Genomic DNA, 569415 nt, shown 5'->3' on the forward strand with positions numbered 1-569415 from the left:
TCTCAAATCATCTTTCCCCATTTATATGAATGAAAATGCCTTTCAGTCGTTCCAGCCTCCCAAAAGAACATTTTAGTTTTGGTTTTTTTTTTAAGAAGAAAAAATAGCACTTCATAAAATATACAGTAATGACATAATAGAATGTGGCCAAATTTAAAAAAAAAAAAATCTTTACATTATTACTTCAATTCAATGGACATTGTGCTCCCCCTTCCTGCGTGCGTACCATCACCACCTGGGGGCAGTATAACACATACAGATCTACACGGAGACGGTCACAGCTTCTCAGTAAGCTGCAGTGCCAGTAGTTGTTTTTCGCAGAGGACCTGTAAACAGATAACGTAACATTACTCGCTGACATTTTTTTCTTTATGCACCGTAAAAAACGAGTAATTTCACTACAGCTTACTGAGGAGCTGTGACCATCTCCTTGTTTTCCGTATGTCTGTGTTATACTGCCCCCAGGTGGCCAAGGTGCACACACAAAAAGGAGCAGCACAATGCCCACTGAATTGAAGCGAAAACTGTTTCATTCTTCACCTTATTTAATTGTCATTAATGTATGTTTTTATAAAGTTTTTCTTATTAAAAAAAAATAGATTTTACTTTGGGAGGCTGGAACGGTTTAATGGCGTTTCAATTTATTACCATAGGGAAAGATGATTTGAGATTAGAGTGTAGTCACACAACGAATGAAACTTGTTTCTCAAGGGACCACAGTCCACGGGTTCCCCGTTGAACCCCCCCCCCCCCCCCCCCCCCAGTGTGCAACCATAACAGCAATGTGTCCCGTGATGAAAACAAATTTGACAGCCCTGGAAGAGGTTGGCGAGCCACGGCGCCGTATAAAAACGGCCTACGCTAATAATTTAGCATCCTGATAAAGAAGGAGCAGAAGTGTGGTCCAACGTGCCCTCGCAGTCGGTGGCGACAAACGGCGAAGCAGACCCGCTCGCAGATGGCGCACTTTGGCGCCCTGGAGGCGGCCTGCTGGCGGGCCCTCAGGTTACACAAGTAAGCCTGTTATCCTCATTTCCGACACACACACATACACACACACACACACACACACACACACGAGCCAAATATCAAGTAGCACACACTCTGTCTTGTAAGACGGAAGTGTCGCATTGGATGAAGCGGCAACATTTATTGTCGTACTAAGAATAGAGCGCAGTGTTCGCTCACTGTGTCGTCTTTCATCGTTTTGTCTTTTGAATATTTTTTTTTTTGGTTCCCACAGAGCGGAGAGAATATATTCCTGCGAGAATTGTCATATGCGCTGCTTTTATGCGTCGTCTCTGCTCCGTCTGTGTTAACGTAGCAGTTGCTTGAAGGTTCAGACGTACTGTAACATCTGTGCTAATTTTCATTAGCCCTACTGCGGCATTTTTTGCATTATATGCTAGCGTTAAGCGCGCAATGATTTATTCTGTTTTGTTTTATGTGTCAGTTTTACAGCAACCATCAACTAGGAGTGACAAAAACAGCTTGAAGCAAGCACTCGTGACCTCTTATTTGGTAAACTGTACGAGCAAGTCTTCTTTTCCTTTCTTCAAAGTGATGTTATATGAGATTCTCCCATTTCTTGACAGCGAGAGTGTGACGACAAGTGCTAAAGAATACTTTCAAAAGTGCCTCTTAACAGGTTTATGTGTTTTGTGCGATGGGTAAAACGACAGTATATGGTCTCTGTGTATGGTGGATTTTTCTTTCTGGAATTTTGCGACGTTCACCGAATTGGACTTGACCTGACGGACTTCATCTCAAGCGCATTTGACAGATCTCGTTAGTGCGAGACGTCCGAAATGAGGCGTATTTCATAAATGGGCCTCTTGTGGCTCTTTAGCAATGTTCAAACGCTTTCCAATCAATCAGAAATTTTAAATGCTCGCCCGCTGTGTTTTTTTTTTTTTTTTGCACATCTAAAGTCTCGGGTGGTTAGAGAGCTCCCGTGACGCTCTTAACTCATTTATCTCAGCTTCAAGAAGAAGAAAATTCATTTTAGTTGAGTTTTTGCGACCCCACCCCAAACCATTGGGGTCATTTTTCCGTACATTTCCATCGGATGTGAAACTTGAGAACTTCACAAATGTTCCGCATGGGAAACTTTCCTTGGGAATTAACCGGGAATTGAGGCTTACATAACAAATATAAACAGTGGTGCCTTGAGATATGAGTTTCATTTGTTCTATGACCATGCTCATAACTCAAAACACCTGTATATCAGATCATATTTCCCCATTGGAATGTATTTAAATGCCATTAATCCGTTCCAACCTCCCGAGAAAAAAAGACATTTTATGATTTTTCACAGGAAAATTAGCACTAATAATAATATTGTACTTTATAAAAACATATAGTATCAACATAATTAAATAGAATGTAAATAATTGATGCCACTTTTTTTTTGCTTCAATTCAATGGACATTGTAGTGAAAAGTTTCTTTATTTCAGTCCTCCTCCATTCTAAAGATGCGTTACGCACTTGGGAAAATACTTTTCAGAGATCAAATTCCTCTCTCGGCAGCTCTTCGTTTTTTTTTTGGAGCAGTGAAATATTCCTCGTGCCACTTTTCCGTCGCCTTCATCGGGTGATCTCATTTTCAATCCCACTTCTGACGGCGTTGGGCACCTGTGTTGGTAGTAGCCTCTCGCTGCATTTGGGCAGAATTTTCTGAACAAATCTAGTAGTCACCGTCATATATTCTTTAGCCTCTGCGAGGAGCCGAGGCGTTTATACTGTACAGCCGTCCGTGTACAGTACAGATGTCTTTCTGTGCCAAATTCCAAAACGACAATTAAGCAACATGACACGCAATGGGGTGACGTACTCACCAACCTTTTTGAAACTGAGAACGATTTCTCGGGTACTTATTATGCGAAGGGCTACTAGTTCCATATCCTCTCCCGAGGCAGCTTCAGGTTCGACGACACGTCAATGATCGGTTATTCAAACCACAGCTGCAAATAATCGTTTTCCTCATTGATTCAACTGACTATTATTTTTTTCCCATAAATTGATGATCATTTAGTTACTGGTTTGGTCGGTAAAATGCCAGAAAATGGGCTAAAATGTTTTCCAAAGTAAAAGCAGATGTTTTTCAAAGGATTATTTTTTTATGAAACACAAAAAATAATCAGTCTGCATTCACGAAGAACGACAGAAATCAGAGAATATTTACCGTTGACAGGATTTGGACAATTGCCTCAAAACGACGAATCCATGATCAAAATAGTTGCCGATTAATTTGCTGATCGATTGCTTGTCGATCAATCGAGGAATTGTGACCCTTCGAGTTGGGAATTTATGGGAATAAGTCAGGAATGAGCAAAACAATAAAAATGGGAAAGATTCAAACTGTACAGTTCATTGATGTGCCAAACGAGTATTAAACATTTATTGATTATGTATTTTTTTTTTTAGACCAAGATATTATAGCACATATACTGTATGTATAATCCATCCATCCATCCATTCTCTACCGCTTATCCGGGTCGGGTTGCGGGGGCAGTAGCTTCAGCAGGGACGCCCAGACTTCCCTCTCCCCAGCCACTTCATCCAGCTCTTCCGGGGGGATCCCGAGGCGTTCCCAGGCCAGCCGAAGGATGTAGTCTCTCCAGCGTGTCCTGGGTCATCCCCGGGGTCTCCTCCCGGTGGGACATGGCCGGAACACCTCACCAGGGAGGCGTCCGGGAGGCATCCGAATCAGATGCCCCAGCCACCTCATCTGGCCCCTCTCAATGCGGAGGAGCAGCGGCTCTACTCTGAGATCCTCCCGGATGACCGAGCTTCTCACCCTATCTCTAAGAGAGAGCCTGGACACCCCGTGGAGGAAACTCATTTCGGCCGCTTGTATCCGGGATCTTGGTCTTTCGGTCACGACCCACAGCTCATGACCATAGGTGAGGGTAGGAACGAAGATCGACCGGTAAATTGAGAGCTTCGCCTTTCGGCTTAGCTCTTTCTTTATCACAACGGACCGATACAAAGTCCGCATCACTGCAGACGCTGCACCGATCCGCCTGTCGATCTCCCGTTCCATTCTTCCCTCACTCGTGAACAAGACCCCAAGATACTTGAATTCCTCCACTTGGGGCAGGATCTCATCCCCGACCCGGAGATGGCATGCCACCCTTTTCCGACTGAGGACCATGGTCTCAGATTTGGAGGTGCTGATTCTCACCCCAGCCGCTTCACACTCGGCTGTGAACTGCTCCAATGAGAGTTGGAGGTCACGGTTTGATGAAGCCAACAGAACCACATCATCTGCAAAAAGCAGAGATGCAATACAGAGGCCACCAAACCGGACCCCCTCTACGCCTCGGCTGCGCCTAGAAATTCTGTCTATAAAAGTTATGAACAGAATCGGCGACAAAGGGCAGCCTTGGCGGAGTCCAACCCTCACCGGGAACGAGTCCGACTTACTGCCGGATATGCGGAGCAAACTCTGACTCCGGTCGTACAGGGACCGAACAGCCCGTATCAGGGGGTTCGGTACCCCATACTCCCGGAGCACTCTCCACAGGACTCTCCGAGGGACACGGTCGAACGCCTTCTCCAAGTTCACAAAACACATGTAGACTGGTTGGGCGAACTCCCATGCACCCTCGAGGACCCTGCCGAGGGTGTAGAGCTGGTCCGCTGTTCCACGGCCAGGACGAAAACCACACTGCTCCTCCTGAATCTGAGATTCGACTTCCCGACGGACCCTCCTCTCCAGCACCCCTGAATAGACCTTACCTTTATGTATAAACTAAATGAATTTGATTTGTCAATGAACTATTAAATCAATGCTGATAATTATGTCGTGCTTTTCAAAGTTGCTTTAATGAACAAAAACAACAGGTAAAAATATTGTAAGGTCAAATCATAAATGAGCAGTGGTGGGAAGTACCGAAGCAAGTCCAAATGCTTCGTTAGTGTACTTACGTAAATGTTTTCCGGGTGGCTGTACCTTACTTGAGTCTTGATTTTTCTGACGATTAGTCTTTTCCGATAGTCTCCAATTTCTTTTACAGCGAGAGGGTGAGAACAGGCACTGGGCAATATTTGAAAACAGTATTTTCTATTTTGTTTTAATTTAGTAAGTACCACTGAAAAAATACTGGGGTATCTAAGTACCAGCAGAATGGGCAAACACAAAGTTGACGTACAATCGCCGGAAACCAAAACATCAAAATTCGTGAGACAATTTGAAGAAAGTTTTCCTCATGCGAAAAAGGTTGGTGAGCACCAACATGCCGGAGTCAACGTTACAAAATTCAAGCTGCTCAGAGCCACGTGACCACTACTGGGAGGGCGGGGGGGGGATCCCTGACATTCCGGCAACTGTTCAGGAAGCAGTTTTGTGGAATTCCTTACCGTTCTCAGGCCCAAGTAGTCCGCCGCCGCCAATCAGCTAACAGCGTTAGCGCTAACAGGCGTCCCAAATTGAATTTGGCAGCTTGGGTTTTCGTTTTTTGTTTTTTTTATTGTGTCGACAAACAGTCGCTCAACTATTAGTCACAGCTTTCGTCTCGAAGCGCCGGCTCGTTTGACGCTTTCAATTAATTCACTCGACGGCTCGCCCGTGTCCCGCTTAACGAGTTTAATGTGTTCGCGGATTGTTTGTGCTTCGTTTGAAGCGGTTAAAGACTCCTCTTTGGTTACGAATCAAGTCTCATTTGGATTATTTACAGACTTGACGCCCACGGCGACGAAAGACAAAGCACGCAGCACTTTTATTTTCACATTGTCACATGTCGTCACATTGCGAAAATGAAGTCCTAGCGAGCAAACTAGTGAGTGAGGTGGAAGCCCAAGAAATAATCGTTACAAACGCCACTCAATGTAATGAACGCATCACAATATGTTGGGCCGCTTGGAAAGAAAGCCACGCACCAACTGCTCGTCCTCTCGGAATTTTCAATATTCACATGCATGTTAGCATGTTAGCATTTTAGTTTAGTTTGTGTGTTCAAGCTCCAAAACACTGTCGTGTTGAAACAACAAGAAACGGCCAATATAACAAAAAAACGTTTGCGTAGAGGTCAACGCCAATGATGTCGTTAGGGGTGGAGCTATTGAATATGTTAGAATCGAGTATTTTACCCATTGATTAATTGGATAAAAATGAATTTTGTGTGATTAAACGCAGTAACGTGCAGCGATATCCTCACGTTCCACTGTAGTATCTGTGACTTTACGTGTTTATGGCATGAAAAGGCGAGGCCTGGCCTGGCGAGTGACGTGGGCGTCGTCAAATGAGACCAGGCCGTTTTGCCCAAACTTCCGCTTTTGCAGTTCCTCGTGATTGTCAGACAAGAAGGTTGCGCTTTTTGAATGTGCTTGTGTCAATGTTATCAAATGAGTCCAAAAAAAAAAAAAGGAAGAGAGGCAAATAACAGTCATTCCCACGTGGGGTGTAATAAAATGCTCACTCGGATTGTTGCAAACGTCTGTTGTAGTTTTTTTTTTTTTTCTCCATAATTTATTGTAACCTGAAAGGAAAAATAATTTCTACAAAAAAATATTCAAATAATGCCATATAATATTCATTCTCACTCTCGTCGACACTTCCCGTTTACTGTGTGAAGATTAAATCTGGCTAAAGTGTGGCAGCGATCGCTCGTTCCCATAGCAACCGTAATACTGCGACTAAATCTATCTGCCGTAACCCGTTGGCTATGATATAATATAATATATGTAGAATCTCAGCGAACTGTTAAGTGGGCACATTAGATACATGGACTTGGAACAGAAAATGCAGCAGTAAGTGTACAAGTCTTTTTTTTGTTTTTTTTGGTCTTTTTGTTGACAAAAAGAAAACAAAAGGTGGTTCTTGTGGAACGCGTAGCCCTCGGCTCATCCTTGTCACAAAGAAAAACCAAAACCAAAAAACAATACGTCCTCGTGTTGACAGCCATTCCGTTTTCAAGTGAATCAGTGGTGATTGAAGTGATTATGCAATTTTTTAAATATCTTTTTTTTTTGGTTCGATGCACATTGCTCCTGCTCAGGAATAAAGGGAACAGTGGTTGGTATGATTATATTGATATATATTTATATATATATCATTTCTTTTGTTTTTTTTTTCAAGCCCGCATCTCTTCCGCTATCGTTATTTTCTTTGTGAGATTTTTGTCCATCTGGCACCTGAGCGCACACACTCATCAGTCCTGCGAGGTGTGTGTGTGTTAGTGGGTTGGTGTGTCCTCGTGAGTGTGCGTGAGATTTCGTACACGTACACACCGCTCACAAAATGTCGAGGATATTCCATTTTGTCGTGAAATTTCCGGATGAACCTAAAATGCACTTTGACCTTTACAGGTGAACTTAATTTGACCGGAGGTGACCCCAGGCGTAGGCCGACCAAGCACCTGCTTGGGGGCCCCAAAGAGCCATTAACGGTCAACGAAGTAGTAGTTTGAATTTGTACATTTTTTGGGAGTTGTACTGAGGAAGAATAGAGTAAATTGGAAAAGAAATGTTTGGAATAAGGTAGTTTATTTAGATTTTCTTAACTAAAGTGTTTGCATAAGACTAAATTACTCAACTTTTTTTCCCCAAAGCAATTTGTGCTCTTGCTTCATGTGCCTCTATTGTTCAGATATTCCCATGACATTGTATTAATTTTACACTCATATCATCACTGTTGGGCGGAAACCTCATATTTTTCCGCAAATCGATAAGATTGGCCTGTCCCCACGTCATCTTTGATTTTGACGCATTTTTAACCAATGGAAATAGTTGCACATGGCTTTAGAAGAAATCTATTAACTCTCTTGAACGCTCAACTGTGTGGGAATTGTCGTAATTGTCTTCCTCTTCCTCACTTGGCGGGAGCTGTGTGGCGTTGTGTTGCCTCAAGATTAAAGGTCGGCATGTTTTTGATTCTATTTTGTTTCGACAGTAATGAGTGAAAATTGTCATGTACATTTGAGTAAGCTTGTTTTGTAAAAATGGTGCAGAAGGAACTGGTCAGCCACGAAGGTAAAGGGCGTGCAGATTATTTTCCGCCTGCTAGTAACTCGTGTCAGTTGTTGTTTTCCGCCTTTTACGCTGCTCATCGTTTTTTGGTATCGTATCGCTCGTGGCTCGCCGAGGAAGCGTTTGGGAGGATGATGCGAGTCATTTGCTTTTGCCAAGTATTACAAGCTTTTAGTCAAATTAATTCATCGCGTGAAGGCTATAGTGCATCGGAGCTTAGTCTTGAAACTTCACCCCAAGCCAAACATCCCCAAGTTTTGGGGAGCGGTGTGTGGACACTGCTCGCTCAGCGGGGCGGCGGCGCAGCCAGCAGGCGGGCGAGCAGCGCGCAGAGCAGCAGGGCGGCGGCGGAGGGCCGCCGCGCGGCGGCGCCGTTGCAGTCCTTGCCCGCGTCGCAGCGCGGCTGTTGGCACAGCACCCCCTTGAACTCGGGGGCGCAGGTGCACTTCTGGTTCTGGTGGCACGTCCCGCCGTTCTGGCACAGGAGCATCTCCTCGTCGCAAACGTTGGCTGCGGGGGACACATAGACAGACTGAAGACGGAGGTCAAAGGTCCGCAAGATAGCGCCAAAGCAGCCAAAGTTTTTTTTTTTTTTTTTTTTTTTTTGCTTTGGCCCTGAGCACAAAATCCGCGAGGAGCGTCTATTTGAGCGCGGCCCCTCCCCTCGACTCATCAGGGGGTGGGGGGGAAGCGATTCTCCGTAATGGGGTAAAAGGTGCGACGGCGCCATGAATTTCGGTAGCAGCAGCAGCAGACGCGGCTAACGGGCGACATGATCTATTCCCCTCGGGGCCGGACAAAGCGCACACGTCGTGGCGTGCTCACCGGACCTTTTTTTTTTTTTTTTTTTTTGGCTCCCAAGGGCCTGAAAGGATGCAGCGGCTGACATTTTGCACACACAAAAGCCCCCCTCCGAAATATCACTTCATCATAGAGACACACGAGAAATATGTTGAGCATTTCTGGTGGTGGCAACACAGATGCTGAAAGTACTCCCACTCTCTCCTCAAGGAGATATACAGATACTTCCATCCATGTCGTAAGTTTGATCAAAGTTATCGGGGACTTTTTCTGTCCCCATGAAAAGTCTTGTAATATTTTACAAATGTAAAAAGACATCAATGGAAGCTGGTTTTCATTTTTGGATGTCACTCCTTCTGTGGCCCCGATACAGCAGTCCACCTTGTTAGTTAGTCGAGTTTTGCCCTCTATCGAAAAATAACGAGTTTCCGCGAATGCGCATTCTGGGACATCACAGTTTGAGGATCTTAACCGGAATGTTCTACTCTTAAATTCACACCCTGTTAGGCTAAATTAAGATGAACGCAAACGACATTAATAAAGAAATCATAAACTATATATATGTATATATATCCATCCATCTATACATTTTTGTGAACAAATAGCTACCTATAATTTGCTGATTCACAAAGCAATAGCTAATTTAAATGAAAAAAACAACAATCTTTTCCAGAATATTAAAAATCTAACCAAAAAAGTGATTTCTTAAAAGTTGTATGTAATGTAAAATATATTTGATATTTTAAATAAAGAACATAAACGTTTCTGTGAAATATACAAATGAAACAAAAATTCAAATATTGCTTTGTCGCCATCTGGTGGCATCTTGGTGCCAAGCAACTAAGTCGAGCTGAGTGGAGGAGCTTCATTTAGTTTCCTAATAGAAGCAAGTGCTTTGCCGCCATCTTGTGGCTTCTCTAGGAAGTTATAAACCAGCTCAGACGGGGACTCAGTTATTTGCAGATTTTTGCTTGGTCTCGAACCCTACGCCCAAATGTTCATTCGTTCTATAAATACAAATATTTATTTGTATGTAATAAATAATAATACATTCATTTGAATAGAAGTAGTCGTAGTCACATGTTGGCATGGTTTTTCCGTCCTTTTTTTGGGCCACTCACGGTAGCATCCTTGTTTCCAGTGGTAGCCCGGCAGACACTGGTCGCACTTGGCCCCCGCGGCGCCATCTTTGCACTGGCAGAAGCCCGTGCCGTTGCAGCGGTCGTGAAGGGAACCCATCTGGTTGCAGTTGCACTCTGGCGGGCAGAAAGAGAGAAAACGAGTGTTCACGTCGTGGCTCGCGTGCGTTGATTTGTATTCAGGACAGGCTGACTTGTGTAGAAGCACGTGCGCCCTTTTCGGGCAAAGTCCTCGTTCGCTGTATCTCGACGAGCAATCTGGACACCGTGCTACCGTCGAAGCCGGGGCTTGTCCTCAGACGCCCGATTGCAACTGGGAGACCAAGAGGTAGAGGAGGTCCCCGTCTGAACTCCGGTCGTTCCCACAGAGAATATATACGGTAGGCTTGCGATTCTGTTTGTATGTGTTGCTGCTCCGTGTACGTTAGTAGCAGCTGTTTGAACGCAGCCGTTTACATTTGCTAATTTCTGTTAGCACGTCTACGGTGTTTCTCATTACATGGTAGCATCAAGCTAGCGGACTTTTGTTGGATGAATTGATACGGATTGTTTGAAGATTTTGTTTTTTACGTTTTACAGTAAACTTCCACTGGGAGTGACAAATTAACGGCTTGAAGCAAGCACGCAGTGCCTCTTATTTGGAGAACTGAGCTGGAGAAAACTGCGCTCAGGAATACAGTGGTGCCTTGACATACAAGTGACCCAACTTACGAGTTTTTTGGAGTTACGAGCGGTTGTTTGGATTTTTTTCGCTTTGACTTGCAAGTGAAAATTTGACTTGTGAGCTCCGTGTGGCAGCAATGAACTGAACTTACTTCACAACAAGCAGCAGTTTGTCAGATTGCGAACAATTCTGTAAAAAAAAAAAAATGAGGCTTCAAGATGTTTAGTGCCGTTTACCGTCAAACTAAACATCAGATAAAGAGAATGACATGTTGTGTGTTTGAAACAACCACATAACTTTGCCTTGTCCACTAGCTTCATGCTAACACGTCATGCAAAACGCCATAGATGGGCCAACAAATGTCATTGGTTCTGTGTTTTTATAACGCTTTAAGCATTGGATATTGGACCACAAATGGTGGAGAAAAACAAGCAGAAAGATAATATAACAATACTCAAATTCTTTATCCTCTGCAAAAAAAAAAGACTAATTATTACTGCGGCTGACTGAGAAGCTATGACCGTCCCCATGTATATCCGTATGTCTGTATTATACTGCCCCAGGTGGCCATGGTGCTCACACCAGAAGGAGCAGCACAATGTGCATTGCATTCAAGCAAAAGAATGCGGTCACTAAACCCGCTTTGCGCTAAATGTGATAATGGAGCTGTGACTGTGGAAAAATCAACACCTCGTACGACCATCTGTCAAAGTGCGCGTTCGTTTTATTGAAATGCTAAATCCTCACTCGCTTATCGTCATTTCGGATTAGTTTCATGACATGAATACGTTCCGCATATTGATGGAAGCAGCAGCCAATAATTTGTCGTTTTTCATCATGAGGTGTTGACTTGTTTCTTGATGCCCGCTGGCAGTTTCTCTCGCAGCAAAATCAAATGCGGTTCATTTAGTGTAAAATGAAATGTTTAAAGAAGTAGGGTTGGGTGCGGATTACGCAACGTGACAGCAAAGCGGTGGGTATGTGTGTTTGTGGGTCATCGTGTGCCTTAATATCGGGATTACAACGAGCGGCCTGGCTTCTTTTCCCCGGGAGACGCCGGTGTGGACCGCTTTGTTTCGCTTGCTTCATTTGTGCTGACTGAGGCACCAAACCTAAAAAAAAAATCATCATCATAAATGTTTGCTTCTAGCTTTTTCCGTTCTTGAGTAATCGGAAATATATCATGGGTTGGTTTCTCCAAAAACACTGGTTTCCGACCAAGGGACGGAGAAAACGAGCGACAGAAATACACCTCGAACTGCGATCATCTTTTCTCACAAGCGCGACACGCACTTTCTACTGACAGCCTCGACGGTGTCCAAGTATTAAAGTCTGTCTGTATGTCATGCGATGAACGGGTTCGCTGTACACGTTCCCGCGCACGCACGCACGCACGCACGCACGCACGCACCGATGCAGACGCTCTCGTCGTCCAGCTCAGCAGAGGCGTTGCGGAAGTATCCCAGTCTGCAGTGTTGGCAGTTCTGGCCCCTGGTGTTGTGCTTGCAGCTGACACACGTGACAATTTTCAGGAACTCGAGGTAGCTGCAGCGGTTGGAGTGGCCGTAGCATTCACAGTCTGGGGGGGGAAAAAAAAAATGTTAAGTTAGTCCTCGGGAGGGCGCCGTCCTGCTTTACTTTTAAGACGCGGAGAGATTGCGAGGGGAGTGCGCCACACTCGTAATAAGATTCCTGGAGAGCGGCGTGTGATAAATGTCGGAAGGTTTTCGACGTCAGCGAGCAAACGGACGGCCCCGGGTGTGTTTTACGAGCCCCATATTGGCTCCGTAACGACGGACCGCTCCCTCGCCGTTACGACACTCGCTGGCAGTTCGCTGACTCGGCTTCGCCGCCGCGCTGATTGCTGCCGGGACCTCCGCCCGCCCGTCGTCCTCCGACGCTTGTTTACGTTCGCGCAGCTGCGTGAGTCACGGCGTGTTAATTGTCTTTGGGAAGTGTTATGTCATTAGCCGATTAGAAGCTAAAGAGTCGTAGACGCGAGGGAAATGATCCGTGTTTGTCGGCACGTTCCCTCTTGAGTTCGTGCTTAGCTTGTTGAACTCTGGATGGTTCGCAGCAGAGGGTTTCCCCAAAATTCGGGTCAGGGTTGGCGTCACATTGGAGCCGAGACACCGGGAAGTGCACCAAGCTCGTATCCGCACGGAAACGAGCTTGAGTAGTCCATCTGGTTTTTTTTCTTCCCATGGTGTCTACGTTTTGTCCACGTGTGTTTTGGGAGCCTGAATTTTATTTGAAACTGCGTCCCAGAGGGAATGTATCCTTGCGTTTCCATCTTTACAACACGTGCATCTTCCCCGGGACGATGATGCGGCAGTCCCAGTTTACACGCCAACGGCGACGGTGGGTCACCGTGATGCGTTCGTGCCGCAGAGGCTCCTGAGCAGGATTTTGCTTCTTCGGCAAAATCTTCTGCTCGTCTTGCCTCCGTCAGCAACAAGTGGAGATGGCGGTCCGCGTATCTCACGTCTTCTTAAATCCACCGTGGCTAACAACCGCGTTCCCCGCCATAGTTGGGAGTTTACATCGCACGGACTCAGAAACAAGATCAAACCATACCGCCGCCGTCGACAACTTTGCCACGCAACCATTCGCACCACCTGAAAAAAAACATCGACCCAATAGAAAAGCGATCGCCTCCCGCTGTTGGCAGGCTGTTGCGCATTGTTGACGAGAACGTAGAAACCAAGTTCTCTGAGCAACCATTCACACCACCCGTTGATAAGTAGTCCGAAAAACTGATCATCGGCTGCCGTCGTCAAATTTGCTATCACATCCCATTGATGACAAGAATGCAGAAACAAGATCAAACCACACGATCGCTGTCGGGTTTGCCAAACAATCGATTGACAAGCACGCCGAACAATCGGTCATCTGCCGTCCCCCGTCAACGAGTTCGTCGAACAACGCCTGAAAAAACAATCGCCGAAAAACCGATCACCCGGAACATCGTCGGGGGAGTTTGCTTCACATTTCAGACATGTGATACCTGAAATGAAATAGTTCAATGAATAGAACTAAACGACGAACCGCAGTATAGAAGGGCTTCACCGTGCGATCACCTATCGCCGTGATCGAAGCGCTCCGCCAATAACCAACCGGGTGCAAGCAAACGAGTAAAGTGGAGGAAAAGCCTGCTGTGTCGGAATGCTGAAGCGGGACTTTTCCTATCCCGAGCAGCAGTGCGGGTGAGCTTCGACGGCGGGGCCCTGCCGCCACCCCCCCCCCCCTCATCCTGCGCCGCCAAATAAAAGCGAGAGCGAGTGCTCCACATGATCCGCAGCAAGCCTGCTGCCTAATTAAGGTTTTATTAAGTTTCAAAAGTTGGCTCCGCCCAACGGTGAGCTGCGAGGCATCCCGCCCCTTTTTGTTTTTTTTAAAAGAGTCATTTACCAGGCATGTTTATGCAAATACGCCTTTAAATGCGCATTAAAAAAATGGCGGTTTAGCTGTTTAATCAGCCGTCACATTCTTATTTTATTATTGTTTGGTCGACGACGCGGCGTGAATTATGAATGAGCAGGTTGAAAGGAAGTCGGCGAACGCGGCGCCGTAAAGGGCCTCTCTCAGCACTGAGGGGAAGAAGAAGAAGTGCCCGATTAAATATAAATGGCCAATTACGCCGCAGACTTGAGAGAGGCACCGGGACCGCGTTCGCCGAATCCACGCCACGAGTCGAGATGTTGCTTTCTTGCTATTTATCAATGGCCGGCGGTCGGGCTCAAGTGTGCAAATTGGCCAACGCTTACCTGGATCATGCAAACACAAGCACACAGCAGTCTCAGATGCATGGAGGGGATAGAAGATGGAAAAAAAACAATTCAATTCTATTTTTTTTATGGAATGATGTGATGACAGGCTACCTAAATCACAGACACACACACGCGCGTGCTAACATTTCCGCCCAACTGACCCACCGCTGGTCTCTTACCTTCGAAATGATCATATATGATTCCGAACAAATGTCTGGCCCCGGGCTGGCCTGACATCAAGAGTTTCAGGAGCCCTTGAGGAGTGAAGGAATTGCGCGTGAGACTTTTACAGCACGTTCGTCCTGCAGCCTCCAGTCTACATCCGGAATGCCGAAATATGAAATACCGGAAGGATGCGAGGTCTACTTTGACATTCTAGCTAAAACGTAGTCATCATTCCTCATTTTGGATGCATTGAATCTTAGCTCAGCGTTTATGTTGTTTGGTAGGTGCTAGCTAGGAAACGACTCAGGCGGTCAGAGTCGGCGCCGCAGTCCTGGTTTTGAATTGGAATGAGAGAAGCTCGTCGTCGTGTCACGAACGTGACGATTCTGCAGTTCGTTGGCCATTTTGGGGCCAAAATGAAATCCCAGCACCCCGAAACCCTCCGATCCTACAATTGGCAGGTCGTGAACAATTCTTCCGAAAGAGGCTTCAAGCACAGTCGGGCTAATGCAACTGGCGTCGACGTTGCGGCGCACGCAGACGCACAATATAACAAGACTCACAGGCATATATTCTTTATCCTCTGCAAAAAGAAATGACTAGTATTACTGCAGTTTACTGAGTCTCTTACAGTAGTTGTGAAAGTCTTCTTTGTTTCTTCATGAATGTATTATACTGCCCCCCGGTGGCTAAGTCACAAAGCAGACGGCGTCGTAATTCATTCATTATAATGCAAAAACTGTTTAACTCTTTATCTTGTTTTTGTTATTGTTCTGTATATACTGTATATGTTTTATGAAGTACATTTTATAGTGCTATTTACTGTATTAAAAAATATCAATTTTTTTGACAGGTTATTTTTGGGGGGGGGGCTCGATCGGATTACACGTAGGCCTGTTTTACTGCCGCTTCTCCGAGGTGCCAAATACTGGCGCAATGGTCAAACTGTTTCTTTTATAACCACTTTTGTTTTATTGGCCTTTTGTTCTGTCTTTGATGAGCTACCTGCCGAGCGTTAAAAAGAACTGAATGGATCTTTGTGGGGACAAAAAATGCTAATCATCCGCCACGCGCTTGTCAAAAGGAGGGAAATTGTCGCTTTTAAAAGTCCTCATGCAGAACATTGTGGAAATGGAGGGCACGTGTGACGCAGGGGAAGGGAGCGATACATCCCCTAAAATGGACGCCAACTACCGGCGACCGTTCAAATATCCGTTGCTTAAAGTCTGCCGTTTCCCGTTATCTGCTAGCATTAAACTAGTGGACATATTAGTTTAGATTAGTTTTGAGACTTGACTAGATATAAGACAAATATTCGCGGTAAGATTTGGAGTTTTTGTGTGTGTCAAATATTTGCTCGGAAGTCAAAAGCAAAAAATCGTCCAAAGGAGAGCTCGTGTCTTAAGGCACCGCCGTATCGGCTTACAAAGAGTAAGGACAACCCCCGGTAACCTTTGAACCTCACCACGATGATTCAAAATTATCGGCTGTTTCAATTCCACCTTTCCGCTTTTTCTCTCTCCCCTCCGTCTTCACGTCCGGCGTTTTTCGTGACCGCCTCCTTCCTTCCTTCCCGCCGTGGTGAGCTACAAAGGAGCAGCATCTCGCCAATCAATTTGTATCAACATGGAACACTCGAGCTCGGGCTGTTTCACTGGAATAGATTGGCGAGACGGCATCGTCTAATGATTTACGACGAGCAAATCCAAAGCAAATCGAGCAAAGCAAATCCTCCTCCTTCCCGTTTCTATTCAAATCCCGGCAAATCATAGAGCCATTTCATTCTACACGTCTACAATGAGATAGCGTTCCTCTCAGGCTTTCTGTGTCGATGCGGCTCCACGTCAGCGGGATTTGTTGATCTGCGACCGTGCGTCTCATGGGAGTCTTCCTTAAACTTGTGGGAAACTGAAACAACCGCCGTTGTCACCGACGCGAGAAGAAAAACGTGCTGTGAATCCCAAACGACGTAATCTTGCTACGTCTTGCAATGCACCGAAATTTGTACTAATTCAGCCCAAAAAGTATGAAGCAAAAATCGGCCAGCATCACAGAAGAGGTTGTGTTGAACTGTTCGTCCGAGCTTCAGCTTGCCGGAGACATAAATTGAGGTGAATACTTTGAAATAAAGGTGAACTCCTCAAACGACTGAAGAATACGTTCGGCTGCCTTTGATGAAACGCGTGGCTGAGAATCGACACAGAAAGCGAACAAACTTCACTCTGTCTTCCCTTGGCTCTTAGGCGGGATAGCAATGATGCTACTCTTTTGTGATACGTCGATAGCTGTAGCTGTCACGGCAACAAATAGGTTTTCTCTCTTTCCGAGGCCCACTTTTTTTTTACCCTGCGTTATGTCGAACATATCTCGTGATTTCATTGTTGTGTCACAAGTGAACAGGCAGTCCGGGGACATCATCAACGCCTCACATAAAACCGCCGAATACGTCTCTTTGCGGCTTTCAATGCATTCCCCGCCTCCTCCTTTTCCACCATCTACGTGCTACTTTCTGTACGTCTCGAGACACCTTAGCATCTACTGGAAATGTAGCGGACTACAGTCAAGCTACATGTGGAAGAATAGCCTCCTTTACAGATACCTCTCATTTGGCTGTCGTCTTCTTCACCGTGTCTGCCATTCTCATGCTCAGATGACAAATGGCTACCGCGTCCACGAGTTTCACGAGCATGGGCCTCAGAATTGTGGGGAACTGCCGTCGAAAAGCAAAAGAGGTGTGAAGTTATCGTCCTGCTAGACTCTAAAAATGAAAGCTCTCATTTGACTTATTCCTCACCATTTCTGCCATTCTCATGCTCAGTTGACAAATGACCACTGTGGCCATGAGTCTCGTGTACATGTCCCTCAGAATTGTGGGGAACTGCCACGGAAAAGCAAATTTGGTGTGTAAGTTTGGAGTCTCGTGTACATGTCCCTCAGAATTGTGGGGAACGTCCACAGAAAAGCAAATGTGGTGTGCAAGTTTGCTCCATACTAGATTCTAAAATGATACTTCTCATTTGATTGCGGCTCATAAATACCTCACCTTTCTTGTCATTCTCATGCTCAGATGAGAAATGGTCACCCTGACCATGAGCGCCATGTCCGTGTGCCTCAGAATCGTGGGGAACTGCCATGGCAAAGCAGAAGAGGTGTGCAGGTTTTCGTCTCGCTAAACTCTAAAGTGATACCGCTCACGTGACTTCGTCCGACTTATTCCTCACCATGTCTGGCGTTCTCATGCTCAGATGTGAAACGAGCATTGTGGCTATGAGTCTCACGTACATGTCCCTCAGACTTGTAGGGAACTACGTCACGGAAAAGAAAAACCAAAAAGTGTGAGTCTGCATGTTTCACTTCGACTACTACTTGATTGTGAAAAGATACCTCTCATTTGACTTTGGTGTTCTTCTTCCTCACCATGTCTGCCATTCTCACGTTTTGATGAGAAATGACTACTTTGGCCATGAGTCTCATGCCCATGTCCTTCAGACCTGAAGGAGACTGGCATAGAAAAGAAAAACACGAGCGCAAGTTTGTCATCTTGCTCGATACAGTAACTCTCATTTGACTTTGATGGTCTTCTTCCTCACCTTCCCTGTCATTGTCACGCTTAGATGAGAAATGACCATTGTGACCATCAGTCTCATGCTCATGTCTCTCAGCTTTCTGGGGAACTGCCATGGAAAAGCAAAAGAGGTGTGCTGGTTTTTTTGTCTTGTTCGACTCGAAATTATTTATTTCTTATTTCTCACCTTCCCTGTCATTTCCATGCACAGATGAGAAAGTACTTTGTCCATGACTCTCATGTCCATGTCCCTCAAACCCGTGGGAAACTAGTATGTCATGGACAAAACAAAAGTGCAAGTTTCCATAATGTCCAACTCTAAAAAGAACTTTGTCTTCTTCCTCACCTGCTCTGTCGTTCTCATGCTCAGATGAGGAAACACGATGTTCATGAGTCTCATGCCCGTGTCTCTCAGAGCTATGGGAAACTATGTGAGGGACAACCAAAACAAAAGTGCAAGTTTCCCTCTTTAAAAATGACAGCGCAGTGCTCACTACTACTGAACTGTACGACAATACCTCTCATTTGACTCTCTTCTTCCTCACCCTGTCTGCCATTCTCATGCTTAGATGGCAAATGGCCATTATGCCCATAACTCTCATGTGCATAACCCACAGACCTGCGTGAAGCTATGTCACGGACAAAACAAGAGTGTTTTCATCATGCTAGATGCTAAAAGGATGCCTCTCATTTGACTTTGACTGACTTCTTCCTCACCTTCCACTTTCTTCTCATGCACAGATGAGAAATTACTGTGGCCAGGAGTCTCATGCCCATGTCTCACCGACTTGTGGAAAACTGACGTTCAAAGGAAAGCAAGGTTAGAATACACTACTCGCTACTAATAGAGTGAAAGTCATAGAAAAGATACCTCTCATATGGCTGCCCCCTTCCTCAACTTCTTCCTCATGCTCAGATGAGAAAACACCTTTTTGCCCACGAGTCTCATGTTTCCCATGCTTGTGGGAAATCAAAGGTCTGTCTGATGAGCAAAACAAGGAAGCAATTTTCATAGGTAGAGCCGACTTCTACTACTACCTGTACTAGGCTACTACTACGACTACTCTTATATATTCCAAAGTGATACCTTTACTTTCAGCCACTCTTTCCTTGTCCCTCGCCAGTCCATCGTTCTCATGCTCCAATGAGAAAGTACTTTCGTGGCTCTGAGTCTCATGTTTCTCAAGAACATTAGAAACTAATGCTATGAAGAGTGAAGATTTAGATTAAGGCGGAGTTGTAAAGTTGAAGGAAAAGACTTGTACTGTCTCCAGCACTTCGTCGATGGGAGATGGCAATACCTTCATCTCTTCTTTCCTTCTCGTATTCAAATGAGGTTGTTGACCTAGGGCTATGATTCTCATGCGGAAGGGAAGCTCTTCTGTGTTTGTCTTCCTCATGTCCAGATGAGAAAGTGCCTCTGTGGCCATGAGTCTCATGTTCCTCAAGTGCATGAAAGACTGAAATGCCATCGACAAGCAAATATGTTGACACGTACATTTCTTCTCAGTTTAAGGCTCATTGAGTCTCATTTGCATTCTCTTTTCCAAGAGAAGAGGCTGCTATACTACTTTGAAAAGTCCTACCTTCACTTTCAGCTTGGATTTCATTGGGAGGCTCAATGTGGTCATCATGGTCAGGTGAAAAAGTGCCTTTGTGGCCATGAGTCTCAGGTTCCTCAAGCACATTAGAAACTAACACTATGAAAGGGGAGATTTCAACTCAAGCTGAGTTGTCAGGTTTAAGGAAAGGGTTTCTACTTTCTACAACGCTGCATCTATAGGTCATGGCAGTACCTCCAAATATTCTTTCCCTCTCAGGCTCAGGGTAGGTTGTGGTCCCGTGGCCATGATTCTTATGAGGAACAGAAACTCTTCTATGTTTTTCTTCCTCATGGTCAGATGAGAACGTTCCTATGTGGCTGTGAGTCTCGTGTTCCTCAACCATGTGAGCGACTGCCATGTGATGAAATCGCAACAAGATGGTGTTAGAATTCTTCTCATTTTTAGCCTCATTGAGGAACTGATTGTCACGTACATTCTCATCTCCAAGACGAGAGGCTGCTACAGTCGCTACTGTCATACCTTCCTTTTCCAATCGTCTTTCATTGGGAACCTCCTCTTGGTCATCACGGTGGGATGAGAAAGCGCCTTTGTGGCCATGAGTCTCATCATGTTCTTCAAGCATGTGAGAAACTAACACTAAGAAAAGTGAAGATTTAGCTGAGTTATATTTAAGGTTTAAGGAAAGGGCTTCTACTTTCTACAAGGCTGCATCTACGAGGATGGCAATACCTTCGGCTCTTCTTTGATGTTCGTGCTCAGATGGGGTTGTCATCGCATGGCCTTGAGTATCATAGGGACCGGAAACTCTTCTATGTTTGTCATCCTCGTGTTCAGATGAGAAAGTGCCTCTGTGGTCATGAGTGTCATGTTCCTCAAGTGCAATTGAGACTAGAATACCATCGACAAGAGAAAATGTTGATAAATTCTCTTCATTTTTAGCCATGTTGAGGAACCGATTCTCATGTACTGTACATTCTCATCTCTAAGATGACAGGCTGCAACAGGCAGTACGACACTGCTTTTAAATGTCATACCTTCACTTTCAACTCGTTTTTTATTGGGCACCTCCCCATGGTTATTATGGTGAGATGAGAAAGTGGCTTTGTTGCCGTGAGGGTCACGTTCCTGAAGCACAGGAGAAACTAACACTACGAAAAGCGGAAAATTAGACTCAAGCTGGGGTGTAAGGTTTCACGAAAGGGCTTCTACTTTCTACATGGCTGCATCTATGGGTGATCACAATACCTTCAGCTCTTTGAGTCTCATGCTCAGTTGACGCTGCCATCCCGTGGCCACGAGTCTCATGAAGACCGGAAACTCTTCGGTGTTTATCTTCGAGTTCAGATGACAAAGTGTCTCTGTGGCCGTGAATGACATGTTCCTCAAGTGTGTGAGACACTGAAATGCCATTGACAAGCAAAGATGTTGACATACTTCTTCTCATTTTTAGCCTCATTGAGGAAACGGTTCTCATGTACATCTCCGAGAGGCTAGAACAGTCACTTCCACACTACTACTTTATTCTCAACTCGTCTATCATTGGGAGCCTCTCCATGTTCCTCGTGGTGAGATGAGAAAGTGACTTTGTGGCTGTGACTCTCATGTTCCTCATGAGGGACTAAGACAAAAAGTGTTCCGCGCCTCCATTGCTGAGGCGGCCGACTGGACCTGTGGCCATAAGGTAGTCGGTGCCTGTCGTGGCGGCAATCCCCGAACCCATTGGTGGACACCAATGCCGTCAAGCTGAAGAAAGAGACCTATCGGGCCTTTTTGGCCTCCCGGGTATGGGAGGAGTTCAGTGACGCCATGGAGAAAGACTTTGGGACGGCTTCGCGGGAATTCTGGTCCACCGTCCGGCGTCTCAGGAGGGGGAAGCAGTGCACCACCAACACTGTGTATAGTGGGGATGGGGCGCTGCTGACCTCGACTCGGGATGTTGTGAGCCGGTGGGGAGAATACTTCGAAGACCTCCTCAATTCCATCGACACGCCTTCCCATGAGGAAGCGGAGTCTTGGTTCTCTGAGGCGGACTCTCCTATCTCTGGGGTTGAGGTCACCGAGGTGGTTAAAAAGCTCCTCGGTGGCAAGCCCCCGGGGGTGGATGAGATTCGCCCGGAATTCCTAAAGGCTCTGGATGTTGTGGGGCTTTTCTGGTTGACACACCTCTGCAACATCGCATGGACATCGGGGACAGTGCCTCTGGATTGGCAGACTGGGGTGGTGGGCCCCCTTTTTAAGAAGGGGGACCGGAGGGTGTGTTCCAACTACAGGGGGATCACACTCCTCAGCCTCCCTGGTTTGGTCTATTCAGGGGTGATGGAGAGGAGGCTCCGTCGGGAAGTCAAATCTCAGAGCAGTGTGGTTTTCGTCCTGGCCGTGGAACAGTGGACCAGCTCTACACCCTCGGCAGGGTCCTCGAGGGTGCATGAGAGTTCGCCCAAACAAGTCTACATGTGTTTTGTGCACTTGGAGAAGGCGTTCTACCGTGTCCCTCGGTGGGTCCTGTGGGGGGTGCTTCGGAAGTACGGGGTACCGAACCCCCTGATACGGGCTGTTCGGTCCCTGTACCACCGGAGTCAGAGTTTGGTCCGCATATCCGGCAGTAAGTCAGAATCATTTCTGGTGAGGGTTGGACTCCGCCAAGGCTGCCCTTTGTCACCGATTCTGTTCATAAGTTTTATGGACAGAATTTCAAGGCGCAGCCGAGGCGTAGAGGGGGTCAGGTTTGGTGGCCTCAGTATTGCATCCCTGCTTTTTGCAGATGATATGGTTCTGTTGGCTTCATCTAGTCGTGATCTCCAACTCTCACTGGAGCGGTTCGGGGATGGTGCGGCGATCTCTCCGGGTCGGAGATGAGTTCCTGCCACAAGTGGAGGAGTTCAAGTATCTTGGGGTCTTGTTCACGAGTGAGGGAAGAATGGAACGGGAGCTCGACAGGCGGATCGGTGCAGCGTCTGCAGCTATGCGTAATAAGCGCATTCCTACACTAACTGCATGACCGGAACTGACTGGCCAACTGTTTGCCAACCGCTAACCTGGGCTCACGGCAGCACACTCTACACTCTCACCGGGCCAGGCCCCGCCTTTTAAAGCCACACGCATTTAAGGTCACAGATATTATCGTGTGGATGGCAAAAAATAATACCTGCGCCTCACATGGATATTTTGTTTTGCTATTGTCTAATCTATTTTTAGACGATGACTCAAAATAATCGAGTCTAAAAATATCCAAAAGCCCCAGCCTGATACATTTGCATGTCGGACTCTAAACAAATTGTACTCTGTCTTGTAAACAGATTTTCATATCTAAACAGGCGCGACATAGTTCAGGTCTAAAGTCAAGCCGAGACAATTTGCGCTAGCATTCCGTCACGGAGCTGGAGTATTATTTGGAAAAGTTGTACCACTTTTCCGCCTCTGAGGGAGGGTTTGCATTTGTGTATGCATTTAAGGCGAAATACACGCCGTTGAGTGGCCAGAGCTTAGCAGCCCACTCGAGACCACCGCTCCGCATGCTTCCATCTGTGTTCCAGAACCCCTCGAGGTGTTTTTGCTCGTCTCCAGTGGCTTCCGTTCGGGAGAGGGGCATCCTGTCAGCGTCCCCCTTCCGGGCAAATCTCACTGCCGCCCATTCTCCACCCACACGTCCTCCACGGGGCTCCGGCAGCTGTTTTCACGGCGCCTGTAGCGTCGTCGTCGTCGTCATCTCACACGACTTGCGCAACGCCAACGCTGCATCTCATCAAAGCAACCCCGGTCATACGCGCACGCACACGAGTACACGCCGTAACAGTGGCGAGAAACTCCCGTGGGGAAACGGCAGTCTCAATCCCGTTTGAAAAGGCTGCACTCCAAACGGCAACTTCAAAAATATTCTCCCATAGGAAGTCACGTAAAGTACAGTTTTACCTTGACTTACGAGTTAAATAGTATCGTAATAGAGTGAGTAGTATTGAGGAAGAAGAGAATAACTGGGTACAGTAGGGTCAGACTCTAATGCAGTTTTTGATTTTTATGTGGAGGCTACGTCTCGGATGGGTATGGAACGTAACCCCTGTGACAAACGGGTTCACTATATCGGCTCAACCTAAAACAGCAGTACAACAGGCCTCCACAAGGGGGAGACAGAATTTACGCAATGCGGCTCCAAGCTGCATTGCGCGTATTCGATGTGCAGTACAGCATATTCGTGCTTTCATGCATCCACGCATACGTATTGAGAGAGATCCCAGGTGCTTGCGATTGTTTAAAAAGACTGCGGCTTTTTAATTGCCGTTGAAAGTTTTTTTGTTGTTGTTGTTTTTGAGGCTGCGCCGCATCGGTTACACGCAGCATGTAAATGCAACGAGGAGCTGCTGAGCGTGCTAGCGAATTAGCATAGGAGATGCTGCCTCAGATTGTTTATCCAGAGAGCGCCTCATGCTCCTTTTTTTTCCCCCACTTCAAACACACACGCACACACGCACACACACACGCGCGCACACACGCACGTGCGCGGCCTGATGAGCGTTCGCACAGTGAAAAGTGTGATTTCACACTGCTGACAAAGACTGAACTCCAAAGCTGTTCCGCAAGCTTCCCAACGCTTGGAGAAGGTTTTTATTTATTTTTGTAATTTTTAATTTTTTGTTTTAATCCTGCAGAGAAACATCGAGATGCTTAAAGGATAATGTGGCTTTAAAGTCACATTTCACACTGTACAGTATATTGAAATCATCTTTCCACTTTCGCACAGTTTTTTTTGGGATCATAACTCAGAGTCCAGGTGCAAAAATTAATCGAACTATTTTGATAATCGATTCATCGTTTAGAGCCATCGTGCAACCTAAAATTGTCGAAATCCTCGGAAATTCAGCCTCTCACCAGTAAACATTCTCCGATTTCTGTAATCTTCCATAAAAGCAGACAGATTATCTTCGGGATTAATCACAGTAAGACATTTGCAAACATCTGCTTTTACTTTGGAAAATAATGATCGACATTTTTGCACCAAACCAGTAACTGCATCATCATCAATTTCGATTCAAAAGAATGTCCTATTTTTGAATGAAGTTATGGTGGTGATTTTTTTCAAATTCATCATTGAATCAAAAAAAAAATATTGACAGATTAATCAATTTAAAAGAAAAAATAAAGATCATTATTTGTAGCCCTATATAAGATAAAGTTTCCCCATTGAAATGAATAGAAATGCCATTAATTAGTTCCGGCACCACCTCCCCCCCAAATCGTTTTTGTTTTCAATTTGGGGAAAACAGCACCGTTTTGTGTAGGAACATAAAAAAAACATAAAAAAAAGACATTTGAAGAAAAACTGCTTATACAAAGTGTAATTAATGTATGTACTGTAGTATTCATGTGTCAATGTGTGCCTTTAAGGGGCGTGCCCGTGGTGATTGACGTTAGGAGCTGAAGTCAACTCGGGCGGTTAGTCTTTTGTCTGACGAAATGGTATTTTGTCGGACGAAAGTACGTTAACATAATGCTAACTATTTTTAAACTATTTTACACACTATTTCAAATGTGTGTTTTTTTTTTAATGTGGTCACTTTATATTGTATGTTTAGTTGAGTATTCAAATGTTTAATCCTCCTTTGTTTCATGTCATTTTCACAGTACGTTATTTATGACCCGGTAGGTTTTGAAGGTTTCGAATTGCCTTTATGCGACAAGACGGCGGCAAAGCACTACTTTTATCTTAATAAATCTCCTCGACTTCGACATAGTTCCTCGCCGCCAAGATGCCACAAAGATGGCGGCAAAGCGCAACTTTTGTCTATATGCCGCGCCTCAACTCACTTCGCCATAGTTCCTCGGCGACAAGATGCCACAAGATGGCGGCATAGCATTACCTTTGTCTAAATGAAGCTCCGCAACTCACTTCAACAGAGTGCTTTGGCCTCAAGATGCCACGAGATAAGACTCCAGCGCAATAAGGACGAGCGCTACAGAAAACGGATGGACAGACGTACTATATGGTTATATTGTATTTTCTTAAATGGGTTATGGGAATGTAAGCGGATTTATTGCGCAGTCATTTGACAGGTGCCTGCCTGTCTGACTGTGCAGATGGACTGTCTCATGGCGCACACACACACACACACACACAGCACTGTGGGTTCACACACGCTCGTGGACTCGTACCGTATTTGCATATAATGAGATCATTTGTCACGCCGCCCCGCCAAACGCTCGCAATCATCGCCCTAATGCCACCCGTCACTCGCAGCATCCGCGCGCCTTATTACGGCGCCGAGGTACGGTGTTGATTCGGCCGCCGGCTAATGAAGACATTGCGATTCGGGCGCCCCCCCCTCGCTTAGCGTCCGCGCCTCAACGGTGGCGGGGACGTTGTTTTAATGTGGCACATGATTTTCCAGGCACGCACCCATCATCGCCCTCTTCTCTGAGTCCGTGTTGAGTTTTGGTAAAAACGACAACAACAAAAAAAGACTGGTGGGTGAAATTTCCTATTTTGACTCTTTGATTGTCTAAAAAAAACAAACAAAAAAAAACATCCAGGCTTTCAATCTTGAGGCGACATAACGCCGGTCGGCTCCCGCAGATTGATGAAGAGGCGGAGTTTAAGAACTGCCCGAGAGAGTTAATAGATGTGTTCTCAAGCTTTTCTCAACACTTTAAATTGGTTAATAATGCGTAAAAACAGGAAAAACAAAACAAGACAGACGACGGGGGGACAGACCAATAGTATCGATGAATGGAAAAAGAGGATTCTGATTCTGATTCTGATTTGGACGCATGCGGTTCCCACCCGACAGCGATGATGAAGTCAAACAAGCATTCACATCCACACTATCCTTAGCTATCCGCTGAAAACTAGATTTTCTGTTTTTGTGCTCATTCTGAAACACCTCGAAATGCCACAAGATGGCGACAAAGCGCTGTCAAATAAATATAAAGTAGTACGTTGGCGCCATCTTGGTGTTGACGTGAGGGGCGGAGGCCTCGTCTAATATAAAAGTATGCAATAGGTGCAAATGATCAAAGAGTATGTCTTATTTTGCGTTTAATTTGCTATTTGGATATTTGTTACTGTATTAGACGGCAGTTGACTGCTTTTTCCGATATTGTCAAAATTGTTATCGTTTTTGATTATTTCCTATGGGAATGGCGTTCCCCCGTGCATGTGTTCGGAAAGCTAAAATCGGGGTTACGGTGGGTGGCGTGGGTTTGTTCCGGGGATTTGGCGGCTCCGACCCTCCCGCCCCCGCCCGTCTGCCCGGCCGACCAATAGGATGTGGGCTCCGCGGATCAGAACTCTGCCGCCAACCTAATCCTCATGCCGGCACGCTCGCTGACGTAACCGGACCGCTAATACGACGAGTTACATTACATCCTGCGTTCGAGCGCCGATGACCTCCCGTGCGATCCGTCAGTCTGGCGCAAGTGCGCCATATGCCCGAGCTGCGTACGGTACCCGGGCACAGCGCAGCCACGCGACTGGGTAGGCTGGAAGACAAATTCAGCTCTCTGCACAGGAGAGGCTTACAAATCTACAGGGATTCTCTGTGACCCAGATGTTGATGTGTAATGATTTTCAAAAATGCTCTGCACGGGACTGCGCGTAGGAACATCCCGCGTCTAAAACACAAGACGGCGAAGGTGGGGACACTGCTGCAGTAGGAGTATCCGTGTCCCAACCCTTTGCTTAAATTCCGGATTGACTTCCACTGGATATTTTGGTGGACCGTAGACGCTTTCGACCCAGCAAAGTTGCAGCAACAAACGATGCATCAGATGGCCTGGCAGGATAAAACAACAACAATCCACGGGAGACAAGAGACCAGAAAAGAACTCAAGAGGCCGGAAAATCACCAGCTTGACTTCGTCCGCCCCATTCCGCGTCACTGCCGTTCATACAGAGCAATGTTCCGGCAAAAATGTGTTCCTCAGCTGTATTGTGGTCCAGTGTCCTGCATTTCGAGGATTTCTAAGCAATTATTATTATTATTTCTTTTCTTTTTTTTTTTTTTTTTTACAATATACAGGCACTCGAACATTTACTTTACAACGACGCACACACATGACATTTTTTAGTACAAGTTTGAATTTCACCTTCAGTGTCGTACCGCACTGGGTTTTAGGACGTTTAATTGTGTTGAAATCGTGTGGGAGATTTTCATATGATTTCTCTAGATTGCAGATTTGAACCTCTACCGGGTGGTTGTAGAACGTATCCCCCCCCCCCCCCCCCCCCGACCGCCCAAAGTGCAAAATTGCCGCCGATAGACCGGGCGCGGCCGTTGGGCGTCGGTGCCTTTTATGCAGCGCGAAGGGGGCCGCGCGCATAAAAGCCAGAGTCACCGTCGCCACTTTGACTCCGGCTTGTGTGGAAGAGCTGCTAGCCTGAGAGATTCTCCACAGAGAGAATCCCTAATCAGCTTCCCTCTTCATTCCCGCCTCCCCCAAGCGCTTCACATACAGTATGCCGGCATCCTCTTTTTCTTCTCCTCCGCGCCCCCCGCCCCTCACCACCACCACCCACCCGCAGCGCTCCTCTCCATCTACCGACTGTCTGCTCTCAACTCCCCTTTTCTTCAGTCCGTCAACGACTGTAGTCTGAAAACCAAACTGTGGAAGAATTCCTCCTGAGCAGGTTTGTGTGAGGCGCAGCGATGAAAGCACACGGCCAGCAGAGGGGCCTATTAATAATGAAGCAGAGATGGAAAGAGCGAGAGAAAGAGAGAGAGAGGGGAAAGAGAAGCGACTGACTGCAGAGGGTGGGAGTGTCAGGAGCGTCGGCGATGGGGTTCAAACTTAGAAAAGCGACGCAAAAGAAGGGAGGGATGGCAAAGAAGAAAAGATATGCAGCCAAATCTCCTCTGCTTTGCATGAGTACTTACTAGAACCGGAGGGCGAACCAGCAATCGTACCTGAAAGGAGAAGAGAAGAAAGAAGAAAGATGAGAACTTGTTGACTTTTGTGCATTGAGTTCGCCCAAAGTCACGTTCGGGAAGGCTTCGAGATTTTAGGTCACGTAAAACGCGTTTTGGCTCCACAGCTCCATGTTCGAAAACTGGAATGAAAATCTTCAAGAGGTCTGATTCAGGAAAAGCTTTACGCAACGTTGAGAAAAAAAAAAAAAAAAAAAAGTCATTGTACAGAACCTATCAGTTTCTGACTACCTATTTTATTCAATTTATTTCTCATTTTGTTTCAAATTTGTTTTAATCTACCCTGTACTTAGATAGATAGATAGATAGATAGATAGATAGATTTTTCTTGCTCTCATTTTATTTTATTTATTTTGACATCATACAAACCTGACCTTTGAACAGGGGTGTGTAGACTTTTTTTTTTTTTTATGCCTTCTCAAATGTTGGGAATAAAAGTAAAAAGTCCTCAGAAAAACAAATGCTCAAGTCAAGTACGGCCGAATGTCGTGAATATCCAAACGTTTCCGTGAGCCACTTTGTGTGTTGCGCCTCCATCGAGCAAAGTTGCAAACATTTTGAATTTTTAAATTCCGCTAATGGGATCCGTGAGTGTAAAAGCGCGAGTGTGCGTGTCGCTAGCTTGACGGGCGGCGCGCCGGCGCAGAAAAATAAGGGGCTAACAACGAGGCCTTTTTTTTTTCCTGTGTCACGTGCCGGCGCAGGTGCGTTTTCGCCCGCGTTGCTGGCTGTGCGTGTCTCTTCCTGCGCACGCCAGCGTGTCCGTGTTGGTTTGAAAGGACAAAACTGGGGAGACGCTGCCCTAGATTATTATTTTATTGCTAGTTGTGTAGCTGGCAGCGTTCTCCCCCCCCCCCCCCCCCCCCCCCCCCACACGCGCTCTCGCCTCATCGGAGGTGACGCAAACCCGGTGAGCTCTGTCCAAACTTCCTCTTCCACTTTGAAACGTGTCTTGACAAATCTTGTGGGTTTGCCTTACCATTTATTTATTTTTTGGCCATAGAAAAGTATACAAATAAAAAATAACAAGCATTAAACCTTTCTGTGATGCGGTTCGTTTCGAGAGATCACATGCGCCGTGGGAAAAGATCCAATTTCACTGAATTGGCCTGAACATGATTGATTTTCTACATCTATGCCAGCGACGTATAGCGAGAGGCAGAACAAGTAAATGCTCTTCCACTCGATGGCAGACGATAAAATTCCTCTGCGTATCCACCTGTTGCCCCTCATAAAGCAAAATCGATTTGGGAGTCAATTGAGACCAGATCATAATTATTTGAGTTGATGGATCATTCCATTTTTGTCATTTTAAATAATTCATGCATTAAAAAAACAGAAATGGAACTGTATCTTGAGTGGGAGTGATTCTAAAATATGATAACGATATAAATACCGACTAGCTCTTGATGATCAACTTACATATCGGCGCTGTCTGGCGGAAAACGGTCATGTCCAAATATGGTCAATTCCCGATTTTTTCACAAACCAATAAGATTGGTCTGTCCCCGTGTCATCTGTTATTTTCACGCACTATTTACCAATGTAAATTGTTGAAAATAGCTTGAGAACGAATCCAGTGAGACTGTTGAGTGTCTGAGAAGTTTTGGAAAACTCCGCCTCTTCCCTCAGTCTGTGGGAGCCGTGTGGCATTATGACGCCTCAAGATTGAAAGTCTGGATTATTCTTATTATTTTATTTTATTTTATTTTTTTGGGAGGGGGGGGGGACAATAAAGAATGAGAATAGGTTACATATATTTGAGTAAACCTGTTTTGTTAAAAATGGATCTCTGTAATGCTTTGTTGCAGAAGGAACCGACCGGCCAGTCACATGGTCAATGTCAATGATAGTACCTATGTGACCTATAACCTTTACAACTCAGTTGATTTAAAAAAAAAAAAAAAAAAAACATCTTTTCAAGATGGCAAGTAAAAATAAACTAATATAATGTGGTTGCACAAGTGTGCACACCCTCTTATAACTGGGGATGTGGCCGTGTTCCGAATGAACCAATCACAGTACATTGTCCTCGAATTCTGGAATGACCCACGTAAGAGACGCGGTCGCATTTGAGGGGTACGTACAGGTATTGGGGGTTCCGTTGGGCGTGGGCAGGTATGAGCCGGCCTTCCAGGACTTGGCCTTGAAGCCCTTCTTGCAGCGCTGGCAGTCCTGGCCCGTGGTGTTGTGCTCACACTGGCACTGCAGGTTGCCGTCCTGCAGCAGGCACTGGGAGGCGTGGAGGTTACACTTGCACCTTTTAAAGAAGAGACGGACGCGGGGGGGGAACAAAACAAAAAAGAGGCAGACGTAAGTGTCGCGTTACACACACACACACACACACACACGCGACGCAGCGGTCGACGGTGTTGTGTTAGCGTCGCAGCTTATTAAAAGGTGCATTTTTTTTCCCCTCTGAGGAAATAAAAAGTGCAACGACTGACTGTTTTTCACACATGGACTCATCTCTGTATGTTGTTGTTTGGATGGGTTGATTGAATTATATACCTTTAGCTGTGTATACAAGTAGAGTGAAACCTCCATCTTTGCGGGGGCTATGTTCCGGACCATCTGCTATAGAAATCATATCAAATTTGATAGTTTTACCACTCCCGCATGCTTTTAACACACTTAAACTTATAATACACACGTAAACTCATTAAAACACACCTTTTAAAGTATTCCTTAGTGCCTGTTTTCACGCTTTTGCTGTCAAGAAATTGGAGACTATGGGATAACATCACTTTGGCGAAAGGAAAACAAGACACCCGCACACTGCGTCGAATCAGAGGCAAAGAGGGTTGTTTCATGCTGTTTATTTGTCACACAAAACTGAAATAAAATTTAAATAAAAAAAGAATGTAACATTGTATATTTAAACACCCAAATGTTCTAGCAAACCATAAACTAAACTTTCAAGCAACTGCTGCTTGAACACACGCAGCAGCAACATATACAAATAGCATTAAAAATACAAACAGAATCAAATATATTTATATATTAATATATATAATATAAATATATTTAAAGAGCAAAATGTGCAACCAAACAGAATTGTTTTGACTAACGAAAGTCTGCTAGTCTGCTGCTCAAATCATTAAAAACGCCATAGACGGGCTAGCGGAAATGAGCATCGACGCTACCGTAAATATAAGCCTTTGCAAAACTGCTAGCTCAGCGCAGGCCGCAGCAACACATACGGACAGAGCATCGCGTTTTAGTTGCGGCAGCTTCCTCTTTTGGAAGCGAGCCAAAATGAGGACCTTATTTTCACATTACAGAACCTTTTCCAGATGAGCGACCGGATTCCGATTCCAGTTTGTTCCACTGGAGTGAACAGCCATCCGTCTGCATCAAATATTCAGAGACGCCATCGCCGCTTCAATTTTCCCTCTCGCGCGCTAATCTGGCCTCGCTTTATTTGAAAAATGGGTGCTGGTCGCTGGACTTTAGGTCAGTATGATGTATTTTATTTTACTCCATGGCTTTCCGACGAATTAGTCCCGCTTCTGTCTGACGACTTGCGTGAGTTGACGGGTAGCGCCAGGTAGAATCCATCAGACGGATGCCTCGCCTTCGCCGCTGAAGGACATGAGCTGTCCATGTAAACGACGAGGGAAATTGAACCTCTTTTATTTTATTATTTTTTTTTTTTTTCCCCACGGAGACGGCGGCTTGCGCCCGGAGGGAGCGCGAACGTTTGGTGAAACGAGACAAGTGTGTTTCCGAAGGGAGGCGACAAATGCCTGCGCTGAGTGAGTGACACCGGCCGACACGTCGCCGCGTCGTCTCATCTTCTAGAACTCTCCGCCTGTCTCCTCGCGGAAGTGAAAGAAGCCATCTAGAAGTTTGACTGTGTGGACTGTCGTCGCAGAGATTTACAGCGAATCCCTCTTTATCACCAGGGATACGCTTTAAACACATTTAAACTTAGCAAAACACACTTAAATGCACATTTAAACACCAAAATGTTCAACCGTCATCATCATTTTATCCAAGGAAAGTCCACTAGCGTAATGCTAACATATAATGGGAAATGCCAAAAACAGGCTCATGAAAATTAGCATAGATGTTGTGGTAATCATAAACCTTCAAACTACTGCTCCTTTAGCACAAATGCGGCATAAACAAATACAAACGGAGCGTACCACAATACGCACAGTCGTATTTTCCTACGACGCGTTGTCCGATGCGGTGTAAAGGCTCGCTGGCCGTGCCTTCTTGTGTTGAAAGCGGACCCAGAGATCCCCTCCCCAGCACGCTAAACTTTCCAAGCGCCTCCATCTGGTCTGGTCTCTCTGATGCGGATGACAGCTGGCGGTGGGATTTCTCCTCATCCTCACTCTTAGCCCCCTCCCCATAAACCATGTTAATGTTCAATGGTTTCTGCCTTTGCGGGAGTCGTCGCTCTGAGCTGCCAGAATTTAGGGCGGGATAGATGGATCCCTGCGCTAACTATGTATTCACAGAACCAGAAAGTGGAAAAAGAGACGGTAGAGTTGTAGTCTTTAGGGTGCGCCAACCCAAAAATTGGATGCCGCGCATTTGTTAGCCGTCGTTCTGATTTCGTTTGATTTTTTTCGGGATGGCAAAATGACGCCTATAGGATGAGCCTGCACCGCTGGGTATGCTTGGGTTTTAGACGGCATTCCGCCGGGACGTTCCTTTAACCGCACTGAACTGTCAATATACTTTGTTTGCGGTGTCCCAAAGGTTTTAGGTGACGGGATGTTCTGTTTATCTGTTTATCACAGGGACTGCCACCGATGATAGGTACAAATCTGCGGGAGAGAACTTTTTTCAAACACACGTTTTAAAGTATTCATCTGCGCCTGTATCAAGAAACGGGAGACTATTGTCTAACAACACTTTGAGGAAACAAAAAGAAGACTCACTTGCACAGTTCTACGAATCGGAGGCAACGCGCGCTGTTTATTTTTCGCAAATACACGTTTTTTAAACATTGTGTATTTCATAAATGCTCAAGAAAACCATGTATGTTTGTCCAACGAAAGTTCACTAGCATAATGCTAAGATATATATGTGAAACACCATAGATCAGCTAACGTAAATTAGCATAGATTTATCCATTACTTTCCTTAAATTATGAATTCTTGGCCACCGCAAGCTTGTAGACGCTAGTAGATGCCATGATATGAACCGGTTAGAGGCAAGCTTTTTTACATATTTAAATTAGGCAATTTCCAGTTAAGGCAAAGCCTATTTACATGTCACATATGAATGAGAAATTCGGCCATTTCAACTGCCAGGTGTAGAAGACCAACTGGAATAACTTGAAAAAAGGACATTCTGGGCATTTCCGACCCAAATGATCTTGCAAACCTGATAAAAGGGCAAAGATTATGAAATAATACCAAAGAATAATGCTGGAAAGGGACCTTTAAGTAACGTCAGAGCAGAAACGAGCTGATGTTAGCCATGCTAGTCCGCCATGTTATCTGCCTCAGCAGCCTTATTTATATAGCACATTTCATACACAGGCTAACTCAACGTGCTTGACATGATTAAATGCATTTAAAAAAGACAAAAGACAGTAGTAGGATTAGACTAGAGACTGTAATATTTATGTCACCAATTGTAGACACGCTAATTGTCGTAGCTGGTCGCAAACGTTCATTTCGAGACAGCGTTTTAGTCATATATTAAGGTTATCTTAAATTTGTCGAATCTCTCTAAATTCTGACTTGCCTGTACTGTAAAACCCCATTTAAAAGATGCTCATGAAGGACGAACCTCACTACAGCGGGGGTTGACTGTAGCGCGGTGACATGCATTGAAGATGTTGGAACATCTCCTCCTCGCGTGCAATCCCACCAATGACCAATTAATCGGTCAGCTTGCCAGCTATCCTTCTGGCCAGACTTCGCTTTGAGCATATGTCCCTGTGAAGTCATGTCAGCAGCTGTATTTTTAATGATGCCACGACAGGCAGAGGCGTAGCAATTACGGGTATAAATGAGAAGAAAGATAAACAAACATCAAGGGGGAGCCATGCGGCGGCGGAACCCGAGAAAGCAGCTGGAAGCAGCCGTTAATGGGGCTTTATCTGTCTCTTTACTGTAGTCACCGATATCCCGATTCCTCCCGTCCCTCGGCGGGGAAAGCGCCATCACTCCCGCTCTCTCAGTGGTTTCTCTCAAACTCTGCCTGCCAACTTGCGCTGTGCCTGCTTTCCACTCCCCGTGTCATATCTTCGCTGCTTTGATCGTCTGTACCCCCGAAGCTCTACGGCGACTGCAAAATGCTCCGCTGCTTCTTGGCAACAGTGTGTTGGCTCACATTGGCCGGGTGGGTGAAGAGTTTCAGGTGCAGCGTTCTGGAGAACAACCTCAGCTCGGCTCATGTGGTAGAGTAGTCGTCACCCAACCTGAAGTTTTGGGGTTTGGTCCTCGTTCTCCCAGCGTTGGCGATACCCAGGTGTCCATGGGCAACAGACCGCGGTATCCGCAGTCGCTCCGTACGTTGAGCGATTGAGGGGAGCATCTCGTTTGGCTGTCAATCAGAGTGTGAATCATCTTTATGGCTTCAGCATATGAACTCGTTCAGCTTCCTGGTTCACGTTCCTTCATGTCACTGCTGCTGTCCCGCCCGTATCAGTCAAGCGCTTGGCTTGAGCACTTTCTTTTTTACGGAGGTTGTCAAAATGTAATGAGCCTATTTTGATGAAGTACAACCCCGGAAAATCTACTTAAGTACAGAAACAAAGTGGTTGTACTTTATTACCTCCTACCACTGCATCTTGTCCTACTTTTGTTAGCCTCTTTGCTTTAGCCGAAGATGTAGTTTTGACCTTCAAATCTGCCTTACGTTTCATTTCTCGTGGTGTTAAATATTTTTTTTTTTTTTTTTTTTGTGGCCTTATGCTTTGCCAAGCTCCAGTACACAGCTTCATGGAGTGTGATGCCAACCCGAGCAGGAGCGGGACCCGCGGCGTCCCGTCGCCAGCGCAGCGGGAAGCGACCGAGCGAGGCGAGCGAACTGCGTGAAGCAGCGATCGTTGACCAGTCGCACGCCTTATTGGTTTCAACTCAAGTCTTTATCCCCCGCGTCCTCCAACCATCGCCTTATAAATTCTCAGCAGCTAATTGGACATGACCGCGTTTATGTTGGAGCTTCATAAATTTCTCCCGCTGAAGCGAGACAATGGATTTTCCTCGAGGACCGCCTCAGCCTTCAGACGTGGCCCGCTCCTCTCAATCCAGCCTTTCCCTCATATGTGCACTCCCTCCAGACTAAACATTTAAACATAACCCACGGATCCCGCCTTCCAACCGGAATCTGTGTGGGAATTAGACACTCTCTTTTGTCATTTGCACAGCAAACTCAGGGCTCATTTGGGCGTCGAATTCCCTGGTAGGAGTTTGTAAAGCTCTGGAATTCGGCTACCTCAAACCAAAATGGTCAACGTGCTGTTCAGTTTTAGCCATGGAGTTAGTAGTCAAGTCTATTCTTCTCTTTTGGCATTTTAGACAAACACTTCATCTGTGTATCTGGTCGAGGTTGTGGGTTCAATCTTGGGCCCCCGTGACCATGTGTCCTTGAGCAAGATGTTGAAGCCCCAGTTTCTGCTGATGCGGCGTTTGTATGTGTTGCTCCTCCGTGTATGTTCAAGTAGCAGTTGTTTGAAGGTTTACATGAACCGCATATCAATGCCAATTTCAGTTAGCCCATCTTTGGCGTTTCAAATTACGTTCTAGCATTAAGCTAGCGGACTTTCGTTAGGCAAATTGACATTGTTTGTTTGAACATTTTGATGTTTAATTCTCTTGTTTCATGTGTCAGGTTTCCAATGAAACTTAACTGGCAGTGACAAACTTGAAGCAAGCATGCCGTACCTCTTATTTGGAGAAATGTCTTAGAGACTCTAGCGCAGTGGACCTGCATTTTCTTACTGTTGCAAAGTCACCACACACTATTATAGAAGGTAAGAACATTAAAGAATGTTTTGTTTTTGTTTTTAAACATAGCCTCTAAAAACACATGTCCAGCATATTATGGTTTAAACATTTGAAATGAATTTAATGTACCGCTTGGGCATATTGCTAGCAATGATGCATGTATTTGTTCATGTGGTAATTTAGTGGCCAGAGGACGAGACAGTTAAACTTCCTGTTGCTTACCTAATATGTTCCGTGTGAAAACTTTGTATGCCTGTGTACTATACTGGAAAAAACATAATACAAATACAGCAAAAAAACAAAACACAAAAAAAACCACTGAAATGACCTTGGTTGACATTTCACCCCACACCCTACTTGCAAAACTTTGTCTGTGTGGCATCGTTCATTATTCTCACACAATTTCACAGATCTGAAATGTGCGTTCTGTTGGAGATGATATGCCATATATATATATACATATATATATATATATATATATATGTATATATATATATATACACCTTCGACGGAGAGGCCGGTGATGAATTATTTATCGGCTAGTCCGTAAATGGCACTGGCGTGCGTGCCTCGCCGGCGCACGCACCCTGGAGCTCTCCGATTGGTCGGATTGTGGCAGAGACGTCGGCCCCACTTTGAGCCACCGGTGTTGTAAACTATGCACACTACACGCTAAATAATGGAGACCGGGCACACGGTGTCCTCAAGTCCAGACCTCAAAGGACCGATGTCGTGAACACAGCAGCCTGCGTGTGTGTTTAACTGAGATTGAGCACCAAATTGGGAGGTGAATGTGAAGTAGTCATTAATAGGATTGAGTTTTACTCGCAAGGATTTGTTGAGAACAAGTGTGTTAAAAACTCGAATGTTAATGTTTCTAAATGCATCATACAAGTTTAAACATAATTGCTGAACGTGTGCAAAGACTGAAAACTATGTAGCACTCAATTGGGGAGATATATCGTTCGAACTTTACACTATTTTGGTTTCCCTGATTTTTTTCAGCGTGGCTAAAATGGCGTCGTGATGCACCTCGGCATGTGTTGCCCCTCCTCCGCTAGATGAGAACTCAAGTGCCTTCGTATGCATCGAGGCTTTTCCAGTGCAATGGCGACGTGCAATTAGCTAAAAGACATCTTCCCTTCGGACAGTCTACTGAGTGCGGCTGCTTTAGAGCGCCTCGTTGTCAGCCGTGAGTGCGCGCATGGCACTGATAAAGGTGGAAGTGCAAGGAGGGGAAAAGAAGAGGAGAAAGAAAAAATAAGAAGTCCGACTTGACAGCCAGAGTTTAACCGGGGCTCCGGGCGAGGGCGGACATTTTAGAGCGCCTCGTGGTTGCGGTGTGGGAAAGGCCCTCGACAACCTGGCGGGATATATACCAGCCACTGAACATCCATTATTCCCCAGGCTGTATTAGAGGTCTTATATTCTTATGAAGAGAATTGTTGTTACTATTTTATTTGTAAAGCGTTTTTTTTTGTTTTTTTGCATCTTTGCTTCTTCTGTAGGAGTTTTTCAATGTATGAGACCTGGAATTTGCCCAAAATGGCTACTGAACTTCCCTTTCAGGCACGGATCCTATTTCATGCTTCCCATTATGAGAGACGAGACTGCCTGATTTCGTGTCGATCGCTGTAAATGTTGTTGGGGGATATATATATATATATTTTTTTTTTTAGAAAACTGCTGAGTTTACATTTTCACCCGGATACACCCAAAATTGGTGACTTTTCAGGCATGTTGTGTGGACTCTGTTGTTGATTCGTGATGTCTCGCTCCAGCCGCTGAGGTAAAATGGAGTGCACTTGATGATCAAGTAATTGTTGTCGAATGGAGGCCAAGATTTTCCAACCATGCGATGATGTCAGTAGTCAAATGTATTTTTTTTCCTTCTTTCTTTCCCAGGCTTTTGAATGCTTCCAAGCTCCGATAATCCTTGTTTAGCTTCTCATTGGTTTCAATTGGATTGATTTTAAAGCTCTTTTAAACGCGCTGGAGCTTCATCAGCTGTCATCAGAATCAGAATCAGAATCAGAATCAGAATCAGAATCCTCTTTACTTGCCAAGTATGTCCAAAAAAAACACATAAGGAATTTGTCTCCGGTAGTTGGAGCCGCTCTAGTACGACAACAGACAGTCAATTGACAGAGAACACTGTTGAGACATAAAGACATTCAGAAAAACAGTCACTGGCACATTTATTTATTTATTTTTTGACAATTGTGCAAAAAGATGCAAGTCCTTTAGCACTTGAATGACTAATGTAGCAATAGTCCGGTCCAATGACCATTGTGCAAAGGGCGCCGAGACTTCAAGGAGTGTATGCAGTTTAAAGTGACGAGTAGCGCGATAATCTGGGACAATGTCGGTTGTGCAAATGTTGCGGATACTCCACAGTCGGTGTGCAAGTGGTGCAGAGGCTACTCTGGCATGAGTGGCCAGTATTGGTCAACAACAGGTATGCAAATAGTGCACTGTGGCGAGACTACTACAGTGAGTGCACGAGTGATATATAATTGGCCCCACAGAAATGTGACGACAAACTCAGACAAAAGCAATTGGAAGCATGTAGCAATGGAATTGTAGCTGTTTAAGAAGTTGATGGCAAGAGGGAAGAAGCTGTTGGAATGTCTGCTAGTTCTAATTTGCATTGATCGGTAGCGCCTACCTGAGGGAAGGAGCCGGTGACCGGGATGTGGAGGGTCAGAGAGGATTTTGCACGCTCTTGTCTTAGTTCTGGCAGCGTGCAAGTCCTCAAGGGTGGGTAGGAGGGTACCGACAATCTTTTCAGCAGTTTTGATTGTCCGTTGCAGTCGGGGTTTGTCCTTTTTTGTAGCAGCACCAAACCAGACTGTGATGGAAGAACACGGGACTGATTCGATGACCTGCCTCCTGTGTAGAACTGCCTCAGCAGCTCCCGTGGCAGGCCGTGCTTCCTCAGAAGCTGCAGGAAGTACATCCTCTGCTGGGCCTTTTTTAGGACGGAGTTGATGTTGATCGCTCACTTCAGGTCCTGAGAGACTTTAATTCCCAGGAACTTGAAGGTCTCGACGGTTGACACAAGGCAGCTGGACAGTGTGGGGGGCAGCTGTGGCGAAGGATGCCTCCTGAAGTCCACGATCATCTCTACAGTCTTGAGCGTGTTCAGCTCCAGGTTGTGTCGCCAGCACCGCAGCTCCAGAAAGCTGTAAATCCACTGACAGATGGCAGACGAGACGCTGAGTTGGAGAAGCTTGGAGGAAATGAGTTCAGGGATGATTGTGTTGACCGCTGAGCTGAAGTCCACGAACAGGATCCTCGCATAGGTCCCTGTATTATCGAGGTGTTCTAGGATGAAGTGCAGTCCCATGTTGACTGCACTTCATCCGCAGACCTATTCGCTCGGTAGGCAAACTGCAGGGGGTCCGGTAGGGGACCTGTGACGCTCTTGAGGTGGTCCAGCACGAGACGTTCAAAGGACTTCATGACCACAGATGTCAAGGCGACAGGCCTGTAGTCATTTAGACCCGAGATTGTAGGTTTCTCGGGGACTAGAATGATGGTGGAGCGTTTGAAACAGGATGATATTTTGCACAGTTCCAGAGATCTATTCAAGATCTGTGTGAAGACTGGAGCGAACTGGTCCGTGCAGACTTTGAGGCAGGACGGGGACACATGGTCTGGTCCACTTTGTTAATCTTTTGTTGTTTGAAGATGCGTCTCACATCCTATTCGTGGATGGTCAACGCAGAAGTCGGAGGTGTGATGGTGGTCGGTGGTGCGGCCGGGTGGGTGTGGGGTGTGAAAGTGTCCTTTTCAAATCTGCAGTCGAAGGTACTCAAGTCGTTGGCTCGTGTGCTATTGTTCATTGGCTGGCTTCTGCCTTACCCTCAGGGGTGATCACATTTTTGCTCTCCCGGTAATAATTATACTGTGTCCAATGTGTGATTGCGTGATTTTTATATTTTATTTAAAAAAGATTTTTGGACTACTTTGCTCTTCTTTTCTTCCTTGATTTGTTTATTCCACTCATCTTGCCATTTTCTGTTTGGTGATTTATTCTGATTTTCTGGTTCGTAACATTCTGCCTTTGCACAGCTGTTGTTGTTTTTCAAGCATTTAAAACATATATATATTCATAATTCACTTGCAGCTACACCTGACACATTTTGGAAATCTTAGTTCTTTGACTTCAGTCATGACTTACTGTATATATCTTTCGATAGCTGCAACAAAGCACCACATCTTGGCGCGTCGCTAATAAAAATGTATTATGCTGCGCAGGCTGTAACATGCTCTTTGTCATCAGCCGGGAAATGAAGGACCTTCACAAGTTGCTGACCACTGCGCCAGTGACCCTTATTAATTCATCTACACATCCCGCTCTTGCTAAGTGCTAATGTTAGCTTTCCCAGAAGGCCCGGGAACAAAAATCCCATCACTATGGAATCCAAGGGCTAGATTTTCACATCGTTCAAGTGACAAGTGCAAGTAATTAAATGTAAATAGGATAGATGACTAATATAATGAGAACTGATAAAATGCTAGCATTATGCAGACCTAAAATAAGATAGTAACCTGAGAAACTGAAGTACTGAGGCAGATCCATAAGGATTTTGCATCTTGCCCAGGATTCCGATACTATTTGTACTGAGAAATGTTGAAATAATAACATGCTAGCAGTTGGTATGCTCGCATGCTAGCGGTGAGTACGCCAATATAAAGTATAGAAAGTTAGTAATGGAAGCACTAACACAGATCAATAAAGGTATTTCAATCACTATTTACACAAACAAAAACAAAAAAGAAGTCATTTTTCTGCGTAAAACGTCCTAAAAATCCCATGATGTCAATTTAAAGCCGTATCTCCCGCCGTGTCTGGATCCGTGAGTGACAATGTGGGATATTAAGAGCGTAGCCCCCCCCCCCCCCCCCCCCCCCCCCCTGCGGAGTCCTCGCCGCTGCTGAGTGTCTTTTAATGAACATCAAGCCTAACACCTGGGGAGCGGGGCAAAATTGGCTTCCATTTGCAGGCGTCCGCCAAAGTACGGCCGCTTGATTTGTAGAAGCCGGTGATTCTCAGCTGGCAGGTCCGCGCGTATGTACGTGTATTCGTATTGGGTACGCCTCTGTACCATACCCGAGTTCCCACGCAGAACAGATTAGGTTAGGGACTTTCCTAAAAAAAAAAGATATCAGCGGCAAAATAAGTGAAATATTTTGCCCGTAGTTTGTGCAATTGTGATGAAATAGTTGCTGTTCCCACAGAGCAGAGAGAATACAGTATATGTATACATTACATATTGTTGTTTATGCTCTGAATGTGTTGCTGCTCCTTGTGTGTGTTAAAGTAGCAGTCGTTCCACTGTTTAAAATGACCGTAACATCGATACTAATTTCTGCTGGCCCGTCTATGGTGTTTCGCATTATATGTTAGCGTCAAGCTAGCTGACATTTTTCTGTTTAACTATACAATGTTGCATTCTATTTAGTTTTTATGTGTCAATTTCTACAGCAAATCTCAAATGGGAGTAACAAAAAAACCGTAATTGGAGAACTTTTCTTTTCCTCAAAGTGATGTTTAGAATAATGTTCCATTTATTGACAGCGAGAGAGTGAAAACAGACTTTAAGGAATACTTTAAAAGTGTGTTTCAATAGGTTTAAGTGTGTTTTGGCAAGTTTAAAGCATATGAGTGGGGCAAAACTATATTTAAGAAGGTTTTTTTGTATGGTCTCTCTACATCGCAGATTTTCGCCTATCATGGGTGGATCTGGACCGTACCCCCCACGATAAACGCGTTCACTGTACAGGAATATTCATTTTTCTACATGAAGTTGTCATATTAATCTTCAGTTTCTTAATAAAGTGCTCTAAAAGAAACTGAACTGAACTGAAACTGAACTGAAAAAAATGAATGAATAATTTATTACGCTTTCATTGATTAAAACGGTACGACACGTCGCCAGCACCAGTCGTCCCTACCAAAGTGTGCGCTCACGCCGAGCCAGTGACCAGAACAAAATTCTTAAATACTTCACAAAAGCAAATGACTGTGGTTGTGTCATCTTCCCAAACTCTTTTTCAAAGGAGCCGTGAGTGGTGGAAAGAATAAAACGATGAGCTGACCAAGCAGTGAAAAAGGCGGAAATGAATCTGCACACAATTCATGGCTGACGAGTTCCTTCTGCACCGAAACATTACAGCCATTCGTTTTTAACAAAACGGACAAATTCAAATGTATCTAACGAACATCATTATTGTTTACGAAACATCCAGACTTTCAATCTAGAGGGGACATAATGCAGCGTGAGAGAAGAGAGACGGAGTTTTTCAACACTTCTCAGACAGTTTGTGTGCAAGAGCGTTAATAGATTTGTTCTCACATTGTTTTCAACGCTTTAAATGGGTAAATAATACGTTAAAAAAAAAAAACAGACACAATACGATGGATTTGTGTGAAATTATGAGATTGAATATATTTGGACATGGGTTTTCGCCCGACAGCGACGATATGTAAGCAAGTGTAGTTTGTTTGATATATATGTTTTCAAAGGCTACTTTTGAAAAAATACATCTTATTCTTCGTCTTTGTTCTTAACTTCTAAAAAAGTGGGTTGCAACTTGGCGACAATTGTCCCAGGGTGACAACAGCTGATACCCACTGATTTACGAGACTACTGTACGCACGAAGAAGTAAAAGGGAGGGGAGAAAAATCTCCAGGACTTTAGGCGGAGGTTCTTGCTATTGTGCAAATCCCCTTAAGAGTCCTCAAAGCCCCGAATGTGATGGATCTCTGTGCGAACGTGTATCAGACTCCCGAGCTTTGTAGTCGACGAGAGAAGAGATGCGGGCCTTGGCTTTGAGGCAAAGTGTTCGCCGTGCGAACTTTGCGGAGATGCGCGCCCGACGGTAACACGACATTTCAATTTGCCTTTATGCAAGCCTTATTTTCTTCGCCTCGTTTTCAATGACAAACCCATTGGAATGCCTGGGGGGGCGGGGGGGGAAGGTGACAAAAACACACAAGTGTAAGGCACCCTCACGGGGCGGGGCGAGGCGGGCCGGGGGGTGTATTAGCTTCTAATTCCAGCGAGACTGTGTCAAAGAGAGGCTGCCCGAGGAGAAGGAGCTGAGCCGGGATCAGCCAGAGGACAAGGGTTAATATAATTATCCCGCTAAAACCTTGAGACTGAGAGAACATCATTAGTCATAGCGAGACGAGAGCTTCTCGAGCCGCAGGGCCGGAGGAAGGGGGGGGCGGTCGGGGTTGGGGGCACAGAGGCGAGGTGACGACACCGCAGTGTAGTTAGCCTGACAATTAGTGAAGGAAACTGCAGAAATGACATTGTTTATTAGTCGAGTGCACTATGGAATGCAGAATGTGACTTGGAAGTAACCTCGTGTGTTCCCCCCCCCCCACCCACCTCGCCTTAATGTACCTTTGCAAAAACACCTCATTAAAATCCCGAATTACAAACGTCGAGGCTCTTCCGTGAAGGCCGTTGGTCGAGTGGCGTAGTGTTTTCAGAACCTTCGTTGAACCAAGGCACACATTTTACACGCAAAAAATCTCGCGGCAAAGGATGACCCTAAAAATGACCTTTACAGTTGAACTGAATTTGACCTTCTCTGAAGTTTGCAATGCATGTGTTAGAAAATGAAAGCCTTTGCGCGTAAGAATCGTATTGTGTTAATTACAACCTCATATATTCTGTTGTATTCGTGCGAGGATATGAAAGTTGACCTTGTTCCTTTCTCTCGCTGATATTGTTTGATCACTTTGCTGTAAGACAAAGCAAGATTTTGACATCCTTGAGACCAAGACGACGCCTAAGTGATCAGCAGTTCCCGCTGATTGGCAGGTTGTAACAGTGAGACTGGAAGAGTCACAGAAAGGCATAGAAGTAGACATCCTCGGAAATGTCTCGGTCTCTCTTTATTGCGGGCGGACGTGAAACTCATCCCCGCGTAAAACGTCGCGATCGGCCGCATTCCTGTGACGAGCGCCGACTTGTTTGGCGCAGGTGAAGACGGCGCTTAGCAACGTGGCTAGCCCCTAATAATGCTATGCTAATGAATGTGCCTCCCAAGGACAGCCTCCCTTCGCCCCGTGTTCTTCCACTTACGATTCCCAGCATGCCTTTCAGCATTAAAGCGGGCTGGCGGCATCAATAGATTGCCCCCGTGTGTCAGACGCCCGGGTGAGACACAGTGCAGGCGCTAGCGGGGGAGGATTCGGGATTGCATTTGCGGATTTAAAACAATGTTTTAAGGGTGGTTTGGGTGAGGGGTTGGGGGGCACGGGGGTGAGTAAGCAAGGAAATCGCTGACTTTGCCTTTCCTCTTCTGAGGGGATATCAACTGCGATTATCAAATCACTTACAAGCATTGTCACATAAATCATCACATATGAGGCCGCATTTGTCAACGTGCCTTCTTACTGGGCGGTGCTCGTGAATGTTGGAGTTCTCAACTCGGTTCCCTGAGGGACTACGAGGCATAACTTGGGGCTCCGTAAAATAACATAACAATAAATTATGTCGTATCCTTTAAAAAAATGTTTTATACCTGCATATGGATCCCAGCTCGGCAATAAAATAAACATTTAGTGGCTAATTTCCGTTAGGCTGCTGATGGGGTTTCGCATGATATGTTAGCATTAAAGCTAGCATACTTTCTTTTGCTGAAATGATATGGTTTGGTTGAACATTTTGGTGTTTACATATACAATATTTAATTCTCTTTTCTTTTATATGCCAGTTTGACAGTCAACATGAACTGAAGTGAACAGCAGAATAAACAGCTTGAAGTAAGCACACTTTGCCTCTTATTTGGAGAACGGCGCATGCGAGTCGTCTTTTCCTCAAAGTGATGCTATATGATAGTCTCCCATTTCTTGACAGTGAGACCGGGCACTAAGGAATACTTTAAGGCAGTGTCTTTAATATGTTTCAATGTGTTTAAAGCATGAAGGATGGGTAAATGCATATCACGTTGATAAATGGGATTCACTGTAATTGCTGTTAAGATTATAAGGGGTCATTGGAAAAATGTCTCCCTGGAACCTGACATTTCGACAAACCCTGATTTCAAAAGCGATCTGTTTCCCACGCAAGACGGGGCCGAATTGGAAAGCGCGAGTGGCCGGCAGTGAGCGCGGGGCGTCACGCCATCGCCGCCCGCAAAGCGCTCTCATGAAGCCACCGAGAGCGGCAAAGCGCCAAGGGTTGGCGAGCTCTGCGGCCTCCCTCGGAACGGCGCAGTAATATTGAGCCGGCCTCGCATCATTCACCGCGGAATCGCACACGCACGCACACACATCGAGCTCGTCCCATGAAACTAGCAGTTAATCCATCATCTGCCTCCCTCCTTCTTTCCCGCCCTGCTTTTGATCCAGGCTTATACCTCCCGTACGCTCACCTTCACGTCGGCAGAGGACGCGCACGGAAAAACTTTCATTTTAAAATAGTTGCTTTGCAAAGTCAAAGCCGCGGCTAATCAAAAGACGTTAAAAAAAAAAAGAAAAAAAGACACCCGACGGTGGTGAAAAGAGAGCAGAGGACACAGGGCGCGTGTTGAGAGAAGATGGACCAGCCCGGAGGCCGCGGGCATGCGTCAGTGTCGACCTCAATGGCGCCCGCACAATAAACCTTTGGAGCTCGGGAAGTTCCTGTAAGCCAGTCAGCGTCTAATTAGTATCGCTCCGGAGACGCAGTGACTGAGAGTCATTCAAGGTTTTTTTGGACTTCCAGCAGAGATGTTCGCACTCCTCAGCTGTTGTGCGTCTACTTTTTTAATCATCTTGACTAACCCCAGGTGTTCCGTGTCAACTTCCGTTCTCAACTTGCACGTTTACTACCCGGTTGCCTGTTGTTTACAGCAGTGGTGTCAAATTCTTTTCGGCGCGGGTCTCATCGCAGTTATGGTTTCCCTCAGGGGGCCGTTATGTGAAGATGCTTTCATCTTCACTGTTGTTATACAGTGAACGCGATTCGCATTTCCAAATTCCCAAATTCATCTATTTGCATCCCCCCCCCCCCCCGCACCCCCCCCTATTCTCAGCCATTCGCTGAAAATCGCCTACAACGGAGCCTTGAGATACGAGTTTATTTCACTGCTAGCGGGCTAACGATTAGCATTGAACACAAACGGTGGAGCAAAACACGTAGACAGTATAACAACACTCACCGTTGAGTTTGTGCTCCCAATTTTTAAATGTTTTCTAACACAATTCTTATTTTGTATGATGGAAAAAAACATTTAGTGACTGTCAACACTCAAGCATATATTCTTTATCCTCTGCAAAACACAATATTATTGCACTTTACTGAGTCACTGATGCGATGTTCACACTGCAGGTCAATTCCAATTTTTTTGCCCAATGTGACGTGTCTGATTTTTCCATCTCAATATAACAGTACAATTCCATTTCTTTTTCATATCCAACCAAGACCTCTGTCATATGTGGATAAATCGGATAGATGCGCAAGTCGCGCTCATCCGACGTCCTCAAAAGCGACGGTGCACGAAGGAGCACAAAACTGTCAGTGGCGAAAAGAAGACGCTTTAGAACATCACGGACTCATTCCGTCCGCAGTACAAGTCCCATTGGTTTTTTGTAATGCCAACGGCGACTGAGAATCGTGTTGACTCTTCTTCGTTTGTGTCTGTGGGACTGCATTATACCGCTCCCGGTGGCACACCAGAAGGAGCAGCACAGCGAATTGAGTTGAAACATTAAAACACAATGGACAAACTGATGAATTCTTTACATTATGTTTAGTTGTGTTATTGCTCTATTTTTATAAAGTAGTTTGTAAAGTAAAAATTTTTGAACAGAAGTTTTTTTGCATGTACTGTAATCATCCAAAGTTCTGTGCTATTTACAGAAATGCATGTGGCTTAGCGAGGCAAAATATTTCCCCTCAGATGGAGTCTTCCAAAAGACTCCGGCGGCACCTGTCGCCACGGCAAACAACAGCACCTGCGTCGCCAGGAGCGACGGCATAAGAACGGCTTTGCCTGCCGCCGCGCAACTTCTCGACGATGTTTGCGATGGAGCCGGAGGAATGAAACCTTTCAGCACATTAGCCTTGACAATCGAAACGTAACGCGCTGAAGCAGGCATGAAGTGCATGACTAACATTAGCATTTAAATGTAGGGCTAATTTTCCCTATCGGAAGATGAATTGAGGTAGTAGGCCTGATCATCAAATTAAAGATGTTAATTTAACACTTTTTAATTATGTGCAAGCAATGTACATTTTTAAATTAAGTAAATACTGATATAATACTACAGTATGTAGTACAGAATTGTGGGGATAAAGGAAGTACTGCATGACACCTCCGTTGTTCGAAGAGCTCAGTATTTGGGGGAGGAGCTAAGGTTAGCTAGTTGCTTTGCCGAGTGGTTAATTCAAAATGTGAGCTAACCAGCAAGGGAGGTCTCGTTATTTCTTGACAATGGACGATTGCAAGTTGCAGTGTTCTCTACTTATTTCGGTTTGAATTGCTAAAATGGAAGTCAAAGTTTGTATTCTTAGAGAAATGGAAGAGTGATAGCAGTAAAATAGGACAGCCGCTGCCTCAGATGGACCTAAGACTGTTATTTTTCTTTAGCGTCTGCTTACCAATGGTGCCGGGCTTCTTTTATCTATACATCAACCCGCATCAGGCAGTCAAATCAAAGTGAAAAGTCAGCCGGTAGGCGCTACGATATGCTGCGGGGGGCAGAAGAAAAGCCATGCCGACTTCCTGATCATTCGGCTCAATCTCCTTCCCTCCGTCTTGGCCTAATCCACTTAGTCGGCTCTTCCTGAGTTTACAGCCTTTGCTTTATTCCATTATAAAGACCCACCGCATGACCCGCTTCTTATTTCATTAAAACGCTCCAATCTCTTGAGTTTGCTTCTAATCCATAATGCAGACCGTAGACCGGTCGTCTTCGGACTGACGGATGGGGCAGCGGGCTGGAGGACGGAGGGAGAATTTGAGAGCCCCGCTTAGGAGCCGGCAAATACGATTGTGCCGATCCAAACCATGATAGAGTCTTCTTCTCTTCCTTTGACGGCTTTCCCGTTGAGTGATATGGAAATGGCTCGATCGAAGGGAAGGCATCAAGAGGGCTCTGCCGTTCCCGAACACCTCGGACTTTTCAGATAACCTTGAGTGAGAAAATCGTTGCGGAATATTCTATTGATTCTCCTTCAATTAGCCTTTCGCTACTTCTCTCCGCGTTTGACCTTCTCCAACTCCGGCCGCCCTTCACCTGAAATCCCCTTTCCAGCAACCTCCAGCGTGCTGAGTGTTTTGTTTTTAAAGCTAAATTTACAAGCCTCCCTCGCGTCAAAGTCTAATGCCCTATCCGGTGACGCGGTTATTGATAGGGCAGCACTATTAAGCGCTGAGCACCTGCCTTTCCCGCACACCTGCGCCAGCTATTTGCTGCCTGACCATGCAGCGTCGGATAAAGGAGAGCTTTTGTTCTTCACAAGCTATCCCAAGATAGATGGTTAGGGACGCTTAACAAATGAGACCCCAGCGGTACATTGACTTACAGTCGAGATCTGTTCCTTCAACTTAATTGACATCACTTACTTTTCTTTTTGTTCTTCTCCCTGAAGAAAAATCGCAAGGTTACAGTGGTCCGTTGACGAGTTCAATTTGAAACAGGAAGCTCCCTGTGTATGCTGCGATAACTAGCAGCGCTACGGATCGATGACATAATATTGTAGCAGGTTTAGCTTGAAAGCATCATGTCATCAACCCGTAGTTGTGCTAGTTATCGCAGCATACACAGGGAGCCCGCTATCCTGATTTCCAGATTTGGTCACGTGACATTCGCAAAGCAAACACGAGGGCACTTGCGATGTTAATCTCAATCAACAGCGGAGGGCGATATTGCCCCACATGGATGATGAAATTTACTTGTAATTTACTTATTTATTCCACAAAGACAATATTAACCAGAATACCATGTTTTGACTAGCGGGCCTAGTGAGTGACGTCAGGAGCTGGAGTCACTGTTGCTCCTTGCGAGTGTTTTCATTTTGTATTTGTGGGTTTGACTGTCCCGTTCAATAAATGTCTGAAAGTGAATCGGCAACTGGGGCTCGCCTTGCCCACGTGCCATGGCATTACGGTACTTATTACAGAACAGTATATGAAGCTCGCATGAAACTCACAACGCAAACCCCCTCAAAAAAATCATAAAATCAATCATCATCATAACACAAAAACCTCGTAAGTTGGGGCTCTCGTAATTCAAGGTACCTCTGTAATTACTTTTAACAACCGGCTGGTGACAAGTTGAGTCCCGGTGAGCTGCAACGCGTCGAAGGAAGTGACCACAACCGCCTCTGCGGCGATAACGGCGCCGTATCTCATTAGCGCCGCGACCTGTGGCATGTCGCCGCTCGGCCTCCAACGGTTACAAAACCCATTTCGCTGCGGCCCCACACCCCGCAGCGCCGGCGGAGCGAAATATTCATTATTCAAATTTGAGGCATTGGAAAGCCCAATGTGTTACTAAGGCCAGATGAGATGAGATGAAATAGCTTAGCCTTTTGTCCGGGGAACATTGACTAATCGTCCCGCTCCCCCCCCCAAAAAAAATCAATTTCACAGCCGTTAGCAGCAGGCGGCCCTGATTGTACTGTACTGCTCAGGACCACTGCACCCCCATCTGCGCACCCCCCAGTCCCCACAGTACGATCATCTAATACGCCCAGAATAACTCATCGATAGGCGATTATGTTACAGGTGGAAGGGGCAGAAGAGCGACCGGTTTCTGTCATCTCCGCGGGGTCTATATTTGGACCGCTGTCACCAGATCCAGCCCACCCGGACACTTCACATCACCTGCTGCCGCCAGCGCGCATCCACGCATGAACAGTTACATTATCAAAAACGTTTTCTGATGGAGGAAGTGGAAGATTCCATTTATCCACACATCCATTTTCCATACCGCGTGTCCTGTTCTGGGTCGCAGGAGGCTGGAGTCGAAAGGCCAGAACCTTTAACTGTGAGGCAGGCATGCCAACATGCTGTCTGTCCAGCCATCCATTTTGTATACTGTGTGTGTTATTGGGGGTCACAAGGAGATATGGTCCGTTGTAACTGATAGACTACTCGGGTTGCCAAATTCCAGGAATTTGCAAAGATGAAAACTTTCCTTGGTGATCCGCAGGGGTTGAATCGAGGCAACTGGACTGTTCGTGTCTGTTCAAGACTTTTAATCCAGACGGCTTCTTCACTTCAAAATATCTGGTAGAGTCCCTCTATTTAGGCCTCAGTGGGGTGGTCAACAATAGTGTGTTGTTGTTGTTGTTGTTGCTCCCAGTGTGCTGAGTGAAACAGCCATCCGAAACTTGTCGTGAATTTACCAGAAATGTTCTATCCTTTTGCAACCCGACCCTGGACTGGTCGAATGCAGAACCTCTGACTGGAAGGTAGCCATGTAAGCCCCACTGTGTTGCCCCGATTGAGTTGCTAAACGTGTTCGATATGACCACACGTGTTCACAACAGGCGTTTTGCTACGGAGGAGTTTTCAGGGCCCCTGGGTTTTGGGTGGGTACGCCGCTGCCCTGGCCCCGGCCCTCCACCGCCACCATCACTCTGCCTCTGTGCTGAGACTGAAAAGTAGCGATGATCAATACCTGCAGGCCGTTTACGGGATGCCAGAGGCTTGTTTGTGTGTGCGTATATGTGTGCTGTGTCAGCATCCACCCAAGACTTCATTAAACACCAACCGCCTGTGCACACACACGCACAAAAGATGGGCCCCCTTACCCTTAACTGTCGCTCATTTTTTCTTTCCCTTCTGACCCCTGGGTTCTTTCCACACACAAACCGGCGATAACCCCGTCCGCCCCCCCACTGGCTGACTCCAGGCCCGTCCCAACAAGGCTGTTAAATACCATTCAAATGTCAGCCTGCCATATTGATTGGAATAATAATTCTGAAAGGTTGGAGCGACACGCAGCGGTTGCTAAGCGGCGGCTTGACGGCCTCGAGCATCCTTCACTGTCACAAAGTTGCCACGTAAGAGCTTCCCCCCGCAATCCCCTGGCGGCGCGCCGACGTCGCGTTGCGTCCGACTACTGAGGCCGCGTCTTTGTGTCGTTAATCATTGTCCTGGCGGGCCGGCGAGGGGATGCGTATGAAGAGCGATGAGGTCACTGTGAAAACACGCCGCGTGCGTGGCTGTCGCCGATGGATGTGTTGATCGCCCAGCGTACAATAAGCCCCTCAGTAAAGGCCTCTTTTGAAGTCTCCCGTGACAATCCATTCATCGGATACTGTATTTCACCATGACGTCACACGCACTTCTGGGTAGCAAAAGCTAAAAGCTTTCTCCAACGGCACCACTAGAAAACAATGAATGACGATTTTAGCCTTCTCTGCCATAGTTTGAATCTGTGATGTGTCAGTTGAAAATATCAATTGCTTGGCCGTAATTTATATTTTATTACATTGCAGGTAAGTTCAAAAATTCAAAAATAGATGTGGTGGAAATTGAGACATATTCATTGAGTGACTGACAATCAACTTTTTTGTTGCTTGGCTTAATGACACAGAGACGTGTTCTTTTGACGTTGAAGTTGATAGCGCACCGTAGCTGGCTAGCTATTACGTTTTGCTAAATAATTCAAAGTCAACCCAACCAAATTTTTACACAAACACATGCCTTCCACAAAACCAATGATGTAAGTTTGGTTTGCGGTCTTTCCCTTCACAAATGGCTACTCCACTCACAGGCAGTTTTGCTATATTCTATGGATAACTAGTTATGAAATAAAAAAAAAATAACTAACTGGAATATAACCTTTCAAGCTGCTATTGATTGGATATATCCGATCTGCGCGTTTACGCTGCGGTCGCATTGGTAGATATCCGATACGTATCCGATTTGTATTCACTATTTCCGATCAGGATATTCGATGCCATATGTTTTTTTTCCTCTCTTCATGCTGCCGCGACGCATAAGTCAATTGTGCTACTTGAGAGCAAAACATTGGAATTGTCACTTGAACCTAGCAGTGTAAATCCAGCCTTATTCAAATCAGTGAATTTTCATCCATCCATCCAATTACCTAGCCATCGAAATCTCCCTTTCTTCTCTCTACTTATCAGTAAAATTGAAAACACACCAGCACTATCACTTGGCCCAAGATGCAGGAATTGTGTTATTTTTAGGAAAACCTTTTACTTTTTCCCCCCCAGTTCCCTCCACAACCCAAAATGCTTCTGTTAAAAGCCGTTTTAGCTTTACCGGCACAGACGAACGAGACAAAAAAAGCTGATCAGAGCCTCACCTGGCAGGCACCTCGATGTTGGAGATGGCGTAGAAGTACTTGAGCAGGTTGTCCCGCTGCACGTACGTGCCTCCCAGGGCGGGCCTGAGGAGCCTCAGCCTGAGGTTGGTGAACGTGAAGAAGTCCCTCAGTCCTTTCATGCTCTCCATGCGCGTGTACAGGCTGTCCATGTTGTGCAGCCGCGGGCCGGCAAAGACCGCAAAGCGCGCCCGGACCTCCAACGTGACGTTTTTGTGGCTCTTGGAGCCCACCCAGCGTGAGTACTGCTCGGTGCAGATGACGCGGGTGATGTTGGCGGCTGTCAGGTCGCGCACGCGCTTCGCCGGCATGTTGAAGGTGTCCAGGCAGTCGTCGGCGTAGTACTGGTACGGCTGCCAGGAGCGGCCATGGTCCATGGACTTGTCCAGGACCATGACGGTCGGCCGGCCGTACTCGAAGGTGACGTGGATGTCGTCCGTGAGCTCCAGACTCTTGTTCCACGACATGGAGATGTTGGCCAGCAGGGGCTCCGGGTGACGCCTCCACGTGACGGTCTGCCAGTAGGTCAGCAGACCGTTGCGTTCGCGGTCCTGCATTAGCTGAGGAGGGTGCGCCAAATCTGGGTTGGAGGCGTCGCATTCATCGCTGCACAGGTATGGGTTCTCCTACAACAAGAAAGACATTCAGTTGGCAACAGGAGACACAACAGAAGAACAAACATATCCTTAGATTTGGTGGATCAACCATTTTCTACCATTTATCCTGCTGAGGTTCACGGGTGACTCTGGCGACTTTGAGCGAGAGCACCCTGGACTGGTTGTGATCAGACAAAGGATTTGATTCTATTAACAAGAGGCATCCATCCATCAATTTTCTACTGCTTGTTCAGGCTCACAGGTGCCTGATGATTTTGGGAGGAAGCTCAAAGGGCTGGTTACCATCAGACAAAATCTTAGATCAGATTAAATTAGATTACAGGTCGGTTAAGAAGAGGATTTGATAGATGGATCCACTCATGCATTTTCTACCGCCAACCAGTTTTCGTGTCTCTCTCGCAAATGGATGAAGGATTAAATTATATGAACAACAAAATATTCTTTGATTCAGTTGAAGCAGTCACCCATGTAATTCCATTTTCCCTGTCCAGGTTCATGGGTGAGAACACCCTCGACTGCTCGCCAGGGGATGAAGGGATAAATTAGATGAACAAAAGCATTCTTTGATTTTGTTCATTCACTGTTATCCTGTTCAGGTTCAGCGGTGACATTGGCAAGTTTGGTGTGGTTGCCAGTGGATAAAGGGCTAGATTAGATGAGCAAAAAGATTCTTTGAGTTGGTTCATCCATTCATTCATTTTCTACCGCTTATCCCATTCAGGGTCGTGGGTGTTGTTGGCAAATTTGGGCGACAACACCCCGGACTGGTCTCTAGTGGATGAAGGTTTGGATCAGATTAGCTAACCTACGCGGATCTGGAGTCTATCTGGGGTCTAGACTACACCCCGGATTGTTTGCCAGTCAATCACCAACAACAACCCTTCAATCTCTAATTTAGAGTCTTTAATTTTTGGACTGTTGTAAGAATCCAGAGCACCAGGAGAGAACCACGCAAGCGGTCAAAGGAGAGTCCAACCTGAACCTTTGACTGTGAGGCATGCTAGCCACACGCATCACCCACCGTGCCACCTGAGGAAATTCTCTTCACCAGCCCTCGAATGAAAGCATGTCAAATAAACAGACTTCATCATCCTTTCACTACGTTCCTAAAATCCCGGGATGCCCCAGTGCGGATTATCCGGCCTGACGTACTCTGAGCCTGGCAGATATTTCTGTAAAATAGATGCAGCTCTCCGCTGTAAGACAGTTGTCTGACGTTTTACATCAGCGCAGAAGTCCAATATTTACACAAAGAAATCCCACAGATCCCCGCAGCCGTCTCGCTTTCATTCTCTCCTGGCGCTTCATTTGCGCAATAAAAGATGGTATCGCATTGGTAATGATCATTAACCCCCCCGCGGGTACACTCACAAGACTGAGAGAGGCCGGTTATTATCTCCCGACATTTAGTTACAGTCGTTCATTGGATCAAAAGGGGGATTCGTAATTGACATTATTTGTCTGGCTGGGTTAATCATCCGTCACTGATTCCATCCGCCGCAGTCATTATTACACATTTCCACGTATTGGAGCCTTTTACTGATTATTTCAAGAGCAATGACGACAGCAGTTTTCGGCTCGACCGGTCCGCTGGCCTACTACCTGGAATGAAATTTGATGGCGGATGTTATGCTCTTTCCACTTGGAGCCGCAGCTAATGCAATATTCCTTTTGGATGTTAGCGCGCCCCGCTTAACAAGCTCCTGATGGAGAGTCTTAAAATAACCCTCCTCCCTCTCGCCATCATCCGTTACTATTCCACATTCTTCTGGTGGATTTTTAGCACGACATGATAAGCTATATAATTTTACTTGAGGTTTTTATTGACCCTTTTACATCGCGTTTTACGTCCCCGTGTTTAGCTCCATCTTATGCCTGGATCAGACTACAGGATTTTAGCCCCGCTATTGGCCCAATTTACTATCGCCGGCGATTTCCGAGATCAGACCCGACATATTTTGTCGGGAATGACAAAACTTCATCCGCGGTTTGGCCCGACGACGCAAAAATGTTTTTGGGTAGCCATTACTGCTCACTTGCAACCACACAAACAAAAGCCCCGCGTTACTCTTCCACATTCTTCTCGAGGAAATTAGTGCTAAATAATAAGCGATGCACTTTGACTAGATGTTCACTGTTTTTAATGACGCTTTTACGTTGCGTTTTACGTCCTTGTGTTTAGCTCCATCTTAATCGTATGATGCATTTCACGCTAATAAAATGTTGCGCTTACGCTGGACATTGACGTTGCTCCATAAATTGTACAATTTGGAGGAAAAATTGGTAGCGTCTCGCAAGCTTCCACATGCTTGTTGCTTATGATCGTTTTATCATCTTCCATTACTGCTTGATTTCATTTGACTTTTGAAATGAATGGAATGTTTTATTATTTGGAACTGCGGAATACTGACTGCTTGTTCGTATGCTTGCATAATAAGTCAGAAAGCGTGCCTTACTCAATTAGGTTGTATTCCGAATCTCCCGCGTGACTATTCCCTATCCCCCCCTGCTGAAGTTTAATATTGTTTGTACTTTTGTTCTTTTTGTAGCGAGCGGCCGCTGTACGTACGCTCGGCGGGAGGCGGGTACTCGAACCTGCACACAACAACCAGCGCCCAAAGCCCGCTAATGAGCCCGACAGTCACAAAAACTGACAACGGGAATTTTGGATTCGCGCCTGACAATGTAGTGTAGCAGTCATTTTCCGTTCCAACATTATGTTTTTTTTTTCTACAGAGATGGCAAAAGCACTCACACTCTGTACTTCATTAGAAGTACGTATACGTATACGAAAAGGGGACTCTTTAACAGTTAGCGATGTTATTTGCGGTTTTAGAATGCTTGAAGGAATGGATATTTGAACACAAACGTAAACTAATAAACACCATGCTCACTGGCATATATTCTTTATCCTTTGAGGAAAAATGAAAATTATTAAATATTACTGCAGCTTACTGAGTCACCCGTGAAACTCTTCTTCGTGTGTGTCTCCTTGGCTGTATTATGCCGCCCCCTGGTGGCCAAGGCACGCACACAAGAAGGAACAGCACAATATCCATTGAATTAATGCAAAACGTGGTAAAAACAATTTAATTCTTTAGTCTGTTTGATTATGCCATTACTGTAGGTTTTTATGGCGCGAAATACTGTAGAGTGTTATTTTTCCTATTTAAAAAAAAAAAAAAAAAAAGAAGCATTTCTGTTTATTTCAATGGGGAAAGATGATTTGAGATAGCGTGGTCACAAAACAAATCAAACTCATACGGTATCTTAAGACACAAGTGTACTCAAGTAAAGTATTGATACCTGAAAAATCTATTTAAGTACAGTAATTAAGTGTGTTTATTTATTTTTTGTATATACAAGCGGCCACACAAACTTAAGTTTTAGGACCACTATTGAACATCAGTTCCCGTGAAGCCGCCGGTGCTTGTTTTGGGAAAGTCAGCCGTCACACACGACCAAGGTAGCAAAAGCCAAATTTACGGCGCAACCCTTCAAGGCTTGGAGGCGCGCGCCATCATCTGATTTACTTCGACAGCGGCGAGCGGGAAAACGCCGCTGAGTGGCGGCGGGAGGAGGGAGCGTTTGAGATATGCAAGATAATCCGTCTCGCGCCACACCGGAGCAACGTGGACGCTCGCCTCGACCGTCTGATAACGCAATTATCGGAATCGGACACGGGTCACTGTCAGCGTTGAAAAGCGTCGACTTTGTGGCGCTCATGAACGCGACAACTGGTTTAGGGGCCGTTTTAAACTTAACTTGTTTTTTTTTTTTAACCTAACAACAGAAGCTTTAAAAAGATCTCAGCGTGAAAGTTCTTGAAAACGCAATTCTGCCACAGTCCGATAAAAAGCTCGCATCTCATCTTTATGATGACCGTTACAATCATGCAACCGAACAACCGATGAAAACAAGTTTCCTCACAGTTTCTAACCCAGTTAAGTTTTGGAAAAGTCCATTGACAAACAAATACAGAACATGTCCTTCATGTGTGAAATTTCAAAACAAACTTCCAAAATGTGTTCCTTGTAGTCCACTTGGTCTGTGATACAACCCGCATCATTTTCTCGCAAGGAGAAATGGGTCTGCCATCTTACGGCTTAAGTAGATTGGAATTTGTTCAAATGTGTTTCAAGCACGTGGGAGTTTTTTTTTTTTTTTGGAATCTGGTCTCTCTATATTGCGGCTTTCTGCCTATCGCGGGCGGGCCTGGAACGTATCCGCCGCGATACAACTCGCTTGGCTGTACGTAGTAGTGGAAGAGACGGTGGCGGCGGGGGGTAAGGTGGCGTGAGTGCATTTTGTCGTGCGTTCCTCCTGACCTCAGCTCAGACGCGCGTTTACACACACCGGACGGGATTAGCCGGCTTGTTGTTCCTCCACCTACAAATCCTATTGAAAGTGATCCCACTGTCAACTGGCCCAGATACAGCCTTCCCTCGCCGTCCCCCTCCGCACGTAGGTTAGCCGCTGACGTCAACGTTTGGCCGCAAATGACCAAAGACTGTTTTGAACATTGCCGGCTTAAAAAAACAAACAAACAAAACTACATTTTTATTTACAAAGATTTGTTTTGGTCTGCTCAGGTTTGTCTAATTGGGATTTCCCAAATTCCAATACAATACGACATAATAAGGTATGCTAATGCTACTGCTAACTTCATTGCAGTCAACTCCACATCATTTTCTTGTCACATATTAAATTGAAACATTTTTGAACTTCTTTATTTTCACTGTGTACTTTGACTGCATGCAGTTTATTTTTGTATTTGTATTGTCAGCAAATGCACAATGAGGTGCATATAATTTTTTTGTACAATGTGTGTTACAAGTCACACTTTTAACCATTTATTGAAAGGGACAAACAGCCAAACGAAGTACAAAAATGAAAACACTTGCAAGGAGCATGGAGCCGACATTTAGTTCAGTCGTCTGCGTGGAAAACGGCAAATACGAGCTGGAGTCAGAACTCGTGATGTCACACACTAGGCCACGCCCCTTAACTCATTGACTGCCAGCCAGCCGTGTCAGAACAGTTTGACCAGATTGGTCACCAAACAATTTCAATTAAATTTGACTGTAAAGCACAAAAAATATATAAATAGACGCAAAATGATCATTTCTCCAGTTGGAATGACGCACGCTGCCTTTCATCAGCCTTTTGCGACCTTCTGTGCGGATTAACGACAGTGAATGTGAAGTAATGTACTTTACCGAAGGGCGGGGCATTTCCTCTTATTATTTTTTTTATCCCCCCACGAGAGCCGCAAGGTTGCGTTTAAGCCCTTTGTGTGCCCTGCATGTCCTTCGTGTCCCGCTCTGCCAGCATCGGCTCAGTGTATCTATGCCAGGACACACACACACACACACACAGATCCCAGCCAACTGCTGCGGCAGGTGGCCCGCACTGCTAAACCCCTCCAGCAATTTTCCCGTCTCCACGACAACAGCCGCCGTGATGCCTCGGCCTTATTAAACCACTTGTTTTCGTTGTTTAAAAACTATTAAAAATGATATTCTGTATTTGGTCTCTTGATATTTTGCTTTGCCTTGCGAGCGCAAACTTGAGGTACGCGCTCTATGGTGGCGGTCGACTCACTTCACAACAAGGCAGAACATTTTGAATGTTTTTTTTTTCCAAAAAAAAGAGGCTTTAAGATGCTTTATGCCACTCCCGGTTGAAGTTTACTCTAAAAACAGGAATTACACATTTATTGAAAACAAACTGCGAAAGAGTTAGACCAGGGTTTCTGCGGACCCCTAAATAGATTTCATCCTTAAAACTGACACTTAATTCTTAAAGCCACTGTCCAAAGGTCTTGAAAATGTCGCATTTTGTGATCCCCGAGTTACGTTGCACACCCACGAGCGATAGGTTAAAACCTGCAAAAGAGAGACTATTCCAAAAAAAAAAGAATCATAAATTAACACTTGGCCTGTGGTGACGCAGCATTCCTGCCTCTTCCTCTCCTTCATCCTCTCTTTCTGTCTCGGCCACTTCCGGAACCTTCTGTAAGTTATATTGCCGGCAAGGGGAATAAAGTGTATAAGGGAAGCTGAGCAAACACACAATATATTTCGTTTTGGACGGCATCAAGTGAAATGACCCTCGCCTTAAAAAGGCCTCCGAGGGCTCGAAGCGAGGGATATTGCTTTTTCATTTATGACGTTAATCTTTTATCTTGTGAGATGTTTTCACTTTTGATTCCCTGCAAATAATTTGCGAGTGAGCACGCAGATGACGCCCGTCTTTAACTTGGGGCATTTGAACGGGCGCAGAAAGTGATAGTTTGTCGTACGCGTGCATGATTGGCAGTGGTGAAAAAAAGATAAAGATAAAAGCACTATAATATTTACTTCATAAAACATAGTAAAAATGAAAATTTGTGCATCATGTTGAATTCATTTTGACTCTTTCTGACTTGATTGATGCAAACAACCACACACTTGCGCGGGTAAAGTGTGGGTGTTCAACCCTCTTACCAGGACAAATGTGGGTGTTGCAACACCCACACGTTTCCCAGCTATCTATCATATTTGTTCGAAGTTGCAAAAACCAGCGCACCCTTTTGAAAACCCGTTTTCGGGGAGCACGCGCACTCCACCAAGAACCGCCCCAAAGTCAGTTGTTGGGCATCGACCCAGTTCCCCTGTCACTGCGAGCCGGCAGCGCTCAACAGGGTGTGTCAGCCCCTGTGTCCGATCCCTTTTCGTCGCGCCTCGCTCAGGCACAAATCTCGCATTTACGCCCGCACGTGACATCCTCCCAACCCACTGGACTTGCCAGTTGGCCGCCGGGCTCGGGGTTGCCCTTTCACGCGGCCTCGAAGGCCCGCGCCGGGCAGGCGGCGGGAGGCGTGCCCACCGGCCCGGTCTGGGAAGGCGCATCCACTCCGCCAGCTGTCATCGTCCTCCCCTTCGCTTCGTTTTCCTCTCCTCTCCTCTCCTTGCTCCTCTTTCCTGCTTCTCTCTTTATTTGCCTCCTCGCGTCTATTTTTAGCGCCTTCTAAAACGGGCATTGTGGAACAGGGAGGCGTGTTGTTTTTGTCTTTTAGACGGGAGCGACTGGAACGCGCTAACGTTCCCGCGCCGGCCCGTCGGCATCTGCCGGACACAAACGCTCGCCTCCAAAGGCCGAAGAACGTTCTTTGGAGCCCCGTTCTATTGACGCCACGGTTCTGCTGAGCTAAGCTCGGCTCTCGGACGCCGCAACCCGACGCCGCGGCCTCCGCAACGCCCGCCCGCGTCTCTCATGGAAGATTTACACAATTATAGACCGATTTCTTGAAATTATTATATGACTGTAACTCTTGACATATTGTTATGCCATTTTTAGCTTAATGTCACAAAATCAATCAAACACATGTGCTTTCTAAACATCGTGTCATCCAGGTCACGGTAATCCTCAAAGGTTGAATAGAAGCAGCTGGAGTCTTCTTGTGTGTTGAATTTGTTGGGTGTTGTCTTGTTTTCCGATAAGGTTAAAAATGACATTGGCAACCATGCTATCAAGCTAACAATATGTCTCGCTTAATCCTAATTAATGACTAATTTGACTGTTGAGTCTGTTAGTGGTCACACTAGCCTGAAGCCCCGGTCCACACACTGGCTGTCAAGGCGGACTTTTCCCCATTCCTCGCTCTTCCGCCTTTCTCTGCTTGACGTGCAAGCACTCACGGCCGACAACAAGGCACTCTAAAATGGACATGCCAGCGTGGCATCGTGGTCCTAAATGTTTTTAAAAATGACATAGTAGGGCAGGAGAGACTCATGCCACGGCCTTAGTGCATCACTGGTGAAAAACTGTTTCAAGCGGGATCTCCACAATTGAGTATTACATCCAGTAGTTCTCAGTTTTTGCACGTTTTCAGCAATTATCTTCAAACATGTACAATGTATTTAGAAGGAAATCTCTGAATTCATTTTACAGTGTCTGTAAAGTGAGGCTCAGAAGTATTCTTATAGCGGTGTGAGCTGCTTTTGCCAAACGGTCGACGTTCCTCCTTGCAAGAATATAGAATCAGATTTAAGATAATCCAGGTCTCCTCGATATTATTGACGTCAGTTGAACTCGAGCAACTGCAAAGCTTTTGCGACACATCGACAGCAGCCAACACATTGGCCCCGCTTGGCCGCCTTTGTTGCACTCCCGTCAAAAAAAGAACAAAAAATAACAAGAGATAAATCGGCCGGAAGCAAGTAAAAAGAAAAGAAAAAAAAAAAGCCTCCCCATGGAGGAAGTACAGTAAAGCGAAAGCAGGCAGGGATAGCGCACCGTCACATCAAAAACTCCCCGAATCCTCTCCGGTTTTTAGGAACACGTAGTCACGGGGTGAAGGAGGAAAGTGAGAGGCGGAAAGAAAACAACAATGTTGCATCTATCTCCTCAGTCGCGTCTGTGCAGTCTTATTAAAGACGAGCAGCTCTGCCCATTGGGTGATTTATTTTTTTTATTTTTTTATTTTTTATTCCCCCCCGATTTTCATGCGCCCCAACTTTTCCCTTGACTTGTGGGATTGCCTGCAAATGTGCGGCAATTAAATATGAAGTACAAACTTTTCTGCACGGCTGCCAAATCCTTCAGGCGGGGAAAGAGGGAGTGAGAGAGCGGGGGTGGGGGCTTCTTTCCTGTAAATAAATGATCTGGACGGCAACGCAGTAGACAAGAAGGAGATATGATAAATGCATTTCCACTCCCTGACGTGTGTACACTTCAATGAATCATCTGTTTGAGTGATGAAAGGTGCCGATCGGATTTGAATGCAAAAAAAAAAATGGATCGCGACGTCAGCTTTTGTGCAGTCGTCGTCTTTTATCGGTATGTGTGACAAATGACATGCTTTGCAACCGCAGAGAATGGACCATCATTGTTTCTTGGTTCTGAAAGACTAAAGAATAGTGTACAACATTAAAAGTACTGTGCAGACCTCAGGAATGGAGCTGATCGCTGTTACTTTGTGTTAATAAACTAAGGATCAGATGTTAAAAATAACACGTTAAAAGGAAGAGATAGGAGATGAGCTGACTCGCTTCCTTGAAGACCTATCGTGAAAGACATCTTTTTGGTAACTTGAGAACGGAGCCAGTCACTTTTACTTTGTGTTCATAACACAAGTGTTGAATGTTAAATGCTGACAGTGCAGATTTTAATGCAAGAAGAAAGAAGTGGATTGGGACATACTGTCTCATGATTTGTTTTAGCATCTGGCAGTATTCCATAATTCGAGAATGGAGCCAATCATTGCTACTTTGTGTTAATAGCCCAAGTGGTGGATGTTTAACGTTTATAGTACAGACTTTAACGCAAGAAAAAGTGCATTTGGACATAATGTCTTACATATGTTTTGGCAACACTTGACTTCAGAACAGAGCTGACCGTTGCTACCTTGAATTGTGTTGCTACCAAGTGTCGAACATTAAAAGTAACGCGAAAGAACACAAGGAGATGGGAGATAAGCAAAATGGATCTCCATTCCCTGAAGTGGAATATAAGACATACTGTGAAAGTTTTCTTTTTTGGCAGAAGAGGCGTTCAGATGGTAGTCATAAATTAGTCAGCGAATGACGCCCACTCATCGCGCCTCACCTGCCAAGGAAACTGTCACCGCTCCGCTTCTCCAGCTCCGCGCACCGTCGGCGTCTTCGCCTCAGCCTCCAAACGCTTCCGACGTGGAGTTAAAGCGCTGACTCGGACCTTACTCCTTCCTGTCCTGTCCCGCCCTCCCTCCCGTCATCTCATCAGGCCGGTGGCGCACTCTCCCCGGACGGGCCGTCGGCGGGCCGGCCGACCCTTGTAGGAAGCCCATTAAGGAGCCCATCAATATTTCATCAGAGCTCACTCAGAAGGAGACTTGGAGAAGTTTCCAGGCCCGAGCCATTAGTCAATACGTCACGGCCGTCTTGGACTACACCCCACTCCCATCCTTCCTGCCTCCCCTCTTGAGAAGTCATCGGAGAGGCTTTCTGGAGACTTGTTTCCGCTTCGCCTACATGAAACAAATCATTAACCATTAAGTGTCCGCCGCATCCTGTCAGATGCTAACGACGGCGGAGGCCCGCGAGACGGGAGATGACAGTTTGTTTGTTAACACAAAACCACGACACCACGTCTTGTTTTCAGACTTTTTGACTCACAGCTGACGAGACTGGTCTGGTGCCTTTCTACTGACGGATAGCTGCTTAATTCTCGTCCATAAAGCTTGAATATATGAATACTTCAGCTGCGAGGGGAGAGGGGCAGGTGGGGGGGGGGGGGCGGGGGGGGGGGGGGGGCTGGGGGTGCAGGCCCGCAGGCTGGGTCACGTTAAATATTGCTGACATCTTAACGAGTTTTCCCGCCGAGCTTTGCCCTCCGTTGTCCTTGCCGTGCGGTAGATAAAAAAAAAAAAAAAAAGATCCAGTGTTTGCATTTTAGTGGCGGAGCTACAATTGAACGGCGCTCACCTGCGAGATGCAAAAATCTGGGCGTGGCGTCGTCTGCGTGCGAGCGTCTGGGCGTGAGCTGTGGCCTTCAGTTGCTCCTTGCGAGTGTAGTCATTTTGTATTTGTTTTTTGGACCAAACAAATCCTAAATTGGCGCACTCAGGTCAAGGTAGCAAAATATTATCACTCTTATCACAAAATAATCCCTCGCTGCAGTATAGCGAGGGAACGCTGCAGTGGAGTTGTTTGCGAGCGACACTTTCCAATCCACACGGACGGACGTTATGCCAACTTGTTGCACTTATGTCATCCCGCTTGCTAAGATCCCCGGAGATCTTAATTCAATCACCCCTGCCTGCGTGCCCTGTAAGCTTCCTGCTGGTTTTCCGTGCTGGGAAGTAACCAAGTATAACTACATTGTTGGTGTACTTCTGTCGGTTTTGCAGGTCTCTGGACTTGTCGACTTTTTAGTTTTACTCCCTACCATATGAAAACAGCGACCGTATCTGTCCTTTCTACTCTTTGTCAAAATAGGCTCAGTACTTTTTCAACCTCCGCGTATGACGTGAAAAAAGTCGTAAATAGAAAGACGTAAACAACAACTGTTGAGATCTCGATGAATTGAGATCTTGGCGTCCTACTTGGCGGAAATTGAGGAACGTGAAGGAGGCGCCGCTAACGACAACGGCAACAGATTCGGAGAATCAGGATTCCCAATCCACGGCCTTACTTCGAAAGTTCATAAACGAGGGAAACTATTTTGTTTACAGTTTTTTTTTTTTTCATTGTGCCAAGTTATGAAAATGGGTATTGTATGTAATTGACAGTAAAGACAAATTTTTTACTGAAAGTCCCTATAAAGTGAAAAGAATTGTAAATATAAAATGAGGCTTCAAAGATTTGCAAAAATAATGCCGGTATCTCTGCTCTCAGACGTTATGTGTGTGTCTGCTGTCTGTTGTGTGTGTGAAACCACGCCCCGCTAAAGAATGGATACTACTTCGTCTCGCATCTTTCTTATGCCCGCATGTTTGAGCCAAGAAAATAGGTCAACAAAACAGCTCCTTCCGCTTTTGCTTAGTATTTGTGCTTCTAAAGTACAGAGTGTGAGTACTTTTGCCATCTCTTCGTATTTTCCCCAAACAGTGATCTCAACTTCACACACTCAAGCCTTACGTGGCAAAAACTCACCAGGGTGCAGAACCTCTCGGGCGGGTTTCCGCAGGTGATGCCGGGCGGGTCCACCTTGATCCTCATGTAGTCCTTCATGGACTCGGACCGGGGCTGGCACGCGTATTGCTCCCACACGGAACCGTCATCCGTGCTCACCAGCGACTTGCACAGTTCGTACTGGCCCCCCAGCGCGGAGGCCGAGCAATGCAGCAGCAAGAGCGCGACCCGAAGGAGCATGGCAGACGGGGCGGCGGTCGGGACTCGGCGGAGGGGGGACGCGCATGGGGCGCCGATCATAGGGAAACGTCGGACATCCTCGGTTGACTTTCACTGGCGGATGAATAGACGACTGGAGATGGTCCCCGGGGATTCGGGACGCTGTTCTTTTGTTGCTTCGGGTTTCAGGGGCTGCTTTTGGGGAATGGTCCGGGCGTGCACTTTAACCATAGTGCCGCTGGGAGTGCTGGGTATTCACGCAGATCCGTGCCTCAAAGCCAGGTCTGGGGCCGTGTCTTCGGGTGAATCCATAAGCTGAACTCCGGACCTCTTGATTGTCCTGCGTGGTGGAACATGACAAGTTTAGTCCCTTGTTTCTTGTTTTCAAGGCATCCATTTTCTATAGCGTGTTAGGGAGCCATGTAAATCCTGGTGTGGCCACCAGTAGGGTTGCCGGTGGGGGGGGGTAAGTTAAACAGGGGGAAATTTTGGAAATGGAACCTTGATTTAACGGACTCAGAACCAACAGACTGCGGCTTTAACGGACAGAATTGTAGTGTCTGGTAGGAATTCAAAACGCCCCCTTGCAGCGGAACCAAGTCTGTTATTCCCAGAATTGGCCGCTGTTGACTACTGGTGCAGTCAACAGACAGAGACTGGCACCCGTATTTCCAGGAGTAGTCGTCATTTTTTACTTGGGCGCTCGTTGTGTACACGCCCCTCGAACATGAGATACTGATTTGGATAAAGTTTGTATTTTTCATTTTAAATCAAGCCCTTCAACTAAGAATTTTTGGCATTTATGCAATGCAATTATAATGTCCGTCAATTATAGACGGATTTTCGCAATTGGCGCTCCGGCCCAGTCGCTATCGTCCGCAAATAGCGTGGGTCCACTCTCTTTAGGCCAAATTCATGACAGTATTGCTTTGGCACAATCTGATGGCATCTTAGTGCTAAGAAGTGCAAATAGACGACAGTTGTGGAACTTCATGTAGTCAAAAGTAGTCCTCGCTACCAAGTTGTGATATCAAAAGGTAATTTCAAACCAATCTATTTCACCCAACTATATTTAAATTCCGTAATAAGCGCCAGCGTTCAGTTGAGTAAATTTCTGCTTTGTTCCCATAAATCCCTGTTTACTCGCATGGAACGTTTCCAACTTTGAAAGTTCCTTAGTCGCCAGCTAAGCACAGTACACATAGCGACAAATATTCACAGTCACATTCACGCCTGGGGACAATTTAGTCTTTAGTCTTTAATGGCGCTAACATGCATGTTTTTAGAATGTGGGAGGAAGCTGGATTATCCAGAGAAAACCTTAAACATGTATTCATTGTGCTTGTGAGAGGAGCTACAGAGAGGATACATCATCACCAGCCAATCACAGGGCACAAACCATTCACACTCCCAACAATGGACAATTTAGTCTTCAGTGACGCGAGCATGCATGTTTTTGGAAGGTCGGAGGAAGCCGGAGTACCAGGAGAAAATCCACGCAAGGACGGGGACCCGGCAAACATTCCAATTCCACACCGACTTATACATAAATATACTGACTGTCCGTAATCATTTGGCACCATCGAAGTCGGCAAAGAAGTGCGCAAAGAAGTGGTGACCGTCGTCTTCGTTTACTATCCCAAGAGCCATTCAATGATTTCAAAACTGTGGATAAAGTAGTTTAAAAGAATATATAAAAGCATGCTGAACATGGGGGGCAAGGGGCCATAGTGTACAGTGTGTAGGGTGTATATATTAGTGTTTATGTGACAAGTGTATAGGTATTATTTGTGTACAGTATTTACAGTATGTGGAGGTTATGCTTGTATTATAGTATTTTTTGGGGATTCTTGATGGACAATTTATCTGAGCGGTTGGATTTAAATGATTTTTTTCGACTCCTTTTGGACCGACCGTACACTGCATTTCAGTAAGCCGTTCGATTCTTTTTTTTGTTAGCTTGTTTTTTTGTTGTTTTTTTGTACTGCATGTTCAAAAATATCAAATGTAATCAGTCACAATTTCCTTTCCACAAATAAAGCCTCAAAAAGCACCCCAGAACATTCAGTCAGTTCAGGCGTGTCCAAACTATGTCCGGGGGGCTATGTACAGCCCAAAGTAAATTTTTCAGTGGTCCGCAGCATGTACTTAAAATGACATTTGACATGGTCCGCAATGCGATTAAAAAAAAAAGGTAAAGGTGGGCAGCGTGAGAAGTGTGTGTGTATGTGTGTGTGTGTTGAAAAAAAATGAGAAAGGAGTGGGTGTTTTACTACAACATCATGCCATGGGTGGGGGGGGGGGGGGGGGGGGTGGATGTGATTGATGGGAATTATCACTACTAATAATAAATGTTTGTTATATACTGTAGAGGTTTTTTACACATGCAAAGATGCAAATGAACAATTTCCAACTAAAATAGTAACAGCATTTCAGAATGAATTTTTAGACGCTAAAACCTTTTCCTCCCGTTTCTGCCTCGTGTCAAGGTCAGACTTGTGAACATATCCCATTCACGATCGTCAAGTTAATGACTTTAAAACTGGTCACCTTACTACAGATTGCAAAATGTTTTGCTTCCTATTGTGGAGATGGAATCGGGCTGCTTTTCAGCGCGGTGGCGGATCTATTCTAGTGAGGATGCCGGGCTACCGGCCACCCCAAACTCTTGAAAAATCCTAACCGATTTGCCTTGACGTAGCAGTTTGTCAAAAATATATATAATATATAAACAGTACACAACTGCTTGATCAATAGATTTTAGCATGTTCATGGTCCAACATCTTGAGCGGTGGCACTTTCAGAACTGGTTCTGGCCCCGTGTATTCATCATATAATGCGTTAAGTTTCACAAGTTTCATATTTAGCATCTTTATTCGGTATTACTTAAGCCTTGCAGAAAATATTCCATGTAGTTAGTTGATCAATTTAAGTGGATAAAACTCCAAATATGTCATGTGTTTCGGCTTCAGGTCCGTCGGGTAACCGTCTGGGCCTGGCGCTTGATCAGTTCAAGTCCAAGTGGCCCTCAGAGGAAAAAGTTTGGACAGCCCTGATTTAAACTGAAAAGGGGAGTCCCCCCCCCCCCCATCCCCGCCCCTCCAGACCCCCCCGATCCCCTCCTTCTCCGTGCCCCACTTAACGGAGCACGTGGAGTTGCAAATGCGGTTTAATGGAATCCAATCCGGATTATCCATTGGGATATATTGCCGTGTGTGCGCCCGATCCCCACCCGCCCCTCCAATTTGGTCATATTTGAAAGTGCAAAAGCTGTACTCTTCTTCTTACTATTCAAGCTACGGAATGAAAAAGTCACGCAAGTGCTCCGTGTGTTTGTAGGTCATCGTCACTTACTAGTCGTGCGCATCCGCGGGACGGTCGCCCTCCTCCCCTCTTTTGACGGGACCGCCGCGGATCATCCGCTGGTGTGTTTCCTGTTAGTCATTAAAAAATACACGCACAAAAAAAACCACACATCAAATGAAGAGATGTAAATCTAGGGCGGGCAAGGCTGTCCGAGGCGGCGCTCCGTCCGGCGCGAAAAGGAGTATCAAAAGTAGAAAATGTTGACTTTGAGGGAAGGCTGCTCGTCGTCTTCCTCCTCCTCCCTCCTCTCTCTCTCTCTCTCTCTCTCTCTCCTCTCGCACCTCCTCTTCTTTGTCCTCCTCTTCCCCACTTTACGGGCTTCACGCGGGATGCTGGAGGTGGACGGTGCTCTCTCTCTCTCTCGTCATCCCTCCCTCTCGCTCACTCTCTCTCTCTCTCTCTAATGCCCAGCCTAAATCCTTCTGCCCATCACTTTCAATCACTATCTGCCCTGGTCCCGACGCCCACCACCGCCCCGCCCGCACCCCCACCTCTGTCCAGCAGGGGCGTCGCATCCCCCCCCCCCCCCCCCCTCCAATCCCTCCGCCCCCATCCTGGGTGGTCCCGAGCTGCAACGGTGCAAAATGTGCATGCTTCTGCCGCACGCCTCTTCGCAGATGTCTTCTTTTTTTTCCTCCCCCCTCCTCTCACATGATGACCTTATCTCACACATCTTTTTACATCTGCGAAAATTATATGAATACATTAGCTTTTTGGTGGTAATATAACAGAGCGGTGTAATAATGTTGTGGTTCAAAGTTCCAGAGGTGTCCTGATGATGAGTGATGAATTTCTGCCTCATTTAAAAAATAAAGTCCAAACCACTCTTGTGTGACACATCAATTGTCTTTTATTCAATGATGTAAATAATAAAAATGATACATTTATACATTTATATTTTCAAAATTATTTCTGGATTCATTAGTTGGATTTCATACAAAAAAAAGTAATACACTGAAGTAAAAATACATTTTAAGGTTAGAACTTTGTGTGTATGTATTATATGTTTTATCAATGAAAATAACTTTTTTAAATATCTGCATTTATTACCAGGATTTATTAATTGGATCCAACCCACAATTATGTCATTTTAATATTTAAAATTCTTTATTATTTGTAGAATTTTTCATGCAACCCCAATTCCAATGAAGTTGGGACGTTGTGGTAAACATAAATCAAAACAGAATACAATGATTTGCAAATCATGTTTGACCTATATTTAATTGAATATACTACAAAGACAAGATATTTCATGTTCAAACTGAAAAACTTCCTCGTTTTTAGCAAGTAATCATGAACTTAGAATTTTAGGGCTGCAACACGTCCCAAAAAAGCTGGGACAGGTGGCAAAAAAGAGTGAGAAAGTTGAGGAATGCTCATCAAACACGTGTTTGGAACATCCCACAGGTGAACAGGCTCATTGGGAACAGGTGGGCGCCATGATTGGGTAGAAAAGGAGCTTCCCTCAATTGCTCAGTCATTCACAAGCAAAGATGGGGCGAGGTTCACCTCTTTGGAAACAATATCATCAAAAGGTTCAGAGAATCTGGAGAAATCACTGCATGTAAGCGGCAAGGCCGAAAACCAACATTGAATGCCCGTGACCTTCGATCCCTCAGTCTGCAGTCGATCAAAAACCGACATCGATCTGTAAAGGATATCGCCGCTCGGGCTCAGGAACACTTCAGAAAACCAATGTCAGTAAATACAGTTCGGCGCTACATCCGTAAGTGCAACTTGAAACTCTACTGTGCAAAGCAAAAGCAATTTATCAACAACACCCAGAAACGCCGCCGCCTTCTCTGGGCCCGAGCTCATCTAAGATGGACCGACGCAAAGTGGAAAAGTGTTCTGTGGTCCGACGAGTCCACATTTCAAATTCTTTTTTGAAATTGTGGATGTCGTGTCCCCCGGGCCAAAGAGGAAAAGAACCATCCGGATTGTTATGGACGCAAAGTTCAAAAACCAGCATCTGTGATGGTATGGGGCTGTATTAGTGCCAATGGCATGGCTAACTTACACATCTGTGAACGCTCCATTAATGCTGAAAGCTACATACAGGTTTTGGAGAAACATACGCTGCCATCCAAGCAACCTCGCTTTCACGGACGCCCGTGCTTATTTCAACAAGACAACGCCAAACCACGTTCTGCACTTGCTACAACAGCGTGGCTTCGTAGTAAAAGAGTGCGGGTTCTAGACTGGCCTGCCTGCAGTCCAGACCTGTCTCCCATTGAAAATGCGTGGCGCATTATGAAGCGTAAAATGCGACAACGGAGACCCCGGACTGTTGAACAGCTGAAGCTGAACATCAAGCAAGAATGGGAAAGAATTCCACCTACAAAGCTTCAACAATTCGTGTCCTCAGTTCCCAAACATTTATTGAATGAAGGTGAAGTAACACAGCGGTAAACATGACCCTGTCCCGGCTTTTTTGGGACGTGTTGCAGCCATAAAATTATAAGTTCATGATTATTTGATAAAAACAATAAAGTTTATCTGTTTGAACATTAAATATCTTGTCTTTGTAGTGTATTCAATTAAATATAGGTCGAACATGATTTGCAAATCATTGTATTCTGTTTTTATTTATGTTTAACACAACGTCCTCCATTGGAATTGGGTTTGTACAAAAAAGCAACGCACTAGTCGAAAATATTTTAATAATTAATAATCATTACAATTTAAAGCAATACATCTTAAAATATTATATATACGTGTGTTGAATCTTTAGATTATATGAATTTCACTTTTGAGCTGAGCTGTTGAAATAGATGAAGTTTTCCACCATATTTTAATTTACCGAGAAGCACCGATACCGTATATTTCCCTTTGGTGTTGTCGTACTCCTCATGTCTTCTTCTTTGTGTATTTCGGCCCAGCGCGGAAGGAAGCGTCAGCGAAGCCCGTTTGGCAGAGCTTGCCGCTAACAAAATCGTGGCGGCCTGCGGAGTTTGGCGTCGCTTCCGCAATGACCTCATCACACCTTCTCGGCAATTTCCCACCCCTCCACAGCTTGCGGAATTCATTTTAAGTCACTTAATTAGTTCCAGAGTCACACAACGTGTTTATTTACATGTACAGGCAACTTTTTTGCCAGTAATATCGCCCCTTTTATAGCTGCGCGTTGCCACCCCCCAACAATGCCGCCCTGTGCGATCGCACGCTTCGCACGTGCCAATTACCGCCGCTGGGTGTACCTAATATAGTGTCCGTCCGTGTATGTTTAAATGCTATCATATTTCATGCCTTTTGTTGCGCATATTGGCCAGATATGAATCAGACTGTGCACCACCTGTCGTAACGTGTGCTTCAAACAGGAAACAGCACACACACACACACACACACACACACACACATACACGCGCGTGTAGTGGTTTCCTAGCAACGCCTAGTTAGAAGTTTCACCTTGGAAGCCGTGCTCTCTTCACCTGCATCAGGTGCAGCCGCCGCCCAGGGGGAGCCAAAAATAACCCCCCCCCCAGTGACCCCAATACACACAGACACCTCATTCCCACAAAGCAGACCCGTTGAGGCGGTCGGCAACGAGCGTGGAAAATTTCGATTTGATCAGACGATGTCGCGTAGAAAACGAGGTTTGCAGTGTTGGGAAGATGACTTTTGAAATGTAGTTGGTTACAATGATAAGTTACCCTCTTGAAAATGCAATAGTAGTGGAACTAGTTCGATGACTTTCTTAAAGTAATATAATTATATTTCAATACATTTTGATTACTTTTCTTCATTTTGGACGAATGCATCATCACAACTCTTGGATTAAAACCGCAAAGATTATTTTGGAATGAACCACACATTTGTTCTTGACACTAATAGTAAACTGATTTAAAAAAAACAAAAACATGATGAAATGTAAATACATTATAAAAAAATGTTTTGTTGCTTCATATGTGTACAGCATGTGGAAAACATAACCTTGACCTAATGACAAAATGTGCACGATTTAGACAATATCGCTTCATATGACAACCAGATAAGTGAATGCTCCATAAAAAAGTCCAAAATTATAAAGATAAAACCCCTTCTTTAGCAACATCCAAACTTTTCACACTGCTCCAACTTTTTATTTTTATTTTTATGTGTTTTTAACCTTTTTAAAAAATATTTCAAAAAGAATTGCAGGCCATGTCAAATGGTATTTTCAGTATATGCTGCGGGCCGCAAACAAATGTCAGGGCTACAGAGCACCGTGTGAGTTTAACAATCTAACAGCTGTTCCTCAAACTGGTAGTCCTGCACCAGATGCTCTGTAGCCTTCTGCCTGACGGGAGAGGATGGGAGAATAGGAGTTGGTTTATGCCACGCTCCAAATTTTGCCAATTGTCATTTAAAAAGAGGATGTTACTGTAACCTTTATTGGCAGTGTGTCTGTGTGAGTGTGTGCGTGTGCACGTTTGTGTGAAAGGCACCTCCACAAGGTTTGCATCGATCCCCGATCACACGAGGACACCGACGAGGGGGTGCAGTCACCAGCCAACTGTCAACACAGGAGGCCTCACACACACACACGCGTATGCACACACACACACACACACACACACACACAAAGTCGATGAGTGTGCATCCGCTCGCCTTTTCCAACTTTTTCTCATGTCACGGTCCTGTCCTGGTTCCGACTTGAAGGGAATATCAGAGCCATAAGAGAAGACTCCGAATTTTGCCACCTTTATCCACTTTCACACTGCCTGTAAAAGCACTCGTTTCCCCCCCTCTGCTCTCTGTCACTATTCTGTATGAACCCATTTTCCGCTTTCTCCGGTACTGACAGTGCTGTAACAGAAGAGCCTGTATGTACCCACCTTTAGCCCCTTTCACACTTTCTGTAAAAAGGGGCATTTTTGCGGCTTTTTTCCCCGTCACCGTTCTGTGTAAATTTTCCGACTTTGGAGGAAGTACCCGAGCCGTAACAGATGACCTGACATTTACACGCGTTTAGCCCCTTTCACACTGCCTGTAAAAGTCCTTTTGCCGTCTTCGAAGGTAGTATGACTTTAAATCACTTGAAATTTCACTGCGTCAATTGGTCCAGTGAATTGGTGGAAAGTGCCACTTTGACGGGGATGCCGATGTCAGATTTACTGCCTGGCGTTCAGCTGCAAAGTGTTGCCCCCCCCTCCCCCCCCCCCCCCCCACCCCACCCCACCCCGAGGAGGACGGGAGATTTACCGTCCCGGCGGCCGGCATGCTAACAGCGGTCCAGCCATTATGTCCTTCATTAAACGAGCTGCGGTGTAGAGAGAGTGAGATTTATTCCGCTGCTCTCAGGTCAAGCGGGTTACGGTTTCTCCCGTCTACTGCTACGGCTTCGTGTTGACATTGAGGGCTCGTGTGGGGGACGGGGGGGTGCTTGCGGGGGCGGGATAAATGCAGCTGGATCGATCGCAGCTTTTGGTTGCATTGATCTGCTCAACCCGCCTCCAAGGTTCCGACCCCGCTGCCGCGTCACCTGTGTGACTGTTACTCATTCATCTCAGCTGCATAAAACGCCCGTCCATTTTACCATAACCGAGAAAGGTCAGGTGATGTCATTGTTTCAGACAGGAAGTGGTTGTACTACGTAATTTTCTTGCTCTTTAGCCCCTGTCATACTGCCCATAAAAGACATCAATTTCTGGATTTTTTTTTCCCGTGTCAATGTTTTTTTTTTTAAACACGGCACGGAAGGGGTGGATGAAGTCGAACTAAAAATGTTTTCACATAACATAGCATTCGTTTACGTTTAGCCCCCTTTCACACTGCCGGTAAAATACAACTGTTCTGACAAATTTTTGATCGCCACGATTGATAGTGAAGTGGGCCGTGGGCCGGGCGTAACGTTTTTTTACCGTGGCGGTGTTGCGTTACCAACACGTAACGAGCGGTGGTCTTTAGTTTATTTCCTGGGGGGCTCGAGGTAAATGTGAGAGAGCAGAGGATTGTGGGTAATGTGGCTGCTGTCTTTGGAATCTCGAGCAGTGGGGTCACGGGTCAAGCTCAGAGATATGGGGGGAAATGGATATTATGGGGTGTAATGGTATTATGTGGTATTTTTAGGCGGTGCTATCCGTTTACAAACACATTTACACCAGTGTGCCATGTTAAAGTGGACTCCGAGGAAATCAATTCTATGTTCCGGATGGACTGCACCGACACGGAATGGCGGGACGAGCCCCTTTCACGCTACTATAAAAAGTTTTCCGACAGTTGTGTTGTGTAAAAATGTTTAGTGGCATCGGAGCCGCAACAGAAGCACCAACATTTATCTTCCTTTCGTCCCTTTAAAACCAGTTCAGAGGACGTGTCAGCCGTTTCACACTGCCTGTAAAACACAGTTTTCCCACCTTTTGATTTTTCGCAGTTTAATATGACTGAGTTACTGTCTCACTCTTCATTTCTGGTGTTGTAGTTGCCAGAAATGTTTACTGGAATTTTGGACGTATACAGCTTGTTTCAGGCGTTCACTAAATCCAAACGTAAAGCGTAATTGGGCACTAGTTAGCGAGTTGAGTTGCTGTAGCAAATCCTCATGTTGCCAGCGTAAGCGCTTCAATCCTCGAATGCATCGCGCCGAGCGCTAACAAGCCACAGATGACCGTGTAACACAACCGGGGCATTTTTGAGCCAACGCTACCATTTTTAGCAAGCACATCGCTATTTTCGTTGATATTGTGATAGTAAGTTCAAAATGACTTGGCTAACTATGTTATTAGGTAATGAGATGCTTGTAATGTACTTTCCCACAGCTTTCAGATTGTGGGTGCGAGCGGCTGCGGGGTTCCCTCGCAGGGTGGGAAACAAAGCGGGCGGCGTGGGCGGAGGCGCGTCCGGAGATTAGCCTCCTGAGCTGAGCGAGATGATGATGTGCGGCGAGGCAGCCTGGCAGGCAGGGTCGGCCTCTCCTCTGCAGCGCTGCCCGTGTAGCCATTAATGTGAACACGATCGATACGTTTGTTGGGAGCGCCGCGCGGCTAAACGGGAAGACGTGAAAGCGCTGGGCCGTGAGCTTGAAATCTTGCACGTTCATCCTTGCATGTCGGTGCTGTTAAGCCCAAGCGTTGCAACTCAAAAGTGTACGAGTAAAATGGCACGTGACGGAAAGTCAACGATAACCAGCGAAGCTGGTAGGCATGTCAATCATGGGTTAGACCCTCAAAAATGTCAAAAAGAGGCCATGTCCGAAAAGAGACAGGAAGTCATGCATTTTGATGACTCAGCATAAAACATGAAACTTGTGTAATAATTCATTCGAGTTTTGACAATTCCCGTCCGAAGCCATTATAACTCAGCAACGTGAACTTTGGTCGACATGTCTGCCATGAGTAGGCCCGCAAAATAATGGAAATAATGGCCGAAAAGGAACAGGAAGTCGTCCATTTTGGTTTGAAGCGGCCACTTTAGGGTCATTTCCAGGCTCCTTCATAGACAAGCTTGTCCCAGAGATTTTGTGTGATTGCTACCAATCTGGTTGAAACACAAAAACTAGACATGTGGGTGACGCTAAATTGTTTAGAGTTTACGTTTTCGTCATTGCATCTGGCCGCAACATTTGCGACAAACTAACACTGAGGCAGGTTGGCGATAGTGCTTTTTAATTTTTTTTTTTAAACCCGGCCTTACCTTAATCGTAGCACGCGACAGAAAACCTGATCCTGCAACAAAGCTGCAGCGGAAACAGCACGCCGCACCACCGCATTCGCCTTCTTTTCCGTCATCCTTCCTCCCGTGTTTGCACTTCCTGCCGTCTGTCACCGCCCCTTTGTGAACTTTGTTAGCAACGAGTGACCGGCGTAGAAAACTAAAGTATGCTAATAAACATGGCGGATGTGTTGAAATAGGTGTTGGCACACCTGCTTCAAAGGGTGGGTGGGGGGTATAGGTCATTGGTCACTTTTATGCAAAGTGACCAATAATTGAAAGCTAGCAAGCTCAATGCTAACATATAATACAAAACACCATAGGAAATTAGCATAGATATTATGGTATTATACACCTTTTTTATACACCATCACACACGGAGAAGGCGTAAATTGGGACATGCCTGTATAGCCTACAGTAAAAACCCATTAAAAAACTGTGATACAGTATGGTGGAGGTGTATAGATATACATATATAATATGCCATATAGTGGAGCTGACCTGTTTTTGTAATTGGCATGTAAGTGTAAAAGGAGCTAACCACTCACTGTTGACATGTTGCCGTTCATCTCTCAGGTAGCAACATTAAATCCTGCGCTTATGCTTTCCTTGTCGATTTTCAGACGGTAATTGACCCGAGGCCGGGGTGTCGAGTCAGCGTTGTGGTTTGAAGCTAGCTACCCGAGGCATTAGCGCACCACTCAGCGTCCGCCATAAAAGCCGTAACAGAATTATCGGAAGGGAGATTAGCCTAAAAACGTCAGTGACAGTGTTTGGCTACGCTTATCTACTAGCGACTAGCCGATAGCTTTAAGGAATTTGTACTTCATTTATCTCCCTGCTAACTCGACACACACACACACACACAGTGTTTCTCTCCAGAGTCACTAGATCACTGTCGCGTGAGCTCTCGATTTCCCTGCAGGCAGTTGTGGTGCCCCGTTTGAGCGCATGTGTGTGTGTGTGTGTGTGTGTGCAGGAGGTGTCTTCAACGGGCTATTCGCTGGCTTCCGCCGCTAACGTAGTCACACGAAAGTCCAAGAAGTGACACGCAGTGAAGACGTCAAAGACCCCCACCTGCACCTCACCCGCACCGAACCCTTCCTTCCTTGTTGTCCTTTACACCGGCCTTTCCCGACTTTTAGTGAGCCAAGGCACAATTGAAAAAGTCGGAAGGCACACCACCAAACAAAAATGGCATAAAAGGTTTATACAGTAATGCCTTAACTTTCCAGTTGAATTTATTCCGTAGCCAGGCTTTTAATTCAGTTAATGACAATAGAAAATACTCCCCCCTACTTCTACTTTTTCTTGTTGGATGCGAACAGAAAGTGCTTGATCTCAACGCTTCTTCAATCTTTGGCTGAATCTTTGCAGCCTGGCATGTGTGTTTGTGTCAAAACAAATCAAGCTGAGACAAGCTCGCCGATATCCTGCAAAGCATGCCTCGTTCCAAGAAGAAAATGATGGGACTTATTTTTGCTGTTTGCGGAGGACGAAAAAAATGTATCGTGGTTCCTACTCGCAGCTTGTGATCATGCCCCTTTCACACTGTGTGGAAAACCGGATTTTTTATTTTTTTTGGTAGACCTTTTGATTAACATCTTGCTCTTCAGTATGAACGTTACCAAATGGGAGAAAGAAGTGGAGGCAGCGATTTCCCGCCATCAAATGATGTGATCATGGGATGCTGTGTCAGTTTATGGAACTCCAAAGCGAACTCCTGTTAACCGTGAGCGATACATTGCAGAGCACCCCGCGATAGCTGAAAATATAAGATACCGAGAGACCATATAAGTTTAAAGTTTTTAAAAATACGTTTACCCCTATGACATGCTTTAAACATATTTAAACGTATTAAAATGTGCCTGTTCTCACTCTCTCGCGGTCAAGAAATTGGAGACCCTTGTATAACTGGCGAAATGACTCGTTCGCACAGTTCTCGAAATCAGAGGCAAAGTGCGTTTGTTGACGTTTACTGTAAAATGAACAGATCAAAGAAATGAGATTTCAATATTGTATATTTAAACACGACAATGTTCAAGCAAACAAATCATTTCGTCTAACAAAAGGCCACTAGCTTAATGCTAACATATAATATGAAACGTCATTGACAGGCTAACGTAAATTAGCATAAATAGTACATTAATTATAAACCTACAGACAACTGCTACTTAACACACACAAAGCAGCAACATCTACAACAGAATAATAACATTGTTCAATTCCCACGGAAAGTTTGCAATTTGGAATATTTCCCAAATTCCCCAGGTTAACTTTCCAACTTTTTGGAAATTTACTGGAAACTTTCTGGAAATTTTCCCCGCACTTGTGCTGCCTCCCTTCAACAAACACGAGCTCTTTGATCGGCCGTCATCTCGGGAAGCCTTCCGATCCGTTTTGTCGTACAATCAGCGGTCACATGAAACATCGCTTAAAATTCACGCCGCCTAACGCCCTCGTCAGTCGTCAATCAACGCTAACGACATCACAGGCCGGTTTTGTCTGCACCCCGACTGAGGCTGCCGGAGATCAGTAGTGCCAGAAAATTCCCCAGGCCCGCCTCCCTATCCGGAAGGTCACTTTGCCGCCGGCGCTCTTTTCCTTTACGCCGGCTCGGGGAAAAAAGGTTGCGTGGGAGCGGCCGGCCTGCGTTCCTGACTAATGAGCGGCAGGAAGACGAGTTGAAAAAGCGGCGGCCAGATTAGCCTCCGTGTCGTCCAAAGCTCGATTGTGTACGCTACATCATTAGGCAGCTTTCTTGCCGCCGAATATCTTTCAGTTGCGCTTTCTTGCGGCCCGGGCTTTTTCTGATCAAAAGCCGCATTTGCTCGCTGTGTTTGTACCCGCCGGCAAAAAAAAAAAATACTCACCGGTGACCCGCCCACGTTTCTTTTCATTTTTTTCTTTTCATTTTTTTTTTTTTTTTATGGTCTCGCAAAGCAATGTAGCGACAAACCCCGACACAAACTGAGCTGCTAATAAGCGGTTCGCTGACACGGAGGAACTGGCGTGGAACCTTGTTACAAAAAGAAATCAATGGGAGCACATTTAAGCGTGAGCCGCAACAAGCCAGCGAAGATCACTGAGCTCTCCTGGGGTCTTTTGAAATGGACTTTTTATTATTATTATTATTATTATTATTTTAAAACACTACAGACAGCAACATGTTTTGAGAATAGATAAAACACGATACAGAGTTAAACCAAACATTTAAGGAAAAAGTGTGTCAACATAAACGACAGAAACGAAACCATGCTCGAGCTGGGTCAGGGTAGTAAAACAACAAAAAATAAATTCGAAAATAAAGAAATGATTAAGTACATCAGTAGTGATTAGGGATGCGTCGATAGTCATACAAGTATCGGTATCGATGCTGATTCTGTTCTTGTACTCGGACTGGAAAAAATGCTCCGATATTACACACGATATTACACAAGATTTTGTTTCTGAATACACAATCACAACTCCAAAAAAGGGCTTGTGGCATTCAAAAATTCTCTCAGCAGGTTTTAGGTTTACTAATAGAACTTTGTGAAGATACGATTAAGATAAGAACATGCATGCCCCCGAAATCCTGCACATTGTGAGGATGCTGAATTGTATGGTAAACAAATGACTTTGGAACACAAACATAAATGCAACTACATCGGTGAAAGTGAAGAACATTTATTTTGGGTCTGTCATGAACATTGTTTTGAGATGGAGGACTTAGGTTTTCTTGTGTCCTGAAGCTCGTCTTTCCAAAGCCTCAAAGAGAACTAGTTTGTCTCTGGGATGTTTCAGCCCAATTCCATGTGACATCGCCTTGAAATTCTTTATGATATGGAGAAATCTATTGGGTGCTTTTTCCAGACTAAGCGTTGTTAAGTTTCCTTGAAACTCGGCATCAAAGTTGTGGTTTTGCTTTAAATGTCACACAGGCCGGCAGGGGTGTTTTGATGCCGAGCGTCTCGGCGTTGGCTCGGCTTCTCTTAAACTGCGTCGCAGGCTCGCAGAGCGCGTGGGCCGCCCGCGCCGCCGCACCGCGTTGTTACCCCGCCGCGGATGTGGTGGACCCGTCACACCGAGGCTTTCATCAGTGTAACTTGTAGCTGCACCACAAGTTAAGCTTTCAATTTGGCGGTGGGGGGGGGGGGGCACTAAACGGGGGGTTCCCAAATGGTGGTGTGCGCACCCATGGGGGTGGCGAGTGATGGTGTGTTTCCCTGGCAGTGAACCCCTATTTATCGCGGTGGACATGTTCCAGAACCATCGGCAAAAGGAGAAAGTCAGTGATATAGAGAAACCATTTTAAAAACATTTGTAATACTTTTACAAATCCTAAACACATTGAAACTTAAGAAAACTCACTTTTTCAAGTATTCTTTAATGCCTGTTCTTACACACCCACATGAGACCGAATTACTGTGATCTGTGGCACTAGCAAGCTTAGCTAACGAGGCTGGCTATTTAGCGTGATACACAAAATGTTCAAGCTACACGACTAACTTAAGGTCTCGCGGAGCTACCAAGCTTGGCCAGACATTTTACCATATGCTACTAATGTGAGGCCTAGTTTCAAAGCTACAAAGTTTAGCCACCTCAGCTAACGAGGCTAGTTATTCAATTCATTACACAGTGAAACCCCATTTGTCACGGGTGATATGTTCCAGACTCACCCACAATAGGTTTTTTAAATACACACTTTGTAGTTTTACCCCTCCCACATGCTTTAAGCATATATAAACTTATTAACATTCACTGCCATTGACGGCTTTTGAAGTCGTTATCCACGTTAACCACATTGAATTAGTTTTAAAATGCACTTGTTGAATTCCTTTGTGACTGTTCCCACTCACTGTCAAGAATTGTGAGATCATATAACATCACTTTGAGGAAATGAAAAGAAGACTCTCGCTCTAGCATAATTCTCGAAATTAGAGGCAGAGGCGTGCGCGCTTCTAGCTGTTTATTTGTGACTTCCAGTTGATGTTGACTGCAAAAGTGATGCATAAGGAAATCAAAGATTGTGTGTTTAAACACATTCGTCCTCTTGCTCAATGCTAAAATATAATGCAAAACGCATTACAAACCTTCAAACAACTGCTACTTTAATACACAAGGACAGAATACAACAGCATTCAAAAAAGATAATTAAATTTAAACACCCAAATGCTGAACTTACCATATACTTTTGTCAAAATGAAAGTCTTCTAGCTTCACAGTAACATAATGCAAAATGCCATAGACGGGCTAACGTAAATTAGCTTAGATTTATAATCCTTCAAACAACTGCTACTTTAAAACACAACAATACTCACAGACATACTGTATATTCATTCTGCTCTCTAGTACACAACTGTATAACTGGAGCTGAGTTGGGGCCTTCTCTGCCTCGTGTTCCTTTTAATTAGGCTACATCTCGTCCACTAGACCTCAGTAGCACACTGAAGGTGCTCAACTCTAAATTCAGACTTGTGGAAGCACTTTATCTAAAAAATAATTTCAACTAACACTGAAGCGTTTGTTGTATGTCCGAAATGTTTGTAAGTTGTCCCCAAATGTTGGATCAAGGCAACTGGACACAGACATGTTCGTAAGTAGTCCGCGATATAGCGGGCGCACAAACGATGAACGGCGCTATAGCGAGGGAACACCGTGAATCCGAGGCTGCGCTCTCGCGTTCGTGTTGCTGCGGCAAACGCGAGCAGCGCGCCGTTACTCAGCCCCGATTGACTTGAGCTCATTTGTCAACTCTCCGCAGTCCGGCCTTTAATAAAGTCACGGGGCGGAAGGCGCGGGAGAATTAGGCGGCCGTTGGCCGGAGGCGGCCGTCGCACTCGTGGAGTTACTAATACCGGCGCGGCCGGTCGCCGCTTTGCTGTCACACGCGCGCGTCAACTTGCTCAATCACGTCGGCGACACAAAGACGGTGGCGTTTAAATCCCAAATGAGTTTCTGGCTGCGGACTCACCCGCTCACGTCCGAATGTCTGATGAAAGTCTGATTTATGGCCAAGCGGGGAAAACCACGTGATTGTTTCTTGTTGCCGTATTAGACCGGAGCCGCTTCTTTCTCCCTTACACACAATGCACATCATACATCATACTGTATGGATTTATTGCCGGATTTGCACTGCAGGTCCAAGTGCCCAATTCCCATGTAATGCCTATTACAGATTATTATTATTATTCTTTTTCGAACCTATTTCAATGTACACCACTGTTACAAAGTTTGTGGTCACTTAGAAATGTCCTTATCAAAAGAAGATGTCATGGTCTGTGTTTTGGGTTTGGGTTGTGTTTAGTTTTGTTCCATGTTTTCCTGTGTTCCATGTTTGTCGTGTGCTCATTAGGTTGTTGTGTCCACCTGTTCTCGTCTATTTTGTGTCGACCAATCAGCTCTCTCTAGCCACTCGTCTTGTCCAGGTGTTCCTCGTTGTCTCGTCAATTTGTTTATATTTAGTTCCCTGGTTTCTTTCAGTTCTCGTCGGTTCATTGTCGTTGTCACATGTCTTGCCATGTCATAGTCGCCAGTTGTTTTTGTCATAGTCGCCAGTTGTTTTTGTCATAGTCGCCTGTTGTTTTTGTCATAGTCGCCAGTTGTTTTATCATTGTGATTAAATATTATTATTTTGAGATTCCCGCACTCCTGCCTTGCCTCCCTGCTTCCCTGCAATTGGGTCCACCATGTTCTTGCCTTGCGTTCCTCGCCGTCGCCCTAACCATGTTCATGACAGAATGAACCGACCAGAACAGGACCCAGCGGGAAGAACATGGCGTCACCCTGGACGCCACCAAACTGCCTCCCACCGTCCTCAGCCTGCCATCCATACCTACCCTCCTCCAGTAAGCCCTATCATTCAGTCTTTTCTGTCCTTTTCCTCGGGTCCCCCCACTTGTCCTAGTTATTCACCATGCCCTACTATTGTACATCCACATGTTTCTTTAGATTCAGATTTTTCTGATTGTGAAGATGGCCCTGATTTAGTTAACCTCCTGTCGGATTCTGACTCTGACACAGATTTAGATTTTTCTGGTTCCTTCCCTAGTTTATCCCGTCCTTGTCAGTTTTTGTCACGTCTCCACGTTTCCAACCCCAGTGAGTCCAAATCCTTTCCCTCTGACCTTTTCTTGGGCACCCGTTTGGCCATCTACCCGGGACCGCCGCGTGGTGGCCAACGGAGGCGCCCAAGTAAAGGTCAAATTTTGCCCGCTCGTTTTTTCCCCCCTGTTCACAAATCACTTGATTTTTCACCTGTTCCCACACGTTGTTCCACGGCTCCAATTAAGTCACGTCTAGTCAAACCTGCCCCCAAGCCATGTTCAGTAACAGCCATTTTTCCTAGTTCACCTTCCCGAGACCTTGTGCACTCTTCCACTCCCGTACCCTCTACTCCCACACCTCAATGGCGGCAGGCTGAGGAAGCGACTGCAGCTCCCGTTCCGGCTAATCGGCAGCTGCGCCAGGCTCCCGTTCCGGCTCCTCGGCAGCTGCGCCAGGCTCCCGCACCGGCGGCGCTCGTCCAGCGGCCGCCACCCATCCTTGCTCCGGCGGCGCTCGTCCAGCGGCCGCCACCCGTCCTTGCTCTGGCGGCGCTCGTCCAGCGGCCGCCACCCGTACTTGCTCCGGCGGCGCTCGTCCAGCAGCCGCCAGCCGTCCTTGCTCCGGCGGCGCTCGTCCAGCGGCCGCCACCCGTCCTTGCTCCGGCGGCGCTCGTCCAGCGGCCGCCACCCGTCCTTGCTCCAACGGCGCTCGTCCAGCGGCCGCCACCCGTCCTTGCTCCAACGGCGCTCGTCCAGCGGCCGCCACCCGTCCTTGCTCCGGCGGCGCTCGTCCAGCGGCCGCCATCCGACCATGTTCCGGCGGCGCTCGTCCAGCGGCCGCCACCCGTCCTTGCTCCAGCGGCGCTCGTCCAGCGGCCGCCACCCGTCCTTGCTCCGGCGGCGCTCGTCCAGCGGCCGCCACCTGACCCTGCTCCGGCGGTGCTCGTCCAGCGGCCGCCACCCGTCCTTGCTCCGGCAGCGCTCGTCCAGCGGCCGCCACCTGACCCTGCTCCAACGGCGCTCGTCCAGCGGCCGCCGCCCGTCCTTGCTCCGGCGGCGCTCGTCCAGCGGCCGCCACCCGACCCTGCTCCGGCGGCGCTCGTCCAGCGGCCGCCACCCGACCATGTTCCGGCGGCGCGCGTCCAGCGGCCGCCACCCGTCCTTGCTCCGGCGCCGCTCGTCCAGCGGCCGCCACCCGACCCTGCTCCGCCGCCGCTCGTCCAGCGGCCGCCACCCGACCCTGCTCCGGCGCCGCTCGTCCAGCGGCCGCCACCCGTCTTTGCTCCGGCGGCGCTCGTCCAGCCGCCGCCACCCATCTTTGCTCCGGCGGCGCTCGTCCAGCGGCCGCCATCCGACCATGTTCCGGCGGCGCGCGTCCAGCGGCCGCCACCCGTCCTTGCTCCGGCGGCGCTCGTCCAGTGGCCGCCACCTGACCCTGCTCCGGCGGTGCTCGTCCAGCGGCCGCCACCCGTCCTTGCTCCGGCGGCGGTCGTCCAGCGGCCGCCACCTGACCCTGCTCCGGCGGTGCTCGTCCAGCCGCCGCCACCCATCTTTGCTCCGGCGGCGCTCGTCCAGCGGCCGCCATCCGACCATGTTCCGGCGGCGCGCGTCCAGCGGCCGCCACCTGACCCTGCTCCGGCGGTGCTCGTCCAGCGGCCGCCACCCGTCCTTGCTCCGGCGGCGCTCGTCCAGCGGCCGCCACCTGACCCTGCTCCGGCGGTGCTCGTCCAGCGGCCGCCACCCGTCCTTGCTCCGGCGGCGCTTGTCCAGCGGCCGCCACCTGACCCTGCTCCAACGGCGCTCGTCCAGCGGCCGCCACCCAACCCTATTGCCTGGCCCCTGCATTACCATTGGGTTCGGCACCGTGGCCGTCCACCTGAATGGCCCTGTAAAGACCCTGGTGCTTGGCGTCCTGGACGACCTCCTGAACCGCTCAGCCAAGCACCTCACCTCGGGTGGCCTGGATGGCCACCAGACTGACCTGAGGGGTGGACTCTGTACCCTCCTCCAGGCCCCCTTCCGCCCACCCTGGGTTGATGACTTTTTGGTTGTTGTTTGGGGAACGTCTGGGATCCGTTCCTTTAGAGGGGGGGTACTGTCATGGTCTGTGTTTTGGGTTTGGGTTGTGTTTAGTTTTGTTCCATGTTTTCCTGTGTTCCATGTTTGTCGTGTGCTCATTAGGTTGTTGTGTCCACCTGTTCTCGTCTATTTTGTGTCGACCAATCAGCTCTCTCTAGCCACTCGTCTTGTCCAGGTGTTCCTCGTTGTCTCGTCAATTTGTTTATATTTAGTTCCCTGGTTTCTTTCAGTTCTCGTCGGTTCATTGTCGTTGTCACATGTCTTGCCATGTCATAGTCGCCAGTTGTTTTTGTCATAGTCGCCTGTTGTTTTTGTCATAGTCGCCTGTTGTTTTATCATTGTGATTAAATATTATTATTTTGAGATTCCCGCACTCCTGCCTTGCCTCCCTGCTTCCCTGCAATTGGGTCCACCATGTTCTTGCCTTGCGTTCCTCGCCGTCGCCCTAACCATGTTCATGACAGAAGAAAGTATTGTATATACAGTAAACTACTCACAGAAAGAAAAAACATGAACAACAGGTGTTTATTCCATGAATGGACCAACACATTTCCTGATTCAATTCAAATTGCTTGGCGCTCTGTCGTTCTGTTCACATTTGGACATCGTGAGATCAAGATGACATCCGACTCATTTTTGTCACGCGCCACATCGTAGTTACGCTTTCCCAGAGAAAGCATCATCTGTAAATGTTGAATCGCCTCAATTCAAGCCAATCACTTTATTCATCACCAAAGGGGCAATTAAATGTCGCAGGGAGGAGCAGTAAATAAATAAAAGAACTATACACAAAGTGCATGATTACGTGCAACAAACTTAAAGCGCTCGTCAAATTATTACATGGACACAACTAATTGATTAATAACTAGTTTTGAAATCAGAAGTCAAGGATAGTAGCTTGTTCAAGTTGCAGTAAAAAGGGGTTTGATAACAAAAAAAATGTCTTACATACTGTATGACAATTTGAAATGTTGGTACAGATTTGATCAAGAAACACGGAAGATGACACACATGATTTGCTTTCGCGGGCCATATAAAATGATGTGGCGGGCCAGATCTGGCCCCTGGGCCTTGAGTTTGACACTGTCACAAATGCAACAAATATTAGCATCAAAGTCATTGTTTCGCTTTTCACAAAAAGCTTGTTTTGCGGCTTTTTTGGTCAGAAACTGTTTTTGGTGAAACTGACCCCATGTTCGACTGCTGATTACTAAAGAACGGAAGAAGCTAGAAACAATATGTTTTTTTTGGGGTGGGTGGGGGGGAGAAGAGAGTCTACTCTTTCTTTTGGTAGGTTTGGTGCTAAATTGTCACTGGAAACCAAGAGCATACACTTCCCACTCGTTTGCGTCGTTCAACCTGAAATGAGGAGCTAGCGCGACGTGTCCTATGAGATACAGAGAGACCGGAAGAGTCACAGAAAGGCATACAAGTGGACATCCTTGGGAATTTTGCCATTTTCAGCTCATCAATAGAGAAAGGCAAGTTGCGCAAAAAAGTACTGAAACACTGAATAGTTGGCTATAAGAATTGATAAGAAAATCGATAAGGAATCATACCGATAAGCGGTATCGGATAATGGAATTGTAATTGATAAATTCTTATCAATTCCCAATGCTATTTCTAAGAGACCCCCAAACCTTTGAAGGCGAGTGCATATATGGACAGCCAATCAAGTTACGATTGGTGTGGTCATGTGACACGGGACGAATAGCTCGCCAGCACCCAATGCAAATTGACGCTCAACCTTTTGAGATGATACAGAAATCTTTGTCGGGGAATTGAAATTCCGACACAGATGGCACGGGTATCCTTCCATAAAACTTCACTTTGGCTGCGTTCTACTGTATCGCCTTACTGTACTGTACTCTCATTTCCCCGGCGCAGCTCGATCTCATTAAGGGTCCTGACTTTGCTGTAAATCCGCCAAGGTGTGTGCTCATTAGGACGCGCGGGACAAATCAATCCCGCCGGTGGATTTGCATCGCACGCACGCACCTCCGGCTCCCATCAAGTGACCTTGACGATTCCCGCTCGCTTGTAGACGAGAGGCCGCTAAAATGTGCCAGCAACAGATGAAGACGATGATGATGGTCACCTGACCGGGGTGAGCAAAAGTCTGGCTAACGCTAATGCTAATGCAGCTAGGTGTGGACGAGGGGGAAAAAACCCACGGCTAGTACGACTAAAAAAAGCTGAAATTGCGGCGCCTCAAAACTCATTTAGGTCGCCAATACGGGAGCATTTCGACTACCCGGTTAAGAAGAGAGACAAAAACCTCGTTGTGGGTCAGAAATTGAGACAGGAATCAAATCTTAACTTTGGTTTATTGTCGTTTTAAGATGGTGACAGTTTTTACTTTACAACAACTTTTTCTGCCGTATATTTTGATCTGAAAGTAAGATTTCTATGTTCGTTTTTGTTAGTTTCTGTGTGCCTTTTTTAAAAAATCTATATTTTTAAATTATATATATTCATTTTTTTGTCGTGTACGGTGCACGTCCGATCTTCGGCAACATGTCAGCTCCATTCCAAGCGGCCTCATTAAGCTCCAGAAGGCGCTACGAGTTAATTAAAACTAATTCTCGGCTACGGCGTCTCGGGCCGACCAAGCGACACCGGGGGACCGCTACGCAGCGCCGCTCCTCTGGCCGCGGCTCGCACCTAATTAGCGGCGGAGTCCGAATATTTCAGCTCAAATTAACATGCCGATCTTTCGGCCCGGCCGCTAATTGACGAGCTTCGTCCGAGGGCACGGCGGCCCGACGGCGGCATGCGCGGAATGTTTAACCGTTCCGTATTCGAAAACATAAAAACAGCTTGTTTTGTGGCGGACTTAAGTGGATTTCCACGGTCCGCTCCGTCGTGTTGTCCCGTGACCTTTGCTGCGCGCAAGCAGCTGAGAATGTTGGAAGGGTCACAGAGGTCAAGATCCCGTAATCCATCATGCCTGATGAAAGCATTCGGAGCCGATGGAATAATCCGCAATATTGAGGAGGGATTGGCAAAAGCCACTCTTGAATAAGAATATCAAAGACCGCAGAGAGGAACAAAATACATATTTAAAAGAGCCCTCAGCGCATGTGGAAAAGACATCTTAAGAATATTCATATTTGATTGGCTGTTGACACAATTTATGGGTAAAGGACGAAGAATAGGCCAATTGTCGGCATCGGAACTTTTTTTTTTAATAATCCGATGGCTGATAAGAGATCAATTTAAAACTGGGTAAACTTTAGCGCACTATTGATTTATTTATTCAAAATTTTCCATTAACTTTATGAGAGACGCTGGCGACCCTGGCAATTCCCTGCATTTTTTTTATTTATTTTTTTAACTTAAAACAAAGACAAGTGAAAGATTAACATTTCAGTTATGTTGAATTTTGGAAAACTGAAAAGCTGTTTAATAAACATATGCTAAAAGGCATTTCAAATAAGTCATAGTCGGTATTATTCAACATTTCGACGGCAATATTTTCCCTTTTACCCCAAATATCAGTTGTCGGCCTTCGTGAGCTTCCACTAATGCATTTCTCCATTTTGACGCGCAGGCCAGCAAAAGCGGCCGCTTTCACACGGCGGCACGATGACGGCAGTTCCTGCCGCGACGTATACGGCGAACCCCCCGTTTAGCGTGTTGCTCCTTCTTGCGTCTCAACTACGCCGCGTCTCTTCCGGTAGACCTCAGTACTGCCCACCTGACATGTTGTGTTCGGAATGTGATACTACACTGAAGGCGCACGACTCGAAATTCAGATTTGCCTGGATAGGATGCTGTTAAAAAAAAAAATAATAATAATAATAAACGCACACACAAAAGGGGACAAGGCTGTCTTTGACTTCGTTTTACAGCTGGGATTGTATGCTTCAGCCAGCTGTCACTCTATGATCTGACGCACACACAAGAGAAAGAAATGCCATTGTGTCCGTGTTGCGCTAATAAAAGCACAAGCGTGAAAGCACACGCAGCGTACACGGGAGCCCCCCTTTCCTGACACATGAAAGCCGACACAGAGTGGAGCAGCCTGGGCGGACCTCGGGGAGCTCTAATGGCCTTGTAGAGTGCAGTCAGGAAGCGCCGGGGTGAAGAGCAGAGCAAGGTGAACGCGCGCACTTTGCACACGCCGCTGTGAAAGCCGCTAGAAAACGCCACAACTCACAGAAAAAAAACACAAATGGAATTGACACACGCACTTGCCAGCACAGCCGTGGCGCTGCACTGCAACAGTGAAGCGGCGGCGTCCTGATGAAGCTGCTGTTTCTAAAAGGAGCGCGACATGAATTATGCAGCTTCCGTCCCGCAACACAGCAGCTGTTTTCTCCTTTTCCACGGAGCTCCTCGCAACTTCCAAGCCGGCGGCGGGCCGCGCGTTCGCCGCGTTTGCTCGTTGGGCCTCGAGCGGGGACTCCATCCACTCCTACCATACCGCCACGATCGCGTCACGATTATAGAGACCATCAATACTTTATCAAAGCGCAATAGCCGGGCCACGTTCCTCATCTGGAGCGCTTTCACAATCAGTATTTATCGAGTAACATACAAAATGTCAACAAAATGCATCATACTCACCGCAGGTGCTGATTATTAGGTTCAAGTTGTTTTTCTCTGACCACCCAATCAGAGGGTGGCATGGTAGACGAGTGCTCCTGATGGGTAATTTTATGTCCCGATAGTGATATATATCCCGATAAAGTATTTTTCCTTACATTTGCATGAAACGAATGGCAAGTTATTTCTTTGCCATTTCTTAATAAAACACTGTATATAGAAAATAAATGAAAAATGAATAAGATATTACAAATAAAACTCAACTATCCAGTGGCCAAATAAATGCCATTGAAAATATTATAGTTCATCCACGTTCAAAGAATCCATTTATCCAATAAAAGTGCTAATAAATGCCCTTGTTGCAGAAGTTGAGTTTTAGGAAAACAACTTTGTTCTAAAGGCCCGTTTGCGGTGTCCCAGTCCCAACACTAGGGGCACTGTGGAGAAGGAGCACGTGGATAAGAGACGAAGACAAAAAAATAAGACAAGGAAGAAAGTCGTGAGGGTTTACAGGTCCGTAAATACTGTCTCTGGATAGGTCAATCTAAAATCTAAATTCTAAATTCATGATATACAACAGTGTTATAACTTACTGTAGACGTTTTTATATCGTTATAGCACACAGCGCCAGTCACAGAAAGACTGCGTATGCCCCGCCCACCCGACCGACATCGCTTTAAGCTTCAAGTTCCTCTCTCTCACACACACACACACACACACACACACACACACACAGTTGGCCGTGCCGCTCGGGTGGGATCGGATTCTCGTATGCAGGTGAAAGAAGAGAAGCGGAAGTTTTGCGTTGTGTCATCCGCGGCCTCCGAGGCTCGGCTTCCGGCGACAAAATGTCCGCAGGGATCGGCGACCTTCAAACTGTGTTTTGTTGGTGTGGCGATGAGCAAAAAAGAAGAATTTTTTCTCGTTAAGGGGCTTAACCTCTCGATTGCTTCATTTATATTAACTTAGACCAGCCAAAATAAAAATTCATTAGCTTTAACCTGGAAAGTATGAGAAATCAAACAAAATTGACTCAATCCCCCCCCCCCAAAAAATGGAGTCATCTGCTTTTGTACTGCGCATCCAGCTTGTGGGAGGCTCAGCTGCAGCGACGTCCGCTTCCATTTCCACGAGCGCGAATGTCGAACGAAGGTCGCTTCCCTCCGGACTGCTCGGGCGGGAAGTCATCCGCGGGCCATTTTCACGTCGCCGCTCGAAGCGGCAGAGGAGAAGAAGCTTGGCCCCGGCGGGACGGACGCGAAGTGGCGCCGTCGTGTCCTTGTCAGCCGCGAACCCGGCGCTACTTAACGGCAGCCGATTCCATTTTTTGCCCGACCTTCTCTCGCTAGCCGCCTCCCCCTTATGCGGAGTCCCTGTACAAGTGTTGACATGCGACTTTCAACTACCGCCTGCTGGAGCAAAGAACAGTTGAAGTTTACTGCAAAACTCGTGTATAAAACCAACAAACAAAAAGAATCAAACCTATATTAAACAACAAAATGTTCAAGCAAACCATGTAATTTCATCCAACCAAGGTTGGCTAGCTTAACGTTAACATTTAATGGAAAACACCATAAATGGGCCAAACCGAAATAATAATTTCATTAACACTCACGGCGCATCCTGACAAACAAATTTGAAAAAAATCCTGGGTTTTCTAGTGTTAATGGATCTAATTGATGAATCGCCCAGCGCTAGTAGCAGTCATTTTTTGCGCTATTCTTTTTTTCCCTCCACCCCCAGGCCTCTTTTTTGTTTAAATCGTAGGGGATTAAACCGGAGATTACGAGCGGCGGGATTACGCTGACCCCGATTTCGGGAGGCCTCGGTACGGGACGGGGAAAGAGATGAAAGCGTTATCCCGGACGCTGATGATGTCATGATGGCGAGAACACAATGGTTTACAAAACTGCCCGCCGCACCAAATAAAAACGGGATTGAATTTGAATTGTTTTTTTGTTCCTTCGGTATAAACAGCAGCTACATGAAAAGGGAGCAAATCGATCAGGCAGTCGCTCTTCGAAGGTCAAATCAGAGCTGGGACGACGCAAACAAAAAGCCAAAGAACCAGCAAAACGCCATTTACTCAGCGCTGTCCGCCGTCTTGTGGTACAACGTGCTACTACACTCAATTCGGACTTGCCTGTATACTTAAAATCTGCGATATAGCAGGGGGGCGTATATCAAATGTCCAATTTTATTTTCTTTGTTTTTTTTACAAACACATCCATGTTGGCTCTCCTCAGCAGACGCTATTACCAGGAATGCTGAGCCAGCGTTTTCCGCCGCCGCCGCTTAGCGTTAAGTGCGAGGAAGAAGGCGGGACGTCTTTTATCGTGAAACGACCACAGGAACTGCGCGCCTCTCGTCAGCAGGATTAGCGCTAACCGGGATCATTCATCACAGACGTGCTTCTTTTTTTTACATACCGCCATCAGTGGATTAGTTGTGAATATTGCAACGAGACATATGGGAGCCTCACCCAATAATGAGATGAGATGAGAGGCAGCGCAAACCCGCAGCGCAGCTAACAGTTCTGTACGGTTGTGTTCAAAGTCAGATGCTAATGATCCTCCCTGGGAAAATGGACATGAAACAAATAAAACCAAAACAAAGAAGTCACTTATGTCAGTGGAAGCCCATCCAACAAAGGAAGCGTATTTGGTAACTTTGATATGTAAATTTCACGCTTCTTACATACACACCATTATCCAACATCAATAGCGACAAGCGCAGTTATTGTTTCAGTCGTGAGGCACACAAAACAGTACATGGCGGTAATGTGGAATTCAAAATGGCGTTGCCATTGTTTTTAAATGAGACTTTTTTTTTGTTTTGTTCGTTTTATAACTTGCTAACTCCAACTTTTTTTTTTTTTAAGTATTGTAGCGTCTGCTGGGACAATGAAACGTGGGTGAGCGTATTTGTTGTGAATTTATTGTCAATTGTTTCAATTGCGAGGATCCGTGACAGAAAACAGTAAAGGGTGGGACGGTTCTGCTGCATGCTTTGAATTTGGAAAAGTAGCGCCATCTAGTGGACAAATATAAAAATAACGAGTATTGCTCTGATCAACCAATCAAAGGATGGAAAAATACTGACGTTCTTCTGGGTCAACTAGCTGGCCCTGCGAGGCGAATTTGAATTCTGATTGGTTGAAGAAACAATAACATAGTAATATGGTAAAAAAGTTGTTCCATGGGTCAGCACTTCTGATTCTGATGATTAGATTAGATTGACATGGCAACACTTAGAAGCTGCAATCTGATTGGACAAAAATGGATGGAACTACAGGCTGTCCCAAAAGAACACAGCGAATGAAAACTGTATGACGCGCTGACTTTTGGGGCAGCTCGCGTTGGAATTTAGCTAGTAACTGCAGCAACAAATTCATGAGATTGCGTGTTGCTCGACTGTTTTGGAAGTGGCACATTTTGCCGGGAACAGATTGATTGAGTCGTTAATATAATGCGCGCGAAGGCCTTGAGTGCGCGGCGACGCTCAGTCACAGTTAGCGCGTCACAGTTAGCGGGTCACAGTTAGGGCGTCCTGATGCGGTGCCTCCCCGTAAAAACTTATGAGGGGTCAACTTGAAATGTGCTAGCTCACGCCGGGAGCATCTCTCAGCAAACTCACGGCCTCATGCATATTCAAGCGAGCGGCAGCCTGCGCGGGCCGGATAAAGCGTATCGCATTCTTGACGCCGCCGCCGCCGCCGCCGCCGCCGTGCTCACCGTCGGACGGTTTTTCTTCCCCCTCCGCCCTCTTTTGCATTGGCCACGCTAGTTCGGTGTCTCCCGTCCAGTGTCAGCGGCGCGCTTTGTCCTGATTAGCATATAATTAGGATTGACCCGCCACCCCTGGGACGACACGGAGGGCAGGATGGGAGGGGCGGGATTGATGGCGGGGTTTCACCGCCTGACACAGCGGCTCGCGTTTCTGCTGACGTCGGCGAGATCTCTGCAGGGCTCGACGGGCCAAAGTGCGCCAAAGCGATATTGACGCTGCCAGGAAAGCGTTGTCTCGTGAGCCGGGACGACATAATGAGGGAAAAGTTGTCGAAATGAGATGGAAAAAAATGACAGCGGTACCTTGACTTTGACGAGTTTTATTCGATCCGCGACCAAGATTGTATGCAACTCAATGTATTCGATTATAGAAATGAATTGAAATCCAAAATACCAACACATTTTTACTTTGTTACGTTTTGAGTCGAAAAAATAAAAATGAACAAATAAAAACAGCATTGTATAAAAACAATGTTAGACAGTTTGAAGGAAGAAATTGGTTTGATTCGTGTAATTACTGTATGTACTGTAGTATTTAATGGGAATTTTCAAAGAATTTGGGGGACTCGATTGAGAACTTCCAAAATGAGCCTAAAATGGCCTCTTCCAAGCAAAATGTCTGACTTCCTGTCTTTTCCGGCAAAGGCTCTTTTTATGTGCCCACTCATGATGCTTATGAAATTTCATTCCGTTGCTATGTTTCAAAATACGATCCAACACGCTTCCAGCGCTGGATTTTCAAAACTTTCTCACAAACAATCACAATTGTTGACGGTCACTCGGAACACAGCGTGCGAGAATAACCTTGGCTGATGAGCTACATGCTGCTTCACCAGGACTTTATTCTCCCATCAGCTGTTGCGGTCCACTTGCAATAGCGTTGTGTACTCGAGTAGCTGTCGACTCTGACGCTTGTAGAAGAGTGCGTATTGAGCTTCTTGAAATGAAGGCAGTTCTTTGGGGAGCCTCCCTAATGCGTGTACTTTAATGGAGATTTCCATATTCAAAGATGTGACCTTTCCATTATCTCCTCCGCTTGCTCTTCATCCTCATTCTCTCCTCGCCGCTTCGTATCCGTTCGAGGCGGTCTTAATCAGAGGTGCGTATCAATAGTATCGAAGTCAGAAATCCCCTCGCGTCGCACCCTCGCCGCCGTCCGTTTTGATGCATTGATGCGTTATCGACGGCAGCGGGACGGCCCGGCCGGTGACAAATTAAAATGTCAGGCGTGGCAAAGGTGAGGCCGCGTTCCCCCGGTGGCGTCCTTAAGGCGCGCTGACAGGCCATCGGCTCAACGATCGTTGGGGAAAAGAAAAAAAACGCTGACGCCTCCCGCGAGCAAGGACGCCGGGACGGCAAGCGAGGGGAAAAGTTGGGGGATTGACTGTGACACAAAGTAAATAAAAGCGTTCCAATCAGGGATTTGTTGTGACGCTGACGCATGATTTGCATTTTTTTGAACACAAAGTGCACATCAGCTGTTTGCTCCTACATGCACACGTGTCAAACTTGCAGCCCGGGGGCAATACCTGGCCCGTGACATCGTTTTATGTGGCCCACTAAAGTGAATAAAGTGTGTCTAGTCGGCCTATTAAATTAATTTGAATTGAATCGAATTTCATTTTGGCAGAAAATCTGTAATGAAATGAAATTTGAATTGTAAGCCAGTATATGATTATGTAGTTTGAACATTAGCACTGCCCTTATATATGGAAAATAAAAACACTACGAACACAATTGAAATGTTTTGTACCTAAAGGTTAAATAAAAAAACTAAAATACCTTAAATAAATGTTTGAAAACACTGCCTGCTATTTTCAAAGCAGTTTTATATATTGTCAGCTGTTTTAAAGCATTTTGACTGATCTTTTAAGAACCACAATATAAGAAAGCTACCCCCCAAAAAACGAATAGACTGTTTTGGTTCACAAGAAAAAACTTCTTCAGTAATCACCAGTTGGACAGTTTCACCAAAAACAGCAGTTTCTGTGAAAAAATAAGAGCTTTTTGTGAAAAGGAACATGTCAAGCGCAACGGTGACTTTGACACTAAAATTCGTAATGCTTTTGTGACACCTCAAAAAACAACAAATTAGAATTTATTTACAGATTACAACTAAGAAATGAGCTGCGAGCGAGGCCGACTCGCCACATTGCTTTGGTTGAACGTTAGTGGCTTTTTTACGTTGCGTTTGTCATTCACTCCATTTCGCATCGTCCCATAGACGTACATAATGTACTCTGCTCGAGCGGGAGGTTCCTAAAGTCGTCCGACGTGTTGCTGTTTCTCTCCCTCGTAATCGATGGCACGAGCCGAGACTCGCCCGCAAACATTTTAACGTCTACTCAAAAGCTGTGCCGATTTCAAATCCGAAGCCATGCGACGCCGCCACCTACAGGGATCTGCCAGTCATTACAGTGGCTTACAAATTTGAATTTCACAGCGAAGCCGGGCGAGACCCTCTGCCACGCTGACCTGTTGGAAAGATACTTGATGAATATAAATATATATATATATATATATATATATATATATATATATATATATGCTAATGGACTGCCCCTAGCTGTCAAAGCTGGAAATGAACTTTCAAGATATGTCTTTTCTCTATCCATTTTTGCTCCGTCTACTATTTTATTTCTCAGTGTCTCAATCGGGGGGCAGAACGCGCGATGTGTGTCCTTTAAGATGAAGCTCCATGTGTGATTTACATGCTGCGCATCCCGATGTGGAACCACGAAGAAGTCCGCGCTGCCGTGCAGCTCATCTTTCTTTTATTCATGCTCTCTGTTGCAATATTAAGCTCCCATCGAGTCGTCCTCCAGTCACCCGGCTCCGCGGCCTCATTTATGCGCCGCCATGCATTTTACACACATTAACCATTAGCCTAGCATCCGTCAGGGCGATGAATACGCACGCCCGCAATTTGGGAGCACAGAAATGGGGCAATGTGACAATTTTTGCAAGCGCCAATGAGACGGAAGGGGGGCGGGGAGATGAAGAACGGCGACGGTAACGACTCGTCTCGCATCGTTCGCGCAAATCAATCACATGAATCGCTTGTAAGCAAAGACAAAAACTGGCTTATTATGTGTACCTGCCAATACATTTCAGCGTACATTTCTAATAAATCATCATTGCTTTGCAGTGGTGGCAAGTAACAAAGTGCAAATGCTTTGTGATTGGACTTCATGGATTCAGGTATCCATACTTGAGTATTTATTATGTTTCCGATGACTTTTGTCTTTTCATCCCTACATTTGCAAACAGATATCCGTACGTTTTTCAATTTCCGCGGATGATGACACAACGTCAACATGTATTTTTTTCAGTTATTATCATTAGCTAATATGGAATGTGTTTTTTCTTTTTTTTGTTGTTAGCCGGTTGACAACGTTAGCAACGCTACTGGAACACATTACTTGGATAGCATAAAAGCCTGAGCCAACGATAGCTAGAGCGTGGTTTAAATGTTTTTTTAAATAAAATAAAAAAACAGGACAAGAAAACAATTGTTGTGCCAATATATCACAATGGCTATTTTAAATGTATAATTGAAAATTATTTTCTACTTAAGTACATACCAGAGTCTGTACATTTTTTTCCAACTTCTAAGTAAAGAAGCTGAATATATGAGTACGTCTGAGACTATCTATCTGTATTTCTACTTACAAAGTAGTGGTACAGAATATGAGTACTAGAGCCACCTCTGATTCAATTAACAAGGGTATGTATTGTTCTTATTCCTATTCTTATTTTAAGGCTTAATTAACGAGTCTTTATTTATTTAAGAACAACGCGTCCACATTTAGGGCTCATTTATTACATTAAGGCTGTCTCGTTACCACTGTTAAACGCTCGGCGCTTACAATAAGTACAAAACGTGGTTGTGGCTGGAACTCGTCAGATAGTGAGCTGTAATGTGGTCGCTGTTGCCAATAAATAATGCGGGTGGCATTCAAAGTAAAAGAGAAACCAGCAACCCGATGGCTATATTTCGGTCTGCAAGTATCTGGTCGCCTACTGGGTGTCGAACCTGTGGCCTTATGCCGCAGTGCGTTGGTAGTTCGAAGAAGACCGTCTTGGAATAACAACACTGGAATGTCATTGAATTATACAAAAGAGGTCCTGTGTGTGTGCGTGCGTGTCCGTGTTCAGTGTTTGATACGTGCCCACACCTCGGTGCGTTATGCTATAGAGGCACTTGGCGAAGATGAGCGCTAAATAATGGAGGCGTAAATGGCGAGCGACGTAGAGATCGACTCGCAAATATTGCCGCTAAATTATTTGCGGCGAAGCCTGAAACTCCCGACATCCTCGCCTACAATCCGGGATTACAAACACTACTAACCCGAAATCTACAACCCAGATCAGAATCTCTACTAACACTGACCCCAAACCTTAACCATGAACCCCTAACGCTAACCGTACTATCCCTTACCCTAGAAACTCCGACTGTAAACCCAACTGACCCTAACCTCACCCCATAAACCCTACAATCCCAACCAGCCATTTTTCAAGCTGCATATCCTCACTAGGATCGCGGGGTGGGATGGAACCTATCCCAGCTGACTGGGGTAGACCCTGAACTGGTCACGAGGCAATCGCAGATCTTGCGAACCGAAAACCTAACTATAACTAACCCCGAACCTTCAATCCTACTATCCCTGACCCTAAAAACACTACCTGTAAACCCAACTATGCTGAAACACTAACCCTAAGTACTGCTGACCCTAACCCTAGAAACTCTAACCATAGACCTCACTATCCCTAATTCTACAAACCATAGCCTTAAATCCTACTATCCCTACGATCATTAGCCCAAATTAAACACAGCACCCGCCCAACTTCTAACCTTCCGATTTCGTGTGTGTATCAAATGTATTTTCAAGTGTCAAGATCAGGCAGAGACGGCACGGAAATAACAATAACAAATATAACTTTACAGGTTAGATCCGATACGATCCGAGGATTTCTGATTTCAAAAAGATCACAGCCGTGTCTCACCCTAAACTCCTCAACCCCCCCTCAGCCATCACTTCTGGCGTGACTGATGCGGTCCTCAGGGGGTCCGGGCGGGAACACGATGAGAGGCAAAGGACAGGCGAGGGAGCGGGAGATTTGCTTAACAGCCCAACCTGTCACGTCCCGCGTCTTTGTCCTCAAACAGTCTGAGGCTTGTTCTTTTTCCCACCGCATCCCCACCCGAAAGTGGCCCACTCGGAATGACGCTTTGGTGTCACTCAAGCTGATGTAACCAAAGCTGGGATTCAAAAGATAACAACTTGTACCGCACTATGTCGGCTTGGTCCTCTCTTTTTCCCCCCCGAGTGGCGCGTTTCGGCTATCCTCTGTACACCGAAGACGGGCCACAGCAGCGGGATAGCGTAGTAACGCAGTTTGTAGAAAAGAGCAGAAAGGGCTCAGTACCTGTTAACAAGGAACAACGTTCTCATTCAAATTCAAATTTTAGGGTTCATCCTAACCGCTAAACCTACTGCCCCAATTAACCATAACCAACCATAATAACTGTCACACCAAGATCGAAACCAACCCTAACCCCGTGTCCTACTAATTCTCATCTAAATACTCACCTTAATGCACACCCTACTTACTCAAAATCTGACAAACCTGAACCCTACCAACCCTAACCCCGAAACTTACAAAACCCAACTAACCATAAATCCACTAATCCACTGCGGTCACGTAGCAGAAGCCATCGATAATATACGAAAACGCAATATCCCAGCATGCAACTGGAGCAGTTGACAGTCAGTCCAAAATAGGAGGAGTTGCATGCTGGAACCAGTGCAGGCAAAAGAAATGTTATGAAATAGCGAGAATGTACTGTTGGGAATAAATGGTTACAATGTCACGGAGCACTGATTAGAATGGAGGCTGTTCATGTAGGTCTGTGTTTGCGATAGTCTTGAGGCCAGCAGATGCCACTGCAGGGCTCCGCCGTCACGCAGCCTGAGCTCGTGGTCTTTGCCGGCTAGCGCGGGCTCGGCACCAGCGCGCCGGGGAGGAGGAGCAGGAAACCGGCCGGCGCTAATTGGGACAGAAGATCGGGGTCGGCAAGAATGGAGGCGGGTGCGGCAGGGGGGAACACGGGGAGGCCTCCGGGCCCTCCGGCAGCTCGCTCCGCTTAATGATGCGTCTCCCTCGTAATTAGCAGACGGTAATTAACGCTGGCATCATCTGGGTCTCTGCGGGTCACGTTCTTTCTCACATTTTTGGACCACGCTTGGCTGCGAGCGGAGCTGCATCCTGGCGGCCTGGCTCTGCTGACCCCCCGGCACCCGCTCGGCTCATAAAAGCCGTCGCACCATACGCACCGTCGGGGCACGTGTTCGTGTACGCCGTTCTGTCATTCCAATTCTGTTGATTGTGTAGAATTGATTATTGATCAGTACTTTTGGAAGGTATTTTTTTAAAACTCAATAAGACACTGGAAAGGAAACAGGAGTTCAGAACATTCAGACTAAGACCTTCCCCGTCGCTTAAACTTTGTTGTTTTCATAATTGTGTATTATTTGCAAGGGCTTTAGGACAACAGCTGTTGTTATGTCACAACAGGAGTTCAGAACATTGACAGAGTTCCCTGTTAAAACGAATTATTTTTAAAAAACATTTGATTGATTGCTTGATTGATTGAGTGATCGATCGATTATTGCGTTGCTGCTCCTTGTGTGATAAAGTTGTTTGAAGGTTGATGCCATAACATCAATGCTAATTTCCGTTAGCCTGTCTAGGGTAATTGTTCCATTAATGTTAGCATTAAACAAGCGTTCGACGAAACGATATAGTTTGGTTGAACATTGTGGTGCTGAAATTCTGAAATGTCTCATTTGTTTAACGTGTCCTTTTCAAGCAGGCAATTATTTGTTTTGCTTTCTTCAAAGTGATGTTATACGTTAGTCCCCCACTTCTTGACACTGAGAGTGAGAGCACACACTAAGGAATACTTTCAAAAGTGTGTTTTAATAACTCGAAATGTGCTTCAAGCGTACGTAAGAGCTCAAACTATTTTGTTATGGTCTCTCTATATCGTGGATAAACGGGTTGACTGTACAACCGTATTTCTCCGATGCGGCTCTGATCAGGTGACGCTGCGGGTGCTTCACTTTATTATGAATCCAATTCCAGCGCGACCTTCCGGCGGCCGTATCGATCCGCGCAGCACGGAACATCGCCGCCTACTCAAAGTGAGAGCGAGCGAGCGAGAGAGAGAGAGAAGAAGGCGAAAATGAGGCCAGGTGCGCTGAGTGGTGCATGAAACGACGACGAGGATGAGGAGAAGGAAGAAGAAGGTAGTAGAAGAGAGTTGCCAGGTGTGAGCAGCCAGAGAAAGGGAGAGAGGCGCAAACTCTTCCTCTGACCTCATTTTGGTCCCAGCACGCTCCTCCCTGCTGGCAGCTCCCCCTTCTGGTGCGAAGCGGTCAATGCACCCCTCCGACATCCAGGAGGAGCTACCGACCTACGTCCGATCGATCGATCAATCTACCCATCTCTCTCTCTCTCTCTCTCTCTCTATCTATATTAATCTATAATCTATCTATACTCATGGGGTCTAACCCAGCCTATCGGCCTAACAAATAGCGTCAGTGTTGCGGTGTTATAACACGTTAAGCAACGGCTATTTAAACACAAATAGCGGAACAACACATCCAGACTGATAATACAACAATATCAACACAATATCAATAACAATATCTGGATCCTCTGCGAACAGCGAATATGAGTGCGATTTACGGAGCAATCTCCTTCGTGTATATCCGTACGTGCAGTATGTACTGTTCTGCCCTCGGGTCGCCACGGTGTGCACAACAGAAAGAGAAGCACAGTATCCATTGAATTGAAGCAAAATATTTGGCCAATCAAATTTCAGTCTCTATGGTGACAATCTAATCTGCCCATGGCCTTCAGAATCGGTGGCCCAAGCCCCCATGACTTCAACTATATCAACAATGGGACTTTTTCTTTAACCAATCAGATTTCAAATTCATCCTCCCACGGCCATTGAGTTGACCCTCGAGGATGTCAGCATTTTTCTGTCTTCTGATTGGTTGGTCGGAGCAAAACCTGTTACAGCCAACTTCTCTGACGGGTATGATGTATTTTATTTATTTTTGTCCTGTTTTTGGATAAATATCGATTTTTGAATTGATGACGTATGTGGCACAGTTGCATATTGCGTCTTTATACAATACTGTACTGATGGTTTCTACAATTGGGATGTGATCGTGGCGATATTAAGAGCTGGCTAAGTCCCCACTGAAGGCCCGGGTTCCAAATGCGCAGCCCGCCACTGGATAATCGGTATGGCAAAGGTCTGGATGGATGGAAGTCGATGGCGGGACATCTGCCACGTGATGTCTGGCACATCTCCTGTCACCCGTCGCCCCCGTGGCCGCTGGGCGGCACAGCTAAGACGTACACACGAGGGTTAATAGCCAGCGATCGTTCGCCATTAATCACCGCGCTTTGTGATTACCTGGCAGGACGGTATCGACGCGCTATCGATCCGCGCCGCCGCCGTATGTGAGCTCACTGTCGTTAAGCACTTAGCCGCCGCAATATTGTCACGACGACACCCCGAGGTGTCGGCGCGGCTCCCTGGCGGCAAATGAGCACCGTCGTTTGATAGAGGCGCAATTCAGGGAAATAAATAGATAGCACAGATGCAACATTGTGTACACAGTCTAGAAGGGCACGTTGAATATTAATATCCTCAGTTCCTCAGTACGCAGCCACAATGTCAGCGAGGTAATAACGGAACGACACAGCACCCTTGAACACAACGCATCGCAGGATTTCGGTCCACCTGGCCAACTGTTTGCGGTCATTTTATTTCACAATTTAGCCCATCAATCTTGGAGACGCCATTCAAATTTGCTCACAAATTGGACACAACCTCAGGGATAAGTTCGTCTTTAACTTATTCAAGTGAAAGTTGGTCTTTACCTCATTCACTACTCATTCGCTGTTGACTGATCTTTGGAGGCCCACAGAATATTGTGTTCTGTGACAATATGAGCACCAAACCTGCCAAAACAAAATACCCGAGACAAAGACGAAAAAAGCTTTGTTTCTAGCTTGTTCCATTCTTTGCTAATGAGCAGTAGAACATCGGTTGGTTGAATCGAGACTTTGACTTCAAACTGTAAGCCAACAAAAACACGCTGACTCAGCGCATGGCTTGAGCTGAAAGTCAGTGGCTTTTTTACGCAGCGTTCATCTTTTCTCATGACGGCGACACACACTTTCTACCTACCGCGACACATACGGTTTATAGCACACATATACAGCACGCACTCTGTTTGAGTGTCACGTGCCTCAACTTGTCCGACCTCCAACGTGTCGGCATTTCTCTCCCCCGTAATTGACGTGACAAGCCGAGATTCAACTCCCTATCTTTATCTTCAATTCAAAATTTGTGGCGACCTCGAATCTAAAGAAGTGCAATGCTGACATCTACAGGGATCTGTTAGTCATTACAGTGGTTTAAAAAACTTCCACGCATACCCATTGAAAAACGCACTTTTGTATTTTCGTTGATGGCAGTAAACAGCTGGATTCCATTTGACGAATATAAACGTACTTAATGAGTTAAAAGACACCCAGAAATGGCCAAAATGACCACATTTGCATATCCGATATATGTGACTCGGCAACGCGTGACTACGATGTTGAAAAGTGCCCACACGATTTACATTCACACATACTGGTTAGTTCAATGAATACTGTGACACTGTGGCGGCGAGTATTAATATTCAACATGCCCCGGTAGATGTAGATCGTGCAGTCGGCGGCGCAGCTCTGCCATCCAGTTTTTTGATGTTCTTATGGGCGCACGAGTGAGAAGATCAGTGATGCTTTGAGCCCCCGAGTGAGCTTTCTTTTAAAGTTCTCGCTTGACATTTGACGTCTCTCATTTTAAAACTGCGGACGGCTTCTACTGAGGCAGGCGGAGATACGGGATTGAATCGGAGCGAGGGGGACGGGGGCGTCAAACATCGGCATTTCAGTTAAAACCAAATGAATATCATTGATCATTGTTTTTAAGGAGCTTTACATTGTTTTGGTTAGATTTAGTTTGGTTTCATGTCATGTCTTGTTTTCCCGTGTCCGTTGCTCAGCAGTCACTGAGCTGGCACGAGCGCCTTGAGCTGGCACGGCACTGGAACAGGAACAGGGACTTGGGGTGGCACCAGAACAGGAACAGTAACGTTGACATGGTGTGGTGCCATAGCAGAGTCGGGAACTTTAACTTGGCGTGGCACCACCACAGGAGCAGTGACTTGGCGCAGCGCCAGAACAGGAACTTTGACCTGCCGTGGTCGGGACCTGGCGGGGTCGGGAACCTTGACTTGGCGCAGCGTCAGAACAGGAACACTGACTTGCCGTGGCGCCAGAACAGGATCAGTAATGGAAATGGGAACTTTGACAGGAAGAGCAGCTGTGAGCGGTGCAGGAACAGGCGCAGTGCCGGAACAGTTCCAAGTTCCTGTTCCGTCACCGCACCAAGTCAAAGTTCGCCTTCCTGTTCCTTTCAATAAGGGAAATTCACAATGAATGAAACTCGATACACCACATTTATTTTTAATTATTAAATCATACTTAATATTAATTAATTTAATGAAATCTATTTTATACAAGGCTTTTACCTTGAAGTTTGATGCGTGTGGCTGGGAATATTCCACACTCGTCGGAGATAAAGTACGACACTTTGACGAGATTGCGGGACTGTGTACCGTGCGTGCATGCGTGTGTGTGTGTGTGTGTGTGTGCAGATATCAAGAAGATGCACAACAAGTTATTCATATTTCATAAGCCCAACACGCAAAACACACACGCACCCCCTGTAACGCTGACTTATTAAAAATGCCGACTGCGCTGTTCCTGCACACTCACGATAGGTATACATAGCACTAATGGTGTAAGACTCGAGACCAAGACTTTCAGAAGCCTTGGTCTTATCTCCTGACTCGGGATTTTCCGTCAAGACCAGTTGAGACCAGCACTGATTTGCTATTCTCCAACTTCATTAATAAGGAGAACCACTTGGTAAAAGAAGAAAAAGCTTGAAAATGTGAATTTCGCAGCCCGTAGGAAGGTTGCAGACATTACGGGGTGTGGTAACCCCCACCGCACAATGTCTGCAACCTTCGTGGTGTTGTGACTGAGAGACACGGCCGCCACATTTGTGAGATGAATTTTTCTGGAAAGATGTTTTAATTCCACTTTAAATTGACTTTATTTTCGATCCCACCATGCACGTTTAGGTCACAAAATGTTGCCGTCTCTTATGTTTCTTAGATGCACCCAACCTCTTCATTTTTAAGTGCAAAATGTAAAAATTAAAGAAAAAACATTTGGGCAAGAATTTAGTTGAAAAAAAAGATTTGACATTTTTATATGGTGTGCTTTGAAAGATTTGCAGACACTGTGTTTTTGGCTGTCCGGTGTATTTAAAAGAAAATTAAAATGAAGAGAAATGCACTGTAACTGTTCAAACTTGTCATGGTTTTTGAAATGTATTTTGATGGTCTTGGTCTTGACTCGGTCTCGACTCCGAAAAGTCTTTGTCTTTGTCTCGTCTCGGTGAGTTCTGGTCTCGGGAAAGCCTTAGTCTCGGATAGTGTGGTCTTGAGCACAACATTAACACGTGCGCACGCACGCCACAGTTTGGTTGACAAATGACGAAGGTGTAACTGTCAGGGTCTGTGTTTTGGTTTGGGTTGTGTTTAGTTTTGTTCCATGTTTTCCCGTGTTCCATGTTTGTCGTGTGCTCATTAGGTTGTTGTGTCCACCTGTTCTCGTCTACTTTGTGTCGACCAATCAGCTCTCTCCAGCCACTCGTGTCTTGTCCAGGTGTTCCTCGTTGTGTCGTCAATTTGTTTGTATTTAGTTCCCTGGTTTCTTTCACTTCTTGTCGGTTCATTGTCGTTGTCACATGTCTTTGCCATGTCATAGTCGTCAGTTGTCTTTATCATTGTGGTATGTCATTGTCAGGTGTCATTTCCCCTATCTATTCCACGTCTTACTCACAGGTCATAGTTTGTTTCCAGTTTTAGATATTCAAGTGTTTCTTTGTTACTTTGGTTTGATTATCTGTTGTGGGACTTCGTTCACTTTTGCTTTATCCAATATCCTTGTTTTCCCTTTTTGAAGATGGAATATTATTTTGAGACTCCCACATTCCTGCCTTGCCTCCCTGTTTCCCTGCAATTGGGTCCACCATGTTCTTGCCTTGCGTTACTCTCCTTCGCCCTAACCACGTACGTGACAGAAATATGAATATAAATCGTGTGGCACTTTTAACCGATCCTAATCACCCACATTTTTAAAAGAAATTCCCGTTTACCTAATTTCTCACCGCCTGGAGGACACTGTCGCTCCCTGACTGAGTCCTCGCTATAACAAAAATTGGTTTTCAAAGAACGTGGCATGAATAGAGGCTGAAGGGTCACCCATGCGCACCCAGTGGTGCCCGCACCAAAGTTGGGGAATCCCTGAACTAATCCTGAATTGATGACTGACAAGGGGGTAAACGAAGTTAAGTCTTCTCGATCATCCTAATTACACGTTTCCGGTTCTTTACTGTTCTTCGATTTTGCGTCCCCTCGAGGTCAGCCGAGGGTGCGCGCACCACACTCCGGGAATATCGGAACTAATCCTTGATATCGAAAACTTGCCTTTGATAGAGCGTGACGTATTAAAGTCGAAAACTGCGGCGGGAGGATCACCCATGCGCACCACAAAGTGAAAATCGCTGACCTAAGCCTTGTTTTTATTTTGCACGTTTTCAAACAAACATTGTGAATGTCGTTCTATTGGCGCACGTCTCAGATCGAAACAAAAGACGAACTCGCACCTTGTGAAGCACTTTTCTCCACCGGGGTGAGCAAAAAGGCAAACAAGGTCAGCGCACCATTAACTCGCCTTTTGTTTCGCCGCCTTCATCCCGCCGCTTGTAACGCGTATTCATCGATTCCACCCTCTCAACCTGAAGATGAGAGAGAGCCCTTGCGGTCCCAGGAGAGAGGTCCTCCCGCCCCGCCCCTCCCCTCCCTCCTTCCTTACTGAAGGGTGATGAAACACTCAAGAAAGTTGTATCACAAGAGTGGATCCCGCTTCTCTCGCCGCACATCATTTCCCCCCCCCCCCCCCCCGCCCCCTACTCCTACTAGCCCTCTAACCCCCCCGGGGGTTGCCGTTCGCCGCAGTGTACGGTTTAACCCGCCCACTTCTCATTATGCACACACACAGACACACACTCTCGCAGTGTACTACCGGCTGCATGCTCAATAGCCTTAAAGTGAAAGAAAAAAAAAAACATGATGGCTCTCATTAGCAGTCTCACGCTGCTAATGTGCAGATTAAAAAGACACGCCCTTGTGTGTGCATGCGCTTTGCCAAGTACTTGGGGCATTGTTAAAACCTTCCCCGTAGCGACGACGCCTCGGTTTCTCACATCAAAGTGTGACTTTACTCCATACCGTACGCGACTTACAAAAAGTTCGGGATATTGAGCTTTGGGGTGAATTTTGAGTTTGAAAGTAAATTGCTACACAGATCCTACACAGGCGAACGTGATCGCTCAACGTTTGAGGTACTTTTGCCCAACTCGAGCTGAACTGAAGAATTCACAACAGGTGTATGATCCGTGAACATTTCCAAGGACGTCCACTCCTGCGCCTTTCTGTGACTCTTCCAGTCTTTCTGTATCTATGGTAAGCGGATTTCACATTTTTACTATCGGGAATTAACATTGTAGATATCAACAACGTCTTTGCGACTAGTCGGAATTACATTTTGAATAGTTGGAATTTTCATTCACGATATCTGTAATAGAATTGTGACACGTCAAAATGAAATATCTACGAAAATCTAACGACAAATGAGATCACTTTTCCCATTCATGTGTATGGGTTCAGAACTAGCTTACACGACAGCACGTCGACGATCGCCAGTTAGAACGTATTGTAAAGCCCCCGCAAGTAGTCAAGGATAGACACGGCTGTCTTTCAATTGCTTTACTGAACAAACTGTAACAAAATTAACATGTAGTAAACATTCGTAGACAAAGGCCGCAACTGACACCCTTAGTCAGTTAACAGCTAGCCACTAACGGCAAATTCAAGTTTCATTCGATGACTCCCACGTGTACACACACAAAGTCACAGATAATACAGTCTACACTGTGAGGATGGCGACACCAAGTGGACAATAATAATACCTTCACCTCCCATGTACATTGTGTGGTTCAATAATACAAAATAATGTTTTAGTCAATTAGTCGATGGGCTCAGACAATGGCTGGATGGATAGTCGATGGGGTAATCGGTAGAATAATCGATTCTAAAAATATCTGCATTTCTAATGACTGCCACACACTTCTCTTCAATATCCCGACAAAGTTGGCGCATGCTCATCACGGTTACTTCCAATCATAACGATCCATGTACTACCCGAATAAGGTTGTGTCGTGGGCACAGCACGCACCACACTCTGGCTGTTCCTGACAGAATCCAATAATTGATATTTAAAAAAAAAAAAAGAAAAAAGATCTTTGAGAGAGCATTTGTGCATCAGAGCATTGAGAGAGATTCATTCATGAATAAAAAGCTACAAAGTTTTAGCCACATAAGGTCACTCACAGATCCCCAGAAATTTGCGCAAAACGTTTTGGGGATTTTTTATTTTTATTTTTTCATGTGAGGAGCTTTTACGACATGGCAGCCATTAGATGATGCACTGACACAGATTAATGGGATGCCCTCTTTCTTTTCCCGCACTTTCCATCCTTCTCCTGCTTTTCCGTGGAGACTCGGTGAAGTGCTAAAAGCTAGCGTGGTGTGCTTCCACGGGGCTGCGCTTCCAAATCAGTCTAAAAAGGAGGGAGAAATGTCTGTCCTGTTTGGGCAGAGTAGTGTAACGTTTTGCTTTTAGGTTAACAAGCCAAGTCGCTAAGCCAGAAATGGTAACATTTTTTTATGAACATGAGGCCTAGTTACTATCTGTGGCGGGAGCAAGCGAAGCCAGCCAAGTTCATGTCTAGCTACTTAGCTTGTAAACCAAAACGTTAACATGATGCTACTAAAGTGAGGCCAAGTTACTATCCCTAGTGCTATCTTAACTAGATAAGCTAATAAAGCTTTAACGTTGAGCTTGTTAACAAAAAAATGTTAAGCACACTTTAAAAAACAAAATGCTACTCGACTAACGTTAGGCGAAGTTACTACCCATAGCAGATGCGACTGTAGCCAGCTAAGCTAACGAAGCTAGCTACGTGTCTTGTTACATAAATTGCTAATCCTACTCTACCAATTTGACACATTTATTTGTATTTCAAGCAAGCTTGGCCAGAAATGGTAACAGTATGCTACTAACCTGAGGCCTAGTTATTATCTCTGACGCTAGTAATCTAAGCTAGCTAACTAAACTAGTTATACAGTTATACAGTGAAACCGCATTTAATGTAGGGGCTATATTGTAGACCCACACACAAAATGTGAAAATATGGAGAGACCCTAGATAAAAAGTTTTCATAGTTTTACCCTTCCCACACATTATAAAACTTCACTTACAAAACACATTTAAACTCCAAGAAAGTTTCCTAAAAGTTACACGTAAAACAAAAGACAATTAAATATGGTATATTTAAATACCAAAATGTTCAAACAAACCATATTATTTCGGCTAACAAAAGTCCACTAGCTTAATGCTAACATGCAGTGTGAAATGCCATAGACCGGATAATGGAAATTAGCATTGATATTACAGTAATTTAAAACTGTCAAACAACTTCTACTTTAACACGCACAGAGCACCAACATACAAACGAAGCATACAAACCTCTTCAAAAGCATATATTCGCACTGCTCTTTGGGAACGACGGCAATTCCTGGAGCTTAAAAATCTACGATATAGCAGAGGTGCAAACGATGAACTGCGATATAGCATGGAAACACTACAGTACAAGTGGGAAATTTTAATGTTTAATACACCTTATAAAGTTCTCCATTGACGGGGAAAGCAGGTGCTCCGCCCGTCTCCTCTTGTAGATTTTAAACACGTCGGATTAAACATTGTTGCCTGATGAGTTGATTGGACGCGGTGACGAGCCGCCGATGAGCTTTCCATTCTGTCACTTTGACTCCTTTTGAGCGGGCGAGTGCACCAGGCAGCCCTGACAGGCGCGAGGACCCTTGATCACGGTTAACCGTCTCAGTCAGGGGCGGATACACTTGGATTTTTCTAAACGCTAGACGGGCCAGGTCATTGGTCGATGAATTTAAAAATGGTTTTCTTTTTTTAAATTCAACCAAAAATGGCCGCCGCGTGTCTCGTTCACGACGAGCCGTTGAAACGACGCTACAATGAATATCCGTCTTTGATGAAGCGCAGGCTCTTTAAGATGCGTGGAAGCCTCGTAAGCAGCCACTGACGATCACAAAGTGCGTGTGTGTCGTTGCGCCCGAATTCAATTGGCTTGCATCATCTCAGAGGAAAATGATCCCAACTCTCTGGCGGTTTAGACAGGAGGAGTCCGTTGACGATCATTAGCCGGCCCTCAGATCTCGCCTGTGACGGACGGGGGAGAGAGAGAAGAAAACCAGTAGAATTTGACGCCTTCCAAAAAGTCCAAACACTCAAATTCAAGCTTGTGTGTGTGTGTGTGTGTTTTGTTTTTTTTTTAATACATGTAGCTAGCCTCATTGGCTACTAGTGGTAGTATCCCATTAGCATTTTTGGTTCATGAGTTAATTAACTAGACTAATTAGCTTCGTTGGTTACGATAAGGAGCACGACAGTAAATTTAAGCCTCACTGATGGTAACTCGACATCAGGTTAGTAACATAATTTGCATGTAATCGTCACGTTAGTCGCATAAAGGCCGGCTGGCCTTGCCAGCGCTATGGATAGTAAGTCGGCAGCAGATTAGCAGGTAGCATAGCATGCTCATTTGCTCCCTTCTAGCATAATGTGAGCATTACGTTGGCATTTTCGTTCGCTGTCAAACATAACATTTAGTTTTCCTGAGATTTTGAAAAGGTTCGACTCATAGTTACACTTTCAAACACATATAAGAACATTTGAACAGTTTCATCTTCCTAATTTGGGACTTTTTTTTATGGAACATTCACTAATAAGGGTTGTCATATGAAGCATTGGAAAAGTAATCAAATGTAATTAGTTATATTACTTTGGGAAAGTAATTGCACGAGTTAAAACTCATATTACGTTTTCAACAGGATTACTTGTAACCAACTACATTTACCAAGTTATCTTCCCCACGCTTAAAAAATGGAATCCCACCGTTGCGGAGGTAAAGCGCTACAAGGGAAAAGAAAAACAAGTAACGGAGACGAAGAGATGGCGATGCTCGGCACGCTTGCAAACGGCGCTATCAAAGGGGGCTTCAAAGCCCAGCATCCTCGTCTCGCGGGTAATTTGCCATCCCGCATTCTTCCCACTTCAAAGCGTCGGAATACTGCAAGTGGGAGTAGCGTTGGAAAGGGGTGGGGGTTGGTGAGGCTAGGAATCTGATTCCGGTCATAAATGCTGACACCGGGCCCGTTTGATATGAGATTCTGGGAAGAGTTGGATTTGTCATCGCCTTTGAGTGTCTTTGCCGCGCCCTTCGCAAAACCTTTGGCTCTTTGGCTCGTCGTACGCTAAAGCGGCCAACGCGGGACGTTCCCGGGATTGTCCATCCGCCTTTGAATTTGTCACGGGATGACAGAAGGTTTACGAAATTGAAACTCTCATACTCGTCTACTCATTTTTTAAGTCAATTTTGCCTATATTAACATGAATTGAAATGCCGTTAATCATTTCCAGTACTTAAAAAAAAAAAACACCTCCAATTTTTTTACGTTTTTAATTAAGGGTAACTTAAGGCGAGCGACGTCGCGCACGCTGTGATGGCGAGTTTAAAACTTCGGCACGGTCAGCGGAGACTTCGATCACGTTCCGCTCGTAAACACCGACAATTTCACGACACCACATTTAGACTGCAACGATATTACGGCAATTCTACATTTGGACTTGCCTGTAAACTGTTTAAAAAAAAAAATGGAAATTTGCAATATAGCGAGGTTTCACTGTTATTTCGTTATACAGCAGTTAGCTGGTATTCAAGTAAGAATGTTACAATGGAATTTCAACGTAAGTGCGCAACGTTACGACCGCGTTCAACAGGTGCGGCGTTGGAGTGCAAGGCGGGATGATCAATTGATTGTAACGCTGCTAAATCTAATCTTTGATCTTTGACGAGCGCTGTGTTCCCGGGCGGCGGCGCCCATGTTTGCTTTATTTGAGTTTGCCGTTTCGGCTGTGTGCGTTTCGTTTTGCAACTAAGCGGGAGGGATCTACCTCATACATACATATTGTACCTGGATAGGAGATAAGCATCAAAGTAGCGATGTGTGTGTGTGTGTGTGTGTGTGTTTGACTGATTGATGTCTGTGTGCAATTGAAAATATGAAAAGCGCACGCTGCTGCCATTGTTTTTCGTGTCGCATTGTGCAATGTTACAGCTGATACAACTAGAGGTGGTTGAGTTTTCGAGCACTTGCATAAATCCTTAATAAATGGCCAAAAATGACTTGCAGATTCACTCCAGTGTTGGAAAACTGCGCGGGACTCTTGTGTGCCAATGTGACGGCAGGTCAAGCTGTTTATGTATTTTTTTCACTTCTAGTTGAAGTTTACTTTAAAAGGGACACATAAAAACATTGGATATTGAAACACCACAATGTTCGACCTAACCATTTCATTTTGTCTTAGCGAAAGTCTGCGAGCTTAATGCTAACCTAGAATACGAAACCCCCATCGACGGGCTAGCAGAAATGAGCAAAAGATGTCAGTAATTTGATACATTCAAAGAACTGCTCTTTTAACACACACAGAACAGAAATGCATACAAACAGAGTATACAGCAACTGTCACCGGCATAGATTTTTGTCTTTGTGACAATGTTAATAACGACAACAATAATGAAAACGTTTTCCCTGTCAAGTGGTGACTGTGAACCAAAAGTCGAGCTCCTTAATGTCGGCCAGAATGAGATGAGCCTGCACATTGTTTGTCCACAATTAAGGCTGAGTACTCACTAAAGCCCCCAGAGATCATTTACAACAAGCTCACCACCGGTCAACAACTCCTCCGCACCACCTTCCTGCCTTTTCCCATGCTGACATTTTCGACCTTTGGCAAAGTCAGCGAACGCGACACAACACGGAGCAAAAGTGTGACATCGAACTTGCATAAGTCCAGGCGAGGAAAAAAAATAAAATAAAACCTCTTATGACCTGCAGCAACTTTGAAATATTAACCTTTTTATGGCGCTCTGATGGCTTAATCGCCAATCAATAGCGCTTCGCCGTGGCGCGCGATGGCGGCCCGGCCAGGAAACCCGCGGCGGTGATGAAAAATGCATGAGCGGGGGCGGAGGCACAGCGGTTGGTGGTGGTACTAAGGGGGTTGTTGGGTGGGGTGGCGGGCAAGAAAATGAAATCTCGACCGCCACTCTTGCTGACTTGCATCGGTGCAGCCCGGATACGTTTGTGACGGGAGGCTGCAAAGTTGTACGCGCGTGCGTGTGTGAGGTTTTAAGTACAGGAGTACATCAGCGGCTTTGAACCGAAGCTCACATTTCTGAAGCTCAACACAAAGCAAAAAATGGACGGCTTGTAACATGAAAAATGTATGACTCGTGGCATTTGTATGTCTATAATTATCATAACAGCTATACTCGTTTCTTTTAGCCCGTCTATGGCAGTTTGCATTATGTGTTAGCATTAAACTAGCAGAGTTTCGTAAGTGAAATGATATCATACGCGTTTAATTCTGCTGTTGTTTGTGTGGGTTTCACAGCCAACTTCAACTGGGACTTACAAATAAACAGCAATATGGGAGGTGTAAAACTATAAAAATTATATATACTTTTTAAATGATCTATATGGGGCCCTCTATATCGCGGAATTCCACCTGTTGCAGGTGGGTATCCCCCACAATAAACGGGACTTCACTGTATAACTTGACTATAACTCGCAACACAACTCTACAGAAGCACTAGCGTATTTGTTGACCTCCTGCAGAAAACAGGACACCGCGCACACACACCAACATGATTTTGTCACTTTAATTTGTACAGACGGCGCCTTTAATCTTTCATGACCCGCGGGGGAAGCAAGACAGGGCCGCTAAAAATAGAGCGCAGGGTCACCGCTAACATTTGCTTGCTAGCAAGAGGCTGGCTTGTGTTGTTGCGTTTTTAGTTTTAGTTTGAACAGGGAGCGGAACGTCAGGAGCGGAATTGTGGCCACTGTACATTTCTCACACTAGTGACCTTGTGGACTTGAGTTTTGAAAGTCTGGTGTTTTAGGGCGAAATTGGGCTTCAGCCGTTCTGTCTGGTGCACGAGGTTCAAATTTGGTAGAACGAGTGCGGAATTGGCTAAAATGAGGCTAAAATGGCCGCTTCGAATGAAGTTTCACAGAAAAGATGGAAACAGGTGAATAGCGAATGATGAATATGTAGGGGATTATTGTATAAAGATTTTGCTCTTGACTCGCTCCTTTGAACTCACCCTAGCCACGCCCCCTTTCGGCTAGCTGTCGGCAAACGAGGTGCGAGTGCTCACTCTGAGCTCTCGCTTCATCGCTGTCATAGATAGCTGTATGGAAATACATTATTCGCAGAGAACGCTCAGGTAAAGTACGGATACCTGACAAAGTACAGTGGCAAAGTACGTGCACCGCCGCCTGTCGGATCGGATTTGGGAGCAGGTGAGCTGAAGCGGCATCTACCTGCCGCGGCCCGCCGCCACCTCCTGCTTTCACGCTCCAGTTGGCGGCCTCCCGCGGGGACAACTTTCCTGAGGAAAAAAAACAGACGGACAGCAAAGAAGAAAAAGAAGAAGACGCGCTAACCTGACAGTGATGTAATACTCCTCGCCGGTGACGTGCTGCAGAATTACCGGCAGATAACTAGATCGTCGAACGTTCCCAGACGGAGGAGCCTTGAATGCGCTGTCGGGCCGCTCGTTTCCATCAAGCTGCCTGAAGTGAAAATATTATTTTTTTTAAGCAGCTTTGTCATCATCAATCACAATTCATCGTGGCATAGAGGCATAACCAAAATAGCGTCGGCATTGATCTAAAAAAAAAAAAGGACGACTTATCAATATTGATGATCTCGGGGCGAAGGACGACGACAACTGAAGAGGCGAGCACAAGTATCGGGATTTACACCCTTGCTCCCCTTCCTATTTAGTGCTTATTTACTGTACAGTGAACCTTCGTTTATTGCGGGTACAAGAATGAAATCTTCAAAGTAAAATGTTCCTGCCCCAGACTGCCCCAGGGAAGCGGTGGTGGCTACACAAGTAGCTTACCACCACTAGGATGTGACTGTGGAGTGCAGGAATATTGCGTTCATTTGGAAAGCGTCAATTGGAAAGTGTCCCTTGAAAAGTCGAATGCAGTACAGTTAGGCTGGTGAGGTGAAAAGTGTCCTGAAATTCTTGAGTTTTCAGGAATTCTGTGTAAAATGAAAGGGGTCGAGTGGGAGAAGCGGCAGTAAAACAGGCCAAAATCCAAATGTCAGGGAGTCAGCCAGGGCAAGAGGCTCCAAAAGCAAACAAGTGTGCGGTAATTCTTGATCCTTGGGGAATTTTGCTACCACCAACACTAACAACAGGTTAGGGTAGGGTAGGGGTTAGGGTTAAGATCAAGGTCAAAAAAAAAAAAAAAAAGGGTTTGGCATTAAAAATCTAACTGAACTGTGACGACTGCTGCAGCTACCTCGCTGGAATTCGTCCGAGGGTCATCGGAACGATGGGGACCTGACCATTTCTTCTCGTAAGCCTTTGAAAGCGCCAAGATGACATCGCCAGGGACTGCGTTGCACTCTCAGTGAGTGACACGCTTGACGCTGGAAATCAGTCCAATGCGTCACTTTTTTGAATGTTTTCCTGCTGAATTCTTATTTGTGTAGGCTGAAAACAAACCCCCAAAAAATCAACTCATCATAACAAAAAGGAATTTAAAGATATGACTAAAAAGCGTCGGAATGTGCGTGGGAGGCGAGCACCAACGCCCGAGAGACCAGTTTATGAATATAATAACGCAGGGAGGGGGCGGCTAATTTAGCATGCTAATAGGAGTGACATTGGAGGAGCCCAGAATGGGCTCATGCCATTGTTTGCCTGCCACTTAATGAGCGGCGAGTAAACCGCGCTAGTAAACGGCACCAGCGACTCGTTAACGCTCACATCAAGCAGTTTTCTTTCATTCCCAGTAAACTGCAGCTCTCATTTGGGGTCCGGGTCTTTGTTCCCTCTTCTTTCTCTGCTTCATGTCGACGCCCCCACTACCCCCCCCCCCCCCCCCCCCCCCACCCAACCCCCCGCTGCGCTCGCCTACCAAACCGGCGCCCGCCGACACTAGCTACCCCCCCCCCACCTCAGCCACATGCCCCGCGCCAGTTTGTCCCTCATTATCGGTCCTTACGACACCCAAAGCGACCTTCCCACCCAGCGTGGTGTCATGGCGGCAGCCTCATTATCTCCGCAGACGACGCAGGGCATTGTGGGACTTCAGACGTTCCCCTCGGTTAGGCGACTGGGGGTGGGAGTTAAATTGGCCGCAGCCTAAATCGCAATTATTGTGTTGCGTGAGGTGTGGAAAAAGACCAATACAGTAAACTCCGTTGGTGAAAATCTGCCATATAGAGAGACCATATCATTTTAAACAATAGTTTTACCCCGCCCACATGGTATAAACACATTTACATTTCTTAAAAGACAATAAAACTTATAAAAGGCCATTTCCTTAGTGCCTGTTCTCACTCTCTCACCTTAACGAAATAGAAGATTATCGTATAACATCACTCTGAGGAAAGGAAAAAAAAGACTAGCGCAGACATCTCCTAATTTGAGGCGAAGTGTGCTTCGAGCTTTTCAATGCGAAACGCCTTAGATGGGCGAACGAACAGCATAGGTGTTGTAACCCTTTAAGCCACAGGTGTCAAACGCGAGGGCCGGGGGCCGCATCCGGCCCGCCACATCAATTTATGTGGCCCGCGAAAGCAAATCAAGTGCGTCGACTTCACGTTTCTTGCTAAAATAACAACAGTGCAAATCGTCTTCCATTTTGTATAACGTTGATTGCAAGCATTTTTATTACCGATCCCCATTTCAAAATAAACTGAATGAACAACTTTTTACTGGCTTCTGGTTTCAAATATAGTGATTCATCGATTTTGTTTGTGTACATGTAATAACATGAGCCAAGTGTACATTTACTGTATGTGTGTTCGCACTCATGACGGCCCTCCGAGGGAAGCCATAACTACGGTGTGGCCCGCAGCAAAAAATTAGTTTGACACCCCTGCTTTAAGCAATGGATATTGGAACACAAACAGTGGAGCAAGCCATGTAGACAGACAATGCAACAATAGTCACGATTATATATTCTTTGTCCTCTGTTTAACTCTTTACATTCTATTATTTATGTCATTTCTGTCTGTTTATGTATGTGTATGTATAAAGTCCAATATTATAGTGAGATTTTGCTCATGTCAAATATTTGCCTGACCTCGATCAAGGTCGGCAAGCGCTGAAATCGACTATTCACCCCAAAAGGTCCGCAAACAGAAAAGGAGGAAAAACGTTTTTTTATTTTTTATTTTTTATCAGCTTCTCGAATTCCGCCTGCGAGCGGCGCAGAATTGCAAAAGAGTCAACAACCCACCAATCCATGACTCTCACTCACATCGCCTCCATCTTGGCGGCGTCATCCCGCCAATATTCCCGTCGTCCTCCTCCTCATGTACAGTTTGGTGCCCCTTTCGGGGCCAAAATATTTTGTCGAGGGCGGGTGAAGTTGTTGTCATTCCTCAGAGACAGATGGCGCGGGGGGGGGCCGATCCGCCGCGGGCTGGCAAGGCTGGACGGGCTCCATGAGCTGTAGCGGGTAACCGGGGGCCCAGAGTGGGACGTGGGTGGCGCTCGGATCCTCAACGCCGCAGTATTCGTCAGGCACGGGAGTCCACTTCCCCCGCCCATCTGTTCCCTTCGTTTCTTCCACGCACACACACGTATACGTCACGTAACATACACTTTCGGGTTGGCTCGCAATTGCACCGGCGCCTCCTGAACAAAATTAGCTCGCCCGCCAGGTTGGATGGCGCCAGCTGACGCGTTTTTTTCGGTTACTCAACATTTTGTCTCATTTCCACGCAATGTCGCGCGCACACATGCTGTACCCGCTAATGGGCGCCACATACAAGTCATCGCCGCATCTGACGCCGCCACCTGTTGAGGGCGAGCAGGTAGACAGCATGCGGGCATAAGGTCTGTGATGCATGTTTTTAACCCGCATCTCCCGCATTGTCACCCCCTCCCCCTTCCGCCCAAAATCTCAGTGTTTTCCTAATTAGCGCACTGCTAACGTGAATGGAAGTACTGTGAACCTCCACAATATCGTGGTTTGCCGTCAGTTTCCCCATATGGCGGATTTTTAAGCGATTGTTTTATTAATGGGTTGGCACAGTGCACGAACAGTCTGTTTGTATTTGTCGATGCTCCTTGTGTGTTAAGTAGCAGTAGTTGGAAGGTTTAGAATGACCGTGATGTGGATGCTAACTTCCGTTAGCTTGTCGATGGCGTGATACAGCTCTGGAAAAAAAAAAAAAAAAAAAAAGCTGCGAGACCACTGCAACAATTATTAGCTTCTCTGATTTTGATATTTGTATAATATGTTCTGTGTAGGTTTTATAGAATATTACCCGTATAAAGTACTGATTCCTGTCGGTGGGGCGGGGGGTTGTGGTCTTTGGTCTGTGCTGTGTGTTAGCATTAAGCTAGCGGACTTGATGTGATTGGGTTGTACATTTTGGTGTTGAAATATACGTTTAATTGTCTTTTGTTTTGTGTGTCAGTTTTACAGGAAAATTCAATTGGGAGTGACAAAAAAAAAAACAACAACAACGTGAAGCAAGTACAAGCGAGAGTCTTCCTTTCTCCAAAGTGATGTTATATGATATATACACCGTCTCCCATTTCTTGACAGCGAGAGAGTGAGAACAGGTGCTAAGGAATGCTTTACAAGTGGATTTTAATGTTTAAATAAGCTCTAATGTGCTTCAAACTCGTGGGGGAGGTGCATCATTTTTTTTTTTTTTGAAATGTTTGCAATTGTTTGGAATTGTTCTGTTTTCCCCGAAAAGAAACACATCAAGCACATAGGAGGAGCTGGCTGTTAGCGGCGCGTTAGACTTGAAATATTAATGCCTTAATATGGCGCAGTTGGCACGCTCGCCAGGTTATTTGTCACACTCCAGAAAGCTTGTGAAGTTAAAAAAAATAAATAAATGGAAGCAGAACACTAGAATCGTTTTGTGGCTTTTGTTTGATTATGGCCGCACGTTGGCCTAGTGGCTGACACGTCTGACTCATTGCTGAGGTTTGGAATTCGAATCATTCGTGTTTGTAAGTGTGTGTCATTGTGTTACAGTGTGTGCGTTCGTGTTATTTTGTGTTATTGTGTGTCACCGTGTATCATTGTGTTAGTGTGGGTATCGTTGTGTTATTTTGGGTCAGTGTATGCCAATGTGTAGCATTGTGTGTGTGTGTGTGTTACTGTGTGTCAATGTATGTTATCATGTCCATGCGTGTCTTCTTGTTATTGTATGTGTCTGCTATTGTGTGTCAGAGATTGTCATTGTGTATCATCGTGTGTGCGTGTGTGTGTTATTGTGTGTCAGTGTCTGTCGTTGCGTCGCATTGTGTGTCACTGTTATGCTTGTCAGTGTGTGTCAACGCATATCATTTGTCAGTGTGCGTGTCTGATTGTGTGTCATTGAGTATTAGTGTGTCAGTGTTTGTGTCTTTGTTATTGTGTCAATATGTAGCATTGTGCTCGTGTGCTATTTTCTTATTGTGTTTCAGGTGTGTTTGTGTGTCTTATTGCATGTCAGTGTGTATCAGTTCTTGTCAGTTTGCGTTTGACTGCGTGCCATTGTGTATTATTTTGTCAGTGTGTTTGTGTTAGTTTTTATGTTATTATTGTGTGTCAGCGTGTATCAGTGGATGGGTGTCATTGTGCTCTGGTGAATCAATACCAGTGTGTTTTATCTTTGTTGTGTTGCGGTGTTTTTTTTGGGGGGGGGTTTCCCTTCCCTCAAACATTTGTCATCTTTTTTTCCGGAAGAACTAAATCCACCGAATCCCTGGTGAAATGCGGCTTCAGTTTCAGTCCCTGCAGACTTGTGTGAAAAAAAAGAACATTTTGATTTTATTTTTTTTTTAAAAACACTTACAAAATGTGTTTTGCTAGTTGCTCCTTCCTTTTTACCCCCCCCCTCCCGCTCTGTGTGAATCTTCCAGCAACAGATGGCCGGTGGAGAAATCAGCAACACGTATATTTATTTTTTTCTGCCGCTTATTTTAACAACAACAACAACAAAAAAAAAAAAAGGTCTCAATTGGACATCCACACAAACACACACGTTTGAGTGTCTTCCAGCTGGGGTTATTTTGATCTTACATCATCCCATGGACTGAAGAGCGCGCCACAAAGCAACCTCCGCCTGAGGTCACGTCCAGTGAGGCTCATTGAACGCTTCAACTCAGGTTGTGTGTGTGTCTGTGTGTGTGCTAGTGCGCGTGAGGATGAGATAGAGTACACAAGCAGGGAAGTCATCATCATTTGTCTAAATCACCAAAACATACAGTTCAGTGAACCTTTGCTGTATCACAGATTTCTAAACGTAATTTTTAAATGTGATTTTACAGTACACGCTATTGTGTACTTCAGTGTAGTACCATGTTGTGCCACAGCACGCCAGGCAGCACTGAGCTGGACTGGAAGACATGTTGCGTAAATAACCAGAGGTGTGGAGAGAGTTAAAAATTGTGCTCAAGAATAGGGTTAGTTTAGAATAATCTGACAAAGGTAAAATTCAAAAAATGCCTTCCTAATATTGACTTCAGTAAGAGTAAGTATTCGGAGAAACAATTACAGTAATTCCTGACTGTATTGCAGAATCAGTCCATCACAGATTATTTTTTTTTATTATTATTATTGATCGGTGTAGTGCAGTTACTCACCTGCATGTCTCTGGTACAGTTAGCATTTTTGGCTACATGACTCGAAAGTTGCATCAAACGTCTCTGGTACAGTTAGCATTTTTGGCTACTTGACTCGAAAGTTGCATCAAACGTCTCTGCTACAGTTAGCATTTTTGGCTACTTGACTCGAAAGTTGCATCAAACGTCTCTGGTACAGTTAGCATTTTTGGCTACATGACTGGAAAGTTGCATCAAACGTCTCTGCTACAGTTAGCATTTTTGGCTATTTGACTCGAAAGTTGCATCAAACGCCTCTGGTACAGTTAGCATTTTGGCCTAGTTGACTCGAAAGTTGCATCAAACGTCTCTGGTACAGTTAGCATTTTTGGCTACTTGACTCGAAAGTTGGCGGCACGGTGGCCGACTGGTTAGAGCGTCAGCCTCACAGTTCTGAGGTGCGGGGTTCAATCCCCGTCCCCGCCTGTGTGGAGTTTGCATGTTCTCCCCGTGCCTGCGTGGGTTTTCTCCGGGCACTCCGGTTTCCTCCCACATCCCAAAAACATGCATGAATTGGAGACTCTAAATTGCCCGTAGGCATGACTGTGAGTGCGAATGGTTGTTTGTTCCTATGTGCCCTGCGATTGGCTGGCAACCAGTTCAGGGTGTACCCCGCCTCCTGCCCGATGACAGCTGGGATAGGCTCCAGCACCCCCGCGACCCTAGTGAGGAGAAGCGGCTCAGAAAATGGATGGATGGATGGACTCGAAAGTTGCATCAAACGTCTCTGCTACAGTTAGCACTTTTTGCTACTTGACTCGAAAGTTGCATCAAACGTCTCTGCTACAGTTAGCATTTTTGGCTACTTGACTCGAAAGTTGCATCAAACGTCTCTGCTACAGTTAGCATTTTGGCCTATTGACTCGAAAGTTCCATCAAACGTCTCTGCTACAGTTAGCAATTTTGGCTACTTGACTCGAAAGTTGCATCAAACGTCTCTGGTACAGTTAGCATTTTTGGCTACTTGACTCGAAAGTTGCATCAAACGTCTCTGCTACAGTTAGCACTTTTTGCTACTTGACTCGAAAGTTGCATCAAACGTCTCTGCTACAGTTAGCATTTTTGGCTATTTGACTCGAAAGTTGCAATAAACGTCTCTGGTACAGTTAGCATTTTTGGCTACTTGACTCGAAAGTTGCATCAAACGTCTCTGCTACAGTTAGCATTTTGGCCTATTGACTCGAAAGTTCCATCAAACGTCTCTGCTACAGTTAGCAATTTTGGCTACTTGACTCGAAAGTTGCATCAAACGTCTCTGGTACAGTTAGCATTTTTGGCTACTTGACTCGAAAGTTGCATCAAACGTCTCTGGTACAGTTAGCATTTTTGCCTATTGACTCGAAAGTTCCATCAAACGTCTCTGCTACAGTTAGCATTTTTGGCTACTTGACTCGAAAGTTGCATCAAACGTCTCTGGTACAGTTAGTATTTTTGGCTACTTGACTCGAAAGTTGCATCAAACATCTCTGGTACAGTTAGCATTTTTGGCTACTTGACTCGAAAGTTGCATCAAACGTATCTGGTACAGTTAGCATTTTTGGCTACATGACTCGAAAGTTGCATCAATGGCTCACGCCAGGAGAAATGTTGATGCAGAAAAACAAAACCTTACTAATTTCAACTCCCACATTTGCTAAGTCACCGAGTTGCTGAGTGACTGAATGACTGGAATGATATAAATTCACAAGACCGAGCTGGCCTGACGTATTATGGGCAGGAACAAATGCAAGTAAACTTATATTTCCTCAATAGTTATTGTCAAACATGTTACTTTTCTTTTTGGGTGGGGGTCGGGGGGGTTTGATTCGTGATTCGTCGAGGAGACTTTCGGGAGGGGAGGAGTGCGTGTTGGTCAATGATGTGGATCTCATTGATTTCCAGTTTCCTGACAAGTGTTCAGTGATTTCCTGTCCCGGGCCGAAATATTGTGCTTGTTAATCCATCGGCGCGCCACCGTCTGCAGTGTGCGTGCGTGCGCGCGCGCGTGTACATGTGGGGTTCAACGCAAACAGGATGCTAATGAGCCCGCGCTAATCAATGTGTGCTTAATCAGCTATTCAGCTCGGAGCGAGCGAGTTCATGAGAAAGTGCAGCTCTTTGTGGACATCTCGCTCCTCTTCGTCCTCCTCCTCATCCTCGCTGAATGCACGTTCACGTTCCCTCCATGAGGCCGAAGAAGAAGAATCCTTTAATTGACCCTCAAGGGAGAAATGCTCTTTTGATTTGATTTAATTTGCATACATGTAAACACACACACAGGGATATATATATATATATATATATATATATATATATATATATATATATATGCACAAGGAAGAATTTTCGCTAATTTTGCCTCATCGTAAATAGGAACAATTCTGACATAAAGTCGACTTTCAAGGTTATGAGTCAGAATTGACATTAAGTGGATTTTAGTCAGTGAATGGACTTACACACTTTTTATCATCTTTTTTTCCCCGAACATCATACATGACTGACAAGTGAAAGCAAGTTATTCCAATGACTCGAGCGGATTTTTCTGTCTTTACCGGGAGTTTTGCCCGCGGCCGTCTGCATGCGTTTGGCTGCATTTGAGCCGGGAAAGCCGAGCTGTCGTTGTAACGCGTGCCGCTCTAAAGATTAAAAGAAAAAAGAAAATAAATCCCCGCCTGACGGACTACGAACCGTTTGAAGAATAAAAAAATATTATAAAATAAAGGGAAAAAAGATGGATATGTCTTCAGGTGGAGATTGCAATGCAGTGGATGATGCTGCTGATGATGATGATGATGATCACGTTGGTGTTCTTCAGTTTTCTTTCCATTTTCGTTCAGAAATGAGCTTTCAAGATGCAAGTCAGCGCGTGCACTTTGATGTGCCGCTCGCCGCTCATTAGGCCCTCGCGCGTCCAAACGTGACTGACGACGCCGATGTTTTTTTTTCATCATCAATAGAAGCGAGGGGGGTCAGGGGGGGGGACGTCACTCGTCCTTCAATTCAAGTGTTCTGCTGCCGTCTGACATACTGTACACTGCTACCTTGACTTAGGACTGTCAGGTTTTGTTTTGTTTTGTCTTGTTTCGTTTTTTTTTCCCGAATTTCTTCGGTCACAAGCCGCCACTCGGTCCATGTTTTGCTCAGAGTCAAAATTTGAGTTGCGAGCGATGCTTTCGGGTATGCTGTCGCTTGAGTGAACTGAAAAGAAAATCCCTAAAATAAGGTCCAGTGAATCCCCCGCATATTTTTTGTCTAAATGAAGCTCCTCAACTGACTTCAGCCTAGTTCCCTGGCACCAGGATACCGATTTTGGTCGTAGTTATTGAACACGTTCCTCATTTAAGATTGTCGGCGCAGACCAGTTCCAGACCCTAAAATCGGGACAAATCCACTCTTAACGCAGCTCAGATCTAAGGAGGATCTTATCAAACACAAGATTGTGTGGTGCTTGAGTGGACTTTTTTTTTGGGGGGGGGGCTTTGTGGCTGATTTGAATTCATTTGAACGGGGAATAAATTGGGTGGCGGAAAAAATGAAAGTCAGTGTATTTGTTTAGTTTTTATTGTTTTGCGTTATGTTCCTGCAAAAGTGAAGCATGTACGCTACGGCAATGGCGCGTGCGAGGCGGCCAGCGTACGTAATGCAGCTAACGTACGGCTGGCATCGAGCAGCAAAAGGAAGGCCGCTGAATACCAACCAGACATGAAATATTCTTTTTGATTGCGCACTGCAGCTGCGGATTCTCGCCCCAGGGATCTTTTTTTTTTTTTTTTTTTTTTTAATTCTGCTTTTAAGCCAATGTGCTGTACACGAGCACACAGTTTAACAAATAGTCCTCCCCTGGAACCGCGGTGGCCCCACCGGTGCTTTTCTTGCCGCTTACAATCCTTCCCGACAAATCCCAAGCAACGCATCCACCCGTAGGCCGGGCGGGGCTACAAAGGGAATTATTGATTATTGACATTATTAATCTATGTGTTTACAGCGGCGGGGGTTGGGAACCTTCGTCGGAAGGTCTCGGCGGGCTCGTCGTGATGAAAGTGACCTTGCTTAGGAGCGACACGCGGCCGGCCGGGCAGCTTTTACTAATGCAGATGGGAAGACTTTAGGGAATACTAATGTTAGTCCGGGCAACATCTTAGGCCTGCTTAAAGCTCTTTTTTCTTTTTTTTTTTTTTTGCCCCAGAATGAAGGTTGCTTTTGAAAGTGTCCGTCCTCTCATCTCGGGTTCTCGTCTGAAAACCTCATTAGGAGGCTGCAGATCAAAGAGCCGGCCGTTTGGCCTGCGAACTGGACCAGACTGGACTGACAGGCGAGCTGCTTGTACATCTTTTTAGTGCCAGAGACGCTATTTTATTTCGGCCCGTACGGCGAGCCGCCGGCAGCGCGGCGTTCCTCCGGAAGCGTGCCGTCGACGGCAACTGCCGCGAAGCGGGAAATTAGCCTCGCGTTGTACTTGCCGGGACGTTTAAAGCCATTTTCGACGAAATTGTCTTCAAGTGGACTTGACTTATTATCCCTTAGTTGGGGAGACATAAAGTTTTTGAAATCTGAAGTAGAAGGTTTTGACGAAAGAAAATGTCATTATTAAGTAGATTTACAAGGTTTTGGCGGAGGCTGCAGGTTAAAGGTCATCTCCCATGACCAGGTGACCTCACCTCCCGGCGATGGATGTTGCTGAGCTGGTACCTCCTCCTCCTACCGCAGCTTTTCCGGACCTCTCAGTGCACACGATCCGGCGTATTAGAGATGCTAACTTTCCCACCGTCAGCTCACGTTGGTCATACGCTCCAAATCTCACGATATGGCAAATTGTGCACAGTATGAATATGGAAAAAAAATCTGCAAAGCAAAGAATCCACATTAAAGTGAACCGCGATGTACATGCCACATTTGCACGCTGTTATATTGCATTTTTGTATCGCATTGATTGCTTCCAATAATTGCTACATGCTTGTGTTTCTATCATTTTCCACCACAGCGTTTCAATTTTCGCTTTTGACACTAGTGCAGCAGTTGAAAATCCGGAACATTGCACATGTAACTAATAAAGGTTTTTACGACAGCGACACGGTGACCCGTGAACAAATGATTTCTATACCCATCATTTCCTATGGGTAGAATTATTAGCACTAACAGTGATGACGTTTATTTAATCGATTGAAAAGAAAAAAAAAAAAAAAAAGTGAGCTCATCTTGACCCCGCCCACAAACCTCCCGCCTTCTATCACAGTCTCGCGCATGAGCCCAAATTGCGTGACTCACGGCCGTCCTGTTCGGCGAACCGCGTGGGCTGGACAGCAGGCAGGAGAGCCTCGCCGGGGCGGCGCCCCCTCGGAGCAGACTGTCTCCGCCGCGAAAATAACGTGCTCCTGGTGTGAAGAGGCGCCGACGCGTGACGTTCCAGCTATGCGACGAAGCAAACTGTGAATTCTTCTTCCAAATTTTTGGGGGGCCAGCGGCCCTGAATCCCACTCGTGGTGGCCATTTCCGGCATGTGAGAGAGTTTATGTGCACAGGGGGGTCGCCAAAGCTAGGAGGACCAAAACAAGAGCAATCTGTACCCGGCTGACCTTAACACGCTTCAGAAAGTGTCGCGAAAATGTTCAATTCCGAAGCGTCTTTACGCTTTACGAATGACGTGTGAATTGTGGAAAACGTAAGGATGTGAGGAATGAGAACAAATTCTTCTTTTCTTCTCCTGTCTGGCCACCCAGTTTAGAAAGTAAGTCGTACAATGCAGGCAAACGCCACGGGCTACAGTAAGTGCGGTATATGCCGTGGGCCGCATAAAAACGGACTGCGGACCTCAGATGGCCCCCGGGTTGCAGTTTGGACACCAATGTCTTAAGTCAATGCGTTCGTGTCTCCAAGCACAACTGCACAATATTTCATTCTTTTTCGTTTTGATGTGTCAGTTTGACAGCACACTTCAACTGGGTGTGAGAAATCCAGCTTGCGTCTTATTTGGAGAACAGGTGCGACTGAATACTTTAATAGTAATAATCGTTTGAATACGTTTAAGTCAATCTTTTTATGTCGTCTCTATATCGCAGATTTTGAGCTTCACGGGTGGATCCGGAACGTATCCCGCGTGATAAACGGGGGGTCCAATGTCCTCCTTTCTGCATTTACACCTCGAGGAAGCGCTCGGCGAGCGGGCCGAAGGCCGCCGCAGAGACCCCGCAGAGACCCCCCGCGCCCCCTTCGAGATCGGAGCGGCTAATGGAGGCGGAGGTGCAAGAAAGCGGCCTTTGGCCCGCGTCAGTTAAACGTCACTCAGGAGCGCGTCTTGGCTTCAGAGACGGAGGACGGAAGGAGACGGCGAGATGTTGAAAGGCGGCGTTTCCAAAGAGCAGCCCGCCAAGCCCTGGCTCAGCACATAAATAATTCCTGTGAAGTCGAGTGCGTATGCTCACGTCGGTTGTGAAGCCTCCTCCGGCCGACTTGTGAAAACATTCCGTTTGGCTTGGTTTTCTTCTTTGTCTGTCCCCCCCCCCTTTCCTCGCGCCTCCTTGTCTTCCGCGCGACCTTGTCAAGACTCGGCGCGTGAGCTCTTGGCAGTGACAGAGTGTTCCATCGTCATGCAGTATTGAGCAGGTTATGACCCAGGCATCTTGTCCTGTTCGTCCAGCAGCTCTCCGTCTTCACTCTCGCAGCCATTCATCTTAATTCCGACTATGAAAAAGGACCGAAGAGGCCAAAGTGTTTCTTCTCGGTGAAGTGTTATCCAGTTTCAGTCCGACTGATCCCCTCGCTACGCTCTCGCCGCCGGGATGAGAGGGCGTGACCACCCGTCAAGGTTAACGGAGCTTTAGGCTGCGTTTTCTGCTTGCCCGTCGAAAAAGGGGAAAAAAACGTGATCAAGCGCCGTCCTTACTGACTCTCGTGTTCGGCTGGACGTTGTAGCCCCGCCTATTCACGAATTTGCCTCCAGTCGACCCGTTTATCCGTTAAACACCAAAAACAATTCAGGCTTCAATGACCCTAACGTCCCTAAATTTTTTTGTAAACCTTCAAGATAATGTAGTCTTCAGTGATTATAAGGTGATTTGTAATCGTAGGCCCAAACCTCGAGCATTTGTTTTTCTTTTTTGGGTGACCTTTGTGCGATTGAGAACAGATTCTCGTTCGCGAGGCCGAATGAAACGGCGTAAAATAAAAACGAATGCGTAAAATAACAACGTAAAACAAAAGCGAAGGCATAAAATACAAAATAATGTACAGTGTGGTAGAGTTACATAATATTTTACCTTACATCATACCACACGGTGACTAAAGGGTTGAAAACAGCTGCAGCCGTCATGTAAAGTATCCCTCACTAACTTTTTAAATGCTAATATTTCGATGAATGAGGTGAGGTATTTTTTATTTTTTTTTTAATTTGTTGCAGAGTGTTCCAGGGGCAAGAGATTTTGAAAAAGATCGACCAAAAGGAGTGGAGACTTTGGCAACGAAGAGGTTAATAAAACTGCCTGAGCGCCGAGTGCGGGTGGTGGTATGCACGGTGAGCAGGGAGCGAAGATAGGATGGGGTCTCACCAAGAAATGTTTTGGAAACAAACATGGACGAGTGAATTTGTCTGCGTCAGCGAAGAATGTTTTTGTCATTTCACCTAATGTATGTTGTTTTATTTAAAACAAAAGAGATCATTTAGTCTTCAATGAACATTTTGAGGGGGGAGGGGGCATTGGACTACCCATGTAAAAGTGCAAGCCATGTAAAAAAACAAACCAAAAAAAGCAGAAAACTGCATCTTTGATCAAATATATGACTGAATGAAATGGAATTGAATTGAAGTGCCCCACGCAGAATGGCGTGGCATGTGTGAACTCCACTGGGAAAGTGCCAACTACTATTCAGTGCTCCCTCCCTCGCCAAACATGTTTGAATGAATCAGCATCAGAAGAACAAAGCGCGAGGCCAACCTTTCCAGCGCCCTTACACGAGGAGACCCCCACCCTCGATCACGCCTCATTAGCAAGCTCGAGCCAAACTACAATACAGTAGAGAGCGCCCGCACCCTCATAATTAGTACTCGTGCCCCATCTTGTGGCCAAATGTATAATGGCAGCATTGTGTATGTACAGTACAGTATGGACCACTGGCTCCATACAACATTTGGCACACTTTGGAGACTTTCAGACAGGTATTCATTTAACGACAATGTCAAAGTAATGCAATATTTTATTGGATCCCATTTAAAGATGTACAGGTGAGACCGGTGGCCGTTGAGTGCATATGACCAGCAGGTGGCAGCAGAGTCACGTTTTATTTTTCTTTAATTTTTTTTTTTGCCACGAACAAACATATCGTGCGGTTAAAATGAGGAGGCAAAGATAGAAACGTCGTAAAAATGGTGGGAGTCAGTCATCCGCCATCCAAACACAAGGTCGTCGCATCTGCGGGGGATCCGGGTGTTTCAACACCCACACTTTCCACAGTGAACGGCTTTATCACCCACACTTTCCGTTGTACGTGCAGGGGAATATGTGCGTTTAAACACCCACGCTTTTACCGGCAAAAGGTTTCCATTTGTAACACCCACGCGCTTCATTGCAACCGGAGCGGGCTTCAACACCCGCAATTTTCCCAGTGTAAGTTTTCAACACCTACACTGTTTGACACACCCACGGCGAGACGTAGGCCTTTGAGCACTTGCGCTCCTTTCCAGACGAAAGTTTTCAACACCCAATTTTCACCACAACATGTGGATTTTTTTAACACCCCCAATATTTCCTGTGAAAGGGTTCAAGCACCCACACTTTTCATTGCACCCACCGGGAATATGGGTGTTTCAGCACCCACAAATTCCCGAATCAAATTTTCAACACCCACTTTTTTTCATGCCAGTGGGGGATGCGGGTGTTTCCACACACCCATAATTTTCCCTGTGAAATGGTTTGACATCTAAACTTTAACTGAAACCATGGGGGGTGTGGGTGTTTCAATATCCTCACTTTTTGTCCCACCTGGGGGAGGGTGTGGGTGTTGTGCTGATTTGGGTGTTTCAGCATCCACAATTTTCCCAGTGAAAGGGTTCAACACTTACACTTTTCATTGCACCTTGGTTGAATGTGGGTGTTTCAACACCCACACATTTTCCAGTGAAAGGTTCAACACCCCCACTTTTTGTCACACCCGCAGGGGACGCTGGTGATTAAGCACTCACCCTTCCCCTGACGAAAGGTTTCAACACCCACACTTTTTGTTGCCCATGCAGAGGAAAAACGGGGTTTCAACACCCACACTTTTCCCAACAAAAGTTTTAAACACATACACATTTGTTTGCACCTGCAGGGGGCTTCACCCACAATTCCCCCGGTGAAGGTTTTCTATTTTTGATGCACCAATACTTTTCTCCTGTTTTTCTAGAGAAAATGAAATTTAAAAATCAATTTTTGGAAATTGTATTATTATTTTCTTTTTTATTTATTTATTTACTTATTTATTTACTTCCGTTCAGACAACAATACCCAGAAGTGAGTGAACAATGACAACAGCAATAATTAGCCGGGACTGTTTGTCCCAAAATAAGAAAAGCCACGAAAGAGAGCGAGCGTTCAGCATCTGGGTCCTGCCTGCCCCGACGAGTCTGCGGCTCAGGAGCCATTGTCTCGCCTGCGTGCGACTTTCTCGTAGCCTCGGGGAAGGCATTCCGCGCACGCCCTTCCTCTCCGAGCGAGCACGGGCGCGGCCTCCTGCCGTGTGCGAGGCATTGAGAACTGGGGCAAATAGAAATTGGAAGGAGGGCTGATCACTAATTAAACACGTGATGATGAGGATGAGGATGAGGATGAGGATGAGGATGAGGATGAGGATGAGGATGAGGATGAGGATGAGCATGAGGATGAGCATGAGCATGAGGATGAGGATGATGTGCGTTTGTGTCAGCACTTTCACGCACGCTCGCTGCTTGCACGGGCTGACCTAGATCACTCAAAGCAATAATAAGTTCCTTCTGTGAGTCGGGTCAATAATTCATAAAAAAGAAGGAAAAAAACAAAAGTGCAATGTTTACTTTCACCTTTCATGTGGCACACAGACAGACAAGACGGCTGTGCAAAAGTCTCGGGACAGCTCCAGCGGCCTTTTTCACGACTGTCATGAATATTTTCACCTTATGCTACTTGTGCTCTGTGTTGTACTGTGCGGCGCGACAATTGCGGATACATGTGGGATGGATGACTTGACATCAGGGGTGTCACAGTCATTTTTGTCACACATTATAGTTACGGTTTCCCTCACAGGGCCGGTATTGACTTGTTTAACAATTGTTTAATCACCTCATCATCGTATTACATGGACACAACAAATGGAATGGATCACTAGTTTAGAAATCAGAAGTCAACGATAATAGTTTGTTCAACTATTGTTCGTTACTGTAAAAAGGGGTTTGGTAACAACAAATGGTTGCAATATCTCGTGTTATTATTTATTACATATGACAATTTAAAATTTTGGCACAGATTTGTGCAAGAATCATGGAAGTTGACGCTCATGTGTTGCTTTCGCGGGCCAGTTAAAATGATGTGGCGGGCCAGATCTGGCCCCCGGGCCTTGAGTTTGACACAGGTGCTTTACATACTATTGACTGCAGCCAGTGTGTCTAGCATTGTCAATAGAGTCACATTTAAATTGAAAGGTTTTAACACCCACACTTTTCCAAGTTCAACACATTCCAACACACCAGCGGTCTGATGTCGGTGTTTAAACACCCACTTTTTAGTTTTCCCCATAAAATATGTCAACACCCACACTTTTATTCACCCAGACTTTTCGTCATGTTTTAACATTCAAAACCCACACTTTTCCCAGTGAAAGGTTTCAACACCCACAAATTTTCCAGCGGCAGGTTTCAACACCCGCATATTTTCCAGCCAAATGTTTCAACACTCAAATTTTCCAGCGGCAAGTTTCAACACCCGCGTATTTTCCAGCCAAATGTTTCAACACTCACATTTTCCAGCGGCAGGTTTCAACACCCGCTTATTTTCCTGCCAAATGTTTCAACACTCAAAATTTCCAGGGGCTGGTTTCAACACCCGCGTATTTTCCAGCCAAATGTTTCGACAAGCAATTTTTCCAGCGGCAGGTTTCAGCACTCAGATTTTTCCCAGTCAAAGGTTTCAACACCCACAAATTTTCCAGCGGCAGGTTTCAACACCCGCATATTTTCCAGCCAAATGTTTCAACACTCAAATTTTCCAGCGGCAGGTTTCAACACCCGCTTATTTTCCAGCCAAATGTTTCAACACTCAGATTTTTCCCAGTGAAAGGTTTCAACACCCACAAATTTTCCAGCGGCAGGTTTCAACACCAGCATATTTTCCAGCGAAATGCTTCAACACTCAGATTTTTCCCAGTGAAAGGTTTCAACACCCACATTTCGCGTCTGTTATTCCACAGCGAGCAATCAGCGGTAACCGCCGCCTTCGACATGTCCCCCAGTGCCCCACCCCCCGCACGATGTATCCCGTCTCCCTCTCCTTCCGTGGGCCTGGAGACAGAGCGGCCCGGAGCTCCACACACGTCCGTGCCCTTGTTGACAGATTGCCGTTGCTCATTCCTACCGCGGCGGGTCGCTGGCACGTCGGCCGGCTGGCTGTGGTACCCACTCGCGAGTTCACGGGCTCCACCAGGCGTCAACGCGCGTGTGTGCATTGTGGCCCCAGCCAAAGATCACCCAGCCACGGACTGACTTGACCGACGAGCGGCCTCCCCGCACCATGTGTGTGGAAGACGGATATATTATTTTGAGCCCACCGGAACCGTCTCGCGGACACTACGGAGTGCGGAAAAGGAGGTCGGAATAGTCGTCGTCGGTGGCGACGAACCCGCAGCGAGGCTCCAGCGTTTTTGTCGGAACCGCCGAGCGCAAGAAAATGTCGGGCAAAATCGAGAGCAAGCAAGGTAAGACCACCGCCGCCGTGTAACGGTGCCCCGAGGCTGGGCACGTCCGCCAGCCGAGCGGGGGAACGTTCATTGTGTGCGCTTGCCCAATTGGGCCTCGTACGTTCGGGTGTAGCTTAGCGCTTTAGCTCTTCTTTTTCTTTTCTTTTCTTTTCTTTTTTATTTTGAGGGGGCGACTTGACCGGCATCCTTCCTCGCTAGTAAACAAACGAAATTTGAGTCGCGTTTTCACAGCGTTTTGCCGTAAAACACACTTTCGCTTTTGCCGTAAGACGGAGCCAGCCGCCGGGGCCGCTCTCACCCGGCCAGCTTACCCCGGGAACGGGGGGCATCAGGCGGCGTCTGGAACGGGGGGGCTAGCCGAGCGCGAGGCTAACGGCTAGCCTCGCGCTCGGCTAGCCGCTTTTGGGTTCTTCTACCTGTAAACTGACTACCGCACTATTATAGGCTACTATTGTTCATTCATCAAATCACACGTGCCAAAAAGGTCTCCATTCTTAACCTTCAAGTCTCAAACAACATCCAAGTCACAGGTTATCTCAAGTAATAGGTCAAGTCATCTTATTTCAAGGAAGTGGTGGCTTATATGTCACCAACAAGTTCTCTTTGTGTATTATTATTATTATTATTTGCTCAAGAACATGAAACTGACAGTCATTTCCAACAATATCGTTGTACACTCATATCAATACAACAGCACCCCAAATGATGTACAATTGCAAATTTGATATGCACCAAAAAAAAAAATAGGTGTCATTGATTTAAAATGGTATGAACACAGTGCCAATCAAAGTTCGCCGCGCCGATCAAAGTTCGCCGCGGTCACACGATGCCAGCGACTGTAAAAAAAAAAAGTCTGGAATACCAAACAAAAGCAAACACCTGTGTGACATTGTGGTCCCGAAGTCTTTGTGAAAGGTGTAAGAGCCGTGACTGATCGAGTTAATGAAACGATAAGCCAACAAAACTCCTGCATATAGGCGGAGAGAAATCTGCATGCAAGTCCGAGTCGCACTGACTCCACTCCAGTGACTTGAGTCCAAGTCGCTGTGACTCTAGCCGACTCGAGTCCAAGTTGTAGTGACTCGAGTCCACATTTCTGGTCACTGTGCTAATATAAAGCGTGTTAATCCAAAGGACCAAGGCATTAAAAGAACAACAACAGGGAACGAACTGACGAAACTACCCCATTCGGCTACTTTTGCAGCCCCGCTGCAACCACAGCACGTCTGACACACACAGGTGCACAAACACGACCGAGTGATGCAAGGTGAACGCACACGTGGGAGGAGAGTGTCACATCCCAACCACAGGGCCTCAACATTTCCGACAGATGACTTGCATATCACAAAACAAAAAAGCCTCAAGAGTCAAGTCATCAGGACTTATCTGCTCATCCAGGCATCCTACTGTTGCCCCATCAGCAACTCCAACGTATTTATTATTCATTTATTTCCTATACTGTATTCTCTTCATTTTGTAGCATTAATCTTGGCTGCACAGCTTCCAGTTTGTGTATGTGAATGCTGAGTTTTGTTTTTGTCCAATCAGATTTCAGCATCATTGTGTTGCCACGTCAATCTAAGCTGCCCAGGGCCTTCACAATCGGCGGTGCAGGTCGATTTAAACTATTTCAACAATGGAACTGTTTCTTTAACCAGATTTCAGATTCGCCACATGCAGTAGCGTCTCAATGTTCCGTCCGCAGCCAAGTTCACCCAGCAAAAAATCTCTGCAGCAATCTGCATTCATGAATACATTTAATAATCCGCATCTTTCGTGAGTATAATGTATTTTATCTAAATATATTGTGTTTTTGTCAGACTATTATTACATAAAACTGAGTTTTAGTTGGTCGTGCTGTTACAGCTGCGGTTGTTTTTCAAACTGTTCTTTAAGTAAAGTTGAGTTCACTAAGTACTCGTACTTGTGAAAGTGTTATCGGTGCATCCCTTGTGTTGTATTTTAGGGTTTCATATGACAGCAGTTGATGTCATTTTTTTTTGTTTTGTTTCAAGTTTGTTCGCTTGAAATGAGATCAACCTTTCGCAAACCAATGTTTCTATTTGGATTTCTGTTACTGGTGTTGTACATTTGAGACCATTTGTTTGTGCTGTTTGACAAGAATTGCAAAGTTGAATTTGGCTGAACAGGACAGGGTAACAAAACAACAACTCGGAAATAAAAAGAATAGTGAAGCTGTACACTGCTATATTAGCTTTGCATGCTCGCTGGCAAATAGTTAACTGCTTGTCACTTGTGTGATGAAAAGGTTTTACTTTTACATGCAGGTCGTTTAAACATTTTATGTGACTTTAGAGGTTGGTTTAATTGCACATAAGGGTCACTAACTGTGTTTTTAGGGGTTCCGTTGTAGTGAAACGCTGCCCAAAATGGTTGCCGTGGCACGCAGACCGAGAGGGCGAGTCAACGTGCGCACGAACTAACGAAACTTGAAGGGGGACATACAGCCCATCGTTGTGCATCAAGATACTTCCCCGTTACCATGGTTACGGTGTCCCGGTGTCACTCGTTCGTCCTGCTGTGGACCATTGTAACATGTTGTGCATGAAAAGGGAGGAAGTGTAAGATTTTATTTCCACACTCGCTGTCAATAATTGTCATGCAACATCACTTTGAATTAAGGAAAAGAAGATTCTCGCTTTCTTGCTGAAAGGCTTATTCTCCTGCGAATCACTCAATTAATATTTAGTTGTGTAAGCACTTCTCTGACAACTGCTTGCCGTCTGTGTTGCATGGAGTCAACTTGTGAACTACTATTTGAGCTCACCACGTTTGGACTACATCGCACAGTAAAAGCTATTAGAAACTTCGTTTTTAAATGCGCTATTATTATTCTCAATCAGCATTAGTGGGTTACAGTGCGATCTCAGAGGGGATCCCCGAGAATTGACTGCTTGTCTCTTGGAATCAACACACTCGAATGAATCATTTGCGTTTTTTGTTTTTGTTTGTTTTTTTGCATCACTGAATAAATGTTATTTGCTGTCGTAGTGTTGGGAAAACCGATGCCCCGCCCACAGAGTTGGGCAGTGTGACACAACAGCTTTGGCACGTGAGCGTTGCGAGTAGTTGTGTTTTATAATTAGCCCCGTCACCACGTCTGTCTTTGTGAGCAGTCAATTGGAGTTGATGGCCACGGCCTATTTTTGTCCTCCCCCAGCCTCCTCACCTATGTGGCACGTGTTTGCTGTTTAAAGCTCTTGAGTTTGCTTGGAGTTAGCACAAACGTGTCAGTTATTTGCCAGCGCTTTGCTTCTCGCCTGATGTTACAGTACAGTGAACCCCTGTTTATTGCGGGGGATACGTTCCAGACCAACCTGCGTTAGGTGAAAATCCGTGATGTCGAGAGGCCAAGTAATTAGTAGCTATAAAGATTCACTCCTCCCACATGCTTTAAACACGCTTTAACTCATGAAAGCACACTTTTTGAAGTATTCCTGAACGCCTGTTCTCCCACTCTCGCAAGTTACACGTTGCAGTGATTCTACAATAACACTGAATGCAGTATGGCTGTAGAGTGCATACCAATAGTTCTCGAAATAAGAGGCAATGTGTGCTTGCTTCAAGTGCTTTAATTTGTCACTCCCAGTTTGTTTACTGTAAAAATGACACGCAAAACAAGAGCATTAAAACGTACATTTATTGACCCTGTAAAGTGAATGAGATTTGTTTCTAAGTACATTATACCTTTTTGAAGATAATTGCATAAAATGTGCTAAGACTGACAACGATGGAGTACTCAATTTTGGATTTTTCAGGTTAAATAGTTTTTTACCATTTCAGGTGTTCTAATTAGTGACACTCTCTGGAGTGCGGCATGAGTCACCCCTCACCCGCTGTATAAGAACTTGAGCGCCTTCATTCGCATAGGCAGTTATGGGGCGCAATTGTGACGTGCAGTCAGCTAGTTAACAAAGACTACAACCCGAAAATGCATATTCCCTTCCGGTAGTATGCTGCCGTGGTAGCATAAATTCAGACTTGCCAAAGTATTTAGAAGTAGTTGATATGGCCGAAATGTTCATAAGGTGAACGTTCATCAGTGATATAAAAATATTCCAAATTATCAGGGAGTGATAAACTGCAGTATAGTGGGTGAACACTGTACCGAAATAGTAAACAGTGGGAGTGTGCAAACAACGAGCTCACTGCCCCACTGGGCCGCTCAGCGTCATACGCTGCAATTTCGAGGTTTGACGGCTGCAAAGCGCTTCGCCTGCTCAACGAGAGACTTGTTCACCCCCGTAGATTTAGCCACGCTGTAATTATTGTGATTTGTATGGGAAAGCAAGGAGAGGGAGGCAGGGAGGGTGGAGATCCATCGGGAAGCGGTGGGAATCTTGCGCCACTCCAGAAGGAGAATCGTTCAGCGCAACGGGCGGATCGCGTGTCTTGCTTCTGCCTGGACACCGCTATCCATTAGCAACGGAAGGCTAACGGCGAAGCTTCTGCGCCAAACATTTCCACGCCTCTTCTTCCGAGGGACCATGGATGCCAAAGTTGCTTTGGAAGACTCTGGATATAATGCAACAGTGCTACTTTTTACTGTTTGTCTATTAAGATGAGTTATTTGTTGCTCTCGCTGTGTGCCACACAGCAGGCCGTCCGCGGGCGGATGGCCTTTTCCCATCCCTGCCACACTTCAGTGTGTCCTCACGCCAACTAACTGGGTGGCACCTGTGGTGGCATCGCCGTCCTCCTGCCCTGTTAAACGACTACTTTTAAGCGCTTCATGACTCCCCACACACCTCCACCGCCACCACCACCCCTCGCTATTTGTGGATCTTCCCAGGAAGAGTGTGGGTCAAGTGAGCGTGATCATCATGAGCTTGTTTGTGACTAATCCTCAGCAGGGTTGTGAAAAAATGCCAGTCCGAAGAGCAGACGGCAGTTAGTTAGTAGACAAAAACTCTGTCGACCGCTCAGTCGGGTTCTTTCACGGGGCCTCTTGGATGGGCAACGCCAGCTGGAGGAGCCAAGCCTCCTCCGAGGACACGGACTCCTCACTACCAGGGGACCTTGAAGATGACTACTCAGGTAAAAGGCAAACTAGCAGGCCTGATGAACTGTACTATAATAGTTATTGCAAAATCTGTAAAATACACTTATGATTATGATTGAGAAAACGGTGTTGAATGATGAGTTGAGTCTTCTTCTTGACCTGACCGTAATTTGAATGTGTGAAGTGTCAGTCGAAAAGATGTTACGAAAGGTAAATTGCTGGGAAGGGAGACGGAACGCCGACCGTGCAGTTTATTCAAGAATAGACACGGTGGAAATTCACACGGTTAACATGATCATTAAGGGGAAGGCTAATTAACTGACTTTTCTGTTACTCGGATTAATGGCTCACAGGTGCGCGCGCCTTCGACCGTGAATTGGATGGGGCACTGTCGTCTGCTAGCAGGCTAGCCATTATGTTTTACGAAATGACCCAAAGACAACCCAGCTGTATACTTTATCCATAGCTGAGAGAAATTACCTTCCACAAACCCGATGATGGATGTTCGGTTCCCAGTTTGCCCCTTGAGAAGTGGTTACTATGCCAACAGGAACTATTTACGACATCCACTCAATTTATCCTCCTAACCCATAGGTTTTCGATGGCTTAATCTAGATTTTGTTTTAGGGAAATAAAAAAAAAACAACAACAATATTTTGTGGACGTTGCAGTTCAGGTCAGCGATATTCAAATACTTTTGTGCCACATAGAAGTATCCTGGTGCTCGTTGTTTCCATAATATTATGAAATGGTCTATACATCTACAGTTTCATCTGGAGTATTATTTATTTTTTGTTGATGCTTGCCAGTTTCAAAGCTTTAAATGCAAAATGGCCTCTTTGGCACAATGAAATGCAGCAGGGGCCATTCCTCTCTGGGCTTTTTGTGTCGTGTGGCTTTACGCAAGGTGCTCATTTGCTCGGCTGAAACCCTGGGCGGACACAACGCGGAGAGGCCGCCCCGCCGGGCCACATCCTTCCGTCGCAGGCCTTACGAGAGGGGTGGGGGCTCGAGGTCACGGGGGGCATTGTCGCTCCAATATGAAGAAAGCGTTCACACATGTACGTTTGCTCGTTACCCATGATACCACACTTCCGCCTCTTCAGCCCTTTGTGCACCTGACTTCAGAACAGATGAACAAACCAACAAGGGCGGCCTCTAGATTGCACTATATTCTCATATAAATCCGGAAAAGAATGAAACAATCTTGCAGTTGAATTAAAAGACAGTCACAAATTATAGAACCGTTTCCATAGAAACAAACAAATAATTTCAACTATCTTAAACCTGGAACCAGAAATAATAATAATAATTCAAAAAAATAAATTTTTACTCAATGCACAAAAAATTGAGATCTCTGCTTTTTGCGTTTGACGTCTTCATCGTATGTAGTTTTCCACTCCTAATCACTTAACTAAACTTTGTTTTTCTTTCTTAACTGCCACATCGCTTGCCCATGGAAATTAGCTACAAAACTACAATCTGGCACACTCTGCTCTCAAGTTTGTTTTCTGTACATGGTCCCTGACAAAAGAACAAACAAGTAAACATAAACAATCCCACCTCACAGGGCAAGATTGCGTTTGCGCCGTGGTCTTAATCCAGTTCAGCAGTACTGAAGTGTCGCAGTATTTGCTGCGCCGTTTGGGCTGTAATCTCCCCGTTCTGATGCCAAGCGATCCTGGCTTGCTCATGCCGACGATGTTCTTGATTTGCGAAGGTTTGTTGCGGGGGGGAACGCATCCATCCCGGCGAGCCTGCCTGCAACACGTCGCGTCTCTGTAATTAGGCTAGTTGAGCATATCATTTTGTAATCACAGCATTCTGTGGTGCCGTAATGCCTTGTTTTGAAAACACGACGTTGGCGCTCTCTAAATCGGTGCGTTTAGCCCCAGCGGGGATGTTGTCAGTTAGCCCTGACCTTGCCGCTTAGAATGAGCCGCAGACGTGCGCAGCATGGATGCAACATTTTACTGGAACGAATATGGTACTGTGGTAGTGTACGGAGAAGAGTAGCGATGTCAAACTGCCCCTTTTAACTCCCAGCGTTTGGGCCTCCAATCCAGATACAGCCGTATGAGCTCACAGTCCTACTAACGTAATATACCATAGTTAAAATTATTATTGTTTAAATATAATAATAAAAAAATATAAGCCTATATTGAAGATACATTTCTTCAGCAAGCCTCCTCCAACTGCGTGACATGTGACAACTTTTTCCGTCATGTGACCAGAGTGAGAAAGACTGGCTACGGCTAATGCTAGTACAACGTACAACTACGTCTCAAAAGCAGGAAACATGGCTTGTACTACTAATAACCCTGAAATTGTGGAGCCTCCATGCTCATTTAGGTCAGCAGTATGGGAGTCATTCGGTATTTTATTAATCAGACATAAGACATAAGACAGCAGAATAAAACAATGCAAAATAAGTAAATGCCTTGAGTTTAAAACCTGCAGAGTAGAGTATATCAAAGTATGCCAATACTTTGCTCAAAGCAGCGGTAGCAGTTTTTGCCTTGATCCTCCATTTTGCATCCACTTTTGCCAAGTCAGTTGAGTAGCAAGTTGTCAGGCTGTGCTTGTGCACGAGTGTGTCAAACCATTGAGGCAGCTGCCCGCTGGAGTTGGCATACTAGGAAGGGGGACGCCCCACAATCGGTGCCAGTTTCCGATGGCTTGGTCTAAATCAGGAAGAAGTGGGAGGGGCGACTCTTTCGAAAACAAGTCATCCTTCTTGTGTATGAATGAGTGCATCCATGCTTTCGAGTTGTGTATTTTTTTTATTTTATGCCACTCACTGTCAACTCAGTGGCACCATGGGAAGGGGGTGGGGGGGGTCTCATCCAATGAATGTCAGACTGGTATCCTGTGATGCACTCACTAATGATCCTTATGCAACGTGGATAGCAGTGGACCTCATAAGTATGCAAAATACCATGAATGCCGCATATTGTTTTTGGAACATAGCCTCCATTTAAAAAAAAATAAAAAAAAAAAAAAAATGTTTTTTTTTTTTTTTTTTTTTTTTTTGCAATTGGCTATCCGCTATTTTTGTGCTCAATCCAAAGCAAATGTATTACTTTACTGCGATCCAGTGGAATCTTGGTGTTGTTCGGTTAAATTCATTTATAGTTTTTTTTGGGGTCATCTGCGTTTGAAATGTGCTGTTTTGTTGGTACAGGCGTCAAAAGTGAAAGTTGGTTTCTGCTTCTCTCCTGATGCTTCTAGCCTGGTCCAAATAGCCCGGGGCATGTAGTCTACTTTGCCCTTACAATTTGGATGTACCGTATTTTCACGACCCTAAGGCACACTTAGAAGTCTTAAATTTTCTCCAAAATGGGCGGGGTGCCTTATAATGCGGCGCGCCTTATGTGTGCACTGAGTTCCCAAATCTATAAATGTTGTTGTGTGACTGGGAGCATTTCTTGCCGACATGCTGCTTATAGAGAGGAAAGGCGGACGTGACTGAGTACAGCATGCGGACGTAAAGGGGGAGGGTGCGCGTGAAGGAGGATGCTAAAGGCACGCCCCCAGTAGGTATATAGCGCTGGGGTGTGCTTTGTGCAAAACAACATCGGTTTGGCTAAGGACCCCCAAAAATGTCACCTACGAAGAGACACGCTTACGAAGCACAGTTTAAACTGCAAGCTATCAGTTACGCGGAGGAACATGGGAATTGAGCAGCCGCGGGAGAATTCACGGTTCGCAAGTGGAGGAAGCAGGAAAACGAGCTTCGCTGAGTTTCCGCGGAAACAAGGCGAGGTGGGCCCGAGTTGGAAGACCAACTCGAGCAATGGATTAATGAGCAAAGAACAGCCGGGAGAAGCGTCTCTACAGTCACCATTCGACTGAGGGCAATAACGCTTGCAGAAGAAATGAAAATCGAACATTTTCAAGGTCCGTCTTGGTGCTTTCGTTTTATGAAACGGCGGCACCTATCCATCCGGGCAAGGACTACCGTGGCGCAGCAACCTCCGGCGGATTACAAGGAAAAGCTCGCCATCTTCCGCTCCTGCTGCAGTAAAAAGATTGCCGACAAATACATGCAGTCCAACCACATCACCAACATGGGCGAGGTGCCACTCACTTTCGACATCCCAGTGAAGTAGAGAAGAAGGGGACCACCACGGTAGCGATACGCGCAACGGGGCACGAGAAGTCGGGTTTTATTGTTGTGCTTGGTTGCCATGGTAATGGACAGAAACTGCCACCTATGGTGATTGTTAAGAGGAAGACGCTGCCTAAAGAAAAGTTTCCAGCCGAAGTCATCGTTAAGGCCAATCAAAAGGGCTGGATGGACGAGGAGAAAATGAGAGAGTGGCTGAGTGAGGTGTACGTAAAGAGACCGTATGTTTTTTTTCCCCGCGTCACCGTCCCTGTTGATCTGTGACTCCATGCGCGCCCGTCTCACAGCTGCTGTGAAAAACCAAGTGCAACTAAGACTGGGAGGCAACGCTGGGCGAGTTACGCCACCATATGTGAATGGATTGTGGATGCTTGGGCTAAGGTATCTGCTTTGACTGTTGTCCGAGCTTTCGCGAAAGCCGGCATCATTGCTGAACAGCCCCCCGGCAACAAGACTGACTCAGACACTGACGAGACGGAACCCGGCGTGTTTGTTGGAGAACTTGTCCAGCTGTTCATTTTGGATACAGAACATGAGGACTTTGATGGATTTGTGGATGAGGATTGATCAAAAAATTATGGGAGTACATTGTTAAATACTTCAATAAAGTACAACCAAACTCAGTTTTGCTCCCGCTGCCTTTTTAAAAACATTGTTTTAGCGTGCATGCATGCTACTGTATGTTCTAAGCTAGCGTATGTTTTACCATGCCTGCGCCCAATAATACGGTGCGCCTTATGTATGTGTTAAATACAGAAATAGACCCCGTAACTGAGACTGCGCCTTTTAATACGGTGCACCCTATGGTCGTGAAAATACGGTACCGTGTTCCGAAACATTTATTATTGTGTGTAAATGCCAAAAGATGAGTTCAATGACTTAATAGGGTGTGTGTAAAGTGCCAGTGTGCTTATTTGTTTGTCCATGATGTCACATCAGTTTGTGCTAGCGTGTTATTTAGGCTAGTACGCTAGCTAAGACTGCGGATGAGCCTTGGGAAGATGGTGTATTTGTGTTGAATCATTTCAAGAATGAAATACATTTTTTTATGTAACATGATCGTGTACATTCTAGACGCATGGGGTTGGTGCTTGATGATCCTCCCCATTTTAAGTGCTTTGTCGCCATCTTGTGGCATCAATATGCAATGTCAGGCCCCTTTTGGGGTGACACTTCAATTATTGGCAGATTTTCGCTGTGGTTCTCTGTCTCTAACTTCTCCATTGGTTCACTGCAGTCGCAAATCTTATTCACATATTGCACGCATATGCTTTGTTTCTTAACAAAGTCACATTGCCGACTATTGGCCTGGCATACCTATTACAGTGTTTCCTGCTCTGAAAGAGAAGTCATGTTGTGTCACTGCTGGTCATAAATGCTAATTGGCGTCTGCGACTTGCAGGGTAAACACAGGCGTCACTGCCTCCCACAATAGTGCAGTGTTGTGCTGCACCCGACCCGCATCTCCAAGAGTTCCTTTTCACCGCTGACACATAAGCATCTGGACTTGGCTGCATCAAATGCCCCAACATTTGAATTGCACTTGTATTCATATTAATATTGTATAAAATTGAAAATAAAAAGTCATTTTCTACTTTCATATTCTGTACTAAAAACAAAAAGTGAATGAGTTGAATCAATATATATATATTTTTTCACCCCCACACAAGTATTAGTACTTTTGCCATCTCTATCTGTTTTATGCTTCTCGCTCCTCTTGCGTGTCGACGCAGAATCCGGCGTTTTATTGGGCCTCTCACGCCGAGCACGAGCAGCTGCGGTCTGTGGAGGGCTATGAACTCATCTCAGCAGATCGCTTTGTTTGCAGACTCGACGTTCGCGCGGCTTGACAAGCTGGGTATTTATAGCACCTGACGGTTCTCTTTTGTCTGCTGGTTTTCACCCAAGGTAAACGCGCACTGTCTGCCTGTCAGTTTCTTGAGACGCTCGTTTCAGATCTTAATATGGAACGCGCCGGAAAATATCTGAAGTAGCCACAACGTCATTGGAATGATCAGACTGCTTTGAGCAAAGTATTTAGCCCTTTACATGCACACACACACACGCACACCGCAAAATAGCCGCATCAGAAAATGAATTGATTCGCTGAGAGGTGTAGCGACGTCCACGCCAGCGTCCGGTGTGACATATACAATGTCGGGCAGTGATCATTGCTTTCAACACAACAGGAGCGTCGGGTGTTCAACTTCACATCCCCGACGCTCCGCTGCAGTGAACCCATATTTTTCGCGGGGGCTATGTTCGAGACCCAGCCACAATAGGTGAAAACCTGCGATATACTGTAGACACCATATGCTGTTTGTATATTTGTATATGGATTTACGCCTTGCACATACTTTAAACACAATTAACATTATTAAAACACACTTTTTCAAGTAATACTTAGTACCTTTCCTCCCTGTCTCTCTCGCAAAGTTCTCCAAATAAGATGCGAATGCTCGCGCATAATTTGAAACGCCATAGGTGGGTTAACGGAAGTTAGCATCGTTACAGTAATTATCAACTGCTACTTGAACATTCACGGAGCAACAACACATTCAAACAGAGCGTACGTCTATACTCACAGGCATATATTTTCTCTACTTTGTGGGAACAAAGACTATTACTGAAACTTAGTTGGGGACCTTCTTTGCCTTTTTTTGTTATTAATTACGCTGCCTTTCTTCTAGTAGATGACAGTGCTGCCCGGTATGTTGTGGCACAACGTGGTATTACAATGAATGCACACAACTGCAATTATACTGCCTTTATACTGTTAAAACCTATAAAAAACGAATGAAGTATGATATATGAACAATGAACCACGATATAGTGGTCTATGTGCCACGCGATTGGCTGGCGACCGGTCCAGGGTGTACCCCGCCTCCCGCCCGAAGATAGCTGGGATAGGCTCCAGCACGCCTGCGACCCTAGTGAGGATAAGCGGTAAATAATATTGAATGGATGGATGACCTTATTAATTACTCTGTCAGTTAAGTGATTGATTACGGTGCATTCTGGTTTGTGTACAATTTCGGTTTACGTTACCACCGTAGGAGCGGAAGTCTGTTGTAACCTGACCCGGATGCTGTGTTGTGTGTGAAATTTTTGCTGGGTTCATATGTGTAAAAGAAAACAAAAAAATAAAATAAATCGAATAAATCCTCTATCCAAGTTTGCAAACGGGTGGAAATTTTTCTTTTAGTTTGCAGTAAATTTCATAGGGATGTTAAGAAGTGGGCATTTCAGAACTACTTAAATTCCTTAATTCCCGTGGAAAGTTTTTTCAAACGTTGAACATTTCCGGAATTTTGCATTTGGAGCTGGATCTCAATTTTTGGGTGTTAAATAGGTTCTTTTTTGTTGAGCGCTTTTTTTTCGGCCCGGCCCGTTTCAATGAGTCAGGTTCTCATACAGTCCAGCCTGCTGTGAACACACCGTGTCGTCATGTCCACAAAAGAGGGAGCGGCGCTCGCCGAGGGACGGGAAACGCAGCCAGCAGCCTCGGCGTCACCGGGGGGAAGGAACAGGAGGGCAGGCGAGGAGAAAAAAAAAAAACAAAAAAAAAAACAAAAAAAAAAACGGGGGTATGTTATTTCCCACTTTGAATGCTCGGCATCATGCACGAGCGTGTCAGGAGTCCCATTTTGCCTTCGCATTCACAGGACAATTTGGAGCTTTGGTGTTGCCGGGCGAAGTTTGGCAACACAACGTGTTAATGTTAGCATGGAGGGGAGGTTCTTTAATTTTCCAGAAATAAAAAAAGTTGCTGCATATCAAGACATTAGCAATTTACTGCATTTTTTTCCTTTTTCTTTGGGTTTTTGGCAAGACTTTAGAATGAATTGTGTTGGTTGTAGTGACTCCCAAACAGATTGTCAGATGTGTAGCGGAAGATTACCCAATTTCAGGTAAATGGTCCGAAAATAATCATTTATTTACTAAAATTAATGTATCTTGTCTTTTTGATCATTTTCTATTGGAAGTTAAACTGGGGAATTTTGGAAAACTTTTCATGGGAATTTATGGCAATTAACTGGTAACTGAGGATAGTTTAATGGAAACTTATCACATTCAAGTATAAATATAAACATTTTATTTTGTCGTAAGCGGACATCAATGCAAAATAGATCTAGAGCTCTCCTTGCCCACATGCAAAGGCATTACAGTACCTTAACAACCCTCAATTTCCAGCTTTGTTCCTGTTTATTCCCAAAAAATACCATTAAATCATGGAAAGTTTTTAAGTTTGAAAATTTCTGGAAGTTTGGAACTCCAGTCTTTTTTTTTTTCTTTTCTTTGCCAGCGACATATAGTGACAGGCGAACAATTAAATGCAGTTCCACCAAATGGCACAAGGTACAATTAACTTGTTGCCATTTATACATAACAGCTTGGTGTTTAACTAAACAGGCCCAGATTTCACATTTATGTACATTTATGAGTAAATTGAGACGAGGACATGATTATTTCAGTTCATTTTGTGCCATTTTTGTTTGGTGGTGTGCTGTGAGATTTTTCTCATGATTATGCGCCTTGGCTCAGCAAACATCGGGAAACATTTCACTAGATTAATTTGAAAACAAATTTGCCGTCATCCCAGCAACACGGAAGCACGTGCGTAATCCATGCTAAACCCAGCGATTGATATTTTGCCCATTTTGGGATAATCTCACGCCATGACTCATTTTAGCCGTGTGGTGGCAATTTTTTTCGCACTCTTACCACCACTTTCTTCCACTCCAACTTATACTGATGTTGCTCTATTACCACTCCAGGTGTCCTCTGCTTATAACCGCGCCCTGTGGCATCCCCTTTTTGTGTGTGTAACATGTAAAAGAGTCGCTCAGTAGTTGTGTCTGTTTCTGTGTGTAGCATATAGGACAATTGATTGACCTATATCTCGCGGCTCAGTCCTCCATATATTCAATACAGCCCCACTGAAGTCAACCCATATTGCAAGCATGCACAGAGTGTAGCTGCTACTAACAGTTTTCGTTTTGGTCATCTATACACATATACATTAACGATTGATTTAAACAGTGTACAGTGGGTGTCAAGTCAAAACCAGTCTGTTCCCTCAATCTGTTCGACCGTCTAGCTTTATTAAGCTAGCACAAGAAGTCTGTGTTTTAACTCAGAGTGATTGCAAATTTAGTGCAGTGAATCCGTGTTTAGGTGAAAATCTGCAGTTTAGAGCAACCACATAAACTTTTGTATTAATATAGTTTTACCCCACCCCCTACATGCTTTAGAGTAACACATTCAAACTTATTTAAAAAAAACAAAAAAAAAACAGTTTCCCTATAACATCACTTTGTCTCTTGCAGTGTTCTCCAAATAAGAGGCAAAAAGTGTGCTCGCTTCAAGATGTTTATTTGCCAATCACAGTTAAAGTTTACTGTAAAGCTGACACAATGAACAAGAAATAATGAAACACTGTGAATTTCAACACTGAAATTTTCTATCAAACCATATGAGTTTATTCAACTAAGGTCTGCTATCTTAATGCTCACATATAGTGGGAAACACGATAGATGGGCTAAAAGGAATTATAGAAAATGGATGCAGGATTGCAGCAATTCCAAACCTTCAAACAACTACTTTAACACACACAGAACAGCAACGCATACAAACAGAGCATACCACTATACGCACAAGCGCGTTTTCTTCATCCAATGAGGAACTGCGATATAACGAGGTTAGCTGTAATGCAAATGTGTTGAATGACTTGTTCCACGAGTGGATTTAAGATAAACTTGTGTGCACTTTGCAAAATAGTCTGTGTCGTCCTCCACTCTTTAACAAGAAGGAAGTCAACGTGCGCGCCTATGAGGCATGAATGACTGCACAGATGGAAGAAAGTTTGTCGTATGGTACACAGAGAGCGCTTTGGAAGGAGCTTTGTCGGCCCTTGACCTGAAACAGAGAGACCATTGAAGCCAGGGGCCTGTAAAAGGTTTATGTCGCCACGCAGTATATTACGACACACACAGGTACTCGGGACCCTCTTCACACAACACCGCCAGCCTACATCTGACCTTGTGAATGGACCGTTTTGTCAGAGTCTTTGCAGCGATCGAATCAGGAATGAAGTCGTCCTTCCTCAAAGGCGCTTATTGAATGAATCTCCTGTGGTCCGTGATGTGATATGATTTCATATCAGCCACTGAAAAGACACTTTGTATGACTTACGAATGCAGCTGCAGCACTGTGTCAGGCTCCCCCGTGTGTTCTCCTGTTGAATAACTTAGTTACGGCCACTGGGAGAGACCTGAAGCTCAAAATGACTCCCTCAAATTTTTTATTTTTTTTTTGTTTTGTTTTTTTTGTAGTCGAAAATACAATAATTTAATGAAAGGTAAGTCGATTACCGTAATCGATGTCATTGATATTTGTCAGCGCAGTACAGCAGTTCTCAACTTTTATGTCATGGGCTGGTTTCATGTAAGGCACGGGTGTCAAACTCAAATTCACGGTAGGCCAAATTTTAAAACTGGGACAGTGGTATTTATTTGTTGTTTTGTATTTAAATAGATAACATGAATTCTTCTGTCTCTCCATCTTCTATTTATCTATCTCCAACTACCTTTCTTTTTGATGTACATCTTTTTTCAAAGGCCAACAACAAAACAACCCCCCAAAAAATAAGAATGTCCTTAAATAAAAATCCAAACTCCCTCAAATAGATGCCTGCCTGAAAAAAATGCTAGTAGTTATCTCAGTTTATAGACTCTTATCGTTTACACACGAATATGAAAAAAAAAAAAAACTCTGTTGTGATGAGACATGTGAATAGCAGGGGATTATTGTACAGATTTTGGTTTTGTTGCGTTTTGGAATAGTGTACGTCAAACATTGTTTGTAAAGGTCCTCCTCTGTGATTTTTATTTTTTTATTTGTATTTCAAAAACTAGTTAATTACATGCCACTCTTCAACTGAAAACATGCTAAGTTGGTACCTTTTGTAAACTGAAGACTCGTAGCACTTGAGCAGCTTCGTTTTGATGGTGTCATGGTTTTTGGCCGTATCACCTGACCATACTTCCTTGACACCAATGTACTACTTTCCTATTAGACAGGGCTTTGGCACCATCTTGTGGTGTGAGAGCGCAAAAAAACGCAGCCGCCATGAGCCAAGTCCACGCCAGGCGGCACAGCTGCTTCGAGGTCCGCTAGGTGATGACGCCAAGACCGCTGATTGGAGCCCCAGTGGATTCGCAGCGGCGTGATCGGGCGCGCCTCCGAGCGGTTGTCAGAGTTCATGTGTAGCGGCTGTGCGGGACTAGACGCCAGAGAAAGAGGAACAACTAGGTGCCGGTTGAGAAGATGCACTCGAGGAGCATCAGATGGTGGGAAGGCGTAATCGTTACACCCCCAGCCGTAACAACGCTTTGTAAACAGCAACACAACAAAAATGGGATGACGGCACTTTGCTTTCTCCTTTTATGCCATAGCACAATCTTACGACTGGTGTTTGTTTCGAGTTTTCAGTCATCTTTGGAGAGCTTGTTAGGGAAGCAAACAAAGCCAAATGATGAGACAGAAGAAGAAGAGCCTACAACTTCCAAGAAAAAGATGACGTCAGGAGTCCTACTTAAAATATGGGTTTAGCGCTACGGGTGATCCTCGCGCACAGCACCCTTTTTTGTGTAATATGTTCCGATAGGCTCGCAAATTCGGCATTGAAGCCTTCAACATTGCTTAAAAAAAACACCGAATACCTTGCTTCCATCTCCAACATCTTTGTGTAGCGGGATTTTCTGTAATGACAGCGAGCAAAACAAAATTACAGACTAGACTGTGTTTAAGTCACACCCTTCTTGGGTCAGTGTCTCCCATTACCCCAAAATGGGACCGGCTTGTTGCAGAAAAACTAGCGCAGGGCTCCCACTGCTCACTTCAACAACTGCGCTGAGCGTAACGGGGAGTTGTATTTGAACTCATTCACTGAGTTTTACAGCATTTTGACTGATCTTTCAAGACCCACAGAATATTGTGTTCTGTGATATCGCAAGAAAAACGAGTTTGCTGCAAGCTCTTTCCCTTCTTTAGTAATCAGCAGTAGAACATGGGTTGGTTTCACTGGTTCGTGACCAAAAAAGAAACAATCAGAACAGCGACTTGGATGCTAATATTTATTGCTTTTGTCACACCTCAAACTATAAAGCAACAAAAACAAAGACGGCGAAAGGGCTTTTTGATTGCAAAGTAACCATTTTATAAGATATACAACTCTGAAACGCCGATTGAGTGACTGTGACTCCCCCCATGGCTCGACTTGGACGTCGGCAGCTTTTTTTACATGCTGTCCCTCATTCACTCCATGAACTGCCATCTTTTCTCGTGATCGCGACACATACTCTGTTTATACCATTCATACTCTGTTCGAGTGTGAGGTAGCTAAACTTGTACGTCCTCCAACGTACAAGTCCTCTATGTAAAATGTCAAGCATGCGTTTCTCTCCCTCTTTTTTTTTGTTTGTTCTTTTTTGTTACTTTCTCTCTGCGTCTCACTGACTTACTCCTTATTATGGCATCTCAAACAACCATTAACCAGGACGACATTCCAAACCGGGGCTTGCTCGCAACTCGCGCCGCGGTGGCCCTTTTAAGATAAACCGAGGACGTAATTGAGGCAGGAAGTTCGCCGCCGCTACTACAATAGACTGAATAAATAATTCACTTTGCACTTAACTGTTTCCTGTTGAATTTTTTTTCCTCTCTTTGCATTTTCTCCCCCCTTCTGTTCATCTTCTCTAAAAATTTGCCTCTCACATTCCGGTCTTGCTCCCAATCCCATCCTGGAACCGCGTCCCTGCGATTAGTTCTGACATGAAGCAGGCCTCCAACCCGATGTTGTCAACTTTAATGGCTAAATCACGCATTGTTTAAACACGGGGTTGTTGCTAAGTTGCGAGGTTTTTCCGTAGTAACAGACGTCTGCTTGTAAACAAATAGTCTATTCTAGAGATTAAACTGTATAATGAGTTGGGTAGGAACGTGCGACATTTAGCATTTTGGATGAATTGTACTTGTCAGAGTAGTTTTAATGCTGCATACTTTTGACTTTGACTCCAGTATTCATGTTAAGAAGAAACAGTACTACTTGTTGCTTATATTGATTTACTTATATATTTTTTCATCTGCCATCTGTCCATTTAGACTACCACTTCCGCATTGGGCGCTGTTGACCTTTGACTCTATTTCATCAAACGACACAAGACAGTCACATCACCGCACACATCGTCTTCTATTGGGCTTCGCGGGCATTGATATAAACACGAATCGACGCGCCTACGTGGCGGCCATGTTGGGAAGGTCATCGTTCCCATCGACGGAAACGGCGCACCATTGCGTTTACGTTTCAGACGACGAAAAACAACGGCCTTCATGTATTGTTGTATTTGTCTGGCATTGTCTGCCCTAATGTGGATATTCCCAACCACTTCTAACTTTAGAAAACACATTAGCCCTATTTTATGGATCATGCATCTTTTGGTCTACGTGCTAGTCTCGCAAACGTACGCACGCACGCACACACACGCAGAGAAATATCCAAATTTGCCAATGCACTTTTTATGTGCTTTTATTTTATTAGACTTTCATGATCTGATTTTAAAAATAAATCAGAAATTACTCACCCTTTACTAAGTAGTTGTAGTTGTTTCTTACTCTCACTCAATTTTTTGGGAAGACCAATATTTATTGTCATTTTATTTTTAAGTAGCAGTACTCGTACTTGAGTACGATATTTGGCGAGGGTTATTGATATATTTGGAAATAAATTAAGAAACTCCTGTATCTAACTAATTCACTTGTGCCCATTAACCTCTGTAGGTCATTCATATGTTTGGATTATCTTGTACCTTAAAGCACAATTTTACTTTTTGGCTGGATTTACGCTATAGTTCCAAGTGCCCAAAATCTGATTTAGTGCCTCTACCAGATTTTTTTATTTTTATTTTTAAGTGACTCATATGGGGATAACCTCAGCATTACCCCACTAGCCACCATTTTCCTAATGTAATGGTCTTGTGTATCATATTTAGACCTCATTAAATAGGCGATGCCAGGTGCGCCCCAACTACGGCCCGGGGGTCATCTGCGGCTCACCATCTACCTTTCAGCGGCCCGCCGCATATACTTAAGAGGCCATTTGACACGGCCCGCAATGCTATTTAAAAAAAAGTAATGGAGGTGGGCAGCGTGAGAACGAAGGGTGTCAAAAAATGGGTGGGGGGAATGTGGTTGATGGGGATTACCAAACTACGAATAAATTGGTTTTATATACTGTTGAGCAGGGGTCAGCAACATGGACCCGTGTAGCCCCCAAGGGCTATATGAGTCATCCGCAGTCCTGTTCTAAAAGGAAATCTCCAATGATGGGACATTGTGACTCTCTAGGAATGTTGTAGAAGGTCATTAGAAAATGTAAACGGCTGCAGAGATTTATAGAAATGGGACTGTTACTGTTGTTGATACAGGTGTTGTTGTGCCCATTGTTGTCTCATTCCTTTTGATTTGAGTTTGTGTTGCATGTTATTTATTTTTTTCCTACCAGATTTAACTTTTGTGACAATGTGGAAACATCAGTGTCTTCACACCAACTGCAGTAATATTAGTAGTTTTTTGCAGCGTATAAAGAATATATGCCTGTGAGTATTGTTATATTCTTTGTTTCCATGTATTACTCCACCATTTCTGTTCAAATAGCAGTTGCTTCAAGTGTTACAACAGCGTCACATAGATGCAATTATAGCAAGTTTTCTTTCTGGTGCAGTTCTAATACTTTTTTTTTCCCCCCTCCCTGCCTTGGCTTCTGCCCTCTATCACTGCATGCACAGGAAGTGGAAGGGGAGGGGTAGGTAGCACTAGGTGACAGCTGTGTGTGTGTAACCTTGAGCGCATCCCCTGCATCCAACTAACCCGACGACAGCGCGGGGGTGGCGGCGAAGTGGCGGCCAGCTGTCCTGTGTGGATGACACACCTGGACTGGAGCAGCTCATCCTGTCACAAGCTCAGACGTCACCTGCCGTTTGTCGTATCTGGTTGTCGAGTAGGCCTATAAATCAGCGATTCCCAAGCACAGTGGTGGTGATCGCGTCATCCTTCGTTTTAAAGTCAGAATTTAGACTTGTATGCTTTCCGTGTAGTACCATGTTGTGCCACAGCACTAAGGTCTGCTGGGACATATGCAGCGTAATTAAGAGTAAGAAGAAGAGGCAGAGAAGCTCCCCAACGTAGGTCTGACGGCTGAACTGACAGAATGCAATGTACACCCACCCCCCTCCCCCACCCGCAACAAATGGGGGGTTCACTATACAGCACTACAAATAATGTATCATTGTTCCCCTATCTCTGCCAGTTACGTGTACTGACAGGAAGAACAATTATATGCTCTTCCTCTTGACGGCAGAAGGTAGAATTAACCTGTCAATCCTCCAGTTGCCATTCATACAACACAATAATAGCTTTGTGTTCAACTAAAAAGGCCCAAATTTCCCACTGGCTAAGTCCATTTGTCAATAAATTGAGACAAGATAATTTTTTTTTTGGTGACATTTTTGTTTGGTGGTGGTGGTTTTTGTACTGGAAAATGCGTGCCTTGGCTCAATAAAAGTTGGGAAACACTGCCCTATATAGTCCATAAACTTGTGAAGTTAACAACAAAGGGCAGTTTTCCTTCATGTTGTGTTTATTAGCGCCGTTTCTCAGTAGACCTCAAGACCTCTTCTTCCTGTTCATGTGGCCAATAAGAGAGCAGGGCAATCTTGTGGTGGCTTGTGACGCATTTTGGGTCACTGGGATTATCTAACCATGTGAAAAAGGAGTAAAAGCAGAAGATCTGAAGTTGTCAGAAAGTATGAAGGCGGATTGATTAATTTTAAGTTGCTAAAGATAACAGTCTCGGGACTGAATTCACAAATGCTTGCATGTGTTATTCACAGAAAGTGTAATTGCAGAAGTGATAACTTGCGTAGTGAGAATCAGGAACCCGGTTCAGTTCTTCATAAGCGATGACGTGCGCGCGATCTGGTTTATTCCGGTTTCCAATTGTTGCGTGTTCTGTCAAAGTGGTGAAAAAAACCCTTTCAAGTATCACTATGACAACAGCGACTACAAAGATTTCAGCAGGGCTGTGAACCCGAGACAGCTCAGCGGAATATAAATAAAATTCAGGAGAGAAAAAAAAGCGTGTTTTGACACTGTGGTTTCTTTCGCTCGCTGCGCTCGGTGCACGACGCTTTAAATTCAGCGCGAGACAAATTATAGTCGATGACCTCACCGCCTCGCTACGGCAGCAGCAAGCCAGGAAGGGCGCTTGACGTGTAGATGCTAAAGGCGCTAACATGACTTCCACAGAGCACGTACTCTCCATCCACCATCTTTTTGTTACCGTGACCACCGCTATATCGCGATTTAGCGTTCAAGCCTTTTTTGGGGGTTTATTTTCAGAAACGTTCGCATATTCACATTTTTTTCCCAGGATTATTATTATTTTTTTCATGGCAATTATAAAGGAGCTTGAGTTATTTGTGGATTTTTGCTATTCATGGTCAGCCTCGCGGGGGGGTCCACTGTATATGTTAAACGCGTTCACTGTACTTAGCTTGATGATGTCATAGATTTCCTGTAAACTCCAGAGCGAGCACGGGGGCGGTCTAAAAGAACGAGGTGGCAACTCGACTGCAACTTTGTCGACATCGTGAAGCCTACGCGAGTAGTGCAGCCTTGAGCGGCAAGCAGAAGAAACGTGGAAATAGTGTCGATGCACGACAGCCAGCTGTATTGATCGTGGCGGTGACTCAGTGCGCTGATGTCACTCACTGCACCTCATGCCTGGGCTGCCTTCCAGCTGCAAAACGTGATCCTTCAGGGCCTCTTTAAACTTTGAGTGAACAAAAGGGTCCAGTATGAAGGGAGCTTGGCGAAGGATCTCGATACCACTAATGTCAAAAGCTTACCGCCAAGCAATACAAATCAGTACAGTTTGCAAGTGTTATGAAAAAATATGGACTTTTTAACTCATTCGCTGCCAGGAGTTTTCAAAGCAGAGCTCCCCATATTAGCAGCCGTTTTAGAGCGTTTTGATTTAACTTTCAAGACCCAAAGAATATTGTTAAAAGAAAGTGTAGACTTTTTTCTTTCACCTGAAAAACGTTTTTCTAGCTTTTCCCGTTTTTTTTTTTTTTTCTTTTTTAAGTAATCAGCAGTAGAACATGGGTTGATTTCACAAAAAACAACAGTTTCTGATTTTAAAAACAATTTTTTTTAAAAAAAAGCTGCAAGAACAAGCTTTTTGCAGCACAGTGACTTTGATGCTAATATTTTTGGGGGCATTTATGACACCTCAAACTATAAAACAAGACTGAGAAAGGGCTTTTGATGTTAAACTTATGATTTGTTTACAGATATACAACTATGAAACTATGGTGTTGATTCACCGTATGGCTCGAATTGAACGTCACTGGCTTATTGACATGCCGTTTGTCATTAACTCCATGAACTGTGTCATCTTTTCTTACCATCGTGACACATCGTCTGTGTATACTGTATACCATACTCTGTTTGAGTGTGAGGTGTCTAAACTTGTCCGGTGTGGTAATGATCATAATATCGCAACCAACAACTGATCTGATCTTTGCGAGTCAAGCCGCCATGATGCCGCACTGTTATTGCCAGATCGAGATTTACCGTTCCAAACTGTATCTGAAGTGTAGCGCTCGGTGGAAACGTGGCTTTCACAGATTTAATTTGCAATCCAAAGCATCTGGTCCACGCTAGGTGCTGCCAAGACGTAGAGGCTAGCACGCCCTGCAGCTTTGAGCAGACTTGCGCTCGACGAAATCCTCGCACGATCCGGGCCAAACCAATGCTAGTCTCTCTTTAACTACGATCGCGCGTCCCCTGTGCCTGCGACAGGTCGTTGTTTCGCTGTGACTCTGAGGTTCTCGCACTCACTCCCGCCCCCCCTGATGAGCACTTTTTGTCTCGTTGCTCTCTTGAACCGGAGAGGTGAAAACACGACTCGATGCGTTTTCTTTTGCAACATAAAGTTCCACTTGTTGTGGGATTACAGTGGAATGGAAGATACGTTCAGACCCACCCGCGATTCATGAAAATCTGTCATACTGTACAGCGAGACCATACAAAAAACATTTTTTTAACCCTCTGACACGCTTGAAACACATTTAAATGTAGTACAATACACTTCTTGGAGTTTTCCTTCGCAACACTTATCGTATAACATCACTTTGAGAAAACGAAAAGAAGAACACTCACTCGCACTCTTCTCCAAATAAGAGTCAAATAACTCGTCTGCTAGCTTAATGCTAACATATAGTGTAAAAGACTCGCTCCTTTAATCATGGCACATACATGGCACAATGCTATCTTTGGTAAAATGAAATCTAAATGTTGTAGATTTGCTCCCGAGGCAGATAACTTGCTAATGACTAATTAGCATGGCTAACATCAGTTTGTTTCCATCCTGATGTTACTTCACAGAGTGGAGAAGAGCGACTCATTTTCTTTCAAAGGATGCCGTTTTCTTGTGTGTTCTTAGACACTGGCGTTATGGCACATGAAGACCGCGTGAAACCAGCAGATTTTTCCGCCAAGACAAAGTTTGTGTGCCATAAACGCTGGTTTTTTTTTTTTGCATTTAAAAACTGCACGGGTGTCGGGCCTTTCATTTCGCGGTGATTTAAAGACGACACCATCTGGTTTCTTCCTCAATCTCTTGAGCATGACTGACCGCAGTATTCCCCCCCCCCCCCTCCCCCACTCTTACCCCACTTTCACCCTCTGTCCGTAGACTCTCAGCGGTCCCATCTGTCCTCATTTACCATGAAGCTGATGGACAAGTTCCATTCTCCCAAGATCAAGAGGACGCCATCCAAGAAAGGCAAGCAACTGCAGCCCGAGCCTGCGGCCAAGAGCACTGAAAAGCCTGCTAACAAGGCAAGTGTGCGTGTATTGTATGGGGAATTGCATTCGTTTTGCCTACTCAATATGTTTGTTTGTGAATTTCTTTTCTTCCTGTTTTCCTGTCCTATGTTTTGTCTTTCTATAGTCCATTGTGCGTGTTGTTACTTCCCACAGCTTCCCAGTCCCAGGTGTAAAGAAACAAATGGAAGCGGTTTTGTTTCTTAAAATGGACTTATCCGCTCATTCTTAAGCCTCTTTGTATTGTATTGGAGTATGATGTTTCCTTGCTATATCGCGCTTCAGCTGTATCGCAGATTATTATTATTACTCCCATAAATTCCGGTTAACTCCCATACATTTACCGTAATACCCTCGGAAAGTTTTCAACTTTGAACGTTGCCGGTGGGTGCGTGCTGATGTAGATAGGTGATGGGGGTGGCAGTACGTATTTGAAAGAAAAATGATGAAAAACAGAGCAATCATAGGGATGATAATTAAAAAAATTGTCATCACGCTATTAATAAAAACAAACAAAAACAAGTAAGAAAAAATAGTTTAAGGTAATTCTGAACATTCAAACAACATCTACTTGAACACACATGGAATAGCAACACTTACAGAGTATATGGCAATACTCACAGGAATATTTTCTCTATGCTAAACTGTAATAAAATAAACACTCGCTTGAAAATCTGCGATTATAGGAGGGAGTGCGAATGAAGAACCGCCGTATAGCCGGGGGATGACTGTCTGCCCGTAACATAAATACGCAAATTCTCACTGTGTGCACGTTTGTTTTTCCCTCGTCCAGAAGGTGAACCGACTGGAGGAGCACGAGAAGGAGGTGGTCAGCGCCCTTCGCTACTTCAAGACCATCGTGGACAAGATGGTGGTGGAGAAGAAGGTGCTGGAGATGCTCCCCGGCTCGGCCAGCAAGGTGCTGGAGGCCATCCTGCCTCTGGTTCAGGGGGAGGCCCGCATACAGCACAGGCGAGTCCTTTTATTTAATTTTTTTTTTTACTCTCCGCTCGTTCCTTGCTGGATGGCAAGAATGCACAGCAGACACGTTAGGACTCGTCAGATGTCGGATAGACTGATGATGTTGATTTGAATCTCTTGGAAGTTTGTGTACCGAGATGTCGCAGTCACTTTGGAACGTGTTATCATCAAGAGTTATTGCTTTAGAAAATAGTTCCTTTTTTCCAGGAGGATTCTAACAAAACATTTAATACCTCACTGTAGTTTGGACTGCTGTTCGGAAGTGATTCTTTTGTCTCTGGGCCCTTCGTCATAAAACTACTGTGACAGTTTGGTCTCGATGTCGCCAACTTGTTTGGTGTTTTTAAAGATGATATTTTTATTTTAAAAGGATTATTATTATTATTATTATTAGTGTTTTATGTTAGATTGTATTTATGTACAACACTTTTGTTATCAACTGCAGTTGTTTGTGATATTGGGATTTTGGGGGAAATTTCAGGATTATCTGAAAATGCACTATAACCTTTACATGTTAACTTAATTTGACCTCTAAACGTTTGAATGCACGCCCAACTTGACTGTTTCGGTACTTCTAGCACAAATAACTGTTCTCTAACAAGGAGCTCAATGGCCAAATTCACACCAGCTGTTTGAGCCATAAAAGTAAATCCAAGGAAGGACTACTCTTATGCCTTTCTGTGACTCTTCCAGTCTCTCTGCATGCCATAGAAAAGGTCAAATTAAGTTTAGCTGTAAAATTTATAGTCCATTTTAATAACCCTAACCTTTTGTGAGGAGCCAGAACGACTTGTCGATGAAATGCGCTTGCGTTGTCCAACACCTTATGACGAGCTCCCTCTGCACTCGGCGAGCCAATAACGTCATGGCTGCTGCTCATTCACAAACTAAATAAGCCAAAATAACTCCATATATTAAATATTTATCCGTGTGACTCATTTCTGCCTGTCTCTACACCAGTCTGATGCATATCCATATTTTTGTGGTCTTTTCGCACCCGTCTTAAGGCCGACTTGTGTCATGACACCAAGTGGCTGTGAACCAGCGGCGTCGTGTCACAACAGGCCTTTGCCACACCTCATTGTTGCTCCTGCTAAAAGCAGCAGTCTTAACAAGTACAGTGATCCCCTGTCATCGCGGGAGTTACATTTCAGACCCATCCGCAATATGTAAAATTCTGCGATTTTACAGACCATATAAAAAAAAAAAAAAACAACAACTTTATTAGAACATACCTTTTAAACATATTGTAGATGTATTTGTATCACCACAATTTGCAAGCCTAAAATGTCCAGAAAATTTTTAATATAGTGGGGGATATTTTCCGGACCCACCCGCAATAGGTGAAAATCTCTGATATATAGAGACCATTTCAAAACTTAGTATATAGAGTTGTACCCATCCCCCATGCTTTTAACACATATAAACTAATTAAAACACCCTTAAACCTATCAAAACACACCGGTGTAGTGTGCTTTGCACCTTTAAATTCAGACTTGTCTGTGCAGTATTCTGTAAGAACCCATAAAAAATAAATGATTGCTTAACAATCTGCAATACAGCTTGGGCATGAACAATGAGCCCTTAATGCCCTTAAGTCGTTGGCTACACAGTAAATCGAGTGTTTGTTGATGCCAGTTGTGTTGTTTTGAATCCCTTTTTTTCCTCTCTCTCTCTCCACACGTGCAACCTCGTTCTCCCCCCCTCTCTCCACAGTTCAGCGTTGTCTTCCTGCCACAACCGCGTGTACCAGAGTCTCGCCAACCTCATCCGCTGGGCCGACCAGGTGATGCTGGACGGCATCGACCTGGACGACAAGGAGAACGTGACGTCGGTCACCAACGTCATCAAAGCGGTGCTGGACGGCGTGAAGGTAAGACGTGTCACGCCGGGTGTGTTGAAGAAAGTGTGTTTAAAAATGGATGCCGTTGGGTCAACAGGAGCTGGTGAAGCTGACCATCGAGAAACAAGAGCAGCCGTCGCCCACCAGCCCCAACAAACCGACGCCGCCCGTAACTACGGCGGAGAGGTGAGCATGTTAGCGTGATGGTGGAACCTTTTTGAGGGGTTTAAAATTTTAAAAAAAGCAAATATTTATCTATTGAGCTATTCATTTATTTGAAATAAAAAGGCATCACTTATCCGGATTGCTCTTCGCGGTCCAGCCTGGTCCCTATTCCCCGCGAACAGCAGCGATCCACTGTAATGTGTTTTTTTTTTTTTAAATCAGAAAAATAGCACGCTGTAGTATTTTAGTTTAAACAAACATACAGTAGCAACATAATTGAATAGAATATAAAGAATTAAATGCTTTTTTTTCATCATGATTTCTTGCGTCAATGCCCATTGACGTGCTACTATTTGATATTAAATAAACAGTAGCAAAAATGCATTGTTACACGTAGCCTGGTTAAACTGTAGGTGGACAAATTAAAAAAATCCTTAATGTACAGTAGCTCCTGGTCTGTCCCTTTGATGGCCACTCTGCAACAGGTATCCAAGTACCTCACATTGACTGCGTTGCAAAAGGGTGCGACCCAAAATCGAAAAATTGTTTGACCGCCCAGCGATAGTCTCTTATGCTTTGTCGTTGCCTGTTTCAAATTTTATAGCCGTCTGTCCAAGCAAGTCAACAATAATATAAATATGTGAATTTTCCTTTCTGGATGAATGAAGTGTCTACTGTATTCATCTAAAGAATGTTTGCTGATTTCTGCATCCATTTCTGAATATATAGCCGTTATCTAACACACCTGTTTTTGTTGTTGTTTTTTTTTTTTTTTTCCTTGTCTGTATAGCAGCAGCGTTCCTTCAGAGGTGGCCTCGATAGAGCGGGAGTCGGAGGTGCTGAAGACGACTGCTCCGGCAGCGGCTCCCTCCGAGGCCCCCTCGGGCGTAACCGACGAGGACGTAGCCCCCCCGAAACCCCCGCTTCCCGAAGCCAAGATGGCAGAGCTCAGGTATTCCTTTTGTGGGTGGTACTCCCGTCTCTCGGATCTTTTTTTTTTTTTTTTTTTTTTTTTGCAAATAGTTAATTTTACATTAGAAAAATCTCACGGCACACCGCAAAAAAAAAAAATGTTGCAAAAAGCATAGACGGTGGTGCCTTGACTTCCCCGTTTAATTCGTTATGCGACCATACTCTGATTTCAAAACATCTTTCCCTATTAAAATATATGTAAATTGTGCTACTTTTGGTGTGTGCGCCTAGTCCACCTAGGGGCAGTATCTTAAAGACATACATACTACACTGCTACACAAAGCTGCGGTAATATAATCGTCTTTACAGAGGATAAAGAATCTATGCCTATGAGTATTGTTATATTGTCTGTCTTCATGTGTTGCTGCCCAGTTTGTGTTCAAATATCCGTTGCTTAGTGTTATACGACTGCAACATCGATGCTAGTTTTGCTAGCCTGTCAATGGCGTGTTCTATTTTTTGTTAGCATTAAGCCAAATGGACTGTTGTGAGGCAAAGTTATATGATTGTTTTTTAATACACAACATACATTATTTGTAGTAAATAAATGAGAATCTTTGGCCCATTTAAGTGAAACTGGACTGATGATCTGTCATGGCACAGTGGTTGGCAATCACTGACTTAAAGGAGGATGGAAGTTTTCAAGGCAGGGTGTTGTCACTCACTTTTGCTTTCCTGTCTTGCTCTCTGTGCTGTCTCAAACTGTTTCATCCTTTGTCTCCCTTTTGGGTTCTGGGCACAGAGCACAGTTGAGTTGTGACGCTGGCCAAAGGAAACCCACACACAAGGAGAAGTATGTTAGCCCAATGGATCACATGTGACCATGATAACATCTTACCCGAGACCCCCTCCACCCCGACCCCATCGAGCCCTCATAAAGCTTCCGGACTGGATGGTCCTGCATGGTTTCATACGCCCATTGCTTGTTTTTTGGTGTTGGAAAGTCTTCCAATCAAAAGATGCATGTGTGTATGAGATTGACCCAATGCAGTGTCCTCATTGGCCTCCATTGCACATCGCGCTCTGCCCGTTGCCCCGTGTTGACCTAACTCATGCAAGAATGTCATTGTGAAGAGGAGAACCTGCTAGCCGCTAACTGGGAGCGTCCTCTCATATGGGGATGATGTACAGTGGAACCTCAGTTCTCGTTTATTCACTGGCAGCCCTCCCAGTTAACATGGATATTTGACTTCTAAAGACGTCAATGGCAGTGAATGATTTCATTCATTTCACCAACCAAAATGTTTGCTAACCAAATCAATGTTTCCCATTGAAATGAATGGAAATCTAGCTAGCCCCAGAACGTTATGTTATGTTTACCTTGTTTTTATTTTGTGGTTTATCGCCTGGCATATGTTTCCTCAATAGAGGACAATCTGCTATATAGAGACAATATAGCAAATATTTGTTATTGTAGTTTAACCCCTCCCACACGCTTAAAACACATTTAAACTTACTGAAAGACACTTTTTAAAGTATTGGTTTTAAAGCACCTTCTCTCACTCTCTTGCATTAGCATGGGTGTTATGGCAACTACTAAATTACAACTGCTACTTAACACACACGGAGCAGCAACACATGCAAACAATGTACAACAACAGAAGCAATATGTATTTAAAATTTTTTTCCGAAATGAGCAGTTTGGTTTACAAAGCAGTGTGGTGCGTTGGTAAATTGAGGTTCCACTGTATTCTGTTGGTGCATTTTTGATAGATGAGCTTTGGTGTTGTTTTAGTGTCCTCCTTATTTATTCTACCCCGCTGCCTCTGTTTATCGACAACAGCCCTCCGCCAGCCCTCCCGCCGAAGAAGCGGCAGTCTGCCCCGTCGCCGACACGCGTGGCGGTGGTCGCCCCCATGAGCCGGGGATCCAGCTTGCCCTGCACTGTCCACAGACAGGTCAGTGTGAGACAGAAATATATATATATTTTCCCAAAACTAGAAAGTGCAAATTTTGTTCAGAAAGTGCATGTGAACTTGAGCTCAAGGTTGTTAATTTCCCCATTAAGTTGGGAATTTCGTCATGGATATTGTGGAATTCTTCCCAAGTAAGGATTATGTTATTGGATTGCGTAGTGGTGAGTTTGGGGTTCATTTTTTTTAAATTTTTTTTTTTAATTTTTTTTTTATAATGTTTTCCATAATTTGGAAATGGTATCACTTGAAAATGTGGCATTCTTAAAAACATTTATTTTGGGAGAATGTTGGACATTTTGAAGTAATAATGATTTGACTTTGTTGGGAAATATTGAATTTGTTGAATTTCCCCCTTTTTTTTCTTTTGGAAATTCTGGAATTCTTTAAAAGTAGGATTTTTTTTTTTAATGTTGGAAATTTTGAAGTGAAAAAGCTTTGACTAGTTTTAGAAATATTGAATTTGTTAAAGTTCTCCATTTAATTGGGGAATTTTCTGATGGAAATTGGAGAATTCTTCCCGAATAAAGTTGTTTTTTTTTACCCTATGTTTTGAAATAAAAAAGATTTTAATTGATTGAGAAATGATGACTTTGAAGTGAATATAAATCACTTTTAATTTGGCAGCTTTCTCATGGATGTGGAATTCTTCAAAAAGTAGTATTTTTGGTATGTTAAACATTTTGAAGTTGAAATGGTGGCATTCAAAGTGGTCCTTTGTGGAATGTGAAAAATAGGATGTTCTGAACGAGCTGAACATTTTGACGGTTTGAATCTGTCGAGAAAGTGACCGGTAAAATCAAGAAAATGTAGACTAACTCTTGCTCTTCAGCATTCACACGATAAGCCACTACGGAAAGGCGCAGGTTTGTGATAAACAAGCCGTCTTCTGTTGCAGCAGCATGACTACGAGCAGCAGTTCCTCCAGCGGCGCTTCTCAGGGGGCAGCCAGTCGTACGGGGGTGACTCCCCACGTCTGTCCCCCAGCAGTAGCATGGGCAAACTCAGCAAGTCGGACGAGCAGCTTTCCTCCATGGAACAGGACAGCGGTCAGTGTTCCCGGAACACCAGCTGCGAGACGCTCGGTAAGAGCCCGAGACACTTTTTTTCCTTTTCAGTACACACTTTAAGCAAGCATAATCGTATGAAAACACACTTCAATTTATTGAAACATACCTAAAACAAAAGCTTGCTTGGTTTTGAGCCAATATTTTGAGTTACTGTACATGTGTGCTGCATGACATTGCCCCCATGTGGCCAAGGTGCGCACACCACAATGAGCAGCACAAAGTCCATTGAATTGAAACAAAAAGTGTGACAAAAACATCTTTACTTTCTATTTAATTGTGTCATTACTCTGTTTATTTAAATGTATGTCTTTTTAGACAACACCGAAAACTACGACCCCGACTACGACTTCCTCCACCAGGACCTTTCTGTTGGGGACAACCTGCCCCCAATCCCGGTTGGCGGTTGCCTCAGCCCGCTGCCCGAGTCTCACAGCGAGTCGTCCTCGCCGGTCCGCGGGCAGCATCCGTCGCACCCCCGCTTCAGCGCGCCTCCCCCCCAGCAACCGCCCGAGTACTGGACGCCGCAGCCCGGCCGCCCCAACCCCCTGTCACGCATCAGCGCGCCGCCCGCGCTGCCCCAGAAGAAGCGGCGCAGCACGCAGACGCCGCCCTTCCCCGACGGCGGCTCCAAGGTGTACGAGCGCTACCCCTCCCAGTACGACAACTTGTCCGAGGAGGAGCCGCCTCCCTTCCCGCTTTTCACGCCCATCTCGCCCATGCCGCAGACGAACGGCGGCGCGTTCGTCACGCAGTACATTTGCGGAGAGAACGCAGACGTGCCCGCCAGCCCGCCACCGCTGCCAGAAAAGAAAAGCAGACACAGTGAGTATGAAGGACAGTGCGTTCCAGATCCTCTCGCGATAGGTGAATATCGGCAAACAGAGGGCGTCTAATGCAAAATCAGAATAGGCTGACACAACTGCACATCAAAGTTAACATTGTTAGCTAATTTAATAAAGCCTACCACCGCTCGCTTGAACAAATTGTAATCCCTCCACGGATGGTGAAGGATAGACACAGCCCCTGGTGCACTTTCAATTGCTTTATTAAAGAAACGGTAACCAAATAAACACATAACAAGCACATTCATACACTAACCGCACGGCCACAACTGAAAGCAGAGGCACTCAACACGCAGAGTGGCTAACTGTTAGCCAGTCAGCAGTCAGCCGTTATCCTGAGAAAAAAACAGCCAACTTTATACTCTGATTTGCTGCCCTCTAATCTAATACCAGTGTCTCACATGCATATTTTGTATTAGTATTATGCATACAGTTTTACAATATATATAAATTATAAAACAAATACAGTATATGGTTGCTACTTAGCTGATTTTTGTCTCTCGCCAAGCGGTTCTGGAACGTAACCCCTGCGATAACCTGAGATGAAAATATTCATCCCAGCGTTTGAAGCGAAAAACATGCTCAGGGCTCCCACTAATTACTACAACTACATACAGCGTAATTGTGATTTCCATTTTTAATTGTTTGTTTTTATTTGTTCCTATGTCTGTTCGTCAAAATATGTCTTTACGTCAAACCGGTCTTTGGCTCAAAAATTGTCGCTGGACTGTGCTGAAAAAAAATCTCAATGACGTCATCAAAATCAAATCAAATCACTTCCCCCCCCCCCATTGCCAATTGAGAATGCAAAGAAGAGATTAGATCCGGATTGGGAGCAGCACGTGAGTCGTAGAGGTGGATTTGGGAGGGGCAACCGGGGGCATTTTTGTCGCCGCGTCACTGAGGCGTAGATTATGTCAAGGAAATATTCAGCAGGAAGAGAATACCAGGATGTGCTACAATGGCTGCAGCTGCGGGGGCAACAGAGGGCAAGGTTTGGTCATTTCCGGACACGCCTTCTACGTCACTTCCTGCACATTGATGTCATTCCATGCATATTTCTCATTGTACGGGTGAACTTTACAGTAGGAGGGGGATTATGTCCATTCATTGTTAGATAGCAAGTTTGCTCTCAGAGGTACTTCCATGATTTTTCTTGGGAATAAAATGCTAACATGGACAATAAGTGAAAGGGCTCAAAGAGAAATGATAGAAATTTGTTACATTTCTCCATTAATTTGGGAATTTTGTCATCAAAAACATGGAATTATTAAAAAAAACGCAGGAATTTTTGGAATGTTGGACATTTTTAAGTTAAGTGATGGGAATCAATTAAGAAAAGTCATATTTGAGGGAAATTTAGGACATTTCAATACAGGAATTTGTCATTGAAATAGGGGGAATTCTACAAAAAGTAGTATTTTTCGGGGAACGTTGGACGTTGTTAAATGTCTCCATTTCATTTGGGAATTTTGTTGCCATTTGATCCGCATCTATGTGTGAAATAGACTCCATGAAGGTGGTTGGTAAGTTAACGGCAGTGTCTCCTTTGTCCAGTCCTGCAGTACATGCAGTTTGTGGAGGACTACTCGGAGCCACAGCCGTCCGTCTTCTACCAGATGCCGCAGAGCGAGAGCATCTACGAGCAGCGCAACAAGCGCTTCCAGGAAGTCTACGGCTTCAACGACTCGTTCAGCAGCACCGACTCGGTCCACGAGCCGCTCCTGCCGCCCGCGCTGCCGCCCAAGCAACGCCAACTGGTAAGAGGGCCCGACGCCCGTTCACGGGCTTTTTCAGAACAGGAAGTGTGTGTGTGTGTGTGTGTGTGCGCGCGCGTTTATCGCAGGGGATATGTTCCCCACCCACTTGCAATAGGTGAAAATCCATCATATCGAGAGACTATATTAAAAAAAAAAAAAAAAGAAATTATAGTTGTACCCTTCCCACAAACACATTTATTAGCCTATTAAAACCCAAACTGATTAAAGCACACTTAAACACACTTTTTCAAATATTCCTTAGCGCTTGTTCCTAGGCTATTGCTGTCAAGAAATGTGAGACTAAAGTAGCTTTCCGGTGAAAATCATCATCCGCTTTTCTCAGGAGCCGCTCTCCTGTCTCGTTATCTCCCCCGACGATTTGCCTCCTTATCTGTGCATCGCCATTCCTGCAGCTGCAGCAGACAACTGCACATGGATGGTGTCATTTGGAGATAAGACTTTATCATGCACTCCATTCCCATCTATCTTTAGCGGAGTTAGAATTGAGAGAAAAAAAAAAAGGAACTTTTTTTCTTTTTTCTTTTTCTTTTCTATCCCCACTCTGCCTGATCCGGTAGTTCAACGCCCAGCATCGGTGATTTTCTATTTTAAGCTGTAGGTAAAAAGACTGTTTTTAAGCAGGTTCCTCAGACGTGACATGTGAAGTCAAAGTGGAGTTTAGTCATGCAAAATCAATTTTATCGAACCACTCGATTAATCGATCGGGTAATCGCTCGAATACTGGATTCTAAAAATGTTCGATAGCTGAAGCCCTTGTGTGAAGCCTCATCCTTGCGAAGTGGCCAGTGAGCTTCTAGTGTCATCAGCAGGTTGCAACAGATACAGAGAGACTGGAAGAGGCACAGAAAGGCATAAAAGTAGATGTCCATCTTTGTACTCCCGCCATCAAGTCTAATCCGGCCTCGTGTTCTGGACTCGATGCGGCGAGGCCCATCGTAATAATCCTCTATGCCTCCGGCGTAAGCCTGTGCTCCAAACTTACATGCTTTAGCGACTTTGCACAGCTTTGGCGAGGGAAAAGAAGAAAAAAAAACGGGAAAAAGTCATTTTCGCTGCCGTGTGTGTGTTGAAATTATGGAGAGAAAAGGAGGGGGAGAAAAATCAGATCCAATCGTATTGGCCCTATTTGGAAAGTGCTTTAGTTGGCCTCAATTCCGTAAGGCTCTTAAGGCCGCGAGCATTAAAGGACGCTTCAGTGGACTGTCACCATAGACGGGAAAAATGAGTGACCCGCATTTTAGTCACGTGACTGCCAGGCTTTGGAGTTTTCAAGGGAAGATGAACCGCATGACACTCGGGCTGTGTTCGGAATCAATCGCTCATTCCGTCCATCCATCCATCCATTTTCTGAGCCGCTTCTCCTCACGCGGGTCGCGGGCGTGCTGGAGCCTATCCCAGCTGTCGTCGGGCAATTACTGTCAGGTTTTAACAAATATGGTCAGTAATTTTTTGGATCAAACTTCAATTATTTTAATTTCTACTTTATTTCCATTTCAAGGTAATAAAGTCCCGTGGCAAGTTTGCAACTTGCTGGAATTTTCCAAGCCCTGCCACGATTTAGGGGATAACCTACGCTCACTATACATTGGAACTGCACTACAAAATGGCAAAGTCACTATATCGGGCGGGCCCTTTATCGTGGCTAGGGAGTGACACTCTTCACTCACTCACTTTGCTTCCCCCTCTCACTTTAATTTCTACTACTAAACTCTGATTAAGTCTGGCTCCACTCGTTTAATCAACTGTTCCTTTTTCCCTCCTCTCTCACTCCCTTGTGTTCCCCCCCTTCCTTGACTTTTCTTGACTTTTCTTTCTCTTAGGCCTCCCACTCCTCCTCCCCCTCTTCCTCCTCCTCTTCCTCTCTCTCCTGCCACCTCCAGCCGTCTGTGGCGGCCATGGAGGAGGCGGGCTCTGGGCTGGGCCTCAGCATGTCCGTCTCTAACTCCTACCTGATTGGCCAAGCTGCCTTGACCACGCCCACGGTGAGTGTCCAGACGTGACACGGTGTGTGTGCACTTCGAGCTTTTTTTTTTTTTTTTTTTTTTTTTTTTTTTTTTTTTGCGCATGTGCTCCTACGCCGTTCATTGTTGTACTCGATTGTCAATCATCACGCTTTGTTGTGGCGCATCCAAGCATTCCTCCTGTCATTTGGACTAGCAGGTGGCAAAAGCCCTCACATTCTGTACTTCAAGTCGAAGCGCAGATGTGTGGAAAATAAAAAAAAATAGTACTGATCCAACTCCTTAAGTAAAAAAGTACAGACATTTCATAAAGTGGGAGTTTGGACGAGCACCGCCATGCATGGAGAAAATCTGTGAGCAATTTAGGCCCTCCCCCAATGGCGGCAAATCACTTTTGTATTGGATTAGGCTATGGCTTGACTAATTGAAGCTCCTCTCTAGAGCCGAAAGCAAGCATCGGTGCCGCGGTGTTTAAGCCTTTCGGCAACGGATATTTGAACACAAACTGTGCACCAATACGTATGGACAGACAGAATAAAAATACTCACAGACGTGTGTTATCTTCTATGCACAACAACTAATATTGGTGCAGCTCCGTATATCAGTACATCGGTATTATATTGCCCCCAGGTGGTGAAATCATGCACAGCAAAAGGAGCAGCGCAATGTCCATTGAATTGAAGCAAAAAATGTGGAAAAAAACGGTTTAATTTCTTTGTTCTATTTAATGTCATTGGTGTATGTTTTTGTGAAATACAGCATTATACTGAGAGAGAGAGAGAGACTAAGGGTGCTATTTTTTTCTTGTTAAATAATTTTTTTGCTAGGGCTGCAACAGATTGATGGCATTTCCAATCATTTCGATGGTGTGAGATGATTTTAGTTACGAACGTGGTCAGGGAACACATTTAGTGTCTCAAGACACTGTCGTATAGATACCTTAACCATCTACTCAAGTACAGTGACAAAGTATTTGTACTTGGTTCCTTCGCAGCCCACCCTATCTGCTTCTTTGTTGACCCCGCGATGTCCGAGGTTCTCCATCGGGTCGGCCGGTGTGTGTGCGTCTCTCCCGCGGAATGCCGCACCAGATGGACCCAACGGAAAACACATTCCTCTCGCGTCTGCTCATCTTTCCATGTCGGCTTTTCTTCTCCTTCCTCCTGCTTCTTCTGTCTCTCGCTCCCTGTCTCGCCCCCTTCTTGTGGCGTCTCCCCCTTTTTTCGTGCGTTTATGAGGAATGTTTGCATTCCTCACGCCCTGGGGGCATGATGGGGGGCAGCGGGGACATGCCAAGCAAAGGTGTTGTGCATGAGTCAGGTCAGTGGGTTATTCCCACGTGGGTGTGTCTCATTACAGCATTTACAGTGAACCCCCGTTGTTTTAAGCGGTCGTTTTTTTTAAGAGAATATATGCCTTTGTGTATTTTTGTATGTTCTGTTTGTATGTGATGCTGCTCCCTGTGTGTTAAAGTAGCAGTTGTTTGGAGGTTTATAACTTCGTAACATCAATGCTAATATCATTTAGCATTGATGTTTCTGATGTACACCTTGCGGAGGAAAAGAGATGTAATACTGAGGCCACAAAACCGGACCCCCTCTACGCCTCGGCTGCGCCTTGAAATTTTGTCCATAAAAGTTATGAACAGAATCGGTGAAAAAGGGCAGCCTTGGCAGAGTCCAACCCTCACCGGAAACGAGTCCGACTTACTGCCGGATATGCGGACCAAACTCTGACTCTGGTCGTACAGGGACCGAACAGCCCGTATCTGGGGGTTCTGTACCCCATACTCCCAAAGCAGCCCCACAGGACTCCCTGAGGGACACGGTCGAACGCCTTCTCCAAGTTCATAAAACACTCCCATGCACCCTCGAGGACTCTTCCGAGGGTGTAGGGCTGGTCCACTGTTCCACGGCCAGGACGAAAACTGCTCCTCCTGGATCTGAGATTCGACTTCCCTACGGACCCTCCTCTCCAGCACCCCTGAATAGACCTTACCAGGGAGGCTGAGGAGTGTGATCCCCCTTTTGTTGGAACACACCCTCCTGTTCCCCTTCTTAAAAATGGGGACCACCACCCCAGTCTGCCAAACCAGAGGCACTGTCCCCAATGTCCACGCGATGTTGCAGAGGCGTGTCAACCAGGACAGCCCCACAACATTCAGAAACTTGTGGAACTCCGGGCGAATCTCATCCACCCCCGGAGCCTTGCCACCGAGGAGCTTTTTAACCACCTCAGTGACCTCAACCTCAGAGATAGGAGAGCCCGCCTCAGAGACCGCAGACTCTGCTTCCTCATGGGAAGGTGTGTTGGTGGAATTTGAGCAGGTCTTCGAAGTATTCTTCCCACCGATTCACAACATCCCGAGTCAAGGTCAGCAGCGCCCCATCCCCACTATACACACATACACTATATGTGTATACACATGTTGATGGTGCACTGCTTCCCCCTCCTGAGACGCCGGATGGTGGGCCAGAATTTCCTCGAAGCTGTTCGGAAATCGTTCTCCATGACCTCACCGAACTCCTCCCATGTTTGAGTTTTTGCTTCAGCGACCACCAAAGCTGCATTCTGCTTGGCCAGCCGGTACCCATTAGCTGCCTCAGGAGTCCCACAGGCCAAAAAGGCCCGATAGGACACCTTCTTCAGCTTGATGGCATTCCTCACCGTTGGTGTCCACCAACGGGTTCGGGGATTGCCACCACGACAGGCACCGACCACCGTACGGCCACAGCTCCGGTCGGCCGCCTCAGCAATGGAGGCGCGGAACATGATCCACTCGGACTCGATGTCCCCCGCCTCCCCTGGAACATGAGCAAAGTTCTGTCGGAGGTGGGAGTTGAAACTCCTTCTGACAGGGGATTCTGCCAGACGTTCCCAGCAGATCCTCACAATACGTTTGGGCCTGCCACGTCGGACCGGCATCTTCCCCCACCATCGGAGCCAACACACCACCAGTTGGTGATTGGATGACCGCTCCGCCCCTCTCTTCACCAGAGTGTCCAAGACATGCGGCCGCAAGTCCGATGACACGACCACAAAGTCGATCATCGAACTGTGACCTAGGGTGTCCTGGTGCCAAGTGCACGTGTGGACACCCTTATGCTTGAACATGGTGTTCGTTATGGACAATCCGTGATGAGCACATAAGTCCAATAACAGAACACCGCTCGGGTTCTGATCGGGGGGGGCCGTTCCTCCCAATCACGCCCTTCCAGGTCTCACTGTCATTGCCCACGTTAGCATTGAAGTCCCCCAGCAGAACGATGGAGTCCCCAGCGGAAGCGCTCTCCAGCACCCCCTCCAAGGACTCCAAAAAGGGTGGATACTCTGAACTGCTGTTTGGTGCATAGGCACAACCAACAGTCAGGACCCGTCCCCCCACCCGAGGGCGTAGGGAGGCTCCCCTCTCGTCCACCGGGGTGAACCCCAACATACAGATGCCGAGCCGGGAGGGCAATAAGTATACCCACACCTGCTCGGTGCCTCTCACCTTGGGCAACCAGAGTGGAAGAGAGTCCAACCCCTCTCGAGAGGACTGGTACCAGCGACCAAGCTGTTTGTGGAGGCGAACTTCTCGACCTCACACACCAGCTCGGGCTCCTTCCCTGCCAGAGAGGTGACGTTCCACGAGCCAGCTTCTGGACCCGGGGATCAGATCGCCAAGGTCACCGCCTTCGGCCACCGCACAGCTCGCACTGCACCCGACCCCTATGGCCCCTCCCACAGGTGTTGAGCCCACGGGAAGGGGGACCCACGCTATCCCTTCGAGCCCCACCTCCAGGACTGGCTCCAGAGGGGGGCCCCGGTGACCCGCGTCCGGGCAAGGAAAAACTGAGTCCATAGTTTGTGGTTCAACATTTTGCTGTTTAAATCTACAAAGTTTAATTCTCTTTTGTTTTACGTGTCAGTTTTAAAGTAAACTAAGTAAACTTTTTTCACCTCTTACTTGGATAACTGTGCAAACGTGACATATGATAGTTCTTGACAGCGAGAGAGTGCAAACAGGTGCTAAGGAATACTTCAAAAAGTGTATTTTGACACATTTAAATGTGTTTTAACTAAATGCTCTCAATATTGTATATTTTCACATCGCGGGTCGATCTTGAATGTAATCAACGCAATATACGGAGGGTTCATGGTACGTCTTAATAATATTCCAAAGAACAGTGGAGCCTTCCCTTTCAACAAATCCTACACATCTGTCTCTCTGTGTGTGTGTGTGTGTGTGTGTGTGTGTGTGTGCATGCATGCATGCATTTGTCAAAGATGTGTGTGTGCTGGTATGTGCTGAAACGCAGCTGGTATGTGCAACGTGTTCACACAGGTTAGCACTTAGTTCCCTGCGAGTTGACAGACATCATTTCGGTTGGCGGCGCACAACGGACACACACATTTTTAAAGGTACAGCATCAAATTAATAAGGCACACCTTGGTGAAAGCACAAAAAGCATCACCCTCCGTGATCGTTCTGATCGCCAAAATTCAGTTCTCATTTCCAGCACGTGGGCCTTTTAAAGCCACACTGTCACTTTGGCAATCCCGCAGCATCCTCTGTTGATGAAAGGGACAAATTGCAAGTTTTTATTTCCGTGGACGAAGAAGAGCTGTGTTTTCATAGTTATATTTTTTTTAAGTAAAGGAGGTACAGTGGAAGAGCTAAAGTTGAACACACACTTTGTTCGGAATTCAAAACATTTTTCCCTCACGGGAAATAAAATGTGAGAAGTGAAACTGTTGCCTGGTAACACCGTTACAAGTGTAAAGAATAAATTAATCACAGTTGTATGAACACAGATTCTACCATACTTATGAACAATAAAAATTTTTTTTTATTTATTTTAAAACATGCTTATGCACATTAGCGGTTATCCGGCACAGTTGTGACATGCAATTCGCAAAATAAAAAAATCTTTTTTTTTTTTTTTTTTAAGTCTGCCTTGACAGCTAACGTGTGGACAGGGGCTTCGTTCTGTTGTGGCTGCTTTAGAGTGCCTCGTTGTTGCGGTGTCAAAACAAAACAAACAAACAAAAAAAGCCCCGACCCAGTGGTGTATATTCCGTCCACTGGAGGCTTTAGGTGGATATCTTTTTGCTCGTAGTTATGTAATAAGAAAGATGGCAAACAAAGAAGCATCCATTTTTTTCCAGGATTTAGTCTTGGTTTCAGAGCATTCAGCAGACACGCCCACAATGTTTGGAGCGGAGAGAAAAGCTAGCTTTGCGTTTTGTTTACTTCTTTTAGTGCTTTTTTTTTTTTTTTAATCATTAAAATTTGGCTGGGTTGTTAACGATACAGTTCTATGTGACATGTATCAAAACATTTATTTTCATTTTACAGGGATTTCCAGATATTTGAAACAATTTGTATGTGCTCTTTAAAAAAATAAATAAATAATAAATAAATAAATAAATAAAAATTGTTATGCATTGCCGAGAAACCGGATTGGGCCAAAAAACTGTAATCAGGACATCCCTACTTTTTAAAGTTACATTTATTTCCACCAAATCTCTCCTTAATATAAATTGAACAATCGTATTTATATTTGGTTGTCACTCTTTTCCATAACTTCAGATTTTAAATTCAATATGTAAATATGTTGTTAACATGTTGTAAATTATATGTATACATAACATTGCAGGAGCAGTTGTGTATAGTGTCCATAATAATATGATGAGGTGATTATACATTTCTCTGAGCCCTCTTGAGGAAACCTTAAGTCTGATGTGGCCCACGATGAAAATGACTTTTGACACCCGTGATGGAACAGCCGCCACGATGTTTATTTTGTACTTCCTCATCGCTGTGTGATGCGTTCTCGTGTTGACACCCACTCCTCGTCCTCATCCTCGTCGCAGTCAACGCCATTCAAAGCGTCCGCCTCTCACTTCAATTTCCACCGTCTGTTTTTCAAGCGATCTGATCTCTTGGCTCTATGTTTTCTTCTTCCTCCCTCCTCCTCCTCCTCCTCTTTTCTTGCTTCCGCTCTTTCCGGCGACCCCCCCACCGCCCCTTTCCCCCACCCCCGCCTCCCCGCAGAGCGTGGACCAGGCCGCCTTGACCAACGCCGCCGTTCCCGACGGCGGCGGGGGAGGACCCGGGCCCGGGGGCTCGCCGTCCCGCTCGGCCGCCTCCGTGGCGGCCTGTCCTCCCTCTGGGTCGTCTCTCGGCGACTCGCTTCACGTGGTGAGGACGGATGTCGAACGCGTTGTGGACATTGACGGAGTGGGAGGGGCTTGTTAGATTCTTACGTATAAGAAGAAGAAGAAAAAAAATGAGTCGGCAGTGACCTGTTCACCCGCTGAAATCTTGCTCATGATCACTCTGGCTGTGTTCTGAATCATTCACTAATTCCCAACTCCCTAATCACTACAAAGGGATCCGCACTATGTGAACATTTGCGATATAAAGGTCATATAAAAACTCATTCATTTATTTTCCGAACCGCTTATCCTTGTAAAAAATGTTGTACTCCTCACACACACACACACACACACTTTAAACACACTTAGAAGTATTCCTTAGCACTTGACCTCACTCTCGCTGTCAAGAAATGGGAAACTATCATATAATATCACTTTGAGGAAACAAAAAAACTTGCTTGACACTTTTGCAAATAAGAAGCAAAATGGGCTTGTTATTTGCCAGCCCCAGTTGAAATTCGCTGGCAAACTTACACAACACAATTTCAGTCAAATTAATTCAATTGCTGTTAATTATGCTGCATCTCTTCCAGTAGACCTCAGTGCTGCCCAGCATGTTGTACAACGTCGTACTACACTGAAGGCATGCAACTCGAAAGTCGGACTTGGCCGTAGTGTGCAAAAAAAAAAAAAAAAAAAAAAAAAAAAGATTAAAAACACTTTTGGGTGGGCGCAGTCATTGCTGTCGCATAATTACAGCATACCCGGAACAACTTCGGCTGGTTCACACTCCGCAATAAATATTTAATAAATAAATCAATTATAGTAAAATTTGACAGCGGACCTGGCTATTTGCAGGGGGATAAAAGCCCGACCGCAAATAGCGAAAATCCACAAATAATTGACACTACTTATCATTGCCATAAAAAATAAAAAAAACACGAATAAGCGGGGGATTTTGTGACTAACGGGGGATAGGTCCCCCCCAAAATAAAAAATATATAAAAATCCTTCAATAGGTGAATTTACAAATGGTGAACTGTGAATATGCGGGTATCCACTGTATTGTTTTAAGATCAGTGTGTTTAAAAAAAAAAATGAATACGAACTGGTCACTTTATGGCCGTCCATGTTGTGATGTGTTTCTCTACTTATGCTAAAGATATTTTTCGCACCACAGCCCACTGAATTTGTCTCGTGCTGAAAATCAAACCACGTCCCTGGAAATGGAGAATCATTTTTCCATATTGACGCAATACAACATGAGTTGTATTGTTTTTCTGGTGACGTCGTCGTTCACTACTTTTAAAGGTGTATTGTGGGAAACATTCAGGGGCGCTATGTCGTGGCTTGGGACTGAGTCGGAACACAGCCTCTCACTCATTCTCCACCAAGATTCCCAGTGGCGCATGTCTTCCTAATCTGCATGCACTCTAGTGACACCTGGTGGTCGTGATGATGCTGAGCCTGGACCAAAATCACCCCCAACCCCTTTCACGCTGCCTCACGTCTCGGTTTTTCCCCCCTCCCGTAGAGCGAGAGCGCGAATGACGAGGGTGGGGAGGGCGAGTACGTCAACTTGTACTCGTCCAGCCAGGCCAATGGCGAGCTGCCGCTCTCCCTCAGAGTAAGTAGCAGTAAGGTCTGAAGAAGGTGTTTTCCTGTGCCGTCACTTCAGGGTGCAAAGTCGATCAGAACGGGGTAGAGAAGCGTGTTCGTTACGCGATGCCTGGAGAAGCCGGGTTTTCTTTTGGCTCAGCCTTCTTTCCGTTTTGCTGTTTCTTATGCACTGCATCAAAACGGAATGGGGGATGAAGGGTGGCATTTTTGTGTTGTAGCAGGTAGTATCAGAGCCGCAATAGAAGTGGGATCACGTCGTTGTGGGAAGGAATCATGTAGCCCTGCGAAATTTAACACCTGACCTGCTGAAAGCAATTTTAATATTACCCCCCAAAAAGACGAAATGTTACCCCAATAAATACAAATTACCACAATTTTTACAAAATATTACCCAAAGAATTTTTTTTTAACCCAATAGACAAAATGGTACCACAATAAAGACAAAATGTTACCCCATCCATCCATCCATCCATTTTCTGTACCGCTTCTCCTCACGCGGGTTGCGGGCGTGCTGGAGGCCATCCCAGCTATCTTCGGGTGAGAGGCGGGGTACAACCTGAACTGGTCGCCAGCCAACCCCAATAAAGAAAATATTACCCCAATAAATAAAAGTATTACCCCAATAAAGACCAAATATTACAAGATAAAATGTTACCCATATAAACCATTACCAATATAAAGACAAAATATTACACTAAACACTAAATATTACCCCTATAAAGACAAAGCTTTACCCCAATCGAAATAAAGTATTATGACAATAAACACAAAATATTACCTTTATAATGACAAAACGCTACCCAAATGAAGACAAAATATTACCCCTATAAATACAAACTATTACAACTATAAAGACCAATTATTACAGTGGTACTAAAGACAAAATATTACCGCAATAATCGACCACTGTGGCTCTCCTTTCCCCACATGCGAGGGCATTACAGTAAGTATGCCATTAAAAAAAAACCCATGTAAAAAATAATAATATCGCAATAAACTGCAGATTTCCACAATGTAGCAGTATATTTCCCAATATTTTTCCCACGGACACACTGCCGTCATCCCACTTCCTTACGGCAGAAAGCGGAACTTTCCCAGGTTGATTTACGATTCTCCCCCCCAGCAAGGCTGAGGAAAACGGCCGCTTTTCCAGGCGTTGTGGTTGTGGGCTTGGGATCGAACTCCTGAAGCGGTGGCATTGCGACGAGACTGTCGCCAGCATGGCTTCTTGACATCGGGACTGGCTTGTACGCTTTGCGCCGTCACGGCCGCCACTGCCGCTAACAATGCTAACCTCCGAGCTAACACCTCATATGTTGCTGCTAAAAAAAAAAAGAAAGGAAAAAAGACATCTAATTGTTTTTTGCAGTTTTTCAGGCCCTCCCCCCAATACTCGTGCATGTGGGACAGTTGCTGTTTGTGGTTGTCGTTTTTCTCCTTGGTGTTTGGGCTGAACTGTGCATCATTCGTTCTTTCCACTTTATATGCAATATGCATGAAAAAAGTGACTCATTATTTTATTATTTGTGTCTAAATCTGACACAAAACATGCAAATATTAGGCTTAGATCAAAAATACAAAATTGAGAAAATTGAGTCTGATTTTTGATGTTTGCCAGAAATTACAATTCTTTCACCCTGAAATTTGATGACTTTAGCAAAACAAGCTAACTTATCTTTGCTAAGTCGATTAAATGTTAAAATCAAACTCAGTCCTGTGGCCTGTTTTTCCATTTCCAATTATAAAAAATGTTTCATATTTTTGTTGTTGTTAGATTAAATAAAATAATGAGTGACTTTTTAGGTTTTAGTTGTATTTTTTTTCGGTTGCCAATTGAAAGAAGGAAAAAAGAAACGATCCGCGGCTTGTGAGTTGCCTTTGGCGTTGGCAGGGTGTGTACTGTAGCATGTAGTGTTGGGTTTTGTGTAAACGAGACACGCGGGCGTTTGTAGTCGTACGTCGGGTGTCCTCTAGTGGTGTCCTCCCGCTTTTGGGTGTCATCTAATGTTGTTGTTTGTTTGTCATGGGCGCATCAACTCAGTCTAAACCAAATTGTGTTGTACGTAATGTTACACCCCCCCCAAAAAAAAAATTATGTTTTTCAAGGGTCCGTGACGCGTTTGAACATTTCTTTGCCTTTCTATCAGGAAACCATCGCCGATGACATGCTACAAGACCCCGCCCCTCCGATGCCATCCACCAATAGCAAAGAGGCTACGGAAGTGGAAAGGTAAAAAGCATTGTTTCAGCCTGGGAAATGGAGTTTAAGGTACAGCAACAACAACAACGTTTCTACTTTAAATTGCAATTATTAGTAAGTCATTAACAAGTTTTATTACAACTTTGGTCTTGTATAAAGTTGCACTGTTACAAAAATATAATAATATAATGCAAAGTATTATATTACTGAAAATATTTCAGGAATAAATTCATGACAAATACTGTACCGAGAACTAAGTGAAAATATGGCAGCAATTACATTTTAAGAAAAGAAAATCGCAATTGTACAAAGGGAATGTCAAGTTTTAAGGTTATGAGAATAAAGTTAGAAAATGAAGTCATAATTTCCTGAGAAAAAAAATACTCGAAATGTGGGAATAATATTACAAGAGAAAACCTATGCGGTTTTGTGACAGTAAAAAGCTGGGATTTTATGTCAAGACGAAATCATAATATATCATATAGATAATAAAATTGTACTTTATTCTCAGAATACTTTTACTTTTTCTCCCAAAAAATACTTTTCTCTTAACGATAAGCCATTTCTCAACATAGCAACGCTATTGTTATAGTTTATTGAAATTGATTTACAGTGGTTTTTTTTGGGGGTGTTTTTTAGAAGGCAAAAGTCAGCGGAGTCGGCAGAGGACAGCGAGGAGAACGTGGACGAGCTTTCCCTCATCGATCACAAGGAGATCATGAGCAGGATAACACTAAAACAGGAAGTAAGACAACCGAAACCAGTTTTTTTTTTTTTTTTCTTCTTCTTCCTTTCCTCTTTCTGTTTTTGGCCACGCATCTGCGACGGAAGCGCGTCGCGCCCAGACATCAGCTTTATTTTATCCCCTTAGCTCAGCACGGGCCAAAGGTCACTGGCAAGGTTATTACAGTGAATGAAAACAGACAAATTAAAAACTATAAGTGGGGGGGAAAAAAACATTTTCCGTAACTGAAATAGAAATCAAAACGACAGTTGAAAAAGCGATAACTGAAACTGCATTGTCTGTTTGCAAAACCAAAATAAACTACCTATAGTTATTTATGGGTTATATTTGCCTATAGATGCCCGTATAGTACATACAGTAGATAAAAAATAGTTAAATAGTACAGTATAAATGTGAATTCCTGAATCCCAAAAGGAGAATATGTGGGGGTTCACTGTATTATAACCTTTGGCACTGGATGTATTTATTCCCCCCCAGAATGATGACGGGCCGGATGTGCGTGCTGGATCGGGAGACATTTTGTTAGTCCACGCCACAGAGACGGACCGCAAAGGTAAAGATGAATTATGGCGTGTTGTTGTCTGTCACTCACTCAACTAACAAGCGATCTCTTCCCCACAGATCTCGTTTTGTACTGTGAAGCCTTTTTGACTACATATAGGACGTTTATAACCCCCGAGGACCTCATTAAGAAGCTACACTACAGATATCCTCTCACTGTTTGCCGCCTTTTGATATTTTTGGCCTCCATTTTACCGTGGCAATAAAGGTTTACGTCTTCTGCCATTACAGTGAAGCCCCTTTTTACCTTCTAGAGACACGTGTGATTGGTGGAAATCCGCAATATAGAGAAACAACACATTTTGATTATTTTCTTTTTAAAAAATTTTTTTTAAAATTTTACCCCACCCACAAAGAGGATCAATTTTAGAAGAAATGTTACTTTGTACGACAGACCAAAGAGCAGCCAGCACTGATGTATTTTCTTCCAAATCCTGCCGACAAAGTCAAATGAACACGGCGGACGCGTTCGTTAGCTGTGGGAGTGCGGAATCAACTCGTTCACTCAACGCGCATATATCTTCACAAGTGCCGTCTTATCTCGTGTACAAGGGCGGCGATCTCACTGGGTCATCTTGACCTCGTCTATCTGAGCCAAAGTGAAGATTTTTTATTTATTTTTTTTCCCCCCAATTTGGCACAACCTTGTACTACAACTGAAGGCGCGCAAAAACTCTGCTTTAAAAAAAAATGTGACATAGCGGGGCTTCCCTGTACTTATTTGTAGGTTTCGTTTGGTTTTAATAACCCTCCAAAAAACATTCAATATAATTTTGACCTTCCTTGACCACAAAGCACATACACAAGCTTTTGCCATAGTCCAGACACGTTCAAGAAGCGAGTCAGCAAGAATACCTTCTTTGTCTTGGTGCGTGTGGTGGACGAGCTCTGGTGAGTAATCGCATTCAATGCAAAAATGATGCTATTATACACAACTCAAAACGTTCGGGGTATTGGACTTTTGGGTGAACTTTCACTATAACCTTTACAGGGGAATCCAATTTGACCTTCCGGTGTCTTTTTGTTCCTCACTAACATCAGAGAAAGCCTCGAACAGGACACCGGTAAAAACAACTCACACATAGACGCTCAATTAGATCGTACTCATGACACAATTAGTAAGGAAGTAAGGTTAACCAAACCATGACACTATTAGAGATCAACCCATCCAAGATTGAGCAAACAGAGAAAGTTAATTATCCCAAATTACTGTGTACTTTGCTCATTGTCAAATAGTGTCTCCAAGGAAATGCTCGGGAATAGTTCTGCTGCCTTGTGGAATAAATTCTTTGTGATCAGCTCAGCTCGGAGTTTTCTTCCTTTCATCCCTGCCTCTGGGAACTTCGGGGATTTTTATATGAAAATGTCCAAGGATGTGAACTTCTATGTCTTTCTGTGACTCTTCAAGTCTCTCTCTATCTCAACTTGCTGATAACCCTCAGAGCTCAGTGGCCACTTCCCTCTGAGAACATCCTGTTTGAAGCCTTGTGACTTCTGAGCTGAACTTATAGTAGAAATGTGACAAGGGTTCCCCAAAATGAGAGTCTGGCACCATGCTGAACGAGTCTGGTTGGAATGGACGCTTCGACCTGAGTGCAACGCACCAAGAATTTTGAAAATTGGATGATGGGTTCTGGAGAAATAGATCTGCAGAATCTGGTTTAAAAAAAAAAAAAAAAGCCTTCAAATTCGATTAAAACAGTATAACTAGATTATTTCTCAAGATGTTTCCTCGACGTTTTGGTTCAGTCTGCTAATCGAGGAAGCTCTTCTCTGATTGGCTGACAAGTTTCAGTTCAAAATGTCCACCAATAAGATGGTACGGGCCGAAGGTCCGAGGGCTTCTGCAAGTCTACGCATCAGAGTTGCCGTGACGTTTCAAACAGCCTCACTCGCCCTAAAAACTCCACTTAAACAGTGTAAATAAAACGTTGTTGATTAGAAGAGCAGTCGAATCGGTTATGTACTTCACTCATCAATTGTTTTTTCGTAAATGTATTTATGGAGGGTTTTAGAGGTGTTTGAAGACATTTTTTTTTTAAGAAAATGCCACAGAGATGGCGGCCACTTGTCATGTTGCTACTTATAGCGCGTCACTCGCGTCTTGCAACAGAGAGACGGGAGGAGTCACAGAAAGACATCCAAGTAGATGTCTTCAAAGTTAAGCCTTTGACGTTCGCTGACGCGAGGTCTAGCGAGGTGGTAGTTTCCCTGACGATCGGTGTGTGCTGCCAGCCTGGTGGAGCTGACGGAGGACATCCTGAAGCAGCTGATGGACCTGGTCTTCACGCTGGTCTGCAACGGGGAGCTGAGCTTGGCCCGGGTCTTGCGCAAGAACATCCTGGACAAGGTGGAGCAGAAGAAGCTGCTGCGCTACACCAACTCGCTCAAGCCGCTCGCCGCCCGGGGCGTCTCGGCAAGGTACGTGACCCTGCGCGACCCCGCCGCGTCCTTCGTTGGGACGATGTAAACCGGTGCGTTCGTGTCGTCCCGCCAGGCCCGGAACGCTGCACGATTTCCGCAGTCACGAGATCGCGGACCAGCTCACGCTTCTCGACGCCGAGCTCTTCTACAAAATTGAGGTACGGCAGCGGATAAATGCCTGGCGCTCGTGGCAGTTGAGTGGAATGCTGTTGACCAAATAGATGCTGATTTTTTTGTTTGTTTGTTTTTGTCTCAGATTCCGGAGGTGTTGCTTTGGGCCAAAGAGCAAAACGAAGAGAAGAGTCCCAACCTGACGCAGTTCACAGAGCACTTTAACAACATGAGCTACTGGTGAGGCATAAGAAAAGCAGCAGTGGGCAGCTGCTTCCTGTCACTTCCTTTCACTTCCTGTGTGTTTTAACGCACTGCTCTCGCTGTCCTCCAGGGTGCGCTCTCTAATCATTCAGCAAGAGAAAGCCCAAGACCGAGAGAAGCTGCTCCTCAAGTTCATCAAGATCATGAAGGTGGGATGTCCAGATGACTCTGTGCATGTCGTGAGACTTTTTTTTTTTTTTTTTTTTTTAACTCCTTTCTTCTCTTCTTTGGACAGCACTTAAGAAAGCTGAACAACTTCAACTCGTACCTGGCCATCCTGTCCGCCCTCGACTCGGCACCCATCCGGAGATTGGAGTGGCAGAAGCAGACGTCGGAGGTGAGCACGCGTAACTTTGAATACTTTATGATGCAGTGGGGACTTGAGATACCAGTCGGGCTCCAACTAACGATTATTTTAATAATCGATTCATTTTGGATTTCAACATTTCAAATATCCGTCCCTTTATTAAAAAACAGGAGATTTCAAATTAAAAAGTAAACATAAATTGATTGTCACAGTTACTGCTTTTCCCCGTAACGTTTTGATTGAGTAATTTGGTAATCAATTAGTCATTAATCGTTGTCGTTAAGATCTGAGTTTAATTCATTCTGTAACCACATTTGTAACTCAAAACACTCGTATCTCAAATCATCTTTCCCCTTTTTAAATGAATAAACTGCCATTAATATGTTTCACCCTCCACCCCCCCAAAACAATATTTTTTGTAACGGGTGTTTTAAAAAGGAAAACAGCACTCTATCGTATTTTGTTTTATAAAAACATACAGTAATGACATAACGAAATACACTGTAAAGAATTGAACAGTTTTTGCTTCAAGTTTGTGGAATGGGTAGCTCCTTCTGCTGTGCACACGTTGGCCACCTGAGGGCAGTATATTACAGACATGGATGGATATACAGTACACAGAGACAGTGACTCCTCAGTAAGCAGCGGTAATATTTGTCGTTCTTTGCAGAGGATCAAGACTATCTGCCTGTGAGTATTGTTATATTATCTGTACGTGTTGCTCCACCATTTGTGTTCAAACATCTGACACTTAAAGTATCATAACAGAGATAGTATTTGTTAGCCCGTCTATGGCGTTTCTTAGTATGTTTGAGCCAAACTGCTGTTTGTTGTGAAGTGTGTCGAATTGCCTAAGTTCAAGCAAAAAAATCGTCCAACCGACTGCTCGTATCTTGAAAAATCTGGTCACTCATATCTCAAGGCACGACTGTAATACGACTGGAGTAAACGATGGCTTCAAATATCTGCGACATGACAGTGAGCAGTGATACAGCTTTTAGCCCGAAATTAGATGGCGGAAAGCCACCTCCAAATTCTATTGTACAGCAAAACCCTGTTAGAATGTTTTATCACTTTTTTTTGTCCTTCCGTCAGGGATTGGAGGAATATTGCACGTTGATTGACAGCTCGTCGTCCTTCCGGGCATACCGGGCCGCTCTGGCCGAAGTGGAGCCTCCCTGCATCCCGTACTTGTAAGTGCCGTTCACCTTGAATGTATTTGTTTCTTTTTTCTTTTTTAACCGCCACGCTCCGCTTCAACCCCGCAGGGGTCTCATCTTGCAGGACCTGACCTTTGTCCACCTGGGTAACCCCGACTTCATCGACGGCAAAGTCAACTTCTCCAAGCGATGGCAGCAGTTCAACATCTTGGACAGCATGCGCCGCTTCCAGCAAGTGTACGGGACCACTCAGCACATCCGTTTACACTCATTTGCTAACCAAAACAGTAGCATGTAGCCAAGCATGTAAACAGCCACTCAGATGAGTTACTCAGTGTTAGTGTTATTTGTTTCGCCCAGGCTGCCCAGACACACTTATATTGAACCTGTGAAGTGAAAATGTATCGTGAAAATCTGCCATATATATATATATATAAAAAATATATATAATTTTATCCCTCCCTCAAATTTATTAATCCACTTTTTTCACAAATTTCTCAGCACTTGGTTTTACTCCATCCATCCATCCATTTTCCTCCACTTATCCGAGATCAGGTCGCGGGGGCAGCAGCCTCAGCAGGGAAGCCCAGACTTCCCTCTCCCCAGCCACTTCCTCCAGGTTTTCCGAGGGGATCCCGAGGTGTTCCCAGGCCAGCCGGGAGACATAGTCTCTCCAGCGTGTCCTGGGTCGTCCCCGGGGTCTCCTCCCGGTGGCACATGCCCGGAACACCTCACCAGGGAGGCGTCCGGGAGGCATCCTAATCAGATGCCCCAGCCACCTCATCTGGCCCCTCTCAATGCGGAGGAGCAGCGGCTCGACTCTGAGCTCCTCCCGGATGACCGAGCTTCTCACCCGTTCTCTAAGGGAGAGCCCAGACACCCTGCGGAGGAAAGAGCTATAATACAGAGGCCACCAAACCGGACCCCCTCTACGCCTCGGCTGCGCCTTGAAATTCTGTCCATAAAAGTTATGAACAGAATCGGTGACCAAGGGCAGCCTTGGCGGAGTCCAACCCTCACCGGAAACGAGTCCGACTTACTGCCGGATATGCGGATCAAACTCTGACTCCGGTCGTACAGGGACCGAACAGCCCGTATCAGGCGGTTCTGTACCCCATACTCCCGAAGCGCCCCCACCCCCCACAGGACTCCCTGAGGGACACGGTCAAACGTCTTCTCCAAGTCCACAAAACTGGTTGTAGACTGGTTGGGCGAACTCTCATGCACCCTCGAGGACCCTGCCGAGGGTGTAGAGCTGGTCCGGTGTCCCACGGGCAGGACGAAAACCAAACTGCTCCTCCTGGATCTGAGATTTGACTTCCCGACGGACCCTCCTCTCCAGCACCCCTGAGTAGACCTTACCAGGGAGGCTGAGGAGTGTGATCCCCCTGTAGTTGGAACATACCCACAAATCGCAAGTCCGATGACACACAAAAGAATGTAGTTTAATGAGAGCTAAGTCAAAATATGAGAATTACATGTTAATTTCAATTTAATGAGAATTTTGCTTTAAAATGCTCTCACTTGCTTTTTAACTGTAACATGTAAGAGGGAGCACGTAATTTTTCTTTAAGTAGTTTGTTTTTCGATAAGTTCTGAAAGATGATGAAAATAAAATTTCACAAGCACTAAAGCTAATTTTACCAGCAAAAATCTTTCATCAAAGGAAAGAATATGCGCTTTTCTTACTGTGGCGCGGCCACTTCCTTCTTCTTGCTGTTAATTACGCTGCATTTCTTCAATATAGCTCAGTGCTGCCTGGAATGTTGTGGCACAACTTGGTACTACATTGAAGGCACACAACAAAATTTTGCTTGCCTGTATACTGTAAAAAACAAACAAACAAAAAAAAAACATTAAAACCAACGATGGCTTAAAAATCTGTGTTATGGTGGGATTCACTGACCTGTGAATTTCATGTTTCTTTGCGGTTTTTTTTTCATTTCCAGTCACTACGAGCTGAAACGCAACGACGACATCGTCTCCTTCTTCAACGACTTCAGCGACCACCTGGCCGAGGAGGCGCTATGGGAGCTCTCGCTGAAGATCAAGCCGCGGAACATCGCCCGACGCAAGACGGAGCGGGACGAGAAGACTTAAGCGGCGCCGTCACCCAAGCACCGCAAAAAAAACTAAAGACATGACCTCCAACTGTGCTTCAATGACACTAACTCCACTTCAACAGACCCGCCGAATTGGGCGCTTTTTACTTCGGCGGGAGCTAACGGGAGATCGGTTGCAGGAGAACGATGAGCGTGAGCGAGGTTTACAAAGAGCCGGCTGGGAGACTTATTCTTACTGGAAGGGAGCGGACACACAAAGGCGGAAATAACCAAAGTCTGCTCTCTCTTTTAAAGTGGAAACGGTCGGCCGAGGGTGTGACACTAAGGTGAGAAGGTCCATTACTCCTTCACGTTTTTTTTTTTTTTTTTTTTAACTTTTTTATTATTATACTGTATATTGTCGCTGTCGGGTGGAATCCTAGCTTCTCCAAAATCACAACTTTTCAGGAAATAAAAAGTTACCAAACAGCGCATCGTTCAAGTTGTACTTATACTGCTACCGGAAACCGTTGCGCTTCAACATCAACACCCCAAAATCATGTTCAGTCGCTAATTGGATTCACTAAAAGAAGCTAATTTATTACGTATAAGTTTGCGCTCACGCCAACCCCCGGGCAAACGACCGTGATCTTTCCAAAGTCTTTCTCAAAGGTCGTTAGATGCATTAGTGATGCAATAAATAACCCGATGAGCTGACTAAGCAGTACGGCAGGCGGAAATGATTCTGCTCTCAAATGTACCTTCTTGGCTGACTCGCTTCCTTCTGCACCGAAGCATTCCAGCGATCCATTTTTCACAAAGCCGGCTTACTCAAATGTATCTAACCTTACTAGTTTCATTCGTTTTAGTGTCTAAAAAAATATCCGGACTTTCAAGCTTGAGGCTACAAGATGCTGCACAACTCCCGCAGCGTGAGCAGGAGGCGGAGTTTTACGACAGTTTAAGTGTCCAAGAGAGTTAATAGTTTTTTGGGGGTAAAATGTAATTGGGTAATAATGCGCAAAACAACAGTTGACGTGGGGAAAAAAACGATAGTATCGATTTGTGGAAAAATATGAAATTGACCATATTTGGACATGCAGAGTTTCCGCCAGACAGCGACGATAAAAATATACTACTCGCAAAACGTTTTCTGGATATTGGGTTTTTAGGTGAAATTTCAGGATGAACCTAAAATGCACTATGACCTTTTACAGGTGAGCTTAATTGGACCTTTTGTAAACCTTTGAAGCATTTTGATCCATGAATGGACCAATGCATTTACGAGGAGGTCTACTTCTACGCCTTTCTGTGACTCTTCCAGTCTCTCTGTATCTCTGTTGCAACCTGTTGATGACGCTATCCACTTAGCGGCCACTACGCATTGGCGAGGATTCAAACTAGGGCTGCAGATATGGAATATTTTCAGAAACAAGTCGATTAATCAGATAAAAGTATATTTTGGATTATTACACAAAAATAAAGCACATGTGAGGTGGAGGTCCACTTGGGGTCACCATTACAAGAAAAGGTACAATAGGTACTGAAACATTCAAAAGTTAGGCATTTAGTTCACCTGTGAAGGTTTTATAGTGCAGTTTAGGTTCATCCGGAAATTTCGCCCTGAAGCTCACTATCTCTTACTTTTCATGAGTAGTGTAAATTTATATCTCAGGTGCCATTGAATTGGTCACCTGAACTCAAGCACGCCATCCCCCTCAGGACAGCAGCGCCACCTACTGTGAAGTCCTGCGTTGAAGGGGGGAGGTTTGTTTGTTTGCTTGTGTAAGAATCACGTGTGGTTATGAAATGTATTATATACACACGCCGCTCCTTTTGTTCTCGAAAAGGACGTTTGTGCTTAGGAGGAGAACTCGGCCGTCTCTCCCGCAAGTGCCATATGTGTGCGCACTCAAAAAACGAGAGGGGGGGGGGCGGTAAGAGAAATGACTAAAGATGCTGTGATCTGTTATGTCATGGTGTGCTGTGGTCATGTGTATAAAAAAAAAAAAATTACAAACAAAAACACAAACAAAAACACAATCATGTCATGTTCGGGGGGGGGGCTGAGTGAAGTCGTTTGTCATTCCAAAGTGTAAATCATTTCCTTTTGTCTTTGGGAGACCAGTCAGAAGAAACGCGTCACACTGTGCCCTCAATAAAAACAAAACAGGTGTTTCTATACATGAAAACAACATACTTTATTATTATTTATCAATACTGTGTTATTGACACACACTCACAAAAAAACAAACATGGGAAGTGATGAATCCATTAATCATTTTTAAAAAAGCACTCTCTCACTCTGGGTTATAACTTGAAATATATCAACAATATGCGTCAAACTCAACAGTGGGGGAAAAAAAATCTACTTCACCTTATTATTGTAACTAATGAGAAATTGACAACAGGAACATGTGCGTAAGGTTGCAAAATTCCAGGAATTTGGAAACTTTCGATGCAAGCATTTACACAATTCAAACAAAGTCATTTGAAGTGGAAATTACAGTATTTCCTCAAATAATGACCTCCACTTGAAAAGATGCCATGCCTCAAATAATACAGAGGTGTGTCGTCCACTGGACTCATTCACTGCCATTGACGTCTTTCGAATTATCCATTCTAACTGGGAGGGCTAGAAATACCTCGCAAGGTTTTTTTAATTTCCTCAAATAATGAATAGATGCCGTCCCGTAATTATTACCGATGTGTGTTGTCAGCTCAAATGATTGCCATAAATTACCGGACATTTCCCACCTGTGTGTAACAGCAAATTCCCAAATCAAATCAAATAAGGTAAGGTCTTGGGAAATAGCGGCAGAAGCTCCTGAACCGTGACGGCGGCTAGTGGGGCCGCGTGCTGGGCTCCGGTAGCACCCGCTTGCCCCCCGGGTTGGCGCCGGTCTGCAGGTCGCACTCGTCCGTCAAGGACCCCTTCAAGCTGCGCCCCTGGCCGTTGACGGACGCCCGCTGCCACTTGCAGATGTCGCCGTTGAGGATGTCCTGGATGTGCTGCACGATCAGGTTGATGGCCACTGGAGGCAAGCAAACGTGTTAGCCGAAAGTGCTATAGTTCCTCAAATATTGGCCTCTGCTCAGATAGATGCCGTGCTGCAATTAATCATCGGGTATGCGGTCCACTAAAATAAATGCCTCACCATAGGTACTCGTGCCACTAGCGAGCTGTAATTATCTTTATTATGTATGTTTTTACAGCGGAAGTGGTCTCCATAAAGCTTATATTTACGGCTTTTGGATTTACAGAAAAAATTAGGAGAAAGTCATAGATGTCTTTTTCTATGACTAAAATCAAGTTGTTCTACAAATATTTTGTCCTGCCATAAGAAATGAGTCTCACCCATGTTGTCAACTCCCCTGGGAATGATGACGTCCACATACTTCTTGGTCTAAAAGGAAGAGAAAGGGAGGAGCGGTGGGCAGCTGTTAGGATGAAAAAAGCGGCGCACTGGAGCTCACGCTTACGGGCAAACAGAACTCCTCGAAGGCGGGCTTGACAAAGGTGGTGTACTGCGACAGGATCTGCTCCAGGTCCCGGCCTCGCGTCATGTCGCGTCGCACTGACAAAGCAAAAGGATGAGCTCGACAACAATCCAGAAAAGAAATAAGAACCCCACCCCCGTACCTCTGCGAGACAGCCGCACGTCCGAGTCGGTGTCCACGAAGAGCTTCATGTGGAACATGTCTCGCACTTTCTGCGGGTAGAAGACCAGGATGCCCTCCAAGAGGACCACGTCGGCTGGGTAAACCGTGATCCTTTCGTCCAACCTGAACGCAAAGATGGACAGCCTCAAAAAAAAAAAAAAAAAATGTTGCCAACATTTTTCCGTGTTAGGGCCATTCACGCATTTCCTCAAAGACTGGCCTCCACTCGAATAGATTGTCCGCTTTAACCGTTAAGCACCTCGTGACCAAATTTGACGTAGAAATCACAATGTGCTGCATTTCCTCAAACAATTTCTTGAAATGTTCCTGTATTTCCTCCTCCGTAGACTTCTTCTTTTCAGCCTTAGTAGAAGAACGTGAGACGAGATGATCTCCAAGCCTTGGAACATTATTGGTAGGTTTCAACTTCTTGTTTTTGTTACGATGCTGAAGTTGTTGTTTGTGTTTTGGCTGACTCTCGCCGTGTCATAGAAGGCTTACGCGCGAGGTCTCACCTGGAATGGGTGACAAAATCGTACGTGGGGACTTGAACCACCCTGGCCTCAACGATGTCCTTCAGCGTTTTGTACATCAGCTCGTTGTCGAAGGCTTCTGCAAGATATAAACAACAGCAGCATTTGACCATTACAAAAGTGCCGTATTCCCTCAAATAATGACCTCCGCTCTAGTAGATGTTGCACCTCCATTAATATCCAGGTGTCCTCCGCTTAAGCATATTACCACCAGATGACTAAAGAAAGTCGTTCGGCGTAGAAGTTGTAAAGTGCTGCATTACTCAAATAAAGGCCTCCACTGAAATAAGATGCCATAACTCAATAAATAATACCATGGTGTTGTCTACTTAAATAGAAGCCACCTTCCGTCCAAAGAAAAGCTTTCGGCGTGGAAATCGCAACGTTTCGTATTCCCTCAAATAGTGGCCTCCTCTCTAATGGATGCCACGCCTCAATGAAGTTCCGTGTGTGTTTTGTTTACCCGGGTGATCGAAGTTGTACTGGCCCTTGAGCGCTTTGGCCTTCTGCTCAGCGGTGAGCACGCGGTAGAAGCAGTCCTGGCTGATGATGGCCACCTTCCTCTGGTGGTGGTCCACCTTGTTCTGGCCCAGCAGCTCCATGATCTTGGCACACACGGTCGACTGGGATACCCCACAAACAAAAGCATTAAACAATGACTAGAGGCAGTTATAGGGGAGGAAGCCATAATACCCGGCAAAAACCAGCGCAAGCACGAGGAGAACATGCAAACATCTACACAGGAAGGCCAGCGGTGGAATTCGAACATCCAACCCGTGAGGCGTACATCCTAACCACTGGGACGGCATGCTGCCCTAAAATTATTATTATTTATGTCAACCTTTATATCCAGGACACACACAGGACTCCAAAAATGTGCTTTCTCTTTCTACAGCAATAATTAACACAAATTAAAAACGGAGAATATTTAAAACTAGAGAGAATGAATTAGCAATGTACACAGTGCAGTAGTTTATTATTTAGATGTGGAGTGTAATACATAAGCAATATGTTTAATACAATGTTACTAATACTGTACCATTAATAAATACATTATGAATTGAAACCCAAGAGTTGTATTTAGTTATTTCTTTTCAGAAAACGATTTAGTTGATTGTTGACCCTTGACCAAGGTCTGCACTCTCCAATTCCACAATTGTAATAGTTAATCATCTGAATATATTGTATCTATATATATGATTTCTTTTCAATTCAACTGTGTTTGTAAAGCACTTTAAAAACAACCACCCACGGATGGAAGCAAAGTGCTTTGTACAGATATTTTACATAAAACAAAACGGTAAAACGCGTTGAAAACACAAGTAGATGCATTCTTATGCAGAGTTGAAAGCCAAAAAATAAAAATGGCTTTTGAAGACGAGTTTACAAAAAAAAAATATTTTTGAGAATTAATAAAAAATATAATTAAAACCACCATGATTGCTAATATTGATAAAATGATCAAACTTGGTATTGTATAGAATTGAGTCGGTGCAGATGTACCTAATGTTCTGTCCGGCGGCTCATGTATTGCTTTAAATTCAATTCAAGAAGCAAGCTAGCTTAAGTCTTTAAATTGAAAACAGGAAACATTACAAAACAACGATGACAACAAAAGAGATTGTGTGAGATAAATATCACAAATGCAATAATGTTGGTGTTATAACCAAGTGGGCGGAGCAACTGACTTGACAGTTTGGGCGATGCTAGCCGGGCTAATGCTAACGCCTAGCGCCGCCGGAGCTGTCTCGGAACAAACCTTCCCGCTGGCGGTCCCCCCGCTGACGCCGATGAGGAACGGCCGGTGGTGCGGCCTGTCCCCGGCCTCCTCTGCGGCTGCGAGAGCCGCCATCGCAGTCCGAACAAGAGGGGTTGTTTTTTGGGGGGGGGGGAGGACGGGGGGAGAGGAGGGGGGCGGCAACGAAAGACGGGACGTGCTAACCAAAATACAACGTCAATTGAAGATTTACAATAAAGATTGTTTAAAAAAAAAAAAAAAGTAGGTCGCATTCTCGCGAGACGTGACGAGACATGTCAATTATGTCACGTGGGCGGGATGGTTTATACCTTTATTAAAATTGCACAGCTGACAGTACATTTAACGGGAATTACAATCGTGCAAATTTAGAGCGGGACATGACATTTTAAAGGAGACCTCTCTTAGGGTTTTTCTGGTAGTCCAAAACTAGCGTGGCGATAACCAAACTTTAGACCAAGACCTGTTCTGAGCTGCCGCGTTTGAATTTGGAGTCGTCATGTTCTTCCAGTGCTTATGTGAGATTTCTCCAGGTACTGTGGCTTCCTGCCACATTCCAAAAAAATGATGCATTTTCACTTTGCGAAATTGTCCACTGATGTGAATATGATTGTGAACGCTCGTCCATACGTGTCCGCCTCTCAGCCAAAGTCTGTTGGGATCAGATCCTGCTCCCCTGCAAGCCTAACAAGGATAAGCGGCCGGTATAGAAAATTACCAGCTGACTAGATCATGCATGTATTCATGTATCCTTATCCGACTCCTTGTTTGCTGTTTCCTGGTGAGGAGGACTACGCTGTCGTTTCTCCTGGCCGGGCTGGGTCAGGACCACTTGGAGAGCGTCGCCTCCTCCCAGCCTCTTCACCGTCTCTCCTTTGGCGGCCAGGATCTCCTCGATGTTCCTGACAACGTTCACACACAGCATATCGAGTAAAACTCAACCACTTCAATGCACGACGTACAACGAAACGACTGGGGAGACATTTTAAGTTCTGCTTTTAGGATGGAATGTTGGACTTGATAACATTACTATAACTACACTAAACCCCCGTTTATTGTGGTGTTACATTCCGGACTCACCCACAGTAGGTGAAAGTCTGCATTATGGAGACTATAAAAAGTTTTGTAAAATAGTTCTAGCTCTCTTAAATGCTTTACAAACATTTCAACTTCTTAAAAAAAACAACAACTCTTTTTAAAGTATTCCTGAGCACCTGTTGTCACTCTCTCACTGTAATGAAATGGGAGACAATCAAATAACATCACTTTGAAGAAACCAAAAAAGATTCCATAAACGGTCGCTTAAAAGTCAAACGCAATACATAGCGAGGGTCGCGAACGATGAAACATGATATAGCGAGGGTTCGCTGTGCTATAATTTCACAACTAGTTCACTATAGTATCATTTCATAAGTCCTATTTTATTTGAATCACAGTCCCAACCAACCTCTTCCCTTCCAGATCGGAGAACCAGCCCAGATTGTCAGCGATGATGTGGTGATTCTTGCATCCCGGGCACGTCACGATCACGACCCCGTTGTGATAAGCCTGCTTGGAGATCTCCTGCGTGGATCTGCTGCTGCACACCTATGTGGTCACAGGGGCAGCCCAAAACGTCTCATCAAAACTGTTTTCATAAAGTTTTCTTATTTTTTTTTGTAAAGCAATTATGATTGTTTTAGTGTTAATTTACATGCTTGAAAACATTAAAATGCTTCATCTATCACGATTGTTGAGTGCTCCCCCTCTCTTCTCGTACAATGGACAATTCCATCATATTAGCGCGCATGTGCAGACTTGATTTAGGCTAACAAAACACACTTGTCAGCATAATTGTGAGGATAATGAAGCTGCGTTATTCCAGTGGAAAAGTGAGAAGGAAAAAAGGTTTTGATCAAAACTATCAGAGGTTTCAACCTTTTTGGAAAGATGTCGAATGTGCGTAAGTGACAACAGCAAGAGCAAGACACTGGTTCCAGTGGCAGTACTGCTGTCAGTGTCAGCCAATTAGGATGCATTAGCGATGAAATGGGGTGATGCTTTTTCATCACAAGGATATGAATATTAAAGTGTTTGAAATTCGAAACTAGATGTAAATGTTGCTTGTTCTTATCAATAACAATAAGAGTGTTGAGGTCATGTACTTGTTATATAACCATCAAGAAGGATTTTAAGGACTTAATGTAGTTCAGGAAATGAGGAATTTTCTCAAATTCAGTTTTTTGTTGATGTTAAAAAAAATATGAATCAAAATCTTTGCAGAACAAGGGCCATGGGCCCCTTAATTGATCAAAAACAAACAAAAAGTACCTTGCAAGTGTACACCAGGTGGTAATGTGTTGACTGGATTTTCCCAACAGCCTGACTCGAAAAGCATCTCCAAGCGGACTGCACTCTTTCCGAGTGTTCCTGAAGATGACCATTACTACTCAGGCCCAAACTAGAGCGGCTCGTTGTCGGCGGCGCCGCAGGACGGCAGCGGGGATAAAGTCCGGAAACCGACGAACGACATCGCGAAACCTGCGAGAAAGTCACAATCGTTCTCGACATTTGTAACGACTGTAATCGACAGAGACAGCCGTGGAGCGCCATGCCAGAGACGTTGTTTACGTCGCGTTTTGATGACATCACAGGCTGAATTCATGTATATTTACAGTAAAGAGGAACTACCATTTATTCATTTATTTTTTTTGTTGCTTTTTTTAAAACTACAAATAAATATGTTACTTTGCATAGTTCGACATCGATCTCGACATTTTTAACGAACGTAAATGCGTTTGAACCAAAGGGAGCGACGTTGTCATTGTCAACTTAAGAATGTTAAACTTGCTTACAACTCGTGCGTGTCGTTGCGTCTTCGTAACGTCACAGTGTATCTTTACTGTCCACTTCCGGTGAGTAGTCGTGTAAAAGTGAAGCCACGTTGGAATCGACCCGCACAACCACAACAATATGCTTTTGTTTTGGAAAAAAAAAAGAAACGCAGCTCCGAAGAAATGTACTACTTCCGGCAGGGGCCTTGGCGGACCAATCAGCGCCGATCACGGAGAGGACGCTTCCGGAGCCCGTTGCCTTCCGCCTTGTGGAGCTGCTGCTGCTGACTATCTGGGTAGCCACCCGCCGAAGCGGTGTCGTCGGGGCTGCCTCCGAGCTGAGAAATGTGTCCCCGACGCGTGGGAGAGGTGAGAGACAGCGGCGTCCATAAAAGCGGTGAGTTTTTAATCCCCTGGAAGTGAAGAGAGCAGGAAGCGCGGATAGTGAATCACTGCTAGCTTATGGGAAGCCGTGTGAGCATTTCTTCGCTTGCTTTAAAGAGTACAAGGGCTGTTTTACGGGTAACTATACTAGTACCACTGGGGTATTACTACGACCTTAAGCTGGATATTAACAACTGTCTGCTACTATTTGCATACACATAGTGCAGATGTTAACTACTGCTCACTTTTGCCTCACTAGTAACATGCAGTTTTTATACCAGAATGTCAAAATTGTCCTAGTGTGCAGAAATGTAATAAAGCAGCAGATGGCAGTAGTGGAAAAAAGTTACTAGTAAGATGCAGTTCTACTAGTTCGCAGTATTGTCTTACTAGTGAGGACAAAAAGCTATTGGACCTAAAGATGGATATCAAGGTTCTGCTAAGGTGGCTTTCAAATATGTCAACTACCTCCACTAGTAAAAAAAAACCCCCCAAAAAAGTCAATTCAATGCCAACAACGCCACCAGTTTTATAAATAATATAATTTTGCAATTATGTAATATAAATAGTATTTCCACAGAAGAAAATAGCCTTTGCTTGAAAGGCGTCACATGAGCTTGTGATGTCACCAGCGTGTCATGAACCAGTTTGACCTAGTTAAAAAAAAAAAAAAAAGTCTGACCTGCTGAATAAACAGTTGAACATTGCATTATGTATTTGCGCTATGAAGAATGTAGGAATCATATAAAGGGGAAGTAGTGCAGTTTGACACCAATAACCTAGACAGAAATTTTAACTGCCGTTTTATTCCACCTTATTTCATTGTCACGGACCAATGGGACAAAGTTGAGTCCTGGGAGGTAGTAACAGAGGGAGGACAACACAATTTCTGTGTAAAAGGCAACGCCTGATAAATGCTAGCTCTTCTGATGTGGCACTTTTGCGGTATCTCTGTACGAAAGAGGCTAAAGTTTGCTCGGAACGTGGGTGGTGGTTTTTTGTGTAAAAGGCAAAGGCGGATAAATGCTGGGTCATATGTTCCAGCTCTAGTGCATCAATTTAGCGGCATCTCTGTCTATCTCTGTGTAAAAGAGAGACGGGTTAACCACAAGTTTGGGTGGTAGGCTGGGTTGTGTGAAAGGCAAAGGTGGGTCTTCTGATAACGGTGATTTTGTAGGATCTCTGAAAGATGCTAAAGATAACTGCTAGTTTGCCTAGGTGGCTTGGTGCTGTGTTACGGCAGAACAGCCAAATGCCGGGTAATCTGTTATTATAATCATTTTAATTTTATTACAATCCCTCTTATTAGGGATATGCTGATAACAATATAAGTGATCCAATACTACTGCACCGATACAGCTTTGCCACTCTGACATACAAATTCCGAGCAGGGGGATTGGGAGCCATGTCAGCCGTGTGGAGATACTTTAAGGTAAAAAAAAAGCACTCATGATTGACAATGAGGCACTCTAAAGCAGCCATGGAAGCCTGAAGCCCTGGTCCACAAACTGGTTGTCAAGGTGAAGTTTAAAAAAAAAAAAAAAAAAATTCTACCCTCAACGCTCTTCTGTCTTTCTCTGTGACGTGCGGGCGCTCACGGCCAATAACAAGGTGCTCAAAAGCGGCCACGCCAGCAAACTATCCGAAGGCAAGCTGTATCTATAGGGTTTAAGTCTAGCTAGCTAGCTACCTACACATCGCAAATGCGACACCTTTGATGGCTGGGTTGTCTTGCACGTAAAAGGCAAAGACAATAAATGCCGGCTGGGTCTTCTGAGGCTAATCAGCCGCTTGTGTGCGCCCCTGCAGGCAAGCCATCATGATTCCCATCACAGAGCTCCGGTACTTTGCCGACATCCAGCCGGCGTACCGTATCCTGAAGCCGTGGTGGGACGTCTTCAACGACTACATCTCGGTGGTCATGCTGATGATCGCCGTGTTTGGCGGCACGTTGCAGATCACACATGACAAGATGATCTGCCTGCCGTGCAAGTGGGTCACCAACGACTCGTGTGATGCGGCGCCCCCCCGCGGCGCCTCGGCCCCGCCACAGGGGGAGCCCCGGGGCATTCAGAACGAGCTGGACCGCCACCAGTACAGCTATATTGACGCCGTGTGTTACGAGAGCAAGCTGCACTGGTTCGCCAAGTACTTCCCCTACTTGGTGTTGCTCCACACGCTCATCTTCCTGGCCTGCAGCAACTTCTGGTTCAAGTTCCCGCGCACCAGCTCCAAACTCGAGCACTTTGTCTCCATCCTGCGAAAGTGCTTCGATTCCCCGTGGACCACCAGGGCGCTGTCGGAGACGGTGGTGGAGGAGAGGGACTCCAAGCCTCCAGGGAAGATGAACGGCTCGGCGGACAAGAAGACCCTGCACCGCCAGTTGCCCGCCAGCGAGGACGTGGAGGCTAGCGCGCCCATGCTCCAGAGAACGAAGACCAAAATCGAGCAAAGGATTGTGGATCGATCGGAAACGGGGGTTCTGGACAAAAAGGAAGGGGAGCAGGCCAAGGCTCTTTTTGAAAAGGTGAAGAAGTTCCGGATGCACGTAGAAGAAGGAGACGTCATCCACCGTTTGTATGTGCGTCAGACCATCATCAAAGTCATCATGTTTTTGGTGATCATCAGCTACGCGAGCTACCACGTGGGCTACATCCGCTTCAGCGTCGTGTGCATGGTGGATACGGAGAAGCTGACGGGCTACAGCACCTTCTACTGCGCCCACCCGCTGGCGACGCTCTTCAAAATCCTGGCGTCGTTCTACATCAGTCTGGTGCTGGTGTACGGCCTGATCGCCATGTACACGCTGTGCTGGATGCTGCAGCGCACGCTCAAGCGCTACTCCTTCGAGGCCATCCGCGAAGAGGGCAGCTACAGCGACATCCCCGACCTGAAGAACGACTTCGCTTTCATGCTGCACATGCTCGACCAGTACGACCCGCTCTACTCCAAGCGCTTCGCCGTCTTCTTGTCGGAGGTGAGCGAGAACAAGCTGCGGCAGCTCAACCTCAACAACGAGTGGACGCTGGAGAAGCTGCGGCAGCACATCTCCAAGAACTCCCAGGAGAAGGTGGAGCTGCACCTGTGCATGCTGAGCGGCATCCCCGAGACCGTGTTCGACCTGGTGGAGCTGGAGGGCCTCAAGCTGGAGTTCATCCCCGACATCACCATTCCGCCCATCGTGGCCAAGCTCCCCAACCTGCGCGAGTTGCGGCTCTACCACACGCCGGCTAAAATCGAGTCGGCGGCCCTGACGTTCCTCAGGGAGAAGCTCAAGTCCCTGCACATCAAGTTCACCGACATCAAGGAGATCCCGCTGTGGATCTACAGCCTCAAGAACCTCAGCGAGCTGCACCTGACCGGTAACCTGAGCGCAGACAACAACCGCTACATCGTCCTAGACGGGCTGCGCGAGCTGAAGAGGCTCAAGGTGCTCCGTCTGAAGAGCAACCTGTACAAGCTGCCACAGGTGGTGACCGACCTGAGCACGCACCTCCAGAAGCTGTCCATCAACAACGAGGGCACCAAGCTCATGGTGCTCAACAGCCTGAACAAGATGGTCAACCTAAGCGAACTGGAGTTGGTGCACTGCGACCTGGAGCGCATTCCGCACTCCATCTTCAGCCTGCACAACCTGCAGGAGATCAACCTGAAGGACAACAACCTGAAGACAATCGAGGAGATCATCAGCTTCCAGCATCTTCGACGCCTGGTGTGCCTGAAGCTGTGGTACAACCAGATCGCCTACATCCCCATTCAGATCGGTACCCTCAACAACCTGGAGAGGCTGTATCTCAACAAGAACAAGATCGAGAAGGTGCCCAGCCAGCTCTTCTTCTGTCACAAGCTGCGCCTCTTGGACTTGAGTCACAACAACTTGACCAGCATCCCGGCTGACGTGGGCTTGCTCCAGAACCTGCAGCACTTTGCCGTCACGGAAAACCGAGTAAGGAGCACTCTGTAGGCCCGTGTAGACTCTCGGTCATCCGGGTCATGGTAATCCACAAAAGTTGAATGGAGGCAACTGGACTCTTCATGTTTGTTGAAGACATTTCACCGTAAGGTCCTTAGTGAACCCCTCTTCCCATGTCATGAAAGTATGTTTTGACGGCTTGGTATGCAAAACGGTCATTCACAATCCACGCCTGGCAACAACCACCACCACGTCATTGTGACCACCCCGATGAGACATACCCGCCAGAGATGTATAATAGACATTCCACGTAAAATTTATAACTGAAGAAGCTGAAACGTTTTCAACAAACAAGAAGACTCCAGTTGTCTCGATGCAACCTTAAGGACCAAGATGCGCCGTGAAGAGCACAAATCCAGGGGTTCACTGTATTCGTTTTCTACTCAGTGCAAGGTCACCTTCATTTTTCATCATTACGAGATTATTTATGACAGGATTTCATCATTCCTGCCAGGATATCAGATCTCTTTTTAATCCATCAGGTACAGATATTTTTTCATTGGATAAGTTTTCCAATAGATACTGGTAACACTTTTGACTACTCATACTGTGGCCTATTTACAGTGATCTTTTGCATTCAACTTGATCGGAAACTAAATCAGATATAAAACAAAGACGTTTTCTGTAAATAAAAAAAAAATATTGACCTTGTTTTTCAAAATAATTTCAGCGCGATTATGGAAACCTCCTTTTTAGAGACTGCCGCCTCCAGAGATAGTCGATGGGGGGGCCTCGTCAGAGACACATCCTAAATGTTAGCGTCATAGCGGCCTTGCCAGCGGTGAGCCCCAGCCCCATTACGACCAGTTCTCAAAAACAGAATTATCCATTTCACTCTTCCGTCATTCTTGCCATGACGTGAGCCCAATCACGACTGAGAATGAGGTGCTTTAAGCTGACCCACCTGTTCTGAGAACCAGTTCTGGAAAAGAACCATTTTTAGTTTCCTATCCCAATTCACAGTACACAGCACTTTTCAATACTCTGCAGTATGTTTATCTATATTATATGCCTGGTAAAACCATTTTGTTTAGAAAAGAACTATTTATGGTCTCAATAGTCAGATAATGTAACCCCAGAGATGAATTGTGGCTCACTATATGATTCCTGAGCTGTATGAAATGTCTACCAGACCTGCGTTATCTCTGAAGTGGTACGCCTTCCTCCACCCAGATCGAGACGCTGCCGATGGAGTTGTTCCAGTGCAAAAAGCTGCGTGTGCTGCAGCTGGGCAACAACTGCCTGGAGACGCTGCCGGCGTGCGTGGGCGGGCTGGCCGGCTTGACCCAGCTCGAGCTGCGCGGCAACAACCTGGAGGGCCTGCCGCCCGAGCTGGGCGAGTGTCGGCTGCTGGAGCGCAGCGGCCTGGTGGTGGAGGAGAAGCTGTTCAACACGCTGCCGCTTGAGGTCAAGGAGCAACTGCTAGGCGCAGACAAGGAGAAAGTGTGACAGCTTTTTTAGTTTTTTATTGCTTTGCGAAGGTAAGTCGAGGCCGTGCACCTTTTTTTGTGACGTGAGAGTCACAAATGGACCTTGAGAAACCTTAAATGTCCCTCACGCATGCTCCAATTCACCGATTGTGTGATCTTAACACTTTTGGCCTTAAAAGTCAATAAGAACTGTGTCGCTTGGTGTGTGGTGTGCCACCCGGGCTCTGTGAAAAGCCCCCTTTTTTGTATTTTTAATCAGCATGTTTGAGTCTTTTTCTTTTTGCATGGACTATTGCACTGCTTATGTGTCAATGGACCGCATTACGGAGTCTTTATGATCCAATCTGTTGAAATGGAATAAGACAAGGGCTGTGTTCGGAACCTTTCACTCATTCCCTACTCCCTTTGTATGTAGTGGACTATATAGTTCACTCGTCAGTCAAATGAAAAATAGTTTTGGAATGCTACTCGGATGTGCCCTTAACTGATTCATTGTCGTGGACGTTTGTATTTGTCAACTGGCATCCAACCATATACTTCCACCAGCGTTTATCTGTCAAGTATGTTTTTCAAGTAGGCGTGGAAGAGGGTCTCACCCAGCAAAATGAATACAAAGCATTTTATGTCCTCCTGTGTTGCGATCTGTTGCTGCTTTGGTATCGGCGCAATGCAATTACGTTTTGTGGACACAATCTAGGGGATAACCTATATTCACTACACATTCCTACAGCCCTACAACCTAGCCAACTCACTATGTAGGGCACTATATCGTGGATAGGGAGTGATTCCCAACACAGCCACGTTTACGTTATGCCAGCCTTCTTGATTTTTTGCTTTCGCAAGCTAACTTGACATTTTTTGCTCCTTTAGAGGCAATTGCGTAGTGAAAGGAATGTTTTATAATGCAGAGAGAATGTGTGTTATTGATTCATCAGGTCCACTGCAGCCTTGATTGAATTATTCCACGTGGCTTAGCATGCTGCTAACACAGCCTTAAATTCAGTTGTTTTTTTTTTTAAATACAAGCTTTACAAGTTTGCAGTACTAAACGTTTACTCACGAAAGGAATGCGCTCCTACAGTTGCCTGATTTTTGTGTATTTATTCTACTATTAAACTTTTGCCATGTTTGAGTAAGTCAGTGTTTGCTAACCTTAATTGAGTCAAAACATATTTTCAATCAGAAAAATCTCATGGCACACCAGCAAACCAAATTATCACAAATGTAATGAAATAACGGTGATCTCATCTCAATTTGCTCATAAATTTACACACTGCGCGTTAAATGTGGTCCTGGTTAGTTGAAAATAAAGTTATTCTGTTGTATGAATGGCAACAGGTGGATACATATCTTAAATGGACCTTCTGCCATCTAGTGGAAGAGCTTTTAATTGTCCTGGCTGTCACTATACATCGCTGGCATGGATAGATGAACATACATAATTTCTAGTGAATAAATGAAAACCTCTGTAAGGTGAAAATAAATTTGAAATGCTCGAGACGAGTGTTGTTAACAACCCTGCCAGTTTCTGCTGAATGCGCTGAAACAACTTCCCGCTCAGCTGTCAGCTGTTAATCCAAATTAGAGCATCTTTCTTCTCCCTACGCAACCGTACGCCTACGTTGGGGCCGCAAAAATATGAAGCCTCCGGTGGCCGGTCGTAGCGGTACTGTTCCATGCTGCGACAACGAGGCGCTCTAAAGCGGCCGCGCTAATGCCAAGCCCCTGACCACATTACGCCGGGGCTCAGAGGCTGCGTCTCTGCAGCCCGTGAGCATGAGACAATGCACGTGTTTGATTGACAGCTGAAAGTTGCGGGGAGGCGGGGTTTTCAGAGCATTCAACGACCCGCCCACAGCATCGGCAAGCTGAAAGAATGTCTCAGTGCCTGATTTCGCGTACTTTTTTTTTTTTTTTTTTTTTTTTTATTATTTAAATTTTTTGGGCCTCTAAAAAGGGTCTTTAAGAAAAATTGGATCGTTTTCACAGTCAGTGTTCAAAGTCTTTTTTTTAACATTCTTATCTGGTATGAAAGCGTAAAATAATTTATTTGATTGTTTATTTAGCACAATTTAAAAACAGTGCAAAGATGGAATCAAGCTGGGAGAGCTTGCACAGGATTGAATCACTTTATAAGAAAAGTGTAAAGAAACTGCAAAACTAAGGCACCTTCATGACGGGTGCGTGCGCACTGATGAACTTGGACGGTCCGCCGTACAACGGCAGCTGTGCTCTTTACAAAACAAAAAAAACGCTCTTCACTTCCTGCTACCGTGAAGGTCAGTCAGCGGTACGCAGGAAGTTAATGATTCTTGTAAATCGCCTACGCCCGTGCGGAAGGTCTTAAAGGGGACGCACTATTTAAAAAGTTTGAATTGCTTGCGTACAAAAAGTTGCCTGCCCACCCAGCAAGTGTGACAATAAACAGTAACCTGAGAGGAACAAAATAACTGACCCACAGCGACTTTCTCCACACGTGACATGATCAGCTAGGCTCAGGGAAGATCCAGAGCCGCTTTCGAAACCAAACTGCCAAACTAGGCTCTGTATGAAACACTTCGCATGCGTAGGCACTATCTTAAAGAAATCCCCAAAACCTTCATAAGCTACTAGGTAAGCAGAGCTGCGTTGGCCAAGGCAGTATTTGTGCTTTGGGATTTGTCAATGCGCCACATATACACAGCATATTGTGTAAAGTGCTGCCGCCACGAATTAATTTAATTTTATTTGTTTAAATTATTTTTTTACGTAATTGCTGCTGTTGAGCTCCCCTTCAACAAGTAGAAGTTGTTGCCATGGTAATTGGCTTAGCAGTATTTGGGTGGGGAATGCTCACTCCTTGAACAGGCAGGACAAGAAATTGTGTGAAGTGTGCTATAATTCTTTTTGGATGAAAGCATTATTAAAACACCTTGGAACTGTTTTTACTTGTGAAAAAACAATGTTATGTTTCCTTTTTGTTAGTGAAAGGACGCCATACTACTAATGTGTAGTAAATGTTTTTGGAATGTAAATTTAAATGCCTTTATTGGTTGCACTTTTTGTACACTTGTGACACAATAAACTGTTTTGACACTGAGATGTTGCAAAGAGCTACTTTTTATGAATGTTCTGAACTCCTGTACATGTATCCATTGCATATATGTGCACCAAATTATTTAACCAAAGTATGATTTCTTTAGTCAAATTCTAACGTGAAGAGAAACGCCATAGATGGGCTAATGGAAATTAGCATAGATATCACTGTAACAAAACTCATAAACAAATGCTGCTTAATACACGGATTATATACACAATTATACTCGCAGGCTTTTTTTTCTGCTGTGTGGAAACAAGAAATTTTAAAATGACAAAATGCTACTTATTTTACGAGGTTTCTCTTCCAGTAAAGCTCAGTGCTGCCTTGCACATTGTGGCACAACGTGGTACTACACTGAAGGAGGCAATTTAAAATTCAGACGTCCGTATTCTGTAAAAATTAGGGTTGTCCCGAGCCAATCGCGTGGTGGCAAATCAGGGCCAATTTAAAAATGTTCAGTAACTTTAATTTTCAGAGGGTGCAAGAGAACAAAGAAATCCAGAGTTACCAAGATATTGGACAGAAAGTTTATCCTACGCAATGTCAACATTCATATTTACACGAACGGAAAGCTGCGGAAATAAAAGTAGTGCAAACTGATAGGGAACGTTCAGGTAACGTGAGTTGTCGTGTGCCTGCTGGTACTAGTGGCTCCCGTAATGTGGAACTAGTGTCTTGTGGCAGGGAAAGCGTCTGCAATTTGGAAAGCGACAACAGTGCAACAGCGACTTGTAATGTACGTGAAAGAATCACTTGAGTGCAGTTCAGTTGTATTGAACTTTTCACTTCAATTCATTTGAATTGATTCTTTAACAATTGGTTTATTTTTTAAAAATATTTATTTAGGTACAATTTTATTTAGCCCAACGCGTTTTTTTTAAACAGCGTTAATGTTCAAACTACATAATGTTACCATGGTTTACAATAATATAAAATATACTTTTAGTACGCTTCTGATGGTGGTACTTGGTGTCAAAAGTTTGAGAATACTTTATGCATAATAATGTACAGGTGTGTTAGTAAATGGGAACAAAAAAAATAATAATAAACGAAATGGCCACCAGGGGCGCTATAACACTCATAGTCGCTTCCAATTTTGCTGTGTGAGCATGCGCGTGAAGAGAAAATACGATTAGGATTTTTTGTTTCGTTTTTTGATTTTAATCCGATTAGATTGTTCGAGTTCAACGGGACACGATGACGTATGCAGTGTGTCACATGCCCGGAAGTCAGCCACTCATTCACTCAACCAGCCAATCATAGATGCAGTCTGGGGCTCCTCCTCCTCCTCCTCCGAGGCTGCGCATTTCTCTTTTTTTTTTTTGTCTTCTTTTTTTACCCTAACCCGTGAAGACAACATGGACTTCATCAGCGACCGAGATGTGCAAAAGGTGAGCAAATGCAATCATCATCGCAATAAATAGGAGAAGTTTTCTTCCGTATTGCTCTTGTTGAGGTGGTCACGCAAGCAGTTTGCAGGCTCAGCCAATCAGAGCAACGCGAGCATAACAGGCGATTTGAATACTGGAAATACTTTCTTCTGGATGGTGTACTTTTATGTACTGTAGCAAAACGCATGTAAATTGACCTACAGCCAATAAGCAGACTGAAGCGCATATACACAAAAAAAATGGAAAAATACAACAAAAGGATGGACTATAACTAACTTTTCAAAAGATGCAAGAAATCATGTAAAGTAAATGGATAATAAATTATTTTTAATTTTAATACACAAAAAAGGAAAAGGAAAAACAATTCATAAATAGGTCTATATTAAATGATTCAAGCACAAATAAATAGGTCTATATTGAACTGTTAAAATACAGGCACAAAATGTATTTTAATACATTGTTTATTAATTAAAATATATTTTTAAAAAGTATCATGTAAGCATAAAATACACAAAAAGTACACTGATAAAGTATATTGTAATGTAATTTGTCAAATTAACACCAAAAAGGACAAACTATGTAAATTTTAAAACAGTGATGAAGCATAAACAAAAAATGAAAAGGACAGTGAACTACAATTGATGATTTAAATATACAAAATTGGAATAGGAGATGAACTAATAATGAAAAAATATTATTCCTAGAGAACCAAAAAAGTCTTTTCTTTGGCTTTTTGTATCGGTGAAGTTTAAGCATAGAACAGGACACTGGATCAATGGAAAGGATTGACTATTAAAAACCGGCTGGGAGCTTGTAAACTGCTCCAGAACAAAAACCATAAAATGTAAATTAAAAAAATACAATTTAAAAAAAAAAAAGGAATGTGAATAAAACCCCGCGCGTGCGTGCCTTTGCTAGTACACGGAGGACGGCTTGGTGGTCCTGGACGAGTTCCTGACGGCGCAGGACTGCGACGAGCTGCGTCAGCGGATGTGGGAGATGGTGGACGTGATGGACGTGCCGGCGCACTGCCGCACCACCTTCTCCACCTACCACCACGAGCAGCTCAACACACAGGTCAGTCAGGCCGCAGCCACACTGGGGGCCGAGTAACTGCAAACACGTGCTGTACTAGATCAAGTATCTGTATTGTACTTGAGTTTATTATTCTGACCACATTTGACTTGTAAAGAGTTTGACAACCACTCAGTACTTCTACTTCGAGCTGTTTTTTTTTTTTTTTTTACACAAATATCTGTATTCTACTGAAGTACTAAATGCATACTTTTTAGTACCACTGCTACTATTTGCTTTTTTTTCCCCATTAATTTTTTTTTCGCATCGGATTTCTTTTTCATGCTTCCTTTGATGTCACACCTTGCAGATGCAGGTACAGTATATGCGCTCTGCTTATTTTCTGTCTCGTCACTTGTTGCTAGGCAGAATTCATAAGGACAGCGACAGGGAAAGTTGGCAATAACGCATTCTACAAATAAAAAAATATATAATTTGAATATGCATCAATTATGTAATTGAATCATAATGCTGTAGGAAAAGCATTTTTTATGACTATGCCGTTGATTTAGTTTTGGACTATGCCCCTCCCTCCATCTTATTTTTTTCCCATCAGTTGTTGCCAGGCAGAATTGGTAGGTCACAATCATTTGTGCCCCAAAGGACAATAAATAAGGTTTTAGTAAAAAAAAAAGCATCACCCTCACTGTTTGACATTTTTTTTTCATTTGTGCGCCGGCTGCTGGATGTTTCTGCACTATCATACCGACAGTATTTTCTTTCCCCCATCACTTATTGATAGGCAGAATTCTTGAGTCACAATAATTTGTGGCCCATAAGGTAATAAACACTCACTATTAATTAGAAAATAATGTGATTTGTTTTCATTATTGTGCCACCTGTTGGAGGTGTTTTAGTACTGTCCAATCTTCTTATTTTTCACCATCACTTGTTGCTAGGTAGAATTGGTTGCTCACAATCATTTGTGCCCCATAAAACCAATAAGCACAGTTTTTTTTCCGCCCAATTTTTTCACAAAAAGTGAGTTGTCAACATTCCAGTCATCTGTTTCCCCTTTTGACCCGCAGGGAAACGCCGACTATTTCATCACCAGTGGCGATAAGATCCGCTTTTTCTTCGAGAAGGGCGCGTTTGACGAAAAAGGTCAGCGGGCGGATTTTTTGTTGGCCGCTCAACAACTTGAGTCAAGTGATTTGTGTGTGTTTCTGTTTTGCGCCCGCAGGAGAATTTGCCGTACCGAAGCATCGATCGCTCAATAAAGTGGGACACGCGCTACACGCATATGAGCCTTTGTACACTAAAGTTACACATTCGCCCAAAGTTCAGGTGAGAGAGTAACCGACGGGTATGAGAGGCCTTCAGGGACACAATTCAGGATGACCTATTAATACACACGACGGAAATGCTCTCACTTTCACGTCTGATGATTTTTTCCCCCCACTTATATACACAAATGAAATGCTTTTACATGCACAAGTGAAACGCTCTCATGCACCCAAGTAAATTCCCCCCCCCCCCCCCCCCGCGCAAATACAGTGAAACGTTTTTATATACAGTACATCCATACATACATACACAAAACAATGAGTTATGCGAACGGGAGTGTTTCATTAATGACCGTGAGAGCGTTTCATTATCGTATGTTAAAAGTGTTTGACTTCCCGCGTGTGTATGAGAGCCTTTTTGGTGCGAGAGGTCATCCCGGGTTGCGTCCGTCGTCCCGCGAGCCGAACTCACGGCGTCGCCGCTGTCGTCTCAGGGCATCGCCAGGAAGCTCGGCCTGGTTCGTCCCGTCGTCCTGCAGAGCATGTACATCTTCAAGGTCAACGCGCAATCACGTGCACATTATATTTCAAATACGACACCAGGTTTTAATAGAAACAATATTTATTGATATATTACAAAAAACAATTATATTGTGGGAGCGGCCGACGCAGCAGCTTGGATGTATTCGTGCAGTATTATTATTTTTATGTGCTTTATTATATTATTTTTTAAAGGCAATAATATGTTAATATTAACATTGTCATGTATGCAATATTTTTACATTATTTAAATAATACAGTATTTATCTTATTGATTTAATTATATGATTTAGATTTGAAACATTACATTTTTTTAAAACCAATATTTATACATTATACTTCAAATATATTTTAAAATATCACATGTATGCATTTAGAAATTTGTTTCCAATATTGTAAAAATTTTATGACTACAATATGAATTTATGCAATATTATTAGTTTGGAACATCATACAATTACTTATACAATATTTGTAGATATACTCTGTTACAATATTTAACTATTACAATATTCATGAATCCATGTATTGCAATAAATTTCATTTATCTTATATGATATTAAATGATAGACTTTTTATAAAAGATTATAAATAATAATAAATCATATTATCAAATATTTGAAATGTCCTAAATATATTATTTATATTGTTTCCCCCCCTCCAGCAACCTGGGATTGGCGGAGAAGGTAGGAACAAAGTTCATCTGCATGGTTTTAATGAATGTACAATGCGAGATTTGCAGGAATCTGTGGCGGCATACTGAATTGTTTACGATATTTGCGATGCGTGGTGTTGCGCCCCCTAGTGACGCCGCACCAGGACGCCACCTTCTTGTACACGGAGCCCCTGGGGAGGGTGATGGGCCTGTGGGTGGCCCTGGAGGACGCCACCGTCAACAACGGCTGCCTGTGGTTCATCCCGGGCTCGCACAACTGTAAGCGCACACGTCGACACGTGATTTGCCACACTCGCGCAATCGTATACTCCCACCCACCGCCACCCCGTCGCAGGTGGCGTGACGCGACGGATGGTGAGGACGGCGCCGGGCACCTTCCCTCTGACGGACTTCATCGGCACGGAGCAGGAATACGACGGCGACAAGTTTGTCCCGGTAGAAGTTAAAAAAGGTCCATTGAAACTCATTTTAAGGGGATCAATTATGCTGAATGTCTTAACCTTCTTAACCAGGGTTCTATTAGAAAGCAAAAAAAACAACAACAAAAAGTCAGGAAAAGCCTACTAGAACATCTGAACTTGATTTGGGGCATTTTTTTCTTCAGCTAGACATGGGGTCTTAGATGAGGTGGAGGGAATTATAAACAATTACGAATAGCAGTCACTGTTGGCACAAAATCTAGCTTTTTTGCTTGTGGTAGAATGCAAAAAAAAAAAAAAAAAAAAAGTCAGGAAAAGCCAACTAGAACATCTGAACTTTATTTAGGGTTAATCAGAGGCACGTGAGTTTGAATGTGGTTACCGGTAATTCTGAACACAGGCACATCCCAGTTGCTACATCAGCGGGTGTGCACACTTGTGCAACCACATTATTTCAGTTTTTTGCTTTTACGTCCCATCCCGAAAAAAATAAAAAGTTGTACTGTGGTCACATTAATGGTGGAAAAAGTTTTGAAATGATTTGATCTTGTTTTTTTTTTTTAGATCACAAAAACCTGGCAATTGAACAGGGGTGTGTAGACTTGTTCTCTTCGCTATTCGAATGTAACGTAAATGATATGCAGGCGGCGTAGTGCTGATCCACGGCCAAGTGGTGCACCGCAGCGCTGGGAACGTGTCGGAGGACTCGCGCCACGTGTACACCTTCCACCTGATGGAGGCGCAGGACACCCGCTGGAGTCCGGACAACTGGTCAGACACAAACGCCGCCGTCGCAAGAATGAAAAGTTTGTGCGTCATGATTTCATGCGTCATGATTTCATGCTTTAATTCAAACGGCCGCCTTTTGGTGTGCACGTCTTGGCCACCGGGGGGCAGTGTAATCTGTGTGTTGCTGCACCGTTTGCGATCAAACGTCCGTTCCGTAAAGGGTTATAACTAGCGCAACATCCATACTAGTTTTATTAGCCCTTCTATGGCGTTTTGCATCGTGTGCTAGCATTAAGCTGGCAGACTTTTGTATTTGGTGAAGTTGTGGTTTTGTTAAACGCACAACACATAATTCTCTTTGTTTATTGGATCGTTTTAAAGTAAACTTCAACTGGGAGTGGCAATAAAAAAAAATTTTTTTTTAAAAGTTTTTAAAAATTCGGCCGAACGACGGCTTGCATCTCAAAGAACATGAAAGTCGTGTCACTTGTATCTCAAGGCACCACTGTATTTAAATATAATGCTATTTATTCATACAGTATGTAATATGCATTTTCTTCCAATAGTGCACATTTTAAGCTTTTTGAAGAGTTCTACATGCAATATCGAAATGAGAATATATATATCCGTGCAATATTTGTAGAATATCTGAATGCTGAATGAATTCAAACCAATACATAGCAGTACAAAAAAGTACTTTTACTGTAAATTTGGACTTGTTGTTTTGTTTCTCTTGAAGGTTGCAGCCCACGGAAGAACTTCCTTTCCCGTCTCTTTACACCAAATGACGGAGCGGACCTTTGCTCCCAGCTTGTACGAAAGGTTAAAAATGAATTTGGGTGATTACGATATAAAAAAAAATAAAAATAAAAAAAAATAAATAAATAAATATATACATATATATATATATATATATATATGTGCATGTACGTACTTTAATTCTCATGATTCTTGTCAAAACCGTACGTTTGTACACATGATATTCGATCAGTAAAGTCTCACATCGTGACACGCTCCACATGCAACATGACATGATTACAAAAATGCAGCCACATGCTAAATATGGAGAAGGAAAATAAATTCATTGAGAAAATAAAGAGGTTTGGGATTAATCATCGGAACGCCCATCAAACCTGTAAGAAAAAATATCGACTTTCCTTTCACAAGGAATATGAGAAATACAGAAAGTAGAAGGAAACATCAAATCCTGGTCATGAAAAAAATCTTTCAAGAGGGTTTAAGGAAATAATTGAGGAGGAACCACAAAACATGCAAAAAAACCAACAACAACATCTGCTTTTTCTTTCACGATGGCTTGTGACACCATCAAAAATGCAGGGACGTGCTTATGTCACAATGCAGGAAAAAACATTTCCCTGAAAAAAGTAGCTAAAATGGGTCTGAAATGTTTTCAATTGTTGAGGTCCCACGGAAATAACGTGTACTCTGAAAGCAGCCTTTTTGGCCCGCGCCCTCTTCTACAACTACCACTAAACACTTCCATGCCGTCATGGCATCAACCCAATTTAAAGGCTTTTCTTATGATTGGGAAGACAGCATGGGAATAAATAACAATAAACAGAATCGTACACTACTTACGGAAAGTTTGGGATATTGGGTGAAATGTCAGGATGAACCTAAAATGCAAAACAGCCTTTCCAGGTGGCCGCTCAAAAACTTGTTCAATTGTCAAATATCTTCAGTACTTTTCACACAAATGACAAATTCTCTTTTCACAGTCAACCGCAACCTACTTTTTTTTTTTTTTTTTTTTTGAACGGGAAGACCTCACCCCATCTTTTCTTTCTTTCTTTCTTTCATTCGTTCCCAACGTCCGCACTACTTTTGGTCTTCCTCCCTTATTATTACATTATGTTTTAGTATTTACTTTACAATACTGTGCTATTTTACTTCTATCAAAAACACAACATAAAACCAAAAAGTGTTTCGGAGGCTGGAACAGATTCATGGCGTTTCAGTTCATGTCAATGGTGAAATTTGATTTGTTGTACGAGTAAATTGCGTTACGAGCTTGGTCACAGAATTGCGAATGTACGAGCAACACGGTCAAATCGTGGTCATCACACGCAGGCTCCCTCTGGTGGGAAGCGAAACGCCGCGTTTCCCGCGTCAGAGCATGAGCAGGATGAGCAGGTAGAGCGGCAGCAGCAGGTTGTCGATCTGCGACGTGTACGCTTCCAGCACGGCCACCAGCGCCACCGAGCCAAAGATCCACGAGTAGGCGCCGTCGAGGTCCACGCTCGTGTCGAAAATCAGCAACACGGCCACGCCGACGATCTGGGCCAACACCGACGTGGCCGTGCCCTCCACGGTCTTGTTGGTGCCCGGCCACCGGATCTCGCCCAGCGTGCTTCCAAACACCGACGCCACCGTGTCGCCCACGCCCACCGCCAGCACGCCGGCGTACGGCACCAGGCCGCCCGCCCCGGGGAGCGTCCCCTTGGACGCGCACGCCCCCGGGAAGAGCCAAACGGGCAGCGCCATGCCCAGCAGAAGGTAGATGTGGGTGAGGATGAGCGGGCCCGAGTCGCGTTCGTCCAGGAACAAGGTGAGGAGCCGGCGCAGAGGTCGGCCGAGCGGCTTGATCCGGAAGTAGCGCACGTACTCCAGGAAGAGGAAGACGGCCAGGCAGCCCACCGACGCCACGTGCAGTAGCCGGCGGTCGTACAGGAGCCCCGGGACGAAGGTGGCCACCGCCAGGACGTGGAAGTACTTGCGCACCACCGTGGAGGCCCGGTGCTTCTTGGAGCCCGCGCGCCGCTGGTAGTTCTGCTGCAGCACCACGCAGGTGGCGGCCAAGCACAGCGCGGCCCAGTACGCCACGAGTTCCAGGCGGCGGCGGTTGAAGGTGACGAAGTCCCACAACCATGTGATGGGATGGCGCCCCACGAAGAGCGAGAGCCACGGCACCAGGACGCCCAGGCCCAGCACGGCCGTCATGGTGTGGAAGAAGAGCGACGACACCCACGTCTCCGACTCCATGAAGCAGAAGAGCAGGGCGAAGACCACGCCCAGCAGGAGCGAGCCCGCCACCAGCACGGGCAGCAGGTAGTTGACCGGGTCGCCCCCCTTGGCCTCGGCCCAGTTCAGCGAGCGCTTGATGAGCTGGTTGACCACCAAGCTGACGGCGCCCACCACCAGGAGCGCCTCGCCGGGCGTGAAGCAGCGCGGCAGCAGGTACAGCACGATCAGGCTGAGGTACACGAAGATCAGGAGCACCTCCAGAACCTCGATCACCTCCGACACCGTCAGAGTCTGCTTGGCGGTGTACAAGATGGCGGCGGCCGAGAGGCCGGCCACCGCGCACGTGTTGGTGGGCACGGGCCGCGTGATGCCCAACGCGATCAGGGACAGGAAGAGCGCCAGGACCATGCCGCTCACCGTCACCACCATGGAGAAGCGCTCCAGGTGGACGCTGCCCGCAGAGGCGCACTTGGCCCGCAGGACCAGACCCAGAAGCGGCATCACCGCCGAGGCCGGGACGATGCCGCTGTTGGCGGCGGGGCGGAACTGGAACACGGCGGCGCCCGACTTGAGCAGCCGGTCCCACTTGTGCTGCACGCAGAAGGCCTGGATGACCAGCGCCACGGCGCACCACGAGTGCTGGTTCCACACCGCCGCGTGGACGCACAGAACCACGGCCGACACCACGGCCGACTCCACCGCGACCGGGTCCACGTGCGCGCTCATCGCCAAGGGTCGCGATCGACGTAGGCCGCCGGCGTCTCTCACTTCTTCATCTGGACCGCCTCTCATTCTGGACACGCGGGGGGGGGGGGGGGGGAATCGACATCATCATCCAGCACTACTGATTCGTAAATCTCTGGGCAGATTAGATTGACATGGCAACGCACAGAGGCTGAAAACTGATTGGTAAAAAAAAAACCGGACTGGAAGCAGTGTAGCAAAGAGAAACGCCACCAAATGAAGAGAATAGACGGGTAATAAATAAATGATTACGGTTTTCTAAATGTAGGTCGGCAGACAATGCCTTGCTGTCCCTGAGCACTCACCACTGCTTCCTGGGTTGAACCTTCACACACTCACGTGCTCTTTGCACAATAACCTTCTGTTCCTGTGGGGGTTGCAAGATGAACTTTTACACCTCGAAGCTGAAGCGGCGTCATTAATGTTCCGTTTTAGACAATTGTGGCAACAACAAAAAAAGCACTTTTATCGGGATATTTATTAAGAATCGACCAGCTTTTCAGAGATGCGGCAGGCAACCTCAATGCTACACGGCTAATAATAATGTGGGGGAAAAAATGTCAATAAACGTCATAAGCCCCGAGGATGCACAGGCACAAATATACGCACCGCGTTATTATGTTGTCATGTGGACGGACCAAGCGGGAGGGCGTCAGTTTGTTCCCTTTGTCAGATAACGTTCGTCACCCAGCCAGTAGGCGGCCGCCATGTTTTGACAGCCGGGTCACGTGGCAGCCACGCTTGCCATTGATACGTTTTATGAGATTTTATTTTAAAATTAAATTCTCACGACTCTATGTGATTTATATTTGAGTAAATATTATAAGTAATTTGATAAATATACGAATATTGAAATTTAACAATAAATACCGATACGACCATATTGTATTGACGTCCACAAGATGGCGGCATGGACATGACGAAAAAAAATCAAGTAAATCAAGTTTTATATTCACAAATGTAAATTTGCTGAGTTAAAAAAAAAAATTCTGTGCCTTTATTTAAGATCTGGAACTGTATTTAATGTCAATATTTTCTGCTAAAAAAGAAAACCTATTTCAGTTTATTGAATCCTATTTAATTTTTACTCTTGCCCTTAGCTGGCCTGTTGCTTTTTTGTTTCTCTGTTCATGTCCTTTTCCAATGTTGTTAAAGTAAGTAAGTAAGTAAGTAAGTAAGTAAGTAAGTAAGTAAGTAAGTAAGTAAGTAAGTAAGTAAGTAAGTAAGTAAGTAAGTAAGTACATGAATTACTATATTGCTTGTTTGTCTGTTTTATTTTCTTGTAAATGAAGTTTTCCAATAAAGATTGTTAATAAAAAGAAAAAGACGACGCAGAAGTCAAGCGTCACCATGACCTCATAAGGGTGCCAGCCAATCACAACGCAGCGTCGAAGATGGCGGAATCGGCGATGAGTTTCAGGTACGCTTTTAGCCGCAAACTTAAGCGAACTTTCTCATTCGTTTAAAATTGTAAAACTCAAAAGAGTCATTTTCCTCAGCTCACCAGTCTGCCTTTTGATAGTATTTCCCCCCCCCCCCCGTTTGGCTGCGTGCTTGCTTTTCTCACCGCCACGCTAACTTAGCTTAGCAACAGTGCTAACAGTTGAACCATTTGAATGTCTCGGCGGCGTGGAGTTTATTTTGGGGTTTCAAGCACAAGGGGGAACCCACGTTTCGTTGTTTTTAAGACTCTCGGTCGCCACAGATTGCTCAAGTTGAGGCCGTGGGCCTCGTTGCGGGTTCATTTGGGTTCACTGAAATAAACCAGCAAGCCTTTGATATTGATTCACGTGTTAAATAAAGTGCACGTCAAAGCCAGTTAATGTCAACTCTTAAGGTTTAAGTGTTCAAATCAAGGGCGGTGTTGGGAATCATTCACTCAGTCCCTCCTCCCGAATATTTTTTTTTAAATTAAATTTTTTTTTGTTTGTTTTTAATATGGTGGACTATGTTTTGCTGTCGAATAATTACTACGTACCTAATCAAAGTCAGCCCGTGGAATAGGTCACACTAATAACATGGTGTTTAAAGTTGAATGTATTTGACAGAATTGCTCTTTACACAAAAGATGAGACAGTTTGTGTTGCATGTATTCCTTCATCGTGTTGGGGCAGGGATGGCCTCATGATCCTAATGTCTCTGTTCTTCCCATAGGAGTTGTCGAGAGTTATGGACCATTCTGCTGGGACGTTCTGCGCTGCGAGACCCTGTATGTGTTTTTGTTTTTATTTTTAAATGCACTTTTAGGCTGGGTTTACACTGCATGTCAAAGTAGCCAATACCTATTTAATCCCTATATCTGCTGTTTTGCTATTCTATTTACATATCCCATACGACTGTGTTTACATTCATGTACATGTGAAACAACATGCATGAATTAAGCATTGTATATTTAAACCGAAATGTTCAACCAAATCAAATTGTGTCGAACCAAAGTCCGATAGCTTAATGATAACATATAATGTGGAACGCTATTGACGGGCTAATGGAAATGAACTTAGATGAAGATATCCAATTCAAAATATTAGATGTTAGCAAAAAACGGAACCATGCATTGTAGATGTAGCTATGTTTTTAATATGATGGCGAACCTGCTTTTCTCTAAAGGCTCAGATCGAATCGGAGCTGGAAACACACTGGGACCGACTGCATCAAGGTCTGAGCTACTACAAGCCACCCAGGTATGGTTCATAAATGTGTTTTTAAGATCCTCAGCAGCTCTTTCAGGAAAGAAATAACTGCGCGATTGTACCCGTGTAGCCACTCCTCTGCTGGAAAAGTGAAGGAGAAGAAAGATGTCGTGCAGCCACTGAAGGATTTCGGTCTGAGGCTCAGTAAACTCCTGGTAAGATGTTAAAAACTTACACTTCTATTTGTGGGTTTCGGTTGGATACGACCAACCTGTTGTGATGTCAGGGACTGGATGAGCTGCAGAGTGTGCGGCTGCTGCAGTGCTACCTGCAGGAGGACTACAGAGGAACTCGGGATTCTCTAAAGGTAACCTGGCACTGCAAGTAGCGGCCATTTTTAAGTGGAGACACAGTAGGAGTGATGTTTCCATTTTCTTGTGTGTGCAGGTTGTTCTACAGGATGAGCGGCAAAGTCAAGCGTTGCTGCTCAAGGTCGGTAGACATCTGCTGCTCCTTTCTGAAAAAGAAATAAAATAAACCTTGTGTGTGTGTTCGCAGGTAGCTGACTATTACTACGAGGAGCGCATGTGTCTTCTCCGCTGCGTCCTCCTCTTGCTGACGTACTTCCAAGATGAACGACACCCCTACAGGGTTAGACGCCACCCTCCCCTCCCGAATAAAAGTATGTGACGCTGTCGTCCGTTTTGGCTTTTGTAGTGCAGCTTTTCTTTTCCTTGGCAAGGCCGAGTATTCCAACTGCGTCAACAAGCTGGAGAAGGACCTGGTGAGCAGCTACCAGGCTCAGTTCCAAAGGCTCTTCAAAGCCGAGGCGCCCACATGGGAGACTCACGGCAACCTCATGGTGATGCTCCGCCGCGCGTCCCTTGGGAGACGGAGACAGTGTGTTGAGGAAAACAACCCACAAACATTTTGTCCCCCCCCCCTTCAGACGGAGCGGCAGGTGTCGCGTTGGTTCCTGCAATGCCTGCGCGAGCAGTCGCTGCTGCTTGAGATCATCTTCCTGTACTACGCCTACTTCGAGATGAGCCCGGCCGACTTGTTGGCCTTCACCAAGATGTTCAAGGAGCAGGGCTTCGGTCTGCGGCAGACCAACAGGCACCTGGTGGACAAGAGCATGGACGCGCTGGTCGATCGCATCGGGTTCGAACACTTTGTTTGTTGAGTCCGCATTGCCTCCAATGGAAGTATCGGCTTCATTTTATTGATTGATTTGATTTATTTTGACCCCTTCATTTGGTGCCACGAGGTAATACAGTCAACCCACGCGAATTGCGAAAAGTCACGAGTAATGGACGACTCCCGCCAAAAATGTTTTTGATATAAAAGTCATAATATTGAAATGAAATAGTCTAAATCTCACCTTGCTGTTATTAGTGACAAACTAAAATGCTATTAATGTGATATCTTGCAAAATTCTACTTAAAAGTCAATGAAATAGTGTGCAATGTGTAACATTTCAATGTATTTACAATGTTAAATAAAATACAATACTAATACTGTGTAATTGAACTTTTACGTAAAGTGTAATGTCTTGTAACAAACTTTTTTCATTTTTAATTAAAAATGGTAGTGTGATATAGTTCTGTTTTACATTTGAACTGTTTCTCATGACCTTTTCGGCGTGGGTTTATTTTTCTGGACTAGGCCGTGGGCCAATAAAAAAAACATGCAGTAGGCCGCAAATGACCCCAGGCCATAGTTTAGACACCACTAGTTTAATCCCTAAATATACTCCACATTATGATCAGAAAACATTTTACTGTCATTTCAAATTCATCTTACTTTCCCCTTTCAATATAAACGGCTTATTGATTTAAGTTTGAAAAATGCAACTGTTTTATCACTTTTTTTGACTTGATCATACATATACTTTCATTTTAAATGTGTATTGGAAATGAATCTTTAGTTGGGTACTTACTGATCAGCGGTTAACTTTCACCATTGCAATAGCGATCTGAACCTTTCTTTTTGTCATCTTGAGAAGTTTACTAGCCTGCTATCTATGCCGTCAAAAAAAAAAGGCTTATACGGATGACTGTGTCATTCTGACCCACTTATACAAATACATTGTAATTCATAATATACTCTTGGTTATTTATTGTAATACACTGCATTGATGATCTAGTTCATGTGTAGAAAGCGAGTGATGCTGACTTCCTGTTTTCTTCTGTGGTGCATGCAGCTACTTGAGCTCTCTCATCCTGGTGGAAGGCATGGATGTAGACTTCCTTCACAAGTGTGCACTTGAGGACTGCACGGAACAGCACCAGTTCTCCAGTGTCCCCGATGTCGTCAAGGTTTGACTCCTGCCACAAAAATAGCGGTACAGCTCTAGTTTTGGATTTCATGAAATTCTTCGCTCTCAGGAGATGGACCAGCTTCTGTTGACCTTCGGGGACATCCCCCATCACGGGCCGGTGCTGCTGGCCTGGGTCCTGCTGCGGCACACACTCAGACCTGAGGAGTCCAACCCCGTGGTCCGGAGGATCGGCAACACTGCCTTGCAGCTGGAAGTCTTCAAGTACCTCGCTGTCATGCTGAAAGGCCTGGGAGTGTCTGGGAACAATGTAAAGCAGCGCCAATGCGGTCATCTTGGGTGTTATTTGTGTGCTCTTTGGACAAAATGTATAATTTTTTTTTCTCCGCTCCAGTGCACAGCAAGCACAGCCAAGATGTGCATCTACGGCCTCCTATCGTTTGTCATCACGTCGTTCGAAGAGGAAAGCCTGCAGGTACTTCGGCGGGCCTCACTTGGCATTCCCGCCCATGTTCCTTCTCACACTTTTGATTCTATCGATCATCATATCCTCATAGATAGGCTTAGGGATTGGTTCATATAATATGTATGTCAAATTGGTCTTTTTCTGTGGTTGTTGGCCCCCATAAATCGGTCTGTTCACCTTTCCTGCGGTGTTCCTCAAAGGTCAATCTCTGTTCCCGTTCTTTTTGTAATGTACATCAGAATCAGAATCATCTTTACTTACCAAGTATGTCCAAAAAACAAACAGGGAATTTGTCTCCGGTAGTTGGAGTCGCTCTAGTATGACAACAGACAGTCAATTGACAGAGAACACTTTTGAGACATAAATACATTGAGAAAAACAGTCACTGACCAATAAAGAGTTGCTAGTTATCTGGTAATGCCAGTACAATTTTTTTTTGACAATTGTGCAAAAAGATGCAGAGTCCTCTAGCACTTAGAGCAGTTTGAATGACTAATATAGCAATTGTCCAGGGCAATGACCATTGTGCAAAGGGCGCCAAGACTTCAAGGAGTGTATGCAGTTTAAAGTGACAAGTAGCGTGATAATCTGGAACAATGTTGATTGTGCAAATGTTGCGGATACTCCTCAGTCGGTGTGCAAGTGGTGCAGATGCTACTTTGGCATGAGTGGCCAGTATTGGTCAACGACAGGTATGCAAATAGTGCACTGTGGCGAGACTACTACAGTGAGTGCACGAGTAATATATAATTGGCCCCACAGAAATGTGACGACAAACTCAAGACAAAAAAAAAAATCGGCAGCATGTTGCAATGGAATTGTAGGTTAGCTGTTTAAGTAGTAGATTGTAAGATGGAAGAAGCTGTTGGAATGTCTGCTAGTTCTAGTTTGCATTGGTCGGTAGCGCCTACCTGAGGGAAGGAGCCGGTGACCGGGATGCGCAGGGTCCGAGAGGATTTTGCACACTCTTGTCTTAGTTCTGGCAGCGTGCAAGTCCTCAAGGGTGGGTAGGAGGGTACCGACAATCCTTTCAGCAGTTTTGATTGTCCGTTGCAGTCGGAGTTTGTCTGTTTTTGTAACAGCACCAAACCAGACTGTGATGGAAGAACACAGGACTGATTATATGACCGCTGTGTAGAACTGCCTCAACAGCTCCCGTGGCAGGCCGTGCTTCCTCGGAAGCCGCAGGAAGTACATCCTCTGCTGGGCCCTTTTTCAGGACGGAGTTGATGTTGATGGCCCACTTCAGGTCCTGAGAGACTGTAATTCCCAGGAACTTGAAGGTCTCGACGGTTGACACAAGGCAGCTGGACAGCGTGAGGGGCAGCTGTGGCGAGGGATGCCTCCTGATGTCCACGATCGTATCTACAGTCTTGAGCGTGTTCAGCTCCTGGTTGTGTCGGCAGCACCGCAGCTCCAGCCGCTCCGCTTCCTGTCGATATGCAGACTCGTCACAGTCTTTGATGAGGCCGATGACAGTGGTGTCATCTGCAAACTTCAGGAGTTTGACAGCCGGGTGCGCTGAGGTGCAGTTGTGTGTGTAGAGAGAGAAGAGCAGCTGAGAGAGAACACAACCTTGGGGCGCCCCAGTCCTGATGCTGCGTGTGGATGGGGTGGGCCTCACCCGCTGTGTCCTGCCCGTCAGATAGCTGTAAATCCACTGACAGATGGCAGGTGAGACGCTGAGCTGGAGAAGCTTGGATGAAAGGAGTTCAGGGATGATGGTGTTGAACGCTGAGCCGAAGTCCACGAACAGGATCCTCGTGGATGTCCCCGCGCTGTCGAGGTGTTCTAGGATGAAGTGAAGTCTCACGTTGACTGCATCATCCCCAGACCAGACATTATTAAGTTTGGAGATGTCATGCTCAATTGAAAGTTCTGTCATATGATTTGTATGAAGATGAGCTCCAGATGAAATAATCCAGACAGTACAGATGTGATAAATGCACTTGCTCATTGTTTGTCTGCAATTAATGGATGGTTGGCTCACAAATTGCTTCAGTTGAATGCAGAGAAATTGCCCCTGACATTTTGGCTCCTGAAGTTGGCACCTGTTTAGGCTCCATCTATGTGCAGCACTCTGTAATTCCTCTCTTAAAAGTCCGTTTAAGTCAAATAGACTTGCATATTTTTCAACCCTGCAGACTGGCAGCGCCGGGTCGCAGAGCCCCCACCTGATCGACGCCGCATGCGAGGTCCTCTCCGCGCCCAGTCTGGCTGAAGTCTTCTGGGAAATGGTGAGCGCCGATTTGCGCCACTTAAGGGTCTTGTGGGAATAATGGTCACATGGCCTCAATTTTTGTGGGAATCTTGTCACAGAAGCCCAACATGGGTTTGGGAATGATCCTCGACAGCGCCGCCGGGATGTTCCCTCATAAGATCGCAGCGCTTTTGCAGCTCCTCACTGCGCTCCTGTCCAACAAGTCTACTGTGAAGAAGGTAAATTGTCCCCACCAGATTTTGCCAATATTGGGCGTCCTTTGTGTAATTTTACAGTAAAACAAATAATTGAATCTATTTTGGAATACAGCTGTAATGTGAATACTGGGGTTGTGTGAAATAAAAAAAAAATAAACATTTGTTTTGAATATACCTGTAGCATAAAAGTGGAAAAAGTAAAGGGGGTGACTACTTGTGCATGTGATATTTGCATTTTTGTCATTTTTAATAAACTGGTAAAACTTTCCAAAATCTATTTTCAATTTTCATTTATTCGATATGTGTGGAATTTTATAGACATTTAAATAATGTAAAGCATCTTGGATACGGCTGTAAAGTAACAAAACATGGATAAAGTTGAGGGGTGTGATTGCTTGAGCACGTATTTGCATTTTTGTCTTTTTTTTTTTTTTTTTTAAACACTTAATTTGCAAAAACAAACTTCAGTGTCAATATTGGGACTGAAGTGTAACATGTTATGGGGGCAAAACATTGAACCCGTTTTGTAATATGACGAACATAAAGCGGTCAAAGCAAAGGGCAGGAGGTGAACGGTTGTGCAACAAGCCGCCTCCCCCAAAATATGAACTTCAAACCTGTGTGACAGGTCTACAACTTCTTGGATAAGATGTCCTTCTACACGCAAGCGTACAAACATAAGCCCAATGACATCATCGCCAAGGAGGACGAGACACTGTGGAGGAGACAGACTCCCAAACTTCTCTACCCGCTCGGTTCGTTCACTTGAATTTGATCTTTATATTTATTTCCGAGGAGTAGAGCGCTACAAGATTTGCTGTCCCCATTCAGGAACGGGCCAGACCAACCTCTGGATGCCGCAAGGGATTCTGGGCCAGGTGATGATCGGCGGCGAGCAGGGCTACGTGGTGCGCTGGGACTACTCGTACAGCTCCTGGACGCTGTTCACGTGCGAGGTGGAGATGCTGCTCCATGTTGTCTCCACAGCAGGTACGCCGCATCGCTTCGGCGTTCCAGCATTTTCGTCCCCCGCTCACTCTTTCCACCGGTGATGCGTTAGACGTCATAGCGCACTGCGCGCGCGTCAAGCCCGTCCTGGACCTGGTGCACAAGATCATCAGCACGGACTGGACCGTGTCGGACTGTCTGCTGCCCCTCACCTCGCGCATCTACATGCTGCTGCAGAGGTAATGCGCGCACGCAAATTGCCGGAGTCCCTCAAATAGTGGTCAGCGCCTTCTCTGGGTGCGATAAGTAGGACTCCCTTTTCTTTTTTATTTTGGTTTAAACTCCAATTTCATGTGACTTACAGTGTAATGTGGAGGTAATGCCGTTTGATAAGAATCCAAAAATGTGAAGAGGGTATTTAGAGAGTTAGTATATTTTAAGAAAAAGTTGCTCTTTATCGAGAGAAGTCATCATTCTATGAAATTAGTTCATACAAAACGTAATAAAAAACTAATTTTCCAAGGATCATATTACAAAGAAAAGGTTGTAACCATATGGATGGTATAATTTTTATGAAATTAATGTAATTGAATTTGAAGTTGTAATTTTACGAGAATAGGCATACCACATTTTAATTTTACTGAAAGAAATTTAATTTTTTATGAAAGAATTGTAATTGAGAAAAAGATATTTTACAAGAATATATTATGAGAAAAATGTTTTATTGATTGAAAAAGAGGCACTATGAGGAAAAAAGTTGTAATATTCATATTGTTATTCAAAAGTTGTAATATTCATATTATTGGAAATGTACATTTTTTTGGTGGGGGGGTATGAAATGTGTGCTACAATATTACCACAAAAGTCATAATTTTAAGAATGAAGTAATATTATTCTAATAAAATCATTTTACAACAATCGTCATATTGCAAATAGAAGTATGAATATATATTTTTATTTAGTTTTTGAAATGTCTTAATATAAGGTAATATTATTACAGAAGATGTGTTAGTCCATACAACGGTCTCTCCCTGGCCATGGTTTGTGGAAATCCACTATTCTTCTTCTTTTTTTTTTTTTTTTTTTTTTTTTTAGGAATCTGTAAACAAAGTAAGCAAAACAATGTGTGTCCTCTCACCTGTCAGGTTGACCTCGGTCATCAACCCTCCGGTGGACGTGATCGCGTCGTGCGTCAACTGCCTGTCGGTGCTGGCCGCCAGGATGCCCGGCAAGGTGGCGACGCCTCGCCCCTAACTGCAAGCGTCGCGCGTCCCCGCACGCTCCTCACTTGTTGCTGCTCTTTTCAGGTGTGGTCCAGCCTGCAGCGCACGGGTTTCCTCCCCTTCGCCTCCAACCCCGTCAGCAGCATGGCCCAGTGTGTCAGGTGCCGTCCTGTCACATATCGTGGCGCTGATTATTTTTCCTGTGCCCAAAGATTTGCCTTTTTGGGGCTCTCAACACGACGTAAAAATCCACGATTTGCTAAATATTTGTCGTGTTTCTCTGCAGTGCGGAAGGCATGAAAGCGGGTAACTACGGCAACCTGCTGGTCCAGATTGAGCAGCCCAGAGGCGAGTACGCCGTCACCATGGCCTTCCTCAAGCTGGTCACCACTCTGGTCAAGGTGAGTCTCGCTCGTTGCCGTGACATTCGGACGCAATGCAGCGTGGCGACTCGTAAGAGTCGTGTTTCCTTCAGGGTCAGCTGGGCAGTACTCAGAACAGAGGTCTGATCCCCTGCGTGCTGCTGGTCCTGAAGGAGATGCTGCCCACCTACCACAAGTGGCGCTACAACGCGTACGGCGTGCGCGAGAGGATCGGTGAGCTGCCGTCTTGAGCGCCTGGCGTGCGTCTTCCCTTTTCGCGGGAAGTTCACTCCTCTCTGTGCTGCTTCAGGCTGTCTCATTTTGGAGCTCATCCACGCCATCCTCAACTTGAGTCCGGACGGCGAGGACCAGGGCAGGTGGGACACCAAGTCAATATTATTTCCCCCTTTGTATATAGAAAAAGGAAACTGTCGCTGTCGGGCGGAAATGTCCTAATATGGTCAAGCTCATATTTTTTTCACAAATTAATACTATTGGTCTGTCTGTAATATTCATGCATTATTAACAAATATTAAGTGTCGGAAATGGCTTGAAGACAAATCTGTTAACTCTTTTGAACGTTCAACTGTCTGAACCGTGTTGTAAAATTCCAACTCTCGCCTCGAGAGTCGTGAGGCATAATATTGTTGTTTTGTAGACAGTAGTAAAAATAGTTACCGGTAGGTTGGATACGTTTGGGTAAGGCTGTTTTGGTAAGAATTGGATCTCTGTAATGCTTGGGTGGCGAATTTAACATTTATCAATGAAAGCATAAAAAAATTTGCAGCCATTGCGATATGAAATTGAATTAAAAAAATAAAATAAGAATCCTCCTTATAAAGTCACATTGATGTAATGGTCCAGCTCTAATAGACGCTGATGATTTTTGACAGCATGCCCACCCTGCAGTCGCTGTGCATCTACAGCCTGACCAACACGGAGGCCGGGCAGGCCGTGGTCAACATCATGGGAGTGGGCGTGGACAAGATCGACGTGGTTCTGGCAGCACAGCCCAGCAGGTCCTCAACAACTCCTCCGCGTTGTTTTTGTCCGCTCAAACAATAATCAACAGCTCACCGAGTCCGTTGTCGCCGGCGCTCAGCTGCGGCTCCGAGGGTCCGGGTCAGGTCCTGATCCAGACGGTCAAGCTGGCCTTCTCGGTCACCAACAACGCCATCCGCCTCAAGCCGCCCTCCGACGCGGCCTCGCCTCTGGAGCAGGCCCTGACGCAGCACGGCGGCCACGGCAACAACCTGGTGGTGGTGCTCGCCAAGTACATCTACCACAAGCACGACCCGGCGCTGCCCAGGCTCGCCATCCAGCTCCTCAAGCGCCTCGCCACGGTCAGCCGTCCCCTTTTTACTTTCGAGTGTTATCACGGTCGTTCATGTTTGTACGATATTTTTTGCGATCCATTGTAATGACAGTAAAGTCGAACGTAATCTAATCTACCTGATGGACGCGCCTCGGCCCGCCAGGTCGCTCCCATGTCGGTCTACGCCTGCCTGGGCAGCGACGCGGCCGCCATCCGCGACGCCTTCCTCACGCGTCTGCAGAGCAAGACTGAGGACATGAGAATCAAGGTGATGATCCTGGAGTTCCTGACGGTCGCCGTGGAAACGCAGCCGGGCCTCATCGAGCTCTTCCTCAACCTGGAGGTGAAGGACGGCAACGAGGGCTCCAAGGTTAGCGTCGCGGTCGCAGCGCATTCTTCGCCTCAGATGTTCGGACCTCCGTCATTCTTAACGTGTTTTGGTCAAACTTGGATCTTGTGCGGTGACTTAATTAAGCTTCATTAGTGGGGCATTTTTAAGCAGCTATATCCTTTTTTTGGGGGAGGGGGGCAATTACAAGCAGATTTAGGCTATTTGTGGCAGGGTTGGGGCCCAACACCAAGATGTTCACCCAGACCCTTAATGCTCACATATGGTGCAAAATGCCATAGATGGGCGAACTGAAATTAGCATAGATGTTACGGTAATTCTAAACCTTCAAATAACTGCTACTTTAACACACACGGATCAACAACACATACAAACAAAGCATAGAATAATACTCGCAGGAATATTGTCTCTTTCGACGTGAAAATGAGTTCATTTTTAACCCCAAAACCTTCTACGTTGCTACGCAAAGCTGAATATTTGGCTATTTTCGTGTACGTGTAGGAGTTCCTACTGGGCGAGTGGAGCTGCTTGCACGTGGTGCTGGACCTGATCGACTCCAAGCAGCAGGGCAAGTATTGGTGCCCTCCGCTGCTGCACCGCGCCGCCCTGGCCTTCCTGCTGGCGCTGTGGCAGGACCGCCGGGACAGCGCCATCTCCGTTCTGCGCGCCAAGTAAAAGCACGCCTCCTCCCGCAGCTCCGTGTCTGTGATGAATTGTAGAGTCACTTGACTATTTAATTGCTTTTTTAAAAAACAAAAAAAGAGACAGGTTTTGGGAGAATTTAACCACGCCCCTCTTTGGAATGCTGGCGCCCCCGTCAGACACCACTGAGGTATGGCCATTGTACTTTCAATCAATCAATAAACATTATATAAATTTAGAAGCTAAAGCAGTTATTCCCTGCAGCCTTGCGTTCTGGAAACGTGCGCCTTTGTCATGAAAATCGTCGGCCTGGAGATCTTCTATGTCCACAGGTAAGTCCAACAAACAAACATTTCTTCACAGCGAAAGAGACTGCTTTGGAAATTGTTTTGTTGTCGTCATCTTATCAGAAAACATAATTGAGTGCGTTTGTAGAATAATGTCGTTATCGTTTTTTTTAGTGTGGTGTGTGTGTATTGTGTGGATACACAGCTTAATTGGACCTTCTGCCATCTAATTGTCGCTATATGTCACTGGCATAGACAGGTGTGCAAAGATACGTCATTTGTAGTAAATAAACTTGAGCTTGTGTGAACGTGCGCCACAGCGGCTCCCTGGAGCAGTCCCTGAAGGACGGCCTGCAGAAGTTTGCCAACGCGCGGCGTTACGAGTACTGGTCCCAGTACGTCAAGTCGCTGGTGGCCCACGTGGCCGCCATGGAGGACGAGGGCGTGTGCTACTTCCCCGAGCAGACGCACGTGCTGATCCTGGCCTGGCGGATGCTGCTCATCCTCGCCACCAGCCACGTGCGTACGCCCGACGGTTCCGGGAAACTTTCACGGGAATGAATGCTTTTACCTTGGAAAACAACGATGCCCATTTTTGCCGACATTTTACAGGCCAAAGCAGTAATTTAATTCTAATCAATATGTTTATGCATTTTTTTTTTTTGTACTTTCAATTTGAAATAATGTCCTGTTTTTGAATGAAAAGATTTAAATTAAGAAATGTTTTTGAATCTGGTTCATCCATTAATCAAAAAAGACGGATCGCATTTTAAATACAAACTTTTTTTTTTTTGGGAGGCTGGAACAAGTGAATTAATTTCCATATATTGTAAGGGGGAAAGTTTATTGAAGGTACGAATTCACCCGGGAACTTTCTTTGTAAGCCACGACGACGTGTTTCACCAAAAGTCGTCTTTTGTCCTCTTGTTGCGCTCCAGTCGGACGTGATGCAGCTGACGGACAACCAGACCAAGCTGAAGCTCTTCATGGACGCGCTGGACGCCACCAAAGCCGCCGTGAGTCCCGAGCGTCGCGGCCCTCCTCGTCGTCCGTCTGCCCTCGCGGGCTAAAGCCCCGCCTTCTTTTGTCCCTCAGCTGACCAGACCCACTTCCGTCCCGTGTCTCCGCCTCGGCTCCATGACGGCCACGCTGCTCCTCGTCCTCCTCAAGCAGTGGAGGAGGTACCAAAGGGGGGTAGGGGGAAGAGACTCACGGGGGTTAGGATCCAAAACCTGCCGCAAATAACGAAAATCTTAATGGTCTCAAGTTCAACTCGATGGTGTCGGTGACCAAAAAAAAAGTGATGTCTTGTAACATTCTACTTGAGTGGCAGATCACTAAACATTTCCTCGGTTGCTTAAGTTCACACTCGATGGTTGGCAGGCAAGCGAGAGACGCGCCAGCCGTTCGAAAGCGCATTTCCTGTAACCCGTCTTCGGCATTTTTTCTGCCCGTCGCGGCGCTCACGTGCTCGCTTGTGTCGTTCCAGCTTGGTGGCGACGGCTCCCGACATCTTGTCGCCGCTGTCGCTCATGCTGGAGTGCGTCCTGCAAGCCGACCAGCAGATGATGGAGAGGACCAAAGCCAAAATCTTGTCTGCGCTCATCTCCGTGCTGCAGATCCAAGGACTCGACGGTAGGAGAGGCGCAAACGCTCCCTTGTCCCCCCCCCTCCGAAAGGAAGGGAAATGATTTGCAAAGAAAAAAAATATGTTGTGAGGATTTTTACATTTGTGTTTTGAGAGGGTGTAAAATGTGTCAACAGAGTGTGAAAGACATTTAAGAGTAAAAGACACTTTTTCCGAATCAAAAATATGAATGTGGAAACATGCTCCACTTGTTCGCGGCACAGGCGGCGAGGTTTCCCAGCTGCCCCAGCTGCTGTCGTCCGTGTGCGAGACGGTCAAAGACGAAGCGTTGCTGCTGATGGACAACGCTCATCACGCGCGCCGCGCCGCCGAGCCTCCGGAGGACGACGACAGCATGGAGACCGACTTCCCCCGCGGACCCCAGAAGGACCAGAGGGACGGCGTGAGTTCACTTCAGACGCCGCATTTTCCCTACCTTCCCGCTTTTTTAAACATGTTCTCCCCTCAGGTGTGCGTGCTGGCGCTGCACCTGGCCAAGGAGCTGTGTCGCAGCGACGAGGGCGGCGAGCACTGGGTGGCCGTGATGAGGAAGGTCCCGGTGCTGCCGTCCGTGCTCGGCGCCGCGGAGCTCAGCCTGCGCTCCAAGCAGAACCTCTACTTCGCCGAGGCGGCTCTCCACCTGCTGCTCACGTTGGCGCGCACGCCGCAGGTTGGAGCGCACGCGGCAAAATTGGAAACGCCTTTTTGCAGAATTTCTTCTATTTCTATATTTTTTTTCTCCAAAGACTGACTTGACGGGTTTTGTTTTTCTTGCAAAATGCGACTGCGAAATACAACAAATTCGTTCTATTCCAAACTTTTGTCTTGGAAAAAAAAGAACATATATTTTTTTTAGAAAAGGACAAATTAATTTAATTTCAACAAACCTTCAAATACATGTTTTTTGGGCGTGCAGGAGGAAGCTGGCGTGACTATACAGTGGCACCTTGAGATAATTTGTTCCGTGGCCATGCGCGTTACTTAAAGCACTCCTATTTGAAGTGATCTTTTTAAATTGAAATGACAGGAAAATGCCATTAATCCACTACAGACTAAAAATCGATGGTAATTGTTTGTATTTCTAAACAATTTGTCAGCGGTAACAATCTACTCCGGCGTCAAACTGTCGCTGTTGCTAATCGGGGAAACGTGTCGGCACGTAATGACGAGCGCTTCTTTGTTCCTCCTCCAGGGGGCGGCGGCTGTGGCTGGCGCAGGAGTCATCCAAACGATATGTCTTCCCCTCCTCAGCGTCTACGAAGTCTCCGGCAACGGAGCGTCACAGGTAGGAGTTTGCGTTTTCTTCGGAACCGATCTCAGTTTGGCCTGTGACGTGAAACGGCGCCCTCTCCTGGCCAGAGCTTCAGCCGCAAGTCTCAGGACTGCGCGTGCTGGCCCGGCGTGTACCGCCTGTGCATGTCCCTGATGGAGAGTCTGCTCAAGACGCTGCGCTACAACTTCATCAACGAGGCGCTCGACTTTGTGGGCGTGCACCAGGAGCGCATCCTGCAGGTTCGTCGGCGTCGATCAATTTCTATTTTTTCTTTTTTTAAACTGCCCTAACCTGCCACCACCTGGTCTCGCTCAGTGCCTGAACGCCGTCCGCAGCGTCCAGAGTCTAGCGTGTCTGGACGAGGCCGACCACACCGTCGGCTTCCTGCTGCAGCTCTCCAGCTTCTCCGCCGAGTGGCAGTTTCACCTGCCCAAGCTGCTCCACGACGTGCAGGCGAGTCCGGCAGAATTTCATTCAGACGCTCGACTGGAAATCAGGAGAGTATCGTAGAAATATTTTCGACGTGAAATCAACCAGTCTCGTAAAAAGAAGGCACACGCGTGAAACGCGATCTGTCGATTCATCGACAACTAATCCACCATCAACATAATTGGCTACTATTTTAATAATCGATTAATTGTTTGGAGCACCTGATTCGTCTTTCTTGCTAAAATACCAAAATTGCTAATTGTCTTCACTTTTAATAGCGCTGAGATATTGCAAGCATTTCTTGCTTTCAATCCCCCTTTCAAGATTTTTTTAGTTGAACAAACATTTTACTCTATTATTTCAAAAATGGCATTGCAATCATTTTCAATGCAAAATACATTTTTACCTGGTTATTCGATTCATTGATGGAATAACCAAATGGAATAATTGATTCTATGGGCTACAAGCGTCAGGCCTACATGAGCCAAGCCGACCTTTTGCTAACGAGTGACAAGCATGCGGCAACGAGCGCGAGACGTTACTAAAGCAAGTGAACGTGCTTCCAGGTGAACCTGTGCTACCTGTGCCAGACGTGCACGTACCTGCTGCACAGCAAGAAGATGCTGCACCACTACCTACAGGTGAGCGCGCCGCACCACAAAACTAGCCGTCGTAAAATGCGCACTGCGGACTCTCATTGATGTTCAGCTCTCCATCCGCGTGTCTTCACAAAGTCAATCCATCGCTTTTTTTATTCACAAGTATCAAGTTACAACACAAAGCCATCTTGTCTGTGGTGAAAATCTAGCAAGCTATCCGTCGCAAAATGCGCACTGCAGAGTCGACTCGTGGTGTTGATGTTCAGCTCGCGTCTTTAAAAAGTCGATCCATCTTTTAATTTTTTTCGCAAGCTTCAAAAAACATCACCGAGCTGTTCTGTAAATCGAGGCAGCCGGCCATGACGGAGCCACCGTTAGCTTGCTAACTGCACACTGGAGTGGTAAATGGACGCTAAGCACAGCTAACTCACAACTGATTAGCGAAACGAAATGACGTCGCTGTACTTGTATAGTGGGGGAGGGAACTCGCGCTAGAAAGTATACGCATCACGGGGCTGTGTTTTAGCCCCGCCCACAAAATCAGGAAACTTCAAAGGGTAAAAATGATGCTTAATATATATTGTTATAAGCCATATAATGCAAAATGCCATAGACAGGCTTATAAAAATAATAGTTGATGTTTTAGTAATGACATTCCTTGAAACATCTGCTTTACACACATGGCGCAGCAACACACAAACAGAACATACGACAATATTCGCAGGCTAAAATGGAATTGTGCTAATCGGTTTTCCTCCTCCAGGTTAAAAATGGCGAGCCGCTGCCACCCGGCCCCCTCCCGAGGGCGCAGCGCCCCCCGCAGACGCCCTCCAAGGATGTGCCGGCGGGCGGAGGCGAGCGCGACGACGCGGAGCGGAAGGCCGTGCTGGCCGTGCAGTGCGCTCTGCTCAAGATCCTCAGCAAGACGCTCGCCAGCCTGCAACATTTTACTCCCGACTGCTGCCAGATCTTACTGGACCAGGTATGCCGGACACACACGCACGCAGACCTCTTGTGTGTGCGTGTGTCCTGTGAATGTGCATATGTTTTTGTACGTGCCTGTATGTTTGTTATTGTTGTCTCAACCTGTGTGTGTCTTCATTTTTCTTTTTTTTTGTGTTGTCTGCGCACGTAGTGCATGGACCTGTCGTCGTACCGGACGTTGTTCGCTCTGAGTTTCACGGCGCCGGCCTTCGACCCCGACGTGTCTCCGTCCTTCGGGACCCTCCTGGCCGCCGTCAACGTGGCGCTGAGCATGCTCGCTGAGGTAACGCCGCTACACGCAAACACGTCTGGAAATGAGCCGTCCCCACCGGAAAAAGGACCTTCTGTTTACTGGACAGGTGTTACAAGTGTCAAAATTAGCCCACGCATGCCATTCTTGTCATTTTGTTTGTTGTTAGATGGAAAAGAAGAAGGAGGCGGCCTCGCTTAGCATCGTCTCTCTCGCCTCCTCGGAGGAGATCCAAGCTCTCAAGTGAGAACCTTTCACACATGTCACATACAAATTGGATGAATGGATCAAGTAGTGCAGTCTGGTGTTTTTGTGGTTAGTATGCCAGCCTCAAGAGTCAAGAGTTCTGACCAAAGCACTTGTATTTTTGGAGAAAATGTTAAATTAAAAAGTCACTTATTTCAAGAAAAATGGTCAACCTTGCAAAAGGAAAGTCATTTTTTTCCAAGAATAAAAAAATGGTTATAACCACGAAAAATGTCCCCAAGACAAAAGCCAAAAAGTGTATTTTTTAAAGTTGTACTTGTAGTTGTAAAACTGATGTAGCCTTTTAAAAGAATGTGAGTGCGAATGGTTGTTTGTTTTTCTGTGCCCTACGATTGGCTGGCGACTGGGATAGGCGCCAGCGACCCGCGTGAGGATAAGCGGTACGGAAAATGGATGGAAAGTACCCTCAAATGTTTTTCCAAGAAGTTGTGATCATACCAGAATAAAGTAAAAAAAAAAATAATGTTCGTCAAGCAAGGAATGGCATAATCTTTTTGAGTTTCTTTTTTTCTTGCATGTTCTCCCCGTGCTTGCGTGGGTTTTCTACTGGTAGTCAATCCATGGTGTATTCTCAATCATCATCTTGTAGCTCCTTTCACTAGCACAATGAATACACGTTTAAGGTTTTCTCCAGGTTCTCCATCTTGCTTCCACAGTTCTCTGGGATCAGTAACTGCGACCCCGAATGGTTGGATAAGTGGCAACCAAACGTGTTGTCTTGTTTGTTTTCAGGTCCTTGCTGATGTTCATCATGGAGAACTGCTTCTATGTGTTGGTCTCTCAGGCGTTGCGCTGCCTCAAAGACGCCTCCATCTTGCCGCGAGACAAGCAGCGGCTCAAGCAGGAACTGTGCTCGGAGCTGGTGAGGCCTCACTAAGGCAACGCCCACCCCCTCAAAATCCCGATATATATAGTGACTCGGGAGTAGGGAATGAGCTGAATGATTCTCAACCTTTGGAATCATTCAGCTCATTCCCTAATCCCGAATCACTGTATCGGTCAGGATTTTTATATAGTGGGCTATATAGATAGATTTTTGCAGTGGGCTAAATAGTTGACTAAACGATTAATCGAATATTCCCTAATTACTATACAAGGATTTTTATTTACTGGATTTCTAGTTAGCCCTGGGGCTTAAACGATTAATTCAATACTCCCTAATTACTTGGGTGTTTTTTTTATTTAGTGGACTATATTATAGATGACCCTGGGGCTTAAACTAATCGAATATTCCCTCAGTACTATATTGATATATATCTCTATAAGATATATTTTAAGATTTTTTATTTAGTGGACTGTATAGGTAATTCTACAGCTGACACAATCGAATACGCCATAATCATTGTACAGAGATTTTTATTTAGTGGACTATATAGCCGACTACAGCTGAAACGATTAATGAAATACTCCCTAAGGGCCACATTCTCAAATACTGATGAACCGCTGGTATGCGAGGGTCCACTGTATGAGGATTTTAAATGGGTTTGTTTTGTTTTTTTTTGTCCAAAGAGCACTCTCCTGTCCAGCCTGTCACGGCACTTCCGCCGTGGGTCGCCGTCGTCCCCGGCGAGCGGCGGCATGGTTGTCCTCCCGTGCCCGCCCCAGGCCAAGCCACCCACGCCGGGCTCCAAGGGCGCGCACGAGGGCCAGGAGCCAATCATCCAGCTGGTGCAAGCCTTTGTACGATTGGTGCAGAGATGAAAGAAAACACGAAAATCCCGCCACCCCAAAAAAATGTTAACTTTAAAAGGTGCCAAAAGGGCGACTTTTTGTTTTTGCAAGGCCTAGTTTTATAGGTCGCTACATTTCACAACCTCCAAGTGCCACTTAGGATGTTTTACTGCTTTCAGTTATTGTTACTCCAAATAAAAATTACATTGTTTTTGTACTCAAATGCTAATAAAAGATTGTCTGGATGCATAGTTCAAACTTTTTTTTTTTTTTTTTTTTTTACTGCATTCAACAAAATATACACGTCCATCTTCTTATATAAGCATCATATAAAGCAGATCAATTGATTATGTACAAATTTGAAATAAAACATACACCACCAGTACCTAAAACTCTTAAAAGCCACTTCTGTGCAAATGAAGTAGGGGGGAAAAAAAAAGGCTGAACAGTTAAATGAACAAGAAAAACATGACGCAGCAGGAACAGAAACGGGAAGTGTGGTCACTGCTCGTCTGAGGTGTACACGTCGACGCCCCCTATTGGCCATTTACAGGCACCTCCTGAAAGAAGGAAAAGGAAACGCTTACCAACAAGTAAACAAAATACAAATGAAAAGAATAAACATGCAGTGTGACTACACACAACATTTAGAAGATGGGTGCAAATGTTGAGAAATAAAACATGCCTTTAAATGTCAGCAGCTGCATTTTTTTGGAGAAGACTGTTCCTAACCATTTGAGATTTCAAAACTCCATACTGTTTCCAGACCCTAATTTCCATACGGTCGGGAAATTCAACATGTTGGACACGTCAGACAAGTTCACACTAAGTCCGCAGTTAAGTGTCTATACTTGGAGGGCGGCACAGCACTTCCGCCTCACAGTTCCGAGGACCGGGGTTCAAATCCGGCCTCACCTGTGTGGAGTTGGCATGTTCTCCCTGTGCCTGCGTGGGTTTTCTCCGGGCACTCCGGTGTCCCCCCACATCCCAAAAACAGGCATGGTCGGTTGCTTGAAGACTAAATTGCCCGTAGGTGTGAATGTGATTGCCAATGGGCTTGTTTATATGTGCCCTGTGATTGGCTGGCGACCGGTTCAGGGTGTACCCCGCCTCTCACATAGCTGGGATAGGCTGCGGCACGCCCACGACCCGCGTGAGGATAAGCGGTGCAGAAAGTGGATGGATGGGTGTCTACTTTGAAACCATAGACCTGGTTTGAAACTCTACTTTCAAACTCTAACCCTGTTTTAAAACCCAAATCCTGTTTTGAAACCCTACTTTCAAACCCTATTCCCGTTTTGAAACCCTACCCTTGTAAGTTCCACATATATTGTGTACATTATTTCTGTGTGACAGTTGATCCAAACTGTCAGGCTGCCAACTCTGTACTCCGCCGGTCTTGCTTGGAATCAAGTATTGACCAAGCCCATGGTATAACACAACAAACAATACCACACAAACATTTGAGCTGCGCTTCCAAGTGCCTTAAAAACCAAGGATCCATCTGCACATTTTTTAGATGTTCAACATTTTTGGTTTTTAGAAAACAGCTGTCGTAACAGTCTTCGAAACATGAATATTTTTCCATACAATGGTTACCTTTTTTTTTTTTGAGAAAAAAAAAAAAAGGCAACAGACAAGAACAAAGCAGAAATATTCTTTTTTTTGTTTTCATAATCTTGGCATACACCCGCCCCCATTTAACTTCAAGCCAGCTAATCAAGCGCAGGTGAATAATGCAACATATTATTCACACACGTGCTGTTGGCATAACGATGCATGATGTCATACATCGGATTCATGCAAAATAAAGCTTCATGCGCCACGCACACGTTTTACCTTGTCCTCCAGTCGGGCCTTGTGGGCCAAAGAGGTAACAGTGATTTTTCTAACATTACAGGAGAGCGTGATGAAGAAAACAAAAACAAAAAAATAAACAACAAAATACAGGTGACTGAATAAGTGTCCACATTTGTGCGTGTCTGCTTCGTGTTTCGGTAACTCACCTCTAAATTGCCGCGGGCTTTCTTTAACACGCCATGGGTGAGAGACACTGCAGGGACACGCAAAGAAAAAAACAACAACACGTCAACACCAGACACCAAGCTTGCAGCGTCATGGGCATTTTGCGAGTGTCGTGCGTGAGCGTACGCTGGTCGACGATGACCCGCTCCATGCCCTCCTTGAGCTGGTTGGTGGTTCGCAGGCGTTTGACGGCTCCGCTCAGCATTCTCTCCTGCTGAGACAGTCTGCTCTTCAGACGGGAGATCTCCTTCTTCAGATCGTCCTGCCGGCGAAGGGCGTTGAACGACGTCAGCAAACTTGTACTTTATTGCATGAAAAGTGCGTGTGTTGTGCACCTGCTGGTTGTTGCCCCCAGCCCCGGCGCCCCCTGCTGGCAGAGAGACCCTCCACACCAGCTTGAGCAGGCGGGCGGCCTCGTCCAGAACCTGCTGGACGGTGCTCACGTCGCCGGATAACAGCTTCACGCTCTCCTCGTCCATCACCTCAACACAAAAACATATCAACTTCAAATAAAAAAACAAATATTTGTATCATTTAAAAAATACACGGGAATTTTTTATAAGAATGTCAAGATTTTTTTTCCCATAGAAAAAAAAGAGGAAATTCTTTTTTTTTTTTTTAATGAACAAAGGACATCATCTTCATTTCATGAGAATAACGTAAATTCTTTTTTTTTTTCATTAAAAGGCATAATCAAAGGAAAAAGTTAACATTTTATATGAAAGTTTTGTATTTTTCACTAATAAAAATGGGAATCTTATGAGATTGTCATCTTTTTTCATGAAAAAAGTAATAATGCCTTGGGGAAAAAAAGCAGGAAATTTGTTTTTTGCAAAAAAGTATTGTTATGAGGAAATAGTGCGCAATTTTCAAGAAAAATTTATATTTTCCACCCAAAACAGTGTGCGAGAATTAAGTGTAATTTCTTTTCAGGAAAAAAACAAAACAATTTTTTAGGAGAAAAAGTTTCGTTTTCGCATGGGGAAAAAGATAGTTGTAAAGTAATTACGACAACAATTTCTATTTTCCGTCCAAAAAGTTGTAATCTTATGCATGAATGTGTAATTAATTTTTTTTTTGTAATTTAAAAACGTATTTATCACAAAAAAGTCATCTTTTTTCAAGGAAAAAAGTTGTAAAGTTTTTGGCAAAAAGAGTCATGTTGTGAGAACGGCAGATAATCTCATCCATTTTCTTTATCGCTTATCCTCATGAGGGTCGCGGGCATGCTGGAGCCTATCCCAGCTATCTTTGGGCGGGAGGCGGGGTACACCCGGAACCGGTGTACATAATTAAGTCACATTTCTTTTTTAGGAAAAAAAAAAGTCATTTTAAGATTTATTTATTTTTTATTTTACCAGAAAATTAAATCCAAAATTAAACGAAGAAAAAAAACCTTGCTGTTGAAACACTGATGGAGTCGCACATCCATGCCGCGCGAGAGCTTGCATCCTTCCGAGATGTGCCTGCGGAGGGCGCTGTAGTCCTCCACCAGCGCCAGGATGTGGCGCCCGTTGCGGTTGGCCCACAGGCGGTGGCCCGGCACCAGGCGGGAGGGGGCGGCGGTCACACTCTCGCCGGAACTGCTGCTACCGCCGCCGTCGCCGCCCACCTCGCAGCGCGCCCGATTACCATTTGCGCCGTCACCGTGGACGAGAACGTCGGCGCCTTCACGACCGGGCGGCCCGCTTCCTTCATCTACACGTAGGCGGAGGAGGAGGAAACATCAGTCACAGCTATATTCACGAGCTCTATCACGGGTTCATCATCCACACTATATCCTTCGGTGTAATACCACGTGGTGCCACAACATCCCGGGAAGCGCTGAGCTGAGAAACGCAGCGTAACCAAGAGCAAGAAGCAAGAAGAAGCGGCGGAGAAAGTCCTCTTTCTACTAAGCGCCAGTAGTAGTTGTTGCTCCCACAGAGCAGAGATAAGATATACCTGTCAGTATTGTTTTATGTGGTCCAGTAGCCGTTGTTTGAAGGTTCATAACTACCGTAAGATCTATGCTAATTTCCGTTAGCTCATCTATGGTGTTTCACACTACATGTTAGCATTAAGCTAGCAGTCTTCAGTTAAGATGAAATGATATGGTTTGGTTGAACAATTTGGTGTTTAAATATACAATGTTTAAACATCTTTTTGTTAAGTGTCAGTTTTACTGTAAACCTCAAACAGGAGTGACAAACAGCTTGAAGCAAGCACGCTTGGCTTCTTATTTGGGAAACTGTGCGAGCGAGTCTTCACTTTTGTTTCCTCAAAGTGAAGTTGTACAAAAGTCTCCCACTTCTTGACAGTTTAAAAAGTGTGTTTTATTTGTTTAATTGTGGTTCAATAAGTTTGAATGTATTTAAAGCATGAGGAGGGGTCAAACTATATATACACATGTATATAAAAAGAGTGGGTGGGTCTGGCATCTACTGTAACCCCTGCGATAAACAAGGGTGCATGATTTCAGAAAAAGAAAATGTAGAAAAACAATAAATGTAGCGGTCGCCTCTCTGCCTCAATTTGAGCCACGGAAGACCCCGGTCACCTGCAGAGGAGAGCAGGTAGTTGACGTTGATGGTTTCGGAGTGGCCGGCTCCTCGCCACAGCTGCTCCTCCAGCCTCTGGCGCAGCGTGGTGTTGGTGCGGATGCTCCTCTCCAGCTGCAGCCGCAGGCGGCGGATCTCCGACAGCAGCTCGGACAGGTCCGCCGTGCCGGAGGGAGGGCGGGCCGGATCCTGCGTCGTGCTGCCGGGTTCTTACAAGACAGAGGCACCGTTACGTTTGTATACTAAACCACTAAAGAAGTTGGAATCGTACAAGAAAAAGTTGTCTTTTTTTCAAGAACAATTTGGGGGAAAAGGTCACTTTTGTTGTATCATATGAAAATTATTTTATTATTTTTTTTAATCTAAAAACAAAAACTGTAATATTGGGGGGTTTTCAGGAAAACATATACACATATATATATATAAACAGTAAACAAAGAAATCATAATAGTTAATTTTTTTAAAAAAAAGAATAAAAAATAAATGCAAGACTTTTCGACTTTTTAAAGATCCTTTTTCAGGCCTCCACACTATAGTTATTGTAATTTATTTTTTAAATAAAAAATATAATAATGAATGATAATTACATATATAAAACATGAATTTAATATATATATACATATGAAATAGTACTTATAAATGCAAATAATATTTTTATATAAATATATATGAATATAATTATAGAAGATTTACATTTTTATTTTTCTTAATATTTATGAATGCAAACTACCTAAATTAGCCTCATGTATAGCCCTCCCAAATGAAATACTGACTAAACTTATTAAACATTAAGTATATTTTTCAGGACAAATAATATTATTTTTGGGGAAAATAACTACCTTAAGAAAATCTAATTGATGGCTTTTGCCTGCTTCTAGTTGTCCTTGTTACATCGTGTAATGTAAACAAACTAGCAAACTAATAATATGACCATTTAGAGATTGTTCTTTACTATATATAAATAATAATAATAGTTAACAACATCGTGTGCAATTTTGGAGCTTGACTGTATGAATGTGATTTGCACGTCAAGTCAATCAGCCAAAGTTAGCGTCAATGTAATTCAATGTTCTCCGACGTGAAGTACAGATAAGAAACCAACTTTGACCCTGCGTCGCCGTCTCAATCTTCTCGTGAACTTGCAGCTCCACGTGCAGCGACTGCAGGAGGCGCTGCGAGTCGGTCACCTGCTGCCGCAGGAGCTTCGCCTCGCACTGCAAACTGAACGCAAAAAGAAAAGAACCACACAAACGAGTTAAGAAGACAAGGGGACGTAGATCTCATTTCTCGTTAAAAACAAACAAGCTCTTAGTTGGGGGAAATATATTGTGTAATATATACAAGCAGACTCGAAAGTTGAATTTTCAGCACAATGGCTGGAGAACAATGAGCAAGGGAAAGGGAGAGCAGCGAAACGCTAAACTGGAGCCGGGTTTCGGCTTTCAGTGTCAGTAGGCAACAGCGGCGTCACGCTGTGTGCGGATGACCGTTTCAACCAGCTGCACTGAGAGCGTGGTGTCACGGCGACACAACGTCGTGTCTCGGCACGACGTCGACAAGACTTTCCCGAGCGTCGACGTCTGAAATCTGAACGCGTACGTACCTGCGCAGCCGGTCCTCGCTGGCGCGCAGCGAGCGGAGCAGCCTGGCGTTCTCTCGGCCGCCGAGATCCAGCTTGTCCCGCAGCCTGGCGTTCTCCTGCCTCAGGACGTCGCCCTGCTGCCTGCTCTGTTCCAGCTTGGCCGTGCGCCTCGCCAGGTTGTCCCGCAGCCGCTCGCGCTCCCGCTGTTTGTCTGGAGGAGGGAACGACGTGGCGTGACGTGAGGTTCGGATCGCAAAGCGTGTGCTTTGTTTGTACCTTTGGACTCCTGGTGGAGCTGCTCCTTCAGGTCTTGGTTCTGACCCCACAGGAAGCGGACCTCGTTGACCAGCTGCGCTTGATCCTCGTTGCCGTGGATGAAGATGTTGGTGGCTGCTGGGACGACGTGCGGGCAGGCAGGGACGCACGCACACAAACGCACACAGAAAACCCCAGACACGAAAAAAATACATACACACAGAACACATAAACAAAACCACACATAAAACCACAATAAAACATTCAGACACAAAAACAAAATATAAAGACACAAAAATCACACACACGAAACAAACAAATACAAAACCACACGCAATAAAAACACAGGCATACACAAAAAAAAAACAATCACGCACATTAAGACACACAAAAAACACGCATATACAAATACAAAACAACCACACACACGCAAACACAAAAACCACACAGAAAAACAGACTCACACCCACAAACAGACAATAACCACAAAAAAACACCTCCCCATACACATAAATCACACATTTACAAAAAAACAAAAACACATCCACACACACAAAAAAAAACATACACACGCACACAAATGAGTGAATAAGATCTTAAGTTGCATCGTAAATGAATCAGAGAATGAGAGAGAAAAGTAGAGAGAGAGGTGGGGGAGGGAGGGAGATAGATAGATAGATAGAGAGATAGAGCGATAGAGAGAGCGATCACCTGTGTCTTTCTCCACCTCGGCGAGCCTCCTCTCCAGCTGCTCCCTGAGGCGGTCGTTGGTGGAGATGCTCTCTTCCAGGCGCCGCCTCAGAGCTCGGATCTCCTCGAGGTGCTCGGCCAGCAGGTCTGAACGGGCAACGGACGAGAACCACACGAGGTCGAGATCATGTTAACAACATACAGTCAGAAAACGGCAACAGAATACGAGGAATTAAATGCATCATGATTTCACGGTATAACATATACATAGTGTACGCGTTTACGCAAAGAAGACGGTCACAACTGCACAGTAAGCTGCAGTAGTAATAGTCGTTTTTTGCAGAGGATAAAGAACATACGTCTGAGTATTGTTATATTGCCTGTCTACGTGTCGCTGCACCGTTTGGGTTTACAGTGTAATCAGCTTGCTACCTGAATCGACGGCCCGCGCTTCCGCAGAGGCGTTTGCCGCCGAGCCGCCCCCCTCATCGCGCTTTGTCGCTTCCGTCAGAGAATCGCGGTCCTGCTGATGCGCCATGACGGACAGGTGCAGCTCCAGCTCGCTACGCAAGCTGCCGTTGAGCTGCTCGCTGCTCCTCAGCCGCTCATGAAGGAGTCCGTTCTCCCTCTGCAAGCCCAGCAGTCGGCCGCCCGCTTCCTGGTCGCCGGACACGCCCGCCACCTCCGTTCCTCCCCCTGTACACGAACACAGGGACAATTGCCGTTCCGTTTTTTTTTTCAACCAGAACCGGATAGGTGCAACTGAATAATGCAACTTTAAAGTGGTCTGGGGGAGGTGGAAAGCTGACACCTGCGGTATCCTCAGTCCGCATGGGCCGCCTCGCTGCACCACAATGAGCGTGAGTGGAAAAGAAGTGCTGTGACAGGTGTGTGTGTGTGTGTGCGCATGTGTGTGTGTGTGACATACCACCACCGACACAGGATGGAACGTGAGGAGACTTCTACACTACAATCATGTAGTGCAGTGTTTACAAACCTTTACTAAGGCAAGGCACATAACTGACTGACGACTGTCATTCAGCTCCTGTGTAAAAAGTACTGAAAAATGTAACATTCTTTTGAGAATCAATTACTCTACCGATTATCCCATCCATTATTTAAGTAATTTTGCATTATTAACTCATTCACCGCCATGCACATTTATGTTCGGCAACTGGAATCCAAATGTTTACTGCCATGGACATTTATATTCGTCGAGGAGGTTTTCAAGGGGTAGGCGTGGGAGAGGGTCTCGCCCAGCTTGTCTGTGAAACTCAGGTTCGTAAAGCACTGTAATGATGAACAAATCTCTGCAGATGGCAGCATTGCATCGCTTTGGATTTGAGATCAGCACAGCTTTTGAGTAAAAGATAAAGATGAGGGAGTGAATCTCGGCCGAGTGTGTGTGGCTTTAAAAGGTGGCGCCAGGCCCGGTGAGTGACATATCAAGGATACGGATCTCAAGGATATCGAATAAATGCTGAGACGGCTTTCCATAGTGTAATACAGACACGTGTATGTACGGGTGTTATAAGCGCAAACACTACATCTGTGACTTGGTCAGACGGAGCACTTTTGTCATGAAAAAAAACAACAGATATCATAGCATTTTCAGTAACAAGCTCACTAATGTGGACTACCTTGCACGGGCGGGCTACCGTAGCAGGAGGATGCGGCCCCGTCCGAGGGGTGTCCATCTGAGTGGGAGCTGTGGGGGCTGCTGGGACTCTGACCTCGGACCTGACTCTGCAGGCTCTGGATGAGGCGGTTCTTCTCCTGAAGTTCTTTGGCCAACCTGAGGGGAGGACGAAGATGACCAGGCGTGTTAGCACAAGCGCCCGTCACTCACGTTGTAAAGTCGTGGAAAATGTTCGGAAAGTGTCTGGCAAATTTCCATGGGAAGTTAAAAAACTGGGGAAATATTCCAACATTGCATCGGAATTTATGGGAATTGGAAATCCATTTTTTTCTCACTTCACTCCAACGGCAAATTTTGGCTCACAACACAAAAGCAAAAACATTAAAAAAATTATTGACGAAGCGAATGTCATACGTCAAGGTACCACTGTACTTGTGACTTATGACGTCTGGTTGTTTAAATCAGGATTATACGAAAATATATATTCCCCCAACTATATTTTAAGTTTCCTATTAAGAGCTTACCTCCGATTTTTTAAGTTCCTGGCTTATTCCCTTGAATTCCCATGGAAGGTTTCCAGCTTTGAAAACGCCAGGAATATTTCCACCCTACTTGTCATAGCATGCTCGAACGGGTGGAGAGCAAAACCACAAATATTTCTAACCACGCGGTTTTAGGCACACAAGGAAAAAAAGTCCTCACAGCAAACAGCATGCCTTCGGGACCTCACTTACGCATCCAAGCGCTTGTTGGCGCGCTCGGCCACAGCAATATTTTCCCGGAGCAGGCAACCAAAATGATGCCGCAGCTGCTCTCTGTCGCCCTCTAGCTCCAGACGCAGCTTTTCTAGCTCCTGCTGGATTGGGGCGGTGGGATTGTCCATTTGCCCGCATTCACTACAAATAAATCCTGTGGTTTAGGGTTTAGTGACACAAAAAATGCGCCATGTGCTAGATTATCTGGTTTGGTTCAACAGTTCAGTGTTTAAATCTACAAATGTTTAATTCTCTTATGATTTATGTGTCCGTTTCACAGTCAAGTTAAACTGGAACACATTGCCTCTTATTTGGAGAAATGTGTGAGCAAGAGAGTCTTCTTCATTTCGTTTTCCGGGCTTTCGTCTAAAAAAAGAAGTCGGTAAAGTCGCTAAATATAGGTCCTAAGTTGTGCCACACTGCGTAGGCTCGCTTTGTTACATGCCCCTGCTTGTCATGGTAACAAAAGCGCCCCACAAAAATGGTATGATTTCAACCAGTGTGTACAGTAATTCCTTGACATTCTGTTGTCGAAATACAAAAATGATAGAGACCATTTATGAAGACACCTGGGTACTCATTTAAATTGTGGAAAAAATGCACAATAGGTCACTTTTAAAGCCTCAGTGACTGTTCTGCTGTATGTCCGCTGATGTTCTGATGCGTATCATACCGCTGACCCAGTTGTATCATCAATTGTTTTGCTGACACAGATGAAAATAGGTCAGCGGCCGGGCAGACCAGACGGGGTCACAAGGAAATTAGAGGGGGGAGGTTTGCTTTTAAAGGGGTCAAACATCACATCATGCTCGCCACACACGGACTGTAAAAATTGCTCATTGAGTGAATTCTGGTGGCAGATGACTTGACTATAAATACAAAATTACTGACAGCTGCCCAAATTTCGATCATGGCTGATAGATGTTTCTCATCGTTAATATGTAACGATGCATGAAGGCTCCTCCTGTGTGTTAATTGTAGGTCGGGAGCTGCCGACAAATAGAGCTCCTTCAGCAGACAGGGGTGCTAAATGTCGAGCAGCGGTGCGGAAGGTTGAGAAGTACCTGCGAGAACGCTCCAGAGCCGCCACGTCTTCATTATCCTGATGAGTCTCTCCTGATGGACACAGCAAAAAAAAAAGTAAATATAAACTTAACTCTCGTTGAACTTTTAAGTCAACCACCACTGTATTATCGATGTGTTTAGAAAGACCGCAGCTGCCTTTGTCCAGGCGTCCCTCCAGCCGATCAAGAATGCTCAGGGTCTTGTCCAGCTGCCCCTTGACCACCTCGCCCATGTAGCAGTCCACCGGGCTGGCCTGGAGCAGCTCCTGAAAGGCCCTGCTCAGCTCCCCCATCTGACGACGCTGTAGGCTGCCCAGCCGCCGGCTCTCCTTGATCTGCTGCCTGAGCTGCGACAGCTCCCTGGCCTGCGACTGCACCAGAGAGTCCAAGCTGTGGAAGGGACAGACTGACATTAGGCTACAGTGACTATCTTTTGTACCCATGCTATACCGCGGATTGTTACACAATTGTTGTTTGCAGCACTGAGCTCTACTGGAGGAGATGATAGTCAGATAATAGTTGTCGTTCCTTCCCACAAACCAGAGTTTATACTGTACGCCTGTGAGGACTGCTGTAGGCTCTTTTTGAATGTGTTGCTGCTCCGCGTGTGCTAAAGCAGCAGTTGTTTGAATGCTTCTAATTATGGTAACATCTATGCTAATTTCCGTTAGACCTGTCTACGGTCTTTAAAGCACGTGGGAGGAAAAATACTATTAAATTATTTTTTTCCTATGGTCTCTCTATTTACTGCAGCTTTCCACCTATTGCGAGTGGATCTGTAACGTATCCAACGTGATAAACGGGGGTTAATTGCTATATGGTTTTAACTGTCACACTATAGACAAAAAAACAATTTAGCATTACTTCAGCATTTTTGTTAATGAATCAATAGGTGCTCGCATTGTATTCCAACCTGGCAGGGGATGTCGAACGGCTGCGAGCGTGCTGCAGCTCCTCCTTCATGCCCTTCTTTCCTGCCGCCTCGCTGGCTTCACTCCTAATGGACTGGTCCTTTCCATCACCCTCGTTCTCCCGCATCTGCTCCCTACTGGGCCTCGGGTGACGGCCCTGTGCTCCATCCCGATTAGTGGATTGGTCAGAGCGGTGGCCTGCCACCAGGTTGATGGAGTTTCTCCGCACAAGACTTTGCATCTGGCTGACGAGTTTGGTCTGGCTTTCCAACTGAATCTTCAACTCTCGTACCTGTGCCTGGAGCTGCAGCGGGTCCTCGGAGAGACCGTATTCCTCGTAGGTCTGCAGGCTTTTCAGACTGATCTGACAACACAACAGCAGCCGCATTAGCTTTGGTCATGTTTGAAACTCCGTCAGCTGTCTCGACTGAATACCTTGGCCGAGCTCAAGGTCGGGGAACTCGGGTACGGAGTGCTGGAGGTGGAGTCCAGATGTTCAGTGGAGGAAAAGTGCGCCTGCTCTTGACTCAGCAGCAAAGGGAAACTAGAAGCGCTTCCGCTTGCTTTGACACCTATCTCGAGGTCTGGATCCGTGGAGGGATGGGGATAGTAAAACAGGGATTCTTTAAACACTGTTGATAATGACAGAAGTACACTTTTTATAAAAAGAAAAAAAAAATATATAGTAATAATAAAAGCCATGTTACCAACAATTATTAGAGTCCAGACTAATTTGGTTCAGATGGTTGTGTGAAGGAGGCATGGGGAAAAATAATTCAAGGCTAACTTAATCTGTGAACAAGCTACACAGACAATGTAGAATTCATCTACGAGGTAAGTCAGAAAGGTTCCAGGACCGGTCTCACAAAAGATGCATTTGAAATCCTCACTACAAATGACAAATTCTCCCCTTCGATGATTTGAACACACTTTCCCAGTCTCCCCTGCCACCCGTTCATGTCCCCCTGGAAGGGTTCTTACGGGATCCTCCGAAACGCCGTCGTCGCGGTTACCTTGATGTCATCCACATTTGCAAAATAGGTTCCCATGTTGACCCCCTTCAGGTTGGGAAACAAAATTCAGATGGAGCAAAGGTCTGGTGAGTAAGGAGGTTGCTCCAGCACGGCGATGTTCTTCTCGGCCAGGAACCGTCGAACGCTTAGCGCATTGCCATAAAGCAGCCACCAGTTATCCTGCAACAACTCTACCCGCTTTTCGCGCACTGAACGCAGCAAACCCAGCAGGATCTTTTTGTAGACGTGCTGGTTGATTGTCTGGCCAACATTAAAGGGGAAAATCCGTAATTTGTAGATTGAATTTGAAATATATCTTTTGTGAAAACAAGTCATGGAACTTTTTTGACACACCTCGTATGATTGCCATTCGTCATAATCAACGATAATTCTTACATAACACATTTTATTCTCCATACGGTACGACTGAAATTTGTGAGATACAGGCTGGATATTTTGTATAGCTATATGTGCACCAGACTCTACCACTAGCTTGGTGGAAACAAGGCTTAAATAACAAGATAAAGAAGGAAGCGTAAATATTATTAGGTGCTGAAAAGACATGCAAAGGATCCACCCATGCAGAACGTTGCATGACAATGAAAGTCGGGCAATACCACGCCAAGAACCAGAAGAGAAACACTGTGAGATTAGGAGATTCAAAGATCAAGAGTGTGTTCCAGGCCCCTCCTCGCTCCTCATGCAGACCGTTAGAGGCTCCAGCCCAAGCTGTGCGAGATTAGTGTCCACTCAGAAGACAGACATGCAGCGTCCGTCTCAAAGGCGTCTGACCTGTGCTACTGCTCTCTTCCCTATCGTTCTCACTCTTGCCCGTGGTTTCGTAACCAAGGTCCTGCAAATCCACCTGCACACTTTTGTCATCCTGCTCCACAGCTGGGATTGGAGGCAATGTTCACGTTAAGTCAGCAACAGGATATAGCTCGCTGTCTTTAGCCTCCATATGAGAAGCGGGAATCGGCCAAGTATAGTGATACCTTGACTTCTGAGTTGAATTCCGAACTCACCCGTGTTAGTGTCTGGACAACTTCTGACCTACTGTACCGTAGCACATTGTGAGTGTTTTTATTTTGTATTCGTGTGTTTCACTGTCCCGTCTAATAAATGGCTGTAAGTGCAACAGCGACTGTGGCACTTCTTTTTTTTTTTTCATTCAATGGGTGGTGTATCTTAAGCTCACTCGTAATTACGTTTTGGCTCACATCGTAAAGGGAAAAAAACAAAATAAATCAAAACAAAAGCAACAGCCCATAACTGGAAAAACTTGGAAGTTTGGGCACTCATAAGTCAAGGTAACACTGTGCAACTTTCCATATAAAGTCAAACATGTACACAGAATGGAAGAGCTGATGTTCTTACCTTTGCGTGCCGTGTTATTTGGGGACGGTGTGGATTGAGCCGTGGCCAGTTTCTCCTCCAGGTTTTTGCAGGCTTTTTTCTTCTCCCTCAGCGCCTTGTGCAGAGTCTCCAGCTGGGCCTGAACGTTCGGTGCTAAGCCCTTGGCATCTGAAAGCGCCGCGTGGGCCTCGCTCTCTTCCCGACGCGCCCTCTCCTCCTGCAGGGAGGCCTGGAGCTCACAAATCGTCTGAGAGTGATCGGCGAGGACCTTGCAGAGGAGTCGCAGATTGCGATGGAGCTCAGAGTTGAGAAGCTCTTCAGAGTGACTGCTTGGTTGAGTGGCTTGAGTCAGGTGCTCCAGTTCTTGTCTGTTTTGTAGAGCCCTCTGGAGGTTGTCCAAATGCTCCTGTAGCTCAGGGTTGGTGAATGAGCTGTTATTTGTGCAGACTGCTGCTAGAGAAGCAATGACCGATTCTACCAAGCTAAGGCATTTCGCAAGAACTTTGGTCATCCCCTTATTTGAAACAAGATTTGAACTTTTGCTTGTGCTTCGCTGATCCTTCAACTCTTTTTCTGTGAGAGATTCTGATGCTGTCTGCGTGGAATTACTCTGTCTTGGCCTACCCTGCAAAGAATCATTTTGCACCAAACCCTCAGGTCCTCCAAAGACAGCTAAGGATCTCTGCTCATTTGACGAGGCGTTCACTGCCTCTATCTTCAAACGGAGATCTGCAAATTCTGCCCGCTTTTCCTGGCTGTCTGGTGACAAGATGTGCTTCTCTGCCAAGTTCAAATGTTGTGTAAGTTGCTTGCTGAGAACCTCTTTCTCCTGGAGCACTTTCTGTAAATCCAGGTGCGTGCTGTTGCAGGCCACAGAAGCGGACCCTGCGCCTGGTCCAGACCCACCCTGGCTGTCCAGACTGCAGGCGGTCAGGTATGCGATGGTGGACTCGGCAGCTTTCAAGGCCACCACGTATTGGCTATTGAGATGCTCCTTGTCCCGGAGCTGCGCGTGGAGTTCTTCCCAGTCAGCCAGCTGCTCGCCCAGCTTGTTGATCAAAGCCTCCTTGTCCTGGCACTCCTGATGGAGGAGCTCCAGCTGGGCAAAAAGAGCAGCGTGGGCCTGGGTGTCATCAGGCGTGCGCGTGGCAGGATAGCTGTTATCGTGAGCATGGCCGTGGGATGAAGAGGGGCCGTCACTCGGCTGCGATGATGCGGTGGAGTCTCCAAATGACTTCTGGTCAGAGTCTGTGTGAAGGTGCTGCGCTGCGTCTGCTTTACATGGCTCTGAATGTGTGTCGCTGCAAACTTCCGCTCTCGGCCTCACCGGGACAGGCAGACGAGATCTTAAACCGGCCTACAAAAGAAACAGAAAAACTGACAATCATAAATCCATTCGTTTCTTTCTATGCCGCTTGTCATCACTAGGGTCGTAGGTGAGTAGGGGGGGGGAGGCGGGGGGGATTAATACAATGAACCTAACATGCATGTTTTTGGAATGTGGGAGGAAGGTGTAGTATCTAGAGAGAACCTTAAACATTTATTCATTGTGCCTGTGAGAGGAGCTACACAGAGGAGAGGTAGTATACAACATGAACTGGTCAGCAAGTTGTGCAAAAAGTACTGAAACAATGTACAGGGGAACATGCATTATTAAACACGTTACAGAAGGACACATTAAGTTCGCCTGTAAAAGTTATAGTTTTATTTTCGGTTTGTCCTGAAATTTCCTCCAAAAGCCTAATATCCCTCGTCTTTTGTGAGTCATGTATTATATAAAAATAAAACACTGTGTCCGTTATATAAAACACACCCTGTGCTTTGTAATCTTGCTGTGGTGGCCAGCTTGCAGAGTTCCCACTCCCTCAGTGGTGACCAGGGTCCCCCTATCCTTAGCGCCTTCCTCCTCTTTGTCCTTAGTTTGAGCCTGCAAAGTTTCCCGGCTCCGTCTTAACTCAGCCTGCCCGTCGCTGCTGTTCCCAGACGCGTCCGTGCTCTCCTTCTCTTTGCTCTCGCTGGACTTTTGTTCCTTCAACAAACCTCGCAGTTGCACGTTTTCAGCCGTTAGCCTGAGGACTTCCTCTCTGTAACAAGGGAATTAACAAATAAGGGTATGCTTTCTAGTGGATATGGAGATGGATGGATAGTCCAAAAAATGAGCAACCTAAGTTGCAGGAGTGACGTAGCACCACTGTCGGTCAGCAGACAATTTACAGAATCGGTCTCTGCAGCGGCACACTGAGCATGCTCTCTGCTCTGGCCCAGACCGCTGTCCACACTCTCATCCACTGGCGACTAAAAGACAAGGCAACTTTGTACAATTTATTATTATTTTTTTTGTATTTCCTTATACCTATGTATAATACGCACTATCGATTTTTTATTATTTCTTTTAGGGAAAGAAAATGCATATTATACACAAGACATTATGGTATTATTGTATAACCACACACAAGGCAAATCCATAGGGCCTGATTTACTTGGGGTTTGCATGTGCAAAAAGAGGCACAAACTTGATTGTGCATGCAAACGGATGTTGAAGCTGATTTCCTAACCGGGAAAATCCAGCATTGGGTATGACAAGCACGCAAAAAAAAAAAAAAATTATCAGAGGATCATTGCTGGTTGTGTAATTTTTTCCCCCCAAGAAACCTGCTCGTCACCTCTCATTTTGCCTGCCTCCTCAACTCCAAAATAACCGAAGACATCAGCGGCGGTTTACACCTGCCTTTCAGAGGCTGTATTTAAAGACGCAAAATCAGCCACCACAATTCGTCCTCGGTGTGATAAATCACATTGCGTGTGGTAAATCATTCAAATTTAAACAATTTCGCCAGTTTGGCTGAGCAATCCTGTGTGCGCCCAGCTAGTAGAACAGCTTCCACATCTATTTACGTTGGCAATCAAGTTTTTGCGATCCCAAACCTTTAATGGGGTCACAAATTTTGGGTGGCTTTTAAAATTCAGGTCAGAGTAAATAATCACATCAATATTTCCCACTTGAATTGTGGCATATTCAAGTAACATGAGCCATTTTAAGCTAGTGGCTACTTAGAAACATACCTGCCCCAGAGAGATGTCCGTCTGACTCGCTTGATCTTGAGATCGGCGCGTCTGATCATCTACAGGTGGCACCTCCGTAATCCTTGTGGTGTCTGGCTGCTAGAGTAATGGGGTGTGAGGCGAATATGACACATGTGGCTCGTGAAAAAAAAGAAATGAATAAAACTCAATGAGGCAAAAGAATCCAAAACAGTGTGCAAAGCGACAGCGGGATGGCGTGACATGTCTAATGTGGCATGGCGAAGAGAGACCGTTTCATGGGACACAGAGATAGAGAGACAGGCTTGGTTAGGAACAATGGAGGAAAGAGTCAGGAGGAGATCATCCATGTATAACAGGCAAAAGACACACACACTTGTTAAAGAAATAAGAAATACAGGATGCTACATTCGAGACTGCTGAGAAGTAGAATACATCCCACTTGGAGTTGATGAGGTACAACATAAACATGACTTTTGTTACTAGTTTTTAATAAAGAGAACAAAATCACGATTATAAAGAAACATAATAAAAGTGAATATCAAGAAATAAGCTTTTTTTTTTTTTATGAAGTGTAATTACTGTACGTGCTGTAACATTCATGTGTTGTATGTGTGTCTTTAAGGGACGTGGCCTATTTAGTGACACCAGGCGTTGAGTCACGTTGAACTGTTTGTCTGCGTGTGAGTGAAGTTCTGATATTTCCCAGTTTTCTCAAATGTAGCATAGTAAGAGGGAAGACACAGCAGAGGTTAAGCCAGGTTCAAAGGTCAGAAGGGAGCTACTAAAAGGTGGCTGTTAAGATGGCAGTGAGTATTTTTGCTAAACCTGCACACACTTGCGCTAATTATTAAGAAAACATGAGTCCGTGTGTGGTTTAGGTGAGAAACCGTTGTTTTTGTGGCCTCCAACCTGTTTCCAGGGATGACCGCTGGCTGGGTTTTTCTCCTCCTTGTTTATAGCCTGAAGCCTTTTGACACAGTCCTGCAGCTCTAGTACCTAATGGACACAGACAAACTTTACGTGAGACAAGGTATAATACAGTGTTCGTCCACTGTATCGCAGTTTGCGGTTTGCACCCTGCTATAATGCTACAACTGAAACAGTGAATTTCTCTTGTGGATGAATAAAGTATATCTATCTATCTATCCATATCCCATATTTGTAAGCAATTGCTTTTTACATGTTTTTTTTTTTTTTTTTGCAGTATACAGGCAAGCCCAAATTTAGAGTTGTGCACCCTCAGTTTTGTATTATGTTGTGCCACAAAATGCCAGGTAGCACTGAAGTCTTCTCAAAGAGATGCAGGGTAATTAACAGCAAGAAGAAAAGGCAGAGAAGGGCCCCAAACAGAACCGTCAGAACAGAGAATATAGGCCTGTGAGTGTTATTGTATGGTCTGTCTGTATGTGTTGCTGCTCCGTGGGTGCTAAAGAAGCAGTTGCAAAATCTCTGCTAATGTCCGTTAGCCAGTCTGTGGTGTTTTGCATTATATGTTAGCATTAAGCTATCAGACTTTCATTAGACGCAATGATATAGTTTGGGTGAAAATTTTGGTGTTCAAATATACAATCATTACAATGTTTCACTCTTGTTTTATGTGTCCGTTCCACAGTAAAGTCTAATCAACAGCATGAAGCAAGTACACTTTGCATCTTACTTGGAGAACTGTGCGAGCAACAGTGAGAACAGGCGCTAAAGAACATTTTAAAAGTTGTGTTGTAATAAGTCTAAATGTGCTTTAATATGTTTAAATATGTTTAAAGCGTGTGGGAGGCCTAAAACAATAAAAGAAAAAAAATTTATGCAGTCGCTATAAATCACAGATTTTCACCTATTGTGGGTGGGTCCGGAACTTATTCCTGCAAAAACAGGAGGTTCCCTATATTTTGTAATTTCACCGTTATATCTGCATAAAATGAATTCACCTTCTGTTTGAGCTCCTGATGCGATCTGTCGTCGTGCCCCTCACCCACACAGATACTCATGTAAGAGGTCTGGTCGCCGGCGAAGCTCAGCGAGTCTCCTGGAGCAAAAACAATGGAACATTTCAACAAAAACTATTTCTGACGAAACACACGGCAAAAGATCAATTCCCGGCTTATACCGCAGTCGTTGGCCCCGCCCACTCCACCACCGCGGTTCTGGATCGCCCCAAAGCGGGCCTGCAAAGAGGCATTCCAGCGCTGGGCATCTTCCAGCTGATGCTGAACGCTCTCCAGTTCTTTGGGATCGACCACGCTCACACCTGAATACAAACATTGAGAGTGTTACAGACCCTGTTTTGAATTTTCATTTGTTCCTTCTTTAAGCTTTAACACTATACTGTGCTGGTGCTCCTATTGATAACACAAACTATTTAAACAAAAATATCCTAAACTTGATATCTACTTTTGTATACAGATATATAATATCTTCTATTAGAAATATTTCATCATACTATATATATATATATATATATATTATATAACTAATTGCTGTTCTCTACCACAGCATCGGCTGGAGCCGATCCCAAATGACTTCAGGCGAGAGGCGGGGTAAACCCTTGATTGGTTGTAATATATTATATACATTATATGATTAACTAACCCTAACGCAAGAAGGCCTATGACAGCGTTTTGAGAGAGAGTGTGTGCGTGAGAGTAAGAGAGTGACAGTTAGGGAGAACATATGAGAGAGAGAGAGAGAAGTATGTGTGAAGATAATCAAGCAATGTGATAAGAAGCACAGTGGGATAGTTTCCAAGTAATGCTTGGACTCCATCAAGTCTCAGCCCACTACTTTTCAACATTACTTTTTATATTTGGACTGAAGTCGTATGAGATGAACGGCCATGGTGTGTTTTCTATCTGGACAACATTGTATGAGTAGCAAACAGCAGACGAGCCCTAGAAAGGAAAATGCAAATATCTTCTGGAGAGTAGAGTGTAGAGTGCAAAATACATCGGGGGGGGGGGTGTCAGTGAAGGCAACCCAAGTTTCAAGGAAATGAGAAGAACTGGATGACAGCATGTTGGAAGACAAGTGATACAGATGGAAGTACAGGGAACTCGAACGGAAATACTGTCAAATCAGATCTGCGAGAGAAGGAAGTGAAGAAAGGAATGCACTTAACAGGAACATTTTGAGACACCTCATACAAAATGGTGACCCAGAATAGGGAAAAGCTGGGAAATACAAAGTTTACATTTAACCCCACGTAATTCATTATTGAGGAGTCTTCATGGGGAATTGTGGAAATGTCATCAGTTGTAATTGGCTAGATCCATCTTGCATAGAGAGCTGCTTGTTACATACAACTGACCTATTTCTACACCTACCACTCTGTACAATGTCAATTGATGTGCTGTGACACACACACACACACATACACACACACACAGTCTCACGTGTGGCCAACTCTTAAATAACAGGGCTTGAAGGACTACCTGAGTGCACGGAGACACTTTCAATCAGTCTCAACGTCATGCCCTGACTTGACTTGAGATTAGGAGAGGGGAGAGTTGTTGTACTTAAACAAACAAACCAGTTCGCTTTGTTATATAACAACACATTTATCCGATTTCTGATTAAACTAATTTAACGTGGCAGATGGCCGAGTCAGCCGGATTAATACCCGTGGAGATGTGACGTAATCAACAGAGACAGACGGTTGGTTTAATGGGGAAGTTGAACAAGCACACACGCATGTCAAGAGTGAGAAACCCAAAGATGGACAAACGGAAGACTTTATTCACAGTTTCTTCAACAAAAGGACAGACACCAGTCAGGGGAATGAAAGTGTAACATGTAAAGAGTGACAGACAGAGAAAGAGAAAATAAATAGCAAATCAGCATGCAAATGAGCAGGTGATGATGTTGATGAAGAGCAGACAGAAGGGACACAGATGCTGAATTGAAGAGAGCCTGGGATCTTGTTAGCAAAAGCAAACACTGACATTGGACAAACAAGACGGATGGCTGTGTTTGTGTATTTGTATTTCCCACATGGTCACTAAACTCATTTCATAGCAGAACTTCAGTTTTGTCGGTTTCCTAGCAACCTAATGGATACAATTAGGGATCATGAAGGACTCTCATGCGTTTGCACTGCACCTTCTCTGACTTTGGCTCTGTCTAGCTCTCTGTCCAAGTCGTCCCTGAGCTCCTCGTTGGCTTTGACGCCGTCCTCCAGCTGTTGCCTGAGGAGCTGCACTGCCGTCAGCTCCAGCTGCAGAGCATGGAGACGTTGGGCACTGCAAAATAAAACAGACATTTCGTTACTATTTGGGACTGCACTTGTTGATGGATAATTTAGCTCAATCAATCAATTGATACAAGAACCGGAATCCCCAACCAATCATATTCAAGCTCATATTAAATGGAAGTGTCAGCATTTAAAGTGCCTCTGATTAACCCCAAATAAAGTTCAGATGTTCTAGCAGGCTTTTCCTGACATTTTTTTTGCTTTCTAGCATGCGCCTGAACGTTTTGTGCTAACATTGATTGGAGTAGGTTAATTCTCGACACAACCACATCCCCAATTCTAAGAGGATTTGCACACTTGGGCAACCACGCAGTTTGAGTTTTTTTTTTTTAAAATTATTCCCTCTCTCGAAGAGATTTCGTGTTTTCAAAATGAGTTGTACAGGTTACAGGTTAAGTAGTTTGTTTCCAAGACCAAATCCAAAATTAGATGACAGAAATAAATGAAAAAAGAAAAGATTAGTGTTCGAAAACGAGTATGAAGACGTAAAAGCTATATACTGTATCCGTACCTCCCCCTGTTACATTTCTTTATTTGGTTTATAAGTCATTCCATTACTTAACAATTATTTGCAACACACACAAACAAATAAATAGCCATACTCCTACAACGACATGCTCATTTGGAGTGCTTTAAAAAAAAGAAAAAAAAGAAATGAGCACAAGATGAGACCGGATTGTTGACAAGAACAAGTGCGGGCCTCTCAGTAATTAACCCCAATTCAGCATAATGGAGAGTTGCATTTATAATAATTTTTTTTAATAATGATTTTTTTTAATGTCAAAACACAAAAAAGGCAGGGGACCAAAATGGTATTTTCCTGCTGTGTCCTGGCCCACCTGTCCTGCTCCTTCACAGTCCTGACCAGGCTGGAGTAAAGCTGTTGCTCGGCCCTCAGCGCTTTGTTGAGAGCCTTGTGCTCCTGCTGCAAAGCTATCAGGCTGGGCAGTGCCTGAAAACCAAGAAAAACAACTTAAAGCCATTGTCTAGTGTAAATTTGTCAACCAGAAAAGTGGTTTTAGGTTTGATAGTTTTTACTTCTTGCTGGCTGTCTCCGCCAATCATGGTTCTCTCTCTTTGAGGGAGCCCTGAAGGCAATCGATCCAAGCTGCTGCCAATGACCCGATCCTGGACCCGATCACCCTGAGTGTCCCCTGGCTGGCAGAGACGCTGCTGGAGGTCCTGCTCAGAGGGCATGAAGCAAACGCTATAGCTTAGACAGTTGCGGAAGGAGTAGGCTTCCAAAAATATTCAACATCAGATACTTTTCTTGGAAAAGGAATTTATGGCAATAAACCAGGGATTTACGAAATTGAAGGTTGACTCTTAATAGGGAACTTAAATCTAGCTGGGTCAGTATATTTCAGCACAATCCTGACTCAAACAATCAGATTTCATGCAAGTGCCCATTGCCTGAAAGGGTTTAGCAAAACTGCATAGGCTAGGCTTGAGAAGCTTGAGAGATGCTTTTTCATTTCATTTTGAAAAGGGACTTCGACTGACATACAGTAGAAGTCTTTTGAAATAGTTTTGAATTATATCTACAGTATTTTGCTTGGATGTCTGCTTATGACAAAACAAAATGTCTATATTTATGCTTGCATATGATACCCTTCCATTAAAGGGAAGCGATTGCATTGAGTTATACAAACACTCCATTACGATTAAGTCATGCTACCTACGTAGCATCTATGGCTAGTGTCGACATGTTTAAAGTGCTAATGCTAGCGCTGCTATTTTGTTGAAGTTGGACATGCGCGCTCTGTGACTATTTATCACGACTAGACATGTTTATTATGAATGAACATCGAGCGCCAGCATGTTAGTGAGGGCCGCGGCTTTGGTCAGAGATTGAAGGAGGGGAGGAATTAGTAAAGTGAGGCTACATTTCAAATCTTGCAAGCAGTTTCAGCATTGCAAACTCCCTCTTGAAATTACACGAATTCCTAGTTAATGCCATAATGTCAATGGAAAATTTCCAATTTGGAATATTTCCTAAATTCCCCAGATTATCCACCTATGGGAATTTCCCACCCCTATGCAACCCTAGAAAGGAGCAATCAAAAGAAGATGGGACTTCTTACATGGATGATCTCATCCTTGGTCTCCAGGGTGGCAACCAGGGACTCAATATTAGCAGCCTGGCCTTCACTGCGGCTCTCCAGCTCAGAAAGCAACGACTGGAGCTCCACCAGAGACATCTAAATGGACAAAGTAACATGAGAAATTAGACAGGACAAGAAAAATAGTATCCAGGTGACGAAGATAAACAAGACCTTCAGTTCGTTCTCCCTCTTCAGTGCTTTGTTGAGAGCCTCTGTTTTCTGTGCCAGCTCTTTCTTAAGGATTACAACGGTCTTCTTGGAGAGTGGAATGCTCTCCACGCTCTCGTCGCTGTTCCTCCTGGAGAGCTCAGCTACAGTGCAGGGGAAAAAATATGAATGAAAAGTGGCGCAAACCGTGTCATCGCTTTATTAGCCTTGACACAATCACAGCATGAATTGGCTGACATATGTCCCGTGAGACGAGGGGGCCTCACCTTGCCCGTCCAACTTCTCCTGCATGATCTGGATGGTTTGTCTCAGATCTAGCACATAATCTGGCTCCTTGTCGTACTCTGTCTCCTCAGCACGTTGGAGGAGTCTCTGCAAAAATCAACAGTGCCACAAATTATACCTAAAAACTTGTGCAGAAATTAAAACGAGTCAAAATGGAGGACAGGATTAACAGCTCTGTGGGTGTTCTAATTTCATTCCCTCCCTTCTTAGGCTTTCAAGTAAAGCACATTTTACAGTCGAGAGCCCATTTTATTCCGCAGGGGGCTTACGTCGATGATGCTGTCTTTTTCAGCGAGGAGCTCTCTGAGCTTGGCGGTTTCCAAAGAGTCCTTTTGGGCCGTCGTGGAGCACTGCCTCTCAGCGGTGGCCAGTTTCTGTTGCCGGTCAGACAGCTGCCTCTTCAGCTCCTGGATCTCCTGGGAGCGTTCGGACAGCATGCGGTTGTAGTGCTCAGCGGACTCCTGGAGAGACAAAGAAAATAAACCAACAAAACTAAACAGGATGAACCAGAGCAAGACTATGCTATTCTACTTCAAACAATTTGCGTTTGAGAAGGCTGTTCATATGTTGTCTTTTTAACAAGTCCTTATTTAACCTTTAAATCCTCAAAATGGCTTCCAGCTTTCTCCTGTATAAGCATTGTGCGTTTAGTTTTATTTAAGAAAAAAAAAACTAATTTAATGTAGGAATCAAAAAAGTAATTATTTTTCAGGGAAAAAAGTCAAATTTTTCGAGGTGTGAACAGTGGTATTTATTAAGTACAAAAGCATTGTTTTTTTTTAAGGGGGTAAAAAAAAAATGTATTTTAATTTTTTTTTTTAATAGAGAAGTCATAGAGACGCTATCCTACTTACCAACAAGAGGGCTGTTAGTATCTTGAATTGTTAACAAGGTATCTAGCCGTTTTTCTGTTGCTACAATTATTATACATTTTTTTTTTGTTGCCACTCGCTGTCTCACCACTGACACACGTGGCGCAAGCTAGCTATGTTTCGTGAACCGATGAAACCAGCCAGAACTCGCTTGAAAAGGTCTCGTCAAGTGTCCTACCCAGCCTTAACCTTTAAATCCTCAAACATGCTTCTAGCCTACTCTTGTATGAACAATGTTATTTATTTATTTATTTATTTTTTTAGAAAAAACTCATAATGAATTGTTTATAGAATTTTTAGTATCAGTCATTTCATTTTTTTTTTTTTTTTTTTTTAAAAGACAACACTAATGGTGATTTTTTTTGGGTCATATTTCTCATTTTTTTCTTATTGTCTTATCTACTTTCCAGACAGCCGGTCACTGTCACTGTTGCTGACACCACCACTGTGTACATTAAGTTGAAATATTAAGATTTACTTTAATTTTCCCATGTAATAAAAAAAAGCATCATTTGTCTCAATACATTTGTAATAGGTATTTGGATTTCATTAGCAATTCTTAATGGCTAGTTACTTTTTACCCACCCTATATATTTTTTTAAAAGTCTGCTTTTGTAGCAGAACACAGAGCAATTCAACTGAATGTTCAACTCCAACGTTGGTAAGTAAGGTAGTGTCTATTTCCTTTTCCTAAGGTTATCAAACGACTTGGCAGTCAACCTTGATGAGTTGGTCTTTGCTATTAATCGTAGCCAGCAGTCCTTCCACGGCGGCCTCGTTGTCGGCGACAAGCCTTTCCCTGGCGTTCATAGCCTCGGCCAGCATTGCCTCGTTCACCTTTAACCTCTGGCCCATCTGCTCGGCCAAGTCGTAACTTTGCGACTTGCTCGGCACCGATTCAGACATTTCCTGCACAAAGACGGGAGGTTGAGGTTTTAAGGTTCTACAGCGGTACAACAGCCAATCATAGTGCAGCGGCGCGTCCTGGAGCCAGTAATATTGGAGGAGGCTGTGCCCTGCCTAGAAACTATGTGGGAATCCTAATAATGCTCTGTGGACTGACCTCCAAATCTTTGGTCTTGCCGTCGAGGGAGAGTTGCAGTTGGCTGATGATGGCGTCTTTCTCCCTCAGCGACCTGTTCAGGTTGTCCTCCACGTCTTGCTTGGCCCTTTGCAGGTTCTTTAGTGTGTTTGCAAGGTGCTGTAGTTCCACATCCTTCTCCTTGATCAAGCTATCAAAACTCTGCAGGGACATGAGCGGGAAAAATGCATTGATATGAAGGGGACATATTATGTAAAATGGACATTTTAATTGCGTGTATATACTAAACACCTCACGGACAAGTAATGTTATAACGGTTAACTTTATTAAATTGTGAAATAAATGCTTATGCCGCCTTCAAATCTTGCTATCTATGATATGGTGAGATGTTTCTTTTATTAGGATTTTAGCTTGTCACAAAATCATTTGTCAGCAATTTATCTGAGGTAACTGCAGAACTATGTCTAACTTTCATTTACTCACATTAATAGTTTCCTCGTTGCGTGACAGCAAGTTATTGAGCCTCTCCAGATCTCTCTCCTTCTCCCTGAGCGACAGCTGCAGCTGGTGGATTTCGTTGTCCTTCTCCTCAATGGCCACAAACCTCTCGTCCAGCGCTTGCTGTGAGTCGGTGGCGATGAAAACCGTCCAAAAAAAAATCAACAGTGCCTTGAGATAAGCGTTTAATTCGTTCCAAGACCACGTGTGTAACTCAAAACACTTTCAACTCATCTTTCCCCATTGAAATGAATGGAAATGCCATTATCCTGTTCAAGCCACTGCCCAAAAAACAACAAAAATGTTGTTATGTGTTTTTAATGAAAAATAGCACTATAATATTATACTTAATAAACCCATGCAGTAATGCTATAACTAAATAAAGAAGGACATTCTTGTCACACTTTTTCCTTTAATTCAGTGGACATTGTGCTGCTCCATCTGGTATGCGCATCTTGGCCACCCGGGGGCAGTACAACACAGAAGGTCTCCGCTCCTCAGTACGGCAGTAATATTAGTCATTCTTCATGGAGGATAAAGAAGATATGCCTGTGAGTTTAAGCTACCGGACTTAAAGACTAAGCTATGAGGTTATTTTAAATACACAGCATGTAATTCTGTTTTATGTTGAGCTTGACAGTAAACTTCAACCAGGTGTGGCAATAAACAGCCTGAAGCTTCTTTTTTGAAGAATTGTTCATTGTTGTTGTGAAGCAAATTGTGTTCACTGCCACCACACAACGCTCGTATCTCAAGTCTTGACTTCCAAGTCAAAGAAAAAAGATTGGCCAGACGACGGCTCGTATCTCAAAAAACGCACAAGTCGGGTCACTCCTATCTCAAGGCACCACTGTAAATTATTTTTTTTTAAAAATAGAAGTTTTAGTGACAAAATGCTCACCTCCAGTGCTTTCTCCTTTTCTTTCAGCCTTTGGCGCAGCTTAGCAAGCATGCTGTCATTTCCTGGCGGGCTCTTCTTTTCCTCAATATCTCTGACCATGTTTATGTACTCCTAAAAGAACAAACTCACAATCATTAAAAAAAAAAACACTGAATAATGCATCGTCTTTTTTTTTTTTTTTTTTTAATTAACACTGCAATGTCACCTGTAACTGCTGCTCTTTATCGGCCAAGGTGGATGTTAGCCGTTGGATGGTGACTTCATGGGCCTGCACTTTTCTTTGGGTTTGGTGCAACAGCTCCTGGTAATGCTGCTCCAGAGAACTTTCCCTCTCCCCGATCTCGCTGCTTAGCTTTTTCAGTTGGTTGTTCAGATCCTGTTAGGGGTGCGGGGAAGGCAATATTTGAACACAGTGAATCCCTGCTATAGCATGGTTCATATTTTGCACTCCCATTATATTGCATATTTTTAAACTATTGATTTTTTTTGCGTGGCTTTTACAGTATGAAAGCGAGTCGGAACTTAAGAGTTGAGTGCCTTCAGTGTAGTTACAAGTTGTGCCACAACACGCCGCGCAGCACTGAGCTCTACTGGATGAAGATGCAGCGTAGCGTAGGGACAAATTGGCAGAGAAAGATCCTCCCCTATTAGGCTGCAGTAATAGTCATTGTTTCCACACAGCAGAGTGAAAACATGCCTGAGTAATGTTGTTTGCTCTGTTTGTATGTGTTGCTGCACCGTGTGTGTTAAAACAGTTGTTTTACGTAGCGTCCTGATTGGACGGGGGAGGATGGTCGACAAAAACAAACAAACAAGAAAACATTGGGCGCGGCCCGGTACCAAATGGCCCGCGGACCGGCCCGGTGGTTGGGGAACACTGACGTAGATTTTTGCCTATTGTGGGTGGGATAAAGGATTTAGGTTTTTCATTTCATTTCATTTCGATCAAGTCTCACATTCACGGCTTTGTCTCCCTTCTTCTTCTGCTGTTGCAGGTCTTCCAGCTCCACCTCGAGCTGCTCCTTTGCCCGCTGCAAGTCAGACAGCTCCTGCTCCCTCCTGTCCAGGGCCCGCTGCAGCTTTTGGGCTTCGAGTACCTTGGCGTGGTGCTCGCCTTGGAGCTGGACCAGCTCTGTTTGCTTGGCCATTAATAGAGTTTGGTGCTCTTCTGTTCCCTGGAGGAGAAAATGCATGGTAATGTTACTGAAATAAAAGGTTGTGAATGGTCAGACAAAGCAACATCGTACACAACTTGCCTGATATTTCTGCATCTGGACCTTGTGCGCTGTCTCCCTGGCCTTAGCGAGAGCATCATCACGGTCCTCAATCTCATGACACAATTCTGCAATCTGTGCAAAGCCAAGAGGGACAGTGTGAAGCATGGGCAAAATAAAAGCTAGGCTTCCAAAGAAGATTAAGTAAGTTTGTGTAAAGATCTCACCTCTTTCTCTTTTTCTTTGAGGACCTGCGTGAGCCCTTGGATGGTTTTGTCTCGCTTTAGGCCGTTTTTCTTCTCCCTGTGGAGTTCATTCTCTCTCTCGTCCAGCCTTACTGACAGTGTCTGTGCACAAACATGACTTAAGACCATTTAAGGGGAAACACAAAACTGAAAAACAGGTTGCCATCTCATGTGTACAGTGTTCTCCCGCTATATAATGGTTCATCGTTCTGGTCCATACTTAATCCCAGATTTTAACGTATGGCTTTTTTACAGTACGCAGGTACTTTGCAATTTAGATTTGTGTGCACCTCCACGTTGTGGCGCAACATGCCGCAACTGAGGTCTACTGGAAGAGATGCAGCGTAATTAAGAGCAAGAAGAGACAGAGAAGGTCCCCAACTAACCTACTGTAATAGTTTTTGTTCCCACAGGGCAGCAAGAAAATATACCTCTGACAGTTGTGGTATTCTCTGTTTGTATGTGTTGTTGCTCTGTGTGTTAAAGTCGCAGCTGTTTGAAGGTTTAAAATTACCTTAATAGCCATGCTAATTTCTGTTAGCCTGTCTATGGTGTTTCACCTTATATGTCAGCATTAAGCTATCAGACTTGTTAGATGAAATTAAATGGTAATTTACAAATTACAATGTTCTCTCTCTTTTGTTGTATATGCCAGATTTACAGTAAACTTCAACTGGGAGTGACAAATGTTTATAACGTGTGGGAGGCATAAAATGAGTTCCAAAATGTTTTTCTAAGCTCTCTATATTTGGGTCTGAAATGTACCCTCGCAATAAACAGGGGTTCACTGTACCTTGCTTTCACTCTCGGTTTCTTCCAGTGTCTTTGTCAGGTTCTCATGAGTGCTTTTTGCCTGGATGAGCTCTTCATTGAGCTGCTTGTTGATGGACTCCAGTCGATGAAGCTCGCTCTATTCAGCAGATTCAGGAAAAAAAGGGAAGATAATTACGACCATTGACTTCCTCTAACATCTATTAGCAGCGGCAGTCTGCACAGTTGGACTGCAGCACTGAACTACCTCCGCAGTGGCAGGCGTGTATTGATCATCAAATTCCTCTGTTAGGTCATGCAGAGACTTCCACTTAGCCTCTCTGCGTACACGCTTGTTACAGGCATGGGAATGGCCAGTACTGAATCTTTTCAGGACAGGGATGCGGCTCCCGGCGGGGACTGAAACTCCTTGCTTGCTGATGCAGCGCAGGAGTTGGATCAGGTCAGAGATCACCGAGGGCTGTCGTGAGGAACTGCGCAGGAGCGCTTTAGCTTGAGCCTTTCCCATTGGATCATCAGTGGCAACGTTTCTGAGGACAAATGTCTTAGCTTCTCGGACTTTTGTCTTACGTGGCGTGGCTTCTGGAGAGTCAAAGTCTCGATTGAGGGACTGCAGCGATGCGGAGCGGCCTTTGAATCCGTGTCTAGGAAAGGTCCCCTTGTAGTGGACCAGGTCCAGGTACATGCTCTGAGAGCATCCCCGCGAGGCCCGCAAACCACAGCTCTTCATTGGTCTGTCCAGCCCCACAGCTGACCCTACCCTCCATTTCTTGAGGCCTGAACGTCCCGGGAAGACTCCTTTACTCACGAGTCTATCCAGACTCACACATCTCCTCATGCGGTGACTACTAATGCCCTCCCTCGGCGATTGCGCGTCATCGGGCAGCAGACTGGCGGCCTCATCGTCAAAACTGGCTGCCCCGGATAATCTTAGTGAAGTCTTTGAGCGGACGCTGTCCTCGTCGCTCTTTTCCAAGTCGAGATTGTGTTTACTGTAGACGTGGATGATGCATTGGATCAGGTGCGCTTTCTCCGCTTGTATTTTTTGCACCTGGCTGTTGTGCTGTTCCTGCAGCTGGCTGAGGTTCACGTCGCACTGTATCACCTTCTCCAGCTGGAATACACATTTTCCACAGAGGAACTCCCCGCGGCCGTCGCGAGTCACCTCCCGTCCGAGCACGTGTGACAAAATGATCTGTAGCTTCCTCTTTGCGGCTGAGCTGAAGATCCAGCGACACTGGTTGCCAACCAGACGACCGCTGCACACGCGACACGAGTCCTTCATGTCACCTTCGATCAACACATCTCAGATTTTTCCAAAATGTCCATTTCTAAAGATCCTTCGCCTGCCAGCCACAGAAGAGAGACCCATCATTTTGCAAAGCACCAGAGAGAATGAATGATCACAGAGCACTGTAAGCCATAAGCCTTAAATAATCCCCGCTCCTGCCTCTGTTTCGCTCTCATCCAACGTAGTCGATCAGGTCAAATCCCCTGAAGCTACTGTAGTAATCTTTGTTATGGCTGACGCCTGCCCGCCTCTCGACAATCTGCCAGGGGACGTCACATAGCAAATATATATGATCAGATTGAAGATGTCTCGGCAGGGGACCACTTGAGACTGAAAGAGCCGATGCCTCGTCTTGTTAGGCGTGCATTCACTCTACCAGTGTATTTAAAAAATCCACTTAAGAGAGGTGTCTTCGAGCAATCACTGTTGTCACATATCCCATTACACCTCAATCCACAGGAGGCCAACGGCGAATCCCTCTCTGTTCCGCACCGATCATGACGAACAAGTCATGGCACAGCAACAGAACAGCACTGTGTTGGCAGCCAACTGCCAGATACCTAGTTTCAACCCAGGCTTCTCTTTTGTAAATATGGATGGACATAAATAAATGGCCATAAATAACCGACTCCAGACAGCCTGGTAATCCGGTTTTAACTTTTTGGCCGGGGACCCACCGCCAAGACTCGACGAGGGGCCGTGAGCTCAGCTCAACAGGCGAGTTCACCTTCACCATGTTCTATGTGCAAAGTGGTGAACAAAACTGTCCAAGGTGGGAGAAAGAGAATCAATTACAAATGAATTACAATTACTCTCTTGCTATATTGTGGGTCATCGTTTGTGGCGCCGCTATATCATGGCTTTGCAATACTACATACAAATATTCACCTTACCAACATCTCAGACAAAGACTTCCATGGAAGTTAAAACATATATTAAGTACTTCCGCAAGTCTGAATTTAGAGTTGGTACGGCTTGGGAGAGGCAGGCTGGATCTCGCTTCTTACTTGGAAACGTACATTTGTTGTGAACGCGCTCGTGAATTTCAGCAACAGAGATTCTCCAGGCGTCGCTTTTTAGACACAGGTACTTAGCAAATTAAACAATACATATAGTTATTATTGTAAAACAATATATACAGTATATACTGTATTGGTACATCTTGGCGCTAGCCAGATCTCACTTCATACCCACAAACGTTTGTTTTTGTTGTGAAAGATCATGATGTGACACGACATGGCATTTTTGATTGACCACTACGTCTGTAATGTTACGATGTCTTTCACCTGTGATTCAAATTTCAAATCCGAGCAAAACTAGCGGCTGACAGTCGGCCACTCGTGAAAATGAGAGTTCAGCGGTGTTCGGCCGCGTCACTTTGTGTGCGGCGGTTCTAACGAGAGGTGGGTAGACTAGCCAAATATTGTACTCAAGTAAGAGTACTGTTACTTTAGAAAAATATGACTCAAGTAAAAGTAAAAAGTAGTTATCCAAATATTTACTTAAGAAAGTACTCAAATGAAAAAAACTACTTGAGTAACTTGTGAGTAACGTCAGATTTTTTATTTTTAAATCAGAGCATGAACATCAAATAAAAAAAATAAAAAAAAATAGAGAGAGAGAGAGAGAGAGAGAGAGAGCGAGAGAGAGAGAGAGAGAGAGAGAGAGCGAGCGAGAGAGAGAGAGAGAGAGAGAGAGCGAGAGAGAAAGTGTCACTGATGGTGTAGTGGTATACTGACTTTGGTGCGGGCAGCGTGGGTTCAGTTCCCACTCAGTGACGGTGTGAATGTGAGTGCGAATGGTTGTCCGTGTCTATATGTGCCCTGCAACTGATTGGCGACCAGTTTAGGGTGTAGTCCGCCTTTCGCCCGAAGTCAGCTGGGATAGGCTCCAGCGTCCCGCGACCCTAACCAGGATAAGCGGTGTTGAAATGGATGGATGGATGTGTGTGTGTGTATATATATATATATATATATATATATAATAAAAGTAGCGAACGACATGTCGATCATTGTAACGGAGTAAAAGTATCGTTCCTTCTTCATATAAATACTCAAGTAAAAGTAAAAAGTGTGGTGCATTTAAAGTACTCTGACAAGTACAGTTTATGGAAAATGTTACTTGAGTAAATGTAACGGAGTAAATGTAGCGCGTTACTACCCACATCTGGTCCTAACATCAGACTGAAAGAGATTTCATTGCCATGAAGAGTATCTGCACAAAAAGGATGTGCAATATATTCAAAAGGCACCAACCTGGTGGTCAGGTTTTATTTTGTCCTTTTCCCTTAGTAGTTCGTCCCTCAGGGCCTAGGGTTCAAAACAAACACAATTGCTGTAATGGCAAATGGTGGAATCAGAGCAGTGAGATTGAAGAAAGTCACACCTCAAGTTCATCCGTCAGCTGTTTGACTCGATCGGATGACAGCGCGTCCATCTCTCGATGCCGGTCGTTACTCTGATGGAGCTTCGCTTCCTGGTTTGTTAATGTGATTTTCAGTTGCTCGATGATGCTGAGGGGCAAAACGACATTGAAAAATCTCCAAACCCGGACGTGAGAGTTAGCCTTGTTCTTTATGCTTACTTGTCCTTTTCCTGCAGGGCCAGCTGCTGGTCTTGCACGGGGCCAGCGGGTGAGGTGGTGACGGGACCGGGTATCCCGACGAATTGGAGCTGCTTCTCCAAGTTGATGTTTTTGAGCTTCTCTTGCTCAGCGATGGCTGCCATTTTCTGCACCTCATCTTCAGCTGTTCGAAGGCACTGACACAAGAAAGAAGCAGAACAAATTTTGTAGAAACTGACTAGTGTAAATTTGAAGTTGCAGTTAATAATGGCCCACTCCTGTAGGTGGCGATAATGTGCTTTGTAAAGCAATATACAAATGCGTGGATTGTTGGACTCACTTCTTCTAGTTCTGCGATCCTCTTGTTGAATGAGCCGCGGAGCGCCTCCATGTCTCGCTGCGCTTCCTCTCTGATGTGCTGCGGCTCTGCCGTCTCTCGAACCGACAGACTCTCCAGAGCTTTGCTGCCAAACATTCGCAGACGTGACTGACTTCATCACTCGGCATCGGATTTTACAAACCTGGACGGCGGAGAAGCCCTTACGACGCAGAAACGAGCAGCTCTTGTTTCTCTGCCAAGTCCCTCTTCATGGACTCCAGCTCCACTTTCAGCTCAATGTTCTGTGAAGAGACGACATTTGATCTATTGCTGCAATCCCAAAAGACGTAAAAAAACATTTTGGGGAGGGGGGGGCTTCACATGCAGATGCTACATTGCAGTTCAACTTTCCCGCTCCTGTTATTTTGTAGATTTTTAAGCAAACGTTTCTTATGGGTTTTTACAATATACAGGCAAGTTGTAATTTAGAGTTGCGCGCCTTTAGTGTCGTACCACAATGTGCTGCAACATGTCGGGCAGCACTGAGCTCTACTGGATGTAGCTGCATTATAATTAAGAAGCGAGGAAGAAGCTGAGAAGGTCCCCAAATCTAAGTCACACCTTTGTTCCATTCCAGGTTTTATTAAAATTGCGTTTGTTGGGTTTTCCACCATTAATGTGAACAATAACCTGTTTCTCTACTTGATGATGACTCGATCCTTGGAAATTCTTTTTTACCCTTCTCTTGACTGATGCTGTGAAAACTCTCAGTGGAACATGTCTTGCACTGTAGGATGTGACAGTAAAAGTGACAGGAAAAGCCTACTAGAACATCTGAACTTTATTTGGGGTTATCACAGGCACATTAAATCGTGGTAGTTGTGCTGCCTTTTAACAGGAGTTTGAATGAGATTGGTTAAATTCGAACACAGCCACATAGCCAATTATAAGAAGGTGTGCACACTTGTACAACTACATTATCTTAGTTGTTTGTATTCTTACTTACCCTCTCTTAAGATGTTCTTTAATTCAGTTTAAAAGTTATAAGTCACATTAATTGTGGAAAAACTTTCAAGATTATTCATCTTGGTTTATTTTTTACATTTTTTTTTTTTTTTTTTATATATAAAAAAAAAAATTGAACAAGGGTGCATAGACTTTTTATATCCACTGTATATACTGCAGTATGTTCTACTGTATGGCTTGCTTGATCATTTTGGTGTTAAAAGATACAATGTTTAATTATCTTTTGTTGTAGGTGATACTGCTCCATGTGTGTTAAAGTAGCAGTTGTTAGAAGGTTTACAATTACCGTAACGTCGATGCTAGTTTCTGTTAGCCCGTCTATGGAATTTCACATTATATGTTAGCATTAAATGAGTGGACTTTTGATGTGGTTTGGCTACACATTTTGGAGTTTAAATAAACAATATAATATTTAATTGTTTATGTGTCAGCTTTACAATAAACTTCAACTTGGAGTGACATACAAACAAGCAATAAAAGCATGCGGTACGGAGGTCTGGTAGTAAATACACCACCGTTTTGAATATTTCCTCTGTGGAGTCGTCACATTTTTGCTGCATGCGCTCCTCCATGAAGTAAATGCGCAGTTTCAGGTTGAAGTTCTCCTTTTTCAGTGCGGTGATTAGCTGCGAACAAAAGCAAACAAACACATGCATGTTATTATCATCACAAGACTCTCCTGTTGTTGTTGTTGTCCCTAATCAGATTGTCTTGAGTTTGTAAAGAAAGCTAAAGAAAATAATGTGACTAAAAGCAGTGAATCACATGCGTAGAACAACTGTGTGTGAGTGCGTGTGTGTTGTTAAAATGAATGAAGGCCTTTATCATGCTTGGATGAGAAAGCAAGGCCAACTGTGCATCATTGTGCCGCGGGGCTGTGAGCAGCACGCATCTGGATATGGGAGGTGGGGGTGGAAGATGGGGGAAGGGGATCCAGTCTGGACCCCTCCAGTACATAAAACGTGTCATCGTTCAGCCATCAGCCGGGCAGTAGAGGCCAACATGTTCTGAGGATCAGCATGCCACACACATACTCTTCCTCCTCATCAGCAAATGTCCAGAAAAGCTTTAAACCCATTGCAATTTAACACGATGGATGCAACAGTCAATGAAAGCGGATGCATATGGAGAGTAACTAAGTAACTAAGTTACGCTATCCAGAAATCAGATTTGTAATGTTTCTGTGATCTAACTAACTAGCATACTTTTGCACAAGCTAACTAGCTAGCTAACCAATATAGAGTAGTGTACGTGTAGTGTTTTGCGTAACTGACTAACTAACTAGCGTTATAATTATAACAATAATTACTTCTTGAGGTTACGGTAATCTAACTAACTGACTGATGCAGTGTACTTTTTGCCTAATCTAACTAACTGACTTGCTTTTGAGTAAGCTTACCAACTGACTGACTGATTAACCAATTTAACTTGTGCTGTGTAGTTTTTGTGCAATATAACTGACTGTATAACCAACTATCAGTGTAGTTGCTGCATAATTGAAACTCATTCACTGACCGACCAACCAATTTGTGTCATTTTTGTGTAATCTAACTAAATGACTGACTGACTAACTAATCAACTAAATAGTGTAGTTTTTCACAATTTAGACAGACTAACCACCTACTAGAATATTCTAGTCCTTTATTCTTACTCACTCACCAACTGATGACTTTTTTTGTGTACTCTAACCAACTAACTCTAACCTAGCCAGCTAGGTAACTAACTACTGTAAATACTAGTGTACAAAGGACTCACATTTTCATAGTCCTTCATGGTGAGGGCTTTGGTGCCGGATATCTTGCCGGGAAAAGACGACGGCGCTGTTGAGACAACAAGAAAGCATTGGTCACGTGGGTCGCTGCTTCCAGAAAGTTCTTTTGCCCAAACGCGCTTCTGTGGCCGCCGAATGGTGCACCATAAGCGGCCACAGCCGCGCAACAGGCACCGGTCCCCCTGGATGGATTTTTTTCTCCCTTCTCCTCCTCGCCCCATGCTGTTAAAATGAGAATAACCAATTTGACAAAATTCATATTTTTGGATTCCATCCATATTTACATATGGATATAAAAAGTCTACACACCCACTTTCAAATGCCAAGTTTTTGTAGTCTAAAAAAATGAGATCTAGATGAATCATTTCTAAACTGTGATATCGCAAAAACCTGCCAATTGAACGGGGGTGTGTAGACTTTTCATATCAACTGTACCTCTCTTCCGTGTCAATCCAAAGTGTGCATTATTGTCTTTTGTTAGTGCATTTTACGTACCTACCCGTGTGTCCCATCACATTGCAATTAGACGAGAGAATTATCAGCGGGATTGCCTAATTAGACTCTTACGGCCGATCGCTTTGCTCGTGTTTGGAGACGACGGATGACAACAGCGGCGTCGTTAATCAACACACGAGGGAACGACAAGGTGAACAAACAAGAAGGGAAGCTTTGCCTTACCTGTCATGGCGTCCGCGGTGAAGTGGTCGCCAGCATTCACCGAGTCGGGAAGGCCGCAGCTGAGGATAAAATCATTTTGTGAGATGAATCATGGGGGCGACCAATCAAAAGTGTTGCTGCGCAGCTCATCACATGACAGCTGCGTACACGCTTCTCAGAGAAGCCCGCCTTTTTCTTTGCTTTCCGTAAAAAGACAACCGAGTGGCGTTTATGCGTTACTCACGCTGGCCGCTTCCACACAGCCCTGCAGACACTCGCCAGAAATAGCTCAAGAATGACTCCCCGCTTCATTTACATGGCTGAGCTCTCTCTCTCTCACACACACACACACACACACACACAGGCGCAGCATGTGCCAGTGGCAGTTCAACTCTCAAATTCAAGACACAGGCTTGGCTTTGGTGGGAGGACAACAACATCACTGTGATGAGACCACTGTGATGGGGTCACTTCACGCCCTGCTAAAAACACAACACTGGCAAGACACATCTGCGCAACCACAACAATACTAAAGTACTACTACTAATAATATATGTTTTTAAGTGAGTGAGTTTTTTTATGGTTGGACTGGTTTTGGCTCAAGTGTTTGCTTTCACGCTCGTGACCCTTGATGCCTGACCCCTGTTGATCTAATAATATGACGCGAATATCTGTCACAACAACACGCTCTTTGAAATCAATTGCCATATTTATCTTTTATTCATATTTATACCGTTCACGATTCATTTGTAGAACAACTCTCCACTGAATGTTAGATAAATACTTCTGGACATTGCAGTTATGTACAACAAGGCTGCAGCTATCAAATATTTTTAGAATCGATTATTCTACTGATTATCCTATAAATTCATTGGATAAAAATAGATTTAGCATTATTAAACAACAATAGGCAGCACGGTGGACGACTGGTTAGAGCATCCGCCTCACAGTTCTGAGGACTGGGGTTCAATCCCCGGCCCCGCCTGTGTGCAGTTTGCATGTTCTCCCCGTGCCTGCGTGGGATTTCTGCGGGCACTCCGGTTTCCTCCCACATCCCAAAAACATGCATGCTAGGTTGATTGACAACTCTAAATTGCCCGTAGGTGTGACTGTGAGTGCGAATGGTTGTTTGTTTGTATGTGCCCTGCGATTGGCTGGCAACCAGTTCAGCGTGTGCCCCGCCTCCTGCCCGATGATTGCTGGGATAGGCTCCAGCACGCCCGCGACCCGTGTGGGGACAAGCGGCTCAGGAAATGGATGGATGGATGGCTAAACAACAAAATATGCATGTGAGGTACGGGTGTTTTTGTTGTCCACTTGAGTTTGCCATCTTCAGGTTCCACACTACAATTGTGTGTAGGGATTCATAATAATGCCTCAACTCCGCTCTCAGCTCATCAGTACGGCACTTATATTAGTTGTTATGCAGAGGATAAAGGATATGTGAATATGAGTACTGTTATATTGTCAGTGTACATGTTGTTGCTGCACCACTTGTGCTCAATCTGTTGCCTAACGGGTGAAGGCACTGCAACATAGATGCTAATTAGCCTTAGCATTAAGCTAGCGGACTGAAAGGTTAAACTATGGTTGTTTTAAACACACAAGGTGTAATTCTCTTTGTTTTATGTTTAAAATAATAAATAAATGACTGTAAATCTCAACTGGGGGTGGCATTAAAGAGCTCGAAGCATCTTTTTTGATGAACTTTTCACTATTGCCAAAGTCGAGTCACTCGCATCTCAAGGCACCACAGTAAATGACTGATTACTTGTAAGAAGCGAGACCACTAAACCCTGTTAAAGTGCAACCAAGGGCGCCACTTCTTTTCACATTTCTGAATCCAAAACAATCATTCAACGTGTACAATAGGGTCGTACAGTATACCGGTATCAGAAAAGTACTGAGATACCTAACTGTCAAAAATTAAACCAAACTTAATATTTGTTATATCGGTACTTCTGGGTCGTTCGAGTGTGGCGACTTTACTCCCATAAAGAAAAGAACAAAAGTCGGGTGAACTCGCTGCAGTAGACTTCCTGTTTTTAATTATTATACAGTATTATTTTGCATGGATGACAAAACAAAATGTTTGTATTGATGCTTGAATCTGATTCCTTCCCATTAAATTACCCTCAATTCCCAGTTAATTGCCATAAATCCCACAGAAAATATTTTCCAACTTCCCCAACTTAACTTGTCATCGAAACTTTCCACCCAATTGCAAGTTGCAACCCTAAAATCAGGAATAATAGTTTGACAAAAACACAAAGTAAGACTTCAAAGTAGCCATCACACACTTCCTGTGCAGTTGAAGAGGAAGCACGCCACCGCATGCGACACATTTCGTGAAAAAACAAAAACAACATATGAAACGACATTCGTGAATCCGCATGATGACATATTAAGGAGTACCAATGTAAAGCAGGCAGCACAGAAGTCCTGTTGTTGACACAATTTGGCAGAAACATTCATGCTAACCAGTCCCAAACAAGAAACCATAAAACACTTACTTCCTCTTTTTCATCTCGCTACAAAACACAGGTCGGCTTTCCTACCAATTGATCGGAGTCACCAACAGTGTCTCACAATACGACACAATTTTCCGTAATTCACACCACGCCTATCGCTTAACATCTTGGATTACTCCGGCGGCGCGCTCGCCACCTGGATGTCTTCCTAACGTCAAGGTTAAGAAGCATGCTTGTACTAGATACACACACCAGGAGGATCTGTGGGGCTCTAAGTGCAACAATACACTCGTACAGCAGCAGCAGCAGTAGTAGTACTAGTAAAGCAGTGTTAAATAAGGTGGTTTGACCTACCGGGATAGCGCACTCTCCTCATCTCGCTGCGAGTAAGCGGGAAGACGACAAGCAACATGACAAGTGCACCACTGGGGATGTTACTGTGCCTAGAGGCGCAGATGTATACATATAGATGCCTCAATGAGGGGGCTGGCCCGTTGTTGCGATGTCAGTGAGTCCGCCATATTGGATGTGGCCCCTCTGACCCCTTATGAGATTAATTGGTTCCGTGACCAAGCTTGGAACTCAATTTTCACCACTAAAATGGATTGAAATGACATTAATCCGTTCCAGCCCCCCCCCCCCCCCCCCAAAAAAAAACACTTTTTTGTCATATTTTTTAATAAAGAAAACGAGCAGTGTATTTTATAAAAACATATTGGTTCAGTGTGTAGCCCGAGGATGCCTTTCGTCCGAGGATGGCTGGGATAGGCTCCAGCACACCCGCGACCCTAGTGAGGATAAGCGGAACGGAAGATGAATGAATATTAAAACAGAATTAAAAAAATGTCAGTGTTCTCAATTTGCATTTGTGTGTTGGACTGTTTGTCCCGTTCAATAAATGGCAGAAAGTGCATCGCGACTGTGGCTCTCGTTGCCCACATGCAAGGACATGACAGTATCTTCATTGCACCATTTTTTTTTTCATTTCACACAAGTGGCGGCGTATGTGGAGCTTGCTTGTCACTAAAATTATGGCTTGTAACACAAAGCAAAAACATCATGCAATCGACGGCTCATAAATAAATGAAAAGAAAAACGCTTGCAACAACAAAGAGTATGCATGAATGGAGAAGAAAGGATTGTATTATAGCTATAGTTTTATGTTATTTTTCTTTGTGACACTTGGCCTTGAGAAAGAAATTTCAGCCCTCTGTATGTTTGACACATATCGAGGATTGAAAACAAAGCATAACATAGTACTAAACTTAACAATGAACAACCAACCTACATGGTGCAAAACGTTAGGTCTCATTCACCCACACAAACCAATGTATGTATTTTCTCATGATTACATGTGTGTTTAATGCTAATAAATGTAAGACTGTTATAGACAGTTACCACCACAGCGTGCCACTCGCACGATTTGCCTGGCAGTTTTGAAAGCTCTTATATTGATGACGAATATTCAAATATTTATATTAAATATTTCATGTGTCTATGATACCAGACATTGAAATTTAGATGTGACGTAATGGGCTTTCTGAATAACGAGCACTAGGGTTTAGATTTACTTGATTTTGATTAATGGTTTTAATAAATAAATACAAATGTAACTACTACTAATGGCAATGACTCGAGAAAATTCGTTAAAACTGCTAATTAGCCACAAAGCCAGCAACTACTGTGGTAACATGATGTTAATGGGCAAATACAATCAAAAATCCCCACCGATCGTTTCGCTTTACCACATCCAATATGACTGCGACGTCAGCGTACAATTCGGCGATCAATGAGGAATCGCTCTATCCGCCGATTATTTCCGCTTCGTACCAAGCGTGCCAGCCAATCAGCATCCGGCCCAGTACGATTGACGTTAGTAGCTCGGACCTTGGTAATAACATTAGTATTATTCACGGCTGTTACAGAGACATACGAAAAGTGTTAATATTATCAATGCACGCTAACTACATGCCAGGGCACTAAATGTGAATACCTGGCTAGTAAGCGTTAAAGTTTAAGTTGTACAGGGAGGGGAAAAAACATGTACGCAAGGGGCTCTCCGCCGCTATCGATACGTGGCAGACGTAACGCAAGCTCAATATACAAGCAAATACATAGTAAGCTCCAGTTGATAGACGGAGCCCAAACAACTTGGATTGCACTTGGTTAGCTTTAGCTAGCCTAGCACCCAAGTGTAAAACAGAGCCCAGACATGCTAATCGTTAGCCGGCTAAGCTCCAGATTTATTTATTTATTTATTTACTTATTTATTTTTCTTACCTTCCGTTTAAGTCAACGGGGAGCGTCTGGTCGTCACCCACTACGGAGTCCATGGAAGTATCTGAGGTTTAGTTGGTGCTCTCCAAGCCGCGGCGTGGCATTTTAGGTGGGAAAAAAAGTGAATGTTTAATGGTGGAAAAGCGGGACGGGATTCAAAACAGTCCAGGCTACCGCCATCATGCTACTGCCGACGTCACCGGTGTGCACGTTGGAGACAGACGGTGCCTTCAAGGAACATGGGAAATAGTTAAGGAATAGAGAAATTCACTATAATACGAGCAATTTTAAATTAAATAAAACAGAACTAAAATGATGTAATGGCCCAATTTGTTTTAATTATGAAAAAAATTATTATTATGTTTATTTTCCTGTATTTATTGATAATCAGAGGTACATGTTTACAACATTTCGAGGTATTGGAAAGGCGTCGTGTAACCGGGTGGATACTGGCAACGAACTATTGGCCAAAACAAACATTTCTGGGCGGTTCGTGGCAGCTTTAAAAAAACAAATAGGCTGTCAAAGAAAGAATTTCCCCCTTTGCATCATCAGTCATGTTTTTGTTTTCTTGTGGTCTTCTGACGACAAAGGTACCGTCAAATCAATTTTCCCCACAGGCATATTCATGATAATGTAGTGGACGTCTGTGTTGGTGAATGGGTTGTATTATACTGTTAACTTTTGTTAAAAACTTCTAATTTCGTCGGTGGACACGTCAATCCGTGAACAATGGCGACCTCGAACGTCCATCATGTGTATTGCATGAGGGCAACAAGTCATACCGACCAAATGATCAAATCAAATCTAAATCAAGCTTCTAGAGCACTTAGTAAAAGTTTTGATATTTAAGGTACATTTTAAATGATTCTTCCAGTTTATATTGTACTATCTGTAACATTCACGGTGAAACATTTTTGGAAATGATTTGTCTTGTTCTCATTTATTTTATGACTTGGCTGGCATTTGAACAAGGGTGTGTAGACTTTTAAATCCACTGTAGTATAGCATAACTGGACAAGATGACATGGTTTGCTTCAAATAAACAAGCACGCACAAATTGAAAGTTTTTATTGAACAAATGGAACGCCGAATAGAGAGCAGAGACCGATAACGTTTGCAGCGTGAGATAGTTTCACTTCATATTCAAATTATTATATTCCCAAAACAGGCTGGCTGTATTCACAAAGGCAAATGGAAAACCTGATTCACCTTTTGCACAGTTGTCACGCCGAAAATGTCAGGTTTTCTCAGCTTGCTTTCATGTCCACAACACGATTACGAAACAAAAGACAAAACACAAACAAAAAAAAAGAAGAAACAGTTCACATATTTGCATTTTTTTCCCCCCTTAAAAACAGAATAGAGTAGCACCTGATACAGTACATGGTGGATTATCATAGAGAAACAAACAAAAACATTTATATTGCAATAAATTTGTTCTCTGGAGCCCCAAAATGTACACATATGAAAAAAAATATATATAAACTCCAAGACCAGTTGGGCCAACTGCTATTTATATATTTATATAAAGATATTCTGCAAGGAGCGTAAACAGAGATATTTGCTGCTCGACAAATTAAATTAAATTAAATTAATAAAGAGGGGGCTCCACGGTATACAAACATACATGTTTATTTGAATGACTATTACATACACAGCTGCTGCATGGGGCGCTTTGTACAAAGAAATGAACAATTCTTAAAAAAATAAAATAAAATACTGTGGTTGGTACTATTCCTTAAGATGTTTTTTTCCCATAACCAACAGGATGACTGTTTGAAAACTAGAATTACAGAATCTAGGACAATAATAACAACATTATAGATGTATATATAATATATATATATATATATATATGTATGTATATATATATATATAAATACATATATATATATATATATATATATATATTATATTATTGCTCCAAGCGAGCCTGCACTATGAACAACAGAATATGACAGCAGAGTGGTGTAATTACAGCATTATTATTAGCACCTTCCATTCATTTATGATTGAAGAATTTGTGTGGACGCAAGATCCCAATTTGACTCCGCCCCCCCACCTCAAACAAAAATAAATCAAGAGAACAAAAGCGGCATATATATTTTTTTTTCATACGTATATAATCTTTGTAAATGTCTAAAGCTGCAGTTCTTCACATCAGTGACATCTATAATAATTTTTATTTTTTTTTACATTTTTTTAACGCCACTGAGTTTTACAATCTCCCTTTTGGAGCGCACACTAATAATAAATACACATGTGATTTCTGCCCGAACAATAAAACAAAACAAATAATGATAATTAAAAAAACAAACAAAAACAAAAAAAAACGACATGAGTAATATTGGAAGGAGATGAGCACCAAAATCAAATCAAATACAAACTCACTGGCCCCCTCTCATTTCAGTTCAACCTGTAACATTATCTTCTCTTCTATTGCACTTGAAAATAAGATAAACAAAGGAAATCATAATAATAAGAATACATATATGTACATTGTTTTATTATATTTTTCTCTCATAGGATTTCAGAATGGATTTTTTTTTCTTGTTGTTGTTGCCCAAACTAAAATCAGGTGGTACCCGGAATGTATACAAAAATAAGTTTATATATATATATATATTTATATATATATATATATATATATATATATAAAATTATAATCCGATCGATTGGCCCACCAGGCGTCCCTTCACTTGGAAATGTTCCAGAGAGATGGTGCAGGCCTATTTTTGTTGTTTTGGTTCATTTCACGGAGGAGCTGGAAGAAGCTATTGAGAGGATATTAGTGCAAGAACTCCCCCTGCTCCTCCTCATCTGCTCCCCTCAATGAGAGGTCGGCACAGGCTGGTTGGCGAGGGGAGGGCTGGGCTGGAGTTCCACCAAGATGACGCTTCCCGGCTCACGCGAAGCAGACGGGACCGATCTCCAGGTGGTAGTGGGATCCGGGGCCGGTCTCGGGGAGATGGAGCACGTCGGTCACGGGGAGCAGGGACGGGTCCAGGGAGCGGAACGCGAACCGGGCCTGGTGCCAGCGGCCGTCTTTCATCTGGAAGCACATTCGCTGGCTCAACATTAATTTTTCACTTGACGCTCGACATTGTCTTCGACAGTTACTAAACTCATTTGTTAGAGCCAGTGTCTCCTGAATTTCAGTTACAAGTGCTCAACAGCGGCAGCAAAACTCCCAACAAGCGGCGGATCGTGAACCATTCTTCAAAAAAAGCGACCGAGTGCTTGCATCAAAGCTGTTTATTGTATTCCCAGTTGAAGTTTCATCACAAAACAAAGAGAATGAAATATTGTGTATTTCACCAAACCCATTAACTTATGAAAGTATGCTAGCTTAATGCTAACTCCCAATGAAAAACGCCATAGAGGGGCTAACAAAACTAGCATTGATGTTGCCGTGTTATAACCCGTTAAGCAACGGATATTGGAAGCAAAACGGTGCAACAACACATGTAGACAGAGAATCTAACAATATAAATATTTAACAAATGGCCGAACATTTACGTGAAATTGGACTGGATGGAATTTCCCAACGCACACCTGATGAACTCTCACGGCAAAGGCACAATGATTGAGAATCACTGCTCCAAATTGTCTTTGATTTTTAGAAAAACCTCACCTTAGGTTAGACTAAATTGCCTTTGATGTTTACAAAAACAAGTACGTTTACATTGCTTAAAGATTGTATATCGTCTTCGATGTTTACGTTTTTTCGAAGACTAAGTTGTCGTCACTATTTATGAAAGCGTACATTGGGTTCTCTGAAGACTGTAAATACCTTTAATGTTTCGGAAAATCTACGTTCGGTTCTGTTTATTTATGATTGTAAATTGTTTACAGTGTGAAAACGTTGCGTTGGATGAAGACCACGTTGTTTTCAAGATTTAGGAAATCACCTCAATTAAGGTTCTTTGAAGAGTCTTCAGTTGTCTTTTGTGTATAGAAAGCACGTATGTTTATGTTCTTAGAAGACTTCGGAGTCTCTCCTTGGAACACGCACTGAGAATGGAAACGCCCTTAAAGTGTGAAGAACGTACCCAGCAAGAATCCTCCACCACGTCGGGCTCCAGCTCTCCTCCGGCCTCAAAAATCTCGCCGGTCCACGCTTTGAAGTGCACCGAGGATTCCCGGGAAGCCGGCAAATGCTGGGCAGCACTCCAGACGGAGATGTTCAGGCAGTGGATGGTGACGTGCTGGACCGCCTCGGCGCTCAACAGGTGGAGGAAGTTCATCTGCACGCGGCCTACGCTGACTGCTGGCTGCAAAGCGACAGGCAACGTGAGTTCCAAAAGTTCCATGCGATCACCTACACTTGATACTTGTTACTGTACACTGTTAGCGTCAGTCTGTTTTTCAATACCTTGGATACAGTTATTGGTTTCAGGCAAGTCTGTCCGCCAGCTGTAAAGTTGCAGGAGACTTCGATGGTGTCGGACGTGCAGCCGAGGTTAGGGTCGATCCAATAAGTGCCTGAGATCATGACACAGTTGGGGCGGTGTTCATATAACAGCGGAGTGATTAGCAAGGCTGCCTCGCAACACAAAGGCTCTTGGTTTAAATCGTTGCTTTTAAGGTGTATAATTAGCACCTTAGCATTAAGCTAGTGGACATTTGTGAGATGGAATTATATGGATTGGTTGAGCAGTTTGTTTTTGAAATGAACAATTCTCTTTTGTTTTGTGTCAGTTTTACAGGAAACTTCAAATTTGAGTGGCAAAGCAAAGAGAAGAATTGTGCGAGTGAGAGTCATCTCTTTTCCCTCTTCTTCCACGTTGCGTGAAGCTGTTAGTAGAAATGAGAGAGAGGAGCACGATCGAAGCTAGCGATCTGCTACGTATTTGTTGCTAAGCAGCTATTAGCAACTAACTAGCTAGTTATTTTAAGAGAAATGTACGAAAATGAACATACAAAAATGTTTTTTTTTTTTTTTTTTTTTTTTTTTTTTGCGATACGACCATTTCTTGACAGTCAAAGAGTGAGAACAGGTGCTAAGGATCACTTTAAAAAGTGCATCTTGATAAGCGTGTTTTAACGGGTTTCAATCTATTCAGCTCATGTCGGAGGCGTACAACTACAATCCATTGCATCGTCTTCTCAACAACAACATTGCCTACCGTCATTTAACTTGTGGTCACAGCTGTGCAGGTCCCTGCAGATGCGGGCAGGATTGTCCCTGGTGCCCAGTGGGTTCTTGAGGCTCTGGATCAGGTTAGTGAGGTAGTGGAGGGTCTTGAAGATCTCTGCACCCTGGTCCAGCATGGGCAGGTCCATCACTAGCTTATTCTAACAACGAAATACAGTAAGCGGGTCAATCTGCTACTGATTAGAGGACCAACCACGAAATACACTCGCAAAAAAAGTTAGGGATACTGGGCTTTGGGATGCGTTTTGAGGTTCGTCCTGAAATTTCACCACGCTGCGCAATATCCTGAACTTTTTGTAAGTAGTGTATTGGTTGATGTTGCAGACTAACCTCATTCCTGAGCTGGCTGTGTGAATCCATGTACAAAAGACCATCCTCTTTCTGAAGGGGGAAAATAACATATTGTTTCTTATCGGTGGACATATTGTTACTATCAAGCAAAACAATCTTACAAATGATGGGGGGACACGAATGGGACCCTAGGAGAAAGCAAAAACAAAACAAAAAACACAAAAACAAAGAATGAATACAAAAACCTCGCATGATTCATTTGAATTCAGGTAAAAAAAAATACAAATCTTACTGGTGGTCCAGGTCGTCCACGAGGTCCAGGAGCTCCCTAACCGAGACAAAAACACACGCTGGGTGAGCATTGATGTTCAAAATGAAAAAAAAAAAAATACAAGATCAAAAGCATGCGAAATGTACCCTCGGTCCTTGTGCTCCCTGATAGGAGAAAACAGAACAAAAAAACAAGCAAAAAACAAGTTGAGCATTGACGTTTCCCAACTCAACGTGGCAACACGACAGTTTCGTTATGCCGATCATAATTACCATGGCTCCACGGTTTCCTTTCTCTCCTCTGGGGCCCTGGAAGCAAACACGAGGAAGCAAGCCATATTCAGTAAAGATAATCATCCATATGTTCTGGATATCAATTCTGGAATCAATAACGTCTTTTGATCTTTAGGAAAAGGACATATGCTGGCTTCACGGAAGGTTCCAAATTGTCTTCAGCATAAAAAGTATTGCAATGTACAGTCCTTTGAAGACTCAAAGTGGTCTTCAACATTCACGAAAAGACGGAACTACATTTATTTTTTATGAAAACACTCAGGTTCATTATAGACTCTAAACTGTCATTGAGGTTCATAAAAAAACAAAAAACAGTAACAGTCAACGTGTATACTGTAGTACGTACGGCGCTTCCACTGGGGCCAATAATTCCTATAGGGCCCATGACACCGCTTCTGCCCTGAATGGAAAGTACGAGTTAGGGCAAAGAGATAAAGGCAGTACTCGATTAGAATATTATCTTGCTCATCTTCCCACCATGGCGCCTTGTGGCCCCTTTGGTCCTCGAATGCCCTTGGGACCATAGTCTCCTGGAGGCCCCTGAAACCAACAAAGAGACATGCTGTTTAATACGATTTCTGTATATCTCTAACATACTGGACGTACCATAAACGTTTTTATTTTTATTTTTTTTTATTTTTTACATACTTTTGGACCAAAAACTCCAAGGATTCCTGGAAAGCCAGATTCACCGACGTCACCCTGGATGACAATTCAGCATTATTATGAGCTCGTAGTGGTACCTAATAGATTGTCTACTCTGTTTGTGAGGCTTTGAATGATCCTCACAGGTTGTCCTTTGTGTCCCGCTTGTCCTCGCGTCCCAGGAAGTCCCATTCCACCTCGGAAGCCCCTTTTGCCCGGAGGTCCGCTCTGTCCGCGAAGACCTCGCTCCCCCTGGAAAGTTAAACAAACCATCAGTGATTATGATAATATACGTAATGTTAACGCCTTGATGATAGTGGCACGGCATTTGCAAATTTGTGGATTTCTCGGGGAAACCTATCTTCTGTTAAACGATGAAAAGCTCCTGTCGTCGCTGTTTCGGCGGTAAGGCCAAAGGAAACGAATGATGCACTTTGGCGCCATCTCATGGCATCTTGGTGTTGTTGTTGTTACGTTTGTTGATAGTTTTTGGTTTTTTTTAAATCTGCATTTGATGGATGGATGGATGTATATGCTGTGACGTTTGCTGCTGCCATCTAGTGGTAGAATGCCTGAAGCTCACTCTTGAGTCAATATTTATATAGAAAAAGCAAAACAAATAAATCAATAAAAGGCTATAATTTGATCAAGCAACAGCTCGTAAGTAAGAAAATTCGCAAGTTGGGGCACCCGTAAGTCAAGGAATTTGCTGTATGTGTCATTTGAGTGCAACTGTTAGCGGACCCCTTTGCCTTACCTTTGGTCCAAATGCCCCCTGATCTCCAGGGAGTCCTGTAACACCGGTCTTGCCACGAGAGCCGCCTTTGCCTGGGAGGCCAGTCTCTCCATCATTTCCATGTTCTCCCTGTACACAATTCCAATTATTAAACAATCTGCGACAATTATTTCACAAATCAATCAATCAATCAATCCCCCAGTGGTAATTTCGCATTAGAGTCAAATGGGATAGTCCATCCATCCATTTTCTGAGCCACTTCTCCTCACTAGGGTCGCGGGCGTGCTGGAGCCTATCCCAGCTGTCATCGGGCAGGAAGCGGGGTACACCCTGAACTGGTTGCCAGCCAATCGCAGGGAACATAGGAACAAACAACCATTCGCACTCACAGTCATGCCTACGGGCAATTTAGAGTCTCCAATTCATGCATGTTTTTGGGATGTGGGAGGAAACCGGAGTACCCGGAGAAAACCCACGCAGGCACGGGGAGAACATGCAAACTCCACACAGGCAAGGCCCGGGATTGAACCCGGGTCCTCAGAACTGTGAGGCTGACGCTCTAACCAGTCGGCCACCGTGCCGCCCAAATGGGATAGTGCCCCAGCAAATCCTAAAAAAACAAACAAACAAAACAAAACAAAAAACAATCAACCATGTTTTGTTCTTATTTATATTCAATACAGATTAAATGTAATTGGATAAAAAAAAAAAAAAGCTCAACCTTCTGGAAATAGCATAGCACAGTGCACTTTGCGGCCTGTAAATTCTGCCGAGAAATAACAAATAACTCAACTGTATTCATAAAACACTTTAAAAACAAACAACTACAACAAAATAGTGTCGACAGAAGAAAAAAAAATCTAACATATGATATCAGCAAAAAAATGATTAGAATTCAATCACAAGCTACGTGCAGAACTTTTCATTTATTTGGTCAATATCTGACATATCGGTGATGTTTAGGGGAAAAAAATCGTTTCTCTGACGATCTTCCATGTGAAAACGTTAGTTAGGTTCACTGAACACGAAATTGTCTTTGCTGTTTACACAAAAAAGTTGTTATTCTTTGATATTTACACAAACGATTTTAATGTATCTTTGATATTTAGGGACGTGTTAGAGAAACTAAAGCTTCCAAATTACCCTTATTGTCTATGAAAACACGTATGTTAGGTTTTTCGAAGACTAAATTTTCTTTGATGTTTACAAAAAAAAAAAAAAAAGTGTTGTTTATTTGAACTCTTAACTTGGATTTGACCTTTACACGAAAGATAGGTTCAGTGAAGATTCAAATGCATCTTTGCTGTTTAGGAAAACAGGGTTAGGTTCGTTGAAGCCTTAAAAATTCCCTTTCACGCTGACGCAAACAATACTTTAAGTTCTTTCAAGACTTAAAATTGTCTTTGACGTTTACGAAAACGTCTGCTAGCTTAACCGAAGACACAAAAGCGTCTTTGATGTCCACAAAAACACAGAAAAGATATACATTAGGTACATTGAAGAACATTTTGCATCTGCAGCACTAAAATCTGTCCCTTACCGGCACGCCTTTGCTTCCGTCCTTTCCCGGCGTCCCGTCCGTCCCGGGCACGCCCTCCTGTCCCTCTCTGCCCACCACACCTCTGGGCCCGATCGGGCCGGCTGCGCCCTGCGGGTGCCAACGGGTCAGGTGCCGCTTTCACGGCTTTGACACATTCGAAGGCGACGCGTTCAAATGCCACACGTGAATGGGACTCACCTCAGTCCCTCGGGCGCCTTTGGCTCCCGCCTGACCCCTTTTGCCCTTTTGACCCTTAACAGAAGAAACATTGGTTTAATGAATGCAAGGCGTAAGTCAAGGTAGCACTGTAGTAGCAACAAAAAGGATGAAGCTCGTCTTACTTGAGCTCCTTTGGCCCCCTTGGGTCCTTGAATGCCTCGCGGTCCAGGATGACCCTGCACGTAACGTTGGACTTGTTAACGACAGCGTGTGATTTCACGAGTCAAACGTGCGGCGACACACTCACAGGAAGTCCATGAGCGCCGGCTCGGCCTCGTTCGCCATCCACGCCAACTTGACCCTGTCAAAAAGATCATCGCTCGTGGTTGGGAATCCCTAGTGCACTATATTTCCACTTTATTGCCCCAAAGAGGCTTTTTTTCTCCCCAACATTTGTTGGCTGTGTAGATAATTGCCCCCCCCCCCCGGAGGGAGTGTTCTTACTTTGTAGCCCGGGTCGCCCGATTCCCCCCTTTCTCCCCTGTCGCCCGGTGGACCCTGCGAGAACCACGTATGGTAGTGAGTAAAAAAATGCAGCCCATTTGCCGCCAGCTTCAACGTCAAACGGAGTAAGTAAGTCAGGACGCGACTTACTATGTCACCCAGAGGACCGGGAGGACCCTCGGTTTTGCCGTCGTCCCCCTGCTCGCCCTGGGTGTGCACAAAACGGACAAATGCTAAGCTACACGACGCCGCGTACAGAAAATGAACAACACACAGAATCGAGGCGAGGTGTACCTTTTCACCTTTTGGTCCCGGGCGCCCCATTGGGCCAGACGGTCCCCGATGGCCCTGCGATGACACGGGGGGAGGAAAAAAACGGGGATAAAGCCATTCAGATTAGGTAACGTGTCATAAAGGCTACAGATGTACACTGCGCCTTATATAGTTAAGCGCGGTACATCTCGATGGAGACTCTCGTGCGGCAAGTGTACCTCATAACCTGAAAGGCCCGTTTCCCCCTGCGGACCCATTCGGCCTGGAGCGCCCTAAAAGAGGGCGACACGCAACAACCCACAGACGCATTCAAAAAGGATCTTTTGCTCCTTCGTCGTAATGAAGCCGTTGGACAATGGATGTACTTTACCACGTGTCCGATGGTCCCTCTGGAGCCCTTGGGCCCAACGCTGCCCTGCGGTCCGGTCTTGCCCACTGTCCCGGTCTCCCCGAGGTGGCCTTGGTGGCCTTTGGCGCCCTAAAGTATACACCAAGAATGGGTTACATACTATGTCTCTTTGCGTGGATCTTTTTAACCAGTGCCGCAGACCCAAATTTTAAGTGAGTAGACCAAAACATAAACAGGTATGGACGCTTCTGCGCAGACGTTTATGGCAGAATTTGCAAGGCTCCCTAAAGAGAACAGGCGCGATCAGGCAAAACACACTTATTTTATTTTTAATGGTATTCTAATTAGTTTAACTACAAGGCATTTCAGAATAGCACAATTCTTAAACAAAACAGAGCGATCAAGAAAATAAGTCGTCAGTCATATTTTCTCCCCAAATTGCCAAAATTTCACAAATTGTGCCAGGGTGTGCAAACCTATGAGCACAACTGTAAATAATACAGGGAACCCCCACGATATCACAGTGTGTGTTAAAGTAGTCGTTGTTGGAACGTTTTCTGTAGAACATCTATGCTAATTGGACATAGGCATTTAATTAGAATTGGGCACATGGACGTGCAGTAAAAATCCAGGTGTTGCGAGTTAGTCATGAGTAAAAAAAAAAAAAAAAAGCATCCCGCCATGAGAAATCCATACTATGCCACTGTTTTCAAAAGGACAAACCTTTGGTCCTAGTTTGCCTCTTTCTCCAATTTCACCAGATTTCCCTTCTTGGCCCTGAGAATCAAAAACAAAAAAAATCACACATTTCTACTTTCCATCACTCTCGGCACATACATTTGGTTTGTCTCCTTTAAATGATGTTCAGGTAGGGAGCGATCACTTTTTGCTCATCTAACAAGTCATTTGTGAAAATGAAATTGGGTTTTAGGGGCGTTACAAAATGAATCCAATATTCCCAAACCAGAGGTAAATTGTCCAGATTGATAATGTGCTGCTATTTTCTCCATTTTGGCAATGTCCACAGTAATGTCCATCCGTCCATTTAGCGTTGGGCCATTTCTCGGTGAGCGCTTTTTTTTTTTGCTGGTCACTAACAGAATGTGTATATCCAAAAGAGAGGCACATGCTTTCAAAAAGATATTTGGCATTGAAATACGTCCTGCAATGCCTTGTGGATGTTTTGCCAGTGTTTCCGGTTTTCCGTGAGGAGTATTTTAAGGATATAAACCATATCCAAACAATCCGAAAGTCTCTTACTCTGACACCAGGGATTCCGGGACTTCCGGGCGGGCCATCCTTTCCCTTTAAACCACTTTCGCCCTTTTCACCGTTGTCGCCCTCCTGGCCCATGTCGCCCTTTTCACCCTGACATGAACGCAGGACACCCAATTAGTAGCCTGCACCAAAAATGTACTGTCTGTGTGAATTGTTAGGTGCCGTGTGTTCAATTTTAGTCACCTTAGTTCCATCGGGACCAGCAGGACCAGCCTCTCCCTCCAAACCCGGCTCGCCCTGTTCACACGCCACCAAATACGCATACTTTAAAACGGAGCTTCTCAAACTGGGAGTCCGCAAACCGTAACTTGGGGGTGCGCAAAATTACGTGCAATCATTTGTTTGGTATCATTTAAAAGAAAAGAAAATGCTGTGGAAAGAATGAAGTTGTTGAAAGGTAGAATAGGAAGGAGGTAAATGTGTAAAACACCTCTTCATTAAGAAATAATAAGTCATTAAATAGTTCCTGAATGAGCTGAACAGTTTGAAATCGGAATGGTTTGAATCAGTCGAGAAATGAGGAAGGATGAGGTGAATTAGTAAAATATACATTTTGTCATGGAAGATGTGGATTACTGAAAAATGCGAAGATTTAATGAAAGTGAAAAAACAGTGGCCAAGACGTCCTAATTGGGCTGAAGATTCAGAAATGTGGACGAAGGATGGAAGCACAGCCGTCGGGCCGAAACCTCCTATGTCCAAATTTGGTCAATTTCATATTTTTATACTATTGGTCAATCCTCGCAATGGTAAGTTGCTTTTTATTATTTATTGAAAATGGCTGGCTTTCTTTGACGATTCGATGTTAATGGCTCAATGTTTTTGGGGTTTCCTGAAAAGTGATGCTTTTTTTTGGACATGCGAGGTTTCCACCCGACGCCGGCGATATGCAAAACGTCTGCGTTGATTTGGGTCGATGTAGAATATTGAAAAATGTTGGAATTTGGCAAAAATATCTGTCTCGAATGAGCGGAAGGAATCCTTCGAAGCTGGAACGATTTAAACCGATCGCTCGGAGGTCAAGGTGCTACAGTATTGAGGTTAAACTGTTGAAAATAGAAATCATTCCCATGAAATGTAGGGGTACACAAAAAGTAAAAAAAACGCTGCTTTAAAGGTGATATTCCACTGAGTATTGGCCATCTTCCTGTTTGATGCTGGCAAACGCACCCGAGGGCCGATGAGTCCCTGCTCTCCCATGTTCCCGTCTGCGCCGATGGCTCCCTGTCACGCACGCACACACACACGAATACTTGTTTTGTTTTTTTTCTCATAAAACTGTGAATATCAAAGAAATCAAAGGTCACTACGGCAATGTCACCTTGTCCCCTGGCTCGCCTGGCAGTCCTGGTTCTCCCACGCTACCCGGTGGACCCTGAAGGACACACGTGATGAGGACGGTTACACGCAGTGGTGGAAAGTAAGCAAGTACAAATACTTGCTGTCCTTAAGTAGATTTTTCAGGTACTTGAGTATTTAAAGTTCGGACTACTTTCTAATTTTACTCCCAAGTCCATTGAAATGAATGGAAATGCCATTCATCTCTTCCAGACCACCCCCCCAAAAACAAAAAAATAAATCAGATTTGAATTACAAAATAGCACTCTATATTATATCGTACAGTAATGACATAATTAAGTTGAATTAAATTTTTTTTAACAGTTTTTGTCACACTTTCCCCTACAATTTAGCCACCTGGGGGTAGTATAGGACTGACATACAGATATACTGTGCATGGCGACTCAGCTCCTTTGTCGGCTTTATATTGGTTGTTCTTTGCAGAGGATAAAGAATATGTATCTGTGAGTGTTTTTATATTGTCTGTCTGCACGTGTTGCCGCACCATTGTGTAACTCCAATTTTTTGCTCGTAACTCAAGACAATTTGGCCGAGCGACGGCTCATATCTTGAAAATATCGTAAGTCGGGTCACTTGCAAGTCGAGGTATCACCTTTTGACCAATTTCCCCCAACAGTCCCAGAGTTCCAGGCGGTCCGGGCGCCCCCTGTGGGTGACAAGGAATGCGCTTCACCAACCGAACACTCTTATATCCAAATTGGAATACAAGCAAAATGTAAGATTTTTATTGCAAATGTGGCTCAACCGCCGTGAGAAGTCCCCAAATTGCGCATCTCAAAAAGTCGCAATTTTTTAAAAAGACGCCAGTCAATCGTCACAACAGTATTATTTCATTTAACATTTTTAAACAATGTAACGTCTACAAATATACAGACTTTCTTAAAATGTTGAATGAAATTAAATAGAAAAAAACAGACCATTTTTTTAATTGATAAAAATATGATTAAAAAAATATGGCAGAATATTAAATCCATTCAACCGTAGTAGATTTAAAATTTTTTAATTCCTTGACTGGTAACGTTGACAGATTATTTTTTTTCATGTTGTATTCCGTGATCCCTTAATTTGGCTTCTGCTTCACATTTGACTATAATTCAAATATTCTTTTTCTTTCTTTCCCTCTTTGTTTTAAATAAATTGACTTTGAATTTTAATTTTTTAAATGAGCTGCAACGCCATGAAATAAAAAGGCCACCAATTCAAAGACGTTTTTAAAATGCCATTAAACACAAAAATCCAAAATAAATATTTTAAAATAATTACAAGTTCATTTAAATCAATCCATTCATATAATCACTAAATGAGTATGTAATTATTTAAAATATTTCCCAATTTATGAAATGAGCAATCACATTTATAATTCAATTGAAATTAATCGGCTTCATTTAATTTTGGCACAAAAAAAACTCCAATTTGTAATTTCAAATTTTTTTTTTGCCAGTGTGCAGGAAGCCTTGAATGAAGCGGTAAATGTTTTTTTATTTATTTTTAAATGCTAGTACTAAAATCCTTCCCGGTTGTAAAGTTTCGGTGCAAAAGTGCACAATGGGAGGAGAAGGAGGCTGTTTGCTGCCAAGGAAAATCCAATAAAGTGAGTAAATAGGGTCCTAAAAAGGAGAGGAAATGCACAATGATTTAAGAGTGGCTTTAATTTGACATATTAGGGCCTGAAAAAAAGAAAAAAAAAGAGTGCAGATGCTAGAAGACGACGGCTGCGGAGAGGCTCGTACCTGCTCGCCTGCGATTCCCTTGTCCCCCGGTGACCCTGACGGCCCTTGGACACCCTTGAGACGGAAAAGTAAAACATATTTTCACGTTTTCCATCCAAGCAAAAGGCTCGCAAATGCAGGTCGCTGTTGCGGAGTGTTGTCAAAACTCACAGGAAAGCCTTTCGGCCCGGTTTCCCCCGACTCCCCGATTTTACCCTGGAGGATCACAATGCAAAAAAGTCACAAACACATCATGGGATCAAAACTTTCACTTTTGAGGCGACAGAATGCCGCGAGGCCTTTTATTTTGTCTCGATGAAATGAACGCTCGGTGGCCCGGATTAAAGAATGGAGCATGCTGTATGTTTTAAAAGTTTTGTCCGCTGAAGGAAACGCGGACGCCTTCTCACCTGGGGTCCGGGGAAGCCGATTTTTCCCGGAGGACCGTCTGGACCCTGCAGCGAGGAGAGGGAACATGACTTACAGCCCAGCCCCGTGTTTTACCGTATATTTCCTCAATGGAGGACAGCGTGAAGGCTTTCCAACTGATAACTCGGCTGTCTTTACCGTCTTGCCCTCTGACCCCATCTCTCCCGTCGGACCGTCGGGCCCCGTCGCGCCCTGAAAACACAGGCGACACCAGATGTTACCTAGTTCAAGTTGGCCGTGACAAGTTTTGCGCAGACCAACCAATCAGAGGACAGAAAAATGCTGACGTCAGGACATATTTGAAATCTGACTGGCTGCCAATGCAGTGGTGCCTTGTCTTAAGAGTCGAATTTGTTCCGTGACCGTGCTTGTAACTCAGAACACTTTACAGTATTATTCTTTATTAAAACATACATTAATAACAAAACAGACTCCATAATACACAAAGAAGAGTTTCACACTCAAGTAACTCAGTAAACTGAAAAAGTAAAATTAGTCACTTTTCGCACGCGATGAAGAATACATGCCTGTGAGTATTGTTGTATTATCTGTCTACATGTGTTGCTGCACCGGTTGTGTTGAAATGTATGTTACTTAACACTGCGACATTGATGCTAGTTTTGTTAGCTTGTCTATGGCGCTTTGCACCATGCGTTGCCATTGAGCTACTGGACATTCGTAAGTTAAAGCGTTATTTGTCTTTGTTTTCCGTTTAAACTTCAACTGACAATAAAGAGCTCAAAGCAAGCAGTTGGCCACCGTTTGGAGAATTGTTTACTACCTGCTGCTTGTTGTGAAGTTCACTGCCACCGTTTAGCGCTTGTTAACTAAAAATTTTGCTCGCAACTCAAGCACACCCAGAAAAAATACAATACAATAAAATCAGCAGAGCGACAGCTCAAATGCGACCAAACGAAGAACAAAGATGCTCGGGAATAAACGAATACGATTTCGGCGAGGAAGAAACCCACTTCGGCATTTGCAAATTCTCCGCTTGAGTCGTGCGCGGCGCTGTAAATGAAGCAAAGCACATTTGCGTGCGCAAACAGCAGCCGTGTGAGAGGCAATGTGAGGCTCCCTGTGTCTGACATTTTTTTGCAGGGTAAACAAGGAGCCCTGTGTCAAGTCAATAAGCGCTTGTGTGCTTTAAAAGTGGAGGGACACTGGAAGGGAAATTCTATTCAAGCCTTTCTATTAAACAGGTCGTGAATATTTAGGTTGAAATGTTTAAGAGAGAAATAATTCCCATGGTATTCAGGAGTTCAAATGGTTGTTACAGTGAACTGAAATTTGTAAATATTGATTAAAATGTCATAAAAAGTCAATGTATAAAAAAATGAACACTTAAGTTAACTCAGTTCAACCCCGAGCGACAAAGCCCTACTTTTCTATGAGATAAGACAATGGCAGTCTCAATGAAGCGTCAACGTAGTTCCTTGGTACCATGATGCCACAAGAGGACGCCAAAGTAATGCTTTTATATTAGACAGGGCTTTAGCCGGAGCACAAAAACAGCACGGCTGCTCGTTTGCTTTGTAGCAACAGTACCTCAAAGATGGCGCACGCTAAAATGAAGTCGTAGTCGCCTCCGCACAGGTCAATTAGGAGCAGCTATTCCCATTTTGTCGGAAGCAAATGTGACAGTTTGAAGGCTTGCTGACGACCAGGCGCCGTCGGGAGATTGGCCCCGCAAGGCCCCAAGTGCCGTAAGCCTATTATTATATTATGGGGAGAAAGCCGGTTCATTAACATTCCTGTCTGGGGTACCCGCCGTATGCCGCTTGCGTTTCCATAGCCTGATTAGCCCGTGCCATCGGGAGATCCGGCTTCGGGGAGAAATTTCAGGATGAAACTAAAACGAATTATAACCTTCACAGGTGACCTGAAGTTGACCTTTCAGCTGTTATGCATGATGACGAGAAGTGTTTAAATACCAATTCTAATTGAACCTGGACATTTCTTGCTTTATTCGTGGATCAAACACCTGTTGTGAATTTCCCCATACAGTCCCTCATTGTTATAAATCGGATCCGATTCAGATAAACACGTTTAGGAGCAATGCGAATTACACATGTAGCATGTGGGTACACTTCTGTGTCTTTGTGAAACTTAATCCAGTTTGAATAAAGGTTTGATATGTGAATGCAACGCTGACTGTAAGTGCCAAACCAAGTTTAAACTGGGCATTTGGAAACAATGCAAATTTAACATCTAAATGAACACGTCGGGATGCCTTCATCTCTGGTCAAATCTTATCTGGTTTGAATGAGGTTTGCTATGTGGCTACGGCACCAGAGATGGCAAATCAAATTCAATCTGGATCGTATTCAGATCAGCACAATTCTCAGCGCTGCAAATTGAACATGGAACATCCCATTTAACACGTTAGCATGTCTCCATCTCTGTTAAATCGAATCTGGTTCGAACCAGGTTTGATATGTGAATGCAAAGCCAGAGATTGTTTAAACCAAACCACATTTAATCCCGATCTGATCCACATTCAGAAATTGTACATTTAGAAACAATGCAAATTCAACACAGACAATCCAACTGATTGCCTCCATCAAATCTGGTTTGAATGAGGTTTGCTATGTGAATGCAATGCCAGAGACGAATGTCAAACCAAATTGAATAGATCAAATTTAAAATCCCATTTAACATGTTCAGAGGCTTTGACAGGCTTTGATAATCAGATCATAGCAGGGTACCAATTGTTGCATGAAAAAAGTTTGTCTTTTGGATCCCAAATATTTGAAACAATTTGGCAGATGACAAATGTTGAGGTCTTGTCTCGTAATACATGCTCTGTGGTTACAGTTCCCACATGACTGCGAAATTCGGGCTTCCCCCTTCCAAGTTCAGTACAGTAGCTCGTGTGTGCGCGCGCTGTTGCGTTCGTGCGTGCCGTGCGCCGCACGAGGGAATCCATCACTCATCGTTGATTTACACGCTGCACCGTGTCTGGGAGTCGTTTTTGGCATGCGGCGCTCGTGAGAATTCATATCTGGAGCCTGTCTGGAGACAACTAGACTAAGTAATGCATTTGCATATCTTTTTTTTTTTTTACGGCTCGCCAATAATGCAAGAGAGAAAAAGCTGATGCAGCTATTTTTCTTTAATTGTATCCAAAAAAAACGAGGCTAGATTTTCCCTTTAAAATATCATACAGGGCGGCACGGTGGAGACTGGTTAGGGCGTCTGCCACACAGTTCTGAGGACTGGGGTTCAATCCCCGGCCCCGCCTGTGTGGAGTTTGCATGTTCTCCCCCGTGCCTGCATGGGTTTTCTCTGGGCACTCCAGTTTCCTCCCACATCCCAAAAACATGCATGCTAGGTTAATTGACAACTCTAAATTGCCCGTAGGTGTGAATGTGAGTGTGAATGGTTGTTTGTTTCTAATGTGCCCTGCGATTGGCTGGCAACCTGTTCAGGGTGTACCCCGCCTCCTGCCCGATGATGGCTGGGAAGCATGGACTTCTAAAAATAAAAAGAGGTCAATTTATTTTTTATCTTTGCCAATGGTCATCAATTGGCAAGTTGACGTTAGGTGCCATATAACTCCATTATGGTCATCCACTATTGTACTGTACACTTTTTACGGCTTCACGGCGCCAAAACAAGACCAAATCATGAAGTGCTTTACAGTGAACTCCCGTCACATCGCGGTTCATCGTTCCAAGAACTGTTTGCAAACTTTACCCCAGGAACCTTTGGAGGAATATCGTGCGATTAGACCATGGGAACAATTGTCTACATTTAGTTCCAGGGGATAATTAATCATGGGGTCAGTACTTTTCAGAGGTCCGGGAACCTTTGGGGTTGGGTTTCCAGCACTGAACATACTGTATATCATTGGAACGTTTTAGGTTCAGGTACTACACACACATACCCTGAAACTAGGAACCTTTGGGTGACTATGAGATTGGGTTTTCATATTCATTGCTCCCATAGAGCAGAGTGAACATTGGCCTGAAATTACTGCTGCATGCTCTGTTTATATGTATTGCTGCTCCGTGTGTGTTAAAGTCGCAGTTGTTTGAAGGTTTACAACTTTAACAGCCCTGCTAGTTTCCATTAGCCCATCTAAGGCATTTTGCATTATACTGTATGTTAGCAATAAGCTAGTGGATTTTTGTTCAATGACATTATTGATTGAAATTGTTTTGTGTCTGTTTTACAGTAAAAAGTCAACTGGGAGTGACAAACAGCTTGAAGCAAGCACACTTTACATCTACATCACGACTGCAAACGTTTTATGATCTCACGGCTCCAAAACGAGAAGAGAGCATCGAGCATCATAAAGTGTTTTGATGTGAGCTTTTCCTCTTCCAGTGATTGGTCAAACTTTTTACCATTTTGAAAAGGAATGAGGATGAATTCGAAACTGAATTGAGACTTTTTACACACAAATTTAAGTTCGGAAGATCCAAGCTAAGGGGGAACAAAGAACGTACCCGCAAGCCTTTGGTTCCTCTGGTACCTGCGGGCCCCGTCGCCCCAGGGGTTCCCTGAGGAACAAAAGAAAAAAAAGGAGATTAAGAGAAAGAAAGATAAAACAAAGATTTACATTGAAACAGCAGAGAACCCCCGCCCTATGTTAAATCAGGGGGGTGAAGGGTGGGGGGGCGGTAGCGTGACCTCGGGGTTTGTTGTTAGATGTGTCACTCACAGCAATTAAACAGCCAAGCGGTGGAATCCCACCCTGCTGTGCCCCCCCGGTTCTGTGTTTATATTTGCTTTGGTGGCTCGGTGACCTCCCGCCAAAGCCGACGCTCGCTTGGTCCAAGTTGGCCCGAGCCAAGGCCACGGTGATGGGGGTCGGGGGTCGGGGGGTGGGGGGGCTTCTAATTGCTTGTAGCTGTTTGGATTTGGAGTGACAGGAGGGAAACGCAGGCTCAGCAGGAGGCCGCCTGATCAAGACGGATGTCGACCGTCACCGCAGACTTTTTGGGGAGCAAATGGACCAATCGAAAGCGGGAATTTTCACAGCTTTTAGCACGTCTCTGCTTCTGACTGACAATCAAGACTATGTCATATAAATGTTCAAACAGCGTTCCATAGCAAGACAATTAGTAAACAGGTGGCGACTTACTGGTCTTCCTGGTGGTCCTGACGGCCCGGTCTCCCCCGGTGTCCCCGGGTGACCCTGAGCACAAACAGAGTGAAGGCAAATCGACACAGGAGAAAGTATTTACAGTCAGACAGCGACAACTGCTTTCAACACAACAGGACAGGAGAAGTTGAGTGTTAAACTTCACATGCCCGTCCTGGCATTGCGGTTTTCCCTTCGACGCAGCCGCCGCCCCGCCTTTGTTACGTCTTTCCTCAGCCGCAATATTGGGGCAACAAGTGCCCCAGACCCCCATTCCGTGTCAGTGGCGTTCAATACAGAACAGCGACCCGGAAAAAGAAGGGGACATCTCTTTAGCGGGGAGTGTTAAAGGGGCGAAGTGGTTTCATCGACCCCTCAACCCGGACTTTGTCAAGAATGAAGAAAGCGATTCCATTTTTGGCACAAGTCGAGCTCTCAAGTAGAAAATTGAAACGGAAACAGAGATGTGCTTTCAAGTGGAAAAAAGCCGTGGAGAGCCCGGGGGAGATCATTGTGCATCCGTAACAATATCTTCCTTTGACTTGACTTGAAAAAAAAATGTTTGAAAATATATACATATAGGTTTTTATAGCCGTATACAGGCAAGTCCGAATTTCGAGTTGTGTCCCTTTAGTGTAGTACCACGTTGTGCCACTACAGGCTGGGCAGCACTGATGTCTACTGGAAGAGATTCGTTGTGAGTTCTCCAAGTGCGTTGTTGTTTTCAAAGAGCACGGAGAATATATGCCTGCGAGTATGATTGTAGGCGCCGTTTGTATGTGTTGCTGCGCCGTGTGCGTTTAAGTAGCAGTTGGAAGATTTCCAATTACTGTAACATCTATGCTAATTTCACTTAGCCCATCTATAGTGTTTTGCATTATATTTTAGCATTCAGCTAGTGGACTTCCATTAGACGAATGACATGGTGTGGTTGAACATTTTTTGTGTTTCAATTTATAATTTTTAATGATCTTTTGTTGTATGCTCCGTGTGCGTTAAAGCAGCAGTTGTTTGACGATTTATAATTATCGTATCGTCAAAGGCAAATTTGCGTTTGCTTGTTCATGGTGTTAAACATCAAGGTACTCTATTCCCATGGGAATAGCCCACATATTTAAATTCAGGCTGCCCTTTGACCACTATGCCCCCCTACAAATTTCATCCAAATGGCGTCTCCCGATCTTTGTGACTTACATCGGAGCCTTTCTCTCCAGGTGGTCCGGGAAGACCCATCGTCCCTCGGTCCCCCTAAAAACAAAAGCACAGCCTTCAGGTCTAGAGGGAACAAGGGTCTTGTTTTGCTAAGAAAGAAGTTACCTTCTCTCCCGCCATTCCCACCTCGCCCACAGGTCCAATGAAACCCACTAAACCCTGAAACAAACGCATTAAACATGAAAAAAGTCGTCTTAATAGCGCGTGTGAGACTTCGTCGTTCTTCACAGAGGATAAAGAATATATGCATGTGAGTATCGTTATATATCAAGGCACCACCGTATTATATGCTGATGTTGGAAATGACAAAATCACAGCAGGGAGGGTTAAGGATGAAAAAAAATGGAAGTTGGGCATTCTTACTCTTTCTCCCATGGCGCCAACTTTTCCCGTGATCCCAGTCTCTCCCTGGACAAAACAACACACTCTCCATTCAACATGTGCAAAGAGTTGTTGAAAACTGTTTGCTTGGAAAAGACACATTTTTTTTTAAAAATAACATAAAAATCTCACCTTCACTCCTTCAGGCCCGACCTTCCCGGGAAATCCTTTTCTGCCCAGTCGACCCTAAACGGGACACAACATTAAGTGTCTCGGCAGATTCCGGCTAGAAATAAACTCAAAAAGGTGGTGAATCATTGCCGTTGACAGCTTGCGGTAAGGCGGCAGATGTTGCCGTCTGTGCAGGTAAAACGCGGACGCGTCTCGCTCTTGGCACAATGTCAAGGTGTTGTTCTTTTTTTTTTTTTTTTTTTTTGTCGACTGTTATGTTCTCTCCTGGGCTTGACAATCATTCCTGAGGTTAAGAAGGGAGCTAAGTGCTTTTTTTACCAGCCATAACGCCTCTGAATTAAATGACTCACGGATTCCAGGGTTGGACTCCAGACCGGTGAGTAGCTCTCATATTGTGACACATTTAATTCAACCCCCTGGAGCACACAATCAATTAAAAAAATGACGATTCTGTGTTGTAAATTATGCGATAACCTGAAGCGGAAAAAAAAAAACAACAGCTCTGCAATCAGGAGTTGTTTGGGAAGTCGTTTGAGCATTTATTTGATATCCTTGATAAACAGCTTGAGAAGTACCGGTACTAATATGCTCTTTGTTCTCACTACTAAGACGATTCAGTGCACTAGTAGAGCGACTGTCTTATTAGAAAGGTCTTTTTCAACTACGAGTGCCATTTTCATCTACTAGTGCGACCTTAAGATGGATATCAGGGATATCAAAGCCGTTTCAGCATTTATTTAATATCCTTAATATCCTGCTCACTAGTCCATTCTTTCACCCTAATAGAACAATTTTGACATACTAGCAGAACAACTACATGTTATTAGTGAGGAAATAGTGCACACTAGTTGACATCTACACCATACTTGTATTACTACATGACCGAACACAATCTGCAGATCAGAGTCTCTTAGGCTAACCTCTGGAGTCCCTCAGGGATCAATATTGGGCCCCCTTTTATTTAGTCTTTATATCAACGATTTGCCCACTGTTTGCTCTGAAGCAGAGTGCGTAATGTATGCAGACGACACAGTTTTCTTTGTTCATGGTCGCTCCAAAGATACTGTTGCTGCTAAACTCACTAATACAATGTCCTGTGTCACAACTTGGTTGCAGGAGTGCTGTCTACAGCTAAACGTTTCTAAAACTGTAGGCATGTATTTCACTAAAACAAATAGAGTATCACCTGACCCCGACATACTTGTTAATGGAGAAAAAATGCAAATTGTCAGCCAATACAAATATCTTGGGTTAATAATAGATTCACAGCTTTCCTTTAAAGCCCATATTGACAAATTGTGTAAAAATATCAAATTAAACCTCGCAAATTTTCGTGCAATTCGGAATTAAATGTCAACTGAAGCTGCAAAAATTTACCTGCATTCGATGATTCTTAGTCACTTTAACTATTGCATAACCAGTTGGTCCCAGGCTGGTCAGAATGCAAAAAAAACATTGGAAGTTTTGTACAAACAAGTAATTAAAGTGATGGATAAAAAACCAAGGCACTATCATCACTGTGCAATTTTAAAAAAATACAGTCTTTTAAACTGGGACCGTCTTCACATATTTGCAGATTTAAATTTGATTTATAAGGTACTGCATGATTTGGCCCCAGCTCCTCTGGCTGAGTTCATCAGCCAAAGAAACAGCTCTGAGCGTGTCACTCGAGGCTCTGTCAGAGGTGACTGTCTCATTCCTCTGCGCAGGAGCACTTTCAGTAAGTCAGCCTGGTCAGTGAGGAGCGCTGGTGAGTGGAACTCAGTACCTGAGGAGGTTAAACTGCTTACAACATACAAGGCCTTCACAAAAAAACTGAAAATGTGGCTAGTTAACACCTATAGCTGCCAACACTAAAAGACAAGTATGTTATGTTGTCTTTTTGTTATGATCAAAAAAATGATGGTTTTATTCTCTCTTAATAGTATAGTTTGATTATGTATCCTGTATTATATTGTCTTGTAGATGTATTTTACTGCTTTTTGACATCATGGCCAGGGGACTACAGATGAAAACTAGCCTTCTGGCTAATTCTGGCTTTTTTAACCATGTGTACTTCATGTGTTTTATGAAATTGCATTGTCCCCTTTCAAAAAATAAACTGAAACTAAAACTAGTGTAGTGCGAGATGTTAACTGGTAGAATTTTATAATGTCACTAGTAGTAGTTGTAGCATGTAGATGTCAACTAGTGCACGGTTTTGCCTCACTAGTAACATGTAGTTGTCCTACTAGTATGTCCGAGTTGCTGACAGACTGTTCAGTACTAGTATCTTAAACTGGATATGAAAGCTTTAAGAGCATTTCTTTGATATCCAGTACTACTAGTACATGGACCTTAAGTTGGGACATGAAGTGTTACTACTGCAGCACAGCAGTTTACTAGTAAAGTTAAACTGCAACTAGTAGAAAAAAAAGTGAAAAAAACCCCAAAACATTCTTAGTAAGACACAGTCATTTTACTAGTGCACCCTTGTCTTTCTACAAATGTGCTGAATTGTCTTTGGACCACAAGCTGGATGTCAAGGACATCGAATAAATGCTGAAACGGCTTTCCGGCGAGGTGGAGAAGCGGGTCTCGTTCCACCTGGACAGAGATCACTCGAGTCATCCAGCGCTTCCCCCTCACAAAGAAGACAGAGGGGGGTCCCGCCCGGATGAATCAGCAGGGGTCAGGGGTGTTGGTAACCGAAGTGAAAAAGGCAGGATGTAGAAAAAGGATTAAAAAAAAACAAAAACTAAACAAAAAACAAGCACATCTGGGAGCATCAAAGAGAAACTGGCCTGACTCCGGGAAAATGCAAGAAACGGCATTTTTCCAACATCCAAGTACGCTTTGGCACTCGATAGTCTTCTCGCTCTCGTCCATTAACATCCTCGAGCCTTTTTTACGCTCGCTACAAATCTCAACCACAGTCAACAAAATAGTGAAAGTTATTACTCCCTTGTGTCCAAAACAGGGATAGTAAGTTCTTGAAATTGAAATTGACTGTACAGTATAGAAGAATGGATGAAAAAAAAAACTGTTTCTGCAACTTGTTGCGCTATAAAAGATGATGTGATGTCGTAAAACCAAATAGTAGGGCTACCAAATTCGACTAAGAGAAAAGCCCTGCAATATGCAAATGTCCTTTAGCCCATCTATGGCGTTTCACATTATGCGCTAGCAGATTTTCGTCAGATGAAATGTTGTAATTGTAATTTTTAAATTCTCTTTTGTTTCTATGTGTCAGTTTTGCAGTAAACCTCAACGATATGACAGATTTTGATCTATACCTGGTCGGACGATCGGAAAAAAATACCAACGAGGGCTGACTCACGCCAAACTCTTAGGCTACGAAAGCTACCTATGCTAACCAGACAGCAGAAATATATTTTTTTTGTAATGTCACAGAACTCTTGGAGAGTTGTCCAGAGGTACAGACGCATGAGATGACAACGCACCTCAAATCCTGTTGGTCCAGGAGGTCCGATCGGGCCCTCGTCTCCCTAAAAAAAAAAAGGATCATATTCGTCATTGGCTGCCAATCCTTTTTGGAAACTGTTGTTGTCTATGAGGCGTACCTCCAAGCCAGGTAAACCCTGTGGCCCTGGTAAACCTCTTGCGCCCAACTTTCCCTTGGTGTGGAAAAACAAGCATGTTTACAAAAAAAAAAAAAAAAGGACGCTTACATAAACTACTCAAAAAAAAAAAAAAAGTAAGGAATATTGGGTCTCTGAGTAAAATTTCAGTTAAAACTAAAATGTACGATAACCTTTGCAGGTGCGTTTCTCTCTTCACGATTTATACACAACGGTCTTTCTCACCTTTGGTCCTTCAAGGGCATTTTCTCCCGGTGGTCCCATGTCGCCAGGGAAACCCTATCGCAGTCAATTCAGATGAGTAAAAATTCTGCTTCGCTAACAGTCACAACTCTGCAATGCACTGTGGGTAAACACGCACCTCGGGTCCTAATGGTCCCGGTGCGCCATCGGGGCCTTTGTCCCCCGGACTGCCCTGGAAAAGTGGAAAAGCTTGCAAGTTAATGACTCGATCCAACATCAGGCCTTCACATCTACAGTTTGCTTTCTCTGATCCGAATCAGTTGAGGATGGTCCGATTCACTTTGGTTTGCTTTGCTTTCACAAGGCGAGAAATCCAAAATATACAAAATGTTGTTTCCAGACAAACCGGATTCATTGGATGCGATCACGTTCTGCAACTGGATCGGGCAGGCGTTTGTTATGAATTATGAATTCTACCAATACTGGCTGATTTGGCTGACCTAACGAATCCTACCATTGGGGAAAACAAGCTACAGGTAGTTTTAAACAGGAAAAAAAGAGCGCTAGTGTGAAAGTTCTAGTGGTCGGATCGGTTCCCACTATCGAACTGCGCCACAGTTCGTTTGGAACTCTACTAAGATGGTCTGGAACCCGTTGATTTTGTCCGAGTTACATTACGGCTTTCACACCTGACCTAATGACACTTACGTTGGATTTAAAGAAGGAAAAAAAGTACTAAGTACACAGTTAACCTTTCTCGGCTTGGTGTCAGATGACGCCCAGCTCTGAATGGAATTCACCAATTGGTAATCTCTGGTAATGAATACACAGTACAGTACTAGTACGCCAAAGCTAACCTGTGGTCCTGGTTTCCCACGGAGGCCAGGCGGTCCTGAAGCGCCCTGGATGCCCTGTAGAAAAATAAATTAAACGTAAGCACGACCTTGTCAAGACAATGAGGGACGACTGTGGGCTTTTGTTTGGACACCACGAACGGTGACTAAATGATTCTAATGATGTGCAGTAGACAAGAAGCCACAAAGAAGTCAACCAAAAGACTTGCCTTGTCTCCTTTGAACCCTATCTCGCCTTGCTCGCCGGGAAGCCCGATGTCACCCTGGTGAGATCAAGAGAAACAGGATGATGGATGAGCTTCAGACCCAAAGTGACAGGAAGAACATTTGCTGTACCATTGGCTGCTTTTGCAATAAAACAGTCAGACAGTGTGTACGGTCTTTCTGTGTCATCGGCTCGCCATCTGCCATCTGAACCTCAATCTCATAAGTGTTCCAATAACACAAATATACCGGGTATTTCAGTTTTGTTCGAAGACATGGATTTAACGGAATTACACGCTCGTGGAAACGTCCACCGAGGATGTTTTCGTTGCTGTTTGTTTAGGCAGGGGTGTCAAAGTCATTTTGGTCGAGGGCCACATGCTCGTTATGGTTTCCCACGGAGGGCCGTTATGACTGAAAACCATATAATCGTAGGATCACCTCATCGTATTATTACAAATGCGCAACTGCCTCTGCATTTAATTATGACATACTTTTGTGTATTTTCAACCACCAATTAAAACTTGAAATCAGAAGCCATGGAAAATTGTAGTCACTAGTGTAGAGTTTGACACCTTTGGTTTACGCCACGGGCCGTCCATCCAAACACTTTCGCACTACATTGAACATTTTCAAGTGATGATTTGGATTTTCAAAGGTTTTTACAGCGTATTGAATTTAGAGTTCCGCGCCTTCAGTGTAGTACCACCTCGTGCCACAAATTGCCGGGCAGCGCTGAGCTCTATTGGACGATAAGCAACATTAAATTAAGCAAGAAGAATAGGCAGAGAAGGTCTCAAACTAAGTTCCAGTAATAGTTATTATCACCGCAGAGCAGAGAGAATATATTCCAGTGAGTACTGCTGTTTGCTCTGTTTGTATGTGTTGCTGCTCCGTGTGTGTTCAAGTTAAGGTAGTAGCTGTTTGAAGGTTTATAATTACTGTGACAACTATGCTAATTTCTGCTAGCCCGTCTATAGCGCTTTGCATTGTAGGTTAGCATTAAGATTGCGGACGTTCGTCAGATAAAATTACATGGTTTGCTTGAACATTTTGGGGGGATTAAATATTGATTGTTGTCAGTTTTACAGTAAACTGGGAGTGACAAATAAACAACTTCTCCTCCAACTTCTTCCTCAAAGTGATTCCATAAGATAGTCTCCCATTTCTTGATCGCGAGAGTGTGAGAACAGGTTATAAGAAACACTTCTAAAAGTGTGTTTGAATGGGTTGAAATGTTTTTTCATCTATTGCGAGTGAGACTGGAACATGTCCACCACAATAAACGGGGTTTACTGTGTAATCCATCATGCAACACCAGGTAGAGACTTTAAAGCATTTGGATCGTATTTTGCGTTTCATGGAGGTTGGCATGGGGGGGTGGGGGGCGGGACCAAGTGAAAGCATGCTCTAAAACTCTTCGGGCAGGGATGCAAAGGAGTACACATCCATCACATGCAATAACAGGAATATTCAGATCACCTTATCACCTTTCAGTCCTGGTTCTCCTGGATTTCCGGGAACCCCCTGGAAGAAACACCAGGCCATGGCTTGACAATCTGTTTTTATTTTTATTTTTTTTACAGCACGTCTAATATAGCAGGCAGCCCCCAAAAGGCAAACAGAGAGCGAAGGTTCTCAACAGAGTGTAGTGACGATTACCTTCAGTCCACTGGGTCCAGGAAGGCCCATCTCGCCAACAGGTCCCATGTCACCCTGTCACCAACAAACGGGACAAAACATATCCAGGGCTACATATTTGAAGGAAATGACATCAACACGACGTAACAGTCACACTATCCGCAGATGGCTGGCGAGATCGAGTGATTGGGAGACACAGCTCAATATATCAAGAGACAGCTAAATTGATTGTTGTGCGCTGTGTGTTAATGTAGCAGTTGTTTCGAGGTGTATGGTGGTTCGAGCCGCTGACAACAAGAGTGTGCAAAGTCCATTTTGGGGCCACACATTTATTTCATAGGAATACTGGTAGAAATCGAGAAATCAAGTTCTAATTTTGACATTTTGGGGGGCAGTCCATTATTGCGCGAAGCACCTTTCCTGATTGGTCCGTGCAACAGTGGGCCAACTCCCATTTTTGCAATTTACATCACTTTATTCAAAAGCAGGACAAAATGACAGCAACATTGACAAAAATAAATTGATTATGATTCAGTTAGTGGTTTGGCCATTTTTTCTTTGGGGAGGCGGGGGGTTGTTTTGCATATATTTAAATTTGCAGTCCTTGTCTGGTCACACGGATGCTGCAGTGGACAAAAAGTGCTGGAAACAGGGCTATAATCATCTCCTCCAATTACAGGCCTGCTGCCACCGCCGGGGGCCCAGAATAAACCGGGAGGAGCGACCGGTGGCGAGTGAAGACGGGACGCGACAAGAGATCATCACACACTATTATGTGGCTATTGGCGTGTGCGTGCGCGTCTGTGTTAAAAACAGATTTCCAACCTGGTCAAACGTGTTTGATTGACTATTAATCCAAAGTATAAGTCCACCCGCACCCCCACCTATTCTTAGCATGTTTACGGTGGTAAACCTAGCAAATTCAATTGTATTTCCGCAGGGCTTTTCAGTTTCATTTGAATCTAGCGTTTTCGGGACGGACACACAGAAAGGTCTACTCACAATTAGTCCGACAACTCCATTTGGACCAGGGGCTCCCATCTGGCCCTGGAGACACAGAAGGAGGAGAAGTGAGGTGAAGAGTGAAGGAGCACTTTTCTCGGGGGCTGTTGCCTTGTTTATTTTTTTTTTTTTTTTTTTTTAAACAAACATGCTCAGAATAGTGGCTCAGTGTTCAGGGACGCTTATGAGAGGCGGCTGTGTGCTTGTGAGTGGAGCCAGAGAGGTGAGCTCCGTAAACTGCACTTCCTCTAAACTCTGCAGGTATCTTTTGTCACCCACCCCCGCGATACTTGATATTTAACCCCCGTTTTTTATCAAGATTTTACAAATAAAATGCATTAGTACTGGCATGCCGACATACACGTTTTTGGGCACTATTGTCACTTTTTGTTGAGTTTTCAATAACTACAGGGTGATTGAAAAGTGACTCCCTATTTTAAAATACTTATATAAATATACTTATATTTATATACGTATTGTCATTTTTTTTTCTCAATTTGTTGTGTTTTTTCTTTAATGTACGAAAATCCAAGTAAAACGGACCCACAATGCTTTCCAAAGTCCTCTCACACCACACAACTACTTAAATTCTTAGACATAAAAAACTAACTAAAAAAAGAGAAATAAACACTAAGTAAATAATTTGAGTATTTTAACCGTGTAGTTAATTAACCAACCAAACAAAAAACTGTAAACAAAAACAATGCCAAAAACAGTATAAAGAACTAATACAAAAAAAATGGAGAAATAAATTACAATAAATGAATAATTTACAAGTATTTTTAAAATAGGGAGTTATTTTACAATCACCCTGTAAAACAGACCAATTGTGGATTAGCGTATTAGCATTGGTAGCATGGAGCTAACAAAGACAAAAAAACATGTATGAAGAGGGCGATGTAAAGTGAGGTTTTATGGAAGAAATTAATGTATATATATATAATGTATGCTCTGGAAAAAATTAAGAGACAAAAGAAAAATGTTCATTTTCATTTTCTCAGGCGTGAGCGTGTGACCTACTGGTTCTCCGTCTGCTCCAGGCGGTCCCCGCTCCCCAAAGTCCCCCGGAAACCCCTAAAACACACACAGAGATGATGGATGCACACAAACAGCAGGACTCAAACACATTCGTCTCCATGTTCTGCTGGAGCAAACCATTTTCGAAGCGCCAGGGGGCAACACAAACACACATGCGACGATGATAGCCAACCATGCTATCGGCGATTCCTAACCACTGTTCTGCAATGCAGCTTTGCTGCTCTATCTATATAGTGACTGCTGAAACAGATAAATACTCTTCCACTAGATGGCAGAAGATCCGATTAACCTGCTGCCATTCATACAAAATATCATCGCTGCCGGGCGGACAAGTTGCATGTTCAAATATGGTGGATTTAATATTTTTTCACAAATCAATACTATTGGTCTGTCCCCACGTCGTCTGTTCTTTTTTTTTTACTCATTATTAACCAATTGAATGTGTTGAAAATAGCTAACAAATCAATTAAGTCTCTTGAACGCTCAACTGTCTGAGAATTGTTGCAAAACTCCGCCTCGTTCTCCCTCTGCGGGAGCCATGCGGCGTTATGTCGACTCAAGATCGAACGTCTGGATGTTGTTTTAGACGATAACCAGTGAAAATAGTCAGGTTGCGTGCATTTGAGAAAGCTTGTTTTGTTAAAAATGGATCACTGTCATGCTTGGGTGCAGAAGGAACTGGTCAGCAATGAAGGTTAGTGCATGCAGATTTATTTCCGTCTATAAAACTGCTTAGTCAGCTCATTGTTTGATTTATTCCATCCCAAATGGCCCTGAGAAACTTTGAGAAAGGGTTTGGGCAGATGACGTGATCACAGTCGTTTGCTTTAGTGAAGTATCAAAATGCTTTTTCTTGTCAGGGAGTTGCAGTGAGCGCAGACTTGATTGTGGGAGGCTAGCACTGACGAGGGTGACAGAGTGATACATTTTTTTTTTGCACTATAACCTTTACAGGTGAACTTAATTGGACCTTCTTGAAACTTTTGAATGTTCAACTGTTCAATGTTTCAATATTTCTTTGCACAACTCGCTGTCTAAATCTACACAAATAGGATTAGAAATGAAGCCGGTAAGGCATCCAAACCTGGACGCGTTAAGCGACCAAGAGATTGGAAAGCACAACGTCCAACAAATACAAAACATTTGTCATTCACGGAGAGTCGGCCTTCTGGTCACACGCTCAATCGCAACGTTCACTTTTGTGCCGAGCAATAAATGGATGTTAAAGCACATTGAGGAAAAAGCAAATGGGACGAAGCGCTGTTACGTGACCACGAGCGCTGGCAGGCTCACATTAGATAAGTCAAGTCAACTGAAATATGCAACGTAAGAGCATAACGGCCCTATTTAAGTTGATTATACTTTTTCGACAAGCCAGGCCAGCTGCCGAGGCATTACTGTGTCCATTTAGCGCTAAATGCAGGCTAATCTCGGCCACACTCGATGCAAAGAGAAACCGCGTAAGCCCGCGAGCACAATGCCGTCTAAGAGCAGAACGTCCAGAGAGGCTCATTATGGCCGAGCTGGGCTATTTCGAGCCTCGCGCATTGTTATGAAAAAATGCTAATTATCGTCAATAGTTGTGAAAAGTGGCAGCTCCCTCTTGGTAACAATGGAGGACAGTTTTAAACTTTTCCAAAACCAAATCAAGGCTCTATCATCTATTCATCGAAACCCCAAGGTTGAGGAAAAGGCTGTCCACGACGCACAAGTGCGGACCTCAATACAACACCCAAACTCAACGTGATCTCTCACCATTTTTTCGTTTTTTTTTTTTTTTATAGCATGTTTCCTCGTTATGGTCACGGGTGAGCTGTAGCAAAAGGTGGGGTACACCCTGGACTGGTCGCAGACCAATCACAGGACACATAAGCTACAGACAAACAAGCTTTAGCAGTCCCATTCCCACCTATGGACAATTTACAGTCTTGAATGAAGCTATTGTGCATGTTTTTGGAATGCAGGAGGAAGGCGGAGCATCCGGAGAAAAGCTTCAACATGTATTCATTGTGCTTGTGAAAGGAGCTGCGAGGCAGCCGTGCTAACCACTCCCTTTTTTTTAATCTTCTCCCAAGTTTTAAAAGAACCACTTAAAACACAGAAATAATAACATAGGCTGTGCCTTCTTTTCGATTAAGTATCGCATCAAAGCCGGAGAAAAAAAGCAAAAGACGTGCAGTCAATCCTTGAATGCTCTCGGGCTAAGGTTTGGTGTGTGACCGCTGTATGAGTCCAAGGCCAGTTTTGTGACACTTATTTTACCTGAATAATTTTGGTCCAACTTGGAATTTTCTTCCCATGACTTCATGAATGGCGGCAGATCAAATGCCCAAATTTTGCGGGACGTGTGTTTCCAGAATTTTTCATCAAATTTCTAGAGTTTTAGACTTTTATGCTTGTTGAACTGAGTTCCTGAGAGGTACGCAGAGGTTTCAGGTGATAACCCCAAAATTTTGTGTGACGTATTTTTCCAGGAAATGTAAGTCGGATCTGAACTGTATGTGTTTTTGCCTTGATGTTTCAATTTTTGCTTTGTGTGACATTAGAGACGCAAAAATTGGATGAATGTTTTGTGGGGCGGAAAGATTTTTCTCTTGAAGTTTAGGTTGAATTGGACAAGTTTTCCCACTTTGATGCTCGCTGAACTGAGTTCTCGAGTGGTTTCAGGTGATGTAACACATGACGACGGATCATATTGCAAAGTTTTGTCCGACATTAGGCACGTATTTTTCAGTAAAATATACATCGAATTCCAACATTTACAGGATTTTGCTCACGGGATGTCGACATCGGATGAGTTTCCAATTGTTTCAACTTCAGCTGTTCCGCTGTGCAGTGAACGCCTTCATATTTTCCATGTGGCATTCGTCAATTCAAATATTCACCATTTTTTTCAGAACCTAACCTCCAATATTTGTGCTCAGACCAAAGTCATGCGTTATATGAAAAAATAACACTTTGGGGCCATGTTGGTACCTGGTAACTATGTTGACGCGAAGGGAGGAGCTTCATTTAGTCAGGCCACACCTTTGTCTAATATAAAAATAGTGCTTTGTCACCATCTTGTTGCAACTAGAGGTAATTATAAAGCTTTTTAGAAGGGGTGCTCACTGTACTGGAATGGGAAAATGTTATGCAACTGCGCCTGAGTGATCTCTTGTACTCTATTTATGAGCTTTCCAACAATGTATCAATGGCGTGTCAGCATTAATCGCCGTTGTACAGACTAAAGAGTTTGGACCCCAGTACAGCCGGTGTGGATGACGCATGGAGTGCACCCACAAAAAGATGACTCACGTCGCTGTCACCGCTGCTGTACAAGACAAATGTGAGTCGGGGGGAGAAAAAAAAAAAAAAAGACCGTTCCAAGTGCTGCACTTAAAACTATTAGTTGAACACGGTCCAGTGGGGATTAAGTGCATCGCTGCTTTTACATCAAGTCAGCAACAACAACAACCCCGTAAAAAGTGGGTCAAAAGATTGACTTGGATGTTGTGCAACCGTCTATCCAAGTTGACAGACAGAAGGACCGGGCCGATGTTTTGGAAACACGCTTTTGGAACGCTGGAGGTAGACCACCGCAATGCATCCTACTGGATACGTCCCAATTGTTTATGACAGTGGACATGTACCAGTGGTGTAACAGATACTTTGTTACCGTACTAAAGCCGAAATTTCAGGTATCTGTACTTCACACGAAGGAACGTTATGAGACAAATATATGCCTTGGTGTGAGGATAAGAAAGCAGACCATCTTCCTCTCTCTGTCTCGGATCTTGTATTATCACTTGGCTGTGAGACAAAGCAAGACGTCTGTGGCTGGGGGGCACTAGTTGCATAAGGCAGATGATAACTGCATGTTTATGCGTGTATGTATGACCTTGCCTGAGGAGAAATACGAGACACTTTGAGCAGCCATCAGGTTGTATTTGAACTGTTTCCTGGCATGCAAGTTTTTGGCAAATTGTATCGCTCATTATTTGCAAAGTGCTCATCCCGTCTCTTGTCTGTTAAAGAGTTAACATCGCAGGTAAGGTGGATTTTTCAGTTGTTATCATTAGCGAATTTATCTTTATTTGTTGTTAGTCAATTGACAACGTTAGCAACATGTTGTTTTAATTGTATAAAAGCCAAATTTAATAAAAGAGGGAAACTAAACTTTTGTGTGCAGAGAAGTTTTTTGACATTCTGCCAAGTTATCAAAAAGGCTATTACATACAATCCACAGTAAAAAAAAAACTATTTTTTACTTGCTACAGTACATTTAGGAGTATGGTGTTTTGTTTTTCACTTTTACAGTGGACCCCAAATCAGGACCCCCCCAAAAAAATCACAAATAAGCGTGAGGTTCCCTGAATAAGAAGGAATAGGTTCCCCCCCCCCCCCAAAATCCACAAATAGGTGAATTTGCAAATGCCGAACAACGAATATGCGGGGGTCCACTGTACTTAAGTAGTTGAATCAATACTTCTACATTTACCGGACTAGTATCTGTACTTCTACTTGAGTACTGTTGCCACCTCTGCTAAGTACCACCAAACAAAACAATCAAGCTCCATTCATGAGATCAGCTCAAATTAATGTTTTACATTCATCCTATGAGCAAAACACCATCAAAAAGGAAACAACAGGCACCATTTTTGGCCCATGTTGAGATCTCAAGTACTGTTCCGGACGCACCAAATTTGAACACGATCCGATTAAAAATATGACCTGTGTCCTACTCCCAAACACCGGCGGATGGAGCAATCGTGAGTCAACAAGGAAGCTCGCAAGTGGATAGGTTTTGCTCCATAAATGCCCCATTTAGCGGAAACATCTGCTGAATGGTCTGACGCCGTGTGTTTAAGGGTTCGAAACCTTTTGAAAGCCGCTGTCAAAGTGATCTATCGGACGCACATACACAGAGCGAAAGCAACGGCTTCCTCCAGACGGCCTGGATCCCCCTTTACTCCCAACAAAAGCCTTTTTCTTGTTACAGGCCCGACCCTGACGTGCGGCTGCTGGGACTCGACCCCATTTAACCCCCCCTGACAGGGCCTGGAAACACTGAGCCGGCTGGAACAATGACGTAACACGCAGACTTTGTACCTTTCGACGCGCAACAAAAGCTCTCGATACCGCAGAAATCCCAGGAAGATTAGAATTGAATGTTGTTTGACACGTGTGACCGTCTGCCAACTCGCCCCAGCACATTTGCACATACGACACATTGTGTGTAAAATATGTTGAGACAAAACTTTACCGGCCTACCCATCTTGCCCCTCTTGCCTGGTTCGCCTGGAATGCCCTGAAAAAGAAAGAAAAAAGACGGCGGGTGAAAGAAGAAGAGACAAAAAGTCAACACAAAAGAAAGACTAGAAAAACAAAGTCGACAGAGAGTAGACAGACAGTAAGTTTTTTTTTTCCTCAGGTATCTGTACTTTTCTGATGACCTTTTACTCCTACTCCCTACTTTTGAAAACAGATATTTGCACTTCATACTTCCCAGGTTACATTTCCACTACGCTCCTGGTGACAGGCCGCGATTGCTGTGGATGCCCGGTGAGATTTTGAAACTGCCCCCAAATTTGCTGTCACAGTGCGGATAAGAAACCGAGTCAGCCGTAGTAAAACGGGGTTAACGCAACAAAACCGTAAGAAAACTTGGAGACGGTCCGTAGTGGAACGCGAAGCACACGCATTTTCTAGCATCTCGCTCTTGCATCCTCCGACTCTTCTAAAGCTAAGTCCTACAATGCCCGCCATGGCATACCTGTTGATCGAGCTTAATGATGAACGTGAATGCGTGTGAGCGTGAGAAAGTGCACAAGTGAGCGCACTGTGCAAGTGTGTATGTGAATAACAGGTACAGGAGATGGATTCATGAATTAGCCACATACTAGAGAAAACTAATAACAAATATTTATTGAGCGGCAGACTTCTTTCGATGACGTTGGCTACAAGACTGATTTGTGTCTAAATATTGTGTTTCTTCTGTGTAGATTGTCGGTCATTCAGGTCCTGGTAATCCGTAAGGAGTGAATCGAGGCAACTTGACTCTTGTTTGCTGAAAATGTGTTTTGTTCTCGTTTTATGAAAACTTAAAAAAATAACTAAGGTAATATAGCTATTAGGCTAACGATTTTTTTGTAGTCAGTTCACGACGTCAGCAAAGCTATGGGAACACCTTTCGATTGCAAGAAAGTCGAACCAACGCTAGCTAGCACTTGGTTTAAAAGAAAAAGGGGATTTTTCTTCATCTCAGTACAAACACTATTTAAGTTAAAATAAATGTTTACTTTTCATTTCAGTCTGTATTTTTTTGCCTTTGCTTAAGTACAACAATTAAATCACTACTTCTTTTGTTATCTTTTCTTTTACGCAAGTACAGTATGTGTACTTCTACGTACAGAGTGAGTACTTTCGCCCCCTCTGCTGAGATATGACACCATCCATTTCTGGCATCTTAAGAACTAGGACGGAGTTGATTACAGCCTTCCTTCCCTGTGCTGATGCAACCCGCTGGAGCATGTCAGAAGTATGCTAATCGCCCTGTTTTAGAAGCCTTTGTGACTTTTGCCAGCTCGAAAGGCTCGCAGAGAGGCTGAGATGCGTCAAGGCGAGGGTGTCAAGCTTGTTTTCATCGCAAGCCACATCGTAGTTACGCTTACTCTCCAGGGGGACCGCTACAATTACCTAAGGTGTAACGGTATGGCAAAAATCAAGGTTTAGTAGGTACCTTGGTATTCAGGTCAAGGTGCGGATCACACTGGGTACAGTAAGGTAAGGTAGGTTTGTGGTAACAAGGACAGATTCAGTACATGTTTCAAAGCTTGAGTCTTTTCTTTTTAGGTTTAAGTGCAACGTCAATAGTTTGTCTTCTCTTGAGCAAATGATGGGCCTGGAGTTTGACACCTGTGAGCGAAACGCTTCGGGTTCTGTTTTCTTGTTTACTCTTACCATCGCATTGCAATTTTGTGATGAAAGTGATAAAAGGAGTTTCACTGTATTTCTTTTTCTTTTTCTTTTTGGGGGGGGGGGGGGGGGGGTGCAATTGAGACAGGAAAGATATTTTTGAGCAACAATATATCAATCACTCACTCTTTCTCCATCAGGCCCGGGGAGGCCAAAAAGCCCGGGGATTCCAATGAAACCCTGCAGGAGAAGAGAGGAAAGAAGGAGAGGAGATAGAGAGAGAGAGAGAGAGAGAGAGAGAGAGAGAGAGAGAGCAGGGTTACCAAGTGAGTTATTTCAATGCAATCAACGCGACAGGAGCTTTGATCCGACTGGCTACAGAGAGGTGGCATTCGGGGGTCCCGCATGGTTAAGGGAGGGCCTCCGTGAAGAACCAAGCCATGAGGCAAGTGTATATGCCCATGGACTGCATGGTGCTGGCTTCCACGATGTAGTCCAAGGGCACATACCCTCACGCCAGGGATCTCTGAAGACGGCCTGCATGTCGCACTGTGCAAGGGGACAGAGACACAAACACCACAACACAAACACAGCGGAGAATGGCGTGCGGTTAGTAGGCATGGGCCGGTCATTGGTTTTTAGGTATACCGCTGTTTTAAAAAGTCACGGTTTCAAAACAGTCAGCGTTTATGAGCCTTTCATTGTCGGCGCGAGCAGTCAGTAAGCGCGACGACTTTTGTCGAAAAAGTCTCTTTGGGGAATTTCTCGGGTAACGTGACTTGGTCGGGGAAGGATGGAGGAGGTAATACTTTCAATACGGTATCACATTTAGGAGAGCGCCACCCATCACTCTTTGGCGAACGCCACGTGACCAAACTGGTAAATGAGATGGCGGAATCATGTGTGCACTGCGATAACTACGTTAATTACGGGCTGATGTCATGACGGTTTGAACCCGAACTTGCTCGAATATTTTCTTTATCGCTGGTGTCTTCAGATCAGTTAGATAAATGTACTGTATATATATGATATTATATGATATATGTAAACACAAACCGAGTCTAAACATCGGACATGGTCATCTTTGGTAGCTCTTGAAGACATCTTACGTGCAACAAAAGATATTGTAGACGCTTAATCTTTCTTTGTCCCGGTCTCGTGCCATTGGGCTCCGCGAGTGACCTGAACCGGAAAAAAGTGCTTCGTCCTGTTTTCCTGAAACACTTAACTCCCATTTCAAGGTAATCTTACTATATTACTTTCTTGAAATGAACATTTGCAACTAGCTACGAGATGTCAGCGTATGCACAATTGGTGAAATAAATACCACAGATGCTACCGAGGCGTTTACAGTAACTCGCTAACTAGATAACTAGCATAGCTCACATCAGTTCGTTTTTCACTCTGCCTTTACGTCACAAAGCTCAGAAGAGCCGAGAAGTGGCTACTCACTACAAATAAGTAATGACTGTTTTACTGGATTACATATTGATTTTTATTTAGAAAAATTTGTTTAAATGGAAAGATTTGGAGTTATAAATCCAAACATTTAAAAATAATATATTTTATATATGTAATTCCAATATCGTGATTTATTTTAAAAACATTTTGAAGATTTTTGCTGATGGTTTTGATACTGTCCGAATCTGATACCGGCCCATGCCTAGTGGAGAGGTGACAAAAAAAAAAAAAAAAAAAAAGAGAGAGAGAGCGAGGACGAGAATGCATCCTTGAGACAGGAGGGCCTCATACGGAGCTCAAACAGGAAATTCCAGCCAATGGGGGCAGGGCGAGGCTTTGGGATCCGCCAAGAAGAGCTGATGAAGACGCTTTATTGGAACATTAGCATCACTTTGTGCACGTGTTTGTCTTATTCGGTGCAGCGGAAGCCGGCCCGTTTGGATGAGGTACACCATTTACAGTGGGCCTGGAAATAGCAATACAATGTTGACATGACTATTAATAGTGCTACGCTAGGCCTGTGTCAATGTGCTTTTGTGCGCAAAGAGATGCATTACATAACCTCTGGCATGGATTTGGCACCCATGTGCATACTCTGTATACGCACTAGTGCAGGAAACATACCGAAAGCTGACAACCTCTAGTTAGACTCTCTCTTTTTTTTTTTTCCCCGCGAAACTCTCATTTACAGTCCTTCCATAAATACTGCAGTAAAAGTCTCAGTACACTGTCAGGATGACGCGTATTTATCGATCCGACGTTAGTAATGTAACTTACCCGCACGCCTTTGGGCCCCAAAGGTCCTATCGGCCCAGGTAAACCCTGAAAATAAGATGTTTTTTTTTAATTTTATTTTAGTGATCCAGCGCTTGTTGTTTGCTTGTTTCAAACAAAATGTGACGCGGGAATAAATGCAAGGAATCAACTAGCCTGTGTTGTTTGTTCATACATACACCACGATGCAGTATTTACACACACACACACACACACAGAGGGTAAGCTGTTCAACACAAGCTAATTGCACTTGGCTTTGACTACAACTGTACCAGTCACAGCAGAGGATTTACTGCACCTGCCTGCCAGGATAACCTTTGGCACCTGGGCTTCCGACTGGACCTTGCTCTCCCTGCAGGAGGGAGAGAAAGAGAGAGAGGGGGTGAGGATGGGTTGGAAGGAGGGAGGGAGGAGGTGAGGGAGGCGGGAGGTGAAGTGAGAAGGATCATTGTCATTACGCTAGCAGCAACGCGCACGCCTGCACTGCACTGACTGCCTGCTTGTCTGTTGGAGTCCAAATTGGGCTAGCCACACCACATAGACAAAAGTACACAGATTCACTTCTTCATTTATTTTAGCGAATCTTTTTTTTTTTTTCTTCTAGGTAAGGCAATTGAGAACAGATTCTCGTTTGCAATGCCAAATAATCTGACGAACAAAACAGAGTAAAACTAACTAAAGCAAATGCAAATACACAGACAACGAACCGTACAGTGTGATAGAGTTACATAATACATTCCATGACATCATAGCACATGGTGAATGAAACAAGGTTCGAAACAAGTGCAGCCATCGTGGACAGTATTCCTCGCTGACTTTTGAAATGATGACACTGGGATGAATGAGGTGAGTTTTATTATTTGGTGCAGTCTTCCAGTCGTTTGGGGCCAAAAGTAGCGCGCACTTTGGAAACAGAGGTTGAGAAAAATGCTGGGCGGAGCGTGCGGGTGGTGGTATGCAAGGTGAGCAGCGAGTGAAGATCGAGTGGGGTCTTACCAATTAGTGTTTTAGATCAGATTTAGATTTGACGAGTTCTTAATCAAATTAATCAATCAATCGGGAGTGTTTTTTTTTTCTAATGGGTTTTTATAGTATAGAGACAAGTCCGAATTTTGGGGCATTTGACTTGCGCCCCTTCAATGTAGTCCAATGTTGTGCAACAACACGGCGGGCAGCACTGACATCTACTGGGCGAGACGTAGCGTAATTAACAGAATGAGGGCGAGTCGTTGCCCCCACAGAGAAGTGAAAATAAATGCGTTTGTATGCGTTGCTGCTCGGTGTGTGTTCAAGTAGCAGTTGCTTAAACGTTTAGAATTACCATAACATCGATGCTAATTTCCGTTAGCCCGTCTATTCCGTTTCCAATTACATGTTAGCATTAAGCTTGTGGATTAACTTCTTTGCTTGAACACTTTGTTGTTCGATCGACAATGTCTAATTCTCTTTCGTTTTAAGTTTCAGTTTTCCAGGAAACTTCAACTGGGAGTGACAAATAAACAGTTTTTGTGCCTCGGCTCACAAAAGGTATGTAAACACTGCCTGATTACCCCCCGAATCTTGATTTTGGACAATTTGTTTTGGACAGTTTGAGGAAGGCCGCAGAGGCGTGCTTAGATGAGTTTGGTGTGGAAGAACTCGCCCTGAACCCTGACTTCAAGCCCGTTTGGAGACCAGAAAAGGACATAACGTCAAAGAATCGCTCTCTAAAAGCTACATTTTCCTCCATTTCCCCTTCCTGTCGGTACAGTGATAATGTGACCAAATAAGTACTTTTCTTTATATAATGTATATAGAAAGGGGCCAAAGGGAAGATTTGAGATGCGAAAAGGAAACTTCACAGCGGTATTTATATACGTAGACTAAAAGGAATGCCCGTCAAGCACAATAATGCCTCAAGTGCTTCATCGTAAAATCACAGCCTCTATTTGGGTGTGTTTAAATGAATCCATAATCGCAGGAATCCCAAGTTTGACCCAAGTTTCCAAACTCTCGTCCCCTCGGAAAAAGGGATGCGGTGTCCTTCGCGGAAGCCAACAGGGCGTAGGACACGTCCAAACACGCACACAGGCGACTTGTGTCGGAGTGCAAACGTGCTCATGTATAACTTCCATTGACACGCTCTGGATGTGCGGCCGTGCGCGGAGCTTGCCGCCTTGGATAAATAGAAAGTGCTTACAGTTAGAACCCGTCCGACTGAGGTCTATGGGTCTTTTGTCGAGCATCGCTTCGTCGGGTTAGTTTGGATAAAATTGTATATGCAGTGGTGCCTTGAGATACGAGCGCTCGTTCGGCCGATCATTTGATTTGAGTTGGGAGAAAGAAATTGGAGATGCAAGCGCTATATGGTTGCAAGCTCACTTCGCAACAAGCAGTGAAGCAATTTTTTTTTTTACAAAAAAGAAGCTTCAAACTGTTTAATGCCATTCCCACTTGAAGTTCACTGTCAAACTTAACAGAAAAAATATGTTCTGTATTTAAGAAAAACATAACTTTGCCTTTAGTCTGCTAGCCAAATGCTAAAACATAATGGGAAAAGCCACTGCTAGTATTTATGAAACTCTTCTTCGTTTGTGTGCTTAAGACAATAGCTGGGTTTACATGGAAGCTTGTATTCTGATTAGAATCGGGTCGGAAGCCCAAACCGAATAAAAATGCTCCATATAAACACCTCGATCGGAATAAACAGGCCGAATCCGAATGGAATTTCATTTGCATTCACGGGGTGGAGTATTCCTTTTGTCAAGCCAATCACACGTAAATGTTTGCTCGGCCCTGCTTTGACGTAAATGCGCGCTGGCGTCATCGTTTACGTTTTGCCCTTCAGCTCCTTGTTAGGGAAGAGCTCCACCCGAGACGAGAGGATAGCATCCAAAGGGAAAAGGTGATGAAAAGCAGGACGTCGCGATTGCTATTTTGGGACGCAAACTGATCCAAATCATTGAGTTTGCAAGTAAATGAGCTTTCTGCTACGTCCGTTTCAGCTTGACTATAGTGTGCTTGTAAGCAACACCGACTGCGAGCGGGAGGTAATACTGTAAGCGTGGCTCATTGTGTATTACAGCCGAGTCATACGCAGTCGATGGTGACTCAGAGTTAACGCCGGCGGTGGGAAAGCGGGGGGCGTTTGAAGATCGGACGCGGAGACGCTACAAAAGCTACACAGCCGATGACAAGTTTGGGAACTCCCTGACGTCTCGGACGGGCTCGTACTTGAGAATGTTCCACTCCAGTGTCACTGACTAAGGCCTTTCTTTCATACTAACAGTAGCGTGACCCGTGCGGCCCGGATACGGCTCCGCGCTTAAAATAGTCGCCTCGGGCTCCGCCAAAACTGCCTGCTCTCCTCCCATTTGCAGAAATGAAGGACTTCTTTGAACCGTATTTATTTATTTTTTTCCTCCCTCCCTACCCGCGCAAGTTGAATGAGGACAAATCCGGGGGATAAATCACGCGACCGAGGAGCGGGAGAAACGACTCGACGCAAAAGCAGCTGCGACCGTGACACCGTTGGCGCAGTCGGCTCGTGGCTGTTCCTGTTCGTCTTTGTTCGGCACGGCTTTCCCGATATCCTGGAGAGCATCACGACAACCCAGATGTCACCGTGTCGGCCGTCGTGAGCTCATCCCATCTGGCCGAATTGCGGCGTGTGTGGAGTAGTACAGTGAAGCTCATCTTTCAAGCCCTCGCTTAAATTATTTTAATGGGTTCTCACAGTATACAGGCAAGACTGAATTTAGAGTTGCACGACTTCAATGTACCGCAGATGTTGTTGTCTTGACAACAAGAGGCAGAACAGGCGCGAAGGAATACTTGAAAAGGTGTGAATAAGTCAGTCTTAGGTCATTTAGAAGTGTTTAAGGGGTGTGAGTGCGGAAAACTATTTACAAAAACAATATTAAAACTATTTTTATGTTCTGTCGATATCGACAATTTTCGCCTAGCGCGGGAGGTTCTGGAACATATCCCCCAAGGGGGTTCACAATAAACACAAAACAAAGAAATGCAGGCTCAAAAGAGAATTTGAGGCACTTGACTTGTTGGATACGTTTTGTACTTGCAGCAACGGAAACATTACTACGTACTGTGGGGGGGGGGAAATGTAGCTTCTAAAATGGGACAAATATACTCACAGATTCTCCGGGTAGTCCAGGTGGACCGGGGTAACCTTTCTGTCCCTAAAGACAAAAACAAAACAAAAAAAACAAAAAACAAAGAGATGACTGAGACGTGGGCACTGAGCATGTGGAGCATAAACACAGGAATGGAAATAGGCAGAGGAAAGAAAAAAAACACAAAGGCACACGCACGATGTCAAAACCACCTTGGAAAAAACAAAAAAAGCGACGGGGATAAGGTTGTGTGTCCTCAGTGGGGGAGATGGTGAGCGCGCGTTCACCAACAGGCCTGTCAAAGCCGTTTGGGCCACATGTGAGGAGTTCAAATCTGTCGAGGAAGCAGACTTTCCAATGACGGCCAAGACCACAAAGACAGCCTGTCACAATGACACAGCGTCGCCTCCGTCTCGGCCAAGCGATCATAACATACGACAAAACCAACAACTAATAAAGCTGATGTCGAACTAAACATGGCTGGAAAAAAAGCAGCTTTGGTCGGCTATGTTTTAGCCTTGTCGTGGCCCTGGCACGCCAGCTCGCTCCCCTCGCATGATGGCTCACGCCTCAACACCGGCCACCGCCATCCATCAGCCAACGGCGCGCCGACACCTCGTCATTAGTTCCCCAGCCCACGCGCATGTCAAATTCTTCTATGGCGGAGCTTTAACTGTTCTCGTCGTATCTCACATCTGCCGTGCGTCATTCCGCTCGGCAACAAATGAACACGCCGTCTGTCAAAACCCGCTCCTGTGTGTGTGTTTTCCAAATTTTGCGCGAAAGCCCTGATTGTTTCGCACACATGGCCGCCGCATCTTGAATTGCTTGCACATGTCAAATATTATGTTTCCCATTGAATGGTGTGAAAATGTTTAGATTTAGAATTAAACTTAATAGTTTGGCCACTCCCATAGGATTTAAACACATTTAAATGTATCAAAACATGCGTATCAAAAGTATTCCTTAGTGCCTGTTCTCAAGAAATCATGACATCGCTTTGACAAAATGAAAAGAAGACTCCCCAAAGAGGCAAAGCAAAGTAAAGTTACTCTAAAGCTAACGTATAATGCGAAATGCCATAGATGAGCTAACAGAGCAGGTGCTAAAGCGTGGATCCAGCAAATATGCTGCGGAGAAATAAAACGCTCATTACTGCCACTCACAGGACTGGGATGGAACCGTATCACCTTGAACGTCAGTAATGTCAGTTGAACGAGTCAGACGGACGTATCTCAGATGGTTCGGCGAATTTTTTTTTTTTGGGGGGGGGGGGGGGGGGGATCGCTTTGGTTGCACATTATGAACTTGTAAATAAATGAAAAACTTCTGGGTTGTGTAAAAGCCAATAAATCGTCATTCCGTAACAGCAGGTGGCAGCAGTCTACCTGTATAGTTTTCATATGCATGTGCGCATGCCCTTGCATTGTAAAGTAATTCACAGGAAGAAATATCCTTTCAAACTAAATCCAAACAACAATAAAAAAAAAAGTGTCATCGAGAGCTTATTGATTTCTTAAAAGCGTCTGTGTACGCAAGAGCGTTTAGAGCAGGATACGAATTTGTCGGAAGCTCCAGTCGCACGCCAGACGCTTTCCGTTTGAGCTCAGTGGTCAACTAACACCGCTATCGCTCTTCGTCACGCTCTCTATGGGAGCAGTAACACAAAATTACTCGTGTGTCAAGCACGATGCAAGTCATGCGGTTCCGCCTCCAGGTTTGGACCGAACGGTCCGGTTTAACGAATGTGCAACATGTTCCGCTGAACACGAGCACGATTGCGGCCGGACGACTGCTCCGAGGAACCACTTGACCACATCCTGAAGAGCGATACGTGCTCATTTGCACGACCACTGAAGTTACATTAGCCCGCGTCTTTGATTCCATGTCCATCGGCCGGTGCTTTGACTTGAGAAAGGATAGACGGGCAAGGGTCGCTTGTGTTTAAGGGGTGCTACCGGCGACTCGTGATTATTCGATCTGATTGAACGCACGTGCTCGCGAAGTATGCAGTGTTGTAAACACGTGCAGACTGGTGGGAAACGGCGGCCTCGTTAGTGAACTCTTTAAGAAGGCGATAAGGATCTGTGACGGTCCAGCCGGGGACGGCGGGTTAATGCTTGTGAACATAAGTACAACTGTAAAAAGTAAGCCATAACAGCACCTTCAAGGCGGTACGATGTTACGCCGCAATTTATCCGGCAGCATTGAGCGCTACTGGAAGAAGTGCAAGACGACGAGGCAGAGAAGGTCTCCAAATACAGCAGTTCAAGTAATAGTCGCTGTTCCCACGGAGCAGAGAGAATTCCGTAGATGAATATTGTTGTCTCCTCTGTTTGTATGTGTTGCTGCTCCGTGTGTGATGACGTAGAAGTTGTTCGAAGGTTTCTATCTAATCTATTCGTAACATCTACGCTCATTTCTGTTAGCCCGTCTGTAGCGTTTAGTATTATATGTTAGCATTCAGCTACCAGGTTTGGTCGAAAGTGTTTTCTGACTGCGCGAGTGAGTCTTCTTTTTGTTTCCTCAAAGTGATGTGATAGAAATTCTTGACAGGGAGTGAGCGAGAACAGGTGCTAAGTAATGCTTTAAATGTGTGTTTCAACGTGTTTCAAGTGTGCGGGAAGGGGTCAAACTATATTTTTAAAACATGTTTTTTTTATATGGTCTTTGTATCACAGGTGAGTCTGGCGCATATCCCCCGTGATTCATTGGACGTTTGGAAGCAATAAATTACATGCCCGTTGGAAAGCGATTTGTTACAGACAAACGTGTATGTAAGAAAAGCACGTGTAAAGACGAATCCAATCCGAAAGGACATAAAACGGAAACACTGACGATGGGAACAGACTCAGCGGAAAGAGCGACGGCGTCGGAAAGGTGAGATGTAATGCCTCGGTGAGGTTTGGCCTCTCGTGCGTCTCCTCTCCGTGACCCGGCCCGACATATTGAAAAGCCATTCAGCGGCTGCTCGCTAGAACAAATATCGCACCGAGAACTCGAACACGCTCGGCTCGCCTTTGCGTCGGCGGCCGTAGAAAGGCGGCCCGTCAAATTTTCACGACTCCCGCGTTGAAGCGTCAGGCTGAGGTTGATTTAGAGTCTGCGTGTCGTGCGTCTGTGTGTGTTTAGGTGCGCGCGACCAGGGAGGTGGAGAGCAGCTCTCCCGTTTTCCCAAAACCTAAACGCGCCAACCCGAGCGAGACGGAGCGGTTGTGTTTCGGGGCGGCCTGTCGCCATTTTTACTACCGTCGCAGCGGAAGCCGCTCCGCATCTGACATCTTTAAAATTCTACATGTTCGTGTCTTGCGCCTCATTAAGGTAGCAGTAGTCCGCAGATGTTAACTAGTGCGGTTTTGCGTCACTAGTGACATATAGTTGTCATTCTAGTACGCCGAAGTTGTGGAATTAATGAGGACAAAGGGTGTACTAATACATGGACCGGCTGGCTAAAAGGTGGCGCGCCTCAACACTCCCGTGGCGCTCGAAGCCAGGTGGAGACTGATTAAAGCCGACGGGTCGATGTCCAGCTGAGAATTATAGGAGGTTACGTACTGTACATCGTTTCGAGCAGGATGCACAGTGGTTAATAAGCACTTTGTGTACAGAGAGGAAGCCCTTGTGGTTGGTTTAACAAGCTTCCCCCGCGGTATTCGTGCCTGATGATTAAGTTGCTATGGCAATGGCGTTCCCGACAACTATGTTGTTAGGCTCCTAAAAAGTAGCAGCGCGATAGTAGTAGCGGACTTGCGAGCGAGGTCACCCGGCACTTAAGCGTCATTAGCGAAGACGAACGAGAACAACCTGGCGATCGCGGAACCTCCTCATCTGGACTCATTTAGTCGAGCCCTTTGGAAATGTTTTCCAGCACATTTGCAATTTCCATTGTGATTGAGAGCGCGGGCGACGGTGTCGGCTTTGTTGCGAGATGAACCGAGACGGCCGAGGCCTAACAAAAGCCACGTGTAAAGAACTTTGGGGCCTGCCGCGCACCGAGCGGCGCGGACGAACCAAATTATAGTCGTAAAACTCCGCCTCTTTCTCACTCACCGGGAGACGTGCGAAAATCTGGACGTTTTCTAGACCATAATGAGGGGAAATAGTTCGATACTTTGGAGTAAGCTTGTATCGTCACAAAATGAATTGCTGTAATGCGGTGCAGAAGGAACTGGTCAGCCGTGAAGGGAAGTGCCAGCAGATTCATTTCCGCCGTCGTTTTTTTTTTTTTTTTTTTTTAAATTGCATCACTCATGGCTTTAAGACCTTATTATATATATATATTGAACACTTTTTATCTGGTCGACAGTGCACATGCTGCTACATCTTACATCTGAGCGGCCATTTGAGATACTTGGGTTAGGTGGGAGCGATCGGCGGGTGTTGCCGTTACCTTTCGACCTTCTAGACCGGCCGTTCCAACCGGGCCGATGATTCCCGAGTCGCCCTTGAAGACAAAGTGACAAAAGGCAAAAATGCAAAAAATGTCCCGTTGCACAAACGGGAAGCATCACCGTGCGGAAAGGAGGCTACCTTCTCTCCTTTAGGGGCCGGCCCGGGTGAGATGGCAGGATCTCCTTTTCGACCCTAACACCGGAAGACAAGGGAAATCGTTTTTTTGTTGTTGTTTCGAATTTTGTCAATTGGAAGTGCAAACAAACGTCATTAGCAAGTAACAAAGATGGGGCAACACTTCAAAGCTGGCGCCTGGAAATGAGCGCATGCAAGTCCCAAAAACCTGCTGTTTACAACTTGCTTTCATTTATGAACTGAGAAAAGGAGAAAAAAAAATCAGGGGGTGTCAATAAAACATCAAACATGTCTGTTCACGCGACACGCCGTGTAATTATGAAAAGAAAACGACATAGTACGCGGTGAGCGATGAGAGGATGAAACATGTTTTGAAATCGCCTTTTGTCGGCTTTGTGTGTTTGGAACAAATACTTCATGACATTTTTATGCTTTTATATATTTTGACAGCTTCTGTTCTCAGATCTGGGAGTTTCCGAACTTTTCGCAGAATTTTACTATTTATTTTGTATAGTTGAAGGTGCATTTATTAAATGTAAAATTACACTTTGCTTTTTAGGAAAAAAACACATTTGTAAAACTGCAACTGTATTCTCTTCAATTGATAAGCTTTTCACATATTTTTGGGGGGTAAAATTAAAAGTGCATTCATACTTTTAAATATGGCATTTTCTTGTAAGTGTATGGTTTTTTTTCTTCCCAAAAATACTCGCAACTTGATTCTCTTCACTTTATAACCTTTTCACATAATTCTACGATTAATTTTTATTCTTAAAAGTACATTGTTTTTTTAATATAATTTTTTTCCTACAAAAACATTTTTTTTCTTTCAAAAATACTTATGTAATCTTGTAATGTAATCATTCTCTTCACGCCTTTGTACATATAAAATGTATTCTATGCTAATTATAACCTAATGAGGCAGATGGTAACCGCCCGCTCCTGTATGTCGATTTGACTTCGCCATCAGGTTGGATTTGAACGGTCTCTCTCGTTGTTCTCAAAGTGTGCCCGTGTCTGGATCTCCAAGGGTTTCGCCGCCTTTCTGTGACTCTCTCAGTCTCTCTGTTACAAGCTGCTGATGACGCTTCAGGCTCAGCGAGAAAAGTGGCCACTGAGCTTAGACTGTCACAGAGTGCCTTCAGTAGGTTGCAACAGAGAGACAGAGTTGACTGGAAGAGTCACAGAAAGGAGTCCAAGTGGACTTCAGCAAATTCAAGGTCATGATTTATATATTCCGATAACGCGGTCTTCAAAAGAACGTTTGCAACAAGATACGAGAGTTGTAAAGTATGCCGAGTTGGGCAAGCCGAGCGTGCCCAAAAAGTTACCTTGAGCCCGGCTGGACCAGGTCGGCCAGGGTTTCCGTGGGGACCCGGGGGACCCTGCGCAAGAAAAACAACAACGTGACTACAGCGCTACACGCTACAGCATTCTTGGTATTGCAGTTTTGCTATTGCCAGCACACCCGGGGGCGGCGCTTTCACACTTTCGGGAGAAATCTTGCTATTTGAACCCATTTTTGTTGTGTGTGTGGGTGTGGGTGGGGGCGGGGGGGGGGGGGGGGGGCGTATGGAACATGGGGCCCCGCCATATGGATGTGGTTTTCCTGCACCCTGTTGCCTCGAACTTCACAGCCCCCCAACACACACACACACACACACACACACGTTTCTTAACGAGTGCTCCAGATCAAACATTTTAGATCGCTCTGCCAAGTGCACGTTTGTGTCTGGATCAGCTGCTGCTGTTGTTGTAGTAGCGGCGCAATTGGGCTCAACGGAAGCCTTTGTCCGCGTGCAGCGTGACAGGCTGCTGCAGAGGTGAGACAAAACAATCCATTTGTCTCCAATTCAAACACTTTGACACGGCGAGTTTTCCTGCGGATCTCTGACTCGGGGGCCTCCGACTCCACGTGGTGGGGCATCCCTCGCCTTGCCCCAATATTTTGTTAGCCTAAAAGCGTAACTGCCTACGTCATTTTTAAGTTTCTGTTACAATATCAAATACAACATAAAAATACACTTTTCTTTATTTCTGTCATCCAGGTCATCGTAATCCGCAAAGGGCGAATCGAAGTCTTTTTTTCTTGTTTTAGGCCTTAGGCTAAGAAAATATTTAATGATCATATCAGATTTTTACACAGCAGTTGCTTGAGAGGGGCAGTGACCGATGTTGCGTTCGTATGTGTGGGAATTTTCACATTAACTCGTAGACTGTTGTTGAAAATTGCAACTTTATTGTCATCACCTCACAACCATGTCACGTAATTTTGTAAGTGTTTTATTTTAATACATTTATGCTACGACTTTATTATGATTTTACGACTTTAGATTGCATTTTTTAAAATGTAAATAAGAAATAAAAAAAACATTTGTCTATGTTTTTGTTTGCTCTTGTAAAATGTTTATATTTTCCCAGAAAGAAAAAAAAAACATTTGGTAAGAGTACAACATTTTTCTCGTCGCTTTATGCCACTTTTCTTGTCATTTTAAATGTTCTGTTTATTTATTTTTTTTTGTAATAAAACAAAAAGCAAGTGTGATAGATACAGTATGCAGGTCCAAGTGGCGAAATCAGCCATTGAAGTACGAATGGAGCGAATGAAGGTAATAACGTCCAGCTTACGGTCCATGTAATTCAGTGCACTAGTTAAGTAGAACAACTGTGCTTTACTAGTAAGGTTTTTTTTTCCCACTACTGGTGCCACTTTTGCCCGACAAGTATGCAATTGAAGTAACATGTAGTTGTAGTAAAAGTATGCCGATGTTGTCCTACCCGTTTGCCAAAATATTGTGCAGTAGTGAAATGCAGTAGTGGAAAAAAAAAAGATTTAATAATTTAATAGGTTACTAGTGCGCTGAATTGTACTACACTAGCACAAAGAGCTAGTGCCTTCCACTACTGTATGACATTTATGCACAGTAGTAGGACAACTTTGGCATACTAGGACAACTACTAGTGAAGAAAAACTACTAGTGGGCATTTTGGTGGTACTAGTGTGTGACACATATCTACTAGTTTGACCTAGTAGTGATGCGAGTGCAGCACAATAGTTTACTTTTAAGTTTTAATTGTGTATCAGTAGGCTAAAAGTGGCACCGCTGTACTAGAAGTGTAACTACTAAAACTACTTATTATTATAATTTTTTTTTTTTTCCTTTTAGCATTGGTTAAGGATCATTTCTTTGCCAAATCAATAAAAAATCATGTTGGAACGAGTGATGTCTCCTCTCTTGCAGCCGAAACCTCAGCTGGTTTGAACCTCGGTCATCTGAGTATCATTGATTTTCCTGACAGTTACCTGATAGCAAACCGAGCGGAAAAACCGCGACCACAAAACCGCGTCACGATGCGCACTGAGGATTTCGCGAGCCGTTGCACCTCTAAGCGACGTTGGAGATGGAGATCAAATAAATGCTGTAACGGCTTTCCATAGGACAACCGAGCCGGGGTCGGGGTTCAAGTGCCGTCTTATGAGGTGACGTTAAAGCTTACATTGGCCTACTTGCGCTTGACACGCCAGCTAGTTCCAGTCCAGGGATTGTCCAGTTTGAATGATCTCGTGGCTCTTTCGTGCCCCTCCAGACTTTTTGGCGTGTTTGCGTGCATCCGGACTGCGTTCGCTGGATGCCGCTCTTCCCGAAATACACCGACACACACAGCAGGCATGTTTGAATTACATGTTTCGCAATGTGGTTTGGGGAGTACATGAGGGCTTTTTTTTTTTTTTTTTTTTTTTATATTGGTTTTGTTTTTGGGTACAGCAACCATGCGCCCATGTCTTGCCTGGAACAGGTGTCTAATTAGAGAAGGCGAGGGCGGGGTGCACGCAGGGGCCCCCGAACGGCGGCCTCGGCGGCTTTGCAGGGCGTCACCGCGGTACCCGCGGTCCCACCTCGCCTCGGCCCAAAATCATACCGATCGAAAGAAGTACAGCGCTTTAGGTTTGCCGTGATGGCGACGGCACGTCACTCTCAGGTATATAAATATCAAGCAAATTGCACCTTGGCGCCATATGCGCAACTGAAACGATGTTGCCGGATGTTACATTTGGGCGCGTGACATCAGGTTCCCACGTCGAATATTTTTGACAAGCTCCGTAAAAATGGGCGTAAATTAGCGTCTGACTTTGAATCGCCACTTAACACACAGTCTCCGTCAAAACGCATTTGGTTCATCATGTTGAGCTGGAGCGGAGCGGTTCAAAGCCTCGTTTCCACCAGGCGGAACGCAAAGGTCCGCTTCAGTTCGGTACGGAAACATATCTCATTTGGCCCCGAGCTGAAGGGGGCCCTGAGACACGGCTGACTCGGGCCCATATCAATGACAATGCACCGCTTTAGACACTGCAACCACAACATGTTGGGAATCCCCCGCGTGGGGCCCCTTTGTAAGTACCACTGATATCGGTCCATATCAACGACACAACTGGAATCGGACAATGCGGCGACAACTCCCAATTCACGAATCTCCCGTATGAGCAGGATTGTTGTCAAATATACTGACACCAAATTTAACACTTGCAACACGCGCAAAAAAGAAGGATGAAGGAAAACAGGTTGATCGTGATTGTAATAATTGCAAATGCGGATCAGAAAACGAATTCATTAATTAATTAATTAAAGATAAAGACAATATTGCTTATGTATATAATTGATGATAAAAAAAATCACTTTTGTACATTCAAGGGTTTGTACTTTACTTTTTTTTTTTTTTTTTTGCTTCTGTTTACTTAAAGGAGTTGAATCAGTACTTCTACTTTTACCAGCGTACAAGTACCTGTACTTGTACTTAAGTACAGACCGTGAGTATTTTTGCCACCCTTGCTCATTTCCAGCTAAATAGATGAATACAAATTCACTTGAAAGAACCTGTAAAGTGAATTCAGAGCTGTGTTGCTCATAAATTATACCGAACATCTTGCTGGATAATTGCTGGAAATGCGCAAAGACTGAGAACTACTACTCAATTGTGGAGCTATTTTGTAGAAATCGTTTTCATCATTTCAGTTGTCCCGATTTTGGATGCGACACTTTGGAGTCCGGCATGAGTCGCCCCCGCCCCCACTATATTAGAACTTGAGCGCCTTCGTTTGTATTGTATTTGATAACTATCCAGCGCAGTTGCGACCTGCGGTTAGCCGGCTAGCTATGCCTACTAGTACACCCCGAAAATGCATATTCCCTTCATATAGTTCGCTAGTGTGGCCGCTTTAAAGCGCCTCGTTGTTGGCTGTGAGTGCACACACGTCACATAGAGAAAGACTAAAGAGCCAAATTTGGCCAGGGTATGTTTAATTTTAATTTTAAATGTACAAAACAGTCCCCTCTAAAACCATAAACATTGAACAATTGAAGACCAAAAAAACAAAAAAAAAAAAAAAAAACACTGAACCTTTTTTCATTTTCTTAAAATAAATCCTTCAAATGACAATATTTGTTTTAGGAATTTGAGCGTTATGTTGCCAGTTGTTTATAGAATAAAATAAAATAGTTCATTTCATTCAGCACTGTTTTTTTTAATTCATTATTATTATTATTATTATTATTTTGTCCAGAGCTGTACACATACTGAACAAAAGTAGCAGGCTGAGGTTTCGTGTCACGGTGAGGAGAGCAGTGTGCGCCCCGAACAAACGAGTTCAGTCTTCACGCGCGTCCACTCGCACCTCCCTGCCACCGCCGCCGTCGTCGTCACACGCCCTCAAAACGGACGTGTCTGTGCGGAGAGCGGTCGCCGTGGCGACGGCGTCTCACACTCACGTGTGGGGATCAGGGGTCAAGGTTCGCGGGTGTTGCCTGGCCGGGCTCAATGGTGCTCTGTGTGTCATCACGCAGGCTTCCCGTAATCCGAGGCTACGGAAGGTTATGCAAAAAAAACAAAATAAATAAAAAATAAAAGTCTGAAGGTGTTTCAGCGGGAAACCCGATGAATGGCGTTGCAAGTGCAGATTATGCGTAAACCAATCACAGTGTTTTCCCCAAAATATCGCAGTGCACAAATTTTTAAGCGATCATTTCTTTTTGTTTTATGCGTCAGTTTTATTCTTCTTGTCCTTTCTTCAAAGTGATGTTATAAAATTGTCTCCCATTTCTTTAACAACGAGAAAGTGAGAACAGGTGCTAAGGAATACTTTGAGACGTGTGTTTTAATAAGTTTACGTAAGTGTGTTTTATTGGGTTCAAATGTGTAATGTAAAGCATGTGAGAGGGGTAAAATTACTGGATAAATATTTGAAAAAAATAAAATCAATAAACAGGGTTTGATGTGTGTTATCATTATTTCGCCGGCTTATACAGAATCTACTTGATTTATTGGTTTGAACCGATCACATTTTTGGTGCTGATCTGAATAATCTTGTGTTAACACTGCGAGACAGGTCTCCATTTTCCTTCATTTCTCACAGTGAATAATTTCAGTGTAGGCATATACAGGAGGCGGGTCTCCATAAACAATTTCCAAATTAGGATTACGTTTGTTAGGCCTTGGCAAAGGTCTGTGTTGTACTGCGTGCCAGAAAAGGAACGAAAAAAAAAAAAAGGGCCTGCAGCTCTCTGACTGACGTGCAGATGTTGAACAGTACAGCGGCGGCTGATGCAAATAAATACACTGGCTGATTATTATGCGTCTGTAAAAAATTTAATGGCCAGCATTTGTTCGTCTTTGACGCTTGGAGTCAAACCAGATCGGTTCGCTTCATCGGTCACTTGGACGGGATCCTTTTCGCGACAACTTGGGTCGGCACCGGAGTTGGATTGCTCCGCTCACATCTGACCAGAAAAACGTGTTTAAAGGGAAAAAAAAAAAAAAAAGGAAAGCAAAGGATGCTAGTGCCCAAGTTGCTGCGAACTTGCACGGTGGCTCACAGATGAGGCGCGATGACAACTTTTAACCACCTGGGCGAAAGACGCCTTTTTCACCAGTCCAGAATCGGCTTGCAAATTGTTGTCAACTTTCCATTGGAATTAAGTGGGAATTTGAGGGTAATTCAGAGAAAGGGTATCCTATTAAAGCATAAATGTCAATATTTTGCTTTCCCATACAGTTAGCAGACATCCTTGTAAAAAAAGCTCTCCTTGCCCACCTGCGAGGGCATTCGTCAGTCAAGATACATGAAGTCTACTTGTTTTAGCCAGGATTATGTTAAAATATATTTCTCCCACCTATATTTAAGATCCCAATTAAGAGCCAACCTTCAATTTGGAAAATTTCAGTTCTCATCTATTCACATCAATTCCCATTAATTCTCATGGAAAGTTTCCAACTTTCCAAATTCCGCAACCCTAGTGCAGAACGGGATTCCCCCAAAAGTGCAAGGCGGCCGCTTGCCGCAGGAGCTGAGGCAGCAGAGGGAAGTCCACCGCAGCCGTGTGTTCTCTGTCTGTTTACAGTGCTTTTATTAGGCATCCTGTGGCACAGGCAGCTTTTGAAAGGCCGTCTTTATAGGAGCTTTCCTGTTTATGCTTAGGGGTGGGAGGTCAGCACTCGCAGCGCCGTGCTGAATATGATCAATCTGCTTGCATAGGAAAACCTTGTGTGTGCGTGTGCGTGAGAGGGATTGGTGGAGATTTTGGCTTATTATTATTATTGTTATTATTATTATTATTATTATTATTATTATCATAAATCCAAAGAACAATCTGTGACTTGAACTTCTCGGATAGAAGCCCCGGACAGAGGTCTCTGTGTCACCTGTCTGTTACTGAGGCGTCAGTCAACATGTACACAGACGCGCTCACATGCAAGGAAAGCTTTCGGGAAACGTGTCCATCGGCAAGGTAGTCAGAATGTCGGGAATTGTGTCGACAAAAAGAAGCTAATTTGCATAATAATCGCCCGTACATCGAGGCAGGTCGTCGAGCTGCGGATCGAGTCGTAAAAGGGAAGCGCCCGACAAAGCCAAAAAGGTAAGTGAAGCTGCAGTTAGCAACCGATAATTGGCACATACTCGAATGCTCGGCTAGGTTTTCAGTGTGGGGGTGGGGGGCATATAAGACAATGTCTTAAGTTGGCACTCATTCGCCCTCGCTTCATCGCCTGGTCGTCTCGGTAACGAAAGCTGTACGTTGCATTTGGAAGAGACGGAACTCCGCCCACCAAGACAAATTCAGATGATTTCAACTAAACTGTGACAAGGGTGAAGCGCGTTTTGAACAAAGAATGTCAGAGACCTCTTAAGGCACAATGCAAAATATGCGATAAATCTCTCGGTGTGTTTATTGTAGCTGGAGGTTTCTGACGAAAGAAGGACCAGGACTCACCCGAGCACCCCTCTTGCCTGGCAGGCCTGGCTTCCCTGGAGGTCCTTGAAGTCCCTGCAGAAAAAGGAAAGACCCAGTCACTGTTGCCCTTTGACTGACACGATGTACTCAAAAACACTTGCACTCCATCGCAACCATCAAGTCATTGAGGACTGAGGGAATTCCATTAGTGGGTGATGAGAGCCGAGGTGTATCCGTTGTGTAATTCGGCAGGAAAGGGTAAAAATAACAGGTCATTTCCTGTGCCACTGAATGCCCCTGTGTGGCTTTTTGTTTTCTCGCACCCAATCGTTTTCTTTTAATCAAAAGAGGAGGAGGAAAAAGTCAAGAAAAACAACAACACGCTCTGAATGCTAGCTTCTGTATAGCCTATACTTGAAGGCTCAGTGGAGACTCTCAGGAAATCTCTTTGAGATGAAAAATGACGCCAATTTAAAGACTTTCAAACAATGCTGAGCCTCTCCCATTGCAATCATAACTCTTTCCTACGTCTGGAATGTCTCCTTTCCGCTTCCTGTCACTCTGATGGTTCTAATTGCCCCCCAGATCTGAAGCCTTGACCTCCAGGCTTGAGACCACCCCCTATTAGCGCAGGTGCTGCGCTGTTTTGGTGGCCCCGGGACCTGCCGACATCGACACGCGCCCCTGTCCGGCTCGGCGCTTCCGCCCCCGTGATTTGACTCGCTTGTTTGTCTGAAAAGACATCAATCAAACCGACTGACGTGTGGTATTTAACTCAATTCACAAAAAACAGTGGGGGCGAGAGTCCAGGTGATATACAGTACCTGTTGTGCCTCAACAAGATATGCTTACAAGACAAAAAAAAAAATCCAGAATCGGAATCTTTGGGTGCTAAGATGACATGACGCCCGAGAAAAATGGTGTCATTGTGGCCGTTTGTTGACACAACAATGGCAAATTTGGTGGAAAACGCTTGAAGATGGGCCTAACCCTAACCCTAGGGTAACAAGCCAAAAACACAACACTCTTTTTTGGATCCACTTTAGCTTTAGTTTAGCTACGTAACGCCCAATGATCAGGTAGCGTTTTGGAAACGTATCATTTGGCCGATCGTCGTGTCAGCATCACTACAATAAAGGTGAGTCACACCTAGATTGGCAGGAAAATTGCAAGTTAGAGCAAACAGATAAGCGCCATCTTGGGCAACTTGATCGCAAAGAAAAGGCTTATGGTACAGACGCGATAATTATCCGACCAACCAACTTCTTGGTGAAAATTTAAATATGATTTATCATTTAACCTAAAAAGAGGGATCCGCTCTGAGGTGGCCATCCACGGTGGAACTGGGATGCAATTAACTCGATAGAAAAGGTGCCAAGTCATCTGTCTGCTTCGGTATTTGAGCTCCTAGTGACATGAACGTTTTCCAACCTTTCCCGCTTGCATAGAGAAGCTAAATGATGGTGTTTACCAACTGCCTTGACCTTCGACCCAGCCTTGATGTGGGCCGTGTGACCTCCCCTAACCCCCTAGGACAGAGGAATCTGGTGCAAAGACGACAAGGTGTCAGACCTGACAAGTCACACCCAGCCTGGAGGGCTCGGTGCGCAGAGACAGAAGAAAACGGCGGGAGAAGATTTTGCGCCTGAGTGGAAAATGGGGCAGGGCTACATTAACCTCCAGAAGCTAGCTATGATTTGTAAGCACACGGCACGAGAACCAGAAAGACTCGGATGGTCTACAATGTTTACAGATTTAACCGATGTCAAACCTCACCATCAAAACAAATGTGCTTGCATTTTGTGCTCAAATCGGGACAAAAACTTCTTACCGCTGGGCCAGGTTCTCCTTTTAGTCCGACAGGTCCGGCTAGCAGGGAGAACTGAGTCGGTGCCACATCCCAGCTCTGGAAGCCGTCAGTGGCAGGTGATGTTACAATATTGTACCAAGGTGTGGTAAGTTGTGGGGTGCTGGGGGCCTTGGTGACTCTGGCTTGCTTGGTTGGCTTGATGACCTGCTTGGGGTACGGCTTGGCGGTCTTGGTAAAGGTTTTGGAGATAGTGGGTTTTGAGGGGTTCACTTTGGATACTGCTGGTTTAGAGGGAAACACTTTGACAGAATTTAGCTTGGGCTTAGAGAGAGTGGCTTTGGATGGTATGACTTTGGGCTTAGTGGGGGTTCTCTTAGCTGCGGTCGGCTGCGGTTTCTTTGGAGCTGGAGCTTGAGCTGATAAAGCAGAGTCAAGTGTTTTCTTGGAAGGGTTCGGGCTTGAAGCAACTGTGGGAGTGGGTTTCATCTTCTTCTTTTCTGTTACTGCAATTGCCTTTTTGTTTTGAGAAGTGGGATTTGGAGAAGTTAATCTGGGGGTTGCAGTTTTAGAGGTGGATGGTCCCGTGGCAGGTGGTTTGGTCGGGGCGGCTGTGGTCCCGAGTGGAGCCGTGACAGTTTCAGTTCTGGCCTTGGTCGGCGGAGAGGCTAGGCCGAGCTGAGCTGTGACTGGCATCACAGTTCCCGGCAAAGGGGTAGGAGTGGTCCCGGGGGTTGGCTTTATTGTTTGGATGGGGGCTACATATCTGACAGCAGAAGCGGCAGCCGCGACGCTCCAGGCGAGGCTGCGCCCGGTGGCCTTCTTGGTTATCAGGCTACCGTGTTTGGGAGCAGCTGTGGATGATGCGTTGATTTGTCGCGGTAAGATGGGCAGCAAGGGTGCAAGATTAGGCCTGAACGTGTCGGCTTCCCTGCACTGTTTCTTAATGTACTTGCAGTAGTTGTGAGCTGCCTGGGCAGACGGGATCAGGTCAAACTGGCAGATGGCTCCTTCAAAGTGCGCCCAAGCTTGTTGTTGGCTTGAGCGGCCCAGCAGGAAGGAGTCCCGGTGCTCCGGGGCCAGTCCCTCGTCACTGCCCCACCCAAAGTCCACATGAACACTCTGCTCTCCGCAGGAGGCATATAGAGTCACTTTCTGTCCTGTAATTCCCACCGCCAGCTGGTGCCACTGGCCGTCGTGGGGTTCGTAGGGCAACGCCACTGAGGTGTTCGGTCCCGTGTGGAGGACTAGACTGCCCGGTACAAGCTGCAGCCCGAGGAGGAGCTTCTTCTTCTCCGAGAGCAGGGTGAAGAGGAAAGCGCTGTTGACTCTGTGCGAGCGCACACTCAGGACCAGTGCGGCGTCGGCCCAGACGGCCGTTGGCCAGATGGAGTGCAGCGGACCCTCGATGTGTGCCAGTTGGTTGAGGATGATTCCAGATCTGAAGGGAATGACCCCAGCAGGTATGGAGAGTGATGGCTTATCTCCCTGAAGCCCCAACTTTTGGAGGATGTCCACATCTACGGGAAGGGAAACGTTGCGTTAGAGGCACATGGAAACCGGACAAAAGGCGATTACACTGAACTCCTGTTTATTGTCCAGGATATGTTCCAGACCCACCAGCAATTGGTGAAAATTGGTATTATAGCGGGACCATTTTAAAGGATTTTTAAAAAAGAATTTAAACACATTTCAACTTATTAAAACACACTTTTAAAGTATTCCTTAGCACTTCTTCCTCACTCTCTCGCCCGCGCAGTTCTCCAAATAAGAGGCAACCCATTAAAAATCAACAACAATAGAACAGGTCTGCAAACTATAAACCACGACGTGGGAGAAACACTATATTGTATTCTCTGACTAGTATTTCCCCCCCCCCCCCCCCCCCCCCCCTCCTGATATTACCTCTTGGTATATTTGTCTTATATTTTTGTAGCTTCAATATGGAGAAACAACACAACAACAGGGACACAAGATGGCAGGTCTGGCCTTTCATAAAAGAGTTGCGGAAAGTGAAACTAAACACTGTTGTTTTAAGACAAATATATTTGCGGCCGACAAAAAGACATTCGTTGGTCAGCAGCAAACTGCTTGGGCACGTCGTCTACCGTGACTCGAGCCAAACCAAATGACTAAGACAAAAATATCTGCACCGGTGGCGGATGGGTGGCCTTGGTCGCTTGTTTTCATGCTTTTCCTGCAGTGATCCTGCACTAATCGACATTTTGGGTGGTGCCAGCTGTCCACAGCCTCCAATTTAAGCAGTTACACAAACAAGAAGTATACAGCCATGCAATATTGACCCCTTTGGATATGTTTTGTGGACTATGACTATTGTCGGATGCTCCGTTTTTATGTTTTGCTGTTCCATGTGTCGTAAAGTAGCTTATAATGAAAGTCAAATCTATGCTCATTTCTGTCAGCCCATCTATGGCAGTTCGCATTATATAGTACCATGAAGCTAGCAGACCTTCTTTAGCCTTCACCGGCAGCCTGTTTACGACAGCTCTGTCGCTTTCTCCCTTGTTTTACACTTCCACCGTTTTTCCGTTGCAACCTTTTGGCCGTGGTATGTTTTACCGTTTGACTGCAATGCTCACAACGGCGAGAAACTTTGCCCCAACGTTGTGCAAGGCTGACGTCCATTCACTGTTATTGCGAGATTACAATTTCAGTATACCGGCCGGTGACATCGATGATCCCGGCGACTTCAATCTTGCTTTTCGCTCTCATCTACTCACAGCTTCACTCACACAACATGTCCAATTGGGAATAAGGTATGTGTTTTAATAGGTTTAGATGTGTTGAAAGTGTGTGGGAGAGGCCTCTTTATATCGTGGATTTCCCCCCAAAAAATTTATCACGGGTGGGTCTGGAATGTTTCCCTTGCAATAAATGGTGGTTCACTGTATACAAGGTGGTCCTGGACCTATGAATAGCGCTGTTATTGCTTTGTGCCAGATACAGTAAATTGCATGGAACTGAGGTCTCGGGCATGTTCTGCGCTGGTCTTTGTTTTGAGCCTTTAGAAGGTTAACAATCTACATCACCTTTCCCCTTTTGCCTCAGACCCTCTCCTCAATAAAGCATTCAGCACTTCAATCATCACGAATGAGTACAGCATCAATACAGTTTCCAGAATCTTTATTTGTCTACTGCTTTTTATTATGACTGGGGAGCGCATTAGCCATATGGATTCGGATGAACAGTGTGCTGCGCAGATGTGACGGCGCACGGCGACGCAGAGGGGGCTTGAGAATTAGTCGGAAAGATGGAAGCTTGTGCGCTCTCTCCGGTAGAGGGGGAGAATGCAACTGGAGACTCTCCTCATGTTGCAGCAAAGCAGGCACAAGGCACAGCGACAGCGGTTAGCTGAGGTTAGCACGTCTGTTTATTTTTGTCTTTTCTAGTCAGGTGTCATCAAACAATCAACTCACATAGGGATATAAATACCACTTGGCGGTATCTGGCATTTGTCGACGGAAACGAATTGGCATTTCTATTCAGACTCACATGCTTAAAATTGCAGCTGTAAATCACGCGCCAAACAAAACCAGACAATTCCCCCTGGAGTCCTTGGGAAAACATTACAGTAACATTTTCAGGTCTGAAAATAGTAACTGATTTTTTATTTATTATTATTATTTTTTTGGGAGGAATCGATTGCTCCCTCGCCTAACTAAATGTGCTCGGCAACCTCTGCCCCAATTCCCATCGCAATGCGCATTGTGCAACTACTTGAGCCGCTTTGGTGTTGATGAAAGTGCAGCGAGCACCGGACACGCTTACCTTCAGAGTGTACTTGTGTAAGTCCCAGGTAACAAGTACAGTAGAAAACGGTACAGAGCAGTAGGGCTCTCCTATGGATGAGAGGAGACAGGATGTTAGAGGGGTCACACAGGGTTTAGTTGTTAGCGGGGGGATTCTTCGAGACCGGGATCCCCTCCAAGAAAATAATTATAATAAAAATAAAAACATTGATTTTCACCAAGGTTTCCAATAATGTCAAAACCCAGCAAATGCTAAGTATGGAAAGCTGTTTGAGCATTTATTCACCATCTATCTCTTACAGCTAGTTGAAGGTCCAGGTACTAGTACAATCTTTTTCCTCACTAGTAAGACAATTTACACTAGTAGAATGACCCACCGGTAGATGACTCGGTCTTACTAGTACCACTGTTTCCACTACTAGTGTCACTTTTGACCCACTAGGATGCATTTAAGCCTTACTTGTAAACTTACTGTGCTGGACCACTAGGCCCAACAAGTAGGCATTAGTCTCGCACTAGTAGCCTCCTTGACCCTACTAGTAACTCAAAAACACCCACTGGAAGAATTCCATCAAGCCGTTTTGAGCAATTATTCCATATCCTTGATACCAAGGCACATGTACTAGTACGTTCTGACTTGATGACTTTTGCATGCTAGTAGTACAACGAAATGTCACTAGTGAGGCAAATCTGTACACTAGTAGACAACTGTGTGCTTCTATTATTACTAGTGATATAATATTATACTAGTTAACATCTAGCACTTCATTGGCAGGACTAGTGGTCCACAGATGTCAACTCGCTAGTAACATGTAGTTATTCCACTAGTAAGACACAGTTATTATACTAGTGTGCCGAATTGTCCTACTAGTGAGGCCAAACTGTACACTAGTTGACAAATGTGTACTTCTAGTACTACTACTAGTAAGACAAAATTGTCCTAGTAGTGTGCAAAAATGTCACCTAGTAGTGAAGGCAGTAGTGGAAAAACATCACTAGTACAACAGTTGCTCCAGTAGTGCACTCTTGTTCTACAAGTGCGGTGAGTTGCCCTACTAGTGAGGACAAAGAGCATACTAGCACATGGACTTTAAGCTGTGTATCAATGATATAAATGCTCAAGCGGCTTTATGGAAAGCCATTTGAGCATTTATTGGGAAAAACAAAACAAAACATTACTAGTATGTCACAGTTGTTCTACAAGTGTGCTGAATTGCCTTACTGTTGAGGACAATGAGTGTACTAGTACATGGACCTTAAGCTGGATATCAAGGATATCGAATAAATACTCAAACAGCTTTATGGAAAGTCGTTGAAGCATTTACTTGATATGCTTTATTAACAACTAGTGGGTATTTTGGTGCTACTAGTAGAGTCTAGGAGGCTACTAGTGAAAAGCACACTCGTACACAGACACACACAAAAACAGCAGAGTGCCTCTCAAATTGTGGTTTTGTAAAACAAATACTAGACACAAGGGGTGGCAAACATTATTGTTCCAGTTTACCTACGAGGGCCGTTACGACTGTGGAACCATATCAATGTTTGAGTGCAATGGGGGGAAAAAAAATGGAACAATTCAGATTCTGTGATGCCCTCGCATCCCATTAAGTTTCCAATTTGGAATAGTTCCAAAATTCCCCACTTCTTGTGGGAAATTGACCAGAAATGCCACCCTCACAAAAGTAGTCCTTAGGTGCGTCCCTTGACAGTCGACACCCTCGCCACGTCCGGCTGTGCGGACTGACTGAGAGCTCGGCGGGGGATCCAGATCGAGTGACGGGGCAGGGGAGAGCCACTGATTACCGCTGAAGGTCTCACACACACACACGGGCGCGCGCGCACACGCACACACGGGAGGAGGAAATGTGTATAGCAGCTGTAGCTGGGCGAGAAGACGCAGACGTGGGAAAGATGATGCTGACTGCACTGCGTTTACATGCAAAAAAAAAAAAAAACATACAGAAGGTTTATGAGTATATACAGCACATCAAAGTGTACATGCAGTACAATATGTGCTTCCTGTAGCTTAATCATGCGGCTCCCTGGGACGCTTTGGACGGCCAGCTGCTCGCCCTCTCACGCTTATCAGCTGTTTCATCCCTCACAACAAGCTTGTGTGTTTTCTTTCGCTTCTCCCCACCCCAAAAACTGGTCTAGTGTGGGTTTTGAAGTGGGGAGTAAACGAAGCGGAAGGCGCCTGTGGTTTTCACACCGCTTAAACTTTGTGAGCTATGACTTGACACCCGCAGACACAAGTCAGATAAAGACACACAACAAAATACTGCCGACTCGAGCTGTCGATTTTTAATTTTTTTTTTTGCTGGGCCCTGCAAAGGCAAACTTGAGATATGAGCGCTGTACTCAGAACAAGCAGCAGTAACATTAGTAAATATTCTCCCCAAAAGAGGCTTCAAGCTGTTTATGGCCACTCTCAGCTGAAGGTTACTGTCAAACTACACATAAAACAAAAAGAATGACGTAGCCTCCGCTAGCTTAATGCTACCATCCAATGGGACACAACATATGCAGACGGGCGAGCAATTAGCATCTTCGTGGCGGTGTCGTTACTCTTTCAGATATCGGAACACAAACGGTGCAGCAACTCACAGGCATATAGTCTTTATCCTCTGCGAATAACGATATTATTATAATATTACTGCCGTATTGAGGATCCGAGAGAGGAGCCGAGTCTCCAGTCCAGTATATCCGTATTTTGGTCTTCTACTGCCCCTAGGTGGACAATGCGTGCACACCAGGAGCAGCACAATGGGCATTGAACGAGAAAGTGTGATAAAAACGGTTCAATTATTTTTAATTCCATTTTATTATGTCATCACTGTGTGTTCTTACAAAGCATAATATTATACAGAGCTATTTTTTTCTCATGGAAGAACACATTCAAACATTTTTTGTAGTTTTTTTTTTGGGGGGGGAGGGCACGTATTCATGGCATTTCCATTCATTCCAATGGAGAGAGAGGATTTGGGTTACGTGTTTTGAGCATGGAACAAATACCACCAAACAAAAATGTAAAAAAAAAATGGATACACAGGTTAATTACACCTTATACAGTCTTGCGCTTTTAACTTTTCTCCCCGTCACTGTACGCCGCTGGCATATATAGTTAAAAACAGAAAAATTAATTTAAAAAAAATATGTTACGCTGGTTAGAATTCCTTACGTATATTGTGTATTACATAAGCAAAACCAAGACACAAGACTGGGGAGTAAAAAAGGCTGATCCGTGACTCACATGAGAATGATTGATGGTCAGTCAATTGAGAATAGTAATAACAATAATAATGATGATGATAACATCCTCATTGTGCAATCAGCATCTCTGATCGCCACTTCCTGCTCTTCCAGCTTCGTTCTCCCCCATCGGTGTGTTTTTGCCATTACTGTCCGATTCCGGTTGATATCCACCGCCCCGAGGAGGAAAAAAAAAAAAAAAAGATGTGAGCGTGGGACCACTTTCTTGTCATTGTTGTTCCCGCAGAGGATTTCTTAGCACACAGACATTCAGTGGAATATTTCATCTTATCTTTGGATCTCCTCAATACTTTCTGACCAGTTCATGCATACGTGAGAGGATGCAAGCTGCTTGATTGTAAATTCAGGTCATATTTTTGCTCCCACGCTTTTGACAGCATGGATAAAAGTGATGGATGACAGCTGACCTTGCGAGCTGCACTCACAGTGAAAGTGCTGCGTTCAATTGTGCGGACAAAGCAGCGCTCGCACGGTCAGCCGCGCTCGATTGCTTTCAATCGATCTCGGTAGTCGGCGTGCAGATTATTGAATTGGATTGAAACTCGGCAGCGGGTGGCAACAGCCCGGACTCTATAAGTCTTATTCTACCAGGGGTGGGTATAACAAAGCACATATACTTTTGGGAAACGTCAGGTATCTGTATTTTATGTGGGAATCTAAACAGATATCGCTACTTTCTGTTCCTTACGTTGCCAACTTCCACAAATGGCAACACAACATACACAAGATGTAAATAGAAAGAGGGTAAAGTCAAACACGGGATTGATGGAGATCTTGGAGGCTGGGAATGACGGAACACGAATGAGATATTCCCCAACCATGGCCTTATTTAAAAGCATTGTTTGATGTTGTCAGAATAATTCATGGTAAATGCCCTTGTGTCTTGTGCCAAACTATCAACCACAAGCTTTTGGCCTTCCAAAATGATCCACCTAATCTGAAAAACAAAACCAAAAACACAAAAGGTGTATTTTTCCGCTTGTTACCGTGAGCTGATTTAGCAGAAACGCATCCAGGTGCTCGTGCAGGACCTGCAGTCAGTCCGGTCCTGATGATCCTGTCAGCAAATCTGATTGTCCACTGATTTATTTTTTCTCCTCAGCGTAAGCACTTTTCAAGTTCATTTTGACTTTATTTTTTTTCCAATCGTGCCAAGTTATCAAAAGGATATTGCATATAATTGACAGTAAAGACTCATTTAAAAGTCTGTACTTCTACTTTGACCATATTTTTTTAATTTTAAAACAATTGTGCATTACTGTTATTTATTCACTGCAGATTTGAGTCTTGTTTGGTATTGATGTATTTTTTCTCTCTTCCTATTTGGAAAACACAAAACTTGGGAGGTACACCCTGCACTATGCAATTTTACATTCTATCGTATTTGTACTCGAGTTGCGAGCGTGATGACTTGCCACCTCTGTGGTGGTCCCATGCATCCCCAAGCTGAACCTCTGCCAGGTGCAAGCCACATGGAACACACACCCCCCTGCCCCCCCCCCCCCCCCCCCCCCAACCACGAGAAAGTCATGCAACAACAATAACAAGACAACTTACTTTGTGTCTAGATGAGAGGTTTTGCAATCTCTCCTTTGGGTGCCTAAATTCATTTGTATTCATTTGTCCTGGCAGTCAAAAACCGGATCCGTCAATCACAGCGTGACTCCTCGGCAAGGGCGGGCATGAAGAAGACGCACCGGCGGCCGGTCGGTCACACGTCGGTACAGCTCGGGCTGAAGCTCCGGGAGGGAAAACGCATGTTGACTAGAGCCCGTCAAGGCCGACGTACAATCCGTGTGGCGTGCGTGTGGATATTCCCCAGTGTTTCATTCATTGAGGCTGCTCCGGATCGAGGGAGCGGGTGCCTGCCTGCTGCCGGTTCGCTCGCTCGGTGCTGACGGAGTAAGGAGCCTTCCTCCCATCGCTTTCCCTTTTAAACGGGGGGGCACCGCCGCCGAGGTGTCGAGTTTCACAGCCCAGCGGCCACAAGATGCAACTGCTCGCATCCCTCCTCCTCCTCCTCCTCCTCCTCCGGGGCTTTACCGAGAAGGAGAAGAAAATGGTCCGTTTTAACGTTTCAACAGGCTGACCTTTGCGTCAACAAGGTCAAGTCAGGATTTTTGCCGACGCTTTCATTGTTGGGAATTCGAAAGAGGAAGCTGGAAAGCGACATAAGTAGCTCCAGAGCGAACTACGTAGCCAGCTACCCTTGCACGTATTGAAAGCATTTGGGCATTTATTCAATTTGCAATCAAACAAAAATAAATAAATCACTTTTCGTCATAATTGTTAAAACTGTCCGTGCGACCTGCTAGTAGTACGTTATTAAAATGAACTGTGAAAAGGTAAGCTCTCTCTGGCCCCCTCATGTGCCGCTAATTAGATTTTTAAGAAACCGCCAGGCTCGAGGAAAAATCCTTTGCCTCGCGGGAACACAATCGCAGCAGCCACACCGGCAGCTGAGAGGATTTAGAAGCGACGGGTCAGCTTATCACCTCTTTTTTATTTTGAAAAAATTGTACATTCCCAAAAATAAAACTTCAAACCAATAACATTTAGTTTTATAGTAGAACAAGTGAAGTAGAACAAGTTTCTCCACTACTAGTGCCACTTTAGACCTACTTGTATAAAAATAAATAAAGGGATTTAGAGTATTCATTTATCCATTGAAGCCATCATGACTGCAATTGTCAAAATACACACTAGTTGGGGGTATTGGGATTTTGTGTGAAATTTACGGATGAACCTAAAAAGCACTTTACAGGTCAAATTTATTTTACCTTGTGTAAACCTTTGAATGCACGTGGCCAACTTTTCGATGTTTCAGTACTTTATGCACAACTTCAGTGGCAGTGATACAGAGAAACTGGAAGAGTCACAGAAAGGCATACGAGTGGGCATTCATATTGGTCCATTCATTGATCGTACGTCCGTTGGGAATATTGCCGTTCATCTCCTTATGGGGAACCGCCAGTGGTGCAAAAATGACGGAGACATTGAACATTTGCGCAAGCTGACAAGACACATGAGCACAAGACAGTCAGCCAGCCAGTCAATCATTTCTGCTTGACATCTGTTTGAGATGTCTTGTCAATGTGTTCCCTTCTTCTCCTTGGTTATTTTCCTAAAATGATGGGAGATTTCACCAAATGTCTTTTTGCAAAATACAGCCGGGCTTTGATGTGTTGTCACAACGGTACGAAGCGGCGACAACTTGCCAGAAATTCCTGCAGTTCCTTCAATGTCGCGTTCGGCCTCTTGGCAGACTGACCTGCCTGACTAGTTTTCTTCTCGTCTTTTCATCAATTTTGGTCCAGTTCTTGTTCTTCATGTGCCCTAGTTTTTCCACTTAATGAAATGTGGTCATTTTCTGCCAAAATGAAAGGAACAAACCCATATACTGTAGCTAGTAGACTACTTGCTTCTATTAGCCACATAAAATTATGTTGCTGGCTGGATCTGGGCCCCGGGCCTTGAGTTTGACCCCCTGTGATTGAAGGCCTTGATTAAAAATAAAACATAAGCACCGCTCCTCTCTTAAAACACAAGCTGGCCTTAGTCTCCTAAATGGTCCCGTAGATGAGGCCAAATCATTTCTAAACTAAAAATGCTAATGCAATTAAATCAAAATGAAGTGTAAAATTGGGCAATTTCTTATCTTTCGAAGCATACTCCCTCTGAATTAGTAACACATTCAGCAAACTAAGCAAGAGAGATCCGAGAAACGGTCCAAAGAGACGTGACTCATTTTGGACAGCGCGTGTCCACTCCGCAACTGAAGCCCAAGAACACGGTGGGTCAGTCCGGCCCTAATGGACACCGGTCATTAATGTCCCCTTTTACAACCCTGGCCCCTACCCACACGCGCTTTGCCTTGTGTTTGAGCCGTGGGTACCACCGATGCGCCGGGGAGACTCTGCCCCCCTTTGGTCCAAATTACAAAGTGCGCGCTGGCCGGTGTGCTCGCTGCCACCCTTAAAGCCGCTTAATTATGGTCGTTGGCACCGAGTCTAAAAGCTCCCTTTATCCCACCTTCCCGCCCCCCTTATGCTCCAGAAATAGCAGGCGGCCCAGATCAAACGCTCCCCATAGGGAAGGGGTCATTACTGGTGCGCAGGGCGGACACAGCCCAATGGGTACCAGGCCACGCCTCCAGACCAAATTGCAGGCCTGGCCCCAGCGAGGAGGACACAAGCGTGCTTTTTTTTTTATGAGGGGCCGTCGATTACCTCTCTCTCACGCGCACACACGCACGCACGCGACTCAAACGCTGTCGCAATCACTAATGAAACGCTCACACTCACTACTGAAAAGCTCTCATTCGCGCGACTGACACAATTGAAATGCTCTCACACAAAATACAGAAACGGTAGCACGCAGACTACTAAATGCTCTCATGCGCACTACTGAAAGGCTCTAACAAAAAGTGTAACTGAAATGCTCTCACACACAACTGAAACGTCGTAAACTACTGAAATGCTCTCATAACACTAAAATGCTCTTAGAAACACAACTGAAAGGCTTTAGCACACTACTGAAATGTTCTCATATAAAGGACTAAAAAAAAACCTTCCATACACACTGAATTTTTTGGCTCGTATACACAATTGAAATGCTCGCACACGCACACTATTGAAACATCCTCACGTGCACTGCTGAAACGCTCTCACATGATATCGACACGCTCTCATACACCCTACTGAAACACTCACACACCATTGAAACGTGTATTTCAATATATGAGCGTCTTTCAGTGTGATGTGTGTGAGGATTTCAGCTGTGTGTATGAGAGCGTTGAGTAGTGTGTGTAAGAGGGTGTTTCAGTTGTGTCTGTGTTAGCGGTAATCCTGAACGATGTCCCCTGATGACCCCACAGACTCTTTGATTGGATTCTGTTTGATAAACATTTCTCAGCGCTGTCCATGCGCAAACAGCCAACAGTGTTACCAAGATTGGCTTTTTTGGCTTTGGGTGCACCCATGTTTCTCATGGTTTATATTTATCTGGGTGTCACTGCCATTACGTAAGTAGCATGTTTCAAATTGTTCCCAGAAGCCTAAGCCCTTCATAAGCGGGGGAAATTGTGGCAGATTTAGAGTCGAAAACATCCAATTTAATCACCTTTTATACACAATTTCAAGGGGCGGCACCAGGTTCTGGGGGGAAAGAAAATCCTGACTCGGGCGTTTTTGTGTGTTGTTCGGCGTGTGCTTGTGTGGCTTTTCTCTGACTTCGTCCCACACTACAAAAACATGTACGAATAAAGACTATATTATCTTGATGACTTCAAAAACATGTACCTGAAACTTAAAATCAAGGGCCCTCAAACCTTTGTGGTTCATGGACTCCTGACAAAGGAGATATTTTTCCAAGTTTTTGGACTGATACAGTATAGCGAGGTTATGGATGAGTGTTTGATGAGTGTCTTGCAGTAGTGCACTCCCTCGTTTTTCGAATGATCCCATGTTATCAAAACCGGTGTTGTATGTTATTGACATGAAAAAAAAAAAAAAAAAACATTTTACGATTATAGTTTTGTAAGTACAATACAGGAGTTGAATCACTGCTTCTACTTTAACTAGTCTATCCGAAGAAGTATCTGTACTTCTATGTAGGACCAGAGTACATCTCGTATCGGCGTTGGTATCGGCAATACTGGCCCTGTATTGACCTGGTATGGAATCGCGACCAAAATCTCGGTGCATTTCACACCAGCGCCCCAGCTAGGCTTCAGCTTCCCCGCGAGGTGGAAATATGGCCGGACGGATGGAACTTTCATACGCACGTCAACGCCAAATTTCTCCGCAGGAGACGCCGGCTGGATTAGCTCTGGAGCGTTGACGTAAAACGAGCTGCCGTCACAGGACAAATAAAGAGACGGTAAAAGACAGTCACGCTCAGTGTGCGTCGGTGTGTTTTCATGTCGAGCCAGAGGCGAGAGGTTACAGGGGTGGTGGCGGTCGAGCAGACAGCGGCGTCTCCCTGGGCACACAAGAAGACCGTTCATACCGGGAACGCGTCGGCGTGTACACCGGGGCCGGCCTCCGCGATGAAGACGACGACGCGCGCCCCGCAACTCGGGCCCTGTCTCGTTTTAGCGCCTTTCTCTTTGGGCTCGTTTGTATGCTCAATGCTTCCCGTCCCCTCCCTCCACCTCTGCCCTTCTTTGGAGCCCTGTCATTCTTCCACCACAAGCATTTCCAGTGCTGACACACCAGAGCCCGAAGCCACCCAGCGGCAGGGCCACAACCATAATAAGTATGTTCACTTCTCATAATAATACTGAGAAGAAAAAAAAAAAAAAGAAGAGATGAGCACTTTTAGGGTCGGGGCTCTCAAACCTGACAACGCTCAAAGCGGAACAAGTTGCGCTTGTGCAGACTTAAGTTTGTGCATTTTCTGCTGGGGCATTGACTATTTTCGTGGAATAAATTGCATTTTGTTGCTTTTTGAACTTTGCTGGAAGTCTGCACTTTGACTGTGGGGACTTTGGGCTTGTCCCATCAGGTTTCACTTGCATGATTTGTTTGGCAGCAGTTTTACACTGAACGCCCTTCCCGACACAACTCAACCATTTAAAAAAAAAAAAAAAAATCCAGATTGGAGCTTGGAATTTAACCCACGGCGTCTGAATGAAAAGCAGCGGCAAGTACCAGTGCCACGAGACCAACATGGAAGTTTTGGGTAAAATGCAACACTGACGGATCATTTGATGGATCGTGGTCCTGGTCCGGACTCATTGCGGCAGCTAACTAGCTAAACTTAAACCTGGCTAATTGAATATTAGAATTAAAGTCAGTCCTGTGAGTCATATTTTCAAGTTCATATGTTTCATCTGAGCCCCCAAAAATTGTAAATATAAAAAATCTGTTTTTGTGTGTGTTAGATTTGAAAACTTTGTTTTCCGTTTGTTTAAATTGCTAATTGGAAAGGGAAATTTTCCCCAGGTTGGGTCGCCTCAGTAAAGTCTGCCGCGCACTGGAGCTCTCGACAAAAGCCATTCAAGACCGTTTGCTCAGCAGTTCGCTCGCTGTGTGCATGCATCATTTCCAACGGCTTTTCTGCCTTACGAGGCGTTGAAAAGAATCTGAAAAACGTTTGACATTTTGCGCGCACCTCGCAGGGTGAAAAACAACTACTACTGGAGCTACGTGCTGAGGTGAGGAATGAAGGCGGCCAATCAAAACACATCCTCCATTCACATCATTTAAAGATGGTGGACCCCAACCGTGTCGTCAGTGGCGTCATCACGGAGGATGAATGTGTCGATATGGGACCAGATTATACTTGGCTAATTGACGTAACGTCTTTTAATTTCAAAAATAGTCGTTGATGAATGAATGACTGAGGAGTAACTTAATTCATGAAATCGGACAACCCAAATGTCTAATGAGCAGCTGCTGACGACTCTGCTGTGGGCCGCCATCTTGACGGAGCGGGCGTTTTGATTGGCCGCCTGATTTTTCCGCCCTCAGCGTGTGGCTCGAGTAGCCGCAGGGTGATTTTTTTTTCCCCCCGCAAATAGCAACCATGTTCGATATTCGTCTCAAGGCCTCGTGAGGCAGAAAACTCACAGAAATTTGTGCTCGATGTCTCACGTGACTTTTTGCTCGGCAGATTTTAGGGCATCCGACATACAAATACAAAAATGGGGCCTTGCTTTGATATGATGCGATCCATGAACTAGCCTTGGCGGTGCCAACTCATTCCATTTCTCAAGCCTTGATGTGCAATTTCTGATGGGAATTGCCATGTCCACTTCGAATGTGTTAGAGCAAGCAGCGGGGGGCTTGAGTAGCGAGAGCAGACACATTTTTGGCCGCCGTGGAAGACCACTGACAAATGACCAAGTTGGCAGCATCTCAAAGGCCAAACATGCGCGGAGGTTAGCCCGCACCTGTACGAGTGTACGTACAGGAGATGTACTGTGTGGACATAGCGGAGGTGTGTGCACATGTAAGCACGCGTGGAGCGACGTATACTGTACAAGTATTTATGTGTGTGTTTCTCTGTATCGGAGCGCTGTGAAATTCCACCTCAGAAGCTCCTCCCAAAACCGTAGATTCGTGCAGCGGTATGAAAACGTCTCATTTCATGAAATTGCGCCTAAAACATGTCATTCACTTTGGTACTAAATAGGACTTATCGTGGGTCGAACGGCACCAGGCAAGTTACTTTCTTCCTCTCTGGAAAAAAACTGGACTGATAAAAGTAAAAGTACCTATAAAACCTTTTACTCATGTAACACACTTGGAAACGTATAGTGCTTAAGTACAAAAGTAAAAACCGTGCATGAATGAATGCGGCCTGATTAATTATTTGCCATTTTGCTGCTGTCCCTGTGTTTTTTTGTTTGTTTGTTTTTTTCTGCCTAATAAGCCCACAACATATCAATCAATCTATTAGTCTAGTTTAAAAAAAAAGAAATACTTCACTAGAGATAGCTGAAAGTACAATAATAAAGTATTTGTACAAGAGTGCTCTTGACTCGTTCGAGAGGGCGACACGGAAACAGCGAGGCCGAGTCAAAGCTGCTCCTCCCCGCGCCTGAAAATCGCCGTCCGGATTCCAGCGATGCCTTGTGTAAAAGGACTTCATTATGCTCTCAGAATATAGACTAGACAAATATTTGGCTTGGTCATTATGATGCCGTATCCACTCCCCCCGTGGTCCTACACCAGGCTCAGTGTTCTGCCTTCGCTCGCCCTCTGCGGAACGCGAGGAAGCCCGAGGCCTTGGAGAAACGCGAGCTATCGCGTCCACTTTATCGGCGTGTTCGAAATGTCGATGGATGACAACGCCGGCAGGGTGTCGGCAAAAGGACGATTCGGCCTCTCGGGACGCGGGGTCGCTTGCGCGCCGCCGTGGTTCTGACATAATTCAGAAGTGGTCAGGAAGTGCGACTCCCTCAGACCCCCGCATCCCTCCGAACAGATGGTCTTTCATTCGGATGTCTCGTACGCTGCCCTCACTCCCACCTTCCTCTCCGCACACAACGACATCCCGCATTCCACCAATTGCGAGTGAGAAACTTTTTTCCCCCCTTTCATGAGGAGGGCTTTGTATATGTCTTTAAGGGAGCCCCCTGGTAAAAGTATACTTCCACATTTTGTCAGTATTATGAAGTTTTTTTTTTTTGTTTTTTTTTCTACTTTTGCTAAACATAAAACGCAGAATTACATGTGTATTTCAAACGCCCACACAACTTTGCCCTTAAGTCTGCTAGCTTAATGCTAACACATAATGGGACAGGTCAGAAATGGCGGTTGGAACACAAACAGTGGAGCAACACATGTAGACAGAGAATATAATAATACTCAGAAGCATACGTTCTTTATCCTCTGCGAAGAACGACTAATATTATTGGGCTTACTAAGTAGCTGAGACCGTCTCCGTATAGCTGTATTATACTGCCCCCAGGTGGGCAAGCAGTGGGAGCAGCACGATGTCTATTGAACAGAAGCAAACATGTTGCAAACACTTTAATTTCTTTATATTCTCTTTCATGATTTCATTACTTTATGTAAATACATTACCTACAGTCGTGCTATTTTCCTTAGTAAAAAAACAACAACATTACATGATTTGTATGAGTTTTTAAAGTATACTCATAAGTCTGAAATTGGGTTGTGCGCCTCTCGGTGCAGTACCACGTTACGCCACAACATGCCGGGAAGCACTGAGATCTACTGGGAGAGACGCCGCGTGCAAAGCAGCTGGAAGAAGAAGAGGCAAAGAAGGTCCCCAACAGTAACACAGTGGAACCTTGCTATTCAAAAGGGATAGGAACTGTAAAGCAAATAAGTGAGAGTTTTTGCAAATACCGGGGGATAGCTAAAAAAATAAAAAATTGTATATACACTGGATGTACTATGAATATCTATAATATTTTCTATATCGCAGATTTTCACCGATTGCGGGTGGTACTGGAATGCATGCCCGCCATAAATGGGGTTCACTGTATTGCAATGTATAGTAGAATATGCCGGGATGTCTCGCGCCAACTGTCCAGCGTTCCAGGTGACGCCGCCTGGGAATGACTTTCAGATGGTCCCGATACCGGGGACGTCCCACTGCAGGAAATTGGAAGAATTTCCCTTTTGACGAGAGTCGTCGGGCAATATGACATCCACCCACAGCGGTGATCCTCGTCTGGGCCGGGACACCGGTGTGAGCTGATACGCGCTTGACTGACATGTTCCTTTGCACCGTTTCCAAGACCCTACCTTTGTCGCTCCAACCTCTTCTATCAAGAGAGAGAGAGAGAGAGAGAGAGAGAGAGAGAGAGAGAGAGAGAGACGGAGAGAGGAAGCCACGTTCGGAGTCGTCCGGCGAGGAAAAGCACATCCTCGCCGTAAGACTAAGAACACACCAGTCTTCTGCGAAAGCCCTCAGGACTGCATGATAAACATTTCATTTCCTCTGGCCAGCGATAGGAAGGCGCCTGTGATGTTAAAGAGGAGCAGAAGTAGCGACGGAAGAATGCTCGTCATTCAGCGTTCTCGCTTCAAAAGAGCCGAGCCAGCTAACTAACCAGCTGTTAGTTAAAAAAAAAAAAAAAACAACAACAACAACTGAGATCAACGTGGATTAAATTAAAATAATCTAAACTCAGTGGTGGGTGATGCTTTTGGTATTTGGGCCCGATTTAATCCACCGTTTAATATCACCACTATCATGGGACATTTGTAGAAACCATCGATACTATACGAAAACACAATCAGCACAATCAATATTTTTCTAATTACATGACAACAACAAAAAATAAATCATACTCACCAGAGATGCATACAGATCGCTACAGACGTGTACTGCGAGTTGAATTTGGCTCAAACAAGTTTGGCTCAAATCAAACCAATCAGAGAAATGAAAATTCGTTGACATCATCGATGAATTTGAAATGTGATCGGTTAAAGAAGCAGTCCCATTGCTGACATCGTTGACGTCACACTGGGGGTGACTGGGGTCTTCGTCAGGCTGGAGGGAATTATGAACAGTTCCAAATAGCGGTCATTGCTAGCACAAAACCTTCAGGTGTCTGCTAGAAAGCAAACGAAATGTCAGGAAAAGCCTCCAAGAACATTTGAAGTGTATTCAGTGTTATTTAGATGCACTTTCAATAGTGGCAAATGTGTGCTGACCCCCATTTAACATGAGTTTATAAGAGGGTGTGTACACTTGTGCAACCACCCTCTCGAAGAGATTTATTTAAACATTCAATTGAGTTTTACAGGAAAAAGCTTTGAAATTTTTTTTTTCTGTCACAAAAACCTTCAATTTGAACCGGGGTGTGTACACTTTTTATATCCAATCTACATGGGCCAGCGTTAATGATTCTGACGTGGCAAAACATAGAGGCTGAAATCTGATTGTTTGTTTGTTTATTTGTGAGATGTGCTTCTTATTGGAGATTAAAAAAAAGTACAACAAGCATTTGCTCTGGAGGTGTTTCAATTCTCAGTTGGGCAGCACCGTTCCCAAATCGAACGCGTCTGGAGTGGGAGTAGATTTGGTGTTATGGCACAGCACAACAGAGAGACAAAAAAAAGCTATTTGTACAGCATGTCAGCGAATGAAATCAGCATAATTGCCTCGCCGAGTGTTTTTACGACTCGATAAGTGGCGTAATCTGGAAAACATCATTTGTGGAACTCATTCAAACTCGTGCAAAGTCAAGTGGCACATCATCAGGTTGCATCACGTCATTTTTGAAACTCAAACAGCTTTTATTGCACATTATTTGTACAATTCCACTTTCTCATCCAATACATGACACGTGATAAGATTCTTTTTTTTTTTTTTTTTTTTTTTTTTTTACGAATCCGGGGGCTAATCCTAATAAATTCATTTGGTGTCTCATCGATGAGTTCACTCACTCACCATTATTTTTCTCATTTTTTTCCTAATCGTTAATGTCTGTTTATTTGAGGAACTGCGTGCGCTCTTCTTTTCATGACCTCTGAGTGATGTTATACGAGAGTCTCCCAATTCTTAACAGTGAGAGAATTAGAACAGGAACTAAGAAATACTTTAAAAAAGTGTGTTTAAATATGTTTAAAGCTTGTGGGAGGGGTAAAACTATATGAACATTTTTATATGGTCTCTCGTTATGGTGGGTTTTCACCTATTGCAGGTGGTATTGGAACCCCTGTGGATAAAAAAAACGAGGGTTGCTTAAAGGTTTAACAATACGCTCTGCAAAGCAAATGGAAGAATTCTTTTTCACAGAAGAGCAGCACCACTCAGACAAACAATCTATCAAGTTGGACTCGGGGGGTGGCGGGGGCGGCGTTGTGTTGTGTGCAGGCCGCCTCGTCGCACGACTCGCGTTTGTGTTGAATGCGGCGTCTATGCGCCTCTGTTGTTTCTGCGGCGTGCGGAACGGAGCCAGTCGAGGCCGTCTATTTCGGTGCCATTTCCAGTGGCGGTCAACAAGCAGAGCGCACGGGCTCGCCAAACATTTCGAGCTCCTTGCATGTTCGAGTACCCCCCCGACCCCCCTCGGCCTGTGCACCCCCCTTCAGAGATCAGTGTTACATCACAAAAGCTGAATTCATGCTAAGCCGCTTTGAGGGGAAAAAGAAACGGGCCACGGTGCCGCTTCGCTGTTTTCAAGCGCCGTCTGCCGTGGCTTCCTTTCACACTTCATCTCTCTTTTAAAGCCATTTTGTCTGGCCTACTTCAAGCGCTCCTTCCCCGCCTCCTCATTTTTTAGAACCCTTACTTTCCGCCCATCCGCCCCCTGACTCTGCGCTATCAGGTAAATGAAGGCCCTCGGAGGCCAGTGTGGCGACTGCGGCCGCTGCATTGTGACGCCGCGGCTGAAAATGCAGAAAAGGAGAGATGAAGTGTGCACTCCAATGGGGAATTCAGTCAAAAACTGAACTGGCCCGTCTGGGGAAAGCAAAATTCAGGAGGCGCGCCGGATGGAGAACTGAATGCGAGATGCGTATACATTTCTGCCCGTAGGGGGACCCGCAGCATCTCGGGGCTTTGGTCGAGATCTGACCAAGTGGAGCCGACTTCGGCGGTTTCTGGAGAGTCCTTCAACTTTGCTTGACCAACACGCAGTGACAAAAAAAAACTCGGTTCAAATATGGTGTGAATTGTAAAAAAAAAAAGTCTGGGCGAGTTCACTTTTGAAAGTGAAATAGGGGTCAAAGGTCAGCTAGCTAAAATGGCCAGAACTTAACACCGTACGCTTGGGACCTCAATAGGAGACACATTTAAGGTTGGTTTCTGAACCAAAAAAAAAAAGTGGAGCTCCAGGTCACTGCTCCGAGGAGGTAAAGATACTCCCTCTGGTGGACGCGTGCGGTCAATGCAGGGCGCAGCCCTCCACAAGAAGCACCGGAGACCTTTTTGGTGATCAAACTCAAATTATTAGAAAAAAAAAAACATCATAAAGTTGCGGGCCGCCATGCACGAAAGGTTTTGTATTTCCATGTCAACCGGCAAAGCAAACTCCAAGCGGCGACCCTCGATGACACAGAAAACTGTCGAGGGACGGAAGGGAAATTAGTAGCTCTCGACGGGCGTCTTATATTTTCCTCTCAGCATATACAATAATTAGCTTTATATATATATACAGTGTATGTGTGTTTCCCAAAAGCCACGCTTAGTAATGGCCAGCTGTGCGTCTCGGGTGCCAGCGGCCGCACGAAGACGAGCGAGGCCTCGTGGCTCCGAGCGCCACGCTTGCCCCGCGAAAGGCGACCTTAATGACAAGCTTTTCTAAAGCCGGAGTCTGAAGCGCAAGCCTCCGGACGCGCTGTTCATCTGCGCCTGGGTCTCCTCAGCTGACTTTGGACGTTTTCAATGGTTTTTGCCATCCAAAAAAAAATCATAAATAATCATTATTTTGGATTTCTGTGCTTAAATATATTTTGTTTTAGGCGAGAGACCAGTTTCGGGTGACACCAATGGCGTTTTGTTTTTTTTCACGGTAAAAGAGGAGAATCTGCTCTTTGTCGTATTAGGTTCGGCGCCCATATTGCGACAGACCACAATGTTCTGTGGGTCTTTGTGTCACAATGCTCAGTAGCAACTGGGAACTATGTCAGTGAACGAGTTAAAAAGGACAAAACTGGAGTTAGCCCACTCTAGTTGTTAGTGACTCAAGAAAGGGTCCATGGACATTTTCTGTCAATATTTGAATGGTTCAGTGTCAGATGCCGAGTGTGAGTCCTTTTGCCACCTGTGGTCCCGCTTCGATTGGAGCCGATGAGTACGTGTGCAGGTGAGATGACCCGAGTGCGGGGCTGGAAGCGCGTGCGCCGCTCAAACCCCACGAGCGCTTTTGAATGCGGCCTTTGATCCAAAAGCTCATTAATAGCGCCGTCGGAGTCACACCTCGCTCTACGCGCTAACCCGACTTCCTGCAGAAATCCAAACAGGTCGGAGAGAGACACTCGCACTTTTGAGGAGGAGAACAGCGGAGCTGTGTCGGGGGGCCGGTCCGGGCCCCGTGAAAGGGGGCGTACTGACGCAAAACTGAGGCCCGTTTGACTGGCGCGTCCATCAAAAGGCTTCATTTAAGCGCCACATGAAAGCGTGGCCTTTTAACTCCGTCCTCTGGCCCAAGTCGCGCATCTGTTTACGTTGGGAAAAGCGCCTTCTGTGCTCCTCCTCCCGCCGCCGTTGAGTCCTCGGCCGCTCCGCGCAAAGAAAATATGGACCGCTCGCCGGCCAATGGCGGGACACATCTCGACCAACAAGCATTCGTGGACTTGTGTGCAGTCTCCACTGAAGCTAACTTGCGTGTTTCTGGAACATGAGAGGAAACCGGAGAAAACCCGCACAAGCGCCAAGCTCAGAACTATCCTAACCACCTGCGCACCTTGCTGCCTTGCTGCTTTTCCCATTTATAGCAAAATCCGTTGACTTCAAAGACATAATGAAAAGGTGCACACATGGTCAGCCTGGAGGATTATTATTATTGGTTCCGCTCTTGCGATTCCTGCTTTAGAATAGAAGCAGTGCAGTTTTGGTCTTCACACTGTGAACCACAAAAGACGCGCGCGAGGGCGAGTGGCTCTTTTGAAGGAACCCAGTGAAGCGCCTTTGATTGCCGCATCAAACAGCTGCAGCTCACGTGAACCCTGAAAACCGTCACGTGACCAGTTTGTCCCTCATAAGAAATAATGGCCAGCTCCTTTGTTGGTCAATGTTGAGCTAAGTTCGGAAATGAAAAGAGACCAGTACTGGTCGAAATCACATTGTAGTTCCAATTTTGACATCTAGGGGGCAGGCATCTTTAGCAAGCCCTTTGTGTTTGGAAAAGGCACGCCGTGACTTTTTAAATCGAGCGCAGAAACCATATCGAAGCGTATACAGTAGCGATTGTGCTGCTGGGATATAATTTTCCGCGTCCGCAGAGATCCCGTTATAAAGATAAGATTGCAGGATCCCCCGTGCCAAGGACAGCATCATAAATCTGCCGCCACAGCGCCCCTGTTGGATATCCACCGCAACCGCGCCCGTCCGCTGGGGTTGGACGTACATATTCTGTATTGTTGCATCAATAGAGGCGCGCTTTTGTAATCACTGTTATTACACGGCAGACACCACTCTCTAAACACGCACACTTGCACTTACTGCTGGATGTCATTGTCGCTGTTTCGCAGTCCAGATCCACTTTTTCGGTAGACCACCGGGTCACGTGATGCTCGGAGCAACAATGGTGATGCAAATCGGGTCCAAAGTGGAGCCCGGTCCCTTCCAGTAAGTCAAGGAATTTGACCCAGCGGTGAGATTTGAAAGGGGCCATAATTGATGTCACTTTTTTTTTTTTTTTTTTTTATGTAGTACTGTCGAGCAACAACCAAATGGGGGGAAAAACAACGTGTTACCTAGTATAATGTTCAACCCAAAACATATAATTTTGTTTAACAAAAGCTTAATGCTAACATATAATGTGAAATGCCATACATAGGCTAATGGAAATTAGCATATGCCATCGACAATTACAAACATTCGAACAACTGCAACTTTAACACACATTTTTGTTACTATTCTACTAGTACTAAACTATACTATTACTGGCAGTTACCCAGGGATCTCCACTGGTGTTTTTCTCTCTGTTAACTGCACTCCATCTCTTCCAATAGAGCTCAGCGCTGCCCGGCATGTTGTGGCACAACGTGGTACTACACTGAAGGCGCGAAAATGTAAATTTGTACTTGCCTGTGTCACGTCGAAACCTGTCAAAATCTGCGATATAAACTGTCGTTCGGCGGTTTATGAGTCTTACGGTGCTTTTCTGTGTCATTTCCATGGCGTGCGCATCTGTCTGACTTTCCTGTCAACGCCGGCACATGCTAATTTTTTTTGCATTGGCCCTCGGGGCACGGATGATGGCGCCCTAAGAGATGGTTAGCAGATGTCTCCATCATCATGTGAGAGTTAAAAAGAAGACGCAGCGTAGCCACAGTTGGGACCGGTCTTTAATAATAACATGAGAGGTTGACCCACGGCGGCTTTGATCAATCCGAGGCCTCGGGAAGCCCGGACGGCGACACGCTGGCCAAAACACGACGTCACACTCGGCGTACTGCGTGCTCTCAATCCACTTTAGAACTACAGTAACAGTGTTCCCCCGCCACAACGCGGTTCGTTTTTCCAAGCTCTATATCGTTGTCGGGCGTAAAATCCGTTGAAGTGACTCGCCCCGTGCCTGTGGCGCTACGGTTGTTGGGAAATTTCCGACACCGAGGCCAAGCTAGGATTGCTACGAGACCGTGTGACGTCGCGACAGGAAGCTGTTTTTGGACTATGAAAGACCGAGAACAATAACTTCCAGGGCCTCTTTCGCACTACGTGTGTAAGATCCCAGCGTTGAACTTATTGTTCAACTCTGTCTTTTAGAGTAAATTGTTCAACTTTTCCTAATCCTTGAACAATCACCTCGACCACCAGAAGAAAAGAACCGGATAATACAGGTTGAACTGGTCGGCGGGGCTTCCTTTGTTCTTTTTTTTTTTTTAAACCTCTAACAATAACAACAATAATCAGCAGTCATATTTTCCCAAAATAAGTAAAATAATTACTTGCCAGTAAGTGAAATAATAGCAATTCTGCTAACCTAATCTATCTATCTATCTATCTATCTATCTATCTATCTATCTATCTATCTATCTATCTATCTATCTATCTATCTATCTATCTATCTATCTATCTATCTATCTATCTATCTATCTATCTATCTATCTATCTATCATGGGAAGTGATCCACGATATTTCCAGTGGATGGCGCTAAATCCTAAGCACAACCATGAGTATAGAAGAAGAAAATGCCCGCCCATGTCTTCTAACACGTCCGCATTTCTTACATAAGTACGCGGTGATCGAGCATCGTCGTCATCCTTGTCGTCTTTCGACTTTGTGCCGCTAATCAAAGCAGATCTAAAGATGTCTGGTCGAGGAAAGGGAGGCAAAGGTTTGGGGAAAGGCGGCGCCAAGCGTCACCGCAAAGTTCTCCGCGACAACATCCAGGGTATCACCAAGCCTGCCATCCGCCGCCTGGCTCGCCGCGGCGGAGTCAAGCGCATCTCCGGCCTCATCTACGAGGAGACCCGCGGCGTGCTCAAGGTCTTCTTGGAGAACGTCATCCGCGACGCCGTCACCTACACCGAGCACGCCAAGCGGAAGACCGTCACCGCCATGGACGTCGTGTACGCCCTCAAGAGACAAGGACGCACTCTGTACGGTTTCGGAGGTTAAATTCGGAACTCTGCCTGCCGTCAAGCAAAACCCAAAGGTCCTTTTAAGGGCCCCACACTTTTTCTACGAACAGCACGTTTTCCATTTCACTTTCTCGTTGCCACAACACGCTGACTGGTCATGAGACTGATTGTTTCCCTTGCCAATTATAAATTGATTACTCTGAAATGATTAGAGAACATGCAACATTAAATTCATCAGGGTGCATGTCTTGTCGTTTGGTTAGTTTTAATAGTTTTCCGTTTGGTCGTCACCAAGAAAAACCAGAGCGTGCAAGTTTGCCAGCAAATTGATTCTTTGACGTGGTTCCCATCGCGAGAAGATTAGACGTCCAGCAACTTTTACTGCTCTGGCCAATAAAACATTTTGCTGGACTTTCGAGTATATTTGACTTTTGAATTTGGTTCCTTGCTTTTAAATCCATCGACTTTTTCCTCCTTTTAGAATGTACTTTTGGGACCTTTTCACTCGTTACCCATTTAAAGTGACTTTTATATAACGGACTTTATGGTTTATGATGAAATAAAAAATATTTTGGCTCTTGTCTCTGTCACGAATGTAATAAAAGAAACGTTTAAAAAAAGTCATTGGGGTTATTACTGAATGTTTTGTCTTTTGTTTCCTTTATATGATGTGATTGTATATATGTATGTATGTATTTATATATGTATATATATATTTGTATATATGTATATATGTGTATGTATATATATATATATATATATGTATATATGTGTATGTATATATATATGTATATATATGTATATATATGTGTATTTGTATGTATATTTATATATATGTGTGTATATATATATATATATATATATATATATATATATGTAATGTATATATATATATATGATATATATATATATATATATGTGTGTATATATATATATATATATATATATATGTGTGTATTTGTATGTATATTTATATATAGTTAGTTTGTGGTCACAAGTTTGAAGAGTGTCTTCTCTTGAGGTTTAAATACCAATTTAACACAATTCTATTTATAGAGCACTAAAAACAGCACCCGAAACAAAGTAATGTACATCTAGACAGAGCCAATGTAAAGCATGAAGAGAATATAACAAAACAATACATATTCATTTTAATTCAAATATTAACTCATTTAAACATTTATTCATTACAAATCTGATTATTCGTTTAAACAACGAATCCAGTATGAAGCGTTTGTTCATGGGACTTTATTTGGTCAATATTTGTATTATTATTTTTTAACTTTTCGACCTAAATATTCATCACCTGTTTGTAAATTAACTCAACCGTTGAATTCAGTGCAATGTTTTCCCATTGTTGCTAGCTGATGTGCCTTAAATAAACTGTACAAGTTTGAAGGTGGAATTGAAAAAAAAAAAAAAAAGCCCCGCACAGTAAAGCGAGCCATATTTCAGCCAATCAGAAAGCGGCGCTGGCGCAGTGCAATTTGCATGAGAGCGGCTATAAAGAGGCTGGCTGTCGCCGAGTCACTTCATTCGGTTCAACAGTGATTTCATCATCATGCCAGAGCCATCGAAGCCCGCGCCCAAGAAGGGATCCAAGAAAGCGGTTACCAAGACCGCCAGCAAGCCCGGCAAGGGCAAGAGAAGGAGGGGAAGGAAGGAGAGCTACGCCATCTACGTGTACAAGGTCCTCAAGCAGGTCCACCCCGATACCGGCATCTCCTCCAAGGCCATGGGCATCATGAACTCGTTCGTCAACGACATCTTCGAGCGTATCGCCTCCGAAGCTTCTCGCCTCGCTCACTACAACAAGCGCTCCACCATCACGTCCAGGGAGATCCAGACCGCAGTCCGCCTCCTGCTACCCGGCGAGCTGGCTAAGCACGCCGTGTCCGAGGGCACCAAGGCCGTCACCAAGTACACCAGCTCCAAGTGAGCCGATTCGGTCGCATCCCAAAACAACGGCTCTTTTAAGAGCCACCCACTTCTTCTGAAGCGTAATTCCCAATGTCCGCTGTCTGTGTAACGGAGTTCATTCATTTTTCATAAATGCAACGTACCTACAATCAGATGGTCAAAATGTCATCACCGAGTCGTTAAGCTCTTAGCGATCCAAGATCCAGACTGGATAAAAGTTATGAACGCTCAACAACATGAAGGAATCACCAGAAATTCTAACAAATATTGCCTGCAGTACAACGTTACGCCTGCGGGTGGCAACATAAATAAGCTGACCTTAGAACAATGGACGGGAAAAACAACAAATTCTCCCTCGGCCCATTGTGCACTTCTGATTCGTCTCGACTCAGCCACCGAACTCTTTCCATTTTTGTTTAAAAATATAAGGGTGCACCTTTTTGTTTTTCACAATTTTAACATTTTGTGAACCCATTTTCACTGTTCTGTACAAATGATGATTGTACGTAACGCCCTCTTGTGCAATTCAATAAAGATCTTGAGAGAGAAAAAAAAAATTAAAAGCAACATTTGGCCACATTTAACTTTAAAGAGTTTTTTTTTTTTAAACGTTAATTTTCGAGTCACTTGTCCGCACATATGGCCTACAACAATATCAACCTAAAAAGTTAATTGAAAATATTAAATGTTGCATCTAATTGTAAAATATTTTTTAGACGTTATATATATATATTCATCTATAACATAAGTACAATTTTTTATATATATTTCGCGGCACGTTAAACGGATTTCCTCCATTCCAATTGGTCCAATTCCAAACTCACGCGGTCCAATGATTGAGCGGGTTTCGCGCGGGCTCTTCCCAAACGCACCAATCGGCGCTGCGTCGCCGGCATAAAGTCCGCCGCCCGCCCACTTTGCGCTCACTAGTTTGCGGCGAAAATGGCGAGAACCAAGCAAACAGCCCGTAAGTCGACCGGCGGCAAAGCCCCCAGGAAGCAGCTGGCCACCAAGGCCGCCCGCAAGAGCGCCCCGGCTACCGGCGGCGTCAAGAAGCCTCACCGCTACAGACCCGGCACCGTGGCCCTCCGCGAGATCCGCCGCTACCAGAAATCCACCGAGCTGCTCATCCGCAAGCTGCCCTTCCAGCGCCTGGTCAGGGAGATCGCTCAGGACTTCAAGACCGACCTGCGCTTCCAGAGCTCGGCCGTCATGGCTCTGCAGGAGTCCAGCGAGGCTTACCTGGTCGGCCTGTTCGAGGACACCAACCTGTGCGCCATCCACGCCAAGCGGGTCACCATCATGCCCAAGGACATCCAGCTGGCCCGCAGGATCCGCGGAGAACGCGCTTGATTCCCGCCGAACCAAACCACAACGGCTCTTTTCAGAGCCAACGCACTTGACGCTAAACTGCTCATTCCTCTGCGTTTCACTCGTTTTTGCTTGAAAACTGCACCCAATGTAAACTTTACCGGCCGTTGTGCCACAACAGCAACAAAAAAAGAATTTAATGCATGATAAAAGTAACTGTATAAAACATTTGAAAACTACGTCCTGTAAATTGATATGATTGCATATTTATAAATGCAGAAAACTACATGTAAAATACCTTATCCAGTAGAAAAATAGCATTTGTTGCCTGTCCTCTCTTCCCAAAATTACTCTTTACTTGAAAATATCATTTAAATCTTGTACAAACGCCAATGCCTTATCCCAAAATTAAATTCACTTATTTTTTTCTATAGATCTGAATATCTTTCAACTATGAGGGGGGTTTGTAAAAATTTCGACATAGTCCTGTTATCTAAATTATATATATTTTTTTTAATATATATAATCCGTTTATTTTGAAAATACATTTTACCGTACAATCACCGCAATGTGCTCAGAGTAGCAACATGCCATGTGGTTATATTCATCCATCCATTTTCCATCCCGTTTATTTGTTAATTCCATGTTAAACTCATTCCTATTACTTTTGATCACGTTGCCCAAATAAGGAGTTTTTGTACAATAAAACTGATGGCGGGGGGGGGGGGGGAAATGGTCCAATACGCATTTTGAGTAAATCAATACGTGTATTATCAGATTTACGAAAGGAGGTGGGGGAAAAAAGAGACATTTTAATTTGTTTTGAGAGTTCCAATAAAGAAGGTCACATTCAAAACAGTCGTTTACGCTGAAATAGAAGCGGGGCAACAGTAGCTCGTTTGTGATTGGACAACCGTTTTCCCGCACCAGCTGGCCAATCGATGAACAGCAACCGTATGTATAAGTACCCTCGCTTCACTGGAGTTGTGGTACCCTCACACAGACAAAGTAAAGAGCTGCAACAATGTCAGGTCGCGGGAAATCTGGAAAGGCGCGAGCAAAGGCCAAGACTCGCTCATCCCGGGCCGGACTTCAGTTCCCGGTGGGTCGTGTCCACAGACTGCTCCGCAAAGGCAACTACGCTCAGCGCATCGGTGCCGGCGCCCCCGTCTACTTGGCGGCCGTGCTCGAGTACCTGACCGCCGAGATTCTGGAGCTAGCCGGCAACGCCGCCCGCGACAACAAGAAGACCAGAATCATCCCTCGTCATCTGCAGCTGGCTGTCCGCAACGACGAGGAGCTCAACAAGCTTCTCGGTGGGGTCACCATCGCCCAGGGTGGAGTTCTGCCCAACATCCAGGCCGTCCTTCTGCCCAAGAAGACCGAGAAAGGCGGCAAAACAAAGTAATTTTAGAAACCACCGCAACCCCAAAAACGGCTCTTTTAAGAGCCACACACTCTCCGAAAAAGAGCAACTGTTTACATTTTCATTCTACCGCTTTGTAAAGTAGCGCTGCATGTTGAAGTACCAGTGATGAGGGTGGGGGGGAAAAAAGTTGTGACAGGACTGCAGTGGGTTCACAAGACTTAATCACATTTTTACACTTATTTTTTTTTCTGTTAAAGGTAATGCAAATAGTTTCCACATTCACAACCAAAACAAGGGCAATCTGTACAACGCAGCTGCAAACTGTAAACTGTTTATTCACCACCCTGAAGAAATGTATTACTGTTTTAGTTGTAAATAGTTTCTTTGCATCTACACGATCTAAACTCGACACATGCTGCGGGCCACTACAAAAATGGACGGATGCCCTCCAATGGCCCACAGGTCGCAGTTTGGATATCTTGGCGTACAGCGTTGGAACCAGCGAGTCAATCACAACAATGATTAGTATGTTTCAATGGAGAAAACATTGAATGGTACTCTAATTGATAACCATGTAAAATAAAATGTTCATTTCTTATTATGACACTACTGCGATCGTTCTACGTTGTTTCATGTAGAACAAAGAACAATCGTGTTGATTGGCGTGATGGGGTGGAGTGTCCTCTTTCAGGTCCGGAGTGTTGCAAAAGGATGAAATGGGTCACGATTGTAAGACAACCAACAAGTGCAGTTACTCACTTGTCCAGTAGATGGTGCTGCTTTTGCACATTTTCCTCCAACAACATTTGAACAGCTTTGTCGGGATAGTGTGGGAAGCATTACAGATTATTTTTTGGTTACTACATATTGAGTAATATTCAGTTTGAGCTTACTTTAGTACATTTTAATTTCCAGTAAGAAAGAAAATATGACTGCTTGTCTAACCAGCAAACTAATATCATACATTGTTGTAGTAATTGTAACAACACAGCGCAGCAGTTATTACTTGTATGTCAATTTTGATAAATAGTATTTTTAAAAGGTAAGCATACAACACATAGGTCTGTTAATATATTGATATTTTTATTTTGTAGTAATATAAGCTAAAATAATGCAATAATACTGATTAATAGTTGTTTCCTAAGAGTGTCAGAATGTGTAATCACGGTAGAACAGAAACGGGGCCAAAATGAATAAAACAAAAGCCCTGGGAGACCAAATATAGGGCCGCATATGCCTGCTGCAGTGTGGTCAACAAGGCGTGACGTGCAATATTGTTTCTAGTGGACGCGACATGGAAGACCTATCACAGCAGCACACGAATGTACAAAAGAGTGTTAGTTGGATTTGTACTTGAGTGATTTTGAGTAGAATAATCATTGGGAAAAAAAATAAGAATGCTGACAATTGCGAACAACACTACAATAACTAACGAGGGGAGAAGACGTCATGTAGCTAAAATCAAAGAATAAAGAACTATATAGACGTCGAACGTGGTATTGAGAGCATCACAAAGGTAATGTGGCGTAGAGCGATTTCAGCCAATCGGAGAGTGGCGCCGGCACAGCTTCATTTGCATGCGAGCCCCTTATAAGACCACCGGCGCTGCCTGCGTCCCCTCATACCGAGCAGCGACCGCAAGACGTCATGCCCGAGCCAGCCAAGTCCGCGCCCAAGAAGGGCTCAAAGAAAGCGGTCACCAAGACCGCCAGCAAGCCCGGCAAGGGCAAGAGAAGGCGGGGAAGGAAGGAGAGCTACGCCATTTACGTGTACAAGGTCCTCAAGCAAGTCCACCCCGACACCGGCATCTCGTCTAAGGCCATGAGCATCATGAACTCGTTCGTCAACGACATCTTTGAGCGCATCGCCTCCGAAGCTTCTCGCCTGGCTCACTACAACAAGCGCTCCACCATCACGTCCAGGGAGATCCAGACCGCCGTCCGCCTCCTGCTGCCCGGCGAGCTGGCCAAGCACGCCGTGTCCGAGGGTACCAAGGCCGTCACCAAGTACACCAGCTCCAAGTGAGCCGATTCGGTCTCGTCCCAAAACAACGGCTCTTTTAAGAGCCATCCACTTTCTCTCTAAAGTGAACACGTTCCATGTTTACAGGCCGGCATTGGTTTTGTTTAAATCTTTCTCAATTTTTTTGTTGTAATCCCAACAACATGGAACAAACAGAACATTTATGTCATTAATGGATATGTAGCGTATTTGTAAATTTCATCATTTTATTCAGTCATTTCCTAGTGTAAATTTAAAAAAAAAAATGCACGTTTGTGTGCAGATTGGAGCTCAGAAGACTTCGCTTTTAGTAATTCCGCTCGCTCCGTGTAGTCTCTTTGTAGCCGCTAGGCAACGTATTATGGGTATTTCCCCATTTGTATGGTTTTGAGATTAGTTTGGGGGGGGGAATGAAACTAAATGCTACTGTGCTTTGTAATATGCATTCACGTTGAGGGGAAAACTACGTATACGCGTTGCCGTATTCTGTGTGGGGCAGCAGGGGTGATGGGAGAAGCTCACAAGACAAATCATGTCTTGTCTTCTGCAGGAGTAAATGCATTCTGGAAACGAATATGTTGAAGCGTCTTTGTTGTGCCTTATCCACTCACTTGTTACATAATGGAGGAATATAATATAAACTTGCAACTAAAAACGTGATTCCCTCTTTGTTTGAACTGTCTACACAAAGCACATTTTGGTTTATTTGGCTTTCATTTTCTCGTGCCAACATTTAAGGTCCATACTTTTAGTTTTGGGCTTAGTGCTCTATTTTTCTCTATCTAATGAGACGCTTTCCTCCTCCTTCGTCTTTGACCCACAGAAGTCGAATATAAATTGTTTATTTATGTGCTCACTGAGGTTGTGTTACTTCGTGTCTCGTTTTGCTACGTTTTTCGAAAGGCGTGTTGGTGACACTGTTTTGTCCAAATGGAGTTGCCGTACATCTGCGTTGCAACATTTGCTTCCGCGTACGTCACCACAAGCGCTTCACCAAAAAAAAAAAAATAATAATAATCCTTCCTGAATTAGTTCTCAATTGAAGCCTCGACGCAGTGCGTCCATCACTACTTCTTTGGAGTAAAACGCCATTCATCAAATTTCGGTGTCCGGTTAAACTCGCCTCGCTGCACCTTGAAGTTTCTCCGGCTTGGTTTCGCTTAGCTTAGCTTAGCCTAGCCTAGTTTAGTTTTTGCTTGCTCGCCGCTTGCATCGCATCGCTAAACACAAGTTTCGTATCGGCGTCAAGTGTCGCGACACTCGCGTGAAAATGTTTGCAAGGACGACGGCAAAGGACGAGCAGGAACTTTGTGGAGCAAAAGAGGAGAGCGAGCGGCAACGTCGACTCAAGAATCCCCGAGCTGAGTTGCATGGAGCAGGTTTGGACACGTTTTACTCTCACTTGTATAGTCATAAAAAATATTAACGTGTGGATTTTTAATTTACATGTCAAAGCTACCTGATCATGTGCTTAAAAAGTAATCGATCCATTTCAGATAAACTCGGGGCGTGGAACAAGCAAAATCTATAAACCGTCACCATAATCTTATTGTGACAGAAAGAGGACCATAAGCAGCTCTTTGTGGGGAGAAGGAGAAAAAATAAAAGAAACCAACGGCGAACTTGAGTTTCTTGACTCGTGCATTGACGTGATATTTAAAATAGGCTAGATTGTCGCGCAGCCAGATGCCGAGATAGCTGGGAAAAGTCAATATGAGTCCTGATGGGACAAGCCGAAAGTCACAACAACAACCGTTAGCTGTTAGTTAATTATTGTTGACTTTCAATTGCCAATTATTTATTTTTAACAATTATTGATACTTGTTTTTATTTTACACATTTCCATTTGATTATCTTATGTAACTGTTCTAGCACTTACCTATTCATTTTATAAATATACAACGCAATATACAACATCAAAGTCACAACAGACTTGACTGAACAAACTGTGTCTTCTTGCGTCCTGCAGACGCCAGTGAAAAATATCTTCGTCGCGAGCAGCAGGCGTTAGAGTCCCGTGACATTAAAGAGGAAGAAGACTGGGAACCGCTTCACGTTAAAGAGGAGGAGCAACAACCCTCGTACGTTAAAGAGGAGGACGATTTCACAGAGATTCCGGTGACTGTTGTCCTTCTGAAGAGTGAAGATGAAGTTCGGAGTGAGGAGAACGGAGGTGCGGGGCCTCCAAGCAGCAGCTCAAGTCAACGCGTGAAAACAGAAGGTGATGGAGAACACCGTGGAGGATCACGAGCAGACCGCCTCTTAGCCCCGCTGTCCGATAGCGACGACATAACGTCCCACTCTCCTGACACTGATGACGACCGGTCTGAAGGTCATATGACATGTCACGCTGACAACAAACCGTGGAAATGTTCTCAGTGCGGGGAAACCTTTGTCTACAAGTCTCTTTTGGAAACACATATGGTTTTCCACACTGGAGAAAAACTTTTTGCCTGCTCGGTTTGTGATCAAAGATTCTCTCAGAAGAGATACTTACGAAGACACACGAGAACGCACTTGGGAGAGAAACGTTTTGCCTGCTCAGTTTGCGGTATAAGATTCTCTACAAAGGGATATGTCAAATTGCATACATTAACTCACACTGGCGAGAAACCTTTTGCCTGCTCAGTGTGCAGTCGAAGATTCTTTCAAAAAGTACACTTGATCTCTCACACAAGAACACACACAGGAGAGAAACCTTTCTCCTGCTCATTTTGCGAGCAACGATTCTCAACAAAAGGAAATTTAAGAATACACACGAGAATACACACTGGTGAGAAACCTTTCTCCTGCTCAGTATGCGGTCAAAGGTTCTCTGAGAGACGCGTTTTGACGACACACTCAAGAACACACACTGGAGAGAAACCTTTTGCCTGCTTGAATTGCGATAAAAGCTTCTCTACAAGCGCAAACTTAAAAACGCACACAAGAACACACACTGGCGAGAAACCTTTTCCCTGCTTAGTTTGCGGTCAAAGATTCTCTGAGAGGCGCACTTTGACGACACACACGAGAACGCACACTGGAGAGAAGCCTTTTGCCTGCTCCGATTGTGGGAAAAGATTCTCTCAAAAAGGAAACTTGAAGCGTCACACGAGTGCACACAAGTGAAGAGAAACCTTATGCCTGATAATTGTGCGGCAAAAAATTTCCCAAGAAGGGAACTTGAAGGAAACACACAAGAACACACACTTGCCGGTTCAGTTTGTGGTCGAACATTCTCTCGTAGGGATTAGTTTAAGACACTTGAGTTCTGGTATGTATAGTTGAGATCAATGAAGCTTTGAATAAAAGTTTTGATTTTGAAAACTTACTGCTATGACACTGACTTGAAAGAACTTACATTCTTGTATTCCATCTACCTTTTTGTATTATATCTAACATCTCGTATGTTATGTACCTTCTTAAAAGCCTCTTGTGGCCAAGTATTGAGAATTAGAACCATGCTAAAAGCAAACTATCTGGATTAGCCAATGTTTTGTGATGTCCATGTCGAATAAGTAATGACTGGCAAATGACTGACTCTTTGTGATCAGATGGAAAAGTGTGAATGTGATTATGAATAAAGTACAACTCTTCAAACAGTGATAGTAACCCAATTTATGTGGATATCAAATTATTCCCCCCCCCCTTTTTAATAGGAACTGAAATTCCATTAATATATATTTTTTTTTAAGCTGTATGCTTCAGGATCTGAATCATTATATCGGCCAAAGGGAATTTGTCTCCGGTAGCTGGAGCTGCTCCAGTGCTACCGCAAACAAGCCACTATAATAAAATATGCATTTAGGACATGAACACTGAAGAGCCGAGAGTCATTAAGTAATACACAGTTTCGAGTAGTGTGGTAATACTGACAGTACATACACAGTCATCTTTATGTTCCAAGTATGTCAAAAACACACAAGTGGTTTGTTATCAACACATCGCTCAGAACAGATCAATTGCGAGTGTCCATTTTTTTGTTAGATATGTAGTTGAAACATAACACTTAACGACTTATGGGGTCGTTTGAGCTCCGCTTTGTCTTGCATTGTTTCTCTAAACGACTATTGCCTTAAATCTGCTTTGTTTTTTTAGTTTCGTGTTGTCTGTTTTCGCTGTTTTTGGTCGCTTTTTGTGACACAAAGTTTGTCCAAGTGGCGTTGCCGTACATGTGACGTCATAGCTATACTTCCGCATTCATTTTTTTTGCGTTAGCGCACGAGCTTCACTCAATTATTCTTTCCGAATTAGTACAGAACGCACTGAAACCTCGACACGGGACGTCCACGACTACTTTAATGGACTAAAACATCACTCATTAAATCTTCGTGTTCGGTCAAGCTCGTCTCGGCGCACTTTGGAGCTTCTCGGTCTCGCTTATCCTAGCTTAGCTTGCTAGCCGCTAACAAAGGCTCCGCGTTTGTTGGCAACGCATCGCTCAGAGAACAGATCGAGCGCGAGCGTAAATGTTTGTCATTGTCGTGTGAAAATGTTTGCGAGAGCGACAGCAAAGGACGAGGAGGAAGTTTGTGAAGCAAAAGACGAGAACGAGCGACAGCGTCAACTTACGGACGCTGCTTTCAAGAATCCTCGAGCTGGTTTGGTCACTTTCTCAATACTTTTTGAAAGATATTCCTGTGTTTATTTTTGGGTGTTTCAAGACAACATTCCAGAAGTTTCGCTAGGAAAGAGTTGTGGCTAGTTAGTGCTGCATTATCAAAGTGTCACAGTTTCGCTTAACCTACATGGCCTGTTTGAAAAAAAAATTGTGTGCAAGATTCTTGCTTTTTTGTGCGCGTGTGCCTCTTATAGGCTTGTTTGCTGCACATTTGGTCATGCCAAGTGAAATCAGTCGTATTTATTATTAAATAAAAAAACACATTTCAACATATTTAAACATTGTAAATGTCTTATAACTAGGGTTGCCACAAATGATTAGTTGGATAATCAACTAGTAAGTGATTATTTTTGCAATTAGTTGACTAATAGGATCATATATAAATTGCAGATTCTTCTTCTTATTATTATTATTAACAATCATTAGCTTCCAGCTTGAAGTGTTTAACGTGTGTGCACTGCAATAAAGCCTAACATACCTTTATTGGTACCGGGTATTATGACTGTAGAAGAGAATTCAAAGAGCTGAATAAAGTTCAGAAAACAATGCACTGTGTTAAGTTACTTAAACAAAGTCAATACTCGTATAGGTTTTGTTTTGCCTTACTTGTCTGTATAAAATTATTACACATATTAGTACGCACCTGAACAGACGAGAACGTTTTGGCATTGACTTTGATGTCAAACCATTTATTTTTTTATTTCTGAGACTGCTCTTTTCTTTAATGTCATTTTTTTCAACTTATTGGTGACACCTGAATTATTTGTCCCAAACAAGCATTTTCTCTTTTGTCTGTGTAACCCATCAAGTTAAATTACAGCTGGGCTGGTAATATACTGTACAACATCAAATTCACAACAGACTTAACTTTACCAAGCCATGTGCGTTTGTTTTGTGTCCTTCAGACGTCAGTGAAAAGTATCTTGGTCCTGAGCAGCAGGAGCCCGAGTCCCCTGCTATTAAAGAGGAGGAGGACAAAGAGCCCCGCCACATCAAAAATGAGGAGGCGCAGCCGCTGAAAGTTAAAGAGGAGGAACCGGCGAGCCTGTACATTAAAGAGGAGGAAGATTTCACAGAGTGTCCAGTAACTTGTGTCCTCTTGAAGAGTGAAAATGAAGGTCAATGTGAGGAGAATAGAGGGGCGGAGCCTCCAAGCAGCAGCTCATGTCAACACGTGAAAACGGAAGGCGATGGAGACGACTGTGGAGGATCACGAGCAGACAGCCTCTTGGCTCCGATATCCGATAGTGACGACGTACCGTCACACTCTCCTGACACTGACGACGATGATGATGATGATGATGATGATGATGACGACGACGACAACCAGTCTGAAGGTGATATGACACGTCACGCTGGCAACAAACGCTGGAAATGTTCTCAATGTGAGAAAACTTTTGCTTACAAGTCTCTTTGGAAAATGCATATGATGGTCCACACCGGGGAGAAACCTTTTGCCTGTACAGATTGCGGTCAAAGATTCTCTCAAAAGGGAAGCTTACAAAGACACGCAATATCACACACGGGAAAGAAAGCTTTTGCCTGCTCGGTTTGTGGTCAAAGATTCTCTCGAAAGGGAAGCTTAAAAAGACACACAATGTCACACACCGGAAAGAAAACCTTTGCCTGCTCAGTTTGCGGTTTAAGTTTCTCTTACAGACACACTTTGACAAATCACACAAAAACACACACTGGTGAGAAATCTTTTGTCTGCTCATTTTGTGGTCGAAGATTTATTCAAAAGGCACACTTAATATCACACACAAGAACACACACGGGAGAAAAACCTTTTGCCTGCCCATTTTGCGATCAGCGATTCTCAGTAAAAGGGAATTTAAGAATACACACAAGAATACACACTGGAGAGAAGCCTTATTCTTGCTCAATATGCGGTCAAAGGTTCTCCGAGAGCCGCACTTTGACAACACACACGTTAACGCACACTGGAGAGAAACCTTTTGCCTGCTTGGATTGTGGTAAAAGCTTCTCTACACGGGCAAACTTAAAAACACACACAAGAACCCACACCGGTGAGAAACCTTTTGCCTGTTTAGTTTGCGGCCAAAGATTTGCTGAGAGGCGCACGTTGACAACACACACAACAACACACACTGGAGAAAAACCTTTTGCCTGCTCGGTGTGCGGCAAGAGATTCTCCTCGCGGCGATACTTCAAAGCGCACACAAGAACGCACACTGGTGAGAAACCGTTCGCCTGCCCAGTCTGTGGAAAAAGATTCTCTCATCAAGGAAACTTAAAGCGTCACACAAAAGCGCACAGCGGCGAGAAACCTTATGCCTGCTCCGTGTGTGGCAAACGATTCCCGAGAAAGGAAACATTTAGAGCACACGCAAAAACACACACTGCCTGTTCAGTTTGTGGTCAAAGTTTCTCTCGTAAGGATCAGGTTAAACGCCACCTTTGTCCTGGTGAGAATAGCAGAGATAAATGAGGCTTTATATGAACATTTAGATGCTTAATATTGAAGCTAATTACTATAACAGTAACTTTAAATAAGTCACACCTGTGTGTTCTATTTGCCTCGTATTTTATCGAACTTCTTGTGTTCTAACGACCTTCTTAAAATCCTCCTGTGGACAAGTGTGGAGAATTAGCACTCGTGCTCAAACAGCAAAGGCGATGTATCTGGTTTGCTCAAATGTTTTTGTGATGTCCATTTCAAATAAGTGATGATTGATTGACATAGACTGCGAAAGAACTTGGATTCGTTGCGATACGATGGAGAATTGTAAATGTGATCCGAAAATAAAAATACAATTCTTCAAACAGTGATAGTGATAAAATGTGTATATCAGATTAATTTCCACTATTAATGTGAACAGAGCGTATGCACGTCCGAAGACGGGAGCTGTGCCGTTCACAACTTCACTGTTCCGCAGTTTGAAAGGAAGGACGGAAGAAGCAAACGTCCTTCCGGTTCTTCCCAAATTGCTGACCTGACGATGCACGATTGTTGCTCCCCCGCTCAACCTGCTGCCTTGCACCTCACTGATGAGCGATCATCTGAAATAGCAAGACTCCATCGACAACTTGATGACCATCAACAATGACGTTCCGTTTTGCACTAGGTTTTTGATTTGATTTTTAGACAAGGAATAGACTGATTATTGGAAAGTAAAGGAATCTTAAGGGCGAAAGGGTGGTACATATTGCAAAAAAAAAGATGGGAAGGTGACACGGAAGGGAAGAAAAGAGTTCAGTTTACAAAGATCAGTCATGATAAAAGCAATTAAAGAGATGAATGTATGTACTTGGGAAAAAATTATTGTCATAAGTGTGAGCGATGTGGCGTAAATTAAAGCGTGGCTCATGTAATTACGCACTTTTTAAAGCATCCGCCAGAGGGCGACAAGCTACAGCAAAGGGTTTGTGGGTAAGGCTGCAATTGGCAGAATACTTGGGGCAGAGGATAAGATGACGTGTGCGACAAAAGTGTGACAAATTTCATTCTTTGAGGGGAAGCAAAAGTAAGGAGCAGATTGGAAAAGGTGAGGATGCGAGTGTTACCCGCTTGCACGGTAGGTGGCGGTATGCACTCAAACGTGGTTTGCGAGCCGCCAATACATCAACGAAAAAGAAGATGAGCACGACACGCCGAAGAAGAAGATGAGCACTCCTTTCTCCGGTCTTCTGCGGCTGCACTTGCTTCACGAAGTCATTCTAGAATAAGTACTACCGAACCCTCGATACAGTACGTCCAGCAATACTTAATTGGAGTAAAACGTTATTCTTTACGTCTTTTGAAAGGTTAAACTCGTCTGGGTGCACTTTGAAGATTCTCGACCTCGCGTAGCATAGCTTAGCTTGCTAGCCGCTAATGTATGGAGGAAAAAAATAAAAATGTGTGCACGAACTAGAGTAAAGTACAAGGAGGAAGTTTGTGCAACGAAAGAGGAGAACGAGTTTGAGCAGCAACAATTGGGCGACGTTTTCAAGAACCCTCGAGAATCCAGAGCAGGTTGGATCACTTTTTATGTAGCGTGAACGCGAGGCGACAATGTGCAACAACTATGTGCCCCCTTTCACACTATGTGCCCCCTTTCACAAGTTTGTCGCCCGAAAGGGTTTGTGGGTAAGGCCGCAGTATCCAAGTGGAACGGTTTTACTCAAGTTTTTCTGCCCTTATTTTATTTATATATATATATTTATTTTATTTTTTTTGCCTCCTGCAAGCTGGTTTGCTGAACGTTTGCTCACGCTAAGAGAAATCAGTCTTGAGTCAGACCGTATCTATTTTTAAATATAGTTGAACAAAAAAAAAAGTAGTTCAAAAAAATATAGTTGAGGATACTAGTTGGGTAACCTTTAGATGAATTAAAAAATATATTTAATTTTTTTTAAACACTACTGAAGATTTCGCATATCCCAATCATTGTGCGAAAGTCTCGGGCCAACAAATGGTTTGTCGTTTTAGCAATCTTAATCTGATTGTCTAGAACGAGAAAGCTACCAAGTTTATCATAGACCTCAGTGAAAACAATCCATTGGGGCTATAAGGAACGATTATTTTAATAATCGATTACTCTTGTCGATTATTTTTGATTGATTGAGTTGATGAATGAGACGAGAAAAAAGATTCCTTTCAAAAACTGGACTTTTTTTTCCCTACAAATTGACCAAAAAAAAAAAAACTACTCCGATAAAAGTAAAAGTACTCGAGCCACTCCCTTAAAAGTACAAAAGCACACACTTATAAATGTACTTAAGTACAAGTAAAAAGTAATGCCCAGCCCAGTATTAAAATACAAATAGGGAGATTTTTGTATCTCTCCATGATTGGCCTGCTTTCTCTAAACAAAAAAAATAACAGGTGGATTTAAATAAAAACAAGCATTTTTATATTATTTAAAGTTATATACAACAATCAGTTAAATAAAACAATCTAGGTTTGTTTCAAACATTTGCCCACTGAAATGAATGTGTTTTTAAAATATTATATTAATGCTAAAACAAAACAAACAAAAAAACACAGCGTGTGTGCAGCTGTCAATGCACAGAAGTGCACACACGCTGAACTAAAAAAAAAAAAAAAAAAAAGTGCTCAGACATTGCGGTGGATGTGAAGCGGAGGACGGCTGCCCGCCGCCAACATGTGGACAAAACGGGCGGAAGAACCGGCGCCAATCAAAAACCTTCACTCCTGTTTGATTACTCAATTTATAATATTAATACACAGGAGAGGACACGCACACTGCAAAAAAAAAAGCCCTTTTGAATTTACTTAATTTGTGTGTGATTACTTTGTTGAAATCAAATGTTGCCGGGCATGAATTGTTCATCAGCGCTAATTGTACGTGTGTCTGTGATGTGCAGATTTCTGCTAACAGTTTCCCAGCATCCCCCCTCTGCGTGTGTGTGGCCAAAGCACAGACGGCTGCGGAAACGCGCGTGCGCCAGCCACGCAGTTGGCGCGAGGCAGCGCTCATTTGCACGCTCGATACGTCGGAACTTTACCGTGAGAACGAACGTTTTTGTGCCCGCGCACCTTTTGTACGTGAGGCGCCTGCTCTCGCAACACGGGACACGTAACGGTTTCGAGCTGGCGTCTGGAAGAATGGAAAAGCAAGTTTCGACTCTAAATATTGATTATATTAATGTACTTTTGAAATTTGTAGGCCCATTTTCACAAGTGACGTAACAGCGGTGATGTGTTATTTCAATTCTGGCTTCTGGTCCCTGTGTTTATGTCGCTGTCGAGCGTTCTTGTATATTACAGTATTTTCTTCTATAACCGCGTAGTAATTTGCCTTTAAAGTTGGCTAATCTCCACTATAAGGCGCCTTTGTGAATAAGTGTACTGTAGCACACACTCACTTATTTTGGTTTTGCGACTTTACGTCACGATAGCTTAACAACTGGCTTCCCCGCCGTCCGTCTCCCGTCTTATCCTCCCTCCGTCAGAATGTAGTTTATTCGCTGCCACGAGGCTACGATTCCACATCGGTTCGCCTGCGCGGCCCGGCATCGTCTTCAGCCACGTTTAGCTGTAGCTCGCGCGAAGCCCGAAATTTTTTAAATTGAACCATTCCAGGAGAACCGGATTGGAACCCGGTTCCAATCGCTTCTCGGTGCCCAAGCCTACTGATAACCTTAAAAATAAATATAACAACAAAAGACAACAGACTTGTCTTTACCAAACCGTGTGTCTTTGTCTTCTTGTATCCTGCAGATGTCAGTGTACAATTTCTTCGTCCTGGGCAGCAGGAGCCGGACCCCCCCGGCATTAAAGAGGAGGCGGCGTCGGAGCGGCCTCATGTTAAAGAGGAGCAAACGCAGCCCCACGACATCAAAAAGGAGGAGAAAGAGACATCATACTTTAAAGAGGAGGAGTTTCCAGTGACTGGTGTCCCTCTCAAGACTGAAGATGAAGGCGGGTGTGAGGAGAACAGAGGGGCGGAGCCTCCTAGCAGCAGCTCAAGTCAACGCATGAAAACAGAAGGTGATGGAGACAACTGCGGTGGATCGCAAGCGGACAGCCTCTTAACGCCACTATCAGATCCTGACGACACAATGTCACGCTCTGAAGATGATGATGATGATGATGATGATGATGAACAGACTGAAGGTGATATGACACGTCATATTGAAAACAAAAGCTGGAAATGTTCTCGGTGCGGGAAAATGTTCGTCTACGAGTCTCTTTGGAAAAAGCATATGACGGTCCACACTGGAGAGAAACCTTTTGCCTGCTCAGTTTGCAGTAAAATGTTCTCTCTGAAGGAAAGCTTAGAAAATCACACAACAACACACAGCGGAGAGAAGCAGTTTTCCTGCTCAGTTTGCGGTCAAAGATTCTCACTACAGGGAAACTTAAAAGCGCACATAAGAATACACGCAGGTGAGCAATCTTGTGCCTGCTCGGTTTGTGGCCAAAGCGTGTCTACACAGGGAACCTTAAAAAGACAATCAGAAACACACAATGGAGAGGTACCTTTTGCCTGCTCAGTTTGTGGTCAAAGCACATCTACACAGAGAACCTTAAAAAGTCTCTCAAGACCGCACACCGGTGAGAAACCTTTTCCTTGCTTAGTGTGTAGTAAAAGATTCTCGTCAACCTACGGCTTAAAAAAACACACAAGAAAGCACACTGGCGAGAAACCTTTTTCCTGCTCGCTATGTGGTAAAAGATTCTCTTCAACCTGCTCCTTAAAAATACACGCAAGAACACACACTGGTGAGAAACCTTTTGCCTGTACAATTTGCGCTCAGCGATTCTCTTTAAAGGGGAATTTAAGAAGACACAAAAAGACACACACGGGTGAGAAACCTTTCGCCTCCTTAGTTTGTGGTCAAGGCAGATCTATTCAGGGAACCGTAAAAAGTCACTCGAGAACACAGACTGAAGAGGCACATACTGCTTTTTCCTGCTCAGTTTGTGGTCGTCGATTCGCGAGAAAAGAAAAATTAAAATTACACACAAGGACACACACTGGTGAGAAACCTTTTGCTTGCTTAGTTTGTGATAAAAGATTCTCTTCCAAGGACTACTTAAAACAACACTCGAGAACACACACCGGAGAAAAACCTTTCTCCTGCTCGGTTTGTGGTCAACGATTCACTCTCAAAAAAACCTTAAGAAAACACACAAGAACACACACTGGTGAGAGACCTTTTGCATGCTTAGTTTGTGGTGGAAAATTCTCTTCAAATGCATCCTTGAAAACACACACAAGAACACACACTGGTGAGAAACCTTTTGCTTGTTTGGTTTGTGATAAAAGATTCTCTTCAACGAACTACTTAAAACAACACACAAGAACACACACTGACGAGAAACCTTTTGCTTGCTTGGTTTGTGGTCAAAGATTCTCTACAAATGCATATTTAAAATTACATACAAGAATACATACTGGTGAGAAACCTTTTGCCTGTTCAGTTTGTGGTCAAAGATTCAGCCAGAAGGGCAACTTAAACAAACACATAAGAACCCACGCGGAGGCGAGTGGTCAAAGATTCACTCATCAGGATCAGAGACACAAGTGTGTTGGTGAGACAGACAGTGATCAATAAAGCTTCAAATGCGAATTAAGTTTAATATTGGCGATAGCTACGACATTTGTGCGTATCTTCTTGGATTGTATGTACGTTTTTAAAAGCCTCGTCGGCATCGGTGTTGCAAATGAGCACTTGTGCTGAAACGGTAAAAGCAATGTATCTCGTTTGTCCAATGTTTGTGCGATGTCCGTATCAAATGCTGTAAGTGAATGATTAAAGTAGATTGTTGAAACTTTGACTCTTTGTGGAAAGACGGAAAAAGACTTTGCGATTCTAAATACAACTCTTTAAATAGGGATAACTCAATTTATTCATTTGTCAAAGAAATGTACCTCATTGAATTTTCAGCCTGGCCCCAAGAATTGCAATATTTGTCCGTTTGAAGTCCAGTAAAGTGAAATTATTATTATTATTTTTTTTTATCTTAGTTTGTAATAGGGTTAATACTGCCAAATTTCAATTTTATTTTAAAAAAAATATATATTTATTTTTTTAACCTTTATTTATCCAGGTAAGGCAATTGAGAACAGATTCTTTTTTTTGCAATGCCGAACTGGCTGCAGACAGTAGATGAAGGGTGAAACTCACTCATACATTTCAGCCTACAATAACTCCACTTTAGACTTGAGAAGGAAAAAAAAAAAAAAGCATTTCGTTAGTGTAATTGCATCAGTTTAAGTCATTAGAAGTTGCAATTTGATTTCATCATGCTATACACCAGACAAGGTGCCAAACTTGGATGGGCTAAAAAACAAAAAAAGCAGTAATGAAAACAACTCAGAAACCAAATCAAATTTGAACAAAATCTTGCTCATTGGCCATTTGAGCTTACAATTGTTAGACATTAATCAGCAACTTTATAGTGAAATACAAACTGCAATTCCAATAAACTTGGGGCGTTGTGTAAACTGTAAATAAAAACTGAATACAGTGATTTGCAATTCCATGACCCTATATGAAATTGAAAACACGACGACAAGATTTTGTATGTTCAAATTTACCAATGACAAGACATGCCGAAAATAAAGTTGCTTTCGAATATGACCACGGAAAAGCCAGTTGGTGACTTGCGCGTGGATTCAACCAGGGGGGAGAGGGAGGGAGCAGTGAAGTAAGGCAACATTCAAATCATGCTAGCAGTTTCAACTTCACACACCGCACCTTTAACTGTTACTTGGCTCCTTTGGTTTGCCTGATAACCTTAAATATAAATATAATAAAAGACAATAGACTAGACTTTACCAAACCGTTTATCTTCTTGTATCCAGCAGACGTCAGTGAACAATATCTTCGTCCTGAGCAGCAGGAGCCGGACTCCCCCGGCATTAAAGCGGCGGCGGAGTCGGAGGGGCCTCATGTTAAAAAGGAGGATGATATAACGCAGTTGCCAGTGACTGGTGCCCCTCTCAAGACTGAAGATGAAGGCGGGTGTGATGAGCACAGAGGGGCGGAGCCTCCAAGCAGCAGCTCAAGTCAACACATGCAAACAGAAGGTGATGGAGACCACCGCGGTGGATCACAAGCAGACAGGCTCTTAACTCCACTATCAGATCGTGACGACACAATGTCACACTCTCAAGATGATGATGATGAACAGACTGAAGGTGATATGACACGTCATATTGAAAACAAAAGCTGGAAATGTTCTCGGTGCGGGAAAACCTTTGTCTATGAGTCTCTTTGGAAGAAGCATATGATGGTCCACAATGGAGAGAAACCTTTCGCCTGCTCATTTTGCAGTAAAATGTTCTCTCGGAAGGAAAGCTTAGACAGTCACAAAACAACACACACTGGAGAGAAACCGTTTGCCTGCTCAGTTTGCGGTCAAAGATTCTCTCTACAGGGAAACTTAAAAGCACACACAAGAATACACGAGAAATGTTGTGCCTCCTCAGTTAGCAGTCAAAGCACATCTCCACAGGGAACCTTAAAAAGGCACTTAAAACACATTGAAGAAAACCCTTTTTCTTGCTTAGTCTGTGGTAAAAGATTCTCTGAAAAGGGAACCTTGAAAAGACACACAATAATACACGCTGATGAGAAATCTTGTGCCTCCTCAGTTGTCAGTCAAAGTATATCGACTAAGGGAACCTTAAAAAGTCACTTAACACGCATTGAGGAAAAACCTTTTTCTTGCTTAGTCTGTGGTAAAAGATTCTCTGTAAAGGGAAACTTGAAAAAACACACAAGAATACACACCGGTGAGAAACCTTTTGCTTGCTTAGTTTGCGGTCAAAGATTCTCTTCAAGTTCATACTTAAAAACACACACAAGAATGCACACTGGTGAGAAACCTTTTGCTTGCTTAGTTTGTGGTCAAAGATTCTATTCAAGTTCATACTTAAAAACACACACAAGAATGCACACCGGTGAGAAACCTTTTGCTTGTTTGGTTTGCGGTCGAAGATTCAACCAGAAACAACCCTTAAATGTTCACATAAGAACCCACACTGGTGAGAAACCTTTTGCTTGCTTAGTTTGTGGTAAAAGATTCTTTGAAAAGGGAATCTTGAAAAAACACGCAAGAGTACACACTGGTGAGAAGCCGTTTACCTGTTCTGTTTGTGGTCGAAAATTCTCTTCACATAAATACTTGCAAACACACACGAGAACACACACTGGTGAGAAACCTTTTGCCTGTTTGGTTTGTGGTAAAAGATTCCCTTCCAAGGAATACTTAAAACAGCACACAAGAATACACACTGATGAGAAACCTTTTGCTTGCTTAGTTTGTGATCAAAGATTCTTTACAAATACATGCTTAAAAGAACACACAAGAATACACACTGGTGAGAAGCCGTTTGCCTGTTCTGTTTGTGGTCAGAGATTTTCTCGAAAGGGAAACTTTAGACAACACACAAGAACACACACCGGTGAGAAGCCTTTTGCTTGTTTGGTTTGTGATCAAAGATTCTCCTCAACGGAGTACTTAAAAAAGCACACAAGAACACACACTGATAAGAAGCCATTTGCCTGTTCCGTTTGTGGTAAAACATTCAGCAGGAATGGATGCTTAAACATTCACATAAGAACTCACACTGGTGAGAAACCATTTGTCTGCTCCGTTTGTGGTCAAAGATTCTCTCAAAGGGGAAACTTGACAGATCACACAAGTATACACACTGGTGAGAAGCCATTTGCCTGTTCCGTTTGTGGTCAAAGATTCAGGCTTAAGGGAATCTTAAACACACACATGAGAACCCACACCGGACAGAAAGGAGAAAGATTCCCTCACAAGGATTAGGTTAAGAAACGAGTGTGTTGATGAGGAATAACAGTGATTAATGAAGTTGTTTAATTTCGATTGCATTGATTGTACCCATCTTCTTGGATTCGTGCTGGACCTTCCTAAAAGCCTCACAATTGGCGCTGGTGCTGAAACAGTAAAAGCAATGTATCTCGTTTGTCCGATTTTTGTGTGATGTGCTTATCGAATGCTGTAATTGAATGATTAAAATAGACTGTAGAAACTTGGACTGTTTGTGGAAAGAGATTGCGGTTCTAAATACAACTCTTTAAACAACGATAACTCGATTTTATTCATTTATCAAATAAATTTACCCGTTGAATTTTCAGCCTGGCCCCAAGAATTACAATATTTGTTAATTGAACTGAAATTATTTATAAGTTTGTCATACTACAGAGAATAGTGTTAACACTGCCAAATTACATTTTTTCTTTTGACCTTTATTTATCCAGCTAAGGAAATTGAGAACAAATTCTTTTTTTGCAATGCCGAACTGGCTGTTGATAGTATAACCCCAATTCCAATAAAGTTGGGACGTTGTTTTTAAACATAAACCAAAAACAGAATGCAATGAGTTGCAAATCATGTTCAACCTATATTTAATTGAATACGCAACAAAGACAAGATATTTAATGTTCAAACTGATAAATGTTATTGTTTTTAGCAAATAATCATTAACTTAGAATTTTAGGGCTGCAACACGTTCCATAAAAGATGGGACAGGTGGCAACGAAGACTGAGAAAGTTGAGGAATGCTCATCAAACACCTGTTTGGAACATCCCACAGGTGAACAGGCTCATTGGGAACAGGTGGGCGCCATGATTGGGTAGAAAAGGAGCTTCCCTGAATTGCTCAGTCACTCACAAGCAAAGATGGGGCGAGGTTCACCTCTTTGGGAACAAGTGCGTGAGAAAATAGTCCAACGGTTTAAGGACAATGTTCCTCAACGTACAATTTCAAGGAATTGAGGGATTTCATCATTTACAGTCCAGAATATCATCATCAAAAGGTTCAGAGAATCTGGAGAAATCACTGCATGGAAGCGGCAAGGCCCAAAACCAACATTGAATGCCCGTGACCTTCGATCCCTCAAGCGGCACTGCATCAAAAACCGACATCGATGTGTAAAGGATATCGCCGCATGGGCTCAGGAACAGTTCATAAAACCAATGTCAGTAAATACAGTTCGGCGCTACATCCGTAAGTGCAACTTGAAACTCTACTATGCAAAGCAAAAGCCATTTATCAACAACACCCAGAAACGCCGCCGGCTTCTCTGGGCCCGAGCTCATCTAAGATGGACCGTTGCAAAGTGGAAAAGTGTTCTGTGGTCCGACGAGTCCACATTTCAAATTGTTTTTGGAAATTGTGGGCGTGGTGTCCTCCGGGCCAAAGAGGAAAAGAACCATCCGGACTGTCACGGACGCAAAGTTCAAAAGCCAACATCTGTGATGGTATGGGGCTGTGTTAGTGCCAATGGCATGGGTAACTTACACATCTGTGAAGGCACCATTAATGCTAAAAGGTACATACAGGTTTTGGAGAAACATATGCTGCCATCCAAGCGACGTCTTTTTCACGGGCACCCCTGCTTATTTCAGCAAGACAATGCCAAACCACGTTCTGCACGTGTTACAACAGCGTGGCTTCGTAGTAAAAGAGTGCGGGTACGAGACTAGCCTGCCTGCAGTCCAGACCTGTCTCCCATTGAAAAAGTGTGGCACATTATGAAGCGTAAAATACGATAACGGAGACCCCGGACTGTTGAATTGCTGTATCTGTACATCGAGCAAGACTGGGGAAGAATTCCACCTTCGAAGCTTCAACAATTAGTGTCTTCAGTTCCCAAACATTTATTGAATGTTGTTCAAAGAAAAGGTGATGTAACACAGTGGTAAACATGACCCTGTCCCAGCTTTTTTTGGGACGTGTTGCAGCCATCAAATTATAAGTTGCTAAAAACAATCAAGTTTATCAGTTTGAACATTAAATATCTTGTCTTTGTAGTGTATTCAATTAAATATAGGTTGAACATGATTTGCAAATCATTATATTTGGTTTTTATTGATGTTTAACACAAAGTCCCAACTTCATTGGAATCGGGGTTGTAGACGAAGGGCGAAACTCTCTCATACATTTCAGCCTACAACAAATCCACTTAAGACTTGAGAAAAAAAAACATTTTGTTAGCATCATTGTTAAGTCATGGTAGGTTTTTTTTCTTTTTTTAATTTCTTTTTTTTCAGGTAATTTATTTTGCTTTCATCATGCGATACACCAGACAAGGTGTCCAACCCTTGACGGGGTTTAAAAATAAATAAATAAATAAATGAAATACAAAACCAAGCAGTAAAGAAAGCAACTCAGAAACCAAATCAAATATGAACAAAATCTTGCTCATTGGTCATTTGATCTTACAATTGTTAGATGTTAATCAGCAACTTCATAGTGAAATACAAACCGCAATTCCAATAGAGTTGGGACGTTGTGTAAACTGTAAATAAAAACTGAATCACGGAATTTGCAATTGCTTGACTCTATACGAAATTGAAAACACAACGACAAGATTTTGTATGTTCAAATTTACCAGTGACAAGACATGCCGCAAATAAAGTTGCTTTCGAATATGACCACGGAAAAGCCAGCTGGTGACTTGCGAGTGGATTCAACCAGGGGGGAGAGGGAGGGAGCAGTGAAGTAAGGCAACATTCAAATCATGCTAGCAGTTTCAACTTCACACACCGCACCTTTAACTGTTACTTGGCTCCTTTGGTTTGCCTGATAACCTTAAATATAAATATAATAAAAGACAATAGACTAGACTTTACCAAACCGTTTATCTTCTTGTATCCAGCAGACGTCAGTGAACAATATCTTCGTCCTGAGCAGCAGGAGCCGGACTCCTCCGGCATTAAAGAGGTCGCGGCGTCAGAGAGGCCTCGTGTTAAAGAGGAGGATGATATAACGCAGTTGCCCGTGACTGGTGTCCCTCTCAAGACTGAAGATGAAGGCGGGCGTAAGGAGCACAGAGAGGCGGAGCCTCCAAGGAGCAGCTCAAGTCAACACATGCAAACAGAAGGTGATGGAAACCACCGCGGTGGATCGCAAGCAGACAGGCTCTTAACTCCACTATCAGATCGTGACGACACAATGTCACACTCAGAAGATGATGATGATGAACAGACTGAAGGTGATATGACACGTCATATTGAAAACAAAAGCTGGAAATGTTCTCGGTGCGGGAAAACCTTTGTCTATGAGTCTCTTTGGAAAAAGCATATGATGGTCCACACTGGAGAGAAACCTTTCGCCTGCTCAGTTTGCAGTAAAATGTTCTCTCTGAAGGAAAGCTTAGACAGTCACAAAACAACACACACTGGAGAGAAACCGTTTGCATGCCCAGTTTGCGGTCAAAGATTCTCTCTACAGGGAAACTTAAAAGCACACACAAGAATACACGAGAAATTTTGTGCCTCCTCAGTTAGCAGTCAAAGCACATCTACACAGGGAGCCTTAAAAAGTCACTTAACACACGTTGAGGAAAAACCTTTTTCTTGCTTAGTCTGTGGTAAAAGATTCCCTGAAATGGGATACTTGAAAAAACACACACGCATACACGCTGGTGAGCTACCTTTTGCTTGTTTGGTTTGTGATAAAAGATTCTCTGAAAAAGGAACCTTGAAAAGACACACAAGAGTACACACTAGTGAGAAGCCGTTTGCCTGTTCTGTTTGTTGTAAAAAATTCTGTTCAAGTTCACACTTAAAAAGACACACAAGAATGCACACCGGTGAGAAACCTTTTGCTTGCTTAGTTTGTGGTCAAAAATTATTTTCAAGTTCATACTTAAAAACACACACAAGAATGCACACCGGTGAGAAACCTTTTGCTTGCTTAGTTTGCGGTCGAAGATTCAACCAGAAACAACCCTTAAACGTTCACATGAGAACCCACACTGGTGAGAAACCTTTTGCTTGCTTAGTTTGCGGTAAAAGATTCTCTTCAACGGAGTACTTAAAAAAGCACGCAAGGACACACACTGACGAGAAGCCATTTGCCTGTTCCGTTTGTGGTCAAAGATTCAGCCTTAAGGGAATCTTAAACACACACATGAGAACCCACACCGGACAGAAAGGAGAAAGATTCACTCACAACGATTGGGTTAAGAAACAAGTGTGTTGATGAGGATAACAGTGATTAATGAAGTTGTTTACATTTGATTGCATTGATTGTACCCATCTTCTTGGATTCTTGCTGGACCTTCCTAAAAGCCTCCTCTGCGTGTGTTGAGAATTGCCGCTGGTGCTGAAACGGTAAAAGCAATATATCTCGCTTTTCTGATGTCCATATCAAACACTGGGAGCGAATGATTGATTGAAATAAAGCGTAGAAACATGGACAAAGTGTGGGATTCTAAATGCAATGCAATGCAACGAACAGTGGTAGTCACTCACTTTACTCGTGTGTCAAGTCAATGTACCCCACTGAAATTCCATTCAGCTTTTTCACCCTGCCCACAAGAATTACAATATTTGTAGTTATGTGTTTTTAAACTCTCAGTAAAGTGAAAATATGTGCCTAAATAAGTTTCTTTACATTATATATATATATATATATAGAGAGAGAGAGAGAGAGAGAGAGAGAGAGAGAGAGAGGCTTGTGGTTGCAGAGGAGCTTTTTGGCCCAGCGGTTTAAACTCTGATGCCGATGAGCACATTTTTTTTGCCCTTAACAATTTGTTATGTAGGCGGCACGTTGGGAGACTGGTTAGCACATCTGCCTCACAGTTCTGAGGACGGGTTCAATCCCCGGCCCCGCCCGTGTGGAGTTTGCATGTTCTCCCCGTGCCTGCGTGGGTTTTCTCCGCTCACTCCGCTTTCCTCCCACGTCCCAAAAACATGCATGCTAGGTTCATTGAATACTCTAAATTGCCCATAGATGTGAATTTCAGTGCGTATGGTTGTTTCTTTCTTTGTGCCCTGCGATTGGCTGGCTACCTGTTCTGGGTGTACCCCGCCTCTCGCCCGAAGATAGCTGGGATAGGCTCCAGCAGCCCACGACCCTAGTGAGGAGAAGCAGTACGGAGAATGTGTGTGTGTGTGTATTATATATATATATATTTCTATATATATCTTCTTTTCCTTCTGGCTTTTCCCATACGGGGTCACCACAGCGTGTCATCCTTTTCCATGCCAGCCTTTCTCCTGCATCCTCTCTTAACACCAACACCGCATTATATTACTTGTTTATTTTTACTTCCTCTCTAAGTTTTTAAAATTGAGTTGTAAAGGTTATAGGTGACATTAATGGTGGGAAGTTAATTTTTATTTTGGTGTCATTTCAAAACAATAATTTTTTTTTTTACATCACAAAAACCTGGCATTTGAACAGGGGTGTGCAGACTTTTTGAATTCTTGCTACTTTTGTATAAGTGTGCATATTACATAATAGTATTGTGTCCGTGTAGCGTAAACTATGTTTGCGTAAGGTTTCAAACACTTGAGGCACGTGCCCCACAAAAAGTCTCTGCACGCCCCTTCTCAAACTTGATATTAATATTAATATCAACGAGAGCTCTTTTGGTTTCTGTTTAAATGAGGTTTATAGTATGTGAATTTTGTTGGTTAAGGCAATTTTCGTGTTTGTGCCGAGGTTTGTCCAAGTGGCCTTGCCATACATTTTTCGTCGTCGCTGTATTTCCGCATACGTATTTTATTATTTTTTTTTATTTTTTTTTTTTAAACGCAACCACACTTCACTGAATAATTCTTCCCGAATTAGCACCGAAGCCAATGAAGCATCGACACAGCGCGTCCATCGCTACTTTATTGGAGTATAAAATCATTCATTTAATCTTCGTGTCCGCTTAAACTCTTCTCGGTCTAGCTTAGCTTAGCTTGCTAGCTGCTACCATAAGGAGACGCGTTTGTTCTCCACACATCGCTCGGACCGGATCAAGTGTGTGCGTGTAAATTGTTGTGGGTTTTTGTTTTTTTTCGTGCGAAAATGTTCGCAAGACCGACTGGAGAGTACGAGGAGGAACTTAGCGGAACAGAAGACGGGGAGGAGCGAGAAGGTCAACGACTGGACGCCGTTTTCAAGACGCCTCGAGTTGTGTTACACGCAGCAGGTTTGCTCACTTTTTAACTCTCAGTTGTTTGGGCAGTACTTTCTATGTAAACAATGTGTGTGTGTGTGTGTGTGTGTATTTCGGTACACTGCCAAGGTGGACCCTTGTCTTTCTTGCATTTAATACAGATTGAGATTTCTGTTGTTGCAGTTCAATTTTGGAATGATGTAAGTATAAATTAGAAAAATTGTGATTGAGTTTGTCTTTCAAAATAGAAGAAGCATTTTTTTTGCTTCCGATCGTGCCACTTCTGTCAGCACCCAGTATATGAATGTTGTTTGTTAAAGTGTCTGTATTGTCAAATATGTTGCAACTACTTGTATTTTCTCTTTTTTTTTCCATTTTATTTCAACATTTTTTTTTCTAGGACCAAGCCTTTGTGACGCTCTCCATCACGGTCAATCGCCTCTACAGCAGTGATGGCTTTCACTGAGACATCTGAGAACTCGTGCCGTTCCTTCCTGCAGGCTGCGGTAACGCTAATTGCGATGTTGTCTTGTGTCCTGCAGACGTCACTGAAAAATATCCTCGTCCTGCACAACAGGAGCCAGGGTCTGCTACGATTAAAGAAGAGCAGTTAGAGGACGTTCGCATTAAAGAGGAGGGTGACATCACAGGGTTGACTGTGACTGTTGTCCCGTTGAAGAGTGAAGGTGAAGGCGGAGGTCAGTCCGAGGACAACAGAGGGGCGGGGCCTCCAAGCAGCAGTCAACACATGAAAACAGAAGATGATGGAGACCACTGTGGAGGATCACATGGCGAGAGGCTCTCAGCTCCACTGTCAGATAGTGACGACACGACGTCATACTCTCCTGACGAACATTCTGAAGGCGATCGTGGGACATCTCACACTGACAACAGACGCTGGAAATGTTCTCAGTGTCTGAAAACGTTTGTCTACAAGTCTCTTTTGAAAACGCATATGATCTGTCACACCGGAGAGAAACCTTTTGTCTGCTCAGATTGTGGTAAACGATTCTCTCATAAGGGACACTTAAGAACACACGCAAAAACACACACTGGTGAGAAACCTTTTGCCTGCTCATTTTGTGGGCAAAGCTTCTCTCAGAACGGAAACTTGAGTACACACTTAAGAATACACACTGGAGAGAAACCTTTTTCCTGCTCAGTCTGTGGTCAAAGCTTCTCCACACAGGTAAGCTTAAAAACACACACAAGAACACACACCGGTGAGAAACCTTTTGCCTGCGTAGTTTGTGGTCAAAGGTTCTCTGAAAGGGCAAACTTGAAAACACACGCGAGAACACACAATGGAGAGAAACCTTTCGCCTGCACAATATGTGGTCAAGGATTCTCTCAGAAGGGAAGCTTAACGATACACACAAGAACCCACACTGGTGAGAAACCTTTTCCCTGCTCATTTTGCGGGCAAAGATTCTCTGAAAAGGGAACCTTGATAAAACATACAAGAATACACACTGGTGAGAAGCCTTTTGCCTGTTCAATTTGTGGTCAGAAGTTCTCCCAGAAGGGAAACTTGAACATACACAAAAGAACCCACACTGGTGAGGGTGGTGAAAGAGTCCCTCATGAGGATCAGGTTAAGCAACACAAGCGCTGATTAGAATAACAGTGATCAATGAAGCTGTAAATGCAGTTGTTTAATATTGAAGGTAACTATTATAGCATTGAGTGTACCGATCTTCTTGGATTCTAGCGGGACAAGCGATGTAACTCGTTTGTCAGATATTTTTGTGATCTCAATATCGACTGCTGTAAGGGAATAATTGATTGGTATAAATTGTGTAGAAACGGACTGTTTGTGGAAAGATGGAAACAACTGTTGATGTGATTTTAAATAAAATACAACTCTTCAAACTGTGATAGTAACTCTATTTGTATATCCAATTAATTTAACCCATTAAAATGCCATTCGGCTTTTTCAACCTTCTCCCCAAAACAAAACAAAACAGCTGTCAGGAAACCAGAAACCAAATCAAATTTGGACAAAATCTTGCTCACCGGCCAATCGGCTTAAGAATAGTTAACAACTTTAAAGTCAAATATAAAGCGTCCTCTTATGCTGTTGAAAAGATTGCAACACAAATTGTGCAAATCGAATCACTGCATGGAAAACAAAAATTGGAGACTTTCTTCATCTGACAATTTACAGAATAATCGCTGTCTTAGATTATGATGCAGAGGACAATAGAATAAAAAAAAAATAATAAGTGCATTTCATTTTCAACTTCACGCAATTCTCAGCACAGAAGCGAGCGTGTTTCCAGAGCAAAACCGGAGAAAGGACACATCCCTGAGCTCTGGTTAAGTTTAGCCTAACGTAAAGCTCGGGGGCTGTAAACCTTTTTAATCAACTTATTGGTTCTTAATTTTGGTTTGCATAAAACTGGATAATTGGGGCGTGTGGATGTACAGGACAGCTCGAAAAGCAATCGTCTGCTGATTCTGAACATACTTGAATTCCTTCAACAAATGTCAACAAATCACTCCTAAATGCTTGCATTTCCTAGCATTTCCGACTTGAACACCAGTTGCTGCATCGTGATTAAATAAGTCATTGATAGTAATATCATTGGTATGTTTTATTGATATTGTTAACAGTCAGTTCAACCAGAGCAAGTTTCGAAAAAACAAGACAGACACACCAGCGATTGCATAACAAATAAAAGGGACTTGGGCAGTTTTTCCTCGTACATATAAGTACAAAGATAATTCAACTTTTTTTTTTTCTTCAAGTTGGGTTACTTGTCTAACCCACACTTTTGGTCAAAATATGTTACAACTGTATGATGTAATAGTAGATTATTATTAAAATGATCTTTTGAAAAGGCCCCATTTTATGCCTCTAATTTAATTTGAATTATTATTGTACAACTGAGCACAGTGCGATAAGAATAGCCAATCAGTGAGTGTGGTTACAGGAGGTCGTGAGCGAACAGTTCGTCAATCTGTGCTCACGAGCCTCGCGCAAAACGAGACGGTTTATGGTGTCTTGGCCGGATTATTTAACTCTATTTAACCTTTAAGTATAAATAGGGTGACCCGACACCTGAAATTTCAAACGTGATTAATCTTCCCTCTGCGTTCAATGGCCACCAAAAGACTCGTCAAGACAGATGTATCACCGACTCGGAAACGACCATTTGTAGGTAGGTAACATTTGCTGGTTATCGCTAGTGATGCTCGATCCCAAGTTTCAATTGCCCTACGAGGCGTGACGTTGCACTGACATGAACATAATCGGTGCTGCAATGAATGCGAAAGTCTCAATTGTTCTGCATTTACTTTGGCCACAATGTGACTGCGACAGTCTGGCTGGAGCAGAGACAGCCGATGTATACAATAGAAGATCTTTGGCTGGAAATATAACTAACTCACTCTGTAACCCACGGTGATGATTGGACAGAAGGTGGTAACGCCATACAAATAACTCTTTTCGGGCTGAAATCACTTGTCTTATTAAGAGCACATAGCAACGAACATGGACGGGGTATTAATGGCATTTCAATGGGGTAAATCGATTCAATATACAAGTAAATTGATTCACTAGAACAGTCTGAAGAGTTGTTGTTTTTTTATTCAGGATTCCATATACACTTTTCCATCTTCTCACAAGGAGTCAAAGTTTCTTCACAGTGGATTTGTATCGCTTATTTGACATGGACAAACCAGATACAGTGCTAATTCTCAACACTTGGAGGCTATTCAGAAGGTAAATAGAACAAGCGAGACGAAATAGAAGTAGATAGAAAACAAGCATGTTGATTATTTAAACTATCACAGTAATTACTACCTTCAATATGAAACATCAACATTTCATTTAAATCTTTATTGATTTGCGCTATTCTCACCAGCACACTTGTGTCTTTTAAGCCCATCCTTACAAGAGAAACGTTGACCACAAACTGAGCACGCAAAATGCTTCTCCCCAGTGTTGGTTCTTGTGTGCGTGTTTAAAGTGTGCTGTCGAGTGAATCTTTTACCGCAGTCGGAGCAGGAAAAAGGTTTCTCACCCGCGTGTGTTCCAGTGTGTGTCTTTAAGTTTTCCTTTCTAGAGAATCTTTGACCGCAAATTGAGCAGGCAAAAGGTTTCTCACCAGTGTGGGCTCTTGTGTGTTTTTTTAAATATTCCTTTACAGAGAACCTTTGACCGCAAATTGAGCAGGCAAAAGGTTTCTCGCCAGTGTGTGTTCGAGTGTGTGTTTTTAAGGTTTCCTTTCTTGAGAATCTTTGACCGCAAACTGAGCAGGCAAAAGGCTTCTCACCAGTGTGCGTTCTTCTGTGTGTTCTTAAATTCACCTTTTGAGAGAATCTTTGACCACAAACTGAGCAGACAAAAGGTTTCTCGCCAGTGTGGGCTCTTGTGTGTATTTTTAAATATTCCTTCGTAGAGAATCTTTGCCCACACACTGAGCACACTAAAGGTTTCTCTCCCGTGTGTGTGCTGGTGTGTGTTTTTAAGGTTTCCTTTCTCGCGAATCGTTGACCACAAACTGAGCAGACAAAAGCTTTCTCGCCAGTGTGTGTTACGGTGTGCGTTTTTAAGTTTTCCTTTCGAGAGAATCTTTGGCCACAAATTGAGCAGACAAAAGGTCTGTCACCAATATGTGTTTTCGTGTGCGTTCTTAAGTGTCCCTTACAAGAGAATGTTTTATCGCATTCTGAGCAGGCATAAGGTTTCTCTCCAGTGTGGGTTCTTATGTGTGTATTTAGGTGTCCCTTATGTGAGAATGTTTTAGCGCATTCTGAACAGGCAAAAGGTTTCTCTCCAGTGTGGTGTATCATGTGCCTTTTCAAAATACACTTGTAGACAAAGGTTTCCCCACATACTGAACATTTCCAGCGTTTTTTCTCAGTTTGAAATGTCATATCACCGTCAGACTCCTCCTCCTCCTCCTCCTCATCATCATCATCAGTGTCCGGAGAGTTTGACGCCATGTTGTCACTATCTGATATTGGAGCGAAGAGGCTGTCTGTTTGTGATCCTCCACAGAGCTCACTATCACCTTTTGTTGTCAGTTGTTGACTCGAGCTGCGGCTCGGACGCTCCGCCCCTCCGTTCTCCTCATATTGACCTTCATCTTCACTCTTCAGAAGGTCCGCAGTCAATGGAAACTCTGTGATATCCACCTCGTCTTTAATGTATGAGTCTAACTCCTCCGTTTTCATATGGGGAGGTTGCGGCTGCTCCTCTTTAATGTCGGGAGACTCTGGCTCCTGCGGCTCGGAACGAAGACAATTTCCACTGACGTCTGCAGGACAAGGAAAACATGGTTAATATGGTCAAATGTGTTTACAGCGTGTGGGGAGTGACAGAAATATTTTTGTGGTCCCTCTGTATTGCAGAGTTATTTCACCTGGTGTGACCAAATGGTCAGTAAACTATTCTTTAAAAGGCAAAAAAAAAAAAAAAAAGGAAAAAAAAGCCCTGTAAGCGAAAAGCAGAAATGCGTCCACATAATGTTTATATTAAACCTGATTTCATACCGTGCCCGGTTGAGGACGTCATACGAAATCAAAACGCAGGAATGTCGTACAAATAGAAAGTATTGGCCGAGAGCGAAGAAGTGAACAAACCTCGAGGATTCTTGAAAGCTGGTCGCCGTCCGTTCTCGTCTTGCCTTCCACGAAGCTCCTCCTCGTACTTTGCTGTCGTCCTTGCAAACATTTTTCACAAGACTTTGCGCTTACACTTGAATTGCGCCGAGCGACGATCTGATCGCAAAGGCGTCTCCTTTGTCAGCGGCTAAGCTAGGCTAGACTAGGCTAGGCTAGGCTAAGCTAAGATAAGCTAAGCAAGGCCGAGAAGGCTTCAACGTGCACCGAAAACGAGTTGAACCGGACACAAAGACTTCCGGGTTGATGTTTTGCTCCAATAAAGGATTCAGTGCATTCAGTGCCAATTCTTACCATTTCTTTTTGTGAGACTTGTCAAGGCACCGGCGACGTCTGCGCGATATGCACTGCGCATGCGCCATAAATCGGCCATTTTGATAGCTCGCTAGCTACGGTCAAACCACTAGGACAAAATACATCAGTCGCTCTCACGTTAAATGCGACATATTTGGTCTGCGTTTTGTGCGTTTTCAGGCAAAACATTTCAGTCTCATTACATTATAAAATTAATGTAAAATTGTACAAGGGGTCCTTGGCTTACGACAGTAGCGACATATAATTTACTGTTTTTCCATTTGATTTATATTCCGTTTTTATCCCCCTCGTACAAATACTGTATTTACTGTAATTATTACTACTACTGTGTTAGTGCGCACTAACTATTAACTTAACAATGAATGAGTTAATTATAAAGGAGCGGAACTCTGTCGTAAACTGAGGACCTTGTGAACTATTTGAAGGGAATCCCAGGTCGGAATTACCTTTGATTTGAAAGATAACATCATTTTAACAGGCAAGTTTTAACAGGTATCCGTATATGGAACATGTTAGGTGAAGGACCTCCCTAAAAAGAAGAGATCAATGCCTGTAGATGCAAGGGAACTCTTGAAATATCGCGTTGTTTTATATCATTTTATATCATCTTCAGTATGACGGTGGAAAGGGAGAGAGAGGGATAAAACGCCAATTGGAAAAAAACAATAATCACCCGGGTTACAGATTTTCAGAGAGAGAGAGAGAATAAAATCCCGTTTTTGCCTCAACAAACAAAATGTATCATCTAGCAATATACAATAATCGTGGCCAAAGATGTAAATTATAAAATGAACCTAAAGAAGCTGTTGATTGGTGTAGGCGCAAAAAAAAAACAAGATTGGGGAGAATTGTGACATTAAAAATTTGGCATAACTCTTTTCGACACTAATCTGATTCCTTAATAAAGTGTACCGCTGCTGCTGCTCTAGTCCAATTTACACCGTGTCAAACCAAATAGTGTGCTTCCATCTAGTGGTCAACAGTGGAATTACTTACTTATATATGACCCTCCAACCCTTCCCCATGCTGCAAATTCAATAAATGATTATTTTCAATTCTTGAAAACCTGTCAAATGTCTTGAAACTCTTGTGCCCAATAATTTGGAACAGTTCAGTTATTTTATTTTTTGACTTAAAAAAAAAAAAGCAGTGTTATCAATCTGAGGATTGTTCAAGAACATTTGAACTTTGACAATTGATGACTTGAACAATTTGGGAAAATCTCAGAAGAGTATAATTTGCATAATAAATTGGAACTACTTGTACTTGGAAATACTTCGAATGAGTCAGGTGGAATAAACCATTTTACATTTTTACAGTCTCAGACGGTTTGATGATGAAAGCAACTGTATTAATAAACCTTCACAGTGAAATGCATTTTAACTTGATATTTACGATGTTTTTTTTTTTTTGACTTCTGAAGAAAAGAAAACAATCTTTAAAACTTTTTTAAAAAGTCCAACACCCCACAGAAAAGAAGCATGGCTGCCATTCTGCGCCTACGACCCTGTAACTAGGCCGACTGACTGATTACAAGTTTGTAGACACCTGACACCGCTAATTAGAGGAACAAATTGTTTTCCATCTTTTCATGAGGTACCACCATTTTTGTCCAGGCCTGTTTCATGAGTTTGTTCTTTCAAATAATTCCGTTGAACCACTATTCAAAAGCAATGTATGATTTATATCGGTCAATTTTCAGTATATATTTATTTATTGTTACTTTAGTCAGATTCCAGTTATTTCTGTGACCAATGAGGGCTTTTCTTTCATGAAGAGAGAGGCATACCAAGCGTGTACATCTCTGAGCTCCTTGTTCCTCATTCGACTGCAGGACTTCTCAGATCCACAAATCCGGGCCTTTTATTTAACCCAAACTGCAATACTGCGGGACCATGCGCTACAATCTGTTCAGTTTGATCGGGATGATGTCACGTGTGCGGCCTTGTCTATCCTATCTTTGACATATCTGGCTCAATTCGGCATGTGGATGTGTCAGACATGCGCTTTGTAACTGCATGTTTTATAAAGTGAGATAGATTTAATTATATATATACTAATTACTTACCTTGACTTACCAGTGCTCCAGCACAGTCACTTGGTCTATATTTATTTCCTTACATCTTCTTTATATCTTTATACAATATAGTGCTATTTTTCCTCATCAACAACACATAACAAAAAATATGGTGTTTTGGGCGGGGGGGGATTCGTGGCATTTCAATGGGGAAAGTTAAGTTAATTGAGGTACTATCACTGTTTAATGAGCTGTACTTTATTCAGAATTACATTACCACTTTTCCATTTTAGCGTTATAGTTTATTCAAAGTCTATATCAACCAATCATTCACTTGATATGGACATAAAAAAAAAAAAAAATGGAGATACTCGATATATTGCTTTCAGTTATTTAGTGTAAATTCTCAACACTTGTCCAGTGGAGCCAAGCGTACAAGAGTGTAAGCTATTTAAAATCAGAGTCAGAGTAATTGCCTTCATTCTTAAATATCCCAAAAATTTATTAAATAAATTATTAAATCTTCATTGATCACTGCTATTCTCACCAGCACACTTGTGTTTCTTAAGCTGTTCCTTACGAGAGAATCCTTTACCACAATCTGGGCAGGCAAAAGGTTTCTCGCCAGTGTGCATTCTTGTGTGTATTTTTAAGGTTCCCTTACGAGAGAATTTTTGACTGCAAACTGAGCAGGCAAAAGGTTTCTCACCAGTGTGTGTTCTTGTGTGATTTTTTAAGGTTCCCTGCCGAGAGAATTTTTGACCACAAACTGAGCAGGCAAAAGGTTTCTCACCAGTGTGGGTTCTATTGTGTATTTTTAAACTTCCCGTTTCAGAGAATCCTTGACCACAAACTGAGCATGCAAAAGGTTTCTCACCAGTGTGTGTTCTAATGTGTCTATTTAAGACTCCCTTTGTTGAGAATGTTTGCTCACAAAGTGAGCAGGCAAAAGGTTTCTCACCTGTGTGCGTTAATGTGTGTGACGTTAAGCTTCCCTTATGAGCACATTTTTGCCCACAAAATGAGCAGGCAAAGTGTTTCTCTCTTGTGTGTGTTCCTGTGGCTCCCTTATGACATAATCTTTGATTGCTTACTGAACAGGCAATAGGTTTATCTTCAGCGTGTGTTCTTGTGTGTCTTCTTAAGTTTCCCTTCAGAGAAAATCCTTGCCCACACACTGAACAGGAAAACGGTTTCTCTCCAGTGTGTGTTCTTGTGTGTGTTTTTAAAGTTCCCTTCTCAGAGAATCTTTGACCACAAACTGAGCAGGAAAAAGGTTTCTCTCCAGTATGCATTCTTGTGTGTCTTCTCAAGTGTACCTTCTGAGAAAAACTTTGACCGCAAACTGAGCATACAAAAGGTTTCTCGCCAGTGTGACTTCTTTTATGAATATCTAAGTATACCTTTTCAGAGAATGATTGACCACAAACTGAGCAGACAAAAGGTTTCTCACCAGTGTGTGTTCTTATGTGTGATCTTAAGCTTCCTTTATGAGCAAATCTTTTTCCACACATTGAGCAGGAAAACGGTTTCTCTCCAGTGTGTGTTCTACTGTGTATTTTTAAGCTTCCCTTTATAGAGAATCTTTGACCACAAACTGAGCAGGCAAAAGGCTTCTCGCCAGTGTGGGTTCCTTTGTGTGTTTTTAAGGTTCCCTTCTGAGAGAATCTCTGACCACAGATTAAGCAGGCAAAAGGTTTCTCGCCAGTGTGGATTCTTGTGTGCGTATTTAAGTGTCCCTTATGAGAAAACATTTTGCCGCAATCTGAGCACGCAAAAGGTTTTTCTAAAGTGTGACGTATTAGATGTGTTTTCAAAAGAGACTTGGATACAAATGTTTCCCCACACTGGGAACATTTCCAGCGTTTGTTAGTGGGAGATGTCAAACCACTTTCAGACTGTTCGTCATCATCGTCATCATCATCAGTGTCAGGAGAGTGTGACATGATGTCGTCACTGTCGGATATTGGAGCCAAGTGGCTGTCTGCTCGTGATTCTCCACAGTGGTTAGCGTCGCCTTCCGTTGTCATGCGTTGACCTGAGCTGCTGCTTGGAGGCTCCGCCCATCTGTTCTCCTCAGCTTGCCCTTCATCTTCACTCTTCAAAACGAAACAAGTCACTGGCATCTCTGTGAAATCATCCTCCTCTTTGACGTAGAGCGGCTCCTCCGCCTCCTCCGTTTTGATGTGACGGGGCTCTTCGTCCTCCTCTTTGACATCAGGGAACTCGGGCTCCTCCTGCTCGGGACCGAGACATTTTTCACTGACGTCTGCAGGACACACGAAGACAAAACACGACTTGAGAAAGTCAAGTCTGTTGTGACTTTCATGTCGACTATTGTTGTTTTTAATTATTTTTAAGGTTATTAAGTGAGCCAAACGAGTGAAATAACACAAGGTTTTGAGGAAATGCAAAATAATACAAATAAAAATACATAAAAACAAGAATCACTCATTTAGAGACAGCCTAAGGACGGCGACAACCGGTCGTGAATACAAATAACAGCTAACGGGTTCAAAATTTGCCAGCATGTTTTGACGGTATTTATTATGACTGGATCGTTATTCAAATCTGAGGTAGCAACGCGGCGACTGGAAGTTGTGCGGCGGTGCAAGACGTGGCTTGAAAATGACACCAATCTGTATCGGGAGCTGTATTGGGTTGCCGCCTTCCCCCGTTATACTTGCCTATTTTTAATGTTTAATAAAACCCCTGCTTCGGGGTTTGCTCCTCACAATTACAAAGTTGTTCCTCAAATGAAGAAATTATTAGCAAAACTGCTCCTCAATAGGAGAAAAATATATATTTTGAGTAGTGTACAATATTGTTTGAGGTTTTTTTGAGGGCGAGTAGTAGCACTACCACGAGATGATCTTAACAAGACTAAAACACAATAGGACAGGATTAATAACTGAAGGATAAGAAGAAATACAATAGAATAGGATTAAAAACAATTAATAGATCAGCAAATCAATAAGAAAGTAATAAAAAAATTAAATAAAAAAATTTAAAAAAAAAAAACAGTGAAACGAGTGTCTGTCAATTGAGTAAAAGTGTTCCACCGGAACAATGCATGCAGCATTACCCGCAACCTTTTCGGATCAAAACTTCTGAATTGCGGAAATGCGTCCACACAAATCAAGTGCACATTATTGGACGTCAATAACGTCATACGGCGCCCAGCAGGATTCCATTTCTTACAACAACAACAAAATATAAAAAAAAAAAAAAAAAAAAACGTGAATCTTGTTGAAACAAAAAAAGAACTGATGAAACAAGTGAGAGTAAAAAGTCAACAAACCTGCTGCGTGCAACAAAGCTCGAGGATGCTTGGGAAGCGCGTCGGGTAGTCGACGTTGACGCCCTTTCTCCTCTTTTGCTCCATAAAGTTCCTCCGCGTACTCAGCTGTGGTTGTTGCGAACATTTTCGCACGATAATCACAACAACTGACGTCTCCTCCGTTAGCGGCTAGCAAGCTAAGCTACGCTAAGCTAAGCTAAGCTAAACAACCCCGAGAAGCTTCCAAGTGAACCGAGACGAGTTGAACCGGACGCGGAGATTCGAATGGGTGATGTTCGACTCCAATAAAGTAGTGATGGACGCACTGTGTCGAGGCTTCAGTCCATTCAGTGCTAATTTAGGAAGAAGTACAGGATTCCGTGAAGCCCGTGTGCTTGCGCAAAATACGTACGCGGAAGTTGCTCTCCACGGCAACACCACATGGACAAACTTCATGTCGCTAACGACCCCCCCAAAAAAAACACACACAAAAAAAGCGATTGTAGAAGCCATACTTTAAAAAGAACGTCCTTTGCATGTTCACTTGGAGAATACATGACAAAGCGTCACTCAAACAGCTGGCTTCTGTTTGAGTGACGTCAAACTGCATCCGGATGAGCCGGAACTCCCTTTTGGTCACGTGATCCGACACGACAAAAAGAGTATCAATCCGAACACACAGTACGTCTCGCTTGAATCAAAGAAAAATGAAAAGAAAAATCCTGCTCATGCAGTTTGGGGAGCAACGAACAATACAAGAGTGATTCGCGGCCATGGCGCTATTGTCACAAACGTTATCGTGAGTTCAACACAAATACGTGCCAGCGACATCTGGTGGCAGGCACAACAATTGAATGCTCGTAGCGTATAATATAGGCAGAAGGTATAATAAACTTGTTTATCCACCCGTTGCCATTCATACAGCAAAAAAAAAAAAAAAAAAAAAAACATTACAAAAACATATTTTTTTAAAAAGCATGTATTGTAAATTGACACGAGATCAACATTTTTTTGGGTGACATTTTTCTTTCGATTTTTGTAAAATGGGTGCATCGGTTCAATACGACTTGCGAAACATTAATATACTTTTTTGGAGGGGTCAAAATCTTTCTTGAAACACTGATACAGAGTATATAACGTAGATTTTCTACAGATTTTGAAATGTCTTCCTGTGTAGCACTTTCGATGCTGATCTTCTGTTGGAACAATTTACTGAATAAAAAAGAAAAGAAAAACAGCACTATGCTGTTGCCATAGTAATACATTTACATTTCTGAACATGTCAATAGAACAGCTTTTCACTATATTTTGTCAATTGAATTTTTTATTTTGGGGCTAATGGAATTTGCTTGTCCCAACCGCAAAAGAGATGATGCACTTTCAGACTTATTTCCTCATATTGTCTCAATGGCTTTATACAACACTGCTATTTTTATTTGTCAAGAACACATAACAACAAATATGGTGGTTTTTTTTGGGGGGGGCGGATTAATGGCATTTCAGTTGGGGACATTTTGATATGATATATTGATATACAAGTTAACTGACTAACTATCATCGTTTTTCATCTTACAACAAAGAGTCAAAGGCTCTTCACAGGCAATTTCAATCAATCATTCGCTTACTCGATATGGGCTTCACAAAAACATCGGTTAAACCTGATACATTTTGTTATCAAGCACGAGTGTTAATACTCAACAACTGTCCACAGTAGGCAAGAATGCAAGTGTAGAATATTTCAAATTTGTCTCTAACCATGCCAGTTTTCATTTAAAGCTTCACCGGTCGCCGCTCTTCCTCCCAGCACACTTGTGTCTCTTAAGCTGATCGTTACGAGAGAATCTCTGCTCACAAACTGAGCATGCAAAGGGTTTTTCTCCAGTGTGCATTCTTGTATGTCTTCTCAAGCATTCCTTTGAAGACAATCTTTGTCCACACACTGAGCAGACAAAAGGTTTCTCGCCAGTGTGTGTTCTTGTGTGTATTTTTAAGGTTTGCTTGTGAGAGAATCGTCGACCACAAACTGTGCAGGCAAAAGGTCTTTCACCGGTGTGTGTTCTTGTGTGTATTTTTAAGTTTACCTTCTGAAAGAATGTTTGACCACAAACTGTGCAGGCAAAAGGTTTCTCGCCAGTGTGTGTTCTCGTGTGTGTTTTCAAGTATTCCTTCTGACAGAATCTGTGGCCGCAAATTGAGCAGGCAAAAGGTTTCTCACCAGTGTGGGTTCTTGTGTGCCTTGTTAACTTTGCCTTAATCGAGAAAGATTGACCACAAATCAAACACGCAAAAGGTTTCTCACCAGTGTGTGTTCTTGTGTGTATTTTCAAGTTCACCTTCTGAGAGAATCTTTGACCACAAAATGAGCAGACAAAGGGTTTCTCACCAGTGTGGGTTCTTGTGTGTATTTTTAAGTTCACTTTCTGAGAGAATCTTTGACCGCAAAATGAGCAGGTAAAAGGTTTCTCTCCAGTGTGGACTATTGTGTGTTTTTTCAAAACAGACTTGGAGGAAAACGTTTTTTTACACTGAGAACATTTCCAGCGTTTTTTGCCAGTGTGACGTGTCACATCACCTTCAGACTGTTCTTCATCATCTTCATCATCATCATTGTGATCAGATGAGTGTGATGTTAAGTCGTCGCTATCTGATATTGGAGCGAGGAGGCCACAGTGGTCTCCATCACCTTCTGTTCTCATGTGTTGACTTGAGCTGCTGCTTGGAGGCTCCGCCCCTCTGTTCCCCTCATATTGACCTTCGTCTTCGCTCTTCAAAAGGACACCAGTCACTGGCAACTCTGCGATATCCTCCTCCTCTTTGATGCAGACCAGCTGCTCCTCCTTTTTGACGTGATGGGGCTCTTCGTCCTCTTCTTTAATGTCAGGGAACTCGGGCCCCTGCTGGTCAGGACAAAGATTTTTTACACTGGCGTCTGCGGGACACAAAAAAGACAAACATACATGGTTTGGTAAAGCCAAGTCTGTTGTGACGTCGATGTTATGTATTCTAGTTTATATTTATTTAAGGTTGTTCGGCTAGCTAAATTGGACAAGAGTCAGACGACCGATGATGTCTGTAAACTACGCAGGATTACCGTCCCTACAAAATTTGGCAATACGACTGATTTATCTTACCATCTCAGCCACTTCCTGTCAAAGCAGCCGCAACAACGATTGTTCAGGCTACGAATTACGGTTACGCGCTTCCAAAGCGCTGCGAGGAGGCCACCTTCAAAATAAAAGCCTTTCAAATAATACAGGGACAGCAATGCTTTGGATTTCAAACAACGATATGAAATAAGCTCTTTTTTATCACGCAACCAGTCCACTTCTGAAATAAAGTAGACTGTCCCAAGTATGCACCCAGGAAGATTGAATCAGATCTGAAGTTGCATTTAAAAAAGTCAAGTTTATTTGCAATCCACGAATATCAATGCAATTATACCTCATTGAAAATAACAATAAGCTGCTGCTTATTGATGTCAGCCACAGCTCACGCCCAGACACTCGCATGCAGAATAATAATAAAAAAAAAAACAGCATATTCACATTCATAAAGCATTGTCTACATATTTTATGTGTGCATTTTTTTCTTTTTTGTTGTTGTCTTCAAACACATTTACAGTACGTTTAAAAGTATATAATGTTAAACTGGGGGTTGAGTATTTTTTTTAAAATGTATATGGTCTCTCTATGTAATGCAGAATTTTAATTTAAAATGAATTTCATTTGGCACGACCAAAATGTTCCACAAGCCAGCCTCCGAGAGGAAAACCAAAAATTTATTTTGCAGGCATTTTTCCAAACAAGACATGGAAGTCGAGTAAACCTATTGAACTTTGAACTTAGCTAATATCCACGACACATTCAGTTCCAAACGCTCACATGTTGAGGCGACGAACGTCACACAGTGCTCACATGAGGAGCCTGTCGAAAAAATGTTTTTAAAAACAGAAGTGTTGACTCGCAAGTGAGAGTAAAAAGGGAACAAACCTGCTCTGTGTAACACAACTCGAGGATTCTTCAAAACAGCGTCCAGTCGTTGACGTTTTCGCTCGTTCTCCTCTTTTGTCGCACAAATTTCATCCTCGTACTTTACTTTGGTTCGTGCACACATTTTTTTCCCCTCCCCACAAGATGATGACAACACTTTTTACACTTGATCGCTGCTGAGCGATGTGTTGATAACAAAGGCGTCTCCTTTAGCTAGCAATCTAAGCTAAGCTAAACTCAGCTAAGCAAGGCCGAGAAGCTTCGACGTGCACCGAGACGAGTTTAACCGGACACGAAGACTTACAAAAATGATGTTTATGTCCAGCAAAACAATGCTAAACGTACTCTGTCGAGGATTCAGTGTGGTAAATCAGTACTAATTTAGGAAGAATGATTTAGTGACGAGCGTGTGGTTGCGTACCAAAACGTATGCGGAAGTGCAGTTACGACGTCAAATGTACGGCATCTCCATTTGGACAAACCTCGGATCGTTGTTGCGAATAGACTAACAACAACAGAAAAAAAAGAGAGAATACCTCGTCCAAATTTTGTTAAATACTTAAAAAACGAAAAAAAATGTCTGCGGACTGTGACATACGAAGTCGCCATTTTGTCACCAATCTTGAAATGACGTCACTATGCTATGCAATGCAAAGCGATTGACTATATCCAAATGTTACCATATGTAAGGGACATTTTCTATTTCAATCAATCATTTATTTGGGATGGACGCTTCCAAAAACATTGGACATACCAGATCGTTTGCTCCAAGTGTTATTGCACGAATGCAAATTCTCAACACTTGTCCATAGGAGGCTTTTAGAAGTATACTAGAAGAAAAATTAAATACAAGAAGGTCAATTATTTAAAATCAGTGTCATTGTAATTACCTTCAATATTGAATAAAAACAAGAAAGCAGTTGATTTTAAAACCAGACAAAAATCTTTCCTTTTATTGATGGTGAGTTGTAGGGGAACTATGTCATTGTTTGGGTGTGTTCGTGTAACTGCTCATTATGTGGGATGGGGAACTCTTAAATCAGGTACATCATTTCTTTTCGACACGTTTTCCAACTAAGCCAGTTTCTTTGTTTTTCTTTTTGGAAGTGGAGCTGGGAGTGGAACAGGGACGTGATGATCTTTTCTAACATTCTGGAGAGAAAGTGGGAGGTTGGCGATGGTACAAAGCTTTTTCAAATTATTGGAATCTGAACCTGGTTTTATTTCAGTATCGGGGTTATGGCTGCTTAGTTACGCATTCGTGACTGGTTAGAGATAGATTTTTTTTTTTAAAAACACACATATTTGTTGATTGTAATATGCATTTGCTACAATAATAGCCCCATCGCTCAAAACAAAATAAAAAATAATAATAAATTAGAAAGTCCTGCTCAGGCAGGTTGGGGAGCAACAAACAATGACATACTTATCTTTTATTTACAGTATATTAAGTGCATTATCCAAAACTGGTAAATAACATTCGCTGCTATCTTAACTCCAAAACTGCTATAGACTGAATTGATATTATTTACTACTGCTTCTTCAAAAATATTCACGAGGTCAGTCGAGCGTCCGGTGGGAGGAGCGGGTGGAGGTTGCCCACGAGCCAAAATCAGTCAAGTGCAGCGCTACCTTTATTTAACAGTGGCCCAACAGTTACAATCTGTCACTTAGTCCATTTTTTTTCTTGTGGCGAAAGCCAAAATTCTGAAGAGAAAAAGAAATGAAGCAAAAAAGGTGCTCTACCGCTTTGACGGCTGCTTTAGAGCGCCTCGTTGTCGCGACATGGGAAAACACCTCAATGACCCTGTGGGACATATTCCAGTCAGCCAGCTGATGCTTTAAGTGAATATATTTTCATGGCTCAAACATGTAGTTAAGTGTAGATATTTTAAAAAATGGTGGACGATGTAGCATCCATTTACTTTGGTCGTAGAAGTGGCATTTGATTGACAGGTGATGGTTGAGCAGGGACTGTTTTCACACATTTGAGAACGGAGACAACGGTTTGATTTTCCACAATTTTAGCTTAACCTTGTGTCATTTTTCTCTACTGTCTGCAGCCAGGTCGGCATTGCAAAGCAGAATCTGTTCTCAATTGCTTGAATAAAATTCATATTTAGCAGAGTTGTTAACAGTATTATTCTATGTGCTGTGAGAAATTTTGAAGACACACTTATTTTCACTTTACATGGACTTTAAGAACACGAAACAACAAATGCGGTGTTTAGGGGCGAGGCTGAATCATGACATTTGAATGGCTTAAATCTATTTACGATACAAGTTAGTTGAGTTATTATCACTGTTTGAACAATTGTATTTTATTCAGGATCACTTGAACACTTTTCCATCTTACCACAAAGAGTCAAAGTTTCTTCACAGTCTATTTCAATCAAACATTCATTTACAGTCATTGACACGGACATCGCAAAAACGTTGGTTTAACCTGAGTGCTAATTCCCAACACGTTTCTACAGAAGGCAACAACATAAGAGTATAGATTTTTAAAAATAAGTGTCAGAGTAATTGCCATCAGTATGAAACTTCTACAATTTTAATTTAAAGCTTCAATGATCGCTGCTATTCTCACCAGCACACTTGTGTCTCTTAATCTGCTCCTTACGAGAGAATCTTTTACCACAAACTGAGCATGCAAAAGGTTTCTCACCAGTGTGTGTTCTTGCGTGTGCTCTTAAGTGTCCCTTAACAGAGAAACATTGACCACAAACTGAGCAGGCAAAGGGTTTCTCGCCAGTGTGCGTTCTTGTATGTGCTTTTAAGCTTCCCCTCTCAGAGAATCTTTGACCGCATACTAAGCAGGCAAAAGGTTTCTCACCAGTGTGTGTTCTTGTGTGTCTATTTAAGCTTATCTTCGCAGAGAATCTTCGACCGCACACTGAGCAGGGAAAAGGTTTCTCTCCGGTGTGGGTTCTTGTGTGTGATATTAAGTGTGGTTTCTGATAGAATCTTTTACCACAAACTAAACAGGCAAAAGGCTTCTCTCCAGTGTGTGTTCTTGTGTGTGTTTGTAAACATGATTTTGAAGAGAATCTTTGGCCACACACCGAACAAACATAAGGTTTCTCACCAGTGTGGATTCTTGTGTGTCTACTTAAAGTGAGGCTACAAGATAAACGTTTACCGCACACTGAGCAGTTAAAACGTTTCTCACCAGTGTGGGTTCTTGTGTTTCTGCTATCAATGGTTTTCTCACCAGGGTGGGATCTTGTGTGTCTGCTTAAAGCACGTCTACAAGAAAAACATTGACCGCACAGTGAGCAAACAAAAGTTTTCTCGCCAGTGTGGGTTCTTGTGTGTGAACTTAAACTTCCCTTATAAGCAAAACTTTGCCCGCAAACTGTGCAGGCAAAAGGTTTCTCACCAGTGTGTGTTCGTGTGTGTACATTTATGTATTGCTTTGTAGAGAATGTTTTGCCACAATCTGAACATGCAAAAGGTTTTTCACCACTGTGTGTTCTTGTGTGTATTTTTAAGTGTCCCTTCCTAGAAAATCTTTTGCCACAGTCTGAGCAGGCAAATGGTTTCTCGCCAGCGTGTGTTCTTGTGTGTCTTCTCAAGTGTACCTTATGAGCAAACCTTTGCCCACAAACTGAGCATGCAAAAGGTTTCTCGCCTGTGTGCGTTCTTGTGTGTATTTTTACGTATTCCTTTGAAGAGAATCTTTTGCCACAAACTGAGCATGCAAAAGGCTTCTCACCAGTGTGGGTTCTGTTGTGTCTGCTTAAAGTGAGGCTACAAGAAAAACGTTTACTGCACACTGAGCAATGAAAAGGTTTCTCTCCAGTGTGCATTCTTGTGTGCAATGTCAAACCTTTTTTTGCCGAGAACCTTTTGTCACAATCTGAGCATGCGAAAGGTTTTTCTACAGTGTGTAGTGTCCAGTGTGTTTCCAAAAGAGACTTGGAGACAAATGTTTCCCCACATTGAGAACATTTCCAGCATTTGTTGTCAGCGTGACGCATCAAATCGCCTTCAGACTGTTCATTTTCATCAGTGTGAGGAGAGTGTGACGTGGTGTCGTGACTATCTGATAGCGGAGCTGAGAGGCTGCCTGCTCGTGATCCTTCAAGGTGGTCTCCACCACCGTCTGTTGTCACGTGTTGACTTGGAGGCTCCGCCCCTCTGTTCTCCTCAGATTGACCTTCATCTTCACTCTTCAATAGGTAACTCGGCAGTAGAGACTCTGTGATATCATCCTCCTCTTTAATGTATCGGGGCTCTTCCTCCTCCTTTTTGATGTGAGGGTTCTGCAGCTGCTCCTCCTCTTTAATGTCAGGGTCCTCTTCCTCCCCCTCGATGTTAGGAGACTTGTGCTTCACGTTAATGTGGGGCGGCTCTGCATCTTCCTCTTTTCTGTCAGGAGACTCAGGCTCCTGCTGCTCCATATGAAGATATTTTTCACGGATGTCTGCAGGAAACGAGAAGACAAACATACATGTTTTGGTAAAGTCGAGTCGTGTGACTTTGATGTTGTGGGATCTTGTTTTTATTTATATTTAAGGTTCACCCGGTGAGCTGAATGACCAAAAGATCAGACTTAGGGTTCATCTGAAGTAAAAAAAAAAAAAAAAAAAATTTCATAAAAATATCAATAACGGTCATAAAGGGTTGATCACGACCAGACAGCTCAACCATTTCCAAGAGACGAATGATGATGTCTACCCACCTTGGGTGTATACACTGACTTAACATTTAACCACACTTGAAATTGCAGCATACAGGAATATATAGAATTGAATAACATCTGATTATCATTTATGTGCAATCCAGCATCTGAAAAGTCTAAAAGGAACTAGTTTAAAAATAAATACATCTTTCAGGCAGACAAGACATATTTTGCTCGGCCATGACTGGACCACACTTAAATGTTCTTCATACAAATTTACATTTAACAATTGACAAAGTCAAAACAGTATTCATTTCATGTGCAACACATCTTTATTTAATTACATTATTTGTATCCTTGATTTGTAAAGCCAAATATGACCGTTTATATGAATATGCATACAAAACAAGATTGACATTTGATTCATACTCCGCTAACAGAAAGACATTTTCTGCGGGACATGCATGTGTCCCATCGACAAGACGGAAAAAAACAATCATGTTGATTTTGGCCACATTTGTTCAGTCGCTTGCAACGCTCATTTCAAATCTTATCAACTCCAAATAGCTCTCCGCTGTGCTATATTTATCCCTTACTATGCATTTGAACAACTTTGTTTGTCCGTTTAGAAAGCCTTCCAATGATACAATGATCCATTAAGAAGGTTTTGGGCGCCATCCCTCGAAACTAAATTCAACAAATTGCATCCACGTGGTGGTGTTAACCTTTCAAGCGAGCAACACGTGTGCACGGACAATATCACGATACTTGCAGGCATATTCTTTATGCTCTGCGAAGAACGACTACTGTTGAGTTGTCGCATCTCTGTCTACATGTACGCGTAGATGCGTGCGTCTATTACAGTGCCCCCACGTGGCCAAGGCGCGCACACCATAATGCCTATCGAATTAAAGCAAAAACTGGTTGAATTATTTACATTCTATGTCATGATGCCATTACAGTACATTTTCATAACTGTACATTGTCAATAACGATATTGTGGAATGCAAACAAGTTTGGTGGTGGTTGTTTTTTTGTTTTTGTTTTTTGAGGGGGGGGGCATGAAATGGATTAATGGCACTTACTTACTTTGTATGGGGAAAGATTACAATAGAATTGAACTTTATTGTCACTGTTACAGGAACAATGAAAACCAGTTAGGCATCTCACAATTCACAGCGTTGAAGTACACAAAAACTGTACATGTAAGCACACAAATTATCAAAAAGACACGTAATATATACCAAATATATAGTTAACATTTGAGACACGGGCGCTTTGAGTTGCGAGCGTGGCGAGCCACTGGGCTACATTCAAATTTCCAATTTTATTTCAAAACGTCTGAAATGCTGCCCATCGGGTCCACATATTACACATTATTGGGCGCTACTAATCTGATATGAAACGCAACGTCATAGAATGCCCGGATGAAGATTCCACGACAAACGTAATTACAGTAATATTGCAAAAAAAAAAAACAACAACAACACAACGCGTGGATTCTCGCAAGCGGCGTCCAGTTTTTGACTTTATGACGCACGTTCTCCTCTTTTTGTTCCACAAAGTTCCCCCTCGTACTCAAAATGTCGTTCTCACAAACATTTTCGCACGATAATCGCGACGCTTTACACTCACGCTTCATTAATCTGTGCTGAGAACAAACGCGTCTCATTTGTTAGCGGCTAGCAAGCTAAACTAAGCTAAGGCTTCAATGACGAGCTGAACCGGACACGAAGACTTCATCGATGATTTAATTTCGCTCCAGTAAAACAAGAATGGACGTACTGTGTCGAGGATGCAGTCCGTTCAGTGCAAATTCCGGAAGAAGGATTTAGCGGTGTTGGCACAAACTGTGCAAAGGCTTCGACGCGCGCGCCGAGATTCAGGAAGTACATAACCCCCCTTTTTGTTTTTCTTCCGCTTTGCTAAATGCGTGACGCAGCCACTGTCCTGTGGCGCCACCTAATGACGCCAGTTTGACACTGAAGCCACAAAACGTTTTTTCAATTCCTGAACTCCCAACAAGCATCGCGTCAAATCGCGTGGCATGACGTCGTCACAATAACGGCTTCATTTTTTTTTTTTTTATTTAACTTTATTGAATTTACAAACGCCTTTGCCTGGTTGGCGGTTTCATCGGGCGATAATGTAAATCGTTTCATAGTTGTCCATTTTCCACTGCGTGATGTCATAGTGACATCTTCTGATGTCCCTGCTCCCTTGTACTTTTACAGTCTGAGGTTCGATTCCCAAAGCAAATCATAACTTTTTTTTTTTTTTTTTAATAAATACTCATTTATAATCTCTATGGGAACCTAAACAGGGGCGTTGCAATGTTTTGACGTTGGCTTTGTCTTTGTGGGGGGGCACAAGCATCTTGAGCTCGGGCACGGCCCCGCGTCACGACGGGTGTGTACGGAAGTACGAAAGTCAATGAAGTGGTCATTTCATAAGTGGTTCACTACCTTCATTGTTGAATGGAAATAAATAAAAGTTAAGGTTTCAAAGTGGATAACGTGCTCTTCGTCGAACCAGTGTGTGGCCCTTAAAAGGACCTTTGGGTTTTGCTTGACGGCAGACCGAATTCCGAATTTAACCTCCGAAACCGTACAGAGTGCGTCCTTGTCTCTTGAGGGCGTACACGACGTCCATGGCGGTGACGGTCTTCCTCTTAGCGTGCTCGGTGTAGGTGACGGCGTCGCGGATGACGTTCTCCAGGAAGACCTTGAGCACGCCTCGGGTCTCCTCGTAGATGAGGCCCGAGATTCGCTTGACTCCGCCGCGGCGAGCCAGGCGGCGGATGGCGGGCTTGGTGATGCCCTGGATGTTGTCGCGGAGGACTTTGCGGTGACGCTTGGCGCCGCCTTTCCCCAAACCTTTACCTCCCTTTCCTCGACCGGACATTCTGTCTGCTGCAAGAGCTGCAATGACAGACAGCCCAGGGCGGGCTCTTTTATAACAAGACTGCGGACCTGAAGGAGAACAGTTGACCCAATTCCCCATCACGTCACCAAACACAATTCAACCTTTGTTAGTAGCCACACTAACACGAATGTGTCACGTTATTATTGTCTTTCTATATTCTAAATAAACATTTCATGTAGAAATCATATAGTTTTATGGGGCTTATTGATTCAGTGTCCTTGATTTACTTTGCTAATGCAAGACAACAGTAAACAGAGTTTGCGAACACAGAATGCTTAATCGCACGAATCACTTGTATATAAACAACACACAGCATGCTATGATGGTGAAATTGAACATGATGGTGAAATTGAACACGTTTGGTACTTCCAGAGTAACATTTTTTTTTTACATGCGAAAATTTTAAACAAGACTTTTGGGGGTTTTTTTTAGACTTTGGATGCTCGCAGTGACTTTCTGAAGCAGCACGGATGAATGGTGTGAGAACAAAGCAAATTCAGATGGACAATTTTACTGAAAACTAATACTGCGGTTCATAACATTTGTAAATTGGGTTGTAGTGTCGAAAATCGGTGATTCGGGAAAAAAAGTACTTGTACTACTGATGGTACGCGGGCTCACTTGAGGACCGTGAAAGAATCAAGTACGGTTTAGTTGTACAGTATTTAACTTCTTAGCATTTGGAAAAACTGCAAACGTTTATCCATGTGGATTGGTTTTTATTTCTACTTTGGTGTGCAATACATTTTAATTGACTCATCATTTAAGTACATGTTTGTAGTTTTCTATATTTCTTTAGGCAGAGGTTATGCAACTGCAATGTTTTGTTTTGCAACAGTACTGCATTTTGGTCATGAAAGTTCTACTTTTGAGGTCGATGAATTTTTTTAGATGTTACTTTGTGTCAGTAGTGGCCAACATGGTTTTCTTTGGAGACCTCTTCTTTTATAACAAACTTGCTCATTGAGAACATCGCGCTAGCAAAACAACTTTCAGTATTACTCATTTTATTGTGCAGTACTACGGATAAGGAATAGTACTCTTCTCGGACAAAGTGTGTGGCTCTTAAAAGAGCCGTTTTTGGGGTTGCGGTGGTTCTAAAATTACTTTGTTTTGCCGGCTTTCTCGGTCTTCTTGGGTAGCAGCACGGCCTGAATGTTGGGCAGAACTCCACCCTGGGCGATGGTGACCCCACCGAGAAGCTTGTTGAGCTCCTCGTCGTTGCGGACGGCCAGCTGCAGGTGACGAGGGATGATTCTGGTCTTCTTGTTGTCGCGGGCGGCGTTGCCGGCCAGCTCCAGAATCTCGGCAGTCAGGTACTCGAGCACGGCCGCCAAGTAGACGGGGGCGCCGGCACCGATGCGCTGAGCGTAGTTGCCTTTGCGAAGCAGTCTGTGGACACGACCCACCGGGAACTGAAGTCCGGCCCGGGATGAGCGAGTCTTGGCCTTTGCTCGCGCCTTACCGCCGGTTTTGCCTCTACCTGACATATTTAATGCGAGCAATACAAAACTCAGTTGATAACCGCAACAAGCACGCAGTAGGGTCCTTATACACTCTCTTGCTACTCAGTGATTGGTCGGTTGTTGCGGGGAAACAGTTGTCCAATCAGAATAAAAAGCTATAATCGCTGCTGCTCTCCTTTCTGTAAACTTGATTTCTTTTTGGGGGGGGGGGGCTATTTAAATAATTACCTGTAAAGCCATGCAACAAATGCAATCATAGAATAGAAACGTTTACATTTTATTTTATTTTTTAATATGCAATCAGATCGACTTGCATGGCACTTTGCAGAGTATAGCATGTACTTTACAGTAAATATCATGCATTTATAAATTTCATTTCCTAGCACTGTTTAGAAACAAAGATGTGTTGTCAGCACATCTTGTCTTTTATGAATATTAAAACAAATGGGCCTTTCGCGTTAGATAATTATTTGACTTATAGTTTATTTCAGTTTCAGGCTATTAGACCGTTCCCTTAAAAAGTCAGCAATGCGTGTGTGTGTGAGAGTGTGTGTGTGTGTGTGTGTGTGTGTGCTTGATTACGTTTTCACATTGTTTTAGGATTTGTGATGCACAGAACGTTTCAAACTTGGCTTTTGTTGTTGTCCCATCACTTTGTGTAATAATAAATTGAAAACATGACCTGCACCAGGTATGAAGATAAAGTTGCATTATGAAAGCTAGTGCAACAAAAACAAAAGGGGGGGGGGGGGGGGGGGGGGAACTGTCAAGATTGTTGAAAAAAATTTGAAAATCTAAGCTCAATACACGAAGAGGAGGAATGAGCAGTTTAGCGCCAAGTGCGTTGGCTCTGAAAAGAGCCGTTGTGGTTTGGTTCGGAGGCACTCAAGCCCGTTCTCCGCGGATCCTGCGGGCCAGCTGGATGTCCTTGGGCATGATGGTGACCCGCTTGGCGTGGATGGCGCACAGGTTGGTGTCCTCGAACAGGCCGACCAGGTAAGCCTCACTGGACTCCTGCAGAGCCATGACGGCCGAGCTCTGGAAGCGCAGGTCGGTCTTGAAGTCCTGAGCGATCTCCCTGACCAGGCGCTGGAAGGGCAGCTTGCGGATGAGCAGCTCGGTGGATTTCTGGTAACGGCGGATCTCGCGGAGGGCCACGGTGCCGGGTCTGTAGCGGTGAGGCTTCTTGACGCCGCCGGTGGCCGGGGCGCTCTTGCGGGCGGCCTTGGTGGCCAGCTGCTTCCTGGGGGCTTTGCCGCCGGTCGACTTGCGGGCCGTCTGCTTGGTTCTCGCCATTTTCGCCGCAAACTAGTGAACGCAAAGTGGGCGGGCGGCGGACTTTATGCCGGCGACGCAGCGCCCATTGGTGCGTTTGGGAAGAGCCCGCGCGAAAGCCGCTCAATCATTGGACGACGTGAATTTGAATTAGCCCAATCACCACCGAGCACAACTGACCACTGGCTCCGGAAGCTGACGGAATGGAGGAAACTATTTGACATACAGTCAGTAGTTCGTGATTTATGAAGTTGTACTTGTTGAAAAACATGACAGTGTCCATTTCTTTTTAATGGCGCATTTTCAGAGCCCGTTTGTAGACTAGTAATCGAAGCAGTAGAGAAAACGGACGGATTAGCTATAAATAATATGAAAATATTAAGATTGTATCTCAAGATTTTATAGATAATGGGTTATGGTTTTACTAACCATCATAACGCCAGCTATGTGTTAAATATAGTTGGGAGTATGTATTTAATAAACGTCGTGTAAATGCTTGTGACGCAACTTGCTGCCATCTACTGGTGTAAGGATGTACTGCAGGCAACCAAGTTGTTTTTCTTGTTCTTTTGACCATATAACAAATTATGTAGCAGGATTTGCTTTTTACCGCAGATGTGGTGGCTCTTAAAAGAGCCTTTTGTGTGTCTGTGTGGGGAAGTTTTGAATTACTTCTTCTTGGGTGCGGCGGCCCTCTTGACCGTCCTGGGCTTGGCGACCTTCTTGGCAGCGGGGGACTTCTTGGAGGCTTTAGCGGGCTTCTTCACCTTTTTGGGCGTCGCGGTCTTGGGGGACTTCTTCGTGGCCTTCTTGGCCGCGGGCTTCTTGCTCGTCATCACCTTCTGGGTAGCGACCTTCTTGTCTTTGTTGGAGCTCTTGTCAGCCTTTGCGGGCGCCTTCGGTTTGTTGTCCTCGTTCTTCTTGCTCATCTTGAAGGAGCCTGAAGCGCCGGTGCCTTTGATCTGAACAATGGCGCCCTTGACCACCATGCCCTTGATGACGGCCTTGAGACGAGCCCTGTTCTTCTCCACGTCGTAACCTTTTCCGGCCAGATATTTCTTGAGGGCGACCAGGGAGACGCCATTGCGGTCGTTGGACGCGGCCACTGCCTGGAGGATGAGCTCGCTGGCGCTGGGTCCGGCCGCTTTGGTGCCGGACGACGGCTTCTTCTTGGTACTGCTTTTTGCCGGAGCGGCTTGAGCAGGAGCGACTTCTGCCATTGCGACGTCTTGTTTGCTTGCTGCGTGGAAGGCGAGAGGCGGATACTTCAACGAGACGTGAGAACCGTGGCGACTCAAGCCGTGAGAACCGTGGCGACTCAAGCCGTGAGAACCGTGGCGACTCAAGCCGTGAGAACCGTGGCGACTCAAGCCGTGAGAACCGTGGCGACTCAAGCCGTGAAAACCGTGGCGACACAAGCCGTGAGAACCGTAGAGACTCAAGCCGTGAGAACCGTAGAGACTCAAGCCGTGAGAACCGTTCATTTGTTTTCTTCGCACACTTTAAACGGCGATAAAACACCCCGCGGTTTTAAAACTTCCACCCAAAACGACTTCAAATGATAGAAAACAAGTATCGCTCCGAATCGAAGTCGTTTGCAGCTTGGTGACTTGATACAGTTGGTTTGCAGGGCCTCCAGACGGCACGACTTTGCTCGCTAAAAAGGTGAAAATCGCTTACAGGGCAAAAGAAAGTTTGACACATGAGGAAAAAAGAAAAAAAAAGTGGGCCACTAAAATTTTATATGAACAATAATTCAAGTTTCGTTACACTCGTGATATCACTTTGTGTGTAAAACAATGTTACTAGTTCATATAACGCAAACACGAAAATAAAACTAATATAACTATGAGTAGAATGGAATAGGAGGAATGAAAATTAGAAGCAATTATGAATTTTAACAGAAATGCATGCGCAAAGCTACAAATGTTTTTTTTTTTATATTTGTGGACGAGATAGTGTTACAACTATGTTAGCCCATGTGTCTTCATTATCATCTTGGTTTCGAATAATAAAATATAATCACGTTCCGAGTCGATTCTGCTACCACATACTGTAATTGTACACAAAGGAGAAAGACAATGAGATTCGGTCATTTGAATAGTGGTAAGTTTTTTCCAGGACTGATAATTAGTAATCAAGGAGGCTGATATTCATTTGCAGTAAAAGGGAACATATATTGGAGTCAATTTTTTAAATACATTAAAACATTTAATTTCGTTTAAAATGCCTTTAAGCATGTTTATGAAACAACTTTTCAGATTAGTGGCCTGAGAGTGAAAAAAAATAACCAAGGCATGGTGAGAAAGGTTGCCAACTCCTCAGTAAGCAAAGTAGTTGTTTGACATCATATTTTTTACATAACTGATTTCAATGGACGCTGTAGGAGGGGGGGGGGAAGTACATTTACTGAATTAAATAGTTTTTCTTAAAAATTTGTCAAAATTTTGTTCTGCATTGTTCAATTTGATCAAAAAGACTGGGGTTGGTTGTGACCATTGTGACGTTCACGTACGAACGGAATTTATCGACTGGCTCATTTAACATTGAACGATGGAACTGGGACAGTTGCATTGGTGAACAAAAAATTAGATTAGTCATTAGTTGCTTTTGATGAAAACGAGTAACGCGCCAAGACAATATGGAAAGTCGCCAACACTATTAGAGAATCAGAATCAAGTAATAATGCAGAATGTCCACTTTAGAAAGAAAGTGGGTGGCTCTTAAAAGAGCCGTTGTTGTTGGACGAGACCGGATGGGCTCACTTGGAGCTGGTGTACTTGGTGACGGCCTTGGTACCCTCGGACACGGCGTGCTTGGCCAGCTCGCCGGGCAGCAGGAGGCGGACGGCGGTCTGGATCTCCCTGGACGTGATGGTGGAGCGCTTGTTGTAGTGAGCCAGGCGAGAAGCTTCAGAGGCGATGCGCTCGAAGATGTCGTTGACGAACGAGTTCATGATGCTCATGGCCTTGGACGAGATGCCTGTGTCCGGGTGGACCTGCTTAAGGACCTTGTACACGTAGATGGCGTAGCTCTCCTTCCTTCCCCTCCTTCTCTTGCCCTTGCCGGGCTTGCTGGCGGTCTTGGTGACCGCTTTTTTGGAGCCCTTCTTGGGCGCGGACTTGGCTGGCTCGGGCATGACGCCTTACGGTCGCTGCTCGGTGTAAGTGGACGCAAGCAGCGCCGGTGGTCTTATAAGGGGCTCGCATGCAAATAGCGCTGTGCCGGCGCCACTCTCCGATTGGCTGAAATCGCCCCACGCCACATTACCTTTGTGACGCTCTCAATACCACGTTCGACGTCTATATAGTTCTTTATTCTTTGATTTTAGCTACATGACGTCTTCTCCCCTCGTTAGTTATTGTAGTGTTGTTCGCAATTGTCCGCGTTCTTATTTTTTTTTTCCAATGATTATTCTACTCAAAATCACTCAAGTACAAATCGAACTAACACTCTTTTGTACATTCGTGTGTAACTGTGGTCTGTCTTCCATGTCGCGTCCACCAGAAACAATATTGTACGTCACGCCTTGTTGACCACACTGCAGCAGGCATATACGTTCCTATATTTGGTCTCCCAGGGCTTTTGTTTTATTCATTTTGGCCCCGTTTCTGTTCTACCGTGATTACACATTCTGACGCTCTTAGGAAACAACTATTAATCAGTATTATTATTGCATTATTTTATGGGAGGTAATTGGAGTGAAATTAGGCAATTGGTTTGTCTTATATTACTACAAAATAAAAATATCAATATATTAAAAGACCTATGTGTTGTATGCTTACGTTTTAAAAATACTATTTATCAAAATTGACATACAACTAATAACTGCTGCGCTGTGTTATTACAATTACTACAACAATGTATGATATTAGTTTGCTGCTTAGTTAAGCAGTCATATGTTCTTTCTTTCTTTCTTTCTTACTGGAAATTAAATCAGAATCAGAAACTGAAAAGCTATGATATAATATTTGCCATTTACTTAAGATCATTTTCAGTTTTTTTTTTTTTTTTTTTTTTTTTTTTAACTATTTCATAATCCCGACAGCAACCCGACAAAGCTGTTCAAATGTTGGAGGAAAATGTGCAATAGAATCAGAATCAGAATCAGAATCATCTTTATTTGCCAAGTATGTCCAAAACACACAAGGAATTTGTCTCCGGTAGTTGGAGCCGCTCTAGTACAACAGACAGTCAATTTACAGAAGACTTTGGAGACATAAAGACATTGACAAAAAACAACAACAAACAACAATTGTGCAAAAAGATGCAGAGTCCTCAGTTCGAATGGCTAATATCGCAATAGTCCGGTGCAATGACCATTGTGCAAAGGGCACTGAGACTTCAAGGAGTGTATGCGGTTTAAAGTGACGAGTACTGCGATAATCTGGGACAATGGTTGTGCAAATGTTACAGATACTCCTCAATCAGTGTGCAAATGGAGCAGATGCTACTCTGGCATGAGTGGCCACTATATGCAAATAGTGCAGCACGGCGAGACAACTACAGTGAGTGCACGAGTAATACATAATACAGAAATGTGACAACGAACTCAAGTCAAAAAATTGCCAGCTTGTTGTAATGGAATTGTAAGTTAGCTGTTCAAGAAGTTGATTGCAAGAGGGAAGAAGCTGTTGGAATGTCTACTAGTTCTAGTTTGCATTGATCGGTAGCGCCTACCTGAGGGAAGGAGCTGGAAGAGCTGGTGACCAGGGTGGGGAGGGTCCGAGAGGATTTTGCACGCCCTTGTCTTAGTTCTGGCAGCATGCAAGTCCTCAAGGGTGGGTAGGGGGGTACCGACAATCCTTTCAGCAGTTTTGATTGTCCGTTGCAGTCGGAGTTTGTCCTTTTTTGTAGCAGCACCAAACCAGACTGTGATGGAAGAACACAGGACTGATTCGATGACCGCTGTGTAGAACTGTCTCAGCAGCTCCGGTGGCAGGCCATGCTTTCTCAGAAGCCGCAGGAAGTACATCCTCTGCTGGGCCTTTTTGAGGACGGAGTTGATGTTGGTCGCCCACTTCAGGTCCTGGGAGATTGTAATTCCCAGGAACTTGAAGGTCTCGACGGTTGACACAAGGCAGCTGGACAGCGTGAGGGGCAGCTGTGGCGAAGGATGCCTCCTGAAGTCCACGATCATCTCTACAGTCTTGAGCGTGTTCAGCTCCAGGTTGTGTCGGCCGCACCACAGCTCCAGCCGCTCCGCTTCCTGTCGATATGCAGACTCGTCACCGTCCTTGATGAGGCCGATGACAGTGGTGTCATCTGCAAACTTCAGGAGTTTGACAGTCGGGTTCGCTGAGGTGCAGTCGTTCGTGTAGAGAGAGAAGAGCAGCGGAGAGAGGACACAACCTTGGGGCGCCCCAGTGCTGATGCTGCGTGTGGATGAGGTGGCCTCCCCCAGCCTGACCTGCTGTGTCCTGCCCGTCAGAAAGCTGTAAATCCACTGGCAGATGGCAGGTGAGACGCTGAGCTGGAGAAGCTTGGATGAAAGGAGTTCAGGGATGATGGTGTTGAACGCTGAGCTGAAGTCCACGAACAGGATCCTCGCGTAGGTCCCTGCACTGTCGAGGTGTTCTAGGATGAAGTGCAGTCCCATGTTGACTGCATCATCCGCAGATCTGTTCGCCTGGTAGGCAAACTGCAGGGGGTCCAGCAGGGGACCTGTGACACTCTTGAGGTGGTCCAGCACAAGACGTTCAAAGGACTTCATGACCACAGATGTCAAAGCGACAGGCCTGTAGTCATTCAGACCCGAGATTGCAGGTTTCTTGGGGACTGGGATGATGGTGGAGCGTTTGAAGCAGGATGGAACTTCGCACATTTCCAGTGATCTGTTGAAGATCTGAGTGAAGACTGGCGCGAGCTGGTCCGCGCAGACTTTGAGGCAGGATGGAGACACGTGGTCCGGGCCTGCCGCTTTGTTAATCTTTTGTTGTTTGAAGATGCGTCTCACATCCTGTTCATGGATGGTTAACGCAGAGGTCAGAGGTGTGATTGTGGTCGCGGGTGCGGCCGGGTTGGTGTGTGGTGTGTGGTCCAGCACCATCTGCTGGACAAGTGAGTAACTGCACTTGTTGGTTGTCTTTCAATCGTGACCCATTTCATCCTGCTGCTATGACCCTTTCATATTGAAAGTTGAAAGCATTTTCAAACCGTTTCAAAGCGTTTATTGTCATGACAAGGCAATGTCAAACAAGCACACAAAGGAGAAATAAACGCTAGCGCGGCCCAATGTGAAATCTATTTACGTACAGTAAATGTGCACCATCTGTTCTGTGCAAAGACGGCGAATGTGCGCGTTTGGCACAGACCTGGCACTGCCACTCTGTGTCCTTCCTGCATCTGCCACAAGTGTACTTATAGCAGTCTCCACAGCGTAAAGTGGCGTGATTACTTTTGCAGCCAAAGGTCACCTGACACGTGGCCGATTGTTGGCGAAGCGGCTGCTCTTTTTCCACCCTCGCCCTCTTTTCCTTGTATCGACTTCTTGCCAATGACACACTGAAAGACGACATTTTGAAGGAATGAAGCGAAACGGCGACGACGTTCGAAGCATCGGTCACGTGACACTGGTGTTTCGATACAGGCGCCGACACAGCGTTTCGAATCACTCCGCTTCACTAGTTCACATTGAACCCGCTTGTTCGGCAAAAGTTGCTGCAGTGGTTAAAAACATCACTCCGTCGCATGCGAGCTCTGGTCGGGAGCCTCCATATTTACGGCGTGCGTAAACGTGACGTCACTGCGCATAACGGTTTACATGAAGGAAACTGATTTCTGATCTGTTCGGCGAAAGGAATTTTCCACCCCTCCGAATGAGATTTTTAATATGGAGCAATTACATTCGGTTTTGGGCTTCTAAACTGATTATAATCGGAATCAAAGGCTCCATGTAAACTGTACTCGTGTTTTTGTTATGCGTTACTTGACCAATAAAGATGATTCTGATTCATAAGGCACATGCGTAGAGTTCACCCATTCACAAGCATGAATCAGAATCATCTTTATTTGCCAAGTATGTCCAAAAAACACAAGGAATTTGTCTCCGGTAGTTTGTCTCCTTGAGCCGTCACCTTGTCGTGGTGGAGGTTGTTTGTGTGTCCCAGTGATCCTAGGAGCTAAGTTGTCTGGGGCTTTATGCCCCTGGCAGGGTCACCCATGACAAACAGGTCCTAGGTGAGGGACCAGACAAAGCACGGCTCAAAGACCCCTAATGATGACGACAAACAATGGACTTCGTTTTCCCTTGCCCGGACGCGGGCCACCGGGGCCCCCCCACTGGAGCCAGGCCTGGTGGTGGGGCTCGAAGGCGAGCACCTGGTGGCCGGGCCTGCACCCATCGGGCCCGGCCGGGCAAAGCCCGAAAGGGTAACGTGGGTCCCCCTTCCTATGGGCTCACCACCTATGGGAGGGGCCATAGGGGTCGGGTGCAGTGTGAGCTGGACGGTGGCCGAAGGCGGGGACCTTGGCGATCCGATCCCCGGCTACAGAAGCTGGCTCTAGGGACGTGGAATGTCACCTCTCTGGCAGGGAAGGAGCCCGAGCTGGTTTGTGAGGTCGAGAAGTTCCGACTCGATATAGTCTGACTCGCCTCCACACACACCTTGGGCTCAGGTACCAGTCCTCTCGAGAGGGGTTGGACTCTCTTCCACTCTGGAGTTGCCCATGGTGAGAGGCGCCGAGCAGGTGTGGGTATACTTATTGCCCCCCGGCTCGGCGCCTGTACGAGAGGGTAGCCTCCCTCCGCCTTCGGGTGGGTCTGCTGGGAACGTCTGGCAGAATCCCGTCAGGAGTTTCAACTCCCACCTCCGACAGAACTTTGCTCATGTTCCGGGGGAGGCGGGGGACATCGAGTCCGAGTGGACCATGTTCCGCGCCTCCATTGCTGAGGCGGCCGACCGGAGCTGTGGCCGTAAGGTGGTCGGTGCCTGTCGTGGCGGAAATCCCCGAACCCGTTGGTGGACACCAACGGTGAGGGATGCCGTCAAGCTGAAGAAGGAGTCCTATCGGGCCTTTTTGGCCTGTGGGACTCCTGAGGCAGCTGATGGGTACCGGCTGGCCAAGCGGAATGCAGCTCTGGTGGTCGCTGAAGCAAAAACCCGGGCATGGGAGGAGTTCGGTGAGGCCATGGAGAAAGACTTCCGGACGGCTTCGAGGAAATTCTGGTCCACCATCCGACATCTCAGGAGAGGAAAGCAGTGCACCACCAACACTGTGTATAGTGGGGATGGGGCGCTGCTGACCTCGACTCGGGACGTTGTGAGTCGGTGGGGAGAATACTTCGAAGACCTCCTCAATTCCACCGACACGCCTTCCCATGGGGAAGCAGAGTGTGGGTTCTCCGAGGCGGGCTCTCCTATCTCTGGGTTTGAGGTCACCGAGGTAGTTAAAAAGCTCCTCGGTGGCAGGGCCCCGGGGGTGGATCAGATTCTCCCGGAGTTCCTAAAGGCTCTGGATGTTGTGGGGCTGTCCTGGTTGACACACCTCTGCAACATCGCGTGGACATCGGGGACAGTGCCTCTGGATTGGCAGACTGTGGTGGTGGTCCCCCTTTTTAAGAAGGGGGACCGGAGGGTGTGTTCCAACTACAGGGGGATCACAATGCTCAGCCTCCCTGGTAAGGTCTATTCAGGGGTGCTGGAGAGGAGGGTCCGTCGGGAAGTCGAATCTCAGATTCAGGAGGAGCAGTGTGGTTTTCGTCCTGGCCGTGGAACAGTGGACCAGCTCTACACCCTCGGCAGGGTCCTCGAGGGTGCATGGGAGTTCGCCCAACCAGTCTACATGTGTTTTGTGGACTTGGAGAAGGCGTTCGACCGTGTCCCTCGGGGAGTCCTGTGGAGAGTGCTTCGGGAGTACGGGGTACCGAACCCCCTGATACGGGCTGTTCGGTCCCTGTACGACCGCAGTCAGAGTTTGGTCCGCATATCCGGCAGTAAGTCGGACTCGTTCCCGGTGAGGGTTGGACTCCGCCAAGGCTGCCCTTTGTCGCCGATTCTGTTCATAACTTTTATGGACAGAATTTCTAGGCGCAGCCGAGGCGTAGAGGGGGTCCGGTTTGGTGGCCTCAGTATTGCATCTCTGCTTTTTGCAGATGATGTGGTTCTGTTGGCTTCATCAAGCCGGGACCTCCAACTCTCATTGGAGCAGTTCGCAGCCGACTCTGAAGCGGCTGGGATGAGAATCAGCACCTCCAAATCTGAGACCATGGTCCTCAGTCGGAAAAGGGTGGCATGCTTCTCCAGGTCGGGGATGAGATCCTGCCCCAAGTGGAGGAATTCAAGTATCTTGGGGTCTTGTTCACGAGTAAGGGAAGAATGGAACGGGAGATCGACAGGCGGATCGGTGCAGCGTCTGCAGTGATGCGGACTTTGTATCGGTCCGTTGTGGTAAAGAAAGAGCGAAGCTCTCAATTTACCGGTCGATCTTCGTTCCTACCCTCACCTATGGTCATGAGCTGTGGGTCGTGACCGAAAGACCAAGATCCCGGATACAAGCGGCCGAAATGAGTTTCCTCCGCGGGGTGTCCGGGCTCTCTCTTAGAGATAGGGTGAGAAGCTCGGTCATCCGGGAGGATCTCAGAGTAGAGCCGCTGCTCCTCCGCATTGAGAGGAGCCAGATGAGGTGGCTTGGGGCATCTGATACGGATGCCTCCCGGACGCCTCCCTGGTGAGGTGTTCCGGGCATGTCCCACCGGGAGGAGACCCCGGGGACGACCCAGGACACTCTGGAGAGACTACATCCTTCGGCTGGCCTGGGAACACCTCGGGATCCCCCCGGAAGAGCTGGATGAAGTGGCTGGGGAGAGGGAAGTCTGGGCGTCCCTGCTGAAGCTACTGCCCCCGCGACCCGACCCGGATAAGCAGTTGGGAATGGATGGATGGATGGATAGTTGGAGCTGCTCTAGTACAACAACAGTCAATTGACAGAACACTTTTGTGACATAAAGACATTGAGGGAAAAAAAAACAGTCACTGAGCAGTAAAGGGTTGCTAATTATTATTTTTCTTTAAATTTGTCAAATTTTTTCTGCATTGTTCATTTAGAATCAAATTTGATCCAAAGACTGACCATTGTGATGTTCACGTACGAACCGAATTTAACATTGAACTGTGGGACTGGGACAGAGCTGCATTGGTTAACTAGTTTTGTTGTCATTTTACATTTGTATCAGTTTCACACAGAGCAAGACAAAGAAAAATGCACAAAGGGGAAGAGCCGTGGAATCCTGCTGCTCATTGAGGCCATGAACTACAAAGCAATACGTGCCCCATCATCAATACATCCGAAAAAGCTGATTAGTCACTAGGTTGCTTTTGATGAAAACGAGTAAAACAGGATGGAAAGTCGCCAACACTATTAGAGAATAAGATTCAAGTAATGGAAAATGTTCACTCTAGAGAGAAAGTGGGTGGCTCTTAAAAGAGCCGTTGTTGTTGGACGCAACCGAATCGGCTCACTTGGAGCTGGTGTACTTGGTGACGGCCTTGGTGCCCTCGGACACGGCGTGCTTGGCCAGCTCGCCGGGTAGCAGGAGGCGGACTGCGGTCTGGATCTCCCTGGACGTGATGGTGGAGCGCTTGTTATAGTGAGCCAGGCGAGAAGCTTCGGAGGCGATGCGCTCGAAGATGTCGTTGACGAACGAGTTCATGATGCTCATGGCCTTGGACGAGATGCCAGTGTCGGGGTGGACCTGCTTGAGGACCTTGTACACGTAGATAGCGTAGCTCTCCTTCCTTCCCCGCCTTCTCTTGCCCTTGCCGGGCTTGCTGGCAGTCTTGGTGACCGCTTTCTTGGAACCCTTCTTGGGTGCTGGTTTCGCTGGCTCAGGCATAATGGCGATAGACAGCGAACCTTCAGTGGTAAATTTCAGTACGAGGGGAGAGCCAGCCTTTTATAACGCGCTCACGCAAATAAAGCTGTGCCATCGCGACTTTCTGATTGGCTAACTGTGCCAGAGCCCTTCTTTGATTGGCTTACAAGCGTGCACTGCTTTTCACCCATTTGTGGGGTCACGTCATGCGAATAGAACTACGCCAGCGCCACGTTCTGATTGGCTGACACAACTAGCTTGACCTTTTCCTTTTTTTTTCTTCGTGTTGGTGACATTCAAATAGACTGCGCCAACGCCACCCTCTGATTGGCTCACAGCACTAACTTGACCTTTTACTTTTTCTTCTTCGTATTTACGACGTGCAAATAAGACCGCGCCAGCGCCCCTCTTTGCGTGACCCACGTTTTATTTAGTGTGGGTTTTTTTTCTACGTTTTTTACATTTCTTTATTTAAATACACAACAGAGGTTTCTGCGGCACACGTCATTCGGATTTCACAAATCTAGGAGATGTAAAGGAATCGAAATGCCGTTTTTAATATTTCTTGTAACAATAACACAGGTTAAAAACGTATATATAAAATATAACAAATTTTGAATAAATTTACTATGCTAACAGTGAGTAGTTCGACAGCAGTATCGTACAGCATTTAAATGTTTATTTTTTTTATTACTTGCAGTTTCATAACGATATTATCATTGTTGTCATTATTATACTTTAAAAATAAAAACACATTAAAATAAATACTATAGGGTGTCCATAAAAAATCTGTTTACAATTTCAAAAAATATAATAGCAATTGGTGACATGTTCATCAGATTTGTTCTACGAATTCAGCAATGGAAATTTTGAGCTACGCTGTTAAATAAGGCGTTTTATTAAATAAACCACTCCGGAAAAAACAAAAAACAAAAATGCTACTCCTCAAAGAAGGCACAATATGCATCGTGGTATCGCCAGGGACAGTGTTGGACAATTTTCTAACAAACATTTGTGTAATTATTTGTGTATGTAATATATATATTCTTCTGTGCATACAAATATCTTGAAAGATTAAATCAGACATACAGACGGACATTTGAAACAAATAAGTCCCTTTATTTGTCACATGGCGTCCTCAGTTATTGGACATCTGAGACGGTCCACTATTGCAGTATCGACACTTAATACAAACACTCAACAGTACTCAAGCGGTTGCGTCTCTATTTTTGTCCGGCAACATCGGCAGCTTCAGCGAGCCTCCTGATTGGCTATCGTTCTATTTCCGTCGGAAATATTGAACAGGTTTAACGTTAACGATTGTCGGACCCAAACCCGAGGGAAAACGATTACTCCACACACCGCAAGATAATCGATTGAGGATCAGCTTTTAGAGACATCAATCTCTGTTTACTTAGTTTGAGGGCAAAAAAAAATCATCCCGATTATCGGTGTGTGTACCCCGATTCTTAACCCGGTTGTTCCCCAGCTCGTTGTGGGGTTGAAGCGGACCCCCAAATTTGCAAATGAGACGCCACGTCGCCGGTAGGTAAGGCCAATATGAAGTTTAGCACCCGAGACTCAATGGCCACTAGGGGTTGAACGAGTTACGATTTTTTTCTAGTCGATTCGATGACGACATCGCTGATAATTTGTCAGCACAGTAAAACGGTTCCCAGCCTTTTTTGCACCTGGTTTCCTGTCAAGACATATTTCAACGGACCGACATATACAAAAATAATAATAATTAAACAATTAAAAATCCAACTCGCCATTACCTGAACGTAGTTGTAATTAGCTTGCATGTTTCTGTTCAACGTGGTAGCCGGTCTCATCTTGGGTTCCGTAGCGTAGCGCGTTGGAAGACGCGACATTGTAGCCGAGTTTAACAGCCAAGACTCACTGGCCACGAATTTGGTGACCTGGGCCCTCAGTCGTGATTTCCCCGAATCAATCCACCTCTTCGTAGCACCGGTATCACATCAACGCAATTGTACAAACCATCAATACTATGCAATAACGCAATACAACAGCTAGCAGCAGTGCCACGCACATCATCCAATTAATATTGATCTAATAACACGATGACAACCAAAAATTTTTTACTTACATTAGACATAAAAAATACAAATACAGTACACTCACCAGAAATGCTTTATTATTAAATATATTAATGGTCGCCGATCGCTACAGATGTGTTACGCTAGTCCAACTCGGCTTGCTCTGACCAACCAATCACAGCGCCGAAAAGTCCTGACATCATTGAGGTCCGGCGCGCTGGAATTCATCTGAATTCTTACTGGCAACACACAGGAGGTTGAAATCTGATGGGAGGAAAAATAAAAGAATCCACATACAGTACTGGAAGAGACTGTTGGGAATAAATAAATCTATTTTCCTGGGGACAAATGATCACTGAGGTTGTAAATGTAGTAAATGTGCGCTAGTGTAAAGTCCTTGCTTGCGCTGACCAGCGGCTACTATCAGACAACGCTCTGCCGCCGTCTCTGAAGTGCCAATTTGCCCGTAAGGCAGCGTGAAAGGGGCTCAGGCGTCCGAGTTGCCTCGATTCCTGCCGCTTCTCTCATTTGCCGCCGCTGTGGGCCCCGGCGCACTTATGCTTGCTCACCTGACACTTGAACGCGAAGCGCTTGGCACACGCGGCGCAGCTGAAGGGTTTCTCGCCGGTGTGGCGGCGCATGTGCGACATCACGGTGCCCTTCCGAGAGAAGCGCTCGCCGCAAACCGAGCACGGGAAGGGCTTCTCTCCGGTGTGCGTCCGCACGTGCAGCACCAGGGAGATGCGCTGACTGAAGCTGGTGTCGCACAGCGAGCAGGAGAAAGGCTTCACCCCCGTGTGAGTGCGCGAGTGCACCACTAAGTTCGAGCGCTGACGGAATGTTTTGCTGCACACCGGGCAGCAGAAGGGTTTCTCGCCCGTGTGGCGCCGCATGTGTCTCTTCAGGTTGCGCTTGTGGTCGAAGGTTTTGTCGCATTCGGAGCAGCTGAAGCGTTTCTCGCCGGCGTGGCGTCTCGCCTCCCCGCTCGCCAGAAGTTCGTTTGTCTCGTCGCTGTCGTCCGTTTCAGACGAGGGCGACGACAGCGGATCCAAACGAGGGTCCGTTTCTGACCCTCCGTCGCGTTCCGCCCGGCTGGTTCGGAGCGATGTGTCTGGCTCGCCGTCTTCGCTCTTCACTGGGACGCCTGTGGACGAGACGTCGTTGCGATCCGCCTCCCTTAGTTCGTTCTCTTCGTCCCTAACGAGGGCCGCCCGCGGCTCCTCCTCTTCCTCCGTGCCGGAGCTCCACTCCTGCCGCTCCTCTTTGACGACGATCACTTTCAAGACGTCCGGCGGCAACGCTGAAATACACAGACACGCTACAAATCAACTGGAAAACACGAACATACAGTTGTGCCTTGACTCGAGTATTACTTGTTTCCATGACCGAGCTGGAAACTCAAAATAATTAAACAGTTTGTGTGTCGTGATTTCATGTTTTAATACAGAGCAGTATAATATATAAAGTATACACAAAGAAGACGGTCACAACTGCTCAGTAAGATGCAGGAATATTAGTTATTTTTGGAGGATACAAAATATACGCCTGGGAGTATTGTTATATTGTTTGTCCGCATGAGTTGTTGTTCAACTGTTAAGGGTCGTCTTGGTCTCAAGATGGAACTGAAAAGTTGGACACGCAAAAGTTTTGCAAAGGTCAAAATGAGTTCACCTTGTAAAAGGTTATAATCCATTTTTTGGTCCATCTGCAAATTCAATGACGAAAATATCTCTAACGTTTTGCGAGTAGTGTATTCCTGTAAGAATATGCAGTTGCCACGTTAATCCTTCGCTCCTGCATAAGGTCAGCTGAAAGATACTTTAAACACATAAGCATGTGTAGTTGTCGAAAAATAAGACGTGCATGTTTTCAATGGCTATTTTTGGGCTATTTACTTCATTGTTATTAACATAAATAAAAAAAAATGGGTGGAGGAAAGGAAAAGGTGAGAAGCGTTGAGCACCACTGAACTAAAAAGCTGTAGAAAGCATCCTGACATCATCACAACACTGAGGCGGCAGCTAGCAGCAGTTAGCCGGCTGCGTGACCGCCGCGGCTAAGTTGAGCTTTTAGTGCCGACCCTGCTTCGTTCGTAAAACGATTTTTTTTTTTTTTGCAAATAAACTTCACATACCTTCGTTTTGCAGTTTCCGTTCAGAATTGGAAAGCAACTGCAGGTGTTGTTCCATCGCTGCTCTTGCCTCCCTCTGCGATCTCCTGCCGTCAATCCTCAAATGGAGGAAGTCAATTTTTGGTATATTTCAAAATAAAATAACAAAAATACCGAGTAGAATTCTTTTGCGGACAGTAAGCAGGCGCTCAACTCGATAGTAGCACACAAATGTGTTTTATCTTTTTACGCTGAAGACAAAACGTACGTAAGAACGTACTTATCGTTCGCGCCAAAACCTAAAAACAGTACTGTTGTTTTGAAATGTCACCCGGAAGTAGTAGGATCATTTGTTGTTGTTACGTCTCCATAGTGAATGAGAAGCAAGCAGGGAGGCCAAGCGACTGTATTCTTGAGCAGAGTGATGCAATGGGGCGCGGGGGGGTTGGATCATTTTGAATGCAAGTGTATTACACATCGGAAGGGATGTAAAAGAAAATTAAATAAAATTTCTTTTAAACATAGAAATACGGTAGGGATCGGTCCTGTGAAAAGTATTTCCCCATGGATTTATATTATTTTTTGAATTGAACTCCTACAATAATAATAGTATTTTTTTTTTAGTATACAGTATTCTACTTTATGAAGATACTCCCGACACTCCGTTCATGTTTTGAAGGGATGAAAAAAATAAGGTTCAAAAACAAATCATCCACTGAACTGTGATTATAGGGTCTTTTACTGATGCAATATGGTTCACTGTACACCCAAACAATGTGTTCATCTGCATGAGTATGACCATTTTTATTTTGTACAGTGACAAAACACCATAACTTATTCCATCCATTATCTTTTCCACTGGTCCTCGATAGGGTAAATTAATTTGCCATTTGTATATGGTTTGAATTGAACTGTCGAAGTCTATGAATTTATCTATATAGTCGAAATAAGAACCTGCTTTGAGCTTCATGACCACTAGGGGTCCCCAAAGGCAATCAACAGTCAACATAGTATGGAGTAGTCATTTTTTATCGGGGGGTTGGGGGTAGTATTGAGGAAGAAGTTTATTTTTATTTAAGCTTCTGCACATTTAAACAGTTTCACGACCTAATTATTCAACGTTACGTTTTACTTAATTTTTTAGAATTATTTTTGTCACCTTGTCACAGTCAGCTGCTCCTCTTCATAGTGTCCAAATAACTAAATAACCAAACTGTCAAACTTTTACTGTTATTGCATTAGTTTAAGCCAGGGGCAGGTTTGCCACATCCAATATGGCAGACCCGCTGATTTATCCTAGCCATGTGCATGACTAGCCATTTTATGGTTTATTCAACTCTTACAGTAGCAACATATAATTCAATACTTTTACTTAAAATATATATTTAAAAAAATAATTGTTCTTATTTCTCTTTAAAGTATTTGTTTTAAAGATGCGACGTTGGCTTTTCACCCCGCACCAGTATGTCGTCATATACGTAAATTTACAGATGACGTATTTTACGTGCGTCACCACTTCCGGATTACGTCGTCCAGTCAAGCAATGGAAGCGACACGTCTCTGAAGGCGACACCGGATTACTATCATGAAAACGACCGCTTGACCACCGGAAAACTTATTTTTTTAAGGTACGTATGATTTTAACCGTCTTATTACGGAAGAGTGTTGCCCTCGCTGAGCGAATAAGTAACTTTTTTTTCCGCCTGACTTTCGTAATTTCAATGGGCGTGATGGACGGCTAATGCTAGCGTTAGCAGGCTAGCTCCATCTTTAACCCTGTCGTAGTTTATATATGTTGACGCGAGAAATGCTCCTAAGTGGAGCGTAATTCTGTCAGTATGTTTATGTGTATAGTCAAATGGTGATATTTGTTCTCCGTTCAACGTTAGCTTGCTGCCTTTTAATGTAATTTCACACCACTAGTTCGCTACACCTTGTTGTATTGTTTTGATAACATTGTTTTTTTTTGTTGTATTTTACATGTCATTTACTGTTCTCAAATTTGTAGTGGACCCTTCAGGCTATGTCCCTATTGCATTCACCAGCTAATTGTTCACATTTACTAGTCAATTGCAGTCTTCTGTTGCACAATTTACCATCTTTAGGTACGTCATCAAAAAAAAAAATAAACCTCGAATATATTGTAATTTATTGAGATCTACCTGTATATTGACTCCCCATTGACTGAGTGCGATGTGTTTGTCCTTCCAGAGACCATGTTAGCACGGCTGTTCCGGCTCCACGGCCTGCTGGTGGCCGCCCACCCGTGGGAGGTGATCATCGGCACGCTGGCGCTCACCGTCTGTCTCATGTCCATGAACGGCCTGGCCTCCAGCAGCCGCGCGTGCAGCTGGAAAGACTGTCCCAAAGTGGACGACGAGGTGAAGCGTTTACGACCGGGAAGAACCCTCATTCGCTTTGTGTCTGACACCTGCTCATACGTGTTCTCTTTTTTTAGCCGACCCGCAGCAGCGACACCGTCATCCTGACTGTGACGCGCTGCATGGCTATCATTTACATCTACTTCCAGTTTAAGACCCTCCGACGGCTGGGCTCCAAGTACATTCTGGGTCGGTGTCACGGCATCTCTTGAGACGTTTGAGCTGCCGTTGAAGCTCACGAGATGTTTATTTTTGTCTCCCGCAGGTATCGCCGGTTTATTTACACTATTCTCCAGCTTTGTTTTCAGCTCGGTCGTCATCCACTTTTTTGGCAGAGAGCTGACGGGCCTCAAGTAAGTCGTCCAAATCGGTTTCATCGCTAACTTTATTTCAGGCCATAATTTCCTAAATTTAGTGAGGGTTTTTTCTTCTTCTTTTTATAGCCAGAAAAGCAAAACATTTTTATAAAAAAAAAATAATAATAAACAGACACAACAGATGATCTCCTTTTGATTAAATTTTTTTTTTTTATATGTACAGTGGATAGAAAAAGTAGACACACATCCGTGCATATGTTTTTCAACAGGGGAAGTACAAATAAAGAACTGAGATCACGTGGCTGCACAAGTCTGCACACCCTCTTATAACTGGAGAAGTGGCCATGTTCTGAATTAACCAATCACATTCCAACTCATGTTAAATAGGAGTAAACACACACTTGCCACCATAAAACATGCCTCTAATTAACCTCCAATACAATTTATTTGGATAAAATAATGTAAGCATTTCTTTTTTTTTTTTTTTTTTTTACTATTTTGAAAATATGTAGAATGATTTAATATCAACACAAGGGGGAAAAAAACAACTTTTTACAGGCTCCCCCTTATTGATGCCTGAGACTCTCTGCAATTGAAGGAATGCACTCGCAATAAAAACCTTTCCTCTTCCTCCCGCAGTGAAGCGTTACCTTTCTTCCTCCTCCTCATCGACCTGTCCAAAGCCTGCACGCTGGCCAAGTTTGCCCTCAGCTCCAACTCTCAGGTGCGTGTGCCCAATATGACGCGGCCTCTTCACGCAGGGAGTGTTAACACTGACCAGTGTATTGTGTGTGTGTGTGCGGGGGTTTAGGAGGAAGTGAGGGAGAACATCTCTGAGGGCATGGCCATCTTAGGTCCCACCTTCACGCTGGATGCTCTGGTGGAGTGTCTGGTCATCGGGATCGGCACCATGTCAGGTAAGGACGCTTTCTGCTTGACGCGGCTGATGATGATGATGATGACGTTGTCGAGATCACTGAGATGGTTTCGTGTTCTCCAGGTGTGCCGCAGCTGGAGATCATGTGCTGTTTCAGCTGCATGTCGGTGCTGGCCAACTACTTTGTCTTCATGACTTTTTTCCCAGCTTGTGTCTCGCTGGTTTTGGAGGTAAGGTGGCTGAAAATGGCAGCCAACACGTTAAATATAGAAAATCAAGTTTATTTGGGGGAGACGGGGGGCAGTAAAACAGGCCAAAATCCAGATGTCAGGGCTAATTGCATACGAGGTCTGGTTTCACCAAATGCGAAAGAGTAAAACTAGGTCTTAAGTTGAGGTTTAATTGTTATGCCTCGAATTGTCTAGTTTTTTGTTTGCTTTAAATTATTTATCTTTCTCTATTTTCAAATATGTTGGCAACTTGACATCCATGTGGACAGTAAGAATTTCCCTGGACATTGGGAAACATGTTTCCCTACTGTTCATATTATAATAAACACTCAAATCTTTAAAAAAATAAAATAAAAACATTATAACAGTATCAAGCCTCGGTTGGAGGTCTCTGTTGTTTTGTTTACATTTTTTGGTTGCGTGTGCGCGCGCAGTTGTCGATGGAAAGTCGCGAGGGTCGCCCCATTTGGCAGCTGAGCCACTTCGCCCACGTGCTGGCTGAAGAAGAGCACAACAAGCCCAATCCCGTGACGCAGAGAGTGAAGCTCATCATGGTCAGTCGGAGCAGCAGCATTCATCTGAGCGCGGTCAACGAGTTTTACTTTACTTGTACTGAAGCTTCTTTCAACTTTTTAGTCTCTCGGACTCGCTCTGGTCCACGCTCACGCGCGACTGGCGGCCGAGCACCCCGGGCGCAACCGGACGGCAGCGGGGTCCACGAGCAAGACGCTGGAGCACGGCGCCTCCATGCTGCCGCTGCAACTGAATGGGTAAGAAGAAAAAAAGTCGAGTGAGCAATTAGATTGCTGTTAAATTTGTGTATCATTCGTTCTTTCCATCTTCATTTGGAAATACAAAAAAAAATGTGGCTGACTAGGTTGTTCTTTTCATCTAATGCAAAAAAAAAAACAGCATTACGAGCATTAGCAAGCTTGTGTTAGCTTGTTAGCCACCATATTCAGTATGGATCAGGACCGGGTTCCATCAAGTGATCTATTAGCAATATTACGGTGTTAGCCCGCATATTCGCAGATATCTTGGGGGGTGTGGGAACTTAACTTACGCTAAACACTGGAAAAACTCACCTGTGTTCTGTTTTTGTCACCAGTTGAAAATATGACTTGAAAAAATATGGCTGTTCCCGATTAAAATTGTGTTCTAGCCTCGCGTGGAGTAGCCTCATTTATTCAGGCCCTAGCCCCGTCAAACAGAAAAGTGGAACTTTGCTGCCATCTTGTGGTATCTATAGGGATTTGAGACTTTTTTTTTTTTAGGGGACAGTTGTGGACCATTTTTTAAAATGTTACTGTAATTGGTTTGATGCGTTGTGTCTGACATAATTACTGAATTTCAATTAGCAATCGAAAAGCAAAAGAACGAATTTGATCCGGATTGCGGCGGTGCGCTGTGGTCCCACAGGGTGGACCTGGAGCAGGTGATCACGCTCAGCCTGGCCCTGCTGCTCGCCGTCAAGTACGTCTTCTTCGAGCAGAGCGAGGCCCAGTCGTCGCTGTCCATCAAGAGTTCCTCGGGCGGCTCGCCTCCCGCCCAAAGGCTCGCGGCGGCCGACGCCTGCTGCAGGATGGACTTCATCGCCGCCAAAGCCAACAAGAGCGCGACCGCAGCGGCGCAGTCGAAACTTGAGTGCAGGGAGGAAGGTGAGGCTCCTGATTGGTTCCATTCATGACAAAGCAGCAATTATGTCATTTATAAGAAGCCTCATCGGGTCACATGAGGGAAGGAGGTGTTATTTCTTTCTAGAGAAAAAAATATTCCTATAAAAAATAAACTGTATCCCTTTACCGTCTTCTCAAATAGCAAAAATCTGCTGACACCTTTATAATCACATATACATGCCGCAAGATGGCAGCAGAGCACTTTTTTTTCCTAAGTGCTCTGCATTATTATGGATATTATTAGACAAGGCCTGATTAATTTAAGCTCTTCAGCTCACTCTTGTATAATACCTTGGCAACAAGATGGCGCCAAAGTGCTATTTTTGTGTTGGACACGGCTTTGGCCTGAGCACAGGGAATAATGGAGGATAGTTTCCCACAAAAGTCTGCCAAAAGGCAAATTCACAATTGACAAATGCGTAGTAACACCATTAACAAACTAGTAGATTTTCAAGATGAAAATAGTAATCTTACAAGAATATAGTTGTATTATTGAGGGAGAAGTTTTTGGTTTCACTAAATATTTTTTGGGGGGGTTTCAAGTGAAGAGAAATAAAATTAAATTCTTATTTTGCCAAGAGTATTCCTCTGTTTGAAGTCATAATTACTTGGCTTGGTCCACAGCGAAGGCCAGTCCGTCTCCGGCGGCTCCCGATGAATCCCAAGCTGAAGCTTCGCCTCGCACGTTGGATGAATGTCTGGACGTCCTCGCGGATCCGCAGGTGAGCTCTCTCCCGACCGCCGCAAAGTCAAAGCCGCGGCCGCGATGTCGGACGGTGACCGCGTGGCGTCTTCTCAGCGAGGGCCCCGTTGCCTCAGCGACGGCGAGGTGATCAACCTGGTGGCGTCACGTCACATCCTCAACTACAAGCTGGACGCCGTGCTGGAGACCGCCGAGAGGGGCGTGGCCATCAGGAGGGAGATGTTGTCCACCGAGCTTCCCGTTCCCGCCGCCTTGTCGTCGCTCCCGTACAAGAACTACGATTACGCCAAGGTAACGGCAACATTTACACTCTCTTGTGTTCATTTCTAACAGAATCAAGTTGTTCATGTGTTCCCGCACGGCAGGTGATGGGCACGTGCTGCGAGAACGTCATCGGCTACGTGCCGGTGCCGGTGGGCGTGGCCGGCCCGCTGCCCTTGGACGGCGTGCGATTTTACGTTCCCATGGCGACCACCGAGGGCTGCCTTGTGGCCAGCACCAACCGAGGCTGCAGGGCTCTCTCCGTAAGTGTGAACAAGACATCAACCCTTTACAAAACCCTAAAAACGTTTTTTTTTTTTTTTTTGAGAATCTTTTTTTCCAAAGTAATATTTTTTCTAATTATTTTTTTCGAGATATAATCTATAATAAAATCTTATTTTAACCCGTTTTAATTTTGTTTTAATATTTGCATTAGATGGCTAACAATATCATATTATTATTAATATTTTTTTTCCAATCTTACAAAAACGAAGTCCTATTTTTTTTTTCAGGATTTTTTTTTCCCCCCTTGGGAAAAAAGTATTCTTGAACAAAACACAAACTTTTTTCAAGATACATTTGATAGGTGGCGGCACGGTGGAAGACTAGTTAGAGCGTCTGCCTCACAGTTCTGAGGACCGGGGTTCAATCCCCGTCCCCGCCTGTGTGGAGTTTGCATGTTCTCCCCGTGCCTGCGTGGGTTTTCTCCGGGCACGGTTTCCTCGCACATCCCAAAAACATGCACAGTAGGTTAATTGACAACTCTAAATTGCCCGTAGGTGTGAATGTGAGTGTGAATGGTTGTTTGTTGATATGTGCCCTGCAATTGGCTGGCGACCAGTTCCAGGTGTAGCCCGCCTCCTGCCCGATGATAGCCGGGATAGGCTCCAGCACGCCCGCGACCCTTGTGAGGAGAAGCGGCTCAGAAAATGGATGGATGGATTTGATGGGTTTTTTTTAACCAAAGGCAAATTAATTGTTTATCAAGAATGAATTAGTAATGTTGCAATGAAAACTATAGTAGTTTTTTGAGAATGGTGATATTTATTTATTTATTTATTTTATTTTTTTCCCGAGAATGAGGTAATTTTTACAAGAGAAGAAAAATGTTTGTTTTTTGTTTATTTGTTTCAGGAAGAAAAAAAAAGCATACATGTTGAGTGTGCGTATTTTTGTTGCACAAATAACATTTGCTACTAAGCAATAATATTGTGCCGCAGCTGAGCGGGGGCTGCCACAGCAGAGTTCTGGCCGACAGCATGACTCGGGGTCCCGTGGTGCGTCTGCCCTCGGCCTGCCGCGCCGCCGAGGTCAAAGCGTGGCTGGAGAGCGTGGAGGGCTTCGCCGTCATCAAGGACGCCTTCGACCAGACCAGCAGGTTCGTTCACGGACGCCGCCCCGCGTCGGCAAACTGTCGCTGTCGGGCTTCCGAAACGTTCTTGTCCTGACCAGGTTCGCCCGGCTGGAGAAAATGCTGGTGGGCTTAGCGGGCAGGAACCTCTACATCCGCTTCGAGGCGCACACGGGCGATGCCATGGGCATGAACATGCTCTCAAAGGTATGGCTAGTGTCTAATTAACAAAAATATATATGTATATCATATACAGTATATAAACAGACAACCATCTTCTGCTCATAAAAGTCATGGATATTGTTTACAATGAGTTCACCTGATTCTGAAAAAAAAGAAAATGATTTCCCTGGTGGAAATAATAAAATGTGCGTGTGTAGGGCTGTGAAAAAGCTCTGCACCGGCTACGGCAGCAGCACGCCGACGTGGTGGTTCTCTCCGTCAGCGGCAACTTTTGCACCGACAAGAAGTCGGCCGCCATCAACTGGATCCTGGGGCGGGGCAAGTGCGCCGTGAGCGAGGCCACCGTCCCCGCCAAGGTGGTCCGCGAGGTAACGGGAGCAAAACAAACCCAGTTGCGAAAGAGCAGTAAGGGCCCTGAATGTTTTTTTTTGTTTATTTTTTTTTTTATTGCAAAAGAAAAGAAGTCTTAATGTTTGTATTTTGTTGAGAAAAATTAGTAACAGTACAAGAATTCTGCCAGAAATGAATTTCTTCTTTAGGGAAATAAAGTCACGTCCAAAACCGGGTCTTAAAAAGCAGTGGTGAAGTAATTCTTATTTGTTTTTTCATGAAAAAATTACTCATAAGAATAGTCTCTCTTTTTCTATTTTAAAGTCATTTTAATCATAATAGTTCAATTATTTTTTTCTCCAAATCAGACAGATCACCAAATCAAAAATTAGCCCGTGCCATTGTTGGCCTGGGATGAAATAAAGCATGCTTTTTTGGGGGGGGGGTGTTTTTGTTATTTGAAACTAGGTGCTGAAGAGCAGCACAGCGGCGCTGGTGGAGCTCAACATCAACAAGAACCTGGTGGGCTCGGCCATGGCGGGCAGCGTCGGCGGCTTCAACGCGCACGCCGCCAACATCGTGGCGGCCATCTTCATCGCCTGCGGGCAGGTGAGACGACATTCGACCCAAATAGCCACCGAGACGGACAAATTATATAATAATTATTATTATTAATTATCTGTTTGCGTGTAAAATGCTTCAATCGGTCGATCTTTGGCAGGACCCCGCGCAGACGGTAGGCAGCGCCAACTGCATCACGCAGATGGAAGCGACCGGGCCGGGTGGCGAGGACCTCTACATCAGCTGCACCATGCCCTCCCTCGAGGTGGGCACCGTCGGCGGTGGCACCAACCTGCCGCCGCAGCAGGCCTGTTTGCAGGTAACAAACAAACAAAAAAGTTGTTTTCCCTTGGGTTTGTTTGTTTTTCAGGAGAAAAACTATTCTGTGAAGGAAATACAAAAGTCGTCTATTTTTGTTTTTGGTGTTTTTATCCAGAGAGGAAAAACTTTTTTTTTTTTTTCCCCAGCAGAAAGAAAAGTTATTTTATAGGCGGAAAAATTTTTTTACATTTTACTTCCAGGGGAAAAAAAATAAAATGTTTGATGTTCAATAAGGAAAGAGTTCTTTTTCAGTGCAGAAAAAAAGTTACCTAATAAGAAGTAGTAGTTTAAAAAAAAAGTATTTAAAAATAAACAAATTTTGGTTATTTTTCATATGAGAAGTAAAATTTTCGAGGCAAAAAAATTCTGGGAAAGAAAAAAACTCATCTGGGTATATGTTTTTCAAAGATAAAATAAGTTATTTTTTCTAAAAAGAAAAAAAAGTCCTGAATTTTCTAAAAAGTATTTTTTTTTCTTTATTTACAATACGAAATTGTTTTTTTCGATGAAGGGGAAAAAATGTTACTGAATTTTCCCAAGCGGAAAGGCCTTTTTTGTTTTTGTTTTTTTTAACCCCCAAAAGTCAGAAGTCTTATTTTTCCCCGTGAAAAAGATCATAGTTGTATTTTCTTTATTTTTAAAAAAAAAAAGTCATCTTGATTTTTTTCCAATAATTTTTCCAAGTCCAAGAAGAGTTTTTTTTCTTTTTCTGAAAATATATATTTTTTTCCCCCAGAAAAAAAAAGTGGCATCTTTAAATGAGAATAAATTCATGTTTTTTCCATGAAGAAAACAATCCCTTTTGCAGGAATAAAGTTGTTTATTAAGGGTTTTAAGTGTTTATTATTATTATTGTTGTTGTTTATTTATTTATTTGAATGTGTTGTGTTTGCGCATAGATGCTCGGTGTCCAAGGCACCAGGCCCAACCAGCCGGGCGAGAACGCCCGGCAGCTGGCGCGCGTGGTCTGTGCCAGCGTCCTGGCAGGGGAGCTCTCCCTCATGGCTGCCTTGGAGGCGGGACACCTCGTCAAGAGTCACATGAGACACAACAGGTTCGGGAAAAAAAAGTTGGCCATTCAGATTCAGGGAGTGTTGGTCCTAGACGGAAAATAACTGTTTTGATGTGCTTTTTAAGAAAAAGAAACTTTTTTTTTTTTCCATGAAGAAAAAGTTGCTTTTTTTTTTCAAAAAAGAAATACAAGCGGATTTATTTTTCGAGGGGAAAAAATTTACAGAACAAGAGTTGTTGATTATTTTTCAAAGACAAAAGTTGTAGTTTTGTTTGACATGAAAATAATGTTGTTTTTTTAAACGAGATTATTTCAACAAGATAAAAAGTTGCTTCTTTTGGAAGAAAAAAAAGTTATCTGGTATTTTTCTGTGAAGAAAAACAAATATTTGCCTTTTTTTGCAAAGGAAAGTTTTTTTTTTTTTCAAGAAGCAAAAAAAAAAGTCCTTTGTTCTCTACAAAATCCCAATGCCTTTTTTTTTTTTTCCTCAATTTGTTTTCAAGAAAGAAAAATAATGCTGTTTTTTTTTTCCAAGAAAATTTTTTTTCAATAAGAAAATAACATTTTCAGAGTAAAGTTCCTCAGAGGAGACCATTTTTTAATTTTAATTTTTTTTAAAAACAAAAAAAAGAGCCAATTATGGGGGTCTGAGCAAAAAGTTTGCAATGTGCAAAGATTTTTTGCTTATTTTTCAAAAATTCTCCTGCTAAAAAAAAAAAAAAGTCCTCAGGATTTATGCAGCGCATAAACAAAACAAAAATTCCAAGAAGAAAAAAAAGTCAGGTTCCTTCTGGGAAGAAAGCAAGTTGCACTTTGCAGCGTCACGTTTGGTCATGAGCGCTTTCTTGGTTTCAGGTCCAAATCCAATTTAGCCGGCGTGTCGTCGCCTTCAGAGGACGCCTTGTGACGCTGCGTGACGCCGTCGGTTCTCCTGTGGAAGAAATACGCCGGCGCTCACGGGTCCGCGTCAACGGCGGCTGCGCGGCGCGCCCGTCGTCCGAGTCGAGACGGTCGGATGACTCGAGACTGGACTTGCCACTGCATGAACTCACTTGTCTTTTCTTTCTGAATGCTTGATTTCTTTGTCTTTTTTTTTTTTTTTTGGCGATGAGAAGACTCTTTATAGGTGGGAATGCATTACACATTTGAAAGGCGAAAGAAACTGGCAACTGTGAAGTATATTTTGAGTGTGATAGAATATTAAATTATAAAGGTTTTACGTTGGCCAATGTTTTTGCCTTTGTTTCTCCTGGGAAAGGTTTGTTTCGTGCAATTTTTCCGAGAAAAGAGAACACAAAGCAGAATTGCAGAAGCAAAAAAAAGTTTACCCGTTCAAAGCAGGGTTAGGATTTCAAACCGGGGTTAAGGTTTCAAAACAGGGTTAGGGTTTGAAAGTAGGGTTTCCAAACTGGGTTGGGGTTTATAAGTCTGGTTTCAAAGTAGGGTTTAAAACCAGGGTTAGTGTTTCAAAACAAGGTTAGGGTTTTAAACCAGGGTAAGGTTTCAAAGTAGGGTTTTAAAATAACTAGGGTTTCAAGGTAAGGTTTCAAAACAAGGTTAGGGTTTCAAATCAGGGTTATGCTCTCAAAACAGGTTTAGAGTTTCAAAGTAGGATTTGGGTTTCAAGGTAGGGTTTCAAACCATCGTTACGGCTTGAAAGTTGGGTTTCAAAACGGGGTTAGGATTTCAAGGTAGCATTTCAAAACAGGGTTGGGTGTCAAATAGAGTTTCAAAATAGGGTTAGGGTTTCAAATTCGGGTTTCAAAACAAGGTTAGGGTTTCAAAACAGGGTTAGGGTTTCAAAACAAGGTTCTGGTTTCAAAGTAGGGTTTCAAAGCAGGTTTTCAAAACTTAGGATTTCTGAGTAGGGTTTCAAAACAGGGTTGGTGTTTATAATTAAGGGTTAAAATCAGGGTTACGGTTTTGAAGTAGGACTTGAAAACAGGGTTAGGGTTTCAAAGTATAGTTTTAAATCATGGTTAGGGTTTCAAGGTAGGGTTTCAAAACAGGGTTAGGGTGTCAAATAGTTTCAATATAGGGTTAGGGTTTCAAATTCGGGTTTCAAAACATGGTAAGGGTTTCAAAGTAGGGTTTCAAAACAGGGTTAGGGTTTCAGAACAAGGTTCTGGTTTCAAAGCAGGGTTTCAAGGCTTTCGAGGTATGGTTTCAAAAAGGGGTTAGGCTTCCAAACAAGGGTTAGTGTTTCATAGTAATATTTCAACTCAGGGTTAGGGTTTTAAAAAAAGGGTTAGGGTTTCCAAACAGAGTAAAGACAGTTTTAGGGTTTCAAACAAGGGTTACAGTTTCAAAGTCCGGTTTCAAGACAGGGTTAGTGTTTCAAAACACGAATAGTGTTTGAAAGTACGGTTTCAAATCAGGGTTAGGGTTTGAAAGTACGGTTTCATAACAAGGTTAAAGTTTCAAATTAGGCTTTAAAGAGTGTTTTGGCGTTTCAATGTAGGGTTTCAAACCAGTGTTCGGATTTCAAAGTAGGAGTTCAAGACTTTTGTGCCCTGCGACTGACTGGCGACCAGTTCGGGGTGTAGTCCGCCTTTCGCCCGAAGTCAGCTGGGATAGGCTGCGGCGCCCGGTGACCCTGACCAGGATAAACGGTGTTGAAAATGGATGGATGGATGGAGTTGAAGACTGTGTGAGCTGGTTCGACCTCTCCAGCTTGGCGGCATTTGTGTGTCGTTTGCAGGAAAAAGCACAAAGGTTGTCTCGCATTCTGCGGTTCCTCTTGCGTTGCACGAGCGACATGACATTTCTAGAATCTTCTGGAAACTATTTGGCGACGTACCTGAATATAGAGAATCAGAATGATACACATCTATTGTCGTAAAAAAAAATAAAAAAATTCACCCAAAATTCTGGAAACTTGGGGGGGGGGAAAGTATAGAATTCTGAAATCTCAACTGTGCAAGAATCCTGATTTTATATTTTTAAAAAAAATATTAGATGGAAGTTAATGGACTCGAAAATGTGTTCAGCTCTGTAGTACCGTAAATATCCACAAGATGGGGGTGTTCCTCCACTATTTACTTGTTGTGTTCTGGAAGCGCACTGGAAGGTCGTTTTGAAAACCAAGAAAATGATATTCACAATTAATACAGCAATCACGTGGACACCACAAACAAATCTACCAATAATATAAATAATAAATGTACACGGTAAATATTGTCCTACTGTACAATCAAAGCGGTGTTGACTATCAAAGCACTTACGAAAATCTGTCTCTTCTGAGTTGGATTTTCTGAATTTGAATTTCTAGCAATATTTTTTATCATAAGTATATTCTGTTTTTAAAATTTCAACAAATAAAAAAAAAAAATTCTCCAAATATCAATGTAAAAAATAGAACTGCCATAAGAAGTCAGTCTGCAGGGAACCACGAAGAAATCGAACCTTTCACAATTTCTTCCAACCTATGGTTTTACGCTCCATTGATCACGTGACACGCACACCGGAAGAATGGATTTTCGGTATTCGTCGACAGTCCCTATCACCACTCTACAATAACCATTTTTTAAATTAATTTTATTAAGTAATTGTTTAAACAATTACAACTTTAAATTAATTGTAAATGGTACAGTTAAAAATGAGAATGAATTTATTATTTTGTTGTAAAGATTAACTTTCTCCCACGCTCTGAGTAGGAATTGGCGTCAAGGAAGTATTGAAGCGATCCATCTCAAATCAGAGACAAACTTTTTATGGTGGGGGAGAAGCTAACCTTAGCGAGGGTCGTTAGTGGAAACTACGGAGAATCTTCGCTGTACACGTACGCACGTCGTGCGCTAGTTGTGCACCTTTCGAAATCCAATCATCTCTCAGCCATTCACGTTTAAGGCTAATGTAAAAATAAATTTTGGGGGGTTTGTGTGTGTGTGTGTGTGTGTGTTTTGTTTGTGCACAAGCATGAGTGTGCTAATGAATGACGCGGGCTCATTGGCTAATAGGATTCCCCTCCATCGCTCGCCGCCTCCCCAGGCGGTAAACAGAGTTGGAGGGAGGGAAAATACGTGTGTTTGTGTGTGTGTGTGTGTGTGTGTGTGTGTGCGCGTGTGCGCGCGAGTGTGCGCTTGTTGTGGGAGGAAGCGGAGGGAGGGAGGGTGCAATGATTTATAACATCAACTCTTGCTCGCGCCTTTTCTCTCCTGTAGCAAGGCCACAAACACATCCATTACAAAAGTCCTGATGTTAATAGCAATCGTGTGTGTGTGTGTGTGTGCGTACGCGAGAGTGAACGCGCACCTTTTGTGTGAGAGTGTGCACCGCCGTGATAATCACACACTGCTGGCTGAATGGGAGGTGAAGGTTACTGAGGGTCTTTCCCATAGAGGCCTGCAAGTGCCTGTGTGTGTGCATGTGCGTGTGTGTGTAGTGGACTGGAGAGTTTAAGCCGAGCCCCCCCCCCCCCCCCTCCCCCACCACGCTCCCATCCCCCAGCCTCATTTATCACTCATTAATGTTTGTTTACACCGGACGGGCAGGCGCTAGTGAGTCAGTTTGGAGCACCAGGCTGCAAGCGACGAGCGACATCAAACTTTCAATGAAGAAAAACGCAAATGTTTTTCAGTTTAGCGTCATCGATCTGTGTTTGCGTACGGGGGAAGGGGGTCCCGTTCGGTAGCGACTGGACAAAATCTATAGGATGAAGCCGTCTTTGAAAGAACTCCCGGAAAGGGTCAAAATTGTCATAAAATGATCACTCCTAACCAAAATGGCCGAGCCCTGCGCGGAGTCTTTTTGGGCGTGGCTTCTTGGTGATTTTTTGGGTTTTTTTTGTGGGTCTGCTCATGATAGACATGACTAGCATTTAAATGTCATGCTGCTACATGAAACTGGATTTGGGAGCTGAATTTTCCAGAACTATTCAGGGACAAGTTTGCTTTTGAAGGGAAAGGGCCCAAATGAGCCTAAAATGGCCGCTTCCACCCAAAATGGCAGACTTCCTGTGCTGCTTGAGACTTTTTTGTTGGTATACCAACGATAGACATTCCTACCTATCCGATTTTTTTTGGGTGCGGGACCTCGATAAAGAAAAGAAGGGCGGATGCTGAAGATTACTCCGGCCTTCCGCGCGCGCGCGTGCGTGCGGTGTGAATCCGGCTGTCTCCTCACACATTAGCCTTTACATTAAAGGCAGTCAGGTGGAAAATGAGCGCGGACCTGAGCCACCCCGTCCGCCCACCTGGCCCACAGCGAAGGGATGAGGAGGGGGAGAAGATGATTTTTTTTTTTTTTTTTTTTTATAGTATTCCTGTCCTTGCGGATGAAAAATCATTAATACGCCTCTTGTCTTGTGAGGGGATAGCCACCTTTCAAATACACGTGGTGGAATTCAAATGGAAAATTAATAATTAAAATCCTATTAGTGTGAATATTTCATGAATTATGAAATATGAATTATTATGCTCTTAAATTTGACGTTTACAAAAACACAGACGAGGTTTACTGAAGACAAAATTGTCTTTGCCGTCAGGCTAGGTTAGCAAAGCGCAAATGTTGGAGTTAAATTTGAATGGTTGCAAAAGTCAGTTTTTGAAAAAGTTGACATTGATGTTTTAAAAAAAACAAAAAAAAAACATGTTGAAGGGTCTTTGAAGTTTCAAAATTGTCCTTGATGTTTAATATGCACATTTGCATAACTGAGGACAAACTCGTCTCGGATGTTGGGTTAAGCTAGCAAAACCACAAATGTTAGGTGACTTAACCAGTCTCAATTTTAATGTTGACAAAAGTCCTTGTGGTTTAAAAAAATGTTGAAAGACTCTTTGTAGACTTGGAATTTTCTTTGATGTTGACAAAGACATCGGGGTCGCTGAGGTCAACATTGCCTTCAATGTCAGGTTAGGTGAGCAAAAGACATCGACTTTTAAGTCTGGACTGGCATTGACGTTCGTATTGGTTCTTTAAAAACTTGAAATTGTCTTTGAAGCTTGCCAAAAACAACATTCGGTTCACTCAAGACAAAAATGTTGAGGTTGGGCGTTAATCTAAATTTGCAGAGATGTTCACAAACGTTCTTCAGGTTTGCAAAAATGTTGACATTAATCTTGGATTGTTTTTAACTGTTTTTGAAAGGGTCTTTGAGGATGAAAGATCGCACGTTCATTTCACTCGAAACAAAATGTTCGATGCCTACGTTAGAGGAGCACAAATTTCGGTTCGGTTTGTCGACATTTTTGTTGACGTGTATTGGTTTTACGAAACGTCTTTGATGTTTAAAAAAAAAGGTTCCAGGTGATGCTTCAAGTTGTAAGAGACAGTTTTTATTACCGGTACTATTTACATTGAAATGATACAACCCTTCAAACGTGCACACATCCACACGCGCGCGCAAACACACACACACACACACACACATTCACCCACTCACATTTTACATCCAAGAAGATTGGAGTCCACCAGCAAAGAAACGAGAAGAAATGACGTCAGGAGGAATGAACCCATAAATGCTCACTTTGGCTCAGAGGCTGAAAAAGGACGCCCGCCCGCTAGGTGGCAACGGAGGCCCGAGCGCTGCGGCGGTGGTGGGGACTGGTGAGGAGGTACCGAGGGGTGGGGCATGGGAGTGGGGGGTGGTAGTGGTGGTAGTGGTGGTGTTGGTGGGGGGGGGGGGGGGGGGGGGTTGTATGCGGCCCGCCACAGATGTTGCGTGGCCCCTCCTTTGTTTGCTCCCTTTAAGAGGCAGGAGACCTCAGCTGTTGAAGGAGATTCTCTATTATGGCTTCAGTGTGCTTTTGAAAATCATTTCCATTAAAACATGTCTTGTGAAAAAGGGGCCTGAACAAAGGGAAGGTCGGGCGGAGGCGCGCGCACGGGCGCAACAATCAGGGCCGCCTGTGCGTGCGTGTGTGTGTGGGAATAAAGGTGTAGACCGCCTTGTTTTAACATATGATCATCATGTTGTGGCGCCAAGGTGGAAAGGGGGAGGCGCATGTCTGCCTTTTCGATTTGAATTACCGGCCGTCCATGTTTTGTTTTTTCTCACCAACTCGTTGTGCGTGCAAGGCAGCCATATATTGTTCTGAAAATTCTTACTTATTTCGTACAAATAATGAAGTATCTTTGCGACATATGGTGACAGGCGGAATACTCAATGATAGACGGTACAAGTCACTTGTGTATCCGTCATTATTTAAGTACAGTAATCCCCCGCTTCACAAATTGAGTTTTGTTTTCCCTGTGGAACCTATAGCCGAAATAGAAAAGTATTACATGAACTGTTTTTTTTTTTTTTTTTTTTGTATGTCGGGGAGGAGCTCATTTTAGCCTGGGTTGTAAGTGGAAGTTACGGAGTGTATTTAAAAAACAAATAATCAAATTTATTTTTAACGGTAATAATGGAAGATGAGTTTGAAATGACATTTAAAGTGTTTTTGGATCCAAGTTTGTTGTGTATTTAGTGTTTAAACCACTGGTGTCAAACTCAAGGCCTGGGGACCAGATCCTGCCCGCCACGTTATTTTTTTTTGTAGCGCACTATAGCAAATAAAGTGCGTGTACTTCATGTTTCTTGCTAAAGTGATTTTTATTTTTATTTTATTGTGGCAGAACATGGGGTAGGTTTAGTAACCTCAACCCTAACTTAATAGTTAACCCTAACTATTTTCCACAACTTGTGAGTTATTTGGTTTACAACGGTGTACTGTGTACATAATAATATCGTTAGTCGAGGAGCGTAATTGCCAAAGTCATTTTTGACTTACTGTCAAGAGATCAATGAAAAAATGTGATTGGTGTGCAGATTGTCAGTCATCCAGGTCATAATAATCCGCAAAAGGCTGAATTGAGGCAAGTGGATTCTTCGTGTTTGTTGAATTTGCTGTTGTTGACTTTCTTGTTTTCCCAAAACATTCAAATATGATTTAGGCTAACGACATGACGGGATTAAACCTTTTCAGTCATAACGGCCCTCTGAGGGAAACCACAACTACGATGTGGCGCACGATGAAAATGGAACTGTCCAATATTGGGGGATCGCATTAATTACATGTTTTTTTGTTTGTTTTTCTTTTTCTTGCTATTCCCAGCAGGGCTCGATCCCAATCATAATATAATAGGAATAGCAGGGGTTTACTGTATCTATGCTTTTTGTGACATTTTATATGACGGTGTGCTGCTGTGAGATTTTTCAAATGTAAAATACGCGCCTTGGCTCATTAAAGGTACCGACGCAGGGACGGGGGCGGGGTGGGACGTCGACCCGCGAATTTGCCATCGTCCGAGGACGTGTAAGAGGCGGAACGAGTAAGCGACAACCGACGAAAGCAACGGTCACATCTAATTATCTCAATGGGTGACACCGCAGCGGCCGCGCTCTCCAGGCTCTGCCGGTAGACCTCTGATGCGGCAATTTAGCGGGTAAGCACCGTGAACGCGGCTACAAAAGGTGACGTTTGGCTTTAAAATGCAAGAAATGAACGTCAAGAAAAGAAAAAAAGTCCCTTTGGCGTTGTCGTGTCTACTGTGATTTTGGGGTAACGTGGACGCAGGATGGAATCAATCAAAGTCTTTGTTTTAAATAATTCAAGTCCAGTATTCCAAGAAAGCTCGTGAGGCGTGTCTACACTTCTAAGAATCAGGTCCAGCAGTGAAAAGCGGTCCGTTATTGGTAAAAAGTAACTCCCGGCCCGTCAAGGGTCCCTCGCGGGTTCACCAGGCCGCCGCCTCGCCCATCTCGGGGCCTTGGTGGGACATGGGGGCGCTGTAGCTGGAGTTACTGGCCAGTGAGAACGGAGGACTGGGCCCGCCCCCGTACGCCTCTCCGGGCACGGGCTGCAGGGAGCCCGGCTCCGGACTGGGCGTCTCGGCGTGGGAGATCATGTCCGTGAACCTTTGGTCGTCCGAGGGGAGGTGGCCCGAGCCTTCCATGGCCCCGGGCCCCGAGCCCAAGATGTAGGGGGACTCGGCGGGGGACTGGGCCTGCGAGGACGGGGGGCCGTGCGGGAAGAAGTCGTAGTTGGCTCCTGGTCCGTAGTAGTCCCCTTGGTACTCTGGAGGATAACACAACACACATTAGGGTAGACCGCATTTTTATACATACATTATTGACAGTTGATCTTTTTAAAGATGTTGTCAATGACATCAAAGACACGGTCGATGTTGTCAGAAAGGTTTATGACATGGTTATATACGATGTTCCAGTCAAAGATGTTGTCAACGGCGTGGAATATGTTGTCCTCAATTAAAGAAAAGACATCAAAGACACATTCAATGATGTTGTCACTGACATCATCAACTTTAATGTTGCTAAAACGACAATTGATGTCCCTTATGTTGTTGTCAAAGATGTTCTCGATGACCTCAAAGAGATTGTCTATGACAGTTGGTTGTGACATTCATTGACTTTTTTTTCTCCCCTCAAAGACGTCAAATATGCTCTCCATCACATCAGACCTATGGTCAGTGACATCAAAGACACTGCCATTGTTATTTATTCGATGAAGTTGTTGATTTTGTCATTGCTGCGAACGATGTCAAAAGTGTTGTTGTCAAAGAGTCAAAAGAGTGGTAGTCAATGATGTTTCGGTAACTGGCAACGTTGCGAGTGACATTGTTGATCACGACATTGTTATCAAAGACACAATCGATGACATCGTCGTCCAAGATGTTGCCAATGACGTCGCAGTCTTCTACCTGACTCAGTCCGTCCATCCATCCATGGTTTCCATTCGCCCTTCATCGTGGACCCACGAGCGCACGGCTCACCCTTGCAGCCTTCTTTCATCCATCCATCCAACCACGAGCCCACCCATCCGCTAACGATCCGCCATCAACTCCTCTTTCCCCTTTTCCTGCTTCCTCGGGTTGTGCCGACGTAAACAAAATAGCCATAACGCCGACGTCTCAGCATGAACACAGCGGTATTCCGTCCAATTACACACACACACAGACAGATGCACGTCCACAGGCTCTACCTCTGCTGAACTTTTATTTGGATTATTATTCTTTCTTATTTCTTAATTTTCACACTGCAACAGTTGATTGAAAAGGTGTCTGAATAGAAACGTACCCCTGAGCCTGCCAGTTGGAGCGAGCGACCTTGAGAAGAGGCAACGAGCTCGCGTTGCAGGCAGTGTGCGGAGGGGGGGTCGGGGGGGAGTGTATATACAAAAATACACACACGCACACGTACTGTATAAAGGCGAGAGCGAGTTGGCCAAAGCGGCGCCACAAAGGCGCCTGAAAAGCGGCGGGTGAAGAAAGCGACGGAGAGGAGAGCAAGAGATGAAGGTTTTGTCCTCAATATGCACGCAGACTCGCTGAAGACTCGGAATTGTCTTCAGTGTTTACGACAACAAAACGCCTGCGTCGGTCGGGTTCATTGAAGACTCCAAACTGTCTTTGATGTTTTGTCCACGCGTACGGTATTGGTTGGAAACAAAAATTGTCTTTCAGGTTTACCAAAAAAAAACAAAAAACGTCCATGTTAGATTTACTCGGATCGAATTGAAACTCATCTGTGATGTTTTCAAACCATGCTCGTTGAGGACTAAATTGAATTTGTTGTTTACAAAAAAAACGCAACGTGTCAATAAAAACATGTACATTAAAATAATTGAAGTCTTCTATTTGAAAAGGTCTGAGACTAATCTCTTTGATGTTTTGAAACATCTTTGACATTTGCAAAAACAAATGATGAGGATTAAATTGAATTCCATGCTTATGATAATATATATTAAGTTCACTGAAGACTACCGTATATTGTCTTTGATATTTTAAAAATAAAAAACAACAACATTTAGTTCACAGACTGAATTGTGTTTGATGTTTACAAACCCGTACGTTAGCTTCGCTAGGAAAATGACAGGCATGTTTAAAAGACTAAATTGTCGCCAATGTTGACAATAATAATAATAATAATGTTGACGAAAATGTATACGAGGTTAATTGATGACTAAATTGTCTCCCGTGTTTACAAAACGTACATCCGGGACTAGCTTGTCTTTCAAAGTAACACAAATGTACTCTAGATGTGTCGCCGACTAAATTGCCTTTGATGTTCACAAAAAGTCAACATTCACTTTGATTTAAGAGTCAATTATCGTTCATTTTCATTGACAAAAAAATGTTACAAAATGTAACATTTATTTATTTGGACGACGAAACAGTCTTACATTACATTAGGTTCGTCGAAGGCCAAATTGTCTTTAAGGTTTACGAAAACACGCGCGGACCAATCGAAGACGCGTTCTGCTTCCGATGTTACTTTGGACAAGTGAACACTGACTTGCCATCGATGTTTCAGAAAAGTCGATATGTTACGGCGTCGAGTCCGGGGGGGCGTTCCTCAACTCCTGCCCTCAGGAAAGCCGCAGCCCACGCTCACGACGTTTGCCTCCCGGCTTTCGCGCCGAGACAAATATTGCCGCGTCCACAAAGCGTCGCCGGCGGATTTGTTTACAAAGAGACTGACTGGAATAAACAGGTTCGTCCTCTCAGCCGTGACAGGTGACAGCGAGAAACAGCTAAACAGTCGCTTTTTTTGGTTTTGTTTTGTTTTGTTTGCGTGACCTGGAGCCTTCAGAGTGGAGGGGAATACCTGGAAATCTGCGTCAACAAGAGTGTTTTGTTGTTGTTTTCACAGGAAGCGGACCTTGCCGACGTCCTTACCTCCGTAGTAGCCGTAGGCCGCGGGCCCCAAGATGTCCGGGTCCTCCAGGCGGCCCCCCAGGGTCCTCATCCTCCTCGGGCCCCGGAAGAAGGCGTGCCTGCGGGCCCCCAAAGCGCTCAGCTGCTTCATCCGTCGCTCTTTGGATCTTCGGTTCTGGAACCAAACCTGCCGCGACACCGACAGTCGTCGCTCTTATCGATCGGTCCAAGACTGAAGACTTTGACTTATCTTTGATGTTTACAAAAGCACGTTCGGCGCACTGAAGACTGTTCAGGAAACATTTTACGGTACGTTTTTTTGATGATTACATCGTTCTTGATGTTTACAGTACATTAGATCCATTGACGACTAAATTGTCTGATGTTGACAAAAACACTGTTTCCCAAAATGCATGCACCAGATTCATCGATGACCAATCAAACGTTAGGGTTCCGAGTGGAACATTTGCGTTTATTGCTTGATCGTATGAACTCTTTTTTTTTTTTTTGCACAAACCTTTAAAAAAGAAAAAACAAATTAATAAAAAAAAACTTTCAAAAACATCTGTTTGCTTCATGAATGCATTTCCATTCTTTCCTATGGGCTCCTTGTGTACAATAGAAGCAGCAAACGGTGTCTTGTTTTGGCCTGTGCTGCAGAATCACGCATGTTCGCAGCAGCCAGCCAGTCCCACTGTGATGCGCATTCACAAAACACACAGACACGCGCACGCACACACACACACACACACACACACACACACACACACAGGGCTGCACATGGAGGCAACACCTGCTTATTGAGAACAATCGTCGATGTGTTGGGTACATTTTTATGGAAATGCTCTCGTTCCCCTTGAGAGAGAGATTACACACACACACACACACACACACACACACACACACACACAGTGGGGTGAGGATGGCAGTGTGAACACTGATGGATGCATGCATGGATGAATGGACTTCTACACATACATGCACACATAAGTCACGTGTTTGTGTAGTGTTTGCGTATATGTGTGTGTGTGTGTGTGTGTGTGCAGCACAGAGGTGTGAAAAAAAATGAGGTGAGGGGGGGGAGGGGGGTTGGCAGGGTGGGGGGGGGGGGGGCATATGTAAATGTGTGAAATCAGCGATAATCACAGCCAGCGCACAAAAAGCCACATCACACTTGGCAGAGATGGCGCTAATCATCCTGACATTGTGCACGCCCAGACACACACACACACACACACATCCTCGTATACGCGTGTGTGTGTGCGCGCATGAAAACACACGTACACACACAGAGGGGGGTTCCCGCATGCGTGCGGTGGCCCCTCAGCTAAAACAAGACCACCACCTATGACTAATTTCACGGCTGTGCGACTGAAACAAACACAAGGGGGGGAAACACATTACAAAAAAACACATATTGTGTTATAATTGTGTGTTTTTGTGGAGCCTAGTGTGTAGATGTTAATTGGGGGAAAGAAAAAGAAAGAAATGGAATGCCTGCAGACATGGAGATGGCGGAAAGAACAATAAAAAGTGTTTTCGCAAAGGTCAAAAATGAGTTGGCATCAAAACTAACACAATGGTGTCACGTAGAAACAATTCATTGGAATATTGCTTTTATTTCTCGGCAAAAGTCGACTGATGACATCATTTAGTAACATACGGAAGTACGCCAAATTGGGAATTCCAGGAAGTGCCTATAATAGAATTTCTATAAAGAAAGCAAATTGTTTTGTTTTTTTTCTGTGCCATTTAATGACATCATGAATTCAAAGAGCCCATGGGACATTTTGTGCCATTCATTTGTCAAATGATTACATTCGAGCCATTTTGGATTTTCGAATTCAACTAAAATGTCAACGTTGCACAAAATGTGACACTTCGCACGCGTCATTTCATGCAATCCTGTGGGGGTCAAAGTTCCATTTTGAATTGTGGATTCGCGCACCGCGTGGCGCCACGTCTTCCTGTTCGAAGCATGCAGCGAAATTTCACAGCACCTTCAGTCTCCTCAAATGACGATTTGTCGGCGAAAGGTGTGAATGTGGAAACAAAGAGTGTCCGCTACACGCGCACATATCAAATATTGATATTATTTGAGGGATTTAAAAAAAACATTTATTATTGAATGTGTTTTTCTTAACCAGAGTGAGTACTTCTCTAAGAGAAAATGAGTCCTCCTTATTCAAAGCATGCAGCATCATTTTACATTTTCACCATTTTCTGTACGTACAAATAATGTGTGTGAGAGTGTGAGTGTGTCTGCGCGCGCGTGTGCATATACGTATAATTATTTAATGATTTATTTATTTTTTTTTAGCCACAGTGTGGACTTCTAGGAGCTTCAGACTTGTCCCAATTCAAAGCATGCAGCTAAAATGCAAATCCAAATTTTCCGAGAGGTCATTTATATGTAAAGACAAAGTGTGCGCGCGCGTGTTTGAATAACTACTTCACGCAGACATGTAGCGTTACCGCGACGACCACTGGAGAGGGCGCCATTACGTTGCTGCAGTACACCAGAGGGATATGTGAGCAGAAGTGCCAGGATGAGGCAGCCATTTTGCATTTACACAATAGTAGACAGCAAAATCAATGTTTGTTTGTTTCCCCCCCGAGATATGAATGAATATGGATGAATTTGCAAACATGTCGGAACAATTGCATTTCTTGAGCGAATGTATAAATACAAGGTTCGTTTATGCACTTGTATCTGCAGAGTTTGAAGGGCAACAAATGGAAATTATGCAACTCGCATGATTTTTTCTGACGACGTTTATCGTTATGCACGTCTGTCTTTGCTGTTATTATTCAAATAAGCGTATTTCAGTGGACTGCCACCATTTGCTATGTCAAGGAAAATCGCCTTCATTCTCTATGAATGCCAAAAATTTCAAATCATCCATAACTTTCTGAAAATAGGACTTTGAGCGTGGCTTAGAAAAAAAAAAAATAAATTATTTTATTTTTTTTTTACGAGCGTATGTATCAAATATGAATCATATTTGGGGGATTAAAAATCTCGAATATTGAACGAGGCAGATGAACACAAAATGCTCCAATCCCCCCCCCCCCCCCTTCAAATGTTCAGATTGTGTACATGTATATTTCAAGATGAACTAGTTTCAAACGAAAGGGACAAGAACGGGGAGAAAATAATAATAATAAGATGTCTTTTTCTTTTTTCTTTTTTTTTGGCGATGAGGTTGATGACCCACGTGCAATTTGGCCAGTAGCGTTTTAACGGGGGGCGGAAGGGGCGGTCCTCCTCACCTGGATGACGCGCATGTTGAGTCCGGTCTCCTGCGCCAGCTGCTCCCGGATGTGTCGCGTGGGCTTGGGCGTGGCGACGAAGGCGGCCTTGAGGGTCTCCAGCTGCTTGGCCTTGATGGTGGTGCGCGGACCCCGCCGCTTGGTGCCCGAGTTCTGCTCCTCGTTCTCGATGTTGTTGGTCTCCTTGTCCGAGGACGTGCAGTTGTCGGCCTCCTTCAGCTCGTCGTGCAGCGCGCCGTCCTGCAGGTCCGGCGACAGGCTCCGGTCCGTGCACGACGACACTGCGCGCGGGATCATTGTATTCAAATATATTTATTAAAAAAAAACATTTTTAAAAAGAGAGAGAGAGAGAGATAGAAAGAGATTTATAAGTCACTGCCCAACATATTGGGTGTAGTATCTAATGTATATGTACAATTTTTCAGAAATCAAGCGCGAATGTGGATCTATTTTACGCGGACGAGTTTCACGATCTGTGTGTGTGTGTGTGTGTGTGTGTGTTGGGGGCAAGGGGGGGGCTGTAGATAACAATGACGGTAGGACCCCCAATGGACCCTGATAATAATAATAATAGTCCTTGGAGGTACAAAAAAAAAAAAAAAAAAAAAAGAACAGAAAATCAACATTTATATATATCATTTGTTAACTATACTAAAAACAAAAACAAGGTTCTACATATGGTCCCTAAATGCTTGTTTTTTCTCGTGGTTGTGCGTCTTAAAGTCCCCAAAAGTGGCCACAATAAACGTTTATATTTGAAATGCATGACGAGACCCAAAGTGACAATTTGGCGCGCCGCGCTAATATTCGATTGCATTCTCGTGACTTTTATTTGCTTTTGGTGAGGCGACCCGAAGACGACTCCTTCTCGATCTTCTCACCTGAGTTGAGGCTGACCTCCTTGATGGTGGCCGAGCTCAGGTAGTCGTCCTTGCACACGAACTTGTTCTCGTCGATGACGTAGAGCTCCTCGCCGGTGGACAGCTGCTTGTGGCACACCATGCACGTGAAGCAGTTGAGGTGGAACACCTTGCTGCGCGCCTTGCGCACCAGGTCGCTGGGCGAGATGCCCTGCAGGCACCCGGCGCACTTGGTACCGAACCGCCTGCGCAAGTGCAAAAAAAAAAAAAAAAAAAAAAAAAAAGAAAAAACGTGAGCGCAGGAGACAGAGAGAGAGAGAGAGAGGAATTTAAAATACACACAAAAAAACACACACACACACATTTGCAAGAGAGCCAACACAAGCGAGGATTTGTTTTAGTCTTTGTTCGCATCGCCGTTTGTTTATCAGGGAGCAGCATTACGCAAACGCCACAACATCGGTTTGCGGAGGACTTTGCGCAAGGGTGCCGGCGAGGGCAAAGGTCGAAACGGCGGAATTTTGATGCGGGTTCGGACACGGCAAAGACGGGCTGGTTTAATTCCTCGCTGCCTTCTGCGCGCGCATTACCGCCAAAATATGCGCGCGCGGACATTGATCAAGATGCACAATTTCTTGCCGTGACCTTTGAAATCAAATCGTGTGTTTCGGGGGTGCTTCGGGTGACAAAAAAATGCCAAATGAAAATCGGAATTCACAACACCTCGCGTTGATATCGAGTGATTTTTTTTGTAAACGATTATGATTTAAAACTTTTCTCTATTATTGATTTTGGCCTCCCTTCCATGGTAGTATGAAGCTAATCGCTACTATAAAATACGCATATATAATATATATATATATATATATATATATATATATATATATTTTTTTAAACATGTTCAGGTTGCTTACACACTAATGTGACACATACGCACGTACAACATATAATAATAATAATAATAATAATAATAATAATAATCTTTTTTGTGGGAGAAAAGCCAAAAAAAAAAAAAAACGCGCAAGACATTAGTGGCAATCAGCACATTGTCGCGTTAACGCATATGAGACGGGATTAGGCAGAGTGGGATGTATTTTAGGCGTGGAAATCTTCACTTAATCCATATAAGACGTGCGTGGGAGGACTTTCAATACCCCCCCCCCATCCATCCACCCCCCACCTCACCTCACTCCCCCCCACTTTAAAAAAAAAAAAAAAAAAAAACTAAATTGTGATCACAAAAATAAACAAATAAAGCAGCAGTTTCAGGCCCACCTGAGTGTGTGTGCGCGTGAAGGGGGGCGACAAGGAGAGGGTATTACCCCCCACGCCCCCCACCTTCTATTGTTTTAACACGAATGTGGGCCCTGGTATCACTCCACGCTCTCGCCTTTCACATGCACGCAAGTCCACTATGCACAACAAATGGCCGCATTAGCGCGATTATCTTGGCGGCCGCTAATGGGCCTCATTTGCATTCGTGCAGGTACGCGGGAGCACCACACACGCGCACGCGCCCACGCACAATGCGTGACGTTTTTTAACAGCATTTTGGGGAGGGCACAACTCGTCAATTTGCACCTTGAAAAAAAAACGAAGGGGCTTATTTGGATGAATAAAGGCGGAATAAACATGGCTGCATAATATGTATATATTTTAAAACAGCAAAAGTGATCATGTGAATTCAAATATTCCAATTTTCCATTAATTAGGATTATTTTTGAAAGCTGCTTACGGGCTCGTTTGCGTGAATGAGTATAGAAAAGGCGTAACTGCACGTTTGTGCATTTTTTATTTATTTTTTTATTTTTAAATCTTAACGATCAAACGAGTTTGCTTTGATTGATTTAAAAAAAAAACTGTTTAATGGTTTGTTTGGGTAAATAAAGTCGCCATACACGTGCGTTTTAAAAACAGGAAAGCTGTCATATGAATTCAAATATACAGCTGGCCGAAGATTATTTTGATAGGCTTGTTTGGATCAATAAAGCTGTGTATTTTTTTTTTAAAGTCATCTTTTGATTGAAAAATTGTCAGCTTTAAATTTTTTTAAACTGCTTATATATTTGGCAGAGTAAATCCACATTGGAAACTATTTGGCTGAATTTTTTTAATTTTTTTTGAAAAACTATTTATGTCAATTACAAATTGTCATCTGTAATTTTCTTATTATTTAAAAAGAAAAAAGCTCTGTTTTGGACTTGTTTGGCTAAATAAAACCAGAATACATATTTCTTTCAAGCAAGACCAATCACAATGAATTAAAAATAGTCACCTGTCAAACAATATTACTTTAAATTATGATTTGTTTTAGTTTAACTACGAAACAAATTCACCACATCAATTATGTTTTTGAACGACAAAAAAAATCTTATTAAATTTATCAGCTACCAACCTACTATTCGTTATTAAAATATTCAATCAATATGAGGTCATTTGTTGGACAACAACGATGCCGGAAAGAAAACAAAGTGAATTATCGAGTCGTGAAGCGCGCAGCATTATGAGAAACATGAAATATTATTATGATTATTATTTTATTTTATTATTATTATTATTATTTTCCCTACCGGAAGAAGTCCACCTTGCAGTAGAGCTTGCCGTCCCGCGAGAAGCACTTGTCGGCCAGCTTGCAGCCGCACTCGCAGCACTGCACGCACTTGGCGTGCCAGGCCCGGTCCAGCACGTTGAGCAGGAACCGGTCCAGGATGGGCCGCTCGCAGCCGGCACACTGGACCATCATGTCTGCGGCCCGCAAAGCTTCTCTGCAGGCCTCCCGCACGCGGAACCGCGGCTCGGATCCTCCGCGCACAACCTCGCCGCCTCGCTCCTCCTGCGTGGGCTGTCAAAAACAAAACTCAAAACTAAAAAAAAAACTAAACAACAAAAAAAAAAAAGTTCCAGGACCGGCTCGGTTCGGTTCTGGGTGCTACATCCACAATCCACACTTGCTTGTCGGCTGTTTTGCTGTGATCGGGTCTTGTTCAAAAATCAGAACAACAAAAGAAAATATGATCCTGCGCAAGTGCACGCGCTGGTGGACTTGTTTTGGTTTTTCGGGGATGTTCCACGCGCGTCCTGCGGGCTCCTGGCCGCCTTGGCGTCACTGTGGACAAGCAAGGCGCCCCTCCGCCGCCGCCGCCGCCGCCGCCGCCATCACCCACCAAACATCCCGTCCGCGCGCGCACATTGGCTGGCGCGCGCCTTAATTCCCTCGCAGGGAGAGCCAATCACGGCGAGGCTTTGGTTGTCATGGATACCGAGCTCACAGCTTCTCTGGATGTCAAGCTGGGACGAACCGAGTCGGGACTTGCTAGTGGACCTTTTATATATATATATATATATATATATATATATATATATATGTATGATATTCCTCGTCATTAGTTTCATAAGTGTGTACATTTTACGGTAAGAAGTCAGAATTGCTCACTTAAAGCACTGTTTAAAAAAAAAAAAAAAAAAGTATTTTGGGGCCTAAAAGAGTCATTTAAGTTGGAAAAAAACTTCAGTTAAAATGTATTGACATTTATGGCAAAGCCAACTTTCACAAAAGCCAAACTTGAAACATTTAGCTGAATTGCAAATGTTGAATTTGAGGTTGTTCTGTTTGCTTTTTTTTTTTTTTTTTTTTTAACAGTGTGTTGCATTTCAAAAGATGACACATTAGTGACTGATGCCAACCTTAACATATCAAAGGCACATCAGTCACTACAGTGGAAGCCAATATGCCATCCCGTAAGCTGCCACCCACTGGTCAGCTGTTGTAACTGTAAGAAAAAGTTCATGTTCGTGTATGGCAAGACAGCGATAGTGACTGATGCTTTGACAACTTTAACACCAAAGACTCACATCAGTTACTACAGTTGACACTACTGTGTCGTCCCATACACTTCCACCTGCTGGTCAGATGTGGTAAGAGTGAAATATTTTTCATTTACTTATTTATTTAAAAAAATACAAGTTGACACACTACAATTGATTGTAGTGTCTTTGATTCCCAAGTCGTGACACCGGAAAGTGTAGTGTGCAATGTTTTACAGTGGACTTTTTTTTTTTTGCACTTACCACAGCTGACCAGGAGATGGCAATGTTCGGGACGACTGACTTGCGCCCACTGTAGTGACTGATGTGCAACTTTGACATCAAACACTGCCGTCAGTCACAATAGTGGACCATCTCGTGTGCCATCTCAGACACAAACAAAGGATTTTTTATTTTTTTTTATTCGCATTTACAATAGCTAAATAAAAGTGAATGGGATGACATATTGTCAATGAACTGATTACCTTTGAAAGTGTCTTTTTCAGCGTATGGGATGATGTACTCGCATCCGCTGTAGTGACTGATGCAGCTTTTTGAAGTTGTCGGCTACAGTGAGGTTTAAACTTTTTTTTTTTTTTGTTTTGTTTTTTTTGGGCCGTGCTTAACGTGTAATAAAAACACTAAAGATTGCCTTTTGTAATTCCAGTGCATAAAAGGTTCGGAAATACAGTAGCTGTACTACAAGGGATACATGCATGTGAATGCGGGGAAGGGCGGTGCCAAACAAGGGCTAATGCAACACCGAGCGCATGACATTACACAGCGGCCGGTCTGGGTGGTTGGGGGGCGGTCAGGGTTCTTTTCACATGCACAACGCTATTTACAGGGAAATGCCATGGATTAGTCAGCGGCTTCATCAATAAAAAGGGGAGAGGCCAGTGAAAGAGGTCAATCTCAATATTTACAGAGCGGACGTGTGGGGTTAGTTTGCACTTTTTTTTCCGTTTGCGCCTGCACGTGTTCGAGTTTTGGCGCACTTCCACGCCGGTCGTAGGCGACATTTGGAGAGACAGACAAATATTCAACGTCACCTGACTGCTCAGTGATGACAAAAATGCATCCAGATATACAAAAAAATGTTCCAGCTCCATTATTATAATGTTTCCTTATAGAACGACGAACATAAAAAAGCAGCAAAACAAAAATAAAGTTTCAAGCACACACACACACAAACACACACTATTGTACACGTGCATTTACCCACAGAATGAAAACAAATGAATTCATAAAATAAGGAAGCGAAAAACCACCAGGCTAGTTAGAACGAACGGGAATTCCTTTGGCCGTGGTCAAGGATAGACACAGCTGCCGTTGTGGTTTTATTGGCTTTATTGGACAAAGCTAACAAAATAAACAAGCGCACATATTCACGCACAACTCGCCATTTGCCACAACTGTCACAGAGTGGCGTACGGTTTAGCTAGTTAACTCATTCACTGCCAGCCTTCCCAGTTAACATGGATATTTGACTTCTAAAGCCGTCAATGGCAGTGAATGTGTTAACTCTTCAACATCCTTCGACGCCCCACCTTGTCACATGCGAACAGTCACAGTTACAGAACTGTGGAACATGAGAATGGCGACCTCAAGTGGACTAAAATAACAAATGCACCTCATATGCATTTTGTGTTAGTATTATGCGTAACATTTTAAAATGTATTGAAATAAAACAATAAAATGTATAGTCGCTACGGCGCGGATTTTGTTTATCGCGGGAGTGGGCTGGAACATAAGCCCCGCGATAAACGAGGGATTAACGTATAGTGGCGGAGCGCCGAAGTGCGTCACTGGGCGCTGTTTTAGCCACGCCCCACACGTCAGGAAAACTGTAATGGTGACAAACACTCACGCTATATCTCCACGATATCTTTGAGTAGCGCCTAATTAATTCATTTTCAGCAATCGCCTTCAAATGTGTGTAATGTATTTCTAAACAAATCTCTGAATTCACTTTACACGGCCTTTAACATTCACAGTCAGTACACTGGACAACTATTCAATCAATGTTTGCTTCTATATGCGTGTGTAAACATAAGTCAATGCTTGTTTTTTTTTCTTTTTCTTATGAGTCACAAAACAGCTGAATGGAAGAGAGCCACGCGCAAAAGGAGCGAGCCTCTTGTCTGCAGTCCGTCACGTTCCGGTGGTCGGAGGTGGGATCTGTCCACGCCGGAACCAAGGACGCCGCATCGGGCTCTTTTCAACGCCGTGAATGGAGCCTCGGTTCCGTTTCTGATAGACAGCACAGCGGCAACCAGGCTAAAAAAAAACTAAAAAATAATAATAATAAAAAAAAGCAAAAGTTCACGTCGAGGCGTCGAGCGGCCCTACGAGACACAAAGAGACTTCTTTTCGGCAACTTCCTGCTTCGAGGACGCCACGTCTGCACTTCTTCTATGCGAAGGGAACCCGGAGGCCCCCCGAACGTCCGTGGGCGAGCCGGGCCGACTCCGCGTTTCTGGCGATCGATGGGACGCCGCCGATTGAGAGGAACGCCTCCCTCGCAAAGTTGCAGCACTTGAAAACAGGAGAGAACATGACCACAGGCCTTTGGTAATGAAAGAGCACTGCCAGGTCGATGATTGCGAGAATACACTCGGACCGGGACGTGACGGCAAATCAGGGGAAACTGTCACTCTGCTGAAAGTTTTATTAATAGCATCACGCCACTGGCAACGTTTTGAGGAGCATTTTGCATTATTGTCATACAGATGTACCCAGACGTTTAATTATTGTCATCATTAACAATAAATAACAATAATAAAGTATGTGCCTTCCAACCAAATTCAATGCAGCTCTGCTTACCTGCTTTTGGCTAATGACACGATAGCAAATGGTGAAATAAGCCCCGAGTACAAATTTTGTCACCGTGACAAACGAGAGCGGAACTACACAACACAAGTGTGGAAACAAAGTGCCCCGTAAAAACGATAAAAGCATTTTCACTCGTGGAGGCAGCACTTCATACACTGCATGTATGTGGCGCATGGCGACATCACCGAACACAAACAACCCACGGCCACCACTTCACTGCGAGATCAAGTCTGTGCCGCTGATCAGAAGCTAACGTTGTTAGCCAATGCGACGCTTTGCAGCCAACAAAACCCAACGCAGCTCTGCTTACCCTTTGGCTTTGACATGCTAGCAGCGACAAATTTAGCTCAGAGTACAGAATGCGGTGCCCTTCGCCAAAGGAATACATAAAAAAATAAAAATACAAAGTCACCGCAGCTCTGCTTACCTTTTAGCTTTGACATGATAGCAGGGGCTGGGGATTTTCTCCCACTGTACTGGCGTTAACATTTTGTTGATCAAAAAGCATGATTTATTCTCAATTTAGACTTTTTTTTTTTCTCCCACTGAACAAAAGCAATGTCAAGTCAAGAGGGAGCAAACTTTTAAGTGCGACAAAAAAGGAAATGGCTAATGACTGTTGTATCAGAATGTCCATTACCTGCAGCGCGTAGAAGTGGCGCTGTTCACAAAAGCATCTTGACAGGGTTGCCACGGTGAAGGATGGCCGCCTTTCAGCGCGTCAGACAAACAAGGAAGCCTTTCAATGGAGCCTGTGTCAAGTTTGACATTCCACCAGAATCACTTTTGAAACTCTTCTTCTTGCTGTTCACAAAGGCACAATCTCCAAGGACCAACACGAGACGTTCAGGGGCCTGTGGAATTTCAGAACACAAAACATCATCAGGAACTGATCGAACGTTCCAATTTCAGCCCCGAAAGCCAGTTTGCCTTAGCGACATGAAATCCGGTAGACATGTCTATCACGGCTAGACCCGCAAAACGTCTCGTGACGCTATGGCCGAAAAGACACAGGAAGTCGGCCATTTTGTTTGAAGCGGCCATTTTGGCCACTTCCGGGGCTTCTGCACAGACGAACTTGTCCGAGCGATTTTGTCTGACGGCTGCCAAATTTGAGCCACGTCGACCAGACGGACGGACGACGAAACTATTTGAGTTTTCTTCGCGGCATGTTGCTGTAGTGTGTCGTGTCAGCGTTTGACTCGGCTATTCGTTGAAAAACTCACCTAGTCGCGCATTTTGGGGGCGTCAGGGCTCAGTCCCGCTTTCTGTATTACACCCCCCTATAAGTGTCTTACTTTTTGTCCGAATTCAAATCGCAACGTAGCCGCCGCCGCCGTTCCGTGCAGGCGCTTGTGGCGGCGACCACGAAGAGGCCGGCGTGCACGAGCGCCGGCCGTGCACGCCGGCGACCGCCTTCGGGGCACCTCTTTTGGCAGGGCCGCTCCCGAGGGAGAGGTTAGCGTGATGGATGTCTGATTGGTAGCCCTCCCCCGGGGCCTCCCTCGTCGTCACCTCTCCGCGCTCTGAATTAAAAGGCCGTTTGTCTCCTGCGAGTCCTCAGCTGTAGAGCGCCGGCCGGCAATTTCACAGCACTCAGAGAGGGAGAAGAGTTGGGGGGGGGGGGGGGGGGGAGGCCATTACACGGGAGCTTGTCAGGGGAGCCATCAGAACCCGGACACGCCTGAGGGACTCTCTCTTTCCCGCCTCCTCCTCCTCCTCACCTCCATCCCCGCTTGAGGCGGCCGACCTCGCCGGAAAAAAACACATAAATATTCAAGGCCTGCGCATTGCGCACGCGCTCCCTCTGGTACCGCGAACGCACAACGCCACCTCGCCCTCTCGTTAACACCCAAATCAGGACGCGAGCGAAAGGCGGCAGGTCCGCTCGGGCTGCCGTTAGCGGCGGGAGACGGCAATGTTGCTTTTAACGGCCTCCCCGGCTGCACGTGCGCACCACTTTATTGGAACATTTGTCACAATTGCGGCCCGCGAGCTCGCGTTAGAGGGATCAGTCAGGCACGCGTCACTCATTTGAATGAGAATGTGCTGATGTGGAAAGGTGCCCAAGGTGCTTGAGGCCTCCAAATGTTAGGGGAAAAGCTTTGTTTTGGCTTTTTCTTTTAAAGGCGTGTTCTGAGAGAGGAGGTGCGCCAACTCTGTCCGGACATTGAACAGGGCGCAAAATGGCTTAAAACATTTGGGTAAGACATTGTTTTGACTTAATTGAGCTACTTCAGGGCAGTGGCTTAAAACCTTTAAGAAATATTTAGTATGACCGTTTTTTTTTGGGTGCATGTTGGGAGAGAGGGTACGCCAACTCTGTCCGGGTGTGGAAGAGGTTCCACCTAGACAAAGTTCCTATAAAGTGAAAATAAATGTCTTCTGAAGTCGACACACCACCAACATGAGTGTTGTTAACAACCCTGCCAAATTTGAAGGATTCCCAAAAAAATAGAGAAGATGAGCTGAAACCACGCCCCACTCAACTGTCAATCAAATACCGCTACTACGACCTGAAAAAAATAAAAAAGAATGCTACTTGGTCCACCATCTTTCTTATGTCTACACGTAACTACATGTTTGAGTTGTGAAAATATCTTAAAGCCTCTGGTGGCCAAGAGTATCGAACCAGGTCACTGTGGGGCTTTCCACGCCGAGACGACGAGGCACTCTAAAAGCGGCCACGCAAAGCGGACTACCCGAAGGCGACATGCATTTTTGGAGCGTAGGCACAGCTAGTTAGCTAAGTGCGTGTCGCAATTGTGCCGGATAACCGCTGACGCCAACGAAGACGCAGCAGTTCTTATTTAGCGGGGGGGGGGGGGGGCTGAAGTGTTGGGATGTTTCAGGGGCTGAAGTGGGAACTGTCGATGTGGGTACAGGCAGAATTTTCCCCACAGTTCTTATGTTCTAAACCTTCCACATTTTGCCGTTCCATTTCGCTGGTGACAAAAACAATTCCTATCGAGGGGAGAAAAAAAAAAAACCCAGACGGGAATCTCAAGCCGCCGTTTATACAAAAACACTCACTCGATGTTGCCGTGCGAACGGCTAATTGGAGCTTTATTTAGCAAGAGTCACAAGGATCCACAGGTTTAATTCCCCTCTCGGAGTGAACAAAAACAACAACAACCCCCCCCCACCTGCTCCACACTCACACTCAGGTGACATCATGCGACATGCAGGTGCGTCACCGTTCCGACTGAACGGCTCTCACGTCGTCGCCCCCTCCGTCGACGTATAATCGGGAAGTTCACCTTGCGCTACGCCGGCCTTCTAATGAGGTAATGAAGGGGGAGCGGGGGGCTACTCGGCCACCTTTGGCCTCACCTACTCTATTAATCAGAGTGGGGTCACACGCCAGGCAGCCCCCCCTCACATCTGCCAGCGCTAATGGAGAACAGGCAGTGCGAAGGAGCGCGAGAGGACGACGGCGGAGGAGGAAAACGGAGACCGGAGTTATGAAAATGACTTGTTAAAAATTGCACAAAAGAAAATGTACAAAAAGGACAAGACACAAATTTCAAGTCCAGTGTGGTTTTGTTTCAAGCTTATAAAACGCCAACATGGCTTCCCCAGTTACGCTAGTCAAACACAAAACCCGATTGTCTAAACCAAATCCTCGGTGCCCTGAAACAACTTCGTGAACTGCATTTAGTTTAGAGTTTTGAATTTAGCAGACCCTTCAGTACTTTTCACACAACCTGCAAACCTATTTTCCACCCACTAAAAGACATTTTGCACTTTGTGTAACAGAAGACATCGATTCGAGCTCAGCTCTCTCAACATAAACATCAGCATCTCATAACTGATCCCTATACAGTGCTGTACACACACACACACACACACACACACAAATATTTCACTAGATCAATTTTCCATGATACTTGCAGCCACGCCCGAAATGATGGAAGAAGAATCAGAAAGTAAGTTGTGATTTAGCCAGTGTAACACTGCCACCAGTGAATTTGATTTATCATCTTTCATGAAATAGTCATAGATTTGACACATTTTTTAACTTAGACCACTGTTGCGCAAAATGTTTTTTTTTTGTTTGTTTTTTGCCAAATCCCAGCTTCTTTCTTCTTTTTTTTTTTTTTCACGCAACCTAGAAGATAACGACCAGGATTCAAACCCCGAAACGGAAGGAATAAAAGTACAGGCAGTATGATCCAAAACCCATTCTAATTGACAAAATGTCCAAATTGGAAGAAAACAACAATTTCCGTAAAAACGAGAATCCAGAAGAAGTCATCATTGCGGTATGAAACCATGAAACTTGAAATCACTCTCCAGCCAAAACGGAGCTAGCCCACTCTAGTTCTCAGTAGCTCAATCATGAACATTTTTTCCAAACCTTTCGGCCATCTTGTCTTCCCGAAGGCTCATTTGGCAGAGGAGGAGCTCGGCGGGTAGCGACGCGGTGGAGGGGGGGCGGAGGAGAAGAAAAAAAAATAATAATCTGAGGTGCGTATGTGTTGTCAGCGTCGCGGCGACGGCGGCCACTTGAATTAGCAGCGGCGGATTATGGGCCGAGAGCCTCATTAATCTGGCCAACAAACACGAGCCGCTGAGGATATTTGCACCCCGAAATTGAAAAGATTAAGTCCTATTTGGCCGTGACTGGCAGACCCCCGCCTGCACGCCGCCGTTCAATATTCATGGGTGCCAAAATGTGCGCAGGCAATCGGTGAGGCTACTAAATGTTGTGTGCATCACACACACGATAATGTCCAAAGGTATTGGGACACCACTACTACAGAACAAAAATGAGTTTAAGAAAAAGAGGGGAAAAAATACAGTGCGGCCTTGAGCTACGACTGACCCGAGTTTTCCGAGATTCCGGCCGTCGTTTGGACAATTTTTTTTTTTTTTTGCGTTGAACAATTCTTGAAAAAAGGTTGACGTTTATTGTCGAATGGAACACAAAACAAAACAAATGCTCGCTATGTATTTCAAACACACACAAAAAAAAATGCTCATTTTGCCTTTTGAAAGTTACTAGCTTAATGCTAACACACAATGCAAAACACTATAGACGGGCTAACAAAACTAGCATTGACATTTGAACACAAACGATGCAACAACACGCATAGACAAACAATAAAACTATATATATATATATATATATATATATATATATATATATATATATATTCTTCATCCTCTGCAAATAAACATTTTGCTGCAGTTTAGTGAGTCACAATAGTTGTGAAACTTCTTCGTTTGTCTGCAAGACTATTACACTGCCTCTCAGTCGCACACATGGGAAGGCGTTGCAATGAATTCATAACGATGCACAAACAGTTGAATTCTTTACATTCTATTTTATTAAATTATTACTGTATGTTTTCATAAAGTACAATATTATCAAGTGCTACTTTCCTACTGTAATGGCATTGCCATTCATATCCAAGGGGAAAGGCGATTTTAGATAAGGATTTTGAGTTTTTTTTTTTTTGTTTTGTACTGCAATGAAATGGGGAATATATTATTTAATTGATCAAAGTTATCCATCAATGACACAGGAAAGAATTGACTTGGCAAGATTTGTTCAAGAGAAAAACGACTACTTAACCTAAGAGAATTTAAGCATTTCTTATTTTAAGCGAAAGTTTCTCATAACCAGTAGTAAAATCCCAATAACAATTTATAATAGCTTTTTAGGATTTTTAAGAGAGACAAAAAATGCTTGAAGCAGGTGAAACGCTCGTGCACCAAAAATTGCTTGGAAAAAATTGGCTTTGATTTCAGATATAAAATCATAGTTGGATTTGAGCAATTTTGCGTTTGACACAATGCAAATATTATTTCCGCAAACCTCTTTAGCATGGACGCATTTTCATTTTTTTGTTTTTTTTTGTTTGTGAGGATCCGGATGAAGGTGCGGCCTCAGGAATTTATTCACTCATGATAATACATGATGACGACACCTGTCGCTCCTCGTCCTCCGTGAACCAGGAAGTCGTTTGCCAACTCACAAACAAACAGAAACGACAAATATTCTTCGCTAATATTCAAGGCTAACAACTTTGCCAAGAATATACACAACCAAGAGGGCCTTAATTAAAGCCTTGGATTTCAAAAAGGAAATGTACTGTCTGACTTTGGAAGGACACCACGATTAAGTACAATTCTATTCACGGACCCATTGGAGGACGCCTTTCAAAGACAAACGCGCAAAGTCTGCGTTTCTTAGCGGGAACAAAACAAAAACATCAATGGGGCACTTTTGAAAGGAGCTGCTCGTCTGCATTTATGACAATTAACATCCGACAATCATGCGCACAGAAGCAAATACACCTGCCAGTCGTTGGAACAACATACAAATACTTCGTTCCTGCACTTAAGTCGATTATTCGGGTATCGACAGCATACTTGATATGTTTTTTTTCTGGTGACATTTGTACTCCCTACGTACTGTCTATCAAAAGAGATATCTGTACTCTCTACTATTTACTTCAAAATATGCACCTTACTTTTTTTCCCCCCCAACATGGACAAATGATGACGCTAAGTAAAAAAAAAAAAAGAAAAAAAGACAAGTTATAATTGAGATCTTGATTGATCTTGGGAACTTTGCAAGGAATCATTCAAACCTTGCGAGCAGTTTTAACACTGCAGACTCCCAATTTAGTCAGCAAAGGAGTCAAATCGCTACTTTTACCATTCTTTTTTGTTTTTTTTAAATATATGTATACCGGTAGTTGTAGTTCGACTTAAGTACACAATGCGAGTACTTTAGCCTCCTGTGCTATTCAAACAGCATCAGTCTCACCAGACCCGACAAAGCTTATTTAGCCGCCTCTAGCCTGGCCTGTGCAGGCGCTATCGCTAATGTTTCCCCTTCTGCAGGAGATCAATATGTTTGGATCCAACCCCCCCACCCCACACACACACGCACACACATTTCCCCTCACCCAGCATCACACCACACCACCGCTGGAGGCCTTGACAGCACACAAGCAGCCAAGCAAACAACCACGATGCGTCTCCAGAGTCAACAGCGCACACTATCAAGTGCGCCATCTACTGTACTGACAATAAGCCCACCATATGCGCCCTCGCAGCGCGGCGGTGTGGGGGGGGGGGGGGGTCGGTGCTAACATCGCACAGTTTGCTCGCGAGGCGAAACGGGTCAGCTTCGCACGAGTAGCACCGATTTGAGCGGGCGGGGGCTAGGACAGAGCGACGCTGCCCGAGCGCGACGAGAAAACGCAGCGCCGCGCCAAGACGACGTTTACGCCTGACGTAAGTCTGAGTAAACAGCGCTATACAGTGCAGACAGCGCAAACAAGCCAGAGCCAGACTAAACCAACAAGCGGGACCCCTGGGAAGACCCCGACTCCCCTCCTCAATTCATCATCTATTCCAAACCTTATTGAAAGTTTTTTTTCTGATAGAAAAGCTGGGGCACTGCAAATAATGTTAGCTTTTCCGTTCGCCTGATTAATTTTTAAAATGTTCGAAAATGAAAAAAAAACAAAGGGGAAAAAATATGTGATGACGGCTATACAAATATTGGGGGGGGGGGGGGGGGGGACTGACAAAGTACACAACAATATTAGCAAAAAATACTGTTTGAAAAGCTGTACAGAAATAGATTAAAAATTGAAAAATATTACAAGAAAACAAGAAATGAAAAACTATCAGACAAAAAAAATGAAAAAGCATTAGGAGACAAATAGTGGAAAAAAATTATTCTTATAAGACAAAAAAAAGATGAAAAACGCCTATTTAGTCAACCAAAAAATTAAAATGATGAAAAAATAGTAAAATGCAAACCTATTAGATGAAAAATACAAACATTATAAAAACAGGTTAAAAGAAAAGTTGGACAAACTAATATGAGAACAGAAGAAAAATACACAACCATTCGACAAAAAAATACAAAATATTCGGGAAAATAATATTGGTTAAAAAATTTAAATCAGAGGAAAATTACAAAAAATGTTAGAAAAACACAAAACAAATGCTTGACAAAAACACACAGATGGAAATTATTGAACAATAAAAAGCAAAACTATGTTAGCAAGAGGTGAAAATATTCGAAAATCAATACAGAAATATTTGATAAATCATACAAATCTATAAGGCAGAAATTTGATGGAAAAAAATACAGACGTTTCATTTTAACATATAGAATAATGAAATCTACAACTTTGAGATTCCACTATTCATCTTGACACTCCTGCCTTGTCACACAAATACACGCATATCCACATCCATTGTTTGCATACGTGCAGTAGTTCCATTCTTTTTTTAAGCCACATGCGGTACAGTGACGCTGAGGGGGGGGGGGGGGCGAACGGATCCGAAAGGTCAGCGAAACCGCCGTGTGCATCGTATGTTAACATCACAGCACATTAACTCCTGAGCGATCAGCTGACCCGGAGGCTTAAATGAGGATAAATGAGAAGGGGGCGGGGGGGGCGCTAACAATCGAGCGATCGAACGGCTGCCCCTCCCGCTGTCCGACAAAAACGTCTTGTGAAGCAGCTGTGTGCAAAATGTGCTCATGGTGTATGTATGTGTGAATACGTGTGTGTGTGTGTGTGTGTGGACATTTCTGTGTGGCGGAGATAAGGGAACCCTATCAGCTGCATCGGGGAGGGGGCTTAAGATCCTGATGGGCGTGAGGAGAGAATGAGTTTTCCTCGCCACTCTGCATATTCCGGGATTACACCGCACCTTTAGATACGCTCCAGCTCAGCCTAGCTGCGCCTTCGGGCGACACGCGTGTAGATTATTGAAATACGCTGTCGCGCACACCAAGGCGAAGGAACGGAAAGCGACACCACGGGCGCGGCGAATGAAACACACTGCGCTCGGATAAGCGTGATAGGATTTCTTTGTGACATTGTTGGGAAAGAACCGCACACTTAAAAAAAAAAATGTTAATACGGAGAAAATGGACACCACAAATGTCAGACTTTTCAGATATGTGTCAAATGTCAAACCTACTGTTATATATATATATATATATATATATAGTGAGAATTTTGAGGATGCTAGGTCAGAGTAGCTAATTTGCGCTCGAGTCACGATACAATCCTACAAGAATCCGTATCGTTAGCTTAATAGCATGGTTGCCCAAGTCGTATTTGAATGTTTTCAGAAAACAACAACAAAAAACTTTTTGCCGTCACATTGATATTTGTATTTTTTTTTTTATACTGTGACAGTAAGTTAAAAATGACTTGGGCAATTAGAAGCTAACGATATATTGGCAGAAAAATGATAATGTAGTGGATCTTAGCATACTCCTGTTATATCGGGCTTCATCATTTGCGCCACTGCTACAGTCGATTGTCAATTTTTAATTGTTTAATCGATTGTTTTTCATGGGGTTAAAGGTTTAGAATGTCAGGAACCTTTCCAACCTTTTGGAAACTGAGAGCTACTTCTTGGGTGCTGATTAACTCCATTTCCACCGCTTGTTCGGGAGTAAAACCATCGCTTCGTCGTCGTGCCAGGTAGTCATGCACTACAATACTTAACCTTTGAACGCTACTATTTTTTGAAAGTAATTTCCAAATTTACTCCACTGCAAGTGTGATTTAAAAGTAAGAATAGCCACATGAAAAGTTAGATGCCACTCACTGCTAAGTGGTGCTCTTGTTTATAGAATAGCGACACGAAAAAAACTGACGCATCTTACTGGTGAGCTATTTTTAGGACAGGGCCATGGGCAACTCTTGCGGTCCTTGGACGCTACCTGGTGCCTGCGGGCACCATTCTGTTATCTATGCTAATTGCCGTTAGCCCATCTATGACAATTCCCTATGATATATTAGTATCAAGCTAGTGGTCTTTTGTTGGATGAAATTATATGGTTTGGTTGAAGATTTTTGTGTTCAAATTTAATTCTCTTTTGTGTAAGGTCTGAGTTTTACAGTCAACCTGAGGGTGACAAACAGCTTGAAGCAAACACTCTTTGTCTCTTATTTGGAGAACTGCGAGTGAAAATAAGCAGAACAGGACTTCTTTTTTTAAGTTTTTTTTTAATGTGCTTGAATAAGTTTAGGTGTGTTTTAAGTTTAAATGTGTTTAAAAAAATTATATGGTCTCTCTAAGAGTGCATATTTTCACCTGTATAAAAACTTAAGATCATTTTACTCATGGACTACTGTCAGGTTATACTAACAATTTTAACAAATATGACAGAAAGTGTTGTTTTTTTTTAAAGCGCAAACTCCTCCGTTACGAAATGGATGAAGTCGGGTCCGTCACCCGCTGAAGGTCAAGGTACCAAATGCGAAGGTAAAAGGCAACGAGCAGGTCGCAGGTGCGAGCCCGGCCCGGCCCGGCGCTCTGCCGTCGGGCCGGGCCGTGGGCCCGCTTGGCCTCGCACCCCTCCCCGTCGCTCGCCCTCCCCGCACGCAGCCTCTGGCTAATTACGTCCTTTTTCAAATGCAAAGCAGCGGCAGAAAGTGAGATGATTTCTGGGCCGCCGCTTTGGGGAAGAAGCGAGGAGCGGCGAGCGAGAGGAGGCTGAATGGAAGAAAGAGGTGACTTTCTTTGCTCGGTTGGCGGGGACCTTTGAAGTTGGCCAAGTCGGCGGGAGGGCGGAGGAATGGGGGGGCGGGGGGGTATCTTGGAAGGGAGATGGGGAGGGGGGGGGGGGGGTGTTCTGGTTCTTTTTCCCTGCCAGAGAAGATCGTGTTAACGAGATGGCCTCTAAAGACGAATTAAATGGTGGGAGAAAAGAAACACGATCAGGCCCGGCCCTACTTAGAGTCTCCCTCCTTTCAGTGCCGCCTGAATTCCTCAGCTCAGCTCTTTGGAGGGCCTGGAGTGTGGGGGTCCAAATGTGTGCGCCGAGGGGTCACCCGTCCTTTAGTCACACATCCCGGCGCCTGAATGGGGAGGTCGTGGACTTACACGGCGATGGCGGGTCAGAAGTGGCGAGGATTACACGTCGGTTCTAAGCCGCCCGCACGCCAGTGTTTTCGTGTTTGTTGTTTGGCCGCCAAGAAAAGGAGACGGCCAAGGGGAATTAGTGTAAAGCTCGAGAGATGAATGGCCATCTTATTCGCACCTCTTGTTGGCTGTTCTTCAGGACGCGCACCCCCCACCGCCGACACCCCCCCCCCCCCAAAAAAACAGATCTCTCATTTGTTGCGGCGGTGAAAGCGCGTTAGGGTCGCCTTTGTGCGCACAAAAGCCGACTCCCCTCGTGGCTTTCACGCCCCTGCTGGAGCAACAAGGGGATTTACGTCGCCCCCCTGCCTTTGATTGGAGAGTTGTGCTTCTCTTTCTTGATTAATCAACTGAGTCCAGCACCTTCTACGTCTCTATAATCCCCCCTCATCCCCGAACCCAAAACACCAGCCACCATCTTCAGACCGACAGGTTCTAGCTTGTACGTTTCAATACCGTCAACACACAAAAACATGGCAGAACTAAATTACAACCCCAATTCCAATGAAGTTGGGACGTTGTGTTAAACATAAATAAAAACAGAATACAATGATTTGCAAATCATCTTCAACCTATATTTAATTGAATACACTACAAAGACAAGATATTTCATGTTTAAACGGATAAACTAGCAAATAATCATTAACTTGGAATTTTATGGCTGCAACACGTTCCAAAAAAGTTGGGACAGTTGGCAAAAAAGACTGAGAAAGTTGAGGAATGCCCATCAAACACCTGTTTGGAACATCCCACAGGTGAACAGGCTTATTGGGAACAGGTGGGTGCCATGATTGGGTAGAAAAGGAGCTTCCCTGAATTGCTCAGTCACTCACAAGCAAAGATGGGGCGAGGTTCACCTCTTTGTGAACAAGTGCGTGAGAAAATAGTTCAACAGTTTAAGGACAATGTTCCTGAACGTACAATTTCAAGGGATTTCAACATCTACGGTCCATAATATCATCAAAAGGTTCAGAGAATCTGGAGAAATCACTGCATGGAAGCGGCAAGGCCGAAAACCAACATAGAATGCCCGTGACCTTCGATCCCTCAGGCGGAACTGCATCAAAAACCGACATCGATGTGTAAAGGATATTGCCGCTCGGGCTCAGGAACACTTCAGAAAACCAATGTCAGTAAATACAGTTCGGCGCTACATCCGTAAGTGCAACTTGAAACTCTACTATGCAAAGCAAAAGCCATTTATCAACAATACCCAGAAACGCCGCCGGCTTATCTGGGCCCGAGCTCATCTAAGATGGACCGATGCAAAGTGGAAAAGTGTTCTGTGGTCCGACGAGTCCGCATTTCAAATTGTTTTGGGAAATTGTGGATGTGGTGTCCTCCGGGCCAAAGAGGAAAAGAACCATCCGGACTGTCACGGACGCAAAGTTCAAAAGCCAACATCTGTGATGGTATGGGGCTCTGTTCGTGCCAATGGCATGGGTAACTTACACATATGTGAAGGCACCATTAATGCTGAAAGCTACATACAGGTTTTGGAGAAACATATGCTACCATCCAAGCAACGTCTTTTTCATGGACCCCCCTGCTAATTTCAACAAGACAATGCCAAACCACATTCTGCACGTGTTACAACAGCGTGGCTTTGTAGTAAAAGAGTGCGGGTACTAGATTGGCCCTCCCTGCAGTCCAGACCTGTCTCCCATTGAAAATGTGCGGCGCATTATGAAGCGTAAAATATGAAAATGGAGACCCCGGACTGTTGAACGGCTGAAGCTGTACATCGAACAAGAATGGGAAAGAATTCCACCTGCAAAGCTTCAACAATTAGTGTCCTCAGTTCCCAAACGTTTCTTGAATGTTGTTCAAAGAAAAGGTGATGTAACACAGTGGTAAACATGACCCTGTCCCAGATTTTTTGGAACGTGTTGCAGCCATCAAATTCTAAGTTCATGATTATTTGCTAAAAACAATCAAGCTTATCAGTTTGAAAATGAAATATCTTGTCTCTGTAGTGTATTCAAGTAAATATAGGTTGAACATGATTTGCAAATCATTGTATTCTGTTTTTATTTATGTTTAACACAACGTCCCAACTTCATTGGAGTTGGGGTTGTAGTTTATTCCGAAGGGCAGAGACATAGGACAAACGATAAAGTAGTCAACATATCATACAAAAGTCGTCTTTTTGTCCCTCAAGGGTCACAATACCTTCCCCTTGTCTATGAGTCATCACGTTATCTATTGACTTAAATGTTTTGTGTTTTCAGAGCTTGTAGCTACAGCGATTTCTGACAAGTATTGGGCGAGTCCTACAAGTGACAACACTTCCGTATTCTTCAAAAAGCATTTTGTTTGGAAGAGAAATGTCCAAGCCAGGTAAATTGAACAAAAAAAAAAAGTTGACCAAAAGCATGTGGGGAAAATGCTTTGAATGAGCATTTCGGATACAGTACCTTGTAGCTGCAGAGATTTTTGGCAAGAACTGGCTGCATCCAACACATGAAAACAATCTCCCGAATTCTCCAAAAAGAATAAGGAAAAGCCCACTAACATTGTACAAAAATGTCCACAAAGTCTCACAAAAGCATGTGCCGAAATATTTCATAATGAGCAATTTTGAGCTGTGTCTATCCTACACGTGACAACAATCTCAAGTATTATTAAAAAGATGGAAAGTTTTTCTTACAAAGCTGGTTACATTTCACAAGAACATACACAGTCTCGAAAAAAAGCATGTGGGAAAATGTTTTAAAATTGCCGTTCTCAGACTTCAGAGACCTCGTAGTTGCAGCGATTTCTGGCAAGGACTTGCTGTGCCCTACACATGACAACAATCTACATGCTCTTTTTTTTTCTCTTGTCACATGAAGAAAAATGCAATATTGCTATTGAGCTATTGAGTGGGTTGTTCCAAGAGGTTTACTCGTAAAAAAAATTTTCTCTCTCTTCATATTAACTGTTGTTGCGTGTGTACTGCTCAAGATAACAATCTCTATATGGCTTCTCCTGTGTAGCATCGCAATTTAACTAGCCAACATGAGCTAATTATTCAAAATATTGAATAACATATATGGGCAGCCGTGGCCCAATGGTTAAGATCATCACCTGCCACCGTGGGGGACCATCCGCCAACATCCCCCAGACTCACGGCTGTGGTGTCCTTGAGCAAGATACCGATACCCAGAAATGCTGCCCCCTGCTCCAGTGTGTTCCACTAACGTGTATGTGTTCACTGTGATGGGTTTAATGCAGAGAAAAAATTTCATGTGCATGTTCATGTTCAAAGATGATTCTAAAAAAAATACCAAAAAATATTAGCATATTCCCCCACCGACGGAACTCGTTTATAACACACACTTATGTTTAGGGGCTTTGATGCTGCTGTTTTGGTTTGCAAAAGAGCAAAACAAAAACTGATACAAACAACATCTCAGTTATTGTCTACAGTTTTTTGTTTTCTTTATTTGCAGCTCTTCATGGATGACGATAATTGCATACGCAAGTTCTGAAATGCACAAAGCAAACAGTAATGCCTGAGATAAGTTTGAAAAAATGTAAACAGTTTTTAATCTATTTTCATTGAAAAGCGGTCTGCTATAAAAGGCGCCCTCAAGACTCTGAGTTTGTGCACCTTAGCAGCTCGGCGGATTTTGATGGGTCCCGTGTGGGGTTTTCATCGTACCGTTGTGTAGCGGCTCCGCTGACAAGTGCCTCGGGGGGGTGACAGGGGGTAGTGATAAACTGGTTGATGGGGGTGCGCCAAGCGACTGCGATAAATCAAGTTCCGGGGCTAATCTATTTAGCACGCTCTCGCCATTATCCCGTGGCAGAAACAGCTAATTAATGAAGTCAATCCACAATGAAGAGGTTTGGAACGAGCCCATTTAAAAGATGATTACGGCCCAAAAAAAGCGAGCGGGACCGCAAAAAGGTCCCCTCAGTACCGACCGCAACGCAGTCGACGAAAACACATGGAGACACCTAAGATCTCCATCGGAAGAGTTGAGGGGACACGGGCGAGAAATGACCAATAGAAACACACATGCTAACGTTAGCACAGCCGACTGCAGCCGCGCTATCTCCATCTTTTCCTATTGCATCGTCACTAGAATCCAACAAGTGTCTTTTGTCATTGCCGTTTTCTGTCCCTACCCTTCTGGTCTAGCTACATGATCCAAAGAGGGCCCAACAAGATTTGTTGTTTGGCTTTCCAGCAAGAGTTCTCCTTGCTATGTTTTGTCCTTGCTGTTTGCTCTCCCTTCTCTCTTTATCTCTCAGCAACTTCCCCAACGGATGTTGCGGTCTTTTGTCTTCCTCTCTTTGCCTCGCCCCAGGCTCCCCCCCCCAAAGCGTTTTGACAGTTGTCTTGTGTCGTTTCTTCTCGTCTATCCCCAGGTTGCACGAAGTGGCCACAAGAGATGTCGCAGTTGTCTTTTGTCATTACTGTTGGCTCTCCTTTCTCCATGCCTTTCCATAGCTTACCAAAACAGGTTCCTACTTGCGTTGTTGTTGTTGTCTTGAACACACTTTTGCTCTCTTTCGTTTATTTAAGCAGGTCACAAGAGATGTCGTCGTCTTTTTGTCTTTGCCGTTTGCTCTGCCTTCTCTCGCGCCAGCTAGCCTCAACAGATTCTGCTGTTGTCGTCTTTTGTTGTCGCTCTCTGCCCTCGCTTTTCTCCTCACACGTCCCCAGGTTCTCCAACCAGGTGTTTCTGTTGCTGTTGCCGTTTCGCTCCATCTTTGTCTCCTCCACCGCACATTCAACGCGGCGTGGCTTTCGCGGTTTTTCCGAAGAACTATTTTGAAAAAAAAAAGAGCTCACGCAGATGGAGGCGAGCCGAGCTGACATTCTGCTCCCATTCCTAAAAATAAAAAACTCCCAACAGACAAAAAGTACTAAATGATGTGCGAGAGGCTACGAGTTAAAAAAAGAACAGCACGGCTCCTCTTACCCACGAGGGATGAATTGGTCGTGAGGAATTAAAGAAGAAGGAGGAAAAAAAACGCCACCACGGAAGGAGGTTAATTAGCTTGGCAGCTGTGGATAGTGAAGATACGGCGGCATAAACAATTACTCCATCACTTGTATTTGATTTATAAAAAAAAAAAAAAAAAACACCAAGTTTTATCCCTGTCTGCCTTTGACCTCCTCTTTCGTGTTTTATAAAGACAATCAGAAGACTGACGGGTGCAAGTAAAAATGAGGGGAAAATGCACACGAAACATTTGCAAACGTCCGATTTTGAAACACGTTTTCTGATATATATATATATATATATATATATATATATATATATATATAAGGACGCTTTATCAGTTGTTGTGCTTGTGCGGACATTTAGGCACGAGCCAAAGGGGCTTGCGGCTGAAATCAGCATTTTTTTTTTTTTTACTTAACTGAGAGTTCTCCATTTTCAAAGACTACCTTTTCCCCAGATGACATTGAAAAAATAAAGCTGTTGCTTTCCCCCTAAAATTCAAATTTTAGGCCCGTTTTCAAGTTTCGTTAGCTCCCAGTCCGTTGTTTTCAGAGTTGCTGCAGAAATGTTATCGTCCATTTTTTAAACCCGTTTTCAAATGCATGAGCATCCAACTCAGCCGACTGCACGTGCCGACATTTAGAAACGGACTGCCAGTTCTCCAATTTCAGAGACGACTGTTTTCAGAGTTGACGTCGTCGTTTCCAAAAAAACGTCCAATTCTTGAGAGACAGTTTTCAAATACACATAACAACACGTAAGGATGCCAATTCAGTTGACCTTATCGAAAAGGGGCTAGCGGCTAACAGTGTCGCTTAGCAAAATGGCAGTCTTCAAAGTTTTTGGTAACAATGTGGCTTTCAACAATGTTCCTTTTTTTTTTTTTTTTAAATGTATAGAAACATTTCGATGCGAGTCAAAGCCTAAAGCGGCGAACATTAGCCTCGTTTAATTGAATGCCAGCTCTCCTTTTTCAAAGGCCGCAGATGTAATTATCTTGCGGAATGCCAAAACATTAGACCGTGCAGGTGTACCTACGCGTCTGCCGAGTGCATTGAAAGAAACGCTATTGCTTTAATAATCTTCCTGTGAGCGACTAAATGAAGCACAAAGCCACGCCACGAAGAGCTGCTGATCAACACCCACTTGGGTCACCCGCCACAGTGTGAGAATGACCTGGCTAAAGAGAGAAAAGGGGGGGGAAAAAAAAAAAGTCATCACGGCCGAGTCACCGATCGGGTTTTTGTCTCGTCAACCTTATTTTCTCCTCAGCGGACGCGGCTCAGACGACTCAATCCACTCCATCAGATCGCAGCTCATCCCTGCAAATCCTCCCCCTTTGCCTCCCTTTCTTCCCCCGCAATGCTCAATGCCGCGTCGGTACACAAGGCCTCCTTTTCAGCCCCTGTGTTCCTGGAGGTGGCCTCATTAGCCCGAGATGTTTTGTTTGTTTGTTCCTCTCTTAAAGAAGCTCAATTGAGCAGCAGGCGGCAAGCCCCAAAAAAGAGAAGGGGGGACAGCAAGAGAGGCGGGGTGGGTATTTGGGGTTATGGGGCGGGGTGACATGGCGCTGAGGACACTGAGCTCTCCCGGGGCTCGAATGCCGCATTCCCCCCAAAAAATGAAAAGTGGGGAATAATGTCACGGGGAAAATATATCGATAAAAGGCGACGACGACAACATGCGGCAGAAGTCCGCCAGCGAGGACGAGCAGTAGAGAAAATGGATCAACCGATGAAAGTTCATCGCCACCTGTGGCTCTCCTTGCCCACAGAGCCGAGGGTATTAAGTACCTTAATTGCACCATTTTTCTTGGAGCGGCGACTGAAGCCAATTTTGTCACTCTACAAAGCAAAAAAAAAAAAAGTAAGTCGAGGTAACACTGTCGATTACTGGGAAGTCTATTAGTGGAAATACTTGATACGATTCACATTTGGGAGCAATCGGCAGTGGTGGCAAGTAACAAAGTACAAGTACTGTCTGTATTTAACTGGAGTATTTCTTTTTTTTTCTTTTTTTTTTCCCTAAAATTGAAAACCGATCTGTATTTTTCTATTACTTAATTTGTCAAAATAGACTTGTTACTTTTTTCAACCTTGGGAGATGACAACATGACAAAAAAAAAAAAAAAAAGATTTAAGTAAGGCGGATTTAAAAGGTAGAAGATAATCCCATCAATGGTTTTATTTAATAGAATTGTTTGATGTAGTTAAAAAAAAAATTATAATTACTTTTGTACTCAAGTACATTTCAGTTTTTTTTTTGTGTGTATTTGTACTTCTACTTAAGTACAGAGTGCGAGTACTTTTGCTACCTCTGGCGAACATCTCGAGAACAAGTCCATCCAAGTCCCCAAAAAAAATTTTTTAAAAATCGCATAAATTGAACCTGAACAATAAACACGTTGTCGAATGAAAACTCGCTGACGATCTCACATCCACTCACGATGTTGTATTCCACAGGGGGCGATATTCCCGGCTGTGATATTTATTTAGAAGCGGTAAATGTCATCTTGTTATGTATTTCCGCTCGCAAAGTCGACCGAGCCCCGGCAATAAAATAAATTCAACAGAAAATAGTTTGTATTCATGATAAGACATTTAAAAAAAAAAAAAAATATGGAATATCTGTCCGCTTTTAAGCAACCAATTGAAAATAGTCAAACAATTTCTTCCTCACACACACACACACACACACACACACACACAAATCCCCACAGGCCGATGAGTTATCGGGCTGGTTTTCAATGTGGCGGAAGGACAGCCTGTTGTTGCTGCAGAACGGCTTTGTAATTAAAAGGAGCGGAGCTACGGCGACGGCGGCAAACGCCGCACATCAGACGCCGGACGTCACCAAAAGCCTGCGCCCGCCCGCCCCGCCGCCGCCTTCCTTCCACGCACCGAGTCTCGGCGAGGAACATCAGGCGCCCCGCGCCATTAAGTTGATTGCGCAGATGCGTTTATTCGCCGAGAGTTGTAAAGATTACTCGACTATTCTCTGGCAGAAGTACTCCTACTGCCTTTTAATGTGCACTTAACCGGCTGATTTAATGACTCGCTGTCGCTTCACGTTTCGCCCGCTGTGCCCAAAAGACGAGCGTGCGCTGCGCCTTATTGGGACGGCTGTTGGCCAGATGATTAGGTACGCCTGCAGCCTGATAACACGACCCGTATTACACGATAATATATGTACCGTCTCTCAAATTACCTTTCATCATTGAAATGAATGGAAATGGCAACAAAACAAAAGCAAAAAAAAAATGACGCTGAAACACAGAAGCCCGTCACAACGAAGCCGCAGTGATATTAGTTGTTTTTCGCAGAGGATAAAGAATATATACCTGCCAGATTTGTTTGTTGCGTGCTCTGTTGAAATACGTTGCTAACAGTAGTGTTCTAATAATATAAGTTGTTTACGGTTCATAATTACCGTAATCTCAACGCTAGTTTTGTTAACCCATCTATTGTGTTTTAGCATTAAGCTAGCGGCTAAGCGATTGTGTAAGACAAAGTGTCTTTTGGTTTGGTTCAATACATAGCATGTAATTGTCTTTGTTTTATGTTCTGTTTTCAAGTCAACTTTAAGTGGGAGCGTCAATAAGCAGCTCGAAGCAAACACATGGCCATTTTTGAGGAACAAATTGTTGACAATCTGCAGCTTGTTGTGAGCTTTGCTGCCACCAGATGGCGCACTTGGGACTCCAATTTTTGCTTGCAACTCAAGACAAACAGTTGGGTCACTCGCAAGTCAAGTCGCATCAGCTTTCGTGAGGGTGAGTAGTTTGACTGAGTTTTCGTCTTACTGTTGTGTAACGTGTTGTGTTTATTTAGGATTCCGTGTGATTATTTTGTTGATTTTTTTTTCCAGGATAGCTATTGTGTAAAATGCAATGTAAGACTTTTAAAGACTTCAAATGAATTCTGAAGCAGAATTGAGCGTAGACGCCTCGTCTCAATTGATTTGATACGACCGCAGACATTGTCTCCCTCCCTGGGCAATGACAACGGGATACCTCCTTTTTTTTCCTTCTTCTTCTTCTTCTTTTTGGTAAGCTGTAAAAATGATTTTTTTTTTTAGCCCATTTTCTTGCTTTCACTGCTCTTCTTCTTCAAACAAACTTCCTCCCGCCTCCTTCTCCTTCCATATCTCCTTCAGCCCGAGTGTACGCCTGCCTGCACACCTCCATCCTGCTTTTTTCTCCCCCCCCCTATCGCTGCCTCCTCCCTCTACATACTTTCTTCTCCATCCATCTCCTCCTCCTCTTCCTCCCCCCTTGCACCCAGCTAGCACCTCGCTCCACTCCATTTTTCTGCACATGTGATTTGCCTAACAATAAGTGGCTCTGCCCAAGGTCAGATAAGAGAAGCACAGCCCAGGAAGCCACAGCCACTCTTTCTTTCATCCCTTTTTTTTACTCCCCCCCCCCCCCCCCCACCTCCCTCTCTTTCTCTCTCTCGCTCTCCCTCACCCTCCTCGCGGCTTGCGAATTATCTCGGCGGCACATAATAATAATTACTGAGGACGGCAACGGCGAGATAAGCGCGAGGCAGCTGAAATGGCGAGAGAGAGAAAGAAAAGAGAGGCAGGAAGGAGGAGGTTTGGTTAGAAAAACTGGGGGGGGGGGGGGGAAGAAAGGAGGAAGGGGAAGAGGAAAAAAAACGTGACGGAATGACGGCAAGCAAGCGACAGCCCCTAAAGTGCTTTATTTTGCATTTCGGCCAAGGGGGTATTTGAAAGATGCGACACATTCCGAGAAGAAACTGAGAAAACGTTCAAAAGTTGCAAACGACACACAAAAGTTGTGCAAAGGGAGAGGCCCTCATCTCAAACTGTATGTAACGACAGAGCTAATGCGAAAGGTAAGTCATATTTGAAGGCTTTTAAGTACTTGAATAGTTCCCGCTTTTTCGCTTTTTTGACTGAATGAATTCATTAACAATAGTTACATAAATTTCCAGCACAGCATGACGAATCCTGTTTTTTATTTTGTGATTTTCACATAGAAACAATGCACTGTGACTAAAAACAATTTTAGGGGAGGGTGTTCAGTAAAAGTTTATTTTTTTTTCTTTGACTGAATTAGCAAACAATAGTAGAAAAACACAATAACAACAACGTGGCAGCCTGTTCTTGTGAGAATTTAGTAGGAAACAAAAAATTATAATTTTTGTGTGTGTTTCTGGGTGTGGGGTCACATAAATGTACAACACAGCATGTCAAAGCATGTTCTAATGAGAATTTAGTAAGATTTCATACAAAAGAAAAAAAATACACCGTGACCGAAAACAACATTATGGGGGTTGCCATGGGGATTTGAAAAGTTTTGGGTTTTTTGGTCTGGTTTTTTTTTTTTTTTTTGTGTGGTTGTATGAATGAATTAACCAACAATACTCACACAACTACATCAGAAAGCGCGGCAAAGGTATTTAGTAGGATTACACACACACACACACACACACACAAAAACAAGGGGGAGTTGGGATTGAATAAATGAATGAAGTCAGAATTTAGTAGGATTTCGTTCCAAAATACAAAAAACAACAACGCGTTTGGACCAAAAACAGCATACTGAGCTTCAACTTAAAGAACTTTGTGCCACTTTGGAGGAAAATCTGGGCTCAAATTTGAAGTGACAAGCGTAAAAAGTTGGACTACGAGCGTTTACTCACATCGCAGGAGGATACCTGGAGTCGCATCGCTAACTGGTGGGATGCAACCAATCGCAGCGCAATTTAGTTTCTGCAAAAACAAAACAAAAAAAAGTCATTGGAAGCAATTACTGTGTAATAGGACGCAGCGTAATTGGATATTAAGTGCAAAAACTCAACCGAACAGGCTTCGGAAAGTCGTCTCGTTTCCTTTGATTCCGAGGCAAACGACATTTTTTTCCCCCCGACTCCCGCCGCGACGAAAGTCGACGCTAAATAACGGAAATTGCTTTTTTTCCCTCGTTAATGCCGCCGTGTGGCTCGCTGGCATTTTTGCACCTGAGACAAGTCGCCCGCATCGGAGTGCTTCTCGGCGGGCGGCAAATTGTCACTTTACCGCCACGCCGAGCGCACCCCCGCTTTAAAATAAAAAAATAAATAAATAAATAAAAAAAACCTCGTTGTGCTCCCATCGCGCAGAAACGGAGGAAGATCATTTGTTACTTGATGACTTCTTTTTACAAGCGCACACCAACGTTATTGTGCTGCGATGCTGCCAGGCCCACGCAGACACGAACGTGTTCTCGCAACAATTTCGTAACATTTCGAACAGGAACAAAGCAGCGGACTCAAACCAACAGCAACTTTTTTTGATGGGGGTTACTCGAACCGTTAAGTACGTTTTGGTTTCTGTATTTTTGTATGATTTGCAACTAAATTCCCGTGCAATGTTTATGAATAAATTCAGGAGATTCGTTAAACGTGAGAATTTGCCACAAAGGAGCCGATTCTCCTGAGAATTTAGTCAGAGTTGGGACAAAATAGCGAGAACATAGTTCGATTTGGTAGCCCCCACCCCCTCCCCAATAATAATAATAAGAATAATAAAATTAACAAACGGAATAAATTCAGAACTAAATTCTGCTGAAATGTCATTACATAATGGCAATGAAAGACAGAATAGACAGAAACACACACACACAGGTGCACGGAGTGACAACCCCCCCCCCCCCAAAAAAAAAAAAAAACTGTGAGTGTGTCGGTCTGCAGCTCGCCAGCCACCTGACCCTTGAACTCTATATCTGAGGTTGCACGGTAAACTGGCGTAGCCTCAACCTCCCCGTGCCGCACCCCCTCTGCGCCCCCCCCCCCCCCCCCCCAACCCACAGAGGACCCGCTATCTGCCGGCCCGAGCACTTCTGCACAGGCCTGATATCCAGGCTGGATTGAGAGGGAGTGCGGCGGTGGCGGCGGCGGGGGGGTAATATGGTGGGGGGTTGTGATTTACAGCGTGAGACGACGCGGGAATAAGAATGAGCCTTGCCTCTGTATTTGTGTTTGCTGGATGTCTTTGAACGCGGCACCCCTGCCTCCCGTCTTACACCCCTCCCCCCTCGGCCTGCGTGTCGTGATGACTATCAGAAATGTATTATTACTTCAAACCGTGGCAGATTAGCCCCCCCGCCCCTCCCTCCTCAATTCACCCACCCCCCCATGAGTCTTCTTCTTGGTCCTTCCATCCAGCTGCCCCCCTCCACCCCCTCCCTCCATCACCCCTCTCAGAGTGCCGCTTGCCATAAAGCCATTCTGGCCTCCTCTTATCTCCCAACTCAGGCCCTGTCACTCGGCTGACCCGTGAACTCTGCATCCTGAGTGAGGGGGAGGAGGGGGGGGGGGGGTCGAGCGGAGGAGCAGTGTGGGAGGTTGGAAGGGATAAGGAGGAGGAGGAGGGTGGGAGGATGCGGGGAAGAGAAGACGGGAGAAGCATCACAGAAGGTTAAAAGTAAGCAACGACGGAGGAGCGAGGAGGTCGGAAAGAGGATGAGGAGTAGGACGAGGAAGAGAAGGAAGAGGGAAGCAGCAAGGGAGGCCGAGGACCAGAAGGAGGAGGAGGGGGGGTACAGAGAAGAGGAGGAGATGGAGAGAAGCATGAAGAGGAGGAGGCAGAAAGTTAGGAAGACGTGGCGAGAGGAAGAGGAACAGGATGAGGGCGGGAGGTTGCAGGGGGAAAGGAAGATGAGGAGCAGAGAAGGGGAGGAGGAGGAAGAGAAGGGTGTGATGTTTGGAAGAGGAGGACTGTGTAAGGGTTGGGGGAAGAGGAAGAGGCGGAGAAGGAGGAGGAGGAGCAGCAGCAGGAGGAGGAGGAGGAGGAAGAGGAAGAGGAGGGTGTGATGTTTGGAAGAGGAGCACTGTGTAAGGGTTGGGGCAAGAGGAAGAAGAGGAGGAGGAGGAGGAGGAAGAGGAGGAGGAGGAAGAGAAGGGTGTGATGTTTGGAGGAGGAGAAGAGGAGCACTGTGTAAGGGTTGGGGGGAAGAGGAAGAGGAGGAGGAGGAGGAGGAGTCCCGGGTGGAGGTCAGCAGCACACCGTCTTCACTATACGCAGTGTTGACGGTGCATTGCTTCCCCCTCCTGAGACGCCGGATGGTGGAACAGAATTTCTTCAAAACCGTCCTGAGGTTGTTCTCCACATCCTCACCGAACTCCTCCCAGGGCCGAGTTTTTGCCTCAGACCACCAAAGCGGCGTTCGGCGTGGTCCGCCGGTACCCAACGGCTGCCTCTGGAGTCCCGCAGGCCAAAATGCCCGATAGGACTCCTCCTTCAGCTCCACGGCATCCCTCACCGCTGGCGTCCACCGACGGTTTCGGGACCGCCTCGGCAACGGAGGCGCTGAACACGGTCCGCTCGGACTCAATGTCCCCCGCCTCACCTGGGACGTGGGCGGAGTTCCGTCAGATCCGAGCCCTCTCGAGAAGACTGGTACCAGAGCCCGACTAGATCCAGTGGGAACTTCTCGACCCCGCACGGCATCTCGGGCCCCTTCCCGACCAGAGAGGAGACATTCCACGTCCCGAGATCCAGTTTCTGTAGCCGGGGAGCCGACCGCCTTTGGCCGCTACCCGGCTCATCAAAAAGAAGTTCATTTCCAAATTTTAGGACATTTTTGCTAAAAAATAAGATTTCAACACCTGTTTTACAAATCCAACCATCCGCTTGCACGTTTGTTTTCTGTACATGCGTGGCTTCCCGTATTTCTCCCGCCATCTCAAGACTTTCCGCCAGTCCGAGCGACCGTCCCATTAGCATAGTCGCGGGAGAGCGCTAATCCGCGAAAAGCCCCGCCTTATCTTTTGCGTCAGTAGGCGCACACCTGCCAGCGGCTGACTGTTAACCCCTCACAAAAAAAAAAAAAAAACGCATCATTTGGCCACATCGATTAGAACGATGAGTGAACTTATTATGCATTAGAGCGTGGTGTCAACGCCCTGGCAGGGCCAGATAGCCGCCTTATCTGCCACTCTACCTGATAAGGCGCAACACGACGGAGAGGGCGGCGGCGGCGGCGGAAGGAAGGCGTTAATGTTTTTTTTTTCTCCCCATCACTCACTCTCCCTTTTCCACCCTCATTTGCATTTCCCTCTATTCCATTCGCCACTGTCCACTGGTCCAGCTCCCCTTTTTTTTTTTTTTCCTCTCTTCCCCCCCCCCCCCCCCCCCCTCCTCCGCCCGCCGCCTCACGCACGTCTCCTCTGGAGCGGCTCTCGGAGGGGAGGTCACCAGGGAGACAATGCAAACACGGGCCGTGTGAATGGCGAATGGGAAGAGGACAGCTGTTGGAGATGACAGCGATGGCTGTTAAAACGCAATCTGTCTCTCTTCCCGCCGGCCTGTTGCCCGACGCGGCAGTCCTCCTCCTCCTCCTCCTCCTCCTCCTCCTCCTCCTCCTCCTTATGATGTAATACTGCCACTTTTTCATTGCAAAACTATGACAAATATAGTTTTTCCCTCAAAATATTTTTGTTTTTTAAAAAACATACTTTTTTTCTCAGACGATTATGACTTTATTCCATATAATATTTATTACCCTCATCTTGCAAAAAAAAAGTTTTTTTTTTTTAAATTTAAATCAGATGATGGCTTTTTTCCCATTTATTTTAAGCATTTGGTGAAAATTATTATATTTTCTCAGAACATTACAACTTTTTTTCATATTATTATTATTTCATATTTTCATATTTATTTTATTTTTTTTTACAAAACAAGACTTTTTCTTAGAATATTTCCTTTTTTTCTCTTAATAGTAACCTTTTTTCCTTGATGAATGATTAACGGCAGTTCCATTCTTTTCAGTGGCGAAAGATGAATTGAGATATGTGTGTTTCGAGTTCGGGGGCCACGGAATGAATTTAACTCATAACTGAAGACACCAGGGCCGTTAGTTTTTCTTGGGGAAAAAAAAAATAAATAAAATAAATCAATCAAGTCTTTTTGTTCCTCACCTCCTCCTCCTCCTCCTCCTCGACCCTTTCACGGCCGTGTCGCCGCGACACTCCCTACTGTCAAACCGTGTGTGTGTGAGGCTAGCTAGCATGTGTCAACTAGCGCACACACATGTAAACGTGCACATCGTGCATAGTGCACAGCAGCTGGGGCGTGAACGATGACAACACGCTGAAACACGTCAACTTCGCACCCCAGCGTGAAAAAGACGCAGGCTAAAAAAAAGAAAGTACGAATAGCATTGAGATTTTCTCAAGATTTTTATTTTTATTTTGTTTTTTGTCCACAACCACGATCTCTTCAGGATCAGAAGGAACAAAATGTAATTTAACAACATAAGAATGGTCAATTACAATCGCATCTGATCAGCTCTTATGGCTTTTTCGCCCCTCAAAAGAAAAAGACCAATTTCCTTGGTAATACTATGTTAAAAAATATATATATATCATTTTTTTCTCGAAGGATTTCAACTTTATTCTCATCGCATCGTTCGTTGAAAAACAATTCATTTCATTTTCGTAACATTGATTTTTTTCCCTTGAAAAAAGGTTAATATAATCTACATTTTTTACCTTTAAAAATTTGACTATTCTGAGAATTAAAAACAAGTAATGTTTTCTTGTGATATGGCTTTAAATAAAAAGTTTACTCTTGAAGTATTCTGCCTTTTCTGATCAAAAATGAATCATGTATGAAAATGTGTAAATTCTGTTATTTTTAAATTAACTTTTTAATCAAAAACATACAACTAAAATCTTGAACAATCTATTTTTTCTTTGTAAAAATATGACTTCATTCTCATAATATTACAACTTTTTTTTTTTAAAAACACGTTAATCACTAAATATCCAGAAAATGATTCTCAGAAAAATAGAATTAAAATTCCTAACATTATGACTTCTTTCTTATGAAATAAAATGACAAATATAATATTTCGACTTTTTTTTTTATTATGATAAAAAATACAATGCTAATCTTGTAAATTAAAATATTTTTTTTTTCCTCACAAAATGCTGACTTTATTCATGTAGTACAATACTACAATTAAGGGAACCTTAAAGTCATGAGACTAGAGTCAGTTTTTATCATCAATTATGATTGTTTCTGCACTAATTGTTTTTTTGTTTTGTTTTTGTTTTGCATGGTATGTGAGTGAGCGTGAAAAAGCAGCGCTATTAGCTCAAGTGTTGATTAAAACCCGCCAGCGGGCAGAGTTGGGCGGTCAAGTGAGCACTCGACTGTGACGCGTCACCACGTGATTGGTCGTTGATAGGAAAATATTGATTTTAACGGCTCTGGCGAGCGGAACGGAGCCACGGTATAAGGCTGCGAAAGGCGACTAAACAAACCACTAAAAAGGTCGCGGCTCATCCGTCGCTCGCTTTGATGTTGCCGCGCATCTCCGTGCTATTAACCTTGGTGGACCTTCGCCGTAAGTCCAATTTCCCGCCCCCCTTGAACGCACCTGCCACTCATTTCCATTCAAATGCGCGTCTCCACCTCCGTTTCTACACAGCCTGTCGAGGCAGATGGCCGCCCACCCAGAGCTTGGCTTCTGCTGGTTGCCCTTTCCCATTAAAAAGGGTTTTGTCACGTGCGTGCCCGCGGGCGACCGCTCGCCTCTTTTGTAAGAGAACGGCGAGTCTGGTCCAGAAGCTCGGTGGGAAAAGTGCTCGGGGATGACGCGGAGTTGGAGCATTTGGCGTGCGACTCGGAGGAAAAGTAGGCCGAAGTGAGTTTGGAGTTGCCGTGGAAACGAACCTGATGACAGACTATTTACCAGAGGCGGTAGTACAGTGAGTCATAAGGCAGTCTCGAGTCTTCAGCGTACAATTTCAAGGAACTTCCTGTGGCAAACTTGGGGGAAGCAAGTCCGAAGTCAAGTCATCCAATCTTGCTTAGCGGGCATGTGCACACATAGGCCCCAAGTGGTGCTCAAGCACCTGCCCTTTTGCCCTGGCTGAAAAAAGGGCCCTTTCGCTGCAGGCCATTTTTCCTTCATTCATCAATATTTAATATTTTTTAAAAAGTGTCATCAATTCATCCTTTAGTGTTTTGGATATCTGACAGGCATTTATGTAAGTCATTGGGGGAATTATACTGTAAATACAATATATGATGATGCATTTTGGGAATTTTTTTTACCCTTCGTCTGACAAACAGCTTTGAACAATGACACCAACTTTATTGGAATATTACGACTGTTTCTCTGACACCCCACTTTTTCTTTTCGTGATATGATCAAATATTAAGACTTATTTTGTGACAAAAAAACAATTATTTCTCATAATGTCTTTCTTCCATATGACATAATAGTTCTACATTTTTAACTTAAATAAATGACAATTAAGTATATTCTAAACCAGCAATCTAAAATGTACTTTTTTTTTTTGTTTTTACTATGATTTTACTATTTCCACTGAAAAGTTTTTCCTTTAGAAAATGACCGCGTTCTCATAGTATTGTTATCTTTTTCTTCCCAACGTTATTCCCATAATAGCTCTCAATTTTCTTTCCTTCAGAAAAATACGAGTTTATTAACTGCACAGGCATTGTTTAAAGTCAACTTTTAACATTCTAGACAAGGTAACATGAGCGCACGGTTAGCCTTGTATTTTGTTTCCTGGTAATGAAAACATGCACATAAGAAGCCCTGCTTATTTGTTCATGGAAAGATTACTGCTTGTGTTCATTCATTAGAAATCTCACCTCGAGAGGAGGGGCGGGGGGGGGGGGGGGGGGCGTGGGGGCCAGTTGAGGGCTTATTAATGAAGCTGTAATCAACACAAACACACATTACTTTTCTTTTTTTTGGGGAGAGGGCGGGGGTGGGGACAAAGCAGCATCGCTGGACTATGACTGGACTCCACACGTCCCCCATATGGGGGGGGGGCAAAGAAAGGAAGCTCAGGTAAGCCTACTGTATATTCGTGTGTGCGTGCGCGCGTGTGATATCGCAGGCCCCCGTGCTCCACTGACAGCTGGAGATAAACACAAGCCCGAACGGAGGATATGATTTATCAACATGAACGGATACGCTCCCATCTCCGATTCCCCCCCACCCCAATCTCTGTCTCGACCCCTTCACTCTGTGGTGTAGCTTCGGGGTGGGGCGTGTGGTGAGTGGGGGGGGGCTATTTGTAGGGGCACATTTTTTCTTGAAAGATTACAAACTTTTTTTTCTCAAAAAGATAAGATTATCCTTGTAATATCAAAACTTTATTCTCATATCACTTAAATCTCGTAATAGTTATTTTTTAAAACTAAAATATTACTTTATTCTTGTAATATATGGCTTTTTTTCTCCAAATATAACTGAAATCCTCTTTTATGGAATTTTTTCTAATATTATATTTTCTCAATAGACAAAAAAACAACCATTTTCTTGTAATACATTTTTTTATATGACCACATTTTTTCACATTATTATGACTTTTTCTTTAAAAAGAACATTATCCTTGTATCGACTTTTTCTCTAGATAATACAACATTCAATTTCTCAAAAAAATTTAACTTTTCTGATAACTCAAAAACATTTTTTCTTCCAAAATAAAAACTCTCAACTTAAAAAAAGACTATTTGTGTCCTATGAAATTTTTTCTCAAAATGTAACAACTTAATTCCTGTACTTTTCTCCCAAAAATAGAACTTTTTTTCATAATATTACAAAAAAAACACCTGCCAGCGGCTGACTGTATACTGTATACTATATATATATATCTATATATATATATATATATATATATATATATATATATATATGATTTGATTGGATTTTTGAAATACATGGTCGGTGCAAATGAGTTGACTCGCCCCGGGCGCTGGCAACCGACGCTACGCCACTGCATGCACAGGCTCGCCACCCACCCACCCACCCACATGCACACGCACGCGCACACACACACACATACCTCACAATTAAAGCACAGCTTGGATGTTGCGGCGCGTCTGAGAGGGTGTCGGCGCCTCGTCTGCACGCTTCCTCGCCCCCACTCGAGTGGCCGATTCAAGGCCAGAAGGTGTGAGACGCCCAGGAGTGGAGCCCTGCTGGAGACCGAGGACAGAAAGAGGAAATAATGATGCAAGGCAGACGTGTGTGCGTGCGTGCGTGTGCGTGTGTGTGTGTGTGTGTGCGCGGTGTACAAGTGTTGTCTTGTTTGTGTTTTGTTTGGATGCTGTTGATTGCGCCCTCTAACCTTGATGCCGCTTAATGAGTGTGACCTTGTGGAGGCGCTAACTGGAATTTTCACGCCCATATATTGTGTCCCGCCCCAATTTTCCACTTAAACTCTTTGAGGAATTGAACCAGCAAGTAACAGATAGACAGCGACATCAAAATATTGCCCTTCAGCTTTTTTTTTTTTTTTTTTTATTTAAGAGGAATTTCCCAGAATAGAAAAAAAAAAAAAAAAAAAAAGATACAATCCTGTCATCTTGACTATGCCTCCACGAAGCAGCAGGTAACGGAATATTAGCGGGGCCACCTCGGTAGAAATGTTTAAATCTCCATTTAAGACTGATTTCTACACTCTTACCTTTGGTTAAACCACACCTCGTACGCAACTAGTCTCTCGCCCTGCCTCACTCCCTGACATCTGAGTTTTGGCCTGTTTTAATGCCGCTTCTTTTTCTTGCCCTACTTCACCCCTTGACATTTGAATTTTAGCCTGTTTTAATGGCGCTTCCCCCCCCCCGCTACTCTTAGAGGGAGCTTATTGGCGAGACAGGTAATAAGGAGAACCACTTCCCTAGAGGTTTCTATTAAGGTGCTTTAGGTCATTCGAATGACCCTCTTGCTGTTTAAACTAACAATGTACAGCATCATCTCATAACACGTGATACACATTGCACATGCATCCATCCTAGAAGCGCCATCCTTCCATCTGTGATCCCTTCTGTTTCTTTTCCCATCATCGTCGTACGTATGGGCTTCCACAATTTTCTTCCAAGTAATTCAAAATGGTACGGCTCTGTCATCTGAGGTCGAGGTCCATGAACCAGGAAGTAACTGGACTGACAAACTAGCCCAAAATACAGTGGCGCCTTCAGATACAAGTGACACGTTTTTGTTTCCCTCATAACCAAAAATGGTGTGATCCGGTATCTTCTGTGAACCAGGATCTTTTTTATTTTTAATTATTATTATTATTATTATTATTGGTATTTATTACAGCATACATTTCTTTCATGAGCTTTTGTGGCCTACATTTATGTCTATAAAAGAATTGGAAGCTCGTCCGTTCACGTACACGCACACACACAAGGGCGCGTATTGATCAGGGTTACTTTTAACAGACCGCTGTGAGGTCCATTAACCTGCGCTGATGACAAAGCATTAAGAGACTGATGTGTCTCTGGGGGCTCGCGGGGGTCTTTTGTGGCAAGCATAATGACTCATCATGAGCGACGTGTCCAAATGATGTTTGCTACTTTTCACATTTACACACCGCCGAGCCTTTTGTTGTCGCCGATCGGCCCCGTTCGCGTCACTTTGACGGTGTTCAACGCCGTAATTGACACTCGCCTCGCGTAGCCACGGCAACAATATACCTCCCCCCCTTTAATCAACTCGGGAGCTAAAGTAGAAAATCAACAATTAATATGTTTAATGTCAATGACCCCAGTGCAAAAAACTCAAGGACATCTTATCTTATCTTCACCTCCTGTTATGGTTGTTACCCTGACAACCAAGCTCTTCCAGGTGGTCTTTCCCACCCACCACAAAACCCATTGGAAATAAGAAACAGAAAAAAAAAAACAATCTGTCACCATCATGAAATTGTGCAGGCAAGTTAGGTATGAGCAAGTTAATTGCGGTCTAGTAAAAAGTACAATTCAGTAAAACTACTCACCATTTGACGACGCATAATGACGACATATAAAGGAAAGGATACTTTTTTTCAGAATTCTGAACGGTCCTAAAAGTGTAGAAAGAAGTTAATCGCGCCAAAGTAAAACTAAAATAAAGTAAAATTACTCTCCCTTTCACGATGCATTACAGAGGCATAGCATGGAAAGGGAGACCTTCGACTTCAAGCGTCGCTCCATTTATTTAGAATTCTTAACCGTTCTAAGTTTTAAAAGAGGTTAAAATTACTCACATTTGGATGACAAATGATGGAGGCATAGCAAGGAATGGAAGGTTTTTGACATTTTTTAATATTTCACTGTCATTCTAGTGTGTTTTTTACATAACTTTATGTTAACAATGTTACAACTTTTTTCTAACTGCTACACAAAGTCAAATTTTCTGACTTAAAAAAAACTATCCTAGTAATATATATATTATTGTAGTAAAACTACAATCATGTAAAAGTACTTTCCCTTCCATGGTGTATTACAGAGGTGTAGTAAGGAAATGAAGTCTTCTAATTTAATGCATCATGCTTTTTTGAGAATTCTTAACTGTAGTGTGTAAACGTGTATTAAAAAAACAAAAAACAAAAAAAAGACGGTAACCACTGTCTAATAAAACTAAAACTACTCACACATTCATGATAAATTGCAGAGGCGTAGCAAGGAAAGGCAGAGGATGGAATTCATGCATCACACATTTTTTAGAATTCTGAACTGTCATACAAGTTTGAAAAGAAGTTGACCACTCCATAGTAAAACTAAAGCAAAGTACGACTACTCACCCATTCATGATGCCTTACGGAGGCGTAGCAAGGAAAGCTTTTGACTTCATGCATCCCGCTTTGTGTCTGTCATACAAGTGTGAAAATGATGTTAATCCCTTTATAATAAAACTATAAAGCTAGAATATAGTAAAACTACTCACCCTTTGATGATGCATTATGGAGGTGTACCCAGGAAAGGGAGGCTTTTGATTTCTCACATTGCACTTTTTTTGGAGAATTCCGAACTGTCATTTAAGTGTAAAACGAAAGCAACTAGCAAAACTAAAATAAAACTACTAACCCATGAATCATTGCGGAGGCATAGCGAGGAAAGGCAAGCTTTCCATTTAATACATCATACATTTTTTAGCATTGTCAACTGTCATACAAATTTAAAAGGAAGTTAACCACTACATGGTAAATTAAAAAAGAATAAGACTTACTATTCATTACACGGAGGCATAGCGAGGAAAAGGAGGATTTCGACTTCAAGTGTTACCCTTTTTAAAAAATGTTGTAACTGTCATACAAATTTTAAAAGTTAACCACTCTACAATAAAACTAAATTGAAGTAAAACTTCTCATCCTTTGATGACTCATTGCGAAGGCATAGCGAGGAAAGGCAGGCTTCTGACGCCACGAATTGCGCTTTGCAACTTTAATGGCCATAAGTGTAATAATAAGTTAAACGCAGTCTATAAAAATACTCACCCTTTGGCGACGCATTACAAAGGCATAGCAAGGAAAGTCAGGCTTCCGACGCCACGCATGCGTACGCTTTTGCGTAGGCATCACGCACGACACACAAGCACAAATGAAAAAAGCCAAGCCCTTGTTAAGACGAGCTTAAAGTTCTCTTTTGTCTGGAAAGTGTGAAAAGTGGCACAGGGAGTCCTCCCGGGAGCCTCGCACACACTCCGTCATTCTTTCGTTCTCCCTTAGCAGCCTCCCCCAAACAGACTTCCTCCCTCCATAATTACCACTTATTAATTTTAAATGAGAGCCCTAACACGTCGCGCGGTATTAATACGGCCTGTTAATTCGTGTGGGTAATTTATGGGGTGTGGGTGGGGATGATGGGATGATGGAGTGAGCCTCGTCCATCACATCATTAGGAAGACCGGAGGATGTCGTCGTTGGGGAGGGGGGCAGGGAGAGGTGATCTACCAGAGGGCAACATTTTGAAGGGAAAAAAAAAAAAAAAAAGTAGACTATGCTTGTCTCTCAAATCGTCTTTCCCCATTGAAATGAATGGAAATTGCATTAATCCGTTCCAGTCCCACAAAATAAAACGGCAAGGATAAAAAGTACCCTAAAGTGTTGTGCTTCATAATCAAGAAAAAATACAGTAATAACATTTAATTTAATTAAGGAATTAAACAATTTGTGCATTATGATTTCATGCTTCAATAGCATTGACCATGTGCTCCTTCTAGCGTGCATTCTTTGGCCACCAAGGGGCAGTATAATACACAAAGAAGCATTTCACAACTGAGTGACGAAGCTACAGTAGTATTAGTTGTTTTTTTGCCGAGGATAAAGGATATATGCCTGTGAGTATTGTTATATGGTCTGTCTGCATGTGTTGCTGCACCGTTTGTGGTCAAATATCTGTTGCTTTAAGGGTTATAACTACTGCAACAACAATGCTAGTTTTATTAGCCAGTCTATGGCAGTCTGCATTGTGTGTTAGCACTAAGCTAGCGGACTTCGTAAGTGACCTGGTTTTGGTCAAATACAAAATGTGTCATTCTCCTTGTTTAATGTTCAAACTTGACATGCAGAGAATTGCTCATTATCTGCTGCCACCATTTAGAGATAGTAACTCAAATCTCAGATCGCAACTCGAGACAAAACATCGGCCGAGCAACGGTTCAGATTTCAAACATCTCGTACGTTGGGTCACTTGTAAACCAAAGTACCACTGTATCAGAGGCTGCCATCATAAAAGTTTCATAACTGTTCCAGCAATGCTAAAAAGTTGGCCAAACATATCAAGAACAGAGGAGATTGTTGTCACATGTAGGACACAACCAGCGCTTGCTAGAATTTTCTGGAGTGACGAGGTCTGCGAGGTTCGGTAAACTTTCATAAAGTATTTAACTCTGAAGTTACAAGGTCCGAAAACATCATTATACAACATTTTCTCCCATGCTTTTGGGAGACATCACGTACAGTATTGTGAAAGCTTTAGGCCTAAGCGCAGACATACGAAGAATACAGAATATGATTTTAGGATTTATTTTTGGAACATTATGAAAAGCATATTCCTGCGTCTCCCCGTTAGAGTGGTTCCCATCAATTTTCTTTCTCTGTGGCCCATTTCGGGGGGAGGGGGGGGGGGGCTTTTCAGGGCTGAAGTGGCGCTTGGCTCTGCTGGAGTGTCTTCGCGGCTGTGACCGGGCCTTCCATTCACTCAATGTCCGTGTGTGCGTGTGTGCGCGCGTGTGTGTCCGAGCCTGCAATTCACCAATTTCACCGCTAATTAGCCTACAAAGACGAGCGGCGGGGTGGTGCGGGGAGGTGTGGAGGTGTGGACGTGAGGGGTGGCATATGCGGGAGGTCCAGGCCTGAGGGGTGTGTTGCTGTGTGTGTGTGTAAGGAGCCGGGTGTGTGTGTGTGTGTGTTTCTGTGTGTGTGCGGGGTTGGGGGCTGACGGTGGCACAGCTGAGACACATGGCACGGGACCAGACAGACGCCTTTGTGTGTGTGGAAAGCGTATGTCACAGTGTGTGTTTGTAGTCTGTGTGTGTGTGTGTGTCTCTCACTTGGTCCGGCCCGGGCCAGTCTTAACTGGCGAGGCTGGTGCCCGAATGTCCGATGCTCCCACTACGCCCACTGGCATCGAGTGTTGGTCCACTGCCATCAGTGCCTCTCCTTGTGTGCGTGTGTGTGCGTGCGTGTGCAGTGTGTGCGCGTTTACCCCGCCTGCCAATATTTTGACGTCTCACGAGCTGGTAGAGTTCCCGGGAAAGCAGGCTGCCTGGTATGCAGCCCGTCGGAAACGAGGGCTTTTTCCCAAAACGTCATTTGTGCGGCTTTTGTTTGTCGTTTAATTAGCATTCAATTTTTTAGCCCACGGATGTGTACACATGTACCATATTTTGCCATTTGCCAGATGATTCATTGATTGAAAATGTTAGAATTATCATTTCTGTCCCTGAAATGAGTCTAAAATGGCAAACCTTCAATAAAAGGCGCACGCGTTCCTTTTTGATTTTTTTTTGTCCCACGTTTACCATAACTAAACTAATGCAATCCTTTACATTAACAATTTCACCTTGGATGACTTTATTTGTATATTTGTCCAATAGATGGCGCTACTTTTCCCGCCATTCAAAGCATGCTTTAAAATGTCAGTAGTCAGTTAATTTTATTTATCGCCCATTTCAGAGAGGACTCAAAAATACACAAACATTGTACAGATCATATATCACTCTTTTTCCCCGCATTCAAAGCATGCAGCAAAAAAAAAAAATCACTGTGCAAGGGTTCCTGACTACTGAAATTAAAACTAATTGTGTCCTATTGACAACTAATGCAATCCTTTATGCTAAGATTTCAAGTTGGACACCAGATGGCGGTACTTTCTCCCCATTCAAAGCATGCAGCAAAATCCAGTTTCTGCAGGGTTAAATGTGGGATCAAGAGAGGACCCTTTATTCACTCTCATTAATCGCCAACTACAAAAAAAAGGTCACCATCCAACGTTTCCTCCATTCAAAGCATGCAGCAAAGGTAGCTTGCTACTGAAATGATAACTCTGTTTGGCAATTAACATCAGGATATGTACAAAACATATTAGGCTGAAGTCATTTAAAGATTGATTTGTTGAAATCAAACAATAATATAATATTTTTACATACAATACTTCCACCATAAAAGTAAAAAAAATATATACACATTAGCTGGACCTTAGTGTGACACCAAAAAAAAAAAAGAAAAAGAGGAAAAACTTGTAGGACCATTTTTTGCCCATATTGAGATGCAGATTCCTGTTCCAAACACAGAACTGAAATGTGATCCAACTAAAACCGTGACCCGAGTTCAATACGAATCCTAGGTAATAATTTGATGCACAGTTCTGTGTCTGCACCCTGAACCGCCTCATGCTATCGACATATTTAAAATATGTGGAGAAGAGGCCATATACTGAACAAATGTATAACTGAAGACGTGCGGGTCAGGTCTATTTGTTGGGCGAGCGCGTACTGTAAATTCCATCCTCCTGTCATTTTTCCATTTTTGTTGATGCGGCGAGAAGGTGCAATATTTCAACTTGATGTTTATTACGCCGGTCGGTCACAAAGAGGGCTCACGCTGGAGCGCGTGTGCCTTGAAGGACTCGTTGAAGACAAGACTAAATACTGGGTAGCCCTCCAGTTTCTCTTGTACCTTGATCGTAAAGATTGTGTCGAGCGACGACAACAACAGAGCAGCCGAACTAGCTCGCCGCAAAGGTGCTTTTAATGAAGTGGCCGACGAGTGCGCGGCCCAATTCAATTAAGCAAATGCTGGAAACCGTCGGGCCAGATAATCCGTCAATAATTACGGATTTCTAGTCTCAATGTCTTTTTCTTGGTCCAGCTTCTGTTTCAACCCGATGTACGTCTTTCGTTTGTTACCACTGTTAGTGGACGCACAACTGTTAAAAAACATTTTAGAAAAATCATCAACAACATCGGCGAGAGTTCAAATAAATGAAGGCCGTGGCCATTGTATGCTTTCCGCCTATTTAAAAATATTGTTCTGAGAGCAAAATGTCATCATTCTTAAACATTTGGGATATGAAGAATAATAGGAAAATTAGATGCAAAGGACATGGGAGATTGTTGTCAAGCATAGGACACAACTAGCACTTTTCTGCTGATACGACATCTCCGAGTTCCACAAATTGGCATCATACAAAATATTTTCCCACATCCTGTTGGAAGGCGTCACTATATGTTTCGGCAGAATTTCGCCCTATCCCATAGCCCAGATACTGTATATGGAGGTTATGGGAGATTGTTGTCATGTGTAGGTCAAAGCAAGTAGTTACCAGAAGTTCCTGCTGCTACGAGGTCCCCTGGGTCTAAAAATTGTCATTATTAAAAAGATTTTCCCACATGCCACTGGAAGACTTTTGCCCCAAAAACAAAATAAATCAATAAATAAACCCTATCCTACAGCCCATATACTCTATATGAAGGGTTGGGGAGATTGTTGTCCCGTGGAGCACGAAGCCAGTAATTGCAAGATATTCCTGCAGCTACAAGTTCCCTGAGAAAGATTTTTCCCACCGTACTTTTGGGAGACGTGCATGTTTTTGCAATGGGTGGCTGTTGACACGTGTAAGAAAAACCCAGTACTTGCTAGATATTCCTGCAAAAAGGTAGTCAACTATAGCAACGTGCAGTTTCTTCTTGCAGATTACCATTTAAAAGTAGCACTGTTTTTATTTTAGAAATGTTGGGCTAAAAAGTGTTTACAATACGAAGCCACCTTTTGCAAGCCCGGCTATCTTTTTTTTAATCATCTCTTTGTGCCGCTGCCAAGGGACGTCAGATCTACAATGCTGTGAAAAAGAATATGCAACCTTCCTGTTTTTTTTTGTTTTTTTTGTACATTTGGTTTGCATTATCAAGTAAATTTTTTTTACCAAAGTATTGAATTTCTACCTGTATTCGATGGCAGGCTTCACTAATGAGCTCTCTGTCCAGTTTAAACAATGATTTTAGTCGAAAGCAGTGATTCCCAACCACTGCGCTAGGAAATGATGACATTTTGCTGAATTAGTCTGAAAATTGCCGGCGCAGCGGGCGACTGGTTGGCAACATCCGCCTCACAGATCTGAGATCGTCAGCTCAAATACGCAGACAGCGCTTCGGCCCGTCTAACAGAAGTTCCTATGCCCACTTCGACATAGTTCTTTAGAAACAAGATGGATGCCACAAGATGGCGCCAAATCGCTACTTTTATATTATACAGGCCTTTGGCGCCATCTTGGGGAATTAGGGCCACAAGAAAATCAGCAAATAGGTAAATATCTTTTTTCCTTCTTTTTTTTTTTTTTTTAACAAATAGACACGGCATTTTTTCTTGTGCAGATTACATTTAGAAAAATTCTAATTTCTTGTCAATGCTGCTTTTTGTGTCTGTTATTACCTTGTGGGTTGTTTCTATATTATCAATACGAGCGTATGTGTGTGAATACTGCTGCTGTGACAATTCTCCTTTCATGACTGTATTTGTGCAAATGGTTTATTTTGATTAAACACAAAAATAACTAGTCTGCTTTCATGAAGGACTACAGATATCCGAAAATATGTTGGAAAAGGTTTCACCGAAATGGCGAGTGAGCCATGGACATTGACTCTCAGATCTATCAAATCCACGCAGATGTGATTCATCTCCAGTGTCGCCAAAATGCCGTTTATATTCGTTACAGAGCAATATATCTGCCCCCCCCCACATGACTGAAGTACGGCACCCGGACATCCTCCGTGACTGGACAGCAAATCAAGACACCGTGGCAGGGACAGGACAGTCAACAGTATATTTCATCTATAAAAACGTTGAGAAAGAAGACTTTTTTTTTTTTTTTTTTATTAACGTTTGAGCTAAAGGCCTGTTTTTGTTTTGTTTTTTATTATGTTCTCATTTGAATTATTTACTGGGCAAGATAAGAGTGCGTTGCCGTAAACTAACGCCGCCGCTTGCTAATGTTCCGCCGGAGCCCATTTAGCAGGCCGCCGCGGCAAAAGGCGGGAACGCCTCGGCGTTGGCGCGCACGTGACTGATGGCTGCCGTCGTCCCGCCGCTGATGGATGAACGTTGCGGACGGGTTTGGGGCCGTATTGATCGCGGCTGTCACTGCTGCTAGCTTCAATGGTTTGGCGGGGCGGGCTTCGTTGACAAAGGGACGCATGATGAGATGTTTGCACACTCAACGTTTTTTTTTTTTTTCCCCCCTCCAAGTGAGCTTGTGGTGATTAAGTAACACGTCCCGTTGTTACGGAGCGCTCGATGAAACGTGAAAGAAAAACAAGTCGATGGCGACGCGAGCCATTTTTCATGCAGAGATTCAGCAAAATTGGCATAACAGTTGAGTACATTAATCCAGCCTGTGCTTTTCACACAGAAGCCAGCTAGAGGGAACATTGCCACTTTCACAGAACGACACAGAACAAGTCGATTCCCTCATTAACCTCCTTCACGCAGAAATTCGGCACGGATTCTTTCACACAGCTCCCACAAAATTACAGCACATGCTTTCACACAGAACCCAGTAAAGTAGGTGTACTTTTCAGCATTCTCTTACGTTAACACATTTTAAACAGAGCTCTAAGAAAATTGGCACCTCAGTGATGTAACAGTAAAGTTTGCATATACCAGTCGGTGCTTTTCACACAGAACCCAGCGAGGGTTGACATTACCATTTTCACACAACAAAATAGAACAAGTCGATCACGATGTGAGCCTTTTTTCATGCAGAGATTCAGCAATATTGGCTAATCAATTAAGTAGATTCATTTAGGTCTGTGGCTTTCACACAGAACCCAGCCAAGGGGCACATTTCCACTTTCACACAGAACAAGTCGATTACATCTTTCACGCAGATGCCCCGCAATAGTGTCTAAAACTGTGCAAATATGATACAAATAAAATCATAACCTGCGCAAAAAAAAATAATAATCAAAATCAAATGTGAATCCAATGGGTCAGGAAACAAAATGCTGCACTTTTTTTGTAACATTTACCACTTTTAACAGTAACCATACAATCTACTGAATTACATCACTTTATGATTACAACCCGAAAAGTGAGCTAATTCGGGCTAATGTTACCCATGCTACGATCTTATACGGAGAAGTACACTACTTGCACATTGACATTAACATACTGCTTGAAAAAAATATATATAACTTTACGTTTAGCATTTATTAGCATAATTATGTACGTTGTATGTATGTATGTATGTTAATTTTTCTCTGTGACAACAGTCCGCTCTCGGAAGTACAGGAAACAATAATAGACATGTCATGTTTGCTATTTCACGGCGAGACAGCTAATTTATTTTTCATTTTTTGTAGCGCTGGACGATAGCCGAGGTAGTTAGTGGAAAACCCCGAGGCGCAGAGATCCTGCGGATCTGTATAAAATCACAACCTGCACAAAAATATCAATAAGGCGACAGACTGATGATTGCGTCGGTAAACGAAAAGTGGCACAAGATGGCATCCAATCAATACTTTTATATTAGACAGGGCTTTGGCCTTTGCACAAAAACAATAAATAATTGAGGATAAGTTTGCCCCCCCCCAAGAAACCTGCAAATACATTATTTCGCGAATACAAAATTGTGAATACACAGGGAACACTTTATTATAATCTTACATTGACGTGCACGCTAGTAGCACGTCGATATTAACACACCGACGTTTGCATCAGAAAAGTGAACTTCACGTTTAGCATTTGCTAGCATAAATTATGTAAACATTTTTTCCGTGTATTACACGAAACAATAATAGACATGTTATGTTTGCGATCTCGTGCCAGTGCAAATTCTTAAAATGTATTTATTTATTTTGCCGGACGTTAGCCGAGGTAGCCAAAAAGCCGGAGGTCAAGATTGTCACCTGAGGAAAAAAAAAAAAAAGCGACTCATTTTCCGACAACCCATAAACTGCAGCGTGCGTCGCCGCGATAACGAGGTCAAAGCCACGAGGCTGAGCAGCGGCCATGTTTTTCCTCGCCGACAGCCACATGACGTTAGCTTTAGCGCTGACCTCTGCGCTAATGAACAAAACACAGAGACAGAGGAGGTAAGTCGGGGAGGGGCGGTGAATATGAATGAAAGGCAAATCTACCCCAAACACACCTCCCTTAAATAACCACCCCCCCTCCTTCGCACCCACCCTCGCCTTATATTTTATTCTCCGCCGCGCGACGAATTTAATAAATATATGCAAATGTGTGCTGTGGAACATGACGAGTGTAAATCAGGCGAGGATGTTCTTTGAGCGCCGCCGAGATTGAGGCTGAGAGCTGACCTCGGGTTAATCATTTTTCACTTCCCTATCGCATTCAATGCTGCTGCCTCCGTGTGTGTGTGTGTGTGTGTGTGTGTGTGTACTAGTAGAATGTGTGCCGCACTGGCGGAGGCAATTCTTTATAAACTTTGTACACATGACTGTGTTTACTTGACAATTTAGGCAAAGCACGATCGGTAGCGGGGAGAGGAAAAAAAAACGGGTGGAGGAGGAGAGGGGTGGGGGGATTTTGGTGTTTCTTTACCAATTTTTTTTAAGCCACGCACGCCACTTCGAGATTAAGAAAGAGTAAGCACGCCCCCTTGCCACTGTAATGTAATTTTTTTTTTAAAAAGAAGAAGAAAAAAAGGCTGTTTTTTCAAGTTTGGCATTTCACCGGGTTGCTTTACAGCAGATTTTCCCAATTTATTAAGATCGCACACTCCCTTCGAAATCCTTGCAAGAGTTGGCGCACCCACTCTTAGTCACAGCCAAATCTTTGTATGTTAGGGAATACTTAAGTTGAGCCTGGGTTGTTAGCGAAAGTTACGGAGAGTCTTCGGCACGCGCGGTTTTGCTCCGTTGAGTGGCTGAGCTCAGAAAGGACAAAGGTCACGTCATCTTTACAGGTTGCGAATTTTTCCAAATTCAAAAAGCCCTTTAGTTCTAAGGGTAATGCTGTAACATGAGTTTGAAATGATATGAAAGAGTTTTGGGATCCGTTTGTGGTATACCCATGGTTTAAATTATGAACATACGCAAAGAAAATGTTTTTCAAGGGGCAAAAACTCAAATGCAATCATCAGATTTGTTATACCCAGACCTCGCTAGTTACTAAATAATGGGGCGAACACTTAAAAATGACTTAAAAATAAAAGTCCTCTCACGCCTTCATCATACAAAAAAAAAATAAAAAATACACATTTTTAGATAACTTATTAGGAATATAATATTAGAATACTTCTCTGCCATGCACCGCCCACGCGCAATAATTTAAAATCCCAAATTCTACAATTGGGTGGCATCCTTCAAGTATGAGTTAGTTGTCATTCGGTACCAATCAGCAGAATGAGTTTGTTTGAAATGAAAAGAAAAGAACAAATCCATTTCAAAAGAAACATGAAGCAGATACACTTTATATGATTTAGTAGGCCGTAAAAAATAAAAATAAAAATAAAAAATGCTGTGGTGGTCCTTGACTTTGACCCATGTACTCTAAACCAGTGGTACTCAAACTTCATACACCAAGTAAAAAAGTACTTAACCCTCTAAGTACCACCATCATGACCAATATTAAAATATCGCAATGTAGTAAGCCTAGGTGTTCACCAAAAACGAGACAGAGGTTTTATTCCTAAGCACACTTCCATTCAAAGGTTTTGAGACACTTCTCTATTAAACAGCATGAGAAAGTTTTTTTTTTTTTTTTTTTTTTTTTTTTTGTGTTTGATAGTGTATATTTAATATTATTTTAAGCCAATGCAACACTATGCACATGTTACAAAGAAATTAAAGGAAAACAACTACAATTAATAATTTGATTAAAATATTATACAAAAGAAAAATGGCACCTAAATAAAAGTTTCAAAAACAGTTTTTTCAAGATTCAATGCAAATGTATTTTGCTAAAAGGTTAAATACAACTGAACCGTACTTAGGCAGGGATTCTTTCACATACCACTAGAGGGCTCACGTGTCCAAAATCAGCTTAGGTTAACTGGAGACTAAATTGTCCGTTGGTGTGAATTTGAGTGTGAAAGCTTTTTTGCCTATGCATGTGTGGATGGATGGTATCAATACCGTATTGCATTGCCGTATGGATATTTTATGAGAAAAGCCTGTGCGATGTGAACAAATATTGATCCCATATAAGAATGGAAACACAATTAAAGGACAAATTTGTTTTGCGGGCAGCTAAGCAGCCCCCCCGGCAAACATCAGTCCTGAAGAACCCCCCCCAACCCCCCGCTCCTCCACAGAGGGTCCGGCAATCCGTCGGGACCGCAATCCCATCCTGAAGGCTTCTCTCGTCCGACAATGGCGCTTCTGATCAAACATCATTTACTTGCTATCTCGTTCGCCCTCACCCCATTCGCCACTGTCCCCCCACACCCCACCCCGCTAGCCCCTCACCCAGGGCCTGTTGCCAAGGCGACCGGCTTCTCATTTCTGAAGTGTCACATTGCATTATTGTCTTCACGCTTTCCAGCAACAACCTCTCGCTCTACCTCATTTTCTCTCTCTCTCTCTCTCTCATCATTCTTTCTCAATTCACCACAAATACATCTCTCTCTCTCTCTATACATTATATATATATATATATACATATACGTATATATATATATATATATATACATATACGTATATATATATATATACATATACGTATATATATATATACATATACGTATATATATATATATACATATACGTATATATATATATATATATATATATACATATATATATATATATATATGGTGTCGTTGTCTCTCCCCCTCGTCCCGTACAATGCAATTTTCCCGTTCAGACATGCATAATGCAGAGCAAACACCGGGCGCACGGAGACACACACTCAATATGCAAAGTATTGTTGTGGAATACCTGAGCTCTCCCGCTGGGAAAAGTATCGAAATAGCGTCTTTGCCACAGAGTTTGGACTGCAAGCAGAGCAGGTAAAGATGGAAAAATTGTGAAAAGGGCAGGAAAAATAATTAAAACAACTCAGAACAACAGATACAGGAACAGATGCAAGTAAAGAGCAACATTGAGCTTGATTTTCTACAACTACAGTGCTGTAGTTAAAAACATCACCACAATGAATTATGGGTTCCCCTTAATGCTTTTAGCTGACTACATTGCCAGACCTTCAGTGTGAGGAACGGGGCCAATGCTGAAACCAGGAAATTGCTTGTTCACACCATGTTCCGCTTGAAATGGTATTTACACCATTTGTTCAGAGCACGTTTGCCTTGAAAAACCTGTGCTCCGTGAGTGGGTGGTGAGCTCAAGTGGACAAATTAAATTTTACAGGGGATTGAATTTGTGTATCAATCGCCCTTTCCATTTTTAATGGCAATCAAAGCCAAAAAAATGAAATAGTGAATTATTGTTGTTGCTTTTTTTTCCCCTAACCCCGCAAAAATTACACTCATATCAAAATGAATGTTTTGCAATGTATTGTCAACCATCTCTCTAATACAGGTAGTTCAAATTTGGTAACAAACAGACAAAATCTCTGTGACTACTCTGCCCTTAAAAAGATTCCTACACATGAACAAAATTTCCAAATTAGGGCAGGAAAAATAGATGAAGTTGTCATTTTGAACGGTAACGTGGAAGCAGAAATGAGTTCAGTTCAGACTAATCCAATCCGTGTATCATTCGTGCTTTGATGTACAGCTTCAGCTGTTCAACAGTCCGGGGTCTCCATTGTCGTAATTTACGCTTCATAATGCGCCGCACATTTTCAATGGGAGACAGGTCTGGACTGCAGGCAGGCCAGTCTAGTACCCGCACTCTTTTACTACGAAGCCATGCTGTTGTAACATGTGCAGAATGTGGTTTGACATTGTCTTGCTGAAATAAGGGGGGGCGTCCATGAAAAAGACGTTGCTTGGATGGCAGCGTATGTTTCTCCAAAATTTCTCTGTATGTACCTTTCACCATTAATGGTGCCTTCACAGATGTCTAAGTTACCCATGCCATTGGCACGAACACAGCCCCATACCATCACAGATGCTGGCTTTGAAGTTTGTGTCCATAACAGTCCGGATGGCTCTTTTCCTCTTTGGCCCGGAGGACGCGACGTCCACAATTTCCCAAAACAATTTGAAATGCGGACTCGTCGGACCACAGAACACTTTTCCACTTTGCATCGGTCCATCTTAGATGAGCTCGGGCGGCGGCGTTTCTGGGCGTTGTTGATAAATGATTTTCGCTTTGCATAGTAGAGTTTCAAGTTGCACTTACGGGTGTAGCGCCGAACTGTATTTACTGACATTGGTTTTCTGAAGTGTTCCTGAGCCCGAGCGGTGATATCCTTTACACATCGATGTCGGTTTTTGATTGAGTGCAGACTGAGGGATCGAAGGTCACGGGCATTCAATGTTGGTTTTGGGCCTTGCCGCTTCCATGCAGTGATTTCTCCAGATTCTCTGAACCTTTTGATGATATTATGGACCGTAGATGATGAGATCCCTCAATTCCTTGCAATTGTACGTTGAGGAACATTGTCCTTAAACTGTTGGACTATTTTCTCATGCACTTGTTCCCAAAGAGGTGAACCTCGCCCCATCTTTGCTTGTGAATGACTGAGCAATTCAGGGAAGCTCCTTTTCTACCTAATCATGGCACACACCTGTTGTTCCCAATTCGCACGTTCACCTGTTGGATGTTCCAAACAGGTGTTTGATGGGCATTCCTAAACTTTCTCAGTCTTTTTTGCCACCTGTGCCAGCTTTTTATGGAACGCGTTGCAGCCGTAAAATTCTAAGTTAATAATTATTTTCTAAAAACAATAAAGTTTATCCGTTTGAACATGAAATATCTTGTCTTTGTAGTGTATTCAATTAAATATAGGTTGAAGATGATTTGCAAATGATTGTCTTCTGTTTTTATTTATGTTTAACACAACGTCCCAACTTCATTGGAATTGGGGCCGCTTCACGACACAAATCCGTGGATTCCAGCAACGAAATGTCGAACGTGCGACTTGAAGAACTCTGCTACAACGCGACAGCCGGTTGAAGCTGAGCGAGGTGTTTCCGCAAAATAACCAGGGTTGCAGGCGGCAGCTATGTCGAGTGGAGAGCGTCGCGAGGGTCTGAAGTGAGCATTACCTGTGATCTCATCTGAAGTGGCGGCGCGTCGCGGAGATGTCGAAGCGTGCGGCAAACTGCGAATCCTGTCGGAGGTGGCGGCTGGAGAGCGTAAAGGCAAGCTCGGCGGCGGAGCGAGTAACTGGAATTTAGCAAACTATACGTTGGGCATTACGATGACGCTTTGACGAAAAAAAACCACAAAAAAAACGCCAAGACTCAGTGCAAGTATACAGAGAAAATTGGAGGGTCAGAAGTTACTGCTTGTCGACACTGCTGCCTATGAATCTCTTCAGGGTTAGATCATCACGCACAAGACCGTGAAGATGTGTTATGAGGCTTTGGGAAAACTTGAATTCTGCGTCATTTAGTATCATCTATCTGTCAAGAATATGTGCTTTAAGTTTGGTAGCAATCAGACAAAATCTCTTGGATGTGTTCCTGTTTGAAGGAGCCCCGGAAAATGGCCCAAATGACTCTAAAATGGACACTTCAAACCAAAATGGCAGAATGTATTTTCAGGAATGGCTTCTTTTTGTGGGTCTACTCGAGAAAAAAAAACATGCCTACCGAGTTTCATTTACCCAAGTGAAATTGGCTGAATTTTCCAAAAAGTCCTGGCACAAGTTCGCGTTGATAAAATGGCCGAGTATCTTTATTCGACTTTTTGTGGGTCTGCGCATGATAGACCTGCCTCCCAAATTTCAGGCGGAAACTGAAATTACTTGCAATTTAGCGGCATCTGTCAATCGAGTGAACGTGGTTTAGTAGCAATCGGACAAAAAAAGAAAAATAAGGACGCCCCAAAAAGTGACCAAGCCAAATGTTTTGGGCAGTCAGGCGAAATGTAAAATTCACACCTGCATCTTTAGAAGCCCTCAAAATGGCTTTTTCTTTAGCCAGTGATTGAAGGAAGTATTTCCAAGTTAATAAAGAAGCAGGTAATGAGGGGCGCCTTCCTCCAGCTGGCCCGTCCAGGTCCGACGTGCCGGGCTGGGCTCAGCCGTCCCGGGTCCTCCATGGACCCGGAAGGTTAATATTTGAAGGAAGGATGGCCCATAAATATGAGCACGGGGACTATTAATTAAATAAGCACTTCTTAAATATTCTCCCGGGGCTGCTGCTTTTGTTTAAAGATGATTGATCGACTACTATTTCTCCAGGCAGGACCATTAGTTTCGCCACCGCCCCGCCGCCCTCCTCCTCCCACTCTTCCGCTCCGTCCCTTCCTGCCAACGTCCCCCTCCGCCGCCCCCCTCCTCTTACCTCTCTTTTTTCCCCTCCACGCCCATTTCACCGCCTTGTCCATGCATCTGCTGTCGACTGGCCTTTCCGCGCTCTCTTTCCATCAGCCGCCGTCCCTGAGCCGCTCTCTCTGGAGGCCCATATTTCTCCCGCCCCCGTGACAAGCTAATGAGGCCACGCAAAATCCCACCACACCCCGGAGCTACGTCCAAAAAGGGACGCCGGGGCCGGAGCCACGCGACCTGCTTCAGTCCAACAGTGTTGCGCATCTGCCACACTGCAACCTCTCAAGTCCGACAACGCTCGGAAGTGGAAAGGTGGAGTATATGGCCGTCCTACACGTGACAACAATCTCCCACATTCGGAGCAAATTATTTTAATATCTTGGCCAACACAATGAAGCGGCCAAAACCCGAAGCAGTATTCCCCCAACACTTCACCTGTTGTTCTGCAAGTTAGTGGCCGTGTCCTACATGGGACAACAATCTCCCGCATTTTTCATTCTGTATGTTAATACCTTGACCAAAACAATGAAACTGCCCCCAAAATCGGACACAATATCCCCCCCAAACACAACATGTGTTATTCTGCAAGTAACTGGCTGTTTTCTACATATGACAACAACCTCCTGCTTTCTTCGTACCGTATGAGAGGAAGTGTGAGAGAGAGGAGTAAAAAAAAAATAACGGCAACGGGGGTGCGCATTTGGAATTTATGCGTGTCCTACATGTGATAACCATTTCCAGCCCAACAACGCCCTGGAAGTTGTATGAAATATATGTCTGTCGAGTCGGACAGATAAATCTCTGTTACTGACTGTGTCCTACATATGACAACAATCTCCCTCATTTTTCTCACCGCAAGACAGAAAGTGTGAGAGAGAGTACGAATGTGAAAATAAAAATATGGAAGCACAAGAAGCTACAGGAATTTGTGGCTGTGTCTTACTTGCGGTCATGATCTCCGTCATTTGTCACCACGTATGAGAGGAAGGTTGCGAGGGAAAAAATGTGAAAACTAACACTAAATGGGTTTCACAAGGAGGTGCAGGAATGTGCTGCCTTATCCTCCATGTGACAACAATCTCCCTCATATTCCCCTATGTGACAACAATCTTGTTCATTCTTCTCACTCTGTGAGAGGAAATGTGAGAGTGGAATCAACGTGAAAACAAAGATAATGTGGTGGAACGAGGAGCTGGAGGAGTTTATGGACGTGTCCTATATGTGACAACAATCTTCCTCAATCTTCTCGCATGTCCTGGAACCAATTGTGTTCAGTCTTTAAGGTACCATTATTTCCTCTCTCTCTCTCGGCAGCCCGCCAAGCTCGGCTGATTTCTAGCTGGAAGACAGGGATCGGCGGGGGAGCGCTGTCTAGCTGTGGGTGACTCACAAACACACACACACGCACACATATACACAGACACACAAAGACAGACTATTGAAGTAAGGCAAGGCCAAGGTATGTGAGAGTATAATAAAAATCTTACATAATGTGGAAGGCATGCGTGTTACATGAAACGAGCTGCAGGCATCCATGTATTGCGTCCTACATGTGACAACAATCGGCCTAACCCTCAGACTGTATGCGAATATCTTGGCCAACGCAGGAAGTTGAGTTCTGAAGTCGGCCTTTTCACAAGCCTAAACCCCAACAGTTTCGCCCCGCTGTGCCTGTTGCTCTCCAAGTCACCGGCTGTGTCTCCTCCGCATGACAACAATCTCAGTGAACCATTGAAGATGAGTTATTAAGTCAACACGACCCCAAAAACCGACACAGTATTCCCCCCAACACTCGACCTTACAAGTCACTGGCTGTGTCCTACATGCGACAACAATTGCCTGCATTCTTGACCCTGTATCTTGGTCAATACAAACAAAGTCAACCACTAGGTTATTTATTTGTTCGCTACACCAAACATTTCCCACCAACCACTGCACCTGTTGTTCTGTAAGTTACTAGATGTGTCCTACATGTGACAACAATCTACCATATTATTCTGTTCATCATTTTTGTCCATTTGTGGTAAAGACATTCTTTCCGATAAAGATGATTCTGACTCTTTGTTGTCTTCTTTCGAAGGAATTCAGCATTTCCTTGTGACATATTTTGCCAGAAAAGAAAAGCAGCAAAAGTGACTCAAGTGCTTTTGTTCCATTTACGAACAATGGCTGCAATTAAAAGCGCAGCACCATTTTTTTTTTCAGCGTATTTTTTTTGCTCGCTATTCTTTGTCGTAATAATAATAAAAAAAGCAGAAGAGTGATGCCAAATATGAGACGAGCGCGTCGCGGGACCCCGTCCCCGCTTGCTTGCCAGCACTCATTAGCGCACATTGATCACCCGAAGCCAACGACGTGTTTACCAAACAGTCCGAATGGAGACGACAAAGCAAACAGACAGTTCGACACGGATGTGGGATGGAGTGACACTCCACCGAGGAGGAAGAGGAGGAGGAGGAGGAGAGGTGATGGTGTGATAATGGAAGCAGTGGAGAGAAAACACTCCGGGGAGGGTGCACTGGAGGAGGATATGGAGACGATGAGCTCGCACCCCAAGTGTTGGGATGAGATACAGGTGAAGCAGGTGAACCTGTGTGTGTGTGTGTGTGTGTGTGTGGAAGGGAGGGTGGAGGTGGGAGAAGATGGGGAGGTGGTGGTTGATGGGAGGGGCTATATTAAAAATGCAGCAGTAGGGAGCAGGCCGGGGATTCACAGTAATTAGATGACAAAACGGCGGCGGGCTGGAGATGAGAGAGAGGGGTCGCACACAATGCCACTGCCGCCGGGTAATTTGTAAGTGTCAATCACCAGCCTGCCGGGGGGAAAAGGGAAAGGCAGAAGGGGAGGGAAGCGGTAGTGGGGTTGGGGGGGAGGGGGGCGGGGGGGGCGTTCAGCATGGAGGGGACCAGGAGGGCTGTTATGGCGTCTGTAGATAGAGACGGAATATGAGGCTGAAGATGGTGAGGAAATGGAAAGTCACCAGAGTGAAATGGAAAAAGATGGATGAAGGAAGACAAAAAAAAAAACAAAAAAAAAAAAATCACTGCTGGGTGATTACTGTCAAGACGACGGCGTGCGGCATCTCCAGAGATACCATTGGCTACACCGTTACACCAACATTTAGTTGGATATGTGAGCAAAAAAAAAAAAAAGTACAGCAACATCTTGGCCAACATAATGACGTATTGAAGTCGAGAGCGGACCATATGCAAATATCCCCGGCCGCAACTCGCGTGACAGACAGGTGAAGGTGTGCGCCGGCACGTCGCCTACAATGGGGATCGGCGCCATCGCTGGCCCGCTTCCAGCGCCACGGCGTAGACAATGCCAGCAGACGCCACAATGGGCGAGCCAACACACACAAACACGTGCGCACACACGTCCACTCATGCATGCACAAACACCGCAGACTGCAAGCATGTGGCAGAAAAATGGAGATAATCTGTCTTTACACATGCAGAGGAGTCAGGGCACTGACATAACACGACGACGCTGATATTTGGCCCATTCCTCAGAAAGGGTGGGAAGGGTCCGCAGGTTTTGGCAGTTCTTGGATCATTATGACTGGTAATAACCTTTGAACGAAAGGTCACACACGGATGAATTCAATGTGTAGCCCTACACGGTATCCATCCAGGTCCTCCGACGATGCAGAGACGTGTCAAAATAAACAGTCACTGAGCAATAAAGGGTTGCTAGTTATCTGGTAATGCCGGTACAATATTTTTTATTGTTTTTTTTTTTTGGACAATTGTGCAAAAAGATGCAGGAAACCCGTATCTACAATGTGGCCCGTGACAAAAATGAGTTTGACACCCTTGCGCTACAACATAGAGAAGTGTCAGAGTCGGGATTTGGGCTGTTTCAGCGGTACGTGGATTGCTATGCGAGGAAATAACTATGACGAGCAAGTCATACAGGAATGAATTTAACTTCTAGCATTTGTACAGACAAGCTTTCAAACGTTACCATCCTTCTCATCCTTCTACCGCATCGGAAAGTGTTCGAGCCAGGGTGGGATGGCGTGTCAGGAAGCGTCCGGAAGTGGGGATTTGGCCAATTTCAGCTGTCCAAAGATCGGAGTTGAGAACATTTGGACCGAAAGTCACACAGGGATGAATTATAAATTCTGTCACTCATTTTTAGAGACACGCTTTCCCACAGTGCCGCTCGAGTCTTTCCACCACGGAAAGAAGCATCAAAACTGGCGACTTGTATGTCTCGGCTGTCCGCGGATTGTTATGGCTGGCAACCTTTGAAAAGAGAGTCACAGAGCCATGAATTCAATTTCTACTTTTACATTTTTTAGGGGGCAAGCTTTCTAATGGCATTACCTACGTCATTAACCGCCAACCTGAAGTCTTGCCCTTGCTGAGAACGTCACTTTACGGCCAACAAAACTAAATGCAAAAAAAAAAAAAACAACCCAAAAATGAAAACCCAGAGAACAACATTTCAACAACAACAAAATCTGAAAAAGAAGAGAGCTTGAATTGCGTTTTCACTCTCGGTGCCATCAATTTGCATCTCACATGCGTAACAACCACTGTCTGATCACTAAACTGGAGGTGTTCTCATTTAAGAGAGTTAAACGTAGCCAATTAGAAGCAATGAAAAGCGTCAGTGGGGAGAAAACAAACACAAAAGAAAGTGTGCAAATTAACGAGACAAAGACGGCAACCAAACTGCCTTTGGCTTAATTAATAGGAATTAGGAGACGTCTCACGCGTACCATACATACATTCGCTCACACACACACACAACAACACATATAAATGATGACAATTCTCCGATTATTATTTAGTTGCCAATTAGCAGCTAATCATTCAGCTTCCAGATTATTTGCTCGTCTTTGCAGCGTCGACGTGCAGTCATGCCGGAGCAACAATACACTGCATTCGAAAATTGCATTCGTTTACAGGCTACAAGAAGCTATTGTGCTAAGCTAAACAAAGTCAAAAGCAGAGTACGGCCTTCACGGTCAACTAACGCTGTGCCAGAGGCGGAAGATGCCAATCAGACTTAAGTCGCTAATTTTAGTCCTTGGAACTTTCCTTCATAAGACTTCTGAAAGATTTGACATGACTTTGACTTGACTTTTTTGTTTTGTTTGTTTATTGAGTGCGCACAAACCTGGCAACCCATCAAGTATGCAATGAGGCAGAGCGCGCAAAGGCCACCTCGTGAAAAACGTCTTATGGACGGAGCACCGATAATTATTACATTTAAAGGCAACGATTACGCTTTTGATCAAATCCGGAACGCGAGAATGGCAACACGCAAACTTCGGAACTCAAAGTTAAGAGACACGACCACGATGACATCCGACGTCATCTGTCATCATAAAAGTCACAAGAAAGCTAAGCTACGTTAACTTTACGATTTAGATAAGCAATAGCTAGTCAAACATTAACTTTGCTCCAAGTCGGTTGTGCATTTAATTGCGTAGATAAAGCAATAAACAATACGGTGAATGGTTTAGACCCAATAAAAACAAAACGTAAACTACGTCATTGTGAAAGTTTTAGTACAAGTACAGAGAGTGAGTGAAAAGTGGCTAATGTGCAACTATTCGTGGTGGCTGAGCAAGACTGGAAGACTTGACTTGCTGGATCCAAATCATTCCTCGACTTACTTGATTTCATTGGTATATTTTAAAAAGTGCATTCCCAAAAAAACAAAAACAAAAAAAAACAACATTTAATTATCATAATATTACACTTGATTCTGGAAAATATGCTTCTATTCGATAAAGAGTGGGACTATGTTCTCTCAAAAATACCCCTTTTTGTTCAGAGGGGGAACAAAGGATTATTCCTGTAATGATACATCTTTTGTTCTTTAAAAAAAAATAAGAAACTATTTATGCATGGATGTCAGCTTCATGTATGCCACACAATCTGTAATCGAGCATTTAAATGTTTAGTTGGCCTAAAGCTTAAGTAGGGCGGAGTATGTTTGTTTTATTGTCGCGCCAGTCCCTATATGCAAGTATGCACTTTTTCAAAATGATTTGACAATTGAATGCAAATTATTTCCAAGCTGCGGATCCCCGGGGATGCCGGTTTGAGTGTTCACGTACTAGAGTGACCCCCCCCCCGACAACCGGCAACCAATTGCTTGTCCGTTTTAACATACACGACCAGCAAAAACGATTCTGAGTTGAGAACGCATCCATTGGATTCCAACGTGCGCGTGCTGCCAAGGGGGTTTTGCCAGCGAGCGTGAACTCCGCTGGTCCCCACATCTGCCGCTAACAGACGGAGCCAACAGCCTCTCACTAATAAAGCAGATAAATAAATAAGGCTTAAGGAGGCCATGTTTACCTGCTTGGGTTCTGTCTATTTGAGTCGCTTCCGATGCCAGTGGGGGGGGGGGATCCGCTACGCTATGTGTGGACGTTAGATATTGCCGCAACATCGCGTCCACTTTTCACACAGCCGACACGGAACGACCATTTCAAACGCGTCGGGTGTTAAACTTCACAGCCCCGTCCCGGCTTTCTGGTACTCCCTTTCACACAGCCACGTCTGATACTAGCAAATTACCAGGTCACCCCCCCCCCCCCCCCCCCCCCCCCAAAATGTACACATCACAGCAGCAACAGCAGACCTGGCAGTCATTCGACTGTGCTGTTTATACAGAACCCAGCAAAGGTGGATGTCGCTGTAGCGGTGTTCTTTCACACAACTGTGTGTTAAATTTCACAAAACATGCCGGATTTCCGCTATCCTCTTTCACACAGCCGCTGTCCTGCCTCTGGCGCTAGCTACAAAGCTGGGAAATTGGCGCATGGCTATACTTACACCGGCATCTGTTCCTACATCCCGAGCCAGAAAATTGCCGCGTCTGTACATTTCACACAGAACAGCGTCACGGGGAAAAGACCAGGGGGACTAAAGCCAGCTTAGTGGAAGGGGCCAGCCACCGTCTGGCCTCTGTTGCCATCTCCTCAGCCAGAAAAATTGGTGAGTCACATCCGTCCGCCACAATTCCATGTCAATACCTCACACTCAAAATGCCAACACGGGGAAGAGACGAGGGTAAATAAAGCCAACTTTGACTGGCACACTTCAACTTATTAAAACACACTTTCCAACAAATTCCTTAGCGCCCGTTTGCACAATTTCACCTGCTTATTTGTCTCTACCAAATGACACATTAAAATGTTCGACAAAATCATTTTTCATCTCATGAATGTCTGCTAGCTTAAAGCTAATACAGTATGTATTGCGAAACACCATAGGTAGGCTAACGGAAATAATCATAGGTGTTACACTCATTATTAATAACCCTCAACCTTATGAACAAACAAACGCGATTTAACACACAGAGAGCAGCAACACATACGAACAGAAGTCACAGGCATATATTCTCTCTGCTCTGTGGGAACAACTAGTATTGCTGGATACTAGTTGGGGATCATCTCTGCCTCTTGTTCTTTCTGTTAATGACGCTGTATCTCTTCCAGAAGACCTTGGGCTGCCCGGCATGTTTTGCGGCACAACGGGACAATTTAAGGTGCGCGACTCGAAATTCGGACTGAATCTGCAATATAGCGGGATGACACTGTATTCCCTTTTCACACAGCAGCCATCTCGCTTCTGTTGCCATCTCTGAACCCAGAAAACCTTCGTCCACCCCATTTTGCGTCGGCGCCTATCACGCGGGAAGGGCCCGGCTGAATAAAGCCAGGAATTGACTGGCAGGGTGAAAGGGGCTAGCGATGATACCTTGAATTTGAATTTATTTATTTATATTTTAGGAGGGCTGGGGGTATAAAATGTGACGTTTATAAAGCTGAGCTGACAAAGCGGCAGCAGGCCAGTGGTTTGAGAGCAAGCGCACACATACACACACACACACACACACACACACAGAGTAGTGGATAAAGACAGTAGGGACCACGTGCGGGGCGGTGTACCCCCCACCCACTCCCCTCCCCCTCCCCCTCCACCACAATCCTCTGCTCCAAGATGGAGCGAGACTGCCAGCGCACACTGTCACGGCAGTTAATATAAGCGCTGCAGATAAGGCGGCGCAGACAAACACTGACCAAATCAGCCATTTCAGCAGCCAGCGCGCCAACTGTCAGTCAGCCTGAGAGACACAGCAACAATCAGCACTCGGCCGGCTGATAAGAGCTCGGCCGGCCGGCCGCGGGAAATAGCCAATCTGCAGGCGGGCCCCGGCGAGGAGGATGGAGGATGGAGGGATGAAGGCAGGGAGGGGGAGGAGGGGAAGAAGCACCGAGCGAGAAAACAGGATTCCTATGCACTCGGCTGCACACAGGGAATACGACGCGCAACCCGACCTGCCGCATTATTAGGCACACCTGCACAATGTCATCGAGATCGACAAACAAACCAGAAAAACATTTTTGCTTGTCAATTCTGGTTGGGAAACTGCATGAGTGAGGAGTGAAAGCAATTCCAAATAAAAACATGTACGAGGGAGAGCATAGGTACTTATCGTATGCGAGTATACATATATACTATGTTTTCAAATCTTGATAATAAGGTAATGGTAAAAGGATAAGATTTCAATAAGTTTGATGTTATTCCTTTTCAGACTGTCTTTCAGTACGGGATAGCATTTGAATTGTCCAACATGAGCACTGTGACAGTTTGGGCGAAGACACAGAAGAGGTGCTGCGGGACTTTTGAAAGAAGTATATGTATATATTTTTTTAAATTTAAAAAGAATGTTTGATGTATTTATTTGTGCCTAATCGCACAGCAATTTGTTACAGCTGCGGTTGTGTTTTAAAGTCCTGTAGAGAAAAAAGCGTTTCAGTCCTAGATTTTGAAAAGTGCTGCAGGCCGCCTCTGGCACAAAGTCAGCTTAGGTTCATCGAAGACTCTAAATCAGGGGTCGCCAGTCCAGCCCGGTGCCCCCCACGGACCACATGAGTTGCCAGCAGCCGTGTTCTGAAAATAACTCACGACGTGATTTCCTAGAAATGACGTCGAAGCGATCACTTGATCACAAATGTAAACGCAGAGATTCACCGGGATGTCCCACGGTACTACGCTTGTTGATACGACACGACTGTTGTTGTGCCCATTGTTCTCCCGTCCCTTCTCGTTTGACGTAAACTGATGCGAAGCGATATCTGTTTCCTACCTTGTTAAATCATTGTTGACTTTTATTGCGATAAATCGTTAACCGGATCGTTGTCTTCACATATATGAATATTCTTAAGTCTTAATAATAACATATCATTGAATTGTGTTACTTCAGAAGTGTGTGCGCGCAAACCGGTAGCACTGAGCATTAATCAGTCCCCAAGCTTTAGCTCTCAGTTCCAAAAGTTTGGTGACCCCTGCTCCAAATCGTCCAGAAATGGGAACGCGAGTGTGAATAACTTGTATGTTTGTGCCGCGACAATAATTGCCAATCAGTCCTGGCTGTATCCCGCTTCTCTCACCAAACGTCAGCTGGGATAAACTCCGGCTCACCCGCAACCCTAATTAGGCCAAAGCCCGACACAAAATGGATGAACTATTTTTACATCCTGGCACAAAATGTCCCTATAGTATCTCTGACACGTGTAGCGGCTAGGATGGCTGCGATATCAATATTCGACGCCGATGTCGCAACACGGTAGCCGCGACAACGCAATACACCAAACGGTGCCTTCTCGGCGCTCCTTTTAGCTTACGTTAACAATTTGAACGGCTCGTTCTTTAATGTGCCGCCTCGCTCGCCTCGCACAATACGGCCGAGGCGCGCAGTTTGGTCGTCTCTATTGATTAATGGCGCGGACACATGCACACACGCACGACATGCAGTAGTGTGCGTGTGTGATAGCGCTCTCTATTTAATGGAAGAGTGAAATTCCCTCATAAGAAAATAAACACATCCAAAAGGCCAGGCGTGGTGGACGGATGCAGGGAGGGGAGGGTCGTCGGCCCACCCTCTCGGGGCCACACTGCCCCCCGGAGGTGACACGGGGAGCCGCAGCCTGGCGGGCTAGGAATAAATTCCCGGCCGTTTACCGGCTTTGTCAAACACGTTCGGGCCGCCCGCGAGCAACAACAGAGGCGAGCGGCGACAGCTGGCGACTGTTTATTCTTGGAAGCGGAGTCAGAGGGGCGTCTGCGCTTCCTTGATCATGAAGCAAGCGGCCATTACGGTGAGCGGCGGCACGCTAACCGCCCAGGGCCCCGTTTGCGAGGAGCCGGCACGGAGGCGCGGGAAGGGTTAAGCTCGGTCCCGTGCCGCGTTCCCCTTTTGCGCCGTCAAGGCCCATTAAACCGGCTACACCGCAGCAATATGGCACCATCAATTACAGGCCCGCCGCTATCAATGCGCACAGGCAGGGCCGTATAAACAGGATGGACGGCCACATAAAAGGCGGGCGGCCCGTGGACTTTAAAATGACCCCTGAAGCTGCATGCCGCCTCGCCGTTTACTAGCGCGCACACATGCAGATAAGACAAACAAAACATGCAGTTCAGCTCCACTTTCACTCCAATCAAGAAGGATCCCTGCAACAATTTGGGCATGTAAAGTGGGGGAGGGGCCACAGAGGGGGTGGGGGGGGGCGCTTAATTTCTGCGTCATTCTACTGCCCCCATGTGGCACAAATCAACCATTCCGTTCACGCGAGGAAGGACCTCAAAGGCTGCCAACTTTGGGACATGCTTTACCGTTAGACCGCGTTCCAATTTATTATGCAAATTATATTTTTCCTCTGATTTCCCTAAATAGTCGATGCAAATGACAGTCAGCATAATTTTCAAAGTCATCAACCGGTAAGAGTAGAATTTCTGACACTCCAAGCAGAATCGCTCCAAAAACTCAAAAGTTCAACAGCTGTAAGAATTGTTTTTGTTATAAATGTAACATGGCCTGTTAAGATGTTTTTCAATTCCAAATAGCTTTCAATTTCACTAAATTAATGCTGCAAATTCAACAAAATGTTTTGAAACTGCGTAATCATTTGGAACAGCGCATTTTAAGTGTTTTATTAAAAAAAATAATAATAATACCATTACCGTTGGGAAGTTTGTTCCAAAACATTTTAATTATCATCGAATGGTTAATGACTTTAACATTTTTCTAACTCTACCTTGCATTGACTGTTTAGGAAAATCATTGGCAACAAATGACAGGAAGTATAACGTTTGTCTGCAACAACAACAACACTGCAAAACACGCAAAATGGAAGTTGACCACCACACTGGTCACAGAACCCGGGAAGTTCATATTGGGAACAAAAACGGATTAGCGCCAGCGTGGGAACAAACCCCAGGAAGTACAACAACAACAAAAAAGAAATTTTAAGAAAAATTCTAATAAATGAAAATAACAATAAGACAGAAAAAAAAACGTCATTTCAAAGTTTATTATGAAAAATATGTTGCACAATATTTAAAGACTCACACGGTCAATGCACATGTGTCATTTGTTACATGATTTTTCTAACTAACTACAGGAATGCGGAGCAGTGATTCCCAACCACTGCGTGCTGCGCCAGATCAGGCGTGTTGCAGGAAGTCGTCCATTTTCACGCCGAGCGACGCGACGCGACGCAGCCCGACTGAACTGTCGCGCAGTCTGCGGGCTTTGGCAACTGTTTTGGTTTGTTTTAAATAAACGGCCGGCTCAGTCCGCCGTAGGTTTTGCCACGATTCAAAATTTGAGTTGGCCGGGACGTTTTTTCCAATGTAAAATGTGCGCCCTCGCCTCAAAGGTTGGGAAACACTGATCTACAACAGGACGTGTTGAATGTCTAACTTACTGTCAGTGGTTTGCGTGTATTAGAATAAGCTGCACATGAACGGTGCTATATTAGAGCAGTATTTACATCTGCGAGGAGGAGCTGCTGCTTCCTGAGCTCTTGGTCTTCTGCCCCCTGTTGGCGCTGGGCTGACGCTGCGCCCGTTGGCCAGACCCCTCGCGCGCCTTGTCGGCGGCGCTCGTCGCTTTGCTTCGCACTGCTGATGAACCGCAAGAAAATATGGGAAAACGTGAAGAGATGAGGCCAGCGGGGAGCGCAGCAAACACTCCGAAACGGGGAGAAAATGCTTCTCTGCGAAAGGTTTGATTCAGTCAAGGCTATCGGGGTAATCAAATATTATTGAAGCGGTCCAATATACTGCATTATCTTGATAAGCACACCAAGATATACTGTTTTTCCTTGTTGAAATATTTTAAGTACTGTGTGACTTGTAGCCTAAACATTGTTGTCATTTTTCTGCAGTATAAATAATCCAGATGTGTGTAAAAATAAAGCTTTTTGTGCCATAGTATTATTATTCTTTGAGCGATTTACCAAAATGCAGCACACATGCTTCGTCAACACCGCAACTTCTAAATGACAACATTGTTGGGTGTACGTTGACGTGCGGCTACGCAAACATGTGGCACTACGCACACGCGCACACGCTCGGTGACACAGACACACACGATCATCGAGGCCGCGAGGACAGCAGACGAAAAAGCAAACACTGGAGCAAGACCTTGAGCGTGAGGAGCGCTTCCGACGTCTTGGGCGCCGTAGGCCGCCATCTTGGCGCCGACCCTGGCGCTTCGGGGTCCGGGCGCCGCGGGGGCACCCGCAGGCATCTTAGGATTCTTCCCGGAGCTCGAACTCTCATCTGGGGCTGGAGGAGAAAAAATGTTAGTAGCACGATCACAAGCGGTCTAATGATGAGGCCTCCATTTTGAACAGCACACCGAGCACTAACCTCTGGCCTCCGCCTTCGTGGAGGGGATGCCGCCGCCGTCGCTGCTCTCGGGGACCCTCTGGCCGGCACACATGGCCTTCAGAGTCTGGAAGACCGCTTGGGGGGCCACGTTCATCTTCAGCAAGTCCACAATGATCCTAGACGGCCAACGCGGGCGTCAGTGGGCGACCACCACCCGACTGGACTCCAATTGCCACAATCTGGTTCTCGAGTCCCGACACTTATTTTGGCGATGTGCTGTCAGGACAGTTCCGCGTTTTATTTCTGTAACTTACTGTTCCGCAGAATTTGGATGTGTCGGACATTTACTGTCGCGGTTTAGTCTTTTTCCTATTTCATCTTTTTCTTTTTTTACTTTTTGTCGCTCCACGTCAACACAGTTTCCAGTTAGACGACAGAAGTAGACGGAAACAGTACTTTTTCAGTTCAGATTCAGGTCTTTGTGATATTCCGGGCCCAACCGCCAATAGCGAGAACCCATAAATAATTGATGCCTATTTTAATTGCACTGAAAAAATATTGAACCCCAAAAATTATTGAATAGGTAGAGATATACCAGCTATAAGCATTTGGTGTTGGCTGCCCCGCCCCCCACCAAAAAAAAAATTAAAATAAATAAATAAAAAAAACAGAACAACAATTTAAACAAAAATCTGCAACTTGGTGAATTTGCGGGTGCCAAATTGCTAACATTGCTAGGAATAGAAAACTAGATACGCCAGTGCGTGAAGCCGCGTTATTATTGTTAAGATTATACAGTAACGATTATGTTGTCCAATTTGAATAGTATGCCGAATTATTTTGATCTTATTGCATAACATACTGCAATAACTCCCAAGGTAATGTTCTTGATAATTTTGTAAAAAAAAATGGAAATTCCGAAAATTATTCTGGAGGGCCATTTCTATGGGAACAACTGACAACTCTGCAGTCAAAGCCATAAATGCAATTTTACTCATCATTTCTTTTGGTGTTTCGCTTTCTGACCTTGGTTTCCTCATTTTCAGTTTTCAGCCGGGAATTTTTCCTTTCGGTGCATCGCCGGTTTATTCTGCATTGTGCCACCTAGCATTTAATTGTTCTGCCTGTCACTATAGTCAGTGGCATAGACATATAAACAAAGTATCTCTGGAATTGATCAATACGAATTCTCAGACAAATGAAGCGAAATAGGACGAGTTCCCGCGACACCCGCGATGATCTCTCACCGCACCCTGTTCGATGGCCGCTCTCTCCGCCCAACCGGTCGAGGCAGACGACCGCGACACTGAGTCTGCGGTTTCTTCCTGCCGAGTGTTTGTTCATGCGGGGTTTAGTTGGTCTCTTAACTCATTCACCGCCAGCCTTCCCAGTTAACATTGATATTTGACTTCTAAAGCCGTCAATGGCAGTGAATGTGTTTAACGTGCGAGGAGCGTGGTTCTCGACCGGTTCCGATATCTGCAGTGCCTGGACATCCCTGCCGTTGTGAATTGGCAGTGCAGAAACAGAAACTCAAAATCGGAATTGCGTGACCACCAGCCTCACTTGAAGACCTCCTGGTCCACGGTGACGCCCGCAGCCTGGCTCAGCTCATACAGCTCACTCTCTTCGGCGTTCAGGATCTTCTTCTTCTTCATGGCGTATTTCTGCACGTTGGTGGTGACCACCAGAGCCGGGGAGTCGGCAGAAGAGGGCCCCGCTTGCTGGGACATCGTGGCAGGAACGTCCAATCAGCGCACGAGAACTAAAAGAAAATTCAAAACGAGGCAACGCAATCAATAAATGTTTAGCCAAGTGTACTGCGTTATTAGCAACAGGTCACTATCGACACACGCGGAAGCAACCATACACACATCACAATGAAGTACAAAGTACAGCGTAGCGAGAAATACACACCGTTCAATCGGTTTCGAGAGTCGTTTTCATCCACCAAAGCAAAAGTGCAGACAATGAAATGAGACGCGCGCCACGTCATCATCGTGCGACACGACGCGTTGAATTGTGGGATACGCAGTCCGCCCTGTTCATTTTGCGTCTGTCGTTTATCCCCCATTATTGACCCTGAACAAACAACAAGACAAACTACAATTTTAGGCTGTAGCAAAATAATTTCCACTTTGAAACGAGTTGTTACGAATAAAATGATGAAAGTTCCATCAAAACCCCTTTGCAGCACTTTGTGATGACAGCTTTGCTGTGTGTTTGTTTACACGGGTGGCAAAAGTACCCACACGCTGTACTTTAGACTGAAAAGCATAAGTACTGATTAAACTCTGGTATTTAAGTCAAAGAAAACTCTGAAATGCACTTAAGTATAAAAGTAAAAATGCATTTTTATACAATACTCGTTTATATAACTTGTCACAATGGGGATACAAATGTCTGAAAATAGTTTCCCTTCCCTTTTATTGATTTGCGTAGTGCTCATACTGAGAACGAAGGAAAACAACACGATCAAAACAACGTTCCCAGAGCCTTGCTAACATTGTGAATTGGAAAACAAAAAATGCTGAATTCGCTAATGATAACTTTATGTTGTTTTTTTTTCTGATTAGAAGGAGAATTTTTGAAGTGCTTTTTATCTGTTTTCAAAAGTAATACGACGTCAGAAAATACATTCTCAAGTAAAGTGCAGATACCTGGAAAATCTACTTAAGTACAGTCATCAAGTACAACAATTTTGTTGAGAAAGCCTTAAGTCAATGACAGGTTAGTGTTTCCTCTATGCAAGCGTTGCACGCACAGCTGCATTCAACTGCAGAATGTGCTGCGCGTGTGTTTAACGGACAGGGAGAGAGCGACGCAGAGGTTGCAAGTGCGACGCTCTCGCAGCGCACAATGGCGATCAATCAAGATGAGCGCGCAGCTTCATTGCATTGTGATGCACGGTTCTTTGCGGATGGCAAGAAATCGCCAATATAGACATAGGGTGAGCCCGCAAATGACATTCATCTTCAATCAAATCAAGTGCTCGTTTTAAAAAAAAAAAAAATGAAGTTAGCAGTTCAGAAATGACTTCCAAACTTTGTGAAAGAAGTCTGTGGTAACGAGACAAAAGCCAAGCGCAGCAGCTGGCACTAAGAGGGAAACTTGAGCAGTAATTATAGAGTAAGTCCGGTCCGTGTAGCGAGACATGACATTGCGGGGATAGTTCTTGCTGAAAACAGTTTGTGGAGGATGGCCGAACCCTCCTCGGCTTGCTGTCCCTCCTCTTTGTGTGGGACGGCCTCGGCGATATAACGTTCAAAAGCGTTGCGATAGACCAAAAGAACATTTGAAACAGAGAGGCTGAGGAGTACCAAGGTAAGGCTTGAAGGTGCATGAAGTAGCATTCAGAGTTAACTTTGTATGCATGCTTGAGAAGGCTCGTTATATTCTCGTAACAGGTCCTCCGTTTTAGGTGTTCTTAACTACCTGGTGACTGACTACGGTCGTCAACTGGATTTCTCCAAGAGTCTCCAAAACACTGTCAACATTAAGCGACTAAGCCTCAAGAGGAGGCCTCGAGCGGCCGACGGCAATGCGGAAAAAACGCAAAGCGGCATTTCATCGGGCCAGTGGCATTCTGCGGAGTCCCTGTCATCCTTCAGCAATGATGACACAAGACTCCTGGGTCGACCTCCACTTCCTCCACCGCATGGATCCACGGCCGATAAACATTCTTCCAGAAATGACGGACCGGATCGCAGTGGTGAATTAAAGTCCTCGCCGGCTGCGAGAGCTCCTTCTTTGCAAAAACAAAACCCTTTGTTGGAGCAGACCATTGCTGAGCAACACCTACATTTGGAGCAGGAGTCAACAAGCAACTCTCTTGGTATCCGCCGCCGACTGGCCAGCTTTGGTGGCGTGAGCTCCCCTGGTTCTCTCTCTCGCTTCACCGGTTTGGGTGCTTATGACGACAACAACAAGGGTGGCAAGGCTTCTGGCATCAGCAGCGATACGGATGGACGCCTTGGCTCCTCCCTGGGAGGCAGAGGCAGCACAGGCTGCCTCCGGTCGAGCCCTCAGGGATCCGGAAGAAGCACGCCGGTTTCGAGTCTCGGCCCCACGCAACTTCTGAATGTCCGTGATCAAATGGTAGTGGCTCTGGAGAAGCTGAGGGAGCTGGAGGAGCAGGTGAAGATCATCCCCTTGCTCAAGGTGAAAATATCAGTCCTTCAGGAGGAAAAGAGGCAACTGGCCTCTCAACTCAAGATCCAGTATAAGGAGGGGAGTACCGAGGAAGAACTCCAAGTCAAAGAAAAGAGGGACGGCTATGACTTCAACGACAGAGATGAGGAGATGTTGGCACTGGAAAGAGCCATTAAGACTGGACATTATCCAACATGGCAAGGAAGAAGCCGTTGCCATGGGAATGACAAGACACTTGAGGAAGAAGCCATGAATGAACACAGTCATACATCCATTGCACCGCAAGTTCAACTTGGACGCAGCCTGGAATTAGAAGCAGAGATTCAAACCCAACAACAAGTTATCGCTGCCCTGACGCAGAAAACCGTTCACTTGGAAGCCCATTTGAAAGAATCCTCTCTCCAGGCTGAGATGAGCCGTCTGAAACTGGAGCTTCAAGCTGCGGAAGCTAGAAACCGAGTGGACAAAGCCTCCTCCGCCAGGCCGTCCACTGCCAGCTGCAGCACCGAGGCGAGGCCTGACACCAAAAGCCAAGGGGTCGGCAACCACACTGAGCTCAAAGATGCCGGCACGGGGGATGCTATACAGGTGAAGAGCGTGGCTGTATCGTGTTGTGGCCCCGAGTTGAAGAATGTCTGCATTGGCCCAGATCTCGCAATGAGCCGCTGGGAGGTTAGAGAGCGAGCGGAAACCAGAGAGAAGGGCGTGGGGGTCCACGTTTCGACTAACTCCCAAGGAGTCGGAGTGGAAGTGAAGCTAAACGATGCAGAAAGCAACACGCAGGTACCGTGGCGGAATTTGGCGCGTAAAGAAGTCAAGTCAGTCGCATGCGGCGACTGTTCTGTGGATGTAATCATCCGCCAGGCAAAGGCCACGGTTTCTCGGGGCGTGGCAACAGATCCGGTCAAAGGGTTAGCTCTTGGACTCGTGGCGTCGTCTCAGACAACGTCCCAGCGTACCAACACTGCATTCAGCTCCGTGTCTCGTTTCACAAACACAAGACAAGCCATCAGCATGGACTCCGGCGCAAACACCGTCCTCAGAAGCCAAAACAAGCACACCAACACTACCAAGGTCGCTGCGACCAGGACAGCATCAGTCGGCAACAGGGCCAAAGACGTCAAGTGCATCCTGAAGACACGCACAGTTGGTGTGGGAACCAGCCCCCTGGAAGAAAATGTCCCTCAACCAAATACCAGAGACTTCGGTGTTGGATTCACAAGCATTCATGAGAACTTCCTGGTCGGCCTCAAAACCCAAAACATGGCCTCCGGACCATCCCATCTACCTGACCCAGTGAAGACGAGGAGCATTGGCGTCGGGGAAGGGAAGATACGGGATCTGTCGGGTTCGAACGGTGCAGCCGGTCAGCAGATTGCATCGTCTCAGTGCAATTCAGAGGTGGACAGTCGTGTAGAAAAGATACCGGCAGTACTCAAGTCGTGCAGTGGCCCTCAAACTGAGGGTTTTGCTGAGCGGAAAACCAGCTCATCACAATCAGCCAGTAACAAAGATGCACCTCAAGGAGGTCCATTGGATTCAGGTAGATCTTTTCATTGGGTATACTGTACATCCGTTCATCCATGTGCAGAGGATCCTCGGTCTTGTTCAGCGGTGACGCAACCCAAATTTTTCCGTACAGTACGTCAGAACGCACTAACCTGTGCTAATGCAGTGGTAAAGTCAGAATTACAGTATTTGTATCAAAAAGAACACTTCTAGGCCATGAATATGAAACAATCAAATGAAAAACTGTAAGCACGGCATTAAGTGAGCGTGCCGTGTGACCGCATATGCGTACGCCGCTGCACAAATTTGTTTCTTGCGCGCAATCCGTATCGAACCATCGTAAAACCAGGACCCTCTTTACAACCCCATAAGGGACTCAAGTCACATGATTTCACTCAATTCAGACTTAAGTCGCCAATTTTTGGACTTGGTTCGCTAAAACTTACGAAAGACTGCACTTGACTTTGTATTCATGAGACTCGACTTGACTGGCTTGCTTTTTTGCCACGGTAACTCGGCACTTGCTTGAAAATTGAAGGTGAAACCTTGAAGCTGGCATATGACTTGCACATACTGCTTGTGTGTTACTCCTACCTCTGCCACTAGGTGTCAAATCCTTTTTGGTTTGCCCTTTTTAAAAGCCCTCTCGTCATCTTTTCTCTGCCGCAGTCGACAGAGAAATTCAACTGCCTGCTGACTCCTGCAAGTCCTGTCAGCAGGGTGGCTGCGACTCCGAGGTGAAAAGAATGATACAGCTTTTAGAACAACAGACATCATCCGCCGTGAGAGGTAAACAACCATAAATCGCTACAAAAACATGGCGACAATATCACGTGGCGGTTGAAAATTCAGCCTGTGCCGGCGAGTCTCTTTTTCATTCTCACGGCTGTGTTAAACTCACCATTTTAGCTTTGGAGGAAGTGGCCGCCTCAGAGACACTCGCAATGTTTGGAATGTTATCTGGTTTTGGAAGTCGTTTTGCCGCGCGGCAATTTGTGGTCGAGGGCCTAAAACTGAACGTCTCGTTCGGGAGCGAGGAGCGCTGCGAGTGCAAATGTTCTCTCGCACACAATGCACATCGCAGATTTAGAATGAGAAGAAGAGAAACATCAACAAGTCCTTGAGCTAACGCACAGAAGTATTGACTTCTGTTGTAAGGACTTGTTGATGTTTCTCTTCTTCTCATTCTAAATCTGCGATGAGCATCAGCAATAATAGTTGGCAGCGTTGTATGTAGCAAAAAATTTGAACCCAAATTTGGTCAATTTCATATTTGTTCACAAATCGATACTGGTTTTCGGGTTTGTTTCCTGTAAAGTTACGGTTTTGGAGATGCAAGGTTTCCGCGCGACGAACTTTGACAATTAAAAATCTCAAAAGAGAAAAACAGACGTGAATGCGAGCGAAAAGCAGCAAGAATAAACAGCGGCGTTGTATGAGTTGAACCAGCGACCGTGGCAGTCGTAATTAACCGAGTTGTTGCCCTTGCATCCATTGTGTGTCGAGATGGATCAACACCTTTCGGTGTCCCGCGCAAGGCCATGAAGAAGGAAAACGGCGAGCAAGGCTGCAGCAACACAAGGAAAAACCTGAGGTTCATGAAGGCGGCCAGCGGGTACATACTTTTTACGTCTTTTGCGTGTACGTTTAACCTTTACGTTTTAGCTCCGTTCATCGGTGGTGGGAAGCAATTCTGCTTTTATTAGGGGACTTTTGTAGTTCTACCTAAGTACAGAATGTGAGTACTTTAGCAACCTCTGCCATTTATGGATATATATACATATATCATTCTATTATGAAGGTTGAACCCGCCTCACAAGCTGCCTGCCGCTGACAACCCGGACGAGGCTCCTGTGGACGTAACCCCGGCGAGGCGTCTCAGAGGTGTCATCGCCAGCAAGGCAGCCAAAGGGTCTGCAAAATCACAGATCACCAAGCGGTAATGCTGCAGTCGTGTTCTAGGGGGCGCTCTCGTGCGTCTGAACCAGCGGTGGGCCACGAGGGGATGCCTTGAGATGCGAGTTGAATTGATTCCGTGACCACGCTGGTAACTCAAAACATTCATATCACAAATCATCTTTCCCTATTGCGATGAATGGAAACGCCATAAATCCGTTCCAGCCGCCGAAAAAAAGAACAAAATTTTTTTTTCATTTGCATAATTTCACTTCCTAAAAACATAGTAAATATCTAGTAAATTTCCTTTAAGCGTTATAACACTGCCACATACATAGCTAGCTATTCATTAGCCTGTCTTTGGTGTTTCTCATTTTGTGTTAGCATGAAGCTAGCGGCCTTAATGGTTTTAATTACATAGCGGCAGAATTCTGATTGGAACATCCACAGCTAAGAGAAACGCTATGAAATGAAGAAAATAGACTGTTGGGAACAACTGAGTAAAATGAATCCGTGATGTCGCTTTACGTTTCCAGGTGCAAGTTCAGCGAGAAGATGATGTCGGCTTGCCAGGCCTTGAAGACGCACCTGAGTGACGGCAAGCGCTTACCAAGCAGGGAGCTGGTGAGGTTATGCTGCCGTAGATGCTAAAATGCTAACGTGTGCACCCCCAAAGCCAGTTTGACTAAGCAACATCCAATCGGGTAGGCTTGCCTATCATGAGTAGAGCCACAAAAAAAAGTTTCAAAAAGCCATGCACAAAAGGCGGCCATTTTGGTTTGAGGCTGCCAATTTGTTTTACGGCCATTTTGGCCAATTTTATGGGTCCTTCATTGGCAAACTACGTATAGAGATCTTGTCCGATTGCTACCACATGTTAAATGTGTATGCTAGCCAGATGGGCAACAACGAACTGTGACGATATTTAGTTTTGGTCACTGCATGTGGTTGGCAAAATGGACACTAATAAGTTGAGAACGTGACCGACCGAATGACTGCGTTTGACTGAGCGCCGTGTTGTCTTCCCCGCAGCGCGACTGCTTGCAGACGGTCCAGCAGGAGTGGTTCTCCGTGTCCAGCCCCAAGTCGGCTTCGGTCGAGTCCGTGGAGGACTACTTGTCCGGCTTCCGCGTCATCTCGCCCTCGCTGCTGCGACACGTCGCCAACATGGCCGACGGCAACGGCAACACGGCGCTGCACTACAGCGTGTCGCACTCCAACTTCGGCGTGGTCCAGAAGCTGCTGGATGCCGGTACTGCGCACACATTCGGTTTAAGGATGTCCGAGAAAGACGGATGATCTTATTCGCGTTGGACATCGTTTATAGTTTAGTGGTGTTGAATAAAGACCAGGGAATGACAAATTTAGTGTCCGCAGTTGCTTTTCTAAACCAAGAGCAAGACTTATAATTGAAGGTCAGGCCGTACGGTGACTCTATTACACTGTGTGAAGGAAATCGTAGCATTAGGAGCAGCGTAATCGGGTCTGTATGTTTCTAATTTTGTGCTCCAAACTTGTTTAAATAGGACAAAATATTTAGGGGTTCACCTTTGAAGGACCGCTGGAAATATCCCAAATGAGCCTAAAATAGCTGCTTCACACCAAAATGGCAGACATCCTGTGTCTTTTTTCGGCATTGGTTCTTGAGGCTTTTTTGTGAGCGTGCTAGTGAAAGACACGCCTACCAAATTTCATTCTCCAGGGGCAGAATTTTTTGGAGTATGTGCAACACGTCCAAAACGGGGATTTATTTGGCCTAAAAGAATGACAGAAACGGAGTGTTTAACATTTAAGTCGGCTTCACGAGAGGGTCAACATATTTGTCAGTGTATATACTTAGTGAGTTAAAAACGGATTTGTCATCTGCAGATGTGTGCGACGCCAACAAGCAAAACAAAGCAGGGTACACGCCCATCATGCTGGCCGCGCTCGCCGCCGTGGACCGGGCGGAGGACATGAGCGTGGTGGAGCAGCTCTTCAATAGAGGCCACGTCAACGCCAAAGCCGGCCAGGTCAGTCAACGTTTTAGTTTATGCTTAAGGTAGCCTCATTCATTGCACTGCTCAGATTTGATTCTTTTGGGGGGCAGCCAGACCCTTTATGTCTTAAGAGGTTTTCTGTTTCTTGTATGGTTATCGAGAAAAAATGGCAAGAAAAGAAAAAGCAAAGGCACGGCGTTTCGATGCTCAGAAGCTGAATTCCCATGAGATTTTCTTGAAATCTTGTAATCGCTGGCCCTCTGCCAAGCAGGCCGGTCAGACGGCGCTGATGCTGGCCGTGAGCCACGGCCGCGTGGAGATGGTGCGGGCGCTGCTGGCCCGCGGCGCCGTGGTCAACGCGCAGGACGACGAGGGCTCCACGGCGCTGATGTGCGCCAGCGAGCACGGCCACGCCGCCATGGTGAAGCTGCTGCTGGACCAGCCCGACTGTGACGCCGAGCTGACTGACAGCGTGGGTGACGTGCCCGTTATTCACGATAAGCGCCACCTTGCACAGTAGAAATAAGCACGAGAAATAGGGGGTTAAAAAAAAAATTTAATCCACAATTCGCTCAGTTACACAAGACCACATACTGTACATACACGAGATGATGAAAACTGTCAACTTGTACAGTAGAAATAAGGGTGACAACTAAAAATAGTCTCCAACACAACAAACAAAATCATCTGCAGCAAAAGTCCAGCACATGTTCTGCAAATATACGCATCATATAATTAATGCGGCCGCTCCCCTCGCCCATTATTCATGAAAACCAACTATCTTGCACAATAGAAATAAGCACAAAGACATGAAATCTACAATGTTAAAAAAAATAATAATAATAAAAAACTCATGCACGACCACCTGCTATGCGTATGTGGCATATGGGAATTCATGATATATGTCAACTTGCACAATAGAAATAACCATGACTACAATGTCCACAGCTTGTCAAACATGACCACACACTGAAACTGTACCATATAAAAATTCATGACAACACTAGACTTGCACAATAGAAATATCAGATGACTAGAAATAATTTCTAGAGTGTAAAAAAAAAAACCTGCATGCACAGACATGAGCATGTGCACCAAATGCATGTCTTATACTTAATGTGATAATTATTTGACAGTTATTCACCTTGCATATTAGAAATAAGCACAACGACTATAATTACTTTACAAGGTAAAAAAAAAACGAAAAAAAAAACAGGTCCTTAACTCCCTCAGTCACACATTTCATGTCAACGCATACGTGTCATATGATGTTTTTGGTCGCTCCCCTCACCAACAACGGTCACCTTGCACAATAGAAATGAATACAACGGCAAGAAATAATCCACAAGTTGCAGTGAAGGCACAAAACGTCTGTTACGAGAGGGACACAGCAGGTGGCAGCAGAATGGCGTCGACTGAAGCCCCCGCAGTCCTTCCGCCACTCAACCTGAAATGTCGTTTTGTCTCCAGGATGACAGCACGGCCTTGTCTATTGCCTTGGAGGCGGGACATAATGACATCGCCGTGCTTCTCTACGCGCACGCCAACTTCTCCAAAGGACACTCTGAGGTATGCGCATTAGAGAATTGATTTCCTTTTTTGAAATGATTTAATAAAAGAGTAAAAAAAAGATATGTTGTTTTTTTTTCAGGCGCCTCACTGTGGAAGATCGTGATTTGTTTCTTCTGGATAAAACTATCGCAACCAGGAATTTGCCATTTCCTATTTTAGCATTTAGCCAAATATTCTATATAGGATTTGTGTTGGCTTGAGTACATAAACAACGCTAATAAATGTCACTAAATGCATCTTTTATTATATACTATCCACAATCTGTAATCATTTGTGATTCACGCTAATGAACGCATATTCGCGGTTACCCTATTGCAGATTTCCACTGTTGGTGGTCGGGCCTGGTCCTTATCCCCCGTGAATAGCGGGGCTCCGCTGTGAACAGAACGACTCAAATGAATCCACAAAGTCATAAAACAAAGCTCACGGCATGCTAGCTTCATGTACGATCATAGAGTAAATGCATTTTCTACCTTTCGCGAGTTATCCATGACAACCGCCACCTTGCACAATAGAAATAAACAGAACGAGTACAAATGATACGTTTTCTGTCGTGGAATGTGTGCGTGTGTGAGTGCGCGTTTATGTGAGAGCGAGAGTGGCTTCCCGGCAAGTGCAATCAAATTAAATCATATACAAGCACCCCCCCCCCCCCCCGCACCCCCCCAACCAATAATTTGCTGTTGCCACGGCAACAGGCAGTGTTTTTTTTGAGGGAATCGCACGACTGACACGCCGGTTTCACCGCATTCATCTGGTGGAGACAACCCTGGGACTCAATTAGAATGCATTCAGGTGTTAAATTGACTTCAAAATTATCGAAATATACAATGTTTTTTACGATTACAAATCTTTAATATCACATTGTGGTACTTGTAGTATCAACAGAAGCCAGCCTTGAATATTCATTGACAAGACAATGTAAGAAAATAACACAAAAATGTAAGTGTTACTCTTAGGGGTGCTAAAGTTGAAATTACAGGTGCTCAAAAGTTATTTTAGAAGGTTTAAATACCCTTTCACGCCGCCTTCCCAGCGTTAGAGGGAGAAATCGGCCCGATTGTCGATGATTTGGTCGCAAGGGAGAAATCAGACTTAAAAATCACCCCGATTTACGGTACTTGTGTACCGGCCTTTAGATGGCGAGTGTGAAAGGGGACATTCCATCACATCTGTAAGGCGCTTGATAATCGGTCCTTTGCCGACTGTGGTCAGAGGGGAGAAATCGAGGTAAAAATCACTTCAAATATACAGTTGGTACAATATGTCCGTACGGCCGTCGACGGCGAGCAGGAAAAGGGATCAGCGCTACATCTACTGATTATGGGTGGAAATCAAAATTGGCCCGATTATCATCAGTATGTGTGTGAAAGGGGCAAGAGCCCTTGAATAATCCGCCCAATGTAACTAGTTGCTCATTGCAGCATGGCCATCTAATGCCGGGCACACACATTCCAATAATCGGGCCGATTTCGAACCCGATTTCTCTCGACCAAAGTCAGCAAAGTACCGATTAACGAGGGCCTCGCAGATGCGTCTAGGAGCCCCTTTCATGTCGGCCATCGTGTCGCTCAAGTTTTCGTCTATGTGCGTAGCCCGCTAAAAAGCCTGGTGTACGCATACGATAACCGGGCGGGTTTTGAGCCCGATTTCCCCCTTCCGACCAAAGTCGGCAAAGGACTGATTATCGGGGGCCTTGCTGACGTGACCAGCAGCTGGCCCTCTAGAGCCTGGTCCAGATATACCGATAATCGGGCTCACATTGACGAGGTCTCGGATAATCGGTCTGATGCTAAATAGAAACGGGGCTCGAAACTAGACGATTATCGGTGTTGTATGTACCGGCAGCATCAGCTGGCGAAAGAGGTTGCTCCTCACATTTATGAGGCCCTTGATAATCGGTCCGTATTTAGTCGGAGAGAAAAATCGGGCCGCAAACTGGCCCGATTATCGTTTTTTTTTTTGTGTACGGGGCTCCTCGTTACATCTACTCGGCCTTTCTTGGCTCGTCCGGATGCTAATAGTAGTCGCTTTCCAAATCCCAGACGACAGAATCACACGCAGCCCATGTGAAGCACTTTCGACAACTTTTTTTTTTTTTTTTTTTTAATGGAAAAATACGACTAATGGCCTAACGGGAACCAGATGTCGCCTGCGCCGTTCGCAACCTTTTTTTTTTTTGCTGGCTTGTAATAGGAGTCGTGGTGTTTACACGGCGGGCCTCTTCCCCCCCCCCACACCCCACCCCTCCGCTCAGCTGAGATGGAATGCAGCGTCAAACGCGGACCTCGGAGGGGAGGGAGGGCGCGACGACAAGGAAGGGAGTCCCGACGTTGAAAGCACGCGGAGGGAGAGGCAGACGCGCTCGGGCCCTGGCGCAGACGTCGGGAAGCGATGCAGACGGGAGCGTCCGCATTGCCCCTCTCATTGATTTGTATATGAAAACATAGTGCTTCTTTTTGCTCCCCCTCCCCTCCCCTCCTCACCCCTCCCTCCCCTCCCCTCCCCTCCTCTCCCCCATGCTCCCCCTTTCTGCTTCCCGTTGAGTGATCATCTGATGAAGAGACTAGCAGCTCGCTGCTATGCGGGCTTGCTAATTCTCTCCCCCGCCGCCGCCGCCGCCGCCGCCGCCGCCGCCGCGCTGGATCCTGCAGACCGCGCTCAGGTAAACATTCCGACATTCCCGGATGGATGTGCGCGAGAGAGGGAGGCATGGAGGGTGGGGGCGGGGGTGGGGGGGTGGGGGGTGCAACCTCAGTCGGATTAGTCAGGGAAGGACGCAAGGCTTGCTGTGGCGGGATGTGGACGAGGGGATGACGCCTTCATTCCTCCAGGGTGATGCTGCAGACCACCCGCACCCCGCGACAACCCCCCACCCCCTCCACCACCCCACCCACCACCTAATCGCCTGCTTGTGTGCGTTTAGTTTGTTTGTTTACCAACATCGCAGCACGCCGCGATCCGTGTTTAGCGCGTTCCGTGCAGCCGTCTATCAGCTTTCTGTCTGCTCTGCTCTCCTGCAGCGTGGCGGCCCCCTGAGACCCTCAACATTGCATTGACGGGCTGAAGGGGGGGAAAAAAAAGAAAAAGAGAGAGAGAAAAAAAAAACCATAACAAAACGCAGTAGTTGCAGCGCAAACTGAAAGGCGAGTGACGGTGCGACTGAAAAAATATAATTATTTGCATGCAGGAAGGACAAGTGACTGCAAAGGATTAATGTGACCACAAAAAAAAAAAAAAAAAAACACAAAACATGGCGGACTGAGGCACTGACCCCTCCACACATACATTTCATAAATAACAAACACAGTATGTCGTCCATATACTATTTTTATTTATTTTTTGCAGAAAATCCTCCAGTTCTTTGATTTGTGTACAAAATCCTACTAAATTCTAGTGAGTTCATAACATTTGCTCACTTGGACACACAAACATGAACAAATACATCCTTTTTCGCGATTGATTACGCTGAATACTACAATACTTACTTTGCGACAAAGTCAAAATGCTTGTTTTTTTTTTTTTTTTTTAAATGCAAACTTGTCTACTTCCAAAAAAAATAAATACAAAAATTACAGCAACCCACAGATGTTTATTCTGGGGGTGTTTGGCCCAAAATTCATTCTAGTGAGTGTGTTTAAACATTGCAACATGAACACATTGATTTATTCAATAAAAAAAAAAAAAAAAAAAAAAAAAAACTTAAAGTAAACCACAAATGTTTTTTTGTATTACGTTATTTTTGGCAGAATCCTAGTGAGTATTTTTTTTTGGTATACGCATACACAACAAATATGTACTTTATTCACTAATTCCACAAAATCCTACTGTACTTAGTGTTTGTGCAAAATCCTACTAAAGTCCAGTAAGTTCATCCACAAAAAAAGTCCTTACTTGTACAAACACACACAACAATTATGTATTGTAGTTACTAATTACACACAATATCACACTAGCAAGTGTGCAAAATCCTACGAAATTTTAGTTTGTTTAAAAAAAAAAAAGTGGCAAACTTGTACTTTTTAATCAACTTTTTAAAGTAACCAACAAATGTTTTTATGTCACTTTTCTTTTCTTTTTTTTTTTTAAATCCTACAAACTTTTTATGATTTAATTAGTAAATTAAAAACTTGAACACACAAATGAATACATTTCAAAATAGCTTGTTAAAGTAACCCAGCAATGTTTTTTTCTTTTGTTCAAAAATTCTAGTTTAACGTTTTGTACAAAAGCCAACTAAATCCTCGTGAATGCAGTTTTAAGTCATTGGAACCTCTCTCCCGGTCCCCCTCCCCCCCTCCACCCCTCCCCGCCCCGCCACAGCCGGAAGCCGGCGGGAAGATGGAAGAGGACGACGGCGGCCTGAAGAAGCGCAAACACGACGAACGACGTGACAAGGCGGCGGCGGGGCACGACACCGCCGGCGAAAAAGTCAAACGGAAACGAGGGCGACCGCCCGCCGAGAAGCTCCCCCCGAATCCGCCCGAGCTCACCCGGCAACTCAGCACCCTGGTCGACATGGTGGTCAACTACAAGGACGGGTGAGCAATTTGTACTTTGTCACGCAGCCCGTGACAAAGGTTGTCAACACTTAGTTTCGAAAAACTCCGTTCCAGTTTTCGAGGTTGTCAGCACTCGGTTGAATCAAACAAAGTAACAACGCGCGCTCCCTCGCAACATTCCAACGCGACCTTCTTTGTCCTTCCAGTTTGGGTCGACAGATCAGCAAAGGCTTCGTGCAGCTCCCTTCCAGGAAGGAAGCCCCCGAGTACTACGAGCTGATCCGAAAGCCCGTGGACTTCCGCCGGATCAGGGTGAGCGTCCGCGGGAGCGCCGGTCCGATTCCCGGCGGGTTGCCGCTCACGTGCCGACGCGGTTTCTTTTGGCAGGAGCGAGTGCGAAACCACAAGTACAGAAGTGTGGGCGACCTGGAGAAGGACATTTTCTTGTTGTGTCACAACGCTCAGACCTACAACCTGGAAGGATCTCAGGTGAACTTCCACAATTTCGATTGCTCAATCAAACTAAGTCATTTCCCACATATTCGATATGTACTAGTACACTCTTTTCCCTCATCAGTTAGCAACTAGTGGAACGACTGAGACGCACTAGTAGAACAACTCTCCTGTTCTACTCTGCTTTCCGCTACTGTACAACCTTTCTGCACACTAGTAGGACAACTACTTGTTACTCGTGAGGCAAAACTAGCGACTACAGCAACTACTGAACTAGTTGACGTCTGTGTGCGACTAATACTACTAGTGAAGCTCCAGATGTTAACTCGTAGAATTCTGTAACGTGGCACGCAGTTGTCAACTAGTGCACAGTTTTGCCTCACTCGTCACATTTACTTTTCCTTCTAGTCTGCCAAAGTTGTCTTACTAGTGAAGACAAAGAGCATACTAGTACGTGGACTTTAATCGAGGATATTTTGATAAATGTCACATGACAAGTCACCCATGTGTCCAACAGCTCCAGTGTCGCTTCGACTACTGGCAAGGAGTACTTAACGTCAGATTTGTAATTTTTTTGCCTTAAGTATCGGCGGCCTTCATGGGTACCCGATACCTTGAAAAAAAGGCCGGTATCGGCCCGATACGATCCCTGGTATCGGTACTTGCCCATCCCTAGTAACGGTCAGGTTCATTTGTGTACTAGCAGGCCAAAAACTAGTAGTGGAACAAGATTACTAGTAAGACCGAGTCCTTCAGCGAGGGCGGTCTCGCTGAATTGTCTCACTAGTGGGTACAAAGTGTACTAGTACATGGACCTAAGCTGGAAATCAAGGATATCGACTAAATGCTCAAACATAAGCAGAATGTACGTAAGTAAGCTGTGTATCCACTTTTTTGCGGACTGCCCGTGAACGCCGCGCGCTCGTCTAACCGGCGCGTTGCGTTGACCGCCCCAGATCTACGAGGACTCCATCGTCATCAAGTCCGTCTTCGAGAGCGCCCGGCTGAGAATCGCGGCCCACGAGGAGCCCGAGCAGACGGTCGCCGGCGGCAACGGCCGTGCCGCCCGACACCCGGAAGGAGGTAAAGCGGACCGCTCGGCCGTCCGAAAACAAACGTCCCGACGTCGTCGGCTTGCCGTGATCGCCTCTTGTGTCTTTCATTCTCCGGAAGCGCTGGATCACGAGGAGCGGAGTCGCAATCTCACGGCCAACAGGACGCCTTTCTACCAAGACCGGGATGCCGAGGAAAACCTCTCCAAGGATGAAAGTTGAACGGTTGTCGGGAAGACTTGGAGTCCATTTGTTTCTTCGTCATTATTCTTAACCAACACCCCCCCCCCCCCCCCCCAAAAAAAACAACAACAACAACAAAAAACTCAGCCGCAGAAGAAACGTGTCGAGAAGCCAAGCCTGAAAAGACACAAGTCTGCCATTGTGGTTCCAAGCGGCCATTTTGGCCATTTTTGAGGGTCCTTCAAAGACTACTCGAGATTTTCTTCGATTGCTATTAAATATCAATCACAAGTACAGCGGTACCTTGCCTTTTTTGGGCTAGCCAAAATTTGAGGTACCACCCAGTCAGCAAACCGACGTCGCCCTGATGTCGCACGGAGAAAAATCGAAAATGACCAGCATACGACATCTGAACGATTCAAGATGGCGCGCGGGCCAGCGTGGTTCTACTCCACTGCACAGCTCAGTGCTGCATTCACTTGCCCAAGGTGCGCCGGAAATTCCGCCACTGTATAAAATCGCCCCATAGAGCAACACAGGTCGCTGCAATACATTTTACTATCCAATGTCAAAAGCAATACGGACTTGTTAAAATAACAACCTTCAGTAAAAAAAAATAATAATAAATTAATGAACATAAATAACAGCAAGATCAGCACCCGATTCCTCCACTGACAGCCTGCAGAAGGAAAAAAATAAAAAATAAATAGCAGTCACATGACTTCAATATCTCACATCATCGTGTAAATTTTGTCATTTAAACCACGTGTCAAACCGACCGGGGCTATTTTTTGGTGTTGACACACGGATTTGTTTTGCGTGACATCACCTGTTAGACGGAACCGCACACGACAAACTATCATTAATGTCGGATTAAAACAGAACAAAAGTGTGGAGAAAAAAAATGGAAAAGAAAGGCAATCCTCACAAAACATTGCCGGCTAGTAAATCAGATGCACAGCGATTTATATTGTGTAGTACTAGTCAGCGAAAACCACAGTTAGCTGGTCGAGTTACCTTTTAATAAACGTGTAAAGATGGATGCGGCCTCCTGGCGCACTCGCTTTGTTCCTGCTGTAACACGAGACGTCATCATCTGTGGCAACATTGTCGTTTGAATTGAAATGATCATTGACCTGGAAAATGCCGGTGCGTTCGCCAACACAGCTGTGAACCGGTCAAAATTGCCGCCTACACAGGACAGGACAGGACAGGACAGGACGCGATTGGCTAACGTGATATACAATGAGAAGTTCGCAAGGAGCTAAAAGTAGGCAATAATTCATCACCCACTAGGCCCCGCCCATTAAAGGCACACACACAACACTACCGTTTTTGCCCAACATACAGTAATTACACTTTAAGAAGGTAAACAGTTGATTTCTTTACATTCTCTTTTGTCGTGTTTTATGTTTTTGTACAATACAGTTCTATTTGTCTTTATTAAAAACACAACATAAAATGGTGATGATTTTTGGGTCCTTTCAATGGGGAACGGTGATTTTGAATGCAACTTGTAAGTCAAGGTACTGCTGTACTGGACAGATTCCCTTCAGATTCTGTGGACCGGCATCGAGGCCTCGATTTCACGGTCTCGCCGTGAACTCGCTTGTGTTTTTTTGCTGCGAAATGGCTCGCTCATTCTTCGCCGCTCTAATCGTTCTTTACCATTCATCTGCTGCAGATGCGACGTGAAACCAAACCAAACCAAAATACTGCTTTAAGGAGCGTTTTCAATCTGCGCGTTTGTATGAAACGCCTTCACTGGGGTGGTCGCAGCAAGTGGACAAAACGTATTGGGACACAATCCCAACTTGCGGGAGTTTGAAAATCTCGCTAAAACCGAGCTAGGAGTCTCAATATTTGTGTCCATGTTGTGGAGCATCAAAGACATTCTGAGGTGTGAGGACTGCAAGAATCCGGGCACACCAATGTGATTATTATTATTATTTTTATTTTTTTTCCTATTTGGACTTTGAATGTGAATTCCCAGCAGACACATCTTGTACACATTGTATGTGAAGCGTGTTGTCGGCGACGACGTCCATGACAATCCCTGGAAACATGTACTGTATCTGTTCAACTGTTAATACATTTGATCAAAAACCGCTCCATGCCTCGGCGCTCGTGTCGGATTCACCGGTCTAGATTCCGAGTGACCCGTTCCGGTTGACTGGCGGGCAAGAGATTTTCTGGCCGCCAATCGGGATTGACTGGGAACCATTCGAGCTAATCCAGGTTGACAGGTGACCAATACAGATTGAGTGGCGAGCAATCCAGATTCAATGGATCAGGATCGCTTGGAGACCAACTCGGACTGACCGGATTTGGATTGAGTGGTGCCCATTCCGGTTTAACTGGCTCGGGTTTGAATGGCCACCAATGCAGCCAATTCAGATGCACAGGTTATCTGGATTGCCTAGCAACCAACCCCCTTTGCCAGGATCCTGATTGCAAGGTAACCAAGATTGATTGATTTAAGAGATTGACTCAATCTCGCATTGATTTAATATGGATTGACCGCCAACCAATCCAGATTGACTGACCACCAATCCAGACTGTTTAGCTCTAGATTGACCAGGAACTAGTCCACCTGAGCCATATTAGCAGATTGAGTGGCAACCAATCCAGATTCAATTCGATCCGTTATACCTGGAGTCCAATTCGGATTGACTGGCAACGATCCAGATAAACTGGCAACCTGTACAGACGGACAGATGACCAATCCAGATTAACTGGTTTGGGATGTTGGAAATGGAAGACAAATAAATAAATTCCACCAGGAAAATGTGGTAACTTGTATATACACTACTAATAAAAAGTTCAGGATATTGCGCTTTTGGGTGTAATTTTAGGCTCATGTCCAAGTGTTCAATTTTTCAGTACTTTTTGCTGTCCGCTGACAAGAAACTCAACGGCAAAATTCCAAAACTGATATCCCGAACTTTGTGTGCAAAGCGTGTGTGCAAGGTTGACTGGCGCACAATTAGCTATTTGGAAAGTCTTGTTGCAAGACGTCCATTAAACAGCTGTAGGCGGACGCGCTAATGGCAGATTAGCGGATCCAGGAGGACACTCTTAATCCGCGGGAGAAGACAATACTCAAAGGACTTGAAGAGAAGTGTCTCGCTTCCCGTGCGTCGCCTGTAATTGCACTGGATGGCATTAAAGAACACGCCGGCCCCGTCCGTGTGGTTCCTCCCGGAGGATTACCACCAGCACTCTCGTTAGGTCCATAGGAAGACTTCACTTGATTATTATTTTTTTTTTTTTTTTTTTTTTTACATCGTCGTAATTGTTGACAACCGTCGTCTGGATTCATGTGTAAATGGATTGACTAAATTAATCCACAAGATAAAACTGATACAAGTCAACAGAGCGCCAGACCATCCGGATTGACTGACGACCAATAGAATCACGGGCGACTAATCCAGACTGACCGGCAATCAATCTGAATTGACTACACAGAATACGGATTGCCAAATTGCAATTGAAAATTCCCGACCACCGACAAAGAAAAATGGAACGCTAATCACAGATCCAACTGGCAAACTTTATTAGTGACAGTACGTCTATATTTATGCATACGCGTTCTGTAACGATATATAGAATATACCATACAAACAATATTGAATAGCAAACACCACAATGTAAACAAACAGTGCTTGATGGATTTTGCGATACAAGCCGCAGTGTGCAAAGGCGATGAACAGCAGGCGAAACCATCAGATTGACTTCGGTTTTGCAATATCGCGGTACATACTGTATGTAACAGCAATCGCACGATCCCACCAGCTGACCAAAATAATATGGTACCAACCGACCGACCGATCCAGATTGACTTGCGACCAAGAGAGTTTGCCGGCCTTTTCGCCAACAGTTCAGATAACTTGGATTACCGAGAAGAGATAAACTGCTGACCGATTTGGATCGACAGGCAACCGATCCAGATTGACTAAATCCGAATCCATTCTGGATTGACTGGACACGATTTGCCTTGTGGACTAACTGGTGACCTGTGCAGATTGAGTTTGTGACCAATTCAGGTTGATTTTAAACAAATTCGGATTGATTTGAGAACAATCCAATCTGATTTACGACCAGTAGATTGACTGGATCCAGATTGACTGCCGACCAATCAATTCATGCAGTAGTTTTGTTGCTGTTGCCTTCACTTCTGCTTCCCTGCGACCTGGAACAGGACAGAAAATGGATGGTTTCAGGAAAATGTGAAACCTTCTACAGATCCTCCACTATCAGGTCCTGGTCTCTGGCCCGGTCCCTCGAGGCCTCCCGACTCCTCCCCTTGCTCGCCGAGGCCGAGCTCCCCGCGACTGCGGGCCGAAACGGGAGGACGGCGTTCCCCAGGGCGCGGAGGGAAAAGCTCCTCTGGTGCTCGGCGACGACGGCGCACAGCTGAAGTTTAAAGGCGGCCCGAAAGCCCCGCCGGAAGTTCTCGTTGAAGAAGCCGTAGACGATGGGGTTGAGGCTGCTGTTGAAGAATGCCAGCCAGTGCGCCAGCGGGTACAGGTAGATGTTGATCACGCGGTACTGGCCCTCGGTCAGGCTGGCGTAGTCGCTCAGCATCATCAGCGTCCACAGCGGCAGCCAGGACAGGATGAAGAGCAGCGCCACCACCAGGAGCATCGCGATCACGCGCTTCTTCTTCCCGGAGACGGCGTGCCGGGCCTCCGTACCGGGTCCCGTCCCGCCACCCCTCGGAGACGCCCGCACCGGCCGGGCGCTTCTGAACAGCGCCAGGCCGATGCGGGCGTACATGACCACGATGAGGGTGAGCGGGGCGAGGTAGATGTTGACGAAGAGCACGGTGGTGTAGACTTTGCGCATGTCCGGACTGGGCCAGTTCTCCCGGCACCAGTACAAGGGGCGGCTGTCGTCGCGGCGCCGGAGGACGATGCGGACGCCGGGCTCCCGGGCCGCGTGCAGCGTGACGCCCGACGGGCACGAGATGGACGCCGCCAGCGCCCAGATGACGACGATGATGAGCTTGGACGTGCCGATGGTCAGCTTCTGCTTGAAAGGGTACACGATGCAGCGAAACCTGAACGCCACAGCAAAGCGGGCACATCATCAGTCCGCATCCGGACCGAAGGGGGAACGCGAGCCAGAACGTCTCTAACAGCCGTGGGCAAACGGCCAAACGGGCATAAAATATTAATTGTTTGAATTGCGTGTTTCTAATTAATTTAACTACCATTACCAATTTTGATAAAATACTGAACAAACAAATACCTTAAAAAAAAAACAATATTTTAAAGGTAAAAAAAATTACTACTTTTTTTTTTATATGATTTTTTTACAGCCAATAAATTAACTGATTTCATGAGAAAATTTTAAATTAATTAAAAAAAACATTTGTAATTGGAAAAAAAATGTTTTTACAAAAATAAAATATGAAATCCAGTCAAAATTCCAGAGTCCTGTAATATTTGTGACCTTAAATTAGCAGTTTCTTCGCCACAAAATGGTCAATTAAAATGTATTGTATTCATCTATTGATTAAAATGTTTGTTTTTTTCAAATTTTATTTTGATTTACTGCAACCAATGAAGAGTGACTGATCAATTCAGGTTGGATGGACACTGATCTGGATGGGCAAGGAGCGAAACGATTCATTTATAGGACTCTTCATTTATATTATTTTAATTTAAATAATAAAAGAAAACAATAACTCTTTTTTTAGTGTATAAACTTCAATTAAAAAACAAATCCACAACATGACGTTCGTCACTACACTTCAGCGTGCTCCCTTGACACCAGTAGTTTAAAGGTTTCTACATACCGCAATTTCGATCCAAATTTGCATTAGCCCGTCAATGACGTTTCGCATTAAATGTTAGCATTTAGCTCGTGGGCATTCATTAGACGAAATGATGCGAATTGATTTTTAAATATACAATGTTTAATTCTCTCTTGTTTTGCGTGCCACTTTTACCATAAACTTCAACTGGGAGTGACAAAACCGCTTGAAGCGAGCACGCCCGGCCTCTTAATTGAAGAAATGTGCGAGCGAGCGTCTTGTTTTCCTTTCCTCAAAGTGATGTTATACGACAGTCTCCTATTTCTTGGCACTGGCGAGAAAGCGAGACCAGGTGCTAAGAACGCTTCAAAAGTGTGTTTTCATGCGTTTAAAGCTTGTAGGAAGGGTAAAACTAGACAAGATCATTGTAACAATACCGGTCAACAGCGATGGCCACCAGCGTGAAGACGGACGCCGACACGGAGATTCCCTGGACCGTCCCGCTTAGTTTGCACACGATGTTCCCAAAAGGCCATCCTGTGGGGAAAAATAACAAAATAAAATCAAAGGGAAACGGAAGCAAAGATGGACGTCGGCCTGCCGTACCTGTGATGATGTTGTCCACCAGGGTGGTGGGCATGCAGAAGATGCCCACCAGCAAGTCGCTGACGGCCAGGTTGAGGATGAACAGGTTGGTGACGGTTCGCGTGCTCCTGCGCCGCAGCACCGTCAAGCAAACCACGCCGTTACCCAGCATGCACAGCAGGAAGATGAGCAGGTAGGACGCGGCGAGCGCCGCCGCCACCGACGGCCGGTGGAGGTAGAAGTCCACGTAGGTGACGTTGTCCTGGCGGCCCCACGATGAGTTCCTGCTGACGCTCAGGTTCCGCTTCATGCTCTTTTGTTGCCTGGACCGAAGAGCGTCGCCACGTTTGGAGTCAAAACGGGTTTTCGCCAACGTCAAAATCTAGCGTGCGTGTTTTTGTACATTTCAAAGACCGTTACAAATCTTCACACAACCAAAAGTATCTTTTTGTCAACATCAAAGAGCATGTTAAAGAGTCACAGAGCTAAAAGTGTTTTAGTAAACATCAAGGAAAATGTGCAGTGCAAAAATGCTGATTTGTATAAAGATCAAAGACCATTTCAAATCTTCACAGAACCAAAAGTACGTTTTTGTCAACATCAAAAAGAACATTTTTTTTAGTCCTAAAATGTGTATTTTCGTAAACATCAACGACAATAAAGTCATCACTGAACTGAAAAGCACGTTATGGTATCAAAATTTAAGACATCATTTTTTTCTCGTTAGCAGTCTGACACAAACTGAAAGTATGTTGTTCTTTTTCTTCCCCACACGCGAGACGATTTCGACGATTTAAAGTCAGCTTACGTGGCGGAAATATATAGGCAAGTAGATACTGTAAATGGAATAGTTACAGCAAAAGTCTACATTATAATCAATGTAAATGATGAATCGATGACCAATAAAGATTACCTGTCAGTCACTTTCCGCATCCCCTCACACTCAAAGGCTGGCAAGGTAGAGCATCACACAAAGTGTGTGTGTGTGCGCGCGCGTGTGTCTGTGTGAGTGAATGAGTGAGAGAGCGAGAGAGAGAGAGAGGCAGGTTAGGTAGGACATATGCAAATATGAACTAGTACGTATTATCGTATGTACTGTATACACCACGGGTAGGCGAAACGTTGCTCTTTCGTCCTGCAATATTTGCTGCTTTATCATTTTTGTCCTAAAATTACTGACGACAATTTGGAATTGTCACCGAACCGTATGTTTTTTTTGTGGTTTTTTTTTGCAAACAAAGACATTTTAGTCCACAGCAGTGGCGTTGCTAGGTTTATTTTCAAGGGGGGCTGGAGCCCCCCTGAAAATGTTTTGGTTGTTTGTGGTTAGTCCAAAATGTATGTCTCAGCAGTCCCTAAAATTGGGTTTCAGTTTTTTTGTAAACAAAGATATTTTAGTCTTTAATGAAGCCAATGTAGGTTTTTGCAAATAAAGACCATTTAGCCTTCAATAAACCTAAAGTAATGTTTGGGAACATTGAACATAATTTAATCTTCGACCAACCTTAGCTGCCTTTTTTGTCAACATAACGAACAACCAAAGCGTACGTTTTTTAGTCTTCAATAAACCTAAAGTTTATTTTCAGTCAATATGGAACACCAACAAACTGAAGGTGGCTTCTTTTTTTTTTTAAACATTAAACACAATTCAGAGTTGGTAAAGATGTTACTAATGTCCATGTTATTACGCCACAGATTTACTTTTTGTTTTTTTTTTTTTTTTTTTAATAAACCACAGATTCAGTCACATCTTTACAAATAATTTGGTGTTTTATTGTATTTTTTTTAATTCAAAAACACACCACCATAAAAAAAAAAGTTTCTTCTGTGTGGATTTTTTTCCAATTGTTGAGCCCATAAGGTGCACGTATAAAATTGCCTAAACTTTAAAAAAAAAAAAAACATTGTGGAAAAAGACCGAAAAGATGTCAACAGACAATTTACACGGACGACTTTGTGTTGATTTGTCTTGTGTCGAAAGCAGCTTAAACAACAGTCTTGTTTGCGTCACATTCACTTGAAGTCTTGTGCATCACACTCCTTGCATAGATTTTGATACCACTTACAAACACTGAAATATGATTCAATATCATCACATTTGAAAGGATTATTCAACTCAAATAGACAGATAATTCTGTAGTTTGACAAAAAAAAATTAAAATCACAATAAATAAAAACTCAAATGCTTTTGAAGAAAGAAAAAAAAAGTGACATATACGCAGTGTCACTTGGAAGGAAGGAAGGAAAATTTGCAAAAAAAAAAAAAAATTTTTCCAAATCAGTGTTTTGATCACAACCATAATTGCACACAATGATAAATGTCTGGCACCTACAGAGAAATCAGAGGTAGAACTACATTATTATTCATAAATCATATATGCAGAATGAGATTCTTTAAAGAGGATGCAGACCACAAAAGGTCTACGAATAAAGACATAGCCATGGAAAAATAAATACAGGAATAAATCCAAATATGAAAAATGTTATCTGCTGGAGTTTAAACCCCCCAAAAACGATATATGAATAAAATGAAACAAATTTGGGGGGTGGGGGGGATAAAAGAAGTATTATTTTATTGGAGTATAACCTACAAAAAAAAAAAAAAAAAAAAAGACTATTTGGCGAACTGGATTATTTAGAGAAAAAACAATCCAGGCTCATGATAAAATAACTAGCCATTAAATAAATACAGGGGGAATTAAATTGCATTATAAAAATATTTTTTACTGGAGTTTAAGCTAAAAAAATAAAATAAAATGTTTTTGGGTTGATTGGATTATTCGGGAAAATACAATCCCGGCTCGTGATTATTAGTTGAATAAATTACCTTTTATATAGCTATAATAATAAAATCAAATCGGAAAAAAAGAAAAATCATAATTAAAAGTCCACATTGTATTAACAAAATTACACAAGGCTTTGTCATAACAATGATAAAAAATAGATCCAGCCATTTGTGATTGTAAAGGGATATTTAAAAAATAGCTCTAGGGTGAGTAAAAAAAAAAAAAAAAAAAAAAAATTCATGAGTTGCTCGTCAGATCTTTTCACAGGTCCGTTTCAGAGGCTTTTTTCCAGAAAAAAGTGTTGCCCTCGGCGTCGCCGTCGATTCGGATGTGAGGTGACGCTTGGGTGTATGCGCCTCTCTCAAGGCTGGAAGAGGACCGGAAATGAAACAAACAAACAAAAACCAAAAAAACGTTGGCATTTTGTGGGCAAAAAAGCAAGTTGGGGGGGGAGGTTGCCGTAACTCACGTACTCGGCCACGGTGGACGACTCCAAGCGGTGCTCAGCACGGCGAATGTGCGTTGAGGGCAGTCTGCGATGAGTCTCCTGGGAAGGGGCGGAGTCCAGGAAGTCACGTTAACGCCAAAGTAAGGTGATCGGTCGCATCCGAGGGCAATTTACAGTCGCAAAGATGGACCTCGCATTTTTTGGGTTTTCTTAGTAAAAATCAAAGACGGTTTGGATTAGCAAAAGTAACAAGAAACTTTTTCGGAAACAGACAATATTAGCACCTCCAATGAGCCTAACACAAGTTTTGTTTAGTAACATCAGCAAATTATGTTTTTTATTTATTTATTTATTTTTAAAAGTAAAAATCTGACAATTTTGCTTTGCATAGCTAACAAGCGACGTTTTCGTAAACGGACGATTTTGCAAATCTAACGTACTTTTTAGTCAACTGAGAACCTAACGCAAGTTTCAAAGAACTTTAATTTGATAACGTATATTCTGTTTGGTAAAAAACCAAAAACTATTTTGATTTGCAAACAACATTTTAGTCAACAGATAATTTTGCAACTCCATTTTTTTTTTTTTTTTTTTGAAACCTTAAACAATTCTGATGCGCAAACCTAACAACTGTTTGTTTTTAGTCATCATCAAAGACAAATACGTGTTTGTTTGTTTTTCAACAAAAAAAAAAAACAGGTCCTGGAACCTGACAAACATTTTAGTAAAGATGATTTTCAATTTTCCAAACTTAAGGTGCATTTTTTTTCCACCGGAAACCTCAAAGACGAGTTTGATTTTGTTTTTTTTTGAAAGACAAATTTGAACTTCTTAAGCTACGTTTTTCCTTGGACGGTGACGGTTCGGCCCGTGCAAGGTTTTATTGTAAATATCGCTGACGTTCAGTGAGAACTGTCGACCGAATTTGTCGCTCCGTCTCACCGCAGGCTCCAAACGGGAACGAGGGGCCGGGTAAACGCAAACTAGCTTTGAGGGTTCCGGTGGGGTGAGCACCGAGCGGCAAGAAGCCCAAAGAAGATCCGACCCCGGCTGGTACTCACTAGCCAAAGACTTGTCCCCCAACATGGGCTCCTGCTCCATCAAATCCATGGAGATTTTTATACTGGGAATATTGTCATGGTAGGGATAGTCGGACTGTCGGAGGAGGGAGAACACGAAACACGTCACACCTAGGGGACATCTGAGCCAGACCTCGACAAGAAAACCGAGACGTACAAAGTCGTTTTCCGAGTCGATGCTGCCCTTCTTCTTGTGCTTCTTCTTCTTCTCGTCCTCTTTCTTCTTCTTGTCCTTCTCGGGGATGACGTCGTCCAGGTAGCCCAGGTCGTGCTGGGAGAACACGTAGTCCATGGCCTTGCGCACGGCCACCAACGCCAAGATCTGAGAGGGGGGGGGAATGGACCGTTAGGCCATGAGATCTTCATCAGATCATCTGCAACTGATTATTTCTTTGTTTATTATAATTATTATTATTATTATTCACTACATCTGACTATGTTTTGCTTTCAGCAGTTTGGTTCCGCTGTCCAGTCAATTTATAAATACTGTGTATATACTGCTTATTTATTATAATCATTTTATCCTTCATCTAAATGATCATAAGTATCGTATAAAAAACGAGGCTGGGCAAGATTGGATTAGACGGGCGGGGGGCGAGCAGCACCGCGGGCTCACCATGACGGGGAAGACGATGGCGGCGACGGTGGACTTGAGCACCCAGAGGAGCGCCAGACACAAGGCCTGGATGAAGGTGAACAGGTGGATGCGGCGCTGGGGCACGTGGCGCAGGTAGATCAGGTCCGGCTGGTGCTTGGCGGGCATCAGCAGCAGCTGCAGGCGATCCATGAACTGCCGCCAAAAAAATTAAATAATACAAAATTAAAAACATGCAACAGCGATTTCAGGTCTTGTCCGTCGATAGAACGGCACTACTCGTCCCATTTTTTTTTTTTTTTAGAATAATGATTTATGAATTCAGTTGAAAAATCATTTTAAAAATAAAAAATTACATTTTTAAAAATCTAATAAAAATTAGGCCAAAACATAAGAATAAAAGAACACTCAGATTTTATTATATTGGATTATTACTACTAGTAAGGTTTATTTGAATCTTTAACAGAAAAATGAAAATGTTTTCAGAAACTAAAACAAGTTTAGTTGAGAAAGAAATATGTATAGATTTGTCTATAAATCATCCGCACCCAAAAACAAAAAATAAACAGAAATATTCTATTTTTAAGTACAACAATATATTGCCAGTATGAATTTAAAGTCATTTTTTAAAAATTGTGAAAATACACATTTAAAAGTAGATGCCTTTTCGTAAGATATATTCTTGATTTTAAAATATATATACATTTTAAAATAAGTATTTTTAATCAGATGATATACTGTCCAAAACGTTTTTATTTTTCAAAAAATTGAAAACATTTTCTACATTTCTTTTAAAAAAAAATAATTAAAAAAAAAACATCAGCTAATATAAAAGTCTCCATTTAACAATAAATAAACCCTACATTTTTTTCCAATGAATACAATTTCCGCGGCTGTAAACTTGAATATTGTGGTTGAGCCGACGTCACCAACTCACCTGGACGCCGTTGAGCGAGGCCACGCCCATGTAGAGGAAGACGCCATACAGCACCGGCATGGGAATGAACTGCAACACACATCAATCCAACTTCCCGTGACTGAACGAGTACCAAAACACACGTCTCCATTTACACAGAAAAAAAAAATTAATAAAAAGGCTTTTTAGACACTTTTTTATTTTTATTTTATTTTTTTTATTTGGTGACATTTCGTCTGAGCGCCCCTCAAAATATCATAGTCGTAAATATCGTGTCCTTCTAACGCCGTCTTCCAAGTGCGCTCGCTCGAGAGCTCGTTCGATGCACGTTAAAAACTCTTAAAAATGCCGGCGAGCTCGCCAAAGAAGGAGGAGCTCCAAATGGACGCTTGCCATTGGGGGACAAAAACTTTTATCATCAGGAATAGAATCGGCATTTCGGAAAAAAAATTGTGAACATTTCAGCATCCTTTTTGTTCCTATAAAAACAATTAAAAATATGATCAAAACTTAAAACAATTCATTGAATATTTTCATGTATTTTTTATTTTATTGAATCTAATTAAATAAAGCGTAGCTAATAATAACATTTCATAATTATCTTGAACATTATTGAATAATAACCTGTTTCATGATCTTTAATTATTTTGATAACAATTCAATTTGCATGAATTTTTTTATATAGTTCCGTCATTTATAGTGAGTTTCATGAAAGACACATATAGAATTATTTACATATTTACATAATTGGAAAGTGATTTATTATTATTATTATTATTTCTTCGTAGATTTTTTTGTTGTTGCTTTTCCCCCCCCCCCCCTCCTTTGCCATGGCAACACGGGATCCAGAATGTTAAACACATGCAGAGCTTCTCCAGCAGGAGGCGCAGTGGCTCCAGCGAGCACAGCCTCCGACGCTCTACTCGTAATTATGACGGATTGGAAATGATGAGGATTCCTAACGGGATGAACATTTCGGAGGCTTTGGGGAGATGACAGCATTTTGTCCTAAAAGGAGCTGACATTAATCCACATTTCGGAGGGAGAATTAAAGAGAAAATCTGGAGAAGTCATGCGATGAAACTTTTTTATTTATTTTTTTTTTTTGATAGCGGTTTCATCCTGCATGCTTAAACGGACAGAGAAGAGTATTGTTTAAAAACCTGCCACCTTTGAATGATGGCAAAAATAAAATGGCATATAAAAGGAAATACAAAATAAAAAAATTAAAAGTCATTGTCTCCACTGTCGAGCAACTTTCTTACACTTTTGCTAGCTGGAATATATCCCACCGCGTCATCGTGGGGCTTTTCCACACGCCGACAACGAGGCGCTCTAAAGCAGCCACGCCAACAAGAAGCCCCGGTGGTCCACGTGCTCTCACATCGTTCAGTTCTGGATTAAGGGAGCAACTTCATGTGAAATTCTTAATTTCCAAAAGAAGCGTTGAATGACTTTCTGCACTTTAATGGAGTACGTTTGTATTTTAAGAAGTGATGCCCTCTGCTGATCGTGAAGGAGAATTACCTTTGAATTCAAGACGCTCCCTCTGCTGGCCCGCACAAACATGGGCCTACTGTATGAACAATACCTAAAAGAAATAAATTGGTGGCACCAATCTAAAATCCAACAAGGCCCGAAGGTTATCGTCATCGCAATCGGCGCTTTAAACCTTGATAATCAACCTTTATTTGGCAACATACTGTTTCCACCTCGGAGATTCCTAACGGGATGAACATTTTTCGGGAAAGAGGTGACCGCGGTTTGTCCTAAAAGGGGCTGACAGTAATCCACATTTTTGCAGAACAACTCCAGAGAAATCGGAAGCCTACCTTGAGGACGGGGGCCATTAACACGGAAAGTCCGGTCAGGATGAAAACGATGATTCCGGTGACCCTTTGCTCCCTGGAATGGCCGAAACAAACAAACAAAAAAAAAGGAATCCCATCTGATTAGTCTTTAGTTCAGAAAATAGATGACATCATCAGATCCGAGACGACACTACGGGCCGGTACCTGACTCCCAGGAACTTGGGCTGCTCTCCTGGCGCCGACGTCTCGGTCTCCATCTTGAGCGAGTCGATGTGCGCGATGGAGATGACGGTGGCGGCCACGTACCAGGGCAGGCCCATTAAGGAGCACACCATCATCAGAATCGCCACCCAGAACAGGTCCAGGTGGTACCCCGCCCCTTTCTGCGCAACCCAAGCAAACGAGTTGGCCGAAGACCAAAGGACAAGAAGAACCGGAGTTCCCAGATTTATTGTCACCTTGAGTTTATGCTCCTTCCTGTTGACGATGACCGCCGTGATCTGCTGGTCCATGAAGATCAGGATGGTGACCAGCAGGGCGGGGAGGGCGGAGGCCAGGTACACCCACCAGGGGTTGCCCCCGAAGGGAGGGATGAACCAGCCTCGAGACGGACTGGTGGGCTGTGGGAAAACAAGAGAGAACTTTGGCCTGTTTTACTGCCGCTTCTCCCCCGGTTGGGTGGCGATGATCGAAGGATTCTTCGACTTCAGACTGGAATTGCGGTGCAGCGGACCCCCACAAACACGCAGTTCTTTTCTTTCCAATTTGTTTACCAATTTTTACAATTTTCTTTTTCATCCATCTAACTGGCTGTGAGAAAGGGGGCGTTATGTCCACCAGGACACCTGGCTCGGAGGATTATTTCGAACCGGTTCCACCACTGCCGCCTCAGTGACTTCGAACAAAGATGCGAACCAGCGCCGACAAAGACGGTTCTGTGGCGGCGCTCACAACGCCGCCCGTGTTCACCCGCAATCAAGACGGCAGGCTCATTCCGTGCCCTCAGGAATGTCTCGATTATGCTCCGCCGGTATCAATTCGCGCACGTACTACAAAGGCAACATTTAGATTGGGGTTCTTAAACTATTTGGCTCCAGGGAGACATTTTATCATTCTAACGCCAATTAAACATAACTTCCATGTCAATCCAAGGAGCGCAGTTTGAGAACCACGCACCCAGGAAGTATCCGCATCCGCAACTCTGGGTACCTTGAATTCGCTTGGCACTATGAGCTTGGGGGTGTCCACGCCCACCAGAGCGTCGACGCCACAGAAGAGGAGGATGGCCAGGATGATGGCAAAGTCACTGATCAGCTTCCTCACCTGGAAAAGAGGAAAAACTGATTTTAGCTCAAGTCCAACTTGGGTTTGGTTTGGTTGCCTTTTAGCAGCTTTTGACAATGGAACAACAAAAAGGTTGCCGTAACATCTTGAACCAAAGCCGCCTGCTTTTGCAACTTGTAACAACGTAAACGCAAACTTGCGCGACATTGAGTCAAACTCGCCTACTTCGTGGAAACTCTTTGCGACGGCTTTAACGAAACGCAAAAAGACGATGTCACGTATCGGTTTGGCGGAAACGGTTTGAGGACGGCAAACAAAATCTCACTTTGGTGGGGAAGAAGCGGCTGGTCTTGAACTTCTTGAGCGCCATGGAGCAAGTGTAGGTGCCAAAGAACAAGATGAAGGACATGAGGGTGATGTCAGGCACGTAGCCGCAGGCCTCGCCCACCAGTCGCCCGCCGTACTTGACGCACTGACTACGGCTCAGGGACACCCACGTGGCATTCTCCGACTGCCGGGACGAAGAAAACCGCGGCGGTTGGTAAGATTTTGTCAGATAAACATCAGGAGCGGGCGAGGGACGCCGCATACCAGGTCGGAACTGTTTGTCCAGGCGGCGGCGTCAAAGAGGTCCGTGGTGTTGCCTTGGAGAAAAACAACAATTACAAAAGCAGGTCAGCGATGATAAGACGGGGAGTTCGTGTATCGACGGGCTGATACGAGCTGGTATCACTTCCTATCGTCTCTGCACTTCCTGCCAAAACTGAGTGGGACGCAAGCTGGAAGTGCTAACATTCGAACGGTTGATTGGTAGTAGATGTTCCTGCTGTTAGTGGTGCAGGGGATTACAAATGGCGGCGCTCGTGCTACAACAACTTTACATGAATAGTAACGCATCGCATTGCCAGTGGACTGAATCGTATAAAAACGACAACAAGTGTTTACCAACCTTTATTGAGCCAAGGCACATTTTTGACATGAGAAAAATCGGTGGATTCTTGGTGCAAAGGAACTGTGTTTAAATGAGTTGTAGGAGCTTGATTTAGTCGGGCCATAGCTCTGTTTAATAGGAAAGTAGTGCTTTGCCGCCATCTTGTGGCATCTATAGGCAATTCTAAAGCTTTTCGTCAATTACTCGGCGATTTTTGCTGTTCGTGGCAGAGATACTGCAATAATTTCATCAATGGAATGTGTCTTATTGTAAATGGAGTGAATCGTACCATGAAAGGATTTCATCGAATCGTAAATGCATTCAAGCCTATCGTAAATGTGGTAAATCTTACTTTATCGAGGGTGTCTTCTTGTAAACTGATGAATTGTATCATAAATGGAGTGAATCGCTTTGTAAATTGGAATAAATCGAACCGTAAATGGGGTGAATCTTCACATGGAGCGAATCTTATCGCATAAGGAACGAATTGGATCCTAAATGCATCGAATCAGATTGCATTGTATCGCATCATAATCGGCGTGTATCGGATCGTAATTGGCGTGAATCTTATCATACATGGAGCGAATCTTAACATAAATGGATTTGACCGTATTGTAATTGAAGCGAATTGTTTCAGAATCATCATGTAAACAATTGCCACAAATGGAATCGGAATTGTCGGGAATCATATTGTAAACGGAGGGAATCGTATCGTGTAATATGGTAAATCGAGTCAGTCTTAAGGTAACTGTAATGGAGGTACAGTACGTCTGGGGCGGGCAGCGTAATCACCGGGCTCGCAGCTGCAGTCGAACTGGGTGACGAGGTCGGCGCGGAAGCGCGCGTTGATGGGGTTGTGGTGCGCCAGCTTGATCATCTTCTTGAAGGCGTCGTAGATGAAGATGAAGCTGATGAGCGCCGAGAAGCCTTCCTCGGTGAAGCGCGTGAAATACTGCACCAGGAAGCTGGCGTCGGTCGCCACCAGCATCAGGCAGAAGACGCCCGACCACAGGCCGATCCACAGACGGAACTCCAGGTAGTCGAAGCCGTTGTCCCTGCCCGGCGCACACGACCAGGGGGCTCAACATTGCCTCTTGAGGCCTTCACATGCTTTCACACATAAATGTGGATAAGGCACTATACTGTATATTGTATACTGTACACCCCACCACCCCCCCAAAAAATATACAAAATGTATTGCATTTATTATACATATTCTTAAAGTACATTTCTCAAAAGGTACTGATTTCTTATTAGTTTTTAAATAGCTTTTATCAGTTTATCAGTTTATTTTTGAAAGGGGACAATGCAATTTCATAAAACACATGAAGTACACATGGTTAAAAAAGCCAGAATTAGCCAGAAGGCTAGTTTTCATCTGTAGTCCCCTGGCCATGATGTCAAAAAGCAGTATGTATACATCTACAAGACAATATAATACAGGATACATAATCAAACTATACTATTAAGAGAGAATACAACCATAATTTTTTTGATCATAACAAAAAAACAACATAACATACTTGTCTTTTAGTGTTGGCAGCTATAGGTGTTAACTAGCCACAGTTACTTGGAAATGTACTTTTGTCAAATACATCTTTATGCTAAAAGTCTTGGCATTTTAATGTGAAATACTATTTACTTTTTCTATCAAGTGAAATGACTAAAAGTACTGAAATGTACAATTCGCAAAAATACATTACACAAAGTACAATTTAATTTCGAAAGTAGTCTGAAAATGTTTAAATTATTATTATTTTTTTTTAAGTATGGCACCGATATTTAAGTACTGAAAGACATTTAAAAATAAAATACATTTTTAATTCTGCAAAAACACTAAAATCCTTTTCCAAATCTTAAAAAAATAAATAAATAAATAAAAATTTAAAAAAATCACCCAAGTGTGAAATTTTTTAATTTTAAATGAAAACTTAATTTTCTTAAAACGTACAAAAAAATATTTTTAATTTCAAATGCATTTTATCATAAGATTTTTTTGTACAAATTGCTTATCATTTAAAATAAAACTTTGTCAATAAAGTACTGAAACAGATTGTTTTTAATTTCAAATACATTTTATCATGAGATTGTTAATTGCTATCGATTTAAAATAAAACCTTTCAAAGGACTAAATTGTACAATTTCTAAAATATGAAATACATATTTAATCTAGCAAAAAGTATTAAAATGTTTAAACTCAATGTTTAGTACTTTTATTAAGTAATAATGCAGTAGTAAAATAGTAAAAATATTAAATCATAATTTCAATTTAAAAAATGTTGAGTTCTGCATAAAATATTGGAAAATATACTACTCAAAATAGTATTGAGATTCTAATTTTCAAATGGCATTAATTTCCCCAAAGAAATACTGAAATTGATTGTTTTTCATTTCAAATGCATTTCCCCCCCCAAAGATGTACTGAAATGTAGCAAATTTTTAAATATTAAAAAAAAACATTTAACTAAACAAAAAATTATAAAATTGACATGACTTTTAAAGTTTTAAAATATCAAATGTTCTTTAAAAAGAATATCAAATATAACATGTAATTGACTCAAAAACAGACATTTGAACTCCAACTTTTTTACTTTTAGGACAAAATATTGTGAATTCTGCTCACGCAGGCACATGCGTACAGTCAAATTTGAAAATCGCAAAAACCCGGACGCGTGGAAGAAAAAGTGGCGCGCACCGTTTTTCAGCAACAACGGGAAATGAAATGAGCGTCAATAATTCATCACGAAAGAAGACGTGAGCTTTGGTAACGCTACAAGGGGGAGTTGCTACGGCAACAGTCAGCTAGCTGACTTTTGGCACGGAATACGGCGACGAGTGGCAGAAATTAGCGATGACATTTAACATTAAAACCTCATTTCGTTAGACAAATAGCATAGTTGCCCGAGTCATATTTCGACGTTTTCAGAATTTTTTTTTTTTTTTTTTTTTTTTTTTTTTTAAATAAGGGCAAGGAAGCGCATTGGCATTTTTTTAGCGATATTGTGACACTAGGTTAAAAATGACCTGGGCAATTATGCTATTATGCTAACAACGATTTGTTTGTAAGTAAACCATAATCACACATTTACCTATTATTGATTTGGTGAAAAACTTGAAAAAATAATTTGTAAGCATGTTGTAAAATGAGATCAAATGTAAACTATGTAAACTAAAACAGTATAAAATATTAGGAACAGCGCTGTACCTAATCAAGTGTCCTGTGGTGGTGATTTGTGTGCTTTAAATGAGTTCCAGCCACAAAACAACAAGAATGACATATGAGAACAAAATGTGAAACTGACTTGCTGAAGTTGAAGAGGAGCCTCTCGAAGACCAGAACGGGTCCGGTGCTGCTGAGGATGGTGAGGGGCTGACCCGCCAGCAGGCAGAACACCGAGCCCGTCAGAGCCGTGCCCAGGAAGCTCTCCAGCACTCCCTGACACACATCACCGACTCATTTATTGCAATTGTTGTTATCATTATTATGAGCATTTTTGTCAGAACAAAAAAAATAAAAATAAAATGAAAGGTTCCCCCCCCACCGACCCCCAGGATCCCGCCCCCATCTGCAGTTGAGTAAGCATTACTGGCGATGATGCCAAAAGATTCTTTTGAGAAATAGAAATTTTATTTGGTATCAAAATTTTATGAACACTATTTTGTCAGATTGTGAGAAAAAATAAATAAACAAATATTAAGTTGTAAATTTCAGCACTTTTAGGATAATTTTGTTTTACTTTTTCATATTAAAAAATGATTCTTTCTGACGAATTTAGTTGATATCTTAATTTACATTTCAGTACACTTATTTTAAAATATATGTATATTATAATATATATATATATTTTTTTTTTTAAGTGAAAATTATTTCAATACTAAATCAAGTTTACATTTTTTGATTTACTTTTTTTTATTTTATTTTTTTTAAATAGTTTTTTTAAGTACTGAAATGAAATAATTCAAATGAATATTGTATTTATGGATAAAATTTTATGTAAAGCTAAAGATTTATACTGCTCCAAAAATGACTCGATCCATCACATTAATTGATAATAAATTGTTTTCAGTTAGCAAATATATTTACTAAAAAAGTACTAAATGTTTATATAAATAGAAAGTTACATTTCCATTCCTCAAAAAACACTGAAAAATCAAACATAATTCCCCAAAAAAGCTACAGCATTGTTTAGATTTTTCAGAAACATCAAGTCAAATGTACATTTCTAAAAAAAAAAAAAAAAAAGAAGAAAAAAAGTTCTGAAATCTCTGTTGGAATCTGTTGTATATAAAATACAGCATTACAGTTTCTTAAAAAAAAAAAAAAAAAAAAAAAAAAAGGACTGACAATTAAGATGTCACAAATAGACTTTTCTTTCTTTTTTTTAGGACAAAACAAAACTGTGAACTGTGCACACTCAGCGGGAAGTTCTATATCCCAACATATTTACACGCACACCTGTGCACACAAGTACAGACGCACACACGCGAGGCTGCAGGGCCGGCCAATCAGGACAGGCCTGTTTGTGTTCCAATTGTGTCAGTTTCCACTCAATACGAACACGACCAATATGAATATTTGACGGTAGGCTCCGAGGAGAGCGGCTAGTGTCTGTGAGGGCAAAAAAGATCAAGTCAGGTCGGGGATTCCCTCGGCTCACTGGAAGCGTGTGCATGCGCACGCGCGCGCGTGTGTAGAGGTCAGCGGAAATGCACAGCAATGACGAGGCTACCGAGTAATCTGGATCTGCGGTTATTTACGGCCGGCTCAAATCCCCGCAACGCGCAGCTCACCGAAAGCTACCAGGATGACACACATGGCTTTGCGTGTGTGCGTGTGCTCATCGGCTGAAGCCCCTGGGGCCTGGAATGTATCATTTCAACATTTGAGAAAAAAAAAAAGGAATATTTCCATCCATCCATTCTTTGAATCGCTTCTCCTCGGTAAGGTCGCGGGTGTGCTGACTTTGGTTGGGCAAGAGTCCGTTCCAAAGTCATTTCCGTCCAAAACCAAACATTCAAATATTTCAAATAAAATTCTAATTTCTTCAATATTTTTTGGAACATAATGAAATATAATTTCCCATGAAAGTGAAATTTTACATTTTTCATCATCATCAGAAATTCACAAAAAGCTCAGAAATATATATTTTGTTCCTGAATCAAAAAGATTATTTTTCCCAAAATATACTTAAATTGTTATTTTTAACATTTAAATCTAAGATGTATCATTAAAATAATAAATAATTTCTCAGAATTGATCTATTTTAAATAGCCTAGAAAAAGTCTAGAAATTGTGGAATTATTAATATGACATTTTATTTCATCCAAAAAATCTATTTCAAAATCTTTTTACGTACCATTTTTAAATTCTATTTATTCATTCATTTTTTTTATGGTAACAGTTGAGTTAAATTTGCAAAAAAAAAAAAATTTCAAATTGAACTCTTCGAAAGTCACTTCATTAGCTACACCTGCGCACTCTAATCCAATATGTAATATTTCATCATCTTTAGCACTGACTCATATGAGGGGGAAGCGAAGTGCACGCTGGGAGTTTGTGCTTTGCGCCGTACAATGTGATCATGACGGCCATGTTGAACTTTGTGCAAAGTCAGCGATGGCAAAATAAACAAAAACCTGCTCCAAGGTCAACAAGACGCAAGGCGACATCGTACAAACAGTTTTTTGTTTGTATGTTTTCGGTTTTGTTTTTTTTCCCGTGTTTGTTCCGAACGTTCTAGATGTCCGCATGCGGCGCGTGTTGCACCTGCATGCTCTCCGTGGCGTCCCCCAGCAGCCCCCCGAAGGTGATGGCGTTGGTGACCGTGCCCAGGTAGATGAACAAGATGGTGGACAGCGACTGGATGTGCAGCGCGTCGTAGAAGTCGCTGGCGAAAAACGGCAGCTTGCGCTTCACGTCCAGAACCAGACCCCCGCAGAACCTGACAAAACGCTTTCTTTAGGAGACCCTCGCTCGCCACGTGAAACATTGGAGATTTTCTCCACTTTGGTTTTCGTTTACCTTCTGGTGCACCGCAGCTCCTCGCCGACCTGGTGACCTCCGCCCCCGCCTTGACCTTCGTCATGAGGGTAATCGCCGTTCATGGACGGGGGTTCCAAGCCAGCATAATGGTTCTTTCTGGGGAACGCACATATGTTTGCAAATGAAAATAATGAAAAATGAAAACTGACAGTGTTGGCGAGCGCCGCTCATGTGCAATCTGGATGCGGAGGGAGTCTCGCAGTCTCCATTAGAACTCCAATGAAATAAAAACAAAATGTAAATTTTTCCATCAAAAGTTCTGAAACTTTTCCTTTTGAGAATGTATATATATAGAATAAATACAAATGTAGTTAGTTACCCAACTGAAATTTGTCATAAATGTCCAATAGTTTTTCATCGCCCCTCACAAAAAGTAATTCAATTCACCATTTAAAACAAATGTGTTAAACCTCTTCAAAAAGTAGTGAAATTGATATTTTTACTGTGATTTAACCCGTTTGTGTTTTAAAGGATCATGTCAGATGAGTTTGCAAAATTCAAGTGCTTTGGGATCATCGTTTGTTGTGTATTTAAAGTTTAAACCATTAATGTAGGCCAGTCATTCTCTAAATGTGGTATGTGGGCTCCCTCTGGTGGTACGCAACAGTATTACTGAAATAAATGTTCGAACTGTGCATAATGTTACAGTGACTTTTTTCATTTTTTTAATCCAGTACGGTACATTTTTAAGTACAGCACAGACAGTCGTATACAACTTACAATACATTTGCATGTACTTTTCTTAGAATTGTTTACATCAAATTGGTATTTAACTTATGGGCGATTTTATTGAATCGTAATTTAAAATCTAGCTTTTGGGGGCGTCAATTACTAGCGGAAATTCGCAATCCCCCACGAAACAGGGCCCACCTCTTGTCTGAGGACGGCAGCGACTTGGGCGGTTCTATCCTGATGTCGGGGTCCCACTCGCCAGGGGGCAGCACGATGACTTCGTCCAGGAACTCCTCGATGCCGGCCAGCAGGTCCTGCCGGTGCTTGGCCTTGTAGGCGATGTCGTGGAACACCTAGCAGACGACAAACAAATGAGCGGACGGCCATTGTTGGGGAAAAACATGGCTGCATATTTGTCACTCAATGTGTAACGCTGATGGCTTAGGACGGGGGCGGTGGGCAGGGCACGGGCGGGGTGGGGGTCCAAGCCAAGCACACACGTGCAATCAACAAGCTTTGATGTCCCTACGGAGGTAAAGTTTAATGTGAGGAAATCCTGGAAAAGCGCGTCCTGTGCTGCCATGTTGACACAGGGTGCATTCTGGGAAAAGCAGAGGCCTATGTGGGAACTTGACATTCCTGACAGGACACCGCCACAATATTAAGTACGTACGCTACTTGAGGGGTTTTCAAAAACAAACAAAAACATTCAGTGGTTATGTAAGGCACACTGACATAATTTGTAGTATTTTTGAAATGTATATATAGTCAAAAAAAATTAAAAATAAAATATATATATATATATATATATATATAGCAACTACATTTTTTAAAAACTTTTAATTATTACATTTTAAATATTTCTCAAACATCTACTACATTTCTTTAAACGTAATTCCTCAAAATGTATTTTTTTTCAAATATTGAATTTATTTATTTAATTTCTCAGACAGGTCATGATTCTTTTATTTAAAGACAATGTTGAATCTCTTAAAAGGGTACTGAAAATGTTTTTAAAATATTAAATAATACAAATAATAAAATATTCAATAAATGCATTTGTCAGATTTTGGTCTAATTTTGCGTATATTGTATTTTTATTGGAATTAAATTTCTATTATACTGTATTTGATTTTTTTTTTTTAATCAAATAAAACTGTAATTCCCCCCAAAAGTACTGATATGTATAATTTTTCAAACAAAAACTTTAAAAAAAAATAAAAAAAAACTTTAAAAAAAAAAAAGAAAAAAGCATAATTTAAGGCTTTTGGCTCCATTAGCGTTTGACTAAGACATTCGATGCCAACTTTAAAATAAATATTTGATCATTAAAAGAATCTAAAGAGTCATTCAGCATGTATTGTACGCCAATACAATAAAATGAAAAAGCTACTATGGTAGCTATTTTACTTAGTTAGCATTTAGCTAAGCGCTAACTGAACATCGAGAACCAACCTCGTCGGACATCAGGGTGGCGATGGCTCTTCCGATCTCGTGGTACGACTTTGCTTTTCCTTTGGGGCCCAGCAGCAGGAAAAGGAACCTAGCGCAGAACGCTGCGTTAGCAATTCGCATTAGCATTGTAGCGCTCGGGTCGTAACGCACGTACCTGGTGGGCACCGGCACCTCGGTGAGCGCTCCCAGCATGACGGCGTGCTGCAGGCGGACGAACGCCACGAAGGGGCTCTCCAGGAAGTCCACCTCGCCCACCAGCACGTTGGATGCCTCGGCATCGCGGGGGAGCTTTTTCATGAACTTGTTTTTCAGCTGAGAGCGAGCAGACAATGGCGGGAAACAACAGAATGAGTTCCCCCTTTTTTTTTCGCCAGGGGTGGGAGTAAGTCACATATGTGCAAGTCATTAAGTCAGTCTCATGTCTCAACCTTCAAGTTTCAAGCAAGTCGAGTCAGTACTTGCGTGACCCAAGTCGAAATGAGTCGAGTGCCCACTAAAGCCAGCAAGCAAGACGAGTCAAAGCGCTTGACATTCGCTTCCCTCGCCCTGTTGTATTGAAAGCAATTCTCGGCGTCTAACATTTCCCACCTTCGGAGGAAGTATCAGATCGGTAACGGGGGCGGACGACGGCGGCACCTGACATGAATTTCTCCCGCCTCGTGTTGAAAGTAATTGTTGCCGTCTCGGGAAAAGCCATTGATGGGTTAAAGGCAAATAGGTCATCTGTTTCGGTGCGTGCACTGCGGTACCGAGGCCTCAGTAATAGGCACTCGTGATACGCGGTGACGCCACTTTTATCGCAATTGAAGCAAAAAGATAGGCGTGGAGACGACGGGGCCCGGCCGCGACACGCGAAAAGTAGACGAATTGTCCGGCCCTTCTGTGAAAGGAAATTCTGCGAGACAGACAGTGAGCTTATTGTTGCACAGAGCGGAGCCAGCTGGCCTGGAGGTTTTATCTACCGGTGCGTGAGGCTCTCAGAGTGACAAATGACAGCTCGGCGACCTTGACAGAAGGCAGCGGCACCGAAACTCAGTACCGCCACGGTGCAGGTTTGGACGCGTTCAATACCTACCTGTTCAAATAACAGCACTAATTTGGGCTGACTCATTTCAGTACCACGTCACAATTTAGTCACGTGATGCAACGGAAGAACTACTTCCCGCAAACTGGGCGCAGGTATCAATTAGCTTGATAAATGAGACCAAAGGAGCAAGTGAAAGTGTGGCCGTATTTTTTGGGCCAGAGAAGACCGAAACTTTGCAACAAATGTAAGAAAATAATCAACACAGGCGGGCCTGCAGGGAGTAGCAGAAACTATTTTTAAAAACAAGACGTTTTGTCCCGAAAATAAGTGGAGAAAAATAAATCTGCCAATGGAACGAGTATGAATTGTCTTGATAAGATAAAATAAGATCTTGTATCTTAAAGTCTTTTTGTCTTGCTGAAAATTTAGAAAAAACGTCAAAACTGTCTTCAAATATTTATTTAAAGACAGTTTTCACTTGTCCACTCTATCAAACTTGTGTGTTGGCGTTATTGTGTGCTCTTAGTACTGCAGTCCGGTCTTTGTCAAAGATTTCTATGTGTGCAAACTGCAGTTTTATTAGACATTAAAGTGCACTTGAACTGTAAACGTTTTGAGCGGTAATGGCAATAACACCTGTGAAGTTCAGTATCAGTTTTTATCTGTTTTATCTTTTTTTTTTTTTTTTTTTACTGGTTTGGCACTGGTATTGAGGCAAACAGTAACTATACCCAACTCGAGTGGGGACTGTGGGGGGGGGGGGGACATATTACCTGATCCTTCTCCGGTTTGTCCGAGAAGTCGCTCAGGCTGTTGGAGGTGAGGGTGCGATGGGCCGTGGTTGGACTACCTGCGGAGAGGCCACGAAGGCGGCCGTTAGGAGAGCGAAAAACAATAACCACGTGGCGTATTAAGACAAACCAAATCCCAGGATCGACTCGAGAAAGAAGCAGCAGCAGCAAAGTGGATGAGCGCAGCCAGAAACCTGGGCTAAATGCAGCGAGGATTAAAGCCTCCTGGGACGGACGCCAGGCGCTCGTTCATGCCGCGGCCACTCGTCTTACACGTCAGCGGGCTCGGCGAATTCTGAGTAATGCTTTCAATTAGCTCGGGAACGTTGTTAAATTTCGGTAAACAGTCGGGATTAGCGGTAGAGCTTGACAGCTGCATCAGATGATTGGGCAAAGATTCCCAGAGACGAAGTCTAAAATCTTGTCTTCCCAGAAGACTGGAACCTGTCAAGGCGGAATAAAAATCTCATGACTCCTAATTCCTCCTAATTGTCAGTGGCGTGACCAAAGTGTCTCGTTTAGGGGAGTTAGAGTTAAGGTAATCCCTTTCTTTGTAACAACATTCGATTCGCTACAGAAATGTATCAGGGGTTTAGGCAGTGGTATTTGGTGGTCAAGTAGGAGTATCTGGGAGTTGGGCTTTGGTACGTGGGGGCTCAGCGGGGGGATATGGGCAGTAGGGTTTGGCTGCAGTATTAGGGGTTAGGCAGTCTGTATGAGGGGGAGAAAAATTGCCGTTAGGGTTTCGTTCTAAAGTTTAGGCAGTACCATCTGGAGCTAGGCTTGGGGTGGTGGGGTATGGCAGTAGTATCGGTGGTTAGGGGTCAGTGGTAGAGTTTTGCCATAAAGTTAGCCCATTAGGCAGTACTATCAATGAATAAGGCAGTTTGACAGTACTATCGTGGGGTTCTTCTATGCGAACGGAAAAAGACTTTAAAGACTGTTAACATTCACACAAATCTATTAAATCATTCCAGCCGCATTACAGCCAACTAAAGCCGGATTGCGAGTCTTCCCAACCTCACTTACAGAGGTATCCCATGCTGGCACTCCTCAGGACCTCACAGGGGTCTTCTGGCTCATGTGGGGATAAACAAGGCACCGGGTGCTCGGTGAGGTTGCGCGCTTTGACACCCCGACAGAGGGCAGGAAGTTGGAGGAGACGACGGGCGCCCCAAGAGAGAAGAAAAAAATTGGGAAGCAGGAAGAAATGAGGGAGAAAGGAAGTCGTTAGTGGAAAGATGGAACGTAGGTGTGAAGAATTCAAAAGGTTAGCGATACAGGGCGTCCCGAATAGATTGACTTACTCTTTGACTGGCCATTACTCCCCCCCCCCCATTTAGATTTCAATTAACTTTGAAGAATGAAACTTTGTCATAAAGTGCTTTGGAAGCGCAAAAATGTCACTGGGGCAGAGTTATTAGTTATGGTGCACTTGAGGTTCATCTTAAAATTTGACACAAAAAGCCCAATAGCGGCAACTTTTTGTAAGTAGCGTATACAAGTATTGGCCAGTCAAAGTGGGAGCAATTTTTTTTTTGGGGGGGGGCGTCTTGTAATTTGCTGTAGTAATACCATTCTCCTGACTGGAAAACAGCCTGCTCGCGCTGGAGACGCTTTTGCCGATGTCGGCCAGCGAGCGCAAGTTAGACTTCTTGGTCTGGTGGCGATGCTTGCGTAGCAGCGTGTACATAACCCTCTCCTTCAGATCCGCCTTCAACTGGCCGCTCTCGATCTGGCTGTCAGTCACCATCTCTGGCGTAAGCAAAAAAAAAAAAAAGGAAATTCAATCGTAATCGCAAAGTCGGTGTCAGTTCCGCGGGGGACTACTACGCGTAACGTGGCGATTTACCGACGACTTGCGGCAACGTGGAGGCCTCCAGATCCAGCATGATGGTGCCCTTCTCGATGCACGTCTTGAGCTCCATCAAGCTGTGCAGCGACAGCGTGGCCACGTGGGGCTTACTCCAGCGCTCGCCGCCCTTCTCCACCTTCTCCTCAAACTTGATCCATCTGGACGCACGAGAATCAAAAAGAGGTCGGTGGCACACTGGAGCACCTTAGTACTGGGTCCAAATGAAGGCCCAAGACGCTTCCAGTGCCTTCAAGAAACGCAGAACTTCAAAGAGTGTGTACTCCACCTCTCTCGCCAACAGTTAATTGAAGACATTCTCCATCTGTGTGAATGTGAATAATTGTTTGACTATATGTGCCATGCGATCAGATGGCGACCGATCCAGGGTGTACCCCACCTCTTGCCCAAAAGGTAGCTGGGGTAGGCTCCAGCTCGCCCTCCACCCTTGTGAGGATAATAAGCGCTATAAAAAAATAATCCATGGATGGATGTTGATGTCTCAAGTTGTACGTTTTTCTTTTTCTTTAAAAGTCACCAACCAGAAGGGTACCCGTGATAGTAAACCACAGAGGAAAACCATCACGACAAGGAGAGAACCTGAATTGGAGGCGCATAAAATCGCAAGCCCGTGTTTCTGCAGTGGCATACTGAAATACATGAAAAACAGGGTGTCGACAAGTGTCCCAGGAACGGATTATGCTTCAAGAAAACCTATTCAAACATGATTTCTCTCGTAAAAGAATCTTGGTAGATTCTTTCCAGTCAGCAGGATGCAGCCTGGCGATTATTCATGATGCCACATGGCAGACTGGCAGGTAACACGGACGACAAGGATTCTCGATGATAATCCCGCCTCAGATGTCCCTGCCACAATAGAGTCATTCTCCCGGGACCGCCAGGGGGATGGGGTTTCTGGCTGCGCATCGGGTTGCGCTCGGCACCGCACGCCGTCTAACGAGGAGAGCGTAACGGTCGTCGAGCTTGTGACCCCGCCCACCCACGTCGTGCATGACACATTTCAGGCATGTTATTTGATTCTAAAGCACCTTGTGCACTTAAGTACAATTTGGACTGCTCTTTTTTTTACTTAAATTCACAGACAGCAGTTGGTTGAAACAGTGGGTCTACTTCTAACTATTTTTTTAAACAAAGTATCTAAAAAGTATAAAGTAAAAAAAAGTATCCCTTTCTGTTCTTAAGTACAGATTGTGAGTACTTTTTCCACCTCTGGGAGTTTCTGCCCCTTCCTGCTCCCACAGGGCAGGTACAACTGGGATTTATCTGATAAGAGCAGACCGGTAGTCCACCCCCCCGCTACTATAATTTATTAAGGGTTTCGTAACCACCGAGCTCTCGGTGCTCAGTACCAAACGCAAAGTGAAACCTCACACACTAGTGCGCAGGGCAGCAAGGAGATCCTTTACCTGGCAGTCTCCTTCCATTCCATCTCCTGCCCGTCAACCGCCAGCAGCTCGTCCAGCTCGGTGAAGAGCTGAGGAGGCGGGGGGCCGTCATCTTCCTCACCGAGGATGAAGCGGATCCTCTCCGCCGGGGAAACTGAAGACAAAGGAAATTCAGGAATTCAGATTGCGATTCATATCTTTTGGTTGGCTGACATCATGACATGTAGTATCAGGGGTGTTAGGCAGCAGTGTCATGGGGAACGTTCAGGAATTCCGCACGGAACCGACAAGCAGCCTGCGCTTTTACACAGGCGTGATTCGTATCTTTGGAGGCGGCTATTATGAGACATAGGATCTGGGGTTCGGCGGTAGGACAACGGTGCTTTTGAAGTAGCATCAGGAAGTTAAAATATCAGCTGGTGAGAGTGGTGAGATCAGGGTGTTATGAAGTAGTATCAGGAAGCTAGAAGGTAAGCTTGGGGGTGAGGCGATAAGATCAGGGGTTTGGAAGTAGTATCAGAGTATTGGCGGCTTAGATGGTAGTAACGGGGGTTTAGTCGATAAGACCGAGGGTTAAAAAGACGTATAGGGGGTTAGGTGCTAGTGTTGGGGCTGTGTGGTAGGATCAGGGGGTTAGAATGTAGTATCGGGTGCAGGCGCCAGTACTATCAGATGGTTTGGCGGTCGCTTAAGGGGGTTAGATGGTAGGCGTGCGGGGTAGGTGGAAGTATCGGGGGATTCGGCGGATGATTTGGGGGGGTTAGGCAGTAGGATCTGTGGGTTAAGAGGTAGTATTGGGGTGGGTGGCAGCGTCAGGGAATTAGTTGGTAGTATCCTGAGTTTAGGCGGTTGTATCGGGGGGCAAGGAGCTAGGATTGGGGGTGGGGGGGGGGGGGGTTAGGTGGAAATATTATGGCGTTAGAGGGCAGAATCAAGGTTCAGGAGGTAGCATCAAGGCATTGAGCAGTACAGGGTTAGGAAGTAGTATCAGGGGTTTCGGCCCTGGGAATTCTGCACGGGACAAGCGAGTGGCAGAGAAATTACACAATAGAGATTCATATCTTTGACGGTCGATTTCATGAGATGCCCCGCAACCCACCAACTCCCACCACCCTTCCCCCCACTCCTCCTCTTACCGCTGCTGCCGCCCCGCTCCCCCCATTTCCTGGTTTTATTTCCGCAAAGCTGAATCACAAAGTACTGTAGGTGGTAACCACTCTTGACTTTGCTTGAGGAGCGAAAACCTTCCGCCTAATCTATTTGGCACAGTCACACGGGAAAAAAAGGATACAAATACAAATAGCCTGAGTGACTGGTTACACCCCTATTCCAAACATATTTGCAATTTACAGTCTGAAGGTCAAATTATGTGTACTGACATGACCTACTGTGGAACAATGATTGAAAGTCTGTAGCGTTCTTCCTATGAGAGGGAAATTCTTAAGTTTGAGCTTGGCATTGTGACCGGTAAAAGGGATAACCAGGACTATGTACTTCGTTGACTGCTACACTTTTAGCAATTTTGAGCCAGATCACATTTAAATCAGTTATGTTGACAAGCTGGGAGTCGGAACGGATACTACTGTTGTTCAACACGCCCTTGCCCCGAGGAACTGTCGAATGTTTACTTCCTTCATAGAAGCCGTGTGGTCTGACGTCAGACCAACGGTTGACTGACAGTCTCAGTCACGTGCCGCCGGTTTTTGTCCTTGCGTTCATTGATTAGAAGCTCAACTACAAACGCTCTGAATGACACCGCACCACGAGGATTAGCTCGAGAAGAGACTCTACCAGGAAAGTTACACAACAGCGGAGCCGCAAGAGGCTCCAAACTGAGCTTTTAATCCCAACTCACAACACGTGAGCTTAATTTAGCAGCCTTGAAGTAAAACGCAGTACCAATGACAGAAATAAAAAGGCACATCAGGACTCTGTAATGTCCCCTAATGGTCTCCAAAGGACTAAAAAGGTAACCGTGTGTTGCAGGGTACAGGTATGTTTCCGTGTGTTAGGGGAACAAAACAACCTTTGAAGGTACCAAGCCAGAGACAAGACGCTGTAAGGCAGGGGTTTTAGATGAAATGAAGATCAAGCAAAATGAAGCCACAAAGAGTCTTCGTGTTAAAGCGTACAGTCACCAACACTTATCTGGTCTATTGCAATCTCACAAAGCAGGTCCTACGGCCATTAAAAAAAAAAGAAAAAAAAAGTGCCAATCATAAAGGACGTGACCCAAGGAAACTGTAAGAAGGGAAAAAGTGAAAATCCCAAACTGGTACACTCACCCGTGGATGCGTGAAATTTAAAAGTGAAAATCCATGAACACAAACCACACTAACACACGGCATCTGGAAGGAAAAGCAATTGCGCAAAAGCGAAAATCTTTGTTGTCGTCTGAACCGAGCACGTTAACTTGGGATGTAGCCAGACTCATAGCAATATCGGTACTCGTAAGAATTCTCTGTTAGGCTACCGTATGAGCCTGACATATACTGTACTTCCCAGGTAGGACCCATGTCAGCTGTGTGCGTGGAGAGACACTTTAAAGCTAGCGTATGTAACTTTTTTTGGTTTGAAAAAAATAATAATAATAATAATCCATTCTTACCAACCAACTACTAGAGGAGACACAATGCTGATTAATTCTATCATTTCCTCTAATATCTTGCTGTATTCTTCAGTATTAGATTTTTTATATTTAGTGACTACCGTAGTCATTTTCATGCTGGTTCACTTTGTGGCGCACCGAAAATGACGTAGCGGAAAACTTGCTTATTATAGGTTTAAGGACACGGATGACAACACTTTTAGGCGAATGCAAATTATGCTCTTCAAAACAGATGGGACGCCTTGGATGGCCTCCGCCTGCAGTGTGGCGAATCGCGTTTCGTTGACGATCCGGAATAGTTGATTGTTATATTATTATATTGTTTGTTTTCGTATTTTTTTTGTGTGTGTGATGTGCTTATAAGAGCGTTCGTTAGAAGTTATGAGCCCAAACTGTGATCTGTGTCGCCTTTCAAGGGACATTTTGCAGATGGAAATGCACTTTTGCTACATTAAA

General features: G+C 44.3%; 35 protein-coding genes and 3 long non-coding RNA genes across 114 annotated transcripts in view; 16 read left to right on the top strand and 22 right to left on the bottom strand.

Annotated features, from left to right (window-relative positions):
- Window positions 1-6444: 6444 nt before the first annotated feature.
- On the bottom strand, window positions 6445-68985 carry ntng2b (netrin g2b). Of its 9 annotated transcripts, none has more exons than XM_061799884.1 (28): window positions 68585-68982; window positions 65033-65570; window positions 52780-53423; window positions 30644-30816; window positions 28506-28535; window positions 20887-21039; window positions 20676-20789; window positions 20371-20529; window positions 20161-20277; window positions 19873-20031; window positions 19663-19776; window positions 19378-19536; window positions 19164-19280; window positions 18948-19058; window positions 18794-18874; window positions 18622-18705; window positions 18423-18503; window positions 18264-18344; window positions 18102-18185; window positions 17896-18012; window positions 17733-17816; window positions 17555-17638; window positions 17306-17389; window positions 17111-17221; window positions 14526-14600; window positions 11988-12155; window positions 9895-10029; window positions 6445-8482 (listed from the first exon to the last, which is right to left on the bottom strand). In XM_061799884.1, the coding sequence occupies exons 2-28, from the start codon at window positions 65309-65311 to the stop codon at window positions 8259-8261; spliced, it is 3822 nt and encodes a 1273-aa protein (XP_061655868.1). In that variant the 5' UTR covers window positions 65312-65570; window positions 68585-68982; the 3' UTR covers window positions 6445-8258. The 9 variants fall into 9 exon arrangements, 8 of the variants coding, with proteins under 8 accessions (XP_061655868.1, XP_061655867.1, XP_061655865.1 ...); XM_061799883.1 differs by having other exon boundaries at window positions 18595-18705; XM_061799881.1 differs by having other exon boundaries at window positions 18264-18503.
- A 38716-nt stretch (window positions 68986-107701) lies between these two features.
- On the bottom strand, window positions 107702-116072 carry LOC133465155 (uncharacterized). 4 transcript variants are annotated; one of them, XR_009784557.1, is made up of 4 exons: window positions 115966-116072; window positions 115496-115689; window positions 114280-114751; window positions 107702-110267 (listed from the first exon to the last, which is right to left on the bottom strand). It is a non-coding gene; the product is annotated as an uncharacterized LOC133465155 (long non-coding RNA). The 4 variants fall into 4 exon arrangements; XR_009784559.1 differs by having other exon boundaries at window positions 115496-115625; window positions 115966-116071; XR_009784556.1 differs by having other exon boundaries at window positions 115496-116066.
- Window positions 116073-132293: 16221 nt separating this feature from the next.
- Window positions 132294-192802, top strand: rapgef1b (Rap guanine nucleotide exchange factor (GEF) 1b). Of its 15 annotated transcripts, none has more exons than XR_009792084.1 (29): window positions 132294-132714; window positions 156691-156836; window positions 157615-157793; window positions 159519-159675; window positions 159743-159831; window positions 160601-160762; window positions 161525-161575; window positions 162566-162680; window positions 163594-163780; window positions 164081-164587; window positions 166165-166367; window positions 168209-168370; window positions 174390-174536; window positions 176028-176120; window positions 178261-178343; window positions 178953-179058; window positions 179536-179611; window positions 179680-179764; window positions 180418-180510; window positions 181855-182040; window positions 182117-182201; window positions 182300-182394; window positions 182489-182567; window positions 182654-182755; window positions 183821-183918; window positions 183994-184122; window positions 185835-186274; window positions 189938-190005; window positions 192666-192802. XR_009792084.1 is itself a non-coding variant. In XM_061799500.1 (27 exons), exons 1-27 carry the CDS (start codon window positions 132687-132689, stop codon window positions 185983-185985), a joined length of 3594 nt encoding a protein of 1197 aa, XP_061655484.1. In that variant the 5' UTR covers window positions 132294-132686; the 3' UTR covers window positions 185986-188131. The 15 variants fall into 15 exon arrangements, 12 of the variants coding, with proteins under 12 accessions (XP_061655484.1, XP_061655486.1, XP_061655485.1 ...); XR_009792086.1 differs by lacking the exon at window positions 192666-192802 and adding an exon at window positions 190086-190224; XR_009792085.1 differs by lacking the exon at window positions 192666-192802 and adding an exon at window positions 190083-190220.
- LOC133490025 (uncharacterized) lies at window positions 133706-151519 on the top strand. The gene is made up of 2 exons (XR_009792090.1): window positions 133706-137775; window positions 151035-151519. It is a non-coding gene; the product is annotated as an uncharacterized LOC133490025 (long non-coding RNA).
- Window positions 188102-192043, bottom strand: uck1 (uridine-cytidine kinase 1). Its single transcript, XM_061799527.1, has 7 exons — window positions 191883-192043; window positions 190587-190746; window positions 190106-190202; window positions 189571-189713; window positions 189411-189505; window positions 189286-189334; window positions 188102-188962 (listed from the first exon to the last, which is right to left on the bottom strand). The coding sequence occupies exons 1-7, from the start codon at window positions 191973-191975 to the stop codon at window positions 188772-188774; spliced, it is 828 nt and encodes a 275-aa protein (XP_061655511.1). The 5' UTR covers window positions 191976-192043; the 3' UTR covers window positions 188102-188771.
- On the bottom strand, window positions 192178-194648 carry dnlz (DNL-type zinc finger). The gene is made up of 3 exons (XM_061799528.1): window positions 194190-194648; window positions 193327-193466; window positions 192178-192781 (listed from the first exon to the last, which is right to left on the bottom strand). Exons 1-3 carry the CDS (start codon window positions 194505-194507, stop codon window positions 192622-192624), a joined length of 618 nt encoding a protein of 205 aa, XP_061655512.1. The 5' UTR covers window positions 194508-194648; the 3' UTR covers window positions 192178-192621.
- Window positions 194649-194952: 304 nt separating this feature from the next.
- lrrc8aa (leucine rich repeat containing 8 VRAC subunit Aa) lies at window positions 194953-203558 on the top strand. The gene is made up of 3 exons (XM_061799513.1): window positions 194953-195089; window positions 196886-199022; window positions 200223-203558. Exons 2-3 carry the CDS (start codon window positions 196896-196898, stop codon window positions 200496-200498), a joined length of 2403 nt encoding a protein of 800 aa, XP_061655497.1. The 5' UTR covers window positions 194953-195089; window positions 196886-196895; the 3' UTR covers window positions 200499-203558.
- A 1256-nt stretch (window positions 203559-204814) lies between these two features.
- phyhd1 (phytanoyl-CoA dioxygenase domain containing 1) lies at window positions 204815-210546 on the top strand. Of its 11 annotated transcripts, none has more exons than XR_009792089.1 (10): window positions 204815-204949; window positions 205868-206026; window positions 207052-207127; window positions 207207-207310; window positions 207663-207806; window positions 208454-208475; window positions 208595-208723; window positions 208800-208916; window positions 209449-209655; window positions 210353-210374. XR_009792089.1 is itself a non-coding variant. In XM_061799519.1 (10 exons), the coding sequence occupies exons 1-10, from the start codon at window positions 204917-204919 to the stop codon at window positions 210399-210401; spliced, it is 999 nt and encodes a 332-aa protein (XP_061655503.1). In that variant the 5' UTR covers window positions 204815-204916; the 3' UTR covers window positions 210402-210546. The 11 variants fall into 11 exon arrangements, 10 of the variants coding, with proteins under 10 accessions (XP_061655503.1, XP_061655506.1, XP_061655508.1 ...); XM_061799519.1 differs by having other exon boundaries at window positions 209529-209694; window positions 210353-210546; XM_061799522.1 differs by having other exon boundaries at window positions 209529-209655; window positions 210353-210546.
- dolk (dolichol kinase) lies at window positions 210517-214082 on the bottom strand. 2 transcript variants are annotated; one of them, XM_061799515.1, is made up of 3 exons: window positions 213952-214078; window positions 213648-213709; window positions 210517-213391 (listed from the first exon to the last, which is right to left on the bottom strand). In XM_061799515.1, exon 3 carries the CDS (start codon window positions 213388-213390, stop codon window positions 211744-211746), a length of 1647 nt encoding a protein of 548 aa, XP_061655499.1. In that variant the 5' UTR covers window position 213391; window positions 213648-213709; window positions 213952-214078; the 3' UTR covers window positions 210517-211743. The 2 variants fall into 2 exon arrangements, with proteins under 2 accessions (XP_061655499.1, XP_061655498.1); XM_061799514.1 differs by lacking the exon at window positions 213648-213709 and having other exon boundaries at window positions 213952-214082.
- Window positions 214083-214618: 536 nt separating this feature from the next.
- nup188 (nucleoporin 188) lies at window positions 214619-233611 on the top strand. Its single transcript, XM_061799499.1, has 43 exons — window positions 214619-214762; window positions 215497-215551; window positions 215950-216023; window positions 216103-216187; window positions 216259-216339; window positions 216420-216464; window positions 216531-216623; window positions 216715-216834; window positions 216922-217133; window positions 218176-218290; window positions 218360-218560; window positions 218645-218725; window positions 220861-220953; window positions 221036-221155; window positions 221763-221889; window positions 221966-222124; window positions 222195-222321; window positions 223228-223315; window positions 223390-223466; window positions 223592-223706; window positions 223781-223901; window positions 223978-224044; window positions 224561-224686; window positions 224770-225010; window positions 225146-225352; window positions 225833-226002; window positions 226094-226163; window positions 226238-226305; window positions 226581-226779; window positions 227199-227276; window positions 227356-227441; window positions 227750-227895; window positions 228112-228290; window positions 228357-228557; window positions 229080-229172; window positions 229247-229399; window positions 229476-229613; window positions 230156-230230; window positions 230952-231170; window positions 231324-231455; window positions 231592-231665; window positions 232422-232551; window positions 233199-233611. The coding sequence occupies exons 1-43, from the start codon at window positions 214737-214739 to the stop codon at window positions 233388-233390; spliced, it is 5259 nt and encodes a 1752-aa protein (XP_061655483.1). The 5' UTR covers window positions 214619-214736; the 3' UTR covers window positions 233391-233611.
- A 1-nt stretch (window position 233612) lies between these two features.
- On the bottom strand, window positions 233613-275148 carry cdk5rap2 (CDK5 regulatory subunit associated protein 2). 14 transcript variants are annotated; one of them, XM_061799497.1, is made up of 51 exons: window positions 274957-275084; window positions 273031-273056; window positions 270227-270285; window positions 269533-269597; window positions 268293-268403; window positions 266977-267053; window positions 266773-266896; window positions 266454-266629; window positions 266256-266382; window positions 266126-266179; window positions 262602-262718; window positions 261791-261910; window positions 261606-261698; window positions 261306-261524; window positions 260555-260725; window positions 260350-260460; window positions 259434-259571; window positions 258972-259151; window positions 258629-258817; window positions 257306-257497; window positions 257018-257123; window positions 256755-256894; window positions 256563-256679; window positions 255517-255660; window positions 255318-255430; window positions 254328-254467; window positions 252340-252480; window positions 252161-252258; window positions 251145-251231; window positions 250254-250352; window positions 249355-249485; window positions 249004-249274; window positions 247212-248547; window positions 246627-246728; window positions 245257-245453; window positions 244824-245185; window positions 244068-244300; window positions 243911-243962; window positions 242093-242247; window positions 240885-241148; window positions 240474-240599; window positions 239784-239900; window positions 239529-239718; window positions 239028-239146; window positions 237925-238134; window positions 236782-237083; window positions 235721-235867; window positions 235512-235647; window positions 235367-235413; window positions 235200-235248; window positions 233613-233920 (listed from the first exon to the last, which is right to left on the bottom strand). In XM_061799497.1, the coding sequence occupies exons 3-51, from the start codon at window positions 270231-270233 to the stop codon at window positions 233862-233864; spliced, it is 8061 nt and encodes a 2686-aa protein (XP_061655481.1). In that variant the 5' UTR covers window positions 270234-270285; window positions 273031-273056; window positions 274957-275084; the 3' UTR covers window positions 233613-233861. The 14 variants fall into 14 exon arrangements, with proteins under 14 accessions (XP_061655481.1, XP_061655482.1, XP_061655480.1 ...); XM_061799498.1 differs by lacking the exon at window positions 273031-273056 and having other exon boundaries at window positions 239784-239897; window positions 245257-245405; window positions 274957-275148; XM_061799496.1 differs by lacking the exon at window positions 273031-273056 and having other exon boundaries at window positions 274957-275148.
- Window positions 275149-276009: 861 nt separating this feature from the next.
- On the bottom strand, window positions 276010-342036 carry LOC133490261 (collagen alpha-1(XXVII) chain A-like). Of its 2 annotated transcripts, XM_061800121.1 has the most exons (61): window positions 341677-342036; window positions 336863-336933; window positions 333098-334593; window positions 331306-331359; window positions 324373-324426; window positions 323045-323098; window positions 322905-322958; window positions 318536-318580; window positions 314701-314754; window positions 314406-314450; window positions 312354-312407; window positions 310516-310560; window positions 305253-305306; window positions 304233-304277; window positions 303252-303305; window positions 303072-303116; window positions 301595-301648; window positions 301389-301442; window positions 300710-300763; window positions 300574-300627; window positions 300331-300384; window positions 300211-300255; window positions 296768-296821; window positions 296618-296662; window positions 296360-296413; window positions 296237-296290; window positions 295043-295096; window positions 294405-294458; window positions 290089-290142; window positions 289932-289976; window positions 289693-289737; window positions 289543-289596; window positions 288405-288458; window positions 287775-287828; window positions 287624-287677; window positions 286637-286690; window positions 286436-286543; window positions 285899-285952; window positions 285197-285304; window positions 285045-285098; window positions 284848-284901; window positions 284704-284760; window positions 284554-284607; window positions 284357-284410; window positions 284232-284285; window positions 284089-284142; window positions 283891-283998; window positions 282372-282479; window positions 281759-281866; window positions 281618-281671; window positions 281447-281509; window positions 281316-281369; window positions 280949-280984; window positions 280823-280840; window positions 280698-280733; window positions 280567-280593; window positions 280445-280495; window positions 280086-280254; window positions 279332-279441; window positions 279009-279230; window positions 276010-278008 (listed from the first exon to the last, which is right to left on the bottom strand). In XM_061800121.1, the coding sequence occupies exons 1-61, from the start codon at window positions 341727-341729 to the stop codon at window positions 277862-277864; spliced, it is 5283 nt and encodes a 1760-aa protein (XP_061656105.1). In that variant the 5' UTR covers window positions 341730-342036; the 3' UTR covers window positions 276010-277861. The 2 variants fall into 2 exon arrangements, with proteins under 2 accessions (XP_061656105.1, XP_061656106.1); XM_061800122.1 differs by lacking the exon at window positions 324373-324426.
- Window positions 342037-357471: 15435 nt separating this feature from the next.
- LOC133490158 (histone H4) lies at window positions 357472-358214 on the top strand. Its single transcript, XM_061799842.1, has one exon. It carries the CDS (start codon window positions 357529-357531, stop codon window positions 357838-357840), a length of 312 nt encoding a protein of 103 aa, XP_061655826.1. The 5' UTR covers window positions 357472-357528; the 3' UTR covers window positions 357841-358214.
- Window positions 358215-359325: 1111 nt separating this feature from the next.
- LOC133490115 (histone H2B 1/2-like) lies at window positions 359326-360174 on the top strand. Its single transcript, XM_061799747.1, has one exon. It carries the CDS (start codon window positions 359365-359367, stop codon window positions 359740-359742), a length of 378 nt encoding a protein of 125 aa, XP_061655731.1. The 5' UTR covers window positions 359326-359364; the 3' UTR covers window positions 359743-360174.
- Window positions 360175-360361: 187 nt separating this feature from the next.
- LOC133490112 (histone H3-like) lies at window positions 360362-361415 on the top strand. Its single transcript, XM_061799743.1, has one exon. It carries the CDS (start codon window positions 360666-360668, stop codon window positions 361074-361076), a length of 411 nt encoding a protein of 136 aa, XP_061655727.1. The 5' UTR covers window positions 360362-360665; the 3' UTR covers window positions 361077-361415.
- A 480-nt stretch (window positions 361416-361895) lies between these two features.
- Window positions 361896-363009, top strand: LOC133490114 (histone H2A-like). Its single transcript, XM_061799746.1, has one exon. It carries the CDS (start codon window positions 362059-362061, stop codon window positions 362440-362442), a length of 384 nt encoding a protein of 127 aa, XP_061655730.1. The 5' UTR covers window positions 361896-362058; the 3' UTR covers window positions 362443-363009.
- A 116-nt stretch (window positions 363010-363125) lies between these two features.
- LOC133490117 (histone H2B-like) lies at window positions 363126-365244 on the top strand. Its single transcript, XM_061799749.1, has one exon. It carries the CDS (start codon window positions 364051-364053, stop codon window positions 364426-364428), a length of 378 nt encoding a protein of 125 aa, XP_061655733.1. The 5' UTR covers window positions 363126-364050; the 3' UTR covers window positions 364429-365244.
- Window positions 365245-365376: 132 nt separating this feature from the next.
- On the top strand, window positions 365377-367986 carry LOC133490107 (oocyte zinc finger protein XlCOF6.1-like). Its single transcript, XM_061799735.1, has 2 exons — window positions 365377-365783; window positions 366374-367986. The coding sequence occupies exons 1-2, from the start codon at window positions 365675-365677 to the stop codon at window positions 367513-367515; spliced, it is 1251 nt and encodes a 416-aa protein (XP_061655719.1). The 5' UTR covers window positions 365377-365674; the 3' UTR covers window positions 367516-367986.
- A 582-nt stretch (window positions 367987-368568) lies between these two features.
- LOC133490101 (gastrula zinc finger protein XlCGF57.1-like) lies at window positions 368569-384781 on the top strand. Of its 10 annotated transcripts, none has more exons than XM_061799719.1 (5): window positions 368569-368987; window positions 369913-370344; window positions 375198-375593; window positions 378292-378627; window positions 383126-384781. In XM_061799719.1, exons 1-5 carry the CDS (start codon window positions 368879-368881, stop codon window positions 384451-384453), a joined length of 2601 nt encoding a protein of 866 aa, XP_061655703.1. In that variant the 5' UTR covers window positions 368569-368878; the 3' UTR covers window positions 384454-384781. The 10 variants fall into 10 exon arrangements, with proteins under 10 accessions (XP_061655703.1, XP_061655704.1, XP_061655700.1 ...); XM_061799720.1 differs by having other exon boundaries at window positions 383129-384781; XM_061799716.1 differs by lacking the exon at window positions 383126-384781 and having other exon boundaries at window positions 378292-380553.
- A 1211-nt stretch (window positions 384782-385992) lies between these two features.
- On the top strand, window positions 385993-388246 carry LOC133490108 (zinc finger protein 239-like). 3 transcript variants are annotated; one of them, XM_061799738.1, is made up of 3 exons: window positions 385993-386401; window positions 386769-386874; window positions 386946-388246. In XM_061799738.1, the coding sequence occupies exons 2-3, from the start codon at window positions 386821-386823 to the stop codon at window positions 387981-387983; spliced, it is 1092 nt and encodes a 363-aa protein (XP_061655722.1). In that variant the 5' UTR covers window positions 385993-386401; window positions 386769-386820; the 3' UTR covers window positions 387984-388246. The 3 variants fall into 3 exon arrangements, with proteins under 3 accessions (XP_061655722.1, XP_061655721.1, XP_061655723.1); XM_061799739.1 differs by lacking the exon at window positions 385993-386401 and adding an exon at window positions 386463-386568; XM_061799737.1 differs by lacking the exon at window positions 386769-386874 and having other exon boundaries at window positions 386911-388246.
- Window positions 388247-389933: 1687 nt separating this feature from the next.
- LOC133490105 (gastrula zinc finger protein XlCGF57.1-like) lies at window positions 389934-392398 on the bottom strand. 2 transcript variants are annotated; one of them, XM_061799732.1, is made up of 3 exons: window positions 392294-392398; window positions 391961-392040; window positions 389934-391635 (listed from the first exon to the last, which is right to left on the bottom strand). In XM_061799732.1, the coding sequence occupies exons 1-3, from the start codon at window positions 392359-392361 to the stop codon at window positions 390212-390214; spliced, it is 1572 nt and encodes a 523-aa protein (XP_061655716.1). In that variant the 5' UTR covers window positions 392362-392398; the 3' UTR covers window positions 389934-390211. The 2 variants fall into 2 exon arrangements, with proteins under 2 accessions (XP_061655716.1, XP_061655717.1); XM_061799733.1 differs by lacking the exon at window positions 391961-392040 and having other exon boundaries at window positions 392294-392387.
- Window positions 392399-394812: 2414 nt separating this feature from the next.
- Window positions 394813-398474, bottom strand: LOC133490103 (gastrula zinc finger protein XlCGF57.1-like). 2 transcript variants are annotated; one of them, XM_061799730.1, is made up of 2 exons: window positions 397633-398474; window positions 394813-396568 (listed from the first exon to the last, which is right to left on the bottom strand). In XM_061799730.1, the coding sequence occupies exons 1-2, from the start codon at window positions 397714-397716 to the stop codon at window positions 394856-394858; spliced, it is 1797 nt and encodes a 598-aa protein (XP_061655714.1). In that variant the 5' UTR covers window positions 397717-398474; the 3' UTR covers window positions 394813-394855. The 2 variants fall into 2 exon arrangements, with proteins under 2 accessions (XP_061655714.1, XP_061655713.1); XM_061799729.1 differs by having other exon boundaries at window positions 394813-396600.
- Window positions 398475-398572: 98 nt separating this feature from the next.
- Window positions 398573-402214, bottom strand: LOC133490106 (zinc finger protein OZF-like). The gene is made up of 2 exons (XM_061799734.1): window positions 401601-402214; window positions 398573-400540 (listed from the first exon to the last, which is right to left on the bottom strand). The coding sequence occupies exons 1-2, from the start codon at window positions 401722-401724 to the stop codon at window positions 399390-399392; spliced, it is 1275 nt and encodes a 424-aa protein (XP_061655718.1). The 5' UTR covers window positions 401725-402214; the 3' UTR covers window positions 398573-399389.
- Window positions 402215-402567: 353 nt separating this feature from the next.
- On the bottom strand, window positions 402568-408756 carry LOC133490104 (gastrula zinc finger protein XlCGF57.1-like). The gene is made up of 2 exons (XM_061799731.1): window positions 408013-408756; window positions 402568-406029 (listed from the first exon to the last, which is right to left on the bottom strand). The coding sequence occupies exon 2, from the start codon at window positions 406004-406006 to the stop codon at window positions 404168-404170; it is 1839 nt and encodes a 612-aa protein (XP_061655715.1). The 5' UTR covers window positions 406007-406029; window positions 408013-408756; the 3' UTR covers window positions 402568-404167.
- Window positions 408757-408956: 200 nt separating this feature from the next.
- On the bottom strand, window positions 408957-410739 carry LOC133490111 (histone H2A-like). The gene is made up of 2 exons (XM_061799742.1): window positions 410260-410739; window positions 408957-409148 (listed from the first exon to the last, which is right to left on the bottom strand). Exons 1-2 carry the CDS (start codon window positions 410640-410642, stop codon window positions 409106-409108), a joined length of 426 nt encoding a protein of 141 aa, XP_061655726.1. The 5' UTR covers window positions 410643-410739; the 3' UTR covers window positions 408957-409105.
- Window positions 410740-411458: 719 nt separating this feature from the next.
- On the bottom strand, window positions 411459-412089 carry LOC133490113 (histone H3-like). The gene has a single exon (XM_061799745.1). The coding sequence runs from the start codon at window positions 411912-411914 to the stop codon at window positions 411504-411506; it is 411 nt and encodes a 136-aa protein (XP_061655729.1). The 5' UTR covers window positions 411915-412089; the 3' UTR covers window positions 411459-411503.
- Window positions 412090-412093: 4 nt separating this feature from the next.
- Window positions 412094-413113, bottom strand: LOC133490110 (histone H1-like). The gene has a single exon (XM_061799741.1). The coding sequence runs from the start codon at window positions 413111-413113 to the stop codon at window positions 412562-412564; it is 552 nt and encodes a 183-aa protein (XP_061655725.1). The 3' UTR covers window positions 412094-412561.
- A 536-nt stretch (window positions 413114-413649) lies between these two features.
- LOC133490118 (histone H2B-like) lies at window positions 413650-415788 on the bottom strand. Its single transcript, XM_061799750.1, has one exon. The coding sequence runs from the start codon at window positions 415030-415032 to the stop codon at window positions 414655-414657; it is 378 nt and encodes a 125-aa protein (XP_061655734.1). The 5' UTR covers window positions 415033-415788; the 3' UTR covers window positions 413650-414654.
- A 5192-nt stretch (window positions 415789-420980) lies between these two features.
- On the bottom strand, window positions 420981-422747 carry LOC133490116 (histone H2B 1/2-like). Its single transcript, XM_061799748.1, has one exon. It carries the CDS (start codon window positions 422725-422727, stop codon window positions 422350-422352), a length of 378 nt encoding a protein of 125 aa, XP_061655732.1. The 5' UTR covers window positions 422728-422747; the 3' UTR covers window positions 420981-422349.
- Window positions 422748-423804: 1057 nt separating this feature from the next.
- LOC133490109 (gastrula zinc finger protein XlCGF52.1-like) lies at window positions 423805-429180 on the bottom strand. Its single transcript, XM_061799740.1, has 3 exons — window positions 429039-429180; window positions 425336-426066; window positions 423805-425030 (listed from the first exon to the last, which is right to left on the bottom strand). Exons 1-3 carry the CDS (start codon window positions 429055-429057, stop codon window positions 424905-424907), a joined length of 876 nt encoding a protein of 291 aa, XP_061655724.1. The 5' UTR covers window positions 429058-429180; the 3' UTR covers window positions 423805-424904.
- LOC133490102 (3-hydroxy-3-methylglutaryl-coenzyme A reductase-like) lies at window positions 428363-438303 on the top strand. Its single transcript, XM_061799727.1, has 20 exons — window positions 428363-428504; window positions 429088-429257; window positions 429335-429446; window positions 429523-429610; window positions 430214-430298; window positions 430386-430491; window positions 430575-430681; window positions 431116-431235; window positions 431318-431451; window positions 432101-432339; window positions 432982-433079; window positions 433157-433351; window positions 433426-433584; window positions 434542-434699; window positions 434774-434879; window positions 435053-435223; window positions 435654-435794; window positions 435907-436065; window positions 436967-437121; window positions 437935-438303. Exons 2-20 carry the CDS (start codon window positions 429093-429095, stop codon window positions 437984-437986), a joined length of 2550 nt encoding a protein of 849 aa, XP_061655711.1. The 5' UTR covers window positions 428363-428504; window positions 429088-429092; the 3' UTR covers window positions 437987-438303.
- A 5029-nt stretch (window positions 438304-443332) lies between these two features.
- lhx5 (LIM homeobox 5) lies at window positions 443333-494156 on the bottom strand. 6 transcript variants are annotated; one of them, XM_061747520.1, is made up of 9 exons: window positions 491887-494153; window positions 489160-489295; window positions 480991-481060; window positions 460093-460306; window positions 455384-455655; window positions 452835-453058; window positions 451954-452234; window positions 448702-448867; window positions 443333-446081 (listed from the first exon to the last, which is right to left on the bottom strand). In XM_061747520.1, the coding sequence occupies exons 5-9, from the start codon at window positions 455554-455556 to the stop codon at window positions 445741-445743; spliced, it is 1185 nt and encodes a 394-aa protein (XP_061603504.1). In that variant the 5' UTR covers window positions 455557-455655; window positions 460093-460306; window positions 480991-481060; window positions 489160-489295; window positions 491887-494153; the 3' UTR covers window positions 443333-445740. The 6 variants fall into 6 exon arrangements, with proteins under 6 accessions (XP_061603504.1, XP_061603505.1, XP_061603502.1 ...); XM_061747521.1 differs by lacking the exon at window positions 480991-481060 and having other exon boundaries at window positions 489165-489295; XM_061747518.1 differs by lacking the exon at window positions 480991-481060.
- A 24134-nt stretch (window positions 494157-518290) lies between these two features.
- On the bottom strand, window positions 518291-521671 carry mzt2b (mitotic spindle organizing protein 2B). Of its 2 annotated transcripts, XM_061747532.1 has the most exons (5): window positions 521529-521671; window positions 521178-521376; window positions 519651-519787; window positions 519423-519566; window positions 518291-518900 (listed from the first exon to the last, which is right to left on the bottom strand). In XM_061747532.1, exons 2-5 carry the CDS (start codon window positions 521342-521344, stop codon window positions 518764-518766), a joined length of 585 nt encoding a protein of 194 aa, XP_061603516.1. In that variant the 5' UTR covers window positions 521345-521376; window positions 521529-521671; the 3' UTR covers window positions 518291-518763. The 2 variants fall into 2 exon arrangements, with proteins under 2 accessions (XP_061603516.1, XP_061603517.1); XM_061747533.1 differs by lacking the exons at window positions 521178-521376; window positions 521529-521671 and adding an exon at window positions 520864-521171.
- Window positions 521672-522334: 663 nt separating this feature from the next.
- LOC133465105 (KN motif and ankyrin repeat domain-containing protein 1-like) lies at window positions 522335-531259 on the top strand. Its single transcript, XM_061747554.1, has 11 exons — window positions 522335-522341; window positions 523033-525306; window positions 525942-526061; window positions 526779-526887; window positions 527074-527211; window positions 527705-527792; window positions 528201-528420; window positions 529038-529180; window positions 529419-529619; window positions 530618-530716; window positions 530799-531259. Exons 1-11 carry the CDS (start codon window positions 522335-522337, stop codon window positions 530820-530822), a joined length of 3423 nt encoding a protein of 1140 aa, XP_061603538.1. The 3' UTR covers window positions 530823-531259.
- Window positions 531260-532965: 1706 nt separating this feature from the next.
- Window positions 532966-539019, top strand: LOC133490014 (probable global transcription activator SNF2L2). Of its 2 annotated transcripts, none has more exons than XM_061799482.1 (6): window positions 532966-533384; window positions 534976-535260; window positions 535428-535533; window positions 535609-535710; window positions 536631-536757; window positions 536848-539019. In XM_061799482.1, exons 2-6 carry the CDS (start codon window positions 535061-535063, stop codon window positions 536946-536948), a joined length of 636 nt encoding a protein of 211 aa, XP_061655466.1. In that variant the 5' UTR covers window positions 532966-533384; window positions 534976-535060; the 3' UTR covers window positions 536949-539019. The 2 variants fall into 2 exon arrangements, with proteins under 2 accessions (XP_061655466.1, XP_061655465.1); XM_061799481.1 differs by having other exon boundaries at window positions 532968-533384; window positions 535043-535260.
- An 843-nt stretch (window positions 539020-539862) lies between these two features.
- Window positions 539863-544882, bottom strand: LOC133490013 (neuropeptide FF receptor 2). Of its 2 annotated transcripts, XM_061799480.1 has the most exons (4): window positions 544169-544881; window positions 543277-543578; window positions 543108-543207; window positions 539863-541971 (listed from the first exon to the last, which is right to left on the bottom strand). In XM_061799480.1, the coding sequence occupies exons 1-4, from the start codon at window positions 544186-544188 to the stop codon at window positions 541149-541151; spliced, it is 1245 nt and encodes a 414-aa protein (XP_061655464.1). In that variant the 5' UTR covers window positions 544189-544881; the 3' UTR covers window positions 539863-541148. The 2 variants fall into 2 exon arrangements, with proteins under 2 accessions (XP_061655464.1, XP_061655463.1); XM_061799479.1 differs by having other exon boundaries at window positions 543108-543578; window positions 544169-544882.
- Window positions 544883-545006: 124 nt separating this feature from the next.
- Window positions 545007-569415, bottom strand: part of LOC133490012 (electrogenic sodium bicarbonate cotransporter 1-like) — a 30191-nt gene continuing 5782 nt past the window's right edge. Inside the window, exons 4-27 of one of the 6 annotated variants that reach the window (XM_061799473.1) lie at window positions 566373-566505; window positions 564946-565106; window positions 564669-564848; window positions 564123-564218; window positions 563076-563152; window positions 561430-561587; window positions 561276-561363; window positions 560019-560173; window positions 559128-559244; window positions 558873-559047; window positions 556408-556541; window positions 553898-554160; window positions 552766-552818; window positions 552500-552685; window positions 552100-552213; window positions 551349-551510; window positions 551095-551273; window positions 550912-550984; window positions 549101-549169; window positions 548185-548358; window positions 547726-547890; window positions 547551-547644; window positions 546515-546588; window positions 545007-546408 (exon numbers count right to left, since the gene is read on the bottom strand). In XM_061799473.1, coding sequence (XP_061655457.1) covers window positions 546545-546588; window positions 547551-547644; window positions 547726-547890; window positions 548185-548358; window positions 549101-549169; window positions 550912-550984; window positions 551095-551273; window positions 551349-551510; window positions 552100-552213; window positions 552500-552685; window positions 552766-552818; window positions 553898-554160; window positions 556408-556541; window positions 558873-559047; window positions 559128-559244; window positions 560019-560173; window positions 561276-561363; window positions 561430-561587; window positions 563076-563152; window positions 564123-564218; window positions 564669-564848; window positions 564946-565106; window positions 566373-566505 — 3050 coding nt within the window. In that variant the 3' untranslated portion in view covers window positions 545007-546408; window positions 546515-546544. Of the gene's footprint in view, window positions 546409-546510; window positions 546699-547550; window positions 547645-547725; window positions 547891-548184; window positions 548359-549100; window positions 549170-550911; window positions 550985-551094; window positions 551274-551348; window positions 551511-552099; window positions 552214-552499; window positions 552686-552765; window positions 552819-553897; window positions 554161-556407; window positions 556542-558872; window positions 559048-559127; window positions 559245-560018; window positions 560174-561275; window positions 561364-561429; window positions 561588-563075; window positions 563153-564122; window positions 564219-564668; window positions 564849-564945; window positions 565107-566372; window positions 566506-569415 lie in introns of those variants that run through there. The other 5 variants (XM_061799474.1, XM_061799477.1, XM_061799472.1 and 2 more) reach the window with 5 other exon arrangements.
- LOC133490015 (uncharacterized) lies at window positions 549253-550905 on the bottom strand. Its single transcript, XR_009792082.1, has 2 exons — window positions 550607-550905; window positions 549253-550474 (listed from the first exon to the last, which is right to left on the bottom strand). It is a non-coding gene; the product is annotated as an uncharacterized LOC133490015 (long non-coding RNA).

The sequence above is a fragment of the Phyllopteryx taeniolatus genome, chromosome 15, assembly GCF_024500385.1.
Source record: "Phyllopteryx taeniolatus isolate TA_2022b chromosome 15, UOR_Ptae_1.2, whole genome shotgun sequence".
Lineage (NCBI taxonomy): Eukaryota > Metazoa > Chordata > Actinopteri > Syngnathiformes > Syngnathidae > Phyllopteryx > Phyllopteryx taeniolatus.

Coding starts and splice junctions, on each gene's coding strand:
- ntng2b (XM_061799880.1), bottom strand. CDS start 65,311: ATGATCGGCGCCCCATGCGCGTCCCCCCTCCGCCGAGTCCCGACCGCC. Junction 20,032..20,160: donor AAGACGATTGGAAAAGGAAG/GTATGACAGTAG, acceptor ATCACATGGCAG/TCGCTCACATGGTTGAGGAA. Junction 19,281..19,377: donor GAAGGAAAGAAGAGATGAAG/GTATTGCCATCT, acceptor CACTCTTCATAG/CATTAGTTTCTAATGTTCTT.
- rapgef1b (XM_061799500.1), top strand. CDS start 132,687: ATGTCGGGCAAAATCGAGAGCAAGCAAG. Junction 163,781..164,080: donor CACCAGCTGCGAGACGCTCG/GTAAGAGCCCGA, acceptor ATGTCTTTTTAG/ACAACACCGAAAACTACGAC. Junction 180,511..181,854: donor CGTGTGGTGGACGAGCTCTG/GTGAGTAATCGC, acceptor GTGTGCTGCCAG/CCTGGTGGAGCTGACGGAGG.
- uck1 (XM_061799527.1), bottom strand. CDS start 191,975: ATGGCGGCTCTCGCAGCCGCAGAGGAGGCCGGGGACAGGCCGCACCAC. Junction 190,747..191,882: donor GGGGGACCGCCAGCGGGAAG/GTTTGTTCCGAG, acceptor GGGGTATCCCAG/TCGACCGTGTGTGCCAAGAT. Junction 190,203..190,586: donor GTACAACTTCGATCACCCGG/GTAAACAAAACA, acceptor TATATCTTGCAG/AAGCCTTCGACAACGAGCTG.
- dnlz (XM_061799528.1), bottom strand. CDS start 194,507: ATGTCATCAAAACGCGACGTAAACAACGTCTCTGGCATGGCGCTCCAC. Junction 193,467..194,189: donor ACCTGGTGTACACTTGCAAG/GTACTTTTTGTT, acceptor GTGACCACATAG/GTGTGCAGCAGCAGATCCAC. Junction 192,782..193,326: donor TCCGATCTGGAAGGGAAGAG/GTTGGTTGGGAC, acceptor GAACGTTGTCAG/GAACATCGAGGAGATCCTGG.
- lrrc8aa (XM_061799513.1), top strand. CDS start 196,896: ATGATTCCCATCACAGAGCTCCGGTACTTTGCCGACATCCAGCCGGCG. Junction 199,023..200,222: donor TTGCCGTCACGGAAAACCGA/GTAAGGAGCACT, acceptor TCCTCCACCCAG/ATCGAGACGCTGCCGATGGA.
- phyhd1 (XM_061799516.1), top strand. CDS start 204,917: ATGGACTTCATCAGCGACCGAGATGTGCAAAAG. Junction 204,950..205,867: donor GCGACCGAGATGTGCAAAAG/GTGAGCAAATGC, acceptor TGCCTTTGCTAG/TACACGGAGGACGGCTTGGT. Junction 208,917..209,528: donor CCCGGTAGAAGTTAAAAAAG/GTCCATTGAAAC, acceptor AATGATATGCAG/GCGGCGTAGTGCTGATCCAC.
- dolk (XM_061799514.1), bottom strand. CDS start 213,390: ATGAGAGGCGGTCCAGATGAAGAAGTGAGAGACGCCGGCGGCCTACGT.
- nup188 (XM_061799499.1), top strand. CDS start 214,737: ATGGCGGAATCGGCGATGAGTTTCAG. Junction 216,624..216,714: donor ATGAACGACACCCCTACAGG/GTTAGACGCCAC, acceptor TTCCTTGGCAAG/GCCGAGTATTCCAACTGCGT. Junction 221,156..221,762: donor ACAAGTCTACTGTGAAGAAG/GTAAATTGTCCC, acceptor CCTGTGTGACAG/GTCTACAACTTCTTGGATAA.
- cdk5rap2 (XM_061799484.1), bottom strand. CDS start 263,864: ATGAAGGACTCGTGTCGCGTGTGCAGCGGTCGTCTGGTTGGCAACCAG. Junction 260,461..260,554: donor ATAAAGAGCAGCAGTTACAG/GTGACATTGCAG, acceptor TTGTTCTTTTAG/GAGTACATAAACATGGTCAG. Junction 251,232..252,160: donor ATCAGGAGCTCAAACAGAAG/GTGAATTCATTT, acceptor TGTGTCCATTAG/GTACTAGAGCTGCAGGACTG.
- LOC133490261 (XM_061800121.1), bottom strand. CDS start 341,729: ATGAATTTAGGCACCCAAAGGAGAGATTGCAAAACCTCTCATCTAGAC. Junction 281,370..281,446: donor AGGGGCCACAAGGCGCCATG/GTGGGAAGATGA, acceptor CTTTCCATTCAG/GGCAGAAGCGGTGTCATGGG. Junction 280,496..280,566: donor TTCGTGTCCCCCCATCATTT/GTAAGATTGTTT, acceptor TTCCCCCTTCAG/AAAGAGGATGGTCTTTTGTA.
- LOC133490158 (XM_061799842.1), top strand. CDS start 357,529: ATGTCTGGTCGAGGAAAGGGAGGCAAAGGTTTGGGGAAAGGCGGCGCC.
- LOC133490115 (XM_061799747.1), top strand. CDS start 359,365: ATGCCAGAGCCATCGAAGCCCGCGCCCAAGAAGGGATCCAAGAAAGCG.
- LOC133490112 (XM_061799743.1), top strand. CDS start 360,666: ATGGCGAGAACCAAGCAAACAGCCCGTAAGTCGACCGGCGGCAAAGCC.
- LOC133490114 (XM_061799746.1), top strand. CDS start 362,059: ATGTCAGGTCGCGGGAAATCTGGAAAGGCGCGAGCAAAGGCCAAGACT.
- LOC133490117 (XM_061799749.1), top strand. CDS start 364,051: ATGCCCGAGCCAGCCAAGTCCGCGCCCAAGAAGGGCTCAAAGAAAGCG.
- LOC133490107 (XM_061799735.1), top strand. CDS start 365,675: ATGTTTGCAAGGACGACGGCAAAGGACGAGCAGGAACTTTGTGGAGCA. Junction 365,784..366,373: donor AGCTGAGTTGCATGGAGCAG/GTTTGGACACGT, acceptor TGCGTCCTGCAG/ACGCCAGTGAAAAATATCTT.
- LOC133490101 (XM_061799716.1), top strand. CDS start 368,879: ATGTTTGCGAGAGCGACAGCAAAGGACGAGGAGGAAGTTTGTGAAGCA. Junction 370,345..375,197: donor CGACGACAACCAGTCTGAAG/GTGATATGACAC, acceptor TGTATCCTGCAG/ATGTCAGTGTACAATTTCTT. Junction 375,594..378,291: donor TGATGATGAACAGACTGAAG/GTGATATGACAC, acceptor TCTTGTATCCAG/CAGACGTCAGTGAACAATAT.
- LOC133490108 (XM_061799737.1), top strand. CDS start 386,278: ATGTTCGCAAGACCGACTGGAGAGTACGAGGAGGAACTTAGCGGAACA. Junction 386,402..386,910: donor AGTTGTGTTACACGCAGCAG/GTTTGCTCACTT, acceptor TGTGTCCTGCAG/ACGTCACTGAAAAATATCCT.
- LOC133490105 (XM_061799732.1), bottom strand. CDS start 392,361: ATGGCGCATGCGCAGTGCATATCGCGCAGACGTCGCCGGTGCCTTGAC. Junction 392,041..392,293: donor AAGTCTCACAAAAAGAAATG/GTAAGAATTGGC, acceptor AATGTTTGCAAG/GACGACAGCAAAGTACGAGG. Junction 391,636..391,960: donor AGCTTTCAAGAATCCTCGAG/GTTTGTTCACTT, acceptor CTTGTCCTGCAG/ACGTCAGTGGAAATTGTCTT.
- LOC133490103 (XM_061799729.1), bottom strand. CDS start 397,756: ATGTTCGCAACAACCACAGCTGAGTACGCGGAGGAACTTTATGGAGCA. Junction 396,601..397,632: donor AGCTTTGTTGCACGCAGCAG/GTTTGTTGACTT, acceptor TGTGTCCTGCAG/ACGTCAGTGAAAAATGTCTC.
- LOC133490106 (XM_061799734.1), bottom strand. CDS start 401,724: ATGTGTGCACGAACCAAAGTAAAGTACGAGGATGAAATTTGTGCGACA. Junction 400,541..401,600: donor AGTTGTGTTACACAGAGCAG/GTTTGTTCCCTT, acceptor TGTGTCCCGCAG/ACGCCAGTGTAAAAAATCTT.
- LOC133490104 (XM_061799731.1), bottom strand. CDS start 406,006: ATGGAGCAGCAGGAGCCTGAGTCTCCTGACAGAAAAGAGGAAGATGCA.
- LOC133490111 (XM_061799742.1), bottom strand. CDS start 410,642: ATGTCAGGTAGAGGCAAAACCGGCGGTAAGGCGCGAGCAAAGGCCAAG. Junction 409,149..410,259: donor GAGAAAGCCGGCAAAACAAA/GTAATTTTAGAA, acceptor CTGTCATTGCAG/CTCTTGCAGCAGACAGAATG.
- LOC133490113 (XM_061799745.1), bottom strand. CDS start 411,914: ATGGCGAGAACCAAGCAGACGGCCCGCAAGTCGACCGGCGGCAAAGCC.
- LOC133490110 (XM_061799741.1), bottom strand. CDS start 413,113: ATGGCAGAAGTCGCTCCTGCTCAAGCCGCTCCGGCAAAAAGCAGTACC.
- LOC133490118 (XM_061799750.1), bottom strand. CDS start 415,032: ATGCCCGAGCCAGCCAAGTCCGCGCCCAAGAAGGGCTCCAAAAAAGCG.
- LOC133490116 (XM_061799748.1), bottom strand. CDS start 422,727: ATGCCTGAGCCAGCGAAACCAGCACCCAAGAAGGGTTCCAAGAAAGCG.
- LOC133490109 (XM_061799740.1), bottom strand. Junction 425,031..425,335: donor GCTTCGCGTTCAAGTGTCAG/GTGAGCAAGCAT, acceptor TCCTCCCATCAG/ATTTCAACCTCCTGTGTGTT.
- LOC133490102 (XM_061799727.1), top strand. CDS start 429,093: ATGTTAGCACGGCTGTTCCGGCTCCACGGCCTGCTGGTGGCCGCCCAC. Junction 429,447..429,522: donor GGGCTCCAAGTACATTCTGG/GTCGGTGTCACG, acceptor TGTCTCCCGCAG/GTATCGCCGGTTTATTTACA. Junction 430,682..431,115: donor GTGTCTCGCTGGTTTTGGAG/GTAAGGTGGCTG, acceptor GTGCGCGCGCAG/TTGTCGATGGAAAGTCGCGA.
- lhx5 (XM_061747516.1), bottom strand. Junction 483,864..489,159: donor AGCTGTGCTTTAATTGTGAG/GTATGTGTGTGT, acceptor TGAGCCGGGTAG/CGGCCAAAGGCGGTCGGCTC.
- mzt2b (XM_061747532.1), bottom strand. CDS start 521,344: ATGTCCCAGCAAGCGGGGCCCTCTTCTGCCGACTCCCCGGCTCTGGTG. Junction 519,567..519,650: donor CACGAAGGCGGAGGCCAGAG/GTTAGTGCTCGG, acceptor TTTCTCCTCCAG/CCCCAGATGAGAGTTCGAGC. Junction 518,901..519,422: donor AAGCGCTCCTCACGCTCAAG/GTCTTGCTCCAG, acceptor GCGGTTCATCAG/CAGTGCGAAGCAAAGCGACG.
- LOC133465105 (XM_061747554.1), top strand. Junction 528,421..529,037: donor CCAGAAGCTGCTGGATGCCG/GTACTGCGCACA, acceptor TGTCATCTGCAG/ATGTGTGCGACGCCAACAAG. Junction 530,717..530,798: donor TCTCCAAAGGACACTCTGAG/GTATGCGCATTA, acceptor TTTTTTTTTCAG/GCGCCTCACTGTGGAAGATC.
- LOC133490014 (XM_061799481.1), top strand. CDS start 533,277: ATGAAGAGACTAGCAGCTCGCTGCTATGCGGGCTTGCTAATTCTCTCC. Junction 535,261..535,427: donor GTGGTCAACTACAAGGACGG/GTGAGCAATTTG, acceptor TTGTCCTTCCAG/TTTGGGTCGACAGATCAGCA. Junction 535,711..536,630: donor ACAACCTGGAAGGATCTCAG/GTGAACTTCCAC, acceptor TGACCGCCCCAG/ATCTACGAGGACTCCATCGT.
- LOC133490013 (XM_061799479.1), bottom strand. CDS start 544,188: ATGCGGAAAGTGACTGACAG. Junction 543,579..544,168: donor ATGCGGAAAGTGACTGACAG/GTAATCTTTATT, acceptor TCTTCGGTCCAG/GCAACAAAAGAGCATGAAGC. Junction 541,972..543,107: donor GTGGCCATCGCTGTTGACCG/GTATTGTTACAA, acceptor TGTGGCGTTCAG/GTTTCGCTGCATCGTGTACC.